The following is a 576,716-nucleotide window of genomic DNA, read 5'->3' as shown; positions in this document are numbered from 1 at the left end:
AGTCTCCTCACTGATTGAACAATTTTTCGTCTACTGACAGCTCCTCAGTATGGCTTGTGCAGATCTACTTAAGAGGAAGAAAAAAAGGAACCGACTAATTGTACATTTACACGAAGGCAATTTGAACTAAGGAACAAAGCTGTTATCCAGGAACTTTCTTAAATTCGATATTTGTTGATGATTGCAGTACTAGAAGTTGAAAATGAAACGGCAACAAAAACATTATCACAACCATTACGAGTTTTGTCTTTACTACGTAAAAAAAAAAAAAAAATTCACTGAGGAGCAATGGACATTTTCCCAAATGTTACTGTCCAAACGGAAAGGAAACGCTACTTTTGATTTTGCTATCACATCAATGTAAAAATGAAAGTAAGTGATAGGAAAACGGCAATGGATTTGCAGTAGACATACTTAAGTGCTTTTGGCTCTGACTCATGAAGCTGCGTCGAAAGGCTTGAAGATTTTATAGCTCAGGTCTCTTAATCTGCGAGTGATATTTATGTGCCGGAAAATTGATGACTATGTCGTGAAAAATTGCCGTTCGTGGTTCGAGGAGGAGAGGAAGGCCTCTAACCAGTTGGTTGACAAATATCCAAAATGATATGATAAATCTAAGACCTACTGCGAAAATGCCTACCAGCGGGGTAGATGGCGCCGCATGTTAGGAAAGCCAACCCTGAGTCATGAAAAAGTTGGGGAAAAAGGAGAAAGAAAGCTTCAGTGTCATGGGTTCCGTCAACAGCGAAATAATCGTGGGAGACGTCCCACAAATGTCTAGTTTCATCCACAACACTGCGGACTGAGTCAGAGAAATATTAATATGTAAAAAATTGCATGTTTTTGTAGTACTTCATTTGAATTGATTACTTTTGCCTAATAGAGTGAGACAATGTCAAGAACGTACAAACTCGACTTGCAGTAATGAGGAAACGTTGGCTACATCTGTCACCTGAGACTTCCCCACTTATCTGCAAGATAGACCCACTGTCAAGATTCTTGCGTACCTTCTTAACTGACAACTGAGTGTTGGACTCCTTGGAGTAGATAACACTGACAGGAGCAATATCATGAGAACTGAAATTCGTCAGAAGGTCTGCGGATCGTCGTAGAAATATTAACGCTTTAAATTGTCACAGTTCCAATCAGAGTAACAGATGCGGCTCTTGAATAATTACTGCAGTTTTCCCTCATTGAGGGCTTTTGCCAAGATTAAATATGACTTATTGTAGCGCTTGAACAAGCGACCTTTATTCCGTGATCCAACGTTACGTTCCGAGGCATTGTTTCTCTGTAGACTGTTCACACGCTTCTCATTATGTAGTGACCTTCATTTTATTTTCACTAAATAAGAAATATTGTCACACATTGTTCACATATCCATCGACTATATGTACTGAGGTATGTAATAAAATAATCGTGATCAGTAAACATGAAGGAATGAATACTCGTTATGCGTATCAAGAGGTCCAGGAACTAAAGTATGGCGATCTAGGGCGGGGAAAGTGGCGGCGGAAAGGTTGAACTTGCAGGGGGTGATGAAGAAGAAGGAAGAGGAGGATGAGGAGGACATACTACAGAATTTTCTCTGACCCACAAAAGGGGTGCAGAAGCAACTAGTGCAACCCTGTCCAGCCTCTTGGCAAAGAGAGAGTGGCTAAACAAAATTTAATTTATATTTCCGATCTTAGGCTCAGGTTCCATGAAAAACTGCAAATCTAATTGATGTGTCGGCAGCTGGGCCAACACCTTGTAGATAGAGGTGGCTTAAAAAGGCACGCGAGACTAACGCAGACGGGCGTGAAATACTGGAACAGGATACGTAATTAATGCTATGAAGAAAAGAACGGAGTTTCTCATATACTTATCTTTAATTTCTTCTTGTACATCTCTAGGGTGAACACAAGTGAGACTCTAATTACAATCACTGTAAGGCTAATGGCGCCTTGCTAGTTCGTAGCCATTAACTTAGCTGAAGGCTATTCTGTCTCTCGGCTAATGAGAGAAAAAGGCTTCGTACGTCTAGTCGCTAGCACTGTCGTCCGTACAACTGGGGTGAGTTCGAGTCAGTCTCTCGAGACCTGCCTTGTGGTGGCGCTAGGTTTGCGATCACACAGTGGCGACACGCGGGTCCGACATGTACTACAGGACCGCGGCCGATTTAAGCTACCACCTAGGACGTGTGGTGTCTGGCTGTGACACCACACTAATGATGTCGGTCACGGGTTGCTCAAATTATTAATTTAAGAGTCCATAAAACTAATTGATGAATTAATGACGTTAAATCAGTTTTCTTCAGCAATCAGAGACTACCGATGGTGTAAGTAGGCTGTTTAGGTTTTTATGTTGGTAACGCCACGTAGCGCTCTGTATGAAAATCACTGACTGTGCTGTGTGCATTCTGTAGCTGGTTGGACTCACTGTTGGAATATTCGCTATTGTAGTGTTGGGCAGTTGGATGTGAACAACGCGTGGCGTTGCGCAGTTGGAGGTGAGCCGCCAGCAGTGGTGGATGTGGAGAGAGAGATCCCAGAGTTTTGGGAGGTTGCTATAAGCGGACGACCTGGACGTGTGTCCGCCAGAAAAAGGAAATTTGTAAAGATGGAGCTCATGAATTGATAGATGTATATATGTGATGACTTTTGAACATTATTAAGGTAAATACATTGTTTGTTCTCTATGAAAATCTTTCATTTGCTAACTATGCCTATCAGTAGTTAGTGCCTTCAGTAGTTTCAATCTTTTATTTAGCTGGCAGTATTGGCGCTCGCTGTATTACAGTAGTTCGAGTAACGAAGATTTTTGTGAGGTAAGTGATTCATGAAAGGTATAGGTTATTGTTAGTCAGGGCCGTTCTTTTGTAGTCAGATTGCGTTGCGCTAAAAATATTGTGTGTCAGTTTAGTGATGATCAGAATAAGTAAACAGAGAAATGTTTGAGTAAGTTCGGTTTGCTCAGCTGTTTGAAAATCAAATAACGTAAGAGGTTTACTAGCACAGCCATTCATAATTTTTCTAAGGGGACGTTTGAATGGCTTATCTAAACAGAGAACTTTCATCTCGTTGGGGGGAGAAATGTTCCGGAACGCAGATTAATTATTTCTACACTGGCGTCCAAAATTAAAGCAACAATCGGAAATTTTACAAGGTTGAGTTTATTTTGCTACAAAATAGTATAAATATGTGATAGCAAAGCAGAAACAATGTAAAGTATACAGAATGTAAGCAACTGCATCATACTGAACGGTAGACAAAAACGTTCTTCGTTTTCTCCAACTTAACGGATTTGTACACAAATTCTGACAACCGGTTAATGTGCTCAGTATGGGTTGTGACCACCTCTGGCAGCAATACAGGCTTGACAACGACGGGGCATACTGTGAATGAAGTCATCAATCTCATATTGATGCAGTAATGCCCATTCTTCCTGCAGAGCTGCTCGCAAGTCTTGGAGAATGGTTGGTGGATGATGACATGATGGAACCTGTCTCCCTAGAGCATCGCAGACAAGCTCTATGGGATTCAAATCGGGAGAGTGAGCAGGCCACGCCATGAGTACAGCGTCTTCCCTTTTCAAGAAAACATCAGCCACCTCTGCTCTATGAGGTCGAGCATTATCGTCCATCAGTACGAACTCTGGGCCCACAGCACCTCGTGACAGCCACACATGAAGTCCGAAGATCTCGTCACAATACCTGACATGAGTTAAACCTTGCCGATTTACCGCTACAATTTCATGAAGAGATGTTCGAGTTGTCAACATAATCTCTGCCCACACGATTAGGGATCCTCTCAATAGTGGTCTCTTTGCACAATGTTTAGGTCCCGCGATTGTGTTCCTTCAGATGTGAATTCGTCGAGAATCACTGTCCAGACGAAACCGGGACACATCTGTGGAAAGAACATTGGCCCGCTTTTCGACCGTCCAGGTGGCATATTGACGACTCCACTCTAGGACGTTCGCTTCTGTGAAGACGCATCAGAAGTACACATACAGCAGGTCCACGACAATAAAGGCCACGCCGGCCGCGGTGGTCTAGCGGTTCTGGCGCTGCAGTCCGGAACCGCGGGACTGCTACGGTCGCAGGTTCGAATCCTGCCTCGGGCATGGGTGTGTGTGATGTCCTTAGGTTAGTTAGGTTTAAGTAGTTCTAAGTTCTAGGGGACTTATGACCTAAGATGTTGAGTCCCATAGTGCTCAGAGCCAGCCAATAAAGGCCACTCTTCCGAAGCCCTCTGTACACCATCTGCCTGATACAACACGTCCAGTGGATACTGCAGTCGGATGCCAGTTGATTTGCAGTACTAACGCGGTACCGTCGTGCCCTTACGGCCAAAGAACGTTCCTCTCTTCTTGATATTGCACGTGGTCGCTCCTGCCATGGTCTTCGGTATACAAATTCGGGCTCTATAAAACGTCGCCACATCCCAGCAATAACAGAACGACTCACATTAAGCCATTGGGCCACATCAGTTTGTGACTGTCCTGTTTCCATTCTTCCTATGGCCCTCCACAGCAGAGGGTCTGGTAGGCGTCTTCTCTGTGCCATACTGCACCGTCTGTGACTGTATACACAGCGATTGTGGATGTGGGAATAGCGGGCAAACACTACCCTGTTTGAAAGGTGTCCTGACGCCATCGTTGGTATGATTGTCTATGGGCTGGAACACCATCTTCCGTGCAGAACACGATCGTACTGACGCGTCTTGACAGTTTGTGTAGTTACATCTTGAATTAGACACAGAACGGAGGAATAGCGGTTTGTTGCTTTATTTTCTAAAACCGGTATACTATTGTGCAAAATGGCGGAATGCTGCAGAGGCTTCCTACGCATTCCTTTGAATTTCAGGCCACGGCAACCTCGAGGCGCCCTGGCAGAGTTGGCGCCGATTTACTTTCCGCGTCCCTTCAGCAGCGAGGCCGAGCTATCGCTAGCTGGATCAAATTCCAACTGCCACCCTTGTCAGGCTGGCTTCCGTGTCCACTTTCTGCCGGTGGGCGACTACTGCGCTGTGGCGCTCGAACTGACAAGCAGCCATTGGGCCACAGTTCTTAATCAGAGCCACTTCCTGATGTCAGAGCCGCTTCCTGAAAGCACTACAAAGGGGTCGCCGCCATTTTCGTGTCTGTGTGCATGATGATTCCTACACTTCGTAGGAGCTATAGACCGAGCACCTCCTGTTAATACAATAGGAAACCTTTGGCACTTGTTTCCGTCGTAATTTCCTAGTAATGTTTTCGCTATCATATCGATCAGTAGGCGAGACGAAGCTATCAACGCTTCCGCGATAAGTTAGTTTGTACTGCTGACTATGTTCGAGGTCAACGTGCAGTAACCACTTACAGATGCCTGGTGACAGTAACGGCAGTGGAAGGTATACAAAGCGTGTCGGGGGGACGTGGAAAACAGTGCAGTCGTAGTCGTAGTGCGGCAATGGAGCGATTTATCTGACGTCCAAAGGGACATCGTTACTGTCTTATGGCCAAGAGTAGAAGCAAATCAGAAATGGCGAAGCCTCAGAAGAGTTCACTTGCCGGCGTGGTTAAAGTATACCGTTCATGGCAAAATGACGCCATCCAAAACCGGCGCATAGGCAGCTGTACAGGCGAATAAACCCAGATGAACCAAGGGGCTACCAACGTTCTCTCCTCAACGACCTTTCAGCGAACGTTGCTGCACATGGGCTTCTGCAGCAGATGACCATTTTGCCATGCTTGTGTATTGTGTATTAAACCGGGGACCTAGAAACGACAGAGAGGCTTCGTCCCACCATAGCCCACAGTGGTTCACAACCCCACAAGAGGCCACAGCAGCGCACCCAACCCACCGCCGCCCCACACCGAACCCAGGGTTACTGTGCGATTCGGTCGCCAGTGCCCCCCCCCCCCCCCCCCGGGAAAGTCTCATACCAGACAAGTTAACTCCAAATGTGTGCATGATAAAGTAATTGCGGTGTACGCATATGAGGAAACAGTGTTTGCGCAGCAATCGCCGACATAGTGTAACTGTGGCGGAATAAGCGGAACCAGCCCGCATTCGCCGAGGTATATGGAAAACCGCCTTAAAAAGCATCCCCAGGCTGGCCGGCTCACCGGACGTCGACACTAACTCGCCAGGCGGATTCGTGCCGGGGACCGTCACGTCTTCCCGCTCGGGAAGCAGCGCGTTAGACTGCGCGGCTAGCCGGGCGGGGTTCCCATGCTTACTGCTACTCATTAGAGATGGGTCGTTCGCGAACTAACGTGTCCAAAGGAACGATTCAGCAAGATGAACGGAACGAGCGAGGAATGAATTCTAAAGAACTGTCTTTCGTAGTTCATTTCGGTCGCGGATTTCTACTTACAGTTCCTGAGAATCGGATACGGTCGGTCTCGTTCCCGCAACGGCACGTCGGCCGGTCTCGTTCCAGCCTTTGTCCCGTTTCCGTCTGTCTCGGTCTCGGTTTCCCTCCGGCAGACTAGTCCTTCTTCGCGTGGCCACTCGTCGCAGTTCCACTGCTCATAGTTGAGTATCGAGTTGTTGTTCGTTTTGTTCGCTTCGCAAGCCCACTCTAGATCTGTTTCAAACCTTTTTTGAACTTTGAACTTCTGGTTCTTTTCGTATTCTATTCAGCGCCCACGACCGCTAATTAAAAAATATTTTATAATTACGTAAATTACATAAAAATTACGTGGTGTGTAATACATACAGCTTTTCAGGTAACAAAACGGCGTATCAGCTTACTTCGCTATTTCGATAAACAGCAGAAGAAATACTTGTAAAAAGGTAAAACTTTTTGTTATTACACATGCGAAGGACGTCGGCACGGCACACACGAGTGTCTATTTTCCGTCTTCTTTTGATCCAAGGTAAAAGACCATGTTCATTGTTATGGAAAGCAGACCGACTTACAAACGAAAGAAGCCCGCGCTTCGCAATCGAGTGTATGGTGTCACATCTTCTAAAGAGAATATGATAACTCCCACAATACGATTTCAGTAGTACAGGGTGGTGCACGAAAAATCGGCCCCGAGTACTAGACTGCTCATTGTCGCTTACCAATCGTCATCTATTGTTTCGAAGTTGTTTGCATTAGCTTATTTGTTATTTCTTCACTGCCTGATTATTACATGTTTATCTATTCTGCTCGTAGCCGTCAACAAATCGTGTGTAAGCAGCGAGCAGTCTGTACTAGGGGCCGGTTTTTCGTGCGCCACCTTATACTATTTCACTGCAGTGAGCCACATAACGCAACAGTTGGCTAAACTAGATGTTTTGCAGACTCACAAGTGTGTGAGAATTTTCTGTTATGAGTAAAAACTCTGTACTCCAGGGGGGAGGCAAGTCCCTCTCTCGGCGCCTTCCAACTTCAGTCACCTATGCTCCTAATTTTCAATTCTTCATGAGAACCTTACGAGGGGCGTTTGAGAACTCCGTGCAAAAATGAAAACTACGTGTTTGGGGTAAACCTTCTTTATTTTTCGACATAGTCTCCTTTTAGACTTATACACTACGTCCAACGGTGTTCTAATTTGGTGATCCTTTCTGAATAATAGGAATTGTCAAAGTCTGTAAAATAGCTGTTAGTTGTTGCAATCACTCCCTCGTTTGAATAAAATCTTAGTCCCGCCAGTCATTTCTTCAAATTAGGGAACAAATAGTAGTCCGAAGGAGCCAAGTCTGGAGAATAGGGGGGATGTGAAACGAGTTGCAGTGCTACTTCCATTAATTTTGCGACCACAACTGCTGAGGTGTGTGCTGGTGCATTGTTGTGATGGAAAAGGAATTTTTTTGCTGTGCAATCGCCGGCGTTTTTCTTGCAGCTCGGTTTTCAAAAGGTCCAATAACGATGAATAATATATACCTGTAATAGTTTTACCTTTTTCTAGATAATCGATGAGGATTATCCCTTGCAAATCCCAAAAGACAGTCGTCATAACCTTTCCGGCCGAAGGAATGGTCTTCGCCATTTTTGGTGCAGATTCTCCCTTGGTAACCCATTGTTTAGATTGTTGTTTGGTCTCAGGAGTATAGTAATGTATCCATGTTTCATCCACAGTGAGGAAACGCCGCTTAAAGTCCTGCGGATTCTTCCTGAGCAGCTGCAAACCATCCTTGCAACACTTTACACGATTCCGTTTTTCGTCAAGCGTGAGCAATCGCGCAGATAGCTTTCTCATGTCTGAATGTTTATGCAAAATATTATGTAGCCGTTCACTAGAGATGCCCACAGCACTAGAAATCTCACACACCTTAACTCTTCTGTCATCCATCAAAATATCATGGATTTTATCAATGATTTCTGGAGTCGTAACCTCCACAGGGCGTCAAGAACGTTCAGCAGCACTTGTGCCCATATGGGCACTCCGAAAAGTTTTAAACCACTTCGAAACTGTTCTAATCGAAGGTGCAGTCACCGTAATGTTTATCAAGCTTCTATTTAGTCTCGTGAGGCGTTTTGGCTTTCATAAAGTAATGTTTAATCACCACACGAAATTCTTTTTTGTCTATTTTTTGACAATCACTCGACTTCCTTGAATCAGACGAATGCCAAACACGAACAAAGAGACCAATATGGCTGAAACTTTGTGTGCGTTCTTTCCAAAGATGCTACTAACTAAACATGACCTTGATACGCGTCGGTGGTGCCATCTCTCAGACTTTGCACGGACTTTTCAAGCGCCCCTCGTATACAAACCACAATGAAAATGAATGGTTCCGAAAAAAGAGCGATGACCAGTGAACTAGTTCCTAAGGATGAACGACTTTGACCATCTACATCTACATCTACATCCATACTCCGCAAGCCAACTGACGGTGTGTGGCGGAGGGTACCCTGAGTACCTCTATCGGTTCTCCCTTCTATTCCAGTCTCGTATTGTTCGTGGAAAGAAGGATTGTCGGTATGCTTCTGTGTGGGCTCTAATCTCTCTGATTTTATCCTCATGGTCTCTTCGCGAGATATACGTAGGAGGGAGCAATATACTGCTTGACTCTTCGGTGAAGGTATGTTCTCGAAATTTTAACAAAAGCCCGTGCCATCTCTATTGTTCATCGGCGACGAAGGTTGGATTAACAAGTCAGTACCGCAAATGGACGTCCAGCGAGTGTCGACATGTGGCCTTTCCAATGAATTACATTTTATGCTCCATCTGACAGATGGCCGTCGGCCTGTAATATCTGACACCAAACATTCCGCAACAGGCGTCAGAGGGCCGGAGGGCGTTCTCTGGGTGATATCGTAGTTCTGGAAGACACAATGGATCGACACAAGTATGCATCTATCCCTGGGGACCACATTCACCCTTACATGTAGTTTGTCTTTCCTCGGCATGATGGCCATCTGTAATCGGGACAATGCAGTATGTGCACAGCTCGCAGTGTACGCACGGGGTTCGAAGAGCGCCAGGATAAATTTACCGTACTCCCCTGGTCACAAAACTCTCCAGAATCTGTGGAACCACCTCGATCGGGCTGTTCGCGCCATGGATCCTCAACTGAGAAATGTACAGCAGCTGGCCACGGCACTGGAGTCTTCGTGGCTCCACATAACTGTCGCTACCTTCCACAACCTCAGAGACTCTCTTCCTGCACGTCTTGAAGCGGTCTGCGCTGCAAATGTTGGCTATCCAGGCTTTTGACCGGTGCTCACATTAATGTGTGACTGGACGGAGATTATGTGATTATCTGGTTGCACTGTCTCTGTTTAAAAAGAAGGTTAATGAGTTATTCATATTCCGTTTCATCAGATTAGTGATTCCTAAGTTGTTCTTGACCGGCACCAAGACGTTTTCGTGTCAGATTGTTGCTTAATTTGTATGTGTGGATCAACTGCAAATACACTACTGGCCATTAAAATGGCTACACCACGAAGATGACGTGCTACAGACGCGAAATTTAACCGACAGGAAGAAGATGCTGTGATATGCAAATGATTAGCTTTTCAGAGCATTCACACAAGGTTGGCGACGGTGGCGATACCTACAACGTGCTGACATGAGGAAAGTTTCCAACCGATTTGTCATACACAAACAGCAGTTGACCGGCGCTTATGGTGAAACGTTGTTGTGATGCCTCGTGTAAGGAGGAGAAATGCGTACCATCACGTTTTCGAATTTGATAAAGGTCGGATTGTAGCTTATCGCGATTGCGGTTTGTCGTATCGCGACATTGCTGCTCGCGTTGGTCGAGATCCAATGACTGTTAGCAGAATATGGAATCGGTGGGGTCAGGAGGGTAATACGGAACGCCGTACTGGATCCCAACGGCCTCGTATCACTATCAGTTGAGATGACAGGCTTCTTATCCGCATGGCTGTAACGGATCGTGCAGCCACGTCTCGATCCCTGAGTCAACAGATGGGGATGTTTGCAATACAACACCCATCTGCACGAACAGTTCGACGACTTTTGCAGCAGCATGGACTATCAGCTAGGAGACCATGGCTGCAGTTACCCTTGACGCTGCATCACAGAGAGGAGCGTCTGCGATGGTGTACTCAACGAGGAACCTGGGTGCGCGAATGGCAAAACGTCATTTTTTCGGATGAATCCAGGTTCTGACTACAGCATCATGATGGTCGCATCCGTGTTTGGCGACATCGCGGTGAACGCACATTGGAAGCGTGTAGTCGTCGTCGTCGTACTGGTGTATCATCCGGCGTGATGGTATGGGGTGCCATTGGTTACACGTCTCGGTCTCCTCTTGTTCACATTGACGGAACTTTGAACAGTGAACGTTACATTTCAGATGTGTTCTCTACCCTTCATTCGATCCCTCCGAAACCCTACATTTCGGCTGGATAATGCGCGACCGCATGTTGTAGGTCCTGTACGGGCCATTCTGGATACAGAAAATGTTCGACTGCTGCCCTAGCCGGCACATTCTCCAGATCTCTCACCAACTGGAAACGTCTAGTGAATGGTGCCAGAGCAACTGGCTCATCACAATACGCCAGTCACTACTCTTGATGAACTGTGATTTCGTGTTGAAGCTGCATGGGCAGCTGTACCTGTACACGCCACCACGCTCTGTTTGACTCAATGCCCAGGCGTATCAAGGCCGTTATTACGGCCAGAGGTGGTTGTTCTGTGTAATGACTTCTCAGGATCTATGCACCCAAATTGCGTGAAAATTTCAGTTCTAGTATAATATGGTTGTCGAATGAATACCCGTTCATCATCTGCATTTCTTCTTGGTGTAGCAATTTTAATGGCCAGTAGTGTAAAATGTAACAGGCTGCCTCACATTTCATGTGTTTTATGGCCAATATGTTTGAATGTTCACGAGATCTGTCTATCTTCTGTTCTGCAGGATACTCCTGTTGCCTCATTTCGAAAGTTTTACTTAGTTACCAGAAACTGCTGCTAGATGAACAGTAGACTTGTGCCAGCCCGGTCGAGGCAACAGAAGACTGGCATGCGATACTCATTATTCTAGCTAATAAGAAAATAACTGCAGATATTTCAGTTAGTTAAATTTCCATTTCTATTTCATTTAAACCAATGCCACCAGCTCCACAACGTGTTTGGAGTGCGGAAAAATTCACCAGTCCACATACCATTATCAAACATTCAATCCTGACGGAGGACCGATCAAATACAAAACTACGTTTGATCGCATTTCTCGTGACTGGAAGACAGTGTAGGTGCTAGTACGGTCCTTCGATATACATAATTTTTCGAAAGGTTAAATTTTGCTTCTATGTTGAAAAGTAATACATACATCGTTTACTTCTGTTCAGAAGCTGTAAACTCGTCCCCTTCTCCACCGTTCTTTTTTTTTTTTTTTTTTTTTTTTTACTGAATGTAGTTTATGGCGACACATCAAGGCTACCGCAGCACTTGTTACAAAAAGTTTTGAAGCAAATACTAAAAAAAAAACTGTTCCCAGAATTTCTTGGAGAAGTGAAAAATTCAAGAAAAATTATATTTTGTTAGTAATTAACATAATCCTGTAACAAAAATGCGTTTTTATTTACAACTACTGATGCTCCAAAACTAATGTGGGTGAAAGATATGGAAAATTATCTTTTTTTCCTAAGAAAGGTGTTGGTAATGGCTGCATATTTTTTGTAGTCTCCAACAACGAATTTTAAAACAAACTGCTTTTCAGTTTAATTTTTTTAAATGTTCTTCTTATCAGTATTCGTTTTCATCTTTATTGGTGCTTGCCCACCGTTTTTAATTGCACTGGCATCGAATACTATCTACGAAGCTATTTCTGATCTACGTATTATCGATTGGGTGACAGATTAATTCGACAAAATATGAAACTAAAGCTGATACAGATCCTACTGTACCGACGGATTTGACCATGAGGACAGTAATCTCAATCGTTAGGCCGCCGGGTTTTTTGTAATCGCTACTCTTGCGTACAGCCATCCATCACGCTGCAGGGAAAACTCTCAAGCAGCGCTGTGAGTGATATTCGGCCTTTTTCCCAGGAAATACGAATTCGTGAGATCTCTTGCGCCTACGTCGAAGTTAAGTGACATCGCTTTAAGGACGGTCAAAAGGCTGACGCAAACAGGACTTCAGGGCGATGACGGCATATTTCGGACAATGACGATATCTCAATTAATAGATGAATAAGTAATTGTGGGTAGCAAACAGTCGCTGAAAACTGGGACAACAGAATGACGACGTAAATGTGAGCAACGTCCATAATTTTCGGTATTCTCATGCGTAATAGATTTTATTCTCTTTGCTCTAACGACCACGTGGGAAATGTTTTTACGGGGTCGTTGTATGTTGCCTCGGGTAACATGGTATTATGTAATCTCTTGAATATGTTCGTGCTCCTCAATTTCAAAATATATACGAGGGTCATTCAGTAATTAAAGACAAAAATTGGTCTGGGGAAAAAACTATTAGTAGGGAAAGTTTGGTACTTTTATGGCTCCAAGCACTATGGGACTTCACATCTGAGCTCATCAGTCCCCTAGACTTAGAACTATTTAAACCTAACTAACCTAAGGACATCACACACATCCATGCCCGAGGCCGGATTCGAATCTGCGACCTTAGCAGCAGCGCGATTCCGACCTGAAGCGCCTAGAACCGCTTGGCCGATACTTTTACGGCTTTAAGTTGGCATCACTGGGATGAGCCCTCATCAGCTGATGTATCAACATTCTTTTGTTTATAACTTCAAAAATACATTTCAAGATGGCGAGTCCGCTTGAAGCGTCCACATTAGTTGAACAACGTTCTGTTATTCGTTTTTTACTTACTGAAGGCGAGAAACGAGTGAATATATACTGTAGAATGTCTAAAGTTTATGCTGATGGTTGTATGAACCGTGAAAATTTTTACAAGTGAGTAGAACATTTTAAAAATGTTCGCGACTCAGTGACTGACGAACACCGTTCTGGCCAATCAGTTGCAGTTTCAACTCCTTCATTGAAAGTCGAATTGATGACATTACTCGTGCCGACCGCCTATTGACTGTAGAAATGATAGTTGATAAAGTTCAAGTTAGTACTGGTACAATTCATAACGTACCAAGCTAACAAGCCAAGCTGTAACAAGCTAAAGTACCGAGAAACATGTGCAAGATGGGTCCCAAAGGAGTTGACGCGGCTACACACGGAAACAAGGTTGAGGGTGTGCACAGAGGTAAAGAAACGTTATGAAAGAGAGGGTGAGCACTTCCTCAACAAAATTTTAACTTGTGATGACACTTGGGTTCACTATTATGAGCCAGTATGAAAAGACAAAGCACACCAACTCACCTGTCAAGAAAAAATTCAAAACCCAAATATCAGCAGAAAAAGTCATGTTGACGGTGTTTTGAGATGCTGATGATCCAGTTTTTTGTGATGATCTCTGTTAGCATCGTACAGTGAACAGCCAGTACTACTGGGATTTACTTTTAAACAAGGTGAAGACAGCCATGAGAGAGAGACGTCCTGTATCTCAGAGGAGAGGTGTCATTCTCCAGCAAGACAACGCACGTCCTCATATTGCTCAACTAACCCGTGAAACCATTGACAAAATGGGGTGGGAAGTACTGCCTCAACCCCTTACAGTCCAGATTTAGCACCTAGTGATTTCCATTTGCTTGGTGCACCGAAGGAGACACAATGTCGGAAGAGGTTCCAGGTCAACGAGGACGAGGAAAAGTTTGTGGGAAATTGGTTCAAACATCAAGATAAAGAGTTATTTGCAGCCGGAATAAAAAAGCTTGCAGCCCGTTCGAACAAGTGAATAAATGTCCAAGGGGATTATGCTGAAAAGTAGAAAAAGTGAAAAAATATTGTTTTGTAAAAATAAATCCTTTTTTGTCCAGACCAATTATATATATATATATATATATATATATATATATATATATATATATATATATATATATATATATATAGTGAACAGGAAATGAGACACTTAAAGTAGTAAAGGAGTTTTGCTATTTGGGGAGCAAAATAACTGATGATGGTAGAAGTAGAGAGGATATAAAATGTAGACTGGCAATGGCAAGGAAAGCGTTTCTGAAGAAGAGAAATTTGTTAACATCGAGTATAGGTTTAAGTGTCAGGAAGTCGTTTCTGAAAGTATTTCTATAGAGTGTAGCCATGTATGGAAGTGAAACATGGACGATAACTAGTTTGGACAAGAAGAGAATAGAAACTTTCGAAAACTGGTGCTACAGAACAATGCTGAAGATTAGATGGGTAGATTACATATCTAATGAGGAGGTATTGAATAGGATTGGGGAGAAGAGGAGTTTAAGGCACAACTTGACTAGAAGAAGGGATCGATTGGTAGGTCATGTTCTGAGGCATCAAGGGATCACCAATTTAGTATTGGAGGGCAGCGTGGAAGGTAAAAATCGTAGAGAAAGACCAAGAGATGAATACACTAAGCAGATTCAGAAGGATGTAGGTTCCAGTAGGTACTGGGAGATGAAGAAGCTTGCACAGGATAGAGTAGCATGGAGACCTGCATCAAACCAGTCTCAGGACTGAAGACCACAACAACAACAACAACAGGGCTAAAGTGATGGGCAGATAGCTGTTCAACTTTAATGTAATTATATCCAACATTTTTGTCTTATTTCCCTTGAAACAAATAATGAAAGTGCTTAAAGAGCATTTCTCTGCTACTGACTATATACAGTATTTTGATGAGAGACAAACGTGGAACGCCAGTTAATATATGATTTTTATTTTTGCAAGTGCTGTCTTCTTTAATTAACTAAGTCACATTTTCTCGCCCGTCTAAAAGCAATAACATTGTAAGGACACCGGCCAAAAAATTAGTCACTGCCGGAACACATCATCGCGCTACACAATCTCTTGTTCTTCTTCATTCAAGAGGCTAAATCTTCTCTCTACACCACGGCTTCCTCATTTCAGTAGTTCTCTTCATGTCCATGTACGAAGAACGTTCCGCCTCACAGTTTTTTAAACAGGATGTCCTCTATAGTCCCCTAGTTTATTTCCCTGCAATCGTGTGTTCGAAAATCTTTTGTGAAAGAATATCATGGTTAATTAAATGTCCAACGATTTTTTTTTTTTTTTTTGCATTGGCCTATAACTTTCAGTAGCTATTTCTGTTTTCCTGTTTCGCGCAGAACCACTTCATTTGTTTCTCTGTCAGTCCAGCTGGTTGTTGTAATTCTCCTACAGAACCACATTGCCACTTCGTTTCGACAGGTTTCGTTCTGTTTTGATAACAGCGCAGTAAACGAAGACCAAGTGTAGGTACAGTGGTAGGAGGGAGTGTTACCAACAACATACTAAAAAACTCGCCCACAGGGTGTGAGATTGGGGCGGAGTAGGGTTTAGAGATAACTTTATGGTTCCTTGAATAAATCGAACACCGCGGCTTCTGTCAAACATGTTTTCCAGTACAAAATAAAACTACAGTAAAATTCCAGAACGAGATTTTCACTCTGCAGCGGAGTGTGCTCTGATATGAAACTTCCTGGGAGATTAAAACTGTGTGCCGGACAGATACTCGAACTCGGGACCTTTGCCTTTCACGGGCAAGTGCTCAACCAACTTTTTTTATTTTTATTTTATTTTTTTTGTTCGATATAGTTCGTTGTGTTTCGTCTGGGCAGACGTTGATTCCTTGACTCAATTTTTTTATTACAGAGAGCACACAGCCCTCTGACCGAACACGCTGAGCTACCGTGCCGGCCCAACTGAGCTACCCAAGCACGACTCACGCCCCGTCCTCACAGCTTCAATTCTGCCAGTACCTCGTCTCCTACCTTCCAAACTTTACAGAAGCTCTCCTGCGAACCTTGCAGAACTAGCACTTCTGAAAGAAAGGATCTTGCGGAGATATGGCTTAGCCACAGCCTGGGGAATGTTTCCAGAATTAGATTTTCATTTGCCCGCGAAAGGCAAAGGTCGCGAGTTCGAGTCTCGGTCCGGCACACAGTTTTAATCTGCCAGGAAGTTTCATACAGTAAAATTCCTTCCAAAAAGGACTCATTCCTCTTTTTGTCTAGGTCTAATAGTTTCCGTGTTGCAGCAGATGGAAACATGGAAGATTATTAAAAATAGTGTTTTCACGGTATAAAATTATTGTTGATTCTTAAATGGAATGGGTTAAGAACAAATGTTAAATGTATCTACCACGTCTAACTGCAGTAGAGAAGTGTTCTGGAGGTGTAACAGAATGAAGAGGGGTGAAGCGTAGAAGCTACTAAGGAAGTAGGTCGCAGAAATGTGGTCATGCACTTCCCTCCTTCATAGAACTGGCTGTCTAGCGCGATACATTACAAGAAGCAACTACAGGGTGTTTGAAAAAGTTATACTGTCTCTCCAGAGAGTGCCTTGCGAATCAGTGCGCAGCGATCAGGCGTAAACGAAGTGGAGGGGAGGGGGGGGGGGCAGGTGTTTGTTTTCCACAAAGTGCATTAACACGACATGAAATAGAGATATGAGTTACTGATAATACTAACTCTAGAAACTTCTAAAGACAGAATCTACGTAAATCTCTGCACACTGTTCAACACTGCCAGAAGGGAAATTGAATCTTAATCGTCCTGTACGGCAACTGCAGCATTCTTCCAGCAAAGACAGCTTCTCCCTCCACGAGCATTTCTCGCTTTTTATAGCAGTTTCTGCCCAGTTATCTCTTGTATACACAGACAAAATAATTTCGCTGAGCTCGTGCTTGTATAGTGTACAAAAATTTGAGACCACACGATTTTTCCACTAATTTTTCTTCGTTGACTGGACTTTAATATCCATGTTTCACATCTGATGTAACTGGCCACCAGAAGGTTCTTCTTGTTTTGGAAGGTGCTCGAGGCCAGTACTGTACTTCTCTGCGTCTACTTGAGGTATACATTGTTTTCTTCACAATGCTACCGAGATAGTGAAATTAGGTCAAGTCGTCAAGTTGCCCACTGGTTATTCTTATGTTAGTCACCTCCACCTCATTTCTCGTCTATAGTCACGACTCTTGCCTTCCCAGAAAATGCTTTTAGTTTCAGATTTGTTATCTCCTCATTTAATATGTTCTGCCTTTTATTTAATTCCTTCTCTGAGTCTACCACTATTGCACTGTCATCGGCAAATCTGATGCAGTGAATATGCGTACCATTAATTTTGATTCCAATCGTCTATTGTTTTACTGTTGTTATTGCCTCTTCGATGAGCATATTAAATACGTAAGGTGACAGAGGGCACCCCTGTGTCCTTCTCCTTCTGATGTTTGCTTGTTTCTTGTTACCATTAATATCCAGTACAGCATTTCGATTGTTCTTTATAATCTGTCTTTTCAGTTAAGTCCTACATTGCTCATTGATTTAAATAATAACATCCAGTAAGCCACATAAAATGCCTTTACTAAGTGAATAAACGCTGTATATGTATTTCTGTTGCTTCTAAACCTTTTTCTAGAATGTAATGCAGCATTAATATTGTTTCTGTTGTTCGTTTCTCTGACTTGACTTCTAACCTTAATAATTACCTTAATTCGTTTAGGAAGAGCACTCAGCACTCCGTCTTCAGACCACGAGTGGCCTACCGGGACCATCCGACCGCCGTGTCATCCTCAGAGGATGATGCGGATAGGAGGGGCGTGGCGTCAGCACACCGCTCTCCCGGTCGTTATGATGGTATTCTCGACCGAAGTCGCTACTATCCGGTCGAGTAGCTCCTCAATTGGCATCACGGGGCTGAGTGCACCCCGAAAAAATGGCAACATCGCATGACCGCCTGGATGGTCACCCATCCAAGTGCCGACCCCGCCCGACAGCGCTTAACTTCGGTGATCTCACGGGAACCGGTGTAGCCATTGCGGCAGGGCCGTTGCCCGTTTAGGAAGAGAGCCAGCAATATTCTTAAGATATGCCACATCTATCTAAAGCCGTCAGTTAATTTTTAGATAAGGACAGCTACCAAACTGCATCAATGTTGACTGCTATGTTTCAACTCCTGTCGGAAATAGTCCAGACGTTTTCTTTGGGGTTGACATTGCGTGATACAGCGCTCTGGTGGAGGCGGGAAAGGCTGCCTGGGTGTTCGTCGAACCAGGATTGTATGCGTGCAGCTTTGTGAATACGGCTGTTTTCACCCTGGAAGACGAGAGTGTCTACAAGCGTACTCTACTGAGGATTATGTTGGTGTACAAGTTCGTAGCGTTTTTGTTTTGCATGTTGGTATTCTGGTTACTACTGATTTGTTTATGGATTGTCATTTTTATTTGTAGTTCGCGTTTGATATCTGAGTGTACATATTGTCGCTTTGTCATTTCTAGATAGTGAATGGAGCTGCGAACATTAGAGAATGGAGTGCCAAGCGGAGAAACTCGATCATTTCTGACATTTTCTTCTGTTTAAATTCAGTAGTAAGGTAAATGGAAATGCCGTGTGGCTAGGGCCATCCTGGTGCAAGCTTTCGAGTTGACGCCACGTCGGCGACTTGCGTGTCGATGGGGATGAAATGATGATGATAAGGACAACACAACACCCAGTCCCTGAGCGGAGAAAATCTCCGGCCCAGCTGGGAATCGAACCCGGGCCGTTAGGTATGAAATTCCGTCGCGCTGACCACTCAGCACTCAGGGGCGGTAGTAGTATGGTGATAGCAGCGGATAAAGCTGGAAACATTAGCATCGTGTATGGGGATACGCCATTGGGCAGAGAGCGTAAGGAAATGGCTTTCTCGTTTTGAGGAGGCTTATTTTGGCAACAATGAGTCTCAACGTTCAAGAAGACCTGGGTTTGGTGAACATCGTTTAAACGCATTAATCCACAGTGATCCACGTCAGTGTACTCGAGAACTGGCAAATGTGATGAACTGTGATCATTCCACCACCGTGCAACATTTGCAAGCAACGGAAAAGGTACGAAAATCGCGTCTATGGGTACCGCATGCTATAAGCAAAATCACAAAAATCAGGTGGCGCCCATATATGCAACTCTGCTGGCTAGTCATCAGCTGGTTCATGAACAACACCAACCATTCCTATCCTGTACCGTTACTGGTGACGAGTAAAGGTGTCTTTATGATAACTTAAGGAAAAAAAGGAATGGTTGAGCCCAAATAAAGCAGCAACTTCTCGTACAAATACACTACTGGCCATTAAAATTGCTACACCAAGAAGGAATGCAGATGATAAACTGGTATTCGTTGGACAAATATATTACACTAGAACTGACATGTGATTACATTTTCACGCAATTTGGGTGCACAAACCCTGAGCAATCAGTACTCAGAACAACCACCTCTGGCCGTAATAACGGCCTCGATACGCCTGGGTATTGAGTCAAACAGAGCTTGGATGGCGTGTACAGGTACAGCTGCCCATGCAGCTTCAACACGATACCACGGTTCATCAAGAGTAGTGACTGGCGTATTGTGAAGATGCAGCTGCTCGGCCACCATTGACCAGACGTTTTCAGTGATCTGGAGAATGTGCTGGCCAGGGCAGCAGTCGAACATTTTCTGTATCCAGAAAGGCCCGTACAGGACCTACAACATGCGGTCGTGCATTATCCTGCTGAAATGTAGGGTTTCGCAGGGATCGAATGAAGGGTAGAGCCACGGGTCGTAACACATCTGAAATGTAACGTCCACTGTTCAAAGTGCCGTCAATGCGAACAAGAGGTGACCGAGACGTGTAACCAGTGGCACCGCATACCAACACGCCACGTGATACGCTAGTATGGCGATGACGAATACACGCTTCCAATGTTCGTTCACCGCGATGTCGCCAAACACGGATGCGACCATCATGATGCTGTAAACAGAACCTGGATTCATCCGAAAAAATGACGTTTTTCCATTCGTGCACCCAGATTCTTAGTTGAGTACACCATCGCAGGCGCTCCTCTCTGTGATATGGCGTCAAGGGTAATCGCAGCCATGGTCTCCGAGCTGGTAGTCCGTGCTGCTGCAAACGTCGTCGAACCGTTCGTGCAGATGGTCGGTGTCTTGCAAACGTCCCCATCTGTTGACTCGGGGATCGAGACGTGGCTGCACGATCCGTTACAGCTCTGCGGATAAGATGCCTGTCATCTCGACTGCTAGTGATACGAGGCCGTTGGGGTCTAGCACGGCATTCCGTATTACCCTCCTGAACCCACCGATTCCATATTCTGCTAACAGTCATTGGATCTCTACCAACGCGAGCAGCAACGTCGCGATACGATAAACCGCAATCGCGATAGGCTACGATCCGACCTTTATCAAAGTCGGAAACGTGATGGTACGCATTTCTCCTCCTTACACGAGGCATCACAACAACGTTTCACCATAAACGCCGGTCAACTGCTGTTCGTGTATGAGAAATCGGTTGGAAACTTTCCTCATGTCAGCACATTGTAGGTGTCGCCACCGGCGCCAACCTTCTGTGAATGCTCTGAAAAGCTAATCATTTGCATATCACAGCATCTTATTCCTGTCGGTTAAATTTCGCGTCTGTAGCACGTCATCTTCGTGGTGTAGCTATTTCAATGGCCAGTAGCGTATTATTATTATTACTATTAGTGGCTGTGGTCAGCCTCAAAGGATTCACAGCCTGAAGTCTTCCAATTTTTGCCAGTTTAGAAGTAAGGAGTGCAGCAATCAAGTGATTTAGGAACAGTCAGTATAGTGCACAAATTTTAACATGGTTTATTTTAAATGGGCTTGCAGTGTGTAGGTCGAGCAAGTGCCGCAATGGAGAGTAGTAATGCAGGGAGAGTATGTTTTGCAACAAGTGTGTAACCTCACTGTGGGTAGTTTCCTTTCTTATCTGAGAAAGAGCTGTGGGTAACGCTTGCGATGCACCTTGAAGTTTCCTTCGTCATTCATTCTAACACACACACAGACACACACACACACACACACACACACACACACACACACACACACAAACAAACACACACACAAGCGCCCCACAAACTAAATGTCATTCATCTTTCATAATTTTAAAATTGGAAGTGTTCCTAAAAGAATCTTTCATTCTGTAGTTTAGTTGGGTGCTAAAGTTGGTGATAATATGGAGGAGGCGAGGGGGAGGGGTACTAGCTAATGTCAAATTGCACTCAGGGGTAATTGTCTAAGAAAGACTGGAACTACTGGTCAAGCAGAGTGAGGTCTGGCGCTATCGTGGAGTAGCATCCCGTCCCGCAGGTTTCCTGGTCGTAGTCCTTGGATTGACAATAAATGTCTGCAGTGATGGTTACAAATCGGGGAAGCAATTCGTGGTACACCACACGGTCGCTGTTCCAGCAGCTCACATCATCTTTTGACTATGCACCGAAGTACACTACTGGCCACTAAAACTGCTACACCACGAAGATGACGTGCTACAGACGCGAAATTTAACCGACAGGAATAAGATGCTGTGATATGCAAATGAGTAGGTTTTCAGAGCATTCACACAAGGTTGGCGCCGGTGGCGACACCTACAACATGCCGACATGAGGAAAGTTTCCAACCGATTTCTCATACACAAACAGCAAATAACCGGCGTTTATGGTGAAACGTTCTTGTGATGCCTCGTGTAAGGAGGAGAAATGCGTACCATCACGTTTCCGACTTTGATAAAGGTCGGATCGTAGCCTATCGCGATTGTGGTTTATCGTATCGCGACATTGCTGCTCGCGTTAGTAGAGATCCAATGACTGTTAGCAGAATATGGAATCAGTGGGTTCAGGAGGGTAATACGGAACGCCGTGCTAGACCCCAACGGCCTCGTATCACTAGCAGTCGAGATGACAGGCATCTTATCCGCATGGCTGTAACGGATCGTGCAGCCATGTCTCGATCCCTGAGACAACAGATGGGGACGTTTGCAAGACAACAACCATCTGCACGAACAGTTCGACGACGTTTTCAGCAGCATGGACTATCAGCTCGGGGACCATGGCTGCAGTTACATTTGACGCTGCATCACAGACAGGAACACCTGCGATGGTCTATCCGTGTTTGGCGACATCGCGGTGAACGCACATGGAAGCGTGTATTCGTCATCGCCATACTGGCGCATCACCCGGCGTGATGGTATGGGGTGCCATTGGTTACACGTCTCGGTCACCTCTTGTTCGCATTGACGACACTTTGAACAGTGGACGTTACATTTCAGATGTATTACGACCCGTGGCTCTACCCATCATTCGATCCCTGCGAAACCCTACATTTCAGCAGGATAATGCACGACCGCATGTTGCAGGTCCTGTACGGGCCTTTCTGGATACATAAAATGTTCGACTGCTGCCCTGGCCAGCACATCCTCCACTTCCCTCACCAATTGAAAACGTCTGGTCAATGGTGGCCGAGCAACTGGCTCGTCACAATACGCCAGTCACTACTCTTGATGAACTGCGGTATCGTGTTGAAGCTGTACACGCCATCCAAGCTCTGTTTGACTCAATGCCCAGGCGTATCGAGGCCCTTATTACGGCCAGAGGTGGTTGTTCTGGGTAGTAATTTCTCAGGATCTATGCACCCAAATTGCGTGAAAATGTAATCACACGTGAGTTCTAGTATAATATATTTGTCCAATGAATACCCGTTCATCATCTGTATTTCTTCTTGGTGTAGCATTTTTAATGGCCAGTATTGCAATAATAATAATAATAATAATAATAATAATAATAGGTGTAACACTACAGTAGCTCTTATGTAGTTACTCCTGTGTCGTGCTGTAAATTAATTTATTTATCTGTTCAATGCAAGTAATGAAGTATTGTCTGGACTACTTGTAGGCATTTTCTTGTGGTATTTAGCATTTGTTGCGTACGTGTCTCACTTTTATCATCAGCAATGTACGGGACAATGCACAACATGTGTGTGTAATGGGTCGACAATGTGAGGAACCTGTAGCTTCCACCGCATTAATGGTAGTAATTGGGGAAAAGTAATTGTTGATAACTTGTATAATCAGTATTCGAGTCTTACAAAAGTGTGACAATAATAATGATCTTTTGAAAATAATTTAGTTTAGTGACTGAAACAGAATCGAATCGTTTAGTTTTTACCCCTCAGAAAACTTAATTTTTACCCCTCAGGTGGTCCGGGACCGACTGTGCTAGAATGAGTACGTCGGAGTTGGGTTTGGAAGTCATTCCGCACCCACCTCATTCTCCAATCTTGCGCCCTCATATTTTCACCTTTCCCGCTCTCTATCGAACAACATCCAAGGAACATCGTTTCCGTATGAAAATACTCTCCAAACATGGCTCGACGAGTTCTTCGCTTAAAACCAAGTGATATCTGCGGTCGCGGATCGGAAAGTTACTCCAGCTTTGGCAGACCGTTGTAAAAAGTGAAGGAGAATATATTATTAGTGACTAAAGTCTCTGTTATGCGTACCTGCTGTGTTTATTACACTTACGAAAAAACGCTACGAACTTATGCACTAATTTAATAGAAGAAACGACAACACTTGGCCACTGAGAATGTCGAGTTGAATAAACGTCATGGCTCATGTTCACGGAGTACCATCTCCGGCCTGAACTACACCATCCATGCACTGTGGATTGAACGGTTCTTTGCTCCGTCGGCGTATCGGTGTCTTGCCTGATATGAAAAAGAGTTGAAATCACTGTTCGTTGGACTACACTACTCGCTTTGAGTCAGCTACTGTGCAGTTTCTGTATTGTTTCACCTACTGAAGATGAGAAACTTTATGTGCCACGGCGTACAATGGCTTTTTGCGGGGAACCCGACATCAGATGTCCATTCCATGCAGCTCTCTCCGTCAATTTCGTGGACCTGTATGCATTAGCAGCAGCAATTCCTATTGGGTTTAAAGCGATTGTCATTGACAAGGTGTGACACTGTAAGTAGGCTGTTTAGGTTTTTTTATTGGTAACGCCGCCTCTGTATGAAAATCACTGGCTGTGCTGTGTGCAGTCTGTGGCTGTTTTGCATTGTTGTAATACTCGCCATTGTAGTGTTAGGCAGCTGGCTGTGAACAGCGCGTAGCGTTGCGCAGTTGGAGGTGAGCCGCCAGCAGTGGTGGATGTGGGGAGAGAGATGCCGGAGTTTTGAAATTTGTCATGAACTGCTATACATATATATATGATGATATCAAGGTAAATACATTGTTTGTTCTCTATTAATATCTTTCATTTGCTAACTATCCCTATCAGTAGTTAGTGCCTTCCATAGTTTGAATCTTTTATTTAGCTGGCAGTAGTGGCGCTTGCTGTATTGCAGTAGTGGGAGTAACCAAGATTTTTGTGAGGTAAGTGATTTGTGACAAGTACAGGTTAATGTTAGTCAGGGCCATTCTCTTATAGAGATTATTGAAAGTCAGATTGCGTTGCGCTAACAAAATATTGTGTGTCAGGTTAAGCACAGTCATGTATAATTGTAAAAAGGGGACGTTTCATATGTCGACCCTTAGCCTGGGATACCTCACTGGAATCTTCTGATTTTTTTTCTTGTAGTTTGTGTAATTAGTGTAGCTATTGTTTATTGCTAGCGCGTAATCATAGAGAGAATTTCCTTTGTAGTTGTAGTTTTTCATTGTTGTACAGTAAAACAGTTGTGGGATGCATGTAGATTTGCACCAAGTATTTCGCAGCTGCAATTAACTAGATATTATTTTCAGTGTTATGTTAATGTGTTCTCTTATTTTTGCTCTTCAAATTGTGCTTTTCTGTGTTGTCGTGTGAAATACTGTGACAAAGTAAACTGAGAAATGACAGTGAAAACGAAAGCAGTGTGTTAGCGCCACCGAGTAATGAATTAACTGATGTTCAAAGTAGTAATTTGGTAATTGTGCATAGGGAAATGGAGCGGGCGGCAAACAATGGCGTGGACAGTGAAACAATTAGTGAAGAGGGAAGCATTATCGATCGATCGGTCGGCAACAGCTCGCCTCAGGAATCGGGAATGACAGGACACAATTTTGCAAATATTGTAGATTCAGGTTTTGGGTCCTCACCGTTTTCTCAAATGAGTCAAAACACATTTTCCACTTGTCAAAATGTGAATGTTGCCGGTGCAAATTCACTGCCGAAAAGCACTGAGGAACATGTTCCAGACACCAGTGCATTGTTATTACAATTAATACAACAAATGGGACAAACACAACAAAAGCTTCAAAAGTTGGACACAATGGAACTAAATCAGAGACAAACACAGCAACAGCTTCAAAAGTTAGACTCATTGGAGCAAACTCTTGAACAAACACGTGAGGATTTAACTACTGAGTTACATCACATTGAATCGAAATGTCAAAAAGTCTGTAACGACGTAAAAACCCAAATTTGTGAGCATTTCCAACCCATTTTTTCGCGTCATGAAAATGCACTACAGAATCACGAAACAGCCATAAAAGAACTGCAAACTACTGTTCATGAAAATCATGAGACCTTGCAAGCTAAATTTGACTCAGTTGCATCTACCGATTCGGTTACGCAACTTGCAAAAACTCAGGAAAATTTAAAGGACACAGTAAATACTCTGAACTTGGTTCAGAAGAACACACTGAGGAACTAAGTACACTATCGGAGAAAGTAGCCGAACTTTCGGATCAGTTCACTAACTTATCTACGAAGGTAGATGATAATCTGAACGATACAAAACCGGTAGTCTTTAATGACACAGAAGAGAGCGAACAAATTAGGAAACTGAAACAAAATATGAATCAAATTAATACGCAACACCAAAGAGAAATCCGGGAAGTACAAGATCAGCTGACACAGGTAATACAAGAATTACGTATTTCAGAGGACACTCGCGCTCCAACACGGGAAGAGGGACTTAGAAATACGGAAAAGCCGCAAAATAATAACACAGGGCATTTCGGAAGTTATGAAAGAAATTGGCAATGTGCACCGAATTTTGAGATGGAACGGCCGACACGACCTAACAATGACCGATATGCGACTCGCCGACACGATGATTTTGACTATAAGCTGTTCATTACTACACGTAAATTTAAAACATTTAAGAATTCTGCCAACGACATTCATCCACAAGCATGGCTCCATCAATTCTCTCATTGTTTTCCCCCCAACTGGTCATTGGAGCACAGGTTAGAATTTGTGTGTGGCTACTTGGAGAATGAACCAGCTGTAAGAATGCGATCGGTCATTCACGATTGTCACAGTGAAGGAGAATTTTATCATGCCTTCCTCTCAGCGTATTGGTCTCAAGCTACACAAGACCGAGTAAAACATAGAATCATAATGATGAAACGTTTCGAACAATCTGAATTTTCCAGTCTTATGAAATATTTTGAAGACATGTTGCATAAGAATCAGTATCTTTCAAACCCATACAGCCCCTCAGAACTCATCCGCATTTGCTTAATCAAATTACCTCAACATTTACGGCATATTATTTTAGCAGGACGTTGCAAAGACGACATTGAAGCTTTTCAGGGACTGTTACAAGAACTGGAAATTGACACTGACAATCGGGGAATGCGAAAACAGGAAAACAATCACTACAGGTCACATCTGTCACAATTCCGCGATGACAGAAATAATACACAAGGCTATTCTCACAACACATATCGTGACCAAAACAGACACCACCCTTATGACAACCGCTGGCAGAATAATAGTTACAGAGAAAGATCGCATTTCCATAGTAATGACTATCACAGAGACAGCCAGAGAAATAGACGATATGGAAACCAAAACAATTATTATCAAGGGAGGCAGAATAACTTCAGACGCAGCAGTTCGGCGCACAGTTACGATTCAGGGAGAAATTCTCCACCACGTGACGGACAAGGAAGAAACTACGGAATCTACCGACATGACGACAGACGATATATTCGTAACGACAGACCTGAATTGCATCAGAACTGGCGGGATTCAAACAGGGCAGGGCCTTCTCGTCAGAGTGAATTTGTAGAAGTTAGGTCTCCTAATCCCAATAACGGCGCGCGCCAACAAAGAGACAGACAATGACTCGCACAGCAGGCAGCCGCGTGCGCCCGCTGGCTCCAAGAAAAATAACATAAGACACTAGCCTTGAGAAAAATTTTAGCATTCTTAACCGATGTATACAACATGATAATAGCTTTGAAGTTGAAACTCTGTGCACTAGGAAGAGTAAAGGTTTACACCACATTTCACATGTAAAACCGTTTATTGAGAGATAATCTGCTTTTTAACTTTGTCTTTGCCATAAAATTTTTCACTTCACATTTCTAGTATGCTTTGTCAGACTTAAGAATCTGTTAACATGCAACAATGTTTCAAGTTAAATATCCAGTCAAGAACGAAGAGAACTTATTGAAACAGAAATCACGAATGCATTGTTATAGTGAACAGACGACACAGTGTTGTTATTTGTACATTGCTTGTTAGTTGCACGATTACGTAACAACTATCAGGCTCACATACTTAGAACATATACCGGCACTGCTAATGAGATTTTCATGCAACATTTTGGTTTACTTGAAAAGACATTCTTTATTTGAAGTACTTTCTGTGGAATTAAAGATGACTTAGCACTTGGTTTCTTTGCCAGCTACACAATTATATCACGACGCTACTAATGTGTGACACAATTTACATTGTTGCTTTTGTGCTGTATCTGCTTTATATCTGCACAGTTTTTCTGAATTCTTCTGGAAAGTAAAACATGTTTAATAGTGACTTTGTGGTATAGCTACAATAAGACAGCCTTTTTTATTAACAATGCGTTACAGTGTAGTACTTTCTTGATCACGGTACTGTACGTAATAACTACGATATCTATACGCAAAGCATTTCACTTTTGTTTATCATGAGGTAAGTACATTGGCTTTTGCAGAACTTAGCTTTCGGAGGAAAATAACTACGACACTTCCACAGAGATTATCTTACAGCAAGACGAAAATTTAGCGCTACAGTACACGTATTTGAGTGATTAATTTTGTACTTAAATCATTTATTTTTTTAAGATATTTGAAGTGCAATGATACAAGGGTTTTCCGTGATACATTTCATTCCATTGCTGTAATCTGTAACACCTGAGGGTATTATTCATTTATCCTCAGGGGGGTACACGCCTACTTTGTGTACCATGTGTTTGGCAAGCACAAGGAGCCCTAGCTATTATGGTATTTGCTTATACAACTTTACACATCGGTACCATATTTCTCTAACACATAAATTACACAGCTATCTGATTATTTAACAAAAAAACAAACATTTTTTACTATATTAGTGACAGATGTTTACGTAATTACACAGTTGAATAACTTCACACTTATGAAATTGCATTTTGTCAGTACTTTGTGAACTGTTCATATTTTTTCGGAGCCATTGTGGTACTATGAGAGCTTTGAATGATGTATTTGGTATGGGAGCATGATTTTAAAGTACGTTTGAGGTAGATGACACTATTGACATGAGCAGAGAATTTTTTTTAGGTTTTGAAATTATTGGAGGAAGCTACGACGATTTTGAGATTTGACTGAGGTGTTATGATGTTATTTTTACGACGACGATGTGTATTATGCTGTTGCGGTATGTTTATGATCAATAAGATGATGCTATATAAGGAATGTGACTATGTGTTTATATGTATATGAATAATGAATAGAAGGTAGGGACTCTGACTGGTGAAAAAGGATGTTGTAAACCGAGAATCGTACTTTAAGAATTATGAAATGTGTGTAAATGCGTGAATGTATCACAATGCCGGCGAAAATTTTTTGGACACTGTTATATTCATACGATTTTGTTTCTACTGATTTGTAACGCAAATTCTTGACCTATGAAATTTTTATATGAGACTGTCGCTGTAGCGAAAACTGCTGTCGTAAATATTTCGTTAAGAAAGGTAAGTGACCATGAAGTAATTCGTTGTGAGCGGCCAGGTGTGTCAGACGCCTGGAGAAAAAGCCATTATTGCGAACCCTTTTCAGCGGCACAGGTAGAAAAAAAAAAGGGGAGGCCATTATCCTCGCTATTGACGTTCCTTTGTAGAAAGCATCGCAAAAACGACACGGTCGAACTTGAAAACATATGTTGACACTGTGGAGCTCTTAATTTATGATATTTACAGAAATGCCTAATGAAATGACGAGAAAGATTTTTACATCTGCACACCTGATTATGACAAGCATCTTTCTACGAGAATTGAGAGAATTTCTACTAACTTATGAAATGTCACATGACTATTGAATGATATTTTTATGCTTCGCTTTTCATAGTTGCTTATTTCCTTTGATATCTAGTTTCGAGCTGTGTTGCAGCATTGCTTTTATAAAATAAAATGCATTTGCTAATGTGAACACTTTCTGTCAACAGATCTATTAAATAATAATTTTGTAATCCACATTCTTAAAAAAAAAGGAGCACTTGGAAAGGAAAGAACAATAAGAAGGGACTAGTAACAGTAACTGCACACATAATTTTCTTTTCAAGTATGTGGTAATATTTTTTTTCAATAAGTTGTTGTGGTGCACCACTTCAATTACTTAGACATTAAGATGTGATTATACATTTCCCTTATCTGCATTGTTATCTTTAGTGTACTATTTTTTTTGCTTGAGCTATGTCATGTTTAGGTATTTCATTTTCTGCTGCTGTTTGCCAGGCATAGTGTTGCTGAATTTGAATTTGTGTTACTCTGCTAAGCCAGATTTATTTTTCTTGTTTGCTGCGCATTGCCTCATATTAGTTGTAATGTGAATTGCTTGGTAATTTAGATTTACTGTAGCTTGCTTTGCAAATTTCCATTTTTTTTTTGTCATTGCTGTTTGTGTTAATTGTTTTGTGCTGCTGCATTGCCTCGTCCCTTAGTTTAATATCTGAGCTCAGTAGATTTAAGTTAGCTTAAGAGGGGGTAGACTATATAAGAACCTAACTATGGAGAATAGGGAAAGAATGCTTTGAAAGTTATATGAAAACGATTTGGGCCTAAATGAGTATTGTACAATGAGCCATATTTATTTTGAAAGAAATATGATTAGAATACAGAAAAGAGGTACAGATAGGACTTTTTGGGAATAATGATGAATGAAGGGAGAACTCCAAGAAGTAAAGAAAGTTTTGTTTGCAAAATACTGCAGTAAAACAAACCCTGTCCTTTCCCCCTGTGTTATTATGCTATGTGTTTGTGTACCCTTGTGTATTTATGTTCTTCCTGTCTTTATATGTTTATCTGATAAGACTTATGTTGTAGAATTTTTCTAATACTTAGCTACATGAACTATGATGAGGAATACTGTTATCCTCAAATATAATTTGCATTAATAATATGTTATTTACTTTGTAAAGATGTTAGACGTTATTATTTCCTTTCTGTTTTAATGCTCATGTGTGAAATTAATGTTTCGAAAACTATTCTCATTATTTTATATATTCACTTATGTCATAATTCCTGTAACATTGATGTATATGTTTATTTCTATTCTGTTGTAAAACCTGTACTACAAATGTTATCTGTATTGTTATGTCCTTTAATGATGTATTTTGTACCGTTGTTATTGCATTCTTATGTTATAAAATTGTAATTGATACCAGTTCATCATATTATTAACTTGTAAGTTACATTTCACTGCACACGTTTCTGTTGGTCATAGTATATGGACAATATGTGAGAAGTAGGGACTGTTAGTGTTTGCACGTGTGTTAATAATTCAGCAAGGGACTGGTTAACAGCACTGCTGGTTCTCAGGACAATTCAAAAACTTTGTGAGTGCACAAGTGGTGGTTATGGACTTGCTATATTATCCGCAAGACTCTTCAATGGTGATTGTGCACCTGCACAGTCACAACAGATGGCTGCTGGCCATCTCTACAAGGACTACAGTGGGTCTGCATCTTTGATGACCCACCAGTACCATTATCTCTACAAGGACTACAGTGGGTCTACTGATGATCCATCAATACCATTATTTCTACAAGGACCGCAGTGGGTCTGCACCTCTGGTGGCCCACCAATACCGTAATCTCTACCAGGACTACAGTGGGTCTGCTCTGTGATGACCTACCCACCAATACTCTTCAAAACTTCGACTGACTCCGCTGTGGGTTTGCTCTGTTGTGGCCCATTACCTGTCAGCATGTCAAGAGTCAGCACTGTCTTTCCGTTGGAAGGAAAACGCTACTTCTTCAAGACTGCATGGAAATCCACTACTTCCGTGTGCATTTTCGTTTACTGCTCAGACCTTGAGAAAAACACTGCAATGTGATGAATGATCAGGACTGTCTTTATGGACTGTGAGAAAATTTTAGCTTTTGACCAACATTGTATCAATAAGTGTGTGCATTTGATTAATTTGTTATTGTAATTACGATTATGAAAAATTTTAACAAATTTGTATTGCCCAGTGCCCAAAACAATTTTTAAAATTTTTTGTGGGGAGCATGGGGGCTATGTAAGTAGGCTGTTTAGGTTTTTTTATTGGTAACGCCGCCTCTGTATGAAAATCACTGGCTGTGCTGTGTGCAGTCTGTGGCTGCTTTGCATTGTTGTAATACTCGCCATTGTAGTGTTAGGCAGCTGGCTGTGAACAGCGCGTAGCGTTGCGCAGTTGGAGGTGAGCCGCCAGCAGTGGTGGATGTGGGGAGAGAGATGCCGGAGTTTTGAAATTTGACATGAACTGCTATACATATATATATGATGATATCAAGGTAAATACATTGTTTGTTCTCTATTAATATCTTTCATTTGCTAACTATCCCTATCAGTAGTTAGTGCCTTCCATAGTTTGAATCTTTTATTTAGTTGGCAGTAGTGGCGCTTGCTGTATTGCAGTAGTGGGAGTAACCAAGATTTTTGTGAGGTAAGTGATTTGTGAAAAGTACAGGTTAATGTTAGTCAGGGCCATTCTCTTATAGAGATTATTGAAAGTCAGATTGCGTTGCGCTAACAAAATATTGTGTGTCAGGTTAAGCACAGTCATGTATAATTGTAAAAAGGGGACGTTTCAACACTCGTCTCCAGCCCGCATTGGTGACGATATTTTGAGGACCACTGTTCGGACAGTGTGTTATATGGCTGTGAATGGTACGCCATTCCTTGCAGTCTCGTTGGACAGAGCGTGTTGACACACCAAAAAGTTGGTCAACTTTTTTAAGAATAGAGGGAATCAGTCGTGAGCTGCACAAATTTTTACTAAATTAACTTCTTCACTAGTACTTTCAACATTGCAGCCCAGTCAGCAATCGTGATAATCTAATAATAAGAGATTATCAGCCTCGATTGAGGTAATGAAACCAACCTTTACCTAGGTTTCAGCCCAAGTAATTGAGCCTTCTTCAGAAGATAAACCTGGTTCTATAATATGTCTACGAGGGACTGGTCTACAAATAAAATTAAAACAGCCAGTTTTATTTCTAGACCATGCTCTCGTAGACATATTATAGAATCAGGTTTATCTTCTGAAGAAGGCTCAATTACTTGGGCTGAAACCTAGATAAAGGTTGGTTTCATTACCACAATCGAGGCTGATAGTCTCTTATATATTAACTTCTTCACTAGTTTCGGCAAATTAATTTGCCATCCTCAGAAGACCTTACTATTAAGCTTACATCGGAAAGCAATCGTCAATCAGACTCTGTGCGATAGAATACTACAAGAATTAGCTGTAGAATAAGAATAAAGTGATTACCAGGGTTGGATCACGATTAATATTAGATCAATAACAATAAGAGCACAGTAATAAACAGTTTATAAAAGTACCTTCGTTAAAATTTTTACGTAGTACTGTCAAGCAGTTAAAAAGTAACGTAGAAAATGTGAAGATACGATGACCAAAAAGTTTCGCATCATAAGTAAAATATTAAAAAACCACGAGACATATGATGATTAGCACCGACAGATTGTTGGTTTGACTGTAAAGGATTTGACATACATAAAAGGAAAGAGTGCTAAAGTGCACGTCATTTATGTTGGCGGCCGAGTTTAGGTTCGTTCTGCGCATCTGGCGTCAAAAAATACAGTCAGCCAATAAACAGAGAACGACGTTGCCAGATCTCGACTGCAGAGCACAGCACGGACGAGTGTCTTCAGTTTTAGAAACGTTCAGTCATAAATAAAGTAATAGAACAAAAGCAATGTCTTGATAGCAGATTTTCTTTTATAGAAAGTTTGGAAAAAGCATTCTTTATACCAATTGCTTCATATTCTATTAATTAATTAAACCAAACAAGCAATAAGTCTTCTAATTCAGGCGATAGCAAGGAAAGGTGTTTGTATCAATCTCACGAACCACTTTTTCGCAACAAAGAACAGCGGTAATTGTTTATTTCCTATTGTACTTCGACGAAGTGTGAGTAATTCATAATCATACCAACAGTGTTTGTCAGTGTTTCGCGTGACCTGTTAGACACCTCGTGGTGTTACACTGTAGGACGAGTTGCGGTAGCATAACGGTTAAGGCGTTGGGTTAGTACATGAAAGGTGTAGAGTTCAAACCTTGTGCAGTTCTTATTGTTTTCTGTATTTAAAAACAATATCGAAGTGTCTTACTTCACGAATTTTATTCGTTTGAATGCAATTTTTTGAAATTTCTAGTGCTTTGTCTCTTCATTAACCCTTTCGCTGCTGCAGACACGTGCTCCCCGCATTCCGCGCTGTGCGCGATTTTGTCATCACTGCACTGCTTGCCTGTGCAGACACATGGTGTTCCCACTGCTTTGACACACTTATCATTCGATTTCACAAAAACTATTTGGCCCAACAATTAGATTTTTACACATCTTCTTGACTGATACCTTCCCCCCCCTAAATGACTTAATTTTGTTTCGATGTTCAACCCAGTTATTGTGCAGCATTAAATGTAGTAAACCATTGCACGAAATTTTGAAGAGTTTGTAGAGGTAAAAGTCCATAGCGTATACTTTCCGTATGGTCGATTTTAGTTGCCACAATGTTGAGAATGGAATGTGGACAAGGTACCTAAATTTCATATAAAATTTACTGTATAACAATATCTCATTTAATTTAAGTACCACATAGGTGTCGTATGTAATATTGAGAAATATTCCGTCTTTCGCGACTGTAATAAAAGTTTTATTTACACCGGGCACGTTTGGCTTTATTTTAAAGCACTTCAGTCAGTCAAAGGAAGTGGGGGGAAGGTATCAGTCAAGAAGATGTGTAAAAATCTAATTTTTGGGCCAAATAGTTTTTGTGGAATCGAATGATAAGTGTGTCAAAGCAGTCGGAAACACCATGTGTCAGCACAGGCGAGCAGTGCAGTGACAAAATCGCGCACAGCGCGGAATGCGGGGAGCACGTCTCTGTAGCGGCCGTGGTGGCTTTACTTCATAAACTGCGCGCTCCCCCCTAAACGTAAGCTTGCGAACTATACTATACTATGGCGCTGTTTCTCTTGGCGCGTGCGTCGTGTGCAGCTGGCAACGCAGCAATCTCCCGCGTCTGGGCGGGCATGCGCGAGCCGCCAAGATAAAAGAATTCAACTATAGTGTGCCTGAAAGCTTACGAAGACTAAGCACAATGGGGCCGCTCGTGTCTATAACATAAGTCGAACGAAGCTGAACTTCAGTCTTGCGAATACGCACCGGGAATTGCGCTCGACGTAGAGTCGAATATTTCAGGCGGGGCGGGTCCACTTACTTGCGTCGCTGAAAACTCGTATCCGGTGGCCGGCCTCTACGTCAGGATCCTGGCAAGTTCAATGTAGCGCTGCTTCTGCATCGGCCCACGGCGACATCATCAGCTGATAATTAAATAAACCTGACCATTGTATTCATTCTTTAGCCCTTTTTACAACCTACTTCATTTTTGTGTAAAAATTTATATCTTGATTAGCATGTGACATAACTTCTTAATGGTGTTCCATTTCTTTAAGATTAATGTTCAGTTTCGTTCGACTCATGTTACATACACGAGCTCCCTCATTGGCTTAGTCGTCGTAAGCTTTAAGCACACAAGCGCTCCTTGCTTCATATATAAGTGAAATCTTCTGTAGTCAATTATCAGTCTGTTGGCGCTAATCATATGTCTCGTGGTTTTGTAATATTTTACTTATCATGCGAAGGTTTTTTGGTCACCACGTCTTCACATTTTTACGTTACTTTTTAATTGCTTGTCAGTTCTATGTAAAAAAATTTAACGAAGGTACGTTTATGATCTCTTTATTACTGTACGCTTATTGCTATTAATCTGCAGTTAATTGTGATCCAAACCTGGTACTCACTACATTTTTTTCTATAGCCATTTTTTGTAGGACTATCGTCCAGAGTTTGCTTGACAATTGCTTTCCGATGTAAAAAAATTTTATGACTTTCTGACGATGGCAAATTAATTTGCCGAAACGAGTCAAGAAGTTCATTTAATAAAAATTTGTGTAGATGACAACTGATTGTATTCTTGAAACGTGCTTCACAGCTGCTGATTGGCAGTTACGAATAAAACTCGGGCAACTTTGTTCACGGTGTGGTCATGCGCTATTCCAACTCAATAACTCGTTTCTGCCATTCAGTCACGCCTCTACGTCGACCCATCTTACTGGAGTGATTCTACACAATCTGGTGGTACATGCATGTCACTTCACAGTCATGACTTGGTCAGCGGCGGAGGGCCACATGACCGCCTGCTACCAGATCTACGACACCTGCAGCGTCCCAGAGCGATCAGTGTGATCTTTTAACAGGTGCGACTAGTGCGTTTTCCAGTGAGCTTAAAAATCCCAAATACACCACAAGCCAACGAAAACTATGTTACACTATTACGTTAGATTCCAGTGCTTTAATGAAAAGTACCAGGCTGCAAAAAATTTATACACTATGTGATCAAAAGTATCCGAACACCTGGCTGAAAATGACTTATAAGTTCGTGGCGCCCTCCATCGGTAATGCTGGAATTCAGTGTGGTGTTGTCCCACCCTTAGCCTTGATGGCAGCTTCCACTCCCGCAGGCATACGTTCAATCAGGTGCTGGAGGGTTTCTTGGGGAATGGCAGCCTGTTCTTTACGGAGTGCTGCACTGAGGAGAGGTATCGATGTCGGTCTGTGAGGCCTGGCACGAAGTCGGCGTTCCGAAACATCCCAAAGGTGTTCTGAATGGATTCAGGTCAGGACTATGTGCAGGCCAGTCCATTACAGGGATGTTATTGTCGTGTAACTACTCCGCCACAGACCGTGCATTATGAACAGGTGCTCGATCGTGTTGAAAGATTCAATCGCCATCCCCAAATTGCTCTTCAAAAGTGGGAAGCATAAAGGTGCTTAAAACATCAATGTAGGCCTGTGCTGTGATAGTGCCACGCAAAACAAGGGGTGCAATCCCCCTCCATGAAAAACACGACCACACCATAACAACACCGCCTCCGAATTTCAATCTTGGCACTACACATGTTCACCGGGCATTCGCCATACTCACACCCCGGCTCCGGACGCCACATTGTGTACCGTGATTCGTCGCCACATACAACGTTTTTCCACTGTTAAATCTCCTAATGTTTACGCTCCTTACACCAAGCGAGGCTTCGTTTGGCATTTACCGGCGTGATGTGAGGTTTGTGAGCAACTGCTCGACTATGAAATTCAAGTTTTCTCACCTCCAGCCTAACTGTCATAGTACTTGCAGTGGATCCTGATGCAGTTTGGAATTCCTGTGTGATGGTCTGGATAGATGTCTACTTATTACACATTACGTCCCTCTTCAACTGTCGGCGGTCTCTGTCAGTCAACAGACGAGGTCGGCCTGTACACTTTTTTGCTATACGTGTCCCTTCTTGTTTCTATTTCACTATCATATCAGAAACAGTGGACCTAGCGATGTATAGGAGTGCGGAAATCTCGCGTACACACGTATGACACAAATGACACCCAATCTCCTGACCACGTTCGAAGTCCGTGAGTTCCGCGAAGCGCCCCATTCTGCTCTCTCACGATGTCTAGTGACTACTGAGGTCGCTGATATGGAGTACCTGGCAGTAGGTGGCAGCACAATGCACCTAATATGAAAAATGTGCGTTTCGGGGGGTGTCCAGATACTTTTGATCACATAGTGTACAACTGCTTTATCAGGTATTTTAAGAATAACAACTTTTCGGCATGGACTGAAGTACATCAGTGTGCAGCATGATGGTTTCTTAAATATAATACAACCTGCTGTAAAACGCTCCTGTCGGAGCACATGAGAGGCAAATATGCTCCTCTTTAAAAGATTTGACAGAAAAGTGGGGAACCAGTGGCCTCAATCCTCATTCCGCCTCTCACCCCAAAAATTGTGGCATGCGAACGTATTTGCGCTCTTTTAATACAGGAGATTCTAAATCATTTTATCCAGTCTCTCTTTGAAGTGAATCCTTCGTATTCAGCATCTCCCTCTCATTGCCACATGTCTCTCTCCTATTGTCTCCTTTTTCTCCCACTGGCATTTTCTCCACCCTGTCTCTCCCACTGTCAGTGCCTCTCTCTCCCTGTCTTCCTCACCACTACCTTCTTCTTTGCCACTTCCACTGTCTCTCTGCCCCCAGCCAATGTCTTTACCCCATTCTCTTTCTCTCCCATTGCCACTGTCTGTTTCTTTTTCGCTTACAGTCTGCTGTATTTCTTTCCAGTCACTATTGCCTGCCCTCGAAATATGTTTGCTCGCGGTTTCGAACGCTAGATCGAGAAACTTCAACATGCAGGTGTAAGGGACGAGTGCAATTGGGCAAATTGTTTCGTGTTAAAGTTCTCCTGTCTTGGGAGAGAGAGTCCACAGATGCCTTCCCCCTCCCACCCCCCGCTCCACCCCCTCCCATCCCCCCTCATGCAAGCCTATGTACGGTCACCGCTTCATCTGTATTTTCATTTCCATTGTCACCTCTCTTTTGGTCCCACTGCTACTATCTCCATCCATTTCTCTTTCTCTTTTACTGCCACTGTCTCTGTTTGACCACCACTGTCTCCTCTTTCTTTGGCTCCCACTGATGTTCTCTTCATTCACCTCTCTTTCTCTTTCACTGGTACTTCCTCTCTTCCTCCTCCACTGTCTCCCCTCTTTCTCCCTCACTGGCACTCACCCCACTCCCTTCCACCGCGTCCGCAGCTCGTGGTCGTGTGGTAGCGTTCTCGCTTCCCACGACCGGGATCCCGGGTTCGATTCCCGGCGGGGTTAGTGATTTTCTCTGCCTCGTGATGACTGGTTGTTGTGTGATGTCCTTAGGTTAGTTGGATTTAAGTAGTTCTAAGTTCTAGGGGACTGATGACCATAGCTGTTAAGTCCCATAGTGCTCAGAGCCATTTTTGAACCTTCCACCTTCCACGTATATATATATATATATATATATATATATATATATATATATATGAAGTAAGACTTTTGTTCTTAAAATTTAATGCGACAAAATGTCCAATATCATATAAATATCAATAATTTATTATATATATATATATATATATATATATATATATATGTGTGTGTGTGTGTGTGTGTGTGTGTGTGTGTGTTCTTAAACCCGTGTGGGGTTGTTGGTACCCCCATCGGGCGCCTCCCTGGGTGGCGGATAGGGGAAAGCTTCCTAGATATAGATGGTACTGGGGAAATGAAATACCCAGGGCGGACCAAAAACCAATAAACGCAGTGGTGTCCGTTCATCATCTGGCGGCCAGTGGCCAGCGTCTGTTCCTCTAGTTGAGGCGGCTGCACAAAATCTTCTCGCAACAGAGATCACCACAAAAACTAAAATTCAACTTGAACGCTTGATGGAAAAGACGACCACAGAGTCACTACCCCGGCACCAGTCGATAGACTGGATTCACCTGATCATCGGATTCTGGGGGATCAGGGACACCACGCGGAGAAGAATCGGAGCTTCTCAAAAACTCGTCACACTCTCAAAACGAAACGTAAAAATTTTATTGGTACAATTAATGTGAACACCCTCACTAAAACAGGCAAATTAAAGCAACTTACCAACGAAATGGGAAAATTTAACCTGAAAATCACTGCACTGCAAGAGACAAGATTCACAGATGAAGGACACTTTAACACAGAGAATTACCGGATCTACAAGGGCAAACCTGCCATAAAAGTAAGAGATAAACTACCACTTTTCGGAACAGGATTCGCCGTACACACTTCCGTACTCGACTCAGTTATTGACTTCACGTCTCCCAATGAAAGAGTCTCCCTGTTATCAGTAAAATCACCTAATAAAGCATACACTCTGATCAATGTGCACGCCCCCACAAATCACCACAATAAAATCTACCCTGAAACAGTGGACAATTTCTGGGAAACACTAGAAGAAACAACAAATAAAGTATCTAGGCACCATGTGAAAATCTTAGTAGGCGATTTTGACGCACAATTAGGGAAGGAAAAAAATTCAGAGGTACCACTGGACCCCACACCAAACACAAACGTACCAACAAGAATGGTGAAAAACTAATCGACTTCTGCAGAAACTTTGGACTTAAAATAATGAGTACCCAGTTTCAAAAACCTGCACATAAATTAACCAAATGGAGATCATCCAGTCTTAGACAGGGTGAATACCAAATAGACCATTTCGCAATTTCCAAAGAAAACATAAAATAAATTCAAAACATCAGAACCCGCAAAGGTGCCTTTGAATAAGATCATCTTCTCCAAATAAAAACAAAATTCCAACCCAACAGAATGCTAAAAAGGCCACCCAAAAGTACCAAACCAGATCCGGAATATCTGCAACTCAACAAAGAAAAAATCATCATGCAAATTAATCAGGAAAAATCAACAGACTGGAAGAAACTAACAGAGAAAATTCAGGAAGCCCTCAAATTAGGACAACCCCCTCGCAACAGGAAACATCGCTGGTGGAATGCAACCTGTGATGAGGCAGTCGACAACCGAATAACTGTATGGAAAAAATTTAGCAGTCACAAAACAGACCTCAAAAATAATTAGAAAAGAAAAACGGGGATATGACAACAACAGACTCTCTGAAATCCAGCAAGATTTCATCAAAAATAATACAAGAAATTTTTATAAGACCTTCAGAGAAAACTTACAGGGATACCAAGCGCCTAGCTTCTGCTTCAAGAAACCCGATGGCTCTTTGGAAACCAACACGAAAAATAACTGCAAAATCTTACTCCAATATTTCAGTTCCCTCCTCAACTGCGAACCACCCCAAGAAAAACTTGTCTTCTCCTCTCCAGTATTCACACACCCAGACTCACATGCCCCGGATCTTGAAGAAATTATAGAGATAGTCAAGCAGTTGAAAAATAACAAAGCCCCAGGAGAAGATGGGATCATTGCTGAGTTCTGGAAACTAAACGATCCTATACTTATGCAGAAATTACACCATATAATGTCAGACATATGGATAACGGAGCAGATACCAGAGGACTGGAAATGCGCTCTAATTCACCCGCTACACAAAAAGGGCGACAAGACAGACATGAACAATTACAGAGGAATTTCCCTGCTCCCAGTCGCTTACAAAATCCTTTCCAAAGCGCTTTTAAACAGGATAGAATCCCAAGCAGATACACTAATTGGTGAATACCAGGCCGGATTCAGAAAAGGACGCTCATGTGCGGAACAGATCTGGTGCTTAAAGACAATATTACAAATGAGGAAATGCAGAAACACAGTAGTTACATTCATCGACTTCAGAAAAGCATATGATTCAGTGGACCGTGGAACCCTGTTTAAAATCATGGAAGAATTTGGAATCGACCGAAAGACACGAAAAATCACAGAACAGACACTTACAGGAACAACGGCCAAAGTGAAATTCATGGGCGAAGTATCAGAACCCTTCGAAATCAAATCTGGAGTCCGACAGGGGGACGGACTATCCCAAATCCTTTTCAATATTGTTCTAGAAAAGATAATCAGGAGCCGGCCGGTGTGGCCGTGCGGTTAAAGGCGCTTCAGTCTGGAACCGCGTGACCGCTACGGTCGCAGGTTCGAATCCTGCCTCGGGCATGGATGTGTGTGATGTCCTTAGGTTAGTTAGGTTTAATTAGTTCTAAGTTCTAGGCGACTGATGACCTCAGAAGTTAAGTCGCATAGTGCTCAGAGCCATTTGAGCCATTTAGATAATCAGGGATGGGAACCTCACGTAAAGGGTATCGAAATTGGTATCAAGAAAGAGAACCGAATTAAAGTCAAGTACCTTGCTTTCGCTGACGATATTGCAATTATCACCAATAACAGAACAGAAGCGATTCACGCAGTGGAAAAACTACATGAAATTTCACAAAAAACCGGACTACAGATATCTTATGAAAAAACCCAATATATGGAAAGGCAGCCAGTAAATAAATCCCCTTTAATAACAAAATATGGTAAAATTGCACAAGTCTGCCATTTTAAATACCTCGGTGAAACTATACAGTCCTCAGGATTAAACCGAATTGCCAATGAACAAAGAATCACCAAGCTCCAGAAGGCCTACAAGCTAACGTGGACGCATAACAACAAGAAGTGCATTTCGACAGACGCAAAATTAAGGCACTATACAACAGTGATTCTTCCAGAAGCAATCTATGCAGCTGAAACAATGGTGATTGATGGTCATTCAAAAATTGAGGAAATAGAAAAGCAGGAAAGAAAAAAGCTCAGGAAGATTTACGGTCCAATCAACAAAAATGGCATTTGGATGAAGAGACCACAAAACGAACTCTATAGAAAGATCAACATAGTAGCAGATGAAATCAGAAAGCGCCGAGCCAAATTTTATACACACATCTACAGGATGGAAGAATCCAGAACAGCAAAGAAATTATTCAATATTATAACAAGGAGTAAATGTGGCACAGAATGGCTGAAAGAAGTCCAGAGGGATCTACAGCAGATCAACATAAAAAATCTCGAAGATCGCACCGAGTGCCGGCATAAAATCACAAGTGTGAAGTTTGGGGAAAGAACATCGCGTCAGCCTGGTAAAAAATGGACAGAGGAACGGAAGAAGGAGCATTCTGAGAGGATGAGGAGGTTTTGGGAAGCAAAGAAGAAAAACATCCTAAAGGGGAACAATCGTTATAATAATAATAATAATAATAATATATTCTTAAAATTTAATGCGACAAAATGTCCAATATCATATAAAATCTGGTCCACAGATAAATCCGACCACTACTACTACCACCCCTCTTGCTTCTGGTACTACTGCTACTACTACCACTATTACTAGAGAGGAGAGATAAAAATACAGTCTTGGTTGCGGACGCTTTTGTTTGCAGTTTTCAATGACTCGTCTTGCCTCTGGTAGGTGTCTCCAGATTATAGAAGCTGGTCACGGCGTACGTCGTCCATAAAATGATTAAACGATACGAATACATAGATAAAAAGCGGTTGGGATATCAACAAGTTGAAAATCTCCCATTTCTATCAAGTGGGTTCCTTTCTACAAACTTAAAATGTCTACGCGCAGGCGAAACGCATAATTGAAATCAGAATATAAAAACGTCCGCAACCAAGACTGCTTTTATCTCGAATTTTAGACTGGTTGCTATATCATCCGAAATGATGGTTCAATTGGTTGGTTGGTTGGTTTGGGGAAGGAGACCAGACAGCGTGGTCATCGGTCTCATCGGATTAAGGAAGGATGGGGAAGGAAGTCGGCCGTGCCCTTTCAGAGGAACCATCCCGGCATTTGCCTGGAGTGATTTAGGGAAATCACGGAAAACCTAAATCAGGATGGCCGGACGCGGGATTGAACCGTCGTCCTCCCGAATGCGAGTCCAGTGTCTTACCACTGCGCCACCTCGCTCGGTGATGGTTCAATTGGTTCTGAGCACTACGGGACTTAACAACAGAGGTCATCAGTCCCCTAGAACTTAGAACTATTTAGACCTAACTAACCTAAGGACATCACACACATCCATGCCCGAGGCAGGTTTCGAACCTGCAACCGTAGCGGTCGCGCGGTTCCACACTGAAGCCACTAGAACCGCTCGGCCACACCTGCCGGCCGAAATGATGGAATGTAAGTAATTACCATTACTACTTCTACGAAGTAAACTGCTTTGCAGTATATTCTTATATAGAGCTCTCAACATCTAGAAATTTTCTGAAAGTGGAACGCGCTAAGTGTCTGTTAGCCGGAGGATAGAATGTAATGTTTCTTTTCTTCAATAAATAATCTTTCATTTACTGCAAGGTGTGTGTGTAGTGATGAAGCCTTCATCACAGCATTTAGTGCATTGAGCGGCAAAAGACGTGCATGGAGTAACCAGTGATTAACCTATTCTCCATTATATCGTTTTTCCAAGTAAAGGGGTTGGTGTAGGTGTAGAAAACCTGTTGGCTTTCAAAACATCTTCCAGTTGTCTCGGAATGGACAAAGACTGGTCCTATATGGTTTCCTAGGGAAAATTATACCATTCTTCCTTCAAAATAGTGGCTGGATCGGGTAATGACGATGGAGTGGATAGCGATCATTGCGCCCTTGTGTGCAAAGTAAACCACAAAGGCTCCATCATATCAAGGTTTGGTGGCTGTAGTGGCCACTGGAGATAAGGCAATTCATCCTCGTGTTCACAAGCCAGTGCTGGATGATGCAGACTGTGTGAACAGGGGCCCTCATCTCGGAACACACCAGCACCATTGCGGAACAAATATTGTACCAGGGGATGGAACTGATCAACCAAAATGGTCACATAATCCTTGGCAGTAATACTACCTGGCAAAACGACCACGAGGCCCTGGATACCACGACATAACTGCCCAAATCACCATCTAATCCAAAAATGGTTCAAATGGCTCTGAGCACTCAACTTCTGAGGCCATCAGTCGCCTAGAACTTAGAACTAATGAAACCTAACTAACCTAAGGACATCACACACATCCATGCCCGAGGCAGGATTCGAACCAGCGATCGTAGCGGTCGCTCGGTTCCAGAGTGTAGCGCCTAGAACCGCACGGCCACTCCGGCCGGCGTCATCTAATCCCTGCCGTGGGACGCAAACTCGGCGAGAATGTGGAAACAGTGTAAAACGAGACGTATCCGACCAAATGACTTACTTCCATTGCACTGTACTTCAGATTTTAGGGCTCCAGCCCAACGTTTTCCTGTTATGGGCATTTTCATCACTGATGAGTGATTTAGGAATTGCAGCCCGCCCTGTAATTCCCTGCTTCTGGAGCACCATTTGTGTTGTTTCTGTAGTGGCAGTGTTCAAGAGTGCAACGTGTAGTTCTCTAGTAAATTTTGCAGCTGCAGTCCTCTTATTTTTTGTCACGGTCCTCTTCAATGTCTGCCCGTCGCGAACACTCAACACACATTTTCGTCCGCGTCGTGACTTAGCGGATGATGTTTATCCGTTTTCCCTGTATGATGTGTAAATCTTGGGTACGGTGTCTCATGAAACACCACACTACGTCTACATTGGTTACGTAAACACCCACTACACGAGTACCGATAATTTTCTCACTATCGAATTCACTTAGCTCCGACATAATGTACTCATAAATAAAAACTTTGAGGTTCGCCGATGACATTGTAATTCTGTCAGACACAGCAAAGGACTTGGAAGAGCAACTGAACGGAATGGACAGTGTCTTGAAAGGAGGATATAAGATGAACATCAACAAAAGTAAAACAAAGATAATGGAATGTAGTCGAATTAAATCGGGAGATACTGCTGGAATTAGATTAGCAAATGAGACGCTTAAAGTAGTAAATGACTTTTGCTATTTGGGGAACAAAATAACTCACGATGGTCGAAGTAGAGAGGTTATAAAATGTAGACTGGCAATGGCAAGGAGAGCGTTTCTGAAGAAGAGAAATTTGTTAACATCGAGTGTAGATTTAAGTGTCAGGAAGTCGTTTCTGAAAGTATTTGTATGGAATGTAGCCATGTATGGAAGTGAAACGTGGAGGATAAACAGTTTAGACAAGAAAAGAATAGAAGCTTTCGAAATGTGGTGCTACAGAAGAATGCTGAAGCTTAGATGGGTAGATTACATAACTAATGAGGAGGTATTGAATAGAATTGGGGAGAAGAGAAATTTGTGGCACAACTTGACTAGGAGAAGGGATCGATTGGTAGGAGATATTCTGAGGCATCAAGGGATCACCAATTTAGTATTGGAGGGCAGCGTGGAGGGTAAAAATCGTAGAGGGCCGGCCGGAATGGCCGAGTGGTTCTAGGCGCTACAGTCTGGAACCGCGCGACCGCTGCGGTCGCAGGTTCGAATCCTGCCTCGGGCATGGATGTGTGTGATCTCATTAGGTTAGTTAGGTTTAAGTAGTTGTAAGTTCTAGGGGACTGATGACCTCAGAAGTTAAGTCCCATAGTGCTCAGAGCCATTTGAACCAACCGAAAATCGTAGAGGGAGACCAAGAGATGAATACACTAAACAGATTCAGAAGGATGTAGGTTGGAGTAGGTACTGGGAGATGAAGAAGCTTGCTCAGGATAGAGTAGCATGGAGAGCTGCATCAAACCAGTCCCTGGACTGAAGACCACAACAACAGCTACGCAGAAAACTGTATTGAGGACGTTGCACAGGTGCCGTTCGTGGACAAATACAGTAGTGCAACCTGCAGACTTGGTAAAATCGGCATTCATGTTCAAGCGTGCATGTTTCGCGGTGTTTGCTTGTTCTTGTCCAACCACGTGATTCAATAAAGTATGCAGGGGAGCCTGTTTTGAGTTTGGAAGAGTAGGTTGTAGTACTGTCCGCCCCAGAACTGACCGGTCATCACGTCAGACTCATGCGAAGTCAGGCTGCTCTTCCAGGTGTGCTTGGTATTTTTCCATAGTAAGACGCCTTGCCACAGTTCGCGCGGGTGCTCCCGTCGGAGGTTCGATTCCTCCCTCGGGAATGGGTGTGTCTGTTGTCCTTAGCGTAAGTTAGTTTCAGTTAGATTAAGTAGTGTGTAAGCCTAGAGAGCAATAACCTCAGCAGTTTGGTCCCATAGGAACTTACCACTACCACCATTTCCTTAGTGGAACGAATTAGAATGGGGTGCACACAGCCTCATAACATCAGCTGAGGACCTACTTCAATGAGAAGTAGTAGCTCTGTGGTCTGGAGAGCCGGCCGCGGTGGCCGAGCGGTTCTAGGCGCTTCAGTCCGGAACCACTCGGCTGCTACGGTCGCAGGTTCGAATCCTGCCTCGGGCATGGATGTGTGTGATCTCATTAGGTTAGTTAGGTTTAAGTAGTTCTAAGTCTAGGGGACTGATGATTTCAGATGTTTAGTGCTTAGAGCCATTTGAACCGTTCTGTGGTCTGGAAAGCCAACAACGGCCGGAAAGGGTTGTGCTTACCCCACGCAATTCCACACCGCCTCCGAATGTCTTCATACAGCAGAGAGTGACACGGCGTCTGGTAGGTATCGCGCGATCATGTGGGCCTAATCGTGGAGTTAATTTAGATTTTAGGATTTAGTACTGGCAGTGACAATTTGAGTCAGACCGGGATGCGTGCTCGAATGGCAATCGCTTACTCTGTTGCAAAAAAGACGGGTTTTTAATGAAGAAAGTTACTTAGAGATTGTTGCAAAGCATCAAACGATCAGTTTTACTGAAAATGTATGAAGATTGTACTATGTGTAAAGCAACATATACAGTGCTCACCTGTCTACATCCTATACCTGGTGTGACGCAGTTAACAGTCACTGACCCTACCGAAACTTTCGGTGGTCTTCAGTCTCTCCTGTGTCATTCTTCTGTCGATAAATAAAGAAGTGCCGAGTAAGTGTCATTCTCTTAACCTTCTGATGCATTTTCACATGTTTTACGCAGTTCCTCATCAGTTTTTCATCCAATAATCACGATAATTTATGATGAAGTATTTATGACTGCACTTACTGTGCCGCAGGGAACATAGTAGTTCTCATGTCAGTGCATGTAATATTCTTCAAACTTCATATCTGACTGATCTTATCAGGCGAACAGTGAGACAGTACCTCAGATATTATTCCCCTCACGTCGCGTGCTTCCTTAAGTATTAATGCTTTATAAACACGGCGTTGGAAAAGTTCAAGCTTCAAATAGTCCTCACGATGCAACTCTGTAATCACTTAATTTCGTTATATTACGGTCCTAACGCAGTAATAAATAACTGACACCAGTGCCGTAAGTCGGCAGCCTCATCGAAATACCTACTGTATCTAACCGCATTGCCCTTCACACACACCCACACACCCACACACACACACACACACAGAGCACTTCCGAAGTTTACTGTGTTTCAGGGCTCTACAGAGCTCGTATCTAATTTCTATTACGTAATTTCAGCTTTGTCACTATTGTTAGATCTACATATACATGGTGACTCTCCCAAGAGTCCTCAAGGACATTTTCTCTGTTATTTGAGCAGATACTTGCAATATAATTCTTGCATTGTGTAGTTGGTGTTATCCCAAACTAATGGTTCTTTGGGCTGACTCTAGCTGTATAATGCAAAGAGGAAAGTGCAAATATTTGCCAAAACCAGAAAATGCATGTTGAGACTCTTGGGAGAGACACCCGTATACTCTGTAACTCCACTTTGCGGTGAATGATGGACTGTACTACGTATCAACAATATCGATTTTCTCTATTATCCCATTCGCGAACTGAAAGAGAGAAAAACGACTATCTATATGGCTTTGTACGCTCCCTAATATCTCGCCTTGCTCTCGTGACTGAGAGAGACGCACAAGATGGCGGCAACATACTGGCAGCACAGTCTTCTTTAAATGCAGGTTCTCTAAATTCACCCAACACGGTTTCGCGAGGACTGCTTCGTTTTTCTTCCAAAGCTTTCTATTTAAACTCTGTTGCACTACTATATGCGCTACACCGACCATCAGTGAGTCTCTGAATTCGCTAGATATCTATTGTTCAAATGGTTCAAATGGCTCTAAGCACTATGGGACTCAACTGCTAAGGTCATCAGTCCCCTAGAACTTAGAACTACTTAAACCTAACTAACCTAAGGACATCTCACACATCCATGCCCGAGGCAGGATTCGAACCTGCGACCGTAGCGGTCGCGCGGTTTGGAACTGTAGTGCCCAGAACCGCTCGGTCACACCGGCCGGCTAGATGTCTATTGTCATCTGATAAAAATAGTAAAAAACAAATTAGGCTATAATAGCTCACACAGAGGCGTTCAAATAATCGTTCTTCTCATGCTTGATCTTTGCATGAAGAGAAAGACAACTTAGAGTAGCCAGCCGGAAGCGTGGGAATCAACTTCGCGCATGTGACACCATAAGCCCAAACGCCCCCTCGAAAGGTCACGAAAGGCAGGTTCGTGATTCGAGACTGGGCTTAAATGTGGGATTGCTCTTTAGCTTCCTACTGTACTACGTTGGCTACCTCTGCGTTTTCTCCATACAATGCTTTCGAACACTATAGTTGAATTCTTTTATCTTGGCGGCTCGCGCATGCCCGCCCAGACGCGGGAGATTGCTGCGTTGCCAGTTGCACACGACGCACGCGCCAAGAGAAACAGCGCCATAGTACAGTATAGTTCGCAAGCTTACGTTTAGGGGGGAGCGCGCAGTTTATGAAGTAAAGCCACCACGGCCGCATTAACCCTTTCGCTGCTACAGAGACGTGCTCCCCGCATTCCGCGCTGTGCGCGATTTTATCACTGCACTGATCGCCTGTGCTGACACATGGTGTTTTCGACTGCTTTGACACACTTATCATTCGATTCCACAACAACTATTTGGCCCAAAAATTAGATTTTTACACATCTTCTTGACTGATACCTTCCCCCCACTTCCTTTGACTGACTGAAGTGATTTAAAATAAAGCCAAACGCGCCCGGTGTAAATAAAACTTTTATTACAGTCGCGAAAGACGGAATATTTCTCAGTATTACATACGACACCTATGTGGTACTTAAATTAAATGAGATATTGTTATACAGTAAATTTTATATGAAATTTAGGTACCTTGTCCACATTTCATTCTCAACATTGTGGCAACTAAAATCGACCATACGGAAAGTATACGCTATGGACTTTTACCTCTGCAAACTCTTCAAAATTTCGTGCAATGGTTTACTACATTTAATGCTGCACAATAACTGGGTTGAACATCGAAACAAAATTAAGTCATTTATGGGGGGAAGGTATCAGTCAAGAAGATGTGTAAAAATCTAATTTTTGGGCCAAATAGTTTTTGTGAAATCGAATGATAAGTGTGTCAAAGCAGTGGAAACACCATGTGTCTGCACAGGCGAGCAGTGCAGTGATGACAAAATCGCGCACAGCGCGGAATGCGGGGAGCACGTGACTGCAGCAGCGAAAGGGTTAATGAAGAGACAAAGCACTAGAAATTTCAAAAAACTGCATTCAAACGAATAAAATTCGTGAAGTAAGACACTTCGATATTGGTTTAAAATAAAAAAAAATATTTTGCACCACACGAGGTTTGAACTTTTTTTTTTTTTGATGGGATAATTTTTATTAAAACAATTTAATAATCATATTAGACAATTTCTGAAATACTTGAGAATGGCGGAAAGGGATATATAATAATTTGACTAGCCTTCCAACTACACTTTCTGGACATTAATTGAATCTGAAGTGATCAGATCTATATAATCAGTCTTTCACTGGATCAGATCTATATAATCAGTCTTTCACTGAGAAACTGACTTACACATCACAGTGCAAAAATGAACAGGCAATGTGCCAGCCATTGAATATTACATTTATCAGATAGAATCTTATGGTTTTAAACAATCGATAAGGACATTTCTATAAAAACTGTCTATTTCCAAATTTCTAGTATAAGCCAATAATGCACCTTTAATGTTTTGTGTTTTGACACTATTTCGACACACAATCTCAATGTCACATAAGTTCTGTACATTAGCTTATAAGTTGCAAAAACTACTCTCTGAAGTAGAAAAAGTACACATCATTGGTTGGTTGGTTTTGGGGAAGGAGACCAGACAGCGTGGTCATCGGTCTCATCGGATTACGGAAGGATGGGGAAGGAAGTCGGCCGTGCCCTTTCAGAGGAACCATCCCGGCATTGGCCTGGAGTGATTTAGGGAAATCACGGAAAACCTAAATCAGGATGGCCGGACGCGGGATTGAACCGTCGTCCTCCCGAATGCGAGTCCAGTGTCTTACCACTGCGCCACCTCGCTCGGTCTACACATCATTAATATACTGTAAAATCTTAAATAGTATCCTTAAGGTAACTACAATACATCACTGTCAACACAGTCTTCTTTTTTATATTAACCAATGCCTATTCTTTCAAATACAATTTTTAACATATTACCGAACTTTTTCTTGTGATTCGAATAGCTTCTAATTTTGTGAAACTCACACAGCATGTGTACCTTGAACTCTATGATGCTATCGGATCCTAATTTGTTAAGGACGTAGTTAACAAAATTTCCCAGCAACCAGTGCACAGCGTTATTTTTTGCTTCTGGGAAATAGCGTGCGTCAGGCCTGTGTATCAATGACAGCGATATATACTCAGGGGATGTTCTTGTAATCAGAGCTATTTGCTCTCGGACCCACTTCCAACTATTCATGTGACCACTGCAAGTATATCTGTGAATTACTGTGTCAACTAGATGGCATTGTTGACATAAATTTGTTTCACAGAGTCCGATTGCGTGCAGTCTTTCATTGGTGCTAACTATGTTGTTAACTGTCTTGTACCATGCCGTTTTTATGTTAGACGTGAGCACATTAGAACTAATGTTTTTCCAAATCTCAGTCCACTCAATGTTTGGAAACTGTCGTTCTATTTTGTTTCTTCCTTCGCTTTTCTTTCGTTCCCGCATTATGGCTCTCGATGTTAAGTGTCGTGACTGCCTGAGTTCGACACTGACATAACTAAACTCAACATAGAAAATCCTCACGTGCTGTAAGCGACTGTTGATATTCTGCACGTCAATCGGGGGAAGCAGGCTTGGAGGTTTAATGATCTCGAAAAGTTGGCTGGTTATGCTTTCTCGTGAGTCTCTTATTAAATTAACTTGCCTTTTGATAAAAAGAGCAGAGGCTTTATCCGTTATATCAGTTAATCCTAGTCCACCATTTTTAGGATCTAAAGTGGCTACTTTAGCAGGTACTCTGAACACTTCACCTCTCCACAAAAAGTTGGTGATTTTGGCCATTATTCTCCTCGCTATCATTCTCGGTATTGGAAACAGCTGGGCAGTATAATAAGCCTTAGCAAGGATGCATGAGTTGATATACTGTGTTCTTTGAACTTGGTTCATATATCGAGTTAAATTCTCTACAATGGCTCCTTGCACTTTATCTGCTGCAACTTTCCAATTTAAAGCCGTCATTTTCATAGGACATGCTGTCAGGGTGATCCCAAGTGTTTTATGTTGTCGGACTATTTTTGCCCACTCGACGTTGATATTATCAAAACCTCTGAGATTTAACATCTTACTTTTTTTTCGTTTGCATTGGCTCCAGATGCTCTACAGTACGAATCAATCACCGTTGCTAGCGTGGTTACCTCGTCATTATTCCTTATAATGACCCCTATATCGTCAGCATAGGCTCTTATAACTGTTTTATTTCCTGATAATGTTAAGCCTTTTAATGTAGCATGGACATGTCGGAGGAAAGGTTCCAGCGAAATTGCGAAGAGCGACATGGACAGAGGACTTCCTTGAGGAACACCTCGTTGTATTTGCATCGGCCTGGATTGTTGACAATTCACCGCTATTTTAGCATTTATTCCAGTTGCTATGTTCTTAATCAACTGTATGACCCTATCGTTGAAACCTACTTTCTTCAATGTCTGTAGAAGATATTCATGATTTACTACATCGAACGCTTTATAAAAATCTAAAAACAATAAAGCACACTTTATGTTTGTTACAGAAGTTATTGCAATGATATCCCTGAATTCCGCTAGATTTTGAAAAATGGTTCTGCCTTGTGCACATTTCTGATGTTGACTAATAATTTTATCTGTAAGGCATGAAATTCTCTTGTTTATTATTCGAGCTATTAATTTGTAATCAGAATTCAGCAGTGAAATTGGACGAAAATTATTTAAATCTTTGTTTCCATTATTTTTTGGCACCAAAACAATTTTACTCTCCTTAAACTCAGCCGGAATCATTTTCCCCTGAATAACCTCATTTACAATGTCCGTGATTTTTGCACCTACTATTGGCCAGCAACGGATGTAAAACTCTGCTGGCAGACCATCCGGTCCTGGGGATTTTTTTGGTGGTGAGGCGCACAGAGTCTCATACACGTCTTCTTCAGTGACAACCTCGAGAAAATTTTCGTTGTCATCATCTGTCAGCTGTGGAGCTAGGATGTCAAGGAATTCTTCCAAGGAAGCATCTCTACTTTGATGTACAGAATATAGCTCGCAATAATAGCGATAAATCTCGTCCATGATATCCTGCTGGGTTCTGAGAATCGTACCGTGTTTTGTTCGAATTTCATCAATAAAAGTCCTTCTCCCGTTTTTCGTATGCTTCACTAAATGATATAGGGAAGTAGTTTCATCTTCTGACACCGAATTTGCCTTCGATTTTATTTTCAACCCTTCCATTTGACTTCTCTTGATATTAAGTAACTTGGCTTTGACTTTTTTGATGTCTGCTATCCGAAGTGAGGAACCTGCTGAGACTTGATCATATAGATCTCTCAAAACGGAATAGTAATACTCTATAGTGGATTTCATTTCCCTTGCGCTCTGGGCACTGTATTGAATAAGAACTTTCCTCAACTTTGGTTTTGCCATTTTAACCCACCAGTCAATAGCAGTGGCATATCTACTACGGGCTCGCAGGCATATTGCCCATGTTTCTTTAATCAGATCTTCTAAATCATGATTTACTAACAAGGAAGTGTTCAAATTCCACTGATTCTTGAATCGGCGAACCGGCTGTCTTGTTAGATTTATGCAAGCTAAGACACTTGAATGGTCTGAAAAGTACGTAGGAATGGTTTCTACTTTTGTCACGGAAGTTTCAAGATTTTTAGAAATATATAGTCTATCAATCCTGCTGCGTGATATTGCCGTGACATAAGTGAACTCAACACTGGAGGGGTATTTGATTTCCCATACATCCTTTAATTCTAAACCAGTAACTAGTTGTTTTAGTTCACTTGAGAAATTAAAATTAGGTAACTGATCTTTTCGATTTAAAACACAATTAAAATCACCTCCAAGTAATAACTGTCTTGGCGATTTCCTTAACAAGTATATTAGGTCATCTTTGAAGAAACGTGCCCTGTCAGCTCGATGAGAACTTCCTGAAGGGGCGTACAAGTTGACGATAGTCACATCATAGATATTTAGTCCTATTCCTCTTCCGGATTCCAGTCGTTCCACCTCGCTTACTGAAATCCCTTCCCTCACCAAAATAGCTGTTCCAACACTTGTTTCGTGAGACACATTTATGTAACTGACAAAACCGGGAATTACCAAATCCGAAATTAGAACTTCTTGTAACAGGGCAATATCAGTCGCGGATTCGTACAAAAATTCCTTAAGGGCCGATAATTTCAAACCGGTCGTGATTTTATTTATGTTTATAGTGGTGACAGAATAAGATTGCGTCATTGTGCTGTCACTATGTAGTTGTTTTGATGAACTAATATAGTTTTATTTGGTTCAGGGTTCAGTTAAGCTGTAACAGCTTTCTCGGAAGGCTGAACATGGAATAACACTTCAGTCAGTTTATTAGTTACTGTCCCGTTTTTTTCTGCTTCTAATGTTTTCTCTTGTAACGCAAGCAGACTGATTTCCTGCTAAACTTTCTGATTTTTCCTCCAGTGATTCGTGTACGACCGTTTCGGACTGAACATTCTTTGGGCTTGGGTCGCCCCTACCGGATTTTCCCTTCCCTTGGTTACGAACTACATTCTCATTTGGTTGTGTCGGTATTTTACTTCGCGGCTTATCTGGAGCAGCAGCAGACGCTTTCGCAATCTCGGTTGCCGGCGGCGCCTGCCCTGAGGTGTTGACCGTGATTTCATTTTGGCCACCACTTCCTCTTTCTTTATTAATTTCACCCACTTTCTGATCGAGGGAAACAAGTGGAGACTGAAGTTTTGCAACCTCTCCCTGAATCTGTTTATTAACAGATAGATTCTGATCTTTGCAATCGGCTACTGCACCTGATGTTTCTTGCAAATTAATGCTGCTTACACCCCCTTCATTTTCTGGTACCGTATGTGTATTATCTTTCTGTTCATTAGATTCCATTCGCATTTTGCCTTCAGGTTCCTCTGCCTCCTCATCGCACTGTTTTTGCTTGCGAAGTGAGGGAGTGGGACAAGACAGCTCGTCCTCTGAACAACTATCAGTTATCTCCAGAGGTCGTTTTTTCGGTTGCGTTTCAGTTTCACGAGTAGTGGCAACAGGGTTTCCTTTTGTTGTTAACGGGGGAAACTGACTGTTATCGTGAAGGGAGACATCAGCTTGGCCCGCTGCGTTAACATCCTCAACCAGTTGTTCCGGGCTATTCTTTGGTAACAGATCATTTAAGGTAAGCTTCTGACGCTGTATCAAATTACTTTTAAGAACAACAGTTCGCCGCGGACATTCCTGTCTGAAGTGGCCGGTTTCGTTACATATATGACATGTAGCTTCCTGACCTGTATAAACAATTTGTGCCTTATACCCACAAACAGTTATGTGAGACGGAATATTCGTCTTAACGTCCATCTCTACACAGCGGACCCCGTTAAAACACTGCAGTTTAAAGCGAGGCGACCATCTTTCATTTGCAATTGATTTAACGTCTCCGTAGTTTGAAAGAGCTTCCTTAATCTTATCATTTTCAATTTCAATGGGAAGATTCAAGACACGAACGGTTTTGTAGTGAATGTCCGCTCTATAGATGGAAACCTTACTTTTATAACCGTTTCTATGCACAAAATCTACTTCATAGCCCCACTTTCGTAACACTTTATCAACAGTCGAAGCACTGATTAACTTGACAAAAACACAGTATTTTTCCTGATCCAGTTGCCAGGTATGAACGGTTTCAGAATTTAGACCAATTACCTGTGTAATCCAGTCATCTATTTCCAGGGATGTCGGCTGAACAGGACGGGATTCCTTGTCAAAAGCAAATACCAGAGTATTCTTCCTGAGGTTTGTAGCCATGGTTAATCCAGCGAAGCAATTTCGGTTAAACAACCGAAATTCCAAGTAGCAGCAGCAAGACCAGAAAGAGTGATCAGATCACAAGGAACAGGAACGAACACGGAGATTAACGGACGGACGGCACTCGGCGGAGCACAAGTACAGCGATGTAAACACTGAAGTGCAGCGGAACAGTTAACAGCGGCCACTCGCGAGCGCGGCTGAAACGGAACTGTACTCGTTAACTATCGCCTTCCAATCCAACGCCTTAACCATTACGCTAACGCAGCTTGTCTTGCATTATGTCTCCATAAGGACTCTAACACGTCACGCAAAATTCTGACAAACACTGTTGGTATGCCTATGAATTACTCGCACTTCGTCGAAGTACAATAGGAAATAAACAATTACCGCTGTTCTTTATTGCGAAAGAGCGGTTCGTGAAATTGATACAAACACCTTTCCTTGCTATCGCCTGAATTAAGAGTCTTATTGCTTGTTTGGTTTAATTAATTAATAGAAAATGAAGCAATTGGCATAAAGAATGGTTTTTCCAAACTTTCAAAAAACAAGTCTGCTATCAAGACATTGCTTTTGTTCTATTACTTCATTTATGACTGAACATTTCTAAAACTGAAGACACTCGTCCGTGCTCTGTACTACAGTCGAGATCTGGCAACGTCGTTCTCTGTTCATTGGCTGACTGTATGTTTTGACGTCAGATGCGCAGAACGAACCTAAACTCGGCCGCCAAGATATATGACGCACACTTTAGAGCTTTTTCTTTCGTTATAGACCCTCGTAGATGGAAACTAATTTCGGATGGATCGTGTGTCTGTTAAAAATTATTGAGTACTCGACCTTGTGATGGTACAAACCCCACTACTAGATGAATAGGTCTATACCCGGGCCGCTGAAACATTGCACTTGACGTTTGCGTATGAAGTTGGCAGCGTAACAGAGTAACAAGTGAAGAACGATAGGCGCTAGGCGTTCAGCGTGGGGCGCCAGCCAATCACAGCGCAGTGAGCACTGCTGTTACTCACGTGCTGTGACGTCAAAGTTCCCGCGTTGCCGGCTTTGTTTAGTGAATGTGTATACAACGTGAATTGTATGTTGCTTACCGCGTGTTTTCGTGTACTGTGTGCTATATCGTTTTGACTTTTGTTATGTTGTGAGTTTACATACTTGGAAAATGCCACCGAAAAGACTTCATTCACCTACTGACAATCCTTTGCGTCGAGGGGTGCCGCTAAAGAGCCAGGCACTGGAGTTACTACACAGAACTTATGAGTTTTACGAGCAGGAGAAAAACTACGTAAGCATTCATGGACAGCCATCAATTCCTGCCGACAAAGTGGTTGAACGTACGTCGGAAACTCTTGGTATTAGTGCAAGAACTGTAGTAAGTAAGGGAGTATTACTACAAAACTTGGAAGATACTGAAGTGAGCCGTAATGATTCCGAGCTGTCTGGATCAAATAATACATTTTTATCAAGCCCGGGAAAGAAGAAAAAGCGGCCTAGTCCTATCACAGATTTAGATTCTTTCCAGACTGATGCAGTTCGTAGGCATGTTTATGCTTACTACAGCAGAAAAGAGTATCCGACTGTAGCTAAGTTATTAATCTCTTTAAAAGAAAGTGAACTCTTCAGGGGTGGTAAAACACCACTAAAAATTGTGCTAAAAATATGGATTTCCGTTACAAAACGCTAGACGGACGCAAAGTACTGTTAGAGAGGGCACATATTGTTACCGCTCGTAGCATTTTCTTGCACAAAATTGTGGGCAGAGACATTCATTCCATAATTTGGCTAGACGAAACGTGGGTTAATGCCGGGGAAGCTGTCAGTAAATGCTGGACGGATAACACACCCAGCAGTAGCGGCCATCAGCCGACGGGAAGAGGAGCTAGATTAATTGTGGTCCATGCAGGCTCCTCCAGTGGTTTTGTCCCTGACGCACTTTTAGTTTTTAGATCAAAAAAGACTGGTGAATTACCATGAAGATATGGATCACACACGATTTGTTGAGTGGTTCAGGAACCTTTTAAAACAATTTCCTGTCCCTACAACAATTGTAATGGACAATGCTCCATATCATTCGGTGATACAGAACAAAGCCCCAACCACAAATGATCGGAAAGAAGTTATGGTGCAGTGGTTACAGGCTCGAAATATTGCAGCGGATATGAGTATGACAAAGGTTCTGTTATATTCTCTTGTTAAAGAAAATAAGCCTACGACACCTACATATGTAATAGACGAAATGGAAATACGGAAGCGTCCGATCCCGTCCGTCTGCTTTGACCCATGACGTCACAAATATGGCGGAAACAAAAACAAAGACACACACTTTCCACAAGAAGCCTAATGACACTAACGGGACAAGCGCTGGAAATGGGGTGTTTTAGGTGGGGGGCAAACTAAATATAAACAAATTTAGACCCCTTGCGTAGCTACAACGTGTAAGTGAAGACAGCCGTGCATGAATACCCACCCAACCCCCAGGGGTCGTAACCCCTGCAACCCATAGAAGATAAAGATGCTTCAGTAGCTGATTAGTGTTTTTTGTCTTTTTTTTAAAAAAATCTCACGGGATAGAACGAACAGACCAGAAAGATAAATATAATAAACTAAAACAGAAATTGGAGGAAACAGATAATTAAAATAAGTAATAAGTGTTTTTAAATTAAAAAAAAAAAGATCTCACGAGATAGAACGAACAGATCAGAAAAGTAAATAAAATAAGATAAAACAGAACTGGAGACAGCCACACTCAAACCAAACTCCGCGCCGTCATGACGTCACACACGACAACACCCTTACGTCACGGGTCAAAGCCGACGCGTGGGATCGGACGCTTCTGTCGACCCGACGAAATTGCCAAGGAGCAGGGTCATACTGTAATAAGGCTGCCACCATATCACTGCCATTTCAACCCTATTGAGTTAATATGGAGTGATGTAAAAATGTATGTAAGGAACCACAAGAAGTCCTTTACAATAACAGAGGTGGAAAAGCTGTTGCGTGAAGCTCTTGTGACTGTGGATGCAGCCTCATGGAGAAAAAAAGTAGAGCACGTCGAGAAGCTTATACGAACAGCACAGACAATAGAAGGCATTATCAGTTGCCATGAACAATTAATGATTTGTATTGCTGATGACGACGATGAAGACGGTTTTGGCGATGAATCGGACAACAGTGACGATGGCGAGCTGGATGTAATTGCGCCATTATCGCTGTAAATTGGTGAGTGAAAAATTACTAATATTGGTTGTTTATTGCAATCTCGGTTATTATTTATTTTGTAAACTACGTACATTATTGATTTTAAAGTACCAGTCGTCAGATGCTTGTTTTTTGTATTTCTTTGCTCCGTTATCGAAAGGGTACGCATTGTTATGCTTTTACATGTATTATTATACGGTTGTTTACTTCCTGTCATTGCAGTTCAACTAAAAACGAGTTTTTATATACACTGTAATTGCTCAATCGCTTGCATTTACGAGACGGGACGGACAACTGTATCGTCTGCTGTGTGTGTAGAGGCTGCTGTTGCAACATCGCTATTACAATATAGCCAACCTAACTAGACAAAAAGCGAACTGTCAAGTGCAATGTTTCGCCGGCGGGGGTATAGTATGCAAGGATTGCTTTGTGGAGGGCGAGCGCGCGACATGGTGCGCGATTTACGGAAGCGCGTGGCGCGCCCGCGCGAGATTTGCAACGGTCGGTGGGATGGCGGCCACGTAGCCCGCAGCTTGGGGCAGTGTTTGGTTTTTCGCGCTTTACGCGAAAACTATGTAACTTAACGGTGAAGAGCAGTGCCGCAGTGGATTGTGGTCACCAATATGCACCTTCTGAAAAACCGATCTTTATTTCAAGTTACGAGACGCAAAAGTTACAGTAACCTCAAAATCGGTTAATATCACGAGTACTGAAAGATTAATAAAAATAGTAAATAACAACTTGCAGGGATGAGTGAGCACTCATTGAAAACGTCTCGTCATAGCGGATCGAGTGCCGTAGTCATATGTTAAGATTCATAAATAATTAGGACCGTCAGCCCGCATCTCGTGGTCGTGCGGTAGCGTTCTCGCTTCCCACGCCCGGGTTCCCGGGTTCGATTCCCGGCGGGGTCAGGGATTTTCTCTGCCTCGTGATGGCTGGGTGTTGTGTGCTGTCCTTAGGTTAGTTAGGTTTAAGTAGTTATAAGTTGTAGGGGACTTATGACCACAGCAGTTGAGTCCCATAGTGCTCAGAGCCATTTGAATTAGGACCGTCAAGAGCAATAAACAAAGTTTGAGGGGAAATTGTTTATAAAATTCAATAGAAAATTCATGACGCAAACATCGGCACTATATAATATTTTGGGTGGCATCACACGTATTTTAAATTCGTTAAGTTATACTATACATGTAACTTGCAATAGTTTTCATTGTTTGCAAATTATTATTAACATTTATCGCCCATAATTAATTATTATAGATATGGAGATTTTGAGCTGCGCAATGTGTAGATCGCTATAGATTACGTCTAAAAACTGTGCTATATGCAGTTCAATTTTAAAACTTTGCAGCACAGATGTAAACAAACAAATTTGCGCTAATTGGCGAAATTTTGCAAAAACTAAAACTTGAGTTAGGGGCGATAGAATAATCCTAGAAGTTAATGTAAAACAGTTAATAAGATGTACTTTTTAGCGCGGTTCCGATGGTGTACTTATTTCTGTCGAGGGATGTGTGTATGGTCAAATGGCTCTGAGCACTATGGGACTTAACATCTGAGGTCATCAATGCCCTAGACTTAGAACTACTTAAACCTAACTAACCTAAGGACATTACATACATCCATGCCCGAGGCAGGATTCGAACCTGCGACCGTAGCAGTCGCGCGGTTCCAGACTGAGCGCCTAGAACCGCTAGATCACCGCGGCCGGCGGATGTATGTATCAAAATTTGTAACCTTAACTGGTGAGACTGGTACTTAAATAACCAGGGGGTTGGACATCCGAGCCTATATAAGCGAGCGTCCATTTTGACCAGGGGTCAGTCGTTGGTCAGTCGTTTTGGAGGGTCGGTGGCGAGCAAGCCCCACTTGAGGGTGGCCCAAGTAGTCGTTTGAGAATTCTTTTTCGCGCCGGTTTATTTCGACAAAGAGTATTGTTTAACAGTGCAAGCATATATTTGGTGAACTGGAAGTGCTACGATTATTTGTGTGAGCACGATTTACGAGGTATACCGGTACATCGTCGTAAGTGAACATGTGGCGAACTGTGATTTCTCGCCAAAACTGCTAGAACAAAGAGGACAGTGAGACTTGTGGTTCTGTTCGAATTGATTGAGTAATTTTCGTTTATAGCAGCCTACATTACCGCTATTGGGGGGTCGGAGTCAAATTATTATTAAAGAAAAACTAAACCGTCTCACCAGTGCTAATTTCATTGTGTGAAAGAAAAGGACAACGCCAATAAATAGTGATTGACCTGTGTCATGAAAAACTGATTTTACTATAATAATCGCCTAATTCTTGTTCCCTAGCATAAACTGTACTTATATCTGAGTGAATAATTAATTCAAAAACTATAACAAATGCGCGGGTGTGGAAGTGTACTAATGCACCAAGTGTGGAAATCATCCCCTGAGACTTACCGTGAGAGCCAAAATTTGCAATAACATTTTTAACCAACATCTGTATATGCACATTCGTGAGAACTCTCTGCAACCGCACTTCTTTATTATCTTCCACCCCGTCACAACCTCTCCCGGGTTTATCCCACCTACCAAATTGTTGAACATGATGCACTCCGTCTCAGTTTCCTTCCCCCCCCCCCCCCCCCCCCCCCCTCCTTCAACCCTGTGTTATAAAACTGGTTGCTTCACGTAACAATAGCTAACGAATATAATAAATCTGTGCGACTTTCTCTCGCAGTGGACATGTCGCTGATTGTGTAACTTGTGCTTGGAAATTGGCATCGGTGTAGGAATGTGTGCTCGATTATGCAGCCGGCTTATAGTGTTGATCCTTTCCTTCTGCTGCCTAGCTACGTCACCACCTCTGCCTCGTGTCGCCTGTGGGTGTGCCAACATGAACTTAAGAAAAATGTTAATTTCTGCCTTTTATTTTTTATTTATTTATTTATTTATTTATTTTTTACTCTGTGATGTAACAAATCTACGTCACCCCTTCAAGTCATCCCTACAACTTCCACTTGTTCATTTTATTTAACACACTTTGTAGGACACCACAAAAGCGACGTGTAACAAACGTCAGCCAGCATGAACTGTACTGCAAGCTTGGATATGCAAATGATTAACACTTTTGTGTCACCACACAGAGTAAGTACAGTGGGTGTAAGACCAAAAATGGTTCAAATGGCTCTGAGCACTATGGGACTAAACTTCTGAGGTCATCAGTCCCCTAGAACTTAGAACTACTTAAACCTAACTAACCTAAGGACATCACACACATCCATGCCCGAGGCAGGATTCGAACCTGCGACCGTAGCGGTCTCGCGGTTCCGGACTGTAGCGCCTAGAACCGCTCGGCCACCCCGGCCGGCGGGTGTAAGACCATCTACAATCTGTATATAAGGAAAGATTACACAGCGGGTTTCTCATTCAGAAATCGCATTAGAATGTTGTTTGTTTGTGAGAAGATCGTGTTATGCCCCGTGTAAGAAGGAGTATCACGTACGAGCATGTGTCCGAAAACGCAGAGCCACCGAGATTGTGACGTAGTTGATCATGTTATGGACATTAAATGAGTAAACTTCCTTTCAGAACTGATGTCCATCAGTGTAAAATGTCACCCATGCTTATGTTAGTCGACATCTCATGACTGTCATTTGAATATTGAATCAATGGTTTTAGCAGTGCCATAACCATACAGCCTCTCAAAGGCCCATACGTGCCTAGCGCCTGAGAGGATATACATATTCTTCGCTTGGTCATGCAGTATTGTACAGCCACCTTACTTACCTTAAATCAGGATATGAGATCGTTTACAGTAAGACAAGTGTCCCCAAATTGACTGTGTGACCATGTCGTCAGTACGACAGACTATCAGAATGCGATCATTTCTTGTGGCTTCACATAAGGCCACACCAGAGAGATGGGCGCCAACAATGATAAACCCACCTACGAGTCCCAGTACTGATTACAGCATAGCGATGGATGTATGAATGTGTGGAGAGTACGACGAAAACGGAAGTTTCTGGATTGTATTAGTCATCATCAAAAGATCACTGCAGCAGGTGTGACTGTATTGGGTGCCATTGGGCAATCACTACTATTACCTGTAGCGAGTAATTTGGACAGTGTCCATTATACTTTTGTTAAGCACAGTGGCTGTGACCTTTCTTCCACGTCTCTGTGAGGTTGTCTTTCCACAAAATGCAAGACCGCATGTTGCCCCTGCTGTGTTGACTTACAGTTCGATTCTATGTCCAGCCAGTTTAGAGCCAGTTTTGGTGCTAGTGATAGAAGCTCTGTGTGGTAAATTTCGCACTCCATATTCCTTCAAATCACAAACAAATTTAATCATCACTAATCTACACTGTGTGTATATGCAAGGTGTTAGTGGTATAAGTGCAGATAATGTGATCATTAGTACCTTGATATGTACCCTCTTAACTGTGTTAGTTGTTTTTAACAATCTTCCTCCAAATTTGTCACATAATTTAATACCTGATGTTTACTGCATGGCCGTAACTGCACCAGGCTCTGAGCACTATGGGACTCAACTGCTGAGGTCATTAGTCCCCTAGAACTTAGAACTAGTTAAACCTAACTAACCTAAGGACATCACAAACATCCATGCCCGAGGCAGGATTCGAACCTGCGACCGGAGCGGTCTTGCGGTTCCAGACTGCAGCGCCTTTAACCGCACGGCCACTTCGGCCGGCACTGCACCAGGAAGTGGACTACCCCTGTCAGTATAAATGAACCGTTTTGCGTCCATATGTCCACATCTCAACACCTGACCTGGTACCCAGGGGAAAGTAGGCTTTATAGGATTGCTCTTGCCACATGTACTTGAAGGTACTAATCAATCTAAAAACATAATACTCTCAATAGCTATATTATTAGCCTGCAGATGAAATAAATAGAGATGAAATGTTGTTCAGTACACTGTGCTGTCACCAATAATACACTCCTGGAAATTGAAATAAGAACACCGTGAATTCATTGTCCCAGGAAGGGGAAAATTTATTGACACATTCCTGGGGTCAGATACATCACATGATCACACTGACAGAACCACAGGCACATAGACACAGGCAACAGAGCATGCACAATGTCGGCACTAGTACAGTGTATATCCACCTTTCGCAGCAATGCAGGCTGCTATTCTCCCATGGAGACGATCGTAGAGATGCTGGATGTAGTCCTGTGGAACGGCTTGCCATGCCATTTCCACCTGGCGCCTCAGTTGGACCAGCGTTCGTGCTGGACGTGCAGACCGCGTGAGACGATGCTTCATCCAGTCCCAAACATGCTCAATGGGGGACAGATCCGGAGATCTTGCTGGCCAGGGTAGTTGACCTTCTAGAGCACGTTGGGTGGCACGGGATACATGCGGACGTGCATTGTCCTGTTGGAACAGCAAGTTCCCTTGCTGGTCTAGGAATGGTAGAACGAAGGGTTCGATGACGGTTTGGATGTACCGTGCACTATTCAGTGTCCCCTCGACGATCACCAGTGGTGTACGGCCAGTGTAGGAGATCGCTCCCCACACCATGATGCCGGGTGTTGGCCCTGTGTGCCTCGGTCGTATGCAGTCCTGATTGTGGCGCTCACCTGCACGGCGCCAAACACGCATACGACCATCATTGGCACCAAGGCAGAAGCGACTCTCATCGCTGAAGACGACACGTCTCCATTCGTCCCTCCATTCACGCCTGTCGCGACACCACTGGAGGCGGGCTGCACGATGTTGGGGCGTGAGCGGAAGACGGCCTAACGGTGTGCGGGACCGTAGCCCAGCTTCATGGAGACGGTTGCGAATGGTCCTCGCCGATACCCCAGGAGCAACAGTGTCCCTAATTTGCTGGGAAGTGGCGATGCGGTCCCCTACGGCACTGCGTAGGATCCTACGGCCTTGGCGTGCATCCGTGCGTCGCTGCGGTCCGGTCCCAGGTCGACGGGCACGTGCACCTTCCGCCGACCACCTGCGACAACATCGATGTACTGTGGAGACCTCACGCCCCACGTGTTGAGCAATTCGGCGGTACGTCCACCCGGCCTCCCGCATGCCCACTATACGCCCTCGCTCAAAGTCCGTCAACTGCACATACAGTTCACGTCCACGCTGTCGCGGCATGCTACCAGTGTTAAAGACTGCGATGGAGCTCCGTATGCCACGGCAAACTGGCTGACACTGATGGCGGCGGTGCACAAATGCTGCGCAGCTAGCGCCATTCGACGGCCAACACCGCGGTTCCTGGTGTGTCCGCCGTGCCGTGCGTGTGATCATTGCTTGTACAGCCCTCTCGCAGTGTCCGGAGCAAGTATGGTGGGTCTGACACACCGGTGTCAATGTGTTCTTTTTTCCATTTCCAGGAGTGTAGTATCTGCACTTATACCACAAATACCTTGCATATACAACAAGCAAAATTCCATAAATATTCTCACTACGTAGCCATAGTGCAGCAACCACGATACATTTTCAGCAGGAAAAAATTGTCTAGGTTGCAGTGACAACAGAAGCTTTATTGTCGCATTTCGCCTTTTTTTCTAAATGGGAAATATACATGTTGTTGTTGTGGTCTTCAGTCCTGAGACTGGTTTGATGCAGCTCTCCATGCTACTCTATCCTGTGCAAGCTTCTTCAACTCCCAGTACCTACTGCAACCTACATCCTTCTGAATCTGCTTACTGTATTCATCTCTTGGTCTCCCCCTACGATTTTTACCCTCCACGCTGCCCTCCAATACTAAATTGGTGATCCCTTGATGCCTCAGAACATGTCCTACCAACCGATACCTTCTTCTAGTCAAGTTGTGCCACAAGCTCCTCTTCTCCTCAATTCTATTCAATACCTCACCATTAGTTATGTGATCTACCCATCTAATCTTCAGCATTCTTCTGTAACACCACATTTCGAAAGCTTCTATTCTCTTCTTGTCTAAACTATTTATCCTCCATGTTTCACTTTCATACATGGCTACACTCCATACAAATACTTTCAGAAACGACTTCCTGACACTTAAATCAATACTCGATGTTAACAAATTTCTCTTCTTCAGAAACGCTTTCCTTGCAATTGCCAGTCTACATTTTATATCCTCTCTACTTCGACCATCATCAGTTATTTTGCTCCCCAAATAGCAAAACTCCTTTACTACTTTAAGTGTCTCATTTCCTAATCTAATACCCTCAACATCAACCGACTTAATTCGACTACATTCCATTATCCTCGTTTTGCTTTTGTTGATGTTCATCTTATATCCTCCCTTCAAGACACCATCCATTCCGTTCAACTGCTCTTCCAAGTCCTTTGCTGTCTCTGACAGAATTACAATGTCATCGGCGAACCTCAAAGTTTTTATTTCTTCTCCATGGATTTTAATACCTACTCCGAATTTTTCTTTTGTTTCCTTTAAAATTCTTCTACTTTCGCATTCTGCTGGGTGACGCTTATTGAACTATGTGAAATAAAAGCGTCGTAACTTCTGAACGGCTTGCGTTAGGGCGTTCAAACTGCATGGTTGGCCGCGGGTCATGATGGGAATTAGTATGGTTTGGTTTAGCGACGAAGCCCACTTTCATCAATAAACAAAACTGGCGACTGAGAATCCGCATTTGGCGAGTGAGAAGTCTCTTCACCCTCAACAGGTGACTGTGTGGTGTCACGGAATAATCGTTGTGATATTTCGTGATGGCACAAGTGTGGTTCATGCAAGACGTAGCTGGACCCCATCGAAGCAGGAGAATGTATGATGTCCTGGAGGAGCACTCTGAGAGCAACCAGTGGCCTCTGGGGTGCGCCTCGATTAGCCACCACATTCTTCGGATCTGAACACATGCGACTCCTTTTTATGAGGCAGAGCCATCCAGGAGATCATCGACAGCATCGATGTTCCAACACTTCAGTGGGTCATGCAGAATTTCGCTATTCGTCTGTGCCACATCATCGCCAGGCATATCTAACATGTCATAACTTAAATCCAAATATCTGTAGTGACGTTTAAATGTTGAATAATTTGTGTGCACGCACTAGTTTGTAACTAATTTACGTTTTTTTTCATATAGTTCAATAATTGTCATCCTGTCGGTGTAAACCAAAAATTTTGGCTACTTATGACTAATGTGTTACTTGCAGTTCCTGTTCCTAAACATAAGTCCGCCTTTACTCTTGCGTTTTTGTAGTATTTTAAAAAGTTTTACCATGCTAGACAGGACCATCTCCCTAAACTGTTTCTACGTGTTTTTCCCATTTAGAAATTCTGAAGATGTCTCAAAAAGGCGAAACGCGTCAATAAAGCTTCTGTTGTCACTACAATCTAGACGTGGTGAAGGTAAATTCCGTTATTTTGCATCTTTCCTGGTGTCGCAATTTGAATGTCATCAGTGTAGTAAGCGTGAGTACTTACACGATATGACGGATTCTAGAAGTTCACCGCTATTATTATAATTAGATACTATCAATTTATTCCTTTTGTTACGAGCATTGTCTTGTTATTAATAGAAAACTGTGATGATACAGTGTCTTGCTTCCTATGAGATGTCTCTGGACAATCAGTTACATTCGCATCAAAAACGTTTCTGTAGGTACGAAAGAATTAAGCGCAAATCGAGACTGACTTTTTAACTTGTGCATTCACTAAAGGAATTCCACGTTCCTGGTGAAAGTTTCACCTCATTACGGTTCACAAATTAGGAGAGGTTGAAAATACCTATTCAGTTGTAAATTACTTTATTTTCACACGACCGGTTTCGGACTATTTATAAGCCCATCTTCAGGTATCGTAGCTGTGCTGTGGTCCCCGAGCGCCGCGTGTACCAGGCGCAGTCCGAAACCGGTCGTGTGAAAATAAAGAACTTTACAATTGAAGCGGTATTTTCAACCTCTGCTATAATGCTGAGTTGCGGATGTTCTCCCAGCAGAATGGTTCACAAATTGTTTGTACCATCTGCGCGATGAACCTGTCGATGATTACAACGTTGTATATTGTTTCTTGTCCTGCACCACTCGTTGTAACTTATGTTCCCCAATATTTCCAAGAAAAAAGCAATCAAACATCTAGACATGCCATTTAGTGGAGTCTCAGTCTATTCCATTCACCTACGAAGCTGAATTCGTATCCCATCGCCGCTAATCTTTTAACAACAGTAGGGCATAGCACTGTCTAAATTTGTAATTAGTTCATTTTATAATGACATGGGATTAGGAGAATCTATGTTACGATTCGAGAAATCAATATAGAGCGGGTGGTAAAAAGAAAATAAAACGTAATCAGTGCAAGATTTTAAGATGTTGTGAGAGAATTATTTCAGCAGTTCCAACAGTGATTGATGGGCTCAGATAAACACAGAGAACGGGCCGCGACTGAACCGGATGATAAATTGATTGTGCGAGTGCAAACAGTACGAGCAGATAACACGAACGAGTATCTCACAAAAATAACATCCTAAAACTGGCAGTTATCTTTACAAGCCGTTTGGGTTGAGGTGCATATTTTGACGGTGTGATGCTCAAACCTCATTTTAAACATTCTTTGGATAGCGAAATGGTAGGGTACAAGGATATAGTGACGGAGAATCTAACACCAACTTGACATACAATGTTATTCGATGTTCACAAAATTGAAGGAACGATGAATCAAAGGACTTATATTGTTCGCCAAAGATATCAAGTGGAGATCTAAATGAAACTCTTGGATTAAGTTCTTACTCAGAAACCACCACCAGCAACTTTTGTCACAGATATTACAGTGCCACTATTTTATTCCCCTTTTTGATATAGCATTTTCAAACATAAAAAGTTAATTTGTGTCATTTTTATTTGCAGCGGAGGTATGTATACGTCTCTGATTTAGTAAGGTTGACTGTCATCTTGAAGCTGAGTTCCGACGCAGTATAAAAGAGACATATAAAGCCAACAGACAATTAGCAGATTTATAGTACTTTATGCACATCTTCCACTGATTTCCGCCGTGCATGATATACTTACTGTGATATAAGACTAGTTTTTGTATTCCCTCGTTGTTGTATTTGGATCTACGACGTTCAAGAGTGACATTAGTAGTATCCTTAATAAAATTGTAGCAGATGAATACGGATAAAGCATTTTAAGTTGAAAGAAGAGTAAATTGTAACCTCAGTGAGCCCAAACATTTTCTCGCATTTGCAGAATCACGTTCAACCACGCAGAAACTACAATTGGGAACGACGTTTGTAAGCATTAATATAACAAAAACTAAAACAGCAACTCAAGACGGTGAGTCTGGCCGATCATGATATGAGTCGGTCACCTAGACTAAGCATTAAAATATTCTCCACGCTAATTTAGAAAGTACGTCAATGGTTTCACAAAACCTTAAAAGTTGTGCCGCATTCGTCTTGCCGTCAGTTGAAATAGAGTGCATATCAAATGGCAAACAAGTCTAGTTTGCATATCAAATACAATCGTTGCTGTTTTGAAACCTGTGTACATCACAGACAATGCGCAATGGACATTCTCTCGCCGGAGCACATCTCATGCATGTTCCGAATATACACTATGCACTGTCTGATCTACGGTACCAAGATACCTACTGGTGGACATTACTAGCGTGTCCACCTTTAGCCTTCACGGCTTGAACCCTACAGGGTCCACTTTCAATGAGACTTTCGTATGACAATGTTTATAGAAGGTTGTGGTTAGGAAGGAGGCAGGTGGATTTGAAGTAATGCGAAATAAGCCTTCAGCTGTAGAAGTTGAACTATTTTGAAACTGCTAACTTAGTAAAGAGTTCAAAATTTACGGCTCTTTACTTCTTTCAGTGAGATGTCTGAATTTCTGTGGAGGAATAGCAGCTGTCGGCCGGGGTGGCCGAGCAGTTCTAGGCGCTGCAGTCTGGAACCGCGCGACCGCTACGGTCGCAGGTTCAAATTCTGCCTCGGGCATGGATGTGTGTGATGTCCTTAGGTTAGTTAGGTTTAAGTAGTTCTAAGTTCTAGGGGACTGATGACCTCAGATGTTGAGTCCCATAGTGCTCAGAGCCATTTGAACCATTTGAATAGCAGCTCATTCTTCCTCAAGAGCGGAAACCAGATAAGGTAGTGATGTTGAAAGCTGGGGTTTGGAGCGAAGTCGACGTTGTAACTAATCGCAAATGTGTTCCAATGGATTCAGGTCGAGACTGTGGACAGGCGGTGATTGTGGTCACACAACGGGAATTACCATAATTTAAACGCGAAATGGTAGTTGGCGGTAGATGCATGGGACATTCCATTTCAGTAACCGTTAGTGAATCATTATTCCGAGATCCATAGTGTCAAGAGCGTGCAGAGAATATCAGATTTCAGGCATTACCTCTCACCACGGACAACACAGTGGCCGACGGCCTTTGCTTAACGACCGAGAGCAGCGACGTTTGCGTAGAGTTGTCGGTGCTAACAGACAAGCAGTACTACGTGAAATAACCGCAAAAATCAATAGGGGAGGTACGACGATGGTATCCGTTAGCAGTGCGGCGAAATTTGTCGTTAGTGGGCTACTGCAGCAGACGACCGACGCTTGTGCCTTTCCTAACAACACGACATCACCTGTAGCGCCTATCCTGGGCTCCTGAGCGTGTCGGTTGGACCCTACAGCACTGTGAAACCGTGACCTGATCAAATGAGTCACGATTTCAGTTGATAAGAGCTGATGGTAGCGTTCGAGTGTGGCGCAGATCTCGCGAAACCACGGGCTCAAGTTGTCAGAAAGGCACCGTGCAAGCTGTTGTTGGCGCTATAATGGTGTGAGCTGCGTTTACATGGAATAGACTGGGTCCTCTGCTGCAACTAAACCGATCATTGACTGGAAATGGTTATTTTCGGGTACTTGGAGACCATTTGCAACCACTCATGGACTTCATGTTCCCAAACAACGATGGATTTTTTATTGATGACAATGGGGCATGACATTTGGTTACAAATGTTCGCTATTGGTTTGAAGAACGTTCTCGATAATTCGACCGAATGGTCTGATCAGTCTTCGAACATTTGTGGGACATAATCGAGAGGTCAATTCGCGCACGAAATCCTGCACTGGCAACACTTTCGCGATTATGGAAGGCTGTAGAGGCAACATGGCTCAATATTTCTGCAGGCGACTACCTAAGACTTGTGGAGTCCCTGCCACGTCGAGTTACTGCAGTATGCCAGGGAAAAAAGAGGTTCAATACGTTGTTAGGAGGTATCCCAAGACTTTTGTGACCTCGGTGTAAGATCATTCAGAATGCCTTAAAAAGATGAAAAATTCCCCAACACGAATCTCATGCTTTGCAAAAGCCTCCAGATTGCTACGCGTAAAGTAATGATAATTCCTGTTCATGGATTCTTACGTCATCGCTTACCAAACCAATTTTACATTTATCCGTGCAAACACAACTGTGTATGTTCTTCGCTGTTAATTCATTGCGTGAACCTATTTTCGTATTACAAATTCGTCTTCAGACAGTAACTAGCTATCGCACCAAAGAGAATAGAATACTGTATATCAACTTCAAACAGCAATAACATGAGGCCAGTATGATGTGCAAAAAGAGTAAAAGTAATTTTTGACACTGTAATTATAATAATCGAAGGCTGGAACTTTGATAGTGACGAATATTTATTTACAGCTTGTGCAAAATAGATAGGTGTTTCAAAGTTTTACTGCATTTACGAGCATTGTGTATAATCAGTTGCCAGCGATGTGGAACTCGTAGGATACTCTCAGCAGTGCCAGTTGAGTTGACAGCTCGAGCGGCGCGATCTATTGCCCGACGAATTTGTAGCAGTTCTGAAGCGAATGCCGTGAAGTGTTTCCTTCAGTTTAAAAATCGAGTTAAACTTACGAGGGCTTAAGTCAGGGGAGTACAGTAGGTGGTATAGCACTTAGCAGCTCCATCAGTCAAAGAAATAAGTAATAGCTTCCACTGAACGTGCTTGAGCATTGTCCTGCAAAATGGTGGTCAGGTCCTGCAGGTCTCTAGAGACAGAAGTGATGACACTTTCTGCAGGACCTAACCATCATTTTGCAGGACAATGGCCGCGCGGGATTAGCCGAGCGGTCTGGGGCGCTGCAGTCATAGACTATACGGCTGGTCCCGGAGGAGGTTCGAGTCCTCCCTCGGGCATGGGTGTGTGTGTTTGTTCTTAGGATAATTTAGTTTAACTAGTGTGTAAGCTTAGGGACTGATGATCTTAGCAGTTAGGTCCAATAAGATTTCACACACATTTGGACATTTTTGCAGGACAATACTCAAGCACGTACAGTGCAAGCTGTTACTGATTTGTTTGACTGATGGCCCCGCTAAGTGCTATACTCCCCTGACTTAAGCCCTCGTAAGTTCAATTCGATTTCTAAACTGACGGAAACACTTCACGGCATTCGCTTCAGAACTGCTACAAATTCGTCGGGCAATAGACCGCGCCGCTCGAGCTGTCAACTCAACTGGCACTGCTAAGAGTATCCTACGACTTCCACGTCGCTGGCAACGGGTTATATACAATGCTGGTGACTACTATGAAGGTCAGTAAAACTTTGAAGCACGTATCCATTTTGTACGAGCTGTAAATAAATAGTTGCCACTATTAAAGTACCAACCCTGGTAGTTTAAAATCAGCCAAAAAGCAAATAAATGTAAACGTAACGTGCGTGCACCTTCAAAGTGGTCAGTGTGTCTGACGGCTATGTGAAGGAACGGGTTTCAATTGCCGGTAGTGCCAGGGGTTTTTCCTCGATGGAGGACTGGACGGGGATGCACTCGCTCTCGTGATGCCAATTGAGGGGCTAGTTGAGTGAGAAGTAGCGGCTCCGAGGTCTCGGAAACTGACAACGAGCTGGGCAGCGGCGTGCTATCAACGCGCACCTCCTTTGTATCTTAAAGCTAAGTGTAATAATCTATGAGAAGAAGAGAGCTTAGGTGTGTGACGTACGGAAGTTCGGGTAGGTCCGGCGAGCGTCCTCGTACAGCCAAAGGGGAAAGGCGACCGCCCACGATAAGCGGGAAATCCGGGTTCGAGTCCCAATCCGCCACAAATTTTCATATTTCGCTATAGGTAGTACAACTAAATCTATTGCAGTTAAGCCGAATTTTAGGAATAAATTTCAATAAGTGTAAAGCGTTCTTAACGGCAGCGATTGTGTTGCTTTACTAAACAATAGGATATACAGCAAATTAAAATGCAATGATAGTCACCATAAAATAAAGACATTTACATTAAACTAGAACAACCGAGAATAACTTTGAAGAAACAGAGAGTAACGCGAAACAACGTAAATATCGTTTGAGGATTATAACATGATTGGAAATACACTCCTGGAAATGGAAAAAAGAACACATTCACACCGGTGTGTCAGACCCACAATACTTGCTCCGGACACTGCGAGAGGGCTGTACAAGCAATGATCACACGCACGGCACAGCGGACACACCAGGAACCGCGGTGTTGGCCGTCGAATGGCGCTAGCTGCGCAGCATTTGTGCACCGCCGCCGTCAGTGTCAGCCAGTTTGCCGTGGCATACGGAGCTCCATCGCAGTCTTTAACACTGGTAGCATGCCGCGACAGCGTGGACGTGAACCGTATGTGCAGTTGACGGACTTTGAGCGAGGGCGTATAGTGGGCATGCGGGAGGCCGGGTGGACGTACCGCCGAATTGCTCAACACGTGGGGCGTGAGGTCTCCACAGTACATCGATGTTGTCGCCAGTGGTCGGCGGAAGGTGCACGTGCCCGTCGACCTGGGACCGGACCGCAGCGACGCACGGATGCACGCCAAGACCGTAGGATCCTACGCAGTGCCGTAGGGGACCGCACCGCCACTTCCCAGCAAATTAGGGACACTGTTGCTCCTGGGGTATCGGCGAGGACCATTCGCAACCGTCTCCATGAAGCTGGGCTACGGTCCCGCACACCGTTAGGCCGTCTTCCGCTCACGTCCCAACATCGTGCAGCCCGCCTCCAGTGGTGTCGCGACAGGCGTGAATGGAGGGACGAATGGAGACGTGTCGTCTTCAGCGATGAGAGTCGCTTCTGCCTTGGTGCCAATGATGGTCGTATGCGTGTTTGGCGCCGTGCAGGTGAGCGCCACAATCAGGACTGCATACGACCGAGGCACACAGGGCCAACACCCGGCATCATGGTGTGGGGAGCGATCTCCTACACTGGCCGTACACCACTGGTGATCGTCGAGGGGACACTGAATAGTGCACGGTACATCCAAACCGTCATCGAACCCATCGTTCTACCATTCCTAGACCGGCAAGGGAACTTGCTGTTCCAACAGGACAATGCACGTCCGCATGTATCCCGTGCCACCCAACGTGCTCTAGAAGGTGTAAGTCAACTACCCTGGCCAGCAAGATCTGTCCCCCATTGAGCATGTTTGGGACTGGATGAAGCGTCGTCTCACGCGGTCTGCACGTCCGGCACGAACGCTGGTCCAACTGAGGCGCCAGGTGGAAATGGCATGGCAAGCCGTTCCACAGGACTACATCCAGCATCTCTACGATCGTCTCCATGGGAGAATAGCAGCCTGCATTGCTGCGAAAGGTGGATATACACTGTACTAGTGCCGACATTGTGCATGCTCTGTTGCCTGTGTCTATGTGCCTGTGGTTCTGTCAGTGTGATCATGTGATGTATCTGACCCCAGGAATGTGTCAATAAAGTTTCCCCTTCCTGGGACAATGAATTCACGGTGTTCTTATTTCAATTTCCAGGAGTGTATATGAGCTAAACTGTATATAACTGACATAGGAAAAATAAATAAATACAAGGTAAAATGCATGAATAGAATGTAATAGACGGTGTGACAAGAATGGAGAAAAAAGGTGCTTAAATGAAACTTAGGAGAACTGAGGATATTAAGCTGAGCTTGGTCATTTACTAGTAAGAGGTGTGTTTCAGATGTCGAAGAGCCGAAGAGGTCCGTTTCCGATCTTTGTTTTTCAAGTGGAAGCCTTGGGACAGAGGGTGGTAGGTGTGCCCATCACTCAATACATGTTCAGCAAATGTGGATTCACAATTTCCAAATTTCACTCTCCGTTATTGACCAATATACACTACTGGCACTTAAAATTGCTACACCAAGAAGAAATGATGATGATAAACGGCTATTCATTGGACAAATATATTATACTAGAAGTGACAGGTGATTACATTTTCACGCAATTTGGGTGCATAGATCGTGAAAAGTCAGTACCCACAACAACCACCTCTGGCCGTAATAACGGCCTTGATACGCCTGAGCATTGAGTCAAACAGAGCTTGGATGGCGTGTACAGGTACAGCTGCCCGTGCAGCTTCAACACGATACCACAGTTCATCAAGAGTAGTGACTGGCGTATTAGGACGAGCCAGTTGCTCGGCCACCATTGACCAGACGTTTTCAATGGGTGAGAGATCTGGAGAATGTGCTGGCCAGGACAGCAGTCGAACATTTTCTGTATCCAGAAAGGCCCATACAGGACCAGCAACATGCGGTCGTTCATTATCCTGCTGAAATGTAGGGTTTCGCAGGGATCGAATTAAGGGTAGAGCCACGGGTCGTAACACATCTGAAATGTGACGAGCACTGTTCAAAGTGCCGTCAATGCCAACAAGAGGTGACCGACACGTGTAACCAGTGGCACCCCATACCAACACGCCGGGTGATACGCCAGTATGGCGATGACGAATACACGCTTCCAATGTTCGTTCACCGCGATGTCGCCAAACCCGGATGCGACCATCATGTTGCTGTAAACAGAACCTGGATTCATTCGAAAAATTGAAGTTTTGCCATTCGTGCACCCAGGTTCGTCGTTGAGTACACCATCGCAGGCGCTCCTGTCTGTGATGCAGCGTCAAGGGTAACCGCAGCCATGGTCTCCGAGCTGATAATCCATGTTGCTGCAAACGTCGTCGAACTGTTCGTGCAGATGGTTGTTGTCTTTCAAACGTCCCCATCTGTTTGACTCAGGATTCGAGACGTGGCTGCACGATCCGTTACAGCCACGCGGATAAGATGCCTATCGTCTCGACTGCTAGTGATACGAGGCCGTTGGGATCCAGCACGGCGTTCCGTATTACCCTCCTGAACCCACCGATTCCATATTCTGCTAACAGTCATTGGATCTCGACCAACGCGAGCAGCAATGTCGCGATACGATAAACCGCAGTCGCGATAGGCTACGATCCGACCTTTATCAAAGTAGAAAACGTGATGGTACGGATTTCTCCTCCTTACACGAGGCATCACAACAACGTTTCACCAGCAACGCCGGTCAATTGCTGTTTGTGTATGAGAGATTGGTTGGAAACTTTCCTCATGTGAGCACGTTGTAAGTGTCGCCACCGGCGGCAACCTTGTGTGAATGCTCTGAAAAGCTAATCATTTGCATATCACAGCATCTTCTTCCTGTCGGTTAAAATTCGTGTCTGTAGCACGTCATCTTCGTGGTGTAGCAATTTTAATGGCCAGTGGTATAGATTTTCCCACAATGGAGACAAGTAATTTTATATACTTCAATGTTGTTTAGAAATTGGGTTTAACCTCTGATGAGATACGGTATTCCTCACACACACTATGGAATTTTTTACTTGTAGGGTTTCTGTATTTTTGGATACATTACGTGATATCCATCGTGAGTATGAGATGGTACACCACTTACTTCGAACAATGGGAGGAACAGCAGAGAGAGCACATACAAAAGGTTAATTTTCAGATTTGCTTTTTGAAGTGGTATGTGGTTACCCAAAACTGAGCCATAGCCATCGCTGTAGGCAATAAATTTTGTACTGTTTAACTCTGCTTGGAAATCTTCTTCAGACTATGGACCTGATATTAGCCTGTGCACCATGGAATGGAAAGTTGCATTTCTGTGTACTAAGAGTTGTTAAGAGGAATAATATTTACCATGTCTGTTGTAGCTTTCTAACAAGTTTTGAACCACTGACAGACTACTCTATCATTGTAGTGTAATTAGTATGGTTCGAAACTTGGTGAAAAGTTTTGTAAGCTCCCCACTACGTGTTTCTCTATGAAATTTAACCCAGACTTACCACCCACCCTATAAAAGTCTACGTATTACCAAAACTGTGTACCCATAAACTGTTATCCAACTTAAGCTTGTATGATAACCTTTTACTAAATAGAACCTAATTTGAATTCAAATGTAACTGGCCTGAATACAAATTGTCTTTATATTAAATTCTGGTCCTAATCTAAATTTCCACTTACCTCGCATCCTAATATCATTATTGCAGATTTCTCGAAAGCACAACAGCAAACAGGCAACGGCTAGGCTAGATTTCTATTTTTAAATAAAATTTCGAAACTGTATTCAAACTGTTACATACCACATGGTGCAATTTGGTAATGCATTATGATAAACCTTTAGACAGTAGGATGGGGAGAGCGACTATTGCTGTGAAATGATATTTCAAGACAACGATTTCAGAATGAAGTCTGTATTCAAAAAGCTAGAGTAAAACTTCGCGTGATAATTCACACATAACATTGGGCTGAACAATAGTGTGCTTAACAAGGTGAACAATAAGAAGTGTAAAGTGTTAACAGAGAACTTCTATAAAAACCAAATAGCTTAATCAGTTAATATGTTAATCCATGACCCAGGAAAGTGAGGTGATCTTTCTCTCAGCTTTGTGCAAGTGAACAAAGTTAACTAGCTCTTTCAATATACACCTCATATTCATCCTTGCTGTCGCTTACAAGAAATCATTCTTCCTCTAACAAATACAATCACAAGTCTACAAAGCATTACTGAAGACGTCTATCAACTACTACAGTTCAACTGAGATTGTATCAGTCTGCACAAAGGCAAAGACTGAGCCACAACAATACCAAAAATTGTTTAACAGTAACATAACATGCTCTCTCTCTCTCTGACGTACACATCGATAACTTATAAAAGTCAAAACGACATGCCCAACTTACGGTGTCTTTTCGCGAGTATCACAAGATGATGCTCAATGATACATATGTTATGGGTTATTGTAGACCAGAATATGGTAGATATTATTTGTCCTTTTTTTTCCTTTTCGGCGTATATCAGGCTTATTTATTTATTTCAATATGAAATATTTTCTCTGCAACTTCACTCTCTTTCTACTAGTACTGGCGAACCTTCATCAGCTGACCTCTAACAGATGTTTTCCATAATAAGGAGAACCATGTCTGAAACCCGAGATCCTTGCGCATAAGAATTTGAAGATGTCTATTATACTACAGCGCCAACTAAAGTAAAGTTTTGGAAGTCTAGTTTCTGTTACCTCAGCGTGTTCCAGCCAATTATAAACACAGTTATACCAATTTTAATTCCGTTTTCCAGGGTTTATATTGCACGTTCGCTGAATCGATTCTAAGTGGCCACAGTAGTTCATTCTAGTTGCCCCAAAAGCATTTTAGCCAACTTGAAGTCCCGGTTTTCATATTATGTTAGTATAAAAAGTACACCTTTCCTTTCATACTACGCTTCCTTCGTACTACGTTGCATACCACCAGGCTGGTTTTAATATCGACCGAGCCACGCTTTATTTCATACATGTCAGTTAATATTTGCACTAAATTTAGAAATCCTATATACTGCTAAATGGTCTCAAGCCCTTAGCATATATTTCCACACATTTGTCAGCAACTGAGTCTTCGGGCTCTTTCAAGATATGAATGGAGTGAGGAAGTCGCTGGTAAAATTTACAAACATGTCGTAAGACACTCGAGGCTCCTGAATGAATGTTTAGTAACTTTTTACATAGTTTGCATCGCAACATACCTACCGATTTATTGAAGCTGCCTCATAAACACACGGCAGCTTTCCCCTGCTGGGCTTGGGTTCTGTTTTGTGACTGATATAAATTCCCCAATTCTTAATTTCTCATCAGTCTCCTTTAAGGTTGGTTTCTTCATTTTGCTGATCCAAGTGTTATGATAAATGCAGTAACACTAGCTACGCAAACATATACCTGGCTAATCACATTGGATTGATAGCGTCTCTCAGCCAAGAGAGTAACCCCGTTCCGATGATATGGTGGCTCTGGAATGATGAATGAGAGACGTAGTGATTCATATTACAAGTCTATGATCAGTTCCATTGTGACCGAGCTGCGCAGTGGTTCAGAAGATGACACTCTTGGCCCTCTGAAGCTGACGTACAGCCACATGCAGGGAACAAGCAAGTGAGTTCACTCCCTGGTCAGAACACGACATTAAGTCACCAGCACAGGTGGCACTAGCCACATCATCTGCACCTTCGTGTTTTCATGGCTGCCTACAGTATCGTCTTGATATTTGGAATTATTTACTCCCTGGACTTGCATGGTTTATTCTCACGTACGGAAGTTTCTTTACGACCACCGCTTGTGGTGTCCTTGGACTTGAGTGTGGACGTGATTTCGGACTCGACTGTTCTCTGAAGACAATGGTGTTGCTTGCTTGATACTTGTAAACTGAGTAGCCAAAAGCCAAGGGAGTGTTTCGCCCTTTTAAAGGTCATCAGTGTCTGGTATGGATCTTAAATATCGTAGAGACCACCGCAGAAGACGACCACAAGTTTTTGACGAACGGATGTCGTGTCGCCTATCCAGAGCTGCACGTGAAGATCAGCGGTCTATTGTGCGTCTAAAAGATATGAATGAGGGCTGTCAGAAACGCCATTACTGCACGGAGAAAATGGACCACACAGACTTCAGGAGCTAACGATCAACTGTACATACAGTACTTGGTGTACAGTGCTTTCACAGGACTTTTGGCCACTCACTGTATATTCCTGTAAATTGGTGTTGTAATAAATTCGTTTCTTGCAACATACACATAATACCCAGTCCTTGATGACAAAAAATGTTGACCGAGAGAATAGTGTTGTATTGGTTCCGCTGAGTGACTTCATTTCGGCAACTGCACCGTCCGGTTGATCGAACCAAAGTAAGTAGAGGAAGCTTAGAGTTAAACGTCTCGTGAAAGTCGAGGTCATTAGAGACTGAGCGAAAATCCGGATTAGACAAGGCAGGATGTAGGCCACATCCGTTTGAAGGAGTAAGAAAAATAACTGATGATGGTCGAAGTAGAGAGGATATACACTACTGGCCATTAAAATTGCTACACCAAGAAGAAATGCAGGTGAAAAACGGGTACTCATTGGACAAATATATTATACTAGAACTGACATGTGATTACATTTTCACGCAATTTGGGTGCATAGATCCTGAGAAATCAGCACCCAGAACAACCACCTCGGGCCGTAATAACGGCCTCGATACGCCTGGGTATTGAGTCAAACAGAGCTTGGATGGCGTGTACAGGTACAGCTGCCCATGCAGCTTCAACAAGATACCACAGTTCATCAAGAATAGTGACTGATGTATTGTGACGAGCCAGTTGCTCGGCCACCATTGACGTTTTCAATTGGTGACAGATCTGGAGAATGTTCTGGCCAGGGCAGCAGTCGAACATTTTCTGTATCCAGAAAGGTCTGCAACATGCGGTCGTGTATCATCCTGCTGAAATGTAGGGTTTCGCAGGGATCGAATGAAGGGTAGAGCCACGGGTCGTAACACATCTGAAATGTAACGTCCACTGTTCAAAGTGCCGTCAATGCCAACAAGAGGTGACCGACAAGTGTAACCAATGGCACCCCATACCATCACGCCGGGTGATACGCCAGTATGGCGATGACGAATACACGCTTCCAATGTGCGTTCACAGCGATGTCGCCAAACCCGGATGCGACCATCATGTTGCTGTAAACAGAACCTGGATTCATTCGAAAAAATGAAGTTTTGCCATACGTGCACCCAGGTTCGTCGTTGAGTACACCATCGCAGGCGCTCCTGTCTGTGATGCAGCGTCAAGGGTAACCGCAGCCATGGTCTCCGAGCTGATAATCCATGTTGCTGCAAACGTCGTCGAACTGTTCGTGCAGATGGTTGTTGTCTTTCAAACGTCCCCATCTGTTGACTCAGGGTTCGAAACGTGGTTGCACGATCCGTTACAGCCACGCGGATAAGATGCCTATCATCTCGACTGCTAGTGATACGAGGCCGTTGGGATCCAGCACGGCGTTCCGTATTACCCTCCTGAACCCACCGATTCCATATTCTGCTAACAGTCATTGGATCTCGACCAACGCGAGCAGCAATGTCGCGATACGATAAACCGCAGTCGCGATAGGCTACGATCCGACCTTTATCAAAGTCGAAAACGTGATGGTACGTATTTCTCCTCCTTACACGAGGCATCACAACAACGTTTCACCAGCAACGCCGGTCAATTGCTGTTTGTGTATGAGAGATTGGTTGGAAACTTTCCTCATGTGAGCACGTTGTAAGTGTCGCCACCGGCGGCAACCTTGTGTGAATGCTCTGAAAAGCTAATCATTTGCATATCACAGCATCTTCTTCCTGTCGGTTAAATTTCGCGTCTGTAGCACGTCATCTTTGTGGTGTAGCAATTTTAATGACCAATAGCGTAAAATATAGACTGGCTATAGCAAGGAAAGCGTTTCTGAAGAAGAGAAATTTAACATCGAGTATAGATTTAAGTATCGAAGTAAAACATGGACCATAATTAGCTTAGACAAGAAGAGAATAGAAGCTCTCGAAATGTGGTGTTACAGAAGAATGCTGAAGATTAGATCGATAGATCACATAACTAATGAGGAGGTGCTGAATAGATTGGGGGGAAGAGGAATTTGTGTCACAACTTGACTAGAAGATGGGATCGGTTGGTGGGACACGCTCTGAGGCATCAAGGATCACTAATTTAGTACTGGAGGGAAATGTGGAGGGTAAAAATCGTAAAGGGAGACCATGAGATGAATACATTAAGCAGATTCAGAAGGATGTAGGCTGCAGTAGTTACTCGAAGACGAAGAGGCTTGTACAGGATAGAGTAGCATGGAGATCTGCATCAAACCAGTCTCTCGACTGAAGACCACCACAACAATAACAACCCTGGCATCTGGATGGTCATTAGCAGAAAGGATGAGACATGTTGCGCTAGAATTATGTGCAATGATTAAACGAAATGGTAGTGCATATTGCTCATCTTGTACAACATCTCACCGTTACGGATTACCACGGGATGTCGTTAGAATGTGCCATTGTGACGACGCCTGGTAAGCAGTTTTTGAAAGTGACTACCACTTTGTCGAAGCATCCCGGAGTGCATTTTACGAGCTATTTTGTGAAATTTCATAGCCATGATGCTCTCTTCCTCCACACCAATTTTCACTCTATTTATCAATCAGTAAACGCACCATACTGGGGTATTTCGATAAAATATCACTGTTGAATGCAGCATAAACGCTAGTTATTCAGATTACTACTTGGAGTCATTTTGTTTATAGTGGAAACCCGGACCATCTTTGAAAGAAAATTTTAAAATATTTGTCTATTGGCTCCACCACAGCGCTTTTCACAGAAATAAATAGCTTCCGTCGACATCAGACACCTTCAAATCATGATACGAAGCAGTAGAAAGCTTCTGTATTACGTATAGTAAGCAACATTCTCCGTGTTTCTGCGTTCGCAGACTGTAGCAGCCTTGAATCTTGCGTAGGGACATAGCTTCCGAAATATTTCATATGGATATCATTCTTTGCCCATTCTCGTCTCCGCTTCACTCCTTACGTGAGTATAGCAATTTCTTAACAAATCTTCTTGAATTTAATGTTCTGTTGCAAAGAAGAATAAAGGCGTTTGCTAGAACAGATGAGCCAACATTTTAACGTTTTTCCTTCAAACCATTCTCATTAGATTTTACTTTCGACAGAAGTATCAAGGATGAAGCACCATGGGAAAGGTTTATATGTTTGATAGTGAAAATGGCAACAAAGACCAGTTAAGGCATCAAGAACATGAGTACTGACTGAAAGAGTGTACTTATGTTGCTTTCAAAACTGAACCAGTAATGTCTTACATATATATTTGTTAATTGCAGGCAAACTAGTTTGTAGTCACATATGGTAATACAGTGCAAATATTTCATGCCTCAAACCACGCGTACGAAATGAAAAGAAGTAGATATGACTCTTTCAAAACAGCGTTGTCATATGTGTTTATTTGTAAAATCCACGCATTCCTGTGTACAGTTACAAAATATAATTCTTTTACAGCACAACGTATTCGTAAATAAACTTTGGCATCAGATCTTTTGTTGGTTCAGCAGTTCCGCAAACAGCTTTATCCCTGTCGATGCTAGAAAGACGATGATAACGTTACAACTTAATTTTTTCCAGTTTTTTTCTAGGCAGTATGTCTATTTGTTGCTGCGTGTACGACGACAGAATTAACAGTTTCTTACAACGATGCAAATGATTTTAATTTCCGGCATCCGCGCTCTTTCAAAACAGATAAGAAACATCTCCAGTCTTGAGAGAAACAACTGACGTGTGTGGCACAGAATATTCTTCTGATGCTGGAGATATCTACTACAGATCTGTTTGCTGTCAGTCACAAAGTAAACACGCCAGCACCAGGGACAACTTTACACCCAATGTTATTCTTTAACTGCTGTATTACCTGATACGAACGCAACTGCCTCAGAACTATTAATCTTGGTAACCGAAGGTAAGATTACTTCAGAAAAGGAAATACTTTGTCAACTGTTTTAAAACAAGTGGAAATCACCAAAATACACGACAAAAAATCTCATTTAAACTACGAAAACTTTTTACTGGAAAGATATGTATATATCAATTGCCAGGACATAAAAAGAGGCAAGTGTAAACTCACAGACTTCATATTTCAAAGAAAGTTCTGAAATTTCTTCCAAAAAGGTAAATTTACTCCAGATTTCTTTGTAAAGAGGTCCAGTCACATACATTATGCCAATATATGTATAAATCTCCAATCTCTGCGTCTCCATAGAACCAACAAAGAAGTTTCGACATTCTCTGGTTGCTCATCCTTCCTCAATATAGCATGGCGGCTAGTTTTCATCCTAGACCCGTGATCTAGTGGTAGCGTATTTGATTAGTCATGAAAACGTCATCGGTCCACGGTTCGAAACTCACCATCACTCAAACGTTGATTAATAATCATCATTGGCAGCGTAAGACTTCCAGTATAAGACGCCACCCTCAATCGGGAAAAAAAACGCGGAGGAGGTTCAGGGCACTCTCCCATAAATGCGGAAGAATCAGCAAGACACATAACGTGTATCCACGGGAATGTGGCCTGAATTGAAAAAGTATCATGATGATCTCTCCGTTAGCAAAAGATATCCGAATAGTCTCCCATTCGGATCTCAAGGAGGCGACTGTCAAAGGAGAGTTGACGTTGAGAAAAAGACAAAATAACCAACGAAAGGATAACGTTCTCCGATCCGGGGCGTGGAATGTCAGAAGCTTGAACGTATTAGGGAAGCTAGAAAATCTGAAAAGGGAAATGCAAAGGCTCAATCTATATGTAGTAGGTGTCAGTGAAGTGAAATGGAAAGAAGACAGGGATTTCTGGTCAGATGAATATAGGGTAATATCAACAGCAGCAGAAAATGGTACAACGGGAGTACGATTCGTTATGAATAGAAAGGTAGGGCAGAGAGTCTATTATTGTAAACAGTTCAATGATAGAGTTGTTCTTATCAGAATCGACAGCAAACCAACACCGACAACGATATTTCTGGTATACATGCCGACGTCGCAAGTTGAAGATGAAGAAAAAATGGTTCAAATGGCTCTGAGCAAAATGGGACTTAACATCTGAGGTCATCAGTCCCCTAGAACTTAGAACTACTTAAACCTAACTAACCTAAGGACATCACACACATCCATGTCCGAGGCAGGATTCGAACCTGCGACCGTAGCGGTCGCTCGGCTCCAGACCGTAGCGCCTAGACCCGCATGGCCACTCTAGAATATGGGCTTGGAACAAGGAATGAGAGAGGAGAAAGACTAATTGAATTCTGTAATAAATTTCAGCTAGTAACACCGAAAGCTCTGTTCAAGAATCACAAGAGGAGTAGGTACACTTGGCAAAGGCCGAGTGATATAGGACGTTTTAGTTAGTTTACATCCTGGTGAGACAGAGATTCCGAAATCAGGTACTGGACTTTAAGGTGTACCGAGGAACAAATATAGACTCAGATCACAATGTGATCAAGAGTAGGCTGAAGATTAGAGATTAGTCAGGAAGAATCAATACGCAAAGAAGTGGGATACGGAAATACTAAGCAATGACGAGATACGCTTGACGTTCTCTAAGGTTATAGATACAGAAATAGGGAATAGATCAGTAGGCAGTACGGTTGAAGAGGAATGGACGTCTGAATAAAGGACAATCACAGAAGTTGGAAAGAAAAATGTAGGTACAAAGAAGGTAACTGCGAAGAAAGCATGGGTAACAGAAGAAATACTGGAGTTGATTGATGAAAGAAGGAAGTACAAAAATCTTCAGGGAAATTCTTGAATACAGAAATGCAAGTCGCTGAGGAATGAAATAAATAGGAGGTGCAGGAGCGCAAAGGCGAATTGGCTGCATGAAAAACATGAAGAAATCGAAAAAGGAATTGTTGTCGGAAGGTCTGACTCACCATGTAGGAAAGTCAAAACAACCTTCGGTGATATTAAAATCAAGGGTGGTAACATTAAGAGTGGTACGGGAATTCCACTGTTAAATGCAGAGAAGAGAGGGGATAGGTGGAAAGAGTACACTGAATGCCTTTACGAGGGGGAAGATTTGTCTGAGGGGAATGTAAGAGAGCTTTGGAGGACTTACGATCAAATAAGGCAGTATCGATAGATAACATTCCATCAAAATTTCTAAAATTATTGGGGGAAGTGGCAAGAAAACGACTGTTCACGTTGGTGCGTAGAATGTATGAGTCTGGCAACATACCATCTGACTTTCGAAAAAATATCGTCTGCAGAATTCCGAAGACTGCAAGAGCTGATAAGTGCGAGAATTATCGCACAGTCAGCTTAACAGCTCATGCATCCAAGTTACTGACAAGAGTAATACACAGAAGAATGGAAAAGAAAATTGAGGATGTGCTAAATGGCGATTAGTTTGGCCCGGGTTCCCGGGTTCGATTCCCGGCGGGGTCAGGGATTTTCTCTGCCTCGTGATGACTGGGTGTTGTGTGATGTCCTTAGGTTAGTTAGGTTTAAGTAGTTCTAAGTTCTAGGGGACTGATGACCTCAGATGTTAAGTCCCATAGTGCTTAGAGCCATTTGAACCATTTTTTGGTTAGTTTTGCTTTAGAAAAGATAAAGGCACGAGAGAGGAAATTCTGACGTTGCGGTTGATAATGGAAGCAAGAGTAAAGAAAAATCAAGACTCATTCATAGGGTTTGTCGACCCGGGAACAGCGTTAGACAATGTAAAATGGTGCAAGGTATTCGAAATTATGAGAAAAACAGGGGTAAGCTATAGTGAGAGACGGGTAATACACAATATGTACAAGAGCCAAGAGGGTATAATAAGAGTGGACGACCAAGAACGAAGTGGTCGGATTAAAAAGGGTGTAAGACGGGGATGCAGTCTTTCGCCCCTACTGATCAATCTGTATATCGAAGAAGCAATGAGGGAAATAAAAGAAAGGTTCAGGAATTGAATTAAAATTCAAGGTGAAAGGATGTCAGTGATACGATTCGCTAATGACATTACTGTTCTGAGTGCAAGTCAAGAAGAATTACATGATCTGGTGAATGTAATGAACAGTCTAGTGAGTACAGAATATGGATTGAGAGCAAATCGAAGCAAGACGAAAGTAATGAGACGTAGCAGAAATGAGAATAGCAAGAAGCTTAATATCTGGATTGATGGTCACGAAGCAGATGAAGTTAAGGAATACTGCCACCTAGGCAGCAAATAAGCAATGACGGATGGAGCAAGGAGGACATCAAAAGCAGACTAGCAATGGCAAAAAGGGCATTCCTGGCCAAGAGAAGTCACTGGTATCAAACATGGGCCTTAATTTGAGGAAGACATTTCTGAGAATTATTCTTCTTTTGCTACTGCCTTTGTCCCGCATCATGCGCAGGGTCGGCAGGTAAGGATTTGGCATGGTTAATTTTAAGGGGTGGGCGGATGTCGTTTCTGCCGCCACTCCATATTCCTCGGGACGGAAATAGTGTATCCCAGCTGTCTGAGTCCAGTGGAAATCATGAAATAGTGCGAATGTGTTTCAGTTGTCTGCGATTCGTGTAACTGAGGCGGCACGTGGGGACCAGCCCAGTATTCACCTAGTGGGATTCGGAAAACCACCTAATAACCACATCCAGGCTGGCTGGCACACCGGTCCTCGTCGTTAATCCTCCCAGCGGATTCGATCCAGGGCCGGCGCGCCTACCCGAGTCCAGGAAGCAGCGCATTAGCGCTCTCAGCTAACCTGGCGGGTAAAATTTTGAGAATGTACGTTTGGAAAAATAATCTGGAAATCTGTGGTAAGAAATTACGGGACCAAACTGCTGAGGTCATCGGTCCCTAAGCTTTCGCACTACTTACTATAACTTAAACTAACTTACGCTAGGGACAACACACACACCCATGCCCGAGGGAGGACTTGAACCTCCATCATTGTATGGTAGTGAAATATGGAGTGTGGGAAAACCGGAACAGAAGAGAATCGAAGCATTTGAGGAGCTGTGCTACTGACGAATGTTGAAAATTAGGTGGAGTGCTAAGGTAATGAATGAGGAGGTTCTGTGCAGAATCGGAGAGGAAAGGAATACGTGGAAAACATTGACAAGAAGAAGGGGCATCTGTTAAGACATCAGGGAATGACTTCCACGATACTAGAGGAAGCTGTAGAGGGCAAAAACTGTAAAGGGAGACAGAGACGGAAGACAGTCAGCAAATAATTTAGGACGTGGGTTGCAAGTGCTGTTCTGAGATAAAGAGGTTGGTAGAGGAGAGGAATTCGTGGCGGGCTGCAGCAGACCAGTCAGAAGAATGTTGACTCAAGAAAAAAAACCGTGTGTTTTTTACCTGCTCTACCACTGTTCATTTCCGTATTAATCACTACAGAGACAGCAAGTTGCAGAGTAATATTGTTATAATTTTGATAGCTGCGTTCTCCTATGTTGGTCCTAATGTGTCTTGCCATTTTAACAACATGTAAATCAAATCGATAATTCACGATCTGAAAATAAGTTCGGAGAATGTTGAGAAAATTACAGATTTCTAAATTGGCAGCGTTGTCTCTTTGCCACTAAAGTTCTTGATCTATAATCGACACGTGCTATTTTTAAGCCTCAATTCATAATAGTTATAGCGATAAATGCTTCTGAAAGGCAATTACAAGCTCTGTTAAGCAAAACAAGCAGCTTTCTTCTCAAATGTAAGCGAATAAGTAGGGTGAAACACATTTTTAAATTAACAGAAATCATCTGCTTCAAGTGGCAAGCAAAAACATGATAAACACCAGTAAAGACGCGACAGTGCTGGAAACTCTCAGGACACATTGCTGAATGCCTTCAGTGTGTGATACAAACGGTGGCGGCGCTATTAGTTTGTTCAAAAAAGAGAGCAAATTTGTTTTGAAAAAGCGGTAAAGCTGCTTCATATGGCAAAGTTGTCCCAGTTACATACTGTCAGCTTTCAGGCGATGGCTGGGCGGTGGAAGCGCGGTACAGATCATTTCTCACAATGACAGTAGAGCGCGTTGCTTTCCACAGCCCTCAGGAGCCGAGGGTCATGCGACGGCGGCGGCAGCGGGAGGAGTCGGCAGCGAAGGACGCGCATGCGCCCTAGCGCCGATAGCGACGGCCAACTGAAGCGTCGGCCCTTCGAAGGCACTCAGTTGCGTTATCCGCACCAGCCATGCAGCATCTTACTGTCAGTGCAGGTAAGCTAGTGCCAGCCGCGCGCCTGAATACTGTCGGTGACTCTGTTCGCGATACAGTGCTGGGATAAAGGCAAACGCTCGATTCGTTCATTCATTCATTGTGTCATACATCGTGATCTGTCTCCAGGAACATGGAAAGAGTCAAGTTACACATTAAGAGGCAAAAGCAACCACTGCCGGCTACATCTGTACACTAACAAAAATTATTATTACATCTGATCTAGCCACAGTACGTCCACATCTACACCTATACTCCGCAAACTACCCGATGTGTGGCAGAGGTACTTTGTGTACCATTATCACTCTCCTTTCGTGTTTCAGTGGCGAATGGTCCGCGGGAAGAACGAAAGTTGGCAGACAATGATGTTTATGGCAATTAATTCTAGACTGCTCTATATATGTATACAGATTTTAGGAGAAAAGGAACAACTTTCTCTACTGAAGCAACAGTAATGTCTACCTGGGTCCCCGCGCTCTTCACCTCATCACATCCTTCTTTCCAACCATATGTTCCTCGTTTCACAATATTCTTAACTGCTAAATTTTTTCCCTCAGAACTCACTATGTGAAAAATAGCCTTTGTATACCCACAACATCCGTTTTGTATCTGCCAGTATCGCAATTATTACTGTTAGTATGATTATTATTGTAGGTGCACCAGTAGAAGGAGCAATAGTAGTACCGCTAGTATTAGTTATTAGTTCTTTTCAATGCTATTTATTCACATGCTTGCTACATACTTTCAGATCATCTTTAATTGCATTAATACCATGTTATTAGTAATTGTCATATTAAAATTATCGTTATTTCTTAGGTAACTGTGGTGTAACAAAAAATACCGCGTGTGTGAAACCCTGGTCCGATGTGAGAGAGGGCCTGAAGTCTCTAATCTGATCAGGTTAAATAAGTAAATACTTCCAAGAAAAACGCACGCTGCTCCTCCTCCTATGTTGCTTCGCTGCTGTTTCCTTGCCGGCCGGAGTGGCCGAGCGGTTCTAGGCGCTACAGTCTGGAACCACGCTACCGCTACGGTCGCAGGTTCGAATCATGCCTCGGGCATGGATCTGCATGGTGTCGTTAGGTTAGTTAGGTTTAAGTAGTTCTAAGTTCTAGGGGACTGTGACCTCAGAAGTTAAGTCCCATAGTGCTCAGAGCCACTTGAACCATTTACTGTTTCCTTAATACTTCAAACCACACATTTCTACAGGGTGGTCACAAACAGTCTGTAAACCTTGTAAGAGTGTTGCAGGGTAGGCTACGCCGAGAAATAATTGATAAGAAAAAAATTCGATACGTTGCATTAAAATTAACCAATTAGGTCGGTGCGCGCCCAAAGTCATCAGGCTCGCCAGATACAATATTAAGCTGTTGTTCTCGTAGCGTAGATGTCAGCGCACGAGACTGCTCAGCCTTTGGCTCGGGTTCGATCCTTACTGCCGCACAATGTCCTTTTTTTGCCTCTCTCTTTTTCGGTTTTACGAAACCAAACGAAGAACACATTTGGTGATGTCATGTCTGGCGGACCACCTGAATTTGCACGTGCAACGGCGTGACATGCCAACTTCAATGCTAATTAACTTGGAAACAGCACAACGCATAGAACTTTTATCTTAAAAATTATTTTTAGCACAACCTACCCTCCAACATTTTTACAAACTTTTCAGACTGCCTCTGACCACTCTGTATATTTTTTCACATAGAAGTAGCTATCTAGGTACTGTATATACATCCGAAGTCAACAACTGTTTAATACAAACATAGGAGTTATACAGGATTTGTCTCCTTGAGTCTCAATGATCAGAAAAAATGCAGAAGGAGTAGTTATTGAGGCGTTCTTTTACATCGCACATCAAAAGTAAGGATTTTCCGCACGAGTTATGTTGATGAAAATATATAGCTCATCCGCTGTGAAACGTCCCATTAGAAAAATTATGAATAACTGTGCTAGTAAACTTGTACGTTATTTGACACAAAGACAGCTGAGAAAAACTGAACGTACTCAGACAGTTCTCTCTTTACTTATTCTGATCATCAATAAACTGACACACAATATTTTTTAGCGCAACGCACACTGACTTCCAATAATCCCTACAAAAGAATGGCCCTGACTAACAATAACCTATACCTTTCATGAATCACTTACCTCACAAAAATCTTCGTTACTCGAACTACTGCAGTACAGCGAGCGCCAATACTGCCAGCTAAATAAAAGATTCTAACTGCTGAAGGCGCTAACTACGGGTAGGCATAGTTACCAAATGATAGATTTTGATAGAGAACAAACAATGTATTTAGCTTAATAGTGTTCAAAAGTCATTATATATATAAATTCATGACATCCATCTTTACAAATTTCCTTTTTCTGGCGGACACACGTCCATATCGTCCGCTTACAGCAACCTCTCAAAACTCTGGCATCTCTGTCTCCACATCCACCACTGCTGGCGGCTCGCCTCCAAGTGCCCAACGCTACGCGCTGTTCACATCCAACTGCCCAACACTACACAAGCGAATATTCCAACAATGAGTACAACCAGCCACAGACTGCACACAGCGGAGTCAGTGATTTTCATACAGAGCGCTACTTGGCGTTACCAACATAAAAACCTAAACAGCCTACTTACTGCTGTTGGAAATTTTCATGTGTTGTATTACGTGTACTGTTTTTTAAAGAAAATATAAAAGTTTCAGCAAGGGGCTCCATAAAGGGATCTTGTAATAACCACTGGTGTGTAAAACTCAAGGACGAAAGTAACTTCTGCATGGTGTGTCACTGCCAAGAAACATAGTTCGATGAAGGTTGGATCATGCATAGAAAGAATACTGGTCACAGTGTAGTACAGAAGATAGTTGAAGGAATGTGCAGTAAGAAGAACGTAAATGACTTATTCGAAAACAATAACTACACGGAGATCGCCGCGGCTTATGATGATCCGTTGGACATTTCAAAAGGCGGGACATGTTTCCTAATATGATGTGTTATCACAACGGCCGGCAAAGCATGCTCTGCAACATGCTCCGATGTTGGCCAAAAGGCCGGCATGGAATAGTTGTAGCAGGGCATTTCATTCCTCCGTCAGCGCGGTTAACAACTGATGGATAGTCGTTCGTGCATGTAGATGTGCTGCATGCAATACGTATCCATAACACATCCCACATGTGCTCGATGGCATTTAAATGGGGGGGGGGGGGGGGCAGGCCAGTCCATTTGCCGAATGTTCTCTCATTCCAAGAGCTCCTCCACCCACGCTGTTCGATGTGGTCGCGCGTTGTCATCAATAAAAATGAAATCAGGGCTGAATGTAGCCCTGAAAAACACACGTGGGAAAGGACTACAGCGTCACAATAACGGTTCAAACATTATTTCACCCACCTGTATCACCATAGCGATCATATTCTATACTGTTCCTGGGTGCATTGTGTGTTCCAGCCTCTCGCCATATGAGATTGCGTCTAGAATCACTACTCATATTGACTCTGCTCTCATCCGATGAGCAAACGTCACCCAACTACTCCTTGGTCGAGTCTCTATGCTGTAGAACATAACGTAGTGGTCTTCGGTCAAAGAGACCACCCCCAACCAGCCGTAGTGCCATTGTGGAGCGTGACATTGGTGTCTTACAGTCTTGTTTGTACGAGGGTCGCTCCAAAAGAAATGCACACTATTTTTTTAATCCATCTTTTATTCTACATGTTTGAAAGTTTCACAGTGTGTAGACACATCCTTTCGGAACAATATTTTCATTTCTCCACATAATTTCCGTTCCTCTCGACTGCCTTACGCCATCTTGGAACCAGTGCCTGTATACCCGCACGGTAAAATTCTGGACCACCTCTTGTAGCCACTGTTTGGCAGCGTTCACAAGGGAGTCATCATCTTCAAAGCTTGTTCCACGAAGAGAGTCCTTCAGTTTCCCAAAGAGATGATAGTCACATGGAACCAGGTCAGGACTGCGAGGCGGGTGTTTCAGTGTTGTCCATCCGAGTTTTGTGATCGCTTCCATGGTTTTTTGACTGACATGTCGCCGTCCATTGTCGTGCAACAGCAAAACATCCTGCTTTTGCCGATGTGGTCGAACTCGACTCAGTCGAGTTTGAAGTTTCTTCAGTGTCATCACATATGCATCAGAATTTATGGTGGTTCCACTTGGCGTGATGTCCATAAGCTAGAGTCCTTCGGAATCGAAAACCACTGTAGCCATAACTTTTCCAGCAGAAAGTTTTTTTTTTTTTTTTTTTTCCCCTTGGGTGATTTTCATGATGCCACTCCACTGATTGCCTCATCGTCTCTGGTGAAAAATGATGGAGCCATGTTTCATCACCTGTCACAATCCTTCCAAGAAATTCATCTCCACCATTCTCGTACTGTTCCAAAAATTCGCTGCATACCGTTTTTCTTGTTTCCTTGTGAGCCACTGTCAACATCCTGGGAACCCACCTGGCACAAACCTTTTTTAACGCCAACACTTTCAGTATTTTGCAAACACTTCCTTCCCCTATCCCAACGTAGCGTAACAGTTCGTTCGCTGTGATGCGTCTGTCAGCAGTCACCAATTCGTTAACTCTCTGCACATTATCTAGAGTGTATGCAATGCGATGCCTGCCGCTGCGAGGACAATCCTCAATATTGCCGTGCCCGCTTTCATCACGTAACCTGCTTGTCCACCGACTAACTGTACTGAGATCGACAGCAGCATCACCATGCACCTCTTTCAACCTCTTGTGGATGTTTCCCACTGTCTCGTTTTCACAGCACAGGAATTCTATGACAGCACGTTGCTTCTGACGAACGTCAAGTGTAGCAGCCATCTTGAAGACATGCTGTGACGGCGCCACTCACGGGAACAGGTTGAACTAAGTTTGAAAACAAGCGGGAAGGATGAATCTACGCACTGTAAAACTTTCAGATATGTGGAATAAAAGATGGATTTAAAAAATAGTGTGCATTTCTTTTGGAGTGACTCTCGTAGTTGCAACTGTGTCCACTGTTTGACGTTGGCCGCTTCTTGCCTGTTGCACAGTATAGCGGTCACCTGCTGCTGTAGCTGACCGTCGTCTACCATCGCCTCTCATTCGGGCAGCACTGGCTGTGGTTTGGAACGATCCCCATGCCCGTGAAACTATGTTGTGGCCAATAATAAACTCCTTGGCTGTACTCGTCATACTTCGCCCTTCTTCAAGTTTCCCGATGATTCTTCCCGGTGTGAAATGATCCCGATGTTGTCTCTGGGTCATGTAATGGAGAACACCACCACAGTGCAACCTAACTGCCCGCTGATCGGCAGACTCTATATTTTTCCCGTTCCTTCAGCTGCCTCGTGGTGCGGTGTCAGCCTTAATTGGCACTGTAGTTACGCTGACCTCACCCTACGTCACGTCCAGCTTCCTGTGTAAGAGTGGGCGACCTCTGACAGCATGCTCCTGCACTTTCATTCACTTCCACCGAGTTGTTAATACATTATGCTACTTGCTCTATCTCAATCTTAAGTTTTCAGGAGCAGTGTAGTTGGTCATACTTTGCACGTTCTTTGTTCCTATCTTTTTCCTTAGAATCAGATCCGTGCATACGGCATATTCGCAAAAACTGAGTTTCAGTGCGGCTTGAAATTATTCGTTGAAATTACTTTATATATATGAATATGGTATCTGTTCTTTCGGAACAGATACCACCTTCATATACAGGGTGGTCCATTGATCGTGACTGGGACAAATATCTCACGAAATTAGCGTCAAACGAAAAAACTACAAAGAACGAAACTGGTCTAGCTTGAAGGGGGAAACCAGATGGCGCTATGGTTGGGCCGCTAGATGGCGCTGCCATAGGTCAAACGGATATCAACTACGTTTTTTAAAAATAGGAACCCCCATTTTTTACTGCGTATTCGTGTAGTACGTAAAGAAATATGAACGTTTTAGTTAGACCACTTTTTTCGCTTTGTGATAGATGGCGCTGTAAAAGTCACAAACATATGGATCACAATTTTAGACGAAGAGTTGGTAACAGGTAGGTTTTTTAAATTAAAATACAGAACGTAGGTACGTTTGAACATTTTATTTCGGTTGTTCTAATGTGATACATGTACCTTTGTGAACTTATCATTTCTGAGAACGCATGCTGTTACAGCGTGATTACCTGTAAATATCACATTAATGCAATAAATGCTCAAATGCTCAAAATGGTGTCCGTCAACCTCAATGCATTTGGCAATACGTGTAACGACAATCCTCTCAACAGCGAGTAGTTCGCCTTCCGTAACGTTCGCACATTCATTGACAATGCGCTGACGCATGTTGTCAGGCGTTGTCGGTGGATCACGATAGCAAATATCCTTCAACTTTCCCCACAGAAAGAAATCCGGGGATGTCAGATCCGGTGACGACCAATCCACCTGTCATGAAATATGCTATTCAATACCGCTTCAACCGCATGCGAGCTATGTGCCGGACATCCATCATGTTGGAAGTACATCGCCATTCTCTCATGCAGTGAAACATCTTGTAGTAACATCGGTAGGACATTACGCAGGAAATCAGCATACATTGCACCATTTAGATTGCCATCGATAAAATGGGGGCGAATTATCCTTCCCCCCATAATGCCGCACCATACATTAACCCGCCAAGGTCGCTGATGTCCCACTTGTCGCAGCCATCGTGGATTTTCCGTTGCCCAATAGTGCATGTTATGCCGGTTTACGTTACCGCTGTAGGTGAATGACACATCTTCTTCTGTGCGGATGCACGAACAGTGCCCCAACTCTTACGGGAATCGGCAAAAAGCCGCGAGTAATGAGTGTAATGGGCAGGGGCACTATGAATATAGTGCGGGACAATAAGTTGGGAATGTGAGTCTCATGGGAGGCGTGCCAGAGGTAAGTCGTACTATCCCCTGTGTCCTCGGTGGCCCAGACGGTTAGAGCGTCTGCCATGTAAGCAGGAGATCCGAGTTCGAGTCCTGGTCGGCGCACACGTTTTCAACTGTCCCCGATGACTTGTATCAACGCCTGCATGCAGCTATGGGTATTCATTTCAATGTAATTTCATTACTTTATTTCTCACTCACTTCTTCCTGTGAAGTAGTGGCAAGTCGGTGAACTATTAGACAGCGGCTACGCACCCTTCTCTTCAAAGTAGACCACAAAAGTTCAGCAATATTGAGATCTCGTGATTGTGGTGGCCATGGGAGATGTGACTATTCATCTCTGTGCTCAGAAAAACCAGTCCTGGACAATGTGTGTTGTGTGTGTGTGTGTGTGTGTGTGTGTGTGTGTGTGTGTGTGTGTGTGTGTGCAGGGTCCCTTTCGTCTTGGAACATAGCCTCAGCGTTGGCCAACAAACATTATATCGTGGGATGGCCCTCATCAGCAAAAGTGATCACATAATCCTTGGCAGTAATGTGACCCTCCAGTAACGCTCGTGGAATACCGCGATACGGCTGCGCAGATCTCACTGAACCCCCGCCGTGTTTCGCTCTTGGGACGTAAACTTGGCCGGAAACTGGAAACAGTGTGAAACATAACTCATCAAACCAAATAACTTTCTTCCATTACTCCACAGTCCAGGTTTTATGGCTTCGGTACCACGTTTTTCTGTTATGAACATTTCATCACTGATGAATAGGTTATGGATTCTAGCGGGCCCTGAAATTCCCTGATTCTATAACTCCCTTCATGTTCAGTAGAACGAAAAACCAGTCTAAGTTGCAAATTTTTACTTTTTATTCATTCGATGACTAGTTTAGGGCTGAGACCGATTTTCAAATCATCATAACAAAGTCGAAATGGCATTTCTGACGGTGTCAAAAATGTTCAGTGGACATTTACTGTAGTGGACTGTTAAGGCAGCCAGTCCACAGTGAAGTAGCCGAAAGGGCACGCGTACACACACGCCGACTGGCGCGAAGTCTGGAACAGGATACGTGATGAATGTGATAAAGAAAAGAACGTAGCTACTAGAACACTTAACTTTTATATCGTCCTTTGGTATACAGCATTCTTGATGATACAAGTGAGACTCTTTCGATTCATGAAGTAACTAATGGCGCCTTGCTAGGTCGTAGCCATTAACTTAGCTGAAGGTTATTCTAACTGTCTCTCGGCAAATGAGAGAAAGGCTTCGTCAGTGTAGTCGCTAGCAACGTCGTCGTACAACTGGGTGCGAGTGCTCGTACGTCTCTCTAGACCTGCCGTGTGGTGGCGCTCGGTCTGCGATCACAGTGGTGACACGCGGGTCCGACATGTACTAATGGACCGCGGCCGATTTAAGCTACCACCTAGCAAGTGTGGTGTCTGGCGGTGACACCACATTTACAATGCATATGGATAACTGACAGGGTTCTCGGGTGTGACATTCAGTTCTTCAGTGACTTTTGCACCTCTCGTCGTCTTATCTTTCGTCACAATCCTCTTCAATGACAGTCTGTCACGAAAACTCAGCACACACTTTCGGCTTCGCCGTGACTTAGCGGATGCTGTTATTCCGCTTTCACTGCATACGGTGTAAATTTTCGACACGGAGCCTCTCGAAACACGAAATACGAGGGTAACCCAAAAAGTGAGGTTTCCTATTCTTTTATAAGTACGGAACTCTGTTTGTTTGGCAGTTGGCCACACTGTTATGAAGAATGCTTCACGCGCTGTGTGTGAACTAGAGATGGGGGATCCGCTCTTGAACTAATTCATAGAGTTGAATCTTTCAAAGGAGTGAACAATCAGTGATTCAGAAAAAAAGAACGGTAGCTCCAAACGTTTCCCACGGCAGAGAGAGAGAGAGAGAGAGAGAGAGAGAGAGACGGAGCATATCAGCAGCGCCTCTGCTGGTCAGAGCACAGTGCACGCCACACAACACAGCCAGCGCCGTCCTGTGCCCTGCTTCTACCTTGGCTGCCTGCATTGTGCAGTGCCCCATTGGATTTTGTGTTTCACGTATGCCGTGCCGTCTCTGTGCGTCGTCTGCCGTGTGCAGTGTCTGGCGCAGCTTAACTTCGCATCGCACTCTGTCGGCGATCGTTTCAGTCGCACGTCCTGCACTCTGGGCAGTTGATGCGAGCAACAGGACAGAGAGCCACCTAGCGGATAACATAGGAACTACTTGCAAAAACCTGCTCGCAAGGGAACGGACGATTTGTCTCGGAGCGGGTGAGTTCACCGCTCCCCCCACCCTCGGAACTCGCCCGCTCAACGCTCACCCCACCGTCTCGACTCTAGCCAGAGCGTTGAGCAAAGCGACTCAGGTGTCACTCTGGTCTCTGCGGTCTCAGCTCATGCAGTAATACAGCTCGCGGCTCGACCTGCTCGACTCAGCGCCTCTGCATCGGAGTTCGTCCCCACTGGATATTGTTCTTCGTAGTAATACCGCTGTGTATATTACATTATTATGTTATGTATACATCAATCGTTTTTATTTTATTTTTATTTGTTTAAACTGATTAGATTAGGTTCCTGATGACTCCTCTTACCATAGGATTTTTATTATGGACACTCGAATTTACGCTTTAATTACGAGCGAACCGATAAATGTATCGCAAAATGTGATACACCAATATTTTCCTTGTTTTATTCTGCATAAGGCTATATGCAGCACTTTCGTTTTACAGTCAAATGTTTTTTTTTTCTTATTCTGGTACGGATTTTGCGATTTTAGGCGTCTTCGGAAGGAAACGTTCACTTTAAAAATATATGGCTTGCGATGTATTTGTATGAGGTTAATGAAATTTTAATACATTATAGCCAAATATATTGTTAATGTAAATCTCAAGTTACAACATTTTCCGATCACCCAAAAAACCACGATAGTGCAAAATAAATCAATAATCAAAAACTTTGTCATATCGTGGAAATTTCAATAAACAATACAAAATTCTTACTCATTATCTGTGTTACTTCAAAATAGGATCAAATAAGATCAAAATACAGGTATAGTACTGGAATAAACCAAGTTTAAAGGGCAATGTGCCTTCCATTTATTTTCTATTGTAAATGAGTGGTGAGTCATGAAAAAGAGCTAATTCATTTCAGGGAGTGAACAGTTCTGATCCAATCTCTGAAAAGAACAGTTTTGCCCATCTCTAGTGTGAACATGCGCACGCCGCACTGAGGCGCTCAGTCTTGGCTCGGCAGCCGTTGAGAATGGAGTTCCCGTTGGATGTTACCGCCAAGTGCGAATTGCGCGCAGTTATTCGGTTTCTGAACGCAAAGGGCACTGCGCCGATTGAAATCCATCGCCAATTGACAGAAGTGTATGGTGAGTCGTGCATGGATGTCAAAAATGTTCGTAAGTGGTGTAGAGAGTTTGCAGCTGGTCGGGCCGAAATTCACGACGAACAAAGGAGCAGGAGACCGTCAATTTCTGAGGAGACAGTGATGAAGGTTGAGCAAAGCATACGTGAAGATCGGCCTTTCACCCTGGATGATCTCTGCACGTTGGATCCTGAGGTTTCCCGAAGCACCGCTCACAGAATTTTAACGGAAACATTGAACTACCGGAAAGTGTGCGCAAGATGGGTGCCACGCATGCTGACTGAGGACGAGTTGATGCTTCCCGCGCATTTCTTCACCGCCTTGCAGCTGAACAGGACAACTTCCTGGACTCAATTGTCACGGGTGACAAAACCTGGGCATACCACTTTACACCTGAGACCAAGTAACAATCACGCTAGTGGTGGCATCCTTCTTCGCCAAAGCCGCAGAAATTCAAACAGTCTGCCAGTAAAGTCATGACAACAGTTTTGTGGGATCGGAAAGGGGTATTGTTGGTCAACGTTATGCCCACTGGGACCACAATTAACGCTGACAGGTACTGTGAGACTCTGAAAAAACTCAAACGGGCAATTCAGAATCGGAGAAGAGGAATGTTGAGCAAGGGCGTACACATTCTCCGTGACAACGCTCGCCCACACATCGCTCGGCAAACCGTTGTTCTCCTGCAACAGTTTCAGTGGAACATTATCACCCACCCACCCTATAGTCCCGACATTGCGCCCAGTGACTATCGCCTGTTCCCTACGTTAAAAGAACATTTGGCCAGAAATTGTGATTATGTCGAAACGAAAAATAGCTAAATGTTCAAGCTGTAAACTGATGTAAACCATTGTAGAAATAAACGGGTCTATGTACTTATAAAAAAATAGGAGACCTTATTTTTGGGGTTACCCTCGTACTTCGACTTCCTTTGTTACGTAAGCACCCAACAAAAGAGCGCCATTTAAACTCGTAATAATGCACTCACAATAACAAAGAAGACAGTTCCTACCACCACTGTCTCTCGCAAAGTGTTGAGTGCAACTGCACAGAGGCAGTTCGTGGTCAAATACGACAGCCCAACGTGCAGTCTTGGCTAGCATCCGCATATATGTTCAAGCATCCGTCTCTCGTGGTGTTTCCTAATCCTGTACGTTCATGTAGTTATCCATTCAGAGTCTGAGGCGTTGCTCCGTTACGAGCGGCACGTGCTTCTCTCGGCATACTTCGCCAACTGTCGTTACAGCGTTTACGCTGTCAGCCTAAACGCTGTCTCGAAATACACCGGCACTTGCAGCGCGTCCTTTACGAGACTTTTTAATGACACACTTTCACTGAAAGCGACTTGTTCCAATGTAAAATCCTTTAATACGAATGTCTGGGGAGGAAAGTGTTAGTTCTGACGGAAACGTCACAATTCCACGTGCAAGTTTATTCGAACGACCCACCGTTGTGATCAAGAATTAATACAGATTGTTTTCGATGAGCTCAAAAATGCTTCAAATGGCTCTACGCACTATGGGACTTGACATCTGAGGTCATCAGTCCCCTAGACTTAGAACTACGAAACCTAACTAACCTAAGGACACCATACACATCCAGGCCCGAGACGGCATTCGAACCTGCGACCGTAGCAGCCGCGCGGTTCCGGACTGAAGCGCCTAGAACCGCTCGTCCACAACGGCCGGGCTCAGCGAGATGTAAAAACAAAATTTCATCTTCACAAACAAAAACTCCTTCTAGCTAGGAGAGTATCCCCCGAGGTCCCAGCTGCATGAAAACAAATCTACATGAGGTTCACGAATAGTGTCTTGCCTACGAATACGTCAAACGATGTGTGTCAACTCTCATAAAATTGTTAGCAGTGAATGTCTAACACTGTCTGCTCAGGGAAATGTACATGTACATTTCAGTATGATCTTCTTAGCTGGATCCGTGTCTATTTATTAGTCACATAGTGCCGTTAAACTTCGATTTGTGTGACGCTTTCCTTCATGTTCTGTTTGTAACAATTTATTCGTGTTTGAATACCTCCACACAATAGATTCTGCAACATATTCCATTGAAAGCTGCCCCTAGAATTTTCTGCTCTGTTGCTTCTCTAATTGTCATATTAATTATTAAAAGTATGCTGCCAGAAACCACAATAATAGAAAGAAGGATAGAAGAATAAAGTTTAGCGTCCCCTCGTCAATGAGGTTGTTCGAGACGAAGCGCAAGCTCGGATTGGAATATGGCGAAGAAAACAGACCATCCTTGCATTCGCGCTAAGTGATTTAAGCATGGCGTGGAAAACCTAAAGCTGAAACGCCAGACGACGATTTGAACACAGGTCAAGTTTAGTGTGATAACAAATGCACCGAATCGCTTAACGGGGCTAACAGTATTACCCGGATGTGGTTTTTGAGATGACAACTTTCTGCTTCGTTTTAAACCCATAAAATTATCAGGTAATATTTGTTTGCCCACTAAATTAACACAGGCCCACGACGGATACTGCGGCTTCAGCAGACTGTCGCACGGTCACCTCAACATGGCGCTTTTCCGTATAAACGATGGGAACAAATAGTCTATCCACATCGGAGGCGTACATAACCTCAATTACTAAGTGAGGTCACGTAGTAATTGACTCGCATGTGCAAGACTTACCATCTTGATTTACTCATGTGTTTCCTGTTGTTTCTGTAAATATTTTAAGAGTAATGCAGATATATTCCAGGTCGATTTCATTTTCGGCCCATGTCCAACTTACTGCAGTGGCTCTAATGGACTTACCGTAGAGAGGACTTTAAACTGTAACATTCCTTCTTCATTTCTTTAATTTCTCAAATAATGAACACAAACTATTTTTAATTAGACTGATTAACGACTATTACAGTTTGGTGCTTGTGGTTTCTTGACTGATTTCAGTACATTTGTAGAGCTCCACATTGGTGACCTCTATGATTGTGTGGTCATTATCTTGCATAGATCCACAAACCTACGTTTCTAGCATTTGTAGACTTAGAGAAAGCTTTTGACAACGTTAACTGGAATACTCTCTTTCAAATTCTGAAGGTGGCAGGGGTAAAATACAAGGAGCGAAAGGCTATTTACAATTTGTACAGAAACCAGATGGCAGTTATAAGAGTCGAGGGGCATGAAAGGGAAGCAGTAGTTGGGAAAGGAGTGAGACAGGGTTGTAGCCTCTCCCCGATGTTATTCAATCTGTATATTGAGCAAGCAGTAAAGGAAACAAAAGAAAAATTCGGAGTAGGTATTAAAATTCATGGAGAAGAAGTAAAAACTTTGAGGTTCGCCGATGACATTGTAATTCTGTCAGAGACAGCAAAGGACTTGGAAGAGCAGTTGAACGGAATGGACAGTGTCTTGAAAGGAGGATATAAGATGAACATCAACAAAAGCAAAACGAGGATAATGGAATGTAGTCAAATTAAATCGGGTGATGCTGAGGGGATTAGATTAGGAAATGAGACACTTAAAGTAGTAAAGGAGTTTTGCTATTTAGGGAGTAAAATAACTGATGATGGTCGAAGTAGAGAGGATATAAAATGTAGACTGGAAATGGCAAGGAAATCGTTTCTGAAGAAGAGAAATTTGTTAACATCTAGTATAGATTTAAGTGTCAGGAAGTCGTTTCTGAAAGTATTTGTATGGAGTGTAGCCATGTATGGAAGTGAAACATGGACGATAACCAGTTTGGACAAGAAGAGAATAGAAGCCTTCGAAATGTGGTGCTACAGAAGAATGCTGAAGATAAGGTGGGTAGATCACGTAACTAATGAGGAGGTATTGAATAGGATTGGGGAGAAGAGAAGTTTGTGGCACAACTTGACTAGAAGAAGGGATCGGTCGGTAGGACATGTTTTGAGGCATCAAGGGATGACAAATTTAGCATTGGAGGGCAGCGTGGAGGGTAAAAATCGTAGAGGGAGACCAAGAAATCAATACACTAAGCAGATTCAGAAGGATGTAGGTTGCAGTAGGTACTGGGAGATGAAGAAGCTTGCACAGGATAGAGTAGCATGGAGAGCTGCATCAAACCAGTCTCAGGACTGAAGACCACAACAACAACAACAGATCCACAAGAAAACCACCAACATCTTATTTCATGGAAGCAAAGGATATGTATGTTAAAATCCACAGTCGTGAGCACGTTGAGACTCGAACACACGAACCTTTGATGGGGACATAATGATATAACGAGCTCAGCTAAGCGTTACATGGTAATTCTAAGTTAACATCTGGCACCGATGGACTTCTTTCTGCTCGTAGAGTACAACTGTCTTCATGTATCAAAGACTGTCCTTCACGCACCTCTCTGTGATCTCGCTTCTACATACTCTTGCTCTAACTCAGCTTTATCTTCAGCACTTTCAATATTTAGATATGATTCTGGTGTAGAGTAATATTTGGAATCGCAGCCATCTACTGAGTTAGTTATGATTACTTTCCTTATATCCTGCTTGCAGTCTTCTAGCATGTCAGTGAACCGACCATGTATTGTTACCTACTCGTACGAGGGCTTACGGAAACGTAATGCCTCCGAATTTTTTATTCTGCTCTCAGTATTTGTTGAGGTATTACTCGTTCTGGATGTTACGAGATGGACTTCCCGCTTCTCTCACCCAAGTTGCAACCTTCTGCTGCTGGGAGGCCTCGGAATGTAGCGTGTAACACGGTGGTGTGCAACGTGTATCAAATAAAATCGCCATGGCTTCTGAACGGTTTGCGTTAGGACGTTGCGACATGATAGAGATTCGTATGCGCATGCGCGCGCGCCTTGTTGTTGTCGGCCATTCGCACGTAAAAATGTGACAAACTGGCACATTTGGGGACCGAGAATCCGGATTTCGTGATCGAGAAGTCTATTTACTCTCAACGGGTGACTGTGTGGTGAGCAATGTACAGTCACGGAGTAATCGGTGCGATATTCCTTGCTGGCACGGTGACTAACGGACGGTACGTGAAGGTTTTCGAAACTAATTTCATCCCCATTATCCAAAGAGATCGACAAGATGTGGTTCATGCAAGACGGAGATCGACCTCGTCGAAGCAGGGGAGTCTTTGATGTCCTGGAGGAACACTTTGGGGACCGCGTTCTGGCTTTGGGGTACCCAGAGGCCACTGGCGTGGGACTCGATTGGCCGCCATATTCTCCGGATCTGAACACACGCGACTCCTTTTTGTGGGGCCGTATTAAAGACAAGGTGTACAGCATTAACCCCAAAACTACTGTTGGGCTGAAACTAGCTATTCAGACAGTCATCGACAACATCGATATTCCGACGCTTTAGCGGGTCATGCAGAATTTCGATATTCGCCTGCACCTCATCGTCGGCAATGATGGCAGCATATCGAACATGTCATAACCTAAATCCGGATATCTACATTGACGTTTACATGTTGAATAAAGTGTGTGCACATTGGATGAACTTCGAGAATCCATCGTACATTCATGTGCAAATATCCAACTGAACACGTTGCAGTCAGTAGTTCGTGCTGCAGTTCGACGGCATCGTTTGTGTGTGGATGTTAATGGTGACCATTTCGAACACCTACAGTGATATCTTTAAGTTGGACTTTAAGCTACACTTTCACCAAAAATGAGACAACTCCGTCAATTAGTTTGCAAGTTATGGACTTTTAAACAGTGGATACATTTTTTGGACCCCTCTGTATAGACATGGAGAACGAAGACCTAGGATGTTAATAACATTTGCTTGATTTAAAAAGCCTAAAGAGTTTTCAGAAAAAAAAAATCGGAGGCATTACTTTCCAGCCCGCCCTCGCAGTGCGACACTCCGCAGACCACAACAGAATCTGCAACTACCACAACTGTAAAGTACATAAAATATTTAGAAAAAAGTTAAAGAAAATAATGTAATTCTTGTTGAAGGCCTTTGAAACAGTAGCCCAGGAATTCGAATATGCTGGAGGAATCTCATTTTTGACTCCACGGGGAGTCAAATGACACGAGGCAGATGAAAGAAAGTAAGTAAACTCTTTATTATTACAAAAGTAATCGCCATAACCGTTAACACACTTATTCCGTACGAAGCAAGTCGACGGCCGTGAACGTCTTTCATCAGGGCTCCAGAAATAGGGAAATCGCATGGGGACATATCACAACATTATGAAGGATCCGTAAGGGCTTCCCAGCGAAACTTCTGCAGCGTAGTCAAAACAGGCACGTCAGCTCCGGGAAGGTCACGACAAACCTTGTCCTTCGACTGCAAGCGCTCGCTGCTCAATGACTTTCCGGAACGCGGTGCCGCTATTGTAGCACATCGGTACGTGGCAAAAATTGAAGCGCGTCATCAAGTGATCACGTCCAGGAACGTTGACGGACAACATCACTCTGTTGCAGAATAATGCCAGTCCACATGTTACCTCCCCCCAAGCGAGTTCCAAATTTTCGGAGCGCTGAATGAAGACATTCGTGACCGTCTGTTTGCGTCGGACGAAGAGGCGCACGCCTGAGAATAGTCACGGTTCCACAGGAAAGCGCAAACAATTTTCTATGAAGGCACTGATCGTCTTATCTCATAGTCGGACAAACGTATTAATAGTTATGGAGATTACTTTCGAAATAATGATCAGTTTACTTACTTTTTTCCATGTGTCTCGCTCATATTTGACTGCCCCTTATAATATTATCGACTGAAGCTGCGTGACACACCAATGGCCTTAACGCAGTGATAACACCGGTTTCCGTCAGATCACCGTAATTAAGTGCTTTCGGGCATGGCTGTCACTTGGATGGGTGACCGTCCGGGTCTGCTGAGCGCTGTTGGCAGATGGGGTGCACACAGTCCTACTGAGGCCAAGCGAGGAGCTACTAGACTAGCAAGTAGCGGCTCCAGTAACGAAAGCGGACAACGGAAGGGAGAACGATGTACGACCACATGCCCCTCCTTATCCTCATTCAGTGACAACTAAGGGCTAAGGATGACACGGCGGTCGATCGGTACGTTGGACCTTCCGAGGCCTGTTCAAAGAGAGATCGAGAGAGAAGCTGCGTAATATGAAAATTTATTTACAGTCTTGCCGAACTAGATCTGAAAGTGTAATCCATCTTAGCAGGAAAATTAAAAGTGTTGATACGTCTTTAGGTGGATCACATGTACGTATTTTTTATTTTATTTTATTTGTTGTTGTGCTTTCCAGTCCAAAGATTGGTTTAATCCTGCAGTCTTTAACAGTCTATACTGAGTATGTCTCATCATATGTGCATACCTACTGTATCCACATCCACTCGAATATACTTACTATGTTTAAGCCCTGATCTTCCTGTGCAATTTTAGACCTCACGCACCCGTCCTTTGTTTAATTGACTATTTCTTGAAGGCTCAGGATGCATATTATCAAGCTATCCCCTCTTTTCTTTTGATCAAGTTGTGCCATAAACCATGAAGTACTTCGCTCTCCAGTTCGAGTCAGTATCTAGTCGTTAGTTATCGCATCTGTCCATCTAATCTTCAGCATTTCACTGTAGCACCACATTTGAAAAGCTTCTTGTTTGAACTGCTTGTCATTCATGTTTCGCCTCCATGCTAGGCTACACACCACAAAAATGCATTCAGAAAGAATTTGCTAACACTTAAATCTGTATTAAATCCAAACAAGTTTCATGAATTAACAAATGCTTTCCTAACTATTGCCAGTTTGCAGTTTGTATTCTAGGTCCAGTCATACAGGACCAGCAACCAGCAGCAGCAATAGTTGTTTGTATTAGTACGCGGCGTTTAGTTTAGAGCTTTTCTCGCGGGCTCCTGGTAACGTCAATATTATCTGAGGTTTTGTCTGGGTTCAACAGTATTTATTTACATTTTCCAAGAGCCCGCTTTGAGTGAGTGTGTGTGTGTGTTTTTTTTTTTTGTGTGTGTGTGTGTGTGTGCACTAGCCCTTGAGCGAGCTGACTTCCCAGCGGAAAGTAACTGTTGATACATCTGTTTTCAGTAGTCTGATTTATTTTTGTTTTTAAGAACTTACAGATTTTTTTATTTTTGTGAAGAGTGACAGCATATTTTAGTGTTTTTTGCTCTTCTCGTTCGTATTTTGTGTTCATCTCAACTTCAGTAGTGCCACAGTCGGAGAGTTTTATCTCTTACTGAGGTCTGGTTGTTATTTTTCAATTAGTCCTGACTGTTTTTTAGTCAATACATTTTGAATAAATGGCAGCACCGGTCGTAAATATTGAAAGCCTTTAGTTTACAGATCAGTTATCTTGTACTTTACGTCAGAGGGCGTAACTGTATTGTATTTTGTATTATGCCTGTACTGCAATTTTAAAGTTTTGCTATGACTTCTGACGATGAAAAATCGTCATGTGGTTTTAAAGGTTATTTTTCATGCAGCCTTCGGTTGCTATTGATGGTATTTGTCGTATCTGATGTCTCCGTGTTGTACGATTTTGCATACAGAGGGCACTATGGTGCTTGTTTTTGCAAAAAAATGGTTCAAATGGCTCTGAGCACTATGCGACTTAACTTCTGAGGTCATCAGTCGCCTAGAACTTAGAACTAATTAAACCTAACTAACCTAAGGACATCACACACATCCATGCCCGAGGCAGGATTCGAACCTGCGACCGTAGCGGTCGCTCGGTTCTAGACTGCAGCGCCTAGAATCGCACGGCCACTCCGACCGGCTTGTTTTTGCAATACAGAGCTTAGCTAGTTGGCTGTGTATACAAGTTCACTACACGATGGATCGCCAACTATTAAGACTAAATGCTAGAGTTACAAGATAGGCTCCTCTGTGATTTCAAAAATTATTCTATACACTAAAATTGAAGATATCTGTTAGTAGTAATCCACACAGTATTGTTGCACCAATTAGAAAGTGTTGTGCTATTATGTTTTCTATGATGATGATGATGATGATGTTTGGTTTGTGGGGCGCTCAACTGCGTGGTTATCAGCGCCCGTACAATTTCCCAACCTTTGCTCAGTCCAATTTCGCCACTTTCTTGGATGATGATGAAATGATGAGGACAACACAAACACCCAGTCATCTCGAGGCAGGTGAAAATCCCTGACCCCGCCGGGAATCGAACCCGGGACCCCGTGCTCGGGAAGCGAGAACGCTACCGCGAGACCACGAGCGGCGGACTGTTTTCTATGTACGAGAATCTGTGTATTTGTATTTTTTGAGGGTGGGTATAAATATGGCCACATTTGTGTTAAGATCTTCATGTCTGATGGTTCTTACGTACTTTTAGCACTGAAGGTGGTCATATAGTGACCGAAACCGATCTGTAAAATAAAGGATTTTAATATTTAAGTCCGATGCTGCCATCTATCCAAAATGTGTTGACAGTAATACGGTTGTCTTGCACATGGTTCCCAATGGAATTAGACATCAAGATGCTTTTTAGCGGTTTGAGCCTTTTTTTACACATTAGGATATGAATAGGTACTGTGCTTATTGTATGCTGTTGTTGTTGTTGTGGTCTTCAGTCCAGAGACTGGCTTGATGCAGCGCTGCATGCTACTCTAACCTGTGCAAACTTCTTCATCTCCCAGTACCTACCGCAACCTACATCCTTCTGAATCTGTTTAGTGTATTCATCTATTGGTCTCCCTCTACGATTTTTACCCTCCCTTGATGTCTCAGAATATGTCCTACCAAGCGATCCCTTCTTCTAGTCAAGTTGTGCCACAAATTTCTCTTCTCCCCAATTCTATTCAATACCTCCTCATTAGTTATGTCATCTACCCATCTAATCTTCAGCATTCTTCTGTAGCACCACATTTCGAAAGCTTCTATTCTGTATGCTGGTATGAGGAGAATTTTCCGCTGTCCGAGAACAGCTGGGAGCTGCGTTGGCCGCAGTTGACAGACTTCGGGCTACTACTCAAAATTGCAGCGCCAGAGGGGCGCCGGTGACGAGACCTGCGACATCTTTTCGGCCGTTGGAATTCCTTGGTGACTTGGCTGTCACTGTGCCTTCAGATGCCAGTATCTGAGCGGTCCGTCTTCACTCGAGAGTCAGAGGCGAACAGCGGTGGGTTCGCACGTCACTGGGCAGAAGGCGAAAGATGGAGCGGGCTGTACAGCTGTTGCTAAGCCCTTAGCAAAATGTACGAAGTGTTACCCGGTGTCAATACCGTTTTGACCAAAAAAAACAAGCCGCAATTTTTATCCAGGTTTCACCCTCGAAAAATCATGGTCCGGTTCATGTTCGCTACCTTGTCTTTTTACAAACAAGCTCATTTACAGAATGAGATTTTCACTATGCAGCGGAGTGTGCGCTGATGTGGAACTTCCTGGCAGAGTAAAATTGTGTACTGGACCGAGACTCGAAGTAGGGACCATTACCTTTCGCTGGCAAGTGCTCTACTGTCTTAGCTACCCAAGAACGACACACGACCCGTCCTCACAGCTTTACTTCTGCCAGTACCTCGTCTCCTACCTCCCAGATTTCACAGAAGCTCTTCTGCGAACCTTGCAGAACTAGCACTCCTGAAAGAAAGGATACTGCGGAGACATGGCTTAGCCACAGCCTGGGGGATGCTTCCAGAATGAGATTTTCACTATGCAGCGGAGTGTGCGCTGATATGAAACTTGCTGGCGCATTGAAACTGTGTGCCGGACCGAGAACTTTCCAGTGAAAGGCAAAGGTCCTGAGTTCGAGTCTCGGTCCGGCACACAGTTTTAATCTGCCAGGAAGTTTCAAGCTCATTTACAACAATACAACTAGCGTCTGTAGCCACAACTGGCCACAAGGCACTTTATTACTCAACAGTACAAACTTTTACCGGTGTTTTATTACCGTTAATATGTGTACTTCTACTAGTATTGTTGCGTTAGCTTATAATTCAGGTTCAGTTGGATACTGGTAAAAAAACTCTGACTTACGACGATGTGAACAAATATTTAGAGCGAAAAACATCATCAGGCCAAGGAATTCCGTGCAGTTACGATGCAAGCTCCAAACGTAGTAGACGAGTCTAAGGCGCGGCGTTGGGCTGCTTTAGAAGAAATATGGAAGGAGGCAGTTTCAACGAGAATATCTTTCAGGGGATCGAAATGTGGCAAGTATCCGGAACTTGAAGCTAAGGTTTTTTCCTACGTGCAAGAAAAAAGGGAAGATGGGATGCCTATCTTACGATAAATTATCAATATGAAGACCTTGAAAATAAGAAAAGTCTTAAACGAATCACAGAAAGGCGAGTATTGGTTGGCGTCGCCGGTGAATGCGGAGAAATAGCCTTCCTCTTCGACGTAGTACTGCACTATCACAGATAATGCCAGCACATTTCGGGAAGCTGGTCAGCTCCCAGCTCTACGTCATCCAGGTGATAAAATGCCGCTCATACCTTTTTCATCAGACTGGCAATGCTGATGAAGTGCCAGTATTTTTTTGACATGCCAAGCAATACCACAGTAGGCCTGTAAGGGGCAAAAAGTATCTCATTAGGAGGAACTGGCAATGAAAAGATAGACTAACTACGATGCTAGTTGTTACAAGCGGTAGCGGAAAGTTACCCCCTTACGCTGTTCTGAAGAGAAAAACCACACTCAAAGAAAACTTTGCTATAGGCGTAGTGATACGCTACCAAGAAAAGGGCTGGATGACAATGCAGTTGATGGCTGACTGGTTGTCTACTGTTTGGAATTGCAGACCTGGGGCACTGCCTGCTAAGCGAGCCAAGCTAGTTTTGGACGCTTTTAAGGGACATCTGACTGCTGAAGTAAAAGATCAGTTTGCTGCACAAAAGACAGATAATACCTGGAGGAATGATTTCCAAACTACAGGTACTGGATGTGGCAATAAACAGTCCAAGGACAACCTCTGAAAAATGTATTCCGATTAGCTGCTGGAAGAAGACCATGTCCTTATATAGTTTAGTAAGATTAAGAAGCCACAATAGCCATTCTGTGGGAGTGGAGTCTTGATTCATAGTGTCAATATCATAAGATTCCATCATCAAGGGGTTCAAGAAATGTTGCACATCGAATGCACAGGTTGGTAGCGAGTTTGGCGTACTGTAGGAAGAGAATGAAGGAAATAATAGGAGTGAGAGTAAGAGTGACGAAATGAATAAGTTACTGATAGTGATAATAGTAAATGAGTCAAAATATGTTGCGAATGTGTTGTATCAAATATCAGGACAAATATTTACGTTACCTGCATCTTACATGTAAGTGCAAATAAATTTTGGTGATTTTTCTCCTCTCAGTCAGTGTGCGCCTCATTTTCGTGCAAAATCTTGTTACTTAATTTCTTCCTCGAAATTTAGGGGTGCGGCTTATGTGGGCTCGGGATTATTTTCGGGGAAATACGGTAATACATCTAAGGCAGCACGGGATGTCTTTCCTGCTGGGCCAGTGGCCGATTTTCCTGGCCAGTCCTAACAAGCACAGAAGGCACACTGGGACCCAGTTAGCGAGGAGGCGCAGTGGTTGGGACCCTGGACTCGCATTCAGGAGGACGACGGTTCAAATCCCAGACCGGTCATCGACATTTAAGTTTTCTGTGATTTCCCAATGTGACAAGCAAATTCTGGCGTGGCTCCTTTCAAAAGAGTCCGGCAATTTCCTTCTCCATCCTTTCGTAATCCGAGCTTATGCTCAGTCCGTAATGACGGCACTGTCGACGGGACGTTAAACTTTAATCTTGGTTTCTTCCTTCAACGTTAGACGGGTAACGAAGCCTTTCAGGGAAATAACTGGCAGGTCGAGAAAGAATGCCAGCGTGCACTTGGCATGTCGCCGAGAGGTCTCGTTCGACGCATGGAGCAGGCCCTGCGGGCGGCTATAGGGTGCACTGGATAGGACCCCCTGCAAATCGTGGCGCATGTCAGCACCAATGACGCCTGCTGCTTGGGTTCCGAGTCGGTCTTCGATTCATTGGTGATAGCAGTTAGAATCGCACGCAGGGTGCAGGCTAAGCTCACTATTTGCAGCTGCGTACCCAGGGTCGATTGCAGTTCTCTGGTTTGGAGCAGAGTGGAAAGTCTGACCCAAAGGCTCAGACTGTCCTGTAATGGTAAGGGATGCGAAATTTTTGACCTCTGCAATCGGATAGAGAATTGTACAACTCACCTCGATAGGCCAGCAGTACACTACACGCAGGAAGAGGCTACTAGGTTAGCGGAATCATGTGGCGTGCACATGGGGTCTTTTAAATTCGAGGAACACCTTCCTGGGACCATTGATGAACTGCCTGCCGAAATCGAAGACAGATCAGCGACATTATTCTCAGAGAAAGTTCATCCTCACTGATGGGCAACAGAAAAGATTAAAATGATATTGGCAAGCTGCAGAAGCATCCATGGTAACATCGAAGAATTAGTATCGCCTAACAAAGGTAATATTGCCCAGATGGTATCATTGACAGAAAATTGGCTGAAGCTGGAAGTGAATAGCAATGAAATCATAACTGCAAATTGGGATATACATCACAGGAATAGGTTAGCCGCTAGTGGTGGCGGCGTATCGAAAATGTCTATTGAGGTTATAAAGGAATCCAATAGCGAAATAATCTGGGTGAAGTTAAGCAGCAAAAGTGGGTAAAAATGGTAATCGGATTCTTTAATAGACTGCCTGCATCAGGAACTATAGCGCCAGAATTCTTCAGAGAGTACCTACAGAATTTTGTTGCTAAGTTACCTGATCTTTCTTTCTTTCGCTTACGCCATAGTCCCTCAGCGATCGCAGGGTCGGCGTGGTTAGAACGGATTTGGCAAGGTGATATCTGGGTCTTCTGTTCCAACTGAACCGATCATGTACCGGAAACGGATACTAGATCATCTGTAAGAATTCATGGACTTGATGTACCCAAACAACGATGGAATTTTTTATGGATGACGATGCGCCATGTCACTGGGGCTCAGCTGTTCGCTGTTGATTTGAAGAATATCGCACACACTTTGAGTGAATGATTTGACCAGCCAGATCGCCCGACGTGAATCTCAACGAACATTTTTGGAACGTAATCGAGGGGTCAGCTGGTGCACAACATATTGCACCGGTAACACTTTCGCAACTATGGGTGTCTATAGAAGCAGCGTGGCTCAATATTTCTGCAGGAGACTTCCAACGACTTGTTACGTCAGTGCCACGTCGAGTTCCTACACGACTCCGGGCAAAAGAAGGTCTGCCACGATATTAGGAAGTATCCCATGACTTTTGTCACCTCAGTGTGTTATGAATGTGCTAATTATTAGTAATTCATGATTCTATTATTAGACTGGAAGAAAGGATATATAAGAACGTCCATTAAATCATTATATTTAGATCTATAGATGCTGCACTATACCGAGCAGGAGGAGGCCCGATGTCTGGTATCAATAGACTTCTTTCAGCCAGAAATGCTCTCTTTGACTGTACTAATTTTTTTTATGTTCTTATCTTTAACTCTTTGATTTGTTTGTCATGACGTAACGGTACTGTTAAAAATAGGAAAAATTGCGGTGGCCTCACACCACCACCTCCGGAGTAACGGCTCTCACTTCCTCTATGTAAGCCTCAGAACACATTTTCCACCTCGACAGGATAAAATCTTCAATACGTTAAAAGTGCCTTATTTTAAACCTTTATTAAGTGATACGTCACAACTGCCATGCAAGTAATGTATGATATACACTACAAAATAACAGATATTGAAGTAAGCGACCGAGGGATGGGAAAGCAGCTGACATCGCTCAACAGAGGAAAGCCGCTGAACCTGATGGGATACCATTTAGATTCTGCACAGAGTAAGCGAAATAACTTGCCCCTCCTATAGCAGCAGTGTACCGTAGGTCTCTTGAAGAGACAAGCATTCCAAATGACTGGAGAAAGCACAAGTAATTTCCGTTTTCAAGAACGGTCGTCAAACAGACGCACAAAACTGTATCCAATACCTCTGTAGTAGGACTGTTATAAAATTTTGGAAGATGTTTCACGCTCGAGTATTATGACACTTATGAAGACCGAAAACCTCCTCTGCAGGGGTCAAGACAGATTCCGAAAACAAATATCGTGTGAAAACCAACTCGCCCTGTCCGCCCACGACACACAGAAAGTAGTAGATACAGGTGCCCAGGTAGATATTGTGTTCCTTGAATTCCGAGTCATTCGATACAGTTCTGTACGGCAGCCTAATGAGCAAAACACGAAATTATGGAATATCAGTAACTGTGAAACTGGACTGAAGAGTTCCTAGCAAACAGAACGCAGCATGTCATTTGGAAGAGAGAAAAGTCTTCAGATGTAAAAGTGAATTCGAGCGTGCCCCAGGGGAACGTTATACGATCATATTACCTTTCACACTGTATACTCTGAAGAGCCAAAGAAACAGGTACACCTGCCTATTAACGTGTAGCCCCCCCCCCCCCCCCCCAAGAAAGCAGAACTGCCGCAATACGAACGTGGCAAATGCCTGAAGTAGTGCTGGAGGTGTTTCACACCATGAATCCTGCGGGGGTGTCCATAAATCCGTAAGAGTGCGAGGGGATGAAGATCTCTTCTAAACAGCACGTTGCAAGGCATCCCAGATATGCACAATAATGTCTCGGGTGTTTGCTGGCCAGGGGACGTGTTAAAACTCAGAAGAGTATTTCTGGAGCCACTCTGTAGCCATTCTGGACGAGTGTGGTGTCTCATTGACCTGCTGCAATTGCCCGTCGAAATGCACAGTGGACATGAATGGATGCAGGTGATCACACGGGATTCTTACGTACATGTCACCTGTCAGAGTCGTATGTAGACTTATCAGGAGTCCCATTTCACTCCAATTGCAAATTTCTCACGCCATTACAGAGCCTCCACCAACTTGTACAGTCCCCTGCTGCCATGCAAGGTCCATGGATTCATGAGGTTGTCTCCATACCCGTACACGTCCATCTGCTCGATACAATTTGAGACGAGACTCGTCCGACCAGGCAACATGTTTTCAGTCATCAACAGTCAAATGTCGGAGTTGACGGGCCCAGAAGAGGCGGAATGCTTTGTGTAGTGCAGTCTTCAAGGATACACGGGTGGGCCTTTGGCTCCGAAAGCCTTTACCGATGATGTTTAGTTGAATGGTTCGCTCGCTGATACTTGTTGATAGCCCAACACTGAAATCTGCAGCAATTAGCGGAAGGGTTGCACTTCTGTCACGTTGAACGGTTCTCTTCACTCGTCGTTGGTCCCGTTCTTGTCTGATCTTTTTCCGGCCGCAGCGATGTCGGAGATTTGATGTCTTACCGGATTCCTGATATTCCTGGTACACTCAAATGGTTGTACGGGAAGATGCCCACTTCATCGCTACCTCGGAGATGCTGCGTCCCATCGCTCGTGCGCCGACTACAACACCACGTTCAAACTCACTTAAATCGTGATAACTTGCCATTGTAGCAGCAGTAACCGATCTAACAACTGCGCCAGACACTTTTTGTCTTATATAGGTGATGACGACCGCAGCGCCGCATTCTGCCAGTGTACATATCTCTGTATTTGAATACGCATGCCTGTACCAGTTTCTTTGGCAATGCAGTGTAAAAGAGTCAACTAATGTATTGCTTCTTTCTGCATATATCTCGCGAAATGGCCATGAGAATAAAATAAGAGAGATTCGAGCCCACTCGGAGGTTTACAGGCAATCGTTCTTCCCATGGCCGAAACAAAATGACGCTGGTACACAAAGTACCCTTCGCCACACACTGTAAGGTGCCTGGCGGAGTGTACATGTAAACGTAGACATATTTATGTTTGATGTTTCAGTTTTCACATATATTGGTGTAATTACCCCAACAAGAATACGATGGTTCCACATACACATTTGTAAGGCGTCTTCTCCCAATTTTTGGCGAGTGGCGTCGATTGTTAGTCACATTGTTTTGCACTTATCCTTCACTGTTTATATTAAAAAACTAGAAACCCGCCTCGATTGCGAAAAAAGCACTTAGTGTTAACCTAGGTTTCGGCGTCGATAACTACACCTTCTTCAGAACAATAAAACCCACAAGTGCCTAAGAAGACCTTTGTCAATGATTAAAAGACCACCATAGCTATACATTTATAAACGAAAAAAGGCAAACACAAACATAACATATATACAAAGTCTAAACCACTACTTAACTTAATGGTGTAACCTCCACCTCACACCGGCCTATGTTCGATGGGCCATGACCCGCCATAAACTAGTTTCTAGTTTTTTAATATATTAACCAACGATTGCTGACGCGCTGCGATGTTGAAGGTTCTTCACTGTTTGTCCGCAGACACAAACGGAGGAGCGGCGGGCAGCGAGCCTGCGGTGAGCGGCAACCAGCCGTCGTCGAACCTGGCCGTGTGCGAGCCGCGCCACCGCAAGGTGAGCATCGCGTCGGAGCCGGCGTCTGTAGCGGGCAGCGCCGGTGGCGGCGGAGGCGGCGAGGGCAGGCGGCCGCTGCGCGCCAGCACCGCGTCCCAGCCGCGAGAGCACCGAAAGTCCATCCTGGTCAACGCCGACGGACACCTCCACCAGGCCAACGGCCGCGCCGGCGCCGCAGCCGCCGACGGTGAGGCAATCCGTAAAAAGCACGTGCCTGTGGTCATGTAACTTTGGTAGCTGCTCTATAAAGAATCCGACGTGTTGTTGTTGTGGTCTTCAGTCCAGAGACTGGTTTCATGCAGCTCTCCACGCTACCCTATCCTGTGCAAGCTTCTTCATCTCCCAGTACCTACTGCAACATAAAGCATTCTCAATCTGTTTAGTGTATTCATCTCTTGGTCTCCCTCTACGATTTTTACCCTCCACGTTACCCTCCAATACTAAAGGGGTGATCCCTTGATGCCTCAGAACACGCCCTCCCATCTGATCCCTTCTTCTAGCCAAGTTGTGCCACATACTCCTCTTCTCCCCAATTCTATTCAATACTTCATCATTAGTTATGTGATCTACCCATCTAATCATCAGCATTCTTCTGTAGCTCCACATTTCGAAAGCTTCTATTCTCTTCTTGTCCAAACTATTTCTCGTCCACGTTTCACTTCCATACATGGCTACAATCCATAAAAATACTTTCAGAAACGACTTCCTGACACTTAAATCTATACTCGATGTAAACCAATTTCTCTTCTTCAGAAACGCTTTCCTTGCCATTGCCAGTCAACATTTTATATCATCTCTACTTCGATAATCGTCAGTTATTTTGCTCCCCAAATAGCAAAACTCATTTACTACTTTAAGCGTCTCATTTCCTAATCTAATTCCCACAGCATCACACGATTTAATTCCACAACATTCCATTATCCTCGTTTTCCTTTTGTTGATGTTCATCTTATATCCTTCTTTCAAGACACTGTCCATTCCGTTCAGCTGCTCTTCCAGGTCCTTTGCTGTCTCTCACAGAATTACAATGTCATCGGCGAACCTCAAAGTTTTTATTTCTTCTCCGTGGATTTTAATTCCAACTCCGAATTTTTCTTTTGTTTCCTTTATTGCTTGCTCAATATACAGATTGAATAACATTGGAGATAGGCTACAACCTTGCCTCACTCCCTTCCCAGCTACTGCTTCCCTTTCGTGTCCCTCAACTCTTATAACTGCCATCTGGTTCCTGTACAAATTGTAAATAGCCTTTCGCTCCCTGTAATTTACCCCTGCCACCTTCAGAATTTGAAAGAGAGTATTTGAGTCAACATTGTCAAAAGCTTTCTCTAAGACTACAAATGCTAGAAATGTAGGTTTGCCTTTCCTTAATCTATTTTCTGAGATAAGTCGTAGGGTCACTATTGCCTCACGTGTTCCAACATTTCTACGGAATCCAAACTGATCTTCCCCGAGGTCGGCTTCTACCAGTTTTTCCATTCGTCTGTAAAGAATTCGCGTTAGTATTTTGCAGCTGTGACTTATTAAACTGATAGTTCGGTAATTTTCACATCTGTCAACACGTGCTTTCTTTGGGATTGGAATTATTATATTCTTCTTGAATTCTGATGGTATTTCGCCTGTCTCATACATCTTGCTCACCAGATGATAGAGTTTTGTCAGAACTAGCTCTCTCAAGGCTGTCAGTAGTTCTAATGGAATGTTGTCTACTCCCGGGGCCTTGTTTCGACTTAGGTCTTTCAGTGCTCTGTCAGACTCTCCACGCAGTATCGTATCTCCTATTTCATCTTCATCTACATTCTCTTCCATTTCTATAATATTGTCCTCAAGAACATCGTTCTTTTATAGACCGTCTATATACTCCTTCCACCTTTCTGCTTTCCCTTCTTTGCTTAGAACTGGACGTAGGAGGAACTAAAGTCACTAATTTTCCACAAATATAGTCTATTGGAAAAAATAGTTATCTCTGCTGCTCTGACGGACCAATCACAATTATCACTCTAAAATGACTGACAGGCTGAAGTCCTTTGTTCAACATCTCAGAGTCTCGTACTTGGCCGAGTTTTCCACAAACCAATATTTACGAAGTTCTACTGCTGCACACGGAAACCAAGTCCCACAAGAGTTTACTTTTAGTACGTGCACAGTGATACAGATCCCTGGGAAAACAGAACACGGACAGTGTTCTACCAGAGTTTATGATCCAGGTTACGACAGCCGACCTCGGAGACTGGATCGCCAACAGAGCTGCAGAGGCCAGGCGATGTCCGTCGAGGAGGCAGCTGGTCGGTAGCGGGCAGCGGCGCCGTAGCGGAGCGGATGTTCGTCTGTACCTCTGGCTCGACATGAACTCACTCTGTACGGCAGTGCTCGAGCATAAATACTTTCACGAGGCAGGATATCACAGGAACTACTTTAGGTGACATGGGTCATCCCCACCCCCCACCCCCCCAGTCCGCGACCAATGATGGCGCTATTAGGGCCGCCTAGTTACAGCTCTGTATAAAGGAAAGTATGGCCATCCTATACCCCTGCGTTTGCCGCCGTCCGCAGTTCAGCATTGGCTGAAACCGCGTCACGTGACATTAGCAGCCATTGTGGGCTCAAGCGTTGCGTGTGAAGCATAGGAAGTGTTGTGTATTTTCGAAATTTTTAAGTACAATAATGCGTCAGTGCTGTGCGTCTGGCTCCTGGGTCGAGGCGAAAAGGGAGGAAAACTGTAAAGAATTCCCTATGATGAGAGAGATGCAACAAGAAGGACAATATGGCTAATGAAAATCGGCAGAGCCGTGGGCCTGCTATATCGCAGGCCTCGTTTTATTTGAACTTAGTTTAAAAATATTGTATTCTTTTGTACAAGGAGTACAACTTTGCTTCCGCCGTTTTTTCCCCAACATTTGAGGCTTTAATGAAACAAATTGGTTACACATGTATCATTCAAAGTATTTTCGATCGCTGGCCACTACTTTCACCCTTATTTCGGGCAGTGTAAGAATCTCGTGTCGAAAAAATTGTTCATCTTTTGAAGCGATCCAAGAATCGATCCAATTTGTGACTTCTTCATGAGATCGGAAGTTTTGGTCAGCTGGGCTATGCGCCATTGATCTAAACAGGTGATACGCAGAGGGAGCAATGTCTGGAGAATACGGCGGGTGGGGTATGACTTCCCACTGCAACGTTTCCAAGTACGTTTTGACCTCTTTTGCAACGTGGGGTCGAGCGTTGTCGTGCTGCAAAATCACTTTATCGTGCCTCTCACTGTATTGCGGCCGTTTGTCTTTTAATGCTCTGTTCAAAGGTATTAATTGCGTTCGATAACGAGCACCTGTGATTGCTTCACTTGGTTTTAACACGACGCCGAGCTGGTCCCACAAAATGCTTAAAATGGTTCAAATGGTTCTGAGTACGATGGCACTTAACATCTGAGGTCATGTCCCCTAGAACTTAGAACTACTTAAACCTAACTAACCTAAGCACAGCACACACATCCATGCCCGATGCAGGATTTGAACCTGCGACCGTAGAGGTCGCGTGGTTCCAGACTGAACCGTCTAGAAGCGCTCGGCCACACCGGCCGGCACACAAAATGCTAAGCATGATCTTAGAGCCGTGAATATTCAGTTTGGCCGTCGACGTGGAAGCATGGCCGGGATATCCTCATGATTTTTTGCGTTTAGGATTATCGTAATGAACACATTTTTCGTGCCAGGTCACAATGCGATACAGAAATCTCTTCCGTTTTTTCCTCTGAAGCAACTGTTCACAAACACACAAACGCCGTTCAACGTTTCTTCGTTTCAGCTCACACGGGACCAAAGTTCCTTCTTTCTGGATCATGCCAATAGCCTTGAGACGTTTTGAAATGGCTTGCTGTGTCACTTCCACTAATCGTGCCAATTCTCCTTGAGTTTGACACGAGTCTTCACTCAGCAACGTCTCCAATTCTGCATCTTCGAAAACGTTCTCTCTTCTACCACTATGACGGTCTACCACGTTAAAATCACCTTTCTTGAAGCATTGAAACCACTCACGACACGTTCTTTCACTAATAGCGTCCTTGCCATATGTACTTGAGATGAGAGCATTCGGTGAGACTCAGGCGCTGATTTATTCATACTGAAACAAAACAGTATCCCCTTCCGTAAATAACGAGAATTAGGCTCGTAAACTGACATTTTCAATCAAGAACAACTTTATGATGCAGACACAAATCGACTAGTGTTTGAATGAGGTTACGTTGACCGAAGTCCAAGCTAACTGCCTGACGTTTGCGATCTCTTTCTTTAGACCGCTACTTACCTTTGTCGCCACCTATCGGCGAACGGCGGAAGCATAGTTGCGCACCTTGTACTTTCGTAATCATTCTCCTAATGTCATAGAACAATTTGGAGACTAAATTTTACGGGACAGATCTGACAAAAATATAAAGCATGCGTAATCATATAGGCACGTTTATCAATTCTATTTACTAAGGTCCCGCGCATACATATTTCAATGGAATGCTTTATTTCGCATAACAAAAGAGATATTGGGCGAATTTTCGTAGTACCGAGTAGCAGGAACAAGAAGTAAGTCGAAATAGAGCTTTAAATTAGCGATGGATTTTTCCTTGCACTTGCGAGCTAATATTGTTTCCCTTTTGTCCTGCTGACTATTGGACGGGACCAATTTAAAGCAAATTACGAAAACAGGTGTTCAAACTCGATACCACAACAAGAATTGCGGAATCTGCTTTCGCTATCAATAAAGGATAGGAGAGAAAAACTGTGTTTCATGCTCGCCACAACAAATGCTTTTCGACTCATTTAGCTTAAATTAGGAGAAATTTTTTATTGTCAAATATCCGACATGTTCCGTTTGAAGCCACTGATCAGTTTTAACAGTGCATTAGCTGGTTGAGCCCACTTCTTTAATATACATGGCTAAATATCCTGCAGAAGTCAATGTATCACCAGCGGCGCAGTGGGCCCAAAATGGCGGCCACTGGCAAGTTGGCTGTACTTTCCCTATACAGCCCTTTTACGTCTAGTGGAACTCCTGCAGAACTGCTTTCTGGTGCAGAGCGGTTGCGTGGCATGTAAGCAGCCCGTGGCGTTGTTGTGTCATATGGGTTGCCGGCCGTACAGGCGGAAAGCCGCAACATACCAGTGTACACCGATAATACGAGGGCTATTCCGAAAGTAAGGTCCGATAGGTCGCGAAATGGAAACCACGGTAAATATCAAAAATGTTTTATTTGCAACAGTTAGATACACCTTGCAGCTACTTATCTCCATAGTCGCCGACCCGACTTAGACGTGTATCGTAGCGTTGTACCAACTTTCCCATACCCTCGCTATAGAAGGCAGCCGCCAGTGCTCTCCGCCAATTCTCTACGCTGGCCTACGGCTCGTTGTCTTGTGGCGAAATGTTGTCTTCATAACCAGCGGTTCATGTGACCTGAGCTGAAACTCAGAGGGAGACAATTACGGGCTGTATTGTAGGTAATCTCACATTTCCATTTGAAAACGATGCAGGAGCATCTTCATTGCCCCTGCAGAATGCGGCTGAGAATTGTCTTGAAGACGAAACAGCACGACAGTTATGTAATGTTAGCTGCATAGCTTCAGGGGAAATTTCTCACCAGGCCCCCGTACTTGGCGGCAGACACTATTTTCTAGACATCTTTACGCACTCACTGCGAGCTCAGAAATGAGAAGAGCGACGTGATGCTAACTGGGGTTATACTAGAGACACTACCCAACACATCTGTGCAAAGCTTTATCGGATTTTCATAGTCGTTTCCATTTCGTGACCGATCGGACCTTACTTTCGGAATAGCCCTCGTATTTGTTACAAAGAACTTGAATGACGTTCTGCGATAACAAGGGAAAGAGTTCAGGCACGGACAATCCATTCGGCTCATGTTTGGTAGGTGCCGTTAATACAGAGGACGATTCAGCTGCCCCTACCGATGTTGTTTAATGCAACCCGCAATGTTATCTCTGGCCTTCAAATACCACATGCGTGATTTTCATATTCTCTCACTCACTGCTCACGAACTATTATCCCTACAGAAAAAAAATGAACAGAAACTTTTTGTACTTATGTACTGGGATACGTTTTCGCTAGACGCCTAGATTTAGAGTTATTCAAGAAAAATTTGACCTTCAGATGCGTCCCCACTCCCACACTCAGCCCCCCTCTGGTCAGGATTTGTAGTATAATTTTCAAGGCACTCCTTCTCACCACGGTATAAAAATTTGCGACTGCTCGAATTATTTCTCACATTCGATCTATTTACGTCTTCGTTGACTATCATTATTACGCCACCGGCTTAGTAGAGCACTCATAAATTGAAAATTCGCGTTTATGTGTAATTTTACCTAACAATTTTATGAACTTTAACAGCATAAATTAAACAATAACATTGTTGTATTCGTCAGGGCTGATCACTAAGGAACTATTGAGGCTGTAAAGGTAAAGTATGAATCAAACTGCCAACGTAATTAGTTTTAGCGTAAGGTTTACAAAAGTCGTTTTCCTTTCATCTCATTTAAATGGATAATGTTAAAGAAGTAGCCGACTATGCTGATGGCTTCATAGCCGAATCAATAAAGACCAAGGAAGGCCGAATACCACGAACAGTTCATGCTGTCGGAAATTTTTGTACAGTGGTAGGAGGGAGTTCCACCAACAACATACTAGAAAAATGACAGCTGAGGGATGAGTGTGAGGGGTGAAGGCGCGTTTGAAGATCATTTTTGTACATTTTTCTTCAATAACTCGAAAACCTGGCGTCCAGAGAAAATGTGTCCCAGTACAAAACTGAACTAGTTTAAATTGTCTACAAAAAGCTCCTGTTAATTTTTTTCTGTAGGATTAATAGTTTGCGAGCAGCGATAGAGATAATATGAAAATCTCACGCATGGTTTTGAAGGCAAGATATAACACTGTGGATTGTATAAGACAACGTCGGTAGGGACAGCTGAATCGTCCTGTATTTGCTTCGAATGTTTTTAACTTTCATCCGTCTAGTAGCCGGCCACTGTGGCCGAGCGGTTCTAGGCGATTCAGTCTGGAACCACGCGACCTCTACAGTCGCAGGTTCGAATCCTGCCTCGGGAATGGATGTGTGTAATGTCCTTAGGTTAGTTAGGTTTAAGTAGTTCTAAGTTCTAGGGGACTGATGACCTCAGATGTTAAGTCCCATAGTGCTCAGAGCCATTTGAACCAACCCGTCTAGTCGTCCAACTGAATGTATCATTACTGAAATGTGCTCGTAATCGCTGCCCTGCATCAGGGTCGAAATGAAATGTACGTGACGTTTCGTTCTGTCTGCTGTACGTAGTATGCAATCCGTCTTTAATTACATCATCAAAACTGTGCTAGACATGCGAGTGCAGTTCTCCTTATACATCAGTTAAATAACAGATGCCAGTATCTGAGTATAAGCTGAATGATCAGAAGGTTTGCACACTGTATTGCAAATGGAACACCGTCAAAATAAGAAAAACACACAATAAATTCAGATAAACTGGCTATATTTATTTTTAGAGGGTCACCCAACTAGTATCAGTAGGACAATACTGTGGTTCTGAGATTCAAATTAAGTCTCAGTTTAATAAGTTAGTTATTTATTCTAATGTCTCGACACATAACTCATTAAAATAGCAGAGAATAAGTTTCCAAGCGAGTGGACATAAAGTCCAGTAGAACAGACTGAGAAATTGCTCCGTCACAATGAGCACAAAGCCACCTAAAATATTGGAACACGAAACTCTATAGAAGCTCGGTTTCAACAAGAATGGCACTTTAACACTGTGAGGAGGTACCTTATTTACGTGAAAGATTTCTCGGGCAACACTGCAAGCGTTCCTGACTGTTGTTCGCAAGTGCAAAGTAAACGAGTCCAAGACCCACGAAACAATACAACTAATCTCGGTAACTGGCGGCAACAAGAGTGCGCCCCAATCGGCGCCAGAACCAGAAGTCTCCATTCCTCCGCGACAGAGGCGCAAATGGATGTAGTTAAACATATTCACGATTGTCGGGCCTAATTGAAGCAGAAACGCGAGATGTCCGAGCTAACGAAAAGGATTGATCAGCCACTGTAGAGTTATGAGTTGTTTTAACTGCGTACTTCTTTGTGATTCTTCTTTACCAAACCCCATTCAATTTTGAGTGTCTCCATTGCGCATTTTAGCGTAACTGATATCCCTGGCCTCAATTGTATTTAATTTGTTTGTATCTTTATCGACCCCCAGACACGGTCATCAACCATCTTATCATTAAAGAACCTGATAATAGTTAGGAATTTCGCTTCACAGTTGTGAAAACCCAGTATGAATATTTTACCATCCTGTATGTAATTTTGTTAACATTGCTATGTCATGAAGTCATACTTAGAATAAAAATAAACCTTAATAACGAAAATCTAAGATTTTCTTTTTTTGCTCACATATAGTTACGCCTGAACCTGTACTCCAATTTCTGTTAGCGATAACGTTTCCGTTGCAGGGAGTGTAATGGAGCTGACATTGAGATCATTGTCTGATTACAATCACTGTCCGTACTGCTGCATTCTTCTGAACTCTGGATATGTGCGATGGTTCAAGAACAAATTCCCAAAACACTCACGGAATGTCCTTGTGCAACTGTGGTAGGAAGACAGATGAGAACCAGTCTCACACGTGTTAGACGGCATCCTTTCGTTGATTATTCAGTCTTTTTGTCATGCTCACCTCCCCCTTGGCAGTTTCCTCCCGGAGATCAAAGTGGGGGCTATTCCGGAATCTTTTGCCAATGAAGAAATCATCATGACATCTTTTCAATTATAGACCACATGTCCTGTCGATCCACTTATGTGTCTTTGATGTAGTGATCTCCATTGCCTACTGAATCGTCATCCCGTTTATCATTGCTGATTCTTCCGCCTTTAGGGACAGTTTCCCACCCCAAGGGCAAGAGAGTGACCGTCCTCTATATCCGTTCCTTCGCCCTCTTTGACAAGGCCGTTGGCTAAATGTGGGGTGACTTCCTATGCCGGAAGTCTTAGACCGCCACTTCTGATGATTTTTATTCAAGATCTAAGCGGTGGCGGTGTGCGAACCCGGGATTGAGGATGTTTAGATTACTAATCAAAGACGCTACCGCTTGACCAAGGCTGAAACTGTTGTTAATAGTTATGTTACAAGCCTCCTTCGAGTCATTATATATTCCGTTCGACTAATCTAGATTATTTGCCGTCTCTGACAGAATTAGAAAGTCATCGGTGCACCTCAAAGCTTTTATGAAACCTTGACGTGATCACTGCAGTGAAATGAAGGACATGAAACAGAAGGAGAAGTTAGCAATCTGTATATTGAGCAAGCAAAAAAGGTAAACAGTGTCATATACAGATGGAGCACATATATCTGACGGGTTGCTATGCAACTACAACGTATCAGTATGCACCACAAAAACACACACACACACACATACATACAAAACAGACCCACCACGAAGGACTCATCTGAATTGGACGGAAATCGGTAGATGTGACATGCAAATGTACAGGCAAACACATGATTACAATTTCAGAAAAAATGGCTAGTTAATTCCCGAGAAAGAGCTTCACAAATTAAGCAAGTGAATAACGCGTTGGTCCACCTCTGGCCTCATTTAAGAAGTTATTCGGTTTGGAATTGATTGACATATTTGTTGTATGTCCTCTTGAGGGTTATCGTGCCAAATTTTGTCCAGTTGGTGCGTTACATCATCAAAATAGGGAACTGATTGGGAGGCCCTACCCACAATGCTCCAAATGTTCTCAATTGCGGAGAGATCCGGCGAGCTTGCTGGCCGAGGTAGGTTTTGAAAAGCACGAAGACAAGCAGTAGAACCTCTATCATGTGCGAGTGGGCATTGTCTTGCTGCAATGTAAGACCGGGATGGCTTATCATGAAAGACGACAAAACGGAGGGTAGAGTATCGTCGATATAGGGCTCCACTGTAATGGTGCCAGGTATGACGACAAAAGGTTCGAAAATGGCTCTGAGCACTATGGGACTCAACATCTGAGGTCATCAGTCCCATAGAACTTAGAACTACTTAAACCTAACTAACCTAAGGACATCACACACATCCACGGCCGAGGCAGGATTCGAACCTGCGACCGTAACGGTCGAGCGGTTCCAGACTGAAGCGCATAGAACCGCTCGGTCACAGCGGCCGGCACGACAAAAGGGGTCCTGCAGTGGCATCCCCAGCGATCACTCCTGGTTGTCGGGCCGTATGGCGGGTTACAGTCAGGTTGGTATCCCACCACTGCCTGGGGCGTCTCCAGTCATGTCTTGGCTATTCATCGGGACTCAGTTGGACGCCGGACTTATCACTGTACACAATTATACTCCAATCAGTGAGATTCCAGGCCCAGCGACCAACAAAGACGTGTCTGGACAGGCGCCACTCACATGATCCGACAACCAGGAGTAATGGTCTGGTGTCTGTTCTGTTGTCCTTCGTGGCAAGCCATCCTGGACTTACATTCCAGTAAGATAATGTCTGCCAGCACACGACGAGGGTTTCTACTGCGTGTCTTCGTGCTCACCAAACCCTACCTTGGCCAGCAATATCGCCAGACCTCTCCACAGCTGAAAATGTTGGGAGCTTTATGGGCAGGACTCTCCAAACATCTCGAGATTTTGATGAACTAACGCGCCAGTCGGACAGAATTTTGCTCGATATCCCTCAGGAGGACATACAACAACTCTGACAATCATTGTCAAGCAAAATAATTGCTTGCATGTAGGCCGGAAGTGGAGCAACCGTTATTGACTTCTTCATTTGTGAATCTCTTTCTCTTGAATAAATCAGCCAATTTTCCTGAAATTATTATAATTCGCTTATCTGCACTTGTACATCACATCTACCGACTTCCGTCCAATTCGGATAATTCCTTCGTGGTGCGTCATCTCTTTTCATTTTTATTTGTTTTTTATTTTTGTCTTTGATTGTATATTCTAAAACCGAACGAAACCGGTAATCGTTATAAGCACAAATGCGACTACAGGTCGGAAAAAAATATATTAAAACTCGAAGATTTCAATTCTTCTCCCCCATCTTTAATTATCGTTCCAAATTCCTCCTCGATTTCCTTTGCGCTTTCTTATTTTACAGATTGAGTCATATCTGGGACAAGCTACACCCCTCTCTCAGTCCCTCGTTAAATTCTGCTGCCCTTTCACATCCTTCGACTCGTAAAAACATTCCGGTTTATCTACAAGTTGCACATAACCTTTTGGTCTCCGTGTCTTATCTCTACAACCATTAGTATTTCAAAGAGTATATTCCAGTCAGCATTGTACGTAAGTCGTTCGAAATGTGGGGATTGAACCTCTCAGGTGGATTTTGAATATGAAGTCTTAACAAAAAAGACAACTTTGTAATTATGTTCTGCTTCTCTGTACAGTTTTGGTAAACATTTTTGGAAACAGTGATCAATAGGGTGTTACATTTTAACTAAAGTTCAGTCTAGATCACAACACTTATGTCTCAATAACATAGGTGACCGGTTTAGGTTATATTTATATTCAGACATAAGTGTAGTGATAAAGTCTGAACTTAAGTTAAAATATATTCTGCTTCTTTTCCATCCCTATCAGTTTTGCTTCCAATTAGGCAAAATCTTGCCAATAACAAACGATACATAAGGTAATACGGTCTAAGGAAGGCTAATATAAAGCATATTACGGTATTTCTTTCAGTAACTTATACACTGTTTTGAACTGAAATAATAAAAAATTATCTGCACGCAAAAATATCGAATGGCGTTTCGTTGCTTGAGAATTCAGTTGTAGTGCCTTTTAACACTGTGTCACGTTTACCACCTCCAGCTGCACAATATGGTACCTGCTTCAGCAAGATCTTCAGAAGAAAAAATGAAAACCTGCAAAAAATACCATAATCATAGAGTAGCATCTAGTTTTTTGCGAAATCTGTACCCATGTCTTCAATTCCAAATAGCTGACTGCTCTTCAAGTACCACTTTCTGTTCACCATGACAGTTGACACGAGTGTTAAGACTTTGATTTTTTATTCCGGAGAAACAGGATTCCAATTCTCGTTCAACAATCATAGTTGAAACTTTGTGGCATCCTTAAATCACTTGAGACGAATTCCAGGATGGTTCCGTCACTAAAATCGCGGCAGTTTTCCTCTCCCGTCTTCGCCTAACCGAGCCACAGCGCAGTCACTAATGACCTTAATGTCGACGAGACCCGGAAACGTTAACCTCCCTCGGCCACACGATGAGCGCGTGCGCAGCGAGACGCGATCAGTGCCACACGCATCTACGAAAACATGTTTGTTCCCAATGAACAGCGTTTCATCTTTTCCGACCTGTACAGTCTTGGTAAATTATTTAACGGAGTCACGTCCGTGTTTACAAACAGCTGACGTGTCCGCAGAACCATCTGAAAACGTAGATCACAGAGAGTTAAAAAAACCGATCTGATTACTAAATGAACACACTGAGAAACAGAAAAAAGCATTTTAGTTACGATGGGGTCCACAGCAGGTTAAATTTTTTTAATGACAGAACTATGTCATTCAAAAAACACTGTCGTTACTTACATTAAAATATCCTTTTATTCTGCAGTCATAACTATTGTACAGTTGCGGCTGAGTAGCCATTTTCAATCTCTGAAATGCATACCAGATGTAACACTACTAAAGGAAAAATATAAAGCAACCATTGGTTGTTTAGTCTACAGAATAAAAAGTAAAATTAAAGAGAAGTTATGGTGTAGCCCGTCAAAAGAGCATATTTGGACTACAACCGAAACTTGAGTTGGTCGTACATTGTTAAAATTAGTTTTGCTTCCAAGAATGCTGTAAAATACAAGTACACGTAAAAAGTAGTCAGAATACAATAGGAGACAATGTCACATAGTAACATATATCACTACGTTCAAAGTAAACAACATAGTTTGTACTGTAAATGAGAATAAAAGGAGACTGCATCTTATTCGTCTTGTACGTGTTATAGCATAGCATGTAAAATAATAAAAGTGATACACTTGATTAATACTGTGCAGCATTGAATCCAAATGTTTCATCATTGTTTATAATTGTGAGGAGGAAATGGAAAGCTGTGTACTAGCTTGTCTTCTTTGTTACACTGAATTATGTAAAACAAATTATCAAATAAATTTATCAGATTTCATTAATATAATAGCAGAGATATTCATCTTTCTTTCGCTTCTCGCCATTCAGTCGTGTATATGAACAAAGATTACTTACATTTATGTTACAAATAGAGTATATCCTACCTCTCAGGTTTAGGAGGTGGCCACGAGATGTTAGCTTTATGTTCCATATAGCATTTGTAAGATTAAGCCTAATGATCTGGGTCGATTCATGTTACATCGGTATTACACATTTATATGCAAATATGGCAACGTCTTTATTTTTTACCAAAAAACTTACATATGGATAACAGAAATTCTACAGAATAGAAGGAGTTGCCAAAGAGACACACTTTTAGTTTATTTCCAAATTTAACTTAACTTCTGCCAGATATTTTGTATTATGGGGTAAATCATTAAAAATCTTGGTAGCAGCAGTGTACACCCATTTTTGTGCTATAAACAATCTTAATGTGAACTAATGGATATCGTTTTTCCTTCTGGTATTGTAATTATGTACATAATTGTTCCTTCTGAATTGTAGAAGGATTATTTACAACAAACTCATAAGGGAATGAATATTCTGTGAAGCAGTCGTCAGAATGCCTAACCTCATAAGCAGAGGACTGGGGGTGAGCCGACCGGAGTGGCCGAGCGGTTCTAGGCGCTACAGTCTGGAGCCGCGCGACCGCTACGGTCGAAGGTTCGAATCCTGCTTCGGGCATGGATGTGTGTGATGTCCTTAGGTTACTTAGGATTAAGTAGTTCTAAGTTCTAGGGGACTGGTGACCTCAGAAGTTAAGTCCCATAGTGTTCAGAACCATTTGAACCATTGGGGGTGAGCACCACTTATTATTCCTACAGAACAGTTTTAAGCAATGAAACCTTTCTTTGTTAAAGATGAGCTACCTCATACCATTATTCCTTACGGCATTATTGAAAGAAAAGAGGCAGAATATGTCAACTTACTGCTTTGTCTCTCTCCAAGATTTTCAATGATCTGAAGTGCAAATTTGGTTGAAATGAGTTGCTTTGGGAGTTTTAGTTTAAATTGTCACCTGTATAGACACCTAACATTTTTGAAGCTTCCACCTTGGCTATTATTTCCTCGCCGTGTGTCACATTTATCATTTGCGTAGTACTTCTACAGGGTGTTTCAAAAATGACCGGTATATTTGAAACGGCAATAAAAACTAAACGAGAAGCGATAGAAATACACCGTTTGTTGCAATATGCTTGGGACAACAGTACATTTTCAGGCGGACAAACTTTCGAAATTACAGTAGTTACAATTTTCAACAACAGATGGCGCTGCAAGTGATGTGAAAGATATAGAAGACAACGCAGTCTGTGGGTGCGCCATTCTGTACGTCGTCTTTCTGCTGTAAGCGTGTGCTGTTCACAACGTGCAAGTGTACTGTGAACAACATGGTTTATTCCTTAGAACAGAGGATTTTTCTGGTGTTGGAATTCCACAGCCTAGAACACAGTGTTGTTGCAACAAGACGAAGTTTGCAACGGAGGTTTAATGTAACCAAAGGACCGAAAAGCGATACAATAAAGGATCTGTTTGAAAAATTTCAACGGACTGGGAACGTGACGGATGAACGTGCTGGAAAGGTAGGGCGACCGCGTACGGCAACCACAGAGGGCAACGCGCAGCTAGTGCAGCAGGTGATCCAACAGCGGCCTCGGGTTTCCGTTCGCCGTGTTGCAGCTGCAGTCCAAATGACGCCAACGTCCACGTATCGTCTCATGCGCCAGAGTTTACACCTCTATCCATACAAAATTCAAACGCGGCAACCCCTCAGCGCCGCTACCATTGCTGCACGAGAGACATTCGCTAACGATATAGTGCACAGGATTGATGACGGCGATATGCATGTGGGCAGCATTTGGTTTACTGACGAAGCTTATTTTTACCTGGACGGCTTCGTCAATAAACAGAACTGGCGCATATGGGGAACCGAAAAGCCCCATGTTGCAGTCCCATCGTCCCTGCATCCTCACAAAGTACTGGTCTGGGCCGCCATTTCTTCCAAAGGAATCATTGGCCCATTTTTCAGATCCGAAACGATTACTGCATCACGCTATCTGGACATTCTTCGTGAATTTGTGGCGGTACAAACTGCCTTAGACGACACTGCGAACACCTCGTGGTTTATGCAAGATGGTGCCCGGCCACATCGCACGGCCGACGTCTTTAATTTCCTGAATGAATATTTCGATGATCGTGTGATTGCTTTGGGCTATCCGAAACATACAGGAGGCGGCGTGGATTGGCCTCCCTATTCGCCAGACATGAACCCCTGTGACTTCTTTCTGTGGGGACACGTGAAAGACCAGGTGTACCGCCAGAATCCAGAAACAATTGAACAGCTGAAGCAGTACATCTCATCTGCATGTGAAGCCATTCCGCCAGACACGTTGTCAAAGGTTTCGGGTAATTTCATTCAGAGACTACGCCATATTATTGCTACGCATGGTGGATATGTGGAAAATATCGTACTATAGAGTTTCCCAGACCGCAGCGCCATCTGTTGTTGACAATTGTAACTACTGTAATTTCGAAAGTTTGTCTGCCTGAAAATGTACTGTTGTCCCAAGCATATTGCAACAAACGGTGTATTTCTATCGCTGCTCGTTTAGTTTGTATTGCCGTTTCAAATATACCGGTCATTTTTGAAACACCCTGTAGATGTGCAGTGTTGTACTGAACATGTTTTGTCTTTTTAAGACTGAGTGAGAGCATGTGCTGAATGTTACTCAATAATATTTTAAGAATATTATTTACCATTTCTTTCTTTGTGTATATTTGTTTGGATTGATTACAATACTAGTATCACCTGCTGGAAGAACTAATTGTACTTGTTATATATTTGTTGGAAGGTCGTTTATACATCTGAGAAGACCTTAGGTTCAGCCTTGTAGAACCTTATAAGTGATTTCTCTCCAGTCAGAAGAATCTTCCCTACTTATATTGGTTCCATTGTTAAGTACAACTTTCGGCATTCTTTTGGTTAGATATGACATCTGTTGGTTGACTATACCATCACTTCCAAAAAGCCTGAATTTGTCTGAGAGGATATTTTGATTCGACAGACGATTGCCTTAGAGAGGGTACAGAAAACACCGGGAGATGTTATTTTCACAATTAATAAAATATTCCGGGCTGTTATGCCGTAGTCTAATTCCCGGCTGGGTCGGAGATTTTCTCCGCTCAGGGACTGGGTGTTGTGTTGTCCTCATTATCATTTCATCATCACGAGTGGAAGGCAACGGGAAACCACGACTGGAATCACTTCCCTGGACGCTCATGCGGTGGACCTCTCTGACGAGGCTTCCCCCATGACAAGACCTGCCGTAAGGCACAACACAACGTCCGTCCTACCACATTTACGTTCCAGGTCACAAACGTTGCTCAGTGTGACGATAATGAGCTTCCACGGCAGACTGGAAGTTTCTACGGATGCCATTTCACAATTATTGGTAGCACTTTTTGGACGGTGGGTCACGGAATGTTCAGCTGTCATGACACAGCCCGCGCTCTGCTTGAAGATTTGAACATCAAACATTGCGTCCGGCATTCTCAGCCGTGACAACAGTAACTTCGTCGACAGTTAGTGGCGCAGTTGGCCGTCTGCATGTCCTAGGAGCAATCCCCAAATCGCCTGTTAGTTTAAACTTCCGAACCATGTTTCCAACTCCGGTGCGGAAAGAGGACCTCTCCGTATTCCTTTAATGCGTCGATGCTCGAGAAGAGTAGCAGTACTATGCTGCTGTTTTGATACAACAGCTTTACGAGTAAAGAAAAAAATGGTTCTGAGCACTATGGGACTTAACTTCTGAGGTCATCAGTCCCCTAGAACTTAGAACTACTTAAACCTAACTAACCTAAGAACATCACACACAACCATGCCCGAGGCAGGATTCGAACATGCGACCGTAGCGGTCTCGCGGTTCCAGACTGTAGCGCCTAGAACCGCTCGGCCACACCGGCCGGCTACGAGTAAAGCCCTGCTCACCTTGTTCAGGTCAACGTTGACTGGCTGTAACTGTAATGCACACTGATGCATGTGGTGGTGGTAAGTCTCTATGGGACCAAACTGCTGAGTCATCGGTCCCTAGGCTTACACACTACTTAAGCTATCTTACGCTAAGGACAAGACACACACCGATGCCCGAGGGAGGAGTCGATCCTCCGCCTCCGAATGGGGGGGGGGGGGGGGGGGGCAGCCGCGCCAACCGTGGCAGGGCGCCCCTGACTGCGCAGCTACCCCGCGCGGCTGATGCATGTGCTTCAACCCTACGGCGCCGTACCAGTACCGATGCCTAACGGCCAAGCCATTGTGCATCGCGCCGTCTGAACATCATTCCTGTAAAGATGAGCACCCATATGATAAACAGTTTCCGTCCACATTGGCTTAAGTAGCGAAAGTTCAGTTATAACTACCCTGTACTACACAGTAGGAAGAATATATTAAATTCGTAGGTATTTTGAATACATGCATGATGCGAAATTCAGTACGCAGAACTGCCACCTCTGCCGCGTCAGCTATAGCTTTAGCCCAGCTGATCAGCCGCCCGGAGTGCCCGAGCGGTTCTAGGCGCTTCAGTCTGGAACAGCGCGACCGCTACGGCCGCAGGTTCGAATCCTGCCTCGGGTATGGATGTGTGTGATGTCCTTAGGTTGGTTAGGTTTAAGTAGTTCTACGTTCTAGGGGACTGATGACCTCAGATGTTACGTCCCATAGTGCTCAGAGCCATTTGAACCATTTTTGAACCCAGCTGGTCATCGAGTGATTCCACGCTCACTTTAGCAAGGTGTCACAGCTCATCAATAGAAGTGACTGCCGAGTGGTGGCATGCTAGTCTCTTGACAATTAGTACTCACATATTTTCCATGGATAAGATGTCCAGAGAACAAGCATGGTAACAGTCGAGGGAAAGGGGAAAATACGCTTTTCCGTTAACGTATTTGAAGATAACACCACAGAAACCTCGACAATTCGTTCGAGCCGGCCGCGCGGGTTTAGCCGAGTGGTCTAGGGCGCTGCAGTCGTGGACTGTGCGGCTGGTCCCGGCGGAGGTTCGAGTCCTCCTTCGGGTATGGGTGTGTGTCTTTGTGCTTAGGATAATTTAGGTTAAGTAATGGGTAAGCTTAGGGACTGATGGCCTTAGCAGTTAAGTCCCATAAGACTTCACACACATTTGAACAATTCGCTCGAGCCGTCGGCCTAAAGCTTGCTGTCAAATTACCGGCTACGCGTTCCAGAGGTGCCTATGTACCCAGTGACACCACATAACATCTCTCCAGTATCAGGGCCCCATGACGATGACGTTCACACGTGGTCTACGGGTAGCATCTTTGGCGTAACTAAGACATCCTGGGTCCCGGATCCTAATCCAGCCAATGGTTAAATTTGAATAAAAATCATCAGCAATGGTTGCCGAGGACTTCCGGCGTAAGACGTCACCATCGCTCTGCCAACGTACTTGTCAAAGAGGGCGGTGGAACTGACCGAGGTTCATGGCACTGTCTTGCCCTTGTTGTGGGAAACTACGCCCAAAGGCGGAAGAATCAACAGTAATCGACGGCATGGCTGTGCAGAAGGCTATGGAACATTTGCATTATAGATACCCAATGTGTTTCCACAGGACATGTGGCCTGTAACTGAAACAGCGTCTTGATGATCTCTTCATTGGCAAATGATTCCGAATTAATCTCCCATTCGGATCTCCGTGAGAGGACTGCCGAAGGTAAAGTGACAATGAGAAAAAGATGGAATAACGAATGATGGGATAACGTTCTACCAGTCGAAGCTTGGAATTTCAGACGTTTGAACATAATAGGAAGCATAAAATATCTGTAAAAGGATATACAAAGGTTGAATCTAGATATAGTGGGGGTCAATGAAGTGAAATGGAAAGAAGACAAGGATTTCTGGTGAGATGAGTACATGGTAATACCAGTAAAAATAGTATAACGCGAGTAGGTTTCGTTATGAATAGGAAGGTAGGGCAGAGAGTGAGTTACTATGAACAGTTCAGTGATAGGCTTGTTCTGATCAGAATCGCAAGCAAACCAACATCGACAACGATAGTTCAGGTATAATGCCACGCCGCAAGACGAAGTTGAAGAGATAGAGAAAGCATGTAAGGATATTGAACAGGTAATTCAGTATGTGAAAGGTTATGAAAATCTAATAGTCATGGGGAATTCGAATGCGGTTGTATGGGAAGGAATAGCAGAAAGGGTTACGCGAGAATACGGTCTTGCTACTACGAATGAGAGAGGAAAAAGACTAACTGATTTCTGCATTAAATTTCAGCTAGTAATAGCGAATGCTCTATCCAAGAATCGCAAGAGTAGGAGATATACTTGGAAAAGGCCGGGAAATACGGGGAGATTTCAGATAGATTACGTCATGGTCAGGAAGAGATTCCGAAATCAGATATTGGACTGTAAGGCGTACCCAGGGTTAGATATAGACTCTTATTACAATTTAGTAACGAAGAGTACACTGGAAAGGAGAATTACCCGGAAAAATCGGTGTAGAAAGAGGTGGGGTACTGAAACACTGAGGAATGATGAGACGCGTTTGAAGTTCGCTAAAGATGTGGATACTGCGACAAGGTACACCAAAGTAGACAGTTCAGTTGAAGAGGAATCGACATCTCTAGAAAGGACACTCACAGATGTTGGACAGTCAAAGATAGATACAAAGAAGGTAACTGCGAAGAGGCCTTGGGTAACAGAAGAAATACTTCAATTGATCGTCGAAAGAAGGAAGCAGCGAAATGTTCACGGAAAGACAGTAAATCAACAACATAAATCCATTAGTTATGAGATGAATAGCAAGTGCAGCCAAGGGAAGGCTAGATGTCTGCAGGGAAGATGTAAAGAAATGAAAAAGAAATTCTCGTCGCGAGGACTGACTCAGCATATAGGAAAGTCAAAATAACCTTCGATAAAATTAAAACCAAGGATGGTAACATTAATTATGTGATAAGTGAACGCAGAGGAGAGAGCGGATAGGTCGAAAAAGTACATTGAAGACGTCCATGAGGGGGAGAACTTGTCCAATAACGTGATATAAAAAACTGGAGTCGATATGACAGACATAGAGGATTCAGTATCAGAGTCAGAATTTAAAAGTGCTCTGGAAGACTTGAGACCAAATAAGGCAGAAAGGATAGACAACATTCCATCGGAACTTCTGAAATCGTTGGGAGAGGTGGCAACAAAATGGCTGTTGAAGCTGATATGTAAAATCTAAGTGACTGGCGACGTACTATCAAACTTTCGGAAAAAATATCAACCACACAATTTCCTAGACAGCAAGAGCATATAAGTGAGAGAACTATCGTACAATCAGTTTAACATCTCATGCATCCAGGCAGCTGACAAGGATAATATACAGAAGAACGGAAAAGAAACTGAGTATGTGTTGGAGGACGATCAGTTTGGCTTTAGGGAAGGTAAAGTCGCCAGAGAGGATATTCTGACGTTGCAGTAGATAATAGAAGCAGGACTGAAGAAAAATCAGGACACGTTCATTGGATATTTCGACCTACAAAAAGCGTTCGACAATGTAAAATAATGCAAGATGGGCAAAATTCTGAGAAAAATAGAATCAAGCTATAGGGAAAGAAGGGTAATATACAATATGTTCACCAACCAAGAGGGAACAGTAAGAATGAAAGGCTAAAAGAAAAGTGTTCGGATTAAAAAGGGTTAAAGGCAGCGATGATGACTTTAACCGCTGCTGTTCAATCTGTACATCGAAGAAGCAGTGACGGGAATAGAAGAAAGGTTCTAGGGTGGGGTTAAAATTCAGGGTGAAAAGATACCAGTGATAAGATATGCTGATGAAAGTGAGGAAGAATTACAGGATATGTTGAATGGAATGAAAAGCCTAATACAGTACAGTATATGCACTGAGAATAATTCGAACAAGGCAAAGTAATGACAAGTAGTAGAAATGAGAACAGCGAGAAACGAAACAACAGCTTTGGTGATCATGAAGTAGATGAAGTTAAAGAACTCTGCTATCTTGCAGCAAAATAGTCCAGATGGAAGGAGCAAGGACAACATAAAAAGCAGATTAACACTGGTAAAAAGGGCATTCCTGGCCAAGATAAGTCTCCTAGTATCAAATATGGGCCTTAATGTGTGTAAGAAATGACTAAGAATGTATGTTTGGAGCCCACCATTGTAAGGGAGTGAAACATAGGCTGTGGGAAAACCGGAACAGAAGAGAACTGAAGCATTTGAAATGTGGTACTATAGAAAAATGTTGAAAATTTGGTGGACTGATAATGTAAGCAATGGGGAGGTCTCGGAGAATCGGTGAGGAAAGGGATACATGGAAAACACTGACGAGAAGAAGAGACAGGATGGTAGTACATCTATTAAGATATCAGGGAATAGCTTCCGCGGTAGTAAATGGAGCTGTAGAGCGTAAAAACTGTAGGGGAAAACAGAGATTGGAATACATCCCACAAATAACTGAGGACGTAAGGTGGTACGCGGAGGTGAAGAATTCAGGGAACGAGAGGAATTCGAGACGGGCTGCATCAAACCAATCAGAAGACTAACGACTGAAAAAATAAATAAATAAAAATCATTACGAATGCAATACAGCAACGTTTCTTCTCGTCAGAGCTTGCACACACTGGTATGTCTATCGTGATGCAGTATGCAATACCGGGGAGAAGACGACGTGGTGCCCTTCCTGTTGTCTTTAGAACACCATTGTCGACGCACGTCTCTCTGCTGACGCGTCAGAAGATGCTGCAACAATTGTCATCATGGTGAGGGCACTTTGCGCTTCGGACGACGTCCCACAGTCTGTGTGGATAATTGTCTTGCTTCAAACAAGTCCGTTTATTGACTCAAGGTATATGGGATGCACAATCGAGAAACCAATACGGGCATGTGTATGCTCAGGGGCGCCAGTCACGTTTGCCATTGAGGTCGTGCATGGCGTTGAGGGAGGGAGGGGGGGGGTCTCCTTACTCGATACACTCCATATTCGCATGACAGTCGTGGAATCCCAACAATCAACATTCAAATGAGACTTCTAAGTGAGAAATCTGGTGCGTGGTCTTTCCTTATATAAAGAATATAGATGGCGTTACTTAAATCTATTTTGTGCGCTGAAAAGCTAGTCACATCCTTACAAAAGCATGCAATAATCTTAACCCTTTCAACCCTCTGACTATATTCCACTATATAACTGAATATTGTTATTTTGCATGAGTTAACGGCCTTACAGCAGTGGTAACACCGGTTCCCGTCATTTCAAACATTAACACTAAAAGGCTTTTTTATTCAAACAAATGTCACATATAATTACAAGCTATGTAGGAAAGCAAATCCAACGGCAATAGAGAGTTTTTTAAACCTCGTTAAGGAACAAGAGTGGCAGGATGTTTATAGTGCCGATAACATAGATGACAAATATAATGCTTTCCTTAACACATTTCTCATGCTCTTTGACAGTTGCTTTCTAATCGAACGTTCTGAACGGGATACTGGCAGTAAAAGGCATCCTGGGTGGCTGACTAGTGGGATAAGGATATAATGTAAAACAAAGCGAGAATTTTATCAAAAGTAGTCACACTCAAGCTGCAGTAGCCCATAAAAAAAAAGTATTGTAAGGTGCTTAAAAATATTATTAGGAAGGCAAAGAGTAAGTGGTACGCAAATAGAACAGCTAATTCGCAGGATAAAATTAAAACCATACGGTCAGTTGTGAAGGAAGTATCTCGTCAGCAGCACAAGGTCGACGATATAAAGTCACCTTCGTAGTAAAAATATTTCTGTTACTGATAAGTCACATATATGTACAGTATTTAACAATCATTTTCTGAGCATTGCTGGTGAATTAAATAAAAACTTAGTTTCTACAGGAAATCATACAACTTTATTGGCAAATGCCTTACCGAGACTGATGTCTGAAATACTCCTCTGTGATACAATGGTTCAAATGGCTCTGAGCACTATGGGACTCAACTGCTGAGGTCATTAGTCCCCTAGAACTTAGAACTAGATAAACCTAACTAACCTAAGGACATCACAAACATCCATGCCCGAGGCAGGATTCGAACCTGCGACCGTAGCGGTCTTGCGGTTCCAGACTGCAGCGCCTTTAACCGTCTGTGATACAGACAAGAAGTAGATTGAGTCAATAATTAAATTACTGAAGACCAAGGTCTCTCATGGTTATGATGGAGTGCCTAGTAGATTATTAAAGTACTGTACTGCACATGTTAGCCCTGTACTTAGCCATATTTGTAATTTTTCCTTTAGAAATGGTCAATTTCCTGAGCGGTTAAAGTACTCAGTAGTAAAGCCACTTTATAAAATGGGAGAAAGGGATAGTGTTGATAATTTTAGACCTATTTCTATCTCATCGGTGTTTGGTGAAGTTATTGAAAAGGCTGTGTATGTAAGGGTAATTGATCATTTTATATCACATAATTTGCTATCAGATGTACAGTTCGGCTTTAGAAGTAGCTTAACAACTGAAAATGCTATGTTCTCTTTTCTCTGTGAAGTATAGGATGGATTAAACAAAAGGTTTCGAAGGCTAGGCATATTTTTTGATTTGACTAAGGCGCTCCATTGTGTTGGTCACAAAATATTGCTGCAGAAGTTGGACCATTACGGAATAGAGGGAGCAGCTTGCAACTGGTTCACTTCAAACTTTAACAACAGACAGCAAAACGTCATTATCCATGGTGTTGAGAATGGCTGTGATGTAGCATCTGAGTGGAGTACTATCAAATGGGGGAGGGGGAGGGGGGGTGTTGGGGCCACTCCTGTTCCTTATTTATATAAATGGTATGCCCTCTAGTACTATGGGCAATTCTAAAATTTTCCTGTCTGCTGATGAAACTTGCTTGGTAGTAAAGGATGTTGGGTGCAACATTGGCTGTGTTTCAAATAGTGCAGTTCAAGACATAAGTACATGGCTTGTAGAAAATAAACTAACGCTAAATCACAGTAAGACTCAGTCTTTACAGTTTCTAACACACAATTAAACAAAACTCGACGTTGTAATTTCACAGAATGGGCATATGATTAGTGAAACTGAACAGTTCAAATTTCTAGATGTTCAGATAGACTGTAAACCGTCGTGGAAAGCCCACGTATAGGATCTTGTTCAAAGACTTAATGCTGCCATTTTTGCTATCTGAACGGTATCTGAAGTAAGTGGTAGTTCGACACGAAAAGTAGTCTGCTTATTTTCATTCACTTATAACTTACGGTATTATATTTTGGGATAACTCTTCCCATTCTAAAAGGATATTTTTGGCTCAGAAACGGGCAGTTCGGCCGATAAGTGGTGTAAGTTCACAAACCTCTAGTCGACCCCTTTTCACTAGTATGGGTATTTTGACATTGTTCTCTCAATATATATATATTGTTTACTGTCGTTTCATGTTAACAATATTTCCGAGAATTAGCAGCTTTTACTCAGTTAATACTAGGCAGAAATCCAGTCTGCATCTGGATCGCACTTCCTTATTTCTTGTGCAGAAAGGTGTGCAGTATACTGCTGCATCCATTTTCAGTAAGCTACCACCACAAGAATTCAAATATCTTAGCAATAATCCACGCGCTTTCAAATCGAAACTGATGAGTTTCCTCATTGGTCACTCCTCCTATTCTTTTGAGGAGTTCCTTGAAAAATTAAGCTGATTCTTATGTTATATTGTCGATTGCGATTACTTAAACTTATGGCTTGACATTTTTGGGTTCATGAACATTTTATTTTATCTGTTATTACTTTTATGTTGTAATTTCATGTACTGACACATTCCATGACCTCGGGATTTGCTCCTCAATTTGGTCCTACGGAACTAGACGTGTAAATAAATAAATATATCACCAAAGTTAAGCGCTGTCGGACTTGGTTAGCACTAGGAAGGGTCACTGCAGGGTCTGCCGAGTGCTGCTGGCAAGCGGGCTGCACTCAAGGCCAACTGAAGAACTATATGACTGAGAAGTAGCGGCGCCGGTCACGAAAACTGACAACGGCTGGGAGAGCTGTCTGCTGACCACATGCCTCTCCGTATCCACGTCTGGTGACACCTGAGGGCTGACGTTGACACGGCTGCTGGTCTGTACCGTTCGGTCTTCAAGACCTGTTCGGACGGCGTTTGTTTTTTTCATTTTGCATGATCATTACTAAATGATCATTTCACTATTTATTACAATAGAGAATATTTCGTAATTGATTATTTTAGTCCATAAAATGAAGCCAAGCGTACAAAGTATGTTTTGAAAATGGGCAAATATTTTGGTATAAATCTTGTATCTGAAATCATTATAAAAAAACACCTAAAAGCATTACCACATAAAGAAAAATTTTCTTCCCTCCAGAAAAAATTCAGGACTGAAAGGCTTAGCGCCAGTGTGACGTTTGTTGTGCGCCGCCTTCATGGTGTAGCAGTTTAAAGACCAGCGGTGTATTCGTCATTCGCCGTGACAAGAATCCTAAAATCAAGCTTCTTACCTTTCAGCAGACGGAGAAAAGCAGATCTACGTTCCCAGCTATGCTGTACCCACACCTACAAAGAAATATTCGACGACAACGTCGTGCTCCATCCCGGAGAAGACGGATTACTTATTCGAGGATCTCGAGAAGTGAGTACTTCGCTATTCTATGCAGTGGCGACCATTGTTCACGAAGGTCACTTTTGTAGTTTTGGGCTAGTATAACTAATGAAGTTTTCTATTTCCGAGCTCAGAAAATATTCTTAGAGATTTAGTCATTCCAGTCTAATTTCGTACGATGCATGTCATTCTGATATAATCGTGTAAATAATAGTACAGAATCGACAACTTATCGAATCACCCTACGTTCATAAGTCATTACATATTTTAACACTGTGAGGACTGTACTGTGGCGGGAAAACGCGAAAACACAGCACGCCTTGTCTGTTCGTGTAAGATTCCTTGTGGGCAGAGGTTTTCTATACAACGCTTCTGACTGCGTCTGGTTCACAATTTGACAGTCGTAGGGAAGCAGTATGGTTGAGCTGACCCATTGTGATGATACTGCCGCGTTCTGTTTGCCGTCTGGATTCTACGTGCCAATATTACGTGTGGGTTGATCATTGACAGTTTAGAGGTCAACCACAGCTAGGACGAGGTAGGCTAGGAACCGAATCTCACCAGTAGTGTTGTGACTTGGCAAGACAGCCAAGCCACTATGAGAGGAAGCCGAAAGGCACGCGTTCAAGCTCACGCCGGCTGGCGTGAGGTTTGGAACAGTTAAAGGAATAGAGACTAGCAAAAAAAGGTACGTAGCTTCTGGAATACTTAACTTTAATCCATAATTGGTAAACATCTGTCTGACGGTACATGCATCACAATTAAATAGCAAATGATAATGGCGCCTTGCTAGGTCGTAGCAAATGACGTAGCTGAAGGCTATGGTAACTATCAAAAATGGCTCTGAGCACTATGGGACTAAACATCTATGGTCATCAGTCCCCTAGAACTTAGAACTACTTAAACCTAACTAACCTAAGGACATCACACAACACCCAGCCATCACGAGGCAGAGAAAATCCCTGACCCCACCGGGAATCGAACCCGGGAACCCGAGCGTGGGAAGCGAGAACGCTACCGCACGACCACGAGATGCAGGCTGGTAACTATCGTCTCGGCAAATGAGAGCGTAATTTGTCAGTGAACCATCGCTAGCAAAGTCGGCTGTACAACTGGGACGAGTGCTAGGACGTCTCTCTAGACCTGCCATGTGGCGGCGCTCGGTCTGCAATCACTGATAGTGGCGACACGCGGGTCCGACGTATACTAGCGGATCGCGGCCGATTTAAAGGCTACCACCTAGCAAGCGCGGTGTCTGGCGGTGACACCACAAGTAGCGTTCTTTGACAGCGGTAGACGACACAGAAATCTTTCAACAGCTTTGTGAGCAAGATCGGCCACCAGCAAAAACCTAGAGACAGTACTATTATACTGCATAAGTGACAGAAGACGTCCAACTGCCGCAGAATCTGCTCTGCGTTCTGGATGGCTCATATCCCGTGAGGCTGTGCGTCGTTGCCTTCGAGAGGTTGCTCTGTGTGCTCGGTGACGTGCCAGATGCATATACGTCACACAAAAGCACCTCGTGACTGGTTAAGTCAGGTGTCTTGCCTATTGTAATTCGACATAGGAACCTCAGTGTAGCCCGTCTATTTCTATGATGCATATTGAGTCACCGCTAAAATGGACCTATGTGGCAACACCAGTGTTCCCTTTGGGGAGGGGGGGGGGCGGGGAGGGGGCACCGTGTCAGAAGTTCACATGGCAATATATATTTCCTAGGAATACTACTATTGCTTGACGGTGAGAACAGAGACATTGTTGGACAGGAATAATCACAGAGAATGATGGAGGATATGAAACACCGTACATATGCCAGAGAGGTATATGTATACCGAAAAACTGTATATTTCACCACTCGAGAAAGCAGGATAAGAGACATAAATAACGTTCGTATTTGACGCAGGTGAGACTCCAAACACAAAGGTCGATATCGGACTCTCAGCAAGGAGGCGGTTTTGAGTTCTTGTACGATTCGTGGAGAGAGTGTTCGTTGAGAAACACGTCTGTGACGAGCATTCCAGGCTTGCTCTGTAGGGTTTAGTTCCATTGAGTAAACAGGCCAGTCCATATACTCAATATCTTCACTTTACCGTGTATCCAACATCTTAGTGGTCTTGTGTGGGAGCGCATTGTCGTCCGTAAATAGGAAGTCGGTACTTGCTGCACCTCTAAGGAGACTGACACATTCCTGAATAGTCTCCGTGCAATACCGTTGTGCAGTAAGGGTACCTCGAACAAAGATATGTAGTAGTATTCGGTCATTGTGCGTAATGCCTCCCCCCATCATATTGATGAACTTCTTGAACATTTTATGGTTTGTAGCGGCTTCCCTCCATTTCCACCTTAACTAGTAGCCAGAATCCGTTGTTACATTGAAGCAGGATACGTCAGAGCACTGAAAGACCTGAGTCGAAACAAGGCCCCGGGAGTAGACAACATTCCATTAGAACTACTGATGGCCTTGGGAGAGCCAGTCATGACAAAACTCTACCATCTGGTGAGCAAGATGTATGAGACAGGCGAAATACCCACAGACTTCAAGAAGAATATAATAGTTCCAGTACCAAAGAAAGCAGGTGTTGACAGATGGGAAAATTACCGAACTATCAGTTTAATAAGTAACAGCTGCAACATACTAACGCGAATTCTTTACAGACGAATGGAAAAACTGGTAGAAGCGGACCTCGGGGAAGATCAGTTTGGATTCCGTAGAAATGTTGGAACACGTGAGGCAATACTAACCTTACGACTTATCTTAGAAGAAAGATTAAGAAAAGGCAAACCTACGTTTCTAGCATTTGTAGATTTAGAGAAAGCTTTTGACAACGTTAACTGGAATACTCTCTTTCAAATTCTGAAGGTGGCAGGGGTAAAATACAGGGAGCGAAAGGCTATTTACAATTTGTACAGAAACCAGATGGCAGTTATAAGAGTCGAGGGGCATGAAAGGGAAGCAGTGGTTGGGAAAGGAGTGAGACAGGGTTGTAGCGTCTCCCCGATGTTATTCAATCTGTATATTGAGCAAGCAGTAAAGGAAACAAAAGAAAAATTCGGAGTAGGTATAAAAATTCATGGAGAAGAAGTAAAAACTTTGAGGTTCGCCGAAGACATTGTAATTCTGTCAGAGACAGCAAAGGACTTGGAAGAGCAGTTGAACGGAATGGACAATGTCTTGAAAGGAGGATATAAGATGAACATCAACAAAAGCAAAACGAGGATAATGGAATGTAGTCAAATTAAATTGGGTGATGCTGAGGGGATTAGATTAGGAAATGAGACAATTAAAGTAGTAAAGGAGTTTTGCTATTTAGGGAGTAAAATAACTGATGATGGTCGAAGTAGAGAGGATATAAAATGTAGACTGGCAATGGCAAGGAAATCGTTTCTGAAGAAGAGAAATTTGTTAACATCGAGTATAGATTTGAGTGTCAGGAAGTCGTTTCTGAAAGTATTTGTATGGAGTGTAGCCATGTATGGAAGTGAAACATGGACGATAACCAGTTTGGACAAGAAGAGAATAGAAGCTTTCGAAATGTGGTGCTACAGAAGAATGCTGAAAATAAGGTGGATAGATCACGTAACTAATGAGGAGGTATTGAATAGGATTGGGGAGAAGAGAAGTTTGTGGCACAACTTGACTAGAAGAAGGGATCGGTTGGTAGGACATGTTTTGAGGCATCAAGGGATGACAAATTTAGCATTGGAGGGCAGCGTGGAGGGTAAAAATCGTAGAGGGAGACCAAGAGATCAATACACTAAGCAGATTCAGAAGGATGTAGGTTGCAGTAGGTACTGGGAGATGAAGAAGCTTGCACAGGATAGAGTAGCATGGAGAGCTGCATCAAACCAGACTCAGGACTGAAGACCACAACAACAACAACACGTCAGAGAATACCCTCTGAACGATTGTTGCTGACACCAACCAACATGCTCCGTACACTGACGAACTGTTCTCGACGATGGCGGGGTTGAAGTGGAGTGCATTTAACAGACTTACGAGCAAACAATCCACGCTGAGTTAGCAACTGCAGAAGAGTTTTTGAAGAGACACGTGTACCGGTAGTACTTGTAGCGATCAGTCTAGAAGTAAAATGTCTGTCTTCATCCGCCACTGGGACCACGATCGCTCTCCTTGCAGTAGGAAGATCATCAGCTTGTTTTCGCTTAGCATTTGTAGCTTCACCGGCCTTTTTTAACTGCGAAATAGTTTTGGTCACGTCCACTACTGTGACCACTGTGGCCCGGCTTCGAGCCATCTAACTACTCGGGTACGATCGTAAGCACTCAAAAGATGTCTTTCAGACATGTTGCCATACCACACGCAATGTCGCTCTAATCGGTTCCTCAACAATCTTCGTCAGACACCATAATGCATGATCTGTCGAATGCGTTCAGGGCGTTTGTGGACAGGCTTCACTGCAGTAACATGTCCCGTACTCTACATTTCGGCGACGTGGTGTAGCCGCGCGGTCTCAGGCGTCTTTCACGGTCCGCGCGTCTCGCCCCGTCGGAGGTTCGAGTCCTCCCTCGGGCATGGGTGTGTGTGTTGTCCTTAGCCTAAAATAGTTTAATTTAGATTAAGTAGTGTGTAAGCCTAGGGACCGATGTCCTTAGCAGTTTGGTCCCATAGGAACTTACCACAAATTTCCAAAAATAACAACTGTAGAACAGCCTGTAATGTAAAATGTGGACAGTAAACTGGTTTCGACGCAGAGCTAGTTTTCGCAACATGTGTGTACGTGTGTGTGTGTGTGTGTATGCGCATGACTGTGGAGGTTCTGTTTGTGTGTGTGTGTGTGAGAGAGAGAGAGAGAGAGAGAGAGAGAGAGAGAGAGAGAGAGAGAGAGAGAGAGGAGAGATAGAGATAATGATGACGATGTTTGGTCATCAGCGCCTGTACAAAGTCCCAGCCCGTACACAGTCCAATTTTTACACTGTCCAATCTAGCCACTGTCATAAATGATGATGATGAATTAATGAGGGCAACACAAGCACTTAGTCCCCGGGAAGAGAAAATCCCCAACCCGGCCGGGAATCGAACCCAGGACCCCGAGATCCAGCGGCAGCAACGCTAGCCACTAGATCACGAGCTGTGGAAAAGACCGTGAGAGGGGGGGCAGGGGAGGTTTTTGTTTTGGGGAGGGGGGGGAGGTTTTGGGAAATATGATGTTTGTGTATAGGAAATCGCATAGCCGGTCGGAGTGGCCGAGCGGTTGTAGGCGCTACAGTCTGGAACCGCGCGACCGCTACGGTCGCAGATTCGAATCCTGCCTCGGGCATGGATGTGTGTGATGTCCTTAGGTTAGTTAGGTTTAAGTAGTTCTAAGTTCTAGGGGACTGATGACCACATAAGTTAAGTCCCATAGTGCTCAGAGCCATTTGAACCATTTCTGAAATCGCATGCAAGACGCTAGTGCGTCTGGTTCTAGAGTATTATTCAAGTGTTTGGAGTTCTTATCAAGTAATTATGACAACAGAAATCTAATGCATTCAGAGAGCTACTGCCAGGATAGTAATAGGTCGTTGCAGCCTATACAAGACTGTAACAGAGATACTTAGGGAACTTAATATGAATCAATGGAAAAAAGACGACGTAGTTCCCACGAAATTTGGTTGGCTATATTTACTGAACGTGAATTCGAAGAAGACTGTGCGTCCTAGTTCTGCCACCAATTTACATCTCGTGCAGGTATTATAATAATAAGATAAGAGAGGCTAGGGCAGGTAGAGAGACATACAGTGATTTTCCCTTCGCTCAGTACGTGAATGGAATAGGAAACATGATTAATGATATTGGTGCGACGTACCCTCCGCCTCGCACTGTACAGTGGCTTGTGGAGTCTACGTGTAGATGCGGAAGAGTGTGTACATGCATATGTGTATTTACATGTGTGTGTGTAAGCCGTCTACATGAGGAGTGTTACATGTAGGCACAAAACGACCAAGTATCCACTTGAAACTCCCAGAGAGATTAAAACTGTGCGACGGGCTGGGACTCGAACCTGGACCTTTATCTTTTGCGGACAAATGCTCTACCAGCGGAGCTATGCAAGATGAGTTACGACCCTCCCTCACCGTTATACTTCCACCAGTACCTCATCTTCAACAACCCAGCTTAGAGTTGGCGGTTCGGCACAAAGTCTTAACCTTACAGGCAGTTTCAGATTAGCTCACACTCAGCCGCAGAGTTCTGGAGACAACCACGTGGTTGTGAGACCTGCATTGCTGCCAGTGGAGTTGTCCCCCTCGTCGAGACACTGCCGCACGCTCGGACGTGCCCGCAGGTCGTGGTGGCTGTCACTGCTGCGCCGCTGCCACCAGCCCGAGGCGCCGCCGTCGTGGCAGCCCGGCTTTTGGCCTCGCCTCTGCCCGCAGCCGCTGTGCCCTTCCTACCGGTGGGTGGCGCGACTCCTCGCACTCGCCATCATCCTGCTGCTCTGCTGGGCCGTCGCCTTCACCGTCATAGGCCGCGACGCCGCTCCAGGTAACCCGCTACTCGATTAGGCGTAATACTGTGTGCCACTACAGAGAGTTGTTGTAGCAAGGTGCTCTTGCACACAAGCTAAGCTTAGGTACAGGACCGCTTGGATTTTATTCATACAGGAGTCGAAGTTGAGTAACCGGACGTCAATTTCCGAAAAGCAGTACGACACGGTTCTCACAAAAAAAATTAAAAAAATTACTTTTCAAGATTACAATATTTCCAAGTGCTGTTAGGGTATGTATGAAACGCCCGCATCTCGTGGTCGTGCGGTAGCGTTCTCGCTTCCCACGCCCGGGTTCCCGGGTTCGATTCCCGGCGGGGTCAGGGATTTTCTCTGCCTCGTGATGGCTGGGTGTTGTGTGCTGTCCTTAGGTTAGTTAGGTTTAAGTAGTTCTAAGTTCTAGGGGACTGATGACCATAGATGTTAAGTCCCATAGTGCTCAGAGCCATTTGAACCATTTTTTTTTTGAAACACTTGTAAGTTACACTACTGGCCACTAAGATTGCTACACCACGAAGATGACGAGCTACACACCCGAAATTTAACCGATAGGAAGAAGATGCTGTGATACGCAAATGATTAGCTTTTCAGAGCATTCACACAAGGTTGGCGCCGGTGGCGACACCTACAACGTGCTGACATGAGCAAAGTTTCCAATCGATTTCTCATACACAAACAGCAGTTGACCGGCGTTGCCTGGTGAAACGTTGTGTTATTCCTCGTATAAGGGTCTGGAACCGCGCGACCGCTGCGGTCGCAGGTTCGAATCCTGCCCTGGGCATGGATGTGTCTGTTGTCCTTAGGTTAGTTAGGTTTAAGTAGTTCTAAGTTCTAGGGGACTTATGACCTCAGCAGTTGAGTCCCATAGTGCTCAGAGCCATTTGAACCTCGTATAAGGAGGAGAAATGCGTACCATCACGTTTCCGACTTTGATAAAGGTCGGATTGTAGCCTATCGCGATTGCGGTTTATCGTATCGCGACGTTGCTGCTCGCGTTGGTCGAGATCCAATGACTGTTGGCAGTATATGGAATCGGTTGGTTCAGGAGGGTAATACGGAACGCTGTGCTGGATCCCAACGGCCTCGTATCACTAGCAGTCGAGATGACAGGCATCTTATCCGCGTGGCTGTAACGGATCGTGCAGCCATGTCTCGATCCCTGAGTCAACAGATGGGGACGTTTGCAAGGCAACAACCATCTGCACGAACAGCTCGACGACGTTTGCAGCAGCATAGACTATCAGCTCGGAGACCATGGTTGCGGTTAGCCTTGACGCTGCATCACAGGAGCGCCTGCGATGGTGTACTCAACGACGAACCTGGGTGCACGAATGGCAAAACGTCATTTTTCCAGATGAATCCAGGTTCTGTTTACAGCATTATGATCGTCGCATCCGTGTCTGGCGACATCGCGGTGAGCGCATATTGGAAGCGTGTATTCGTCATCGCCATACTGGCGTATCACCAGGCGTGATGGTATGGGGTGCCATTGGTTACACGTCTCGGTCACCTCTTGTTCGCATTGACGGCACTTTGAACAGTCGATCGCTGCGAAACCCTACCTTTCACCAGGATAATGCACGACCGCCTGTTGCAGGTCCTGTACGGGCCTTTCTGGAAACAGAAATTGTTCGACTGCTGCCCTGGCCAGCACATTCTCCAGATCTCTCACCAATTGAAAACGTCTGGTCAATGGTGGCAAAGCAACTGGCTTGTCACAAAACGCCAGTCATTACTCTTGATCAACTGTGGTATCGTGTTGAAGCTGCATGAGCAGCTGTACCTGTACACGCCATCCAATCTCTGTTTGACTCAATGCCCAGGCGTATCAAGGCCGTTATTACGGCCAGAGGTGGTTGTTCTGAGTACTTATTTCACAGGATCTATGCACCCCAACTGCGTGAAAATGTAATCACATGTCAGTTCTAGTATAATATATTTGTCCAATGAATACCCGTTTATCAAAATGGCTCTGAGCACTATGGGACTCAACTGCTGAGGTCATTAGTCCCCTAGAACTTAGAACTAGTTAAACCTAACTAACCTAAGGACATCACAAACATCCATGCCCGAGGCAGGATTCGAACCTGCGACCGTAGCGGTCTTGCGGTTCCAGACTGCAGCGCCTTTAACCGCACGGCCACTTCGGCCGGCACCCGTTTATCATCTGCATTCTTTCTTTGTGAGCGATTTTAATGGCCAGTAGTGTATTAATATACTTGTTGGAAAAATAACATAAATCAGTTCTTCATCAGCACTTCCCCCTACGAGTTAGCCGTGGTAAAACGCAAACGTAAATTCCATATACAGGCCGTGGCGGGCCCAGAGGTACCAACCGACAGTCGTTTCATTCTCCACCAATGGCGTCACTGGATATGGTACGGAGGGGCGTGCGGTCCCTATGCTCCCCTGCAGACTGTTCTGTTTTCGTGATCTGCAGTTGCTACCACTCGGGCAAGTAGTTCCCCAACCGGCATCACGAGGCCGAGTGTACCCCGATACCGTCCTCCCTCCGAGGAAGTATCTGTGGCAGCACCGGGAATCGAACCTGCATCCTCACCATGAAAGTCAGCCGCGCTGACCACTGAGCTATGGAGACAGACGTTTATGAACAAACAGGAATGTCAATTAACGATTATTTAATCACAATTTTAATACAAATAACGTCTTTTTATTTTTTATTTCGAATCACATGAAAATGAATTAAAATTTGATGCATGTGAAATTCCTTATTGTTGCGTGAAAAAATTGCATACATCAATAATACTAAAAAGTATTTTACTTTACATTTGACATTTGTTTAAGTTATTTGGAACAGTCATTTTCTGTCATTAATAATTAAAATATAAAAGATTTTATGTTTATTAAAAATTATGATTCAAAATTTGTTAGTTAATACTCAGATTTGTTAATAAAAATGTAATTTATAAATAACTTTTTAAAACATCGCCGTAGTGAGAATCGAACCAATGACTTTGCAGATGAGTTACACATTCAGCTACTAAGGAGTCTTTTTGAAACGTTGCAAGAATTTATTACTTGACTGCGCTCGGCAATCTTATTTTTAAAGACAATTTTTTCTAATTAGAACTGTGTCGTACTGTTTTAAAGAAATGTCCGCTGCTCGTCAGATTCTACAGGCATAAAAAAAATAGAAAAGGACACACCGATTTTGAAACGAGTCCCTGTTGGTTGTTGAACATTTTTCAATACATTCTCGATTGATTTGTGAAGTAATCATAAGTTGATTTTTAAATGCGTGGATAGTGTACGTGATGTCTCTGCCACGGGGACTCCCGTCGCATCTAGAAATAAGAAACTTTCCCACAGACAATAGGGGACTGGGCTATACAAACTGAGCCGAATAAACCCGAACGGCGAATCCCAATCGTTGTTTGTGTATGTGGTTAATTGGGTGTGCGAATGATAAGCGTTTTCATAATTACTAGCGAAATCTATAGATTCAGACTACTAGAGTCGAATTAAAGGACTAACAGAAATAACAGGTAAGAAGGATCGCATATTATCTTTTCGGTGTATCCAAGAAAATCAAATTTTGACAGAAATTTTTTGCCATATCGCTACACTACTAAGGGCCAGTTGTATAGCTGCCGTTTAACAGCCGCTTAAGTTCTATTCTTGGAATGGCGCGGAAAGCGCGTTGTTGGAAAATGTAATAACGCCCAACAGGAGAATAACTGAACCCGTGATTCTGGAAGAGTTAGTGAAGTTAACAGGATAATAACTTCTGACAATGGCAGGAATAGCAACAGAATTAGTGACTACAAGATTGTTTGTTAGAACGAGAAAGGGGAAAAATGGGAACATCACACAAATTATATGGAAGAATATAACGATTCCAAATTTATCTAAAAATTTCGTACCACTACTACTTTTCGATCTCATACTTGAGAAACTGGAGCATATGAATGAAATGTGAAACTAGTTCCTAACAAAACTTTTTGCTTGTAGTAGGCCTAATAAGCGTCTGATATTGGCACGTTATATATTTTCGTGTTATTTATGTAAACGAGGTAGATAATGACCATTTCTGCCAAAGCAGTGCGCTTATTTGGCTTGTTTTGATACTGCTGCAATATTAGAAGGACCTATTTCGTTTTATATAGCAGACAGTGACAAAACAGACGCAATCAAATCAAGAAAACACACCAGTCTTGTGTAACATTCGTATTAACAGCTTTTTCGGTATCAGACAACGACATTTTGACTTTTCATGTAGGAAAACGTTTGACGAACTTTAATTAGGTAATAGATTCTTTCGCAGAAAGGAAAGCACGCCCCGTAAAGCTATAGCAAGATTAGAGAGAGAAAAATAGTGGGACCTAAGGATTGAAGAAATGCGTACCGTACTGCCTTGCTTGTCTCTTGTCTTTACTGGTTTTGTGTTTCCTATATTTAATTTTATGTCACACAAAAGAGAAAGTTATTAGCTAATAAGCAGTAAAGACTGCAAATTTTCAGAAGAATTCTTACTCTCCCGGTCACTAATAATCCCACCCAGTATTAATTATGAGTTTTTATTTTAGGGGGGGTAGGATGTCAAACCGGTCGACTGGGAGTAGGAGAGACATGACAGGACATTTTAATTTCCACTGTCCTGAATATAGGTCTGATAGCTTCCATTACATAATACACTCGTTTGAATTCCCACCGCTAAGTATAGAAGAATGCTGTGTGAAGGTATGTGGCACTGCACTTTGGTACACTTAAGACCAAATAACATGTCTTACATTTCCTCGACCACATATGTTTTATGTATCAAAATCTTAAAAAAGATATGTGCTACAAAACGAACAAGTTTTTGAAAAATCGACCTTTTTTAACATTTTGACGTCCTATCACAAACACTCGAGTGGGAGAGGGGGCGCCACTATCAAGGTTTTGTCTCAGTTTGGAAATATCGCAGATCCAGGGCTGGGTCTCCTCGTTAGACTTACAGCCGGAAGCTCACGTTCTTTACTGGGTAAGATTTGTGAGAATATCGCTTACTTTCTCTTAAGTTCCGATCTAAAAGGTGTAATAAAGAGTAAAAATACACCGTAGTCTAATTTAAATTAGTTGATGCCTGACGCTGAAGGTCCACAGTTGCGACATTGTCATATGTCTGGAGACAGCAGCCACAGCGCTCTGCTGTCCGTGGCGATAGGAAATTTCTTCATAACCTCAGTCTCCTACATCAAACACGTATTAAGTCTCAAATTCACGTACTGTGCAGATTAATATAGTGTCTCTTAGGATGTGAAAAATCTGTTCTTAATTTTAATTAGGGGTGAAGCTACTTAGCTTCTTGAAACAGACGAATTTTTCGGGCTCAGAAAGTGTTTCTTACTTGAGGACTGCCAGGCACACTTCTTTGCCTAGCCGAATGGCAATACAGTAGGAAGCGACAGTGACAAGCTAACGCAGCGCAGTATCCTAGCTGCCAAATCCAATAAAACTTACAATCGGGCTTTGGGCAACAGAGTATAGGTTTTTGACAGCATCTGCTTCAGCTTTCCGTTGTTGCGGATCGCGGGAATGGTAATTACGACTCAGTTTTAGCTCTAGTTTTCGATTATTTTATCATTTTTTGTATTGATCACGGGTTAGGCAAGACTGCCTGTACCAACACCTATCCTTTTTCTGGCTCAAACTTTAGCTGTACAGACTGTGAGTTGCCTTCCACCTCCGCGCACTAAAATATTTCAAAAAATCTTTACCGGAATGAAGTCTGTAAGTGTCTCAGATTGATGTTGGAAGCGGCGAAAAAGTGGAGGAGGAATTTTAGAAAACGTAAATTGCATATCGCGATTTGATAACCACTCTATCATGTATGTGGTAAAAAAAATCTTGAACTTATTCTGCGAATGACTGCAGATTCAGATTATACGATAAGCAAAGCTGAACAGTGTAAATTAGTAAGAAATCACGCCAAAGGCGAAACGGTGCCACATCGAAGTTGTTGTCACTCCCTCACGAGAAAAGCTGAAAAGTAGAACTTGTAACACAATAAAGATTCACATAAATATGTGATCTGGTGGACGAATAAATATACAACACGTTGTTAACTCAAAATCGGTTCCTTATGTTAGAAATCATTAATAACTACAGCTCACGATGCTTGCATTCTGACGTCTGGAATAAGAAAGACAAAACTGAACAGCCAGGTTTCTCCTAGCTGCTCTCTAAAAGGAATTTGAGAGTAGTCCCTTCTTTTATTACTGAAACATTTATACATGAAATCTCTGACTCGTTATCGATACATGAAATTTTTGTACACATACAAAAAAATAATTCCTGGGAAGGAGGTCTTATAAGACACTCGACTGACACTTCATCCTGGCATTTGTTATTCTGCAGCTACTCTTGAGTTTGATATGACAGCCTCGTTTGTATAGCCTGTTTTAATACTCTCATTTACAGTGTGTTCTTGCCTTGTGCAGCTGTTAACTGATCACAGGAACAGTATTTTTAGATGCTGTAATTTTATTTCATCTCTTCTTTCAGTCCAATACTCCTCACATGCATATGGCAGCATTACAACTTCCAATTCTGCATACCGTTTTAACCTTGTATCTTTACCTGATCTTTGTTTTACGTATGTACTTTTAGGCTGCGTCATCATCATCATCATCATCATTGTCTTGATCATCATTATCATCATTGTCAGTAACAGCAACATACTGTCATCCACAGCTGGACAAAGGCCTCATCTAGACTATTCCAGGCTATTGTAATACTGCTGTATTCTGTTCACATACAAGGTGTTTCAAAAAGAATGACCTGAGTTTAAAATTCCATATTTATTGATAAGAACATACTACAAATATGCGATGCATTGAAAAACACTCATAAAACCTAAAGCTTTAGCTGTGCTCTTACAAATGCTCTATGTGTTCACCAACAGCAGCATGAAGAACATCTAGGCGGTAGCTACATTAGTCACAAATGTCATGTAATGTATCTACTTTTACGGAAGGTATTCTGTCCTGTGCGCCCTGTGGTCCTAGAAAGCATTCAGATAGTGTGTTATTGAGAAACTGCCGTACGTTGAATTTTTCATTTGTGTGGCCATATTGTAACTGCCTTTCTATTCCTGAGGGAGGGTATTTTCGTTCTGTCGTTGCAACTACAAGAAAATGCATGTTTTTTCTTTCTTTTCGCCAGACGCGTTTCGCTTTATTGAGGTAAAGGATCATCAGTGCTCTGTAATTAAAGGTACTTATAATTTGATTATTTTTTTTAAGATGGAAAAACGGTTCGTTAACAATAAGTTGTTTGTTACGTACGATGATTTCCGCTTGGTTTGTCGCGTGCCAGTGTGATGGAGCTCCATCCTGTTAGTAAATGAAGTCATCAGAGTCCTTCTGAAGTTGTGGAAAAAGCAAATTCTACAGCATTTGAAGATAGTTCATTCCAGTCACTGTGTTTTCCTCAAAAGAGAAGGGACCATACACATTTTTACTAGAAATAGCACAAAAAATTCGCTTTAGGTCACTTTCTTTCGTGCTCAGTGATGTAGTGAGGGTTCTTGAGTCCCCATATGAGCACTAACTCAGTCTTTGCAAACTTCAGCACACAAAACGCCTTCTGTTGAACGGAAGCCATCTTACTTGTGATTAACTGCAAATTGAAAAGGCGGATTGACTGACATCTAACGGCGATTTTTCAGGACTCCAGGCGACACTCATTCAGACACACATTTCCTTGCCGGCACTTCCCTTGTTTTGTTATTATTACCGTCGAATATCAGGTATTTGTTTTTGAAACACTCTGTATTAACAATTGAAAGGAAAACAGCCCTCGGTCCCTATTTTTAACAAATTAACCTGGTTTCAACATTGCTGGGATTGTCTTCCTCAGAATTTAAAAAAAGGAATGATCTATATTCTATAACGTGGTCGCAGAATAATGACTAAAAACGTATGATAGGGTATAAGTTGCAAATGAGTCCGTTTTGCAACCTGCACCACGCAAGTAACGAGCAGCCCTTAGTGGCTCGCCATCACAGTTTTCTTTATCTTAAATGTCTTTGTGGCTAATGCCCTTTTGGCATATTTATTATTTTATAAGTGACATACACTCCTGGAAATGGAAAAAAGAACACATTGACACCGGTGTGTCAGACCCACCATACTTGCTCCGGACACTGCGAGAGGGCTGTACAAGCAATGATCACACGCACGGCACAGCGGACACACCAGGAACCGCGGTGTTGGCCGTCGAATGGCGCTAGCTGCGCAGCATTTGTGCACCGCCGCCGTCAGTGTCAGCCAGTTTGCCGTGGCATACGGAGCTCCATCGCAGTCTTTAACACTGGTAGCATGCCGCGACAGCGTGGACGTGAACCGTATGTGCAGTTGACGGACTTTGAGCGAGGGCGTATAGTGGGCATGCGGGAGGCCAGGTGGACGTACCGCCGAATTGCTCAACACGTGGGGCGTGAGGTCTCCACAGTACATCGATGTTGTCGCCAGTGGTCGGCGGAAGGTGCACGTGCCCGTCGACCTGGGACCGGACCGCAGCGACGCACGGATGCACGCCAAGACCGTAGGATCCTACGCAGTGCCGTAGGGGACCTCACCGCCACTTCCCAGCAAATTAGGGACACTGTTGCTCCTGGGGTATCGGCGAGGACCATTCGCAACCGTCTCCATGAAGCTGGGCTACGGTCCCGCACACCGTTAGGCCGTCTTCCGCTCACGCCCCAACATCGTGCAGCCCGCCTCCAGTAGTGTCGCGACAGGCGTGAATAGAGGGACGAATGGAGACGTGTCGTCTTCAGCGATGAGAGTCGCTTCTGCCTTGGTGCCAATGATGGTCGTATGCGTGTTTGGCGCCGTGCAGGTGAGCGCCACAATCAGGACTGCATACGACCGAGGCACACAGGGCCAACACCCGGCACCATGGTGTGGGGAGCGATCTCCTACACTGGCCGTACACCACTGGTGATCGTCGAGGGGACACTGAATAGTGCACGGTACATCCAAACCGTCATCGAACCCATCGTTCTACCATTCCTAGACCGGCAAGGGAACTTGCTGTTCCAACAGGACAATGCACGTCCGCATGTATCCCGTGCCACCCAACGTGCTCTAGAAGGTGTAAGTCAACTACCCTGGCCAGCAAGATCTCCGGATCTGTCCCCCATTGAGCATGCTTGGGACTGGATGAAGCGTCGTCTCACGCGGTCTGCACGTCCAGCACGAACGCTGGTCCAACTGAGGCGCCAGGTGGAAATCGCATGGCAAGCCGTTCCACAGGACTACATCCAGCATCTCTACGATCGTCTCCATGGGAGAATAGCAGCCTGCATTGCTGCGAAAGGTGGATATACACTGTACTAGTGCCGACATTGTGCATGCTCTGTTGCCTGTGTCTATGTGCCTGTGGTTCTGTCAGTGTGATCATGTGATGTATCTGACCCCAGGAATGTGTCAATAAAGTTTCCCCTTCCTGGGACAATGAATTCACGGTGTTCTTATTTCAATTTCCAGGAGTGTATAAGTACTGTCAGTCTTTTACGATGATTCCGTACTTATACCCTGTCATACGTTTTTAGTCATTATTCTGCGGCCATGTTATAGAATATAGACCATTCTTTGTTTTAAATTCTGAGGAAGTCACTCCTAGCAGTGTTGAAACCAGGTTAATTTTTTAAAAATAGTGACCGGGGCTGTTTTTCTTTCAATTGTAACTATTCACGGTCTCCGAACGTGCAGCCATGTACAAAATTTTACTCTGTGTTAATCAAGTATTTGTGTGTCATCAGTGTTCCTCATTAAATTGACCAACTTTTGCCAGTAGCGACATTGCCACCAAAACCACTAGACGTACTAGTATTATAGTCTGTGAAATCGATCAACAAGCGCTGCGCTAGACAGGTGCACCTCGTAAGCTACAGGAGTGGCTATGCCTGTCGCAGGGGGCCAGCTGTTCCAGCTGGCGGTGCTGGCGCTGGCGGCGCACGTGGGCGGCTGGCTGGCGACGCTGGTGCGGCTGCCCGCGCTCGTCGGCATGCTGCTCGTGGGCATCGCCTGCCAGAACCTCGGCCTCTTCCACCTCGAGGACGCCTACGAGCAGGTCTGCTCCGTGCTCAGGTGAGCGCCCAACCTGCGTCCTCCAGTCACACGTCACCTGTGTACGGTTCAATGGGGGATGCAGTCGAATAATTCGACGACGTTCGGACGCAATATTTCCTGACCGCAATGGGGAGCTATCGTGAAAGCCAGAGCCAGTTGCCGGCCGCTGTGGCCGAGCGGTTCTAGGCGCTCGAGCCCGGAACCGCGCTGCTGCTACGGTCGCAGGTTCGAATCGTGCCTCGGGCATGGATGTGTGTCATGTCCTTAGGTTTAAGTAGTTCTAACAAGGGAACCTCCCCATCGCACCCCCCTCAGATTTAGCTATAAGTTGCACAGTGGATAGGCCTTGAAAAACTGAACACAGATCAATCAAGAAAACAGGAAGAAGTTGTGTGGAACTACGAAAAAATAAGCAAAATATACAAACTGATTAGTCCATGCACAATATATACAACATTAAGGAATATGTAAGCGCAGGAGACCCGTGGCCGCGTGGTTAGCGTGAGCAGCTGTGGAACCAAAGGTCCATTGTTCAAGCCTGCAATCTAGTGAAAAATTTTAATTTTTTATTTTCAGACAATTACTATCTGTCTGTCCGTTATGTTTTCATCACTTTTTTGGGAGTGTTATCACATCTACAAGAAATCCTAAATCGGAGAAGGTAGAAGAATCTTTTTACCCATTCGCCATTCGACAACATATTCCTGTCGTGTGACGCACATGCCGTCACCAGTGTCGTATAGAATATATCAGACGTGTTTTCCTGTGGAGGAATCGGTTGACTTATGACCTTGCGATCAAATTTTTTCGGTTACCATTGGAGAGGCACGTCCTTTCGTTTACTAATCGCTCGGTTTTGCGGTGCGGTCGCAAAACAGTCACTAAACTTATTACAGTGAACAGAGACGTCAATGAACGAACGGACAGATCATAACTTTGCGAAAATAAATAAAGTAAAGTTATCGCTTGAGGAAAGACTTGAACCAAGAACCTCTTGTTTCGCAGCTGCTCACGCTAACCACGGGACCACGGCGTTCCTGGGCTCAGACTATCCTTAATGTTGCCTATCTTGCCCATGGGCTACTCAGTTTGTATATTTTGCTTATTTTTTTTTTCATAGTTCCACACAACTTCTTCCAGTTTTCTCGATTGATCTGTGTTCCGTTTTTCAAGGCCTATCCACGGTGCCAACTTATAACTAAATCTGAGGGGGGTGCGATGGGGAGGTTCCCTTGTAAGTCTACGGGACTGATGACCTCAGATGTTAAGTCCCATAGCGCTTAGAGCCATTCGAACAGAGGCAGTTTCTGATACCTTGGGGGAAGGAGGCTATTGTCCATCGTGGAGAAGATAGACCAGACTTTCTGAAGTCCTAAACGGGTTCTGATCTCGGCCTAGTAGTGTGGCCTAAGGCCTTGCGACGCCAGAAGGAATGTTATTACGAGCAGAATATGACCAATGAAATTACCTGCTTGCTGCTGAAAGATCTCGACGTAAAACATTTTCAAAGAGCTGTTTTAGAGCTCGTGAAATCGGGAATTCGGCCGACGGCCCTCACGCGGTGTAAGGGGCAAATTTGCGCCCCGTGAAACGGAGGTGGAAATTCTAAGAGTAATTCTGAGGTAAGAGGGAGCGCTCATGGGTGTAGGAATCATGCCGTAGACACTGTGGTGTGGAGGTGATGTTTCAAGATCATTCAGCATATCGAGCAGAGAGCGACTGATCGACATCGGTCATTGAAGTTGTTCTGCTTGTGTGAAGAGCTTCAAATGATCTCGCAAGAGAAGTTCCGTGTTTGGGTGTGGAATGTGGCTTACTCAGTTGCTGATTTTCTAGGTATGTTGCATTTCAGTGGACGTACATGTGTTCGTTAGGAAGAAGCCACATAGCACATAGCCACAGTCAGCCAAACTTCCGACCCTGTTAGGAAAATTCAACGTCAGAACCGTCTTCCAAACATCCCCAACACAAGAGAGTTCCTTGGATCTGCGAAAGGTCCACCGAAACTTAGCGGACCAAGTATATACCGTACAGCAGTGATAGTCAACCTGGTGCTTAGTACACATAAGTGGGCGGTCAGTAAGTATCATACAAACTTTTTCATTAGTTTTTTAAAAAATTTTGACATAAGGTATTTGATAAGTAGTTATTACTATCGGTTGTAACTTGCTGTAACTCTGGTGCATAGCCGGCCGAAGTGGCCGTGCGGTTAAAGGCGCTGCAGTCTGGAACCGCAAGACCGCTACGGTCGCAGGTTCGAATCCTGCCTCGGGCATGGATGTTTGTGATGTCTTTAGGTTAGTTAGGTTTAACTAGTTCTAAGTTCTAGGGGACTAATGACCTCAGCAGTTGAGTCCCATAGTGCTCAGAGCCATTTGAACCATCTGGTGCATAAATTTTATGCGGTAAAGCTAATCCTCAACGTTATGAATTACCATTACTTTGGAACCGGTGTGCAGTTATAAAATTTTATTACTAACAGAGATGCAAAAGTGGGCGGTAGGTAAAATACATGGACTACCTCTGCTGTACGGAATAGTAATGAATGTGGCCGCCAAGAAATGGATCAAACGCAGCGCTATATCTCGAAATGTTGCGAGGAAAACATCAGGTTTACGACTGAGACTGTACAGAAAAATCCGCAGTCAAAGAGCGTAGCGTAAACGAAGATCACACCTTTGAAAATACGAAGTTGCTTCGCCGAGCAACCAGCTATTCGGACAGCAATACAGAGGACTCCATAGTAATACGGATCCACGAGAATCTTGGTAATGAGAACGAAGGTTAGCAACGTAGTTCGGCATGGCGTACCGCGTCAGTGGCAATACGACGAAAGCACGCACAGCACCATACAGCAAGCAAAACGTATCCAGAATTAAGACACAAACGAATTACAGACATTGGCTGCGAGTAGGCATTGATTGAAATGAATGGGGAACGTTTAGAATTTGTGCCAGACCGGGATTCGAACACGTGTCTCCTGCTTACTAGGCAGATGCTCTGACCACTGAACCATCCGGACACATTAGGCATCGCAACCACACGGACTACCCTAGCACCCACACACTACGAATGTACTGCCCCTTGCCCATTGTCCTGATTACTCGCGGCATTCCATCGATTCCCGTAAGAGTTCGAGCCTGGTGTGTCTTAATTCATACGGCTGCTGTATTAAAATAGTATCTGTTCTTTCGGACATATATACACGTATCCAGAATGCCCGTGCAGAGAGTCGACTGCAGCCTCGGGTCCACTTACCACCCCTACCACTGTGCTCACATCGCCACCACCGAGCGAGGTGGCGCAGTGGTTAGCACACTGGACTCGCATTCGGGAGGACGACGGTTCAATCCCGTCTCCGGCCATCCTGATTTAGGTTTTCCGTGATTTCCCTAAATCGCTTCAGGCAAATGCCGGGATGGTTCCTTTGAAAGGGCACGGCCGATTTCCTTCCCCATCCTTCCCTCACCCGAGCTTGCGCTCCGTCTCTAATGACCTCGTTGTCGACGGGACGTTAAACACTAATCTCCTCCTCCTCCTCCTCCTCCTCCATCGCCACCCCAGCCCTCTGGCGGCAGTGTTCCCAACCGCCCGCAGCCACGTGGAAGAGGAGCATCGCTATTATAAATACTGTGACAGCTGCAATATCTCGCTACTTCACCAGAAGATGACGATTATGATACTCGAAGAAAGGGTTTCAGTATCTAAACTTTTCATTCCGCCTAGAAACTCGACAGCTTTTCATCAATACTGGGCTATATGGCAGTAAAGTCTCGCTTCATATTTACTTTTATGGTTCCTTCTGGTGTTGCTCCTCTATTGAGATTGATCATGATGTTGCATCATCAGCAAAGAACACTATTACTGCCTTTTTGTGCTTAATGTGGAAAGTCAGATGCTTAAAATGGCTCTGAGCACTATGGGACTTAACTTCTAAGGTCATCAGTCCCCTAGAACTTAGAACTACTTAAACCCAACTAACCTAAGGACATCACACACATCCATGCCCGAGGCAGGATTCGAACCTGCGACCGTACAGGTCACACGGTTCCAGACTGTAGCGCCTACAACCGCGCGGCCACCACGGCCGGCTGTGGAAAGTCGGTTACATACAGGAAGAAAGGGCGTGGTTCGAACATTGAACCCAGTGGAATACCATTGGTAATTTTCACACTCTCAGAAGAAGATTCGTCACTAAAACACTACGAGCTAACGTAAGACAGCAACCAACCAGTACTAATAACGCTGTTTATTTACGTAACAGCGTCGTAACCGTTTTAGAACAGACAGATTCATTTTCAGATGGCTATTCACATCAAGCTGGACATTTGTTGCAGTTTACTTAAGTTTTTGGCTCTTTATTCCCCCTTATGGTGAAAGATTCTTGGGATGGCGATGCTCTATGGTAAAAAACGATGTTAGAAACAACTTATTTAAACGTGACTCTCCTTCATAACGATAGAATACAATTCAAATAATATTTAAGACTGAGCACTCGAAGAGAAACAATATGCAGTTAGTAACCCAATATAAGCACCACAGCCGGCCATGGTGGCCAAGCGGTTCTAGGCGCTTCAGTTCGGAACCGCGCGACTGCTACGGTCGCAGGTTCGAATCGTGCCTCGGGCATGGATGTGTGTGATGTCCTTAGGTTAGTTACGTTTAAGTAGTTCTAGGGGACTGATGACCTCAGATGTTAAGTCCCATAGTGCTCAGAGCCATTTTTAAGCACCACACTAATGACAGAAGTCTGTTCAGTCACACAATAACAGACCTTTTAAATTAATTGAAACTTTTAGCTGGCCATCGTATATCAATATAATTTCAGTTGTCGTAATATTTATTTATTTCTCAAGACTTATTTTGTTCCCTGTGTATTTACATAATATCATTTAAGTAACATTTCCTAACAAACTGGTTGCTACACCTGTTGACATTAGTTGTAATTAATGTTCATTGAATCTTAAACGCATACAATGTAACGTTTGTGCATCTTCATATTTTCGCGGTGCAAAGACTGATCCTTGTGGTCTGGCGTCTTGTGTATCTGTGGCCACATGCGCAGTGGTGCGTTCGACGGGCTTAAAAGGACGGAGCAACTGCTGGGGCGTCAGTAACCTTGGCTCACTCTGAAGATTGCTGGACGGTATTCAGCCGAAATATTAGAAGAATTAGTCGAATTTATGCGGGTGCACGCCCGAAATTTTATGAATCAATGTAACGTTTATTTTTTGTAAATTTTCTACTGTGAAAGCGATGTATATATATCGTACTGTCTCTGAGAAAGACTTTCTTTGGCACCGTTGTATTTGTGTACTTCATGCAACGTGGCTACTTACGGATCGTATAATTCCTGCATATACTCTGTAGTATTTTGTGAATACAAGCTAACAACTTTCAAATAAAATTCAGCGAGATTTTCGACGTAAGTAAAATATAGATAAAATTATTCTGTCTTAAATATTTGTTTATATTGGGCTCGATCGTTATGAAGGATAGCTACGTTTAAGAAGGTCGTTTCTAACATCTTTTTTTACCGCAGGGTCCTAGCATCCCAAAAATTTTTCACCTCAAGGGAAAATAATGAGAAGGAAGCTTCAGCAAATGTCCATCTTGATGTGAAAAGCCGTCTGAAGATGAAACTGCCGATTCTAAACTGGTTACGGTGCTATTTATGTAAATAAAGAGCATTATCAATACTATCTGCTGTTACCGTCTTTGAAAAAAAGAGCCTATATTTTGTACACAGCCACGGTCTCAAAATGTCAGGTTTCAACAAAATAACACTTTCTGATTGTACCTCGAAAGCTATAAACTTTAAGAGTGTTGCACTGCCGAATGCCTACGACGGTGGATCAAATTTGTGATTTACATATTTTAAGTGAAGCTCGCGTGAACTGGGCCTAGTCGCCAATGTTCCACTGAGACGAAAGTAATTGATAAGTAGCAGGCAGGTAGCCCAGAGTGGTAGGATGTTAGACCAGGAATGAGCACAATTCTTATACAGGATATTTCTAAAAATATTTTATTAACCGACATTACCTTGGCTTCTTCAAAATAACAAAATTTACCAACTTGAGTTTGAAAAAAACAATGATTTCCTTCATTGAATGAACAGAACAACATTTAGTCACTTCATTTGTTAGACAATATTTGTGTAATTAATAAGCAATGAAGGCCTTGGAGAAACTAGTTGAATTCATCAAATAGTCTTAACTCTAACTTCAGCACAAGTAAAGAAATATAATTCCGTTAATGCTTGAGGAAAACAGACAGATCTCTGAAATAATTAGGTCACAGGCGTTGAGAGAAACATGTAACCAGGCAACACGATAATGCGTTGCTTCTTAACAAGCCAGCTGGCGCCTTGGAATAGTAGTAAAAATCTTTACATTATTCAGAATAAGAAATGATGCAGAACTATAACGGAAAGAGAAGAAGGATTTAAATCGCTAAAACACCAGTTTAGACAACTAGTAATGATTGTCTACAGAAACAAGACGGAGAAGCCATTTATACTTGCTTAAACAACACAAGGCTTAATATATCGATAAATCTGAAAACATTTAAAACATCACAGCGGAATATGAATAGAAAGTAGTCGTGGCTAAGTGCCGCTAAAACTATATTCTGCTTCGGCACTCCTTGAGTCACAACAACTTAAGAAAAAATGAAATCAGCGATTATTAAAGGCCCCCAACAAACATTAGCCCTATCCAGCAAATATAGGCAAAAGATCATCACTCACAACAACATTTAAATAATATACATGGACACAAGGTAAGATATTAGCCGTAGCAAGCAGAAAAATTTTCAGTGCCAGTTTTTGGCTGAGATCCGAAGCAATGACAGTAACATGTTTAACGTAAGATTTCACCTAATTATTTTCCTCAATGACTGTCCTGGAGTAATGGATTCATAGCCTTCGATGACGTGCGTGAGACTTAATCCACTCAAGCTAACTTCCTTCTCAAGGCGTTTCACCAAGTTCGCACACGGACCTGCAGGAAATGCACTCGATGTGCGAGAGCGTGCTGAAAAGTAATGGCTCCGACATTTTTTGTGGGAAAACTCTTAAAATTTTTCTTAAAATAAAACACACTTTGTTAACACTCTTTATTCTTCATGTCTACATATTTATTTCTCAACATAGTCACACTGGCGACGAACACATTTATCCCGACGAGAGACCAGTTTGTCGATACCGTCGCTGTAGAATGTTTGACATCCTCACCACAGTTTGGACCACTTCTATGCTATCCAAGTTGAGTCCTCGAAGGTGTTCTTTAAGTTTTGGAAACAGATGAAAATAGGATGCGGCGAAGTCGGGATAGTATTGGAGAATGATCGATGACAGTGAACCCAAGGTGTCGGACCGACATACTTACGTTACAAACCTTCATATTACACGCTCTACAATTTGGAGCCCTCTAGCAGCAGAGGCTTCCAACTTGCGTCAGTGAAGCGGGAAAGCCGACCGAGTAACATCAACGACATGTAATAACTCAACCGACATTGAGAAGGGAATAAAACGTTCGGAGGCATTACTTTTCATAACGAGCCAAGAAGAACTTTCCCATTCGGCCACAACATAGAATAATATGGCAATGTACCACGCCTATCCTATCACAAAACTCCTCCGGTATGGCCGGCCGGTCCGCTTATGTCGGCCTGTTGAGGAAGCAGAAAGTCACTGAATACTGATTCATACAAAGAATCCCGCTCAATCGCACAGTAACGGCAGGGTTGCATGAAGCAGCATAATAGGAACGCAGAAGTTCTAAATAAACGTAAGTATTGGTAAAACAAGATGAGCATGTGATGACCTCAACCACCAGGAACAATAATTATCAAAATCTGAACTGTGAAGTCATCCAAAATTCTAGTTGGAAAACCACACTCTTTGTTATACTTCTCAATTGGTCACTTTTGTTTATGAACTGAAAACTCTAACATTCACGAGAAACTGCCCTGAAATTAACCTGAACCGACAAAATTGTGTATATATTCTCTGAAACTTCAAAGACATCTAAGACAATATCTAAAAGGAATTAGAAACAATGACAAAATTTCGTGAATCACACACAATACTGTTAACAACCGCATGAACACTGGGGGTTTCACCATACATCTACCCACTTTTGTGTATAACCAGTGTCTCTTAATACTACGACTCGTAGCAATACAATATCAAAAACTTTTATTACTGGGTAAACAGTCACTACGTGATTTGACAGCTGACATTTATAATTCCCGCTCACGTCAGGAAAAGCACCAATAGGGGAATAGCAGTTTTTACGTTATTGGTCAGAACGCAAGCATTTATGGTGGTCGCCGTAATTTTCGCGCGAAGCTATATTTCGCGACAAAATACTCTTATAGTCACTGTCATATATCTAGTCTCATAACAATACTAAAAACTACATAAAATAACTACAATAATTTTGACATGCAAGGAGAATTAGTCCTAATGAGAGGAAGAAGTTTATATTTACTGGTGTTTCAACAATTACTAACAGGCAACTTTTAATTCACTGATTGTAATTTTATTTTCGTTAGCAGAAAGCAAACAAACTAAACAAATAATTTAATTAAATAGAGTCTGTAATTCTTATACTTTTAATAGAGAAAGAAAGTTTCTAGGTCAGGGGACAGCGTTCGGCGAAATCCCTTAACTTTTTGTTGCATACGAAGCGTTGCGTTAGACAGCACGATGTCAGCGGGTTACGATGATGAGAGCAGGATACAGACAGTTCCGCTGATTAATCTTCTCCGGCGAAACGCAAATAAAGTTCCGGCACAGCTGTATCATTAACCACAAGACGCCAGTATACAAACGTTGTTGACATGTCCTCTCTTTCAAAGTACATGACGTAGACATCGCTCGTTTTTACACTTTATGCACTGTCCGTGACGCTATCGTCCGTAATTACACGGTTCGTCACATTCATATTGTGGTGTCACCGCTAGACACCACACTTGCTAGGTGGTAACTTAAATCGGCCGCGGTCCTGTAGTACATGTCGGACCCGTGTGTCGCCACTGTGGGATCGCAAACCTAGCGCCACCACAAGGCAGGTCTCGAGAGACTGAGGAGACCTCGTCCCCAGTTGTACGGACAACATAGCTAGCGATTGGACGTGCTAAGCCTTGCTCTCATTTGCCGAGAGATAGACAGTAGAATAGCCCTCTGCTAAGTTAAATGGCGACCACCTAGCAAGGCGCCATTTGTATCAGTGCCAATAGCTTACGAGTATGCAGGAGAGATGTATTCCAACAAGAGAATAAAGTTAAGTATTAAAAAAGCTACGTATTTTTCTTTAGTGCATTTATAAGTCTCATGTTCCAGACTTCACGCCCGTCTGCGTTAGCCTTGCGTGCCCTATCGGCTACAGCATTGTGTCTGGGCTGTATGGTCTAGACACAACACATATAGTCTTAGACACAAATACACAGTTCATATAATTGTTCTTGTGTGTGAAGAACACCGTAAACAATGTCCACTCTGTTCTCGATTTCAAACTTCGACAACGTCACTGAAAGCCATTTATATTGCACAGTTAATTAGTCTTCACATTCACGGCTTGATAGAATGTGATATACAACAGTTCCACCACCCAAAACCAATACCAGCAAAGTTCATTCGCATAAAAGCACAGTTCGTGTCGCCCACAACAAAGTAATGTTAGCGGCACTTTCACAGTCCGATTTATTTGCTCTTTAAGTTCGCTAGCGATGGCATTACATACCGCAGTGGTAAAGAGAATTAACAATCTGATAGTTCGGTATCACTGTCCATACAATTACGTATGCTTTTCATGAAACACTGTACTATTTTTCCCGCGCACGCTTCACAGACACGCCATCCACCATCCCCTCTACTACGCAACAACCTTTCGACTCTCGATATCACTATCGTTGTCCCTTGTCTATAGATGTTATATCGTTATCGTAAATTACATAAACCTTTATAAATGTTATTGACTGCATGTTTCACAATTAATAATATTCTAAAAGAGAACTTTACAAACTTTACCACAGGTGCAAAGCAAGAAACAGATTTATCCATTGGCAAACGAAATAATCACAATTACATCTTTACATTTAAAAACCACAGTATGATGTTACATAGTCACAATTAGAAATGCCCATATGAGCAAAAGAAAAAGAATAGAAATCTAAAGAAAATCACGAAACAAAATTTTATGTGCGTAATTAGCAATGCCTTCACAAGCAGCATTGTAAGATGCAAGACGACGCATATAAGAAAGAGTAAGAATACGAAAGTATCCGATTAGAATATTAGTGATGAATGTTTTAAGCACGTCACAACGTTTAATTACTTAGGAGTAATCAGAAGAATCTATATGAATGGGACAATGGGATACAATCAGCATTTGGGAAGGCGAACCGAAGACTTAGATTAGAAAATTGCTGGCATATTAGAACTATGTGCTGAACTGGGCTTCGAACGCAGGACATTTGCCCTTGTCAGGCAAGTGTGATACTGGCAGAAGCGATGGACAGGTAGTGAAACATGCTCGGGTAGCCCAGCGGGTAGAGCACTTGCTAAAGTCTCAGGTTCGAGTCTCGATCCGGCACACAGTTTTGATCTGTCAGGAAGTTTGATGTTAGCGCAATCTCCGCTGCAGAGTAAAAATTCATTCTGAAAGGCACATTTGTTGGAAAAGATTTGAGAAAGTATCTATAAAGGAACTTGCGTACAAGGCGATAGTCCGACGAATTCATGAATACTGTTCCACTGTTTGGCGTCCTTATCAAGTAAGCATGACAGCAGACATCGAACGAATTCAGGGACGTGCTGCTGGGATTGTAACAGGCCATGCGAAAGTGTAACAGAAATTGTCAGAGAACTGAATAGGAATCCTTGGAAGAATGACGACATCGTTCTCGCGAAGCTAAATTTAGAGACTCACTCATTCGATTAAGACTGTGATAATTCTGCTGTAGCTTCGCATATCTCGCTTAGGGATCATGAGAATAAGACAAGAGAGACTAGAAACATGTAGACACTCATTCTGCCGTCGCCACATACGAGAATGTGACAGGAAATAAATTTGCTAATGTTGTCTGTACAATGAGATGCAGAGTATTTATGTAGAGGGGTTGGACAAAAATATGGAAACACAGCGAGAAATCTATGCTTGAACATAATAAAAGCCTTCAAGTTGAGCTGCTGAATTTGGCCACGAACGGCACCTGTGCGATATCTTCAGTATGCTACAGTGTCTATCGTACTGAGAACAACGTAGCGTTTAGTTGTGAGTCCATTATGCCCGAGCTAAGTGAATTCGAACGTGGACAAATTGTTAGTGCTGACAAGGTGAGTGCTTCCGTAACCTAGGTAGCCACATAAACAGAAAGAGGTAAAACATTATCCCCTAAGTCACAACGCGGAAGAAAGTGTGTGACGATCATTGAAGACGCCTGTGATGAAAAACACGAGGACGACGGCTGCATAAGTCACAGCACAACTGAATGCTGCACTCGCGAATCTTGTCAGAACTAAAACAGCACAAGGGAAGCTCCATGAACCACTCATCAGTGATGCGAATAACCGTAACAGTAAAACGTTGTCCCGAGGCCATAAGACCAAGCTATGGTGTAATGGAAGAGAGTCATTTGGCGGTTTGAGTCTTGTTTCACACTGGTTCCGACTTCTGGTCGAGCTAATGTCCCAAGAGTGAAACGTGACCGGGGTTCGGTGATGATCTGGGCAGCTGTATCGTGGTATTCCACAGGTCCCATGATTACTCTGCAAGGCCGCACTACTGACAAGGATTATATGACCATTCTGGCTGAGCCGGCCGCTGTGGTCGAGCGGTTCTAGGCGCTTCAGTCCGGAACCACGCGGCTGCTACGGTCGCAGGTTCGAACCCTGCCTCGGGCATGTATGTGTGTGATGTCTTTAGGTTAGTTAGGTTTAAGTAGTTCTAAGTCTAGGGGACTGATGACCTCAGATGTTAAGTCCCATAGTGCTTAGAGCCATTCGAACCATTCTGGCTGCGCAGGTCCAATCCACGGTACAATGTTTGTTGGGCCGGCCGGTGTGGCCCTGCGGTTCTAGGTGCTTCAGTCTGGAACCGCGTGACCGCTACGGTCGCAGGTTCGAATCCTGCCTCGGGCATGGATGTGTGTGATGTCCTTAGGTTAGTTAGGTTTAAGTAGTTCTAAGTTCTAGGGGACTGATGACCACAGATGTTAAGTCCCATAGTGCTCAGAGCCATTTTACAATGTTTGTTCTCCAATGGTAACGTTTTATTCGAAGACGACAGGGCACCCGTTCACACAGCTCACATCGTCCAGGTTTCGTGAGCACGAGGATGAATTGGAATTGTCACACCTCCCCTAGTCACCACAGTCACCAGCTCTCAATATTATTGAGCCTTTGGAGAGCAGGGTGCCTGGTCACTATCCATCCCCATCTTCTTTACCTGAACTTTCCACTATTTTGCATGAAGGGTGGTATAAGATAATCTTGAAAACCATACAGGACCTGTGTCTATCCGTTCCGACACCAATGGAAGCTGTTTTGAATACCAACCATTTACCCATACCATATTAGCATGACCATGTATTGCGTTTTTGGCGTTCCATACTTTTGTCCACCCCCTTCAAATGATGGTGTAGACGCAGATGTGTGCGCCACACGCCGGAAGCTTGTTTTTTTTTTTAATCTTTATTACAAACCATAATAATTATACAATATTAACCCACTTCCTTATCTGATTAGTGGGTCTTAATAATTATACAACTGGTACTTATATTGCAGCTAGTTACAATTTTCAGGTGAGCTACAGTTAGTATTACATACAATGAGCATTTAATGTCTAGTACCCAGGACTTATATCTATTTCTTATAACTAATCCCTATCGCCTGCAGCGTCACATGTGTGCCAGTGAGAGATATAAACCTACTTTGATAGCCTTGCTCATCGAGCTAAACCCTAAGAGCGTGCCCCTGGCACTGGGAAGGCCACGATGTTAATTCGCTGCAGTTCCCTAGCATAATTTCCTTAAACTAAGTCCTACAAACTAACTTATCCTACGTCATTTCCGGTGCATGTTCTTATCGGTAGCATTGACTCCCACTCCCCCTAATCCTACACGTGGCGAATCCCAACTATGATGGAAAGTCGGCCAGTCCACGCACAGGCGGTATGGGAATAGGGCTCTGGACGCAATCAGTTATTCAGTTCATGTCCTTCAAGTATTCTGTTAAAACTTTCCGTGATTCCTCGTTGGCCAATGTATTTAGCAATTGGAAAGTGTCCTCACGTCTAAGCAGTTGATATGTGTCGTGGTTTGGAAGTCTGTCTCCAAATGTAGTCGCAACATCATTGAAGAGGGGGCATTCGCAAACTACATGGTCGGGAGTACCCTCTGACACGCCACAGTCACACGCGGGTGTAGCCCTCTTCCCAAATCAACAGAAGTATGTCGGGTAGGGTCCATGGGCAGTGAGAAAATGGATCAGTCCTCGTGTTGGCTCAAAATATTTCAAGTCCAAGCGCTTCCTCACATCTGATATGAACAGGAAAGTTCTACGTCCAGTTTCTTCCACCTCCCAAGACTCCTGCCAAAGTTCCTCCCCCCTTTTCCTTATTTCCCTTTTGTCTTCTACCCTTACACCAATGATGTCTACAATTTTCTCATAATTTTCCTTTTTGCCCAGTACCAAGCTGCTTGTTGCCTTATTTTGATGTCCAGAGGGCAGAGCCCCATTATCACTAAGAGCCCCCCCCCCCCTGGAGATGTTCTGTAGGCCCCCACAGATCTCAATATCATACTTCTCTGGACCCTTCTCACTGTCATGGCGGGCACAACCTTCGTGAGGCTGTGCGCCCAGACTCCCGAGCCGTAACCCACTATTGAGGTTAGGATGCTGTTATGGTAAAGTTTAATAAGGTGTGGGGGGAGATGGAATCTTTTATGACCTATCGAGATGAGATTGTTTAATATCTGGAGAGCTTTCTGGGTTACGGTGTCAATGTGTTTCCCGAAGTTCTACCTCTCATCAATGATGACTCCTAGGTAGCGTGTCTCACGTCATCGGAGAACTGGTGAGCCGTTAATTCTGACAGTGGGATTTCTAATTAGATGTCCTTTTAACAGCAGGTAAGTGGATTGGCTGGGTGAGATTGTCATTTTAGTCATGTGGCACCATTGTTGCAGTTTCTTATGGCTCTCTCAATTTTCGGTTCTATGTCTTCCCGGCTACGGCCGCCTACAGGAGGAGGTCATCTGCGTAGGCTATCACCTCTAGCACTTCTTCGCTTTGTTGTAAACTGTGTAGTAGTGGCTCCATGTGGATGTCCCAGAAGAGGGGTCCTAAAACGGATCCTTGGGGGCATCCTTTAGTGATTGCTTTTCCAACTCTTTCGCTAGGGTATGATAGCCAGACCTACCGATCCTTACAATAGCTCCTCAGGCAAACGTATAGCTGCCGTGGACACTCTTTCTCCCGCAAGCAGGAGAAGAGCGAAGGCCACCACAGGTTGTCGAAGGCGCCACTGATATCCACCATGATGCCAACCACGTATTTGTGGGAGGTCGAGCCACAGACCTCGACCGCCAGGGCGATTGCATCAGATGCCGACCGCCCCGGCCTGAAACCGAACTGCCTGCTGCTCATCCTGCACGACACTCGGTGTGCTGCCAATGTGTCAGCTAGCAATTTCGGCAGTATCTTTCCAAACAGATCTAACAAGTAAATCTGCCTGTATGACTTTACTTCTCGCTGGGTCCTTACCAGGCCCTTTCTTTATTATGACTACATTTGCTGCTTTCTATTTCCTCGGAAACTTCCTTTGCTTTAGGAATTCATTGTACAGATGAGTAAGTGGCAGATTTTTTGCACGTAGTTCGTTGCCGGCAGGCATGTGGCGCTGGTGATCATCCTGACGCGCGCGGGCCTCGACCTGGACCCTCCGTCGCTGCGGCGGCTGGCGGTGCACGTGCTCAAGCTGGGGCTGGTGCCCTGGCTGGCCGAGTGCGCCGTCGTCACCGTCGCCACGGCCCTGCTGCTGGGCCTGCCCTGGATCTGGGCCTTTCTGCTCGGGTGAGTCAACGAGGGCGCCCTGCCTCATGCAGTCGTAGGCGCACGGACAGCAGGCGATGGTAGGCATCAGGTTTTCTGATATGTCAGTAGTAGAGCTGGTTAACAAACGTCATCAACGCCTACTAAAAGATAACACATTGATAAATACTTCATATAGCTGTTCTTCGTGGTGGTGAGTTACACTACTGGCCATTAAAATTGCTACACCAAGACGAAATGCAGATGATAAACGGGTATTCATTGGACAAATATATTATACTAGAACTGACATGTGATTACATTTTCACGCAATTTCGGTGCATAGATCCTGAGAAATCAGTACCCACAACAATCACCTCTGGCCGTAATAACGGCCTTGATACGCCTGGGCACTGAGTCAAATAGAGCTTGGAAGGCGTGTACAGGTACAGATGCCCATGCAGCTTGAACACGATACCACATCTCATCAAGAGTAGTGACTGGCGTATTGTGACGAGCCAGTTGCTCGGCCACCATTAACCAAACGTTTTCAATTGGTGAGAGATCTGGAGAATGTGCTGGTCAGGGCAGCAGTCGAACATTTTCTGTATGCAGAAAGGCCCGTACAGGACCTGTAACATGCGCTCGTGCTTTATCCTGCTGAAATGTAGGGTTTCGCAGGGATCGAATGAAGGGTAGAGCCACGGGTCGTAACACATCTGAAATGTAACGTCCACTGTTCAAAGTGCCGTCAATGCGAACAAGAGGTGACCGAGACGTGTAACCAATTGCACTCCGGGTGATACGCCAGTATGGCGATGACGAATACACGCTTCCAATGTGCGTTCACCGCGATGTCGCCAAACACGGATGCGACCATCATGATGCTGTAAACAGAACCTGGATTCATCCGAAAAAATGACGTTTTGCCATTCGTGGACCCAGGTTCGTCGTTGAGTACACCATCGCAGGCGCTCCTCTCTGTGATGCAGCGTCAAGGGTAACCGCAGCCATGGTCTCCGAGCTGATAGTCCGTGCTGCCGCAAACGTCGTCGAACTGTTCGTGCAGATGGTTGTTGTCTTGCTAACATCTCATCTGTTGACTTAGGGATCGAGACGTGGCAGTACGATCCGTTACAGTCACGCGGATAAGATGCCTGTCATCTCAACTGCTAGTGATGCGAGGCCGTTGGGATCCAGCACGGCGTTCCGTATTACCCTCTCGAACCCACCGATTCCATATTCTGCTAACAGTCATTGGATCTCGACCAACGGGAGCAACAATGTCACGATACGATAAACCGCAATAGCGATAGGCTACAATGTAACCTTTATCAAAGTCGGAAACGTGATGGTACGCATTTCTCCTCCTTACACGAGGCATCACAACAACGTTTCACCAAGCAACACCGGTCAACTGCTGTTTGTGTATGAGAAATCGGTTGGAAACTTTCCCCATGTCAGCAAGTTGTAGGTGTCGCCACCGGCGCCAACCTTGTGTGAATGCTCTGAAAAGCGAATCATTTGTATATCACACATCTTCTTCCTGTCGGTTAAATTTCCCGTCTGTAGCACGTCATCTTCGTGGTGTAGCAATTTTAATGGCCAGTAGTGTATATGCAATGAGTGTAGTGTTCTCGATAGACACAAATACTCTTCAGTGCTGATGCGTTTTGATAGTCTCTGAATGTTAGCAATGTTTAGTAGCGTCATGCTATGTTGATTTGTTATTTCCGTACCTGTGTTGATTAAGTGTATAACTGTACTGAATCTGATGCGAAGCTCTGAGTACGGCTACAGGAAAGATGTGCTGGTCACTGAGTCACAAGCTGTGATGTCGTGTGAATTTAACATCTTCTGGTGGCGTGAATGTGTGGCACTCCCCATCAGAGACAGCGAGCGATGAAAGAGCGATCTCGCCCGACAGCACGCTGGTGTGAGGTTTGAAAGTGTTGTCTCCCATGTGAGGTGGAGAAAGAGGCCTTTGATAATGCAACTTCGACAAAATCAAGCCGCGACCGTGATCTTTGGTGATGGATTTACTCGTTCTTCATATATTCACCCTTCAGTGTGACAGATTTTTCCCAACGATAGATGGCTTGATCGAGACTTTGGTTCTAGAAGTCAGCATGTTGGCTGTTTGGGAACGTTCAAACTCGACGGTCGCTTCGCCGTCGTTCTGGAAGTGCCTGTCACACAATGGCTTCTTCGTATGAGGAAAGAAGTCACTGGGTGCAATGTCAAGAGAATACAGGGTGTAGATCAACATTTCGTAGTCCAAAGAAGCTGCAGGTGTGGCTGTTGCCTGTATAAAATAAGCTGGAATGTGAAGAATAAAGGACAAACAACCAGTTGAAAAAACTGGTGGTTTTCAAATAACCTCGACCACGGTTACGACGGATCTAAACCCGTCTTCCTCAGAACAACAAACAAACTTCACATTAACAATTCACTCAGTAAAAGGTGTCTCCATATGACATTTATCGGCAAAGGTCTGTATGTCCATATGTAAAAATTAAGGCCCCTAGAATCAAGGACCTGTAGCATCAGGGGCCTTAATTTTGACATATGGACCATTGCCGATAAATGTCATATGGAGACAGCTTTTACTGAGTCAATTATTAATGTGAAGTTTGTCTGTCCTTATAAAGAAGACGGTTGTACATTCGTCGAAACCGTGGTCAAGATTATTTGAAAACCACCATTTTTTTGCAACTGGTTGGCTGGCCTTTATTCCTGCTGTTGTGTAACCGTTGTTGTAGTGCAGCCATGTTCAAAATATTGACACTGGAATTTTCTCGTGGAGAAAAGACATCCCTATGGACTGCTTGCCGCTATGCTTCATCTTGGCAGCCTTCTGTAACCTTGTCAAGAGATTACGGTCGAATCCTATTAGAATAGTTTGCACCTTACGAACGGACACATCCTGCCAGTCCATAATAGCACTCAGGATCACTTTGACCGCTAATGGTTGGCTTTTCGCCTTATTTGTTGGAGGTTCATGCTGTTTGCTTTGCTTCTTTATCTTGCAGTCATAACGATGCAACCAGCTTTCGTCCGTGGGGATTAAGTACCTGTGGACTGACCTAACACCGCTTCATCTCGACTGCTGCCTCGATTTGACGGGCGAATTGGATATGTGTGATTGGTCGCGGTACCCAGCCGGCGGCTACCTTCGTCTTGTTCAAAATGACGTGCAAGCTGTTGAAAACTGATCCATCACTCATCCCCAATTTTCCCATATCTCCTGGATCGTATGATGTATCGCTGTTGTGCAATTTCAGAAAATCAACACGAATTATTGCAATGTTGTTCTCCTTCAAATACAGAAAACTAATTGCTGCACAGTACTCCATTTTCTCACCCTCCTCCGTAGACGACGTCGTTAACCCACGCCGGTGCCGTGGCATTCAACTCGGAGGAAAGCCAGTTCGAATTATGGAAGTGAATGAAATTTTCACTGTCAGTATTTCGCCGGAGAGGAGAGATGTGACGCCGTAAAATTTCCGATTACCAGTCTTTGCTTTCTCTGCCTCGTGATGACTGGGTGTTGTGTGCTGTCCTTAGGTTAGTTAGGTTTAAGTAGTTCTAAGTTCTAGGGGACTGTCTAGGGGACTGATGACCATAGATGTTAAGTCCCATAGTGCTCAGAGCCATTTGACTCATTTGAACCAGTCTTTACGCCAATAAATATCCTGGATTAAATTGCCCTCTCCACAGTGTCTCATGAAGTGAGGTCATTGGGACATCAATGGAAGAAAGTGCCTGATCGCATTCGCAACACGAATGGCGAAGCCCTAGCGGCTAACATCATCCGTCTCAATGTGAGTGGTACGTAGGCCAGGGTTGGCAGTTCAGGCTGTAGCGTCCGCGGCTGCTGAGATGCCCGCTAATCGCATACTTCAGAATGGCACTCGACGCGTCGTTGATGGTAGTAGCAGAGCCGACAACAGTCGCAAGACGGTGTACGATTTACGTGTCTCCGCTGCGTCGAGTTTCCTTTCCTCTGACGTTATCTCGGTGTGCAGCGTCTTCTTTCATATACAAAGACAGATGACGCGCTAAGCTCAGAGCTGTGTGCTAACGGAGTGAGTCTAGGTTTGAAGCGACGAACAACTGTCAGTGCCGGTCGAGTATCTTTGATTTGTAGCGGCTTAGCTAGCCCCCACCAGCTAACACCACGAGTGTCTTCAAGAAGTGCGACAGTAATAGAAGCTGCTGCAACTTCTCCTAGCGCTCGTCTAGTAGTTATAATATTATATCGAACTAGTGACGATCACGGTGCAGATTTTCCGCAGACCTAGCTTTCGTGCCTTTTCAGTCGTATTGTGGTTAAACAGGGAACGAGGGAAGTGCCTCCTTTGTCTCAGGGTGGCGTCGCTTCCTCGGATCCCACACACAGACGGACACTGTTTGACACTCCAGAAATACTAATGATATATTTCGCATTGACAGTGAACAGCGTGCTTTCGTAAACAATTAACCACCAAGATGCAAATATTAATTTAGTTTTTTGAAATCAAATAATGCAGTCTTTTCGTCCCACAGCAGTATTTCTACAGGAATTCTGCGTCTTTTCATGCTTCACTAATAACGGAGTACATTGTCAGCGAACTTTTCATCAATAAAAAAATATCGTAGACCTAAAAAGAAAGTACAAGTTGATAACACAACGACACTAAATGTTTTAGGAACGGCATAAATTCACAGAACATCAGGAAGAGAGAAAGAAGATTACGGTTTAAAGTCCCGTTGACATATAGGTCGTTAGAGAGGGAAAGAACATCATATGTCCCAAAACACCTTAAGAACTTCAGGAACAAACTAATTTAAAACACATTTATACTACCTAATTTTTCCCTAGATCTACAAAATTGATGTGTTCAGCAAAGCAAAATCATACAGGATCTCAAGGCCCACATGCGACTATTGTCTGAGAAACATATTGTTCACTCGACTGAACAGGACCGTACAGCCACATCACGTATGAGATGTGATCAAAAAATACCTTGAATAATTTTATTAGAAACAAAGTAATAAGCTTACATGAAATTTGATGTAATCTCCTTCAAAGTAGGCCCTACTGTTCTTGGCTAACAGTGCACTTATCTCTTCCAACGTTGAATCCATGACTGGAAGCAATCCTGGGAGGCTTCTTTTGAAACAACGTTCAGCTGCTATGTCAGGAATGGTGTCAATTTCTTTTCTTTAAGCACGGTTTTAATTTTTGGGAAGAGCCAGAAGTCGCATGGTGTCTAATCTGGTGAGTAAGGTGGATGTGGTGGACAGGAACATTTTTTCCGCTCAAAATCTCGTTAACCAAAAGCGAGGTGTAGCACGGCAAGTTGTTGTGATGAAGAAGAAAGTCATTGGCCTATTTTTGTGGCCTCTTTCTTCGAACATCGCTTCCCAAACGTTGCAGTTCGCCCTTGTAAAATTGCCGGCCGGTGTGGCCGAGAGGCTCAAGGCGCTACAGTCTGGAACCGCGCGACCGCTACGGTCGCAGGTTTGAATCCTGCCTCGGGCATGGATGTGTGTGAAGTCCTTAGGTTAGTTAGGTTTAAGTAGTTCTAAGTTGTAGAGGACTGATGACCTCATATGTTAAGTCCCATAGCGCTCAGAGCCATTTCAACCATTTCAGCCAACCCTTGTAAAATTCGGCTTTACAGTTTTTCCACGGGGGCACTCTGAATCTTCGTTACAGGCTCATATCCACAGATCCAAGTTTCATTTCCAGCTACAAATTTTGACATGAAGTCCGAATCTAGAGACGATCCTTCAAGGCCGTGCAAACTAACACACGATACGTCTTCTATACAACACTCAAAAGTCTGGGAAAAAATCTTGCACTGACTGGTCTCATTTGCAAGTTATCGGTTAAAATGCTTTGCGTGGACCTGTACGAGATGCTAAGTTCTTCGGTAAGCTCTCGAATAGTTACTCGCCTGTTTGAACGATCAGTTTTTACCTCTTCTTGCACGTTTTTTGCTGTGTTTGAGGGTAATGAACGTCCCGAAAGCTGCTCGTCTTCTACAGTCTTATTTAGCTTTTAAATCGCTCATACACTTGTAAACCGCTAAACACCAAATTCAACATTCCATGAGTGGCTTTGGCACTTTATTGCCTCTTGAAACAGAATGTCCACGCGTTGTTCCAAATCCATGATGCGCGACAGATACGGTGAACACAGCCTCTCTCTAACGTCTCTGGTTGCTGACAGGCAGTTCAGAACGTGATCCAACTTGACGCTGCCTGTACCAGCGGATCAGGCTGTGGGACAAATTACATCAGGTGATTGTAGCGTCAGCAACTGCTACTAAGGAAATTCATTTACTGTATTTTTGGTCACATCTCGTAAGGGATCGGGCTTGTTCACAGCAAAACAAGAATTGACACAGACTTTGTGTTTTTTGATGGTCAGTCACCTAGCTAACTTAATGTGCAATTACATGCATATTACATTTCGAAATAAGTTGTGCAAAGAAACACACAAAAATTTTTTTGTTACTTATTGCAGTACCTAACACATCGTTACCTGCCAGCCCACGACCATTCCGGCAGTGTACGTTTCGCTGCACTTGTTTTTTCTAAGAACTAGCTATAAACTATTACTAATTGATTGTTTGTTTAGAACTAACCTTAAATTACCTTGCATTTAATATTATAAAAAACAAATAATAATAATGAGAAAGAACTAGTAGCAAAGAGGAATAAAAGAGAAGTAATAGAAAGAAGAATAAACACGAGAAGGGATGTAAGAAATACTTTACAAAAATTCGCATGCGGATGAGGTAACAAGTGCTATAATAGTTTCGGAGCTATGTTTCAGATGATAGCGTATTCTACATTAAGTTTCCTTTTTACACTAACATTAGGAGTCTCGTGGATCCGAAAGCTAGTGGACAGTATACTGGAGTATTTCCCATTTCACCACCTGCATGGTTGTTTGGATTCTGGAAATCCAGTCTTTATTTCATGCTTCACTTGTGATGCGAAGACAGCTCGCTTCAGAAACAACGACAGTTTGTCAGCCTGCCAAAGCTAGTTTCTCCATTCCTGTCGTGGTATTGAGCCGTTACCCTTCTTCATAGCACGGCACATCCTTCTGTCCTGGACACGCAGCAACTGTGCTTCACGGTCTCTTCTGGCTGTCTTTGAGAAGATATCCGTATCTGTCACCCTAGCTCAGTTCGACACGATGTCCAGCCAGGTTAGAGCCATTGTTTTTAGCTGGACGTAGTAGCTGTGTGAACCAAATTTCACAACATGTAAACCCCCATATGATCTACATATTTTATCGTGCATTCTTTCTACTACATTGTGAAAATAAGTAAATTTTCGTTATTTGACGCCCTGTTTGTTTCTAATTACTAGCAGTGTGTGTGTGTGTGTGTGTGTGTGTGTGTGTGTGTGTGTGTGTGTGTGTGTGTGTGTGTGTGTGGGCGCGCGCTTGTTTGTAAAACACACCCTGATGAACGCCACTAGCAATAGAGGCGAAACTTTGGTACATTTTACGATATGAAGCTGTCTACAAGCCATAATTTTTTGGACTCTGCTTAGAGGATGGCAGATGTTGTGCTTCCTCTTTACCTGTCGGAATTGTCCAAAAAATGTTTGGTTCTGTAAGCGTATATTCAAATATAAGATGATGATCAATAATATCGTAAGTTATTGTAAAATCTATGACATCAGCTTCTGTAATGTAGCACACAAGAAAAAGATAAAAACAAGACCTTGTAGGAAGGTTTACACGAGGCGAAAGGGCTGTCTACTCGTATAGAAAGAAACGGGTGCTAACGTCCAAAAATATAGACCGTGATACCAGAAATGTATTCAAGAACAAAAATTTTTGGAGCACAGTTCTGCATGTGTGCGAAACATGGACAACCGGAAGAAAGATATATAGCGATGCCTTTGACATGTGGTGTTACAGGATATTGTTGTTGAATATCAATTAGTGTGACAGGATAACAGATTAAGACGCCCCAGAATGAGCCATCGAAAGAGAAAACTTTATAAACAACAAAATAATTCGCAAAGATGGAATGGTTGTACAGACTCTAAGTTATAAGCCGTTGCTGAAACCTGTAGTTTAAGGGATGGTGAAAGGAAAAAATGACATGGACAGGCGCTGTTCATGCCTTATACAGTGTATAAGGAACATCATGACAAACAAGTGTTTAATAAAGATTGTTGCACCGGATGAAGAAACACTCGTTGACACTGTGAAGGTTCTTAGATTTACTTCTGGAGCAGGCAGAGATGATACTACAACAGACATAAAATATTAGATCACTTTATTAGAAGTAGAATAAGATGAAATACTGAATTCTGTAACAATCGATGTCCACAGGAATGTCATGTGTATTTGTCACTGTCACTGAGCGCTAACTTATCACTTGCTAGAGTACAGAAAAAATAGTCTCTTCTCTCATAGTACAACTGACTATAAACTTTGCTACACAGCTGTGTCTAATGTAACTCTCGTGCTGCTGGCTCGGTAGTGAGGCGATGCTGTCCTCTTCAGCGGTGACTGCAGAGTAGGGCTGAGCGGTACTCCGCTGTGACGAAAGTAAGCATCGTGTAGGCCGCGGAGCGTACGTCACCAGGTTAGGCCTGAGCTCGCTCGCTTGTTCAGCTCAGCAGACAAAACGCATTTCTAAACCTGTTAACTTTTAAACGGGTGTTTATGTAGTAGCGAGAATTACATCTTCTATTGGAATCTGCTGTTGTGTGTGTGTGTGTTGGGGTTTATGGGCGCTCAACATCGAGGTCATCAGCGCCCTGACACACATGAAAAGGAACGAATGTGGAGAGACCTAATAAAACTGAAAAAACACACTCAAAGAAAGCAGAAAAAGAGGGAAAATACTACATAAGAATGTAAAACCTAAGGAAAGGGAAAACATAGCAACAAGAATGACACAGGAAATTGTCATTGGCTGGCCACTTACATAAAATATGGGAGAGCTTGTCACACAGTGAGCAAATTAAAATCCTCTCCCTAAAATCTTTGTAAAAACATTTGACATGGCACAGAAATTTAAAACTTTAACCACATTCGTCCGAGTGTTGCCTAAAAGAGTTGGCAGGTCCGCTGGCAAGTCAGCCGCGGCCCGCTGGTCAGAAAATAAAACGCAATCCAGTAAAACGTGGCGCACAGTGACCTGGACGCCGCGGAATCTGCTGTTATAGGGTCTTACTAATTATTTGTAGCACAACAAAATCACAACTTCGCAGTTTGCCATAATGTACGATTTATGCTGGACATAAATGGTAACACGACTTGTTTATGGCATTTAGTCTCTTTTCCTTAACAGTCCTCATTTCACAGAAGATGTGGTGCCTCATGCAACAGATAATCATTATGGAATGATTTTACACTACTGGCCATCAAAATATCTACACCAAGAAGAAATGCAGATGATAAACGCGTATTCATTGGACAAATATATTATACTAGAACTGACATGTGATTACATTTTCACGCAGTTTCGGTGCATAGATCCTGAGAAATCAGTACCCAGAACAACCACCTCTGGCCGTAATAACGGCCTTGATAGGCCTGAGCATTGAGTCAAACAGAGCTTGGATGGCGTGTACAGGTACAGCTGACCATGCAACTTCAACACGATATCACAGTTCGTCAAGAGTAGTGACTGGCGTATTGTGACGAGCCAATTGCTCGGCCACCATTGACCAGACGTTTTCAACTGGTGAGAGATCTGGAGAAAAGCTGGCCAGGGCAGCAGTCGAACATTTCCTGTATCCAGAAAGGCCCGTACAGGTCCTGCAACATGCCGTCGTTCATTATCCTGCTAAAATGTAGGGTTTCGCAGGGATCGAATGAAGGGTAGAGCCACGGGTCTTAAAACATCTGAAACGTAACTTCCACTGTTCAAAGTGCCGTCAGTGCGAACAAGAGGTGACCGAGACGTGTAACCTGTGGCACCCCATACCATCACGCCGGGTAATAAGCCAGTATGGCGATGACGAATACACGCTTCCAATGTACGTTCACCGCGATGTCGCCAAACACGGATGCGAGCATCATGATGCTGTAAACAGAACATGGATTCATCCGAAAAAATGACGTTTTGTAATTCGTGCACCCAGGTTCGTCGTTGAGTACACCATCGCAGGCGCTCCTGTCTGTGATGCAGCGTCAAGGGTAACCGCAGCCTTGGTCTCCGAGCTCATAGTCCACGCTGCTGCAAACGTCGTCGAACTGTTCGTGCAGATGGTTGTTATCTTGCAAACGTCCCCATCTGTTGGTTCAGGGATCGAAACGTGGCTGCACGATCCGTTACAGCCAAGCGGATAAGATGCCTGTCATCTCGACTGCTAGTGATACGAGGCCGTTGGGATCCAGCACGGCATTCCGTATTACCCTACTGAACCCAGCCATTCCATATTCTGCTAACAGTCATTGGATCTCGACCAACTCAAGTAGCAATGTCACGATACGATAAACCGTAATCGCAATAGGCTACGATCCGACCTTTCTCAAAGTCGGAAACGTGATGGTATGCATTTCTCCTCCCTACAGCCGGCCGGGATGGCCGAGCGGTTCTAGGCGCTACAGTCTGGACCGCGCGACCGCTACGGTCGCAGGTTCGAATCCTGCTTCAGACATGGATGTGTGTGATGTCCTTAGGTTAGTTAGGTTTAAGTAGTTCTGAGTTCTACGGGACTGATGACCTCAGAAGTTAAGCCCCATAGTGCTCAGAGCCATTTGAACCATTTCATCATCGAGGCATCACAACAACGTTTCACCGGGCAACGCCGGTCAATTGCTGTTTGTGTATGAGAAATCGGTTGGAAACTGTCCTCGTGTCAGCACGTTGTAGGTGTCGCCGCCGGTTAAATTTCGCGTCTGCAGCACGTCATCTTCGTGGTGTAGCAATTTTAATGGCCAGTAGTGTAATTTTATTGTGTCCAGTACAGCCGTAATAAGTTATTTGTGGGCCGATGGACTTCCGATCGTTGTAGTACTACTAATCAGTGAGACTCCATAATAGTGGATTTCCGTAGAAAATTTAATTCTCGTTTGTACGTAAATACCCGGTTACTAGTTAGCAGGTACAGAGAGGCAGTTTGCCTGCTGAGCTGAGCGAGAGAGCGATCTTAGGCGGACCTTCGCGACGTTCGTGCCACGGCCTATCTTTCTCGTGGGCCTCGGCGTTCTGCAGCGCTGGTGTGTGGAACTCTTAGAGGGCGTGTCTACGGCGACGTATCTCATTCGTCGCTGCATCTGGTAGCGACTGCCCTTACTTGTATAATAAATGGAACATCAACAGCCGTCCATATGATGTTATTTATTATATGGCTTCGAGTTTCGGAGCTTCAGTACACCATTTTCAGGCCCTAAGTGACGCTGAGGGGATTAACTCCAATCGTATACACGATTATATCAGTGGCTAGAGTCTACGAACTGGTTTTTCGCAGGTTACCTGTAAGAACGATGTTATTGATGGATCTTGTATACCATTGGAGTTAATCCTCCCAGCGTCAGCTAAGGCCTGAAGATGGTGTACTGAAGCAGCGAAACTGGTAACCATATAATAAATAACATCGTAAGGACGGCTATAGGTGTTCTATTTTATTACATAAGTGAACGGCCGAAGTCCCTCACACCTGCGACTAGACGGATGAACATATAAAAGAGCTTATTTGTGGTTCCGTTACGAGGTACCAACTTCGCCATGCGATCTGGTTCTTCGGATGACACCACAAATTTGCAGACAGGCAAACGAATAATCTTTTAACACAACTTGAGAACACAGAAGTTTATCATGGAACGCTGTTCCTTGCTGTGCATGTCTACAATGGGATGGGCAGTCCCTTCAGAGGGAAGCCGTTGATTTCTCTGACATTCGATCATTGAAAACTGGTAGTAAGGCGGAAAGCAACCGAGGACGACGTCACTTCCTTTTGATGAGCTGCTTTCAGGGACAGAACAAGGCAGCAGACTCTGAGTGCAGTCACGGGAGCTGACGGTTCCTCGCGCGTGCCTTCCGCCAGGTCTGTGGTGGCGGCCGTTTCGCCAGCGGTGGTGGTCCCCTGCCTCTTCAGGCTGCGAGTGAAGGGCTACGGCGTGGCCAAGGGCATCCCCACGCTCATCATCGCCATCTCCGGAATAGACGACGCCGCGTCCGTGGCAGTCTTCGGGGTCGTGCTCAGCGTCATGTTTTCCCAAGGTAAGCAACTGCATGTAAAACAAGGTCAAATAAGGGGCAGCCGGTATTAGGCGAAATAAGGAACCAGTTTTTCGAAAGGTAACAGTCTTCATAGAGTACGCAGTCGACTGATGACTTACTTGTAAACCTCGGCATTACAAGTTCGTACAACTGAGCGATCTTCAAATTTTTTACTTTCTGGTACACTTAATATACCACTTTTACTCCATTGCATCCCGCACATTGAAGTATGCAGCTGAGGAGTTAGGTTGGCTCAAAAATAAAAGGTGAATCCGAACTCCACTGACAAAATTTCAGATGTTCTTCAACTATAATTTCTGAGTATTTTGGTAAATGGAGCCCGTGGTCTCCGGTGGCTCTTCAGTCGTAATTCGGTTTGTTGCCTTAACCACCTCGTTTCGGTGGAAAAGTTTGTAATAGGCAATGACCAAAGCGTACAACATGAAATTCAGATTAATGCAACACACCCTCAGACGAAACATGGACACCGTGATGTGGATTATTTAGGCGCTGTGGGGCCAGCTCAGCATAGTGCCGTTGTAAAGCTCTTCCATTACATTCAATGAATCCACACACGAGGTGTGTATCGGCCAACTCTTCGTTAGCAAACCTACCTATGATGATGATGAAGTCCCATACTCCTTGACAGAGCGTAGGGGACGATGCGGGAGATCCGCACTGCTGTACTAGGCAAAGTCCTAGCGGAGATGGTTTGCCATTGCCTTCCTCTGACCGTAATGGGGATAAATGATGATGATGAAGACGATACAACAACAACCAGTCATCTCGAGGCAGGTGAAAATCCTTGACCCCGCCGAGAATCGAGCCCGGGAACCCGTGCTTGGGAAGCGAGAACGCTACCGCGAGACCACGAGTTGCGGACAACCTGCCCATACTGTTTTGTTTCATCGTTAACGTACAAGTGACACTGGTGGAAAAACAAATTGTGACACAATCCAGCAATACTGTAGGGAAGCTTAGCTGCGAAGAATGAAGTGGCCATTGTTGTTAACCTGCCCATACTGTTTTGTTTCATCGTTAACGTACAAGTGACACTGGTGGAAAAACAAATTGTGACACAATCCAGCAATACTGTAGGGAAGCTTAGCTGCGAAGAATGAAGTGGCCATTGTTGTTAATAGCAAGTACAGTGAGTGAATGAAACGAGTTTGTTTCCAGTAAGACACGCAGCGCATACCACCGACATGCCTACTGTTCTGCAAATATTTTCAGTACAAAACCTATATAAAGATAAATAGAGGTAAGAAATGAAGAGAAATGGGATTAATCTGTAACAAACCAACGGAGACCATGGGTCCTTTGTATCACAATATTCAGAAATGTCTTTGAACGACTTTCGAAATTTGATCGGTGGAGCTCGAGTTCGCAATATATAACATTAAAACAATGGTCTATCTAACGCAACGAAGTGCGCAATTGATGTGACCACGTTAGTTCAAAAATGTACTAATAAATCGCACAGGTGATTTTGAATCCATGAACAGTTTATACAACAGATTTGTCATTGATACGATTAATGGGATGAATGAGCTTTTGCTCACTGCACAACTTCTGAAATCTGACCATTTCCTGTTCCACATTAGTTTTCGTACCAGATTCACTCTTTATTATAGCGACCACCAAAAGCTTAGCTCCACAAAAATAAAATACTGAAGATAAAATTAATGTTCATTGAATTCAACGGATACCGGTATTCATCTTCCAGTTATATCCAAATAACTTGAAGTTTCATCTACGAAGTTATGTCTTTAGCGTACTGTCGCAAAACAGTCAATAACATTTTCTTCTACAGAAGTTGGAGATTTTGATATAAATGAATCTCGAATCCTTACAAATTTCTCAATATTAGCTGCTTTAAAGTATTTTTCGATTTATTTCACGAGCTGAGATAGGTGACCTTCAAAAAGAGATTATGCATTACAAGACAAATTAACTGCGTTGGAGATTACAAACAGGTGCATTAAAGGAAAAAAGATCGACCCTATTTTCATTAATTTAATTTTGCTATAGTTGCAGTTGTTTCTGTCGGCTGAAATTTTCTCGGTTCATTTTAAAATGGTCAAGACTTCACAGGAACAGATTCAACGCACTTAGCTTTTCAAAGAAATCACACAAGTTTTCTAGTTTAACCAAAAAATCTGTTTCCATGAAGTGTTTGGAATCGTCAAGCTTTGTTCTTTAAGAAAGTGCACATTTCTTACACAACTATTCGTTGTTACGTTGATCAGAAGTGCATGCCACGTACTTTAAATATCCATTACTGTTGCAGGAAACGTTTAATAGTGGAATATTTTCGAGTGTAAACGTCTCAGCTGCCTTTAAACTCTTGTACGAATAGAAGGCTGACACATCAAGAAAATATTGAAATGTTAAAGGGCATATTTCGATAAAACTTTATCTCACACTGAGAAAACCGAGGCTAACAGCCGGCCGCTGTGGCCGAGCGGTTCTAGGCGCTTCAGTTCGGAACCACGCGGCTGCTGCGGTCTCATGTTCGAATCCTGCCTCGGGCATGGATGTGTGTGATGTCCTTAGGTTAGTTAGGTTTAAGTAGTTCTAAGTCTAGGGCACTGATGACCTCAGATGTTAAGTTCCATAGTGCTTAGAGCCATTTGAACCATTTGAGGCTAACAAACATCAGCATCAATTGAAAACGCACTAGTTCCATTAATTTCGTCAAATTAACTAGATTGTAATCGACTGCAAAAGCCAAACGTCCTCAAATTATCAGGCCATACAAAACCGTCATAAAGAAATAGCTTGTAGAAATTTACATCAAGTAACAAAATTTCTCGAGGGAAGTAAAGATATTAAAGTGATTCGTTAAAGCACTGTAGAAGATAAAATACAAGCTATGTCAGTCCATATCTATGGTTTGGGTTTAGATGCCTTTCAGACAGATAAAAAAAGTCCAACATGAAAAATGTAGTTCACCTGAGCAATAAGCGCAGTGTAACGTACCTCAGACTCCGATCGGTACGTCAGTTAACATTTTGACAGCGTAGCTAATGGGTCCGGAAACAGGGTGTCCATTCCAATGTAAACCTCGTAGAAGCGGGGTGTGTACACACCTTACCAACAAAACGACTGTTATCCCTCATATTAAAGATGTTCAAAAGTGTTTAATGACTTTAAATATTAGTGCACATGATAACGAAGCTGCAAATAGTTCGAAACGATAAAAAATGAGCCGGCCGCGGCGGCCGTGCGGTTCTAGCGCTGCAGTCCGGAACCGCGGGGCTGCTACGGTCGCAGGTTCGAATCCTGCCTCGGGCATGGATGTGTGTGATGTCCTTAGGTTAGTTAGGTTTAAGTAGTTCTAAGTTCTAGGGGACTGATGACCTAAGTTGTTAAGTCCCATAGTCCTCAGAGCCATTTTTTTGATAAAAAATGTTTTAGCAAAGAAACTGAATGATGTAGTATTACGGCTGCCATTAATAACAAAATATTTCTTTTATGCAGCAAAATTAAAATTCCACACTAAAGTGCACTTTGTTGACGAAACTGCGAAAACACGTGTTGTGAAACAACTATACGGTACTTACTGAAGAGACACCCGCACACAACTTTGTAATCGCGCCACTTCAAATTAACACTTATGCGCACATTTCGTGAAGGGATCTGACATGAAAAGTGATTTGGAGGTGCTTAGCGATTAATAGTTTACACTGCAGTGACAGAAGTCCTGAGACAGCGATGTGCACCTATACAGATGGCGGTAGTGTCGCGAAGACGAGGTATAAAAGGGCAGGTGCATTGGCGGAGCTGTCATTTGTACACAGGTGATTGTTGTGAAACGAATTCCGACGTCACTATGGCCATACAACACGAATTAACAAACTTTGAACGTGGAATGGTAGCTGGAGCTGTAGGTATGGGACGTTCCATTGCAGAAATCGTTAGGGAATTCAATATTACGAGATCCACAGCGTCAGGAATGAGCCGAGAACACCTCTCACCTCGGACTACACGGTGGTAGACGGCCTTCACTTAACAATAGAGAGCAGCGGCTTTTACGTGGAGTTGTCAGCGTTAACAGACACGCACCACTGTGTGAAGTAATCTTAGAAAACAATGTGGGACGAACGACTAACGTATCCGTTAGGACAGAGCGACGAAATTCGGCGTTAACGGGCTATGTCATCAGACGACCGACGTGAGCGTCGTTGTTAACAGCACTTCACCCGTAGGCTCGTTACCATACCGGGCGGACCCTAGGCGACTGGAAAACCGTGGTCTGGTCAGATGAATCCCGATTCCAGTTGGTAAGGGCGGAACTAACACTGGTAGCAGTTACTTCTGTAAAATATCTGGGAGTATGCGTGCGGAACGATTTGAAGTGGAATGATCATATAAAATTAATTGTTGGTAAGGCGGGTGCCAGGTTGAAATTCATTGGGAGAGTGCTTAGAAAATGTAGTCCATCAACAAAGGAGGTGGCTTACAAAACACTCGTTCGACCTATACTTGAGTATTGCTCATCAGTGTGGGATCCGTACCAGATCGGGTTGACGGAGGAGATAGAGAAGATCCAAAGAAGAGCGGCGCGTTTCGTCACAGGGTTATTTGGTAACCGTGATAGCGTTACGGAGATGTTTAGCAAACTCAAGTGGCAGACTCTGGAAGAGAGGCGCTCTGCATCGCGGTGTAGCTTGCTCGCCAGGCTTCGAGAGGGTGCGTTTCTGGATGAGGTATCGAGTATATTGCTTCCCCCTACTTATAACTCCCGAGGAGATCACGAATGTAAAATTAGAGAGATTAGAGCGCGCACGGAGGCTTTCAGACAGTCGTTCTTCCCGCGAACCATACGCGACTGGAACAGGAAAGGGAGGTAATGACAGTGGCACGTAAAGTGCCCTCCGCCACACACCGTTGGGTGGCTTGCGGAGTATGAATGTAGATGTAGATTCGATCCGGGCGTGTCAGGGACTAACTGGCCTTACAGTTGTATTAATACTTCAGTGACAGATCTGAATGGCTCCAGTCTACTAATCCGCTAAGTGCTCATGACATCTTACACAATGAACGATGAAATGGCTTTAAAATAGCCACGGTCAGATTTGCAATTGACTGGTAGCCTGTACATCTGAAAGACTTACATGCTATGCAGAAATCGTGGTATCTCCTCGAGGTGTGTGGGGTGCGTACTGTAAGACCTTCAGTACACACACCATCAGATTATTTGACTTGTCGCTCTAACGAAGTAGGCGAGTGTCAGCAATATGTCTCGTGATCTTATCGTGGCGTGTTTATCTTCTGCCGTTAGGTCAGACGATAGAAATGCCACTTGCACGCTTAGAATAGCAGATTGACGGTGACCAACTTTAAACAGAACTTAATTAATTTTCACACACATTTATTAAAAATAATAAAAAGCACAAAAATTACTTAACTTGGTTCTGGATGCCATTTACAATTGACCATCTGAAGTTCCTTTGGTAATGGTACGTTAATCTTATTCTCACATATATCTCTGACACTTGCCAAAAGTGTCTATACATTTATCTTCATGGCTATGTACAGGAATATGGTAATCTCATTAGGCGCAGACTGAAACTTGACTATAGACTGGTACAGACAAATGTAGAACTAGTACAGACTAATGTAGACTGGCACAGACTGGTGCAGACAAATGCAGACTGACTAATCGGAGGTCTGTACACATGTTATAATACCTTGCGCGTTCATGTATCACTGCGCGAGTGTAATCCGCGAGGAGAAAAGGTTCGACGTTAGCAGCAATCTCATTGGCTGCGTTACATATTAATACGCGGATCGGCGGAAGCAGAATTTGGTCCGTCTCTAAGACAGTGCCATCTCGTAGTGCGGAGACGGACGAGCGCTGCGCCTGTGCCGTTGTGCTTAGTGGGGCGCGCTCTAGTGGGAAAGTTGTGTACGCGCTGACTACGCGGAACCACAGGGTGTTTCAAAAATGACCAGTATATTTGAAACGGCAATAAAAATTAAACGAGCAGCGATAGAAATACACCGTTTGTTGCAATATGCTTGGGACAACAGTACATTTTCAGCCACACAAACTTTCGAAATTACAGTAGTTACAATTTTCAACACCAGATGGCGCTGCGGTCTGGGAAACTCTATAGTACGATATTTTCCACATATCCACCATGCGTAGCAATAATATGGCGTAGTCTCTGAATGAAATTACCCGAAACCTTTGACAACGTGTCTGGCGGAATGGCTTCACATGCAGATGAGATGTACTGCTTCAGCTGTTCAATTGTTTCTGGATTCTGGCGGTACACCTGGTCTTTCAAGTGTCCCCACAGAAAGAAGTCACGGGGGTTCATGTCTGGCGAATAGGGAGGCCAATCCACGCCGCCTCCTGTATGTTTCGGATAGCCCAAAGCAATCACACGATCATCGAAATATTCATTCAGGAAATTAAAGACGTCGGCCGTGCGATGTGGCCGGGCACCATCTTGCATAAACCACGAGGTGTTCGCAGTGTCGTCCAAGGCAGTTTGTACCGCCACAAATTCACGAAGAATGTCCAGATAGCGTGATGCAGTAATCGTTTCGGATCTGAAAAATGGGCCAATGATTCCTTTGGAAGAAATGGCGGCCCAGACCAGTACTTTTTGAGGATGCAGGGACGATGGGACTGCAACATGGGGCTTTTCGGTTCCCCATATGCGCCAGTTCTGTTTATTGACGAAGCCGTCCAGGTAAAAATAAGCTTCGTCAGTAAACCAAATGCTGCCCACATGCATATCGCCGTCATCAATCCTGTGCACTATATCGTTCGTGAATGTCTCTCGTGCAGCAATGGTAGCGGCGCTGAGGGGTTGCCGCGTTTGAATTTTGTATGGATAGAGGTGTAAACTCTGGCGCATGAGACGATACGTGGACGTTGGCGTCATTTGGACCGCAGCTGCAACACGGCGAACGGAAACCCGAGGCCGCTGTTGGATCACCTGCTGCACTAGCTGCGCGTTGCCCTCTGTGGTTGCCATACGCGGTCGCCCTACCTTTCCAGCACGTTCATCCGTCACGTTCCCAGTCCGTTGAAATTTTTCAAACAGATCCTTTATTGTATCGCTTTTCGGTCCTTTGGTTACATTAAACCTCCGTTGAAAACTTCGTCTTGTTGCAACAACACTGTGTTCTAGGCGGTGGAATTCCAACACCAGAAAAATCCTCTGTTCTAAGGAATAAACCATGTTGTCTACAGCACACTTGCACGTTGTGAACAGCACACGCTTACAGCAGAAAGACGACGTACAGAATGGCGCACCCACAGACTGCGTTGTCTTCTATATCTTTCACATCACTTGCAGCGCCATCTGTTGTTGAAAATTGTAACTACTGTAATTTCGAAAGTTTGTCCGCCTGAAAATGTACTGTTGTCCCAAGCATATTGCAACAAACGGTGTATTTCTATCGCTGCTCGTTTAGTTTTTATTGCCGTTTCAAATATACCGGTCATTTTTGAAACACCCTGTATGTACACAACAAGGTGACTTCTGTATTTCGCCGAATGTGGTCATGCGGCTGGAAAACATGCAATTCACTTTTGGGAGGGATGCGTCACAAATCCCTATTGACCATTTTATTTATTTTATCTACGTCACATCAGATGACATCGTTAACTTGAGCTTTCAAGCAATAAAAGGCCTCTAATCATTCAGATTTTTCGTCGAAACTGATGGTTTGCCAGTTTTCAGATTTACACTCGAGTTGTCATTCAAGGAAATGTCGGGACTGCTTCTGTTAGTCATCCCTGTTGAGATGAAACTACACTTCTCTTCTCATGTGCTCTGTGCCCACAATTTAACATTTTAATCCGTAAAACCTACTATCTACACAAGAATTGAATGACTGGTAAAAGTCGACCAGAGGAGAAAATCATTTGAGTTCGAGAGAAATTTAGAAACATGGGAGGCTGTAGCGACCCTGCGACTTATCATAGAAGAAAGCTTGAAGAAATACAAAACTAGCACGTACAGCTTTTGTAAACTTAGAAAATACTTTTGACCATTCTGATTGAAAAACACTCTTAGAACTCTGAAAGTATCAGGGATAAAATACAGAGAGCGAAAGTTTACCTAAACCTTGTACAGAAACCAGACAGCAGTAATAAGAATCAAAGAACATGGTAGGGAAGCAGCAATGGAAACTAAGGCAGAGTTGAGGACTGTGTCCCAAGTTACTCAATTTGTGCATTGACAAAGCAGTAAAGGAAATTAAGTAGAAATTTGGAAAGGGGTTAGAAATTCAAGCAAAATAAATATAAACACTGAGGTTTGCCGATGACATTGTGCTCGTGTCAGACACGTCAAATGATTTGAAAGAGTATTTGAACGGAATGGATAGTGACTGAAAATAGCTTATAAGACGAATATCAAGAAAAATAAAGCAAGGGTAATGGACAGCATACACATGAAATCAGACGATGATGAGGGAATTAGATTCCGAAATGAAACATTATAAGTAAAAGACGAGTTTTCCTATTTGGGCAGCAAAATAACTGAATGTGTCACAAGCAAAGAAGATATAAAATTCAGCCTGTTACTAACAAGAAAAGCTTTTCTGAAAATTCGGTAATGTTAACATCTAACGTAAATGTTAAGAAGTCTCTTCTGAAAGACTTGTACGGAATGTAACCTTGTATGGAAGTGAAATCAAAAAGGGCGTAGAAGCTTTTGCACTCTACAAAGCTGAATTTTAGTTAGGTGGTTCGAATGATCAATAAAGAGGTCCCGAGTCGGGTCCAAGAGAAAAGATATTTGTGACATTAGTTGACTAAAAGAAGGTATAGGTTGATTGTATCCATCTTGAGTTATCATGGAATAATTAATTTATGGAAATAATTAATTTATGGAAATAACGGAAAACCGAGACCTGGATATCCGAGTGGGGATTTGAAGCATCATCTTCTCGAATACGAGTCCAGTGCTTTCTCAGTGGGCCACCTCGGTCAGTTGTATTTCTGGCTGTTTACTCTTACCGGTGAACCTTACGTTCTTGAGAAAAAAAGCTTCTAGTAGCGACGCATTCTTTTCCTGGAAAAATTTCAACTCTCATACTTTTGTGTGAGCGACAGTTAATGGGAGGAGTGAGTGCAAGTGTTAGTGGCGGTGATAGAGGAAAAGAATTGCTGAGCCTCTTATTTCATGTACTGGCGCTGGCATCAAGGAAGAGATTCCATTCACTACAGAGAGTGCACAGCGACATTAACTGGCGGCTCACTTGCAGTCAAAAAGGCAAGGATGTGCGCATTGTGGTTTTTGTTATTGTGTGAGTGATACATATTGTGCATTTGTTATTCAACGTGTATCGTTGAATGAAAATGTTACACGGTAATTCACTGATCACAATTCGCCACATTTTCCATTTATTCACATGGTCGGTGTACATTCGCTAAAGATTAAATATTTTTATTTAAGTCCATTTTCCTACATCTGCTTCTATATCTACATACATACTCCGCAAGCCACCATACGGTGCGTGGCGGAGGGTACCTCGTACCACAACTAGCATCTTCTCTCCCTGTACCACTCCCAAACAGAACGAGGGAAAAATGACTGCCTATATGCCTCTGTACGAGCCCTAATCTCTCTTATCTTATCTTTGTGGTCTTACCGCGAAATGTAAGTTGGCGGCAGTAAAATTGTACTGCAGTCAGCCTCAAATGCTGGTTCTCTAAATTTCCTCAGTAGCGATTCACGAAAAGAACGCCTCCTTTCCTGTAGAGACTCCCACCCGAGTTCCTGAAGCATTCCCGCAACACTCGCGTGATGATCAAACCTACCAGTAACAAATCTAGCAGCCCACCTCTTAATTGCTTCTTTGTCCTTCCTCAATCCGACCTGATAGGGATCCCAAACGCTCGAGCAGTACTCAAGAATAGGTCGTATTAGTTTTTTTATAACCGGTCTCCTTTACAGATGAACCACATCTTCCCAAAATTCTACCAATGAACCGAAGACGACTATCCGCCTTCCCCACAACTGCCATTACATGCTTGTCCCACTTCATATCGCTCTGCAATGTTACGTCCAAATATTTAATCGACGTGACTGTGTCAAACACTACACTACTAATGGAGTATTCAAACATTTCAGGATTCTTTTTCCTATTCATCTGCATTAATTTATATTTATCTATATTTAGAGTTAGCTGCCGTACTTAACACCAATCACAAATCCTGCCCAAGTCATCTTGTATCATCCTACAGTCACTCAACGACGACACCTTCCCGTACACCACAGCATCATCAGCAAACAGCCGCACATTGCTATCCACCCTGTCCAAAAGATCATTTATGTACATAGAAAACAACAGCGGACCTACCACACTTCCCTGGGGCACTCGAGATGATACCCTCACCTCCGATGGACACTCACCATCGAGGACAACGTACTGGGTTCTATTCTCAAAGAAGTCCTAATGGACAGTCCTAATGGGGGAAGACTTACCACACCAGTTATTAACTGTGACTTGGATGTTTTTTTCCTTCAGTTTTTACTTGCCATAGCACATTCCTGTTGTAGGTCTATGTACGATTCCTGTTGCTTTCTTTGGCGTCATTATAAATTTTTTCTTCTTAATCTCACTTACTGTATTTCTTTGTTTCTGTCACGAAAATCTCAGGAAGAAGTTAAGGAATAAAATTTAATCTAATCATGAGAAGCAAATTTCTTGTCTTCTTGCGATTGCATTATCAATCTCCTTTATGAGGCAGACTTAATGTCTGTGCACAGATTCAGCAACTTTTGGACGTTACAATAGGTTATTTATTTCAGTCAGTGTTGGGATTTAAAAAAGTTGATTATATGTTTCGGTCGTTATCGGGCATCTTCAGAGCTATAAAAAAAGGGGGACAAAAATTACAAACATAAAGAACCAAGCTGTCCTGTTTAATAAAATAAAGCCAATAGCGTGAAGCGTTATGTAAACATATTTTTAATGTTTTTATTTCGTATTTTTCTGAATTGTTTTTTGAATCTTTTTGTCACCTTTCCTGCATAAAAGTGCCTACATTTAACATATACTAGCGAAAGGCAACTTCATGTGCATACTATTACTTTTTCCCTTCCCGGCCCCAACTTAGCATCTACGCTCCACCGTGTTGCCTAGACACGCTGTATAGGGTGTATCAAAAAGGATGGCACAAACTTACACGGCTGAAAGTATACGAAAATAGAAGCACAAATGTAAAGTAAACATGGGCTCTAAATGATGTGTTGGCAGAAGAGCCAACACCGTGTTGCTAGAGGAGGCCAAAATGCACGCGTTTAAGCTCACGCAGACTGGCGTGAGGTCTGGAACAGTTAAAGGATTTGAGTCTAGTAAATAAAGTACGTAGTTGCTTGAATACTTAACTTTAATCCATAATTGGAGAACATCGCTCTTGTTGATACATTAATTACAATCTCAATATAAACTGGTAATGGCGCCTTGCTAGGTCGTAGAAAATGACGTAGCTGAAGGCTATGCTAACTATCGTCTCGGCAAATGAGAGCGTATTTGTCAGTGATCCATCTCTGGCAAAGTCGGTTGTACAACTGGGGCGAGTGCTAGGACGTCTCTGTAGACCTGCCGTGTGGTGGCGCTCGTTCTGCAATCACTGACAGTGGCGACACGCGGGTCCGACGTATACTACCGGACCGCGGCCGATTTAAAGGCTACCACCTAGCAAGTGTGGTGTCTGGCGGTGACACACACTAAAACGCGTACCTCAAGAGCTATGAGATATTCTTGATTTTCAATACTGTGAAACAAATCTCTTCTAATGCAAGCGCTTTGCTTTCCATATTTTGGGAAGTGGTAGTATGGACCAAAACAAGAAAAAATGTCCAGTAAGCACGTGCTCTAAAATGCATACCTTAAAAGATATGAGCACTTGTTCATTAGAAGAGTTGTGTTACAAAGTACCGAAGATGAACAGGTGCTCATAGCTGTTAAGGTATGCGTTTTAGAGCCCATATTTACTTGACATCTGTGCTTATAGTATCGTGTACTTTCAGCCGTGCAAGTATGCGCCATCCTTTTTGATACACCCTGTATAGGTATCTTTCTGAATGCTAACCTCAGGTATTTTTATGTGATGCAGCTACATATGGCGACGAAGTTGGTGCGTTATACTACAACATAGCTGGAAAGGTACGTTTATGTGTATACATGTAAACGCTCCAAACGATTGGATAAGCAATCAAATAACGGACAAGAAACACTGCGCGAAATAATCTCACAAATCGAAGTGGTACGTACGACGACCGTATCTGTTAGGACAAAGCGGCGAAATTTGGCGTTTATGGACTATGGCAGAAAACGACAGACGCGAGTGCCTTTGCTATCAGTTCGATATCGCCTGCAGCGCCTGTCGTGAGTTCGTGACCATACCGGTTGGACCCTAGACGACTGGAAAACCGTGGCGTGACGAGTCTCGGTTTCAGTTGTCAAGAGTTGATGTTAGGGTTCAACTTCGGCGCAAACCCCACGAAACCATGAACCCAAGTTGTGAACAAGGCACTGGGCAAGCTGGTGGTGTCTTCACAATGCTGTGGACTGTGTTTACGTGAAATGCGCTGTGTCCTCTGGTCCAACTGAGCCGATCATTGACTGGACATGGTTATCCTTGGACTTCATATTCACAAATAATGACAGAATTTTTATGAATTACAATGTGCCGCGTCACTAGGCCACAACAGTTCGCGATTGGTTTGAGAACATTCTTGGTAATTCGAGAAAATGGTTTGGCCATCCAGATCGGCCAACATGAGTCCTATCGAAGATTTTTCGGACGTAGTCGAGAGGTTAGTTCGTGCACAAAATCCTGCACAGGCAACACTTTCGCTGTTATGGACGGCTATAGAGGCAGCATGTCTCAGTACTTCTATAGGGGATTTCCAACGACTTGTTGAGTTCATACCACGTCGAGTTGCTGTGCCACGGCGGACAAAAGAAGGTCCGACACCATATTCAGAGATATTCCATGACATTTGTCGCCACAGTGTAATATCAGTCATAAATTTCACTACCCGATTTGCTCAAGATGATAGTATTGTTATATGTTACGATGTCATACAACCAGCAGCAGTTGAAATAACGCATGTCGTTGTTGTTGTTGTTGTGATCTTCAGTCCTGAGACTGGTTAGATGCAGCTCTCCATGCTACTCTATCCTGTGCAAGCTTCTTCATCTCCCAGTACCTACTGCAACCTACATCCTTATGAATCTGCTTAGTGTATTCATCTCTCGGTCTCCCTCTACGATTTTTACCCTCCACGCTGCCCTCCAATACTAAATTGGTGATCCCTTGATGCCTCAAAACATGTCCTACCAACCGATCCCTTCTTCTAGTCAAGTTGTGCCACAAACTTCTCTTCTCCCCAATCCTATTCAATACCTCCTCATTAGTTACGTGATCTACCCACCTTATCTTCAGCATTCTTCTGTAGCACCACATTTCGAAAGCTTCTATTCTCTTTTTGTCCACACTAGTTATCGTCCATGTTTCACTTCCATACATGGCTACACTCCATACAAATACTTTCAGAAACGACTTCCTGACACTTAAATCTATACTCGATGTTAACAAATTTCTCTTCTTCAGAAACGATTTCCTTGCCATTGCCAGTCTACATTTTATATCCTCTCTACTTCGACCATCATCAGTTATTTTACTCCCTTTAGGTAGGAGCGAAACTCCTTTACTACTTTAAGTGTCTCATTTCCTAATCTAATTCCCTCAGCATCACCCGATTTAATTTGACTACATTCCATTATCCTCGTTTTGCTTTTGTTGATGTTCATCTTATATCCTCCTTTCAAGACACTGTCCATTCCGTTCAACTGCTCTTCCAAGTCCTTTGCTGTCTCTGACAGAATTACAATGTCATCGGCGAACCTCAAAGTTTTTACTTCTTCTCCATTAATTTTAATGCCTACTCCGAATTTTTCTTTTGTTTCCTTTACTGCTTGCTCAATATACACATTGAATAACATCGGGGAGAGGCTACAACCCTGTCTCACTCCTTTCCCAACCACTGCTTCCATTTCATGCCCCTCGACTCTTACAACTGCCATCTGGTTTCTGTACAAATTGTAAATAGCCTTTCGCTCCCTATATTTTACCCCTGCCACCTTCAGAATTTGAAAGAGAGTATTCCAGTTAACATTGTTAAAAGCTTTCTCTAAGTCTACATATGCTAGAAACGTAGGTTTGCCTTTTCTTAATCTTTCTTCTAAGATAAGTCGTAAGGTTAGTATTGCCTCACGTGTTCCAACATTTCTACGGAATCCAAACTGATCTTCCCCGAGGTCCGCTTCTACCTGTTTTTCCATTCCTCTGTAAAGAATTCGCGTTACTATTTTGCAGCTGTGACTTATTAAACTGATAGTTCGGGAATTTTCACATCTGTCAACACCTGCTTTCTTTGGGATTGGAATTATTATATTCTTCTTGAAGTCTGAGGGTATTTCGCCTGTCTCATACATCTTGCTCACCAGATGGTAGAGTTTTGTCATGACTGGCTCTCCCAAGGCCATCAGTAGTTCTAATGGAATGTTGTCTACTCCCGGGGCCTTGTTTCGACTCAGGTCTTTCAGTGCTCTGTCAAACTCTTCACGCACTATCTTATCTCCCATTTCATCTTCATATACCTCCTCTTCCATTTCCATAATATTGTCCTGAAGTACATCGCCCATGTATAGACCTTCTATATACTCCTTCCACCTTTCTGCTTTCCCTTCTTTGCTTAGAACTGGGTTTCCATCTGAGCTCTTGATGTTCATGCAAGTGGTTCTCTTCTCTCCAAAGGTCTCTTTAATTTTCCTGTAGGCAGTATCTATCTTACCCCTAGTGAGACAAGCCTCTACATCCTTACATTTGTCCTCTAGCCATCCCTGCTTAGCCATTTTGCACTTCCTGTCGATTTCATTTTTGAGACGTTTGTATTCCTTTTTGCCCGCTTCATTTACTGCATTTTTATATTTTCTCCTTTCATCAATTAAATTCAATATTTCTTCTGTTACCCAAGGATTTCTATTAGCCCCCGTCTTTTTACCTACTTGATCCTCTGCTGCCTATACTATTTCATTCCTCAAAGCTACCCATTCTTCTTCTACTGTATTTCTTTCCCCCATTCCTGTCAATTGTTTCCTTATGCTCTCCCTGAAACTCTGTACAACCTCTGGTTCTTTCAGTTTATCCAGGTCCCATCTCCTTAAATTCCCACCTTTTTGCAGTTTCTTCAGTTTCAATCTGCAGATCATAACCAATAGATTGTGGTCAGAATCCACATCTGCCCCGGGAAATGTCTTACAATTTAAAACCTGGTTCCTAAATCTCTGTCTTACCATTATATAATCTATCTGATACCTTTTAGTCCCCCCCATGAACCATGGACCTTGCCGTTGGTGGGGAGGCTTGCGTGCCTCAGCGATACAGATGGCCGTACCGTAGGTGCAACCACAACGGAGGGGTATCTGTTGAGAGGCCAGACAAACATGTGGTTCCTGAAGAGGGGCAGCAGCCTTTTCAGTAGTTGCAGGGGCAACAGTCTGGATGATTGACTGATCTGGCCTTGTAACATTAACCAAAACGGCCTTGCTGTGCTGGTACTGCGAACGGCTGAAAGCAAGGGGAAACTACAGCCGTAATTTTTCCCGAGGACATGCAGCTCTACTGTATGATTAAATGATGATGGCGTCCTCTTGGGTAAAATATTCCGGAGGTAAAATAGTCCCCCATTCGGATCTCCGGGCGGGAACTACTCAAGAGGACGTCGTTATCAGGAGAAAGAAAACTGGCGTTTTACGGATCGGAGCGTGGAATGTCAGATCCCTTAATCGGGCAGGTAGGTTAGAAAATTTAAAAAGGGAAATGGATAGGTTAAAGTTAGATATAGTGGGAATTAGTGAAGTTCGGTGGCAGGAGGAACAAGACTTTTGGTCAGGTGATTACAGGGTTATAAATACAAAATCAAATAGGGGTAATGCAGGAGTAGGTTTAATAATGAATAAAAAAATAGGAGTGCGGGTTAGCTACTACAAACAGCATAGTGAACGCATTATTGTGGCCAAGATAGACACAAAGCCCATGCCTACTACAGTAGTACAAGTATATATGCCAACTAGCTCTGCAGATGATGAAGAAATAGATGAAATGTATGACGAGATAAAAGAAATTATTCAGGTAGTGAAGGGAGACGAAAATTTAATAGTCATGGGTGACTGGAATTCGTCAGTAGGAAAAGGGAGAGAAGGAAACATAGTAGGTGAATATGGATTGGGGGGAAGGAATGAAAGAGGAAGCCGCCTTGTAGAATTTTGCACAGAGCATAACTTAATCATAGCTAACACTTGGTTCAAGAATCATGAAAGGAGGCTGTATACATGGAAGAAGCCAGGAGATACTGACAGGTTTCAGATAGATTATATAATGGTAAGACAGAGATTTAGGAACCAGGTTTTAAATTGTAAGACATTTCCTGGGGCAGATGTGGATTCTGACCACAATCTATTGGTTATGAACTGCAGATTGAAACTGAAGAAACTGCAAAAAGGTGGGAATTTAAGGAGATGGGACCTGGATAAACTGAAAGAACCAGAGGTTGTAGAGAGTTTCAGGGAGAGCATAAGGGAACAATTGACAGGAATGGGGGAAAGAAATACAGTAGAAGAAGAATGGGTAGCTCTGAGGGATGAAGTGGTGAAGGCAGCAGACGATCAAGTAGGTAAAAAGACGAGGGCTAATAGAAATCCTTGGGTAACAGAAGAAATATTGAATTTAATTGATGAAAGGAGAAAATATAGAAATGCAGTAAATGAAGCAGGCAAAAAGGAATACAAACGTCTCAAAAATGAGATCGACAGGAAGTGCAAAATGGCTAAGCAGGGATGGCTAGAGGACAAATGTAAGGATGTAGAGGCTTGTCTCACTAGGGGTAAGATAGATACTGCCTACAGGAAAATTAAAGAGACCTTTGGAGAGAAGAGAACCACTTGTATGAATATCAAGAGCTCAGATGGAAACCCAGTTCTAAGCAAAGAAGGGAAGGTAGAAAGGTGGAAGGAGTATATAGAGGGTTTATACAAGGGAGATGTTCTTGAGGACAATATTATGGAAATGGAAAAGGATGTAGATGAAGATGAAATGGGAGATAAGATACTGCGTGAAGAGTTTGACAGAGCACTGAAAGACCTGAGTCGAAACAAGGCCCCGGGAGTAGACAACATTCCACTAGAACTACTGATGGCCTCGGGAGAGCCAGTCATGACAAAACTCTACCATCTGGTGAGCACGATGTATGAGACGGGCGAAATACCCTCAGACTTCAAGAAGAATATAATAATTCCAATCCCAAAGAAAGCAGGTGTTGACAGATGTGAAAATTACCGAACTATCAGTTTAATAAGTCACAGCTGCAAAATACTAACACGAATTCTTTACAGACGAATGGAAAAACTGGTAGAAGCTGACCTCGGGGAAGATCAGTTTGGATTCCGTAGGAATGTTGGAACACGTGAGGCAATACTGACCTTACGACTTATCTTGGAAGAAAGATTAAGAAAAGGCAAACCTACGTTTCTAGCATTTGTAGACTTAGAGAAAGCTTTTGACAATGTTGACTGGAATACTCTCTTTCAAATTCTGAAGGTGGCAGGGGTAAAATACAGGGAGCGAAAGGCTATTTACAATTTGTACAGAAACCAGATGGCAGTTATAAGAGTCGAGGGGCATGAAAGGGAAGCAGTGGTTGGGAAAGGAGTGAGACAGGGTTGTAGCCTCTCCCCGATGTTATTCAATCTGTATATTGAGCAAGCAGTAAAGGAAACAAAAGAAAAATTCGGAGTAGGTATTAAAATTCATGGAGAAGAAGTAAAAACTTTGAGGTTCGCCGATGACATTGTAATTCTGTCAGAGACAGCAAAGGACTTGGAAGAGCAGTTGAATGGAATGGACAGTGTCTTGAAAGGAGGATATAAGATGAACATCAACAAAAGCAAAACGAGGATAATGGAATGTAGTCAAATTAAGTCGGGTGATGCTGAGGGAATTAGATTAGGAAATGAGACACTTAAAGTAGTAAAGGAGTTTCGCTCCTACCTAAAGGGAGTAAAATAACTGATGATGGTCGAAGTAGAGAGGATATAAAATGTAGACTGGCAATGGCAAGGAAATCGTTTCTGAAGAAGAGAAATTTGTTAACATCGAGTATAGATTTAAGTGTCAGGAAGTCGTTTCTGAAAGTATTTGTATGGAGTGTAGCCATGTATGGAAGTGAGACATGGACGATAACTAGTTTGGACAAGAAGAGAATAGAAGCTTTCGAAATGTGGTGCTACAGAAGAATGCTGAAGATAAGGTGGGTAGATCACGTAACTAATGAGGAGGTATTGAATAGGATTGGAGAGAAGAGAAGTTTGTGGCACAACTTGACTAGAAGAAGGGATCGGTTGGTAGGACATGTTTTGAGGCATCAAGGGATCACAAATTTAGCATTGGAGGGCAGCGTGGAGGGTAAAAATCGTAGAGGGAGACCAAGAGATCAATACACTAAGCAGATTCAGAAGGATGTAGGTTGCAGTAGGTACTGGGAGATGAAGAAGCTTGCACAGGATAGAGTAGCATGGAGAGCTGCATCAAACCAGTCTCAGGACTGAAGACCACAACAACAACAACCTTTTAGTATCTCCAGGATTCTTCCAGGTATACAACCTTCTTTTATGATTCTTGAACCAAGTGTTAGCTATGATTAGGTTATGCTCTGTGCAAAATTCTACAAGGCGGCTTCCTTTTTCATTTCTTCCCCCCAATCCATATTCACCTACTATGTTTCCTTCTCTCCCTTTTCCTACTGACGAATTCCAGTCACCCATGACTATTAAATTTTCTTCTCCCTTCACTACGTGAATAATTTCTTTTATCTCGTCATACATTTCATCAATTTCTTCATCATCTGCAGAGCTAGTTGGCATATAAACTTGTACTACTGTAGTAGGCATGGGCTTTGTGTCTATCTTGGCCACAATAATGCGTTCACTATGCTGTTTGTAGTAGCTAACCCGCACTCCTATTTTTTTATTCATTATGAAACCGACTCCTGCATTACCCATATTTGATTTTGTATTTATAACCCTGTATTCACCTGACCAAAAGTCTTGTTCCTCCTGCCACCGAACTTCACTAATTCCCACTATATCTAACTTTAACCTATCCATTTCCCTTTTTAAATTTTCTAACCTACCTGCCTGATTAAGGGATCTGACATTCCACGCTCCGATCCGTAGAACGACGTCCTCTTGAGTAGTCCCCGCCCGGAGATCCGAATGGGGTACTATTTTACCTCCGGAATATTTTACCCAAGAGGACGCCATCATCATTTAATCATACAGTAAAGCTGCATGTCCTCGGGAAAAATTACGGCTGTAGTTTCCCCTTGCTTTCAGCCGTTCGCAGTACCAGCACAGCAAGGCCGTTTTGGTTAATGTTACAAGGCCAGATCAGTCAATCATCCAGGCTGTTGCCCCTGCAACTACTGAAAAGGCTGCTGCCCCTCTTCAGGAACCACACGTTTGTCTGGCCTCTCAACAGATACCCCTCCGTTGTGGTTGCACCTACGGTACGGCCATCTGTATCGCTGAGGCACGCAAGCCTCCCCACCAACGGCAAGGTCCGTGGTTCATGGGGGGAAATAACGCATGTCCTGTGGTAAATAGATCGTCAGGTCACGATGAACAGTTAGGCACATTACGTAACTTGGCTCAATTGCACAGTTCAAAAATACACAAAGAATACAATGAGACTGAGGCATACTTTAATTGGCATTTTGTCTAGTCACCACTAATAACATAGATTCCCAAATGTACACCTCCCTTAGATATACTTACCTTGTAGTCGTTTGTTGCCCAGAGTTGCAGGTCAACGTCTTCATGCGTATGTTTCACCTGCTCTTTTAGTTTTTTAAATAACAAATAAATATTTAAAAATAATCTTCGTTTATTATTATTATGTTCGTGAACAACATGACACCGACGCACTGAACGAAAGAACTATGTGGCTGCCTCAGTGAGTCTGTGTTGTCGCCGTCACCCTAGATAAAAACAATGCAGCGCTGTCTTGGAAATATATGCCCATCTGTCGTCTGCTGAGTCACTCACCACCAGAACCGCTCACCCATGCGCTACTCGAAAATAAAGAAAAAACTTCAGTTGAGTCTGCTGCTTTTATTACAATGGCTACTGGTGTGACTCCCAAGGCATCAGACAAGCCGTACGTCAGAATTACGTCGTGTCTTGTGACTCAAATTAAGTTTTGGAAATTTGTGGTAAGGTCTTATGGGATCTAACTACTTAGGTGATCGGTCCCTAAGCCTACACATTACTTAATCTAACTTAAACTAACTTACGCTATGGACAACACACACACACCCATGCCCGAGGGAGGACTCGAACCTCCGACTGGGAGAGCCGCACGACCGTGACAAGGTGCCTAAGACCCCTGGCTACCCCGCGCGCCTCAAATTAAGTATCATGTAAGTTTAAGTTACGTTGATGCTAAAAACACAGATAGATCAGTGCATCCAAATGGCACTGGGAAACCCTCACAAAACGTAGGTTCTAGTCGCGTGCAATTTGTTTTATAATGATTTGACTGAACAGCGTTGAAAGGAATGGATATGGCAAAAGACATACAAAACCAGAAATCATTAGAAAAATGCCAAAATTAATATCTAAAGGAATACTATCATGGTGTGGATCAAACAATTCGATTTGAACATGGTCTTATAAAACTGCGATCACATTTCGTCTAGGCAAATTCTTATGTAAGCTATTGAAATGTTCTTATCGATCCCGTAACTAATAAATAATAAATAAAATGTCGTAGTTTAAGCGAAACAAGTTGTTACAAGCGAGATATTTTGACCTCCTGTTTCGATTCAAATGCATTAATTGCTTGAAACTTCCTGACAGATTAAAACTGTGTGCCCGACCGAGACTCGAACTCGGGACCTTTGCCTTTCGCGGGCAAGTGCTCTACCAACTGAGCTACCGAAGCACGACTCACGCCCGGTACTCACAGCTTTACTTCTGCCAGGTTCGCAGGAGAGCTTCTGTAAAGTTTGGAAGGTGGGAGACGAGATACTGGCAAAAGTAAATCTGTGAGTACCGGCTGTGAGTCGTGCTTCGGTAGCTCAGTTGGTAGAGCACTTGCCCGCGAAAGGCAAAGGTCCCGAGTTCGAGTCTCGGTCGGGCACACAGTTTTAATCTGTCAGGAAGTTTCAAATCAGCGCACACTCCGCTGCAGAGTGAAAATCTCATTCTGGAAACATCCCCCAGGCTGTGGCTAAGCCATGTCTCCGCAATATCCTTTCTTTCAGGAGTGCTAGTTCTGCAAAGTTCGCAGGAGAGCTTCTGTAAAGTTTGGAAGGTGGGAGACGAGATACTGGCAGAAGTAAAGCTGTGAGTACCGGGCGTGAGTCATGCTTCGGTAGCTCAGTTGGTAGAGCACTTGCCCGCGAAAGGCAAAGGTCCCGAGTTCGAGTCTCGGTCGGGCACACAGTTTGAATCTTTCAGGAAGTTTCAAATCAGCGCACACTCCGCTGCAGAGTGAAAATCTCATTCTGGCATTAATTGCTTGGTTAAGAGAATAACCATTTTTAATATATTCTTTCCATGATACTTGAAATATAACATGAAACCAGGACCAGGATTTAATTCTAGGTATTATGCAATAGAAAAATGAGAAGGCCATCATAAATTACAGCTATAAAAGCGGCAGTACTAAAATTGTTATTACACGGACAGTGATGAACGCGACTCGTAATAGAAAGGCTGAAGACAATGTCCCATCGAGCCCCTGTGGTGCACGGTCACCTCTCACTTTGTACTCTATGTCCCCTGAATCGCCGTAATAACCATGAGCAGAGGTCTGCACGCCACATTAAGCCGCGCTCACTTATTTTGTCATCCTCTCCAATCGTTTTGTAAGAAACCCTTTTTAGCACATCACAACACACTTTGCTCTTGCATGTCTCTGTGATAGAAATATACAAATATATGTTACGTATTATACAGAACGTGATCACAATTAACATACATAGTATTGGAACTATGTTTTCACATGCAGGGCTGTCAGAAACAGTCTGAAATGCTTGTTAGGATAGATTCTGCTGAGAAATAGTTGTTACGAAAAAAATTCGATAGGTGACACCGTTATTTAGAATTGAAGTTCGTCAATCAGGCCGCTGCGTACGCAGATACAAGCGGCCCGCCCGACACAATCAGTATCGATTGTTGATAGCGCTCGAGATTGATCAGCCTTTGGCTCGGGTTCGACCCTTACTGTCATATGTCCAATTTTTGTATCGCTCTTTTGTTTCGTATTAGGAAACTCAATCAAAAACACGTTCCATGACACCGTCTCTGGCGGGCCGCTTGAATTTGCCAGCGCGACGGCCTAATTGGCTAACTGCAATGTTAACTGACTCAGAAACGGCGCAATGTGTCGATTTTTTAACAGTTGTTTCTCAGTACACCCTACCCTGCAGCATCCTTTAAGGCTTTTCAGACTGCTTCTGACCACACTGTATACACTGCTCACCATTAAAACCACGCCATGAAGGCAGCATGTAGCTAACATCAAAGTGGCATGTTATGAAATACATGCTTCGACATGCTAGCCATTAGCGTTTCAGTGTAACCGCCTGAAGTGAGAAGGAGTACTGCAGTTTACATTCTATGTATGAGAAAGATTAATCTGAGAGTTTCTCATTCGTAAATCAGATTTGGATGTAAGTAGCCTGTGAGAAAATCATGTAAGGAAGAGAAACGACTACCAGCATAAGTTTGAATTTGGCTGTGGGAGGAAAGTAGCCTGTTTAGAATATTAAGATTTTGCTGACTGCGATGATCGCGATCCCACAACTGTTGTACAAATATGGAATCTATGGGCTCAGAACGGCCGTATTCAACGTTGTGCGGGGTCTCAACGGTCCCTTTTACGGCTAGTGCCGGAGAGGACAGACATATTGGTCGTACAGCTACGTCACACACATGGAGTCATGAAATGGGCCCGTCTGCAACAAGGCAGACGGAACAGATGACGCGACTGGAACACCATGGGATGTCAGCACGGCGACTATTGTTGCAGCTTCCTTTAACACGACAGCAGAGAGGGGTGCGTCGATGGTAGTGCGCCCTTTGACAGTACTGGACACAGGGGTGGCACCATGCCGTCTTTTTGAGACGTTTTGCGTACACCGACACGATGGACGTTTCCGCGTGTGGAGGCTCTGAGAAGAACGAACGTTGCCAGACTGCATTCGCCATCGCCGCATTTGCTCAAAACCTGGCTTGATGGTACCTGCGCCACCGGGTACACCACAGTATCACCTCTGGTTCGCATTGCCGGTAGTTTGGACAGTATCTAGAACGGGTAAGGCCAGTTGTTGCGTCCTATCTTTGTGGTCTCTGTGATATTTTAACAATATAACGCAAGACAGCATGTTGTGTGGCCTGCCTCGACTTTTCTCGATGTGGAGGGTGCTCTCGACCGTTGTTGTGGTCGGAACGTTCTCCAGATCTTTGATCCATTGAAAACATCTGGCCATAGGCTGCCGACATAGTGGCACGCCACCATTAGTTCAGCCAGAGCGATGGATGAATTACATAATGGAACTGAAGGCCAGAGTTGAAGCAGAAAAAGCTGACGTGCCAGAACGTGTGACCCAAGATCAGTCCGACTCAGTTCCAAGCCAGGTTATGGAGAGTGTTGCCGCCAGAGGTGACAGCTCTGAGCACTAAGTTCTGCGCCCTCTGTGCCATCCCCCCACCCCCACCCCCGGCCCTCGAATAACATATAAATTTAATCGTGTATTCTTCAAACTATGCCTTACACACGCTGCTAGTAAAATTTCGTTGTGTTCTGTCCTTCCGTTTTATGTTCAACAGTGTAAGTCATACATAAAAAAATGTGTAAATGTATAGGTCGTGAAGAAAGTAGAAAAAACCACAGAATATATTACACCTGTGGCTGGGCCACTGGTCTCTGTACTACCTAGATGGAGACTTCTAGTCTTGGAAAATACAGTCTCCATATGTCTGCATTGTCCACCATATTGCAGTTAGGCAAATAGCTGCAATCAGTTTGTACATGGCTATATTTTTGGTTATAAACATTATGTCATTGATTCGAACAGTATCACAAGCTGAGAACAATCATATTTTCACAGGATTCTAATAATTTTTAGATTACCTCCGAATAACCAGAATGATTCCTTCCTTCCCATGTAATAACAATGTTTCGCAATTACCCTTGTCGTTTCGCCCCTGCCAATGATAACAAATAATTATGACTAAAGCAAAGAAGGGTAAGCACAAAGGTGAAACGAGTATATAGAGGGTCTGTACGGGGCGATGTTCTTGAGGACAATATTATGGAAATGGAAGAGGAGGTATATGAAGATGAAACGGGAGATATGATACTGCGTGAAGAGTTTGCAGAGCACTGAAATACCTGAGTCGAAACAAGGCCCCGGGAGTAGACAACATTCCATTAAAACTACTGACAGCCTTGGGAGAGCCAGTCCTGACAAAACTCTACCATCTGGTGAGCAAGATGTATGAGACAGGCGAAATTCCCTCAGACTTCAAGAAGAATATAATAATTCCAATCCCAAAGAAAGCAGGTGTTGACAGATGTGAAAATTACCGAACTATCAGTTTAATAAGTCACAGATGAAAAATACTAACGCGAATTCTTTACAGACGAATGGAAAAACTGGTAGAAGCGGATCTCGGGGAAGATCAGTTTGGATTCCGTAGAAATGTTGGAACACGTGAGACAATACTGACCCTACGACTTATCTTCGAAAATAGATTAAGAAAATGCAAACCTACGTTTCTAGCATTTTTGGACTTAGAGAAAGCTTTTGACAATGTTGACTGGAATACTCTCTTTCAAATTCTGAAGGTGGCAGGGGTAAAATACAGGGAGCGAAAGGCTATTTACAATTTGTACAGAAAGCAGATGGCAGTTATAAGAGTCGAGGGGCATGAAAGGGAAGCAGTTGTTGGGAAGGGAGTGAGACAGGGTTGTAGCCTATCCCCGATGCTATTCAGTATGTATATTGAGCAAGCAGTAAAGGAAACAAAAGAAAATTTCTGAGTAGGTATTAAAATGCATGGAGAAGAAATAAAAACTTTGAGGTTCGCAGATGACATTGTAATTCTGTCAGAGACAGCAAAGGACTTGGAAGAGCAGTTGAACGGAATGGACAGTGTCTTGAAAGGAGGGTATAAGATGAACATCAACAAAAGCAAAACGAGGATAATGGAATGTGGTCGAATTAAGTCGGGTGATGCTGAGGGAATTAGATTAGGAAATGAGACACTTAAAGTAGTACAGAAGTTTTGTAATTTGGGGAGTGAAATAACTGATGATGGTCGAAGTAGAGAGGATATAAAATGTAGAGTGGCAATGGCAAGGAAAGCGTTTCTGAAGAAGAGAAATTTGTTAACATCGAGTATAGATTTAAGTGTCAGGATGTCGTTTCTGAAAGTATTTGTATGGAGTGTAGCCATGTATGGAAGTGAAACATGGACGATAAATAGTTTAGACAAGAAGAGAATAGAAGCTTTCGAAATGGGTGCTACAGAAGAATGCTGAAGATTAGATGGGTAGATCACATAACTAATGAGGAGGTATTGAATAGAATTGGGGAGAAGAGGAGTTTGTGGCACAACTTGACAAGAAGAAGGAATCGGTTGGTAGGACATGTTCTGAGGCATCAAGGGATCACCAATTAAGTACTGGATGGCAGCGTGGAGGGTAAAAATCGTAAAGGGAGACCAAGAGATGAACACACTAAGCAGATTCAGAAGGATGTAGGCTGCAGTAAGTACTGGTAGATGAAGCAGCTTGCACAGGATAGAGTAGCACGGAGAGCTGCATCAAACCAGTCTCAGGACTGAAGACCACAACAACAACAACAACAACAACAACAGTTTAAATTAAAACGGTGAAGGGGCATTTACTGTGAAAAACTGACAATCATTTACAGTACTATCTGAAAATACATTATCTGTCACCTAGTATACGTATCTCCATTATCAAAATAGGCTAAATGCCGTACCCAGATGGGCGAGTTCTCTTTCTGAGTTCAGTATCAGCAGTATCCTATCGAGAGAAATGCATTAGCACATTTACATTAAAGACTCGCTATGACAAATACCATGAAGACACACAGAGCATTTGGGTTCTGACCATAATAAATTATTTGGGAAACGATGACGATATAGTGCTGATAATGGCCTTTAATAACTATGTCTTCAGACTGTTCTGAGTTTTCTACTCGGCCTCATAGCTAACCGGTATCATCAGGTCAGAAGACTAACTAGCGTTCTCCTTTTTCTTGCGCCTTTGTCCCGCATCGACACAGAGCCTGGAACGTTATTAAGGGATAACGACAGGATTAAAGACGAAAATATTGCTCAGTACCAAGATTTTTCTCCGTACTGAAATTTTGTAGACTAATGGGGCTTGCTGCAATGAATAAAGCATAAACTGAAGTATTTTGTTATTGAAAATAATTAATATATTCACTGTGTGATTGGGAGTTTCCCGAGGCAGCTCTGAAAGGAGGTAGATCGACGGTTGTAGCTGTAACTCCGGTTGAGGTAATTTGAAACATGATAGTAACGTATCACCCTGATCCTTACAGACCTAACTTTAGTTCATCGTAGTGATTTGCAAAAAAAATGGTTTCGGGAAATTATAGGTATCTTAAAAAATGGCTATTTTTGAACCCTCTTTTTTGGCCTAAAAATACGAAATATTAACATAAAAGAAACGGCTACGATGAACTGAAGAGAATTCAATTTGCTTCAAGGGATATCAAAAAACATTGAAATCGAAAGAAAATTGTAGCGTCGGCGACAAATAACCATGCTGAAAAACATGGTTTTAAGAAAAGCGCGTTTAAAGTTTGACAAGTATTTATCATATAAAAATGGGACAAAGCTTGACACTTATGGGATATCATCGATGCCTGGTCCATAATAACTATCGCCCCGGCTTGTGAATGGCCGTTTTCTGCTACTCTGAAGTGATAAGCCCGTCGTTTTCGTCCTCAAAGCCCTTTTCCTCGCCGAGCGCGTCGCCGCTTGCTTCTCTATCTTCACAGAATCGGCGCATTTCATCGCCTATTTCGATTTGAAGGGCATGCCACGTGCATTAATGTAGTACTGCCTACATTGAATAGACATACGGCGAAATTTGAAGCAACGTTGATAATTTCGCCTCGGTTGGATGTTATATTTGGAGCATATCTCCAAATGAGACTATTGAAACTTTCGTTCACATTTAGAGTAAACGGCACAAACAACGCTCCAGATAATCAGGTTTACTCAGATCGGTATGAATAGGGGAGATGCCCTCGATAACGGTCTGTGGCAACCGGTGCTCTAACGCCCAGGCGTGCCGTGCACACTCGGCTTCAATAGAATCGTTAATTATTGAATTTCGCACATAATACTTTCGGTAATAATTCTTCAATGTATATACATTCGATTTCCGTAATAAAATAAATTTCGAGTTTTTTTCGACCGTCATCCTGTCGTTCCCCCTCAATGGATGTAGCATGATTAATTTAAGCGGTGGCCGATGCTCTTCTTGTCGCCACCCAATAATTCCCCGGGACAGCAAACGTTTACCGCAACTGTCTGTGTGTAGTGCTATTTATGTGAAAGTGAGAGAAAGTTCTCAGAATGTTTGGGAATCGTGTAACGGAGGCAGGTTTGTGTAGCAGCCCAGTACTAGCCTAGCGGTATGTAGGAGGAGACGGCCTAAGAACCACATCCACGTGGACTGTCACACCCGCCCTCGTCTTTAATCAGCCACGCGGATTCGATCCGGGACTGATGATGATGTTTGGTTTGTGGGGTGCTCAAATGCGCGGTCATCAGCATCCGTACAAAGTCCCAATTTTTACACAATCCAATTTTTTTCAAAATCCAATCTAGCCACTGTCACGAATGATGATGATGATGAGAACGATGAGGACAACACAAACACCCAGTCCCCGGTCAGAGAAAATCCCCAACCCGGCCGGGAATCGAACCCGAAGCCCCGTGATCCAGACGCAGCTTCGGGGCCGGTGCACCTCCCCCTCCTGTAGTTGGCGCTTTAACACGCACGGGTATCCGGACGGATAAAAGACTTCCTGGCCTTACGGCTGTATTAATACTTCGGTGACAGATCTGAATGGCTGTAGTTTTCTAATCCGCGAAGTGCACATGACATCTTACACAATGAACGATGAAAAGGCTTCAGAATAGCCGTGGTCAGATTTACCCTTGACTGATAGCCTGTACTTCTGAAGCACTTAAATGCTACGCAGAAATCGTGGTATTACCTCGATGTGACTTCGGCATTTCGTCGAATGAGGTCATGCGGCTGGAAAACATGTAATTCACTTTTGGGAGGGATGCGTCACAAATCCACGTCGACCAAATGATTTATTACACCTACGTTTTCCCTACTTCACTTCAGCCGATATCGTAATTAGATCTTTCAAGCAATATAAGAGCTGTGATCCATCAGGTTTTCTCGTCCTAGTGGATGGGTTACAAGGTTTAAGATGTTCAGCCGAGTTGTCATTCTTAGCAATGTGAGGACTATTTCTGTCAATCATCCTTGTTCAGATGTAACTACACTTCTCTTCTCATGTACTCTGTACCCACAATTTAACATTTTAATCCGTAAAACCTATTACCTACAGAAGAACTGAATAACTTGTATAAGCCGACCAGGTAAGAATATCAGTTTGGATTCAGAGAAATTTAGAAATATGGGAGGCTCTATCGACCCTACGACTTACTTTAGATGGAAGACTGAAGAAAGACAAACGAGGACTTGGAGCTTTTGCAAAATAAAAAAAAAATTTTACAGTTCTGATTGAAAGCTTTGAAGGTATCAGGAGTAAAATACAGAGAGCGAATGCACAAAACGCAGACAGCACTTATGAGAGTCAAAGAACACAACACGGAAGCAGCAACGAAGATTGATTCAGAGTTGAGAACTGTGCCCAATACTACTCAATTCGTGCATTGAGGAACCAGTAAAGGAAATTAAGGAGAGATTTGGAAAGGGGTAAAAGTTCAAAGAGTATAAATATAAACTCTGTGTTTTGCCAATGACATTGCGCGTGTGTCAGACAAGGCAAAGGGTTTGGAAGATTATTTGAACGGAATGCATAGTGCATTGAAAAGAGCTGATAAGATGAATAACAAGAAAAATAAAGCAAGGGTAATGGAAAGCCAACACATTAAATCAGGCGATGGAGGGGAGCGGGAGGGGGAAATATACTGGGAAATGGTACACTTAAAGTAGAAGAGGAGTTTCCTATTTGAGCAGCAAAATAATTGAATGTGTCACAAGCAAAGAAGGTATAAAATTCGGCCCATTAATAACAGTAAAAACTTTTCTGAAAAGATAAACACGTTAACATCCAACATAAGTGTTGCGAAGTATCTTCTGGAAGTACTTGTATGGAATGTAACCTTGTATCGAAGTGAAATGAAAACGAGCATAGAAACTTTTGCAATCTGGTATTACAGAAAAAAGCTGAACTTTAGACATTTAGTTAATAATGAGCTACTGAGTCGAGTCCGAAAGAAAAGATCTTTGTGACTTAATGTGACTTAAAGAGAAATATGTTGATAGGATCCGTCTTGAGTTATTAAGTTATAATTAATGTCGTATTAGACGGAAATGTGGGATTTAAGATGGCGAAATATGGGGAAGGAACTATCCGGTCATTCACCTTAAGCGATTTATGGAAATAATGGAAAAACTAAATCTGAATGTCCAAATGGGTTTTAACCACCATCCTCCCGAATACGTGTCTAGTGCCCTCTCAGAGTGCCATATCGCTCGGCTGTATTTTTGTCAGCGTAATGTTACCTGTGATGGTTACATTCCTGCGAAGTAGTTTCTAGTAACGAAGTCTTCTTTTCGTTGTGAAATTTCAACTCTTATACTTTTGTGTGAGTGAGAGAGAGTTACGGGGGAGAATGGATTCAAGTATTTGTGGCGATGATAGAGGAAATACATTACTAAGCCTCTAACTTTATTCACTGGTGCTGCCATCAAGGCAGAGACTCAGTTCGCCGCAGACAGTGCATCACGATATTGATGAACTGGTAGCTCACTTGCCATTAAAAGGGCAAGGATGAACCCTTGGTGGTTTCCGCTACCGTGTGAGTCATGCTTACTGTATATTTCTTATTCAGCATACACTGAAGAACCAAGGAGCACGCAGAAACGCCGCAACACGACGTGACATGGACTCGACTAATGTCTGAGGTAGTGCTGGAGGGAATTGACACCATGAACCCTGCAGGGCTGTCCATAAATCCGTAAGAGTACGAGGGGTCGGCGATCTCTTCTGAACAGCATGTTGCAAGGCATTCCAGATATGCTTAATCATGTTGATGCCTGGGGAGTTTGGTGGCCAGCGGAAGTGTTCAAACTCAGAGGAGTGTTCCTGGACCCACTCTGTAGCAATTCTGGACGTGTAGGGTGTCGCATTGTCGTGCTATAATTGCCAAAGTCCGTCGGAGTGCCAATGGACACGAATGGATGCAGGTGATCATACAGGATGCTTACGTATGAGTCTCCTTTAAGAGTCGTATTAGACGTATCAGGGGTCCCATATCATTCCAACTGCACACACCCCACTCCATTACTGAGCCTCTATCAGCTTGAACAGTCCCCTGCTGACATGCTGGGTCCACGGACTCATGAGGTTGTCTCCATACCCGTACAGGTCCATTCACTCGATACAATTTGCAAAAACGCTCGTCCGACCAGGCAACATGTTTTCAATCATCAACAGTCCAATTACGGAGTTGACGGGCCCAGGTGAGGCGTAAAGCTTTGTGTCGTGCGGTCATCAAGGGTACACGAGTGGACCTTCGGCTCCGAAAGCCCATGTCGATGATGTTTCGTTGATGATTCGCACGCTGACACTTGTTGACGGTCCAGCACTGAAATCTGCAGCAATCTGCGCAAGGGTTGCACTTCTGTCACATCGAACCATCCTCTTCAGTCGCCGTTGGTTCTGTACTTGCAGAATCCTTTTTACGGCCACAGTGATGCCGGAGTTCTGATGTTTTACCGGATATGCACGGTACATTCGTGAAATGGTTCAAATGGCTCTGAGCACTATGGGACGTAACTGCTGAGCTCATCAGTCCCCTAGAACTTAAAACTACTTAAACCTAACTAACCTAAGGACATCACACACATCCATGCCCGAGGCAGCATTCGAACCTGCGACCGTAGCGGTCACGCGGTTCCAGACTGTAGTGCCTAGGCCAGCCCGGCCGGCCCATTCGTGAAATGATCACACGGGAAATCCCCACTTCATCGCTATATGGGAGATGCTGTGTTCCATCGCTCGTGCGCCGACTGCAACACCACCTTCAAACTTACGTAACTGTTGATAACCTTCCATTGTAAGAGCAGTAACCGACCTAACACCTGCACCAGACAGACACTTGCCGATCGCAGCACCGTATAATGCTGCCTGTTTAAATATCTCTGCATTTCAATACGCATGCCTATACTAGTTTGCCGGCCGAAGTGGCCGTGCGGTTCTAGGCGCTGCAGTCTGGAACCGCGAGACCGCTACGGTCGCAGGTTCGAATCCTGCCTCGGGCATGGATGTGTGTGATGTCCTTAGGTTAGTTAGGTTTAACTAGTTCTAAGTTCTAGGGGACTAATGACCTCAGCAGTTGAGTCCCATAGTGCTCAGAGCCATTTGAACCATTTGAACCTATATTAGTTTCTTTGGCACTTCAGTGTATACCGCTGAATGAAATTGTTGCACGGTAATTCAGCGACCAGAATTCAGTACATTTTCCAGTTATCCACATGGCCGGTGCACATTCGTTAAAGATTAAATATATTTATTTCAGTCTGTTTTCCTGAATGGTGAAGGACTTATCACGCCAGTTATTAACTGTGACTGGGATATCTTTTCCTTCAGTTATTACTTGTTATATTACATCCCTGATGTAGATGCATATACGATCGTTGTTGCCTCTTTTGAAGCTTTTCCTTCTTTGTCTCATTTAGTATATTGCTGAGTTTCTGTCACGAAAATCACAGGAGGAAGTTAAACAATAAATATTACTGTAATCGTGCGAAGCAAATTTCTTGTATTGTTTGCGATTGCTTTATTAATCCGTTTTATAAGGCAGACTTAATGTTTGTGCAGAGATGCAGCAACTAATTGAAAGTTATAGCTGATTATTTATTTCAATAAGGGTTGCGATTTAAAAAAAAAGGTGATTATACGTTTCGGCCGTTATTGATTATCTTCAGGAGCCAAGCTGTCCTTCTATTTCATAAAAATAGACAGTAGTTTAATGCATTTGTATATGTACATACGTTTTAAACTATTTTTAGATTTCACATTTTCTGAGTGGTTTCTTTAACCGTTCTTGTTAACCTTCATGAAAAAACGTGCCTCAATGTAATATACACTAGCGAAAGGTAGCTTCATGTGCATACCCCTCTCAGTTCTTCCCCAACTTTCCATCTACACTCTACTGAGATGCCAGGTACCTTTCTGAACGTTTATCACAGGTATTTTAGTAAGCGGCACCTATATATGGCGATGATATTGACACGTTACACTATAACAAAGCTGAAAAGATATGGTTAACTGATCTAAGTAAATGATTCGAACGTTGTATACATTTAATCTAACAGCAGGACAGCTTGTCCCTCTCCATTTTTTGTATAAGGGGCAATCAAAAAGTGTCCGTTCGAACGCCGTAAATCCGCAATCGGTATGCCAATCAGGCAAAATCGCCATGAGCGTTGAGGCAATCATCCCACCGATGCACCAGGTTGAAAATACCCCTTTAGTAAAACATTGTGTCCTGCTGCGTGCGTAAGTCCGTAACTGCCTGCTGCACAACCTCGTCCAATAGAAATCGTCGACCCTTGAAGTACTTTTTCAAGGGACCGAAGGCATGGTAGCCATATGGGGAGAAATCACGACTATGGGGTAGGTGCTGGAGTGCCTCCCACTTGCGATTAGCACATCATTACACAACGGTGTTTTTCGGCAGACGTGCTGCCCCACGCACATTCTTCATTCTCTGGTGGATGTCTACCGGTGTTGTCCTACGGCAACCAAGAAAAGAATAACAGCACGTTCATCCTCTTTGGACATATTTGATAATAACGTCGCCATAGTGCACGGTTCCTCATGTATCAAACGCACGGCGGAAATACGAATACCACACTAATCCCTTGCCTTCGTGTCGGTACTTATGCAACCCGCATCGCAGTCGCGATACGTCACATATACCTTGCAACAACGCCCTTAAACGGAAAATTTTTGATCGCCTCTTATAGATTTAAAGACAGCCGATAATGGTTGAAAATACTAATCGCCTGTATTATATCTCAGTTATGACTTAAACATACAATCAGCTTTAATAACGGGTGCATGAAAAAGAATCATCAGATTTTTAAAAAAAAAATCATAACTATTATGTTATTTGAAACATATGCTTGAACAAGGTACTGTTGGTAATAGCAAACTCTCGAGTTTTATATGGTTTCCGCTAGGTTGCAGCAGTGTGTGCCCACTTAGGTCTAGTAAAAACGGTATCGAAACAGAAACAGTTTTGTGTTCTATGTTCTGCGCAGTGCGACTCAGTAATAACTGTTCAGCGTGACTTTCGTACTAGCTATGGAGTGGATCATCCTACAGCACAGAGCATTAGACGATGGCACGAATAATTCCGAGAAATAGGTTGTTTGTGTAAAGGCAAATCGCCGGGCCGTTCCCGAGTGTCCGACACAGGCGTCGACCGCATCCGCCGTAGTTTCACAAGGAGTCCGCAGAAATCCTTTCGCCGTGCAGCTCGACAGCTCAACATGCCCTCGATGTCCGTCTGGCTTGCGTCGACGTTTACATTTGAAACCACACAAAATTCAGCTACTGCACATTCTTCGTGAAGGTGACAAACACAACGTGTGGAGTTCTGTAATTTCGTTCTTGGCAAAGTAGAGGATGATAGTTTTCTTCCACGCTTAGTGTTTAGTGACGAGGCAACATTCCATTTAAATAAAAAGGTGACTATCATAATGTGGGAATATGGAGTTCGGAACAACCACATGAAGTTGTACAAAATGTGAGGGACTCTCCAAAATTTAATGTGTTTTGTGCAGTTTCATGAGAAAAGGTATACGATCCATTTTTCTTTGCCAAGAACACTGTTACAGCAAGCGCATATCCCGATATGCTTGAGAATTTCTTTTAACACAGTTGGAGACTGATTGGAACGACTTCAATTAAAGAATGGGGCACTTCCACACTGGCATCTGGAAGTGCGGGAATTTTTAAATCAAAGGATTACTGAACGATGAACCGGTCGCACTGGACCAAATCATTCAGCTTTACATTACTGGCCTCCAAGGTCACCGGACCTGACGGTAGGTGATTGTTTCTTGTGGTTTTCTTTTTAAAAAGACTCTGTTTATGCGCCTGCGTTACCAACAACAATGAATTAACTGAGACATTTTATAACAGCAGCTGTGGAAGCTGTAACTCAAAACATGCTCGCTGCAGCGTGGGAACAATTTCAATACCGCATTGACATGTGTCGTATATCTCAAAGGGGGCATATTGAACACCTATTAAAAGGTATAAAATAACTTTTTGAGTTTCCTATTCATCAAAAAACAAGATTCTTTGTATATGTTTATTAGTTTCGAAAATATAGACGTGCCAAATCGGATGATTCTTTTTGATACACCCTGTATTTTTCTGATTTTATGTTTTGAGTCTGTGTTATATTCCATATTGCTTTTACCCTACTTACTAATAGTCATTTCAAGTTTATTTTTGAATTGTGGCGTTTCAAAAAAGGTTTGCAAGAAAACTCATTTTGAGGGGACAGCAAAGCTGATCAGACGCTGCGGCTGTATAACACCAGCTCGCACTCTTTCTTTCCCAGGCAGCTTGGCGTACCAAATCGCCCAGTGCCCCGTGTCCGTCATCGGTGGCATCGGCTATGGCATCGCTTGGGGCTTCCTCGCCAAGTACATCCCCGAGAAGGCCGACGTGAGTATGCAAAGGAGATTTACTTCCATATGATGTTGAATGATACTGGATTTTTCAATTATCCTTTTCTTAATGTACTTACTGCTGTCGCACCCCAAAAAAAAAAACCAGCGTTGTAAGAATTAGCAACAGCACAAAAGCACATAAGTTCACGGTCTTACTGCATTAAGCAGGTAGCATGTCCAACAGGATCGGTCGCATTCTGCAGAAACACGGAATGAAGTGCCTTTCTTCGTCCACCATCTTAGATTAGGGCCTTTTTTTAGGGTCCGTAGACTATGAACTTGGTTTTGTGACATATCACACATTGGTCAGACCATTAGGACCGCGAAAGACCGTATAATGAGGATAAGAGCCACACACAACAACCGAGCAAATCTGTTATTGTAGACCATTGCCCTGGTACCGGTCTTCCTGTGTTATATAACATGGCAATTCTGGCACGCACTCCCAGATTTTAGGATATTATTATTAAGAAAGTAGTTGACATTAAATTAGCAGGTGACCTTATACATACATATAAATGGAGGTAAGTGCTCAAACTCTGCTTGGAATCCTGCAACCCCCCCCCCCCCCCTGTCAGTCGGCAGAGATCAGAGATACAGCGTTAGTGTTCCTGCGTCACCCATTGGTAATTAATATTCACTATTGATAACTTCTGACGTTAGTCATCTCTGGTTGTGTGGTGACGCGTTGTCTTTCGGCATATGCCTTTCAAGGTCAGCGCAGCCCCGCCTATAGAGGATTTAAATTTCATTTCACATCGCTATCTCGGCGCAGTTTTCCCTTGAAAGCGACTGAACGGCCACCTCTCACATCAGCGGCGGCTGAGGACTTAATAAGTCATTTGAACATTTTATATTCCGGGAGAAGATAAGGTTCCACATTAGCAAAAGGCTTTCTTTGAGTTCCATTCATTCTCCGAGGGAAGTACACTTTCAGACTCTTTATTGCTCTTCTAGCTGCTTCCCCAACTCAATGACCTCATAAGGAGTTCGTAATTTTCGCTCTTAGTCCTCAAATGGTTTATAAGACTCTTTCTGTCTCAAGGAATTTCCATTTACAGAGTGATTCTTACTAAGGTTTAAAAACTTCCAAAGTGAGGTAGGTGACGCTCAGACAAGTAATGTAATGAAAGACACATGGCGTCACGGATGTCGGGAAATCCCCAAACGTGGATGAGAAATGTGGAACATGTGACGTCAGTAGAAGACGTAGCTCGCCGCCCGTGCAGCAATTGATTCTATCGGTCTGTCACCACCGATCATTCCAACTCTAGTCAAATAGTCTGTGTTCTGACCCACGTGCACGAGTTTTGTACGTGGGCTCAAGATTCAAATCTTGCGTCCAGCAGGTGTTAGTCAATTATGTGTTTAAATTTCCTTTACTTTACGGCTATGGTCACAAAGTTTTTGTCAACAGATTACCGGTTTCCGTCTATAATGACCATCTTCAGAACTGTTTTATAAAAACAATGTCCTAATGTACTACAGCAATAGTAGCATCGTCATATGTCAAAAGCAAAATCAGCACCAGCATCGTCAAATACATATAAATAACAGCACATGCTAGAGTCATCTTGTCAGCAGCACTACTGTTCAAAACAAACTGCCGTACAGTAGCCACAAGATGTTTACAATGTGTTAACATTGAGGTAAGATTTATTATTTTACCTATCGGTCTCGCGGTTTGTCGTAGTTTATTGCAAAGTACAGTACAACAGAAACCTACAGTACTGAGTCACAGGTAAATGAGTATAAGCTTCCAAATTGCTTTCAGTAAATGACCTACGTTTTCTTTACCAAATAATGTCTGTAAAAAAAGGAGAAACAAAAGGAAAGAAACACAAAATACGAATAATTTTCCTTTGCTACACCTATGGCTATAATTTTATAACTTCTACTTATCCCTATGAACATTGGACCTTGCCGTTGGTGGGGAGGCTTGCGTGCCTCAGCGATACAGATGGCCGTACCGTAGGTGCAACCACAACGGAGGGATATCTGTTGAGAGGCCAGACAAACGTGTGGTTCCCGAAGAGGGGCAGCAGCCTTTTCAGTAGTTGCAGGGGCAACAGTCTGAATGATTGACTGATCTGGCCTTGTAACACTAACCAAAACGGCCTTGCTGTGCTGGTACTGCGAACGGCTGAAAGTAAGGGGAAACTACGGCCGTAATTTTTCCCGAGGGCATGCAGTTTTACTGTATGGTTAAATGATGATGGCGTCCTCTTGGGTAAAATATACCGGAGGTAAAGTAGTCCCCCATTCGGATCTCCGGGCGGGGACTACTCAAGGGGATGTCATTATCAGGACAAAGAGAACTGGCGTTCTACGGATCGGAGCGTGGAATGTCAGATCCCTTAATCGGGCAGGTAGATTAGAAAATTTAAAAAGGGAAATGGATAGGTTAAAGTTAGATATAGTGGGAATTAGTGAAGTTCGGTGGCAGGAGGAACAAGACTTCTGGTCAGGTGACTACAGAGTTATAAACACAAAATCAAATAGGGGTAATGCAGGAGTAGGTTTAATAATGAATAGGAAAATAGGAATGCGGGTAAGCTACTACAAACAGCATAGTGAACGCATTATTGTGGCCAAGATAGACACGAAGCCCACGCCTACTACAGTAGTACAAGTTTATATGCCAACTAGCTCTGCAGATGATGAAGAAATTGAAGAAATGTATGATGAAATAAGAGAAATTATTCAGATAGTGAAGAGTGACGAAAATTTAATAGTCATGGGTGACTGGAATTCGGTAGTAGGAAAAGGGAGAGAAGGAAACGTAGGAGGTGAATATGGATTGGGGCTAAGAAATGAAAGAGGAAGCCGCCTGGTAGAATTTTGCACAGAGCATAACCTAATCATAGCTAACACTTGGTTCAAGAATCATAAAAGAAGGTTGTATACATGGAAGAAGCCTGGAGATACTGACAGTTTCAGATAGGTTATCTAATGGTAAGACAGAGATTTAGGAACCAGGTTTTAAATTGTAAGACATTTCCACGGGCAGATGTGGATTCTGACCACAATATATTGGTTATGAACTACAGATTGAAACTGAAGAAACAGCAAAAAGGTGGGAATTTAAGGAGATGGGACCTGGATGAACTGAAAGAACCAGAGGTTGTACAGAGTTTCAGGGAGAGCATAAGGGAACAATTGACAGGAATGGAGGAAAGAAATACGGTAGAAGAAGAATGGGTAGCTTTGAGGGATGAAGTAGTGAAGGCAGCAGAGGATCAAGTAGGTAAAAAGACGAGGGCTAGTAGAAATCCTTGGGTAACAGAAGATATACTGAATTTAAATGATGAAAGGAGAAAATATAAAAATGCAGTAAATGAAGCAGGCAAAAAGGAATACAAACGTCTCAAAAATGAAATCGACAGGAAGTGCAAAATGGCTAAGCAGGGATGGCTAGAGGACAAATGTAAGGATTTAGAGGCTTATCTCACTAGGGGTAAGATAGATACTGCCTACAGGAAAATTAAAGAGACCTTTGGAGATAAGAGAACCACTTGCATGAACATCAAGAGCTCAGATGGAAACCCAGTTCTAAGCAAAGAAGGGAAAGCAGAAAGGTGGAAGGAGTATATAGAAGGTCTATACAAGGGCGATGTACTTGAGGACAATATTATGGAAATGGAACAGGATGTAGATGAAGATGAAATGGGAGATACGATACTGCGTGAAGAGTTTGACAGAGCACTGAAAGATCTGAGTCGAAACACGGCCCCCGGAGTGGACAACATTCCATTTGAACTACTGACGGCCTTGCGAGAGCCAGTCCTGACAAAACTCTACCATCTGGTGAGCAAGATGTATGAAACAGGCGAAATACCCTCAGACTTCAAGAAGAATATAATAATTCCATTCCCAAAGATAGCAGGTGTTGACAGATGTGAAAATTACCGAACTATCAGTTTAATAAGTCACAGCTGCAAAATACTAACGCGAATTCTTTACAGAAGAATGGAAAAACTAGTAGAAGCTGACCTCGGGGAAGATCAGTTTGGATTCCGTAGAAATGTTGGAATACGTGAGGCAATACTGACCATACGACTCATCTTAGAAGCTAGATTAAGGAAGGGCAAACCTACGTTTCTGACATTTGTAGACTTAGAGAAAGCTTTTGACAATGTTGACTGGAATACTCTCTTTCAAATTCTGAAGGTGGCAGGGGTAAAATACAGGGAGCGAAAGGCTATTTACAATTTGTACAGAAACCAGATGGCAGTTATAAGAGTCGAGGGACATGAAAGGGAAGCAGTGGTTGGGAAGGGAATGAGACAGGGCTGTAGCCTATCCCCAATGTTATTCAATCTGTATATTGAGCACGCAGTAGAGGAAACAAAAGAAAAATTCGGAGTAGGTATTAAGATCCATGGAGAAGAAATAAAAACTTTGAGGTTCGCCGATGACATTGTAATTGTATCAGAGACAGCAAACGACTTGGAAGAGCAGTTGAACGGAATGGATAGTGTCTTGAAAAGAGGATATAAGATGAACATCAACAAAAGCAAAACGAGGATAATGGAATGTAGTCGAATTAAGTCGGGTGATGCTGAGGGAATTAGATTAGGAAATGAGACACTTAAAGTAGTAAAGGAGTTTTGCTATTTGGGGAGCAAAATAACTGATGATGGTCGAAGTAGAGAGGATATAAAATGTAGACTGGCAATGGCAAGGAAATCGTTTCTGAAGAAGAGAAATTTGTTAACATCGAGTATAGATTTAAGTGTCAGGAAGTCGTTTCTGAAAGTATTTGTATGGAGTGTAGCCATGTATGGAAGTGAAACATGGACGATAAATAGTTTAGACAAGAAGAGAATAGAAGCTTTTGAAATGTGGTGCTACAGAAGAATGCTGAAGATTAGATGGGTAGATCACATAACTAATGAGGATTGGGGAGAAGAGAAGTTTGTGGCACAACTTGACTAGAAGAAGGGATCGGTTGGTAGGACATGTTCTGAGGCATGAAGGGATCACCAATTTAGTATTGGAGGGCAGCGTGGAGGGTAAAAATCGTAGAGGGAGACCAAGAGATGAATACCCTAAGCAGATTCAGAGGGATGTATGTTGCGGTAGGTACTGGGAGATGAAGCAGCTTGTACAGGATAGAGTAGCATGGAGAGCTGCATCAAACCAGTCTCAGGACTGAAGACCACAACAACAACAACAACTTTTAATTGATTTTGAAAAGCTAAAACTTCAGTAGTTTTGTTTTCATTACGTACGGATATGAAACGTGTACGGCAGGCAATTGAGACAAGAAGAAAGTAGAATCTTTTGAACCGTGTTGTTGCAGAAGAAAGCTAATGATTAGTTGATTAGATCGAACAATCAACGAAGAGATCTGAATCGAAATCTGTCGCACGACTTGACTAAAAGAAGGGATCGGTTGATAGGACACATCCTGGGGCGACAAGGAATAATTAAATTGATAATGAAGAGAAGTACTAAAGTACCAGGTAGTTATAATTAAATTGCAGCTATTCACAGAGATCCAGTGTGAGCTGTGTTTATCGTATGGCAGCGAAACAAAGTAGGTATTCTAATGCGTTATTGCGGAACCGATTTACACTGGAAGTAATTAGTTCCGATTTTGGTCACCAGGTGCATACCTGGCACTGTATAGTGTCTCGTCGACGTCTCCGATGCTCATAGTGAATAAATTTTGTAAGCGGTGGTTAGTACTAAAATCAACATTATGCAATTTCACATGTTTGACATTTTCTGCCGACGCCCGGTTCCTAATCCATTACATATGGAAACATATCTATACATGGCCCGATTTGCAACTGGTAGCCAAGATTGGAATTAACCTCTTTTCAGCATAAATCAGTTCCACGTTAACGCTTTGGAACATCAACCAAGTTTCTCTTCCATACGATATTTGCAGCCTACACTGTGCCTCAGTGCGTAGCTGCACTTTAATTATAACCACGTGGTATGACGAGTAAAAAATGTAGAGAAACAACAAGGGCTGACTACAGAAAGCAGACTCAGATGGCTGTAGGTTGCAGTACACAGACCACAACAACAAGTAGCGTACATTATCTGAAGCTTACTATTATTGAATTTTCAGCATCATCTGCAACTAGCAGCCTCTTCCAGGCAGATTACTTGCGTATATTCAATTCCAGAAGCCAACAACGCCTCACAGAATACACGGCCATAGAGTATAAAGAAACGAAACGCAACTGAAATTCGAAAAACTGTTCACGAAGGCACCAAATTTAATATTTGTTCCCGACGGAATTTAACTGATGTAAATTTTATTAAAGTTAAAATGTAAGTCATATCACATTTTATAACGATTATTTACAGATGAGCGATGCAACATATTTCATATAATTATCTTTGAATGAGCGATGCCTAATTTAATATCTGTGAAAATGAGAGCGTTTTTAATGTCTAAAACCTACTTACCTTTCCAACAAAGCTATTAGCTGAACCACTGCTTGAAATGCTGTTGCAGTACTCCAGTTGGGAACGGTATTATTAAAGTTGAAGAAGACAGGTGACCGAAGTGTAATAGGACAACTCCATTTCATGTAAAGTTAAGAACCAGAAAAACTGAACAAATTATAACTAAAACTGGGACTACGATAAACAGAGGAGAAGTAACGGTCAGCTATGAGTTAAAAAAATCAAGATTGCAATGTAAATCTCTCACAGCGCTATCTGAACTTTCCCACGATGTCCATTTCCTTTCGGAGGAGATTAAATACATCAGATCTTTGGGATATTGGTTGTAGGAGTATAAGATAATCTTAGCTGATTGATGCGTGTGGCGTTAAGTCTCTGTATGAGCTACGATCGCCTCGTGTCATTGCAGGCTTATCATTTGCACTCTTACTAAGAACTGCGTTGAACCAGAAATGGTCGTTAGTATAAACGAGCACCTTTCACTACATTATATCTCTAGATTACCGGAGGAAAAAATGACACGAATTCCTGACGTGCAATCAGATATTCGTCTGACATCGATAAAAACTGAATTATCTGAAATTCCTTAATAATAATTGTTTTGACTCTCATTAAATCTGTACTTACGTGTAACGTGTATAAATCATTGTGAGATGAAAGGACAATCAATTTGTGATGCTGTATTCTTTTATTAAACTTGATATTTCTATCGTCTTATAGGTACGTTAGCGCTCTACCAAAGCGAGGGTTTGGTAGTTTTGGTACAGTACATAAATGATGTAAATCGTCGGGTTACCGGTGGTGTAGGTAGCACTGGTAGGGAAAGAAATATAAACGAATGTGTCAGAGAGCATCTGAGAGCCGACGACTTCTTTTTATTTCTTTATTTTGTTTCGCACGTAACTACAACCGCACATCGCTCAGTATAAGTCCTTCGTGTATTTTATATCCTTACAAAACATAATTTCCATTTTATAAGTAACAAAAATTACTTAATCGCGTAACTTCTGCGGCTTTACGAAACCAAAACAATTACTTTCAAAGCAAGTGTGGTTTACGTGCACAAACATAAAGAAATCTATTTAATTATTATTGTTATTTTGTATTCAATAGTACGTTCTTCGTCGTGATCAGAGGCAAGGGTTTTCTGTTGTCATTTATAAGTGCGAAAGGTGTTTATGAGGAACAGAAATATGTTTCATATAACACAATGAAGTATTAAAGCAATGTTTTATATGATTTTGTTTTGCGGTTTTTTAAATATTACTTTTGGTTTCGAGCAAAGTGCCTAGAGTGGCATCCGGTTCTGATCGTGGGGATGAAATAACTTTTCCTCATCCCTATTTATCTCATAGGGTATTATAAGGCACCAGATACTTTTACTAATAGGCCTAGCTAGTTTTACTAATGAGGAATCTGGATTAGCCATTAAGCCATCAGATATTTCAACTGTGTTATAGTTAATAATCAGTACTATCACTCCACGATTAGTATAGTCATCATCACAGGAAAAACTCGTTGTCGAATAGCTTTGCCTTTGAGTTATCTGTGAGTCCTGAACTGACTTGCAGTCCAATGCCAGAGACACTATAGTGATGTCAGACGGTCCCAAGTGCAGCAGCTTTTATGCTTCGCCTCAGAATTCCTTTTCTTGTCTGCGCTGTCTCTTATCAATCGCTGTTCGTCGGCTGTGATTAGCAGAGCCTAAGAGCTGTTAAATATATGAAAAGGGAGGCAGGATGTCGCGAATGTAAACTGGTAATCTGAGTGAGCAGTTCTACCCTAACGAGACTGATAGTAACTGACAGCCACAATGTCTGCTCTGCAGGTAAACGGGAAGGAGAGAGGAGGTTGCGGGTACCCAACGATACTGTTCTATAGACACACTTACTCTTGCGCTCATACATACATATATAAGTAATGAAAGAACATCAACACATACGAACAGTTCAGGACATGTAATGAAAATATTCTGCGTGGATGGTCACTATGGATTAACATTTTTAATATTGATAAAGGAAAACATAGAAATCTAATCCCGTTGTTTCGTAAATATCTTCTCCGCCTGTGTCCCATAAAATTGGCTGCATTGTCAGACAGTAGTACGTGCGGCTTTCCCACATGCGGAATACACTCCTGGAAATTGAAATAAGAACACCGTGAATTCATTGTCCCAGGAAGGGGAAACTTTATTGACACATTCCTGGGGTCAGATACATCACATGATCACACTGACAGAACCACAGGCACATAGACACAGGCAACAGAGCATGCACAATGTCGGCACTAGTACAGTGTATATCCACCTTTCGCAGCAATGCAGGCTGCTATTCTCCCATGGAGACGATGGTAGAGATGCTGGATGCAGTCCTGTGGAACGGCTTGCCATGCCATTTCCACCTGGCGCCTCAGTTGGACCAGCGTTCGTGCTGGACGTGCAGACCGCGTGAGACGACGCTTCATCCAGTCCCAAACATGCTCAATGGGGGACAGATCCGGAGATCTTGCTGGCCAGGGTAGTTGACTTACACCTTCTAGAGCACGTTGGGTGGCACGGGATACATGTGGACGTGCATTGTCCTGTTGGAACAGCAAGTTCCCTTGCCGGTCTAGGAATGGTAGAACGATGGGTTCGATGACGGTTTGGATGTACCGTGCACTATTCAGTGTCCCCTCGACGATCACCAGTGGTGTACGGCCAGTGTAGGAGATCGCTCCCCACACCATGATGCCGGGTGTTGGCCCTGTGTACCTCGGTCGTATGCAGTCCTGATTGTGGCGCTCACCTGCACGGCGCCAAACACGCATACGACCATCATTGGCACCAAGGCAGAAGCGACTCTCATCGCTGAAGACGACACGTCTCCATTCGTCCCTCCATTCACGCCTGTCGCGACACCACTGGAGGCGGGCTGCATGATGTTGGGGCGTGAGCGGAAGACGGCCTAACGGTGTGCGGGACCGTAGCCCAGCTTCATGGAGACGGTTGCGAATGGTCCTCGCCGATACCCCAGGAGCAACAGTGTCTCTAATTTGCTGGGAAGTGGCGGTGCGGTCCCCTACGGCACTGCGTAGGATCCTACGGTCTTGGCGTGCATCCGTGCGTCGCTGCGGTCCGGTCCCAGGTCGACGGGCACGTGCACCTTCCGCCGACCACTGGCGACAACATCGATGTACTGTGGAGACCTCACGCCCCACGTGTTGAGCAATTCGGCGGTACGTCCACCTGGCCTCCCGCATGCCCACTATACGCCCTCGCTCAAAGTCCGTCAACTGCACATACGGTTCACGTCCACGCTGTCGCGGCATGCTACCAGTCTTAAAGACTGCGATGGAGGTCCGTATGCCACGGCAAACTGGCTGACACTGACGGCGGCGGTGCACAAATGCTGCGCAGCTAGCGCCATTCGACGGCCAACACCGCGGTTCCTGGTGTGTCCGCTGTGCCGTGCGTGTGATCATTGCTTGTACAGCCCTCTCGCAGTGTCCGGAGCAAGTATGGTGGGTCTGACACACCGGTGTCAATGTGTTCTTTTTTCCATTTCCAGGAGTGTATAATCCTTCGTGAGTCTGTGGATGATGGACTGAGCAGTACATGCCTCGATTGGATATAATTTTACATATTTAATGAATAGATCGTAGAATCCAACAATCTACTTGACATTTCCTCTAGCACGCGGCAGCGGTCCCATTACATCCACGCTCATAACACGTAGTGATTCTACAGTAGTAACTGGATGTAACATTCCTCCGGCGCCGTGATTCGAAGGTTGTGCCTTCTGACAGATTTGACACTTCTTCATCGTGCTTTGCACAATTCTTTTTAGATGGGAAACAGGTTTACATTTTCCAGTCTTTTCTGAGCATCTATACACTCCACAGTGTCCCCAAACTACGTGTGCATATCGTATTAATTTCTGAACATAGTCTTGTGGAATTCAAACACACCAATTGTTTGATGAATAATGTCTCTTGTGAAATAAGACATTATCATGCAATTGATACAGCTCATTTATCCTTGGTGAATTTTCAGCCTGAACCTTCTGAATGACATGATTCCAACGAGGATCTGTTCGTTGTAGTTGTACCATGTTCCTGCACGTTCTAAGATACGCTCTTCGATTTTCCACATCCTTCATTAGCAAGACTTTCCGTTGTTTGGTCTTCTATTTCCACAGCTTCCGATAGTCTCGTTAGGGCATCTGCAATAACATTATCTCTGCCATGGACATACGTAATTTCAAAACGGTATTCTTGTAGAATAAGGGTCCATCTAGCTAATTGATGACGTAAAAGCTTGCAAATATTCAGAAAACTTAGTGCCTGGTGATCACAATTTACTCTAGGATATCCTCCAGCTAGATAGTAATGAAATTTTCTAAATGCCCATGTAACTGCCAATGCTTCCAGTTCTCTAGCTGTATAAGCTCGTTCACAGTTAGTGAGCGTTCGACTTGCAAAAGACATGGCAAAAAAAGTACGTACACCATCAACTAACTGGATCTTACGTAGACAGGCTCCTAAATCACAGGACAAGGCATCTGTCGTCAACCCAAAATATAATGTCACGACTGGATGATGTAAGATAGGTGCACTGACAAGAGTGGTTTTAATATTGTTAAATGCTATCTCACACTCATGAGTCCATTGCCATGGCACATTCTTCCTTAATAAACACAACAATGCTTCTGAATTTAAGACTTGATTTGATATGAAATGATGATAAAATGAAGCTAATCCTAAGAATACCTTTAATTTGGTTCTGTTACGTGGTGGTGGCTCATTTTCTATTGCACTAATCTTCTTTTTCGTAGGTAAAATCCCATGTGACAAAATCAGATGTCCTACAAAGTTGATATCAGTTATTGCAAATTTCGATTTATTGAGGTTGGCAGTCACCCCTGATAGTAGGAAGTTCTCCAGCATTCGTCTTAAAATCTACACATGTTGCTCCCAAATAGGTATCGTAATTAACATTTTATCCATAAATGGTGTGACCACATCACGTACTTCAGGTCCTAAGACTGTATCTAGTGCAGAAATGAATACATACAAACTCACATTAAGATCGAATGGTAGTACAGTAAATTGGTAACTGCGCACCAAGTAAAGAAAGATGGTATACTTTCTTGATTCCATGTATAATAGGAATTTCCAAAACGAGACTTAAATCTATTGTGGAAACAAATCTTGACACCAGGAAATTTTTGGATTAATTCTTCTATATTAGGAGATTGTGTTCTTACTGAAGGAATAATTTATTTATTTCTCTGGCATCCAGAACCAAGCGAACACTCTCATCTGATTGGGTACCAAGTGAAAAGGTGCTACAGTAAGTATTGGATGGCTCAGCAATGCCTCAGCTAAGCCTTCACTTTATTTCTCTGTCGGTGGTAGAGATTAGTGACCAATGAATGGAGAAATACCTGTGACAGTATGTTTTATGTCGTCTCACATTTAAATGACAGACATATCATCTTATGATGCCTGGTTTCTCTTCAAACACCATAGCATAATCCTGTAGCAATTGTTTTAATTCGGGCATTTGTTGAAGCATTAGGGCGTTAATTCAGTTACTTTTGCGTTAATCTGCTCTAGTATGTTTATGCTAGAATCACTGGTCATTGGGCTAGTGATTTTCCTGCTATTATACCGAATAATGAATTCTTTGACAATAGGACCAATACAGTTCCTGCTTCTGTACCAGAAGAACTGTCAGAGGTCTGTCTATAGGCAACATGAACTTACTGGAGGCATTCATCTCTATCAGTAATTCATGCCCCAAAATTAAGTCCAAAACAAGATTAGGTACCAGTAGGTACGTGCGACCTACAGCTCCATTACCGAGGTCCACTTTGATTCTTATTTGCAGTTTAATCTAACGAGAGCGTCCTCCTGCAGCACCAATGCATTTCGCCACAGTAAGGTTACGAAATTTGCTCGTTCCTGCAATCTCTTCATAAGAACTGTGGAGACAGCATTTACACTTGCGCCTGTATCTAAGATTGCTATAACACTGAATCCCACAATGTTCGTTTGTAGCATGCTTTACGGTTTAAAGTTTCGGGATTTCTCACCGCGCAATGATTCGTCCATAATATCAGCACCAAGGTTGTACCTTATCTTAATATTACTGTCACACTCCCATTCACTAACTCCGACTAGCCTTTCGGTGATGGCGCGTCTTGTTTTCCTGGTGTCTATGGTTTGGTGATGCTTGTTCATCTGTAACGGCAGTAATAATTTGTGACGGGTTCCGCCAATCATTGCTGGTTTCATTTTGAGTTGGTGGCATATTACTATTCCGATGTCAGTTTGACGTTCCTGGGTTCTGTTATAACCGGGATTAAATCGCCTAACATGTTTCTTGTTCTTGTATTTGCATCCATGGGTATACTTTTTTCATTTCTTTGATTATTGGCATTGTTAAAACCTGTGTTGAGGGAACCCGTTTGTTGGTTTTCATAAGCATTCGCATGTTGCTGATAGTTTTTGGTATGTCCGTTTCCATAATTCTTTCTATTTGACCTGTTATATCCATTTCCATTGTTCCCTCTGGCTCTGGTGTTTTCCATTAAAGTATCTACGGCATCCACAGCAATCAAAAACTCATCAAAATTTGTTTTGCTGACATGCAATAATATAGTTTCTGTGTCCAGTGGCAATTTTGCTCTCAGTATTCTAAGCATACGTATTGCAGGTTTCTGCTGCTTCAACTACTAATAGAGCTCCATCTCCTAAAATATGCCCACTCGCATAACTAATCTTCTGGTTTTTCGTCCATATTCCCGGTAAAACTCCTTTAAATGACCTAACAAAAACATCTGGATGTATAGAAAAAATGGTTCAAATGGCTCTGAGCACTATGGGACTTAACATCTGAGGTCATCAGTCCCCTAGACCTTAGAACTACTTAAGCCTAACTAACCTAAGGACATCACACACATCCATGCCCGAGGCAAGATTCGAACCTGCTACCGTCGCGGTCGCGCGGTTCCAGACTAAAGCGCCTAGAACCGCTCGGTCACTGTGGCCGGCGGATGTATAGACTTCTTTTCCGGATTATAAGATGGAAACTGTCTGTGCTTCATTAAATTCTCCTGCATATGTAACGCCGCGTAATATGTAACATGATTTGTCATTACATTCGCTTGTGTTAAAGTTTACGTATGGACCTGTTCATTAGTTCCAAAAGCTTGCTGCGTTATGAATGGACTACATCTTTCATTAACAGATTCACTGTCCGCGACAACTGAATAATTATCCTGGTAAGCGTGACGTAAATCATTTACTTGCTTGCGCTCACATCTGCGACTTGCTTGCAGACAGATTCCTGATCGGCTAAATCTTTGTCTGACACGACATCCTCTACCTCAGACTGAATCTTTTGTTCAAGGGTATGTCAGCTGTGTGTCTTGGACACTGTGACGCTCCAAAACACGTAAGAATAACACTCGACAGGTCTTTAACGTTCATAAAAAAACTGCATGAATTTCAAATCAAAAGTTTCCAACAGGAACAACCTACTGGGAAAATTGGTCGGATCACAGTGGGACAGTCTAGCTGAAACCGTTCGAATTTCTGTACTGGCATTATGCTACTCCACTGCAGAGTATACCTATCCTGTTTGGTATAAGTCAACACATGTCAAAAAGGTGGATATTGCCCTAAGCGACACATGCAGTATTATAACAGGCTACTTGAAGTCAACTCCAGTCGAATTCCTCTATCACCTTTCAGGAATTGCACCCACCTTCTGTCCGAAGAGAAGTAGCAGCAAACACGGAAACAACGAAAGTGGAGCAGGAGAAAACGCAACCTATGCATAGGCAACAACCCTACCCACAACGGGTAAGGTCAAAGAAAAGTTTCCTCGGCTCATCGGAGAAACTAACAACCACTGATGAAGAAGCCAGGCTGCAACTATGGAGGGCTGAGACATCCCACTCTCCTGGTTGGAAGATGTTTTCAGAATATTTACCCCCTGGTCGTGATGAGAACTAGCCAATCCGGAAGTCCTTAAATAGGCTGAGGTCAGGAGTGAGCAGATCATGGATTAAACTGGCAAAATGGGATACATTGAAGAAAACAAAACCCAATGTGACTGCGGGGAAGAACAGACTGTTCCTTATATGCTTCAGTGTCAACTGTGTCCAGCTACCCGTACAGAAGGTGACCTTCACCAGGCAGCAGAATATGCACTGGAAAACGCCAAAATTTGGTCGAAGATTATATAAACTTTGTTAATCTGTCAACAGTTGTATAAATTTTGTTTTATGTATGTTTCTGACACAAGAAAACCTACCTACTGCTGGAAAAAGTCTGTAAATTGTTCCGTTTGTTGCGTGATTTGCACTTTTGTAATGTCGCGCAAACCCCGAGTCACATTATCTATTGCTTGTGACAACTCAGCAACAGTATTCGATAATACCGTATTGGCCTAATTTCACATTTTCAGATTCCGATTTTAAATTATTAAACGCGTCTGGCAAATGCTTATACCGATCTTGCATTAGAAATCTGTTGAATTGCACAGCTGAGTACAGTTTGCGACCCTATGACTTGATTATACAATGCAGTTTTAGTTACCTGCAATTCGGTTTTTAATTCAAACTGACAGTTTTGAAATTATGTTTGAAATTCATATTTTAACGCTGTACGACTATTCAGTTCTTAGCGCTGTTTGACTATTTTGAAATTCTGTTCATAATCCGTTTTTGTTCATACGCGCTAACAAAAACGTAATCGAATCAGCAATCTCTTGCACTTTGCCTGCGGAGCATTTTGTTCGTTCTGTTCTGCCATTTTAGCTTACTGTCTTGACCTGACTTTAAAATTATTAATATTTGACACAGATCGTGTGACACAGTTTAAATTGCTTAATTTAACTGCAATTGGGTCCTCAACAATACTATACTGCAAAAACATGTTTGCCTGTTACGCAACTGCACACAAGAAATAATCTAATATCGTTTACGTAGCGATAATGTACAGATAGTTGACACGAATAAACTTTGGTACTAACTACTTCTAAGCTACAAAAAGGGAAAGTGCCTGTCTACCACTAATTCTTCCCTACAACACCCGCAGAAAAGTCAGCAGGGATAGAGATGAAAATGTACACCTACTTTTTGTAGATTGCCGCGTAGTGGACTGCTGTAACAGTTCTTTGCTATTCAGCGTCCTCTTAAGTACACCTCTCCGTCAGTAACACTCGAGCAATCATACAAGAAAAAAATATTATATTATTTCCTTATAACAATAGTACATATAATGTATGTGAAATACAATACTTTACGTATAATAATGGTGTTTCTGAGAAATACCCAAGTCAGCGTCCTGTCTGTGGACGATAACAGTTTTTGAATATTGTTTGTTGTGGTGCTTTATATTGTGTTCGAATATTATTTCGACGATATTGTGCTTTATGCTGTTTGCTGTCGGACGAAATGCGAATCCTTCAGTCTGTAAAGAATCGCCGTGTGATTGCAGGTTCGTTCACCACGTCTCCAGCATCTCTTCAAATGCATGTCAACGGAGATATCTGGAACTCTCTAGATACTAATGAGAATGTAATTGTAGAAGAATAATTAATAATCTCACCTATCAATCAATTGAAATAAGCTCTTTTATTTCTTCTGGTACAATACAGTATATCTATAGAGCTGTAGTAGTTTCAAGATAATCTTAACGAGAACAATAGTCCGAACAACAATACTCAGAATAAATAAAAATTCCAGATAACAACAAAAATTATATGTAAGTCACAGATGATAATATTGTTCGTATCTCTCTGCAAGATTATAGCGTCTTTGATTCCTACATACATCGCAGAATGTCAAGCAGTCATATCACTACTAAAATTGTTCATACTAAACTGTGACATTACAATGTAACGAAAATATTCTACGTGGATGGTTACTATGGATTAACATTTTTAATATTGATATAGGAAAACATAGAAAGCAATTAAGTGATTCGGCTTTTCGTAATTGTTGGCCAAGCATTATTTCAGCATTCGTAATGTGCGCATTTAGAGAAGTTACGCTAAAATTTAAGGTGCACTTTTCACTAGTTAACACTTTGCTTGAAGAGCCAGTCTTACTTAAGACTTGTTACCTGGCCTTTTACTTGTGCGTGACACCCTACACAATGTTCCTAGGGAAGCTTATTGAACAAACTTCCTAAGTTGCATTCGTGCCCTACTGCAATACACGAGTGTATTGCATATACTTAAGGGTAATAATGAATTATTGGGCACAGAATGAGCTGTGGAATTTTAACTTAGTTATTAGCACTGAGAATCGTTAAATTACTAGTGTACAAAGTTTAATACTGTATTCAAATAACATTTTGATCAACACTTTGTGTAAAGTTGTTAGAGGGATGGCAGCGCAGTGTAAAATTAGAATAACTTCTCCTCTGTTTATACCATATCTCTTGTACAAACGAAATGCACATTTTGTCACCATTCAGTCACTATCAATCTTAGTGCATCGAGAACAACTTTAACCCGACACGCAGAAATTCTTTAGAAGCCTACTGCAATTTTCCCTCTAGTTCCCTCTGCCCTTTATTCTCTGAAACTATTTCAGACGTCAACAAGCGGCGTTATATACTGAAGGAACCTCACAGATTGTCCTTACACGTACCAACTTTGAACGGAAACCAGCGAATACAGTTTATATCTTACGATACTTTGGTCTTAAAAAGATTTGTACGTCATCGGACATGCATTTAATTCCAAAATCAAATAACTCGTAAGATGTTGGTTCGCTGGTTTATTTGGGGCAGGGGACCAAAGAGCGAGGTCATCGGTACCATCGGGTTAGCGAAGGATAGGGAAGGAAGTCGACCATGCCCTTTCAAAGGAATCATCCCAACATTTGCCTGAAGCGATTTAGGTAAATCACGGAAAAACTAAATCAGGATAGCCGGACGCGGGTTTGAAATGTACATTATTCTCCGAGATAGGTAATGTGCAGAAGCAGGAGCTCTTTTGGCTATATTAAGTACTCGAATATTTCGTGAGTTTTCTTTAACGTATTCCCTTAAATAGATTTGCCGTAGGGAAACTGATTCTTTATTTTGTCAGTTGGCTTCAGAAGTGTCGTATTGAAAACGTAATTTTATTGACTTCTCTTTTAATGAGATACTACACCTACAAAAACATGATTGCTTTCCTTTTATATGAAGTCAAAGATTCTTGACAATGTTTAAATCATAAGACGTAGAGGGCAAGTTAACTTTAATAACACAGTGAAAATTTATTTCGACCTGTGAAATTGAAATTTCAACCCAATATACCGTTCTCATATCAGCAGAAATTACTAAATATATTTTAAAAAATTAAACATAAATGCTAAGCCCTTCTGTCACTCACCTGCTAATGAAAACTAAATAAACTTTTCCCGTTATTTTACATTCCTGTACATTTAAAACAACTTGTCAGTCTTAGCACAACTTTAAAATCTTATTAAGGTATGATTGAATGCTTCTGAAGAGGGCATCACACGTTATTCTCTTGACAGTTAAACAGGTTTCAATCAGCATCTCACTATCTATAGCCCTGTTTACAGCTGTTATCCAGGAGACGCTATTTCTTTAAGAGTTTCTATACAGTGACTGTGTACCACAGAGAGACGTTCTCATCATGAATTGTTCTATTAGGTTCATATTATATAATGATTGTCAACTGTTCTTTTAATCTTGAGCCACAATTCCTGCACATTCTCCTGCATAGAAATAAACGTTTGGAGTTCATCTTTGTGATGTGACACAATTGCCTCTTTTTGAGATTTAATCTCAAAGTTACTACCTTTTCTTCTAAAGTCAAAGTTACTGAACACAGATCAAATTTACGATTGAAAACGATATTCTTGCCACTTTAGCTACAAGATGTTACACATTGTTGGGGGCGCTGATGACCTCTATGTTGAGCGCCCATAAGCCCCAACACACCACCACACATTTTTGCATACGCAAAACTACTTCCAGTCACTGTTTCAAATAAAAAGGTCTGTTCAACGCAAGTCTCGACTTTGAACTATTGTCAAAAAGAATATCATCTTCTTTCCTGGCACTAGAAGTCATTATTAACACTATAACCGACATGATGGTCAAGAGAGTATTCAGCTACTTTGTTGAATTATTTTGCAGATTTTTATCACCATTCTCCATCATCTTTTCTCTTTCTCAATCGCCCGCGCTCCACTTTTTCTCTCCCCCCCCCCCCCCCACTTCCAGTCTTTACCCTCTCTCCCCTCCCTCCACCATTTACCTGTTTAAAACAGGCCACAACTGCAATCTACAGTGTTCTGATATGTAGTTCTGACACAGACACGACCGGCTGCTTACGCAACAACGTAAGTAACTTCAGGAATTACGTACAACACTATTCCTCTCTTTGAAAATAGTAGAAAATAAATATTTTGCTTTGTTTTTACCTCCGACGATGATCCAGAAAAATAGAAATTTGTCACACCGAAAAAATGTGAAACTGAGTATGAAGAAATAAATCTTTTTTAAATTATCATTAATCATAACTACCAGCTCTTTCCAGCAATTTCTCGATATAAAAAAATTGTATTAAGGTTCTTTGCATGAGACTCTGCGCTTGCTTTAACTTCCGCGCGCTTATAAATGGTCGCTTCCGCCGTCGCTCAAGAGATGTCTCTGACAACCCTTTGTAGACGGCGACGTTAAATAGTGAGTGACGAAAACTTTATACTGTTTCATGTATAATGCGACAGTTGGAAGAGAAGTATTAATGAAGAAGTTTTATAAAAATGTACACTATCGCTCTTTGGTTTTCGTTATAAATACGATTTCTATACCAACGATAATGCGAGCATGAGTTCATGAGGTTCTTTTTAATTTAGAACGTTATACCACGTTACAACTAATCTCTGACATATTTCGTAATCTCTCCTCTATACTAACAAAATTTCCTTAGCGGACTCTCTGAAAAATGTTCTCTAAACGGTTTATAGCTCCAGTTCAAAATGGTTCAAATGGCTCTGAGCACTATGGGACTTAACTGCCGAGGTCATCAGTCCCCTAGAACTTAGAACTACTTAAACTTAACTAACCTAAGGACATCACACACATCCATGCCCGAGGCAGGATTCGAACCTGCGACCGTAGCGGTCTCGCGGTTCCAGACTGACGCGCCTAGAACCGCACGGCCACACCGGCCGGCTATAGCTCCAGTAAAAAGTTCTACAATAGACCTATATCATAGCTATATGCCTATAGTTGTGTGCGTCTGTTCGATGTCCTTCCTGAAAATAGGTACCAGTCACTTGGAAAGCTTCTTCACTCCAGACTGAAGTTAAAAGAGGAGCAAGTTCTTCCCATACGTATAGGTATGTCATCAGTTCAGTCGCCTTTTCTATGTCTATTTAACGTTGAAGACCGAAAGGAGAAACCGCAGGCCTCGGTAAAACAATTCTGGAAAACGAATTTAGTATTTTGACCTTCTCTTTGTCATCCTCCGCTTGGATGCCATTATGGTCATAGTGTGTTCAGATTGCTGATTTAAGTAAGACCAATACTTAACAGGATTTTATGTCAGATCGATATAACCTGTCAATTTCCATTTGATTATCCGTACAAGAAAACCGTGACTGATACTTTTGTAACTGGACGAAGTGCCATTCCACTAGGGCTGATCGTCTTTGTAATTCAACTGGTAATCACAATATGCACCCTTACAGTCTTTTTATTTATGTGATCCTACCCATCACGTCATCTTCAGTGCACCACTGTGACTTACGTTGCACTCGAACATGTTGATCGGCTTCTCGTAGCCTACAATGTTAGCGAATATCTACATAAAGATCAGTTTATTACGTCTTTAACACTACTGGCCATTAAAATTGCTACACCATGAAGATGACGTGCTACAGACGCGAAATTTAACCGACAGGAAGAAGATGCTGTGATGTGCAAATGATTAGCTTTTCAGAGCATTCACCAAGTTTGGTGCCAGTGGCGACACCTACAACGTGCTGACATGAGGAAAGTTTCCAACCGATTTCTCATACACAAACAGCAGTTAACCGGCGTTGCCAAATGAAACGTTGTTGTGATGCCTCGTGTAAGGAGGAGAAATGCGTACCATCACGTTTCCTACTTTGATAAACGGATTCTAGCTTATCGCGATTGCGGTTTATCGTATCGCGACATTGCTGCTCACGTTGGTAGAGATCCAATGACTGTTAGAAGAATATGGAATCGGTGGGTTCAGTAGGGTAATACGGAACGCCGTGCTGAATCCCAACGGCCTAGTATCACTAGCAGTCGAGATGACAGGCATCTTATCCGCATTGCTGTAACGGATCGTGCAGCCACGTCTCGATCCCTGAGTCAACAGATGGGGGCGTTTGCAAGACAACAACCATCTGCGTGAACAGTTCGACGACGTTCGCAGCAGCATGGACTGTCAGCTCGGAGACCGTGGCTGCGGTTACCCTTGACGCTGCATCACAGACAGGAGCGCCTGCAATGGTGTACTCAACGACAAACCAGGGCGCACGAATGGCAAAATGTCATTTTTCGGATGAATCCAGGTTCTGTTTACAGCATCATGATGGTCGAATCCGTGTTTGGCGACATCGCGGTGACCGCACATTGGAAGCGTGTATTGGTCATCGCCATACTGGCCTATCAGCCGGCGTGATGGTATGGGATGCCACTGGTTACACGTCTCGTTTCCTCTTGTTCGCTCTGACGGCACTTTGAACAGTGGGCGTTACATTTCAGATGTGTTACGACCCGTGGCTCTACCCTTCATTCGATCCCTGCGAAACCTTACATTTCAGCAGGATAATGCACAACCACATGTTGCAGGTCCTGTACGGGTCTTTCTGGATACAGGAAATGTTCGACTGCTGCCCTGGCCAGCACATTCTCCAGATCTCTCACCAATTGAAAACGTCTGGTCAATGGTGGCCGAGCAACTGGCTCATCACAATACGCCAGTCACTACTCTTGATGAACTGTGGTATCGTGTTGAAGCCTCATGGACAGCTGTACCTGTACACGCCATCCAAGCTCTGTTTGACACAATGCTCAGGCGTATCAAAGCCGTTATTACGGCCAGAGGTGGTTGTTCTGAGTACTGATTTCTCAGGATCTATGCACCCAAATTGCGTGACAATGTAATAACATGTCAGTTCTAGTATAATATATTTGTCCAATGAATACTTATTTATCATCTGCATTTCTTCTTGGTGTAGCAATGTTAATGGCCAGTAGTGTAGGTGTATCAATGAGAGGTGCTCCTTACGCAGCTACTTTCGCTGAACGGTCGTTGAGGAGACACTGTTGGTAGCCGTTTGGTTCATCTAGGCGGTCAGTTGCTCAACAGTTGCTCGTCTGTTCACCCATACACATCTGCACAGCTGCTGTTCACCCCGTCATCTAAAGCGCGGGTTTTGGAAGCGTCACTTTACCGTACACGGTATACTTTATCCACGGCGGAACTGGAACAGTTTACATTCTGCCTGAACTTTAACTCCTTGTTCAATTTTTTTTTCCTTTACCGCTTGCTCTATGTACATATCAGGTACAGGCTACAACCCGATCTAACTCCTTTTTGAACCAGTGCTTCCCTTTCGTGCCCATCGAGTCTTATAAGTGCCGTCTGTTGAAGGTGATTCAGAAGTGTGTTGTTGTTGTTGTTGTTGTGGTCTTCAGCCCTGAGACTGGTTTGCTGCAGCTCTCCATGCTACTCTATCCTGTGCAAGCTTCTTCATCTCCCAGTACCTATTGCAACCTACATCATTCTGAATCTGCTTAGTGTATTCATCTCTTAGTCTCCATCTACGATTTTTACCCTCCACGCTGCCCTCCAATACTAAATTGGTGATCCCTTGATGCCTCAGAACATGTCCTACCTACCGATCCCTTCTTCTAGTCAAGTTGTGCCACAAACTCCTCTTCTCCCCAATTCTATTCAATACCTCCTCATTAGTTATGTAATTTACCCATCTAATCTTCAGCATTCTTCTGTAGCACCACATTTCGAAAGCTTCTATTCTCTTCTTGTCTAAACTATTTATCGTCCATGTTTCACTTCCATACATGGATACAGCCCATACAAATACTTTCAGAAACGACTTCCTAACACTTAAATCTATACTTGATGTTAACAAATTTCTCTTCTTCAGAAACGCTTTCCTTGCCATTGCCAGTCTACATTTTATATCCTCTCTACTTCGACCATCATCAGTTATTTTGCTCCCCAAATAGCAAAACTCCTGTACTACTTTAAGTGTCTCATTTCCTAATCTAATTCCCTCAGCATCTCCCGACTTAATTCGACTACATTGCATTATCCTCGTTTTGCTTTTGTTGATGTTCATCTTATATCCTCCTTTCAAGACACTGTCTATTCCGTTCAACTGCTCTTCCAAGTCCTTTGTTGTCTCTGACAGAATGACAATGTCATCGGCGAACCTCAAAGTTTTTATTTCTTCTCCATAGATTTTGATAACTACTCTGAATTTTTCTTTTGTTTCCTTTACTGCTTGCTCAATATACGAAAAATCTCTCTCTCTCTCTCTCATTATGTCATTCAGAAGTATAAGAGGTTGAAAATAAGTAAACTGTTTACGTATCTGTCATTTTAGCGTCGCTGCGACAGTTGAAAGTTGGAACCACTGAGAAGTAATAATAAAAATGTCCAGCTGGAGAGTTCTAATTTTTTTTTTTCCATGCCTCTCGGTGTAAGATACCCTTTACACACTGGGACGCAGCTAACTGTGTGTCGCCTGTGCAGCCGTTCGTGGTGCCGCTGCGCGTGCTGATGCTGCTGGGGGGCGGTTTGCTGGCCGTGTTCGGCAGCGAGGCCATCGGCTTCGACGGCGCCGGGCCGCTGGGCTGCGTCGCCGCCGCCTTCGTGTCCTGCGTCTCCTGGACCAGCCAGGGCGTCGACGTCGAAGACGTGAGTCGCGAGCCCAGCTCCACTATGTCACGTCTCCACTTGTCGAGACAGCTATGCGCGGAACACTTGCACTAGAAGTTGGAGGAATCTCTCTGGGGTAGCACTCACCGCTATTTTATGGGATGCCGCATTTAGAAAATCTAAATGTTAAATAGAGTGATGTGATACGGATCAACGATTCTGCAATTACGAAAGATCTCTCTCTCTCTCTCTCTCTCTCTCTCTCTCTCTCTCTCTCTCTCTCTCTCTGTCTCTCTCTCTCTCTCTCACAGGTTCCTCCCTGCATCGTCGCTAGAAACACTGCTTCCTTTATTTATATGTCTTTATTGCATGTACAGTGCTAGAAAACAGCTAGATTTAGTCTCAGTTTAATAAGTCACGGCTGCAAAATACTAACACGAATTCTTTACAGATGAATGGAAAAACTGGTAGAAGCCGACCTCGGGGAAGATCAGTTTGGATTCCGTAGAAATATAGGAACACGTGAGGCAATACTGACCCTACGATTTATTTTAGAAGCTAGATTAAGAAAAGGCAAACCTACGTTTCTAGCATTTGTAGACTTAGAGAAAGCTTTTGACAATGTTGGCTGGAATACTCTCTTTCAAATTCTAAAGGTGGCAGGGGTAAAATACAGGGATCGAAAGGCTATTTACAATTTGTACAGAAACCAGATGGCAGTTATAAGAGTCGAGGGACATGAAAGGGAAGCGGTGGTTGGGAAGGGAGTGAGACAGGGTTGTAGCCTCTCCCCGATGTTATTCAATCTGTATATTGAGCAAGCAGTAAAGGAAACAAAAAAAATCGGAGTATGTATTAAAATCTATGGAGAAGAAATAAAAACTTTAATGTTCGCAGATGACATTGTAATTCTGTCAGAGACAACAAAGGACTTGGAAAAGCAGTTGAACGGAATGGACAGTGCCTTGATAGGAGGATATAAGATGAACATCGACAAAAGCAAAACGAGGATAATGTAATGTAGTCGAATTAAGTCGGGTGATTCTGAGGGAATTAGATTAGGAAATGAGACACTTAAAGTAGTACAGGAGTTTTGCTATTTGGGGAGCAAAATAACTCATGATGGTCGAAGTAGAGAGGATATAAAATGTAGACTCGCAATGGCAAGGAAAGCGTTTCTGAAGAAGAGAAATTTGTTAACATCGAGTATAGATTCAAGTGTCAGGACGTCGTTTCTGAAAGTATTTGTATGGAATGTAGCCATGTATGGAAGTGAAACATGGACGATAAATAGTTTGGACAAAAAGAGAATAGAAGCTTTCGAAATGTGTGGTGCTACAGAAGAATGCTGAAGATTAGATGGGTAGATCACATAACTAATGAGGAGGTACTAAATAGGATTGGGGAGAAGAGGAGTTTGTGACACAACTTGACTAGAAGAAGGGACAGATTGGTAGGACATGTTCTGAGGCATCAAGGGATCACCAATTTAGTATTGGAGGGCAGCGTGGAGGGTAAAAATCGTAGAGGGAGACCAAGAGATGAATACACTAAGCAGATTAAGAAGGATGTAGGCTGCAGTACGTACTGGGAGATGAAGAAGCTTGCACAGGATAGAGCAGCATGGAGAGCTGCATCAAACCAGTCTCAGGACTGAAGACCACAACAACAACAACGTTTCCGAAAGGCGTTGGGCACTGCAGCATTGTTCACTATTAACCCCCTTGTCATACTTTAGTGAGTCCGCTAGTGGAGATAAATACGCACCAAATGTAAACATCATGAGTCACACTCGGGGGAGCGAAAGTCAAGCCATACTTTTTTTGTGTGTCCGGTATGGCTGTATTTAGTACGTACATTATTCAAAAAACAATAGCAGGTCATAGAAAGGAAACATATACTTATTACCGAATAAATATACCGGAGGTAATGTTAAAAAATGTCCAACTGATGGCTACGAAAAGTGTGGAAAACCACTACGTGAAACACCTCTACGACTGCAAGTGCAGTATTGGACCCATTTTGCAAAACATATCAATCTGACGAGTAAGGAAAATAAGACAAGGATGTGCTAAGTGTGCATGGAACACGAAGTACGAAGCGAAACGATGACGTGGGAATACACGCAGTGTATAGTGGCGTTACATCTACCACAATGCCTTCGAAACTACCATGCCCTACAGGACGACTACTTTTTAGAGCTGTAGGTGTTTTCCTTCTAGCGCAGCATTTCTTCTTTTAATCACGTTTATTGTTGACGATGTATACGCTTAGGCATCGTGTTATTTCGTTCATTTTGAAGAAGTCAGACTTGAACATCCACGAAGATTATAATTTCTGTTGAAGTACCCCTGCTGTGTAAAAAATTATTTTTACATCTTGAAATATCATTTCATATATATATAAAGAAACAAGAATTAAATTAGTGTTAATGTCTACAGCAGCAGAGAGACGCGTCAACATGCCTCTGCAAGGAAGGACAGGGAAGGCCTGGGCAAATGGGGATTGAACCTCGTACATTAATGCACTTTTGAATTTTTGTTAATTAAGATTGCAGAAATTTTCTTTAGATCAGTGAGCACTTGACAGTAAAATTACATAACCGTAACGGTATAGGCTTTAAATAAAATCAGACTACTCTTAAAAGTTTTTAGCAGCGCGTAAAATAATGCACACAAATTCACTGTAACACCCAGCTGGACCTTTACTGGGCACATCCAGTGACATTTAAAACAATTTAAGGGATTTTTCAAGAAAAGATGTGTGCAACAACTGTAATAATAAATCTGAACGGGAAGCTTTTGCGTACACAAAAACTGTAATATGAAATTCTTACAAAGTGTTCGGAGCCACCTTTTGGTATTGCAAGCTGTTCGCAACGGGTGGTAGAACCCGTGACACTTCACAAGAAAGCAGCCCAGCAGTCCCAATTAAATGGTTCCAAAACATGCACAAGACTATTACCACAAATTAACACCCAAAATATGGTGTGGCAACAAATAGCTGAATCTCACACTGTGGGATTAGTTATAGGGATTAGCTGCACCCCTTCCTTCAGCACCATTCTGTTTTAGAATATAAAAAAGGACGAGTAAAAAAAATCATGGTATCAGATGATATGACAGAGAACTACAGTATATTAATATATTTTTTCTTCATTTACAAGAAATAGAGTTTTTTTTTTGGGGGGGGGGGGGGGGGTTGGAAGACCCCCGCCGGCCGGATTGGCCGAGCGGTTCTAGGCGCTACGGTCTGGAACCGCGAGACCGCTACGGTCGCAGGTTCGAAACCTGCCTCGGGCATGGATGTTTGTGATGTCCTTAGGTTAGTTAGGTTTAAGTAGTTCTAAGTTCTAGGGGACTGGTGACCTCAGAAGTTAAGTCCCATAGTCCTCAGAGCCATTTGAACCATTTTGGAAGACTCACACCAGCGCTCTTAAATGTGCAATTCCATTAACACGAAGAGAGTCCAGGCTGGGCCAGCTCCATCAGGCTGACCGCAAGAACAAAAAAAAAGTAAATGTATTGTGACTAGGGCCTCCCGTCGTGTAGACCGTTCGCCGGGTGCAAGTCTATCGATTTGACGCAACTTCGGTGACTTGCGCGTCGACGGGGATGAAATGATTATGATTAGGACAACACAACCCCCATTCCCTGAGGGGAGAAAATCTCCGACCCAGCCGGGAATCGAACCCTGACCCTTAGGATTGGCATTATGTCGCACTGACCACTTTTTTTTTTAAAAAAAATCTCATTTTGTTCGCTTTCGTTCGTTGTATCTGCTCGGGACGGACGTCGTAAGACACCCGTTTTAGATCGTTGTTGATCGGAAAACTCAGTTTTTTTCATTACAGAGGGCAGGTAACCCTATGACCGAACACGCTTTTTTTTTTTTTAATAACAGCGCGGTTCCGGACTGAAGCGCCTTTTTTTTTAAAAAAAAAGGGAAAAATGGTTTTGGAAGGTTTGTTTTTCTGCTTTTTTATTTTTATTTTATTTTATTTTTATACAAATGGATAAAAGGAAGGCCGTTCCTCTTCGGCTACATAAACAGAATAATAGGAAGTCGTCCCGTTACGACAAAGGATGCTCCATACTATAGCCCGCTGCGAATTTTTCGATGACTGTCTTCTCGTTGCTGTGTTGTTTCCGTTGTTTGTTCAATCTCAGAAAAAAAAGGAACTGGGAAGAGGTGCTATGGTTATCTTCTCATGTCATCGATAATCCAGCTGCGAGGCGGATTATGGAGTGCGCGCCAAAGAAAATTAGAAAAATATTGCCTATATTTAGGGTTCTTGACGATCGCACAATGTCGTTCGTTGAGGTAATACCAAAAGTCGGGTACCGTCTTTTCGCCATTACCGAAGAGGTAGTTAACAGCGTGGCCGCTGATCCACGTCACAGAGTTCGTTTTTGCTCTTGGGAAATAAATCTTATCGGGGAAAAGAAGTGATCGGATAGTTATCCTGTCGGGAGTCGTGCGTGTGAGAAAAGCCAATATCTGACGCACCAAATACCAAACGTCCTTTGCCGACCCGCATTCGAAACGACGTTCATCCGTGTCAATCACTTGGCATGTGGCACACAAGGGTGAAGCAGCTAGGTGGATGTGATGTAGGCGGGACTGGCACAACTGTTTCCCATTAACAGTTGCGTACCATGCAGATTGCACGTTAGTATCAAGGGTGGTGGCATTCACTGCCTGCCACACCGCGCGCCACTTGGTGTTGGGGTGTTTGCTTTCAATCACATTCGGCATCCTGTTCATTTGCATGGCAGCATATACCGCCCTCGTCATCATCAAGCGTGTGGGTAGTAGTGCGGTGCGGATGTAGCTTAATTCAAGGAAGAACTGGCTAATGTAGAAGAAAGGTGCTGGGATGTCCGATATCATCACAGGGGGTGCGAGTGAGATTGGTCGTAAGGCTTCCAGTAAGAGACTTGTGAGGCACGTCGGACTTCGTCGCCACAGTTGCGGGTGACAGCTGACGAACAGGGCCTTCGCTCTGGTCTGAACATGACAAAGGCCTAAACCCCCTCTGCTCCTCGGGAGGGTTAGGGACTCGTAACGAATCTTAAATAACATGCCCGTATTAACAAAGGATCCCAAAACCGCCAACATGCGGTGAGCCAGGGTAGGTGGTACGGGGAGTATCTGTGCAAAATGGGGGATACGTGACGCCAAATAGACGTTAGCATTTCGTGTCCGTTGCAGGAGGTCTAGATGTCGCAGACGGTGGTCACTTATTCCTGCTCTCATCTGATTCAATAAATGCCTGTAGTTAAGGGCTGTTGAACGCTTCATGTCAGATGTGAAATCAATGCCAAGACAGCGGATTGTGTCACTGATTCTTAGCGGTGCGACACTCTCGTCGGGTAGGCCTCTGCCTATAGACAGGGCGTGTGATTTGTGGAGATTGAGATGGCTCCCCGATGCCGCGCCGTAGGTCGCCACCCACGCCAGTGCTGCACGAACTTCGTCATTATTGTGAAGAAGGAGTACCAAATCATCCGCATAGGCAGTGCAGCAAAAAGTGTGTCCACCAAGGGATATTCCAGTCAGGCGTTGTCGGAGGCCGCAGAGGAGTGGTTCCAAGACGAGGGCGTACAATATCGCCGAAAGAGGGCAGCCTTGTCGCACCGATCGCTGGATCTGTATCGGCGGCGTAAGACGGCCATTATATAACACCTTGGACGTCACGCCGCGTAGGAAACACGCTGAGCTACTGTGCCAGCTTCCACGCAGCTACTGGGGGCGGACGCCGCAAGAAAGATGCAGCGTTAAGTCACACCAAGCTTTACACTGACCACAACGGCAAAATGTACTGAATGTCTTATTGTATGCCCTCATCCACTTGTCTCATCAAAGACCAACGCAGTAAATAATAAACATGTAATTAGAAAGGAAGTTTTACCACGGGAGGCTGAACCTTGTCAAACAAATCAAATGATTTAAGTAGCAAGATGATAATCAGCGGGTATCGGCTTCTCTCAGAGGTCTGCCCAGTTAACTAGCATTACCCAAGTTGGTGCACCTTGCAAGACACTGGCTAGTACAACGTGTCGTAATTGCAGTTACAACAGCGCTGCTGCACTGCTAAATGTAAACAACTTCAAGCTCGTCACCAGATGTTAAAGGAGAGACGTGGCAGCACGTAGAGTAGCAAATGGCGCAGACGGATATTTGCATCGTCACTTCTTAGGCCTCGGTGGAAAAGGCCCCCCTTCCCGCGGTGCCACAAGCTACGGCGCAGCCCGGCCCACGCGCCCTCCGCCGACGGCACAGCCGCCAACAAGGGACCGCCAGGTTCTCCGCACGCCCCACGAGCTTTCCAGCTAGGCACCACCTGGTCCTTAGCGGACTGCCTGCGAGAGAGAGTCAGATAACCAGAGACCTCTAACAAGGGGAAGGCCTCAGAGACGGCCAACCGATTCGGCTCAGATTTGGCAGGTCTCCTTGTGTACAACCTAAAACGAAGGAATCTAAGATATTTTGGCTCAACACCCACACGTTTTGGAGAAAATCACCCCTAAAGGTTATGACGAGCGATCGACTCAAAATTGGCGGGATCGATAGATAATTGTAAATAGAGCATTTTTTGTCATCAGGTATGGGGTCCGAAAACGCATACTTTTCCAGAAATCGAGGTAAGAAAGTTTTACAACTGTCACGTCTGTACCCACATGGTTAACGCCTGTTGCCGACAGCGCCGATAGCATGCTGGCACGGTAACTCAGCGTGTTCGGTCAGAGGGTTCGCTGCCCTCTGTAATAAAAAAACTGAGTTAATCTATCAACAACGAACTTAAACGGAAGTCTTACGACATCCGCCCAGAGCAGATTCAACGAACAAAAGCGAACAAAATGAGATTAAAAAATAAATAAATAGCGCAATGGCCAAGGTAACTGGCTGATAATCGGTAAATCCGGGTTCGAATCTCGAAGAAACCTAGCGGATGTTATTGTTTTCGTTTGTATTTTTCCATATCTCAATTGACAGGGATAGGAGGGTTAATAAGGTAAGTAAATCAATAAGGAAAGATAATAATAGGGCAGGCAAATTAATTTCCCAAACGCCGTGAGTTAGTAAAGTATTAAACTTTTAAGCCTTGTCACATGAAAGCAACTCCGAGTAAAAGTGCTGCGACTTCCTCACGAGGAATCACAGATAGCCAACCGTACGACGCTTGTTTACAGCGAGGCACGGGATAGAATGCACGCGGGGAGAGTTATGTTGTACTAGTTGCCTCTTCGTCATATCATAGAGAAGGAACAGTGTAGCTGTCGAAAGATTGCCTTCATTAGAGGCTCTTGGTGCCGTGAGTATATTTGTTTCGAATGTTTATATGAAAAGTACCATCCATGTAGTTGTTCGGAGAAAAGTGAGGACACGTAACAGTGACTGAAAGAGCCATTGTAAAGTGACCTGGAGTAACATTTTAGTTGTTTACTATCCCAAGAGGTTTGAGAAATTTATTTGCCTACCTTATTATCATTCCTTGTTGATTTACTTACCTTATTAGCCCTCCTATCCCTATCAATTGAGATATGGAAAAATACAAACCAAAAGAATAACATCCACTACGTTTCTTCGAGATTCGCAGCCAGTTACCTTGGCCGTTGCGCTATCGGTGCTATCGGCGAAAAGCGTTGACCATGTGGGTACAGAAGCGGCAGTTGTAAAAGTTCCTTACCTCAATTTCTGGAAAAGTATACGTTTTAGGACCCCATACCTGGCGATAAAAAATACTCTATTTACAATTATCTATCGATCCCACCAACTTTGAGTCGATCGCTCTTAATAACCTTTAGGGGTGATTTTCTCAAAAACGCGGGGGTGTTGACCCAAAATATCTTAGATTCCTTCATTTTAGGTTGTACACATGCGACCTGCCAAATCTGAGCCGAATAGGTTGGCCGTGTCTGAGGCCTTCCCCTTGTAAGAAGCCGCCCGTGGACGCCCTCTAGGCAAAGTTAAGCGCACACGAAAGCTGGAGCACGGCCCAAACAGTATCACGTGAAACAAATAAATGAGTATCTATACAAAGGGTCCGCATGTTGGCTTGTATGTAGACTGTCTCGCGTATCACTATGGCCTGTTGCGGAAACGTCGCCTCTAATCACTTAGGCAGGGATTTCGTCGAACTGAATGGTACGGTAGGGAGTTAATCTTTTAACGCCGAAACTCGTCATATGACGGACCAGCAAGAGCGTTCGTTCGCTACGGGACTCATCATATGACGAACCGAAGAAGGCATATCCTCACAGAGAACGAAACAATTTTTTAAAGAACTTCACTATTTTCATCACAGAATTATAAAAGTAATACAACCAAATAAGTTTCGATTCTTTCCGCTTCCATCTTATCATTTCCTGACTGTGTGTTTTGACTGAATACACAGGGTAATTTCACCAGATGGAGACAAACTACAGGAAACGATCCCTGAGCGGAGAAGGAGCAGAATAGGTCATGTGGACATATGGCCGGAAATGCGTCCCATGGGACGTACATCCATCGAAGTTGGAGATAAAACACCTTTGACAGTAAATACCCCCACACATGTACGAGTATAGACAGCTAAATGGAAGGGACCCGCTGTCACGCTAGATGCACACATTTCACAGAGCAATATGAATAAAACAGAAGCACTAACGGCAACTCATGCGTACTATAACAATCGTTTATTAAAAGGAATGTACATCAGTATCATAATATATTCAACTTTGGTTTGTGGGAAGACGTGGCACTGACGAACTTAGCCTAACATAGCACAGTGGATGATTTCGAATTAATGTAACTGAAACTGGCCGACAGCCATACCCCAGTGGTAACACCTGTTCCCGTCAGATCACCGAAGTTAAGCGCTGTCAAGCTTGGCTAGCACTTCGATGGGTCACCATCCAGGTCGTCCGCAGCTCGTGGTCTAGTGGCTAGCGTTCCTGCCTCTGGATCACGGTGTCCCGGGTTCGATTCCCGACTGGGTTGGAGATTTTCTCTGCCCGGGGACTGGGTGTTTTGTGTTGTCTTCATCATTTCCCCGTCATCATCATCATTCGTGACAGTGGCTACATTGTATTGTGAAAAACTTGCACTGCGTAAAATTTGGGACTTTGTAAGGGTGCTGATGACCGCGCAGGTGAGTGCCCAACAAGCCAAATATCATCATCAGCGTCCAGGTCTACCGAGTGCTGTTGGTAAGCGGGATGCCCTCAGCCCTTGTGAAGCCAAATGAGGAGCTACATTATTGAGAAGTAGCGGCACCGGTTACGGAAACTGACAACGGCTGGGGGAGCGGTGTGCTGACCACCCACCCCTCCGTATCCGCATCCGGTGATGCCTAAGGGCTGAGGATGACACGGCGGCCGGTCGGTATTTTTGGGCCTTCAAGGCGTTTTCGGACGGTGTTTGTTTGTTAGTAATTGAAATTAAGAGAGTGCGAGTTCAGTTTCTCAATGGGTAAGCACTTGATCCACCACTGAAGTAAGGTTCTGACACTCAACGTAAATCGCCCGCTGACTAAACTGTCAGCAGTGCAGGTAACTTGCAGGCAACTGTAGGGAACTATGACGCTGACGGCTGACGACTGCTGGACGGTAAATGAATGACGACTGTCCGGGAACTGCTGGAAATGGCCGATGGTCGGCGTGCGGTTGCTTGAATCGTGAGCTCGGCGTATGAATGTCATCTTGTGAACTATGTAGTGGATGCATCGAATACACAGCCGAAAATAAATGCAACAGCCTTGAGGACAATGTCATTTTATTAACAAGTGAGATGACGGGAAGTTGTCGGCCGGAGTGGCCGAGCGGTTCTTGGCGCTACAGTCCGGAGCCGCGCGACCACTACGGTCGCAGGTTCGAATCCTCCTCGGGCATGGATGTGTGTGATGTCCTTAGATTAGTTAGGTTTAAGTAGTTCTAAGTTCTAGGGGACTGATGACCTCAGATGTTAAGTCCCATAGTGCTCAGAGCCATTTGAACCATGACAAGAAGTTCATCATTGTAGGATCATAAGGTGACAAATTCAGACAAGATGACACACACATGTCACAGTAAACGGTGCACAAACAGTCACGTTGCCTCGCAGCAAACGTATGTGGAAGTGCACTGCTCTGCTGAAAAAGTAGATCATCTTCCTATCGAAGAAATGGCAGTAGGACGGAGATAACTGCCTGCGAAGTGTAGCAAGCACGGCTTATTTTACGTTGCAGAAACACCAAATGTGACCGTGAGTTGTAATTGATGGCCCCCACACCGAGACGCCTCGAATAGGACTTGTTTGGCGTGGCCGAATGCACTCTGGAATAGGCAGCTCACAAGCTCTACGCCATACACGTGTATGTCCACAACTCACATACAGACAGAACCCACTCTCGTCACAGAAGACAACAGAACAACATACCACTCTCCAGTCAATTCTTCTACGACACCAGAGTATCCATGCTTACCAGCGTCAATGTGTCAGTGGTAGCCTCGCCAGGGGCTCACGTGATCTGAATCATTCTGGTAGCAGACGGTTCCCAATGGTCCTTGATAGCACAGCAGTAGCACAGCAGGTGCAACATGTGAACGGATTTTGCCCCTGCATTATGTTCGGTCGGCAACTGCTGTTTGCACAATGTGTCGCTGTTGAAGGGCATCTCTACTACACAGACGTCCAAAACCAGATCTGTGGGTATGTGAATGTTCCACAGATCGCTGTTGAAAACTGCTACACAGAACCGAAACACTGTACCCAGTATGTCCAGCTATCGGTCGAGACCTGCATCCAGCTTCCGGCAGGCCCACAATGCGATCCCGTTCAAATGGCTGAAGCTGTTCAACAGGAGTAGGTATTTCGTTGGTGGGGCTAACACTGTTCACCTCTCAAAACTCAGTACGTTTGCTGCATGCTGGGTCAAAACAAGTAGCGCACTGACAGCCGCCATCTGATCGTCGATTTCCGAGCCAAATGATTCACTAACACTGCAACCATTTAGTATGCTTATGTTACACCCTGGTGCCACTGACCACAGTCCTTGAAGGTGCTGAATTTTTTTTTCTTTTTTTTTCTTTTTGCAATGTAGTTCCAGATTTTAGCGCTCTCTGTGGTGGCTGACGTAACTATTGGCGGATGCATCGCCTATTCGAAAGTCTTGGAGCGGAATCACAAAATAGTGCTTAGTATGAGCACCATCTATGTGTGAGCACCATCTATGTGTGAGGCGCTACGCTTGTGCTGCCTGGTATGTGGCTTCCTCTGAATATAACGTTGTGTAGCGCATCTGGCGGAGACACACACGAAAAGAAACCAGGAAAGTAAGAATATGCTGTCTGTACTAGTGTTTTAGCTCTGAACTCAAAGGGCAGTATTGTTACCCATGATAGCAGCGCGCTCACAGATGCGTACAAGGGGGATCGACTTCACTGTTGTTGCTGACTGGTGTGGACGTGTATCGTGTAGTGCATCGCTGAGAGGCGATAGCCCGGTGTACCAACACGGAATTGGCTGACATGGTCCTTACATGTGGACAGCCAGATGGAAATATGCAGGCAGCAGCACGCTTGTACGGGGAGAAGTATCCCTGCAGGCAGCATCCGCACCACAAATTGTTTGTAACAGTTTTTTGCCGTTTGATTGAGACAGGCTCGTTTATGGGATTGGTTGCAACTCGACCACGATATTATTGCACTTGGGTTCTTGTGGCAGTTACTGGTAACATGTAGTGATGTTGTAAAAAAACAAGTACAATGGTAACTAAGGAAAACACACCGCACTGTGAATGTTTACAGGAAAATGGTGCATGTGCTATCAAATGGTTCAAAGTATCATGGTGAAATATCACGATAAAAGCTAGCGATAAACCGACAGAAGCACCGTCACTCCCAGGCCCAACAATACTGTGGTCGACTAATAACAAAGATATGCAGGTGCGCCAGATGCTTACACAGTCCTTGGAGGAACAAGTATTGAGCACTGTGGAATATGTCCACTGTATCAGAGCTAGGCAGATGGCACACCAGCATGGGGTCAGCCAGTGGACTGTGTGGAACATTCCCCCCAATTCCCGCCATTCGTATTGCTTACAGCGCGTGAGGATCTTATTGCCTCCACAGCGACTGTTTTTATTTCGTCGTTCAGGCCACCACGGTGCTGCAATTTCTGTCATGCATCCTGTTCATAGATGAAGTTGCCTTTAGTAAGGGCGGAATCGTCAGCCATCACAACAGCCAACTGTGGGCTACGGATAATCTGCGTTATAGATGGTAGATAGGACGGGGATGTATCCTCGGGGATTACTGGTGGCTGCCTTGTAGGATCAGTCATCCTTTCACAACGCCGCACAGGCGAAGAACATCTGCACTTCCTGTGAGTGATCCTGCCTCCCCTGCTTTGATGGTGTGAGTAACGTGGCTATTACGTGATAGTACCCCACTACAGCCGACTTCTGCAGGCTTCTCGACAACATCTAGCCGGCCGGAGTGGCCGAGCGGTTCTAGGCGCTACAGTCTGGAACGATGCGACCGCTAAGGTCGCAGGTTCGAATCCTGCCTCGGGCATGGATGTGTGTGATGTCTTTAGGTTAGTTAGGTTTAAGTATTTCAAAGTTCTAGGGGACTGATGACCTTAGAAGTTAAGTCCCATAGTGCTCAGAGCCATTTGAACCATTTGAACAACATCTATCCCTGCTGATGGATCGGACGAGGTGGTTCAGCCGCATGGCCCAGCTGTCGGATCTCAACCTTTTACAGTATATTTCTACCTGTGGGACACCAGAAAGAACATGTGGGTGCTAAGCCCACCCCAAACGTGCATACACTGGAACAACAACGCATTCACACTGCCTGTAACGACTCTGGGTAACAGACAGCACTTCTGAATATCTGTGCCAATCGCTGCTGAGTCTTGTTCGTGCCTACTTATTTTCCACAGAAAGGGTTTATTGAACAGCAGTACAAAAAACTATCAGTCTTACAATGTGAGAATTTTGCATCACTACAAACAGCACACAGAATACATATTCGAACAGATGTCTTTGAAACATTGTTTTACACTTACAGAAAACGAAATTGATTAAAAAATCATTAAACGCAGTCTTTCACATACGTAACACCTCCTTGATGGGAAGTTGAAAAGAGAAGTGTTAAAGTTCTTGGACGGAAGAACAATGACAATACAAAAAATAATTAATCAAAACAAAACTTAGTTTGTACACCAGCAATGGATTATTCACTGTTCCATCTTCTCTCCTCCCTGCTGTTGCTGGGTGGTAACTGCAGGAACACCCATCTGCACAGCTTGTATACTTGCTCCACTGGAGGGAGAGCCTTCTTTGGTGACTTGATTGTGAGGACACCGTCCAATGACAGTTGCGTCTGCACCTGTTCAGTCACTACGTCCTTCGGCAGCAGTTAGCGATACTGCATGTGGCGCGATATGTAACCGTGCTCACCTTGACACTCTTCACGTTTTGCCTCTATCACCACACTGTCGCCCACCACTTTTACCGTCAATTCCTCCGGTTTGAACTGCTGGACGTCTGGATTAACTTGAACCCTTCTTTGTTGTTCTGGATGGTAGATATGCCAGAGTTACGAGCCACCAAATGACGCCATGGTCTGTAGTAACAAGACGGAGCAGGAACGACAGACAGACGAGGGAAAAGCGAGTCGTCATGTGTCAGCCCCCAGCCGGAAAGCTGATCGGATAATGACATTCGGCGGTCGACATCGTCCAGCAAGTGTGGGGGATCATCTGTGTCAAACCTTCTTCAGCAATTTTTTTTCTCACTGTATCCTAATGAAGAATTCCTTTGCTTGTAGTAAACTTTTCCATTTCCATCGTTGAAAAACACGATAAATTAATCACTTTTATACAGATGGCAACACATGGATCTTATGAAATAGCCTATTAGAGAGGTCGTCTTCGAACATCTTGTCTAACGATGTTCTTATCATAGCATGTCGTGCGCTGCATTGTACTGTACTGGCATGGTGAGCTAATAAATACCATGCAGCATAGATACCATGGATTTCCGGCCAACCGTCCATACGACCGTTTTTTCTTCTTATCCTCTCGGTGATCTTTTTCTGCATTTTTGTCCCCATTAAGTAAAATCATGATTCACAAACACACTTTTACGGTTCAAAATGGTTTAAATGGCTCTGAGCACCATGGGACTTAACTTCTGAGGTCATCAGTCCCGTAGAACTTAGAACTACTTAAACCTAACTAACCTAAGGACATCACACACACCCATTCCCGAGGCAGGATTCGTACCTGCGACCGTAGCGGTCGCGCGGTTCCAGACTGTAGCGCTTAGAGCCGCTCGGCCACCCCGGCCGGCACACTTTTATGGAAATGGTCAGTCACAGTCATATTTCTGTTAATTTTTCTTGTGTTTCTAGACTGTCGAGTGATAACGAAACTACAAAATAAAATTATTGCTACAATAGCTCGTGGATATCGCAATGACATAGAAACAAAATAAAACTGATTGTCAATAATAATATAGAAAAAAGTAACACAACCATCAATCACATACAATGGAAAAGCAGTTAAGCTGTTAAGCATACCTGGAACGTAGATTTAGTAACGTATACTATCCGCTGTTACGTTAAACTACTTTCATAGTTCATGCGCAGTTTGTTGGTTTGGAAGGGAACCAAACAGCGAGGTCAGCGGTCCCACCGGATTAGCGAAGGATGGGGAAGGAAATCGGCAGTGCCCTTTCAAAGGAATCATCCCGGCATTTGCCTGAAGTGATTTAGGGAAATCACGGAAAACCTAAATCACGATGGCCGGACGCAGGTTTGAACCACCGCCCTTCCGAATGAGAGTCCAGTGTGTTAGCCACTGTACCACCTCGGTCGATAATGTGCGGTGATTTGTAAGTTAATACATAGATGACAACAGAAATACGTATTTTTCCACAGTCTAAATCGAAAAGAAGGATGGGAAATGTGTACTATCATTTCGTCACGTCTAGACCGGCATCTTTCGACCATTCGCTGACACAGTACAGTATTTCCGTTTATAGTGGAGCCCGTTCACGCGGGTGATGGCGTACCACTTACGGCCATATTGTGCAGCTATCGCTAGCGATAAATTGCTAACCTACATACGATGATGTGAAATATCTTCGCAGATATGTTATTAGAGAGCCAGAGCGCAATGCTGGACAACGAATGTTCAACGGAAAAGAAAGTTAATATGATGTGCCCCCAGGAATCGTAATACAATATCTACACTATAGAACTAAAGAAACTGGTACACCCACCTAATGTCGTACAGGGCCCCCTCGAGCACGCAGAAGTGCCACAACAGGACGTGGCATGGACTCGACTAATGTCTGAAGTAGTGTTGGAGGGAACTGACACCATGAATCCTATAGGGCTGTCCGTAGAGCACGCGGTGGTGGAGATCTCTGCTGAACAGCACGTTGCTGTAACACCACGTTCAAACTCGCTTAAATCTTGATAACCTGCAGCGGTAACCGATCTAACAGCTGCGCTAGATACTTGTTGTCTTATATAGGCGTTGCCGATCGCATTGCCGTATTCTGCCTGTTTACATATCTCTGTATATGAATGCGCATGCCTATACTAGTTTCTTTGGTGCTTCAGTGTATAAGTAGTGTTCTTGTACATCACTGAGTTTTGAATCAAATGAGTGTTTTACAACCAATAATTAAGTACATTGTTTTTATGTTTCAGAACCCTGTTGCCACAGCGTTTGAGATATTTTGGATGATTTTTGAACCGATCCTATTCGGCATAACAGGCACACAGATAAAGTTCAGTGAACTGGAGGGAGACGTTGTGTCACTGTGCATTGCTTGCCTCATAACTGCTTTCGTGGTAAGTGTGAATAATCTACTATCTGCCGAAACAGCAGGGTAAATGTTAACAGCTTGTCTACATTATGTTGCACATGGATGTACAGGGTGACCCAATGCTCTAATTCACGGAATAATGTAGGCAGAGAGATAATAATTGACACACATGCCTGAAATGACGTGGCGTTACATTGAAGTCAAAAACCAGTGTAAAAACTGGTCAACAGTGGGCCTTGACAGTAACACGCCAATGACGCCAAATGATAATCATGTATAAAACGAGATGTAGTGAGAGAGGGAGTCGAATCATCCCTAGCCTGGCTGATAAAAAAAAAAAAAAAAAAAAAAGGCTCTGAGCACTATGGGACTCAACATCTTGGGTCATAAGTCCCCTAGAACTTAGAACTACTTAAACCTAACTAACCTAAGGACAACACACACACCCATGCCCGAGGCAGGATTCGAACCTGCGACCGTAGCACTCCCGCGGTTCCGGACTGCAGCGCCAGAACCGCACGGCCACCGCGGCCGGCTCTGGCTGATAAACACCTGCTGGAAAGTATGATGGGGGATGGCGCTCCATACCATATTGCTACATGTGTGAAAGATCTCTTGTGCATGTCTTTTGGTGAGGATCTCGTTCTGAGCCGACAGGCCATCATGCTTGATTTCCCAGGTCCCAAGACCTCAGTCCGTACGATTATTGGTTGTGAGGTTGTCTGATATCACAAGTTTACCGCGATTGTTAGATGCTAAAAAACAACGTCCGACCGCAGTATGATGTACAGTGGTGTCCACAACGTTGTCCGTCGACCACGGGTATCTTTAATGGATGATGGTATATATGTTGAACATCTGTTACAAAGAACGTCGCCTTTGCTAAAAATCAATTGTTATGCTTTTGCGTCATATGAAGCGCCATATACTGATGATATACTGCACTTTTTTCGTTTCACTAAAAACCAATGTCATTTCAAGCATGTATGTCAACTTTTATCTCTCTACCTACATTATTCCGTGAAGTGCCGAGTTTTCAAATATAAACGGACTTTTGGGTCACCCTGCACGTCTCCCGTTTGAAAAGATCAGTGCCTCGTTTTACTCCTGAAGCGTAAGCGACGTCAGCGCACTAACTGTGGTTGCAGCTTGAACTTCAAAAATGGTTCAAATGGCTCTGAGCACTATGGGACTTAACATCGATGGTCATCAGTCCCCTAGAACTTAGAAATACTTAAACCTAACTAACCTAAGGACATAACACAACACCCAGCCATCACGAGGCAGAGAAAATCCCTGACCCCGCCGGGAATCGAACCCGGGAACCCGGGCGTGGGAAGCGAGAACGCTACCGCACGACCACGAGCTGCGGGCGTACAGCTTGAACTAACAACTGTAAACAACTGATGTGCATTCGACCCGTCAGTTCTGTGCAGGCAGTGATAAGCAGCGGACGTGCGGTTGTAGTGTGTCAACGTTGCAGTGTCATAAATAGAAATGGAACAACATATGTAAATCAAGTGTTCAAAATATTCTCCAGAATGTTTTGAGGAAGAGAAATGTGTGTACAAAGTTTGTCCAGTACATCTTGACTCCCGAATAATGCCGCATGGACGCCTGCTGCCACTTGTTTGAAGTGCAAAACCCAGACGCGTCTTTTTTGGAAGCGATCTTCACGGGTGATGAGACTTGGTGTTATCAGCAGGAACCTACCACAAAATTACAAAGCGCAAAAATTCTTATGAAGGGTCAACGCGTTGCTGACATATTCATCATTGAAGCCAATGTGACACGCGAGTTGAATGGAGCCTCCAAAGAAGGAATTTTCTGACAGTTCCACATAGTTGTATGAACGTTTCGTACGTCGTATTCAAGTGAGGGGGGACTATGTACGGGGTGTTTCAAATTCATTTTACACGCTTCTAGAGGTTGAAGAGGGGACTTAGCATATCAAGTTTTACATAGGAACGCAGGTCCGGAAATGTCATCCAACGGCGCTACACAGCATCATAGATATAGGCCCCGACTCCTGTAAATTATGTACATGCAAGGCGAGCTCGTGATTATGTTCAAAACAAGGATGATGGACTAGGATAAATGTACCAATTTGTCCCTGTATAGGAAACGAACGAGTAGAAAGTTATAAGTGTATATCGTTCTGATATGTTTGACAGTGGAATGCATGTACAGGAACTGTTGTTGCTAAGATTTTAGGCTAGAGAAGTTTCAGTAGTGGTGGTATGGAGCAAAACAAGAAAAAAAGTCTAGTAAACATAGGCTCCAAAATGCGTACCTTAAGAGCTATGAATACTTGTTCAGTAGAGAAGAAGTGGTTCACACTAGCGAAGATAAACATGTGCTCTTAGCTCCTCAGCTATGCATTTTATAGCCCATGTTATCTAGGCATTTTTCTTTGTCTTGGTCCATCTTCGTCGTCTTCGACCTCTCAAACTTCCACACCCTACATTTTTAGCAACAAGAGTACCTGTACATGTGTTTCACAGTCAGAGGTATCAGAATGATTTCCGCTTGTAACTTTCTACTCGTTTGTTTCAGAACCAGAGACCCTTACCTAAAAATTATACACTGATCCATCTCCATCATTTTTGAAAGTTTGTAACATCATCAGGGACTCACCCAATATATACATACATTTACATGCACCGACACCTATAGCTTTGACGCTCTCTAGCGTCGTTGGATGACGTTTCTGGACATGGGTTCCCAGGTAAAATCTGATCTACTAAGTCCCCTGAAAACCTCTAGAAGTGTGTTACATGTGTAGAACACTTGAAGCAGTAAAACCACCGTATTAACTTTTCTCTATTTTTTATTAATGAAGCCTCGAAACTTCTTGGGATGGGTATCTTAGCAATGTACTAACAAAATTACCTTTTCAACTTATCCGAGAGTTTTATTCGAGCGAAAAGTGGAGTCAAACGTGGAATTTCAATGAAGTGATGAAAACGCAGCGGAATAGAGCAGATTGAACGCTTGACAAAGGCATCATGTGCACATGTTACATAATTTTCGGTGCATTCTTACTGCAGTAGTCCAAATCAAAAGCCACTGTGATCACTTTATCCAGATCTTTGCCACAAGCCGTTCCATTCAACTGTGCTTTAATCACTTCCTTGAAATTTAAGGAGTGACATCATTCCACTGGTCCGTGTAAATAAAGAACGAAATAAATTCGCTGAATGAGAATAACTTTGCATCAGCTGCAGTGGGTACAGGTGTTATACCCGTTGCTGAGATATGAAAATTGGTGTCGGACCAGGACTGGAACCCGGATTTACCGCGTATGGCGAGCGATCGGCTTACTGTTTTTCAATCTCATTTTGTTCTTAATTGATCGTGGTATTTGTTCGGAGCGGACGTCTTATGATACTTGTTCAAGTTCATCCTTGATACATTAACTCAGTTTTTTTTATGACAGAGGGCAGATAACCCTCTGACCGAACACGATGAGCTACCGTGCCAGCGTGTTAGGCTATCTGTGCATGCCTCCTGGACCGACCCAAACGTCCATAATCACACTGTCTACAGCCCTATAAATACAACCCAGTGAAATGATGTCGCCCCCCAAATTTATGATGGTGGTGGTAGGTTCCTATGAGACCAAACTGCTGAGGTCGTCAGTCCGTAGCCTTACACAGAATCTAAGCCGGCCGTTGTGGCCGAGTGGTTCTAGGCGCTTCAGTCCGGAACCACGCGGTTGCTGAAGACGCAGGTTCGAATGCTGCCTCGGGCGTTGATGTGTGTGATGTCCTTAGGTTAGTTAGGTTTAAGTAGTTCTAAGTCTAGGGGACTGATGACCTCAGATGTTAAGTCCCATAGTGCTCAGAGCCATTTGAACATTTGAACTTAATCTAATTTAAATATCTTCGACATTTCGCGGCCCTGTCAGCAACTGTATAAATATTAATTTTAATTTTAATAATCAACAGCATCAGTTGCACCGTTTACCTAGAATTTACCTAGGTTTCAGTCGGGATAACGCAACCTTCTTCAGAATAACAGTAACTACCGTTTGTCGATAGTGGACATCGTCCAGTACAGCACTCGTGGCTGCCGCATCGCGGTCGCGAAGTGGGGCCGAGGCAGTTACAGATACGTTTTATGGTCTGACGATAATTTATGGATTTGTCGTTTTAGCTTGACGATGTCCACTATGGACAAACGGTAGTTACTGTTATTTTGAAGAAGGTTGGGTTGTCCCGACTGAAACCTAGGTGAATTCTACGTAAACGGTACAACTGAGGCTGTTGATTATTAAAATTAAAATTAATCTAATTTAAACCAATTTACGCTAAAGACAACACACACACCCATGCCGGAGGGAGGACTCGAACCTCTGGCGGAGGGAGCCGCCCGAACCGTGGCACAGCGCCTGAGACCGCGCTGCTATCCCGAGCGGTTAAAATTTACGGAGACTGGTGCTCACCCAGAAGAAAACGAACTTCCGTGAAACTCCACATTTGCACTCGGTTTCGAATAAGGGAAGAACGTACAACAACACACCAATTTCTATTTTGTGAAATACGTCTCTGCAGGTACAGCATTTGTAGACATATAGGTTGTCCGATTTATCTCGACCACACCTTTTTGGCCAGTGACAAAATAAAAAATGTATCAAGCAGATGATCCTTAGCCATCAGGGAGGAATTAACTTTATGACCGCTTTTTCTCTCATTTTCTTCGTTACGAAGATATGAACGACAATACCACTTTTTCAAACAGAGCCCTATGTTTCTGATTTTTTTTTTAATTCACACCCTTTTTCAAGACCTGTGCAATATACAGAGTGATTGTAGTTAAACTCTCAAAACGCTGTAGAAATAACACCACTGGTCATAATGACGTCAAATTGCAAAGGAATATTATCCGAGAAGGGGGAAGACGTATGGCAAAAGAAAAATATAGTTACAAAATTTAGCAATACATGGAGCTGTAAGCATCATAATTTAATAGTGATTGACTGCAAATGACAAATGACTCATACAACAATGCCTAAGGTGTACGTTTGACGTTGAACAAACTGTACTACTCAGTGTGCATGGATGTACAGCTGCGATACTCTTAGTTACGTAAGCTCTTCTACCACGGCAAGGTCATATCACATCGGATGGGAAAAACCGGTTTTTCATTGTCATGAGGCCAAAACCGCAACAAAGCATAACTCATTACGGTTTTTAATTGTCCTGAGGCCAAAAACCGCATAAAAAGCATCAATCACATCGGTTTTTAATTGTCCTGAGGCCAAAAACCTTTCTGTTTTGTACACGGTTCCCCCAGGCATCTCCAGTCCCCAGGACTGCCATGTCCTTCGCAAGGTCATCCATCCAACGCTGCCTTGGTCGTCTAATGGTGCATCTGGTGTTTGGTTTTCTCTCAAGTGCTTTCTTTCCCTGTCTTTCTTCTGTCATATGGGCTGCATGATCTGTCCATTGTTTTCTTTTGCTCTTCAGCTTCTGCAGTATTGTTGGTTGTTGCATCAACAGGTAGATTTCTTCACTCTTCCTCTTTTCCATTCTCCTTTATTTACGAACGGTCCCCATATCTTCCTCAACATTGCTCTTATTTCAAAAATTAATCGTTTTCCCTTTTTGCGTTTTGGCATGCTCCATGTTTCTGAACCGTACATGACTGCTGGTCGTATCATTGTGTTGTATATTCTCATTGCATTTACGTACACATGACGTGATTAAAAAGGTAACATGAAACTGAGTCTGACTTCTATGTATCAGAACAGGGGAAAACTTAACTCTCCAAGTTGCCGGAGTTGGCAGTAAACAAATGGATACAAGGGAAATGCACACCTTCATTTACGCTGTAACATCGGCGTTGAGCGCCCTTAACCTCCTTCAACCGGTCATTCGGTAAATTGTTTTCAGTTGAAGGCTTGTGAGAGTACGATGTACACTAACGAAGAAAATGTACTGAGCCTACTTTCTCTTTAGTTTTTCTTAGCATGTCAACACTGATCCACAATATTCTGGCGCAACGCAATCTGACTGCTCAAAAAAGTTACAACCTGACATCAAATAATTAATTCAAAAGAATGGCCCTGACTAAAAAGAAATCCTAATAGTAACATATACATTTCATTGAGCACTTACCTCACAAAAATCTTCATTGCGCGAACTACTGCAATACAGCGAGCGTCAGTACTGCCAGATAAATAAAAGATACTAACTACTAAAGCCACTAACTACTAATAGGCATGTGGTTAGCAAAGGAAAGATTGTGTTGCAAACCAAATACTGTATTTTTTACCTTAATAATGTGACATCCACTACAAAGATATATAATCATGAATAATTGCCAATCTCCAAGTCGGATATTTCCAGATCGATAGCCAACGCTAACACTTCAGACCTCTACCCTCCATCAATGCTAACTTCTCACATTTAACATCCATTACTACAGGCTGTTCACCTCCAACTGCCCAACAGTACTTCCATCACTGCTCGCGACTAACTTTCAACTGCCCAACAATACTGGTGATTAACTTCCAACAACGAGTCCAACCAGCCACAGAGTCTCTTACAAAGAAAGCGCAGTCAGTGATCCAACGCAAAGCGCTACACAGCGTTGCCAACACAGAAGCAGCCCACTTAGAACTGGAAGTCTGCTTTAAGTTTTTAAAAGAGTGATGATTACTGAATGGTACACCGTGTCACGTTTTTGAACGGGTCTTGAAGAGAGGAAATCGATTACTGAATAAAAAATATAGGGCGCTACTTAACAAACGGGTACGGCTGTTCCTGTCTTCGTAACGAAGAAAGTTACAAGAAAAATCATGGTTGCTTTTTGTCCCACCCCTTTGGTACCTAAACAACATTTGCTTCATACACTCCTGGAAATTGAAATAAGAACACCGTGAATTCATTGTCCCAGGAAGGGGAAACTTTATTGACACATTCCTGGGGTCAGATACATCACATGATCACACTGACAGAACCACAGGCACATAGACACAGGCAACAGAGCATGCACAATGTCGGCACTAGTACAGTGTATATCCACCTTTCGCAGCAATGCAGGCTGCTATTCTCCCATGGAGACGATCGTAGAGATGCTGGATGTAGTCCTGTGGAACGGCTTGCCATGCCATTTCCACCTGGCGCCTCAGTTGGACCAGCGTTCGTGCTGGACGTGCAGACCGCGTGAGACGACGCTTCATCCAGTCCCAAACATGCTCAATGGGAGACAGATCCGGAGATCTTGCTGGCCAGGGTAGTTGACTTACACCTTCTAGAGCACGTTGGGTGGCACGGGATGCATGCGGACGTGCATTGTCCTGTTGGAACAGCAAGTTCCCTTGCCGGTCTAGGAATGGTAGAACGATGGGTTAGATGACGGTTTGGATGTACCGTGCACTATTCAGTGTCCCCTCGACGATCACCAGTGGTGTACGTCCAGTGTAGGAGATCGCTCCCCACACCATGATGCCGGGTGTTGGCCCTGTGTGCCTCGGTCGTATGCAGTCCTGATTGTGGCGCTCACCTGCACGGCGCCAAACACGCATACGACCATCATTGGCACCAAGGCAGAAGCGACTCTCATCGCTGAAGACGACACGTCTCCATTCGTCCCTCCATTCACGCCTGTCGCGACACCACTGGAGGCGGGCTGCACGATGTTGGGGCGTGAGCGGAAGACGGCCTAACGGTGTGCGGGACCGTAGCCCAGCTTCATGGAGACGGTTGCGAATGGTCCTCGCCGATACCCCAGGAGCAACAGTGTCCCTAATTTGCTGGGAAGTGGCGGTGCGGTCCCCTACGGCACTGCGTAGGATCCTACGGTCTTGGCGTGCATCCGTGCGTCGCTGCGGTCCGGTCCCAGGTCGACGGGCACGTGCACCTTCCGCCGACCACTGGCGACAACATCGATGTACTGTGGAGACCTCACGCCCCACGTGTTGAGCAATTCGGCGGTACGTCCACCCGGCCTCCCGCATGCCCACTATACGCCCTCGCTCAAAGTCCGTCAACTGCACATACGGTTCACGTCCACGCTGTCGCGGCATGCTACCAGTGTTAAAGACTGCGATGGAGCTCCGTATGCCACGGCAAACTGGCTGACACTGACGGCGGCGGTGCACAAATGCTGCGCAGCTAGCGCCATTCGACGGCCAACACCGCGGTTCCTGGTGTGTCCGCTGTGCCGTGCGTGTGATCATTGCTTGTACAGCCCTCTCGCAGTGTCCGGAGCAAGTATGGTGGGTCTGACACACCGGTGTCAATGTGTTCTTTTTTCCATTTCCAGGAGTGTATTTTTTTTATTTTGGTTTTGGATAAAAAGTTTTTTGAGGTGCTTAAGATAAATGGGACACCTTGTATATTGTTTCGAGCAAATGTTTAGTTCCTTTTTTTTTGTCGAATAATACCTCAATTACGACTCTTGCGAATCTGACAGTCATAACTGTCTGTTACAAGGTATTGTTTCTTCAGTGACTTGTGTTTCGTTAACCTTCAGACATAGACTGTTCACAAATACAGAGTTTTACAACCAAGCGACGTTCATGGCTGGTAGGACAGATCTTCCTATTTATTCCTATTTTACTATTATTCTCGTGTGGTTTTAGCCGCTTGTAGTGTCGTATTCCTCTTCTTAAGTTAATTATAACAACGCTTCTCTCAGTGGTTCCACAGATTTGTGTACATTTTCTGATGATTCCTTAGCTACTGCACTCAGTATTTAAAATTTTGTGCCGTGCGAAGTGGCCGCACGGTTAGAGGTGCCATGTCACGGATTGCGCGGCCCCTCCCGCCGGAGGTTCGAGTCCTCCCGCGGGCATGGGTGTGTGTGGTATTATTAGCATAAGTTAGTTTATGTAGTGTGTAAGTCTAGCGACCGATGGCCTCAGCAGTTTGTTCCCCTAGCAATACACACACATTTGAACATTATTGAAATTTAGTGCAACCTGTGGAAAAATTTGATCGTACAACAATTTAAAAGTGGTATGCGCGAGAAACAATAATATAATTAATAATATATATGATATTGATGTACTCACAGTATGATATGTGTTTAAGTTTACCACATTTATAGAGATTTACTTTTATTCTGTTTCAGTTACGTATTTTGGTGACGATTCTCGTGGGATTCGGTAGCAAGCTCAATAACAAAGAAAAGATTTTTGTCGCTCTGGCCTGCATGGCTAAAGCCACAGTGCAGGTATGTACTACTGCTGCATATACAACTGCTAATATTCATCGAGAGCAAAGCTAAGGATATTGATTTATGCCGTGTAAATAGCTCTAAGAATAGAAATATGATGTACAGCATGATGCTTAGAATAAAAGGCTCCTGCCAGTCACATTTTAGCTTAAGCTGCTGTGTGGTCATACTGCCTATGGGTCATGTATATTTACACTATTTGGCTTCCTAATATGTCGTTTCGATGAAATACCAAACCTATGCCTATTTTAGATTCCACATAGGAATACACATAACTTCTAGGCTGCTTACTTTTGACTGTAGCGGATTTTTGTTTGTTTGTTTTAGTCATCATACTCAACGGCTTTGATGCTGTCCTTCGTATATTCATAACTTGTGCTAACCTCTTCATCCTTGCGTATCTACTATACCCAACATCCTCGAATGTTTTACATTATTATCTTGTGTTCACTCGTGGAGTATCTCCCTTCTATTATTTCTTGCATAGCCTATTCCTGAGAGCCTACGCCACAAACCTGACTCATCTTCTCATAATGGTTTCCAAAAGAATTCTTCCCTCATCAGCTCCTTCTAGTGCCTCTTTTTGTCGTACTTCATCCACTCCTAGATTTTTTAACATCTTAATCAATTATCACATTCCAGATGTTTCAATTTCTTCTTCTCTTGTACTGTAACACTTTCAGAAGCATTCAAAATTCCACGTCACCATTTGGTACCACTGGAACACTTTTGCTGACGAAATTTTCTTCACCGTTTCCAATACACAGGGTGTTTCAAAAATGACCGGTATATTTGAAACGGCAATAAAAACTAAACGAGCAGCGATAGAAATACACCGTTTGTTGCAATATGCTTGGGACAACAGTACATTTTCAGGCAGACCAACTTTCGAAATTACAGTAGTTACAATTTTCAACAACAGATGGCGCTGCGGTCTGGGAAACTCTATAGTACGATATTTTCCACATATCCACCATGCGTAGCAATAATATGGCGTAGTCTCTGAATGAAATTACCCGAAACCTTTGACAACGTGTCTGGCGGAATGGCTTCACATGCAGATGAGATGTACTACTTCAGCTGTTCAATTGTTTCTGGATTCTGGCGGTACACCTGGTCTTTCAAGTGTCCCCACAGAAAGAAGTCACAGGGGTTCATGTCTGGCGAATAGGGAGGCCAATCCACGCCGCCTCCTGTATGTTTCGGATAGCCCAAAGCAATCACAGATCATCGAAATATTCATTCAGGAAATTAAAGACGTCGGCCGTGCAATGTGGCCGGGCACCATCTTGCATAAACCACGAGGTGTTCGCAGTGTCGTCTAAGGCGGTTTGTACCGCCACAAATTCACAAAGAATGTCCAGATAGCGTGATGCAGTAATCGTTTCGGATCTGAAAAATGGGCCAATGATTCCTTTGGAAGACATGGCGGCCCAGACCAGTACTTTTTGAGGATGCAGGGACGATGGGACTGCAACATGGGGCTTTTCGGTTCCCCATATGCGCCAGTTCTGTTTATTGACGAAGCCGTCCAGGTAAAAATAAGCTTCGTCAGTAAACCAAATGCTGCCCACATGCATATCGCCGTCATCAATCCTGTGCACTATATCGTTAGCGAATGTCTCTCGTGCAGCAATGGTAGCGGCGCTGAGGGGTTGCCGCGTTTGAATTTTGTATGGATAGAGGTGTAAACTCTGGCGCATGAGACGATACGTGGACGTGGGTGTCATTTGGACCGCAGCTGCAACACGGCGAACGGAAACCCGAGGCCGCTGTTGGATCACCTGCTGCACTAGCTGCGCGTTGCCCTCTGTGGTTGCCGTACGCGGTCGCCCTACCTTTCCAGCACGTTCATCCGTCACGTTCCCAGTCCGTTGAAATTTTTCAAACAGATCCTTTATTGTATCGCTTTTCGGTCCTTTGGTTACATTAAACCTCCGTTGAAAACTTCGTCTTGTTGCAACAACACTGTGTTCTAGGCGGTGGAATTCCAACACCAGAAAAATCCTCTGTTCTAAGGAATAAACCATATTGTCTACAGCACACTTGCATGTTGTGAACAGCACACGCTTACAGCAGAAAGACGACGTACAGAATGACGCACCCACAGACTGCGTTGTCTTCTATATCTTTCACATCACTTGCAGCGCCATCTGTTGTTGAAAATTGTAACTACTGTAATTTCGAAAGTTTGTCCGCCTGAAAATGTACTGTTGTCCCAAGCATAATGCAACAAACGGTGTATTTCTATCGCTGCTAGTTTAGTTTTTATTGCCGTTTCAAATATACCGGTCATTTTTGAAACAGCCTGTACCTGTGATGTACGAGGGTTGTTCGGAAAGTAAGGAACGATAGGTCGCGAAATGGAAACCACAGTGAAAATCAAAACTGTTTTATTTGCAACAGTTAGCTACAACTTCCAGCTACTTATCTCCATAGTCGCCGATCCGACTTAGACGTTTGTCGTAGCGTTGTACCAGCTTTCCAATACCATCGTTACAGAAGGCAGCCGCCAGTGCTTTCCGCCAATTTTCTACGCTGGCCTACAGCTCGTTGTACGACCCAAAATATTGTCTTCATTGCCAATGGTTCATGTGAGCACAGATGAAACTCAGAGGGAGACAATTGCGTGCTGTATTGTGGGTAATCAAACATTTCCAATTGAAAACGATGCAAGAGCATCTTCATTGCCCCTGCAGAATGCGGCTGAGCATTGTCTCGAAGAAGAAAACGCTCTACAGTTATATAATGTTGGCTGCATAGATTCAGTCGAAATTTCTCACCAGGCTTCGTACTTGGCGGGAGACACTATTGTTCTAGGTATATTTACGTGCTCCCTGTGTGCCCAGAACTAATAACAACGACGTAACGCGATCGACACCTGTGCAAAACTTCATCGGATTTTCACTGTGGTTTCCAGTTCGCGACCGATCGCTCCTTACTTTCCGAATAACCCTCGTATTTCATGCTTCGGCCATTTAACATAATGTCGTTTCCTGGATAGCAGATTTCATTCATATCTTTTACTATTCCTTTACCAGTTTTAAGAGTTACCAAGTTCCTTTTCTCCTTACTATAATATTTATCACTGTCATCTTTTATATTTGTGTGTCTTCAACAATGTTTTGTGTTAACCAGTGTGTCCTCTCCATTCAACATTATTTTCAAGTCCTTCTTTTGGGCACGAGGGTAATAGTATTTGTTTCCGTTCCCCTTGCATCTGTGTCCATAGTACAAACTTTTTTTTTTCCACTTCCTTCGCCTTACATTCCCCGCGGAAATCAGGAAACAGTGGCGCCAAGATGATCATCCTTAAAAAGGTCTTTTTTTCACTGTTGTTATGCTCATATGTTTTATTGGATATTGTAAATAACACGTGTGGCACTGTATTTTTTTTTCAGGAAACTTTAAAATTATTATTCTGCCCAATATTTTTGATGGGTCCCATTAGGTCCACAAACGCCTCGAATAGTCCTAATTTTTCTTTTTCTTTTCATTACTAAGCGCAATACCGTAATTGCTTCTCTTGTCCCTTTATCTGTCAAACTCAATTCTCACAGTCTTTATTTCTACGCTTCTGCGGCACGTCAGATTGGTCTTCCGTTAGTCTGACACTTTATTATTCGTTCGTGTCTTATTTGGACTCCCCGAAAGCCAGTTGGCTCCCCGAAAGCTAGATGTATTCAGTTTTGAAAAGGAACATTCCCAGACAACCCAGAATTGGCCACACAAGACAAATGTCATCCACTATACGCTTCTTGGAGCACACTCAATAGCCTGAGAACTGGGTTTTCTAGATGAAGGAGCAACATGGTGAAACGGTGTTAACGTTGAGGACAGCAAATGCAGAACTGTGTACAAATCTAGAGAAAGCCAAGATAAACCAGCGAAATATGAAAACTAAGATTTATTGCAATCAGAATTCGAAAAATTAGTATGTGATTAAAATACTCGTTTTATAGATTTAAAGGTCTCTCTATCTTGCTGCAGCGTATTTTATTTCCTCCAGACGCGTTTCGTCTTTTACATTAGGGCATCTTCAGTAGATTTAATTTGGAATGATACAGTTTTGTTTTATAAATGATATTTGTAAATTAGAAAACGGTTCCCGTGGTAATTTTTACATAAATGAGTTGCTGCTTACAGTTATTCATTTTTGTGGCTGAAGTCTGTGTTTTCTCTCACTCGGTCGCAGGTTAGAGATCGCTCTGCCACAACATTTATGAAACACGGACACATTTTAACATTACGATCTTTTTGTTCTGTAGTTTCTATATTTTGAATACTAATTATTGTGGAACACTATTACCAGTCTAGCGCTAGCAGCCCATTTCCTAACGAGGACTGTGATTTTTGGTCGTATCTGAGCAACCCAAGCACGACTCATGCCCCGTCCTCACAGCTTTACTTCTGCCAGTATCTCGTCTCCTAACTTCCAAACTTAACAGAAGCAAGGTTCGCAGGAGAGCTTCTGTAAAGTTCGGAATGTAGGAGCCGAGGTACTGGCAGAAATAAAGCTGTGAGGAGGGGGCATGAGTGGTGCTTGGGTAGCTCAGATGGCGCTGCCACGTTAGCTCAGCGTGTTCGGTCAGAGAGCTGGTTGGCCTCTGTAATAAAAAAAATGAGTGGGAGGATCAACAAACGAACTTGACCGGATGTCATGTGACGTCCGCAATGACCAAACACAACGATCAAAAAAAAAAAAAAAAAAAAAGGAGCTCAGATGGTAGAGCACTTGCCCGCGAATGGCAAAGGTCCCAAGTTCGAGTCTAGGTCCGGCACACAGTTTTAATCTTCCAGGAAGTTTCATATCAGCGCACACTCCGCAGCAGAGTGACAATCTCATTTTGGTCGTAACTGTTTGTTCACTTTATTTCTCTCGCTTATCTGATTTGCTTACGTTAGTGTTGCCAACCTAACAAATTATGTGATGAAGCGCAAGACCAGGCGCGGCTCGTAATTAAAGGCTCTGAGGCGGAGCCGCCCCAAAATATATGTTAAAGTAAATTTCGCAAGAACGTATTACATAATTTAAATTATCAGGACGAATTTCGCATATTTCCCATTCCGATTAAAATAACGACGGTCAACGTTTTTGGAACTATTTGTATCGATGGATGTTTTCCGAACGGTTAGTAGTGTTTAGGCTGCGCCTTGGAAAGTCCGTAAGCTGCATGTAGTAGCGGTTTGGGGGCGTGGCTTCTACATAGCACTGCTCGTTATGGGCGATCTGAAGGCTCAGAGCTTGCAGCCTTAAGGGTGTCATACCAACCACCACACGTTTTTCACGTTCCATATCTATGTAATAAAGGAATGTAGAGTGGCCGAAACTTCGCTATCCAATCTCTGTCCCTGCACATCTCTACTACGCCTCGATGCGTCATTAATCGAGGTTTAGTATTATTGTTTTGATAATGTTTTACATAGTAGTTTTGTTTCTGCCATTGGCTATTTTATCCACATTTAGAGTAAGTTTGCAAATATCCCGCCAGAGTGCACTGGACTACAGTAACATAACAGTACTGCCATCTAGCGAGAGTTTCGTAAGTGATTAGAGGACAAAGCGCGCGAAATTTGTCCCGTTACTTTATTTTCCTTGCTTGCTGATGCTGACTGCTTTTGTTGATACCGTGTGATATTAGCAAGTTTCTATTTCGGAGTGTATTTTGCAAGATTTTAGTGAGTTTTACTTCCTTGTGAATATCTGAGACATACGGCGAGTGTGAAACCAGCGCAATATGAATTCAGTGTGCAATTTAATAGGTAAAAGCTTGGAACACGGCCACAGGATGAAAGTGGAAGAACTTGGTGCACGGGTCTAGTGCAGCAGGGGATACAACCCGTCGGCTTTGAACAATGACGTCATTCCTTAGTCATAGATCGTAATGTCTTCACTTCGAGGCATAGATAATAAAGCAGTTCTGTGTTCTAATAAGCACTATCATTAAAATAATTGAATGTTAATGTAAAAGCGATCGCTTGATATTCGGTACATCATTAAACGTGTGATTTAATTAACTTAATTGTTTGTTTTTTATTCGGCCGGTACTTAATATTTTTCGTAATGATATTGAGGTAATGTGGATTATTAATTTTTTATTATAGAACAATTTGTAGTGTCTTATTTTCGTTTATAGGAATGGATTTGTCTACCGCTATGACTCTGGACGATTTAAGGGAAGTTATGGGCCAAGACATGTTGACCACAATTTGCTTCCTGCAAATGTGTGGTCTCATAGCGGAATACGTTCAATGTCGTGAGTGCGGCGAACATATGCGCCTTACGAGTGTATCGAGTCGCCGTACTCACGACTTGTTCGTATGGCGCTGCAGCAAAGATCGGTTGTGGCGGTCCATTAGACGAGGGACGTGGTTCGAGAAATCTAAGCTCGCCCTCAGAGACATAATGAAAATAACATATTGTTGGTGTTTAAGATATCCTGTATGGCTGTGTGTGCATGAGTGTCGTGTCAGTAAACATACCGTAGTAGACTGGTACTCGTTTTGTAGGGAGGTTTGTGGGGAATATATGAAATATAGGGGGCAAGATAAAAATGTTGCGTATAGCTATATAGCTCAAGTAACGAATGTGATACTATTAGCGTCCAAGGCACAGTAGCTGATAAGTGTTTTTTGGCTTTTAAAAAAAAATCTCACGAGATAGAATAAACTGATCCTACTTTATTAAGCAATCAATAAAAGAAACTAAACTGAAACATAACAGCAAAAGCGAAAATGGTAAACTGCAAATAGAATAGATTATCCAAGCATAACACCCACCCACCTCCCCAGGAGTCGGAACTCCCGCACCCATTAGAATATACACATGAGTCAGTAGGTGATAAGTGTTTTTTGGCTTTTTTTAAAAAAAATCTCACTAGATAGAATAAACTGATCCTAAGATACAGATGCTTCAGTAGCTGATAAGTGTTTTTTGGCTTTTAAAAAAAAAATCTCACGAGATAGAATAAACTGATCCTACTTTATTAAGCAATCAATAAAAAAACTAAACTAAAACATAACAGCTTTTGCTTGTACCGCAAGGAAGCGTGATAGGACCTTTATTGTTTACAATATACATAAATGACTTAGTTGACAACATCGGTAGCTCCGTGAGGCTATTTGCAGATGACACGGTTGTCTACAAGAAAGTAGCAACATCAGAAGACTCGTACGTACTCCAGGAAGACCTGCAGAGGATTAATGAATGGTGCGACAGCTGGCAGCTTTCCCTAAACGTAGATAAATGTAATATAATGCGCATACATAGGGGCAGAAATCCATTCCAGTACGATTATGCCATAGGTGGTAAATCATTGGAAGCGGTAACGACCGTAAAATACTTAGGAGTTACTATCCGGAGCGATCTGAAGTGGAATGATCACATAAAACAAATAGTGGGAAAAGCAGGCGCCAGGTTGAGATTCATAGGAAGAATTCTAAGAAAATGTGACTCATCGACGAAAGAAGTAGCTTACAAAACGCTTGTTCGTCCGATTCTTGAGTATTGCTCATCAGTATGGGACCCTTACCAGGTTGGATTAATAGAAGAGATAGACATGATCCAGCGAAAAGCAGCGCGATTCGTCATGGGGACATTTAGTCAGCGCGAGAGCGTTACGGAGATGCTGAACAAGCTCCAGTGGCGGACACTTCAAGAAAGGCGTTACGCAATACGGAGAGGTTTATTATCGAAATTACGAGAGAGCACATTCCGGGAAGAGATGGGCAACATATTACTACCGCCCACATATATCTCGCGTAATGATCACAACGAAAAGATCCGAGAAATTAGAGCAAATACGGAGACTTACAAGCAGTCGTTCTTCCCACGCACAATTCGTGAATGGAACAGGGAAGGGGGGATCAGATAGTGGTACAATAAGTACCCTCCGCCACACACCGTAAGGTGGCTCGCGGAGTATAGATGTAGATGTAGATGTAGATGTAGATGTTTTATTGATTGCTTAATAAAGTAGGATCAGTTTATTCTATCTCGTGAGATTTTTTTTTAAAGCCAAAAAACACTTATCAGCTACTGAAGGGAGCTACAACACTAAGAAGAATCGCTTCTCGGCTTTTGGCAAGATATTGCTTAATAAAGTAGGATCACTTTATTCTATCTCGTGAGATTTCTTTTTAAAAGCCAAAAAACACTTATTAGCTACTGAAGGGAGCTACAACACTAAGAAGAATCGCTTCTCGGCTTTTGACAAGATCAATGTTTATCTCTCTCGCATTCCTTTGTTTCTCAACATTCTCCTCAGCTCTTTCATCTTTGTAATACATGGTCTCTGGCGACTTGTGACGTCATTGTTCAAAGCCGACGGGTTGTATCCCCTGCTGCACTAGACCCTGGTGCACCCAGACCCGATCTAACGATCAATCAAGAACAGAAACAGTGCAAATCTAGGCAAGGATACTAACGCAGTTTTAATAGAGCAATGTACGATGCAGCTGAGTGGTTGAGTGGTTGTGAAGTGAAAAATGCATTTTTCTGTTTCACCTGTCCTCTTACAAACAGTACAGATAGTGCCTGGACTGAAACTGGTATCTCTGACTTAAAGAATTTTCACGCAAAGGTGAAAAAACACAATTCCAGCGAAAAACATTTAAATGGGTTCATTGAGTTTTCAATGCTAGGGAAAGTGGACATTATGTGCCAATTAGACCGTGCTTACCGCCGTAATGTAAAGATATATAATGAAAATGTATCAAAAAATCGGTATATTCCGGGTAAACTGATAGACTGTATTAAATTTTGCGGCAAATTCGAGCTTGCCTTAAGGGACCACGACGAAACAGAAGATTCCAAAAACCCAGGAATTTTTCGAGGATTAGTCAGTCTTATGGCAGAACTGGACTGCGTCTTGAAGCAGCACACTGATAAATCAGAAAACCGTGTTTTCTTAGGCCTATCGAAGACAATTCAAAATGAACTCCTGGAATCAATTTATGAGGTATGCCTCAATCTCATCAGGAGCGAACTGTCGAAGGAAAACTTTCTCGCAATAGAAGTTGATGAAACTACTGACTGTGCAAATTTGTCACAATTGGTCCTAATAATTCGCTATGAGCTACTGGGACAAATAAATGAAAGATTTATTCCCTTTGTACGCCCAAAAAGTCACAGTGCAGACGATGTAACTGCAGCTGTTCTCTGCGAGCTAAAGAAAATGAATGTACATGAAACACCTGAAAAACTGATAGCTCAGTGTTACGACGGTGCTCCTGTTATGAGTGGCCATAAAAGTGGAGTTCAAACTAGAATTAGAGAAGTGTACAGGAATGCTCACTTTATTCACTGTTACGCCCATCAGTTAAATTTAATTGTTGAACGTTGTGTGACGGGCAATAAACAAGTGCGGATCTTCTTTAGCAACTTGGAAGGAATTTCCACCTTTTTTTCCGGTCTTCTAGCCGTACAGCCATTCTTGACGAAGTAGTGAAGAAGCGTATTCCTACCTGTCCTCAGTCCATCAGATGGAATTTTAAATCACGGAGCGTAACCACTGTGTACAAATACCAAAAGGAAATTGTTGAGTGCCTAGAAAGAATTATTGATGATGATGCCAGTGATTACAAGACAATAAACAAGGCCACGGGACTGAAGGGTTTCCTGCAAGACGAAGATTTCCTCTTCTTGGTTAAATTTTTTTTAATACAGTCATGCCTCATTGCGACATCCTCTTTAATCAACTGCAGCAGAGGAATATTGATGCAGTGAAAACTGTTGAATATGTTTCGCACTTTGCAGATTCTGTCCAGCAAATTAGGGCCTCACTTGAAACTGACGATCACTGTGAACAGGTAGACCCAACTGCAAAACGGGGACGTTTCACAGAATCAAGAATAGTGTGTGCACGAAGCGTTTGCGACCTCATCACAACTCAGATCAGAGAACGATTCAGTTTCAATGATCACTTATCGATTGCACAGCTGTTTGATCCATCGTTGTTTGCAAAACATCGAACTATTTTTCCGGAAAAAGAGCTTAAAATAGCTGTTAATTTGTTCAATTTACAGTCTCCTGATCTACGTCATGAGGTGAACGTGTTGTACAGCCGAAAAGATTTTATGAAGGCGTCAGGTGCTTTGACCTTGTTGAACTTCCTTTACGATAACAATCTGGCTAAAGCTTTTCCTGAAAGTGTAAAACTTCTGCAAATAATAGTAACCTTCCCTATGACGACCGGCGAGGCAGAACGCTGCTTCTCTACGTTAAAACGAGTGAAAACATTCATGCGCAACACTATGAATGAGGACAGACTTTGTGCGCTTGCAATGTGTTCCCTAGAAGAAGAATTATTGAATCGGCCAAATTTCAATGAAATGGTCATAGACCATTTTGCTGCGCAGAAGGGGAGACGAGCTGACTTCGTCTATAAACAAATGAATTGAGGTAAGCAAAAGTGCATTCATAATTGATAAGAGGTAATTTCTTTATATTAAGTCCTACTTAGTCTATTAAGTGAAGTGAGTAAAAAAGTGTAGTGTCATGTTTAGCCAGTCATAAACGTGATATTTTCCGAAACGAATCACTTTTGGTACCGGTACAGTGTGTTGCGCTACAGTGTCACATTTTGTGTACTTTAGCACAACAAACCGTACTAAAAATGACGTATTTTGGAGAGATCTTTAGTGCGCTATTTCATATAAATGCATATTTTCATAATACACAATAAATACGAACTGTTCGCTTCTCAAACATGTGAATTAATATGGCAGTTGCACGGATTGCTCATGCCACCCAATCACAAGACTTGTGACGTCAGGAAAACATCACAGTATCGTCATGCGAACTCGTAAACTTCGAGCTTTGGAGGTTAACCCCAATAAACGCCTTAAGTTTAGTACTGAAAACACCAAAAATATTAAGCAGCCGCAAAGTTAACATTCATCGCATTAAAGATCTCTCCGAAACGCGTCTTTTCATATGATTTGCTGCAAAGTGTCAGAATGTGTAATGATGACGTATAAAAACACTAACCAAAGATTTTAATTCGAAGTTAGCTTTTAATCATATTTAATACCTGATTATAGATGATGCAGTACGTAAAATTATGGGTAGAGAGTGATCTGCCACCCCCCTCCCTCCCCCTGAATTTTTAGTTGTTTATGTCAGACTAATCTGTAGTGTAACCCGAGGTCTATGTTGGCTCCGATCGATAAATGCCGCAGCCTTCCCCAGCATAGAAACCACGAGCCGCGCCTGCGTAAGACAGTTCATTTCTGTTCTCATTCTACCAATCTATCCATCCACAGTACCTATCTATCTATCAAAGAGAACGAAATCAGAAATGAACAGTCGTTAGGTTTCAATAATTGCTCCGTTAGGCTGACAACACTTACGTAAGTCAATCTCCATATACTCCACAATCCACCATACAGTGCGTCACAGAGGGTACCCTGAACCACTACTAGCCGTTTGCTTTCCTATTCGAGTAGCAGACAGAGCGAGGGAAAAACGACTATCTGTATGTCTCCGTATCAGCCCTAATTTCTCGTATCTTATCTTCGCAGACCTCACGGGCATCGTATGTTGGCCACAGTAGGGTCGTTCTGCAGTCAGCTTCAAATACCTGTTCTCTAAATTTTCTCAATGGTTTTCCTCGAAAACTACGTCTCATTTCCTCCAAAGATTCGCATCTTAGTTCCCAAAGCATCTCCGTAACACTTGCACGTTGTTCGCACCTACCGGTAACAAATCTAGCCGCCCGCCTCTCAAACGTTTGGGTGTCTTCTTTTAACCCGCCTTGGTGGGGATCCCAAACAGAACAGATCGCACTAGTGTCCTATATGTGGTACCCTTTTCAATGAACCACACTTTCCTAAAATGCTCCCAATAAACAGAGGCCGACCATTCGCCTTCCCTACCATAATCCACACATGCTCGTTCCATCTTATTCGTAACGCTAATCCCATATATTTAAACGACGTGACTGTGTCAAGCAGGACACTATTAATGCTGTATCCGAACATTACGGGTTCGTTCTTCCTGTTCATGCGCATAAACTTACGCCTTTCCACATTTACAGCTAGCTACCATTCATCACACCAAATGGAAATTTTGTCTAACAAGGGGAGGCCGCCAATTGTGAAATTCAGATTCGATTCATACTGCGCATAATAAAAGCTCATGGCCAGAGGTGTAATGTGGCAAAGCACCAAGATGCACTTCTCAGCCGTTGTCGAGAAAATCGACAGTTAATAGAAACCGTTGCGGTGAAATACTCTCTACGATGTATAACTTCATATGATTGCCGGGAATTATATATATATATATATATATATATATATATATATATATATATATATATATATATATATTAATTACAAATAACAAATACTAAAAAAAAAGTTGCATGGCGCGAGATTCGAACCGGCGACATTCGGATTACGAACCCGAGCGCTTACCGCTGCGCCACGACGCTGTAGGAAGTTGCAAATCGTAGAGAGTATTTCACCTCAACGGTTTCTTTTAACTGTCGTTTTCTCGACAACGGCTGAGAAGTGCATCTTGGTGGTGGTGGTTAGTGTTTAACGTCCCGTCGACAACGAGGTCATTAGAGACGGAGCGCAAGCTCGGGTTAGGGAAGGATTGGGAAGGAAATCGGCCGTGCCCTTTTCAAAGGAACCATCCCGGCATTTGCCTGAAACGATTTTAGGGAAATCACGGAAAACCTAAATCAGGATGGCTGGAGACGGGATTGAACCGTCGTCCTCCCGAATGCGAGTCCAGTGTGCTAACCACTGCGCCACCTCGCTCGGTGAATCTTGGTGCTTTGCCACATTACACCTCTGGCTATGAGCTTTTATTATCCGCAATATGAATCGAATCTGAATTTCACAATTGGTGGCCTCCCCTTGTAAATCGCCTTGTGTGGTGTCACCGCCAGACACCACACTTGCTAGGTGGTAGCTTAAATCGGCCGCGGTCCATTAGTACATGTCGGACCCGCGTGTCGCCACTGTCAGGATCGCAGACCGAGCGCCACCACAAGGCAGGTCTCGAGAGACGTACTAGCACTCGCCCCAGTTGTACGACGACGTTGCTAGCGACTACACTGACGAAGCCTTTCTCTCATTTGCCGAGAGACAGTTAGAATAGCCTTCAGCTAAGTCCATGGCTACGACCTAGCAAGGCGCCATTAGTTACTTCATGAATCTAAAGAGTCTCACTTGTATCATCAAGAATGCTGTATACCAAAGGACGATATAAAAGTTAAGTGTTCTAGTAGCTACGTACTTTTCTTTATCACATTCATTACGAATCCTGTTCCAGACTTAACGCCAGACGGCGTGAGTTGACGCGTGCCCTTTCGGCTACTTCACTGTGGACTGGCTGCCTTAACAGTCCACTACACCTTGTATTTTCCTACTGTCAAAAAATGGTTCAAATGGCTCTAAGCACTATGGGACTTAACATCTGAGGTCCTCAGTCCCCTATACTTGGAATTACTTAAACCTAACTAACCTAAGGACATCACACACATCCATGCCCGAGGCAGGATTCGAACCTGCGACCGTAGCAGCAGCGCGGTGCCGGACTGAAGCGCCTAGAACCGCTATGCCACAGAGGCCGGCTTTCTTACTGTCACCCAACGTTGGCACTTTATCGTACACCACGGCATCATCAGCAAATAACGGAAGATTCCTGCCCATACTGTCCGTCAGATCTTTTTGTATGTAGAGAAAAACCGCGGTCTTCCTAGGCACTAGAAACGATACCCTTGTCTGTGATGAACACTTGCTGTAGAGGATAACGTATTGGGTTCTATTGCTTAAGTAGTCTTCAAGCCACTCACATTTCTGGGAACCTGTTCCATATGCTCGTACTTTCGTTAGCAGTATGCAGTGGGATACCGTGTCAACCTCTTTTCGGAAATCTAGAAATATAGAATCTGATTGTTGCCCTTCATCCGTAGTTCAGAGTATATTATTTGAGAAAAGGACAAAGTGAGATTCACACGAGCGACGCTCTCTATAACCACTCTGATTCGGGGACATAAGCTTTTCGGGAATTAACTACACTCGACTTCAAAATAAATTCTACAATTCTGCAGCAAACCGATGTTACAGATATTGGTCTGTAACTTTTTTGGTCCGTTCTTTACCCGTCTTATATAGAGGGGTCACCTTCGCTTTTTACCAGTGAGTTGCGACTTTGCGCTGGGCGAGAGATTCACGGTAAACGCAAGCTAACTAAGGGGCCCATGCCGTAGAGTACGTTTTGTAAAACCGAATTGAGATTCCATGCAGATCTAAAGACTCATTTGTTTCAAACTCTTTCAATTGTTTCTCTACGCCAGGGGAACTTATTACTGTCATCCATACGAGCCAAACGACGGTATAAAAAGAGAGAAATCAAGTGAACACGCAGTTGTTAATAAAAATCACAGTCCTCGTTAGGAAATCTCCTCATAGTGCCAGACTGGTGGTATTGTTCCACAACAATTAGCATTCAAAACGTGGAAACTATGGTATAAAAAGATCGTAACGTGAAAACGTGTCCATGTTTCGTAAGTGAAGTGACAGTGCGGTCTCTAACCTGTCAGCCAGAAAAAAAATAACTGCAATTAGTAACTCATTTATGTAAAAATTAGCATGTAAACCGTTAATCCACAAATATCTCATATAAACACAAAACTGTATCATTCCAGAATAAGTCCAATGAAGATACCTTAAGGTAAAAGGCGAAAAAAAGTTAGGGGGGAAAAAATAAAAAAATCCGCAGCTGCACAAAGGAATTTAAATCTATAAAAAGAATATTCACATACTTGCTGCAGATGATGGTCTCACAAACAAATTGATTAAAGTACTTTTCGGAAAATACACTGAACGACCAAACGTGAAGATAAGGCCCTAAATGTGAGGTCAGTCCTCGCCTGCTGAAACTATGCCGAGTGTTTGGCTCCATATCCTTCCGGTGGAAATGGGCTCCTGACGATCCACATTCAAATCGGCTGCGATGTGACTGACAGTGGAACGACGACCACCCTGTATGGCTCTGCAGAGGCGTCGTGACGTCCATTTACCCGTTTACGAGGTTTACACTTGTGAATACATTGCCTCCACGATACTGGAGATCCATTCCAGACACTGCAGACCATGCGTAATCGCCGATATGCTGTGACCCCTATGTGTTTATAAATTAGTTATTCAAAAGTAACTTTTAATTGTGAAAAAAGTAAATAACTTATAGTATAGTTTGATACAGCGTCGAATGCAGTATATCTTGAAGTTTTATTTACAAACGTTCAATGTGGCTATCTTTTGTCGTACTACAGATGTCCCATCCGTAATCGGTTTGCTGACAGTGATCCTATCAAGTAAGTCTTGGTGTATGATGCCACCTGCTTGTGTTATCTGTTGTCACAGCTCGTCGACGTTTGCCAGAAGCAGAGAAACAAATACTCAACGCCGAACACAGAAGTCCATTGGGGTTAAAGCAGATGACCGCGTTGGACGTCCACTCCAAGTCGGCACATTCTTATGGAGATACGAAACAGTTCCAGTTTGTAGGGTTCATTTACCCACACTGCGAATGGAAGCTGACGAACTGGTTCAATTGCTGCATCAGAGACTTCTGGCTGACTCTGTACCGACGTCCTATCTCATATACAGTCAGATTCCCCGAAGCGATTGTACCGATTAGTAACAGTTTGTCTTCCATGTAGTCGTTTGCGATATTTAGTCCTGAGTTGTCTCTGTAGTGTAGTATTGGATCTGGATTCACGAAACCGTAAGCAACACAGCAAATAATCTGCATCGTAATACGACTCCATGATGCCTGTTGGAATATCTAATACGCGCATACCACCTAGCTGGAACGTGGGAAACTAACAGTGTCAGGCGGGAATAAAATCTGACAGTATACTGCATTCAGCGCTGCATTAGACATTTCTATAAGCCATTTACCTTTTTCACAATTAAACCTTACTTGTGTGTAACTAATGTAGAAAGACCCTGCTTATTAACTCGTGACGTGCTACCATATTTCACTAGACACGTGTCTAATGGACTGCTCGGGTATCGTGTCTACATTCGCGCGTCACACACGGCATATCTTTAAATGAGACAACCCTTCCAGTGACTTCCTGCTACTCAGTCTGTAATGGCAATTTAACAGTTCGTAGCTTTTGATAGATGGGAAGGTGTATCGCCTACTGCCAGCACCCTGTTCGAGATAAGATCTTTCGCTCTTTATCAAAATTTGAGCTACGAGGCCTGTTCAGAAAGTAAGCTCCGATTGATTGCCAAATTGAAACCACAGTGAACATCAGAAATGTTTTACTTGTAACAATTAGCTACACCTTTCAGCTACTTCTCTACGTAGTCGCCGTTCTGACTTAGACTTTTGTCATAGCGTTATACCAACTTTTCAATAGCCTCATCATAGAAGGCAGCCGCCAGTGCTTTCCGCCAATTCTCCACGCTGGCCTACACCTCGTTGTCTGTGTCAAAATGTTGTCTTCAAAGACAGCGGTTCATGTGACCAGAGATGAAACTCAGGGGGAGACAATTGCGGACTGTATTGTGGGTAATCTCACATTTCCATTTGAAAACGATGCAGGAGCATCTTCATTGCCCCTGCAGAATGCGGCTGAGAATTGTCTTGAAGAAGAAACAGCACGACAGTTATGTAATGTTAGCTGCATAGCTTCAGGCGACATTTCTCACCAGGCCCTCGTACTTGGCGGCAGACACTATTTTCTAGACATCTTTACGCACTCATTGCGAGCTCAGAAATGAGAAGAGCGACGTGATGCTAACTGGGGTTATACTAGAGACACTACCCAACACATCTGTGCAAAGCTTTATCGGATTTTCATAGTCGTTTCCATTTTGCGACCGATCGGAGCTTACTTTCTGAACGCCCCTCGTATTATTGCTTCACACTGTTTTCTTGCGCATAACAATCGACATGTAATATTTTGTTAATTATTAAGCTGATTGCGAAAATGTAGCCACGATCAGACTTACCTCCATAGTCTAGAGAAGTAATATCTTGTGGTTTAAGGCATTGTGGAGGAAGCTGAACGAGACAGTAGAAAACTAACCGAATATACTCTATTTCATAAGATCTGTTCCTGAATTCCAATGGTTTCCCACGATATTTTTAGATTAAAATTCGCGGATAATTCCTCGAGAAAGAAATATCATCTAATATTCAATTTCGATGAGTTAAATTAAGTTGGAATACGTTGCTTGCTAACGAAACTGGAGTTACTACAGGAGTTTAGGAATTTCCTTGGTCACATTTACAAGTGAAGTAGTGCAGCTCGATCAGCAAAAACCGAATTAAAATTATTTTACAATACAGAAACGTGTCTGTTCTAACTCTCACAAGATCATTAATTTGTGAAACCTTGCATTTGTGTACAATTGTCGTTTAAAGGTTATCGGATATAAAGACTACAGAAACAGTATGGCGTGTTAGGTAATTATGACCAGCAAATTCATAAGAGTCATAAGTGGGGAAACAATTAGTAGAAAGCTAAACATCTGTTGGAATAATGTATGATAACACAGTCAGTACTTATAGAGTAATACTTCCCAAAATCACATAATCCAGAACTTTCCGTTAACTTGTACCATTCGCTGTGATTAAACCACGTCATTAAAACTGCACATTTGTTCTTCCATGATGAGTAGATTCCCAAGCTGGTCTGTCTCGTGCAAGCCTCTTCATCTCTGAAAAAGTGCTGTAGCCGATATCCATTTGAACCTTCTTATTGTAGTAAAGTCTTAGTTTCGCTCTAAAACTTTTACTCCCCTCCTCCACATTTTCTTTCATTACCAAATTGATGATACCCTGATGCCTCGGTATGTTTCCTATCAACCGATCTCTTGATTTAGTAAAATTGTGCCTCAATTTTTCCCCAGTTCAGTTCAGTACCTCTCCATTACTTATTCGATCTACCTGTCTAATCTACGGTATTCTTCTGTAGCACCACATTTCAAAAAATGGTTCAAATGACTCTGAGCACTATGGGACTTAACATCTGAGGTCATCAGTCCCCTAGAACTTAGAACTACTTAAACCTAACTAACCTAAGGACATCACACACATCCACGCCCGAGGCAGGATTCGAACCTGCAACCGTAGCAGTCGCGCGGTTCAGGACTGAAGCGCCTAGAACCGCTCGGCCACCGCGGCCAACAGCACCACATTTCAAAGGCTTCTATTTTGTTCTCGTCTGAACTGTTTATCCTCTTCGTTTTAGTTCCGTAGAAAAATTCAATGCTTCAGAAAACTTTTAGACGATTTTATATTCCGCATTAACAAACGTCCCTTTTTCAGAAACGCTTTTCTTGATTTTGCTTGTCTGCATATTATAACCTTTCTAGTCCGTCATTGTCAATTATTTAACTATCCAAACAGGATAACTCATCGTCTATTTTAAATGAGTAATTTCCCATTCTGGTCCATCATCATCAGCTTATTTAATTCGACAACATCCCATTAACCTTGTTTTGCTTCTCTTGATGTTCATCATATAGCAAGTCAGCCCCCGGTAGCTGAGTGGTCAGCGCGACAAAATGTCAACCCTAAGGTCCCGGGTTCGATTCCCGGCTGGGTCGGAGATTTCCTCCGCTCAGGGACTGTGTTGTATTAATCATCATCATTTCATCCCCATCGACGAGCAAGTCGCCGAAGTGGCGTCAAATCAAAAGACTTGCACCCGTCGAACGGTCTACCCGACGGGAGGCCCTAGTCACACGACATTTTTATCATATAGCACATTTTCAAGAACTACCCATTCCGTTCAACTGATCTTCCAAGTCAGTTACCATCTCAGAAAGTATCACAACGTCATCGGCAAACCTCAAAGCTTTTATTTCCCCACCCCAAACTTTAATTCGTTTTCCAATTTTTTCTTGGTTTCTTTTACTACTTACTCACTGCATAGATTAAATAACGCTGCTGATACCCTAGAGTCCCTTCGTACTCCTTTTTCAAGTGGTTACTGCTTCCCTTCATGTCCTTTGACTCCCAAGTGTAGGCTGGCTTCTGTAAAAGTTGCAGATACGCTTTCGCTCCATGTGTTTCATTGCTGGTACGATAATTTCAACGAGTCTGTTCCATTCAACATCGTCCAAATCTTTTTCTGAGTCTACAAATGCTATAAATGTAGGTTTGCCTTTCTTCAGTCGGCCTTATAAGATAAATCGTGGGATCAGTATTGCCTCATGTGTTTCTGCAATCCCCATACTGCAGACTGTTCTTCTCTGACGTCAGTGTCTACCAGTTTTTCCATTCTTTTGTAAGTAAAGTGACGGAAGAAATCGTAGCACCAAAAGATAATTAATGTAGAGTAATGAAATTTCGACAATACACTTGTCTAGGTGACATATTTAAGTGTTTAACACTGCAAGATCACAGAGTGAGATAAGCCATTGCAAATGTGAAATGCTGGTACATTAACAACCAGTTTAACAACCAGAATGTCGAATGCAAGCATGCAAACGAGTATGCATTGTGTTGTACAGCTACCGGTTGTAAGTTTGTGGGATGGAGTTTCATGCCTCTTGCACTTGGTCGGTCAATACAGGGGCGGTTAATACTGTTCGTGGATGATACTGGAGTTTTCGTCAGATGATGCCCCAAATGTGCTCGACTGGAGACAGATCTGATGATCGAGCAAGCCAAAGCAACATGACGACATTCTGTAGAGCACGTTGGGTTACAACAGCGTTGGAAAACATCCCCAGGAATGCTGTTAACGAATGACAGAACGACAGGTTGAATCACCAGACTGACGTTCAGATTTACAGTCAGGTTGTGTGGGATAATCACGAGAGTGTTCCTGCTGTTACGCAACTGCACCCCAGACCATAACTCTTGGTGTAGGTCCAGTGTATCTAGCACACAGACAGGTTGGTTGCAGGCCTTCAACTGGTTACCCTCTAACCAACACATGGCTATCGCTGGCATCGAGACACAGCCAACTTTCATAATAAAACACAACAACCTCAACCTGCCCTCCAGTGATCTCTCGCTTGACACTACTAAAGTCGAAAATGGTGGTGGTTTGGGGTCAGTGGAATGTACGCCACAGGGCTCTGACTCAGAGCTGTCCTTGAAGTAACCGATTTGTAACAGTTCATTATGTCACAATGTGCCAACTGCTACTTAAACTGCTGCTGTAGATGGAGTGCGATGTTCCATAGCCATATACGGAAAGCTGTGCTCGCCCCCTCGGTAGTGCTACTTGGTCGTCCGGTGGACTGTCTTCTTGTGATCGTAAATTCTCGTGTCCACCGCTGCCAGCAGTCATGTTCATGTACAGTGGCTACGTTCCTGCCAAATCTCTCCGCAGTATCGCAGAAGGAACATCCAGCGTCTAATAGCCCTATTACACGACCTCATTCAAGCTCAGTGAGGAGCTGATAATGGCGTCTTTGTCGCTTTAAAGGCATTGTTGAGTAACCACGTCCAGTCTCAGAGCTAACCAACGCTCATGCCCGTCACAGAGTGTGTTTAAAACAAACCTGATTTGCATCCTCGTAGTGGCGCCACTCTTAAGCGACTGGCGCGAAATTTGAATAGACATCATTCGGATGTAGAAACACCCCTACCAACTTCCGTTTACGTCGTACAGTTCTTTCTTGGTTTTGCGATTTTTTCCCATTAGTTTAATTCTTGTCGATATGTAACAGCCTTGGCTTATTATATTGATGGATCAGTTACATACAGTACTGTCAGCACCTGACTTCTTTGTAAGGAAGGAAGAAAGATTACAGTTTAATGTCCTGTCTACGTTGAAGGCATTAGAGATGGACCACAAGCTCGGAATATTTCAAGGCTGGGGAAGTAAATCGATCATGCCCTTTCAAAGGAACCATTCCGGTATTTGCCTCTAATGATTTAGGGAAATTTGGATGGCTGGACGCGGATTGGAACCGTCATCCACCTGAATGGGAGTCCATAGTGCTAACCACTGCACCACCTTGGATTGTGAAAATGACTGAAAAGAACTCTTTCTAAAAAGGTTGGGATCTGCAAGGGGATGAGAAAACTTATAGCACTCATAGTGTGAGGAAACTGCTGGGTTTAAAAGAGGTTAGTATCAATTGTTGTTTAAGTTTCATAGGGGAGCCCGTGATTCGCTGACCAAAACTATTTTTGTAACAGGAATGAGAATTTGCGAGTGTCTATGTGCAGCCACTATCATTGGCAGAATTGTGAAACCAGCCTCACAGTTTGAGAGAATTTCTGCTTTCTGCCCCACCCTAAGTGAGAAATGTGTGTTACTGGTTAATCACAGCAGATTCATTAAGAGGAGGGAGATTGCTTGTTTTGTATGAGATTTTTCACTGGATGGAACTCAGAAGGTCTACAGAGGTTAGCTAGTGAGAATCCAGTGTTGGCAAAACCAGCAAGATTTTGGTAGGTGTGGATAAGAGAACTTCGTTCTAGAGCTCCAAAGATAGAGGATTTCGCCTTCATCTCCACTTTCAGCAGAGAACATTTTGGATGATGGCCGTTTTGAGACTGTCTCAGAGCCGATCATAAATAGTGGGGCCAAACTTGTAATTTTCACCTACCACTGCAACTATTCTCTGCATTTGGGTTTTAGAACAACGGCAAGCACGTACAGCATTTATGCTTGACGTGGCGATGTGGACGTGAAGTCGTTTGTTACGAGCTAGAGTTTTGCCCTTCTGAATAAATTCGTGCACTCATCACACGCTTAGGGAAGGCAACTGGTGCTAATATGTACTTTTCAGGATCTTTCCTTTTATATGTAAGCTAATTCTGAGTCATTAGCAATTTATGTGGATACAGATAACTACATATCGTCATTATCATTTCGTTTGCAATTCCGCACAACAGTGGCAAGGTATTGTCCTGTACATTTAGTACCCCATTTGAACCATTGTGACCTTAATAATTTCTTGTATTATCTATTCAACGTTCGGAGCTAAGTCCATGCATTTTAGCAATAAACAGGACTTTGCTGTGAGCTTTAGTGTCATTCCATAGTCAGATGAAACCCTTTCTCAATTTATCTGTGGGAGCTATGTTAGCTATACTTCACTGTTTAATTTGGCGGCACCTGTTCAAATACAGATGTTCAATAGCTTCTGTTGTACAACTTTGTCTTAACACTCCAAATGACCTTATGAGGACTGTTCTGATTACTGCATAGGTCACTGGGTTCAGATCATAACAGCGTCACAGGGATATATGCAGAGCGAAGCAACGAATGAAAATTTGTACAAAGTCCGGGATTCGAACGCAGGTCTGCTGCATAGTAGGCAGATGTATTGGCCAATACGCCACCGTGGCCAATGGCTTTGCACAACTCCACAGTCTACCATTGCACGCCTCCCCCTTCATTCCAAATTCCCATCCACGCTTCAGGCCACTTTCTATTCCCCCTATACTCAAACAGCATTGCAGAGACTCTACAGCTGTGTTGGAATCGAATGAAATCGTGGATCATGCCTGAAACCCAGACCAGGACGGCATAGTGATGCACATCTGCCTAGTGGTCAGGAGACCTGGGTTCGTATCCCAGCCTTGGTACAAATTTTAGTCCGTTATCTCAGTGTGCATATATCCATTGTAGATGTCTGAGACTTGAAAAGGCCTCTGGAACCATATACACTACTGGGCAATAAAATTGATACACCAAGAAGAACTGCAGATGATAAACGGGTGTTCATTGGACAAATATATTATACTAGAACTGACATGTGATTACATTTTCACGCAATTTGGGTGCATAGATCCTGAGAAATCAGTACCCAGAGCAATCACCTCTGGCCGTAATAACGGCCTTGATACGCCTGGGCATTGAGTCAAACAGTGCTTGGATGACGTGTACAGCTACAGCTGCCCATGCAGCTTCAACACGATACCACAGTTCATCAAGAGGAGTGACTGGCGGATTGTGATGAGCCCGTTGCTCAGCCACCATTGACAAGACGTTTTCAATTGGTGAGAGATCTGGACAGTGTTCTGGCCAGGGCAGCAGTCGAACATTTTCTGTATCCAGAAAGGCCCGTACGGGACCTGCAAAATGCGGTCGTGCATTATCCTGCTGAAATGTAGGGTTTCGCGGGGATCGAATGACGGGTAGAGCCACGGGTCGTAACATATCTGAAATGTAACGTCCACTGTTCAAAGTGTCGTCAATGCGAACAAGAGGTGACCGAGACCTGTAACCAATGGCACCCCATACCATCACGCCGGGTGATACGCTAGTATGGCGATGACGAATACACGATTCCAATGTGCGGTCACCGCGATGTCGCCAAACACGGATGCGACCATCCTGACGCTGTAAACAGAACCTGGATTCATCCGAAAAAATTACGTTTTGCCATTCGTGCAAACAGGTTCGTCGTTGAGTACACCATCGCAGGCGCTCCTGTCTATGATGCAGCGTCAAGGGTAACCGCAGCCACGGTCTCCGAGCTGATAATCCATGCTGCTGCAAACGTCGTCGAACTGTTGGTGCAGATGGTTGTTGTCTTGCAAACATCACCATCTGTTGACTCAGGGATCGAGACGTGGCTGCACGATCCGTTATAGCCATGCGGATAAGATGCCTGTCATCTCGACTACTAGTGATACGAGGCCGTTCGGATCCAGCACGGCGTTCCGTATTAACCTCCTGAACCCACCGGTTCCATATTCTGCTAACAGTCATTGGATCTCGACCAAAGCGAGCACCAATGTCGCGATACGATAAACCGCAATCGCGATATGCTACAATCCGACCTTTATCAAAGTCGGAAACGCATTTCTCCTCCTTACACGAGGCATTACAACTGGCAACGCCGGTCAACTGCTGTTTGTGTATGAGAAATCGGTTGGAAACTTTCCTCATGTCAGCACGTTGTAGGTGTCGCCACCGGCGCCAACCTTGTTTGAATGCTCTGAAAAGCTAATCATTTGCATATCACAGCATCTTCTTCCTGTCGGTTAAATTTCGCGTCTGTAGCACGTCATCTTCGTGGTGTAGCAATTTTAATGGCCAGTAGTGTAGATTTGAAAAGATCTGTGGAACCATTTGGTTTCATTTGATTAAAGCGTCCCAAGGGTATGCTTGTAGTTCAATTGTAGTCTTACAATACCAAGAGCAATAGCTTTGTCATGTCTGTCCTCTCAAGGAGCTCAGTAAATCTGAGGAAATGACGTCTGCTCCAGGGGCCTTAATTCGACTTAAGTCCTTCAGCGCTCTGTCAAAATTCTTCTCGCAGTATCGTACCGTCCATCTCATTTTCCTCTGCTGTGTCTTGTTTTTCGCCGACTTATTGCTTTCTGTGGGTTTAGGTCGCTGAATTTGTTCCACTTGTAACGATGCCCTCGCAGTGCTGACGTTTTCGGTGACGGGTAAGTGTGACGGCTTGCCCGCAGGCGGCGCTGTGCCTGCAGCCGCTGGAGAAGGTGCAGGCGTCCGGCGGCTCCGAGGAGGAGCTGCGGTACGCGCAGCTGGTGAAGACGACGTGCGTGCTGGCCATCCTGCTGACGGCGCCCACCGGGGCCGTGCTTATCCTGCTGACGGGCCCGCGGCTGCTGACGCGCCTCTCCCAGTCGCGGCCCGCCAGCTGCCGCCACAGTCACAGCGGCCGGCCCTCCCTCCGGGACATCTCCATCCTGGACGACGACCGCGAGCCGGAGCTGGCTCCGTCCAGAGCCGTGCTGGGGCCCCACGAGATAGCCGCTGCCTAGCCGACGCGGCAGCTCAGTCGTACTCCACAGGGCTTCTGGGGCCAGTTTACGTCCCAACGAATCACATCCAATAACGGCTCGTTTCTTACAAGTGGTTCCAGTATGGTCTGAGTCTTTGGGACCCAACCTGGACGCTTCTCTCACATTTTCAACTCACTTCTGGACTTTTTCGTGTTTACTAATGAATCCCACATTACTTGTTGCTCCCAAACACAAGTAGAGCTCTTACTTTAGAACCCAAAAAGTTATATTGTAAGCGGAATTAAAATATAAAATAGGCTTACTGTCCTTTCAGTCGCATATGTCTTTCTTCCTAGACCCCAAATATTACAAAAAAATTGTTTTGTTAAATGAATTTAACACGTTGAAATGAATGGATGGATCCAGACGAAATCATGGAAGCTGCAGAGACATGAAACAGTATATCAGCAATGTAAAATAAAAAATTGTGATAGACTGGAATTCGAACAGGATTTTCTACTTTTAACGAGCAGTTCCTTCATCTTCTTACAGCCGCCATTGTTAATATGGGAGACATGAGAGGCAAAATCAAAAGCGCGAACTTATTTATATTTCTCGTTCGATCTGCCAGATACATTTTACAAAGAACAGATAAGATTAATATAAATCACAATAAACGTTTGGAACTTACAATCTAGAAACAAATTATATCAGTTATTACATTACAATTATGTCAGGGAAACTACATTATTACATTAAATGGAACAAAAATCACATAAATTGAAGACAATTAATTACACAGTAACATTAAGATTATGGAGCCATTTCCTGGCATTGCCAGTTAACTTGTGGAGCGACATCAGAGAGGCGTCTCTGAAACCGTAAATGTTACAAACCAGAAAATGGTCCATTGTTGGTACCTCTCCGCAGTCACAACACTAGTCGTCTGTATAGCCCCATTTGGTTGTTTGCTGTCTGCATCGTCCAGCTCCCGTGCGAAACCTGTTTAGAGTCGACCAGTGGCTGGCTCTGAGCACTATGGGACTTGACACCCGAGGTCATCAGTCCCCTAACTTAGAACTACTTAAACCTAACTAACCTAAGGACATCGCACACATCCATGCCCGAGGCAGGATTCGAACCTGCGACCGTAGCAGTCGGGGGGTTCCGGACTGAAGCGCCTAGAACCTCACGGCCACAGCGGCTGGCAGAGCCGACCAGTGTTTCCTGTTGAGATTGAAGCCTTCAACCCTTTTGGTTGGGTCGTAGGTTAGGTGATGGTTTTCCACGACGCCTCTTCTCAGACCCTGCCATGCATTCTTCCATTCAGCATTGAGACCCTCTGTGCCCCATGTTCTGCTCCAGACGACAGGTTTCCTGGACTTGAGTCTCGTGGGTCCTCCCACGTCGGCATGCATGGGTATCCTTGGGTTTGCTTCAATTCTTTAGCGCGAACTGATACAGATAAACAGTAGAAATTAAATGCTGTCGCTACTTGTTTGTATTTCTTTTTTTTAAAAAAATAGTATTTAGTAGTAAATGTATAGCATTGCAAGATAATATAGACGTATTCACACCAAACAGCACACAAAAATATCTTTTGCTATCATAGGAATTAGCTTGCCTTTCATTTAGAGGCTAGAGCTGCAGCATGAACACTACCAGCAGCTGTTGTGTCTACCTCCCATTACAATTCCGCACTAGGAGCTACCCGGATGTAGAACTTATTCAGTGTCTCTGCCGGCTGTTAGCACTGGCTATAATACGCATCTCGTAGGACTTGAAACTAATTTGCAGTTCCTCTGTACTACCTGCCTACTTCTTATACAGGTTTTTAGGCTCAAAGACAGAAAATACCTAACTACTGAACTTCAGTGTCTGTTCCTTCGGTTTTCCCTTTTTCCAAAGAACTGCCGAGTCCAATAGAGGTATTCCTCCCAAAGGACAACAGCCACCTCAATTTTCAGCTTAACCTTAGAGCATAGAGTTTGCTCGTAACGGTCCCGGCGGAGGTTCGAGTCCTCCCTCGGGCATGGGTGTGTGTGTTTCTCCTTAGGATAATTTAAGTTAAGTAATGTGTAGGCTCAGGGACTGATGACCTTAGCAGTTAAGTCCCATAAGATTTTTCCCCCCACCTCGTAACGCCTATAGGTGACGCACAGACTTTGGGTCAAATCTCTTGTCACAGGCCGTCATTTAAATAATTATTTTTTTACACCAATGCCTTTTTACTTTTAAAATGTTCTTAGTTGACAGTGTTGTAATTCAAGTGTACTCTTTTTGTCTTCGTCCAACGCAGTAGCACCCGTTCCCTTTGCACCTGGTGTTATTTTCGCTCCTGGGTTAATAATGTTAGTACTACTAATCAAATAGCTTCCTTGTCAACCCTTTCCAACGGCAACAAGAATGGATACTTGTGCAGAAGCCTTCATGTTTGTGTTTGTGTTCACGTGTCGAAAAAACAGCATCTCAGCAGAAGTATTAACCAGCTCTTATACAGGATGTCCCAGGAGGAATGGTCAGCATTCAAAGATATGACAGGAACGATCTTTCAAAGCAACACCAAAACAAGAAAAAAATGTCTAGTAAACATGGACTCTAAAAGGCATACCTTAAGAGTTATGAGTATTTCTTCATTTTTGATACTATGTAACAAATCTCTTCTACTGACTACTCTTTACTTTCCACGTTTTGAGAGGTGGTAACATGGAACAACACAAGAAAAAAATTGTCTGATAAACATGCTCTCTGCCGGCCGCGGTGGTCTAGCGGTTCTGGCGCTGCAGTCCGGAACCGCGGGACTGCTACGGTCGCAGGTTCGAATCCTGCCTCGGGCATGGGTGTGTGTGATGTCCTTAGGTTAGTTAGGTTTAAGTAGTTCTAAGTTCTAGGGGACTTATGACCTAAGATGTTGAGTCCCATAGTGCTCAGAGCCATTTGAACCATTTGAGCCAAACATGCTCTCTAAAGCGAGCACTGTAAGAGCTATGAGCACTTGATCATCTTCGGTACTGTAAAACACGACTCTTCCAGTGAACAATTTCTCATAGCGATATGCATCTTAGCCTCCACGTTTAATAGTCAATTTTTTCTTGTTTTGGTCCATGCTACCTTCTCCCAAATTATGGACAGAAAAGAACTTGCAGTAGCAGAGATTATTATCACAGTAACAAACACGAATAAGTGTTCATAGCTCTTCAGGTATGCTTTTCGGAGCCCATATTTACTAGACTTTTTTGCTTCTAACAATAGTTCCAGTCGTGTTCCATAACACAGGCCATTGTTAGTAAGACAACTCGTATGTTTTCAAGGCATTTGAGAATGTGGTACGTAGCCCTTTTTGGAAGGACGATATCAACGTAATTCTCCAGATAGGGATACTGATCGACAATCCTAGTCTGACTTCTTTTTGCACGGATGGTTTGAGATGTTGTATCCTGTCAAACTATCTTAATCCATAAATTTTTAAAACATATTTTGAAGCTGCAATTCATACACCACATAAACTACCTTTTTGTTGTTTATGGTATACAGGATGATTCAGCTGTCCGTACCGATGTTCTACATCTACATCTACATGGATACTCTGCAAATCACATTTAAGTGCCTGGCAGAGGGTTCATCGAACCACCTTCACAATTCTCTATTATTCCAATCTCATATAGCGCGCGGAAAGAATGAACACCTATATCTTTCCGTACGAGCTCTGATTTCCCTTATTTTATCGTGCTGATCGTTCCGCCCTATGTAGGTCGGTGTCAACAAAATATTTTCGCATTCGGAGGAGAAAGTTGATGATTGGAATTTCGTGAAAAGAAAAACGCCTTTCTTTTAATGATGTCCAGCCCAAAATCATTTCTGTGACAGTCTCTCCCATATTTCGTGATAATACAAAACGTTATGCCTTTCTTTGAACTTTCTCGATGTACTGCGTCAGTCCTATCTGGTAACGATCCCACACCGCGCAGCAGTATTCTAAAAGAGGACGGACAAGCGTAGTGTAGGCAGTCTCCTTAGTAGGTCTGTTACATTTTCTAAGTGTCCTGCCAATAAAACACAGCCTTTGGTTAGCCTTCCCCACAACATTTTCTGTGTTCTTTCCAATTTAAGTTGATCGTAATTGTAATACCTACGTATTTAGTTGAATTTACGGCTTTTAGATTAGACTGATTTATCGTGTAACCGAAGTTTAACGAGTTCCTATTAGCACTCGTGTGGATGACCTCACACTTTTCGTTATTTTGGGTCAACTGCCACTTTTCGCACCATTCAGATTGTTTTGTGCAACGCGCATTTCTACATCTGGCCTTCAAAACCCACGAGCAAGATTTTCAGATTCTGTCGCTCTCTACGCGAAACCTTTAGTCCTACAGAAAAAAAACAGGAGCCTTTGGTAGGAAATTTAATGTAGTCCAGTAAGAGAGATGATCCGCAGATGTCCAACAAGCGCCAAGAATTCTTGTCGTCGTGTGTGTGGCTGATGACTGCGTCCTGTGGAGATCGTTACTGTGATCAGAGGACACCGAAGTCCACGAGAACATAGCGTCCGCAAAATTTCTAAATGTTGTCCCCAGCTGACCCGATGACTTTGAACTAGCCTCTCCAACAGTCCGGCAGGTACTCCCCTCTTTCCGCACAGCAACCATCCAGAGAAACCGAGGCGTTGAGTCCGCCAAATGCCCGTAGTTGACAATCCTGACCGAGTGCAAACTCCGCGCCAAATACACCTCCAAAACTAATACGCTGGACTCCCGCAATACATATAATTAATAACGTCCTCCAATGGATAAGCTGCCAACCAGAGTAAACAGTAGGGAAAACGTAAGGTGACGTCACGGCTGGGTCACCAATCACAGAACTCGCAGACTGCGCACGCGGGAAGCCTTAGGTTTGGGAGCACCCCAACGCCAACGCGTCCATCAGATTACGCCCGCCCTATATTAGCGAAGGTTCTATTGGCCGTTCCTCCCGTCCTTCCAAGAACCGACGTCCTCGACAGACTATCACACCCCTCGGCTGCGTCCGTAGGCTGGGCAAAGTGGCCACGAAACAGAAGAAGAAAAAAGCAGTGAAAGGAAGAGAGTTCCACAACCCGAAAGTAATGGGAATAGTAAGTCATCATATCACATAGCGCTCAATCACTGCATCTGCTTGTAAAAGATCAGCCCACACATAATAAATAAACTATGCATAATCGATAAAATTAAAGAGGGATAGACCAGAAGGGGCTTCCATCCGCGAGATGGGCGGGCCAGAAGAGCCTGCCATATTTCATTCCACCTACCCGCACTCTCATCTGCGTTCAACACTGGAACTCCCTTCGCGCTCTTAATGCCGACGCCTTAGCTTTTAATTTCGCCGAAGACTCTTTCGATTTTTCTATATGTTAAATTTGACCATCCGATGAGTATTTCCTTTTCAATTTCCGCGCGTTTTCTTTGAACCAATTCGCCCTACACTCCCCGCACTTCTTGTTTATTTCAGTTCTAAGGAAAAATACTGCTGTATTCCTGTGTTTCCTTGAACATTTTTTTTACTTATTTCTTTCGTCGATCAATTGAAGTAATTCTCCTGTTACCTAAGGTACCTTCACAGTTACCTTAGCAGTATTACGTTTGTCTTTCCAACATTTTTATTTCGTTTTATGTCCACTCCTCTTCAGCTGAAGTGCCTACTCTGGTACGCCTTATCGCAGTAACCACAACCTTAGCGAACTACAGACTGGCTACATCATTCCTCAGTATTTCAGAATCTCGTTTCCTTCCACACTGATTCTTACGGACGATTCTCTTACCCTTTAGCCTATTATTCATCATCACTAAATTGTGATCTGAGCCTATATCTGCGCCTGGGTACGTCTTACAATTCAGTATCTGATTTTGGAATCCCTGTCTGATCAGTGTGTAAGCAGCTGTGTTCTTCCCGTAATTTTCGCAACTTCCTTCTCCATGATTCTTGAGCAGTGTATTAGTTGTTACACTCTAAGACGGAAAGACGACACACCAAAAAGCAACTGACTGAACGAGACGAAAATCGGTGGATGTGAGGTACATGTACAGACATATATATAATTACATTCTGGAAACATCCCCTAGGCTGTGGCTAAGCCATGTCTCCGCAATATCCTTTCTTTCAGGAGTGCTAGTCCTGCAAGGTTCACAGGAGAGCTTCTGTAAAGTTTGGAAGGTAGGAGACGAGGTACTGGCGGAAGTAATGCAGGAGTAGGTTTAATAATGAATAAAAAAAATAGGAGTGCGGGTAAGCTACTACAAACAGCAAAGTGAACGCATTATTGTGGCCAAGATAGACACAAAGCCCATGCCTACTACAGTAGTACAAGTTTATATGCCAACTAGCTCAGAAGATGATGAAGAAATTGATGAAATGTGTGATGGGATAAAAGAAATTATTCAGGTAGTGAAGGGAGACGAAAATTTAATAGCCATGGGTGACTGGAATTCGAGAGAAGGAAAAGGGAGAGAAGGAAACATAGTGGGTGAATATGGATTGGGGGAGAGAAATGAAAGAGGAAGCCGTCTGGTATGATTTTGCACAGAGCATAACTTAATCACAGCTAACACTTGGTTCAAGAATCATAAAAGAAGGTTATATACATGGAAGAACCCTGGAGATACTAGAAGGTTTCAGATAGATTATATAATGGTAAGACAGAGATTTAGGAGCCAGATTTTAAGTTGTAAGACATTTCCAGGGGCAGTTGTGGACTCTGACCTCAATCTATTGGTTATGAACTGTCGATTAAAACTGAAGAAACTGCAAAAAGGTGGGAATTTAAGGAGATGGGACCTAGATAAACTGAAAGAACCAAAGGTTGTACAGAGTTTCAGGGAGAGCATAAGGGAACAATTGAGAGAAAGTGCAAAATGGCTAAGCAGGGATGGCTAGAGGACAAATGTAAGGATGTAGAGGCTTATCTCACGAGGGGTAAGATAGATACTGCCTACAGGAAAATTAAAGAGACCTTTGGAGAAAAGAGAACCACTTGCATGAATATCAAGAGCTCAGATGGAAACCCAGTTCTAAGCAAAGAAGGGAAAGCAGAAAGGTGGAAGGAGTATATAGAGGTTCTATACAGGGGCGATGTTCTTGAGAACAATATTATGGAAATGGAAGAGGAGGTAGATGAAGATGAAATGGGAGATACGATACTGCGTGTAGAGTTTGACAGAGCACTGAAAGACCTAAGTCGAAACAAGGCCCCGGGAGTAGACAACATTCCATTAGAACTACTGACAGCCTTGGGAGAGCCAGTCCTGACAAAACTCTACCATCTCGTGAGCAAGATGTATGAGACAGACGAAATTCCCTCAGACTTCAAGAAGAATATAATAATTCCAATCCCAAAGAAAGCAGGTGTTGACAGATGTGAAAATTACCGAACTATCAGTTTAATAAGTCACAGCTGCAAAATACTAACACGAATTCTTTACATACGAATGGAAAAACTGGTAGAAGCCGACCTCGGGAAGATCGGTTTGGATTCCGTAGAAATGTTGGAACACGTGAGGCAATACTGATCCTATGACTTATCTTAGAAGAAAGATTAAGGAAAGGCAAACCTACGTTTCTAGCATTCGTAGACTTAGAGAAAGCTTTTGACAATGTTGACTGGAATACTCTCTTTCAAATTCTGAAGGTGGCGGGGGTAAAATACAGGGAGCGAAAGGTTATTTACAATTTGTACAGAAACCAGATGGCAGTTATAAGAGTCGAGGGACATGAAAGGGAAGCAATGGTTGGGAAGGGAGTGAGACAGGGTTGTAGCCTGTCCCCGATGTTATTCAATCTGTATATTGAGCAAGCAGTAAAGGAAACAAAAGAAAAATTCGGAGTAGGTATTAAAATCCATGGAGAAGAAATAAAAACTTTGAGGTTCGCCGATGACATTGTAATTCTGTCAGAGACAGCAAAGGACTTGGAAGAGCAGTTGATCGGAATGGACAGTGTCTTGAAAGGAGGGTATAGGATAAACGTCAACAAAAGCAAAACGACGATAATGGAATGTAGTCGAATTAAGTCGGGTGATGCCGAGGGAATTAGATTAGGAAAAGAGACACTTAAAGTACTAAAGGAGTTTAGCTATTTGCGGAGCAAAATAACTGATGATGGTCGAAGTAGAGAGGATATAAAATGTAGACTGGCAATGGCAAGGAAAGCGTTTCTGAAGAAGAGAAATTTGTTAACATCGAGTATTGATTTAAGTGTCATGAAGTCGTTTCTGAAAGTATTTGTATGGAGTGTAGCCATGTATGGAAGTGAAACATAGACGATAAATAGTTTAGACAGGAAGAGGTCACAGTTCGTAGAAACTGACGGAAAGTCATCGAGTAAAACAGAAGTGATTTCTGGCGTTCCAGAAGGTAGTGTTATAGGCCCCCTGTTGTTTCTTATCTATATAAAAGATTTAGGAGACAATCTGAGCAGCTGTCTTATGTTGTTTGCAGATGATGTTGTCGTTTATATACTAGTAAAGTCATGAGAAGATCAAAAAAATTGCAAAACTAAAAGTAAAATATAACTGTAAGGTGCGAAACTTGGCAATTGACCCTAAGTAACGATAAGTATGAGGTCATCCACATGACTGCTAAAAGGAATCAGTTAAATTATGGTTACAAGTTAAATCAGTCAAATATAAAGGACCTAATTTAAACTGCATACCTAGGAATTACAATTATGAACAACTTAAATTGGAAAGAACACGTGGAAAATGTTGTGGAGATGGCGAATGAAAGACTGCGATTTATTGGCATAACGCTCAGAAGAAGCAACAGATATACTAAAGAGACTGCCTAGACAACACATGTCCGTCCTCTTTTGGAATACTGCTGCGCGGTGTGGGATACTTACCAGACAGGATTAACGGGGTACATCGAGAAAGTTAAAAGAAGAACAGTACGTTTTGTATTATTGAGAAAGAGGGGGGGGGAGCGTGTCACGCACATGATACAGGATTTGGGGTGGACATCATTAAAACAAAGGCGCTTCTAGTTGCGGCGGAATCTTCTCACGAAATTTCAATGACCAACTTTCTGTTTCGAATGCGAAAATAATTTGTTAATGCCGAAATACACAGGAAGAAACGATCACCATAAATAAAATAAGGGAAATCATAGCTCACATGGAAAGACATAGTGTTCGTCTTTTCCACTCGCTGCTCGAGAGTGGAATAATGGAGAATTATTGTGAAGGTGGTTCGATGAACCCTCTGCCAGGCACTTGAGTGTGATTTCCCCGAGTATCCCTATAGATGTAGATGAATCACCATTGTGTAAGAGAGTAGCAGACTTGTTATTCTTGAATTCTTCCAGCATATTAAATGCTCGCACACAGCTGTTAGTCGTCGACTCTTGAGAATGAGTGTAACTTTTGCATCTAAATAGATGTAAAAACAATTAATTATGTCCCGGCTACATCTCCGAAGACTGACTGAACGAAAACAAAAAATTATTTGTCTTCGTTAACCATAAATTAATCCACTCAGACATGCTGACAGCAGAAAATACGACGTTCCCGTAATCATTCTGTGCTGTTACTTCTAATGATCTTTTTTTTTCGCTCTGTGGACCAGTTTCCAAGTACCATACTACCACTTCAAGGTTTTAAGCAATACCATTCGCCATTTAGTACGAAATGAAGTTTTATTTATGTGTGTGTCTTAACGCCACTTGTTGGATGAGCTGGTTTACAGCTCGGAGCAGAGAGAAGATATACGACGTGCAACAGTTCCGTACTCCAAACACCATTGTTAATCACAGCAACCTTCGCCTAACGCCTAGTACGTTTTCTTACAATTTTGTAATAACTTAACTTGTGGATCAAATTTCCAGTGATATTTGCACTTCATTTCAGCTTCAATGTTCAACCTGCGCCAGTAATGCCAGGGTTAGATGTTAAATGTCTCAGTAATCCAGTGATCAAGAAATTGATACATATATCAGGGAAATGGGGAGCAAGAGTGTGTAATTTATAATCTATTTTCGTATCCTTTGTGTTTGTGATAAACTGTACCCAGAGTTTCCAGAATGAGATTTTCACTCTGCAGCGGAGTGTGCGCTGATATGAAACTTCCAGGCAGATTAAAACTGTGTGCCGGACCGAGACTCGAACTCGGGACGTATGCCTTTCGCGGGCAAGTGCTCTACCAACTGAGCTACCCAAGCACGACTCACGCCCCGTCCTCACAACTTTACTTCTGCCAGTACCTCGTCTCCTACCTTCCAAACTCTACAGAAGCTCTCCTGCGAACCCAGAATGTTTGCAACAATAATTTTATTTCATAATGGATAACGCAAGTAATACTGAAGGAGATCTTAATCATATACATGAACAGATTTTGTGTCGTCACGTGGACGATTCGTTTCGTGTTCTATGAGACGTTGCGGACCATAGTTATTATTTCTTTGATCACAATAAAAAAACGCTTTATTTCATCGTTTATGGGATCATGGTCTATGGCAATGATCAAATTGATAATTCACAATAACCCAAATCTACGTGAAAACCAATTATGTGAATATATGGATTACAACAGCGTTGCACCAAGATTAGTGCAATTCGTCAAAGAGAATCTCGGCAGTTTCAGTTTTCACGGCTTACAATGACATTCCAAACTGATAATATCTTGTGCTATTTTTTGTCCTGTACAATGAGTAAACTTTGTCCAGTGACTTTGACGTATGCACTATACACTATTCTACACAAGTGGGAGATGAAAACTGAACATCGCGAAAGACATGTTGGAGAAACATCCCCCATACAGCGTAAGGTGGCTGGTGGAGTGTAGTTGTAGAAGTGTCTGCAGGATCTACTGACAGAGTGCAATAAAACCGCCATAGATGGAGTGAGAAAAACGAACTCAGTATTACATCGCTAAGTCCTGAAAGAGTGGTCTATTGTTTCCGGCATCGTATTGGACTAGTATACTTCGCAGACATGCCGACATGTCGAAGAGCACAATTCGTTCAATAAGCTGAATTTCAGCGATATACAGAGTGTAACAAAAAGGTATGGCCTCACTTTCAGGAAACATTCACAACACGTAGAGAAAGGAAATATGTAACACGTTATTGGTCCGGAAACCCTTTATTTCTATGTTAGATCTCAGTTTCCTCAGCTCTTCAACACATTAAGTATGGGAAACTCACAGGAAAAGAACACATTAGTATAGTATGAAACACTCCTAAATGGAAATGTTCAAAATGCCCTCCTTTAGCAAGGATACATCTATCAACCTGCCATCGCATTGAATCCCTGGTGAGCTGATGTATACCTAGAGAATTGAGTTCTTTTTTTTTTTTTTCACAGCCTTCCACAATACGCGTACGAAGAGTCTGTACATCTACCGGGGGTCCGTACATCACAGCTTTCAAATGCTCCCCACAAATAAAAGTCTAGTGGATTTAGATCTGGAGAGTGTGAAGGCCAAGGAATTGGTCCACCTCCATCCAACAGTTATTTAAAAGCTCACGAACATTAACAGTGAAACTAGTGTGTTCTATAAGAAATCATGGCAAGTTTCTCCGTTGAGCCTGAACGGAAGAGCACGGGGCCCTAACAAACAGTCACCAACACTGCCGGCCAAACTTTGACAGAAGACCTTGTAAGTAGGCTGTTTATGTTTTCTTATTGGCAACTTTACGTAGTGCTCTTTATGAGAATCAGTGGCTGTGCTGTGTACAGTCTGTGGCTAGTTTGCATTGTTGTCTGCCATTGTAGTGTTGGGCAGCGGCAGCTGGATGTGAACAGCGCGTAGCGTTGCGCAGTTGGTGGTGAGCCGCCAGCAGTGGTGTATGTGGGGAGAGAAATGGCGGAGTTTTGAAATTTGTAAGACTGGATGTCATGAACTGCTATGTATATTATGATTTTTCAACACTATTAAGGTAAATACATTGTTTATTCTCTATTAGAATCTTTCATTTGGTAACTATGCCTATCAGTACTTAGTGCCTTCCGTAGTTTGAATCTTTTATTTAGCTGGCAGTAGTGGCGCTCGCTGTATTGCAGTAGTTCGAGTAACGAAGATTTTTGTGAGGTAAGTGATTTGTGAAAGGTATAGGTTAATGTTAGTCAGGGCCATTCTTTTGTAGGGATTTTTGAAAGTCAGATTGTGTTGCGCTAAAAATATTGTGTGTCAGTTTAAGCACAGTCATGTATAATTTTTCTAAGGGGACGTTTCATATGGCGACCCTGCCAGGATACCTCACTGGAATCTTCTGATTTTTTTCTTGTAGTTTCTGCAATTAGTGCAGCATTTGTTTATTGCTAGCGCGTAATTGTAGAGAGAATTTCCTTTGTAGTTGTAGTTTTTCATTCTTGTACAGTAAAACAGTTGTGGCATGCATGTAGATTTGCACCAAGTATTTCGCAGCTGCGCTTGCGATTAACTAGATATTATTTTCAGTGCTATGTTAATGTGTTTTCTTATTTTTGCTCTTCAAATTGTGCTTTTCTGTGTTGTCATGTGAAATATTGTGACAATAATGGCGTGTGAAAAACGTAATACTAGGCTCCAAAGTAAACAGAAATGACAGTGAAGACGAAAGCAGTGTGTTAGCGCCACCGTGTAATGAATTAACTAATGTTCAAACTAGTAATTTGGTAATTCTGCGTAGGGAAATGGAGCGGGCTGCAAATAATGGTGTAGGCAGTGGAACAATTAGTGAACAGGGAAGCATTATCGATCGATCGGTCGGAAATAGCTCGCCTCAGGAATCCGAAATAACAGGACACAATCTCGCAAATACTGTAGATTCAGGTTTTGGGTCTTCACCATTTTCTCAAATAAGTCAAGACACATTGTCTGCTTTTCAAAATGTGAATGTTGCCGGTGCAAATTCACTGTCGAATAGCACTGAAGAACATGTTTCAGACACCAGTGCATTGTTATTACAATTAATGCAACAAATGGGACAAAAGCTTCAAAAGTTAGACACAATGGAACAAAATCTTCAAAAGTTAGACACAATGGAACAACACCAGAGACAAACACAGCAACAGTTAGACACAATGGAACAAAATCAGAGACAAACACAGCAAAAGCTTCAAAAGTTAGACACAATGGAACAAAATCTTCGGAAGTTAGACACCACACTTGAAAAAATGGTTCAAATGGCTCTGAGCACTATGGGACTCAACTGCTGAGGTCATAAGTCCCCTAGAACTTAGAACTACTTAAACCTAACTAACCTAAGGACAACACACACACATCCATGCCCGAGGCAGGATTCGAACCTGCGACCGTAGCGGTCGCGCGGTTCCAGACTGTAGCGCCAGAACCGCTCGGCCACCAGCGGCCGGCACCACGCTTGAACAGACACGTGAAGATTTAACTACTGAGTTACATAACATTGAATCGAAATGTCAAAAAGTCTGTAATGACGTAAAAACACAAATTTGTGAGCATTTTCAACTTATTTTTTAGCGGCATGAAAATGCATTACAGAATCACGAAGCAGCCATAAAAGAACTGCAAACTATTGTTCATGAAAATCATGAGACCTTGCAAGCTAAAATTGACTCAGTTGCATCTACCGATTTGGTTACGCAACTTGCAAAAACTCAGGAAAACTTAAAGGACACAGTAGATGCTCTGAAAATTGGTTCAGAAACACACAAGGAGGAAATTAGTTCATTATCAGAGAAAGTAGTTGAACTTTCGGATCAGCTAAATAATTTATCTACGAAGGTAGATGATAATCTGAATGACACAAAACCGGTAGTCTTTAATGACACAGAAGAGTGCAAACAAATTAGGAAATTCAAACAAAATCAGAATCAAATTAATACGCAACACCAAAGAGAAATCCGGGAAGTACAAGATCAGCTGACACAGGTAATACAAGAATTACGTATTTCAGAGGACACTCGCGCCCCAATACGGAAAGAGGGACATAGAAATACGGAACAGCCACAAAATAATAACACAGCGCATTTCGGAAATTATGAAAGAAATTGGGAAGGTGCACCGAATTTTGAAATGGAACCGCCGAAACGACGTAACAATGACCGATATGCGACTCGCCAACATGATGACTTTGACTATAAGCTGTTCATTATTACACGTAAATTTAAAACATTTAAGAATTCTGGCAACGACATTCATCCACAAGCGTGGTTCCATCAATTCTCTCATTGTTTTCCTCCCAACTGGTCATTAGAGCACAGATTAGAATTTATGTGTGGCTATTTAGAGAATGAATCAGCTGTAAGAATGCGATCAGTCATTCACGATTGTCACAGTGAAGGAGAATTTTACCATGCCTTCCTCTCAGCATATTGGTCTCAAGCTACACAAGACCTAGTAAAACATAGCATCATAATGATGAAACATTTCGAACAATCCGAATTTTCCAGTCTTGTGAAATATTTTGAAGATATGTTGCACAAGAATCAGTACCTGTCAAACCCATACAGCCCCTCAGAACTCATCCGCATTTGCTTAATCAAATTACCTGAACATTTACGACATATTATTTTGGCAGGACGTTGCAAAGACGACATTGAACCTTTTCAGGAACTCTTACAAGAATTAGAAATTGACACTGACAATCACGGAACGCAAAAACAGGAACACAACAATTACAGGTCACATCCGTCGCAATTTCTCGATGAAAGAAATAATAACTGGACACGACAAGGCTATTCTCACATCACAAATCGTGACCAAAACAGACACCACCCGTATGACAACCGTTGGCAGAGTAGTAATAATTACAGGGAAAGATCACCTCTCTGCGGTAATGACTATCACCGAGACAATCAGAGAAACAGACAATATGAGAACCAAAATAATTATTATCCAGGGAGACAGAATAACTTCAGATGCAACGGTCCAGCGCGCAGTTACGATTCAGGGAGAAATTCTCCACCACGTGACCGACAAGAAAGAAACTATGGAATCTACCGACATGACGACAGACGATATGATCGTAACGACAGACCTGAATTGCGGGATTCAAACACAGCAGGGCCCTCTCGACAAGGTGAATTTGTAGAAATTAGGTCTCCAAATCCCAATAACGACGCGCGCCAACAAAGACACAATAGGCAATGACTCATACCGCTGGCAGCCACAAAACGTACTTATGAAACTGACGACGCAGTTGCCGTAGCTAGTAATTACGTAAAAATGGAAGACATTAGGGACATCTTACTCCAGGAACACGACGTAAAACATAACAACATTGCATATCCTGTGATTCACATTACTGTAAATGACGTAAAATTTACGGCAGTACTTGACTCTGGCAGTCCCATTTCAGTAATTAGTGGAACAGCTTTTAGCAAATGCAACAAATCGCACGATTGTCCCACACTTCCGTTACGTAAGATTAAATTACAAGGTGCAATCTTTGGAAAAAGTGTAGATGTACGCTAACAAACCAACTTAGAATTCTTTTGTCAAAGCCACAGCTTCTCTATGAACTTTCTTATTGTTCCATTATTGTCGACGGAAATTATACTGGGAGTAGACTTTTTGAATGAATACAAATCAATCTTAAACTTTCACGATTCTGACATAAATTTAGAGAAAGAAGGTAAGTCAATAGCTTTGAAATTTGAAGATTGGCTCTCAAACCATGACGAGGAAATTAATCGGCTTTACCTTCTGTTAGACAACAGTTCGGAATTTTCTACGGAACTAGACACTAACAATCACTCTGCAAGTACTGACAGGGATGATAATGACGGCATATTTGAAACTAATGAGTTAATTCAGAATAAAATTCAAACTATTGAGAATTGTAATGACACTGATAGGCAGGACTTTTTTGAGATTTTACAAGCACATTCCACAGTTTTTACTCACAAAACAGGAACAATCAAGGGATTTCAATACCACTTTCGTGTTCGTGAGCATACTAAATTTTGTGTTAGACCATATGTAATTCCAGTACATTATAGGGACCGTGTTAGAACAGAAATACAATCTATGCTTGACGAGGGTATTATTGAGCCTGCAGTAAGCTCATAAAACAATCCATTACATGTTGTTGAGAAGAAAAATGGATCGATCAGGCTTGTCTTAGATTCGAGACAAATCAATACTATCATCATTCCTGAAACAGACAGGCCGCAAACGTTGGAAGAACTTCTTCAAAAATGTTAATGGTGTAAAAGTGTTGTCTTCTATTGATCTCAGATCCAGCTTTTATCAGATCGAACTTCATCCAGAATGTAGAAAATACACAGCTTTCCTTTGTTGCGGCGTTTGTTATCAGTTTCGGAAACTTCCTTTTGGTTTGAACATTTCTTCGGCAGCATTCATTCCCGGGCTAAATTCCATATTACCTGAGTTCTTAAAACGTCACATCACCTTATATGTGGACGATATTCTAATAGCAGAAGCTTCATGGGAACAACACAATCGCATCCTCAACGGTTTGTTACGTATTTTTGCAGAATCTGGAATTACAGTTAACTTGGAAAAGTCTGAATTCGGTAGGACAAAGGTGAAGTTTTTGGGGCATATTATTTCTTCTGAAGGCATTCAGCCGGATCCTGAAAAGTTAGAAGCAATCAGAGCCATTCCAGTTCCATCCACACAAAAAACAAGTCCACAGTTTTCTGGGTCTCGTAAATTTTTACCGTCGTTTTCTGAATATGCAAATTCTAGTTACACCAAAACTTTGTTCTCTCACTGGAAAAAATACTATTTGAAACTGGGACGAACAAGCAGTTGGAATTCAATTCTTTGAAAGAATCGCTACTTAATGCGTCAATACTAGCTCATCCAGATCTGTCACAAGATTTCTGCCTTAGCACGGATTCTTCTAAAGTCGGTCTTGGTGCCCATTTATTTCAAGAAGCCACTGAAAATGACACTGTTCAGAAAACCATTGCTTTTGCTAGCCGAGTGCTAACAAAATCTGAAAAAAATTATTCCGTTACTGTAGAAGCTTTAGCTATTGTTTGGGCATTTAACAAATTCCCTTTCTTTCTTTCTGGTAAGCACGTAAAAGTATACAGTGATCATTGTGCATTACAATTTCTTATGTCTTCAAAATTAAATCATGACAGGTTAAAACGTTGGGCATTGTTTCTGCAAGAATTCCACTTCACAATAGTCTACATTCCCGGCAAGGAGAACATTGTTGCGGACGCACTGTCACGTGCACCGGCTGGGCTTGAGAAAAGTAACACAGAAGGCAACCTCGAGAAAAATTTCAGTATTCTTTACATTCAGAAAGTCGCCTTTGAAAACTTCATCACCACATCTTTAAAGGTTGCTCATGAACAAGATAAAGATCCGATTTGGAAAGACATCAAAAGTAAATGGCATGAAAAAGACACACACTCAGATTCGGCATTATTACCTGGTTAGAAACAACATACTCTTCAAACGCTGCACTGTTGATGACAAACTATGGGTACTTTGCATTCCAGACGATTTTGTTAATAAGCTCATTTGGTACATTCATTTCAGCTACTCACATTTTGGTCCACGAAAATGTTATCATATTCTTCGAACGACTTGTTTTTTTAACAATATGGAAAAGAGAATTCGAAGAGTCTTGTCTATTTGTAAACTTTGTCAAAAGGCGAAACCATCTACTATCTCACATCGTGCTCTGTTGTTTCCTACTATTCCTTCTAAATTAAAAGAATTTGCTGCTGTTGATCTCTTGGGACCCCTTGTCAGAACATCGAATGGATTTTCGTACGTTCTAGTCGCTGTTGAACTTACTTCAAAATTTGTTTCTTTCACTCCGTTACGTAAAGCCACTGGACGGTCTGTATCTAACACCTTTGTTAAAAATTTCTTACGTGAATTTGGTCACGTTGCTAAGGTAATTTCAGACAACGGTCCGCAATTCAGATCTGCTGTTTGGCCACGCATGCTTCGGAATCATAAAATCAAACCTGTTTTTATTTCATTGTACTCACCACATTGTAACCCGACTGAACCGATTATGAAAGAAATCAATAAGCTTTGCAGACTTTATTGTCACAGAAAGCATCAGCATTGGGACAGACATTTACACTTATTTCAAAACGTGCTGAATGAAATGCCTCATGACTCCACTGCTTTACCACCTACTCTTGTACTGAAGAATGAAGAACCACCGAACAGAATCAGAGAGCTTGTACCTTTCCCGAAAACACGTAAACTTCGACACAAAGACATAATTGACTTGGCTCTTAAAAATATAAAATCTGCAGCAGACAAAAGGAGAAAACTACACGGTAAAGGAAATGCAAAGAAATTATATATTGGTCAGAAAGTTCTCATTAAAGCTCATTCATTGTCACATAAGAAGAAACACTTGAGTCACAAATTCTTTCTAGTTTACAATGGACCTTACAGAATCTGACGTATACCACATGATAATTGCGTTGAAGTTGAAACTCTGCGTACTACGAAGAGTAAAGGTTTACACCACATTTCACATGTAAAACCGTTTATTGAGAGATAATCTGCTTTTTAACTTTGTCTTTGCCATAAAACTTTTCACTTCACATTTCTAGTATGCATTGTCAGACTTAGAAACTGCAACCATGCAACAATGTTTGAAGTTAAATATCCAATCAAGAACCAAGAGAACTTATTTAAACAGAAATTACGAATGCATTGTTATAGTGAACAGATGTCACAGTGTTATTGTGTGTGTACATTATTGCTTGTTAGTTGCACGATTACGTAATGACTATAAGCTTACATACTTAGAACTTATACTGGTACTGCTAATGAGATTTTGATGCAACATTTTGGTTTACTTGAAAATACATTCTGGATTTAAAGTACTTTCAGTGAGATACCAGATGACACAGTGGTTAGTTTATGTGACAGCTACACGATTTTATCACAACGCTACTAATGAGTACAATATACAATGTTGCTTTTGCAGTGTTTCTGTTTTATATCTACACAGTTTTTCTGTATTATTCTGGAAAGTAATACATGTTTTAGTAGTAACTTTTGTGGTATAGCTACAATGAGACTGCCTTTTCCGTACCACAACAATACGTTACAGCACAGTACTTTAATCATCACGGCAGTAAGCGTAATAACTAAGATATCCATACGCAAAGCATTTCACTTTCGTTTATGATGAGGTAAGTACATTGACTTCAGCAGAACTTTGCTTACAGAGGACGATAACTACGACACTTCCACAGAATTGTCTTACAGCAAGACGCACATTTAGCGCTACAGGACACGCATTTGAGAGATTAATTTTGTACTTAAGCCATTTATTTTTCAAGATTTTTGAATTACAAAGAAAGTTTTCCATGATACATTTCATTCCATTGCTGTAATCTGTAGCACCTGAGGGTATAATTACATTAATCCTCAGGAGGGTACACGCTTACTTTGTGCACCATGTGTGTGGCAAGCACAAGGAGCCCTAGCTAATATGGTATTTGCTTATACAACTTTACACATCGGTACCATATTCCTCTAACACACAAATTACACAGCTATCTGATCATTTAACTGAGAGATAAACATTTTTTTTTACTACATCAGTGACACATGTTTACGCAATTACACAGTTGGGTAACTTCACACTTATGAAATTGTATTTTGTCTGTACTTTGTGAACTGTTCATATTTTTTCGGAACCATTGTGATACTATGAGAGCTTTGAATGATGTATTTGGTAATGGAGCATGATTTTAAAGTACACTTGAGGTAGATGACACTATTGAAATGAGCAGAGAATTTTTTTTATGTTTTGACATTATTGCAGAAAGCTACGACGTTTTTGAGATTTGACTGAGGTGTTATGATGTTATTTTTACGACGACTATGTGTATTATGCTGTTGAGGTATGTTTACGATCAATAAGCTAATGTTATATGAGGAATTTGATTATGCTACATATTTCTTATGATGAAATATTGAAGAAGTCTCGACGAATATGTATATGTATAATAAGGTAAGGAACAGTGAGTAGTGGTTAGGGACTCAGATTTGTGGAAAAGGATGTTGGAAACCAAGAATCGTACTTTAAGAATTATGAAATGTGTGTACATGCGTGAATGTATTACAATGCTGTCGAAAATTATTTGGACACTGTTATATTTATAGGATTTTATTTTCTACACATTTGTAAAGCAAATTCTCAACCTGCGAAAATATTTTTATATGAGACTGTCACTGTAGCGGAAACTGCTGTCGTAAATATTTCAGTAAGAAAGGTAAGTGACCTTGACGTAATGCGTTTTGGGCGCCCAGCTGAGAGGTAGCCATCTGACAAAAGAAAGCCATTAGGTGCAAAAAAAAGAGGCCATTATCCTCGCTATTGACATTTCTTTGTCGAAAGCATCGCAAATACGACACGCTCAAACTTGAAAACATATGATTACACTGTGGAGCTCTTAATTTATGATATTTACTACAATGTCTAATGAAATGATGAGAAAAATTTTATATCTATTGTCTTTGTAGTTGAGAGATTGCTCATTTTGTTTAATATCTAGTTTCTAGCTGCAGTGCAGCATTGGTTAAAATAAAATTTTATAGATGTACTAATATAGATATTTTATGCCTACAGATCCAGTAAATAATAAAATTTATGACCTACTTAAAAAAAACCGAAGGAGCACAAAAAGACATTTCCCTTAACTGCATTGTTGTCTTAAGTGTAATATTTTTTCTGCTTGAGCTTTGTCATGTTTAGGTATAACTTATTTCATTTGCTGCTGCTGAATTTGACTTTGTATTACTCTGTTAAGCCAGTTTTACTACTGATTTATTTTTATTGTTTGCTGCACATTGCCTTATATTAGTTGTAATATTGCAGTTGCTCTGCTAATTTATTTTACTGCTGCTTGCTTTGCCAATTTGAATTTTTGTCATTGCTGTTTGTGCTAAAAATATTGTGTGTCAGTTTAAGCACAGTCATGTATAATTTTTCTAAGGGGACATTTCAACCTTTGTTGATGACGTGATTGCACAATTTCGTTACGATTCTCGACACCCAATAATAAGGAGTAGGAGTGGACCCAGAATTGAACCATATGGGACTCCCTTCATGATTGCTCTCTTGTCACTGAAATTTTCTCTCCCTCCACCAATGTTTGAATTATTCAGCACAGCTTTTTCATTTCTGTTTGTTGAGTATGATTCACCAGTTGTGTTTCCAATGATTGGTGTGATTAAGAAAAGAGGCAGAAAGTTAGCTCTAACATGGAAATAAAGCGTTTCTGAACCCGTGTCCATACAATACTTTTTATTCCTCTATGTGTGAAAAATGTTCCCTCATAGCTTGGCCGTACCTCTTTGTTATCACCTGCGTTAGGGGGTGGCTGCGTGAACCTTCCGAAGTATCCAAAGTATTACCCAACACTTTGGACTAAGATGTCAGCTGTGCGTCGATGTTGATGCCGGTGCTCCACGTAAGGTGTACTTGCTCATCGTTCGAGTTGCGGAACGCACCGGTAACTGGTTATCGACAAATCAGAACAGTGACGACCGCAACACATGTGATGACCTGCGTTGCACCTAGTGTGTCAAGAACAGTTTTTGGAAGTTGGGCTACGAGTAATGGTGTGGTTCGTCGGTCTGTCACCTCACTGTACAGAAAGCGTCCGATGAAGTAGTGGAAGATGCAGAGTGTCGGGTGAATGATGCGCAGCCTGTGCTTAGTAATGAGAACAGATTATACCTAGGAGAGCGGAAACTATTGGAGTGCATTTGACCGTGGCACACAGGACCAACTTCAGCCATAGCCTACAATGATCTCGAGTGTTTGTTGGAACACACAACAGTGTTTGAGATTATCTAGCCCAAAGTCTTGAACCTGAACAACGTGACAGAGATGTGCTCTTTCAGTATGGTAACGCCTATATACAAACATCTCGGATGGCTCAACGCACCATATAAGATGTTGGTCACCTGACTTGCCATCACGATCATCGACTTGTCATCCATTGAGCATGTATGGTATATGATAGCATGTAATCCAATCTTCTCTGTCTTACCTGCAACAGACCTTGAGCACTCGCAACATGTGAAGCGGGAGGAGAACATTATCTCCTACGTTTCTGTGAAGCTCTTTATGTACGACAGAAGGAATACAGTGTAGCTGCAGAGATAGGCAGTTGTGCCATACATTTTGTCTCTAATCGTATGATCCTACGACTATTATAGAAATAGACTATTTGCCGTACATTCTGTCTCTAGTTGTATGAACCTGTGACTTATCAGATGTGCGCAACTCGGCTATGAATAAAGTGTCATGTCAGACCATTGATTTTGCTATTTATTTTTAATTTACTACTGTCGTACATCATTCGTGTAAAGTTTTTATCAACAACAGACTTCTTATCTAGTGTTTCTTCGGAAAGAAGGAAGAGTTGTTTGACTAGTGACATTCCACTTTCCCATTTGTAGAACAAATACGAGAGTTGCAACTTTAATAGTGGCAACTATTTATTTACAGCTCGTACAAAACAGATACGTGTTTCAAAGTTTTACTGACCTTCAAAGTGGTCACCAGCATTGTGAATAACCCATTGCCAGCGATGTGGAAGTCATAGGATACTCTTAGAGGTGCCAGTTGTGTTGACAGTTCGAGTGACGCGGTCTATTGCTCCACGAATTTGTAGCTGTTCTGGAGCGAATGCCGTGAAGTGTTCATTCAGTTTAGAAATCGAGTTCAACTTACGATGGCTTAAGTCAGGGGAGTGCAGTAGGTGGTATAGCACTTAGCAGCCTCATCAGTCAAACAAATCAAATTCAAATGTTCAAATGTGTGTGAAATCTTACGGGACTTAACTGCTAAGGTCATCAGTCCCTAAGCTTACACACTACTTAACCTAAATTATCCTAAGGACAAACACACACACCCATGCCCGAGGGAGGACTCGAACCTCCGCCTGGACCAGCCGCACACTCCATGACTGCAGCGCCTCAGACCGCTCGGCTAATCCCGCGCGGCAAACAAATCGGTAACAGCTTGCACTGTACGTGCTTGAGAATTGTCCTGAAAATGATGGTCAGGTCCTGCAGAAGGTACTTCACCTCTGTCTCTATGTTGTTCATTTTTTTTTGGAACACAACCTACGACCAGCTTAGAGACAAAAGTGATAACACTTTCTGCAGGACCTGACCATCATTTTGCAGGACAATGCTCAAGCACGTACAGTGCAAGCTGTTACTGATTTGTTTTGACTGATGTGTCTGCTGGGTGCTATACCAGCTACTGCACTCCCCTGACTTAAGCCCTCGTGAGTTCAACTCGATTTCTAAACTGAATGAAACACTTCACGGCATCCGCTTCAGAACAGCTACAAATTCGTCGGGCAATAGACCGCGCCGCTCGAACTGTCAACAGAACTGGCACTGCTAACAGTATCCTACGACTTCCACATCGCTGGAAACGGGTTATACACAATGCTGGTGACCACTTTGAAGGTCAATAAAACTTTGAAACACGTATCTATTTTGTACGAGCTGTAAATAAATAGTTGCCACTATTAAAGTTCCAACCCTCGTAATTTATCGGTCGCATTGTTACGTTACCCTTCAGTAGTTGATAAACACGTCTTCATAAGACTGTCATAGATTCAGAAAACTGACAATTTGTATCGAGATTCATAAGGTGCATATAGAAACTGTAATCTAAAACAATAGCACGTATGGCATGCATGTTCTCGCTTTAAAAGCCAGCACGCATCATTTGTTGAACAAAACGCTACAAACGAAATAGGAGGCTGCAAACTTGTAGTTTGTGTAGCCATTGATAGATTTTCCTTTTTCCCCTTTTTATATTTCTGTTCCGTAAACTCTTAACGAGAGAAAGATTATAAATATATCACAGTCGCATGTTTCCTACTTACTAACTCGATACATTTCTCTTATCACTAACAACCTCATTGTAGACAGGTTGTTAACTATAATCATTTTTCTTTCCACAACATTTGTCCACCAGAAGAATGCGAGTGCATTCGTTGGCTTTGTCTCATCTTTCTACACGTGACACGTAAGCAGTACTTCGGCCGTAAGCTGCTTCCGTGAACTGCTTTTTCTCAATAATATAGCTCACTGCAAAACTTTTCCAATAGCGCGAGGCTTTAAGTAGACATTCGTCTCCTATATGTACCATAACTTCCTTCTTCCACCTTTTCGCTTCTGTTAGCTCTCTTTTTTCCATTTTCAGCTGCTTGTGACCTGTAACAAGGATTGTAATACTGTCCTTACTGCGATTTTTCTTATACAATGAGTACTGTGATCAGAATTTACGCACTTATCTTCCACACTTTCCGTCCCAGCACCATCAATGTCGCCTGAACATGCAGTTAATATCAGGGCAAAGAGTCCTCCCAGAACCGCGAAGGCTCCGAAAACTGTTAAAGGCACTGCTTTCCCAAAAACGGCCTGAAAAAAAGTTAATATCAAAACACTAGAACTATACACAAGCAAACATCGTTCAGAATGGTATGTCAATGTTTAGCTGTAGCCTTATTCTGTGATGTGAAGGATTTTTTTTTAATTTTAATTTATACTGATTAAAACTGAATGTCGTTCTCATAATACTTATGTATATGAAAACGGCAGCATGGTGCAGATTCGTGACAAGATGTCATAAAACACATCCCTCAACCTGCACAAGGGTAATTTTACATTCTGTCTCATATAAACATTAATAGGGGTGACTATTATATCACACTTTCAGCGAACCTTATTATTTATCCATTAGAAACAGAGACGGCGGATGAGAGCGGGTGAAGAGATTACGCAGGTGTGAAGGTGTTCGGTCTGGGCCAGTAGCGTGGTCACTGAGTTATTTGTTTGTTGCTTATTTAGGCCGACCAGATTAGCACCTTAAGGATCTATCTTATATCTGACCAGGCACAACATATACCAATGATATCACTAAAACGTTCACTATAAAATAATAATAATAATAGACACTAACAATAATAATAGTAAAGGGTCTTATGAATGATATAGATTATTTTAGAAGATTTGAAGCCATGTTTAGGATTATCAGATGCAGAAGGTATAAAGAAAAGAGGAGAAGATTGGCAGCGATAATGGCAGTTAGGAAAGAACAGAATTAAAATAATTCTGCAAACGTGAGAGGGAAAGTTATGGGCGAGGTTGAGGGGGGGGGGGGGGGGGAGGGGAGGGGGAATTGAAGAGAGTGAGCTGCAAATATACGCGATATATGACTGTTGTCATAGAAAATGTGCCATTAGCTATCTTTTGAAGCTCACAATTTCTTAGATACTTTTGGAAGATTGTTCCAAAGTCGGGTTCCTGATTCAGAAAATGATTTAGAGAACATGGCAGCGTTACGTGATGTTTAGAAGCAGCCAACCGACAATTTACTACCCACTGAACTGGAGTGTACTAAGTCGTTTTACCAAACTGTTACGCTACTTTTAGTCCGAACACGCTTAGTTACTAAATCATTCATCACTGGAATAAAATAAAGTAAAAAAAGGAAAATTAATTTATGCTGCCTATCAAAAGGGCTCCAGCATCCAGTTCCTAATACGAGGGCCGTTCAGAAAGTAACCTCCGGTTGATTTAAAAAAATACACCAAGTTAAATAAAAATATTTTAATATATACATCTTACAACTACATCTTTGCACTATTTTTCTACATAGTCTCCATAGCGATTGAGGCACTTATCGTATCTCTTCACAAGCTTTGAAATTCCTTCTGCATAAAAATCACCCGCTTGTGCCTGGAGCCAGCCTGTGACCGCATCTTTGAGCTCTTCGTCGTCATCAAACCGCTGTGATCCGAGCCATTTCTTCAAATGCATGAAGAGGTGATAATCACTTGGCGCCAGGTCTGGGCTGTAAGGTGGATGGTTGATAACGTCCCACTTGAAGGACTCAAGAAGGGCCGTTGTTCTGCGAGCAGAGTGAGGACGGGCGTTATCGTGCAAAAAAACGATACCGGAAGTCAGCATACCACGGCGTTTGTTCTGTATAGCCCGTCGTAACTTTTTTATTGTTTCACAGTACACGTCTTGATTAATGGTCGTACCACGTTCCATGAATTCAACCAACAACACCCCTTTGGCATCCCAAAACACCGTTGCCATCAGTTTTCTGGCAGAAAAATCTTGCGAGGCTTTTCTTGGTTTGGTAGGCGAATTTGAATGTGCCCACATCTTTGATTGTTCTTTTGTCTCAGGGTTCACGTACTTAATCCAGGTTTCGTCACCGGTCACGATTCTGTTTAACAATGGTTCTCCTTCGTCCTCATAACGTGACAGAAAGTCTAATGCAGAGGCCATTCTTTGAGTTTTGTGGTGGTCGGTAAGAATTTTGGACACCCATCGTGCACAGAACTTACGGTAACCCAATCTTGCTGTCACTATCTCGTACAAGAGAGTCTTAGAAATCTGTGGAAAACCAGTAGACAACTCCGACATTGAGAAACGTCGATTTTCACGAACTTTTGCATCAACTGTCTGAACGAGTTCGTCAGTCACCAATGATGGTCTACCACTCCTCTCTTCATCATGAACGTTTTTTCGTCCACTTTTAAATAAACGTACCCATTCACGGACAACTCCTTCACTCATAACTCTTGGTCCGTACACGGCACAAAGCTCACGATGAATAGCTGCTGCAGAATATCCTTTGGCTGTAAAAAACCTTATGACAGCACGCACTTCACATTTGGCGGGGTTTTCTATTGCAGCACACATTTCAAACTGCCACAAAAACTAAACTAGCGCAGGTACGACGTTCACTCGACCACGGCTTGATGCCGACTGACCTGTTGAGTGCGTGAACGCACAGATGGCGTCGCTACTCCCCCCACAACCCGCACTGTGACCAATCGGAGGTTACTTTCTGAACCGCCCTCGTAAATCAATCAATAGCCTTTGGCTAAGTTAATCATTTTACTCGAACGCATTAAACGTGGTATTACTTATCCACTAGAAACTATTAAACACCGAATTTTACGAGGGAGACTGGTGTGAACAAACGACATAATTAGTAGTATAAGAAGTTTAACAAAGCCCTTCAATTATGAAAGCTCTACGTTCATAAAAATGCCATAGGGGCAACGGAAAGAGACAAAACTGCAGAAATTATGTGTGCTACCAACAGCTTATAACAAGTGACAACACTTCTTAACTGGTAATACACGAGATAACTTGGCCTTCCCTGGGAGCGAAAGATTTTATTCCGAGCGTCGTGCTTTCAAACGCTATATTATTGCAAATAGAATACTGCAGAAGCTTGGAAATGGGTTCTGCAAATTTGCAAATGTTGGCTCTCAATTGCTAAAATTGTCTACTCGGCATTACAAGTACACATATTTTATGGTTTCTGCTTTTTCTTCCGAAAGTACATAAAGCCCGTATCCTGAAGAGAAACAGCCCTTGAGAATTAAAAGGGTGATATACACTACTGGCCATTAAAATTGCTACACCAAGAAGAAATGCAGATGATAAACGGGTATTCATTGGACAAATATATTATACTAGAACTGACATGTGATTACATTTTCACGCAATTTGGGTGCATAGATCCTGAGAAATCAGTACCCAGAGCAATCACCTCTGGCCGTAATAACGGCCTTGATACGCCTGGGCATCGAGTCAAACAGAGCTTGCATGGCGTGTACAGGTACAGCTGCCCATGCAGCTTCAACACGATACCACAGTTCATCAAGAGTAGAGACTGACGTATTGTGACGAGCCAGTTGCTCGGCCACCATTGACCAGACGTTTTCAATCGGTGAGAGATCTGGTGAATGTGCTGGCCAGGGCAGCAGTCGAACATTTTCTGTATCCAGAAAGGCCCGTACGGGACCTGCAACATGCGGCCGTTCATTATCCTGCTGAAATGTAGGGTTTCGCAGGGATCGAATGAAGGGTTGTAACACATCTCAAGTGTAACGTCCACTCTTCAAAGTGCCGTCAATCCGAACAAGAGGTGACCGAGACGTGTAACCAGTGGCACCCCATACCATCACGCCGGGTGATACGCCAGTATGGCGATGACGAATACACACTTCCAATGTGCGTTCAAGGCGATGTCGCCAAACACGGATGCGGCCATCATGATGCTGTAAACAGAACCTGGATTCATCCGAAAAAATGACGTTTTGCCATTCGTGCACCCAGGTCCATCGTTGAGTACACCATCGCAGGCGCTCCTGTTTGTAATGCAGCGTCAAGGTTAACTGCAGCAATGGTCTCCGAGCTGATAGTCCATGCTGCTGCAAACGTCGAACTCTTCGTGCAGATGGTTGTTGTCTTTCAAACGTCCCCATCTGTTTGACTCAGGGTTCGAGACGTGGCTGCACGATCCGTTACAGCCACGCGGATAAGATGCCTATTATCTCGACCGCTAGTGATACGAGGCCGTTGGGATCCAGCACGGCGTTCCGTATTACCCTCCTGAACCCACCGATTCCATATTCTGCTAACAGTCATTGGATCTCGACCAACGCGAGCAGCAATGTCGCGATACGATAAACCGCAGTCGCGATAGGCTACGATCCGACCTTTATCAAAGTAGAAAACGTGATGGTACGGATTTCTCCTCCTTACACGAGGCATCAGAACAACGTTTCACCAGCAACGCCGGTCAATTGCTGTTTGTGTATGAGAGATTGGTTGGAAACTTTCCTCATGTGAGCACGTTGTAAGTGTCGCCACCGGCGGCAACCTTGTGTGAATGCTCTGAAAAGTTAATCATTTGCATATCACAGCATCTTCTTCCTGTCGGTTAAATTTCGCGTCTGTAGCATGTCATCTTCGTGGTGTAGCAATTTTAATGGCCAGTAGTGTATATGTCACTCTCTGTAGAATATTTTGCTGAAGTTTTGTTTAAAACATAAATTTTTAAACTTGCTTAGTCTTATTGGAGGACCATGAATAATATTATATCGAAACAAAAGGAACTTACCAGGAAACGTTTGTATGTGAACATTTTGTATTGTTCAACCCTACATTATAATTGCATTTACTTCAGTAAAAAAAGAAAAGATCGTCCATCATTTTCTAAACCTGAGTGGCTTATTTGAGAGATCAATGTCACAGGCGATTTAACATCTGTGACACCGCTGAACACAAACATGTTTGCTTTTCGGTCGGCAGAAGTTAACACACAAAACACTAGAGTTGTTATTGTTCTTAGTATGAGTAATGTTACCAGATTTCCAATGAAGGGAGCAAACAGAAGAACACACCGGCCGAGCGTTACACAAGAGAACACCCCAAGCACTCTGTGGCTTTCAGCAAAAACACTTCCAGTTGCAAAAGTCACAACTGTGAGGCAGGTTGCTATAGCCACACGTCCAAACATTGCAACCATTAATAGCACGTAGTACAGGTCTCCCGTGTCTGCAACAAAATTTCAGATGTTTTGAAAATCATTAAATTTACATAACTGCGTAGACAGAGTAGCCGAGCTTTATCTCACAAAATGGTAAATAATCTATATTAATAATCGTAAGAAGTGACTGCTTGTAAAATGAGGTAACGTGTGTATTAGTGATAAGAGTGATGTCAATGCAAATATATCTACATCTGTGTGTACACACACATGGTTTATAAAAACGAGTGTCAGAAACTTTACGGGTTTATTTTTGACATCAGAATATTTCAAAAAGTTCATGTGAACATGAGTTCGAAAATCCTTCGTTAAGGAGGTATGAAAGAAATTCCCTACAGTAACTACTGGTTGTGTAATTTACCTCAAGTGTGCATTTTTACTCCCTTCCTTGATTATAGTTGGTCATGGTATGTGTTTTGTTTTGTATGACTGTCGTTCTGTTTTAGACTTAACATCAATCACAACGATGTAGTCAGTGTGTGAAACGATGGCTACGCAATACATGTAGTGCCTAGCAGGTGGAAACGCAAACGCAGCACCTCAATTTAGTGCTGAACGTTACGTACCTTATTCATTAACGAGGCTGGCTTCACACGTGATGGGATCTTCAAACCCCTCATTTAGTGCGATAAGAACCCAAGCAAAGAGATTCAGTCTCAACGTGTTGGGTGAATCACTCATGATCATCTCCATTGGCTCCTTGTTCATTCCGCAACATCTTACTGGACAAAAGTATGTGCAGTTTCTCAGACATTTACTTGATGCTGAGTGTCTAGATGTCACCCAACGAATGTGGTTTATGCACGATGGCGTTCCACCTCATTTGTAGGGTTAGTTCGCCAGTATCTCGATAGCCAGTTTCCGGACGGGTGGAATGGACTAAAAGGTCCCATTGTACGGCCTGCCCTATCGGTCGATTTGATCCCAATTGACTTTTTCCTCTGGAGATATTCAAAGTACTTGTTGTATTCAACTCCCGTATCCACTTTCGATGTTCTGAGGAAGCATATCGTAGAGAGATCTGAGCAAATGCGGAACACACCAGGAGATTTCCTAATCGCAAGGCAAAGTATGCTTGAAGGGATGCGTCGAAGCAGGAGGTGATCACTTCGAGCAGTCCCAGTAAATGTAAACGTGTTTGGTAAATGCATAATTGTTGTGTCTTGAATAATTATTCCTTTCATACCTCCCTAGCGAAGGATTTTCGGATCCATGTTCACATGAACTTTTTGTAAGGTTTTGATGTCAAGGATAAACCCTGAAGTTTCTGACCCACGTTTTTATGCCCCCTGTATAACCACATCTACAATGTACAAGGCGAGTCGCCTATGACGTAACAGCCCTTTTATTTCGTGAACGATTCCAGATATTGAAACGAAGTTTTCGGCAAATGTTAGTACACTAAGGGGCGTGTGCTTTGGTATGTGATAACCTTAATTAAGCAAGTATTTTTAATAGAATAATATACTTTTTAACAGCATCAGAAACCGTTTGAAAAGTTGAGTGCAGTGAAATAATGCTTGTTATTGTTGGATTCCCCCCCATGAACCATGGACCTTGCCGTTGGTGGGGAGGCTTGCGTGCCTCAGCGATACAGATGGCCGTACCGTAGGTGCAACCACAACGGAGGGGTATCTGTTGAGAGGCCAGACAAACATGTGGTTCCTGAAGAGGGGCAGCAGCCTTTTCAGTAGTTGCAGGGGCAACAGTCTGGATGATTGACTGATCTGGCCTTGTAACATTAACCAAAACGGCCTTGCTGTGCTGGTACTGCGAACGGCTGAAAGCAAGGGGAAACTACAGCCGTAATTTTTCCCGAGGACATGCAGCTCTACTGTATGATTAAATGATGATGGCGTCCTCTTGGGTAAAATATTCCGGAGGTAAAATAGTCCCCCATTCGGATCTCCGGGCGGGGACTACTCAAGAGGACGTCGTTATCAGGAGAAAGAAAACTGGCGTTCTACGGATCGGAGCGTGGAATGTCAGATCACTTAATCGGGCAGGTAGATTAGAAAATTTAAAAAGGGAAATGGATAGGTTAAAGTTAGATATAGTGGGAATTAGTGAAGTTCGGTGGCAGGAGGAACAAGACTTTTGGTCAGGTGATTACAGGGTTATAAATACAAAATCAAATAGGGGTAATGCAGGAGTAGGTTTAATAATGAATAAAAAAATAGGAGTGCGGGTTAGCTACTACAAACAGCATAGTGAACGCATTATTGTGGCCAAGATAGACACAAAGCCCATGCCTACTACAGTAGTACAAGTTTATATGCCAACTAGCTCTGCAGATGATGAAGAAATAGATGAAATGTATGACGAGATAAAAGAAATTATTCAGGTAGTGAAGGGAGACGAAAATTTAATAGTCATGGGTGACTGGAATTCGTCAGTAGGAAAAGGGAGAGAAGGAAACATAGTAGGTGAATATGGATTGGGGGGAAGAAATGAAAGAGGAAGCCGCCTTGTAGAATTTTGCACAGAGCATAACTTAATCATAGCTAACACTTGGTTCAAGAATCATGAAAGGAGGCTGTATACATGGAAGAAGCCAGGAGATACTGACAGGTTTCAGATAGATTATATAATGGTAAGACAGAGATTTAGGAACCAGGTTTTAAATTGTAAGACATTTCCTGGGGCAGATGTGGATTCTGACCACAATCTATTGGTTATGAACTGCAGATTGAAACTGAAGAAACTGCAAAAAAGTGGGAATTTAAGGAGATGGGACCTGGATAAACTGAAAGAACCAGAGGTTGTAGAGAGTTTCAGGGAGAGCATAAGGGAACAATTGACAGGAATGGGGGAAAGAAATACAGTAGAAGAAGAATGGGTAGCTCTGAGGGATGAAGTGGTGAAGGCAGCAGACGATCAAGTAGGTAAAAAGACGAGGGCTAATAGAAATCCTTGGGTAACAGAAGAAATATTGAATTTAATTGATGAAAGGAGAAAATATAAAAATGCAGTAAATGAAGCAGGCAAAAAGGAATACAAACGTCTCAAAAATGAGATCGACAGGAAGTGCAAAATGGCTAAGCAGGGATGGCTAGAGGACAAATGTAAGGATGTGGAGGCTTGTCTCACTAGGGGTAAGATAGATACTGCCTACAGGAAAATTAAAGAGACCTTTGGAGAGAAGAGAACCACTTGTATGAATATCAAGAGCTCAGATGGAAACCCAGTTCTAAGCAAAGAAGGGAAGGTAGAAAGGTGGAAGGAGTATATAGAGGGTTTATACAAGGGAGATGTACTTGAGGACAATATTATGGAAATGGAAGAGGATGTAGATGAAGACGAAATGGGAGATAAGATACTGCGTGAAGAGTTTGACAGAGCACTGAAAGACCTGAGTCGAAACAAGGCCCCGGGAGTAGACAACATTCCACTAGAACTACTGATGGCCTCGGGAGAGCCAGTCATGACAAAACTCTACCATCTGGTGAGCACGATGTATGAGACAGGCGAAATACCCTCAGACTTCAAGAAGAATATAATAATTCCAATCCCAAAGAAAGCAGGTGTTGACAGATGTGAAAATTACCGAACTATCAGTTTAATAAGTCACAGCTGCAAAATACTAACGCGAATTCTTTACAGACGAATGGAAAAACTGGTAGAAGCTGACCTCGGGGAAGATCAGTTTGGATTCCGTAGGAAGGTTGGAACACGTGAGGCAATACTGACCTTACGACTTATCTTGGAAGAAAGATTAAGAAAAGGCAAACCTACGTTTCTAGCATTTGTAGACTTAGAGAAAGCTTTTGACAATGTTGACTGGAATACTCTCTTTCAAATTCTGAAGGTGGCAGGGGTAAAATACAGGGAGCGAAAGGCTATTTACAATTTGTACAGAAACCAGATGGCAGTTATAAGAGTCGAGGGGCATGAAAGGGAAGCAGTGGTTGGGAAAGGAGTGAGACAGGGTTGTAGCCTCTCCCCGATGTTATTCAATCTGTATATTGAGGAAGCAGTAAAGGAAACAAAAGAAACATTCGGAGTAGGTATTAAAATTCATGGAGAACAAGTAAAAACTTTGAGGTTCGCCGATGACATTGTAATTCTTTCAGAGACAGCAAAGGACTTGGAAGAGCAGTTGAACGGAATGGACAGTGTCTTGAAAGGAGGATATAAGATGAACATCAACAAAAGCAAAACGAGGATAATGGAATGTAGTCAAATTAAGTCGGGTGATGCTGAGGGAATTACATTAGGAAATGAGACACTTAAAGTAGTAAAGGAGTTTTGCTATTTAGGGAGTAAAATAACCGATGATGGTCGAAGTAGAGAGGATATAAAATGTAGACTGGCAATGGCAAGGAAATTGTTTCTGAAGAAGAGAAATTTGTTAACATCGAGTATAGATTTAAGTGTCAGGAAGTCGTTTCTGAAAGTATTTGTATGGAGTGTAGCCATGTATGGAAGTGAAACATGGACGATAACCAGTTTGGACAAGAAGAGAATAGAAGCTTTCGAAATGTGGTGCTACAGAAGAATGCTGAAGATAAGGTGGGTAGATCACGTAACTAATGAGGAGGTATTGAATAGGATTGGGGAGAAGAGAAGTTTGTGGCACAACTTGACTAGAAGAAGGGATCGGTTGGTAGGACATGTTTTGAGGCATCAAGGGATCACAAATTTAGCATTGGAGGGCAGCGTGGAGGGTAAAAATCGTAGAGGGAGACCAAGAGATCAATACACTAAGCAGATTCAGAAGGATGTAGGTTGCAGTAGGTACTGGGAGATGAAGAAGCTTGCACAGGATAGAGTAGCATGGAGAGCTGCATCAAACCAGTCTCAGGACTGAAGACCACAACAACAACAACAACAAACATTGTTGGATTGAAACTTTTCCTAAAAGAATCCGAGAAGTATTCTAAAATTGAAAGACAAGTCGGTCGGAATCGGCTATTGTGTTCTCGATATGCCCATGTCAGACTACCCAGGCTCCGTCGTTATTTCAAACATTTCGACTGTTTACTTGTCTGCACTGCAGAGCTAGCAGAAACTGCTTCGTCTGCCGGCAGGCCATTTCTGCTTCAACATTCCTTGCATGCAAACATGTGCACCAATGAGGAGGAGTTAGACATTCTACTTTTATACGGCGAATGGCAGCACGAGATGTATTGCCAAGGAATAAGTGATCAGCCAGAGGAGTATCATTCGCATCTTTCACCGACATAAATTCCATTTTTATTATCCATAACAACACCAGACACCCTGAGGACGTGATTACGATAGTCGCATAGGATTTTGTTGGTTTCCCTGCATCACTTAGAAAAGACACAACTTTTTCCAACGTTTGCTCTTTTTCGACGAACCATGGTAATTCTAACTTACATGATATGCACTACTGCTCAACTGAATGTCCATTCTGGCTTCGTCGGGTACCACAAAGACATACGTATAGTGTGGCATCATAGTCAATTCCATTGTGGGACCATACTTCATCTCAGGAATGTTAAATGGAAATATAGACGCACACTTTCTTTCGAACATTCCATATGTTGTTCTAGAAGAGGTACCACTGGATAAGTGGGAGCATGTGTTTCCAACACGACGGCTGCACAGCTCACTCTTCCAGTGTTGCAACGCAAATACTGAGTGAAAAGATTACTGACAGTTGCAATGCGATGTCTGGACAGGACTCCTGATTTGACTCCTTTTGATTTCTTTCTATGGGGGGCACTGAAAGATGCAGTCTATCATGAAGCCCCAACTACGCCAAACGATATGCGCCGTCGAATCGCCACAACATGCAATCACATATCATCCCATGCACTTTCATCTGTTCATCTATCTCTCGAACGGCGGTTGCGGATGTGCCTTGCAGTCGATGCAAACAATTTTGAGCACATACTTAAGTGTAAGTCTACGTTTCGCTTAGAAAAGCACTTATTTTGTGGGTGGCGCTGAAAGTAGCCAATCACGCCGTTGCATGGGCAACTTCAAGCGGCCCGCCAGATACAGTGTCGCCAAACATATCCTTCATTTGGTTTCCTAAACCAAACAAGAGAATGATACAAAAAATTGGACACTTCAGCATTCTTCTGTAGCACCACACTTGGAAAGCTTCTATTCTCATCTTGTCTAAACTGTTTGCCGTCCACGTCTCATTCCATACACGGCTACACCCCATACAAATACTTTCAGAAAGAACTTCGTGACACTTAAATTTATACTCGATGTTAACAAATTTCTCTTCTTTAGAAACGCTTTCCTTGTCATTACCAGTCTACATTTTATATTCTCCCTACTTCGACCATCGTCAGTTATTTTGCTTCCCAAACTGCAAAACTCATTTACCACTTTATGTCTCACTTCCTTGTCTAATTCCTTCAGCATCACCTAATTTAATTCAATTGCATTCCATTATCCTAGATTTGCTTTGTTGGTGTTCATTTTATATGCACCTTTCAAGATATTGTCCATTCTGCTCAACTGCTCTTCCAAGTTCTTTGCCATCTCGACAGAATTACAATACCATTGGCAAGCCACAAAGTTTTTTATTTCTTCGCCCTGGACTTTAACCCTTGCTCCAAATTTTTCTTTTGTTTCCTTTACTGCTTGCTCAATATACAGATTGAATAACATCGGGGAGAGGCTACAACCCTGTTTCACTCCCTTCTCAGCCGCTGGCTCTCTTTCATGCCCCTCAACTCTTATCATTGACTTATGATTTAGGTACAAATTGTAAATAGCCTTTCGCTCCTTGTATTTTACCCCTTCCACCTTTAGAACGTGAAAGAGAATATTCCAGTCAACATTGTCAAAAGTTTTCTCTAAATCTACAAACGTAGTTTTGTCTTTCCTTAACCTATCTTCTATGACAAGTCGTAGGGTAAGTATTGCCTCCCTTGTTCCTACATTTCTCCAGAACCAAACTGATGTTCCCCAAGGTCCGCTTCTACCAGTTATTCCATTCTTCTGTAAACGATTCGTGCTATTATTTTGAAACAGCGACTTATTGAACTGATAGTTCGGTAATTTTCACACCTTTCAGCACCTGCTTCCTTTGGAATTAGGATTACTACATTCTTCTTGAAGTCTGAGGGTATTTTGCCTGTCTCATATATCTTGCTCAGCAGATGGAAGAGTTTTGTCAGGGCTGGCTCTCCCAAAGGCTATCAGTAGCTCTAACGGAGTATTATCTACTCCCAGGGCCTTGTTTCTGTTTAACTCATTCAGTGCTTTGTCAAATTCTTCAGGCAGTATTATATCTCCCTTCTCATTTTCCTCTACGTCCTCTTCCATTTCCATAATATTGCCATGAAGTACATCTCCCTTGTATAAACCCTTTATATATTCCTTCCACCTTTCTTATTACCCTTTTTTGCTTAGGAATGGTTTTTCCATCTGAGATCTTGATATTCGCACAGGTGGTTCTCTTTTCCCCAAAGGTCTCTCTAATTTTCCTGTAGGCAGTATCTATCTTACCCTTAGTGATATATGCTTCTGTATCGTTACATTTATCCTCGAGTCCGCAGCTCGTGGTCGTGCGGTAGCGTTCTCGCTTCCCGCGCCCGGGTTCCCGGGTTCGATTCCCAGCGGGGTCAGGGATTTTCTCTGCCTCGTGATGACTGGGTGTTGTGTGATGTCCTTCGGTTAGTTAGGTTTAAGTAGTTCTAAGTTCTAGGGGACTGATGACCATAGATGTTAAGTCCCATAGTGCTCAGAGCCATTTGAAGCCATTTATCCTCGAGCGATTGCTGCTTAGCCATTTTGTACTTCCTGTCCATCTCATTTTTTAGACGTTTGTATTATTTTAGTGTGCTTCATTTTTTTTCATTTTTATATTTAATCGATTAAATAAAATTTCTCTTGTGTTTCCCAAGGATTTCTACTAGCCCTCGTCTTTTTTACCTACTTGATCCTCTACTGCCTTCACTATTTCATCTGTCAAAGCTACCCATACTTCTTCTACTGTATTCCTTTCCCCTGCTCCTGCCTTTTTGCAGTTTATTCAGTTTTAATCTGCAGTTTTTAATCAGTAAATTGAGGTCAGAATCCACATCTGCCCCTAGAAATGTCTTACAATTTAAAATCAGGTTCCTAAATCTCTGTTTAACCCTTATAGAATCAATCTGAAACATTCTGGTGTTTCTAGGTCTCTCCCACGCGTACAACCTTCTCTCATGATTCTTAAAGCAAGTGTTACCTATGATTAAATTTTGCACTGTGTAAAATTCTACCAGGTGCCAGCCTCTTTCGTTCCTTTCCCCCAGTCCATATTCACCTACTACTTTTCTTTCTTTTCCTTTTCCTACTATCGAATTCCAATCCTCCATTTCCATTCCCCCTGACTATTAAATTTTTGGCTCGCTTAGCTATCTGAATAATTTCTTTTATCTCATCATGCATGTCCTCTATCTCCTCCTCATCTGTGGACCTAGTTGGCATATCAACTTCTACCACTGTGGTGGGTGTGGGCTTTGTGTCATCTTTGCTACAATAATGCCTACAGTAGCTACAATAGATTATCTGCTTTTCTATTTTTTACTCATTATTAAACATACTCCTGCATTATCGCTATTTGAATTTGTATTTATAACCCTGTATTCACTCGGCCAGAAGTCCTGTTCCTCCTGACACCGTACTTCACATAATTAAAAACTTTCTTCCGGTGTGAAATTATTATCATTGCTGTTGAAGCGTGCACAATCTATCGTAACTTTAAAAATTTCAGCGTGTTCATTCTTTCAGTGCAGCCTTGTGACAGGAAGCTCATTACTACATACCCCAACAGAACGAATTGGTTCATCTGCACACTTCTGGGTTCCCTTGATTCATTATCATGCACCCTGCACCGACAACTGAAATCACCCTTAGGCGTCCTCCAATATCTAGTTCTTCTTTTCAGGCCAAGTGGCTGTGTGGAGAATAAATCAAGTGTCCTCCAGGTATGGGTCTTATTTCCAGCTCAGGTGCTTGTGTGTGAGAAATGCAGGTGTGATCCTGTTACAGTTCTTCTATTCAGCTCAGAATGGCATGCTTCACTTGTGAGTCAGTTATAGAGCATCCAAAATTATCCCATAAAGGCAAGACCCAGGCCACGGGACCTTCTTCCCCTAATCCTGCTGCACCACCAGCTGATGGCTGCTGCAAGCAACCCAGCACGACGAAAGTCGACTGGAGCCTCCTCGTCTGTGCACTTTGTGAGTGAACACTGATGACCAGGATAGGGACAGGGGCAGGGAAGGACGTGAAGCTCTTTGCACAGGCAGATGCTGCGTGGCCCAACACTCACACATTGCTCCAGAGATCACGCAAAAATTGTTTATAAATATATAATAACAGAGCACAGAATTCGAAATTGTTTATGGTGGAGCAACAGAGCTCAGAAATTTGACCGATTTCCATTACTCAATTTTGAAGTACAGAATTTTTAAGTAGCACAATTGGCGAATCTCCAACATAGTTATCGATATATAAACGCCAATTCAACCAGTTTAACTTTGGGCAAGTGATCTTTCAGTCTTCGATTTTAAGCTGGAAATATGGGTTATCTCGAACATAGTAGTAGATATAAGACGCCAATTCAAATGGCTACCAATTCAGACAACTATGATTCTCATATCAAAAATTTCCCTCTATGTACCCTACTTTCAGCATCTTGAATTTTAGTATCACAAATGCGCAAGATCTGTTATCTTGGTTTTTTCCCACAAGGAATATGACAACACTACGTGAAGGAAGATGTGGGGAAGGGAAGGAAAGGGTGGGGGGTTGTCTTGAGGGAGAGGAGTGATCTTAAAGGCAGTCCTTTAGAGGAGAGGGAAATCTGGCAACATTTCATAGGGCAGGAAGATGGGGACATGGAATGGGATGGGGTGACCTTGAGGGTGCCCTTGGAGGGAAGGAGTGACCTTAACGACTGACCTTTAGGGGGAGAGAGGAGATATGGCAACACTGCATGGGGAAGAGGTACGGTGTCACATTGATGGTGAGTGGGAAAATCTGGCAACAGTACAGTCCGTCCTGCACTACTAACAAAGCCCTAAGCTGAAATCTGTGGTGTGGGCTCTACAGATACTTAATTTTGTCATAAATAACCCTCACAAATTGCTCTTTACAACAATTTTCGAATTAAAAGACCATAAGATAGCATTTAAGGTTTAGTATTTTGTGGCGTAAAACTTTGCTTTACACACACATGAGCAAAAAATTGTTGCAATTAATAAATGAAAAGAATTGAAATCATTATGGTAGTTAACATCTTTATGAATAACTATATTTTTTAAAAAAAGAACAGGAAGGTTTGACATTCATGTCCATGTAAAAATTAGTATTTCAGTATTAAACACAACATGCTGTAACTGTAAACAATTGGTGGGAGTGTAATTTATTGCAACAAAAAATGTTCTATACATTCGTATTTTTAAAAACAAATGAATTAACTTATTTTCCTACTGAATTTTCCACTAAAATGCTCTTGGTGGGCGCTTGACCACTTACATTGCTAGTGAATAAGCTACGTGGTAAACGCTGTGGATCTTAAAACGTGAAGTTTGAAGGTAGGCGACGAGGTACTGGCAGAATTGAAGCTGTGAGGACGGGTTGCGTGTCGTGCTTGGTAGAGCACATGCTTCCAGTAGAGAAAGACCCCGAGTTCGAGCCTCGGCTGGGAACCAGTTTTAATCTGCCAGCAAGTTTCATATCAGCACAAACTCCACTGCAGAGTGAGAATCTCATTCTGGAGTCTTGTACGTTTTCTGAAATATCTCGTTTAGGAATAAATGTGTCTGAAAGCGGCTTTTCCCACCTTCAAGAGGTCAAGAGCTTGCTAAAGGAAGTAAAAAAGAAATAGTATGTGGGTCCTGGTATGGATGAAATGATGTATGGAAGAACACAATATTACCGCACAATTAAACTCAGTGTAAATTGCCATAATAGCCTCAGCCATAATATCATAATATTTTAAAACTGTATCGACTTAGACAACTGAAACACACTTATCTGATAGTGTGCCACTGGGAATTTAATATGAGGGATCTCAGACTTCGAAGCGTGAATGTTGCCTTCATACACTTTAGCTGTTCACCGAAAAATTCTGTAGAGTACGGCCATACACGATAACTAAGTGTACGTCTTGTACGTTTATAACAGAGCTCACAGTACAGCACAGCATAAATAACAGTAATTTTATTATTTAAACTTTTGTGGTGCAGGCCCGTGTCCATAGACTGCAGCCCAGAAAACTTGCTTGTAAATGCGGCTCTGCTGACACCTCCACACCATTCTTGGCTATACACTGTAGTACCATCCGACAATTATCTTAGAACAGTGTTAACAAGAAAAGGTCTCCAACGGTGCGATCGACTTTTTGAAACTATCGATACGATGAAGTAGGTTAAGTTCCCAAGTATCACACACTGCAACCATTCGCCATGGTGGACCCTCTTTTGCGAGTGATGACGAAAAGAATTCGGAATTTTGTCTGACACTCAACTGAGTTAAAACACGTGCAGTATGTAGTCTGGTTATGTGGTGTAATGGATAGCATGATAGCAGAGCATACAGGAGGTTGCGAGTTCGAATTTCATCAGGTGCAGTAACTTCTTTATTTTTCAATATTTTTCGAAATGACTTTGATCGTTATTTTTGTTCAGTTACTGAATTTAAATATAATTTTCTAGTCCCATTCCTTTGTCACATAATTTTAATCATAATATCGACTTCTTGATTTCCTTCATATTTCTTCCTATCATTCTTTCTCCACTTGTAATCTTTGTTCATATGTTTTTAGTTAATTTTATTTATTAATTTCGATTTAATTTCTTTTGTTTTATCAACCTATTTTTTGTCCACATTATTATATTCATCATATCTATTTCTCATCTTGCTTGAATATCGTTTTACTTACAAACCTGTCTCTCATTTAAATTTCCAATTGTCTTATTTTGTCTGTAGTGGAATAGGTATTTAGGCTATGTTTTAAATGTTTGCACGAAGATTACCGTGCAAAAAAATGCACACCTCATTACAAAAATACGTTTTTCATATCGTTGCACAAATATAAATAGATTATTTCGTCTTTTGCTTTGAACTGATGGATCAGAATTTTCAAATAATTGAATATTATTGTAGATAAATATAATTAAATTCATATTCACAAAAATTCGGATTGGAAAAAGAATGATATAAAGAAAGAATGAAACAAATGGAAACAAATGGAAAAGTTCAGTGATTAAAATGATGTGGCAAAGAAATAGAAGTAATTACGATAAAGATTTAAAAATAAAAAAAATAAGTCCAGTTGAGAATATTCGAACCCACAATCTCCTGCATACCATTCTGCTCTGCTACCCATTCCACCCTCTCTACCAGACTGTTTAAAGTGCGATTTTTAACGCTATTGAATGCCACACAATATTCCGAATATTTTTTCGTCAATCAGTTGCGAACGGGAGCCCACCATCGTGAATGGCTGCAGCGTGTGGTACCTGGGATTTTAAGCTACATCACCATATAGACAGTTTCAAAAAATCGATAGCACCGCTGGGGACCTCTCCTTGTAAGAGCTTTGTGGACAACAGCTGCGTGCCAGGACTAAGAAGTTACATGCAACAAAATGGAAACTGAAGATGGGAAACGCCGAAAGTACCAAAACAGGATATTTTCTTTGTACTTCAAAATATCTACAACAGACTTAGCAGCGCGTATGATTCTTTGTTCGTGAGACTCGCTCGCAGATTAACAACAAGGGCTGGTGAGCCAGATAAGCTGGATGTGGATTTTAGGCAGTATCCCACATACAACTAGGTCGGTACTACCCGCCCCGCCTCAGTTACACGCCACACAAACATTTACAAAAGTTTCTCACACTTGAACACGAGATTTACAAGCATCGGGCAACTAACTGTCACTAACATTGCCAAAACCAATATAACACTGCCCATCCCATAGAGGTACGGCAAAAAGCAAGGAAGAAGAAGTTCCTTTGATCGTGACGTAAGGAACGCCGAGTCACTTTCCTACAGGCAGCAAGACAGTACATTTCCTTCATTTCAGTTATTTTTGACGTGAATCTTTTGTGTCCAGTGATTTATGATAGAAAGGAATGGCAAGTTTAGAAACATAAAGAAGAATACTGAGCCAAGAATTCATGGAAAGCCGTATGTAACCGAGGGACAGCTGTTGCTCAGAAAGAACCACCACAAAGTAATGTAAGTTAAAATCATTAGAATTTAACTGCATAATGAGCATCATAATGAAATGGATTTATGTCACTTTTCAGACCGGACTTTCTTGGTTAACAACTTATTAAATATCATCGAGCTACAGACAACAAAAGCTTCAACAGCATGTTTTAGGCCAGGGCAGAATGGCAAACTTCCTATTAAAGCTTCGTTTGAAGATGGAGAATGGGATAAGCTTGTTTTGTTGAAGAAGGTGTTCAAACTGTATGATCTTCCTATCCTAGGAAATATTCCTCACCTTCCATTGGCCAAAAAATTACGTACTGAAAAAAGAACAACGTATTATTCATGATCGATTTGCTCGATATCAAATACAAGGAATACTATTTCTCGTTATGTCGGCGTTGTCAATATTCTTCTCTTTCTTATTGTTCAGAAACAAGTAAGGTGATGCTGTGCACATTCAGTGATTCTGCGCAAGTGAAGCACGATATTTACAACTCTACCTAATTTTTTAAAACCATATCTTAAAATCTAAGCTTATTACACTTTTACAACACTTTTTCTGTTAGACGTTACAAGTCATGTGAAACTCTCAAAATTGGCGATCCTTCGAATAAAATGATTTGCAATGTGACTCTGCCATGGTTTTTCCTGTTTTCTTAGATTTTGACTTTTCACATTTTCAATGTTTCCCATTTCCGGTGTACAACTGATATGTTCATACACTGACATATATTTCATTTTTTGGCGGCTGGGCAAATTACTATCTAACTAACTTAAAATGTTTACATCCTAATGTAAGAATACGCTCATATGATTGGAATATGAGTGAATTTGTGTGAGCGTAGACGTGTGCGTGTGTGTGTGTGTGTGTGTGTGTGTGTGAGAGAGAGAGAGAGAGAGAGAGAGAGAGAGACAGAGAGAGAGAGAGAGAGAGATTAAATATGTCTGGTCTACTAAAATAAGTGCTGCCCATTATAAACTGTAGATTATCGTGACTCGTCCTCTGCCCGAGCGGATAATACCCGAAGACAAAAATAAAAACAAACATTTAACGTGTACAACACAACACACATTGCGATAATAATTAGCACATTCGTTGTGCATAACAACAAATCTGATTTGAAAGACTGATTGGTGAAAAAAACTACTGACCATCTGGCAAAATCCAGGATAATATATACACCGATCCTCCTGTAATATTAATTATTCCCATTGGGAGCCACGAATTTGATGCCCACAGAAGCAGCGAAAGTCCAAGCAGTGTGCCTGCTATTTCTGCTACTCCTGAAACAAAAGCCGGTCATTTTATAAATAAAAATACAACAGTATTTCTTGTGTTGTTCCTTGCCGTTACTAGAAGTCGGGTCCATTTAGTTTCGATGACTGAGTGCTTCAGAAGTTCTTTCTTTTGCAAGGGTGGAGGGAGAGAGAGAGAGAGAGAGAGAGAGAGAGAGAGAGGTGGAGGGAAGGAGAGAGAGAAAGAGAGAGAGAGAGAGTGATAGAGTGATATAGTGTGAGCGTGAGAGAGTGTGAGAGGAAAAGGAAGAAACTGGTTTTCATCAATTAACCAATTAAAACGGTGTTTATAATAGTCTATATTCCATAATGACAAATATTACATCTGTATACAGGGTGTTTATAAATGAATATCGGGGTTTTAACGCTTTATAATATTTATTACATTAATCTTACAGTTATAAATGATATGTCAAATGAAAGAGCAACTCAAACAGTTGTGTTTGGCACCAGTGCGCATGCGCAGCGCGCTATGTTTCCGCCTTTCTTTTTTACTTTTTTTTATTTTTTATAGGCCTTTCTTTTTTGGTGAACCTACTGTAACTGGCACTTATTACCTTGATACACTAGAGCAGTGGCTCTTCCCTCAGTTGGAAGAAGATGAGCCAGAGAACTTCATTTTCCAGCAAGATGGTGCGCCACCTCACTGGCATAGCGAAGTACGCGATTGGTTGAGCTTCACTGCACCCAAGCGCTGGAGAGACCGCAAGGCCCAATGACAGGGCTTGCTTTGCATGGCCTCCACGTTCACCTGACCTAACGCCAGGCGATTTTTTCTTTTCGGGCTTCATCAAGGATCGTGTGTACGTGCCTCCGCTACCAGCAGACCTCCCTAAATTAAGAAACCGGATTGAAGCAGCTGTTGCTACAATCACTGAAGAAACACTTACAAGGGAACCTCCCCATCGCACCCCCCTCAGATTTCGTTATAAGTTGGCACAGTGGATAGGCCTTGAAAAACTGAACACAGATCAATCGAGAAAACAGGAAGAAGTTGTGTGGAACTATGAAAAAATAAGCAAAATATACAAACTGAGTAGACCATGCGAACATAGCCAACATCAAGCATAATCTGATCGCAGCAGCGCCGTCGTGGTTAGCGTGAGCAACTGCGGAACGAGAGGTCCTTGGTTCAAGTCTCCCTCGAGCGAAAAATTTTTCTTTATTTTCGCAAAGTTATGATCTGTCCATTCGTTCATTGACGTCTCTGTTCACTGTAATAAGTTTAGTGTCTGTGTTTTTCGACCGCACCGCAAAACCGTGCGATTAGTAGACGAAAGAACGTGACTCTTCAATGAGAACCGAAAACATTTGATCGCAAGGTCATAGGTCAACCAATTCCTCCACAGGAAAACACGTCTGATATATTCTATACGACACTGGTGACGGCATGTGCGTCACATGACAGGAATATGTTGTCGACCCACATAACGTGTACACTTGGCGAATGGGTAAAAACATTCTTCTACGTTGTCCGATTTAGGTTTTCTTGTGGATGTGATAATTACTCCCAAAAAAGTGATGAAAACATAAGAGTTTGTCACATAAACTGCAAAAAATGAATCCAACAGTTTCACAGTCGCTCACTTTACCTTGTGCTCTGTTAAAACAAATGTTTTTAACGTTTTCAAATTTTTCCGTGTGTAGACCGTCAAATCGTGCATATGTCCAAGCAAATCTGAACATGTCCTGGAATTTTGGAGAGCGAAGTTATGTCTGAGTGCCTGAACTTTGATAATTGTCTGAAAATAAAAAATTAAAATTCTCGCTGAAAGGAAGATTTGAACCAAGGACCTCTCGCTCCGCAGCTGCTCACGCTAACCACGGGACCACGGCGCTGCTGGCAGGAGTCTCTCCCAGATGTTGCCTATAATTCGCATGGATTACTCAGTTTGTATATTTTGCTTAATTTTTCAGAGTTCCACACAACTTCTTCCTGTTTTCTCGATTGATCTGTGTTCAGTTTTTCAAGGCCTATTCACTGTGCCAACTTATAACTAAATCTGAGGGGGGTGCGATGGGGAGGTTCCCTTGTTAGCAACGTTTGGGAAGAACTCGGCTATGGACTTGATGTGTGCCGTGTGACAAATGGTGCTCACATTGAACATTTATAAGGTTCTTGGTAAAACTGTTTGAGTTGCTCTTTCATTTGGCATATAATAAATATTACAGAGCGTTATAACGCTAAGACTTGTTAACATTCACATTATCAGCTGCATATATTATAAATGCTGATTGTTTTCGATAATACAAGTGTGGCTATCAGATCTACAAATGAAAGTAATGTAACAACAGGTAGCTATTGAGACTGACAAACAAAAAAGAAAACATATAAAGAAATTTGAAGTTATTATTTTACCTGAATATTGAAAAACGAAGACGATTCAAAATATTTTAAATGGCAGCCATATGTCACACATTACAAGGAAAATCCGCCATACTATTCTGAGACTCTTCATGCAGTTTCTAATGATACATATAATATTACTAAAGCCACATACGTCAGAGATTAAGGGCAGAGCGATAAGAGGTAGGAAGGGAGGGGGGGGAGAGATAGTACGAGGAAGTGCACACGGAGCAGAGGTCAGGGGCAAATGGACAGCAATATGTGATAAAAGCTAAATCTTTTGTGCAAAGTACTCGTTTAACGTTAACATTAAATGTTCTGCTGGCCTTTAAAACTGGAACACTATGAAGTCGGCATGCAACAGACGTCAAACTGGCGTGAGTGTGCTACATGCTTGAAATTTCAGTGCAACCGCACGAAGCAGTTACCAGTGATACCGTTTAGATTCTTTTATGCAAGAAATCGCATGTGAATGTAGGATAACCACGAGAAGATCGAGTTATGCCTCGTGTTAGAAGGAGAAACGTTTACAGCACGTATCGGAATTCGACAGCGGCAGGATCGTGGGGCCTATCGAGACTGTGTCTTCTTTCCAAGATATTACTGGTTACGTTAGTCGCGATCCAACAAATGGCGTAACAGAAACTCAGACATCAGCCGCAAATGGCCACTGAAATAAATCCGGTGTTGACAAGTGAAAAACTGTGCCGGACAAGGACTCGAACCCAGATTTTCGGCGTTGCACGAGCGTTCGCGTTAACCGCTTTGGCTATCTGAACACATTTCTCATCCACCCAAATTCTCAACTTGTCGCAGAATACCCGCGTAGCGTTCACTGTCATTATCTTCATTGCTCCCACCCTTTACCTGATTCCCACAAGTGTGCGCATCTGTATGGAAGGTATCATTAACAGCCTTCAAGGTGTATATATATTACTATGCACTAACGGAAAATAATCGCAACGCCGAAGTGGATTTGTGTGGCATGGACGAAAGTTGATAGGCGTGTTTCTACATCTGAAAGGTGTAGAGATGGGTCGTTCGCGAACTAGCGGGTCCAAAGGAACGGTTCATCAAGATGAACGGAACGAGCAAGGAACGTATTCTAAGGAACGGTCTTTCATAGTTGACTTCGGCCGCGGATTTCTACTTACAGTTCCCGGGAACGGGAAACGGTCGGTCTCGTTCCCGCAACGGCACGTCGGCCGGTCTCGTTCCAACCTCGGTCCCGTTCCCCCCCCCCCCCCCCCCCCTGTCTCGGTCTCGGTCTCGCTCGGGCGGACTCGTCCTTCACGTGTCCACTCGTCACAGTTCTACTGCCGACTGCTCCTACTTATCGACTTGTTTGTGTCGTTCACTGCGCACGCCCATTATAGATCTGTTTCAAACCTTTTTTTGAAATCTGGACTTCTGGTTCTTTTCGTATTCTATTCAGCGTCCAATACCGGTAATTAAAATATATTTTATAATTACGTAAGTTACATAAAATTACGTTTTATGTAATACATACATCTATTCAAGTAACAAAACGGCATATCAGCTTCCTTCACTATTTCGATAAACAGCAGAAGAAACACTTGTAAAAAGGCAAAATTTTTTTGTTATTACATACGCAAAGGAAGTCGCCACGGCACACACGAGTGGCCATTTTCCGTCTTTTTCTGATCCAAGGTAAAAGAGCACGTTTATTGTTATGGAATGCAGACCGACTTACAACCGAATGAAGCCCGTGCTCCATAATCGTTTTTCTGGTGTCACATTTTGTAAAGAAAATATAAAAAGTTCTACTATATTATTTAAGTGGTACAGAGTGGCGCACGAAAAATCGGCTCCGAGTACTAGACTGCTCATTATCGCCCACCAATCGTCATATATTGTTTCGAAGTTGTTGTTTGCATTAGCTTATTTGTTATTTCTTCACTGCCTAATTATTACATGTTTATCTCTTCTGCTCGTAGCGGTCAACAAATCGTGCGTAATTGGCAAGCAGTCTGCACTCGAGGCCGGTTATTCGTTAAGAAGTTTACTGTTCACTACCCTATTGGAGCAAATGTAATTTCGATGTATTGCTCACGCGCTGCCTGCGATATAAAACATCTCTGCTGCAATAGAATCGCAGGTCAGAGCAGCGTCGGCAGTAGTAATAATTATCGCTCGATCCTACAGAGCGGTCGCAATAGTTCGTTGTTATGGAGCAGTTGCAATAGCTCGCTGTTACGGAGAAGTCGTAGTAGCTCAGCGCTACAGTACAGTTGCTAGCCATGTAAGAGAAGTAGCAGTCGCCGCTGGTGCAGCGCAGTTCATTGCCATCTAGTGTAAGGTAAACTTTATTATTCTTCATCGCCAGGAGCGTACTTAAATTTGTTGTCTGAGATGTTAATATGAATTTGTTTCAATCTTTTTGTGATTTGTCAGCACTAATTAAGTCAGACTTGTAATGTTCATTTTTTTATGTAATGGTTTCCAGAAATATTTTCAATAATAAGGTTTTCCAGAACACAATTTTTTACCAGTCATTTACTTGAATTTAAATATTTTACAAATTTTCCCAGATCATAGTCATGTGTTGTTTAATAATCAGAGGACCAGCTATGCAACTTTGTCAGTTTTTTTTCTAATAATGCAAATCTCAGACAAATGTTGTTCAGTAGTAGTAGATAGGCCAGCATTGCACTGAGCTGTGCCATTTAGGAGCAGACAGTGTTATCCGGCGACACCATTATGAGGTAAGAATTTTTCAGTTTATTCAGGTTGATTTCACAGGGCCATGGCGTAGCGCTGCTTACGTCCAAAATTTTCAATTCTCAGTCAATTTTGTACCGGAGATTTTTATATACGGGAAGGTTACAACACCACGGTAGCAAAGGACTCTTGAGTAACCGAAGGTGGAAGTGCCAGTACTGTGTAAATCTAACTGGCTGGTTACTCACCTGCACCGATGGTGTTTATCAGCAGTGAGGACCCCCAGTTCTTGGCGTTGAGCAAACCACCGTAATAGCTCACTAAGGTAAAAATCCAGATGCAATGGACCGCTGCGTACCTCGACCAACGTCGGAAGCTCTTGCGCAAAGGGGGCAGCGACATTTTATCGTCCTTCGCACTTAACGGAAAAAAGGAAAAATATACTTAGTATTAACTCTCCAACTCTGAAATTACTGATAATGTTTCTACGAACCTACAGTCATGTTAAACACTTCTGCAAACAACTGCTGTAACCTCTTTGAAAACAACGCATTCTTTTCTTTAAATCAATACCTAAAATCACAGAAGGTATATCTGAGGTATAGTCTGAGTACTATTTTAACCTACCTCGTTTCTGACAGCGCTATTACTGCCACCTTCATTTGATTTTCGATGGGCGGTGAAGCATCTTGTCCTACTTCAATAGCTCTTTGTTTTTTCTTCTTTCTAGGTTCCCATCCTGGGCAGTTTGGCACGAACCTGCGTAGCATAAGTGTGCAAGAGGATGTGCACAGTGAACAAGTGTCTTGAAAATAAGAAATGAAATACCTCAAACACAAATAACAGACTCAGTATGTAAATGTGTATTTCACTATATTACAATTATGCTCGAATAAACTAAAAACTAAGTATAAGGCATGTCTAATAATCTGTTTGATGCCAGCAAGTACATTTCTTATTCAAGAGTTATTAATTTACATTTTTAGTCATTTGCTGATTTTAAATGCTAGTGGAGGCTTTTGTAATATACTAGAAGGTCCATGCAGTGGGTCCATTTCATTTTTTATTTTTTTAGCAAAATCTATATATATTTGAATGCATCTTGGTTTGTGCAAAAAACTAGCAACAGATATGCATGCGTACAGGGGCTGCCAACATTGCGCATCTTCAAGTCGAGCACACTGTCATACTGACATTGTGTTTGCACATAAACACATAGTGTCTGCTAAGGTCGTTGTAATAACAGGGATCTGTGGTGGTATTATGCTGATTTTCTTTATGATGGCCGGACAGTCACTTTACATGTAAGATAGCTTACAACATTTAAGTGCATCCACTGTGAACCGACGCCACTTAGAGAACCAGGCGTTTCGGCTGCCTCAATAGTAGACCTTAAGGTACATTTTAAAACGACTAAGTGAGTCACATGAGTGACATGGTTAAACAGGGCAGTTTGCTGGTGCTTTAAATTGTTTACTAAATCTTTTGTACCTCATAGTACCCTCTGAGGAGTATCATCTCTTTATCAGTTTTATATTTAAAAAATCGTTCACGCAGGAGGATTGTACAGACATGCCGTAGTTTGACTGCCACACAAATTTCCATTTGTAGAACATAGAAATGGTAATATATGGCAGTAGTACAGCAAGGTACTCTTTGGCACGCTTTGACCCTGCACTGTTGGCTGTAGGCCGTACAGCGGCGGAGCAAATGCATAACGTCCATGTTTCGGTTGTCTAAATGATAGGAGCAAGATGTCGTGTCAATAGTAACAGTAGTAACATGATAAATTCCCCTGGTCAGCAAAAATTCTGCCTCATCAGTAAAATGTGTCTCTCCAACACACAAATACACGTTTAGATCTCATAATGACAGCTCAGTATTTTACTGGGCATTAAAGTGAAACAGCCAACCAAAACCCAGTATTTATCATCCACAGCCAATCACACTGCAGTATTCTAATGGACATTAAAATTAAACATCCAGCTAGTATGTAGCTACCATGTTTAAAAACATCAAAATAATATGAATTTTGTATAAATTAGCACTTCGTTGAAAGTTATCCAAATGATTGGAATTTTGTGCCATTTCAAAAGTATCTAAGAAATCTGAATTTTATACCATTTATATCATTTACTGCCATGTTCAAAAGTATCCAAGCGACCTCAATTTCGCGTAAATTAGCGCCATGTACAAAAGCAACTGAATGATCTGAATCTTACATAGATTAGCATCATGTTCAAAGGTATCTGAATGACATCGATTTTGCACAAATTAGCACCATGTTCAAAAGTTCCTGAATGACCTGAATCTGGCGTAAACTAGCATCACGTTCAAAAGCATCTGAACGGGCTGACTTTCGCACCCATTCAAAAGTATCTGAACAATCTCAGTTTCGTGTAAATTGATGCCATGTTCAAATGTGCACAAACGATCTGAATTTTATATCTGTGCATGATTGTTAAAAGCTAACTGTGGGCAGGTGGAGACTAGGAGAACTGTGTGATCTTTCATCAGCAGATTCGTCAAATCTGGACTTGCCTGACTTCGCAGAAATCTGACACTCTCATTGTGTAATATCTGTATGTGATTGTTATGCATACAAGCCAGTCTGTACTCTGAAGACTGCGTCGCTTTACAGTCCCAGACGTATTGCATAATCTGATCAGTTACGATGGTAAGTTCTTTCCCACAAATATATGTGACAAAGGAAGACAGATGGCGATGCAGAAGATAAACTAAATCCAGGCCAAGTTTCTCTGCTACAGTTTTGTCAAAAGCTCGTCTTAGTTCGGTTACAACCCATATCAGAGCAAGCCAAACGTTACAGAGGCTCTCATGCTAGCTTACTAACTTTATCTTGCAGCGAAAATCGTTTGTCGTCTTCTGGTGATAACGCTAACTTCTACAGTCACACAGTAAAGACTACATGACTCTTGGCCCCACAGTCACCATTTTGGATCAAAACTGTAACAAACTGTTATACCCTCGTGTTACAGCACAACTGCTACAAATTGCCCCTATACATCGCTCTGTTAGAATACAATTGTAACAAATTACCCTATAAATCACCATTGTTACTTGAAATTGTAAGAAGCTGCTCCTGTTATCGAAAAACTGTAACAAATTGCGCCATACACTGTCATATTACAGTAACAAATTACTCCATGAAACGCTATGTTACAGCAAAATTTTAACAAATTACTCCATTCATCACCATTGTTACATGAAACTGTAACAGATTACCCCATATCTCGCGGATGCTTAGTGGACGCAATTGGGGCAATGGTGGTAAGATTGTTTCTCGAAAATTTGTATTAGTGTAGCTAAAGGCATTACAGCACAAGTCAGAATGTGATGATGACGGCACAGCATACGCAGCGATTGGAACCTTCCTACCTGGTACTGGAAACTGTACAATGAAGAACACAGTGATTATGTACACTTTGTATAACATTCATTTCAGAGCTCACTGAACAGAGTGCAGCATATGCAGTGATCAGAACTTTCCACCCCAGTACACAATCTGTACAATGCTAGACACAATGCTTGTTTCCTCAATCATGATGACTACCATTACCCCAGTTGGGCCACTAATGTGACTGGCAGTATGCAGGATACTATTGGGGCAACGATTGTTGGTTGACAGGGTGACTGCCATTCCTCCAGATAGCATTGGGGTCAATGGTGGTCAGTTGACGTGGTGACTTTGGACAGTTGACAGAGTGACTGCCATTACCCCAGATACTATTGGTTGGGCCAATTATGGTCATTTGATGTAGTGACTGCCATTACTCCAGACACTATTGTTGGACAATAATAGTCAGTTGACATCATGACTAACATTAGCTTATATACTACTGAGTGGGGCAATGATAGTTTACATGGTGACTGATATTACCTGAAATATGTAGTTACATTCAATTATGTGCTGACCATGGGTTTCAGTAACTGGATCCAAATCGTGCTTTAACAACAGAAGCTGACAGTGTACATGCCATAACCTGACAGTGAGTAGCAACTCCACATTCTCAAACAGTATCCCAAGCACCAAATAAAATTGTACAAATTGCGCCAGGCATCAAAACTGTCACACTAAATTGTTACCAAATTGCCTCATACATCATTTTTGTTCCACAAAATGGTGACAAATAGCCACATACATCACCATTGTTACGTAAAATTGAACAAATTGTCCCGTACATCTCCACTGTTTTAACAAATTGCCCCATATGTCACCAATTCAGCAAGTTGAGATTTGTTCTGACAAATTGTTCCTTGTTCCAAGTAGCAAAAGTGATTATTCAGCAAGATGAGACTTGCTGATGCCAGCAAGTCAAGACTAGTTCCAACAAGCAAAATATTTAGTCATTAAATTGAGACTGCTGACTAAGCTTATATTCACATCTTAGCACAACCTCCCTGACATCACTAACTCCAGCCCATCCCTGATGATCATAATCTGCAACCAGCAACATTGGGATGATGTAAGTCACTCAGTTCTCTGACCATCATTGTCCCTGCAATAATATCTGAGGAAATGGTAGTCACCCTATCAACTGACCATCTGTCCCAATAGCATCTGAAGTAATGGCAGTCACCATATGTCAACTTACCATCACTGGTCACACAGTAGAATCTGGTGTAATGGTAGCTGCCATGAATGATAACATAATAGCTGTGTCCGTAATAGTACAGATTCAAGTACCAAGGAGGAAGGCTCTGATTGCTGCAGACACTGCTGTCTGATCATCAACCTCTGACAAAAGTTTAGTACAGGGTGTACACAAGTGCTATGTGTGGCACTGTACAAATTCCAGTGTTGGGTAGGGAGGCACTAATCACTGCATATCAGTGCTGGTGTTGTACTGTTTTTAGCAAAACTAAGTCTATTATTTTCGAAAACATTGTTGGAGGATGTCAGCAAACATACCGTAAAGTTTAAAATTAATTGTAAAACAGCCAATATCACAAGGCATGTTTATTAAAAGGTGACTGTTTCGTTCATTATATGAGAATCTGCAGCCAACTACTCAAGCAGTTACCTATTGCCATTCAGTAGTTCTGCTCCATGCACACCCATTGACCATCAATGTGATTGAAGGTCTGAAGATGATCATGTAACGATCGAAACTGTTCACCTTTTAATAAATGTGCCTTGTGATCTAGATTGTCTTATAATTAATTTTAAAATCTAAGTCAAGTTTTTGACAAATAATCTCAACTCCGTTGCCCCAATAATATCCAGTATTTGTTCGCAACATAATGGGCCACATTTTACAATTTTTTCTAACATTGGTGATGCATGGAGTAATTTGTTACAATTTAGCTATAACATGAGAATGTGTGTGACAATGTGATACAATTTTGCTGTAAAATGGTAATGTATAGGATGAAGGGTCATGCAGTTTTCATTGTGAGGTAGCATGAGCTAGAATTATCAGCAGAAAATCACAAAAAATTTTTACATGGAGAAGTTTGTTACAGTTTTAGAATACTGAGGTATTTGTTACAATTTTACTCTAACATGGTGCTGTATAGAGCTGTTTGTTACAACTCTGCTGGAACATGGCGATGTACAATGTAGTTTGCTTTAACAGGAGTATTTTATTACAATTACCTACGGGGTAAATTTGTTGTAACATGGCGCTATACTGAGCAATTTGTTAAAATTTGATTATAACATGTCGATGTATGGAGCGACTTGTTACAGCTTTGCTGTAACATGTAGATGTACAGAGGCAGAGTGTCATATCATCTTGACTATATAACAACATAAGTTAGCACCATCAGCAGGAGATGCCGTACTTTTGTACCACAAAAGAAAGTTAATAACCTAGCATGAGAGTCTCTTCAATGTTTGACTGACTTTCAATCAATTGTAGTAGAAGTAAGATGAGCTTCACACAAAATGATGGCACAGAAATGTGACCAGGATTTAGTTTAACTTTTTCATCGCCATTTGTCATCATCTGTTCATATATGTTTGTGATCAAGAAACGACCATCAGAACTGCTCAGACTATGACGTATGATTAGGACTGTAAACTGAGGCACTTTTGTACAAGGTGCAAAATTCAGACCATTTAGACATTTTTGAACATGGTTCCAACTGAAGAAAATTGCAGATCTTTCAGATAGTTTTGTACAAGTAAAAAAATTAAGCTCCTTCGAATTCTTTTGTACATGCACTAATTCACGCAAAATTCCAATCATTTCGATACTTATGAACATGGCGCTAATTTACACAAAATTGATATTATTTGGATACTTTTGAACATGATTCTACTCTACATAAAATGCAGATCGCTTTGATATTTTAAGCTGCTGCAGAATTCAGCTTATCGGAAACTTTTCACCATGATGCAAAATTCAGATTGTTTGGACACTATTGTGCATGGGCGTTACATAGTGGTTGGCTGTTCCGTTTTAACTGTTGGTAAACTACTATACTGTAATTGTCTGTTTCCTTTTAATGGCCGGTAAAACACACACATCAAGAAAAGTTATGCATCACCTCGGTTCCGAGAGTTCCGTAACCTGTACAGAGAACTGGAATAGAGATCAACATAGGCATCATTTCAGCCCTTTTTACTGCTCATGAAAACCACACATTGCATGTTGTACCACCAGACAGCGAGACCTTCAGAGGTGGCGGTCCAGATTGCTGTACATACCGGTACCTCTAATACCCAGTAAAGTAGTCCTCTTGCATTGAAGCATGTCTGTATTCGTCGTGGCGTACTATCCACAAGTTCATCATGGCACTGTTGGTCCAGATTGTACCACTCCTCAATGGCGATTCGGCGTAGATCCCTCAGAGTGGTTGGTGGGTCACGTCGTCCATAAACAGCGCTTTTCAATCTATCCCAGGCATGTTCGGTAGGGTTCATGTCCGGAGAACATGTTGGCCACTCTAATCGAGTGATATCGTTATCGTGAAGGAAGCCATTCACAAGATGTGCACGATGGATGCGTGAGTTGTCGTCCATGAAGACGAATGCCTCGCCAATATATTTCCGATATGGTTGCACTATCGGTCTGAGGATGGCAATCACGTACCGTACTGCCGTTACGGCGCCTTCAATAACCACCAGCGGCGTACGTCGGCCCCACATAATGCCACCCCAAAACATCAGGGAACCTCCACATTGCTGCACTCGCTGGACAGTGTGACTAAGGCGTTCAGCCTGACAGGGTTGCCTACAAACACGTCTCCGACGATTGTCTGGTTGAAGGCATATTCGACACTCATCGGTGAAGAGAAGGTGACGCCAATCCTGAGCGGTCCATTCGGCATGTTGTTGGGCCCACCTGTACCGCGCTGCATGGTGTCGTGATTGGAAAGATGGACCTCGCCATGGACGTCGGGAGTGAAATTGCGCATTATGCAGCCTATTGCGCACTGTTTGAGTCGTAACATGACGTCCTGTGACTGCGCGAAAAGCATTATTCAGCATGATGGCGTTGCTGTCAGGGTTCCTCCGAGCCATAATCTGTAGTTTGTGTCCGAACAACATCGCTTTGGTTCACTCCGAGACGCCTGGACACTTCCCTTGTTGTGAGCCTTTCCTGGCAAAAAGCAACAATGTGGACGCGATCGAACTGCGGTACTGACCGTCTAGGCATTGTTGAACTGCGTCCTTTCTGGTGAAATGACTGGAACTGATCGGCTGTCGGACACCCTCCGTCTAATAGGCGCTACTCTCTCTGAGCACTATGGGACTTAACACCTGAGGTCATGAGTCCCCTAGAACTCAGAACTACTTAAACCTAACTAACCTAAGGACATCACACACATCCATAGCCGAGGCAGGATTCGAACCTGCGACAGCAGAAGTCGCGCGGTTCCAGACTAAAGCGCCTAGAACCGCTCGGCCACACCGGCCTGCTCTCATGCATGGTTGTTTACATCTTTGGGCGGGTTTAGTGACACCTCTGAACAGTCAAAGGGACTGTGTCTGTGATACAATATCCAGTCAACGTCTGTCTTCAGGAGTTCTGGGAACCTGGATGATGCCAAACGTTTTTATATGTGTGTACTAAGCTGTGATTGGAAGATCTAAATGTGTATAAGTGAGAGGGAGATGCATTTTACTGACGAGACAGAATTTTGGTGATGAGGTAGAATTTTTGCTGACGTAACCGTTTATAAGGTTACTGTTGACACAGCATCTCGTTCCTTGCATCCAGGCAACCCTCTTGTGTAACTTCATGCAGTTGCCCTGGCGATGTATGACTTTCAACCAGTAGTTCAAGACCAAAAACCTGTACCACCCCTAGCGTCGGGAAACCGCTGAATGAGTTGAAAACAAATAACTCGCCAGATCTATATGGCATCCCAATTCGGTTTTACAGAGTGTAATCCTTGACATTAGCTCCATAGCTAGCGTCCATTTATTATGATTCACTCGCCCAGCGAAAAGTCCCAATAAACTAAAAAAAAATGTAGGTGACTGCTTTGTATGAGGAGCTCAAAAGAACAGACATGCAAAATACAGACCAATATCTATAACGTTAGTTTGCTGCATAATTCTTGAGCATATTCTAAACTGGAACATATTTAATTTCCTTTAGCGATAAAAGCTTATAACTACTAATCAACATGGATATAGAAAGCGTCATTGGTGTGTAACTCCACTTGCCCTTTTCTGCTGTTAACTATGGGTGAAGAGCAGCTGGCGGATTCCATGTTCCTAGAGTTCTGGAAAGCGTTTGACAGTGTGCCACACTACAGACTGCATATGGAGTAGGTTCTCAGATATGTGAATAGCTCAAAGACTGCGTAAGTAAGACGACTCAGCACGTCGTCCTGGACAGCTTGCGTTTATAAGAGACCGAGGTATCGGTAAGAGTGCACCAGGAAAGCGTGTTGGGAAAATACAAATTAAGGAAGATGCGTACGAAAAGCAGTCCTGTAATGTTCGAATACAGTATTACTGGAGTGCTGCTTGATCTAGGCACGTTAATTCATCATCTAGGAGTAATACTGTCGAAGCAATATGAAATGGAGCGAACATGTAAGGATTGCAGTAGGAAAGGTGAATCGTCGGCGTTGGTTTATTGCGAGACGTCCAGAAAAGTGTAGTTCATGAGCAATGCAGATCACATACAACACATTTGTACGACCCATTCTTGAAACTGCTTGACTTTCTGAGATCCTCCTCAGATTGGATTAAAGGAAGACATCGAAGCAATTCAGAAGCCTGCTGCTAGACCTATTATCAGTAGGTTCGATAAACACGCGATTATTACAGTAATGCTGCGTAATCCAAGTGGGAATTCGTGGAGGGAAGAGAATGATCTTTTCCCGAAATATTATAGAGAAAATTTAGAGGACCAGTATTTGTGGATGACTGCAGATCGATTCCACACGTCGACAACGTATATTTCACAAGTAAGGAATACGAAGACAAGAAATTATGGCTTGTACAGAGACCCATAGGTTGTCGTTTTCCCCTATCTCCATTTGCGAGTGGAAAGGAATGGCAGTGACTAGTGGTGGTGTAAGGTACTCTTCGCCGTGCACCCCATGATGGGTTGCAAAACGTGTATGTAGATGTGGATTTAGAAAAAATGAAAATGACAAAACAGTGTTTATTAAACAAGAGAATACTGAAAACTCTTTTAGAAGGGCTTATTTAAACAGATTAAGTAAAAATTGTAATTATTAGAGTTTTGCTGTGTCCTACAATAAGTTAACGCTTTTATTGTCACATGTGTGCCAAGTTAGTTCGCAACTAACAGTAAAAAGTGTACGCGTATAATACGAGATTCTTTTCCTCCTGTATTCATGAGTGGCGTTTTTGATCTTTCATAGCTTTTACACAATAAACAATAACAGGTAATAATGTAAATTTGAAACTCTGTTGGTAATTAGTCTTTTATTTTATGTTACGCAATGATAATTTATTTCAGCCCATAGTTTGGACAAGAAGAGAATAGAAGCTTTCGAAATGTGGTGCTACAGAAGAATGCTGAAGATTAGATCGGTAGACCACATAACTAATGAGGAGATATTGAATAGAATTGGGGAGAAGAGGAGTTTGTGGCACAACTTGACAAGAAGAAGGGACCGGTTGGTAGGACATGTTCTGAGGCATCAAGGGATCACAAATTTAGCATTGGAGGGCAGTGTGGAGGGTAAAAATCATAGAGGGAGACCAAGAGATGAATACACTAAGCAGATCCAGAAGGACGTAGGCTGCATTAAGTACTGGGAGATGAAGAAGCTTGCACAGGATAGAGTAGCATCGAGAGCTACATCAAACCAGTCTCAGGACTGAAGACAACAACAACAACAACCTTGCGTTCAGTATGTCTCCTTCGAAACCAAATGATAATACTAAATGGAAAATTGCTGATGAACATCTAAATTCTGAAGAAAAATATTGAAACATTTTTGGTGTGAAATTGCAGTGTACAAAAATTCAAGGTTAATTTTTGTTTCGCGACTTACACGGTAACTGACACGCCATTTCTTTGGTCCACGCTAGCCTTTTAGTTTGACATTCTTAGTCTACGATAAACGAGCAGGTGTATCTTAGCAGCTATGGCTACATGAGATGTCAGCATAAGTTTCACAAAAGGAATGGACGTATAGATATATGCTCAGCAGATACTACTTGACATCATGATGGAGCTAGTCGATGATCACATCTTGCCAGTGATAAAAGGAGAAATACGACGATGTTAATGAGGAAAATATCTGTGTGCGTTATTTAATGCAGGAGGATGTCTCGTAATGCCACACCAACTTCAATTTTGACGGGTGGAAAGTGGGCAACCCAGGTCACATTGTGTAAGAATTTGTTAGACTTATTCATGTTAACTATGGTTTCTTCAGAGGAAAGGAGTGTGTCGAAAAACTACAAGAATAATTTTAAAAATTTCTACGGGTTTATTTCGACAACACTATCAAACCTGGCACTATCGTGGCCAACAATGTCCCACAGTTTCGATCGAAAATTTGGAAAGACCTTATTGAAAATAACCAATCGCGGTATATTGCGATCTTAATTTATCAGCCTGCAACGTCTTCAGAGGAAAGGAGTATGTCGAAAAATTACGACAATAATTTTAAAAATTTCTACGGGTTTATTTCGACAACATTATCAAACCTGGCACTGTCGTGGCCAACAATGGCCCAAAGTTTCGATCAAAAATTGGGAAAGACTTTATTGAAACTAACCAATCACGGCATATTGCGACCTCAGTTTCTCAGCCTGCAACGTCTTCAGAGGAAAGGAGTGTGTCGAAAAATTACGATGATAATTTTAAAAATTTCTACGGGTTTATTTCGACAACATTATCAAACCTGGCACTGTCGTGGCCAACAATGGCCCAAAGTTTCGATCGAAAATTGGGAAAGACCTTATTGAAACTAACCAATCACGGCATATTGCGATCTCAGTTTCTCAGCCTGCAACGAACTCAGGACAAGGAGAATTGTTGGTCGTTTATTTTGTGTGTCTGTGACAAGGAACGTAAGATGACGTCCAGGAAGTCTCTCAAGTTTGAGAATTATTTGAACAGAATATAGCACGGTGGGGCTAATGTGTCACAGTTTATCATTTTATCTTCACAAAAGCCCGAAAGCATACTTGAAGAGTTATTGCCGTTGCAACCTATCATAGAAAAATTAAGAGAACAGCAGACCCAAGCGGAGATTGATTTTGTAACCAAAAGAGCAGAATCTGGGAGACGTGCCCATGACAAAATTGTTAAACTAACAATTTATGGGCCCGGCCGTTGGATAGTACTTACATTTTATTTCAGGTCATAAAAATATCAATGACACGATAAAGATGCTCGGACATTATTATGTTGACGATTAATTCTAGAGAGTTTCTCCGGCGATTGGAGTCATCAGGGAGGAACAGCAGACATCAAAGGACTAAGACATGTTGCTAGTATTATAATAGATCAGTACAGCTCTTGTGAAAGTGTAACGGAGGGCCTTAAATAGGAATAAATTTACGCAACAGGGATTTCAGGAAGATAGTGCAGCAATTCTACTGCCTCCGTTGCGTATAAAATGATCCTAGTACAATGATTTTTTCTCTTGCAAATAGAGTAGGACAGAAAAGCTACCAAATATCCTCTGTTATACACAGTACAGTGACTTGAGGCGTGATATGAAGAATCGGATGTGCGTGGGAGGAGTAGGGTACCAGTCATCATATGGTCATCCTGATTCAGGTTTCTTGTCACTTTCCAAAACTGCAGCTGGCGAATGCCTGCCCTGTTCTTCAGAAGGATCGACATCGATTACTTTCCTCAGTCCTTTACAACTGAATTAATGCTCTTTCTCTAATGCCGTTGATGCTGACTGGACGCTAATCCACTACATTCTCAACAACGTGTCCTTTACTGAGTAACTTGCTGGATTTCACAAGACGAAGTGCATTTTACAACGCTGCTTGCTAGAAGGTCAGTTGAAATTCAGCTCTTGCGTTCGATCCCAAGAGATAATCAGAGAAGTGTTTTAGGATCTGGGGCTTTTTTGTACTGCTAGAATCTAATGTCATCGTGGCTTATTATATTATTAGCATTTCCACTGCTCTCTTCCAACTCTGCACCAGTCACTTCAATCGTGTGTACACGCTACCTGAAACACCGTCAAAGGCTTTGTTCTCTTCGTTCATTCATTGACCCCGTTCATTCATTGTCCTCGCTTGTAATCTCTCCCTGCTTTCCCCCATCATTACCAGAAAGGATAGCCCCCAAAGTCTGTTCCCTCTCCGCTGAATGTTGTGGTGTGCCATCCCACGTTCGATAATAATCGTATGTATGGTAGTCAGTCAAATGCCTTTCGTAAGTCAAGAAACGTTGCACGTACCTGACTGCAATGATCCATGGCTTTCAGAACAGTGTGAGTCTGGTTCCGCATGATCGAGGTTTTCGGGATCCACTTTGGTTAGCGTGGAGGAGGTCATTCTGTTCGAAATACCTTATTACACGAGAGCTCCGATGTGTTCTAAGATTCTACAACAAATGGATGTCAAGGGTACTGGACGATAGCTTTCTGGATCACAATAATTTTATCATGGAACTCTTCAATTTGGTCCGTATTTGCATGGAAAAGCAGTAAAATCAGAAATTGAGTCAGCCTTGATGCAAAACACCTTGTTATTCGTTTATTTCTTTATTCTTCCAAACTAGTTTCGGCGACAAATATCACCATCATCAGTGGGGTTTCTTTAATCTTATTTATTGTATGTTACAGCATGTTTTAAGAATTATTGTCGCTGTTTGCGATAGTAAATAAGATTTAAAAAACCCACTGATGATGATGACATTTGTCGCCGAAACTAGTTTCGGAGAATAAAGAAATAAACGAATAACAAGGTGTTTTGCATCAAGGCGGACTCAATTTCTGATATCACTGTGTTTCTGGATCACTTCTGCTACTCCTCTCGTGGATGTGTGCGACCTGTACTTTCTTCCGACCTCTGTTCGAGGGTTCTGCGGTACACTAAGGTCAAAGGAGGGGCTATCTCAGTCAAAAATTCTGTCTAGAGTCTATTAGGGATTGGGGTCTTGTTCAATTTCAGTGATTTCTATTGCGAGAGAAGAGTTAGAGACCAAGAACGAAGCGATCGGATTAAAAACGCTGTAAGACAGGGATGTAGACTTTGCCCGTATTGTTCAGTCTATGCGTCCAACAAACAATGACGGAAATAAACGAGAGGAGTGGAATTAAAATTCAAGGTGAAAGGACGTCAATGATAAGATTCGCTGATAACATCGCTACACTCAGTGAAATTGAAGAATAATTGTAGGATGGGATGAACTGTCTAATGTGTACAGAATATGGATTGAGAGTAAATCGATGGAAAGTAATGAAAGTTAACTCCAAAACTGGTGATCACGGAATAGATGAAGTTAAGGAATTCTGCTGTCTAGGCAGCAAAACGACCCATGACCGAAGGAGCAAGAAGGATGTAAAAAGCAGACTAGCCCTGACAAAAATGGCATTCCTGGCCAAGAGAAATCTACTAGTAGCAAACACAGGACGTAATATGAGTAAGCAAAATGTATATTTGGGGTACATCACTGTATGGTGTTGAAATATGAACTGTGGGCAAACCGGAACATAAGAGAATCGAAGCACCTGAGATATAGTGCTACAGAAGGACATTGAAAATTAGGTGAACTGATAAGGTAAGGAACGAGATTCTCCGGGGAATAGGGGAGGAAAGGAATATAGGGAAAACACTGGCAAGAAGAAAGGACAGGATGTTAGGATATCTGTTAAGACATCCCGAAATAACTTCCATGGTTCTAGAGTGAGTTGTAGAGGGTGAAAACTGTAGAGGAAGACAGGGACTGGAATATACCCATCAAATAATTGAGGACGTAGGTGCAACTGCTACTCTGAGATGGAAAGGTTGGCACAGGAGAGGAATTAGTGGCCTGTCGCATCAAAAAAACTGTTTCTCAACACCATTGACAATAACACCTGAACTGTGCAACACAATTAAAGGATCGCTTTTTAACCCCGGAATTGTCTCCCACTGCGATGCAGAAGTTTGAAATTTGGCTCAAGGGTGCCATGGGTGGCCGAGGAAAACATTTCAGACCCACCATCGCTATCGACACGAAAAAGCCTTAGGGGATGGCACAAAGGGCGTCACTGGAAACATACCTTCCATTGGGGCGTTGATTCCCAAACATTTTGTGGCCGAAACGACAATCCGCAGTGCGATGAGCAACTGGACGACGTTCTTGACAATCTTTGATGCAGCTGACATTCCCCCCCCCCCCCCCCCACTTACAGACGATGTCTAAGGACATCGTTGGCTTGCAACTACATTGAAAGTGACCGCAACCTTTGGAGTGTAGCGCAGCCGCATGTAATATCCACGACACTATGTTCTAGCCACAAGATGTTAAAATGAACTAAATGTACAAACTTCAACAAATATTATCGACACTACGTATAAAAAAGACTGTATCGTGTAAAAATGACGATAATTATTTCATTATTTCTGTAATAATTGATTTCTGTGTGAATTAAAACTATTATTAGAGAACTACATTCATAGACAACGACAATTATAATCTGTTTTTTTTTTTTTTTTGTTATCTGAGATAATTGTGGTTCAGTTGTTCTTCTTGTGCTAACCGATGAACTGTTCGAGCGTGAGACGTGTGAGGTCTGTAAAGAGAAAACCTGTAACTATTATTATTTGAAAAATGGAGTAGCTATTGTCTAGACGTGGATTTGTATTTTTTTCAATTGTAATCCAATCTAATTAATGTTTTTAAGTGTTAATTTTCAGCTCCGCAATTAGGAGTGCAGCCATTAGCGCTAGTAACTTACAGCGGAGTTCACTAGTAGCTGGTATAAAAAATATGAAACATTTTTAATTGAGAATAATTTTAAATGCTAAAGAATAGAGAAATAAATGTGCACCGGCGGTTCCGAATCTACTTTAAAAGACAGAATTCAACTCTGATTGGATCTTTAAAAATAGTGCACACAGCACGTTACGTAATATCAATTTTCTAGCATTTGTAGACTTAGAGAAAGCTTTTGACAATGTTGACTGGAATACTCTCTTTCAAATTCTAAAGGTGGCAGGGGTAAAATACAGGGAGCGAAAGGCTATTTACAATTTGTACAGAAACCAGATGGCAGTTATAAGAGTCGAGGGACATGAAAGGGAAGCAGTGGTTGGGAAGGGAGTAAGACAGGGTTGTAGCCTCTCCCCGATGTTATTCAATCTGTATATTGAGCAAGCAGTAAAGGAAACAAAAGAAAAATTCGGAGTAGGTATTAAAATCCATGGAGAAGAAATAAAACTTTGAGGTTCGCCGATGACATTGTAGTTCTGTCAGAGACAGCAAAGGACTTGGAAGAGCAGTTGAACGGAATGGATGGTGTCTTGAAGGGAGGATATAAGATGAACATCAACAAAAGCAAACCGAGGATAATGGAATGTAGTCGAATTAAGTCGGGTGATGCTGAGGGTATTAGATTAGGAAATGAGACACTTAAAGTAGTAAAGGAGTTTTGCTATTTGGGGAGCAAAATAACTGATGATGGTCGAAGTAGAGAGGATATAAAATGTAGACTGGCAATGGCAAGGAAAGCGTTTCTGAAGAAGAGAAATTTGTTAACGTCGAGTATAGATTTAAGTGTCAGGAAGTCATTTCTGAAAGTATTTGTATGGAGTGTAGCCATGTATGGAAGTGAAACATGGACGGTAAATAGTTTGGACAAGAAGAGAATAGAAGCTTTCGAAATGTGGTGCTACAGAAGAATGCTGAAGATTAGATGGGTAGATCACATAACTAATGAGGAGGTACTGAATAGGATTGGGGAGAAGAGGAGTTTGTGGCACAACTTGACCAGAAGAAGGGATCGGTTGGTAGGACATGTTCTGAGGCATCAAGGGATCACCAATTTAGTATTGGAGGGCAGCGTGGAGGGTAAAAATCGTAGAGGGAGACCAAGAGATGAATACACTAAGCAGATTCAGAAGGATGTAGGTTGCAGTAGGTACTGGCAGATGAAGAAGCTTGCACAGGATAGAGTAGCATGGAGAGCTGCATCAAACCAGTCTCAGGACTGAAGACCACAACAACAACAACATGAAGCCTAATTATTTCGGACGATTTACATGAAATATTTTAATAGGAGACATACGTCAGTGTTGTGCGCGGGTAGTATTTCGTGACTAAATGTTTCTTTTGCTAGAGAAAAGTGCTTCCATCTTAAGTAACAGTTGTGTAAAATCTGATGATATGCAATTTAATGCCACTCACACGAGTTTACAGACAACATTTCTACACAACGTCAAGTGGAGATTTCTTTAGCAAAGTGACAAATATTAGACGGGATAATCATTTTTGAGATCAAACGAATTGTTACGCTGACAATAGGTAACTGGTTTTATTTTATTTTATATTTTATTTGTTTATTTATTTTTTTTATCTACCTGAAATATCATTTATAAGTAATTAAAGTCACGAAATACTATGCACCGGTTCCGCCACACGCAATTTTTACACTGGTAGATTGAGTGAGCCGATACTGAGCGGCTGTATGTCTGAAATGTTTTCTTCGGGCACCCGCAAGAAAGCAGCGTGGCTTCAGCGCTAGATATCGCGGTTCTGACCTCTACGCAGAGGCGCCAAAAGGTGTGGAGTATGGGTAAGTGGGAGCATGACGACCTTCCCATCTTGAGATATGTCCACAGTTTCGTTGGGCAGAATTGTGGTGAAATTTGGTGCCAATATGGCATCATTAGCCTACCTCACACTTCATACGAACTTCCCAACTCTGACCTTTTTTTGATATGTGACTACACTCTCCTACTTGAACCGTCGGCGAGCCCGACAGTGACGTCGCGGGATGCCGCGCTCTTGCACACGCCTCGCTCTTGCACCATTTCAGGTGAAGATTGTAGGCAGCTTGGAGCCAAATTTCAAACTTTTGCGTCCCAATGGTAGGCAATTACAGTGTTTCGAAAAAGTGGGCCTCCGCTTGTGTTGCACAGTGTACATCTCCCATTTTTGCAATGGTGCAGGGATGGAGCTGATGTAGTACTCCTGGATTAACGTCTGTAAAGAATGCGGGCTTTCAAAAAAGAAAATGAAATGATGGTGGTGTGGAGGCCCTCAACTACGTACCCTCAGACTGAGAGTTGAAATATTCAAAGTTTTGGCTGGTTTCGTTGTCTAGCGGCTGGGATACGTAGTTGCCGCATTTCAAGCCAAATACTGCTAAGTCTGCAGTATACAATCTGAACAGACACATGAATCGAATGGTCGAAGTTTCCTACCACTCTGCAACTGCGAACGTAACGTAGAAATTTTGTAATTAAATAAAATCTGCAGGTACTATTTTAACGACTTTAAATGATGAGTACAATAGTAGAGGTACTTTTGAGAATGTGGTATATTTCTGCAAAACACTTATTGGTATCGATGGTCCAGCAATTAAATAAAATATAAGTTGAATAACAGGGAAACAATAGATTCCTACTGCACGAAATTAGTTATGAATGACAACATAGCTCGCGAGATATTCACTTCTAAACGCGTACTACGTCTTCACTGCAGAAACCATGGAGATCGGCCGGCCGCAGTGGTCTAGCGGTTCTAGGCGCTCAGTCCGGAACCGCGCGACTACTTCGGTCGCAGTTTCGAATCAAATGGTTCAAATGGCTCTGAGCACTATGGGACTTAACAGCTGTGGTCATCAGTCCCCTAGAACTTAGAACTACTTAAACCTAAGTAACCTAAGGACGTCACACACATCCATGCCCGAGGCAGGATTCGAACCTGCGACCGTAGCAGTCGCACGGTTCCGGACTGCGCGCCTAGAACCGCGAGACAGGTTCGAATCCTGCCTTGGGCATGGATGTGTGTGATGTCCTTAGGTTAGTTAGGTTTAAGTAGTTCTAAGTTCTAGGGGACTGATGACCTCAGATGTTAAGTCCCATAGTGCTCAGAGCCATTTTGAACCATGGAGATCTCAAGTTCACAAGTCGGCATTATGAAATATTTCTATCTCACGCGCCTACGAGCAAACTACTCCACTGTCCAAGTCTGTATGTAGCGCCTTCACATCCAGCACTTTCCGTGTCCTGTGTGACTGTCCCTCGCGCTGCACCGTTCCGAACTACCTCGTGTCCTCTCCGGAAACGATGGCCCTCCCCAACCTCCATACGTCTCTCTTAGTAACGAGCGCTGTGATTGGCTAGAGCGCTCCCTCTATGTCTCCAAGCCAACGTACACTCACAAATATATTGAAACACTTTCGAAATTCTGGACTTACATTTAAATAACTTGAAATTAAATAAATATCCCTACGGCTGGACCATAAACACGCTCTAACATTCATTATTAAATACATAAACAAATTAAATAAACATATATCAAAGGAATAGCAAGCAAAAGAGGTCTGTAGCCTAATGTCTCTGTGCTTTCTAAAACACAGTAAATATTTGACCAATTTCTTCATGACAGTATACATCGGATATAAACAAAGACATAGACAAATAAATATATTTATAAGCATCCTGCTACCGTTTTTTCGTGTAACTGTGGAGTAATGCCCTGACACGGTAGATAGTAATCGGCCACTTTGACCTACAATAACTCATGTACTATTCAAGTTAAATGGCTATAATTTATACCAATTTAGTTTTACACTAGTAGCTTTCTAAAGTCACGTCGATCGAGAAAATCGGATGACGCGTTTAGATTTTGGAAATTCGTTGCTGGGTGTTACTTGTATAATTTACAGTCAGATACTTAATTTTAAACTAATAAAGATATTCAAAATCTGATTACACCATCAGAATCGTCGTTCAAATAATGGTACTGTACATGTTTCTTTTTGAGGTATCATCATTCATCTGGCTATTATTAATTTCTATACGAACTGTGAAATTTCTGCTATTATGGTTTCACAAAGTCCGCCATCTTTGGCACTCCCGGTATAGACATCTCCATCGACACAAAGCACCGTCCTCGTCACAGCGTCAACATGGAATCCCCAGCCACGCAATTGGGCTCTTGCTTCTGACAACGTCCGGCACCACGTGGTCGGCCTTCCGAGCGGCCCGCGTCCGCCGAGCGGCCCGTAAGACCATGCCAAATCCGAACTTAGAATATTTTCAGGGTGCCACAATCTCCAGTTACCTCATAAGGAACATTTGAAAACATTTCTGCTTTTGTTTGCTATTCTCAGTTTCAGCTCCTGCGTTATCCGTGAGTGTATGGACACTAACTTTGGTAGCACTGATAGCCTTCGCATTTCACCAGAATGTTTTTGGTTTTTTATAAGTCTTTCCGACAAGATTCTATTGCGGTGGTCGTTCTGTGATTCAAGCACTGCCCTTTTCACAGCCAGAGGCCTTATCTCTAGCATCTATCCATTGTCCTATGATTTGTTTTACATCAATTGTGCAGTAGTCGCTGTTTCCTTACGAGCTTCTTTAAGGAGACACTGTACCATGGACAGTCCATCCCATCATGAACAGAGATAATTCTCCAATAGCTAATACTCCATCTCCTGTAACTGGTGGTTACAACTTCTGATACCTGCATTGTCATCCAGTTATGGAAATAGATGAGGACCTTGTTGGAAGACTTAAGCTATGCTTCATCCAATTCTAATGAGAAGCTCTGATTTTAAGAAAAACACGAGAACTATTCATTTAAAATGTATGACGTAGCACCGAAAGTGAATATAAAATTATTTTATTACTAAGGAAGTATAAACGTAGGCTTCCTCGGCCGTTGTCACAGTCAATAATCTACTGTGTCCAACACTACGGTGGCATTTCCCTTGTCCGCCTGGATTACGACTAACCGAGAGTTGTTCCTTAGTTCCTTAGTGGCATGACGTTCCTCCTTACTGATGTTTTGCTTCGGAGGCTTTGCGTGAGCCAAGACTCGTACTGTTACTTGCCAGAACTTCTCTGCCTCTGGTTGTGGTAGATGACAAACTGAAGCCTCCACTGATTCGATAATGTCTGCTGACGCGCCCTAATCGATATTAGGCAGTTATTAAACAGCGCTGCCGGCCGAGGTGGCCAAGCGGTTCTAGGCGCTACAATCTGGAACCGCGCGACCGCTACGGTCGCGGGCATGGATGCGTGTGATGTCCTTAGGTTAGTTAGGTTTAAGTAGTTCTAAGTTCTAGGGGACTGATGACCTTAAGAGTTAAGTTCAAATGGCTCTGAGCGCTATGGGACTTAACTTCTGAGGTCATCAGTCCCCTAGAACTTAGAACTACTTAAACCTAACTAACCTAAGGACATCACACACACCCATGCCCGAGGCAGCATTCGAACCTGCGACCGTAGCGGTCGCGTGGTTCCAGACTGTAGCGGCTAGAACCGCTCGGCCACGCCGCCCGGCAGAAGTTAAGTCCCATAGTGCTCAGAGCCATTTGAACCATTAAACAGCGCTAAGCCGCTATCGGCGCTTAGTTTCCTATACGGCGGTTTCCACCAATGGCAGGCAATAAAGGAACCTCCAATGGAAAACGCCTATTTCTGCCAATGACAAGACGCAGTGCAAAGACCAATAAAAGAACACCTAATACCCTTCCACCTCATCCTCATATCCAATGACAGCACTCCTCAATAGTAAAGAAGTAATTAAACTAGCGCCCATCCAGCAGTTAGCAACACACTCTGAGGAAGGCGTCTTGAAATAGTCGCCGAAACGTCGGAATTTTATAGTTGACAATACTGTCACAAACCCAGAACAATTTTACTGACTAAGGAAGTAAATTATGAAAGAATTAAAACGGTACTTCCGGGCTTTCTTACTTTCCGCAAGAGAGCAAGTTGAAATATAGTCCAGTTCTTAGTGATTTCTGTTGTCTGACAGACGGAAACAGGACCTGAATGTTTTCATTATTCTTTTCGGTTTTATGCTTTGTGCAACACTACTTGGCAAGTTTCTACTTGTAATCCGTTTACTTCTTATGAAAGTAAACTTGAAACAATAAATCACGGAATAATGTAGATAGAGAGGTACAAATTGACACACATGCTTGGAATGACATGGGGTTTTAATAGAACCAAAAAAATACAAACGTTCAAAAAATGTTCGACAGATGGCGCTTCATCTAATCAGAATAACAATAATTAGCATAACAAAGTAAGACAAAGCAAAGATGATGTTCTTTACAGGAAATGCTCAATATGTCCACCATCATTCCTGAACAATAACTGTAGTCGAGGAATAATGTTGTGAACAGCTCTGTAAAGCATGTCCGGAGTTATGGTGAGGCATTGCCGTCGGATGTTGTCTTTCAGCATCCCTAGAGATGTCGGTCGATCACGATACACTTGCGACTTCAGGTAACCCCAAAGCCAATAATCGCACGGACTGAGGTCTGGGGACCTGGGAGGCGAAGCATGACGAAAGTGGCGGCTGAGCACACGCAAGAGATCTTTCACGCGTCTAGCAGTACTTTTTTTTTGGTTCTAATAAAACCCCGTGTCATTCCAAGCATGTGTGTCAATTTTTACCTCTCTATCTACATTATTCCTTGGTTTATTAGGCCTAAGTTTTCAAATTTATACTGTCTTTTTGATCACCCGGTATATACATAAGAACTGTTACCTTACCTGGCGCACAAGAGAATGACCATACTGGGTAACGAGATAGCTAACTGGAAGTGACGCCAGTCGTTGAACAGGTGTGCTATGCACGGAAGAGTAATTACTCCAACAGACCAGAGATGTTCGTAGCAACATGAAGCCACAATCTTCCCTTTACCTTTCATCATTGTTGTACCTGCAATAAACATGAATATTCTATATATCCGTCTTTGAAGACGAACTGTCACCTCATATTGTAGAAATGTTTTACTCACATATCATGTAACCAGAGGTGAACATACAGGTGCATGCGGCTGCCGTCAAGAAGCGCAATAAACAGTGCAGAACAAAATATGGTGTAAAAGCGACAGCCACACCGGCGAGTATCTGAACAGTCGTGCCACCGATCAGAACCACATCTGGCGGCACTATCCACAGCAAAAATGTGCACGCCACTCCTCCGAACAAAACTCCCATCAAGTACAGCAACTGCGATACTGATACCAGGATTTTCCGTTGACAAACAAGTTGCCACTAGAAATAAGAACAATTATTAGCAGCGATTAAGTATTTAATCTACTGGCCATTAAAATTGCTACACCAAGAAGAAATGCACATGATAAACGGGTATTCATTGGACAAATATATTATACTAGAACTGACATGTGATTACATTTTCAAGCAGTTTGGGTGCATAGATCCTTAGAATCAGTACCCAAAACAACCACCTCTGGCCGTAATAACGGCCTTGATACGCCTAGGCATTGAGTCAAACAGAGCTTGGATGGCGTGTACAGGTACAGCTGCTCATGCAGCTTCAACACGATACCACAGTTCATCAAGAGTAGTGACTGGCGTATTGTGACGAGCCAGTTGCTCGGCCACCATTGGTTCAAATGGCTCTGAGCACTATGGGACTTAACATCTATGGTCATCAGTCCCCTAGAACTTAGAATTACTTAAACCTAACTAACCTAAGGACATCAAACAACACCCAGTAATCACGAGGCAGAGAAAATCCCTGACCCCGCCGGGAATCGAACTCGGCCACCATTGACCAGACATTTTCAATTGGTGAGAGGTCTGGAGAATGTGCTGGCCAGGAAAGCAGTCGAACATTTGCTGTATCTAGAAAGGCCCATACAGGACTTGCAACATGCGGTTGTGCATTATACTGCTGAAATGTAGGGTTTCGCAGGGATCAAGTAAAGGGTAGAGCCACGGGACGTAACACATCTTAAATGTAACGTCCACTGTTCAAAGTGCCGTCAATGCGAACAAGAGGTGACCGAGACGTGTAACCAATGGCACCCCATACCATCACGCCGGGTGATACGCCAGTATGGCAATGACGAATACACGCTTCCAATGTGCGTTCACCGCGATGTCGCCAAACACGGATGCGACCATCATGATGATGTAAACGGAACCTGGATTCATCCGAAAAAATGTTGTTTTGCCATTCGTGCACCCAGGTTCGTCGTTAAGTTCACCATCGGAGGCGCTCCTATCTGTGATGCAACGTCAAGGGTAACCGCAGCCATGGTCTCCGCGCTGATAGTCCACGCTGCTGCAAACGACGTCGAACTGTTCGTGCAGATGGTTGTTGTCTTGCAAACGTCCCATCTGTTGACTCAGGGATCGAGACGTGGCTGCACGATCCGTTACAGCCATACGGATAAGATGTCTGTCATCTCAACTGCTAGTGGTACGGGGCCGTTGGGATACAGCAATGCGTTCCGTATTACTCTCCTGAACCCACCGATTCCATATTCTGGTAACAGTCATTGGATCTCGACCAACGCGAGCAGCAATGTCGCGATACGATAAACCGCAATCGCGGTAGGCTACAATCCGACCTTTATCAAAGTCGGAAACGTGATGGCACGCATTTCTCCTCCTTACACGAGGCATCACAACAACGTTTCACCAGGCAACGCCGGTCAACTGCTGTTTGTGTATGAGAAATCGGTTGGAAACTTTCCTCATGTCAGCACGTTGTAGGTGTCGCCACCGGCGCCAACCTTGTGTGAATGCTCTGAAAAGCTAATCATTTGCATATCACAGCATCTTCTTCCTGTCGGTTAAATTTCGCGTCTGTAACACGTCATCTACGTGGTGTAGCAATTTTAATGGCCAGTAGTGTAATATTGCGAATGTAGTGATGTAGATATAAATTAAAAAATAAACACGCCAGACAAAAATTAGTTACTCGTGGAAGACATCACGCAAATGCATGAAACATCGCCACTAGCTTTGATAATGGGCACAATACAGAGAGGAGGAGGATCAACAAGTTTCGGCAAGTATACTAAGCTCACTGGATAATAAATTGGTCGCCGCTAGGTAAGTCATTACAAGCATCATTTAATACCGTGTAATTCCGCCCTGCATAACCGCCTGAATTCGGTTAGAAAGTGAGTCTACAAAGTTGCAGAGGCACATCGCATCCAGGTTAACCCCACACGCTGATGCTTTTATCGCACAGTTCCATCATACTGTAGGAATGCTGATGGCGTTTTACCTGACGTTCCAATATGTCCCACAGTTTTCCTGTGGTGCTCAAGTCAGGTGATTTTGCAGGCCAATCGAGGTTAAACAGGATGGGGGATCATTCAGTAAACCAGTCACATATTCTTCCAGATGGATGAACTTTGCTGTTGGCGTCTTGAAAAATAAGGGCATCAATAGCATCATCATGTAGATGTTGACTGAAAGATAACTCCTGATCTTTCAGAATGTTTAAATAAACAAGCTGTTTCATGAATGAGATTTTCACTCTGCAGCGGAGTGTGCACTGATATGAAACTTCCTGGCAGATTAAAACTGTGTGCCGGACCGAGATTCGAACTCGGGACCTTTGCCTTCTTCCAGGAGTGCTAGTTCTGCAAGGTTCGCAGGAGAGCTTCTGTGAAATTTGGGAAGTAGGAGACGAGGTACTGGCGGAAGTAAAGCTATGAGGACGGGGCGTGAGTCGTGCTTGGGTAGCTCAGATGGTAGAATACTTGCCCGCGAAAGGCAAAGGTCCCGAGTTTGAGTCTCGGTCCGGCACACAGTTTTAATCTGCCAGGAAGCTTCAAGCTGGTTCATGTTAGCGATCGCCTCAGTGAGTGGGCCCTGTTCATGATAAAAAAAACACCCTCTAAACATCACAGACCTCCTGCTCTTGCACACCTTCAGGATGAAATGCTTCATTTGGCCTTCGGTGCACTCGACGATGTGCGTCATTTGAATGTAGGCAAAAACGTGATTTGTCCGACCACGTTCCGCCATTTATTGTCAACGTTCAACGATTTCTACTCCACTGAGACACGCAGCTTTATGTGTCTGTGTGAGCAGTAGTCTCTTGCGACAGGACCGATTCCAAATGTTCGTAGCATGCAGTTCCCGACGCAGTGCTCTCTTGCTAGCAGATTGGGGTGGACCTTCATTCACTTCCTGCTGCAGTTCATGTCTGATTTGGAAATGATTTTGATTCACAAGCCGTGAAACGCGTCTCCACTCCCTCTCGGTCAGGATCATTTCCTGGCGACAGTTCTGAGTGTTTCATATGTTACTCCAATGTTTGTAGACACGTTGAACAGTCCACCGTGAATCACCAACAGATCCAGCAACTTCACAAATCGTATGACTATGGGCACAGCCCAACACGATTATCACTTCCTGCCACTCTGTCACGCCCTTACTTTTTCCCATGTTTATGTACAGTGTCCACTTGAAACATTAATGTCTCACTGCTCGCTACTTCCGTAGATGATGATGATGTTTGGTTTGTGGGGCGCTCAACTGCGCGGTTATCAGCGCCCGTACAAATTCCCAACCTTTTCGCAGCCCAATCTCGCCACTTTCATGAATGATGATGAAATGAGCAGGACAACACGAACACCCAGTCATCTCGAGGCAGGTGAAAATCCCTAACGCCTCCGGGAATCGAACCCGGGACCCCGTGCTCGGGAAGCGAGAACGCGACCGCGAGACCACGAGCTGTGGACGCTTACGTAGAGGCAGTGCGTGTTCAGTCGAGCATGTGGCTCGACCGCTGCGCTATCTGTAAAAGCTTAACAGTTCTTCCATCCAGTGAGCTTATAACACGCTGAAGCTACTCTTTGATTATTTTATACCGCAGAACGTGGACGTTGGTGATTATGTTTCACCCATTGGGCCAAATAGTCCCAGACATTTTCTATGGAATTATGATCGGATGATTTGGCAGGCCCGTCGAGCCAGGATATGGCACCTGAGATTCTGACAAACCAGGAAAGTATGTTTGCTGCCCAATCCCTATCAGTTGGAGTCTTCGCACGACCACTGTTTTTGCACCATATTTCATGGTTGCAAATGATACACCATTCCTTGTGGACTGTTTGGGCAGTCTACGTTGGTACGTCAACAAACTGGCAGTTTCATTCACAGTGTGGTCGTGGACAAATCCAATCACGACAGCTCTTTTCTGCCAGTCTATAAACTCTCTTACATCGATCCATGTTACTGCTCTGATTCCATACAACCGACTCACACATACACACCATTTCACAACCATGTCCAACTACAGCACTCCAAATCAACCAGTGCTTTCTTTTAAGGATGGGACAATATTTTGTCTGGTGAGCTTAACAATAGCAGTACGGTACTCATCTGTCATAGGAGATGTCTAACAGTTTCTTAGAATTATATAACATATAACTTTTCTCCTTTAATATTTGATGTGTTGTCAACAGAAAAACTGTTAATGATAGGGTAAATGTTAGAGTTAAGGGCATCAGAGCAATAAATTAGAGATACTTGGTTTGTTCGCCAACAAGTAATTCAGAAGAGAAAAGAAGATAATACTAGTTGGACATATGCATACCAATAATGCTTCTGGAAGAATGATAAATATTTCAGGAAATTGTAGCTTACGAAATTTCAAATCATTGACTTATATAAACACAATATTCAGTGGATACATCATTAATTTTTTTCGTAAGTTGTTTGCATCAATGAATTTTTTTTCGTAAGTTATTTGCGTGAGGTTTAATTCGTGCATCAGCATGAATTAAACCTTACGAAAACGACCGCATAAGCAAATAACTTACGAAAAAAATTCATTGATGCAAACAACTTACGAAAAAATTTATTAATACATTAAAACACAAATAATTTACAACAAATAAAATTAAAGTTTCAAAAATTTCCTCCATGATCTTCAGCACACATTCCACCTTTGTTTACAAAATATCATGTAGTTCTTCTGAGAAAATCTGGGCACACTTCATGACAATAGTAATATTCACTATTTGAAGTATTATATCCTGCCATATAGCCTACCCATTATAACTGCTCGCCCTACAGCCACGTCTTGCGCGTAGTCTAGCTGCTTGGCCGTAGGCTCTTCTCCACCACAGATGTCAGCTTCTGCATTCACTATGTGAGTAACATCGATAGCAGCGCTGTGATCGCAAACCTATTCTTCTTCCGCAGTAACATGCATATCTGTCCACCTGCCTATATAGGCCGTGGCCCAACTGTCAGCAGACAGAGAGGTCCCACTCTGCATTTTGCAATGGCTCCATCCTACAGCCCATCAATCAAAGCCCCATCACCCCCTTTAAAGCCCATTGAAATCATTATGTCCTGAGCAGCTAGCTTATTGGCTTCACTGCACCACCTCATCACACCTCATCACTCACCTCGCTGACTCATCACCGTCAACACATCTCAGGCTACTGCCACAGATCGAGTGCCGCATCCTACCAAACAACAAAGCCATCCAATGGCGACACTGCTCAGTGGCTTCACTGATACTCCCACTCGTGCCGGTCACCTGCCTTGCCAATATCACAGCTTCATTGCCAGGTGTACACATGCTGCAGCTTCATCACCAAGCACTAGCAGCTCCCATGCTGCAGCTTCAGTGTTGGATACCAGCTTGCCCATGCTGCAGCTTAATCATTGGGCACTAGTTGAGCCTGCACTGCAGCTTAATCACTGGGTGCCAGCCACACCGAGCACCACAGCACTACACCAGCTTCCTGAAAGGCCCATGCTGACGCCACTAGCCCTGACCAGTCAGCACCCTGTGTACTAGATGTAGCGGAGCATTCTCAGTTCTAGTACCTGATGATAATTATTGTTAACCTTGTCTTAGTCATGCAATCAACTATTATAGATGCCTACCTAGGAACAGCTGTTCATATCAGATATCCTTACAATGGCATCAGGACAAAAAATGAACCAATACTGTTCACCAGAGACCTTCTTCCAATATGCAAAGGCACTTAGAGATCTTGTATCTGTCAAGCACTTAGTGCTTTCACTATCCCTGTCACTACGTACTCCTTTAGGAAGCCAGGTTTTGAACATTGACCTTGTTTAGTGAATTCAATTAACACTACATATTGTGGTACACAGGCCTCAGATATTGAGTTATGGAGAGATGTGTTAATGTAGAAAATACATGTCTTCTGAATTACAAGAAAATGACACACTGTTGTATGACACAGACACTCATTGCAATAAAATTATTCTCCTGCTCTTATACAAAATTCACTGGGAATTAGATTTTCTTGTATGAATTCATATAAGACACAAATGAAATGAAATGTGTGTATGGCATCATTGGCCGGGAGGCCCCGTTCGGGGAAGTTCAGCCACCAAGAGCACGTCTTATTTCAGTCGACGCCACATTGGGTGACTTGAGTGGCAGTGATGAAGATGAAATGACAATGAGGACAACAGAACACCAAGTCCACGAGCGGATAAAATCTCCAACGCAGCCAGGAATCGAACCCGGGCCTACTGCATGGGAGGCAGGCAAGTTACCATGCAGCTAAGCAGGTGGACATATAAGACACAAAGTAAGTAAATATTATCATGTTTAAATTCATATCTGTAACACAGTAAGTAATAGTCACTTATGCAAAGCATCGAGTATTTTTCAATATGGGGCCATATCAGAATCACAGCAGTAACTGAATATAATAAGCCTATTTGGATGCTTTTAAAGCCAAAGTGGACTCTTTACAGGCAGATTTTTATGTTTGGAGTGCAAGACAGCTGCCATACATCACGTGTGATTCATCAAACAACTGATCTCATTGCATCCAGACTGAATCTTTCACACTACAACAGAGTGTTAGCATTTTTTAAAACTTTCTACAAGATTAAAACAGTGAGCGAACTGGGACTCAGTCCCAGAAGTTTGTCTCCTGTGGGCAATGCTCTCATTGTAGTCACCCCATCTCGACTGACCATTGTTAAAGCAATGAATGTCACTTAGAAATCAAGCCTAGGCTATGTGAAGCAGTTCAAATAAAAACTGCCAAGATCTCTGGAATTCTAGCTCCTAGAATATGTCATTATCAACAATAATAATGAGATTGTGTCAAGAATTCCCAAATACCATTAGAGATTCCAGACTTTCACAACTATCAGAGTTAGCAAAGAAACTTTTGAATAATAACAGAAAATGTTCAATTTTTACACTGTGTACCTATCAGTTTGTACACAAGAAGGCTCAGGGGAAAATGGAACATATTTTGTGGATTACCTCAATAGAAACAAATTATCTTTCTGTTTCCCCATAAGATTGTCAGGAGAAAAGGCTGCACTGGACTAGATCTATCTGCCATTTTAACACACTTTTGTCTTGGAATTAGATAATTTATCTTCATTAAAAATGGTTTGATTGTTAGTATCTTGATAGCTGATTATAGCAGTGCCACCTACTGGCTCTGATGAGCCATTCAGTAGTGATAATGACAGCTGGTTCCCATGTAAAAACAGCAGTGGATCATATCTGTTCAGTTATGTATCATAATGAAAGTAAGCCACTGGTCTGCACAATCACACAAATTTAAAACAAAATCACTGGTTTCTGCCAACATCAGTCAACCTCAGATAAAAGAAAGCAAGCTGTTGACAATGGGGTTTGTGGTTTCTGCAGTGGTGATATTGAAACATAGCATCTGTTTTATGTTCTGAGGGTAGCCAATCAAAACCAGTCATTTCATTTGAAATTAGAGTAATTGTGTTGGATAATAAATTATTTTTAAAATGATCACTAACTGTTTATTTCCAACCAACTGAAATAGTGTTCTTTCCAGTTATCGTAGTGTCATTCTCATAGTTTCCACAGAGAAGAACACTGGGGAAAAGAAGAATAAGTACAGTTCAACATCCCATCAGTCATGAGGTCATTAGAGGAAAAGAAAAATAAGTACAGTTCAACATCCCATCAGTCATGAGGTCATTAGAGGCAGGTTGCAAGCTCGGATAGACCAAGCACAGTGAAGAGTATAGGTTGTGTCATTTTCAGAGAAGCCTCAGTGGCAATTGCCTCAACCTCTTAAGAAACACCCAATTCAGGATGACTGGAGATATACTTGACCAGCTCTCCCCCCCCCCTTTCTGCTCCCCCCCCCCCCCCCCCACACACACACCCTTGTCCTGGTACAGGCAGATAGTGAACTATTGTCTTGTAAAGGTTCTTGATTTTTGAAATCTGTTCAGTTGCCAGCAGTGCTGTTTCATTGATCTTTGATATTATTACTGTTTACAGATGGCCTTACAGAAGTCATTACTACTTGTGCATCAACATATTTTTGATTAGTGATTGCCCATAACATTGCATTGAATTACAATATATGTACCTTATAAGGTACCTCCTCAATTTAATATAGTTGTTAACTGGCAGATGGCAGAATGATCTGATTATTTTCTGTTTGTCTATTTTAGGCCTAAAGCAAGTATTCTACATTACATTCAGTTGCAACTAAGGGTGTGACGGAAGTAACCACCTATTTTCTACATCAGAGTCTAAACACCAACATTGGTAAATCTCAGCTATTAACATTTAAAGCAACTGGTTCTCATGAGACTGAAATAACATCGGCAGAAACAGATAACATTAAATTTATTGGTGTCCAGCTGGACAAAAATCTCCTTTGGGTAAACTACATTACTTCTGTGTGTGAGAAAATCAGCGGTAGCCTGTATCTTCTGAGTCAGTTGGCAAAAATAGTGCCAATCAAAACACTAAAAATTATTTACTATGGAGCAGTTTATCCATTTTTTAATTATGGTATTGAACTGCAGGGTTGTGCGGTAGACCTACATCTGAACAGAATATTAGTGTTACAGAAAAGAGCCATTAGGTTAATGCATGGACTAAAGCCCAAAGAGTTCTGTCATGAAACTTTTCTCCAACATAAATAACTAACAGTGTATTCCTAGTATTTGGATAAACTACTTATATTTTTCTGAATAATAAAAATAAGTGCAGTGATACACATAATTATGATACTAGAAATAAGGTGAACTACTTCAGGCAGAGGACAAAATTAAAAATAACTGACAGTCCTTATATTAACAGGCATCATTCAACAAGCTGCCACAAGTTTTGAAAACTTGTGAACCAAAGCTGTTCCAAAGGAAGATAAAAGCCTTCTTAGTAGTTTATATTTACTCAGTGAATTCTAATCTACTTGCAATTTCTTGTAGGACATAATATAATTAGAATACTAAGACAGATTTATGTACCATTACTGTAAGTGCTATCTATAGTAATCTACTCAACCTATGTATGACATTTTGCAAAAGACATCAGTTTGATGATCTATACACAAAAAATGTAAACAAATAAATAAAATAAAGAAAAACAAATTAAATTCTAACAGTGTATGCTGTCTTCTAACAAGCCTGAACTACAAATGTAAGGATGGCATTTTGTATTTTATACATGCAGAGCAGTCACTAAACCATCTCTACAATGAGGAATTAACATAACTACCACACTGTAGAGAGTCATAAAATTTTTGCATATTCCTAAGTCCCATGGAAGAAGTATCTAGAGAGATGAGAGAGTTCTTTCCTGTCTCACATGCTAAGGCATTTGTATAGCCATAGCTCACTATATCTGAGGAATGGCCCAGCTAACACATAGGTTTATTCACCTTGAAGACCTTTTATTGTCAGTGCACATCTATTAGACACACCACATGTTCATGTTCTGTACCATGGCTGCTGAAACTGCACTCTCAATCTAACATCATATCATAGGAAGCTCTGTACTGATGGTCCTGTTTAGACATAGTTATTCCACTACAGCAGTGATGGTCATTCATTACCTTTGAACAGTACCTGAAAACTGTATTGTATAGTGACATCATTAACAGACTTAACATCAAAGGTAAGGACTCAATGACACAATAATTACGTTTAGGGAGATACCATATGTTTCTGAAATTGTTAAATTTAAGTTCATGATAGTATCATGACAAATCAATGCATTTACTAATTGTGTACACTGGCAGACACATTCATATATTATACACATAAAAATAGAGTTATCTTACAGTTAAGTCAGGAGCCATGAAAAATTTCTACTGGGCACTAATGAGAGGGCTTGTTATACAATACCTGATCAACGATGCTGTAGTAAGTGTCAGTAAATCTGAAGTCTTCACAAAATGTTGTTTCTTCACCTTCAGAAGAATTACTGTTGCTAAGCAGAGTTATGTTCTTTCTGACATATGTGTGGCACGGATCATTCCTTCTGTACTGTAATAAATGCAATGTGCAGTAAAACATGTATACAACTACAAGTGAAGGACAAAATCACAATGATAAATAAATATGTTCAAATTTCTAAAAAAAACATGTGATATAATTGATCATCAGCTATTAAAGTGCATAACAGAAAGAGACATGACCAGAGAGGTACCTTCTGCTCCTACAAATGCAAATGTTTATTAACAGCACAAACAACAACACGTTGATTGACAATTCTGTGTAGACTTACATATATCTTCTATGATCTATAAGATACCGGGTGTAAAAAATAGTAAGTTCTTCCAAACTAACATTTTTTTCGGCATATCCAATAAATTATTTGTATCTCAGCCTTGTACAGCATTCCAAATTGACACTATTACAGTATCTTGCCAATCAAGTGTGTTTGGGATGTTTTGTGTGGAGGACTCTAATGAGTTCCTGTGCAGTGCAATGCTATATTTCTAGTGTGCTTGTTGTTGTTGTTATTATTGTTGTTGCCCACCAAGCACTATAAGGTGACCTGCAGAGTGTAGATGTAGATCTTGATGGTGGTGGTGTTGCTGTTGATGTTGGTGGTTGGTGGTGGTGGCAGCGGTGGTTATGGTGAGAGAAGGGAGATGGTGTAGCCGGGAACGGACACATAATATTCTTTTCTCAAATGGATTCAGCCACTTTTAGTGTAAGTTAAATAATGAAAATGAGTTTCATTCATTCATTCTTCTTGTTCCATAGTTACCATAAAAGGAAACTCTGTCTCATCAACATCAGTTGCAGTTTGACAAGATGTGGCACTGTATTGCTCTACTTGAAAAACTTGAATGTTTCACCTTTTATATGTCTTTATACTGGAAGAGCCAGTAAACTCCTAATATGAAACTGCTGTAATTTTATGTTTATGATGATGAGCTTTGTATTAAACCCAGTGCGTACACTGCTCTTCATTATGTAACCTTATTTGTATGATGATGACTATTCAAGTGCCAAAATAACAATAAATGAAGGAACAAAGAAAGAAAGAACAACATTGCATTACTGGAATGTTACAGTTGATATTTGTTCATAAAATTCAGTCAAATTACAAGTAGACACATTTAAAACACTGCCATTGGCAGCAATGGACAAGTAGTAGTGGAACAAAGAGATAAAGAGGTACATGACAAAAAAGAAAAACAAGAAATGTAGACAGAGGAAAAGAAAGCAGCGTTACTTAGCTTCAGTTGGAGAACTAGTCATGAAGGAGATTCGTTGCAGATGTGGAATAAGCAAAAATAATTATAATTAATTATTATAATTGACATTCATCTCTGCAGCTGATTGGTAAGTGTGGCTGATTCCCATGCAGCTGATTCCCAACAACAACAGGGAGCACAGTGTACTGACCACATGCCCCTGTATACCGCATTCAATGACACCACTAGTAGTGGCTGACATGGTAGTCAGTCAAGCCTGATTGGCTACACAACATGTCATGTACCTAGATAATGTCTGAAGTAGTAGCACTCCATCTTCAGGCCATAAGTGGCCTACCGGGACCATCTGACCGCCATGTCATCCTCGATGGAGGATGCGGATAGGAGCGGCGTGGGGTCAGCACACCGCTCTCCTGGCCGTAAGATGGCATTCTTGACCGAAGCCACTGCTGTTTGGTTGAGTAGCTCCTCAATTGGCATCACAAGACTGAGTGCACCCCGCAAAATGGCAACAGTGCATGGCGGCCTGGGTGGTCACCCATCCAAGTGCTGACCATGCCCGACAGCGCTTAACTTCGGTGATCTCACGGGAACCGGCGTATCCACTGTGGCAAGGCCGTTGACAATGTCTGAAGTAGTGCTGGAGGGAATTGACACCATGAATCCTGCAGGGCTGTCCATAAACCTCTAACACTATGAGGGGGTGGAGATCTCTTCTGAACATCATGTTGCAAGGCATCCCAGATTTGCTCAAAATTTTCATGTCTGGGGAGTTTGGCGGCCAGCGGAAGTGTTTAAACTCAGAAGAGTGTTCCTGGAGCCACTTTACAGTAGCTCTGGATGTGTGTGGTGGTACATTGTCCTCCTGGAATTGCCCTAGTCTGTCGGAATGCACAACGGACATGAATGGATGCAGGTGATCAGTCAGGATGCTTACATACTAGTCACCTATAAGAGTCATATCTAGATGAATCAGGAGTCCCATATCACTCCAACTGCACATAGCCCACACCATTAAAGAGCTTCCACCCGCTTGGACAGTTTTGCTGACCTGCAGGGTCCACAGATTCATGAGGTTGTCTACATACCCGTACATGCCCACGCACTTGATACAATTTGAAACGAGACTCGTTTCCAGTCATCAACAGTCCAATGTCAGTGTTGACAGGCCCAGGTGAGGCGTAAAGCTTTGTGTCATGCAGTCATCAAGGGTACATAAGTGTGCTTTTGGCTCTGAAAGCCCATATTCATTATGTTTCATGAATGGTTCGCACGCTGGCACTTGTTGATATCCAGCATTTAAATCTGCAGCAATTTGTGAAGGGTTGCACGTCTGTCATGCTGAACAATTCTCTTCAGCCATCACTGGTACCATCCTTGCAGGATCTTTCTCCAGCCACAGCAATGTCAGAGACTTTGTTTTACTGGATTCCTGATATTCATGGTACACTTGTGGAATGTTTGGATGGGAAAATCCCCACTTCATCACTGTCTCGGAGATGGTGTGTCCCATCACCCATGCACTGACTATAACACCACATTCAGACCCACTTAAATCTGGATAACCTCCCATTGTAGCAGCAGTAGCTGATCTAACAAATGTGCCAGACACTTATCGTCTTATATAGGTGTTGCCGACCAAAGTGTCGCATTCTGCCTGTTTACATGTGTTTCCTTTTTTAATAATTCACTGTAGGACTTCATTACACTGAGTTTCCACCTACAACCAATCCCTTGAATTATGTGGTAGTTTCTCTTACTGCCATAAGATACATCAATCCTTCATGATATCCATCCCTTGTCCATGCTTAACCTTTATTCAATCTTATGTGAGGTGGGAAATCAAAGTTGCTGCAGATAAATGGTAAGTAATTGGTTAGATTTTTTATCTACAGTGTCCAATGTGTAAATCTCTTACCAGCATTCTCCCCATACTTTCTCTCTAAACATTGTCAAGGTCTTAACTTAAATTCCTATATTAAATGCACATTTTATTCTAATGTCCCATCACGATGAGATTCAGTCATTTATTCATTCACTCACTGTCTCTCAGAGGTCCCATTATCAAAAGGCACATGAAACATATAAGCTTAATCTGTATGCTACATTATCAATAAACTAGCGTTATACTGCTATATATTATTTGTGCTTATTGCAGCTAAGTTTAACCTAGTGCACTGCAAGAAAGACTGCTAATTTTTATAAGGCTGTCACTGCCTCAGTTAGATGAAATAGCTGCTGTTTATCTTCTATTGGCAGCTTCATACTTACTTGATTACATTGTGGACTTATTTTCAAAGAAAATGATACCGTACTTTCATCTGTAAGGTCAAAAGCCAGTTTGCAACACACTATTACTGTTTGATAACGTTAAGTTGATGCCTGGCCCAGTGGATGTTGGAAATAATAGGAGATATGCATTGCCCTGCACTTGGACTGCTGCGAGGAGGGGAGAAGTGGGGGAAGGGAGCACTGACTCATTTCGAAGTGCTGACACAATTACCTGTACTTTGTGCTAATAAAAAGCAGAGGTGGTACACACATGGAAATATTGACAGCACGTGAAGGAAAATAAATATTTTCCAATCATTGCTGGTTTTCTTAGGTACTGGTAGCACCAGTAAAAATTGTCAATTTATTGTGGCCAAACAGTACACATAAGGTAACTCTTCACTAAACACTTCAACTTGCTATGTAGCTAACAGAAATTTTCAGTCCTTGAACCTAGACAATCAACTAATCTGTATAATTTTTTGTTATGGTATATAGGCAATTATTGAAAACCATTACACTGAATTACATAACTGTACTCTGTACCCTGGAAAAACAACCATAGTCAACAAACTGACATTAAATCATTTTTGTGCAAGTTACAGTTCTGCTGAAACTGATTTTTATTGTATGCTACAAAAACCGTTAAGAAGCAAATGCTCTGGGAAGCAAATGTAAGAAATTAAAGATCCTTTAAGTGACCTATGCAAGACATGAAGTTATCTACTTTACCCAGAAGTCTTACTTTATGTACATTGTACAAAAGACGGTGTCATAATAATGCAAAGTGGGGTGAAAACATCCAAAATAAGTCCTTGTCTCTATGTCAACATAATGAGAGGTATTTCTAACAGCAAAACTTACTGAACTGAGTTTCTTGATTTGTTTATTTATGTACTGACTCCATTTTAATTTATTATCCAGTTAGACCTAGAAGAATTTTACACTTAGTATTTCATTTAGTGAATGACCATTAATGTGTGCTTCTGGAGACAGCACATATTTCTTCCTTGTTTGAAGCTAAAAAATATTAATCTTAGTGAACTACTCTGAGCCAGTTGTAGGCCTGTTCAGCTTGCGATGAAGCAAGCTGGGATCTCTTTACTTCCTTTCTTGTTTTACCATCTACATCCTTAAATTAATTTTATTTTCGTTTTTGCCGAATTACCATTAACATATATGAGTATAATCTGCATTTTCATAAAAGAGAAAGGTTGGCCCCCAGTCTTAAGAAATATAGCACCAGATCTAATTTGTGCTTACTTTTGTGCATGTAATTAATTTCCTAATTTATTTTGACTATTCTTAGTTAATATCTTTTGCTATAGGGTGAAATCAGTAATTGTTTTGTGGTTCAAATTCTGTTGTTGACTTATAAACCATTAGTGGTTGTACAATGATTGTCAATAGCTCACTAAGCCTCTGCGATGATGAATGCTAAGATCTTTGGACTTCAGTCTGTGGTATGCTGTTTTGATGTATGCATGTGCTCTTGCGTATAGAGCTTATTCAGGCAATAAAGTTCATGTTGTTTCTTATAGTTGGGTTACTTCTCTTATCTCTGACGAGGATAGGGGATAAATAACCACACCAGTGGCCCCAGATTCTTTGTCATTCACAGCTAACTGCTTTCATGTGTTAGCAGTGTTCAGTGGTGGCATATGTAGAAAATAAATCAATTACTGTAGAATACATTGGACTCCACATTCCCTGCCTACACACTTGCTGTCGATAGTGAGGCTCAGATGCAACCAATAATATGAGTACCAGTTTCATGCTCTCATATCCATTCGTTCAAAACTGGCCCATATGTGCATAACCTCACAGTGACTGCACCACCATGGCAGGAACATTATATAATGGCACCATTGCACACTGCAACCTACACTGGCTGTCAAGTTCTGTCTCCCAACAATGACAGAGGTCTACATCATTTGAAGCAAGAATTCACCTCAAAATCTCTCACTTCTAGGCCTACGCATCCATGAAATTCATTGGTTTGTCACTCACAACAGGCGTGAACACTTATTATATACAAGTGCAAAAGTGTTCTGTCCTACTGCCCACATAGTTTCTCACGAAATATCTGTCTAGACTTTTGACAGCCATGGTTGTCCCATCCGTGACAGTCGGTTTCACTTCCATGCCTACCATGCTATGTAGCGCATGTGGTCAGTGCCTTGCCTGCCCCCCCCCCCCTCCTCCATGGTGGCCTAGGGTGACACACCACACCAACCTCCTTCCTCACACAAGATTCGCACACTGAACCAACCATCTTCTATGTAGCATGTCCCCGTGGGCAATGTCCTGTAGTTTCCACAGCTTTAGAAGGAAAACCCAAAGACATTGTTCACCCTGGCATATAACATTCCTGACATAACAGCATCCTAAAGGATAACACTAAATTCATATGCTTGTTCAGCCACCTTTATGACCATACTGGCCTCAATAGCAACCCGATTTTGAGCCCTCCTGACAACCCAAGTATGCTACGATGTAGGCAGTTATCATCAAACACTATCGCACCCCCTCTTCCCCCAGAAGCATTTCATCATATCAACCACATCATATCATCGTATCATCTACTTGGCAATAGACACCTTCAAAGTTGTTGTGACACCTCCACACACAGATCAACTCCAAAACATGCCATGTATTGGCCTTTGGGCACTATGGGTTGTTAAGCTGCCACATGACCCACAACTTCAGCTGCTCTCACACTCAATTGACCCCTGGACCTCTTAGAGGCTAAACTCTGACTGGCGAGTCAGGCACATAGAATCATCCATCATCAGCAACTACTTCCAGCCACAAGCTACTTGACGGACAAGAAGGTTGGTAACAGTGTTTTCAACGAATCCACACCTCCCCTCCCCCCCCCCCCCCCATCTATGATGAGCTCAGCTGGCAGAGGTTGCATGAGAGTTCCCATGACACAGCAGAACACCCTGCTACCACCTGATAGCTGGTCACTAGCATTACCTGCACCTCCACCGACCTCATCCACTGAACCCCCATCCGATCGCACTGCAGATCTCTGGCAAAGCACAACAGATGGCGTGTGTGACAAATGCCTTACTCACAATCCTGTCTATCTGCTCTGTTGGTGAAGTGGCAAGAAACTGTTGGCCTCCCTGTGTGTGGCACCCAAACTCTGCACATGGACTGGTTTAAGCACAATGGCTTGCAATGATGCTGCAGGGCACCATTACATGCAACAGTCACTCAACACAAAGGACTCTCCTAGCAGAAGATTTTATGTCTTAGATCACATTGATATCCTTCATTTCCTCATAGACACTGGGGCAGGTTCCAGTGTCATTTTCCCCTCTTATGCTCCCACACATATTCTCCCAGTGAAACTCACCCTTTGCACTCTCAACAGTTCTCACATTAACATCTACAGTACAACTAAATGTTGGCTCCAACTTATGCCTGATTTTCAGTTTCACTGGACTTTTCATGTAGCTGATGTGGACAGCCCAGTCCTCAGGACTGCCTTTCTTAAGAATTTTGGCCTCTCTCTGGACCACATTCGGCGTCATTGCTACAACTTTCGACAGGCATACATACTCCAGACCCCTTCCATCCTTTGACCCTATGTCCTTTGGTAAGAAGCGATAAGTCGCTCTCCCTGATTGCTTCTTCTTGACCACTCACATCACCAACTCCCTGGTCGAGCTTACTACCCAGTGCTCCAAGATCTACTCCCTATAGGCACACAACTCGGGACTTCGACAGCTGATTGACAATGCATCAGACAAACTGAAACATGCCCATCAAACTATCAGCAGCCTCATCAGTTCATGATCGACTTACATCGTTACTATGTTAACAGTCACCTGAGCCAACCCCGCATTAGGCTTCACAATGCTGGTGACCTGGTACTCACTCCCCAGCACTTCCTGCAACTGCTGGCCTACACCTCTGCCATGAGAACTACCAGGTTGGCTGGCAGCTTTTCGAGGAGCTCTTTGCGGTGTGGGGGAGTAGCCATGTATCTGAAAAACGGCATCCCATTTGAGTCAATTGATGTTTCAAAGTACTGCACTGAAAAGGTGTTTGAATGTTGTGCAGGTGTGGTTAAATTTAACAGAGCTAAACTTCTAACTGTTGTTATTTATAGATCCCCAGACTCCGATTTCACAACATTTTTGTTAAAGCTAGAGGAGGTTCTTTGTTCACTTTACAGGAAATACAAAAAGTTAGTTATATATGGTGACTTCAATATTAATTGTATAAGTGATTGTGCAAGGAAGAGGATGCTGGTAGACCTCTTTAATTCATATAATCTTATGCAAACCGTATTCTTTCCAACGAGAGCGCAAGGGAACAGTAGAACAACCATAGACAACATTTTTGTTCATTCCTCATTACTAGAACGGCATTCTGTTAGCAAAAAGGTGAATGGCCTTTCAGATCATGATACACAAATTTTAACTTTAAAAGATTTTTGTGCTGCAACACATGTTAAATATAGTCATCAGCTGCTCAGGAAGGCTGATCCAGTTGCTGTAGAGACCTTTGTAAACCTTATAAAGGAACAAGAGTGGCAAGATGTTTATAGCGCTGATACAGTAGACGATAAATATATTGCTTTTCTCAATACTTTTCTCATGCTCTTTGAAAGTTGCTTTCCATTAGAACGTTTAAAACAGGGTACTAGCACAAACAGGCAGCATGGGAGGCTGACTAGAGGGATAAGAATATCTTGTAGAACAAAGTGGCTGTTGTTGTTGTTGTTGTGGTCTTCAGTCCTGAGACTGGTTTGATGCAGCTCTCCATGCTACTCTATCCTGTGCAAACTTCTTCATCTCCCAGTACTTACTGCAACCTACATCCTTCTGAATCTGCTTACTGTATTCATCTCTTGGTCTCCCTCAACGATTTTTACCCTCCACGCTGCCCTCCAATGCTAAATTTGTGATCCCTTGATGCCTCAAAACATGTCCTACCAACCGATCCCTTCTTCTAGTCACGTTGTGCCACAAACTTCTCTTCTCCCTAATCCTATTCAATACCTCCTCATTAGTTACGTGATCTACCCACCTTATCTTCAACATTCTTCTGTAGCACCACATTTCGAAAGCTTCTATTCTCTTCTTGTCCAAACTAGTTATCGTCCATGTTTCACTTCCATACATGGCTACACTCCATACAAATACTTTCAGAAACGACTTCCTGACACTTAAATCTATACTCGATGTTAACAAATTTCTCTTCATCAGAAACGATTTCCTTGCCCTTGCCAGTCTACATTTTATATCCTTTCTACTTCGACCATCATCAGTTATTTAACTCCCTAAATAGCAAAACTCCTTTACTACTTTAAGTGTCTCATTTCCTAATCGAATTCCCACAGCATCACCCGACTTAATTCGTTTTGCTTTTGTTGGTGTTCATCTTATATCCTCCTTTCAAGACAATGTCCATTCCGTTCAACTGCTCTTCCAAGTCCTTTGCTGTCTCTGACAGAATTACAATGTCATCGGCGAACCTCAAAGTTTGTATTTCTTCTCCATGAATTTTAATACCTACTCCAAATTTTTCTTTTGTTTCCTTTACTGCTTGCTCAATATACAGATTGAATAACATCGGGGAGAGGCTACAACCCTGTCTCACTCCCTTCCCAACCACTGTTTCCCTTTCATGCCCCTCGACTCTTATAACTGCCATCTGGTTTCTGTACAAATTGTAAATAGCCTTTCACTCCCTGTATTTTACCCCTGCCACCTTCAGAATTTGAAAGAGAGTATTCCAGTTAACATTGTCAAAAGCTTTCTCTAAGTCTACAAATGCTAGAAACGTAGGTTTGCCTTTTCTTAATCTTTCTTCTAAGATAAGTCTTAAGGTTAGTATCGCCTCACGTGTTCCAACATTTCTACAGGATCCATACTGATCTTCCCCGAGGTCCGCTTCTACCAGTTTTTCCATTCGTCTGTAAAGAATTCGCGTTAGTATTTTGCAGCTGTGACATATTAAACTGATAGTTCGGTAATTTTCACATCTGTCAACACCTGCTTTCTTTGGGATTGGAATTATTATATTCTTCTTGAAGTCTGAGGGTATTTCGCCTGTCTCATACATCTTGCTCACCAGATGGTAGAGTTTTGTCATGACTGGCTCTCCCAAGGCCATCAGTAGTTCTAATGGAATGTTGTCTACTCCCGGGGCCTTGTTTCGACTCAGGTCTTTCAGTGCTCTGTCAAACTCTTCACGCAGTATCTTATCTCCCATTTCGTCTTCATCTACATCCTCTTCCATTTCCATAATATTGTCCTGAAGTACATCGCCCTTGTATAAACCCTCTATATACTCCTTCCACCTTTCTGCCTTCCCTTCTTTGCTTAGAACTGGGTTGCCATCTGAGCTCTTGATATTCATACAAGTGGTTCTCTTCTCTCCAAAGGTCTCTTTAATTTTCCTGTAGGCAGTATCTATCTTACCCCTAGTGAGACAAGCCTCTACATCCTTACATTTGTCCTCTAGCCATCCCTGCTTAGCCATTTTGCACTTCCTGTCGATCTCATTTTTGAGATGTTTGTATTCCTTTTTGCCTGCTTCATTTACTGCATTTTTATATTTTCTCCTTTCATCAATTAAATTCAATATTTCTTCTGTTACCCAAGGATTTCTATTATCCCTCGTCTTTTTACCTACTTGATCGTCTGCTGCCTTCACTACTTCATCACTCAGAGCTACCCATTCTTCTTCTACTGTATTTCTTTCCCCCATTCCTGTCAATTGTTCCCTTATGCTCTCCCTGAAACTCTCTACAACCTCTGGTTCTTTCAGTTTATCCAGGTCCCATCTCCTTAAATTCCCACCTTTTTGCAGTTTCTTCAGTTTCAATCTGCAGTTTATAACCAATAGATTGTGGTCAGAATCCACATCTGCCCCTGGAAATGTCTTACAATTTAAAACCTGGTTCCTAAATCTCTGTCTTACCATTATATAATCTATCTGATACCTTTTAGTATCTCCAGGATTCTTCCATGTATACAACCTTCTTTTATGATTCTTGTACCAGGTGTTAGCTATGATTAAGTTGTGCTCTGTGCAAAATTCTACAAGGCGGCTTCCTCTTTCATTTCTTCCCCCCAATCCATATTCACCTACTATGTTTCCTTCTCTCCCTTTTCCTACTGACGAATTCCAGTCACCCATGACTATTAAATTTTCGTCTCCCTTCACTACCTCAATAATTTCTTTTATCTCGTCATACATTTCATCAATTTCTTCATCATCTGAGAGCTAGTTGGCATATAAACTTGTACTACTGTAGTAGGCATGGGCTTTGTGTCTATCTTGGCCACAATAATGCGTTCACTATGTTGTTTGTAGTAGCTAACCCGCACTCCTATTTTTTTATTCATTATTAAACCTACTCCTGCAATGTGGCAATTATATCAAAACGTTAGAAACAGTCAAAATCTAAATGCAGCAGCCCATTACAAACAGTATTGTAAGGTGCTTAAAAATGTTATTTGGAAGGCAAAAAGTATGTGGTATGCAGATAGAATAGCTAAGTCTCAGGATAAAATTAAAACCATATGGTCAGTCGTAAAGGAAGTTGCTGGTCTGCAGAGACAGGTCGAGGATATAGAATCAGTGCGTAGTGGGAATGTCCGTGTTACTGATAAGTCGCATATATGTAGAGTATTTAATAATCACTTTCTGAATATAGCAGGTGAACTAAATAGAAACCTAGTCCCAACAGGGAATCATATAGTGCTCTTAGAAAAAAGTGTTCCGAGACTGTTACCTGAAATGCTCCTCCATGATACTGACAAGAGGGAGATTGAGTTAATAATTAAATCACTAAAGACCAAGAACTCTCATGGATATGACGGGGTATCTAGCAGAATACTGAAGTATTGTTCTATGTATGTTAGCCCAGTTCTCAGCCATATCTGTAACTTTTCCTTTAGGAGTGGTCGGTTTCCTGACCTATTAAAGTACTCGGTAGTGAAGCCACTTTATAAAAAGGGAGACACTGATAATGTTGACAATTTTAGACCTATTTCTACGCCATCGGTGTTTGCTAAAGTTATCGAGACGGTTGTATATACAAGGTTACTGGGGCATTTAAATTCACATAATTTGCTATCAAATGTTCAGTTTGGTTTTAGAAATGGCTTAACAACTGAAAATGCTATATTCTCTTTTCTCTGTGAGGTTTTGGACGGATTAAATAAAAGGTTGCGAACGCTAGGTGTTTTCTTTGATTTAACGAAGGCTTTTGATTGTGTTGACCACAAAATATTACTGCAGAAGTTGGACCATTATGGAGTAAGGGGAGTAGATTACAATTGGTTCGCCTCTTACTTTAAGAACAGAAAGCAGAGGGTAATTCTCCGCAATATTGAGAGTGGTAGTGATGTTCAGTCCCAATGGGGCACTGTTAAGTGGGGCGTTCCCCAAGGGTCGGTGCTGGAGCCACTGCTGTTTCTTATTTATATAAATGATATGCCTTCTAGTATTACAGGTGATTCAAAAATATTTCTGTTTGCTGATGACAGCAGCTTGATAGTGAAGGATCTTGTGTGTAATATTGAAACAGTAACAAATAATGTAGTTCATGAAATAAGTTCGTGGCTTGTGGAAAATAATTTGATGCTAAATCACAGTAAGATTCAGTTTTTACAGTTTCTAACTCACAATTCAACAAGAACCGATATTTTGATCAGACAGAATAGGCATATTATAAGCGAGACGGAACAGTTCAAGTTCCTAGGCGTTCAGATAGATAGTAAGCTGTTGTGGAAAGCCCATGTCCAGGATCTAGTTCAGAAGCTAAATGCTGCTTTATTTACCATTAGAACAGTATCTGAAATAAGTGACACTTCAACACGAAAAGTAGTCTACTTCGCATATTTTCATACGCTTATGTCGTATGGTATTTTTTTGGGGTAATTCTTCTGATTCAAAAAGGGTATTTTTGGCTCAAAAACGGGCTGTTCGAGCTATATGTGGTGTAAGTTCGAGAACGTCTTGTCGACCCCTATTCAAAAATCTGGGAATTCTGACATTGCCCTCACAGTATATATTTTCTTTAATGTCGTTTGTTGTTTGCAATATTAGCCTATTCCCAAGAGTTAGCAGCTCTCACTCAGTTAATACTAGGCAGAAATCAAATCTGCATGTAGAATGCACTTCCTTGACTCTTGTGCAGAAAGGAGTGCAGTATTCTGCTGCATCCATTTTCAATAAGCTACCACAAGAACTCAAAAATCTGAACAGTAGCCCAAACACTTTTAAGTCTAAACAGAAGAGTTTCCTCATGGCTCACTCCATCTATTCTGTCGAGGAGCTCCTGGAAGAGCTAAAACATTAAGCAAATTCCAGTGTTACATTGTTGATTTTCTTTATTTAAACTTACGACTTGTCACCTGAATATGTTTTTTTATATTTCATTTTATCTGTTTCTAATATCGTGTTATAATTTCATGTATTGACTCGTTCCATGACCATGGAGACTTCTCCGTAATTTGGTCACACGGAACAATAAATAAATAAATAAAAAATAAACACCCACCACAGTAGCCTTACCCTGTCGAGATCTCCACGTCCTTAAGCTAAGGTCAGCTACATTGCCATAAAAGTGTATCGTCTGATCATGATGCCTCATCATGAGGTGAACTGCATGCATCTGCTGCACCAGTACAGACAGTACACCCAGGTGCAGTTATCAATGGTACCTGCCATAGGATAACAATGACGGACAGTCCTCCTTTGCACTACAATGAACATTGTCTCACCACTAAGAAACTGCGCCATGTGATGTTGTTGTTGTGGTCTTCATTCCTGAGACTGGTTTGATGCAGCTCTCCATGATACTCTATCCTGTGCAAGCTTCTTCATCTCCTAGTACCTACTGCAACCTACATCCTTCTGAATCTGCTTAGTGTATGCATCTCTTGGTCTCCCCCTACGATTTTTACCCTCCACGCTGTCCTCCAATACTAAATTGGTGATCCCTTGATGCCTCAGAACATGTCCTACCAACCGATCCCTTCTTCTGGTCAAGTTGTGCCACAAACTCCTCTACTCCCCAATCCTATTCAGTACCTCCTCATTAGTTACGTGATCTACCCATCTAATCTTCAGCATTCTTCTGTAGCACCACATTTCGAAAGCTTCTATTCTCTTCTTGTCCAAACTATTTATCGTCCATGTTTCACTTCCATACATGGCTACACTCCATACAAATACTTTCAGAAAAGACTTCCTGACACTTAAATCTATACTCGATGTTAACAAATTTCTCTTCTTCAGAAACGCTTTCCTTGCCATTGCCAGTCTACATTTTATATCCTCTCTACTTCGACCATCATCAGTTATTTTGCTCCCCAAATAGCAAAACTTCTTTACTACTTTAAGTGTCTCATTTCCTAATCTAATACCCTCAACATCACCCGACTTAATTCGACTACATTCCATTATCCTCGTTTTGCTTTTGTTGATGTTCATCTTATATCCTCCCTTCAAGACACCATCCATTCCGTTCAACTGCTCTTCCAAGTCCTTTGCTGTCTCTGACAGAATTACAATGTCATCGGCGAACCTCAAAGTTTGTATTTCTTCTCCATGAATTTTAATACCTACTCCAAATTTTTCTTTTGTTTCCTTTACTGCTTGCTCAATATACAGATTGAATAACATCGGGGAGAGGCTACAACCCTGTCTCACTCCCTTCCCAACCACTGCTTCCCTTTCATGCCCCTCGACTCTTATAACTGCCATCTGGTTTCTGTAAAAATTGTAAATAGCCTTTCACTCCCTGTATTTTACCCCTGCCACCTTCAGAATTTGAAAGAGAGTATTCCAGTTAACATTGTCAAAAGCTTTCTCTAAGTCTACAAATGCTAGAAACGTAGGTTTGCCTTTTCTTAATCTTTCTTCTAAGATAAGTCTTAAGGTTAGTATCGCCTCGCGTGTTCCAACATTTCTACGGAATCCAAACTGATCTTCCCTGAGGTCGGCTTCTACTAGTTTTTCCATTCGTCTGTAAAGAATTCGTGTTAGTATTTTGCAGCTGTGGCTTATTAAACTGATTGTTCTGTAATTCTCACATCTGTCAACACCTGCTTTCTTTGGGATTGGAATTATTATATTCTTCTTGAAGTCTGAGGGTATTTCGCCTGTTTCATACATCTTGCTCACCAGATGGTAGAGTTTTGTCAGGACTGGCTCTCCCAAGGCCGTCAGTAGTACCAATGGAATGTTGTCTACTCCGGGGGCCTTGTTTCGACTCAGGTCTTTCAGTGCTCTGTCAAACTCTTCACGCAGTATCGTATCGCCCATTTCATCTTCATCTACATCCTCTTCCATTTCCATAATATTGTCCTCAAGTACATCGCCCTTGTATAGACCCTCTATATACTCCTTCCACCTTTCTGCTTTCCCTTCTTTGCTTAGAACTGGGTTTCCATCTGAGCTCATGATGTTCATACAAGTGGTTCTCTTCTCTCCAAAGGTCTCTTTAATTTTCCTGTAGGCAGTATCTATCTTACCCCTAGTGAGATAAGCCTCTACATCCTCACATTTGTCCTCTAGCCATCCCTGCTTAGCCATTTTGCACTTCCTGTCGATCTCATTTTTGAGACGTTCGTATTCCTTTTTGCCTGCTTCATTCAATGCATTTTTATATTTTCTCCTTTCATCAATTAAATTCAATATTTCTTCTGTTACTCAAGGATTTCTACTAGCCTTCGTCTTTTTACCTACTTGATCCTCTGCTGCCTGCACTACTTCATCCGTCAAAGCTACCCATTCTTCTTCTACTGTATTTCTTTCCCCCATTCCTGTCAATTGTTCCCTTATGCTCTCCCTGAAACTTTGTACAACCTCTGGTTCTTTCAGTTTATCCAGGTCCCATCTCCTTAAATTCCCACCTTTTTGCAGTTTCTTCAGTTTTAATCTACAGGTCATAACCAATAGATTGTGGTCAGAGTCCACATCTGCCCCTGGAAATGTCTTACAATTTAAAACCTGGTTCCTAAATCTCTGTCTTACCATTATATAATCTATCTGATACCTTTTAGTATCTCCAGGGTTCTTCCATGTATACAACCTTCTATCATGATTCTTAAACCAAGTGTTAGCTATGATTAAGTTGTGCTCTGTGCAAAATTCTACCAGGCGGCTTCCTCTTTCATTTCTTAGCCCCAATCCATATTCACCTACTACGTTTCCTTCTCTCCCTTTTCCTACACTCGAATTCCAGTCACCCATGACTATTAAATTTTCGTCTCCCTTCACTATCTGAATAATTTCTTTTATTTCATCATACATTTCTTCAATTTCTTCGTCATCTGCGGAGCTAGTTGGCATATAAACTTGTACTACTGTAGTAGGTATGGGCTTCGTATCTATCTTGGCCACAATAATGCGTTCACTAAGCTGTTTGTAGTAGCTTACCCGCGTTCCTATTTTCCTATTCATTATTAAACCTACTCCTGCATTACCCCTATTTGACTTTGTGTTTATAACCCTGTAGTCACCTGACCAGAAGTCTTGTTCCTCCTGCCACCGAACTTCACTAATTCCCACTATATCTAACTTTAACCTATCCATTTCCCTTTTCAAATTTTCTAAGCTACCTGCCCGATTAAGGGACCTGACATTCCACGCTCCGATCCGTAGAACGCCAGTTTTCTTTCTCCTGATAACGACATCCTCTTGAGTAGTCCCCGCCCAGAGATCCGAATGGGGGACTATTTTACCTCCGGAATATTTTACCCAAGAGGATGCCATCATCATTTAATCATACAGTAAAGCTGCATGCTTTCAGCCGTTCGCAGTACCAGCACAGCAAGGCCGTTTTGGTTATTGTTACAAGGCCAGATCAGTCAGTCATCCAGACTGTTGCCCTTGCAACTACTGAAAAGGCTGCTGCCCCTCTTCAGGAACCACACGTTTGTCTGGCCTCTCAACAGATACCCCTCCATTGTGGTTGTACCTACGGTACGGCTATCTGTATCGCTGAGGCACGCAAGCCTCCCCACCAACGGCAAGGTCCATGGTTCATGGGGGGGGGGGGGGGGGGCGCCATGTGATAGCAATTACTAATTAACTATTAAGTGTGGGTGTTGTATGTCCTTCATACAGTAACTGGTCTTCCCCCATACATCCTATCCCTAAGAAGGGTGGTTCATTCTGATTGTGTAGTGACTATCAGAAACTCAATGCCTGTACGATTATGTCCCCCCACATTTTCGGGACTTTCCCCAACTACTTAATGGAGCGCTAGTGTTCAGTGTTACTGATTGTCGCATGGCATACCATCAGATCCCTATACACAAAATGACAGCCCTAAACAGCAATAATTACAGCGTTCAGCTCAAACTTGGCAAAGGTTCATTGACTGTTTCGCTCAACCTACCTTTTTGCTTTTTTCAGTGACTTTTGACAATGTTGATTGGAATACTCTCTTTCAAATTCTGAAGGTGGCAGTGGTAAAATACCGGGAGCGAAAGGCTATTTCCAATTTGTACAGAAACCAGATGGCAGTTATTAGAGTCGAGGGGTATGAATGGGAAGCAGTGGTTGGGAAGGGAGTGAGACAGGATTGTAGCCTATACCCGATGTTATTCAATCTGTATATTGAGCAAGCAATAAAGGAAACAAAAGAAAAGTTCGGAGTAGGTATTAAAATCCATGGACAAGAAATAAAAACTTTGTGGTTCGCCGATGACATTGTAATTCTGTCAGAGACAGCAAAGGACTTGGAAGAGCAGTTGAATGGAATGGACAGTGTCATGAACGGAGGGTATAAGATGAACATCAACAAAAGCAAAACGAGGATAATGGAATGTAGTCAAATTAAGTTGGGTGATGCTGGGGGAATTAGATTAGGAAATGAGACACTTAAAGTAGTAAAGGAGTTTTGCTATTTGGGGAGCAAAATAACTGATGATAGTCGAAGTAGAGAGGATATAAAATGTAGACTGGCAATGGCAAGGAAAGCGTTTCTGAAGAAGAGAAATTTGTTAACATCGAGTATAGATTTAAATGTCAGGAAGTCGTTTCTGAAAGTATTTATATGGAGTGTAGCCATGTATGGAAGTGAAACGTGGACGATAAATAGTTTAGACAAAAAGAGAATACAAGCTTTTGAAATGTGGTGCTACAGAAGAATGCTGAAGATTAGATGGGTAGATCACATAACTAATGAGGAGGTATTGAATAGAATTGGGGAGAAGAGGAGCTTGTGGCACAACTTGACTAGAAGAAGGGATCGGTTGGTAGGGCATGTTTTGAGGCATCAAGGGATCACAAATTTAGCATTGGAGGGCAGCGTGGAGGGTAAAAATCGTAGAGGGAGACCAAGAGATCAATACACTGAGCAGATTCAGAAGGATGTAGGTTGCAGTAGGTACTGGGAGATGAAGAAGCTTGCACAGGATAGAGTAGCATGGAGAGCTGCATCAAACCAGTCTCAGGACTGAAGACCACAACAACAACAACTTCAGTGATATTCCAATGTACTCTTCCTCTGTTGAGGAGCATGAAAACATCTAGCTCACATTCTGTCTACTTGCACCAACAACAAGTGTTACCTTCCTTGGTCACACAGTCATCACTGAGGGAATATGACCGACATCTGATCATGTTGCACAAATCTGTGAACTCCCACCACCTGCGACCTATAGTGGTTTGCGCCATTTTCTGGGAATGGTGAAGTTTCTTTGAAGACATTTGGCACATGTCGCCTCTCCCCAGGCTTCTCTGACATGCTTTGGCTAACAAAAACTCTTCTGGGACACATATGCTCCTGTTCCATTGACCTTGGTGTTCCAGCCCTATCCCAGCTCTTCCATCCGATACTATGTGACACCTTGACCGGTAACTTCCACTTCCCTATTCCGGTTTCTCTAGGATGGATAGTTTTCTCGGCTGTCCATGATCTCTCGTACACCCAGACGTTAAGGCTGCAACGTGTCTTGACACAGAGCATTTTGCCTGATAAGTTTGGCACTGTACTCAACCTCTGCTGGGAAACTTTGACATACCGAAGGGATGTTATCATCATGTGCACTTCGACATCGTGGGCCCCCTACCCCTTCTGAGGGATTCAGATATATCCTTTTGGTCGTTGATCAGGAAACCACGTAGGTCAAGCTGTACCTCTTTCAGATGTCATGGCTGATTCTGTCGCAGTACTTTCGCTTCTGTGTAGATTTCGGATGCCCCACGTCAATCATTACTGAACAGGGATGACAGTTTGTGTGCCTACTCTTTGCCAAATTATGCTCTCTGTGCAGTGTCGACAGGTTCCATACAATTGCATTTCACTCACAGAGCAATGTCCTGGTCGAACTTTGGCACTGTATTCTTAAAGCAGCTCTCGTATTCTGCCGTAGTTCCTGGTCAGAGGCCCTATCTTGGGTCTTACTCAGCATTCACTCAATTGTAATGGTGAGCTCTTAGTTCCACCTACCAAGTTCACCGAGGACACCAAGTTCCCATAGCACCTCAGAATGAGCTTCCATCTCTAATAAAGCGTGTGTGCTCGCTTATCTTGAATATACATACACAAGCGCTCCCCCGAGTGCTCATACATAGCAATTTGGCACACTGTGAGTTTGTGATGCTACACAATGACATCATTTATGTATCCCTCCAACCATCATATTCTGGTACACATTGTGTCCTTAGCCAAGCAAACAACACTACGGACATTCTTCTCAATGCCAAATGTCAGTTGACTACCTTAAAGAAAGTCAAACCTGCTTGGAGACTGGATGAGAAACTTTCTATGAGCACAGATGCAGAATCAGTACCAACAAATGACACCTTCTCTGTGGGTAATGTTAATTCCTCCCAGTTCTCTATTCCCCCAGTGTAATCCCTGACATTAGTGCCTTTTGTGACACTCCCCCTCCAGAAGAAGTGGTTAGGATATGAACTGTTCTATGCTTTCATCCTCACACTCCCCTCCCAATGCTGTAGACTTCGCTGTTGACATTTATGACTTCTGCATTGAGGATCTATGTCTTCAGCTTCATGGCAATATGTGTTTATATTCTTCACTTCTCCTTGTTCTCCTGATGACTTGTCCACCAGTCACATCATCCGTCTTCACTCATTCCAGTTATTGCAGTTACTGAGTGAAGCCAATGAGGGCAATAACATGGCTGCCACAGACGGACGCAGTAGTCTCACCATTATTGTCGCGGTACTTACGCATCCACATGACCAAGCATCCACATTGGAGCTCTCTATTTCCCTTGCAGGCGGACACATGCAGCCACCTGGCTGGTTACGAGACTATGTGGTCTCCAACATCTGCACTTCCAACCATCCCCAGACACTGAGAAATGGTCCAGTCATGTCTCCCTTGGGGATCTGCCACAACACAGTTGGTCAGGCAAGGTTGCTGACTGTTTCTTTGGACATCACCCAACCAGGAGCACTTCCCCTAATGGGACATAACAATGGTACTGTGTGTCCTTCCACAGTCTCAGCAGTGCTTGGGGGGGGGGCAACAGGGGGGGGCAGGGGGGCAGGGGGGCGGGCAACTATTGACAGTCCACCAAGCCTCTCCAATGGACTTCAGTTGGGTACACTGTTGTGATGTATGCTTGTGCTTCTGTGGATACAGTTTATTTAGGCAATAAAATTCACATTGTTTCTTATAGTCAGCTTATTTATTCTACTTCCAACAAGAATAAGGTACAAATGCCCACGGGTGCGAAGGTTGGTGCCATTGTGAGGAAATAATAAGTAAATTTTGAGGTCATTACACACTACTTAACCTAACTTAAACTAACTTATGCTAAGGACAACACACACACCCATGCTTGAGGGAGGACTCGAACCTCCGACAAGGGAAGCCACGCGAACCGTGGCAAGGTGACCTAGGCCGTGCGGCTACCCCTTACGGCATTATTTGTTTCTAGCTAAATAAAATTCTACATTATTTCCCTTATTTTCATATCATTTTATTTTTGAGCATAATTTATGTGCTCTTCTTTTTCTTAATAACTGGCTGCATGATTATGAGCCATTTAGTATTCCTTTTCTACCTTAATAACTGAAAGGTAGTTGAGTTTAAAACCAAATTGTCAGAGGCTGTTGAGTTATGACCTTCATTCCTCTCTGGAACTATAATAAAACATTCACAAGTAGCAGGTAATTTCAATAATCATTACTTAAATGTAGGAGTGAAAATGGGATCAAGTTAAGTGCAAAAATCAAAGCAGTATGTTAAAAAGCCTGTGCTGTCTTTGTGTGGATGGGCGCTTTTTTTCCTCTCTCTCTATTTCTTTCTCTCTCTCTCTCTCTCTCTCTCTCTCTCTCTCTCTCTCTCTCTCTCTCTCTGCTCAGCCATGGAAATATTTATTGGGAGGTCCCACACACAAAACATTAACACAGGCTTCAAACTACAGAAAAGGGCTATTAGAATAACAACTAAGAGTAGTAACTGAGCTCCAAGTAAAGATCTTTTTAAACAGCTGGGGATTCTAACTGCACCATATGAGTACATCTACCAACCAGTTATGTACGTGAAGGATTATTTAGATAACACAGAGTAAGGAATAGTAAGAACTGAAATTAATAAATTAGAAGCATCTGTCGATCTGTAGTAAACTGTCAGGATTTAACGATTCTTACTATAAAATCCTCAGCTAGGACCTGTCATGAATAATTGTAACTTCTTTCCATTCTCTTGAGATTAGCATATCATTTATTACAGTGGGATCCTCATTAAGCTTTTTCAGGCACATCACGTAGAAAACATGAAAAATTCTATAGAACAGTAAAAGTATAATCACTATCTTGATGCCAGCCCTAAGTGTGTGTGTTTGTGTGTGTGTGTGTTTTGTTTTGTTTGTTTGTATGTCATATGCAATGGAATGCAGTGCAGCGCAGTGCTATGTGTGTTTAGTGACCAGTGATGCATTACAAGTGAATAGTATACAAATGTTTTTGATAACATTGCTGTTTGCATGAATTATTTAAGTTTTTTTAAAAAATCCTTGTTCAATTAAGATGACAAATCTGTTAACATTTTGTAAACGAGCTATTGGCGTATAAATGACTAACGAACTCTTTCTATCACACATACTCACACACACCCACCCACTCTCTCTCTCTCTCTCTCTCTCTCTCTCTCTCTCTCTCTCTCACACACACACACACACACACACACACACACACACACACACATAGGCTCATGAAATTATAGGGATTTAAATTCAGTGTGATGTTCTTTGCAGTTTCAAGATTTTGTTCAGAACACATGGTGAGTTTCTGATAACAGCATGAAAGCTAAAAACTAACCTAAGAGTTAGCACAATGAACCACATAGAAGTATAACAAATTTTTAAAATGTATTGGATATTGTTTCATCTGACATAAATAATAAGAATATTTGGAATCAGTTTTTGACCTCATATTTAATGGCAGAGAAATGAGTTAATGATTCAGCCATATGTAAAACCAACTGTAGTTTCTAGACGTGTTTGATAGCTTTCTCTGAAGCATGAAGTGTGAAATCTGCGATCCCATGAAATGAGTGGTTGCTTACTTTGCAAGTGGTTCTCTCATAAACTAATCCTGATGCTCTGAAGTTCATTTGGGCTAGAGGTAGGATGATCTAGAGGAATGGTTACATGTTGATATCACTAATCACAAAAAATGTAATGGCTCCTTTATGATGTTAATAGCTACTTTATTTACACTGATCATGGAATAGAATAAAGAAAATCTAAATTAAAATTGCTGTTCTTAAAGTAACTGAAGGACCATTTTGCCATTTGACACAGTACCCAAAATTATTTTGTTAGGTAACATTTGTATATTGAAGAGCAGGGAAAATTCTACCCACAAAAAAAAATAAATGAACAAACAAATGAAATTAGTTACATCTCCATGTAAGAATAAAATTTACAAGTGGTTGGTTATCTTGAATAACCACAAAATTGTTATACTCGGTTCTATTATTAGTTTTATTACATGGTGGCCAATATTTATCATCGCTAAAGAATTTTTTCTGCAAATGAAACATAATGGAGAAATTGGGTTAAACTTTTTAATTGTGCTAAAACTCACCCCATTTGAAAGTACATGGCCTGAGCAATGGTAAGTTCCAGGAAGCTTGTCTGGTCCAATAAAAAGGATGCTGGCCATTTGCCAGGCAGATGGAATTTTCACAAGAGACACCAGCAGAAAAAGGTGCCATGGTTGCCTTTTCTTCCATTCCATTCTATTTAAAGAACAGAATATGAACAGGGTTCAGAGTTTTATTCTTCTCCTTGCAGTGAAAATAATGGAATCTTCATACTTTAACACATAAATCCAAATTTTATCATCAAATTTAACACAGTTACTACAATTACAAAAAAACTACAACTGTTGATGGAATTATTCCTTTCATTTCTACAGTTTCGTCAGTTGATAAGAATTTGAATATAAAACTGTGCATGCAATCCATAATATTTTGCACCCACACCCACTTATAGCTAACCAGAGTCACAGTTTCCAGTCATTGAGGAAGTAGGCTACTTTGCTAGGAAACATCAGCTAAGCAGCAAAAACGGGTTCTCATTCCTGTTTGTGTTGCAATTATACTGGCCAGTCTCAATCTTCAGTTTGATCCCCTCAACTACCTGCCTTGATTTGACTCAAATTGTAGGGAGATACTGTATAGTGACTAGCACAAAATTGCTACCCACCGCTCCTGAAAAATTATCACCTTGAAGAATCTGTCTCTGCCTTCTGCTGTTTGTTAATGTTCATCACAACAGTCTGTTGCAAGTAATTTTTGATAATGTACACACAGAATATTGAATTACTTCTTTTTTTCTATTTTTACTGTACTCGTCAGAGAGGTTCACAAGACATCTGGGTCATTTGGATCATGAACTACACACCCCTCCCTGCACCCATCTCTCTTGAAAGAACAGTTTACTAAACACATGGTTATTTTCAGATGTATAGCAATTTCCAAATTTTTCAGTCAACTTTCAGCGAATAATACACAGTTACAAGAAAAGAAAGATTTCGACTGTCGCACGAAATTCTAGAATATTACAAGCTATACTTGACATAGGAGCTTCTGAGCTGCTTGTCTGTGGGTTGCCCTGTGTTGATGGGCTGGCAGCCTGATTGTCTGTAGATCATTTTACAGCAAGATAAAGATCACCAATCACAGCCTGAGTGTACCTGCTGTCAGCAATCTGACCCTGTCCACTGGTCTTCGGCTCTTACACAAATGCTGCTGGAAACGACCAAAAGTAACAGAATTCAGTGCTTTTACACGCTCAAGTAACCTTTATACAGGTCTGCATCCACAGTCACAGTGCTACATTGTGAGAGTTTGTTGCTATTATAATTCTCCAATCAATTGCGTGACACAAGTACTGGTTCAAATTTATGAACAAATATTTTTCACGTGATGTATTTCTCTGAATTGCAATATCTTGGATGTTACATCAGAGAGATTTATGATGCACTGGGTACGTAACTTATTTTTATATGGAAAGTACTTTATATATGGTGCAGCGCTGTACCAATACTGTTAGTATCATTAAAATTCTAATCTTCTGAGGCATGTTAAAACTCAGGGCAACAGCAACTTGTATTTGTGTGGGCAGGCAACCCAAACGGAGATGCCAATAAAATTACTTGGAAAATCACCCCAAGCAGTGAGACCCCCCTCCCTCCAATACATAATTGAACCCTGAATCGTCATCTGGTCAATGTTCGGTTCACTCAACTGTAGATCATCCAATAAAATATTTTATCGATATCTAGGGCGATATCTATACCATTATTGTAATTCTGTTGAATATGATAGATTTGGGATAAAGCACTTTTATAGAACATGTGAGTTACCTGAATACATCGAAGCACTCGCCTAAATTAATTTTTCCAAAACAGTCTTCACCATGTACTGACCTGCCCTCTATACAGCATCCGACGATGAACGCGTGAGGATGACACGGCGGTCGGTCGACTATCGTGTGATCTCCTTTTTTTCCGTCTAGTCTGCAGGTCACAGGTTTTCTCACCAAGGGCTTCCCCAGCAAGGGCAGAGGGAGAAAAGCTGTTCCCCTCTCCCCGAAGAAAACGAAAAATTTGAATTTCTCTACTTAAAAACTGACACATTCCACCACATTATGAAACGTCGTATACAATATAAGATCTATGGAAAAAGTATTAATATAGTGTAACGTGAAACGAAATCGCATCCGCCTCCTACAAACTGACATACATATCTGTTCGGCACCAGTTTGAAGAAAGCAGAGCAGTAATAATCGACATTCACTAGCAGCAAGTGTATCAAGATTCATTGCTGTGAAACGTTAAAACTACGGTATTTCGCTCACCGTGGATCTAACATGAGCCCACACCCCCCATCATTCGCCTACTAGCTCAAATCCAGGATACGCTTTTCGCTCTTGTTCTGCGCTATGAATACGGTTTTTTTTTTTTTTAACTGTGCCGCTCGTTCCGTGCTCGAAGGTAGCTGGAGAAAAGATTTTTCGTGTACCGTATCTGATTTCTCTAGTAATTATGGTTTTCCTATTCAGTATTACAAGACTCGCATCAATATTTCGAAATTTGTTACTCCAAGGGCATTTGTCGGTGGCATTTCAGCCAAATATTATCGATGTCTCCAGCTTAAAACGAACAGAGGCTTACAACAATTTCTCGCACCGGTACGTAAATCGTAAAAAACTTCCTTGACTGCTTTCAGTTCTTGGATTTGAAAAGCTAAATGACACAGGTTGGTTAGATCTAATCTCCTGTTTATGTCGGGGTCATTGAGGATGGAGCACAAATTCGTTGGACAATGTATATTATTATTCACCTGATGTTGTTCATCGAAAACGTGAAGTGACCGACCGAGCATATGAACATCGCGCTCCCTCCAATACGAGTCCGGTGTTTAAAAAACTGAAGACATTGCTCGAAAACCTGACATAAACACAAGCAGCTGTTGTTACTGTTGACTGGCGTTCTGCAATCATTGTTGTTCGACGATAAGATGTGCCTTATCACCGTTCTATCAATAAACAATGGCGTATCACTTTCCTTTGTTAAAATTTGTTCAGTAACTCCGTCGTCGTAACATTATTCGGCATTCTTTCTTTCTCTTTTGTCATGAATTTATGAACGCGGTTGAACGTAACGGACGAAACACAAGCTTACGATACTGTTGTTCTTTGTGTTTCAGCAATGTGTGTACGATGTAAAAACGGGAACCAGCGTCAGCTTTGAAGTGGCTAACTTAGCAAAGTGAGGCACTCTCTTCATCTTCGATCCTGTGAAACAACTGCCTTCTACTGCAAGCTCTTTGCTTTCCATGTTTTGGGAGGAGGTAGTATGGACCAAAGTAAGAAATAAATTGTTTGGTATGCATGAGCTCTGAAACATATAGCCTTAAGAGCTATGAGCACTCGTTTGATAGGAGAGATGTGTTTCACAGTAGCGGAGATGAACAAGTACACATAGCTCTTAAGCTATGCGTTTACTTGAAATTTTTTCTTGTTTCGATCCATACTACCACCTCTCTAAATAAGGAAAGCAAAGAGCTTTCACCATAAGAGATTTGTTTCGCAAAATCGAAGATAAGTAAGTGTTCGTAGCTCCCAAGCCCTTGTTTTCTAAACTTTTTAGCTTCGAATAATCGTTCCTGTCACATCCCCGAACATTGATTATTCTTCCTTGGACACTCTTTATATCTAGTGTAACCTAGGACTCCATCTACAAACTTTCAGAGGCAAACAAGGGCTGTAAAGTGCGTCCCTTAAGAGATATGAACTCTGGTGTCACCGCCAGACACCACACTTGCTAGGTGGTAGCCTTTAAATCGGCCGCGGTCCGTTAGTACACGTCGGACCCGCGTGTCGCCACTGTCAGTGATTGCAGACCGAACGCCGCCACACGGCAGGTCTAGAGAGACTTCCTAGCACTCGCCCCAGTTGTACAGCCGACTTTGCTAGCGATGGTTCACTGACAAATTACGCTCTCATTTGCCGAGACGATAGTTAGCATAGCCTTCAGCTACGTCATTTGCTACGACCTAGCAAGGCGCCATTATCATTTGCTATTTATCTTGTGATGCATGTACCGTCAGACAGATGTTTACCAATTATGGATTAAAGTTAAGTATTCCAGAAGCTACGTACCTTTTTTTGCTAGTATAATTACTTTACCTGTTCCAGACCTCACGCCAGCCTGCGTGAGCTTAAACGCGTGCCCTTCGGCCTCCCGCCCTCGTGGATTGGCTGTCTTGCCAGTCCACAAAATGAACACTTGTCCATTACCAAAACAAGAAAAAGAATGCTTAAGACTCTTTTTTTGAAGCAAATTCTTTATCAATGACGTACGACTTCAGCATACACCATGCTTCAAGTTTGAAGTACAGCTGTAAGTATTATACCGTGTGTTCGGAAATTCCCGTACAGACTTCTAGCGTTTGTAGAGGGGAGTGAGTGGATAATACTTTGAATAGGAACCCATATCCAGAAACGTCATGCAACGACGCTACAGAGCGTCATAGTTAGAGACGCCGGCGCCTATAAATATAACTATATACCGGGTGATTCCGTGATGATGCTACAAAATTTCTAGGGTGATGGAAGATAGATGTATCAATTTGGGGTGACGGTCCCTGTACCACTAACAGAAACGAAAACTCGAAAATTATAAGTGAAACAGTTCTGACAGTGGAACACATGTATCGGTACTGTTGTTGCGAAGGTTGTAAGGGTAGGTAACTTTCCGAGGTAGTAACAGGGGCGGTGGCAAGGGGGACGGGGGCTATGGGGGCTAACACCCCCTCCCCATGGAGTATCATATTACTTTGGATAAAATGACTTCAGAAACCAGCGAATATATTACTCCAACATATTCAATCATTTTTTTATAATTATGTAGCAATATAGGTTGCAATGTATTCCAAACACATTTTAACAAAAGAATAAGAGTGGCAAATAGCGTACTACCTAAACCAATAAATACCATTTAACTTAAAAGGGCGTCTTATTATTTTTTAACACACATTTTTTACCCTCAACTTCAAAACAGTTACCAAAAACTACTTTAAGCAATACCAAATTTTACCAATTTGTCGGTAGAGGACTCCCAACTTCCCTATTGTTAAGCCATATTCCATTCCCACAACCCCCCCCCCCCCCAATTAGCACCCCCGCCCCCTCCCCTTTGACCAAGTTCTAGAATCGCCCCTGGGTGGTAAAATGGACCAAAATAAGAAGAAAATGTCTCGTCAACATAGGCTCTAAAATGAGTACTTAAGAGCTATGAGCACTTGTTTAGTAGAGGAGATGCGTTTCACAATATCGAAGATGAACAAGTTCTTCTAGTTTCTCAGGCATGTATTTCAGAGCCCATGTTTAGTGGACATTTCGTTGTTTTAGTCCTACTACCCTACAGCCTCAGCAACAACAGTATTAGTACGTGTATTCCACTGTCAGAGGTATGAGAATGGTTTTCGCTTGGACTCGTTCGTTTCCCATACAGGGACCCTTACCTCAAACTGATACATCTATCCTTCTCCATCATCCTAGAAAGTTTGTAACATTATAACGAAACCATCCTGTATGTACATACATTTACTGGCACCAGCGCCTATAACTTTGATTCTCTGTAGCGTCTACTCAAAACATTAGGTACTCATTGCCCTCTATAAGTTCTAGAGGTTTGTAACGGGAACTTACGGACGCCCTGTAGGTTTTAATAAACCTTAATCCATGTAACTGTGTAATGCCTTTTCAGGGTTAATAACTGCCCGATGAATACAACAAGATATTGTTTTCATGTCATCCCGTGTTCCTGGATACCCTACTGAAGTGTTATAAGAGTACCTGTTTAGTTACATGAAACACATCAATCTATTTTACACCAGGAGATTGAGAATGTATTTTTGGCATACCTCAGGATTTCACACTATTATCATTCATACATGTATTCGATGAGACCTTCTGATGTACTTTTTGTATCAAACTTATATTACTTCTTATCTCTGTAGAGTCGATTACGCAAGTTAGAAATAACGCTTTAATTCATACCTAACGTAAGACTAGGTTATCTTTTATTTGCAGGGGAGGAGGGAGGGAAATTATTAAATGTACGTGGAAGCCACGGAATGCAACATTAGACGCGTCTTGAGTGAATAACGCATTTCTTCAGTAGCTCAGATCATGTGTGCTTTGCCGAGAAAGATTTCCTACAAACGATTTCATAATAAGGCTAGGCGCAAATTGAGACGCGTATAGCACGTGTGACCAGACACGACACTGTATCGCGCGGGCCCAACGCATATTGAGACGCGTACACTTACTTTGCACGCGCTGGTTGGCGACGCTCTGGGCTGACAGCAACGAAGCGCGCGTACACTGTGATCTTTCTCAAGCGATTTTACAGAAACTATTCAGTAAAAATATTTCATTTTTATCTTGCTTGTAGCGTTACATGTCAGCTTCGTGGCGAAGTGCCCATAATCTCGCTAATGGTTATACTTATTGTGGTATACACATGTTAGTAAGACGCTACGCAAAATTCGAAAAGTTTGCAATGAAAAATAGGGGTCGTTATGATTTTGCATTTGGTGCGTATTACACCATATGTTGCTGTGTATGAAATTTAGCCAACATGTTGAATTTTTCTCTAGACTTGGGAGGAAGTCTCTGCCTCCGATCTCGAGAAAATGGATCCTATGTAGCGCGCTCACCCGCGACCTCACGCCCGCGAGAATGAAATATTCACATCTTTCATATCTCCTAAACCTCCCGAGACGTCGAAACGAGAGTTTGGCGTATGATAATACACAAGGAGGAGAGTATTTTGCTAATTCGTAAACACACGGAACTTTCTTATCCATGGCGGTATACCAGTAGTTATACTTCCCTTTTTATTTTTTTCACTGCCATCACTGTAATTTTTTAAGAGTTATCGACAACCAGTGAAACAGGAGTTTCCTAGTATGAAAATAAACATGAAATTTCTTGCCTTATGTTACTGCAAATCGACAGCATGAGGTTTTTCGTAAGCTATTGAGCTCTGTGATTGGCAATTACTTGTTTAATGAGGCACTCTGTTTCAGAATTCTGTGGCAATAGCTGCTGTGAGATGAGTTTGTGCAAATTACACTGTATTTTGGCAAAGGAAGTACAATTAAAGCTGTCAACAAGAGAAATGTGGCCGTTACTCGTAAATGGTGATGCTTCTTCGAGTGAGAAAGGGTTAGCAATTCACACAAAAATAAATTGCCAATTCTGTTGGAATTTTGGTTGAATCCCCGTAATCAATCGTATTTTTAACACTGAACGACCGGAATGGAAACTTACCAAAGGATTTTATTCCTTCTCCTGATCTGAGCAGTATTAAAATAATGACGAGCGTTCCTTCAGGCGGAATGATAGGCACACGCCACATGCTGGTTACTCACCTACAACTTGCCAAACTGACAATGTGTGATCGCGAATAAAATAGTTGCTATTGAGAAAAATAAACAATTGATCTGTCGCGCAACACAGTGGCCAGTGTATTGTCAGCAGCTGAAAATAACGCGCGCGACAGGAATGCGGAAGCTAGCCATGTGTGCCTTGTGAACGGGAGTTCGAGAAACATTGTCATGAAAGTAGATCTGCCTTTGTCAGCAATACATTTCAACAATTTAAATATATGTAATCACGACACTCTTTCAGGATACTCCTACTTTCGTAATAATACCGACCATTTTTTTTTTCATTTGTGTAGCCTGTTGTATAATTAGTTTATTAATGCCGATAATGTGTATCTTTACGACTGTTTCTAGCTTGCAGTGGAAATGTGACGTCCACATGTACATAGTATAATGTCTCTTCCGAAGTTACGATGGTGAAACTCAATTTACTTCATTCCTTGGACGATTTTTCCCAGATGCACAAAGGGGTCATATCTGTGGAATTTACGCCTTTTCGACTTTTTGCAACAGGTCGTAGAGATACGTCAGCATAAAGCTACGTTGTCCAAGACGCGACAGTTCGCTGCGACTACGACGCTGCCCCCTCCTCTTTTCCCAGCCTGGCAGACGGTGACAAGGCCGCAGCACGACAGGAGTCGTCGCTGTTTCCCAAGCTCTGGTCGTCGGCGGCGGATTCAAATACATAAGAAAAATAAGAATTCCGATTTTCTTGCTGTAAAAAATACTGTATGTTAATGGAACAAAGTTACATCGGCTCCCAGAGTTAGTTTTTCGATACAGATTCTCCTTTTACTTTAAAAAATTGAAAAGTATCTCTTCCGGTTTTGCGTGTTTTTTTTCGCTGTATATTACTTCTCTATCGATTGTGAGGAAAGTAAAAGGCACAAAATGGTGCAAATGGCTCTGAGCACTATGGGACTTAACATCTGTGGTCATCAGTCCCCTAGAACTTAGAACTACTTAAACCTAACTAACCTAAGAACATCACACACATCCATGCCCGAGGCAGGATTCGAACCTGCGACCGTAGCGGTCGCGCGGTTCCGGACTGAGCGCCTTAACCGCGAGACCACCGCGGCCGGCAAAAGGCACAAAAAATTGATGTTAACGTATCTTATAGTTTCACATCACAGCTTGATAATGAGGAGTCTATTTTTCCGATATTCGTCACAGTTATTCCGATACTTAATTTACAAGTAACCTACTGCATAAAATTTTAATTGTGTACAGTGAAAAATGTGGTCGCTGGCTACTTTGCGTATGGTTCACGTTAGGTCATACATCGTTGCCGATGAAAAGAAGCTAACATATCGAAATTGTTTTTAAAGTTGAGATCAGAATGATATCGATCTCCGTTTCCGAGATTTGGGCTCATATATCTCCGGAAGCGTCGCGCCTTCCTCAAAGACGAACACCTATTGATTACAGAAAGCTGTACAACAATCTGGTGGTGGTTTTTCACAACTGGAAGGTATCATCAAGACACCAATCTACCGTTTACTTTCAAAGTGAAGGTAGTATTGTGAAATGTAACTTTGTCGTTGTACTTTAGATTGTTCATTTTATAATGTACTTGCCGTTTTCAATTTTTATCGTCACACAAAAAGAGTAATATGAAAATTGACCTGCAAGTTCATTTCCATCATTCTAATTCTACATCTGCATGGATTATACTGATTTTCATAACAGGACTGAAAAATTTGCATTAATGGGAAAATAATATATATTTCACTCACCTGCCAGTTGCAATTGTGCACCAATTTCTCCCCAAATTCTGTCTCTGAACGAAGTGTCCCTATATTTAGGGTTCTTCAAATAGTAAAGGCAAGGATGTTGCGAGACCAGTTCACAGAGCATCACATCCTGTGAGTGGCTCATTTCAGTTTTCCTTGACTGGCTCTACATCTTTCTGGCAGCCGTACGTCTTTCTGTCGTCCGACTTCCGTCGCAACACTGCTCACTGGTGCAGTGCTGCGGCAGCTGCCGCAACAGTCGCGCGTCGCATCCCAAACTCGAACTGCGCATGCGCCAGCAGGCAACTTCTGACGTCACGTAGCGACCCGTCGCAGTCGCTAGTGTGCGTCGCGTCTTGGACAACGTACCTTAACAGGCAACAAGTTGATAACCTTGTTTTACGTTCCTGCCTCGCTTCTAAATCACGTGATTTTATAATATTCTTTACTTCCTTATTCACTACCTTCACGATGAATCGTCTGTCCCTTCTTACGATCTGAAAACATTATGGAAGCGGAAGATATAATCCCAGTGGTTGATGGCTCACCAGTTATTGAACTGTGGATTGTTCTTGACGAAAGAATAAACAAAACAAAAGAACTGTACAGATATCTGTAACTGAAAACTATTATGCACTAACGGAAAGAGATGGAGCGGTTAAACGGCGAGAAACGAAATATTACTCAGTGATAATAAAATTCAGTATACAGTAAGGCCGTATTTTTGGGATGGGCAATACTTTCACTGCCAATATGCGCCATGCCGAAGTGAACATACGGCAGGACTGCCTTCACACTCCCCGCCTCACCCCTCCCGCAGCACTCGCTTGCCCCGAGAAACTGTACCGCAACCACAACGCCGAGCGACCTGGCGCAGGCGCGTGTCGCGTCCCAGTCGCGTCGTGTCCCAATTTGCGCGGTCCCATTTGGACCGGTGAAGTTACAAAAATGCGCGCTGCGCTGCGTCGCGCTACACGCGTCTCAATTTGCGCCTAGCCTAGGGGCAACGAAAAACTCACGGCTGTGAAGCCTGAGGAATAATTAGGCATAAATTAATGTGTAAGGCGCTATTTGCATACAAATTTATAAGTTAGGAAGTCTATGTGACGGCTGATAGAATTCGAATAATCTACATCTACATTTACACTCTGCAAACCACCGTGAAGTGGATGGCGGAGGGTACGTCCGATTGTGTCAGTTATTAGGACTTTTTCTCGTTCCATTCACGTTTGGAGCGTTGGAAGAACGGTCGCTTAAATATTTCTGTGCATGCTGTAATTAGTCTTACAAGGGGAGGCCGCCAATTGTGAAATTCAGATTCGATTCATACTGCGCATAATAAAAGCTCATGGCCAGAGGTGTAATGTGGCAAAGCACCAAGTTGCACTTCTCAGCCGTTGTCGACAAAATCGACAGTTAAAAGAAACCGTTGAGGTGAAATACTCTCTACGATTAATAATTTTCTACAGCGTCGTGGCGCAGCGGTAAGCGCTCGGGTTCGTAATCCGAAGGTCGCGGGATCGAATCTCGCGCCATGCAATTTATTTTTATTATTAGTTTTTTGTAATTCAAAAATATATATATATATATATATATATATATATATATATATATATATATATATATATATATAAACTATTAATGAATTGCTTATGCATGTTGGTGAAGGCGGATCGCTCTCCAATTGTACCGCCTCCATTTTTCCGTTTTTTTTAACAGGGTGTACCAAAGCTCTCCCGTCCACACTGATTTTCGGCGATGTTATAAGTTGCGCTAGGGACCGCATCTACATTCTTTCGAAGTTATCAGGCAACTACGCTGTTATGCGGCGGTTCGTTTCGGCCCATTCAACATCTGTCCTTCAAGTGTAACGAGCGAGTAACGGAGTTTACATTTCATACCTGCCGCAGCACATTTGTGTTCGTGGGGTCTCTATTCTAATTCGAACGTTTGACTTACGCTATACGTATTCGTTTCGGAATACCGTTTCTATGTCTTCCGTTAACTATACGTGGTTAACATTATGAAGACAATTAATAACATTTGTGAAATACAACTTTGTTTGCGGAAAACATAATGATATTCGAAGTCGCCAGTTTTTCCACGACAAACGACTTTCAACAACTTATTATATGCATAATTGTTGCAACTGATTGCCGAGAATTATATATATATATATATATATATATATATATATATATATACTACAGAAAACAAATACTAAAAAAAAAAGTTGCATGACGCGAGATTCGTTCCGGCGACCTTCAGATTACATACCCGAGCGCTTACCGCTGCGCCACGACGCTGTAGAAAATTATTAATCGTAGAGAGTATTTCACCTCAACGGTTTCTTTTAACTGTCGATTTTCTCGACAACGGCTGAGAAGTGCATCTTGGTTCTTTGACACATTACACCTCTGGCCATGAGCTTTTATTATGCGCAGTATGAATCGAATCTGAATTTCACAATTGGCGGCCTCCCCTTGTTAATCTTGTCTTCGCGATCCCTGTGGGAGCTTTATGTAAGGTGTTGTAAAAAGTTGCTGGGTTCAACACTTAATGGTTCTAACAATATTCTAAGTAGGTTTTCACAGCATACTTTGCGTCTGCCTTCAAGAGTCTGCAGTTCAGTTCATTAAGAATTTTCGTGACTGTCTCCCACGGGACAAACAAAAATATGACCGTGCGTGCTTCCGTTCTTGTGTCATTTCAATACCCCCTATTAGTCGTATTTTGTACGGGCCCCACACACTTGAGCAACATTCTAGGATGAGTTGCACGAGTGTTTTGTATGCAATTTCCTTTGTAAACTGATTGCGTTTTCCTAGCATTCTACCAACGAACCGCAGTCTAGTTGCTTTACCTGTGAATGAGACTATGTGATCGTTCCACATCTTATCCCTACAAGTTGTTACATCCAGGTTTTTGTAGCAATCGATCGATTCCAGTTGTGACTCACTGGTATTACGTTTTCAGTTTCCTGACGTGCACAGTTTTATGTTTCTGGACATTTAAAGCAAATTGCCAATCTTTGCACCATTTTGAAATCGTATCAAAATCTGACTGAGTACTGGTGTAGCCCCTTTCAGGTAGTACTTCACTGTAGATAAAACAAATAACTGCATCATCTGCGAAAAGTCTGATGCTACTATTAATATTATCTGCAAGGTCATTGATACACAGCATCAGCAGCAAGGGTTCCAATACACTTCCTTGAGGCACACCCAAAGTTACTTCTAGATCTGTCGAAAACTTTTCGCCCAAGAGAACTTTTTGCATCTTTCCTACTAAAAACTTCTATCCCAGTCTCAAATTTTGCTTGATACCATTTACGATCGTCCTTTTGATAATAAGCATATGTGTGGTTCCGAGACAAACGCTTTTCGGAAGCAGAGAAATACTGCATCTACCTGACTGCCATGACCCACTGTTTTCAGTATGACTTGTGAGAAAAGTGAGAGTTGGGTTTCACGCAATCGATGTATTCGAAATCTATGTTGTCTGGCATGAAGAAAATCAATCTGTTCGAGATACCTCATTTCATTTGAGCTCAGAATAAGTTATAAGGTTCTAAAACAATAGATGTCAAGAATATTTGGTGATAGTTTTGTGGATCATTTCTGCTATCCTTCTAGTATAAGGGTGTTACAAAAAGGTACGGCCAAACTTTCAGGAATCATTCCTCATACACAAATAAAGAAGTTATGTGGACACGTGTCCGGAAACGCTTAATTTCCACGTTAGATCTCATTTTAGTTTCGTCAGTATGTACTGTACTTCCTCGATTCACCGCCAGTTGGCCCAATTGAAGGAAGGTAATGTTGACTTCGGTGCTTCTGTTGACATGCGACTCATTGCTCTACAGTACCAGCATCAAGCACATCAGTAAGTAGCATCAATAGGTTAGTGTTCATCACGAACGTGGTTTTGCAGTCAGTGCAACGTTTACAAATGCGGAGTTGGCAGATGCCCATTTGATGTATGGATTAGCACGGGGCAATAGCCGTGGCGCGGTACGTTTGTATCGAGACAGATTTCCAGAACGAAGGTGTCCCGACAGAAAGACGTTCGAAGCAATTGATCGGCGTCTTAGGGAGCACGGAACATTCCAGCCTATGACTCGCGACTGGGGAAGACCTAGAACGACGAGGACACCTGCAATGGACGAGGCAATTCTTCGTGCAGTTGACGATAACCCTAATGTCAGCGTCAGAGAAGTTGCTGCTGTACAAGGTAACGTTGACCACGTCACTGTATGGAGAGTGCTACGGGAGAACCAGTTGTTTCCGTACCATGTACAGCGTGTGCAGGCGCTATCAGCAGCTGATTGGCCTCCACGGGTACACTTCTGCGAATGGTTCATCCAACAATGTGTCAATCCTCATTTCAGTGCAAATGTTCTCTTTACGGATGAGGCTTCATTCCAACGTGATCAAATTGTAAATTTTCACAATCAACATGTGTGGGCTGACGAGAATCCGTACGCAATTGTGCAATCACGTCATCAACACAGATTTTCTGTGAACGTTTGGGCAGGCATTGTTGGTGATGTCTTGATTGGGCCCCATGTTCTTCCACCTACGCTCAATGGAGCACGTTATCATGATTTCATACGGGATACTCTACCTGTGCTGCTAGAACATGTGCCTTTACAAGTACGGCACAACATGTGGTTCATGCACGATGGAGCTCCTGCGCATTTCAGTCGAACTGTTCGTACGCTTCTCGAAAAGATTCGGTGACCGACGGATTGGTAGAGGCGAACCAATTCCATGGCCTCCACGCTCTCCTGACCTCAACCCTCCTGACTTTCATTTATGGGGGCATTTGAAAGCTCTTGCCTACGTAACCCCGGTACCTAATGCAGAGACTCTTCGTGCTCGCATTGTGGGCGGCTGTGATACGATACGCCATTCTCCAGGGCTGCATCAGCGCATCAGGGATTCCATGCGACGGAGGGTGGAGGCATGTATCCTCGCTAACGGAGGACATTTTGAACATTTCCTGTAACAAAGTGTTTGAAGTCACGCTGGTACGTTCTGTTGCTGTGTGTTTCCATTCCATGATTAATGTGATTTGAAGAGAAGTAATAAAATGATCTCTAAGATGGAAAGTAAGCGTTTCCGGACACATGTCCACATAACATATTTTCTTTCTTTGTGTGTGAGGAATGTTTCCTGAAAGTTTGCCCGTGCCTTTTTGTAACACCCTGTATGAGTGTGACCTTTGGATCCTTCCAACTACTGGACAAGCTTTTTTGTTCGCGGGATCTATCGCAGATTATAGTTAACAAAGGAACTAACTCAGCCGCAAATTCAGTATAGAATATGACAGGACTCCGTCGGACCCTGGAAATTCCTTCAATTTTTAACGATTTTCAGCTGCTTCTCAACGTCACTGACTCTAATATCCATTTCGCTAATTTTTTCAGTGATACGAGAACTATACTGGGGCAACACTCCTGGGTTTTCCTTTGTAAAGGGACATTTGAAAATGAATTTAAGCATTTTTCTTTTGCTTTGCTACCTACAGTTTTACTTCCTGTCTCGCCTGTGAGTGTCTGGATGCTAACTTTTGTCCCGCTAACAGCCTACACATATGACCAGAATTCCTTAGGGTTTTATGAAAGGTCTTTCGACGTATTGTGCTATGGTAATCGCTGAAGGCTTGACGCGTTGTTCTCTTGACATATAAACGCGTTTCATTTAGCACTTCACTGTCTAGAGGCCTATTCTTTGTTTTACAACTACTACGTAGTAGTCTCTGTTTCTTTAGAAATTTCGTTACTGGGGCTGTATACCACAAAGGGTCCTTAACGTCATGTACTGTTCTACTGGGTACACATCTGTTCAGTACATGGTCAAGTATTCTTTTAAACGTGAACCATAGTTTCTCTACATGCTCCTGTCCTGAGCAAAAAGTTTCAAGTTCCTCTTTGAGATATGAAACTACCGCTTCTTTACTTAGTTTACACACATATAAATATTTCTACTTGTTTTAGCTTCCCTTTGTGCCTTGGTAATCATTGTTGCTACAAGTGCCTCATGGTCTCTGATACCAGTTTCGATGTGAACATTCTCAAAGAAGTTAGGTGTATTTGTTGCCATTATATGTAATATATTTCCGTCATGACGTGGGTTCCGAACTATCGGTTCTAGGTAGTTTTCAGAACAGGAGTTTAATAATGTTTCGCAGGATGCCTTGACGTGTCCGCCGCTAGCAAAATTGTAGTCATCAAAGTTGATTATTGCGTGATTGAAGTCTCCTCCTATGATTACAGTACGGTTGGGAACTTATGTACTAGCAAACTGTGGTTCTCTCTAACGTTCCCCGTTACATCAGCAGGTAAATCCGGTGGTCGATAGAAGGACCCAGCTATAATTTTATGCCTACAGCTGATACTCAATCTAGCCCAAACACTCTAGCAATCAGCTTCAGTTTCTATCTCAGTGGATCTGAATTTCTTGTCTTCTGCCTCAAATACACTATCCTTTTGATATATGCTTAAATTTTCCTGAAAAATCCTACTCCTGTCAACTTTTGGTTTTAACTAGCTTTCTGCACCTAGTATTATGTGAACTTCACTGCTTTTTAGGAGTGCTTCAAACTCTAGTACTTTGTTACGAATGTTTCGACAGATGAGCACGGGGATTTTAGTACTCTCACCTGCGGTGGCGTTTCTTTGGATCTTACGCTGATATTTCCGACTTTCTTATAGCCATCATTATCCTGACAGGTTGGGGAGTTACCTAATCTAAAAAACGCTCGTGTGCACCCCACACACAATCAGCTACTGGGTAGCCGTCCATGATGTGTAGTGCACACTTGATCCTTTTAGGGGGACCCTAAAGTTCCCAACTATATCGCAAAACATTAAGGAAGTCACAGCCTAGCTTGTCACAGAGACTTCGAAGACTCTGAAGTCCGTGTTATAGGTCTTCCCCTCGACCCAGAAACTGGAAGCCACGATCTGTTGTAGGAACAATGCTGCAGATTGAGAGCTTCGTTGAAACTTCTTGAGCAGTGCTTCTAATCTGAACCTTCCCTTCCACTCGCTGAAATGGTGAAAGTAAGTCTTAGGAGCCCAGACGACAAGTATCGTTTGTCCCAACTTGCGCCATATTCTGCAGTTGTTTGCACCTAGTTCCCTCAATGACTGCCGGAATAACCTTTTGCTGAATGAGGCTCACAGGCATACACACTGACTGCACATAATGGCCCTTCCCGCCTGTTGCTGCCTTTTCCCTAAGGGATACCATCATTCACCATACGTTTGAATTGCCAACGAGTAATAGATCTCTACCAATATGTATTTGTCTCCTCGTGACACGCGACACAGCACGTTGCTCAAGAGGTGAAGTGAGTTCACTGGCTCACTTTCGGTTTCAGTGGAATGCAGCACGTCGAATCTGTTAGTTTATGGAATGGATGAAGCATCGTGAGTTCTCCATGGTTCCTGTCTTCCCTGCACAGGACGTCTACCGGGTGATCAAGAAGTCAGTATAAATTTGAAAACTTAATAAACCACGGAATAATGTAGATAGAGAGGTAAAAACTGACACACGTGCTTGGAATGACATGGGATTTTATTAGAACCACCCCATATTGCTAGACGCGTGAAAGATCTCTTGCGCGCGTCGTTTGGTGATGATCGTGTGCTCAGCCGCCGCCACTTTCGTCGTGCTTGGCCTCCCAGGTTCCCAGACCTCAGTCCGTGCGATTATTGGCTTTGGGGTTACCTGAAGTCGCAAGTGTATCATGATCGACCGATATCTCTAGCGATGCTGAAAGACAACATCCAACGCCAATGCCTCACCATAACTCCGGAATACTTTACAGTGCTGTTCACAACATTATGCCTCGACTACAGCTATTGTTGAGGAATGATGGTGGACATATTAAGCATTTCCTGTAAAGAACATCATCTTTGCTTTGTCTTACTTTGTTATGCTAATTGTTGCTATTCTAATCAGATGAAGCGCCATCTGTCGGACATTTTTTGAACTTTTGTAATTTTTTTTTTGTTCTAATAAAACCCCATGTTATTCCAAGCATGTGTGTCGATTTGTACCTCTCTATCTACATTATTCCGTGATTTATTCAGATTTCAAATTTATACTTACTTTTTGATCACCCTGTATATCTACCACTGGCGCGCCACTCACAGTCAAGTGGACGAGTAGTGTCAGATTCTGCATTTTCTGCAGAAGAGATGGTATCCGCATGAGATGATAGTACTTGAGATGCTTTTGTTATCTCTGTTACATGACACTCAGTAGCCCTCTCAACAAATTCATTCGCTGCAGCTTCCAATCGTTTAACATCCTTTGACCCGGAACAGCGTACACATTGGTGCTGCATTGTGCCAGAGTATTTTGCAGAACAGTAAACAAGAAACAGTAACGATTTTCTGATAATTTATGAGGCTGATAAGCGACAAATATTACCATTAGCCTTTTAGAACTGAAGCGATTAACAGCGAAAACGATACATCAATTACGAAAACTGAAAAACTTGGTACGAAATTTACTGTCTCTCTGAAATGTCACTAGGTTATGGACACTAACAAACAAACAGCGTTATTTATGGTAACTACAGACAATATACACTCCTCTTAAAAGGAAAAACTAAAGTGACACGATATGTAAGTTATTTACAGTAACCGTATTTCACAAACGCCAATTCATTATGAAACAGATTATGCACAACAGTCTTACCTTACGAAAATTCGTGAAAATATACGTTTGAAAGGACCCTAAAATTCACAAAAATATACCTTTCTCACCTAAATATACAATGAAAGTAGAGAACGATTGGTTTTGAACGAGGTCACTGTGGCCAAAAGTTTCTAAAACGTACAACTGTAGTTTACAATTTACTCTATAGTATGAGTTTTTCGCGGCACTCGCAAATGTTCGACAACACACAATGTATCACGATACACACGAGTACTGACACAATAAATGAAAGATTATGTAAAACTGACAGGAAACGTTTTATGGAATGTAGAATCTACAATTTTGAATCTGACCTATGTGCCACATGCGATCTCACACAAAGGTAAATTCGTAAGTCTGCTTACATATGTAAATATACGTGGGCATTGCACCGATTTTTTGCTTTCCTGATAGTGTTAGTATTTCTTAATTTCTTGTCGACGTTTTTAAAGAGTGGGGCACTTCATGGGATAGGATGACAGAACATGGATGTCAAAAGGTATGATAAGTATTAATCATCTGCAACTTAAAAACGCCTGGCAGAAATGTAGTGGAATACTGGCAACAGCTTTCCTCAGTGTCAAGAGAAACTTTGCTGCTCGTGATTCCACCTAAATTGACGCAGAAGAACAGAAAGTGTTCGGGGACAAACTTCCAGAAATTAATGTATCCATTATTGATGAAGGAAATGTGGAAGACTATTCGCCTCATAAAAAGCAGATATCTCCAGTGCCAGATGTAATATATCGATATATGTACAGAGGACAAAGTTCTTGTGTTACCTACGCAAGGAGTTTCTGCTACAAGGGAGACTACTTGTCGACTGTGGTGTCAAATTAAAGAGAAAGGACAAAGCCCCTTTGTAGCCTTAACCTTAAAGACTAATATGTATAATATTAGTCCTAAGTAAAGTATTCGAAAAAAATACTGAGTAGTAGTCGGCAGAGCACTTGCCCGCGAAAGGCAAATGTCCCTAGTTCGAGTCTCGGTCTGGCACACAGTTTTAACCTGCCAGGAAGTTTCATATCAGCACACACTCTGCTGCAGAGCGAAAATATTAATCTGGATGTCACAAGATCATTTGATGCTCGAAGATTAGATTTTCCAACAGTCTTTGACTTGTGACGAAGACTGTGAACTCCACGATCTACACTCCTGGAAATGGAAAAAAGAACACATTGACACCGGTGTGTCAGACCCACCATACTTGCTCCGGACACTGCGAGAGGGCTGTACAAGCAATGATCACACGCACGGCACAGCGGACACACCAGGAACCGCGGTGTTGGCCGTCGAATGGCGCTAGCTGCGCAGCATTTGTGCACCGCCGCCGTCAGTGTCAGCCAGTTTGCCGTGGCATACGGAGCTCCATCGCAGTCTTTAACACTGGTAGCATGCCGCAACAGCGTGGACGTGAACCGTATGTGCAGTTGACGGACTTTGAGCGAGGGCGTATAGTGGGCATGCGGGAGGCCGGGTGGACGTACCGCCGAATTGCTCAACACGTGGGGCGTGAGGTCTCCACAGTACATCGATGTTGTCGCCAGTGGTCGGCGGAAGGTGCACGTGCCCGTCGACCTGGGACCGGACCGCAGCGACGCACGGATGCACGCCAAGACCGTAGGATCCTACGCAGTGCCGTAGGGGACCGCACCGCCACTTCCCAGCAAATTAGGGACACTGTTGCTCCTGGGGTATCGGCGAGGACCATTCGCAACCGTCTCCATGAAGCTGGGCTACGGTCCCGCACACCGTTAGGCCGTCTTCCGCTCACGCCCCAACATCGTGCAGCCTGCCTCCAGTGGTGTCGCGACAGGCGTGAATGGAGGGACGAATGGAGACGTGTCGTCTTCAGCGATGAGAGTCGCTTCTGCCTTGGTGCCAATGATGGTCGTATGCGTGTTTGGCGCCGTGCAGGTGAGCGCCACAATCAGGACTGCATACGACCGAGGCACACAGGGCCAACACCCGGCATCATGGTGTGGGGAGCGATCTCCTACACTGGCCGTACACCACTGGTGATCGTCGAGGGGACACTGAATAGTGCACGGTACATCCAAACCGTCATCGAACCCATCGTTCTACCATTCCTAGACCGGCAAGGGAACTTGCTGTTCCAACAGGACAATGCACGTCCGCATGTATCCCGTGCCACCCAACGTGCTCTAGAAGGTGTAAGTCAACTACCCTGGCCAGCAAGATCTCCGGATCTGTCCCCCATTGAGCATGTTTGGGACTGGATGAAGCGTCGTCTCACGCGGTCTGCACGTCCAGCACGAACGCTGGTCCAACTGAGGCGCCAGGTGGAAATGGCATGGCAAGCCGTTCCACAGGACTACATCCAGCATCTCTACGATCGTCTCCATGAGAGAATAGCAGCCTGCATTGCTGCGAAAGGTGGATATACACTGTACTAGTGCCGACATTGTGCATGCTCTGTTGCCTGTGTCTATGTGCCTGTGGTTCTGTCAGTGTGATCATGTGATGTATCTGACCCCAGGAATGTGTCAATAAAGTTTCCCCTTCCTGGGACAATGAATTCACGGTGTTCTTATTTCAATTTCCAGGAGTGTATTTAAATGTACAGAAGCTGTCGCAACTTCTGCCAGCTTCCTAGTCTCCAACACAACTTACAATTAGTGCAGTTGAAGACATAAGTTCATGTCTTATAGAAAATAAATTTAAAACTCAGTTTTTACATTTTTTGGCACACAATTCAACTAAAACTGGAATTTTGATCACAGAACTGGCATATAATTAGTGCGTCTGAACAACCGAAATTCCTAGGTGTTCAGATAGATGGTAAGCTGCCATGGAAAGGTCAAGCTCAAAAACTGAGTGCTGCTATTTTTACCACTAGAACAGGATCTGCAATAAGTGACAGTCCAACGCGAAAATTAGTCGTCTTTGGTCATTTTCATTCGCTTATGATATACAGCGTCATATTCTGGGGTAACCCTTCCCAATCACAAAGAGTGTTTTTGGATCATAGTCAGAAAAAGCCAGTCTGAGCAATATGTGTTGTAAGTTCGCGAACCTCTTGTTGGGCCCTGTTCAGGAGTCAGGGAAATTTGACAATGGCCTCTCAAAATATATTTCCTTTAATGTCGTTTGTTGTTTACAATAAAAGCTTATTCCCAAGAACTAGCAGCGTTCACTCTGTCAACACTAAGCAGAAACCCAAGTTGCATTTCGATAGTACCTCTTTAACTAGTGCAGAAAGATATGCAGTTTCCTGCTGCATCCATTTTGCGTAAGCTAGCACAAAAATTTCAAAAACAATCTTAGCGGTAATCTTCGCACTCCTAAAGTCCAAACTGAAAATTTTCCTCGTGGCTCACTTCCACTGTTCTACTCGGGAGCTCCTGGGAAAAAAAATCAGCAAATTCGTGAGTTATACTGTAGATTTTTCTGCTATGTACTGAGCAGCTTGTCGTCTGCATAGGATTCGTTTAGGTTTTATTTTATTTACTACTAACTTTTCTTATGTTAATTTCATGCACTGATTCGACGCTTGAACACGAATGCTCAGTTTGGCCTTCGAATCTAGACGGGTAAAACAAAAAGAAAGGGGAAATCTACTGTCACTTATTGTTAGCGCATTTGCTTACTTACGGACCAATCTGCTGGGACGTAGCCTTCGAGACTGCAGTGCAGACAATGCACGGTGTGAGAGAACCAAAACGAGAGCTTGCGTGTGCAGAAGGTATTTTCTGCATCTACATCTACATCTACATCTACATCGATACTCTGCAAATCACATTTAAGTGCCTGGCAGAGGGTTCATCGAACCACCAACACAATTCTCTATTATTCCAGTCTCGTATAGCGCGCGGAAAGAATGAACACCTATATCTTTCCGTACGAGCTCCGATTTCCCTTATTTTATCTTGGTGATCGTTCCTCCCTACTTAAGTCGGTGTCAACAAAATATTTTCGCATTCGGAGGAGAAAGTTGGTGATTGGGATTTAGTGAGAAGATTCCGTCGGAACGAAAACCGCCGTTCTTTTAATGATACCCATCCCAAATCCTGCGCCGGCCGCGGTGGCCAAGCGGTTCTAGGCGCTTCAGTCCGGAACTGCGTGACTGCTAAGGTCGCAGGTTCGAATCCTGCCTCGGGCATGGATGTGTGTGATGACTTTAGGTTAGTTAGGTTTAAGTAGTTCTAAGTTCTACGGGACTGATGACCTCAGATGTTAAGTCCCATAATGCTCAGAGCCATTTAAACCATTTTTGAACCAAATCTTGGATCATTTCTGTGACACTCTCTTTCATATTTGGCGATAATACAAAACGTGCTGCCTTTCTTTGAACTTTTTTGATGTACTCCGTCAGTCCTATCTGGTAATGATTCCACACCGCGCAGCAGTATTCTAGAAGAGGAAGGACAAGCGTAGTGTAGGCAGTCTCCTTAGTAGGTCTGTTACATTTTCTAAGTGGCCTGCCAATAAAACGCAATCTTTGTTTAGTCTTCCCCACAACGTTTTCTATGTGTTCCTTCCATTTTAAGTTGTTCGTAATTGTAATACCTAGGTGTTTAGTTGAATTTACAGCTTTTAGATTAGACTGATTTATCGTGTAACCGAAGTTTAACGAGTTCCTTTTAGCACTCATGTGGATGACCTCACACTTTTCATTATTTAGGGTCAACAGCCAATTTTTGCACCATTCCGATATTTCTTCTAAATCGTTTTGCAGTTTGTTTTGATCTTCTGATGACTTTATTAGTCGATAAACGACAGCTTCATCTGCAAACGCCGGCCGCGGTGGTCTCGCGGTTCTAGGCGCGCAGTCCGGAACCGCGCGACTGCTACGGTCGCAGATTCGAATCCTGCCTCGGGCATGGATGTGTGTGATGTCCTTAGGTTAGTTAGGTTTAAGTAGTTCTAAGTTCTAGGGGACTGATGACCACAGCTGTTAAGTCCCATAGTGCTCAGAGCCAGCCATCTGCAAACAACTGAAGGCGGCTGCTCAGATTGTCGCCCAAATCGTTTGTATAGATAAGGAACAGCAAAGGGCCTATAACACTACCTTGGGGAACGCCTAAAATCACTTCTGCTTTACTCGATGACTTTCCGTCAATTACAAAGAACTGTGACCTCTCTGACAGGAAATCACAGATCCAGTCACATAACTGAGACGATATTCCATAAGCACGCAATTTCACTACGAGCCGCTTGTGTGGTACAGTGTCAAAAGCCTTCCGGAAATCCAGAAATACGCAATCGATCAGAAATCCCTTGTCAATAGCACTCAACACTTCATGTGAATAAAGAGCTAGTTGTGTTTCACAGGAACGATGTTTTCTAAACCCATGTTGACTGTGTCAATAGACCGTTTTCTTCGAGGTAATTAATTATGTTCAAACACAATATACGTTCTAAAATCCTGCTGCATACCGACGTTAACGATGTAATCATTATACCTAAAAGTTATCTGGCAGAAATATATCCATAGAAAAATTTTGCTCTTAATGTCCCAAATGGATGGCGCAACACTGTTAAGAGGAACGCGGAGTCACAGTAAAGCCCACTTCGACGTTACTCACAAGCAATAAGGGCTCCTTTCTAAAAATAATCACCACAATTGAAAGAAGTGAAGAGAGGTCTCGTTTTTTGGCTAGACACGAGAACTTCGCTTGTGGCGTGGAGTAGCTACTGCACTTAGGGACTAAGTTAATAGCCAAAGCCAGTACCTGTCAAGAAGTAGACGAGCGCCAGCGGCACCGTCGGCCAACTGCGGAGGACGCATCCGCCGCTGCCGCAATCGGACGCCCCTGCCACAGCGTGCAGTGTTCCGCGCATGCGCAACTCTCTTTTTTACTGTTCCTACAGTGTTCTCTCGAAGCTAAAATTTAAGTCGTTTATCTGTAAAAAGTCAGAGCTCTTTTGAAAGCTGCTAGCCAACTCTTTGGAAGGACTGGTCCTGTTATACAACAAGTATACTCGTTGACTGTATCCTATTGCAGTGCTGTGCAGCAGTTCGTAAGCTGCTGACTCTATAATTGGGAATCATAAAATTTATTTCTAAATCTGTCATCATGTTTCCGAATTGCAGTTCATCTTCAGGTACATTCATCTACTGTATACAGAAAGAGGTCACCCCAAATATATACAGGGTGGTCCACTGATCGTGACCGGGACAAATATCTCACGAAATAAGCGTCAAACGAAAAAACTACAAAGAACAAAACTTGTCTAGCTTGAAGGGGGAAACCAGATGGCGCTATGGTTGACCCGCTAGATGGCGCTGCCATAGGTCAAACGGATATCAACTGCGTTTTTTAAAAATAGGAACCCCCATTTTTATTACATATTCGTGTAGTACGTAAAGAAATATGAATGTTTTAGTTGGACCACTTATTTCGCTTTGTGATAGATGGCGCTGTAATAGTCACAAACATATGACTCACAATTTTAGACGAACAGTTGGTAACAGGTAGGTTTTTTTAAAAATTAAAATACAGAACGTAGGTACGTTTGAACATTTCATTTCGGTTGTTCCAATGTGATACATGTATCTTTGTGAACTTATCATCTCTGAGAACGCATGCTGTTACAGCGTGGTTACCTGTAGATACCACATTAATGCAATAAATGCTCAAAATGATGTCCGCCAGCCTCAATGCATTTGGCAATACGTGTAAAGACATTCCTCGCAACAGCGAGTAGTTCAACTTCCGTAATGTTCGCACATGCATTGACAATGCGCTGACGCATGTTGTCAGGCGTTGTCGGTGTATCACGATAGCAAATATCCTTCAACTTTCCCCACAGAAAGGAATCCGGGGACGTCAGATCCGGTAAAAGTGCGGACCATGGTATGGTGCTTCGACGGCCAATCCACCTGTCATGAAATATGCTATTCAATACCGCTTCAACCGCAAGCGAGCTATGTGCCGGACATCCATCATGTTGGAAGTACATCGCCATTCTGTCATGCAGTGAAACATCTTGTAGTAACATCGGTAGAACATTACGTAGGAAATCAGCAGACATTGCACCATTTAGATTGCCATCGATAAAATGGGGGCCAATTATCCTTCCTCCCATAATGCCGCACCATACATTAACCCTCCAAGGTCGCTGATGTTCCACTTGTCGCAGCCATCGTGGATTTTCCGTTGCCCAATAGTGCATATTATGCCGGTTTACGTTACCATTGTTGGTGAATGACGCTTCGTCGCTAAATAGCTCGCGTGCAAAAAATCTGTCATCGTCCCGTAATTTCTCTTGTGCCCAGTGGCAGAACTGTACACGACGTTCAAAGTGGTCGCCATGCAATTCCTGGTGCATAGAAATATGGTACGGGTGCAATCAATGTTGATGTAGCATTCTCAACATCGACGTTTTTGAGATTCCCGATTCTCGCGCAATTTGTCTGCTACTGATGTGCGGATTAGTCGCGACAGCAGCTAAAACATCACCTACTTGGACATCATCATTTGTTGCAGGTCGTGGTTGACGTTTCACATGTGGCAGAACACTTCCTGTTTCTTTAAACAACGTAACTATCCGGCGAACGGTCCGGACACTTGGATGATGTCGTCCAGGATACCGAGCAGCATAAATAGCACACGCCCTTTGGGCATTTTGATCACAATAGCCATACATAAACACGATATTGACCTTTTCATCAATTGGTAAACGGTCCATTTTAATACGGGTAATGTATCACGAAGCAAATACCGTCCGCACTGGCGGAATGTTACGTGATACCACGTACTTATACATTTGTGAGTCATATGTTTGTGACTATTACATCGCCATCTATCACAAAGCGAAAAAAGTGGTCCAACTAAAACATTCATATTTCTTTACGTACTACACGAATATGTAATAAAAAATGGGGGTTCCTATTTTTAAAAAACGCAGTTGATATCCGTTTGACCTATGGCAGCGCCATCTAGCGGGTCAACCATAGCGCCATCTGGTTTCCCCCTTCAAGCTAGACAAGTTTTGTTCTTTGTAGTTTTTTCGTTTGACGCTTATTTCGTGAGATATTTGTCCTGGTCACGATCAGTGGACCACCCTGTATATATTTGGGGTGACCTCTTTCTGTATACAGTAGATGAATGTACCTGAAGATGAACTGCAATGCGGAAACATGATGACAGATTTAGAAATAAATTTTATGATTCCCAATTATAGAGTCAGCAGCTTACGAACTGCTGCACAGCACTGCAATAGGATACCAGTCAACGTGTATACTTGCTGTATAACAGAACGAGAAAATGTCTAGAGGTGTATTTTCGCTAATTTATAGTGCACAATGTGGCAATTTTTCTGAAGTACTTAAGTAATTCTTACTTTTTATAGCTGCCGAACCATGAAACCGACTTTCCTATTTTTCCATGGCAACTAAAAGAGCCCTCGAAACGATCTTCAACGATTTAACATATGTGGAACTTGATCAAATAATAACAAGGTAAAACCGCTGCGTACCACTGGTTCGCCGTCGGCAGAAGAGGACCCAAGTCCTACAGACCTCTGCCCTACGGTATGTGCCAAACATAAGCAAAAGCTCGGGTACGATTCGTTGGTTTATTATTATTATGAGCATATTAAATGTTCAAAATCGCGACCTTGAGCATCGATACGTGATGTAAAGCGATATTGGACAAAAATACTGCAATACTGTACGTTGAATTTCATCTGGACTTATTCCTACAGCCAGGAAGCAACGACTATCAGTAGCCCAGGCAATATTAATTCCTTTTGCGAAATATTTTAATCCGGCTCCGCTAATGGCATCATTTGTACGTGCACCGTTCGTATTTTACGTGCGAAAACAGTCACCCTTAAAATGAAATGAAATGATCGTATGGCATTGTTGGCCGGGAGGCCCCATTCGGGGGACTTCGGCCGTCGTATTGCAAGTCCTTTTTAGTTGACGCCACTTCGGCGACTTGCGAGTCAATGATAATGAAAATGATGATGAAGAACACACAACACCGAGTCCCCTGCCGGGAATCGAAACCGGGCCCCATGCGTGATAGGCAGTTACCATTAAATAACTCCGGACTGGAGCCAGACTGATAGTTCAAATTTTGTGCACCGGTGTATCGGAAATTGATTTAAGTTCAGTTTTAACCGTTTGAAAAAAATCTTGCTTCTGTTGAATTTTAGGTGCAAGAAACACGTCTTTCTGGGGGGCTTTAGAAGTGCGACACGTCTATAATTTAAACTTGTACGAATCGCTTGAAACTTTGCTGAAGGTAGACAAATGGATAAAGGCAAAACGAATTTTTTTATCCAATAATCTTTGTCCGTCATCTAGATACGACAGTTTAAAGTCGAGCTAAATGTAGGATGTAAAATTCGTTCTTACATGAACTGAATGTGCAAATACGGATTAAAGTGAACTAAATACATAAAAACTGCGTTTTTACGATAACATTGAAAACTTCCTTTCGGAAATCTAGCTTCATTCGGATTTTATGTGCAAAACACAAATTTTTGTGAGTTTTTTTTACACGCGCCACTCCTATGTTTCAGACTTGAGCGAATCGTTTCAGATTTTACAAGGTACACAAATACTTGCAATTAATGGTCGTCCTATTGTTTTGCGAAAGCTTTATCCGTTGCCACGATATGTGCAAAATTACTCGAGAGGTAATAAAAACACCTATACCAGGTCAGTCGTCGGCAGAGTCAACAACAATCTACATATGTTATCAGGCTATGGCGGTCTAATGTCAAAATTATGGTAGAGCAAAATTTGGGAACCAGATTGAAAAATACTCCTATCGTAGCACAAGAAAGGCGAATGTGTCCTGGTCAGAGTTAAGAATGTAAAAGAAGGGAACTAACTTCTCGACTTACCTGGCAGCTTCGAGACATTTAAATCTAAACATCTTGACCTATTCGTGCTTTTTGCAAGTTAACCCAATTTCCTCTGCACACTGAGCTCTCTTAGACCCACCCCCTGTTATATGTATTCTGAGGTGTAGGAACAAATAGACCCAAATTAATGTGCTTATAGAGAGCAGGAGGCATCTACAATAGGAGACGTTACGTTTTATTGCACGGCATGACAAATGCCATGTTCGAGAACATGATGGCCGTGTCATGTTATACATGTGTCATTATGTGTCATATTACTTTACTGGACATGGTGCATTGTATTACATCACATGGATACAAATACTAACAAGTATAATTTTCTGTTTGTCCATTCTTGTGACTGGAGGTTTGTGGGACTACGGCCATTCACTATTGTTGGAAAATGAAACACCAACAGCCGTTCTTACGATGTCACTTATTGTACGACTGCCAGTTTCGGCGCTTCAATGCACCATCCTCAGGCCTTAGCTGACGCTGAATGGGTTGACAGTTGATGGTTGGAGAGATATCACAGCTACAGGTAGTCTGCGTAAACCTCTGACGCATCGTGTATACGGATGGTATTAACTCCTCAGCACCACCTAACGCCTGAAGATGGTGCAATGGAGCGCCGAAACTGGTAGCTGTACAATAAATGACATCACAAGGACGGCTATAGATGTTTCATTTTCTTGTAACAAGTAAAATGGTGCGAATACGTCAAGATGTTTTGATTTAATTGTTTTTGAAGGTGTCAGGTAAGTCCAAAAGCTAATTCCCTTCGTTTACATCCTTCATTCTACCCTGGACATATTCGCCTTATTTGTGTTTTCATTTTGGTCGCGGAAGTCGTAGTTGTTCCTTGAAGACATCATTATTTAATTTTCCACTCAGATAAAAGTCCAGTGGTGTTAACTCTGGCGAACATGCAAGCCATTTTGTATTTCCGGAAGGAATCATCCAACACTTACTGGGGCTACAACTTCGCTTCCACCGTTTTTCCTCAAAGTTGGAGGCTGTATTGTGAGCATCTTACAAAAAATTTACGTTTCAAAGTATTGGCCATCGCTGGCCACTATTTTCTCCCACTTTCGGGCAGCATACGAATTCCGCGGCGGATGAACTGGGCGTCTTTCGAGAAGATCCATGCATCGATCCAATTTCGCAATTGTTCATATGACAGGAAGCGCTGGGCAGCCAGGTCGCGTGCCATTGAACTAAAAAGTCGGTAGTCAAAGGGAATAATGTCTGGATAATACGGCGGGTGGGGTAGGAGTTCCCATTTCAATGTTTCCAGTTATGTTTTGGCGGGTTTTGCGACATGGGGTCGAGCACTGTCATGCTGCAAAATCACCTTTTCGTGTCTATCGCTATATTGCGGCCGTTTGTCTATCATTGATCGGCTCAAACACATCAACTGCTTTCGATAACGATCTCCTGTGATTGTTCCCGTCGGTTGCAGTAGCATCGAAAGCTTTCTTTCTTTCACAACCATGCCGGTCTTCAACGTCAAAATCACCGTTCTTGAAGCATGGAAAGCATTTTCTGCAAAGTTCTGTCATTAACAGGCGTATCATCATAGGTCTTACCCAGCTTTTTATGAGCCTCAGCCGCAGATTTCTTCATATCAAAGCAGAAAATTAAAACCTCCCGCAGATGACGAGAATTGGGCTCGCAAGTTAATATATTCAGCCGAGAGTAACTTTAAGATACAATCAAAAATTGACTAATATCTTGATGGCGTTATGCTCTCAAATGCCTAAGCTTACTGTATGACACTTACAACCTACGATTTCCGCCACTACTTTCCACTAATGTTCTGTTAAGGTTTTACGTACGACAGTAAACAGACCAAACCCATCTTGTAAGGGCACCGTTGTCGATACCCTTCTAAATAACCGATTATAACCACCTACTTCCGGTGGATACCGTATCACTGGCCTTCTGGAATGTTCCAGAGAGGAACAGTTCGCGCCAACAGGCAAGGAGTCGCGCAAACTTGCACAGAGGCGGTAGTAGTAGTCCAGTCTGGGACGAGCACCCTATTATGACGGTCGGGGTGCGGCCCCAGCGTTGGAACGGTGTGTGTTAATTGAAGATATATCTGCGTAATCGGATTTTCAGGAGTTCAGTGAATAGATGAAGTAACTCTACAGGGCGTTACAAAAAGGTACGGCCAAACTTTCAGGAAACATTCCTCACACACAAAGAAAGAAAATATGTTATGTGGACATGTGTCCGGAAACGTTTACTTTCCATGTTAGAGCTCATTTTATTACTTCTCTTCAAATCACATTAATCATGAAATGGAAACACACAGCAACACAACGTACCAGCGTGACTTCAAACACTTTGTTACAGGAAATGTTCAAAATGTCCTCCGTTAGCGAGGATACATGCATCCACCCTCCGTCGCATGGAATCCCTGATGCGCTGATGCAGCCCTGGAGAATGGCGTATTGTATCACAGCCGTACACAATACGAGCACGAAGAGTCTCTACATTTGGTACCGGAGTTGCGTAAACAAGAGCTTTCAAATGCCCCCATAAATGAAAGTCAAGAGGGTTGAGGTCAGGAGAGCGTGGAGGCCATGGAATTGGTCCGCCTCTACCAATCCATCGGCCACCAAATCTGTTGTTGAGAAGCGTACGAACACTTCGACTGAAATGTGCAGGAGCTCCATCGTGCATGAACCACATGTTGTGTCGTACTTGTAAAGGCACATGTTCTAGCCGTATGAAATCATGATAACGTGCTCCATTGAGCTTAGATGGAAGAACATACTGACGAAACTAAAATGAGCTCTGACATGGAAATTAAGCGTTTCCGGACACATGTCCACATAACATCTTTTCTTTATTTGTGTGTGAGGAATGTTTCCTGAAAGTTTAGCTGTACCTTTTTGTAACACCCTGCATAACTGTGGAAGAAGTTTTGTCAATATACACTGTCCAGTAACCCGTCAGAAAGATGAGTAAACCACACTTTGCAGCGCGAACCGTTGCGAGACTTGGAGGAAGAGAGACAGTGAGGTTCAAGAGGGTACCGACAGGGATGTGGAGCCATGTCGACTCCAGTGCTGCGCCAGGTTTCACGGTTGATGATCCATGGCGCGGACAGCCCTATCAAAGTGGTCCCACAGATTCTCGATTGGAGTTAAATCCGAGGAGTTTGGCGGCCAGGGGAATACGGTAAACTCATCTTGGTGCTCTTTGAACCACACATGTACATTGAGAGCTGTGTGACACCTTGCATTGTCCTGCTGGTGTATGCCATCGTGCCGAGAAAAAAGAAACTACATGTAGGGGTGGTCATGGTCCGCAGAATGACGAGATCACCCTAGGAATGCCAAGAAAACATTCCCCACGCTATAATTGTTGCAAGCTGTTTTCTGCCAGAAGTTTCACGCCCTACACGCCAACGGCCATCTGGCCGATGGAACATCGTCATGATTCATCTGAAAAGGCCACCTGTCACCACTCAGTGAACGTCCAGTTGCGGTATTGTAGTGCAAATTCCAGCCTTCGTCACGATTGCAATGGGTACAGACGCCAAATGTAGTGGCGACTTTCACCACCGAATGTATCAAATGGTTCAATTGGCTCTGAGCACTATGGGACTTAACATCTGTGGTCATCAGTCCCGTAGAACATAGAACTACTTAAACCTAACTAACCTAAGGACATCACACACATCCATGCCCGAGGCAGGATTCGAACCTGCGACCGTAGCAGTCACGCGGTTTCAGACTAAGCGCCTAGAACCGCTAGACCACCACGACCGGCGAATGTATCAGGATGACCAAATGTAGCAGGAAGACACCAAATGTAGTGGATGGGTGCCAGGAGGTGCCATATTCAAACTCGTTGAAAACTTTCCTAGTGATATATTTGTTTCCACTACCGCACCCCGTTCACCTCGATCCGCATCACAGGGTCCCACAATGCTAAGGCCACCGCCCCAGCGACCCAGTGCAACGTGCTGTGAGGCCGTGTACGCCAGCAGAGTGCGGTGTCGTCAGGATGCCTGGAGTTGGCTCAGCAGTCTGCGTCCCTGCTGACTCAGCACTGCTCGGTGTGAGCCATGGGCAGCCAGCTGCTGCTTCTTCTTGCTGGCGTGGCTGAGATCGTGGCGATGAACAAGCGCCCATGATCTGGCGTCTGAAACTGCGGCCCTCGCCTCGGGAAATCTCCTGTGTGTGTCTGGAGCCGAGACGACTGCCTGTGGTAGCGAGCCAAAGAGTGGCCCACCACTGGCTAGCTGCAGACCCCGTGTCAGCCTCAGAGGGTCGAACCAATGACCTGCCATGGATTGGGACGCTGGCATCCCATCTGTTGCAGCATGTAGCCCGGCGGTCCGCCATCCAGCAGAGCTGCTACACTTGAATGAATCTCGTTAGAAAACGACACCTATTTATACTTAGATGTGCGCCTCTGTTTCGCTAACGCGCCAGTCCGAGTCACGTACTCACAACACCTGGGTTGTGCCAGTGGGCCCCTTCTGCCTGTAGCTTGCGGCATGCAAATCGCTGCATTTACTCTTTTCAGCAGTTTGACGGCCCTGCGGCCTCCATTCTATTTCGCAATTGCTGGTATGCGTAATCCACTGCAATCTGGCCCACACCTAGCTGTAACTTGTGCTCAAAATATCGCACAAAATTAACTTTCCCTATCCTAAACGGTGGTGCCGCTACACCATGAACAGCAGTCAGCATGGGTGCCTGACCCAGGCGCCTGCTGCGGAAGTCCACTTGCAGCAACGTTCGCTGAATGGTCATCGAAGAGAAGCTGGTGGTAGCCCATTGATTCATCTAGATGGTCAGTTGCTCGGCAGTAGCACGTCTACTCCCCTGTGCACATCTCCGCAGCCGTTGTTTACCCTTGCCGTCTATGGCCTGTGGCGCACCACCGTTGCCTCAGCACCGGTTTTGGACAGCGCCATTTTGCTATGCACGGTGTACCTTAATGACACCGGCATGCTTCAACCCCTGCCCCGAAATCCAATGATAATGCCCTTTTGGAAGTCAGAGAAATCGCACCGTTTGCGCACTACGACAACGACTGCATTGTTTTCCGCGTTCTCCCGACATGCTTTATATACCCTCCACTGCTACTGATGCCATCTGCTGAGGCTATTGCACGTTGACGTCCAACATAGGCGGTAGTTACATTAATGTGGGTGAACCATATGTTTGCAAGGTATCAGAAGTTACAATGGCAAGTCAGGTCGGCGAATATTATGTGTGTTGCAGCCATTAATGCCACGTGCGTGTTTCAGTATTAATAAGGCGTCTGTTGATTTTATCGGACATTGAAAGAAGTTATGTTGTTTGCTAGTGAGTCAGTTGTACCCCTCAGAAAGTAATTTTCAAGTTAATTTTTTGCGTTGTCGCGGGACGGAGTGAGTGCAGTGAATCTGTGTATTAGTCGGATTAGGGACCATTTACTTGTCTCGAGAATTAATCAGCTGCGTTGCCATAGAGTGACTTCATCAGTTCAAAAATATCGCAAAATATAGATTCCCATGAGCTCAGGAAGCATTGCATAAGTTGGTTTAAGGCACACGGTAGAATTCAATAACTGCCTACGTATCTGGATACAATTCTCTCAGTTGTCCGATAGCCCTGAGAACTAGTAAATAACAAAGGGGACGGTTGTAACATGTCCAGTGGCCACAGTAGCAGCAAAACGGAGGATAACAGAGAGAAGGCTGAAATATTGATTCTGTTTTTCCAAAATAGTTTCATTAAGGAAGATCGCACTGCGATTCCTTCTTTAAATCGCCGCTCGAACAAGAAAACGACAAGTATCGAAATTAGTGATTGCGGGATAGAAAATGAACTAAAATCACTTATCTGATGGGCCTAAATAGAGTACGCGAATCGAATGGTACCTCTTCTAGAGTCCGTCTATCGTAGGTCCCTGGATGAACGAAGCAATCATAGTGAATTGAAAAAGCGCATATCATTCCCATTTTCAGAAACTGTCTCCGAACAGACTCAGACAACTATAGGCAATATCATGACGTCAGTCTGCTGTACGATTATGGTTCAAAAATGGTTCAAATGGCTCTGAGCACTATGGGACTTAACTTCTGAGGTCATCAGTCCCCTAGAACTTAGAACTACTTCAACATAACTAACCTAAGGACATCACACACATCCATGCCCGAGGTAGGATTCGAACCTGTGACCGTAGCTGTCGCGCGGTTCCAGACTGAAGCGCCTAGAACCGCTCGACTACACCGGCCGGCTCAGTAATTGGCTGGGTGGTTTGGCTACAGTCAGCATTGAAAGAAACAGCGTTGTGAAAAATGGAAATGTTCCGTGAAGGTTTCGTTGCACGATGTTTTCGATTTTCGTAAAGGTCAAATTCAGAAGCAATGCCTGAATGGCTCCGTTCAACTTTCGGTAATCAGTCATCTTCAGAAAATATTGTTTAAACCTGGTCGGCGGGTTTTGGTCGTGTAGCTCTTCTATCAGCTATGAATTTCGTGAAGATCGAGCAAATTCGGTTGTTGTTCCAAAAAAAACATAGACGTTGCGGACAACTTGATTGGAGAGGAACAGAATGTAATATAACTTGAGGTACTTGCGTCTTTAGGCACATCGAAGGCCGTATTACATTAGATTTTGCATGAACTTCTAGCTGTGAAAAAGACATATCCTCGATGGATAACGCAGAATTTGATCGAATATCAAAAGCACACTTGCGTCAATTGCAGTAAGAAGTTACTGAAAACATTATACTGAGGAAACGTAACCCCATATACGACAGCATAACAGGAGACGAAACTCTGATGTATTCGTAAGAGGCGGAAACTAAGTAGCAGCCAACTGTTTGGGTGCTCCAAGATGAATAATAATCAACAAAAGTGGTCAGTTCGCGAAGCATTTCGAAAAATATGATGAGTTTTTTCTTTGGTTGCACTGGACAATGACTTGGAGTAACAAAGATTATTCAATGGAGAATAGAATACAACAATTTGGTCTGCACATGCCATCGATGAAATTGGGAAATAGCAACATCGCATCATTGTTCGTCATGGCGAAACCGTATGTCACACAGCACATCAAGCTGTTGACTATTTGACGGAGAAAACATGGAATTAATGTCTCATTGCCCTTATGACCTGATTTATTGCCCGACTACTTCTTTTTGTCCCCTTACTTCAAATTTAAGAAAAAAACGCCTGGAGCATGAGTTTCATCACGTGAAAAAAACTGTTGCATCCGTCCAAAACCATGTTCGTGGGTATCAAAATCAGAGTGGAAAAAAATGATTCCAGAACTGGTTCTAATCAATGCAAAAGTACGAGGGCTATTCGTTTATTAATTTCCGATAGGTCGCGAAATGAAAATCACAATAAAATCTGATGAAGCTTTGCACGGCTCGTAGTGGCGTTGGGGCAACTGTGGTGAGACCTATGCCTACTTCGGTGGCCTTGGAATCACATGGAACCCCTGATGTCGCTGCGTCTTCCGGCAGTGAGCATCTTACCGGTCAGCCATCACTCCAGGGTGAATGGCGGACAGTGGTGGGCTCGCGCGTGCCTGGCCGAAAGGCGAAGGTGGGATCTGGCCGCGTGGCGGCTGCCTTACCCCTTTCCAACAGGTACGGGGTGCTTCCTAGTGGTGATGACATCGTTTCCGAGCCACCACAGGATGCCTCGCCTGTTGGGCCAGTGGCCGATTCTCCGGCAAGGTCCCGACAGTCACAGAGGGCGGGCCTATTAGTTATAGGGAGCTCCAACGTTAGGCGGGTTATGGAGCCCCTCAGGAAAATAGCGGGTAGGTCGGGGAAGAATGCCAGTGTGCACTCGGTGTGCTTGCCGGGGGGTCTCGTCCGTAATGTGGAGGAGGCCCTTCCGGCAGCTATTGAACGCACTGGGTGTGACCGGCTGCAGATAGTAGCACATGTCGGAACGAATGACGCCTGCCGCTTGGGTTCTGAGGCCATCCTTGGTTCCTTCCGGCGGCTGGCTGATTTGGTGAAAACAACCAGCATCGCACGCGGAGTGCAAGCTGAGCTTAATATCTGCAGCATAGTGCCCAGAGTCGATCGCGGTCCTCTGGTTTGGAGCCGTGTGGAGGGTCTAAACCAGAGGCTCAGACGACTCTGCGACTATAATGGTTGCAAATTCATCGACCTCCGTTATTGGGTGGAGAACTGTAGGGCCCCCCTAGACAGGTCAGGCGTGCACTACACACCGGAAGCAGCTACTAGGGTAGCAGAGTACGTGTGGCGTGCACACGGGGGTTTTTTAGGTTAGAGGGACCCCCCCTTGGGCGAAACGATAAAATACCTGACGGCTTACCAGAGAGAACATTATCATCGTTGATAAAGAACGTCCGTCCTCAGAGACCAAAAACAGGAAAAGTTAACGTAATATTGGTAAACTGCAGGAGTATCCAGGGCAAGGTTCCTGAATTAGTATCTCTTATTGAAGGAAATAGTGCGCATATAGTATTAGGAACGGAAAGTTGGTTAAAACCGGAAGTGAACAGTAACGAAATCCTAGACACAGAATGGAATATATACCGCAAGGATAGGATAAACGCCAATGGTGGAGGAGTATTTATAGCAGTAAAGAATTCAATAATATCCAGTGAAGTTATTAGCGAATGCGAATGTGAAATAATCTGGGTTAAGTTAAGTATCAAAGGTGGGTCAGATATGATAGTCGGATGCTTCTATAGGCCACCTGCATCAGCAACCGTAGTAGTTGAGCGCCTCAGAGAGAACCTGCAGAACGTCGTGAAGAAGTTTCGTGATCATACTATTGTAATAGGGGGAGACTTCAATCTACCAGGTATAGAATGGGATAGTCACACAATCAGAACTGGAGCCAGGGACAGAGACTCTTGTGACATTACCCTGACTGCCTTGTCCGAGAATTACTTCGAGCAGATAGTTAGAGAACCAACTCGTGAAGCTAACGTTTTAGACCTCATAGCAACAAATAGACCGGAACTTTTCGACTCCGTGAATGTAGAAGAGGGTATCAGTGATCATAAGTCAGTGGTTGCATCAATGACTACAAGTGTAATAAGAAATGCCAAGAAAGGAAGGAAAATCTATTTGCTTAACAAGAGTGATAGGGCACAAATCGCAGAATATCTGAGTGACCACCATCAAACGTTCATTTCTGAGGAAGAGGATGTGGAACAAAAATGGAAAAAATTCAGAAACATCGTCCAGTACGCCTTAGATAAGTTCGTACCGACTAAGGTCCAAAGCGAGGGGAAAGATCCACCGTGGTATAACAATCATGTACGAAAGGTACTACGGAAACAAAGAAAGCTTCACCATAGGTTTAAGAGTAGTCGAATCATAGCTGATAAGGAAAAGCTGAACGAAGCGAAAAAGAGCGTAAAGAGAGCAATGAGAGAAGCATTCAACGAATTCGAACATAAAACACTGGCAAACAATCTAAACAAGAACCCTAAAAAGTTTTGGTCATATGTAAAATCGGTAAGCGGATCTAAATCCCCTATTCAGTCACTCGTTGACCACGATGGCACCGAAACAGAGGACGACCGAAGAAAGGCAGAAATACTGAATTCAGTGTTCCGAAACTGTTTCACTGCGGAAAATCGTAACACGGTCCCTGACTTCAGCCGTCGCACGGACGCCAAAATGGAAAATATTGAAATAAACGATATCGGAATTGAAAAACAACTGCTATCACTTAGTAGCGGAAAAGCATCCGGACCAGACGAGATACCCTTAAGATTCTACAGTGATTATGCTAAAGAACTTGCCCCCTTTCTATCAGCAATTTATCGTAGATCTCTGGAAGAACGTAAAGTACCTAGCGACTGGAAGAAAGCACAGGTCGTTCCCATTTTCAAGAAGGGTCATAAATCAGATGCGAATAATTATAGGCCTATTTCACTTACGTCAATCTGTTGTAGAATAATGGAACATGTTTTGTGTTCTCGTATTATGACGTTCTTAGATAATACAAATCTCCTTCATCATAACCAACATGGATTCCGCAAACAGAGATCATGTGAAACCCAGCTCGCCCTATTTGCCCAAGAAATTCACAGTGCCGTAGACACTGGCGAGCAGATTGATGCCGTATTCCTGGACTTCAGGAAGGCACTTGATACGGTTCCGCACTTACGTTTAGTGAAAAAAATACGTGCTTACGGAATATCGGACCAGGTTTGTGATTGGATTCAGGATTTCCTAGAAGAAAGAACACAACATGTCATTCTTAACGGTTCAAAATCTGCAGATGTAGAGGTAATTTCGGGAGTACCGCAAGGAAGCGTGATAGGACCTTTATTGTTTACAATATACATAAATGACTTAGTTGACAACATCGGTAGCTCCGTGAGGCTATTTGCAGATGACACGGTTGTCTACAAGAAAGTAGCAACATCAGAAGACTCGTACGTACTCCAGGAAGACCTGCAGAGGATTAATGAATGGTGCGACAGCTGGCAGCTTTCCCTAAATGTAGATAAATGTAATATAATGCGCATACATAGGGGCAGAAATCCATTCCAGTACGATTATGCCATAGGTGGTAAATCATTGGAAGCGGTAACGACCGTAAAATACTTAGGAGTTACTATCCGGAGCGATCTGAAGTGGAATGATCACATAAAACAAATAGTGGGAAAAGCAGGCGCCAGGTTGAGATTCATAGGAAGAATTCTAAGAAAATGTGACTCATCGACGAAAGAAGTAGCCTACAAAACGCTTGTTCGTCCGATTCTTGAGTATTGCTCATCAGTATGGGACCCTTACCAGGTTGGATTAATAGAAGAGATAGACATGATCCAGCGAAAAGCAGCGCGATTCGTCATGGGGACATTTAGTCAGCGCGAGAGCGTTACGGAGATGCTGAACAAGCTCCAGTGGCAGACACTTCAAGAAAGGCGTTACGCAATACGGAGAGGTTTATTATCGAAATTACGAGAGAGCACATTCCGGGAAGAGATGGGCAACATATTACTACCGCCCACATATATCTCGCGTAATGATCACAACGAAAAGATCCGAGAAATTAGAGCAAATACGGAGACTTACAAGCAGTCGTTCTTCCCACGCACAATTCGTGAATGGAACAGGGAAGGGGGGATCAGATAGTGGTACAATAAGTACCCTCCGCCACACACCGTAAGGTGGCTCGCGGAGTATAGATGTAGATGTAGATGTAGACAGATGTGTTGGGCAGTGTCTCTAGTATGCTCGTCGATCGCGTCACGTCGCTCTTTTCAGTTCTGAGCGCACAGTGAGCACTTAAAGGTGCCACATAAACAATCTCTCTCGCCAAGTAAGAGTTCCTGCTGAGAGATTTCGCTTGATTTCGTGCAGCCCCAATAACATAACTGTCAAGCTTTTCCTCCCAATGGCAGTTCTCGACTGCACACTCCAGGGGCATTAAAGGCGCTCCTGCAGCGTTTTCGATGGGAAGTGTTCGATCATCCACCATAGAGCCCGGACTAGGCTCCCTGTGAGTTTCACATCTGCTCACATGAATCGCTGGCTATGACGACAACATTTTAACATACACAACGAGCTGCAGACCAACGTAGAAAATTGGTGGGAAGCACATGCAGCTGCCTTCTATGACAAGGGCATTGGAAAGTCGGTACGACGCTCCAACAAATGTCTAACTCGGAGCGGCGATGTAGGGCAGTAGATAACTGTCACAAATAAAACATTTTTTATTTTCACTGTGGTTTCCACTTCCCGGCCTATCGGACCTAAATAAACCAACAGGCCTCTTATGTCAAGTTATAAACGCTATTTCGAGAAAAAATAAAACGATTTGCATCAAAGAATGTATTTCTTTCACTGATTTGCTAAAAACTTGAAAGGTGACCATCGGAATAATAAGAATGAGCACTGGACACTTCCATATGTCCCATGCGCCCAGGGTCAGCAACGGGCTGATGGGAATGCCTGCATTGTCCTCCTGATTCTGATTAGCTGAAAGGCGTACGTGTCAAATAATTTCGTGCAGCCGTTTAGGAGGTCGTGAAACCGGGTAGTCGGTCTACAGCCCTCAATTGTGATGTAAAAGTCGTGTAGCGTGTTCTCTAGGAGTAGAGCTGGGTTTTTGTAGTGTATTTCAGAAGCAGGAAGTTGGTGATCCTGAGTCATCAACCAAGTTATCTAGCGCAGTACGGAAGAGACAGGTAATTTAAAGTGTGTTCCTGGGTGTGAGCGAGGATTACTGCTTGGGCAATTTCGTGGTTTTCTCGGCGAGTGTAACGGGTTGGCGAGCGAGGACCTGTTCAGTTAAAAGAGAGCCATTAGCTAGCTGGAGGTGATATTGGATGAAAGCAATGGATTTGCTTAGGGATGATTCACGTCAATAAATTTCATTTGTTTCCGAGAAAGTTTGAGAGTGATGTTTTTGTGTGACACCTTCCCTATTGACTTTTAACTGTATTCCTGTTTGTTGTTGTGATGCTTATCGACAAGAGTTGCCTGTGGCCAGATGGAGGCGGCGTACTGAGGTTGTTATGACTTGACAAAACTACAGTTGTCCATTCATAATTATGGGTTCTTTGATCGTTCTGGGAGACGGCTGATCGAAACTACAATTTACGAAACATAAGCCTTGTAACATTAACCAAAACGGCCTTGCTGTGCTGGTACTGCGAACGGCTGAAAGCAACGGGAAACTACAGCCGTAATTTTTCCCGAGGACATGCAGCTTTACTGTATGATTAAATGATGATGGCGTCCTCTTGGGTAAAATATTCCGGAGGTAAAATAGTCCCCCACTCGGATCTCCGGGAGGGGACTACTCAAGAGGACGTCGTTATCAGGAGAAAGAAAACTGGCGTTCTACGGATCGGAGCGTGGAATGTCAGATCCCATAATCGGGCAGGTAGGTTAGAAAATTTAAAAAGGGAAATAGATAGGTTAAAGTTAGATATAGTGGGAATTAGTGAAGTTCGGTGGCAGGAGGAACAAGCCTTTTGGTCAGGTGATTACAGGGTTATAAATACAAAATCAAATAGAGGTAATGCAGGAGTAGGTTTAATAATGAATAAAAAAATAGGAGTGCGGGTTAGCCACTACAAACAGCATAGTGAACGCATTATTGTGGCCAAGATAGACACAAAGCCCATGCCTACTACAGTAGTACAAGTTTATATGCCAACTAGCTCTGCAGATGATGACGAAATTGATGAAATATATGATGAGATAAAAGAAATTATTCAGGTAGTGAAGGGAAACGAAAATTTATTAGTCATGGGTGACTGGAATTCGTCAGTAGGAAAAGGGAGAGAAGGAAACATAGTAGGTGAATATGGATTGGGGGGAAGAAATGAAAGAGGAAGCCGCCTTGTAGAATTTTGCACAGAGCATAACTTAATCATAGCTAACACTTGGTTCAAGAATCATAAAAGAAGGTTGTATACCTGGAAGAATCCTGGAGATACTAAAAGGTATCAGATAGATTATATAATGGTAAGACAGAGATTTAGGAACCAGGTTTAAAATTGTAAGACATTTCCAGGGGCAGATGTGGATTCTGACCACAATATATTGGTTATGAACTGCAGATTGAAACTGAAGAAACTGCAAAAAGGTGGGAATTTAAGAAGATGGGACCTGGATAAACTGAAAGAACCAGAGGTTGTACAGAGTTTCAGGGAGAGCATAAGGGAACAATTGACAGGAATGGGGGAAAGAAATACAGTAGAAGAAGAATGGGTAGCTCTGAGGGATGAAGTAGTGAAGGCAGCAGAGGATCAAGTAGGTAAAAAGACGAGGGCTAGTAGAAATCCTTGGGTAACAGAAGAAATATTGAATTTAATTGATGAAAGGAGAAAATATAAAAATGCAGTAAATGAAGCAGGCAAAAAGGAATACAAACGTCTCAAAAATGAGATCGACAGGAAGTGCAAAATGGCTAAGCAGGGATGGCTAGAGGACAAATGTAAGGATGTAGAGGCTTGTCTAACTAGGGGTAAGATAGATACTGCCTACAGGAAAATTAAAGAGGCCTTCGGAGAGAAGAGAACCACTTGTATGAATATCAAGAGCTCAGATGGCAACCCAGTTCTAAGCAAAGAAGGGAAGGCAGAAAGGTGGAAGGAGTATATAGAGGGTTTATACAAGGGCGATGTACTTGAGGACAATATTATGGAAGTGGAAGAGGATGTAGATGAAGATGAAATGGGAGATAAGATACTGCGTGAAGAGTTTGACAGAGCACTGAAAGACGTGAGTCGAAACAAGGCCCCGGGAGTAGACAACATTCCATTAGAACTACTGATGGCCTTGGGAGAGCCAGTCATGACATAACTCTACCATCTGGTGATCAAGATGTATGAGACAGGCGAAATATCGACAGACTTCAAGAAGAATATAATAATTCCAATCCCGAAGAAAGCAGGTGTTGACAGATGTGAAAATTACCGAACTATCAAGTTAATAAGTCACAGCTGCAAAATACTAACGCGAATTCTTTACAGACGAATGGAAAAACTGGTAGAAGCGGACCTCGGGGAAGATCAGTTTGGATTCCGTAGAAATGTTGGAACACGTGAGGCAATACTAACCTTACGACTTATATTAGAAGAAAGATTAAGAAAAGACAAACCTACGTTTCTAGCATTTGTAGACTTAGAGAAAGCTTTTGACAACGTTAACTGGAATACTCTCTTTCAAGTTCTGAAGGTGGCAGGGGTAAAATACAGGGAGCGAAAGGCTTTTTACAATTTGTACAGAAACCAGATGGCAGTTATAAGAGTCGAGGGGCATGAAAGGGAAGCAGTGGTTGGGAAAGGAGTGAGACAGTGTTGTAGCCTTTCCCCGATGTTATTCAATCTGTATATTGAGCAAGCAGTAAAGGAAACAATAGAAAAATTCGGAGTAGGTATTAAAATTCATGGAGAAGAAGTAAAAACTTTGAGGTTCGCCGATGACATTGTAATTCTGTCAGAGACAGCAAAGGACTTGGAAGAGCAGTTGATCGGAATGGACAGTATCTTGAAAGGAGGATATAAGATGAACATCAACAAAAGCAAAACGAGGATAATGGAATGTAGTCAAATTAAATCGGGTGATCCTGAGGGAATTAGATTAGGAAATGAGACACTTAAAGTTGTAAAGGAGTTTTGCTATTTAGGGAGCAAAATAACTGATGATGGTGGAAGTAGAGAGGATAGAAAATGTAGACTGGCAATGGCAAGGAAATCGTTTCTGAAGAAGAGAAATTTGTTAACATCGAGTATAGATGTAAGTGTCAGGAAGTCGTTTCTGAAAGTATTTGTATGGAGTGTAGCCATGTATGGAAGTGAAACATGGACAATAACCTGTTTGGACAAGAAGAGAATAGAAGCTTTTGAAATGTGGTGCTACAGAAGAATGCTGAAGATAAGGTGGGTAGATCACGTAACTAATGAGGAGGTATTGAATAGGATTGGGGAGAAGAGAAGTTTGTGGCACAACTTGACTAGAAGAAGTGATCGGTTGGTAGGACTTGTTTTGAGGCATCAAGGGATCACAAATTTAGCATTGGAGGGCAGCGTGGAGGGTAAAAATCGTAGAGGGAGACCAAGAGATCAATACACTAAGCAGATTAAGAAGGATGTAGGTTGCAGTAGGTACTGGGAGATGAAGAAGCTTGCACAGGATAGAGTAGCATGGAGAGCTGCATCAAACCAGTCTCAGGACTGAAGACCACAACAACAACAACACATTATAAGAATGATAAAAAAATTTACTTAACTTTGTAATAGTGCATTCCAGGAATGCGTCGAATATTTACAAGTGTCTTTGAACAGTGAAGCATCACTTGATGCGCACAATTATAACTCTTCTTTTGAAGTACAAGTTCAACATTTACAAAAGCGCATTTCCATCTGAGACTTGAATAGCACTGCTGTCCTAATTAGATGATGCTGACTGCTGCATCGGAGGTCACGTACTGGTCAGAGCGAGTCCAAGTTCGGCTCTATATCGAGCTCTCTGCGATGGCGCTGCGATGCTGAGAGAGAGGTCGTGTCCTCAGTGGCGCCTTCCACATACGCCATTGCTGACTGCAGCGGAACATTGGTAATGTCTCTGGTATCGATACACGCTGCCGACTTTGGTGTGGCTCCGCGATCTTTGGACGATATCACAGAACTGTCAGGGGTGAACACATTCCAGTCCAGTGATCGGGTCTCGAAAATTTTTTTCGCTTCAGGGCATTAGTTATTGGCTTTGGTGACCCTAATTTTAACAGATTTTACGTTTGTAGGAGAGCTAATAAAATTTTCCAGTTAAATTTGTCTCGCGCACTGCATATGACTTAGAGTGCGTCGATTCTGGCTGCCACCGTCAGCAGGATTTCATGTTAGGCCATGGAAGCTCCGACGTACGTACGATAAGATCCTTAGACGCCAGGAAGGCATCTGCCCAGATGGTATCCCCGTAAGACTATACATTGACTATGCTACAAATATAGCACCATTCTTATCCATCATCCATCAGAGATCATTGGAACAGCGGAAAGTTCCACGGGACTGGAAGAAGTCCCAGGTCATAGCAATCTATAAAAAGGGTAAAAAATCGGATGCATATAATTACCGGCCAATTTCACTGACATCGATTTGTTGTAGAATCATGGAACATATTTTGTGTTCAGATATAATGACCTTTCTAGACTCTGAGAAGCTCATCTGCAGAAACCAGCACGGTTTTAGGAAACAGAGGTCATGCGAGACACAGCTGGCCCTCTTTGTGCATGATATACAACAGGCTCTAGAGACCGGCTCCCAGGTTGATGACATATTTCTTGACTTTCAAAAGGCGTTGGACTCAGTTCCGCACTGTCACTTGCTCCAAAAAGTGCGCGCTTACCGTCTACCCGATGATATATGCGGTTGAATAGAAAGTTTTCTAACAGACTGAGAGCAGTATGTCGTCCTGAATGGGGTGACTTCAACAGAAACAAGCGTAATTTCAGTTGTGCCCCATGGCAGCGTAATAGGTCCGCTGCTTTTTACGATTTACATAAATGATCTGGTTCATGGTACGGACAGCGGCATATGACTGTTTGCCGATGATGCTGTGGTCTTCACGAAAGTAGTACCACACGAAACTTGTGAACAAATCAATGAGGATTTGCAGAAAATAAATGCGTGGTGTAATGACTGGCAGTTATCTCTCAATATTAGTAAGTGCAACCTAATGCGTATAACAAGGCGAAAATCCTCAATAATATGTGAGTACAAAATAAATGCTCAGTCTTTGGAAGTAGTAACATCCGTGAAGTATCTAGGTGTGACTGTTCGAAATGATCTCAAATGGAATGATCAGATTACACAAATAACGGGCAAGACGAACTCTAGATTGCGGTTCATTGGTAGTATCCTCAATCGATGCAGTCCTTCATCAAAGGAAATTGCTTACAATACATTAGTTCGTCGAGTCTTAGAGTATTGATCGTCTGTATGGGACCCTTACCAGTTTGGTCTGATTCATGACATTCAGAAGGTCCAAAGAAGAGCGGCAAGATTCGTGACTAGTGCATTTAGCCATGACGAGAGCGTTACAAATCTCATAGAAAGTTTGAAGTGGGACACACTTGCAGATACACGGTGCGCTAAACGGAAGGGGCTGCTCACTAAATACCAAAATCCGATATCTTCGCCGAGGATGTAGAGCATGTATTATTACCACCAACTTTCAAATCATGTAATGATCACCATTCAAAGATAAGGGAAGTCGGAGCTCGTACTGAGGCGTTCAAACAGTCGTTTTTCCATCACGCGATCCGCGAGTGGAGCAGGTTGGAAGGTTGGAAATATGACTTTGGTGCGAACTGTGCCCTCCGCCACACACCGTTGGTGGCTAGCGGAGCATATATGTAGATATATAGATGTAAATTACAAACCTAACAACCCTGGGTCGAGTAGCACCTCGTCTGTACTGTTGTTGTTGTTGTTGTGGTCTTCAGTCCTGAGACTGGTTTGATGCAGCTCTCCATGCTACCCTACCCTGTGCAAGTTTATTCATCTCCCAGTACCTACTGCAACCTACATCCTTCTGAATCTGCTTAGTGTATTGATCTCTTGGTCTCCCTCTACGATTTTTACCCTCCACACTGCCCTCCAATGCTAAATTTTTGATCCCTTGATGCCTCATAACATGTTCTACCAACCGGTCCCTTCTTCTCGTCAAGTTGTGCCACAAACTCCTCTTCTCCCCAATTCTATTCAATACCTCCTCATTATTTATTGATCTACCCATCTAATCTTCAGCATCCTTCTGTAGCACCACATTTCGAAAGCTTCTATTCTCTTCCTGTCCAAACTATTTATCGTCCATGTTTCACTTCCATACATGGCTACACTCCATACAAATACTTTCAGAAACGACTTCCTGATACTTAAATCTATACTCGATGTTAACAAATTTCTCTTCTTCAGAAACGCTTTCCTTGCCATTGCCAGTCTACATTTTATATCTTCTCTACTTCGACCATCATCAGTTATTTTGCTCCCCAAATAGCAAAACTCCTTTACTTCTTCAAGTGTCTCGTTTCCTAATCTAATTTCCTCAGCATCACCCGACTTAATTCGTTTTGCTTTTGTTGGTGTTCATCTTATATCCTCCTTTCAAGACACTGTCCATTCCGTTCAACTGCTCTTCCAAGTCCTTTGCTGTCTCTGACAGAATTACAATGTCATCGGCGAACCTCAAAGTTTTTATTTCTTCTCCATGGATTTTAATACCTACTCCGAATTTTTCTTTTGTTTCCTTTACTGCTTGTTCAATATACAGATTGAATAACATCGGGGAGAGGCTACAACCCTGTCTCACTCCCTTCCCAACCGCTGCTTCCCTTTCATGTCCCTCGACTCTTATAACTGCCATCTGGTTTCTGTACAAATTGTAAATAGCCTTTCGCTCCCTGTATTTTACCTCTGCTACCTTTAGAATTTGGAAGAGAGTATTCCAGTCAACATTGTCAAAATCTTTCTCTAAGTCTACAAATGCTAGAAACGTAGGTTTGCCTTTCCTTAATCTTTCTTCTAAGATAAGTCGTAAGGTCAGTATTGCCTCACGTGTTCCAACATTTCTACGGAATCCAAACTGATCTTCTACCAGTTTTTCCATTCGTCTGTACAGAATTCGCGTTAGTATTTTGCAGCTGTGACTTATTAAACTTATAGTTCGGTAATTTTCACATCTGTCAACACCTGCTTTCTTTGGGATTGGAATTATTATATTCTTCTTGAAGTCTGAGGGTACTTCGCCTGTCTCATACATCTTGCTCACCAGATGGTAGAGTTTTGTCAGGACTGGCTCTCCCAAAGCCGTTAGTAGTTCTATTGGTATGTTGTCTACTCCCGGGGCCTTGTTTCGGCTCAGGTCTTTCAGTGCTCTGTCAAACTCTTCACGCAGTATCGTATCTCCCATTTCATCTTCATCTACATTCTCTTCCACTTCTATAATATTGTCCTCAAGTACATCGCCCTTGTATAGACCCACTGTATACTCCTTCCACCTTTCTGCTTTCCCTTCTTTGGTTAGAACTGGGTTGCCATCTGAGATCTTGATATTCATACAAGTGGTTCTCTTTTCTCCAAAGGTCTCTTTTTCCTGTAGGCAGTGTCTATCTTACCCCTAGTGAGATAAGCCTCTACATCCTTACATTTGTCCTCTAGCCATCCCTGCTTAGCCATTTTGCACTTCCTGTCGATCTCATTTTTGAGACGTTTGTATTCCTTTTTGCCTGCTTCATTTACTGCATTTTTATATTTTCTCCTTTCATCAATTAAATTCAATATTTCTTCTGTTACCCAAGGATTTCTACTAGCCCTCGTCTTTTTACCTACTTGATCCTCTGCTGCCTTCACTACTTCATCCCTCAGAGCTACCCATTCTTCTTCTACTGTACTTCTTTCCCCCACTGCTGTCAATTGTTCCCTTATGCTCTCCCTGAAACTCTGTACAACCTCTGGTTTAGTCAGCTTATCCAGGTCCCATCTCCTTAAATTCCCACCTTTTTGCAGTTTCTTCAATTTTAGTCTGCAGTTCATAACCAATAGATTGTGGTCAGAGTCCACATCTGCCCCTGGAAATGTCTTACAATTTAAAACCTGGTTCCTAAATCTCTGTCTTACCATTATATAATCTATCTGATACCTTTTATTATCTCCGGGTTTCTTCCATGTATACAACCTTCTTTTATGATTCTTGAACCAAGTGTTAGCTATGATTAAGTTATGCTCTGTGCAAAATTCTACCAGACGGCTTCCTCTTTCATTTCTTAGCCGCAATCCATATTCACCAACTATGTTTCCTTCTCTCCCTTTTCCTACACTCGAATTCCAGTCAGCCATGACTATTAAATTTTCGTCTCCCTTCACTATCTGAATAATTTCTTTTATCTCATCATACATTTCATCAATTTCTTCATCATCTGCAGAGCTAGTTGGCATTGTAGGGAAGCAGCCTACTCTCGCCGTAGTAAATTCACATCAGTGTTTGCATTGTGTGCCAGCCCAGTCCGCTGTAACTAGCTCTGACGTCATAAATGTTGCGCAATACTTTAAAAATCAAGCAAATAACCTAAAACATTTCTAGCATGTCAGGAGTAATACTAAAACAACATGTGTTGAATATCAGTTCGATAACTTTAGCCACTTTCGAAATTTTGACGTTTTTCTGTAAAAATCATTGGCGCAACAGAAAAGAGCTAGAGAATTAAAAATTGATAATTAGCTTCATTTTTCATAATTATTTAATAAAAACAGTCTTCTGGATCTCACAATTTAAGATTTTAGTGGAAATTCATGATTTTCTGGTTTTTGTCTTAAAACTTAAGGAAGCAAGATAGATTAAGTAGGCTAATAAATAAGGCTAGAATGTATATATCTACGTAGGTTGGAGATTCGCTATAACTATGAAGATGTGAGAAGTTTCATTTGAATACCTATAAAACTATAGCGATAGCGTATCTCCAAAGGGCCAGTTCAGAGCTCGTCTACTGCGTGCAGTGTAATTAAATTAATTCTCTCGCCCAAAATATTTAACTTAGCCACGTCAAAATTTTATTATCAATACTTACCTGCGTGCTGAATGCACATTTAAATTAAGAGCTTCATCGGCCTTCAGCACGAGAAGCTATGATTTATTAGGTAACTTAAAGTGGTGCATTACTAGCCCAGCGGCTAGTCGGGAGAGCCGATTTGATCAGGCGTTCCCACGGCTTTATATATACGAAACGCTGCGCGAGGAAGCAAGGCCCCAGTTCTCTCCAGACGCTGAATAGCACGTCATCTGTGTCGAGAGTCGCGTCACGCCGGTATCATTGCTACAAACAGCCTCGGATGCCGTATTAAGTTACTCGAGGTACGCGTAACCATGAAATCATTTCCAAGTGCAGTGTTAATTCTGGGTTGACTTTAATTTTCGATCTTCAGTTTGCGTACTGTCGTATTTTCACGTGCCGCCGCGGGACAGACATTCTACCAATTATTTAGCGTGGCGTTTGATGCACCTAATCATCAAATTATGGCGAGCATTCATTTAAACATTTAATTTGGACATTTATAGTTGCATCAGCGCATTAGACTCTGAACTGCTCTGTTAGTTAGATTGTGTGGATTCTTCTGTTTTCATCTGTCTTTCAGAATACAGAACTTTTTTTTTAGAAATCGTTTTTGATTATAAATCCCGGACAATCTTCTAATTCCTCAGAGCTATAAGCTGTAACTATAAGTGTATTCTCAGATGAAGTGGGCACTAGGAATTCTAATTACCGGCTTCACGTTTTGTTGATCACTTTCTGGTAGCCAATATTGTAGTTAGAGAGCCAGTGTTGAGAACGGCGAAAGACAGCATAAATAATAGGAACATTTTTAACAACAATAATTCCACCCGCCACCCCACAGCATATAAACTTGTATTACTGTAGTAGGCGTGGGCTTCGTGTCTATCTTGGCCACAATAATGCGTTCACTATGCTGTTTGTAGTAGCTTACCTGCACGCCTATTTTTTATTCATTATTAAACCTACTCCTGCATTACCTCTATTTGATTTTGTATTTATAACCCTGTATTCACCTGACCAAAAGTCTTGTTCCTCCTGCCACCGAACTTCACTAATTCCCACTATATCTAACTTTAACCTATCCATTTCCCTTTCTAATTTTCTAACCTACCTGCTCGATTAAGGGATCTGACATTCCACGCTCCAATCCGTAGAACGCCAGTTTTCTTTCTCCTGATAACAACGTCCTCCTGAGTAGTCCCCGCCCGGAGATCCGAATGGGGGACTATTTTACCTCCGGAATATTTTACCCAAGAGGACGCCATCATCTTTTAACCATACAGTAAAGCTGCATGCCCTCGAGAAAAATTACGGCTGTAGTTTCCCCTTGCTTTCAGCCGTTCGCAGTACCAGCACAGCAAGGCCGTTTTGGTTATTGTTACAAGGCCAGATCAGTCAGTCATCCAGACTGTTGCCCTTGCAACTACTGAAAAGGCTGCTGCCCCTCTTCAGGAACCACACGTTTGTCTGGCCTCTCAACAGATACCCCTCCGTTGTGGTTGCTCCTACAGTACGGCTATCTGTATCGCTGAGGCACGCAAGCCTCCCCACCAACGGCAAGGTCCATGGTTCATGGGGCTGTACTATTTAACGAAAATATGTATACATACACTTTGTATGTATGTATGTATTGTATTCTGCCTTACAGCAGGTCTTGTCATGGGTTAAGCCTCTTCCACTTTTGTCTGTCCATAGCCAGTCTTTTCATTTCTGAATATTTGCCTCCTTTGATATTGTCCAGCATTTGATATCTTCTTTTTCCTCTTCCCCTTTTTCCCTCCACCATTCCTTCTATTGCTTCCTTCAATAAACAGTCCCTCCTCAAACAATGTCCAATCCAGTTCCGTTTTCTCTTTCTGATGACTTTCAGCATGTTTCTTTCTTCTCCAACTCTTCTTTATACTTCTTCATTCCTATTCGGTCTTCCCACTCCACTTTTTCCATTCTTCTTCATATCCACATCTCTAGTGCCTCCAATCTTCTTTCATCTTCCTTCCTCAATGTCCAGGTCTTCGCACCATATGAGTGCAACGCTCTTGATGTAGCATTTGGCAAGTCTTTTCCTGAGATCTTTGTTTAGCGGTCCACAAAGTAATTTCTGTTTCCTCTTGAATCCTTCTTTAGCCATTGCAATTCTTTTCCTAATTTCTGTTGAGCAATACATATCATCCATTATTACACTTCCCAAGTAATTGAAGTTATTCACGTGCTTTATTTCCTCTCCCCCTATTTTCATACGGCATTTTCTCCCCTTTCCTCCAGCTACCATGCTTTTCGCTTTCTTCTTGTTAATCTTCATTCTATATTCTTCTAATTTTATGTTTAGATCATCTAACATTTGTTCCCTCTCTCTCGCACTCTCTGCCATCACAACCATGTCGTCTGCAAATCTTAAACAATCCCTCTCCGACCCCCTACATACAATCTAAAATAAAATGTAATAAAATAAAATACAAATACCGTCGCACCAGGGACGAGTTATCCGAATGGACCGAAAATGTACAAACAAATTATTATTGCTTCAGAAAAATTGGGTGATTCACTCGAGAGAAAGTGCTTCACAAATTGAGCGAGTGGACAACGTGTCGGTCCACCTCTAGTCCTTATGCAAGTAGTTATTCGGCTTGGCATTGATGTCCTCCTGAGGGATATCGTGCCAAATTCTGTCCAACTGGTGCGTTCGTTCGTCGAAATCGCGAAATGTTGGAGGGCGTAGAATATGGTCAACGTAGCGCTGTGCTGTAACGGTGCTGCAGATGGCAACCAAATGAGTCCTGCTAAGAAATGAAACCACACCCAAGACCACCACCCCTGGCTGGCGTCAGTCAGGTTGATATTCCATTGCTGTCCGGGGTGTCTCCAGACACGTCTTCGCTGGTCATCCAGTCTCAGTTTAAAGCAGGATTCAGCAGTGAAGGCAGTTCTATTCCAGTCGGTGAGATTTCTCGCCGAAGATGTATCTGGAGCCGCTCCGGACAGTGGTGAGATACCAACCCGATTGGCGCCAGCCGTACTACCCGACAACTAGGAGTGGTTCGTTTTTAACGAGGAAATTGCCAAACAGCCGTGCGATTTGAGAAATTATTTTATTTTATTTTCGGTAACAACAGAAGTAAATTCATGAAACTTAATAATGGTCTGCCCCAAGGTTCAGTACTGGCTCCACTGCTTTTCAGCATGTATATAGCCGATATGCCTAGGACGAGATCCAAAATGTTCGGATATGCGGACGACTGGGCCTTGGCCACACAACACCGAGTGATGGAGGAAACTGAGATCACACTATCCAGCGATTTGACCACTCTAGGAAAATACTTCCGTGACTGGAGGCTCCAACCCAGCCCAACCAAAGCAGAGGCCACTTGTTTCCACCTGAATAACAAATTAGCAAACAAAGAGCTCAAGATCCGCTTTGATGGCGGCATTCTTCCATATAATAGAACACCAAAGTATCTGGGCGTGACACTCGATAGAACATTGAGCTATAAACAACACCTTGTAAACACTGCTGAAAAAGTCAGAACTAGAAACAACATTGTCCAAAAGCTTTGTGGCACTAGTTGGGGGTCCAATGCCTCCGTTCTGCGTAGCTCTGCACTAGGACTTGTCTATTCTGCAGCAGAGTACTGTTCCCCAATATGGTTAAATAGTGCTCACATCAAGAAGGTGGATGCAGTCTTGAACCAAACGATGAGGATTATCTCTGGAACGATCAGGTCAACTCCTGTCCAATGGCTGCCTGTATTGAGCCATATCCCGCCGCCACATTTGCACAGAGAACACGCACTTGTCAGGGAGTGTCGAAAAATCCAAAATAGCCCAGATCTTCCTATCCACACCCTGAGTAATGGAATTGAGCAAAAGAGATTGAAATCCAGACACCCCCCTCTCGCAAGTGCCAAAGATCTGGTAAAGAACGCTTTTATTCTTGAGGACCGCTGGAGAGAAGAATGGGAGGAAAAGACACCGCCTCAGGTTAACACCTTATTGGGAACATCTAACAGACCTCGGGGCTTTGATTTGCCCCGAAAAATCTGGTCCAGCCTTAACAGGATCAGGACGAGCCACGGCCGTTGTGCGGACTCCTTGTACAAATGGAGCATAGTGCCATCACCACAGTGCGACTGCGGCGCTGACAGGCAGACAGTTCACCATATCGTGGTAGAATGCCGTCTGAGGGCCTACCCTGGGCCAACAAGGGACTTCATGGATGCGACTAACAGTGCAATCGATTATATTTCTAACCTAGATGTTTGTTTGTGATATTGTAACTGTTTTGTGTGTTATGTACTTTTAGATTTTTCATACGTGATTTGTACTTGCCATACGCTAAATAAATAAATAAATTCACAACCACTTACGGTAATTCAGTATGTCATTTTCTGGCCCCATATGCATCTCTTGTACAGACTTAGTTTTGGTTAAAAACAGTCTTGGTTGCAATGTTTTAGTTTTTTATTTTTCAACTACGCGTTTCACTTTATTTAGGCATCTTCAGGTTGATCTTAAATTTGGTATTCTTAGAACGATCGTTTAGACAGTGTAGCCAAAGGGCACCGTCGAATACATCAGGCCAACATCGCCTTCGTTAAACTCAGTAAAAACTTCCTAGATCTAAAGGATCGTTCTAAGAAATACCAAATTAAAATCAACCTGAAGATGTCTAAATAAGGTGAAACGCGTAGTTGAAAAATAAAAAAATAAAAAGTTTCAACCAAGACTATTTTTAAGCAATAGTGTTAAGAACTGGTTTGCTGTATGCCACATATGGACTGGAAGATTTCTTGTACAGATATTCAAACGTGTCGCTATTGCCATACTGGATCCAACCATAAATGGATAAAAATTAAGATGTCGTGTGACTAGGGCCTCCCGTCGGGTAGACCGTTCGCAGGTTGCAAGTCTTTCGATTTTACACCACTTCGGCGACTTGCGCGTCGATAGGGATGAAGTGATGATGATTAGGAGAAGACAACAGCCAGTCCCTGAGCGGAGAAAATCTCCGACCCAGCCGGGAATCGAACCAGGGCCCATACGATTCTGTCGCGCTGACCACTCAGCTACCGGGAGCGGACCATAACTGGATGCTGAATTCGTATTTCAAGGGCTTCCTTCGAAGGCCTGACGACAACATTTGTCAAGGAAGTGAAGATACTGACTTGCTTACACTCTTAATACCCAGAGACGGATTTTTGTAAAAGGCTGTCTTGTTGACGTTGTGAACTGCAGGCGTTAAATCAGTGTGTTACAACGTAGTGTGAGTGTGTGTGTGTGTGTGTGTGTGTGTGTGAGAGAGAGAGAGAGAGAGAGAGAGAGAGGGAGGGAGAGAGAGAGAGAGAGAGAGTGACAAGCGTGTCTCTCGCTGTGTAATTAACGAGGCGAAGTGTTGAGCCGCAAAGCGCCAAACAAAGAGGTGATTAGTTACTGGCTGCTTCACTCCGCTGTTAAAGCAGCCATAGCACGGCAGAGAGGTCGCTAGCAGCAAGTTCGTACTAACCTACGAAAAGCACGCTGAGCACACGTATTTCGCGAAGAAACAAGCAATGGTATCAGAGGATACAAGTACACTTCAAGCAGTTTGATATGTCGTCTACTAAAACAGAATTTTTAAGCATACGGAATTAAGCTTGATTCAGTCAAAACTTAAACTGTCTTACACAACATGAGTAGTCCACAGCTCGTGGTCTAGTGGCGAGCGTTGCTGCCTCTGGATCACGGGGTCCCGGGTTCGATTCCTGGCCGGGTTGGGTATTTTCTACTCTCGGGGACTGGGTGTTTGTGTTGTCCTCACCATTTCATCATCATCATCATTCGTGACAGTGGCTAGATTGGATTCGGTAAAAAAATTGGACTGTGCAAAAATTGGGCGTTTGTAGGGCGCTGATGACCGCGCAGTTGAGCGCCCCACAAGCCAAACATCATCAGAACATAAGTACTGCCTGTAACAGGCTATTTTTAACGTAAAGACCTGTAAATAAAGTTCGACAGGTTTTGAAGTACACTATGTGGCCGAAAGAATCCAGACACCCAGCTGAAAATGACTTACAAGTTCGTGGTGCCCACCATCGGTTGATGGAATTCAATATGGAGTTGGCCCACCCTTAGCCTTGATGACAGCTTCCACTCTCGCAGGCATACGTTCAATCAGGTGCTGGAAGATTTCTTGGGGAATGGCAGCCCGTTCTTCACGGAGTGATGCACTGAGGAAAGGTATCGATGTCGGTCGGTAAGGATGTTACTGTGTGTAACCACTCCCCCACAGGCCGTGCTTTATCAACAGGTGCTCGATCGTGTTGAAAGATTCAATTGCCATCCCCGAATTGCTCTTCAACAGTGGGAAGCAAGAAGGTGCTTAAAACAGTGTAGGCCTGCACTGCGATAGTGCCAAGTAAAACAACAAGGGGTGCAAGCCCCCTCCTTAAAAAACACGACCACACCATAACACCACCGCCTCAGAATCTTGCTGTTGGCACTACACACGCTGGCAGATGACGTTCACCGTGCGTTCACCACACCCACACCCTGCCATCGGATCGCCACATTGTGTACCATGATCCGCCACTCCACACAACGTTTTTCCAATGTTCAATCATCCAATGTTTACGCCCATTACGCCAAGTGAGGCGTCGTTTGGCATTTATCGGCGTGATGTGTGGCTTATGAACAGCCGCTCGACCATGCATTCCAAGTTTTCTCACCTCTCGCCTAACTGTCATAATACTTGCAGTGGATCCTGATGCAGTTTGGAATTCCTGTGTGATGGTCTGAATAGATTTCTGCCTATTACACATTACGACCCTCTTCATCTGGCGGCGGTCTCTGTCGGACAACAGAGGAGGTCGACCTGTACGCTTTTGTGCTGTACGTGTCCCTTCTTGTTTCTATTTCACTATCACATCGGAAACAGTGGACCTAGGGATATTTAGGAGTGTGGAAATATCGCGTACAGACGTGTGATACAAGTGACGCCAAATCACCTGACCACGTTCGAAATCCGTGAGTTCCATGGAGCGCCCCATTCTTCTCTTTCACGATGTCTAATGACTACGGAGGTCGGTGATATGGAGTACCTGGCAGTAGGTGGCAGCTCAATGAACCTAATATGGAAAACGCATGTTTTGGGGGTGTCTGGATATTTTTGATCACATAGTGTACATGTAATACAGGTAACGATGAAGAATAAGATCAGACGCGATAAAAAAATACAGTTCTACAAAAAATATGATTCCATCAACACTACATTATAGTAGTTTAATTTGCATTCTAATCAGAGGAGTTCAGCTGAATGCAAAATGTAGAAATTAAAATTCTAAGAAGAACAAAAACTTTGTGCTTAAGCGACTGACTATTCTAAGACGCGGTGCAATATAAAAAAGAATTGAAAGTTCGTTGAATTTACAGCAAAAAGACAAAATAATGAGTTTTAGCTTTACAGCACACACTAGGTGGAAGACGAAGCATGGAAGGAGCTAAAAGGAAAGATATATGATTCCTGTAGACAGAACAGGCGTGAATCTTGATCCGTAAAGTGAGCAAGAACAAGGAGGTTACTTTCTTACTTAATTAATTTTTTGTTTAAGTTTGTCTATGGTATCTCACATCCATTAATTGTGTGTCGGAAGAAACAAATAGCAAAATCCTCTTTTCTCTCATTCATTGATCTTTCTTTACATTTCTGTTCAAATTTCTCCATTTATACATTGGTTTCTCTGTTCATTTAATCCTACACGGAATGTGACACCCAATAGCTGTCTCCTCAACTGTTGTAGGATGTGTTAGCTGCATTGAGCATCACTCACCTGAATTACGACATAAGTATGCTATAAAGTGAGTTCTCCGAGGTTACATTACGACTGCTGTGGGGCAAGTATTATGTACTCGTATAAGCTACTAACTTGATTGATCAGTAAGGTCTGTTAAGTGGTGTGGAATTGCAGGACGAGTAGAAAGTGCTGGCAGCTAATGACCTAGCTCATCGCTCCTTAGGATGTAGCCTCCAAGGTCATGGCCTAAGTCCGAAAAAGCTTTTCCGAGCTGTCAGATATTCACGGTCAGATAAGACACAGCCAGGTAGCAAATAATGGCGCACAGCAAAAAATCGTGACGTAAGAGTCTGGCAGTGAAATGATCTCGCCTTGCAGACTATCTTACCTAAAGGATTAAGAGTACTCCGCAAACTTCGCCGAGACGACGGAAATGCGGTATAAATCTGCTTGTATGGGTACCGCATGAGGAGGGACAAGTTGCACAAAGAATCTAACCTCAGTACCTACAATACATAACCAATCCTGGACATGGACCTGACGTATTGTACACGACAATGAATTTGGGGTGGTCTATTTCTTGAAATGAATTCAGTAAACATGTATGTAATTCCTTTTGACTATTCAGGTTGATAAAATCAATCAAGAGAGGTTTCATTCAAAGATCTCTTACACAATCCTACACGTGGAACTGCCTCACCTTGTCAAGATTACTCATTTACTGAAAAACAAAACTCAGAAATCCGTAGCAGGAAAAGAGGCCAAGAAATTCGTAGCAGGAAAAGAGGCCAAGTTGTGATATCTTGATCGAAATAATATCCCAGTAAGCTTCAGCAGAGGCATTCATTTAATAACAGAATTAAATGATGACTGTCTAGTAAATATAGCGTAGATAGTAAATATAAGTGTCATTTGACTCGTCAAATCTTAATAATATAAAGAGATAGAATTAACACTTCAAGCATATATTTCATTTACTAATTTGTTCATTTTCCTATTTTCTAAATTTAATCAGAAAACTTCCGCCTTCGGTTATTTGCAAAAGAAGTTGTCAGTGTTAGCAGAATTCCGCTGAACCTAGAGTGTAGAAATGTTCGGACTTAGTTGTCTTAGCAATGAACCCAGTTAGTAAATTTATCTCACTGGCGTCTAACGCACAGAAATACTGTAATTAATTTTCACACATTGTGACGTACTTTTGTTATAACAACTGCAAAAATTAAAACGCATAGAATAAAAAATAAAAAAAGAAGAAACACGATTATAGATAACCATATGTCGAAGACAAAAAAGCTCGGAAGTTTACATAAATCATTGGGACACTTTTTTAAATAATGGTAAGTGACCGAGCCTTAATGAGAGCAAGCAGAAGAGTAGGTTTATTACAGTTTTTTGACACCACATTAATTTGACTTTCTAGATTGTGAGGACACAAGTTATTGTTCGGACATAAAGGTACAAGTAAGGTTGGAAATCTAGTAAGGTCGTTTGGTCTTTTCTCAGAATATATTAAGAGAATTTGCTAACCCCATCAAACAGCATTTATTTCATATGTACTACATAGTCTCTAGCACGTTCTATGGCCCTATGCCAGCGTGATGTAAGAGGATGTATACCCTCTCGGTAAAAGCTCTTGTCCTGTCCTCCTTTCGTCACCTGTAACGATCTGTGTAAGAGAGGTCTCTCCACTGGCCTCAGTCTGCACCATCACTTTATATCAAGTAGCTTTCTTTAAATCTTGTGGTCTGTTGTGAACATTAGTGGAACACATTTTGAGTACACCTTCGAATATGAATCGTGTGGTCTGGTGTGGACATTGAGAATACCTTTGAGTGCCCATGAGTCTCAGTCATAGCACACGCACTTCTAGCGGTCACGAGTAGGTGTGTACCCTACTGTCGAGTTGTGATGCACCTGTTTGCAAATATGATGGCATCCGCCTCATTCACCATGTCGGTAGTAGTGGCCGTGAGAGGTCGTCCCGAACGTGGCGATCACTGAACTCATTGTTTGCACTTCCTGACGCTTTAACCCTCTTCACCCATCGCCCAGCAGTAATCCTATCAACTGAATTATTACCACACACTGCACATTTAATTATGGATTTCATCAAGGTTACTTTTTCCGCAACAGAGAATTCAATTATAGTAAGTTGCTTGTAACGAGTCTCTTGCTCAGACACCATTTTAGTGGTGCTCTGCTTTCTGTCGGAATCGTTTAAACCTTTGCAGACGATTGTTTATATCTGAAAGTGTAAGTAGGCTGTTTAAGTTTTTATGTTGGTAACGTCACGTAGCGCTCTGTATGAAAATCACTGGTTGTGCTGTGTGCAGTCTGTGGCTGATTTGCATTGTTGGAACATTTGCTATTGTATGTTGGGCAGTTGGATGTGAACAGTGCATAGCGTTGGGCAGTTGGAGGTGAGCCGCCAGCAGTGGTGGATGTGGGAAGAGAGATGGCAAGGGTTTGAGCGGACGACCTGGACGTGTGTCCATCAGAAAGAGTAAATTTGTAATATTGGATATCATGAGCTGATATATATATATATATATATATATATATATATATATATATATATATATATGATGACTTTTGAACATTATTAAGGTAAATACATTGTTTGTTCTCTATCAAAATCTTTCATTTGCTAACTATGCCCATCAGTAGTTAGTGCCTTCAGTAGTTAGAATCTTTTATTCAGCTGGCAGTATTGACGCACGCTGTATTGCAGTAGTTTGAGTAACGAAGATTTCTGTGAGGTAAGTGATTCATGAAAGTTTTAGGTTATTGTTAGTCAGGGCCATTCTTTTGTAGGGATTATTGGAAGTCAGACTGCGTTGCGCTGGAAAAATATTGTGTGTTAGTTTAGTGATGATCAGAATAAGTAAAGACAGAAATGTCTGAGTACGTTCACTTTTGCTCAGCTGTTTGAAAATCAAATAACGTAGAGTTTTCCCAGCACTGTCACTTAAAAAAAATTTCTAAGGGGATGTTCCAAAAGGACAATTTCTTATATACATTAATGGCTGTAAAAAGTGCGTCATTATTTACTGGACGAGCCTCGTGACTGCACAAAGTTCATTTAACCATCACGTACTCCGTTGTTGACAAACAGCTGTACAGAGCGACTTTGGGCAGCTGTCTTACTTTTTTTTTCAATGTGATATATTTATTACAAAGTGAAACAGTAAGCGGACACCTAATGCCCGCCGTTTTCCTAAGTGTTGTGTCGCCATTTCCTATTGTTAGATCATTTTGGTAATACCATTAGTTTTCAAACTGTGATCAGTGATGTCACTGCCGTCTCTAGTCGTCAATGTTCATCTCTACTCACATTCCATTTTATTTTTATTATGTAGCTGCACAAACGTACAACATGTATGAAATGTAAATCATCACTAACTGAAACAGAAACATCCCCCGCCCCCACTCCCGTCCACCACCTCCAATCTCTCCCTTCCCCAGTCTCTCTCTCTCTCTCTCTCTCTCTCTCTCTCTCTCTCTCCATAACGAACAACATTGTCTCAGAAACAAATGAAAAAAATTTGTAATCCACTACTTCTGCACCAGGTTTTCTGGATGGATTCCTTGGCTGTCGGGTGAATACTGGAATTAATAATCCTCTCCTAAATATGCCTGTAAACCCCTTTGTCCTATTACCAACTCGATGGGATTTTGGGAAAAGGTCAGAGAGTTTACAAAGGTAACCCTGCACGTTTGGGATTCCTATTAGAGGTTGTGCATCCTTGCCTTCCTCTGACCTTTGAATTGGTATCCCCAGCCAGCTAAAGAAGGAACTACTACATCTTAATGTGGACACCAAAGTACTGTTTAAGAAGGGAGATAAAGAAATACATCAAATTTCCGTCCAATTTCACTTTTGCCAGCATTCTAAAAAATTTTAGAAAAAGTAATGTACAATCAGCTTTATAATCATCTTATCTCAAATAATATACTGTCATAGTCGCAGTTCGGATTTCTAAAGAGTTCTGATATTGAGAAGGCTATCTACACTTACAGTGAAAATGTGCTTAATTCATTAGACAAAAAATTGCAGGCAACTGGTATATTTTGTGATCTGTCAAAGGCATTTGACTGTGTAAATCACAATATCCTTGTAAGTAAATTAGAATATTATGGTGTAACAGGAAATGCTGCAAAATGCTTCAAACCTTATATCTCTGGCAGGAAACAAAGGGTGTTATTAGGAAAGATACATGTATTAAGCTATCGGGCATCATCTAACTGGAAACTAATCACATGTGGGGTCCCACAAGGTTCCATTTTAGGGCCCTTACTTTTTCTTGTGTACATCAATGACCTTTTATCAGTAACATTACTAGATGCTAAGTTCGTCTTGTTTACCGATGTTACAAACATTGCAATAAATAGCAAATCAAGTGCAGTCTTAGAAAGATCGGCTAATAAAATATTTGTGGACATTAATCACTGGTTCTTACCCAATTCTTTGTCACTAAACTTTGAAAAAACACACTACATGCAGTTCAGAACTTGTAAGGGTGTTCCACGAGTATATGCCTAACATACGATGACAAGCAGATATAAGACGTGGTTTTTGGGGTAATTCATCAAGCCATGCTAAAGTTTTCCGGGCACAAAAACGTGCAGTAGGAGTTATATGTGGTGTGAACTCAAGAACATCCTGCAGAAGCCTGTTTGGGGAACTATGGATACTACCGGTAATTACTGATTCCCAATATATTTATTCCTTAATGAAATATGTCATTAAAAATATATCACTTTTTCAAACCAACAGGTCAATTCATGGAATTAACACTAGAAATAAGAATAATCTTCACAAGGATTTAAAGTCACTTACTCTTGTACAAAAAGGTGTGCATTATTCAGGAACAAACATTTTCAATAACTTTCCAGCAGCCATAAAAAGCTTAACAACCAAGAAATTCAGTTTAAGAGAAGCCTAGAGGATTTAGTGGTGGCGAACTCCTTTTAATCCATTGATGAATTTCTCAGTGGAACCAACTGATTTGTGTGTGTATATATATATAAGTACAATATAACTTCTGCACAATTTCAGTGCAGTAATGTGTCCATTGTGAATAAGTTTTATAGTAGTTCTATTACATGTTTATTACCTTATAAATAAAAAACTTTATTTTAAATTCAATGCATTAGTGTTTGTAAAATGATTCTTTCCTATAGTGTTCATTAAAAAAATTTGACGATCATTCCACTTGGGACCTGTGGAAGGTACATTAGCTTATTTGTTTCAGTTGTAAATATGCGTCATGTATCATTGTCTTTCTGACATTTTGTACATCCTGGAGGACCTCATCACTACGGATCAATTGGAATGAAAGTAAATCTAATCTAATCTAATGGAGCTCGGCGTTTTTCAAATCAACGCAGCACAAAAACAACACGAACTGGGCTCCTTAAAGAGGGAATTTCATGGCGGGCTGAAATTGCAAACCCACTCATCAGTGACGTGTTGCAGAAGTCATAAAACCTGGACAGTGACGCGGTGGAAGAAAGTCATTTGGTCGGATGAGTCTTGTTTCATTCTGTTTACAACTACTGATAGAGTTTTCGTCGCAAAAGTGGAACGTGGCGGGGATTTGGTGACGATGTGGGCAGCCGCATAGTGGTATTGCACGGGTCCTATGATTATTCTGGAAAGTAGCATTACTGACAAGGATTGTGCGACCATTTTGGCTGATCAGGTCCATCCCGTGCTGCAATGTCTGTTCCCCAGTGGTGTTGCTGTGGTTTTGTGAGCTCGAGGATGAATTGCCGCATCTACCCTGACCCCCACAGTCACCGGATCTGGATATTATTGAGCGTTTGTGGTCTACTTTGGAGAGAAGTATGCGTCACCGCTTTCCATCTCAATCATTTTCGCCTGATCCTGCCACTATTTTTCAGGAAGAATGGTATAAAATTCCCTTGAAAACCTTACAGCACCTGCATTTACCAATTCAGAGATACTGAGACGACTGGAAGCTGTTTTAAGTAATAAGGTTTTTAACATGGGTGTCAATCAGCGACTGTTGTATAATACAAAATTTTGAAAAACACATCCCTCAGTCGCGAACACAATTAATTTGTGACCTAGGTTTCGGTGTCACAATGGACACATTCACCGGACAAAATTAAAAGTAAATGTTACAGCATAACGTACCAAAAAATACGAAAGCTGCGGTCATACCTGACAGCGTCAGATAGTCAAAATTAAAATAAAATGCAACAGAGGTGCAAGGTACTAGGGGCTGCCATGTGTCCTCTGCTACAGTCAACACAAAACTGAAACATCGTGTGACTTGTGCGCCACGGCAACCTCGAGACAATACCGCCATCTGGTGGTTAATTGGTAAAACAAGCTATTTTGTAAGCATCTCTCGTAACTGCAGAGAGGGAAATAAACAAACACCTGAACGGTGTACATGAAGTAATTGCGTTAGCGGGATACTACATGATATAAAATACAACTAATGAATGACTGGCTGTAGTACAAAAATTCCAGAATAAATGCATAAAGAAGACATATACGAAATAAGCCCATTAAATGACATTACTGCTTGCTGTAATAGATACGATATAAAAACCAAAAAAGTTTATTTAATTTACGTATATGAGCCGTAAAAATAGAAAGAAACGGTATCTCTGAATCTGCAAGAAGAAGTTGGTACATCAAAGTGTTAGATCTCGTCAAGCATCAGCTTTATACCATTGAAATAACTTCTTCCGCGTAACTGCACCTGCTCGTTGAGGAAAAAGTCCATCATTCGAAAGTAAATGCTTGAAAATTTCCAGCTCCTCCAAAATATCAGGATTACGCCCTTTTTTTTCAAATATGCAAAATTTCCAACTTCTGAACTCCTTTAGAGGAGTGCCCTGTGATTAACAGGTGATCTGCAAAAGAAGAATTAGCGGCACACGAACCGTTTTTCCTCAGAAAATGTTCTTTACAGCGAATTGAAAAGGCACATCCTGGTTGACCAATATAATAGGCACCGCAAGTGTCACATGAAATCTTGTAGACACCAGAATTCTGCAGAGGGCTAGTAGTTGACTTTAAATTATGGATGACATTTTTTCTCAAGTTGTTATTTGTATAAAAGGCAATATTACATTTGTTTTAAATGCCAATGGTAATGCATTGTGTTTTTGGTGTGTTTGCATATTTTTTCTCCACCTCCTGCACACTTTGCGTTTCCACTGAAATACTAACGATTTGCGCACCTTACCATGTAGCACACTTCACGCCAGACTGAAATTTGTTATGGTCCGTTCTCAGCAATGGTAACGTAATTGGCGCAAAACACTTGCTTTCTTGCGAAAGAAGTACAGTTGCCGAGCCAGTTAATTTCCACTGTTTTGGAAATGGCAACGATGACAACATCCAGTATGTAGGCTGTCGGCCCGCTACGTTATCTGATGCACTGCAGTCATTTTCTCCGTAGCTTTCTGTCGGGCGTAGCACAAAGGGAGCCGCACTATGGAAGTGAGGACGCAGACATGCGTCATTGACCCGGCATCAGTCTGGGTCGCAGACTAGTTGATCCCATCGTCGCGCAGTGTTGGCACTGTGACGGGACATTCCGCCAGTTTATCCCCCAGCATCTGTTGCTGTTACTCAAATGTTAGCACGGCGTGTGCAGATGCGAACGTGATGGTGGCCCAGAAAACTCGTGATTCGGTGAAGCGAAAGTGGAGTGTTTGATGTTTAATTCCATACGCTTTGCTGCGTTGACAAGCTTACAGACGGAGAACTGAAGCAAAATTGCGTCCCGTACGACGCTCTAACGCGAACGACATATCTTCGCACACTTACAACGACTTAGTGGCTGTGTAGACGGTGGTGGACATATAATTACTCTGAAAGCGAATGTCGAGATATTTGACAATTGTAGAATCTGCCTTGTTAATTTACTAATAATAATGGAATGTAGTCAAATTAAATCGGGTGATGCTGAGGGAATTAGATTAGGAAATGAGACACTTAAAGTAGTAAAGGAGTTTTGCTATTTAGGGAGTAAAATAACTGATGATGGTCGAAGTAGAGAGGATATAAAATGTAGACTGGCAATGGCAAGGAAATCGTTTCTGAAGAAGAAAAATTTGTTAACATCGAGTATAGATTTAAGTGTCAGGAAGTCGTTTCTGAAAGTATTTGTATGGAGTGTAGCCATGTATGGAAGTGAAACATGGACGATAACTACACTCCTGGAAATTGAAATAAGAACACCGTGAATTCATTGTCCCAGGAAGGGGAAACTTTATTGACACATTCCTGGGGTCAGATACATCACATGATCACACTGACAGAACCACAGGCACATAGACACAGGCAACAGAGCATGCACAATGTCGGCACTAGTACAGTGTATATCCACCTTTCGCAGCAATGCAGGCTGCTATTCTCCCATGGAGACGATCGTAGAGATGCTGGATGTAGTCCTGTGGAACGGCTTGCCATGCCATTTCCACCTGGCGCCTCAGTTGGACCAGCGTTCGTGCTGGACGTGCAGACCGCGTGAGACGACGCTTCATCCAGTCCCAAACATGCTCAATGGGGGACAGATCCGGAGATCTTGCTGGCCAGGGTAGTTGACTTACACCTTCTAGAGCACGTTGGGTGGCACGGGATACATGCGGACGTGCATTGTCCTGTTGGAACAGCAAGTTCCCTTGCCGGTCTAGGAATGGTAGAACGATGGGTTCGATGACGGTTTGGATGTACCGTGCACTATTCAGTGTCCCCTCGACGATCACCAGTGGTGTACGGCCAGTGTAGGAGATCGCTCCCCACACCATGATGCCGGGTGTTGGCCCTGTGTGCCTCGGTCGTATGCAGTCCTGATTGTGGTGCTCACCTGCACGGCGCCAAACACGCATACGACCATCATTGGCACCAAGGCAGAAGCGACTCTCATCGCTGAAGACGACACGTCTCCATTCGTCCCTCCATTCACGCCTGTCGCGACACCACTGGAGGCGGGCTGCACGATGTTGGGGCGTGAGCGGAAGACGGCCTAACGGTGTGCGGGACCGTAGCCCAGCTTCATGGAGACGGTTGCGAATGGTCCTCGCCGATACCCCAGGAGCAACAGTGTCCCTAATTTGCTGGGAAGTGGCGGTGCGGTCCCCTACGGCACTGCGTAGGATCCTACCGTCTTGGCGTGCATCCGTGCGTCGCTGCGGTCTAGTCCCAGGTCGACGGGCACGTGCACCTTCCGCCGACCACTGGCGACAACATCGATGTACTGTGGAGACCTCACGCCCCACGTGTTGAGCAATTCGGCGGTACGTCCACCCGGCCTCCCGCATGCCCACTATACGCCCTCGCTCAAAGTCCGTCAAATGCACATACGGTTCACGTCCACGCTGTCGCGGCATGCTACCAGTGTTAAAGACTGCGATGGAGCTCCGTATGCCACGGCAAACTGGCTGACACTGACGGCGGCGGTGCACAAATGCTGCGCAGCTAGCGCCATTCGACGGCCAACACCGCGGTTCCTGGTGTGTCCGCTGTGTCGTGCGTGTGATCATTGCTTGTACTGCCCTCTCGCAGTGTCCGGAGCAAGTATGGTGGGTCTGACACACCGGTGTCAATGTGTTCTTTTTTCCATTTCCAGGAGTGTAGTTTGGACAAGAAGAGAATAGTAGCTTTCGAAATGTGGTGCTACAGAAGAATGCTGAAGATAAGGTGGGTAGATCACGTAACTAATGAGGAGGTATTGTGGCACAACTTGACTAGAAGAAGGGATCGGTTGGTAGGACAGGTTTTGAGGCATCAAGGAATCAAAAATTTAGCATTGGAGGGCAGCGTGGAGGGTAAAAATCGTAGAGGGAGACCAAGAGATGAATACAGATTCAGAAGGATGTAGGTTGCAGTAAGTACTGGGAGATGAAGAAGCTTGCACAGGATAGAGTAGCATGGAGAGCTGCATCAAACCAGTCTCAGGACTGAAGACCACAACAACAACAACAATTTACTAATGCGAAGATTAAATAAGTAGAACTAGATCGTACGTAAGATAAAGTTTTCGTCAACTTGAAGGTCGGTTTGGAGACACCAAAGTGAGGTGCACAACGTACCCGTTGGTAAGATTGTAGAACTAGAGCAGGAATTGCACAGTCTTGTCAAGAATTGTGAGGGAATTCGGGGTGTTCGAAAAATTTCGTAACTCATTTCAGAGACGAGTTAAGTATTGCACACAAATGCGGGGACAGCAGGAGCGAAAGCACGATACAGTACATTTTCACAAGCAACTTGCAGAAATAGTAGCAGCTAAAGTAGGCCACTGTTGAAATTTGACCCGAATTAAAGGAGGACTTAATCGTTAAGTCTACATTTCAAATATATTTGTACTAACCAGGACATTATTCCGTACTATAGTCAGTGACACCGATTAATCACACGTTCACAGTTATCTCGCAAACGGAGGGTTCTTCTTTACTGCAACTTTTTTGCTTTTATTACACTGTACTTTTGTCCGTGTCGGTTATAATATTAATTATAAAACAGCCTTTACATGACATATTATACATAAGGACAACGTATTTAGAGTCATAAACAATCGCATTTCTCTAACGAGCAAGGGATAAGTACACACTCTAGCTTTCCGACGCTGATGGTTTTTTTTTGGACTTAGCGAATGATAGGTAATCGCCTGTTCAGAATTTATCAGTTACCTCATTCCAATTGCCGTCTGTTGTTCATGTCGCCAAATAGTCACTTAGCCTGAGATGGGAGACAAGGTCCTTTGCATCATCTTTCTGTTATCCGACTAAATTTTGTTCCGTGTGCGTCTCAACTGTTTGCGAGGCAGATGTGGGAAACCAGACGGGATTTGCTTAAACGAGTGCCGGAAACCACCTAAAATCGAACTCAACATGGACGAAGTATGAAATGAAAGCCGTTAATCAGCCGCGCGGATCCAATCCAGTACCGCTTTTCTATATCAAGCAGGCTGGAGCGCTACGCGATTCATTACTTGTGTTTGTATAATCGCCAACAAATTTTGATTCTTAGTTACTACTTATCAATGGCGGTTGTGAATATATACTCTACGAGTTCCAAAAACATGTCAGCAGTCCTAAATTTCTCCTAGTGTGCAGATTTCTGCCTTTTACACAACGTATCAACAGTTTACAACTGTAATAAATAATTCGAAAATTAAAGTCGCGATTACAGAATTAGTAACTGCTGCATTAATTTGCCGGAAGAAATTTTCGCAATCCATTATACGAGGCAAGTCCGGAAGGTAAGTATTGTTTTGAAGAAAAACTCTTAAAAACATATTTTCAAATCAAAATTTATTTTTACAAGAAAGAGCATCTATGAAACTACTCCTCTACATAGTTTCCACCATTGTGACATTTGTCATAAAATCAACTTTTCTATGCCCTCTTCACTGAAATATGCCGCCGATAAGGACAGCAATTGCTGAATATCGTTTCTTGCGTCGCCATTGTTGTTAAAGCGCCTTCCTTCAGCATCACGCTATAATTTCAGAAAGAAGGAGCGAGAAGGGGGCTGTACGGCGTGGAATGCTCAGTCAGGGCTTTTGCTGCGTTATGACAAAACTCACGGCCCCATTCAGCTGGTGTCACCCATAGCATTGTTCAACATTTAGAAAGGGAACAGTTCGATCACCCGCCGTACAGTCCCGATCTTGCATCTTCTACCACTTAGTTCTTGAACTTAAGCGTCATCGTCATTTTGGAGGAAGACGTTAAGACGTTTTGACAGCGATAACGATGCTAAAAACGTCGTTCAGCAGTGGCTGCCTTCACTGGCGGCGTCTTTCTATGAAGAGGGCACAGAAAAGTTGCTTTCCCGCCATGACTGATATCTGAACAATATTGTCAACTATGTAGAAAAATAGTTTGCGATCCTCTCTTTCTCGTAAAAATAAATTTTGGTTTAAAAAATGTTTTATGAGGGTTTCTTTTTTCCAAAACGATACTTACTTTCCGGATATGCCTCGTATTTTTATACGGCAGTGACACTGTGAGTGGGTGCCTTTTATGCTCACATTCCATTTCATGTTTTATGGGGTTTATATTTATATGAATCACAGCGTGAGAGACCAGCTGCCGTTAGCATTGTTAAAATTGTTAACGAGGCAACCTTTGATGAGTCTATAGAAAATACATATTATGTTATTAATGTTGCTAGTCCTTTTCCATCCTGGAGACACATTTTAAAGTGTTCAACACCCTACATTGTAGGTCACCGACAAGCAGCTCTTCAACCAAGGGAGTACGTTACAGATATTTCTATGAACTGGGCAACTTACATTCCTCTCAACCGCTGTCTGTTCACTTACTTTAAGAAAACAGAACAACAAATTGCGAAATTTGAACTTTACACTTAAACTCAAGAATTTCGCTAGGCTTCGTTATGTGTTCTGTTATACAGGGTGAGAAAATTGAGATAGGGCAATCAAAATGTATCCAGAATGAACACATGTAAGATGCTGTAGTTTTCGCTAATATACAGCGGACGACGTCGCATATTTTCTGACGTATGTGAGTAATTTTTAACGTTTGTAGCTGCAAAATTATGGCACTGGTATTTTTTTATGGAGCTATGCGCTTTATCTGTGGCACTGGAAACAGCCTTCAGAGAGGACTTCGACGACATAACACTTGTGGAACTTGTCCAATAGTAAAAAGATAACAACGCTATAAACCACTGCCTCGCTGTCAGAAGAACAGGTTCCACAAATTTCTGTCCTACTGTCCGAAATGTGAGCAAACGTAGCTCTGGTATTAACTGGTTCGTGTGGTCTACCTCTACGTTTGAAGCCCATCAGTCTGTGCTCTGAGGTTGTGGTGGTCAGATATCTTGCCCTTGAAGCTATTCAGCCTTTCTTAGAGTGTACCACTTCTGAAAAAAGTGAATACGGCTTCCGTTTAGGTTGAGTGTCGCTAAGCCGCTAGAGCAACGGTACGATGGTGCGCTGAAACGTATCCAAACGAAATTGATGCGTCAAACATTATGAAACATATTGAAGAAATTGGAAGTGTGGAGAATAAAACACGCCAACGAAAAAGGACAACTGTGAGAGAATGCGACAACATTTTAGGAGATGTAGCACACAAACCAGACGTCATTACATAGTATGCTGAATGTGCGAATGGAATCAGACAATGGAGCGTCGTCACCCAGTACTACATTCCAACACATTTCATCCTTTCCAAATTTCGCTCCATCAACAGCTTCGTAGCAGAAAGTATCAAAACTGGTTGCAGTTCTACGAATGGTGTGAAAACTGCAAATTGATGCGGCGTTTCTATGCAAGTATCGCTTACAAACCGTGGATAAATCAGTCTTGGCAACATGCATTTCTCGTCAGTTGGAAAAGAACGCTGGCCGACAGAAGGCGATGAATCAACACCTTTTTCTGTCAACCTGTAGTGCGGGCTTTTTGGAAATCGCGTGACCAGTCTCTGTTTTATTAGTGAGCCTCTAAATAGTCACAAGTATCTACAGCTTCTAACAGATATGATGCGGCAGATGTTGGAAGATATCCCTCTGGAGATAAGTCAGTCCATGTGGTAACAACATAATGGATGTCTCGCCCATTTCCCGCAGACATTATAGACATTCCTAGCAGAACATTAGGAGATACTAAGATCGATCGTTTGGGAACACAAAACCGCCTGCGCGATCCTCAAACCAGAGACCTCGGGACTTTTATCTCTGGGTAAAATTAAAACAAAAGCTCGGCAAGTAGATTTTCGAAGACTTGAATTGCCCTATAACGCACGCCTGTACTGCTATGTGTTCATATGAAGGGCAAAGTACAGTATTGTCTGGCCGGGACGTATCAGTGCTCCAAATCAGATTCCTGAATACTTCCGATGCAACACTCATCAAAATAAACAATCCATCCATGTGCTGGGGAAAACAACAGGACAATATATTTGCTCGTTCTGGACATATTTTGGGTCGTCTACCTTACCAGTCTCACTCTTGGGACAGTTTGCCGAGGAGGAGGATCGGTTTGGATTCCGTAGAAATGTTGGAACGCGTGAGGCAATACTGACCCTACGACTTACCTTAGAAGATAGATTAAGAAAAGGCAAACCTACGTTTCTAGCATTTGTAGACTTAGAGAAGGCTTTTGACAATGTTGACTGGAATACTTTCTTTAAAATTCTGAAGGTTGCAGGGGTCAAATACAGGGAGCGAAAGGCTATTTACAATTTTTACAGAAACCGGATGGCAGTTATAAGAGTCGAGGGGCACGAAAGGGAAGCAGTGGTTGGGAAGGGAGTGAGACGAGGTTGTAGCCAATCTCCGACGTTATTCAATCTGTATATGGAGCAAGCAGTAGAGGAAACAAAAGAAAAATTTGGAGTAGGAATTAAAATCCTTTGAGGTTTGCCGATGACGTAATTCTGTCAGAACCAGCAAAGGGCCTGGAAGAGCAGTTGAACGGAATGGACAGTGTCTTGAAAGGAGGATATGAGATGAACATCAACAAAAGGAAAACGATGATAATGGAATTTAGTCGAATTAAATCAGATGACGCTGAGGGAATTAGATTAGCAAATGAGACACTTAAATTAGTAGATGAGTTTTGCTATTTGGGAAACAAAAAACTGATGGTGGTCGAAGTAGAGAGGATATAAAATGTAGACTGGTAACGGCAAGGAAAGTGTTTCTCAAGAAGAGAAGATTGCTAACATCGAGCATAGATTTAAGTGTCGCAAAGCCTTTTCTGAAAGTATTTGTATGGAGTGTAGCCATGTATGGAAAAAATTCAGAAACATCGTCCAGTACGCCTTAGATAAGTTCGTACCGACTAAGGTCCAAAGCGAGGGGAAAGATCCACCGTGGTATAACAATCATGTACGAAAGGTACTACGGAAACAAAGAAAGCTTCATCATAGGTTTAAGAGTAGTCGAATCATAGCTGATAAGGAAAAGCTGAACGAAGCGAAAAAGAGCGTAAAGAGAGCAATGAGAGAAGCATTCAACGAATTCGAACATAAAACATTGGCAAACAATCTAAACAAGAACCCTAAAAAGTTTTGGTCATATGTAAAATCGGTAAGCGGATCTAAATCCCCTATTCAGTCACTCGTTGACCACGATGGCACCGAAACAGAGGACGACCGAAGAAAGGCAGAAATACTGAATTCAGTGTTCCGAAACTGTTTCACTGCGGAAAATCGTAACACGGTCCCTGACTTCAGCCGTCGCACGGACGCCAAAATGGAAAATATTGAAATAAACGATATCGGAATTGAAAAACAACTGCTATCACTTAGTAGCGGAAAAGCATCCGGACCAGACGAGATACCCGTAAGATTCTACAGTGATTATGGTAAAGAACTTGCCCCTTTTCTATCATCAATTTATCGTAGATCTCTGGAAGAACGTTAAGTACCTAGCGACTGGAAGAAAGCGCAGGTCGTTCCCATTTTCAAGAAGGGTCATAAATCAGATGCGAATAATTATAGGCCTATTTCGCTTACGTCAATCTGTTGTAGAATAATGGAACATGTTTTATGTTCTCGTATTATGACGTTCTTAGATAATACAAATCTCCTTCATCATAACCAACATGGATTCCGCAAACAGAGATCATGTGAAACTCAGCTCGCCCTATTTGTCCAAGAAATTCACAGTGCCGTAGACACTGGCGAGCAGATTGATGCCGTATTCCTGGACTTCAGGAAGGCATTTGATACGGTTCCGCACTTACGTTTAGTGAAAAAAATACGAGCTTACGGAATATCGGACCAGGTTTGTGATTGGATTCAGGATTTCCTAGAAGAAAGAACACAACATGTCATTCTTAACGGTTCAAAATCTGCAGATGTAGAGGTAATTTCGGGAGTACCGCAAGGAAGCGTGATAGGACCTTTATTGTTTACAATATACATAAATGACTTAGTTGACAACATCGGTAGCTCCGTGAGGCTATTTGCAGATGACACGGTTGTCTACAAGAAAGTAGCAACATCAGAAGACTCGTACGTACTCCAGGAAGACCTGCAGAGGATTAATGAATGGTGCGACAGCTGGCAGCTGTCCCTAAACGTAGATAAATGTAATATAATGCGCATACATAGGGGCAGAAATCCATTCCAGTACGATTATGCCATAGGTGGTAAATCATTGGAAGCGGTAACGACCGTAAAATACTTAGGAGTTACTATCCGGAGCGATCTGAAGTGGAATGATCACATAAAACAAATAGTGGGAAAAGCAGGCGCCAGGTTGAGATTCATAGGAAGAATTCTAAGAAAATGTGACTCATCGACGAAAGAAGTAGCTTACAAAACGCTTGTTCGTCCGATTCTTGAGTATTGCTCATCAGTATGGGACCCTTACCAGGTTGGATTAATAGAAGAGATAGACATGATCCAGCGAAAAGCAGCGCGATTCGTCATGGGGACATTTAGTCAGCGCGAGAGCGTTACGGAGATGCTGAACAAGCTCCAGTGGCGGACACTTCAAGAAAGGCGTTACGCAATACGGAGAGGTTTATTATCGAAATTACGAGAGCGCACATTCCGGGAAGAGATGGGCAACATATTACTACCGCCCACATATATCTCGCGTAATGATCACAACGAAAAGATCCGAGAAATTAGAGCAAATACGGAGACTTACAAGCAGTCGTTCTTCCCACGCACAATTCGTGAATGGAACAGGGAAGGGGGGATCAGATAGTGGTACAATAAGTACCCTCCGCCACACACCGTAAGGTGGCTCGCGGAGTATAGATGTAGATGTAGATGGATGATAACTAGTTTAGACAAGAAGCTTTCGAAATGTGCTGCTGCAGAAGAATGCTGAAGATTAGATGGACAGATCACGTAACTAATTTGGAGGTACTGAATAGAATTTCGGAGCAGAGGAATTTGTAGCACAACTTGACTAGAAGAAGGGATTGGTTGGTAGGACACCTTCTGAAGCATCAAGGGATCATCAGTTTAGTATTGGAAGGAAGCGCGGAGGGTAAAAATCGTAGAGGGAGACCAAGAGATGAATACACTAAGCACATTCAGAAGGATGTACGTTGCAGTAGTTACTAGGAGATGAAGAAGCATGCGCGGGATAGAGTAGCATGAAGGACTGCATCAAGCCTGTCTCCGGACTGAAGACCACAACAACAACAACAAGTGATGATAGGAGAATGTATAATACTTGGATATACGGGTGTAACGGCTAAAGACGCAAATATTTTTAAATGTTGTACCTTAATATGTACAAGCTTCAGCCTGTTGTTTGGTTTGTCTGTGCATCGAATAGTCTTCCCACAACCACATCACAAGCTTTAGCACCTCATGTTTTCCGCACGGTCGTAACTGCACCACTAAGTGGACAACTCCTTTCAATGTAGACTAACCATTTTGCGTCAACACATCCGCACAACACCTGACCTACTGCGCATAGGAAAATAAGCATACGGCTTGCTCGTGCCATATGTACTTTGAGGTACTACCGAACATAAAAATGTACTTCTTGTAGTAGCCATAATATTAGTATGTAAATGACATAAATACTTATGTAACGTTGTTCAGTATACCATCCGCAGTCACCAGTAGAAATATCTACACTTGTACCTTTACACCTTGTATATTGCCCAGTGGGGTGACAAAGTCATAAGTATAGGCATGTGTCACATATTCAAATGTGTGAAAATATATTCTAGAAGTAGAATAATACAGCACATTGTGTGTAATGCTGTTTTGTTAACAGTAGTAGAAGCTTCGTTACAGTAGATATCGTTTCGTTCTTATTTGTAGTTGGGAGTTTTGAATTGAAAGTGTATCGGTAATTGCTGGTTTTGAAGTTTAGTAGGCTGAACAGTTTTCTTTGAGCGTTTAAAGTGTTTACGTAAGTGGAAGTACGCGAAAATTCGTTATTTTTATTTTATTTTTTAGAATTTCTAAGGGACGTGAAACTTTTAAATTTTACTTGCAGGGAAGAAGATGAGCTATCTTTACCGCAGTCAGATGCAGAGCATTTCAGCCAGAGTCATTATTTGAATTAACCACTGCACATTCACCGCGGATTAATTTAAGCCCCTATTGCGCGTGATCTCACCTGGGCCGGAATTAATACTCTTAGCGCATCCGGAGTAGGGAGTGGTGTTAGACGGACAATTATAACTTCATTCATTGATCACGCACACACTGTCCACAAGCAAGATCTATTCAGTAACACCAAATCTGGTGCCCAAGGTCAAACAACATTAATTTGTAATACGTTAATTAGAGTTTCTGTCAATGCTAATTTGTTTGCGACACCTAATTATGAATCTTTAAATGCAGTTGGTGGCCATTTTGTTTCACAGATTCATGAACATTCATGAAGTTACATCATTCCCAAAATGTTATATTCATTTAATTACACTGGTGTTACAGAAAATTTAATTTAAAAAATCAGTGCATTTGCGACAAGTTAAATTTGTGTGCCGGTCAGAGATTAGAAAACTAGGCGCTTGCTTTTCACTGGCAGTGCTCTTCCAGCCGGGGCAAGTGTCCATCTTTCACCAGTTTGAATCAAATGCTTTACTCGTCACAAGTTTCTCCCTGTCTCCCAAATCCACTGTGGGAAGTGAAGGTCTATAGTCAGTTCCCAAGACTTCTAGGGATGTCTTTCTCAATGAAATGCTTTGACTGACACTCTTGCTTACAGTTCCAACTTGCCTACAACTACTGAACACTGCGTTTAATACTCACAAAGAAAAGAAGAAAACATATTTCAGTTCAGATATCAATGCTGTTTTATGATGTATATTTTCCCCAGGGGGTGATTACCGCAGCTAAAACAGTTTAACACATACTGCTCAGTATTGTTCACAATCTGTTACCAGTACTAAAGGGCGTAGCAGGCGAGGCACATGGAAGGGAAGCAACTGAACCCAGAGTGATTTGTCGTGACATCTTTAAAACTGTTCTGTCACCCACTGTGAGACTAACATATCCCGTCACCTACACCCCCGCCTCTCCCCCGTCCTCCCACAGATACTCGGTATGTTACATTTCTGCCAATAACTCGTATGAGGAACGACAGCAAATGTCACAAGGAACGACATAAAGTGGTGGTTTCCTGTATTTCAATATGACAAAGCAGCAATGGCCTTTCGTTACATTTCTCACGTTTTCGAGATTGAACAGAGCTTCTGTAGTTCATCTGTGGCCACAAACTTTCGTTACGGTAAAGAATCGCATACAAAAATCTGCTTGGACAAGTTTATTTGGTTGCTAAAGTTCCACCTTACCAGTTCAGCGACGCCAGACAGGTAGCAGCCAGTTTAAATAATTCCGTTTTTTTTTCTTGAAATGGACATGCATTTTTTTTAAATTTTAACGTAAAATATTTCGTCTAAAGACAGCAGGAATATGGTTATCGTTCCAAAGTGCAGTTGGGCTTACAAAACATTCGTCCGACGGACGCTTCGGTATGATTCGTCGGTCTACGCCACCTGTCAGGTTGTATTAAAGTAAGAGAGAAAAAGTATTCAAAGAAGAGCTGCACAATTAACGTCGGGTTCGTTCATTCAGTTCAAGAACTTCACAGAAATGTTCTGCGAACTCCAGTAAGAGACAGTGGAAACACGTCGAGGCCCTTATAAAAGCTTACTGATAAAATTCCGAGAACATCCACTTCAAAACTCGTTAACAAGCGTGTTGCTTCCTCCAGCACACATCTCAGGTAATGATCATGGTGATAAAATTATAGAAGTTCCCTCTTACACGACCGCTCTTCCCGCGCACCCTGCGTGTTAGGAATACTTTAGATGTGTGAGGATTTATTTACCCATAACATCAACGCTTAAATGTAGCCAGAAATTTTGCATATTTTATTGTTACATCCATAATACAACTTGTATTACAGTACCTCTTATATTTAGTATGGAATCTAAAATTTAAAAACAGTAGTTACAAGAGGAGTTAAAACAGTGACAGCTACAGCAAAAATAACAGAAGTTTATATTTCGGTGGGGCAGCTGCATAACAGAAATACTCTAAAGGGTAGTTTTGAACCGTGGGCCCTGGCAGTAACGGAAGTGAGAAAGGACGAATAGCAGGCGAGAAACAGCAAAACTCAAGTAAAGAACAAAGTAGGAAAAGAAAGCTTAGAGAAATCACTTAAACGGGAGGAAGGAAGAGTAACTAAAAGTAACAGGTGACTGCTCTACTGCTAAACAAGGAGAAATGGTCATTGCGTTCATTTTTAGGACAGAAATTACGAAAATGATGAAAGGAATGTTTCAGTATTCTCTTAACTGCAAAATGATGCTGACGCTTTTGTAGAGGGTATGGTAGCTCGTTCCAGCCGCTGGCATCTATGACTATAACCAGAATACTAGATATGTTAGATCTCTGTCGCTATTATAATGACATGATTCGTACCTGATGTTTGAGGCGAGATAATGAGGCTCGCGCACCTTGAGAAACCGACGAAGCGTGTCTATTCTGGCCACAACCATCCTAACTGAGCGTATGAGACAATGACTTTGTCATACAGGTTGATGTTGCAGACGTAAAGCACACAAACAACTGTAGTCTATAGTTTTCGGTATTCGCGCCGTGTTGATTTACGTAGCAATAGTAGGAGTCGGCAAGAACGAATGACTACACAAGTTTCTGGCTCACATCCTGCGGAAATACATTCCCAAATTTCTAGAGGACGCGGAGACAAGCGCATGTCTTCATGCACTTGATGACATGTTTTCTGCGTGGAATACAAAGGAAGTAATGTAGTTTTCTTTCTAGGTCATCAGCCTTTCGACTGGTTTGATGCTGTCCACCACCCTGTATCATCTTGCGCTAATCTTTTCTTCTTATCGTAGGTTCTACAGTCACTTTCTCCATTATCTGTTTTGCATGTTCTGCTCTTTGTTAGCACCTAGCAGCGCCAAGTTCTCATCCGACAGCTGCCAGAGATCGCGAAGTCGCTCCGACACGTGTTAAGGAGCTTGTAGCTGTCGTAAGAACTGAGCCGTTGCGCTGTCACCAGTAAAAAGCTCGGAAATTCCACTCAGATAAACATGTTTTCGTTTGAAAATTAACTACCAAGGGGAACGCCTCAGACACGGCCAACCCATTCGGCTTATATTTGGCAGATAGTTGTATACAACCTAAAATGAAATAATCTAAGATATTTTGGCTCAACCCTCCCCTCCCCCCCTTCCTCCACTCCCTTTTCTGACAAAACTACCATTAAAGCTGATGGCGTGCAATCGACTCATAATTGACGAGATGGATAAATAACTGAAAAGAAAGCATTGTTCATCATGTATGTGGTCCTCAAACGTATATATTCCTAGAAAGGGAGGAAAGAAAATCTTTTGGGCTGCCACTTAACGTACGTGCAACGAAAGTGCCGCTGGTGTAGCGACCAAGGCAAAGGGGAACAGAGAACTTCTGTTCGATTCCCCTATGCATTCTTTCTTTCGTTTGTATTTTTTCCGTTCCTAAATTGGTAAGTATAGGAGCGTTAATAAAGTAAGTATTTCAACATGGAATAATAGAAGGTAGACAAATAAGCTTCTCAAACGACTCGGATTACTAAAGAATTAGAAACTTTGAGCCTCACTGTATGAAAAAAATCCGAGTAAGTGTGCTGCGAGGGCGAGCGTTCGAACGTTTTTGCGTAAGACAGATAAACAATCCTTGTCGCAGTTGGTAGTATACACAAAATATCGCATTCGTACATAGCGCAGTATTCCATCGTAGCGTCGGGCAAATTGTTGCCCAAGTTCTGTTGTACTTTTAAGGAACTAAAGATTAACTTGATCATCGTGGTATACATGGGGTCAACCGTTTAACTGACTCGTTCAAAATTGTTTGCCTCACTTGCTCCATATCCGATAAATTGACAAATTAAATTTACAAAACATATCTTGAGAACATTTTGGAACCATACGTTGCTGATAACAATTTTTGTCTGATATTCGATTCTTGGATTGGACAAACTAATACTGTCATGAATCATCGCTTGTTCACGGATGTCGAGGATCAGGCGACTTGCACGGTAGAAATAATACCGGCAAACAACTCACCTGTGTGCCAGCCAATTTAAAAACTTCCTTTTGAGGCTTCAAAATTTCAGTCTGCTGGTGGAAGACTGGCGGTAATAGCCCAACAGCGCGGGTGGGATAACTACTCCTAGCATAATTCACGATCAACTTTCAGCAGCGACTTTTCAAGCAATGTTATCGTATGCGTGCTAAACATCAAAATTAATTACCTGAAAAGAATTGTTTTTAAGTGCAAACCAAGTCTGTTTTCCCCCTAATCTTCGAAAGAAACGATGTAATTGCGCGAAGATAGCATTAATTAGAAGTTCTTGGTGCGGCGTGCACATTTTTTTCAAATGTTTATATGACAAGTACCATCCATCTGGTTGTTCAAAAGAAATTGAGGACATACAACAGTGTGTGCGAAAGAGCCATTGTACAGTGACCAGAATTAAACTTCCAATTTTTCACTAGTCCAAGTTGTTTGTCAAGTTTTACTGCCTACCGTGTTGTTATTTCATACTGACTTACTTATCTCCTATTGCCGGCCGGTGTGGCGGAGCGGTTCTAGGCTCTTCAGTCTGGAACCACGAGACCGCTACGATCGCAGGTTCGAATCCTGCCTCAGGCGTGGATGTGTGTGATGTCCTTAGGTTAGTTAGATTTAAGTAGTTGTAAGTTCTATGGGACTGATGACCTCAGCTGTTACGCCCCATAGTGCTCAGAGCCATTTGAACCTCCTATTACTACCAATTTCAGAACAGAAAAAATATGAACGAAGAAAGAAATGCATGCGGGAAGAAGATTTTCCAGCCAGCGACGTTTTCGTTGCACAGTATTTCCCTTATTGCTAGGTACATAAGCATCAGTCAAAAAAGTTTTTTTGCTCGATTTATAGGAAAGTAAACGTTCGCTGACCACATATATGATGATGAAAAATTCTCTGTTCTCAATTATATATCGAGCTCGACAATTTTGAATCAACTGCGCGTCATGAACTTGAGGGCTAGTCCCCATAAAACCGAGGGAGAGGGAGGGGGGGCTCAGCCAAAATATCTTTCAGTCTTTCATTTTAGATTGTATACAAGCGAACCGCCAAATATGAGCATCAAATCGGTTGGCCTTGTCAGGCCTTCCCTTGTAAGTGTGTCTTCGTTACCTGTGAAGATGTCTCCCGCAGCGGGAGTGAAACGCTAGGCACAGAAACACGCCTGGCCCAAGGCCTAATGTCTATAAAACCAATGCCACCCGGGTTGTAAATACGGCCGTGGATGGCTGCGTTTACGATCAATTGTCCGTAGAGTCTGTTTCAACGTGTCAAAAATTAGCACGGTGATAAAGAGGTCGGAGTGGTATTCGGGCAGAGCTTGATGCTGATCACCGTCCAGCTACCCAGATTTATATTTCTCGTGCTTTCCCTTAATCATTTCAGGCGAACGCCGAAGTTACCGAGCGGAGTGATTCGCTGTCGGTAGAACCGGATGACACATCTCCGTCTGGCCATGTAGACGCTGGTTTTCCGTGCATTCGGTGTATCATTCAGTCCAATGCCGAGATGGTTCCTTCAACTTCCTAAGTCAGCTTTGAAGTGGTCAGTGGGGTGAAAAGTCGTTAATTTCTTCCTCTAAAAAATTATTCAACTGAACCCATCTGACACAACAAGGTAATTCCTCTAATAACCATACTTATAACCCACAACATAAGTAATTTTATCTTACGTGTTCAGCTTGGTCACATAACTTAGCGCGTAGACACTGGGGCTAGTCAGGCTCGGAGAAAAGTTATTTTTATGAGGTTTCTCAGATCTATCTAGAAATATATTGACTTTCTGTCAAAAAAGGTTCAAATGGCTCTGAGCACTATGGGACTTAACATCTGAGGTCATCAGCCCCCTAGACTTAGAACTACTTCAAACAAAGGACATCACACACATTCATGCCCGAGGCAGGATTCGAACCTGCGACAGTAGAGGTCGCACGGTTCCAGAGTGAAGCGCCTAGAACCGCTTGGCCACAAGGGCCGGCGACTTTCTTCCTCCGACTTCAGTCTCAGCCCCATACTGCAAACACAGGCATGCAAAGTACGAGAGCACTTATACCAAAGTTATTAAGTGACCTCATTTTCCTTTTTTTGAGTGAAAGTTTATAGCCTCCCACAATCAGATTATTTCGGTGTCTATGGCCATTTTCAGGCCATCAAGACTGAGAAAAACGAGGTATCTATGGGTATTGATCACTGTAACATGACCATAGACGCTGAAATCAGTTTAGTGTGGGAATCTTGCAGAATTTCGTCTAATAATTACAGCCAAATAAAAGAAAAATGGCGTCACTCGAAAATTTTGTACAGGTTGTGGACCACATTTCGAAGAGATTATTAAAAAGCACAGAGCAAAATTTACACATTTCGCTACCCATCTTTCGTTACCATGACTAGGCGATCACAGGAAAGGCTTCTGGTCGCGGAACTTACGCGTGGCATCACACGTTGACTCCTAAAACCAGAATTATTAGAAGTAAAAAAAGAACGAGAGAGATATTACGTGTCAACTCGCACGAAGTTAGTGAAAGTGGGCGATATGTCAAACGGTGAAGCGAGGAATGAGAGCGAGTAGACTGTATAAGGTTACACTGATCCACTAGCTGCTGTTCCCACGTGTAAAATCCACGTAAACTACAAAGAAGAAATAATTGTTTCTAAAGAAGAACCGACCTAGACGGTTTAAAATAACTTGAAAATTATCTGAAATGCGAACCGCAGCAGGATCGAGTGTCATACCATATTGTCCCTAGAACTTCTCAACTCAGTCACCGTGTCAACATCAGACACATTTTCGTGATTCACTCAAGTGAAACTCGCACAGTTCGTTCCAACAATACTGTTTGCGAAGTGTTCGCCTAGCCTCGTTGCGACAAAGGTCCGTAGCAAGTGGCGTCCGCCGCCTAATGAGGCGTAATGGCCGGTGCTTTGACACGGAACTTACCTGTGAGGTGTCCTCGCTCCAGTGGCGACTCGCTGCAGGTGAATGGGCGGCCTAACGACCTGCCTGCAGGCGCGCCGCAGACGTTCTGAGAGCTCCGATTAGCCGCCAGCCGGAATACCGCACCAAACGCCCGGCTGCAGCCGCGACGTCACAGCGCCGACCCGGCGTCCTCCAAAATTTGTTCTTCTCGGCTGATGCTGCGGATGCCCTCTGCGCGCGGTCCGTCGTGTGCTTGTCGCCTTCTTGCGGCCACATCTCCAACGTGCCGGGGAGTGCTATACAGGGTGTTACAAAAAGGTACAGCCAATCTTCAGGAAACATTCCTCACACACAAATAAAGAAAAGATGTTATGTGGACATGCGTCCGGAAACGCTTAATTTCCATGTTAGAGCTCATTTTAGTTTCGTCTATATGTACTGTGGAGTACAATTGACTGGAATGTGGGAACAATTGACAGGAATGGGGGAAAGAAATACAGTAGAAGAAGAATGGGTAGCTCTGAGGAATGAAGTAGTGAAGGCAGCAGACGATCAAGTAGGTAAAAAGACGAGGGCTAATAGAAATCCTTGGGTAACAGAAGAAATACTGAATTTAATTGATGAAAGGAGAAAATATAAAAATGCAGTAAATGAAGCAGGCAAAAAGGAATACAAACGTCTCAAAAATGACATCGACAAGAAGTGCAAAACGGCTAAGCAGGGATGGCTAGAGGACAAATGTAAGGATGTAGAGGCTTATCTCACTAGGGGTAAGATAGATACTGCCTACAGGAAAATTAAAGAGACCTTTGGAGAAAAGAGAACCACTTGTATGAATATCAAGAGCTCAGATGGAAACCCAGTTCTAATCAAAGAAGGGAAGGCAGAAAGGTGGAAGGAGTATATGGAAATGGAAGAGGATGTAGATGAAGACGAAATGGGAGATAAGATACTACGTGAAGAGTATGACAGAGCACTGAAAGACCTGAGACGAAACAAGGCCCCGGGAGCAGACAACATTCCATTAGAACTACTGACGGCATTGGGAGAGCCAGTCCTGACAAAACTCTACCATCTGGTGAGCAAGATGCAGGAGATAGGCGAAATACCCTCAGACTTAAAGAAGAATATAATAATTCCAATCCCAAAGAAAGCAGGTGTTGACAGATGTGAAAATTACCGAACTATCAGTTTAATAAGTCACAGCTGCAAAATACTAACACGAATTCTTTACAGACGAATGGAAAAACTGGTAGAAGCGGACCTCGGGGAAGATCAGTTTGGATTCTGTAGAGATGTTGGAACACGTGAGGCAATACTAACCTTACGACTTATCTTAGAAGAAAGATTAAGAAAAGGCAAACCTATGTTTCTAGCATTTGTAGTCTTACAGAAAGTTTTGACAATGTTAACTGGAATACTCTCTCTCAAATTCTGAAGGTGGCATGGGTAAAATATAGGGAGCGAAAGGCTATTTACAATTTGTACAGAAACCAGATGGCAGTTATAAGAGTCGAGGGGCATGAAAGGGAAGCAGTGGTTGGGAAGGGAGTGAGACAGGGTTGTAGCCTATACCCGATGTTATTCAATCTGTATATTGAGCAAGCAGTAAAGGAAACAAAAGAAAAATTCGGAGTAGGTACTAAAATTCATGGAGAAGAAATAAAAACTGACAGCAAAGGACTTGGATGAGCAGTTGAACGGAACGGACAGTGTCTTGAAAGGAGGATATAAGATGAACATCAACAAAAGCAAAACGAGGATAATGGAATGTAGTCAAATTAAATCGGGTGATTCTGAGCGAATTAGATTAGGAAATGAGACACTTAAAGTAGTAAAGGAGTTTTGCTATTTGGGGAGCAAAATAACTGATGATGGTCGAAGTAGAGAGGATATAAAATGTAGACTGGCAATGGCAAGGAAATAGTTTCTGAAGAAGAGAAATTTGTTAACATCGAGTATAGATTTAAGTGTCAGGAAGTCGTTTCTGAAAGTATTTGTATGGAGTGTAGCCACGTATGGAAGTGAAACATGGACGATAAATAGTTTGGACAAGAAGAAAATAGAAGCTTTCGAAATGTGGTTCTACAGAAGAATGCTGAACATTAGATGGGTAGATCACATAACTAACGAGGAGGAATTGAATAGAATCGGGGAGAAGAGGAGTTTGTGGCACAACTTGACAAAAAGAAGGGACCGGTTGGTAGGACATGTTCTGAGACATCAAAGGATCACAAATTTAGCATTGGAGGGCAGCGTGGAGGGTAAAAATCGTAGAGGGAGACCAAGAGATGAATGCACTAAGCAGATTCAGAAGGATGTAGGTTGCAGTTAAGTACTGGGAGATGAAGAAGCTTTCACAGGATAGAGTAGCATGGAGAGCTGCATCAAACCAGTCTCAGGACTGACGACCACAACAACAATATGTACTGTACTCGATTCACCGCCAGTTGGCCCAATGGAAGGAAGGTAATGTTGACTTCGGTGCTTGTGTTGACATGCGACTCATTGCTCTACAGTACTAGCATCAAGCACATCAGTACGTAGCATCAACAGGTTAGTGTAGTGTTCATCACGAACGTGGTTTTGCAGTCAGTGCAATGTTTACAAATGCGGAGTTGGCAGATGCCCATTTGATGTATGGATTAGCACGGGACAATAGGCGTGGCGCGGTACGTTTGTATCGAGACAGATTTCCAGAACGAAGGTGTCCCGACAGGAAGACGTTCGAAGCAATTGATCGGCGTCTTAGGGAGCACGGAACATTCCAGCCTATGACTCGCGACTGGGGAAGACCTAGAACTACTAGAACACCTACAATGGACGAGGCAATTCTTCGTGCAGTTGACGATAACCCTAATGTCAGCGTCAGAGAAGTTGCTGTTGTACAAGGTAACGTTGACCACGTCACTGTATGGACAGTGCTACGGGAGAACCAGTTGTTTCCGTACCGTGTACAGTGTGTGCAGGCACTATCAGCAGCTGATTGGCCTCCACGGGTACAGTTCTGCGAATGGTTCATCCAACAATGTGTCAATCCTCATTTCAGTGAAAATATTCTCTTTACGGATGAGGCTTCATTCCAACGTGATCAAATTGCAAATTTTCACAGTCAACATGTGTGGGCTGACGAGAATCCGCACGCAATTGTGCAATCACGTCATCAGCACAGATTTTCTGTGAACGTTTGGGCAGGCACTGTTAGTGATGTCTTCATTGGGCCCCATGTTCTTCCACCTACGCTCAATGGAGCACGTTATCATCATTTCATACGGGATACTCTACCTGTGCTGCTAGAACATGTGCCTTTACAAGTACGACACAACATGTGGTTCATGCACGATGGAGCTCCTGCACATTTCAGTCGAAAAGTTCGTACGCTTCTCAACAACAGATTCGGTGACCGACGGATTGGTAGAGGCGGACCAATTCCATGGCCTCCACCCTCTCCTGACCTCAACCCTCTTGACTTTCATTTATGGGGGCATTTGAAAGCTGTTGTCTACGCAACCCCGGTACCAAATGTAGAGCCTCTTCGTGCTCGTATTGTGGACGGCTGTGATACAATACGCCATTCTCCAGGGTTGCATCAGCGCATCAGGGATTCCATGCGACGGAGGGTGGATGCATGTATCCTCGCTAACGGAGGACATTTTGAACATTTCCTGTAACAAAGTGTTTGAAGTCACGCTGGTACGTTCTGTTGCTGTGTGTTTCCATTCCATGATTAATGTGATTTGAAGAGAAGCAATAAAATGAGCTCTAACATGGAAAGTAAGCGTTTCCGGATACATGTCCACATAACATATTTTCTTTCTTTGTGTGTGAGGAATGTTTCCTGAAAGTTTGGCCGTACCTTTTTGTAACACCCTGTATAATCGTCACTCTGCACAATACACAGGTTGATTCGTGTACCACGTACAGGTGACAAAAATACCACGAGAAACGCGTGCTTGAACGTAAATGCAGATGTTAGTCAAGCCTGCAGGTTGCGCTGGTGTATTTGTCCACGAAATGTACTCTGTAGGAATCAGCATGGGTTTTGAAAACGACGATCGTGTGAAACCCAGATCGCGCTATTCGTCCACGAGACTCAGAGGGCCACAGACACGGGTTCCCAGGTAGATGCCGTGTTTCTTGACTTCCGCAAGGCGTTTGATACAGTTCCCCACAGTCATTTAATGAACAAAGTAAGAGCATTTGGACTATCAGCCCAATTATGTGATTGGATTGAAGAGTCCCTAGACAACAGAATGCAGCATGTGATTCTCAATGGAGAGAAGTCTATCGAAGGAAGAGTGATTTCAGTTGTTCCGCAGGGGAGTGTCGTAGGACCGTTGCAATTCACAATATACCTGGTGATCAAAAAGTCAGTATAAATTTGAAAACTTAATAAACCACGGAATAATGTAGATAGAGAGGTAAAAATTGACACACATGCTTGGAATGACATGGGGTTTTATTAGAACAAAAGAACCAAATATTGCTAAACGCATGAAAGATCTCTTGCGCGCGCCGTTTGGTGATGATCGTGTGCTCAGTCGCCACTTTCGTCATGCTTGGCCTCCCAGGTCCCCAGACCTCAGTCCGTGCGATTATTGGCTTTGGGGTTACCTGAAGTCGCAAATGTATCGTGATCTACCGACATCTCTAGGGATGCTGAAAGACAACATCCGACGCCAATGCCTCACCAAAACTCCGGATATGCTTTACAGTGCTCTTCACAACATTATTTCTCGACTACAGCTATTGTTGCGGAATGATGGTGGACATATTGAGCATTTCCTGTAAAGAACATCATCTTTGCTTTGTCTTACTTTGTTATGGTAATTATAGCTATTCTAATCAGATGAAGCGCCATCTGTCGGACATTTTTTTAACTTTTGTATTTTTTTGGTTCTAATAAAACCCCATGTCATTCCAAGCATGTGTGTCAATTTGTACCTCTCTATCTACATTATTCTGTGATTTATTCAGTTTTCAAATTTATACTTATTTTTTTTATCACCCGGTACATAAATCACCTTGTGGATGACATCGGAAGTTCACTGACGCCTTTTGCGGATGATTCTGTAGTATATCGAGAGGTTGTTACAATGGAAAATTGTACTGAAATGCAGGAGGATCTGCAACGAATTGACGCATGGTGCAGGGAATGGCAATTGAATCTCAATGTAGACAAGTGCAATGTGCTGCGAATACATAGAAAGAAAGATCCTTTATCATTTAGTTACAATATAGCAGGTCAGCAACTGGACGTATTTAATTCCATAAATTATCTGGGAGTAGGCATTAGGAGTGATTTAAAATGCAGTGATCATATAAAGTTGATCGTCGGTAAACCAGATGCCAGATTGAGATTCATTGGAAGAATCCTAAGCAAATGCAATCCGAAAACAAAGGAAGTAGGTTACAGTACGCTTGTTCGTCCACTGCTTGAATATTGCTCACCAGTGTGGGATCCGTTCCAGATAGGGTTGATAGAAGAGATAGAGAAGATCCAACGGAGAGCAGCGCGCTTCGTTACAGGATCATGTAGTAATGGCGAAAGCGTTACGGAGGTGATAGATAAACTCCAGTGGAAGACTCTGCAGGAGAGACGCTCAGTAGCTCGGTGCAGGCTTTTGTTGAAGTTTCGAGAACATACCTTCACCGAGGAGTCAAGCAGTATATTGCTCCCTCCTACGTATATCTCGCGAAGAGAGGATGAGGAAAAAATCAGAGAGATTAGAGCCCACACAGAGGCATACCGACAATCCTTCTTTCCACGAACAATACGAGACTGGAACAGAAGGGAGAACCGATAGAGGTACTCCCGGTACCCTCCGCCACACACCGTCAGGTGGCTTGCGGAGTATGAATGTAGATGTAGATGTAGATGTAGAATGGCACCTGGCGCAGTACCCTCAATACATTGCAGTTATCAGACGTGGTCAGAACAGTGTTCTGCGTAGTTGCGACTGCATTACGTGAAGTGGATTCGAACGTGGGCAAAAAGTAGCTGCTCGTTTGGTGGGTGATACCTTAGGGAGCAGAAGTGCTTCGTGTTTCAAGAGGCACCACTTCGAAGATTGAAAACATTATCTGATAAGTAACAACGCGGACGGAAGTGTGTGTTGAGTGATCGTGACAGACGGCCTCTGCCGGCCGCTGTGGTCGAGCGGTTCTAGGCGCTTGTGGTGTTTTTCTTTTTTAAAAAAAATATTTATATTTTGATTAGATTATTACTCTCTTGTGAAGATTCAGATATCTTGAAAGGTGGCTACACTGAGCCACAGCGCCAGAGATCGCGCTAGAGAGTATTGTTCCGCCGCCTCCACTGGCAGTGATTATTGAGATGCCGTAGTGGGCAGTGGTTGTTGAGAACTCGTGGTAGTGAGTGCTTGTTAAGAACTCGTAGCAGAGAGTGTTTGTTGAGATGTGCTAGTAGGGAGTGCTTGCTGAGATGTGATACTGAAAAGTTCTTGTTGAGATGTGGTAATAGCGAGTCGGTGTGGAGATATATTGTAATGATTAGAGTGATTTTGGTCAATATATGAAGGTAACGAAACTTGATTTATTTTTCATTATTTCAATGTCCTGAATAATGCGTCATTACAGGTTCAGTCAACAAAGCATCTGGCTTGTGTTCTTGTATTAGAGTGTAATTCTGGTTTTCTTGAGTAATTATGGTATTTTTATTTTCTTTAATTAATTCAGTATAAATGATATTTAAAATTTCTTGTGTTGTTGAAGAAGAACCGTGCCAGATGCGTACGTTGAGTCATACTCCCACACACAGAACAGTTACACTTGTGCTTTAGTTTCGTAGGTTTTATAGTTGCTGGGGACTTAATTAATTAATTGTGTTAATGAAAATTTCCATTTCATTCTTTGTTGTTGTTCTATGCAGTCAGATTGCGTAATAATACTAGTCAGGGCCAACCGTTACGAGATTTCGTAATCGAACAGACAGCTACTAAAGCAAAAAAATAAAATTATTTGCATTTTATTTTAATTAAGCCACCATGCACGTGGCGACCGCTGCTTCGGATCGTCCCTTGGAATTCTTCTGATTGTAAAAATAGTAGACAGTAGTATTGTTGTAGTAATTTGTAGTTTAGTAATTGTAGTCTATATTGCATGTGAAGATTTGGCAATTGTCATTCTTCTATTGTTCGTTAATCGTGTATGAGGGAAGCATTTCGTGTGAATGATATTGTTGGAGATATAGTGTCATTGTGTGTAATTTTCATATAGTGACGAGTTTTGTATATTTTGTAAATGATTACGCGATCGATGAAAAAGTCAAAAATGATGGATAGTCAGAATGACGAAATTGTTGACATGGCGAACTCGCCAACACAGGAGAACAGTATGATGAATAATGAAAGGGAAAACAATGTAATAAGTCGGGAAAATAGTCCGGAACCATTTCAAAATTTTTCTCAATCAGAAAACTCACAGAATACGAGATTAACGATAGAAGGTTCTGAAATAGTATCGAACACAGATAGCTTTACAGCTATGACGAAGGAAACTGGTTTTGCGAGAAATGTTAGGGGCGAAAAGAATTTCGAACCAGATCATATGGAGCAGTTGATGGGTGCAATATTAGATTTGGGATCACAAATAGGAACAATTAAAACAGAGATGGGAACTTTACGATCTGAATTAAAAACTGATATGGGAACTTTACGATCTGAATTAAAAACTGATATGGGAACTTTACGATCTGAATTAAAAACTGATATGGGAACAATGGAAACACGGTTTGGATCTGAATTAAAGACAGAGATGGGAACTTTGGAAACACGGTTAGATTCACGAATAGGGACATGTTTCAAAAATATGAAAGATGAATTAAAGAAAGAAATTAGAGAAGAAGTACAACCGATTTTGAATTCTCACAATAATAGATTAATTGCAGTAGAGATTAGAGAAAGGGAACAGGATAGAGAACAGGAAGAAAGAGATCGCGTGATAGTACAAAAATTTTCAGAGTTAAATTTACAACGTGTACACGATAAGGAAGAAATATTTGAGAAAATCGAGGAATCCGTACCAAATGACAGAATAAATAATCTAACACAACAATATGAACAGTTAACTACTAAATGTGTCAATACTGAAACCCGAGTCGCGACACTTACGGAAGACATAAATAAACAGAAAGAGCAATTAGGTGACTTATCGGATAGAGTTGAGGAGATTTCAGATAAATTGACAAATCTTAGTTTACATGGGGACAGAGATTCAGATGATACAGCATCATTGCCATTTGCAGAATCCGAAGAGTATCAGAACATAAATAAGCATGTTGAAAATCAGGGAAAATTTAATGAACGCGTGAAAAGGGAATTTGAGGCATTAAAAAAGCAAGTCAAACAAATTGAAGGCGAAATCGTAGAAAAAGACGGCAAAAGAAATTTAGAATCACAGATACCAGAGGGGTTTGAAGAAAATAATTTGTTTCATTTACGGGATGCAACAAGAGAGCGCCAGGCGCGCGAACTTGACAATAATCGACATTGGGACTGGGACAGACGCGGTAGGTCTTTGTCGCCACGAGGCGAAAACTTTGACTATAAACACTTTTTGACTGTTCGGAAATTTAAGATCTTCCGCAATTCTAAGAATGACATACATCCATGTGCATGGTTAGATCAATTTATGTACGCACTCCCACCAAATTGGCCACTAAGTCACAAACTGGAATTTATGTGTGGATATTTAGAAAACGAACCGGCGACGCGGATGCGCGCACTCATTAGAGATTGTAATAATCTGAATGATTTTTATCATGCATTTCTATCGGCATATTGGTCCGAAAACACACAAGACAGAGTCAAACACAGTCTTATTATGCAGCGTAATTTCAAACAGTCTGAGTTCCGCACGCCAGCGGAATATTTTGAAGACATGATTCGAAAGAATCAGTTCCTTTCCAACCCTTATAGCCCGACTGAATTAATTCGCATTTGTTTAACTAAGCTGCCACAATCCATAAGACAAATTGCTTTAGCTGGAAGATGTAAAGACGACATTGAGACTTTTAAGACTTTGTTACAAGAACTTGAGTATGACAACGACGACGGGACTTCTTGTAACTTTTTCAGTAACAGTAATTACGATATATTTTCAGAGAAAAGGGATAGTGATCGGAACGGGCGTTATATGGGTAATTTTGAGAATGACAGACGTAACAGACAGCCTTATGACAATAACAGACGTTCTAACAGAAATTACACAGACAATTATAATAACGCTAATTCTTACCGGAATGATCAATCATACGGAAACAGTAATCGATATCATCAAGACAGAAATTATTCATACAATAATAGAAACTCTTACCACAGAAATAACCAGGGTAGTAGGTATAACAATAATTTCAGAAGTGACAGTCGAAATTATACAAGAAGTAGTTATGCAGACAGACAGGAAAACAGAAATTTTAATAACAGACACAACCAAGAATTTGCATCTAACAGACAGGAAGGACCTAATTGGCATCCTCCGCGTGACAGAAATTCAGAGAGACAAGTGGAAATAGTAGAAACTGATCCGCGAAATGACGGGAATAATCAAAGACGTGACGCAAACAATCGACCATGACTTGCAGCTTCGGCTTCTGGCAGCAATATAGACGGTTCAAAAAGTAATGACACTACAACTTTACACTACGTACGCCTGGAAGATATGAGAGACATTTTGCTAGGCGAAAAGGAGAATAATGTAGACGCATTTTTACATCCTGTTATTGAAGTATGTGTGGGTAAGAATAAGTTCAGTGCAGTTCTAGATTCTGGGAGCCCATTGAACGTCATTAGTGAATCAGTTTTTCGTATATGTGAAAGAGCTATTGCCTGTCCTGTGTTACCTATTTCTAAAACTACAATTCGAGGAGCGATTTCTGGAAAAGGTGTGGAAGTTAAACAACAGACCAACCTAAATTTCATTTGTCAAGGATACGAATTTTCTGCTAATTTTATTATTGTTCCACTACTCAGTACACAGATTATATTAGGTATGGAGTTTCTTAACACACATAAGGCAATTTTGAACTTTAAAGAAGGAAGTGTGAATTTGACTGTTGCCGGAATGCCGAAATGTCTGAAATTTTTCGAGTGTTTAGCAAGATCTGAATCAGATACAAAATGTTTAAGGTTTCTTACTTCTGATGTTTTCGTTGAGCATTATGACGACAGTGTGTTTATTCATGACAATGACAATAGATACAGAGACGCGATGGAGGATATAATTAATAGCGAAGAATTAATTAATGAAAAGGTTAAGAAAGCTGAAGTGCCAGATTACGTTGCAAGAGAAGAGTTGCACCACATTTTGACTTCACATGCTACAGTGTTTAGTCATCACACAGGAACTATACAAGGCTTACAATATTTATTTAAAGTTAAAGAACACACACCATTTCGCGGGAAAACGTACGCTATTCCTTTGGCTTACAGAGACAAGGTTAAGAATGAACTTCAATACATGTTAGATCAGGGCATTATTGAGCCAGCAGTCAGCCCATTACATGTCGTTCTTAAAAAGGATGGGTCAATTCGTTTGGTTCTGGATTCCAGACAGATAAATAATATTATTATTCCTGAAACTGACCGTCCACAAAATTTAGATGAACTTCTTCAACATTTCCATGGAATTAAAGTTTTATCCACGATTGATATGCGCGCAAGTTTTTGGCAAATAGAACTCCACCCTGATTGTAGAAAATATACTGCCTTTTTAGCCTTTGGTAACTGTTACCAGTTTCGGAAATTACCGTTTGGACTTACTGTATCTTCAGCAGCATTCATTCGTAGCTTAAATGAAATTTTACCTGTTTATCTTCGTGACAATATTACTTCATATGTTGACGATATTCTTATTGCTAAACGTTCTTGGAGTGAGCATAACAAAATTTTGGATTCATTATTACGTATTTTTGCACGAGTTGGCATGACAGTGAACTTGGAAAAATCTGAATTTGGTCGTTCTCAGGTGAAATTTCTCGGTCACATTATTTCTACAGAAGGTATTCTTCCTGATCCAGAAAAACTAGACGCTATTCGTAATTATGCTGTTCCTACCACAAAACGTGATGTTCGTAGTTTCCTTGGTGTCTGTAATTTTCTTAGACGCTTTGTTAGATTGGACAATTTGGCCACACCTCATTTATGTGAACTATCTGGAAAGAATTCTAATTGGTGTTGGGATGAGGAAGCTCAGTCAGAATTTGAACAACTTCGTGATGCTTTAGTTGCTGCTCCACTTCTTTCGCATCCGGATTTATCTAAAGATTTTTGTTTGGCGACGGACTCATCATACAAAGGCCTAGGTGCACATTTATTTCAAGAGATAGAAGAAAACGGCGTTGTAGTACAGAAGACTATTGCATTTGGAAGTCGTGTTCTCTCTAAATCCGAAAAGAATTATTCGATTACGGAACTTGAAGCTTTGGCTGTTGTTTGGGCTTTCACAAAATTTCGCACATTTTTGTTCGGTAGACATACTAAGGTTTACACTGATCATCGAGCTTTGGAATTTCTTATGTCGACAAAATTAACTCATGGCAGATTGTCACGATGGGCGTTGTACCTACAGGAATTTGATTTTAGTATTGTTTACATACAGGGATCTTCAAATATTGTTGCTGATGCTTTATCACGTGCACCTATGGGTTTGAAACAAAGTGGTGAAGAGGACTGCAAAGAAAACCATTATTGTTTGATGTACATTCAAGGTGTTGCGTTTGAGAACTTTATTTCGTCTTCGCTCCAGGACATCGCTAAGGAGCAAAATAAGGATCCAATCTGGAAGGACATTAAGGAGAAGTGGAGGAGAAAGGAAAGCGTAGCGATCAGACAGTATTATTTAGTTCGCAATGATATTCTTTTCAAACGAAAATCGGTCGACAACTCTGTTTGGTTAGTTTGTATTCCTGATGAGTGGGTCAATAAATTGATTTGGTACACACATTTCAGTTATGCGCACTTTGGTCCCAGAAAATGCTTTTATAAATTACGAGAAAATTGCTACTTCAGTAATATGGAAAAACGTATTCGATCTGTTCTTGCCAAATGCAAATTATGTCAAAAGGCTAAGCCGCCAACTGTTTCTCACAGAGCACCGTTGTTTCCTATCATTCCAGCGAAATTAAAGGACATGGCTGCAGTGGATTTGTTCGGTCCAGTGGTTCCTTCTACTAATGGTTTTGCGTACATTTTCGTAGCAGTGGAATTAACATCAAAATATGTGTGTTTTACACCTTTACGCAAAGCAACAGCTCGTTCAGTATCTAACGCTTTCATCAAACATTTTCTTAAAGAAGTTGGTCATGTTGATAAGGTTATATCAGATAATGGATCACAGTTTCGCTCTAAAATTTGGCTTCGTACTCTACGGCGTCGTAAGATTAAACCAATTTTCATTTCACTTTTTCACCCTCAATCTAACGCTTCAGAGAGATGGATGAAGGAAATCAATAAATTGTGTCGTCTTTATTGTCATCAGAATCACAGAACTTGGGATCAGTATCTTCATATTTTTCAAAACATTCTGAATGAACTTCCTAATGACTCAACTTCTTTACCGCCTCTATTGATATTAAAAAACAAAGCACCGTCAAATCGCATTTCTGAAATTGTTCCTTTTCCGCCTACACGGAAACTGCGGCATTCTGAAGTTGTCAACCTGGCTCTACGAAATATTGCATCTGCGGCTGCTAGAAGAGAGAAATCAGCGAAACGTCCTGGTCGTTTAAAAATTTTGTCAGTTGGTCAAAAGGTGTTAATTAAGTCTCATCGTTTGTCTCATAAAGGAAAAGGCTTATGTCACAAATTTTTTCTGCTTTATAACGGTCCATACAGAATTCGCAAAATTATCCATGATAACACTGTTGAAGTAGAAACTCTTAAATCTCGGCGCTCTAAGGGAATACATCATATATCAAACGTAAAAATTTTTGTGGAATGACATACTTTAGAGAAACTAACAGCTACATGTAAACATGCAGAGAATACAAGGATACCGCGCCGTGTTCCGGCGGCGGCAGATACTCAAAGCAACAGTGAAGTCTGCGCGCCGCACAAGGCAGTCGTTGACCGCAAACAATCACTTTCTACGTCACGCGTCTACAGCTGATCGAGCGCTCAGTGCGAATGCACTGACAGACGTAAACAAATACACAGTCTAATTTCTCCGACTAAATTCTGTATAAAGCTATGGTGACTTTATAAATTATGTTATTAACGTTCAGTATTTTTCAGGATACGGTTGTGTAAAATATTTAAGACCTTCAGGTAAATTCTGTGCGTGTCCGACGTTAAGACGACTTGTTATCGAGAAAATTTCAGGAAGAATGTAATTTCGAAGATGAAACTAATAAACTAAAAAGGTAACGATTAATTGAGTTTATTTTTCAGGTAACAGATTTCCATTTAGGTACGTACTTTAGACGTAATTTGCTGCTCGCGATTACGTGATTCATTCTTTGTGCTAAATTTCATGTTCTATGAATTTACTTGTGAAGCGACGTGCTTGCGCACATTAACTGATTTTGACAATGAGTGATTAATGAACCGGGTTGGTACTTGTGTATATTATGCATCGCTTGGCTGCTATGCTTTTTCACTGATGTCATATTTTTTAATTATGTGCCTGCTGTGCTTATTTATTTAAATTTTAATTGTCAACTGATTAATTGTGCTGACTGTGGTTATGTATGTAAGTTATACTTTGTGATTTATCTGCTTGCGCCTTCATGTTTACTTATTAAGATTACGTATGAACATTTATTTGCTTATGCTGATATGATGATAATGACCTGTTTATTATGTAAGATACACATTTGCTGCTTTGCGTATGGATTGCATATTTACACATTTCTGTTTGTTGTCATAACTATTCTTTAATTTGCTATATATAGAAATGCTGATATGAGGTGTACGTACATGGAGTTTAGGCCACAGTATGGTGTTAATTATAGATTGTTCGCCTGACGGAGACTCGTTATAGGGATTGTGCTGCATCCACTTGTTGACATTCTGTTCTCTACTGGTATATTTACTTGCTATTGCATGTTTTGCTTACGCTCAGTGCCTTATATTTTTAAGATAAGAAAATGAACTGCTATAATGCTACGAACGACATTGGTACAAGAAACTGCATAGAAGTCACATGAGCTGGAGGTTTTATGGAAGCTGTATAAATTTATGCTAATAGGAAGGAAGCTAACGACATGACATACCAACACTAGGTTAGACCATTGACAGTTATTACACTGCATTTTTCGTGAGTAATTGAAATAGGAAGTGACACTTGACACAAGAAATACTCCACATGTTTGCTTCTGTTTGCCATAATTTTTGAAGTGGTGTACACACTGAAAAATCACGATCATTAACACTTCGTAATCGTACTTAATTACTGAGAGTTATTCGAACTAAGTCTGTTAGAGGTCATGTATGCATTTCTTTTATTTAATGATGGACAAGGAACCAAAATGTATCTTATAATTTATAATGAGTAGAAGATTTGGGTCAGATGGATTACACAGAGGTTGTGTGTGCACACTGTGTCTTCGGATTGTATGGGATGCTGAATTGAAGTTGCACTAGGATTTTGTCTGTACTTGTTCGAGGAGACTGACTAGAGGAAAGAGTTGTTATGGAAGTGAAATGATATTGGTGCTGAGGTTTATATGTATCAACGTATTGAAGAGGTATTATAGAGGTATTGAGATTATGTGTAGTTGATGATTATTGGAGTTTTCGTGGACAAGAGGTAAGGTAAATGATATTGATGATAAGGTTTATATGTATCGACGTATTGAAGATGTATTATTGAAGTATTGAGATTATGTGATGCTGATGATTATTGGAGTTTTGGTGGATAAGAGGTGAAGTAAGTGAGGAGCATATTTTTTTGTTGGTCTATATGGAACAAGGAGGATGAAGATGGCAGACTAGAACACTCAAGTAGAAGGAAGATTGTCTACACACACACTTTGTTAAATCACTAAGCAGTATAGATTTTTTGAGAGAGGAAGCATTTGCATATCTTGGCTCACTGACAGTTGTTCAGCAACCGTACATTTTGATCTGGCTTGGCAAACATTGGTCTTGACATGATGACTATGACGTTGACTAACTATTATTGACTGTTATACATTGCTGCCACTACTACTTGATACACATGATGAACATAAAAGTTTGACAGAATTGCATTTACACAGTTAACACTATTCAACTACACAGTAGCACTAAATGTGGATGAAAGATGAGTGAGTGTGTTTTGTGTATTTTCCTTTTATAATCCCAGAGAAGTGATCCCAACATATCTCCTAAATATTATTTTACTTGTTTGTTGTGGCTTGCACTAACACCCATAAATATTATAGGTTTACTGCTATTTGTGTATTGTAATAGTTGATGTGACAATTATCTGATATCATTTGTGTGTTTATTAGAATTTATATGTTTAGTGTGTAAAGCATTTGTATGTGCATTCAAACTATTGTTCATGCCTGAACTGTGTGATTAGTGATAGGGAATATTATGGACTGTTATTTGCACTTTTTCTACATGATTGGTGCCACTAGGACATGTTTAATTTCTGCTGATGAACAGTGTGATTAGTGATAGTGAATTTTATGGACTGCGGTCAGCACCTGGTCAACATTACTGGGTACCACTGATGGACTGCTTCTACCGAAATGGTGTTACTTGTTGATATCTGCACCTGTTCAACATTGCTGGTGCCACTAATGGAACTGCTTATACTGAAATGATGTTACTTGTTCATGTCTGCACCTGCTCAACATTGCTGGGTGCCACTGATGGACTGCTTCTACTGAAAAGATGTCACCTGTTGATGTCTGCACCTGCTCAACATTGCTGGGTGCCACTGATGGACTGCTTCTACTCAAAAGATGTCACCTGTTGATATCTGCACCCGTTCAATATTGCTGGTGCCACTAATGGAACTGCTTATACTGAAATGGTGTTACTTGTTGGTGTCGGCACCTATTCAACATTACTTGGTGCCACTGATGGACTGCTTCTACTGAAATAATGTCACTTGTTGCTGTGTGTACCTGCTCAACATTGCTGGGTGCCACTAAAGGAACTGCTTCTGTTGAGAAATGTGACTTGTTGCTGTGTGCACCTATTCAACATTGCTGGGTGCCACTGATGGAACTGCTTCTACTGAAAAGATGTCACCTGTTGATATCTGCACCTGTTCAACATTACTGGTGCCACTAATGGAACTGCTTATACTGAAATGGTGTTACTTGTTGGTGGCTGCACCTATTCAACATTACTGGGTGCCACTGATGGACTGCTTCTACTGAAAAGATGTCACCTGTTGTTGTGTGCACCTGCTCAACATTGCTGGTGCCACTAATGGAACTGCTTATACTGAAATGATGTTACTTGTTGGTGTCTGCACCTATTCAACATTACTGGGTGCCACTGATGGACTGCTTCTACTGAAATAATGTCACTTGTTGCTGTGTGTACCTGCTCAACATTGCTGGGTGCCACTAAAAGAACTGCTTCTGTTGAGAAATGTGACTTGTTGCTGTGTGCACCTATTCAACATTGCTGGGTGCCACTGATGGAACTGCTTCTACTGAAAAGATGTCACCTGTTGATATCTGCACCTGTTCAACGTTACTGGTGCCACTAATGGAACTGCTTATACTGAAATGGTGTTACTTGTTGGTGTCTGCACCTATTCAACATTACTGGGTGCCTCTGATGGACTGCTTCTACTGAAAAGATGTCACCTGTTGTTGTGTGCACCTGCTCAACATTGCTGGTGCCACTAATGGAACTGCTTATACTGAAATGATGTTACTTGTTGGTGTCTGCACCTATTCAACATTACTGGGTGCCACTGATGGACTGCTTCTACTGAAATGATGTCACTTGTTGGTGTCTGCACCTATTCAACATTGCTGGGTGCCACTGATGGACTGCTTCTACCGAAATGACGTTACTTGTTGGTGTCTGCACCTAATCAACATTACTGGGTGCCACTGATGGACTGTTTCTACTGAAAAAATGTCACTTGTTGGTTTTTGCACCTGTTGACCATTGCTGGGTGCTACTGCTGGAACTGTCAACTGCTTATTCTTGAGCTATGGAAAGCGTTTATGTGAATATTTGTATAAACTGATTTTTTGTGTATTACTGTTTGTGAAAAGTTATGAGACTCTTACCTGCACATATTCGTCATTGCTGACGCTATTGATTGAACTGTTTAACCACATAATATTGTGTAAACTATTATGTAAAGTCACATGTATGAAAGAATTTGTATTGCTTACTGTATTCTATATATTAGCTTATTGAGAGGTCAGTGCAAAGCCAAAATTTTATCTAGTTATATGATATTTACGCATTAATATTATCTTTTATTTTTGTCTGTATTTTTTTGACGAATTTGGTGGTATTTTCACCACCAATGCTGGCAAAAATACCATCAAATTCTAGCCCGTGGAGGAAGGGCATATGAAAGGTGGCTACACTGAGCCACAGCGCCAGAGATCGCGCTAGAGAGTATTGTTCCGCCGCCTCCACTGGCAGTGATTATTGAGATGCCGTAGTGGGCAGTGGTTGTTGAGAACTCGTAGTAGTGAGTGCTTGTTAAGAACTCGTAGCAGAGAGTGTTTGTTGAGATGTGCTAGTAGAGAGTGCCTGCTGAGATGTGATACTGAAAAGTTCTTGTTGAGATGTGGTAATAGCGAGTCGGTGTGGAGATATATTGTAATGATTAGAGTGATTTTGGTCAATATATGAAGGTAACGAAACTTGATTTATTTTTCATTATTTCAATGTCCTGAATAATGCGTCATTACAGGTTCAGTCAACAAAGCATCTGGCTTGTGTTCTTGTATTAGAGTGTAATTCTGGTTTTCTTGAGTAATTATGGTATTTTTATTTTCTTTAATTAATTCAGTATAAATGATATTTAAAATTTCTTGTGTTATTGAAGAAGAACCGTGCCAGATGCGTACGTTGAGTCATACTTCCACACACAGAACAGTTACACTTGTGCTTTGGTTTCGTAGGTTTTATAGTTGCTGGGGACTTAATTAATTAATTGTGTTAATGAAAATTTCCATTTCATTCTTTGTTATTGTTCTATGCAGTCAGATAGCGTAATAATACTACTCAGGGCCAACCGTTACGAGACTTCGTAACCGAACAGACAGCTACTAAAGCAAAAAATTAAAATTATTTGCATTTCATTTAATTAAGCCCCCATGCAATCTGTTGAGTTTTGCACCACTTCTTGGCGGGAAGAGCAAAGACTTTTCAAAAAACTTAAGTACTGTAAGTTATAGTTTATCTATATTTCGGCTGAAATCGTTTGCAGAAGGCGTAGCGTTCTCAAGATTAAGAACAGAGTTCGCATTGCCATTTAATTTATTTGTGTCGTGATCATGTTCGATCACGACCGAATATGAGACATAGCAACTACGAACAGAGAAACCTAAGGGACCAGACAGAGCTGGAAATTTTCTTTGCTATACTACACCACACATTAAAAGAAGTTGGATTTAAATCACAACCAAGGTAAATAGCAATGCGCCTTCTGCCTTAACTACGACGTTTACCGGCATGCAGTCGGTCCCTGGTAGCTGTATGAAAATTATAAAAACATCGTTATTTCTGTTGTTATTAATAGCAAATGGATAGTATAGAAATACTTTAAGTAATAAATAGGCACTACAGCATTTGGGAGCACAATAACCAATTTAATTGCCTTAGTCAGTATTTCTAACAATAGAATCCGTACATTTCAATTTTATACCTTGCTGGCTGTTTCTTTAAATAAAGTCCTTTAACATTTTCGACATTTCATCTTAGCTGCACACATAAATTCTTACATAGCACTGCACAATAGTAATATTTTATAATAACTAGTGATTGCGGACCACGCCATATACGCATCCGTCTTTAAAAAATATCACGACTGTGTTAACAGAAGAGGATTACAATTCTTCAGCTGTCAAAAAATAAGAAACACAAAATATCTCTGTCGATGCAATTTATGAACAATTCGTATTCCGCGCCGTGGCGAGTAAAATTGTAACCTCCCCACAATAAAATAATATGAATAATATTCACATTAAGTGTAACCTCCCAATAAAAAAAATTACGTAAGCTACCAATAATACAATGTGACTAATCTCTCAATAAAATTGTGGCTCACTTACAATCTTTCAAAAATTGACTGTGAATTTAAACTGGTAAATTCTGGACGTCAGCAGCGCTGCGTCATGGCCCTGAAAGATCATTCTGAATAAATTGAAAATTCTTACCTCAATAATGTCGCCGGATAACGCATATATATCTGCTCCTATAAGAAATTTTTCTGGCACAGCCCAGTGCAATGCTGGCCGATAGATTTGTCATGTATAAAAAGAAACGATTTTTCTTTTCAATAATCGCGATGACCAAGGATTGGAGAAATTAGTAAATTCTTTAAATTGAAATGAATGATTGTCAAAAGTTGCTTTTTATGAGAAAGATTATTAGTAAGAGATTTTTAAAAAACATTTGCAAGGGGCTTGATATAACAATACTACATATGCGCGAGGCTGCTTTTACCTAATACTACATCGCTCAGGCACCGCCATCGCTCCACACGACCGGCCCAGCCAACTCCATACACACGACTGCTAGCAACTACTTACTCCTACTGCTACACAGTTCCTACTGCAGTCAACATTGCTCTTTGGTCTGAAATTCTCTTATAGCTTACATATCGCAGGCAGCGCGTGAGCAATCCATCGAAATTACATCTGCTCGAGTGCGCTAGCAGCAAATTCCTTAATCATGGACCTCTCACAAGGTATTCTTTGAAATATCAGGTGGTCGCTGCTCAGCGCCGATGTAAGAAATTTTTACACAGATGGGTTTTATGAACCTGCATGGTTAGATTATCGAATGTAAGTTTGTTTAAGCTTTCGAAACAGATACTAATATTACACGCTTCAGTCCGGAATCGCGCTGCTGCTACGGTCGCAGTTTCGAATCCTGCCTCGGGCACGGATGTGTATGATGTCCTTAGGTTAGTTAGGTTTAAGTAGTTCTAAGTCCAGGGGACTGATGACCTCAGATGTTAAGTTCGATAGTGCTTAGAGCCATTTGAACCATTTTAGACGGCCACTGACGAGGATGGTGATGAGAAATAACAGGACGACAGGTGCGAAAGTTCACTTCAGGACTGACTGTCGCACTCTTGAAGCCCGCGAGCACTCAAACAACACGAAGGGAGCTTCATAAGCTGGATATTGGAGGGCGACCTGGAATTCCAAACTTACTCATCGGTGATGTCGAAGGGAGCTTCATAAGCTGGATATTGGAGGGCGACCTGGAATTCCAAACTTACTCATCGGTGATGCAAATCCCAATAACAGGGAAACGGTGCCGAAACCCATAAAACCTGGATAAGTCTTGTTTCACCCTGTTTGAAACTTCTGCCCGAGTTTACGTCCCAAGAGTGAAATATGGAGAAGGTACACATGAGTGGCCAGTTTCCGTCTTTTGATCCAATGTAAAACAGCATGTTCATTGTTATGGAAGGCAGACCGACTTACGAGACCGAATGAAGCCCGCTCTTCTTAATCGAGTGTATGGTGTCACATTTTGTAAAGAGAATATGGTAACTCCCATAATATTATTTCAGTGGTACAGGGTGGCGTACGTAAAATCGGGCCCGAGTACTAGACTGCTCATTGTCGCTTACCAATCGTCATCTATTGTTTCGACGTTGTTTGCATTAGCTTATTTGTTATTTCTTCACTGCCTAATTATTACATGTTTACCTATTCTGCTAGTAGCGGTCAACAAATCGTGCGTAATTGGCGAGCAGTCTGTACTCTGGGCCGGTTTTTCGTGTACCACCTTATATTATTTCACTGCGATCAGCCACATAACGCTACAGTTGGCTAAACGAGATGTTTTGCAGAATCACAAAAATTACAAGTGTGTGAGAATTCTGTTATGAAAAAAAGCTCTGTACTCAGGAGGGAGGCAAGCGCCCCCTCTTGGCGCCTTCCATCTTCAGTCACCTATGCTACTAATTTTCAGTTTATCATAAGAATCATATACCATGCACAGTGAACGGTGTCGTTGAAGTTCTTTTCGAAGACTGTTTCTGTTTCCACAAAAAAGCGTATATTTCCAATTCGGAAAATCGGTACCATAATGCGTCAGCTATAAACTTACTTAAGTAAATCAAAAAATTTGCCACATTTCCTACTGTAACGGCGAAAACCCGCACCTCGATATACGAAGGGGAGCCCAAAAATGACGAGAACTGTTATACAAGAAATCGTGTCTTTGGCGGAACATTTTCAAAATCTAAATACCTTCAAAACAGTATCCATCAGACATAATACATTTGTCTCAACGTGAAAACAGTTTTAAAATCATCAGAAGTCATGCTGTTTAGCGCCTCCTGTGATTTTTTTTCACTTCTGCTACGTATCAGAGTCGCTACCCATTCAGGTTTCTTTTCACTCTTGGGAATAAAAAGACTCACAGGGGGCCATTTCCGATGCGTAGGGCGGGTGTGAAACCGTTGTCGTTTGTTTTTTGGCCAAATGCTACATGATACTCCATGCTAAGTGCTCATGGGCGTTCTTCACGCTGTTGGTAGCACTCTTACCAGCTTACAGGATAACGGCGTGAAATTTCGATTTGTTACTACAAATTTAAGGTTTTCATTTGACTCATCCCCGTATAAAGTGATAAACTGCCCTCGTTTGATTTTAAAATCGTCCGGATGCCTAAGTACTGGCAAATAGCGTTTCGGCAACAAGTGTATGGCCTGTAAGTGGCGTTGTCGTGGCGCAAAAGCGGATCTCCTGGTTACCATAACGCAGGTGATTTTTGTCTCACTGCTTCAAGTAATCATTTTAGCACTTCAAGGTACTACTGTTGTTTAACTGTGGGCGATGAATTGTTAGTCGACGATTGCCTTGACATAAAAGACCTAGAAGACATACCATCGTTGTCTTCTATTCTGATCACACCTGACCTTTTTTTTGGGGGGGGGGGGGGCTTGGTAATCAAAGAGTCTTCCACTGACTGAAGTGTTGTCTGGTTTCTGGGTCGTATCCATAACACCACGATTCCTCGCCTGTGATGACATTTGCGTCAAAATCCGCAGTTGTTTCTGATTGTTTTCTCAGTTCCTGGTCATGCGCAAACGATTGGATCTCTGCTCGTCAAAAAGCACACGGTGAACAAATTTTTCCGCAACACGTTTCCTCTTCAGATCTTCCGTCAAAGCTCGTTGGCAAGACCTACAGAACATTCCAGTCATTTGCAACAATTCATCCAGCGTTCGACAACGATCAAACATGATCGCAACACTGATTTTTTCAATGTTTTCGTCCGTCGGAAGTCGAGGGGTATCCCAGTAGGGATCCGCGAGAAACAGCACTTACAAAATCAGTCACGCTCACTGCAATAATGTTTCCATCCCTATCGCTAGGTCACCTGGTATCTAGTGGAGGAACGTAGCGAGAGAATTTAGAACTGCAGGGTGTCTCAAAAAGAATCATCCGATTTAAAAAAAAAAATTCATAATTATTATGTTACTTGAGATATGTACGTGAACAACGTGCTGTTGGGAAGAGCAAACTGTCGAGTTTTACACGGTTCCCTCTAGGTTTTCCAAAATTTAATGTGTTTTGTGGAGTTTCACGGGAAAAAGGTATATGGTTCATTTTTCTTTGCCGAGAACACTGTTACAGGAGGCACATATCACGATATGATTGAGAACACTCTTTTCCCACAGTTGGAGACTAATTCGAACGACTTTATTTACCAACAGGATGGGGCACCGCCACACTGGCATCTTGAAGTGCGGGAATTTTTAAAATCAAAGGATTAATGAATGATGGATCGGTCGCACTGGACCAAATGATTCAGTCTTACATTACTGGACCTGACTGTATGTGATTATTTCTTTTGGTGGTTTATAAAAGACTCTGTGTATGTGCCTTTATTACCAGCAACAATGATTGAACTGAGGCATCGCATAACAGCTGTGGAAGCTGTAATTCAAGACACGCTCGCTGCAGTGTGGGAACAATTTGAATACCGCATTGACGTATGCTGTGCATCTCGAGGGGACATAGTGAACAGCTATAAGAAGGTATGAAAAAAAATCTTGAGCTTCCCCTTCATCAAAAAACAAAATTCATTTACGAGTACATGCTTATTAGTTTCATAAATATGTTGTTGTTGTTGTCTTCAGTCCTGAGACTGGTTTGATGCAGCTCTCCATGCTACTCTATCCTGTGCAAGCTTCTTCATCTCCCAGTACTTACTGCAACCTACATCCTTCTGAATCTAGACGTGCCAAATTGGATGATTCTTTTTGATACACGCTGTATACATCGCTCTAACAACTGTTAGAGAAAAGTTCTCGATACTTTTGGGTCCCCCCTCCTATTTTCTCGTTTTGGACACGTTTTGGGTGTCCTGTGTTAGGTGTGTCACCCTGTCTACAGGGTGTTTCACTGCTGTAGGCACAAACGAAAGGGGCGAGTAGGGGATAATGAAGCAAGCAAATACTCCTGATGACCATCGGTCCGGAAATCAACAGTGTCTCCGATACGGCGTATGCTCAGGTATAATCATTCCAATCTTACAATACTGTTAACGTCTAAAGCTACGTTTATTTCGAAACACGTCAATTGAAGTGTAATTACGAGGGTGAGTCAAATGAAAACCTCATATTTTTTAAAAATATTATTTATTGTGCAGAAGTGGTACAAAGCTGTATCACTTTTCAACATTATCTCCCCCACGCTCAATGCAAGTCCTCCAGCGCTTACAAAGTGCATAAATTCCTTTAGAAAAAAATTCTTTTGGAAGTCCGCGCAACCACTCATGCACCGCGTGGCGTACCTCTTCATCAGAACGGAACTTCTTTCCTCCCATTGCGTCTTTGAGTGGTCCAAACATATGGAAATCACTTGGGGCAAGGTCTGGTGAGTATGGTGGATGAGGAAATGGTTGGTGGAAGTGTTTCGTCCCCAGTAACGATTCTTGCGAGGAAGCCATCACCTTCTCATTCAAAGCGCCGAAGAAGTTCTTCACGAACATCAACAAGTCGTTCTCTCATTTCGGGAGTCAGATGCCGTGGCACCCATCTTGCAGACACTTTGTGAAACTGGAGCACATCATGCACAGTGTGGTGTACTGACCCATGACTAATCTGTAAACATGCTGCAGTGTCATTCAGTGTCACTCGGCGGTTTTCCTTCACTATGGCTTCAACTGCTGCAATGTTCTGTGGAGCCACAACACGTCGTGTCTGACCTGGACGAGGAGCATATTCCACTGAGGTCACACCATTTGCGAACTTCCTACTCCATTCGTAGACTTGCTGCTGTGACAAACATGCATCACCGTACTGAACCTTCATTCGTCGATGAATTTCAATAGGTTTCACACCTTCACCACACAAAAACCGAATAACAGAACGCTGTTCTTCCCTGGTGCAAGTCGCAAGTGCGGCGGCCATCTTTATATTGGTACTGCGACGGTATGTGTGCATCTGCACTGTGCTGCCACTTACAGGCCGTTCTTCACGCTGTTGGTAGCACGCTTACCAGCTTACAGGATAACGGCGCGAAATTTCGATTTGTTATTACAAATTTAAGGTTTTCATTTGACTCATCCTCGTACAAAGTGATAAACTGCCCTCGTTTGATTTTAAAATCGTTCCGGATGCCTAAGTACTGGCAAATAGCGTTTCGGCAACAAGTGTATGGGTCGTGGCTCATCAATACATTGGCCTCCCAGGCCTTTTCATTTGAACCCGTTGGCTTGTTTTGTGTGGCGATATTTAAAAGTTTTTTTGTATTCCTGCCCTGTTGATAGCGTCGATGAACTCAGGGAAGTCATTATGGATGCTTGTCATTGCATTGTAAAAAGGAAGGAAGATTAGAATTTAATGTCCCGACGACAAACTGCCCTCGTTTGATTTTAAAATCGTTCCGGATGCCTAAGTACTGGCAAATAGCGTTTCGGCAACAAGTGTATGGGTCGTGGCTCATCAATACATTGGCCTCCCAGGCCTTTTCATTTGAACCCGTTGGCTTGTTTTGTGTGGCGATATTTAAAAGTTTTTTTGTATTCCTGCCCTGTTGATAGCGTCGATGAACTCAGGGAAGTCATTATGGATGCTTGTCATTGCATTGTAAAAAGGAAGGAAGATTAGAATTTAATGTCCCGACGACAGTGGGACGGATTTCTCCCGAATGCGAGCCTAGTATGCTAACCACTGCTCCATCTCGATCCGTTTCAATGAATTCGGAACATACCTTGGCTTTTGGAACGTGTACGGGCGTTGATGACGAGACATTTTGAAGTCTGCTTTCACATGAGCAATGGCCATGTGGAACAGATTGGATCCTCGGGAACTCTGTTATAAGGTATTCATGTAGTCAGTTGTAACAGCCGACACATAGCCGGGCGCGTTAGAGCGTCGCTACCGGGAGGTCAAGATGGCCCGACCCCGGACCGAACCCCCCGGCGGTGTAACGTCGATTGTCGGTGTGCCAGACAGCCTAAATGTCATTTTTAGGCGGTTCCCACACCCCACTAGGAGAATATCAGGCTGGTACTCAAGTTCGACCTCAGTCATACGATTCGCAAACATTTCGCTTACTTTCACACGAATAACGTCGTACAGGTACTATGTCCCGGAGAGTAACAGGGTTGCGACAGCAAGGGCATCTTCCCCACCCTCTAAACTAACCACGCAAAATCCGTTAATGACAACGCCGACACTGCGCCGACGCGGGACAAAGGAACAGGAGAAAGAAGGTGTACTCAGTCGTAATACGGCGTATGTGGGAAATCATTGATTGGTGGATTATTTGCTTCCCTCATTGTTCTATACTCCCTTACAATACTCAGATACCTTGTACGCTCCCCAAGCCGCTGTATGGTGCGTGGTAGACAGTACTTACAAGGGTAACTCCCCATGGCACCGCCCATCAGATTTAGTGATAAGCTGGCCCGGTGGATAGCCTTTCAAAAAGTGAACACACATCAGGCATGAAAACAGGAAGAAGGTGTACTGCACTGTGAAAAAAGAAGCAAAATAAAAACAGTGAACGGTCCGAGCTTAACAAGTGCAATTTCGAGAGTAATTGAACAGTAAAGGCGTCGCGGTTAAACAAAAAAATTTTAAAAAAGGTGGTCACGGTGTTAGACTGTGAAGCGGACGAGCAGTGTTCAATACTCCGTCGTGCCCTTTATTTTTATTGTTATTCACAACATTACGAACTGTGCATCCGGTCGCTGAAATGTTTTTCTCTTTCTGTAGTCTTGGCACTTGTCATACTATACATTGGTTATAGAATATGAGTCATGTGATAAGAGTACGTTACCGTCGCAAGTAAATGTGATGAATAGTGAGAACAGGCGAGATACCACATAGACGTCTCACAGAAATGAAAACAAAAAAAAGGGTATGAATTACCTTACATCAAAGGAATTCAATAGTCAAGACTTCCAAAACGGAACTCAACTTCAAAAACTTTGAGAATATACGTTTTGACAGAGCACAGAGAACGTGTGTGATTGTGAAACTGTCGCGTTCATTTGTTGCAGCTTATGTGACAAACTATTATGTTTTCATCATTCCATTGGGAATGATCACATTCATATTCATACGAACATCTAAATTGGGCAAGGAGGCATATCTCACTCATTCACCAGCCGTACAAATTAGGTGCGTCGATAAGAGATTCCTTTTCTATGACATAAGTACTGTCACTAATGCCGTCTTCACACACCAAACGTGTTTTCCAGTGGAAGATTCGGTGACTTCTCGCCTTGTCATCAAATGTTTGCGGTTCCAGTTCGAAAGCCACTTCCTTTCGGCTACCAATAGAGTAATTCTGCAGAATCAACTGTCATTATAGGTCCCTACCTTACTCCTCGATGTTGCAAACGGACGTTACACCAGGAGACAGACACACATTTGAATATAGCAACAGCAACAAAAATTTCCATGAGGGAAGTTTGAACCCGGCTCGCCCGCTTGGTTGTCCAACACCGTGATTACTTAATCACGACACTTATGCTTTTACAGCCTGCTCTATATTGCACTTCTTGTTCTTGGACCATTTACTGTTTCTTTTTGCTTTTTTTTCACATTTCAATACACTTTCTTCCTGTTTTCATGCTTGATCTGTGTTCAGTTTTTGACGAGCTGTCCACTGGGGCCTCTTACCACCAAATCTGAGGGACGTGCGATGCGGAGTTTCCCTCGCTAATACCACTATCAGCGAAATTTGTTCTGTTCCATTCGCGTATTGGCCGTTAGAAATATGATTGCCTATAAGTCTCTGTATGCACCTTAATCCTTTTCTTTGTTCTCATACACCCGTACGGGAGGAATACTATGGTGGTAGCAGAACTGGCGTCCAGTCTTCCTCGGATACTGTTCCTCTAAATTTACCCAACCGGTTTTCACTGTCTTCCTTTTAAGGTTTCCCATTTCTTTTCCCGTAGCATCTCTGTTACAATTTCGAATGAGTCGTACCAAACCGTTACGATCGTACTGAGCGTCTCTGAATTCGCCCAATTTGTGCTACGATCCCTACTTGGTAAGGTTTCCAAACATTCCATATAACTCAAGTAGGAGAATGTTTACGATGCACTTGACAAAGGCAACTCCCTATTTCTTCGCTCTTGCACAGTATTCTTAGATCGAAGAACGTACAGTGCTCCTGCACGTGACTGTCGTCCTACTAAATAATAGAAGAGAACAAATATCCTTATTCTGCTATCCCAAAGAACTAAACGTTAATCAGACACAACAAAAGAAAAAAAATCCTTAGCTGAGGTTCAGTATATCCGGAAGAAAGTGGTTAACGGAAGCAAAGTTAGAGGCGTCAAATATGATCTTAAAATATTTTTTTGAAGCTTCGCACCGAGACACTAACTGGCCTTAGAATCAAGGCAACCGCCTGATCAGTGTCAGGGTCACCAGTAGCACTCGAAGACATTGACCGACTAACCTGATGGCATATCCAGGTGGCAACATAAACAGGCGTAATACGTGACAGGTTTTCTTCGCTGTATATTTACTCTGACATAGAATGGTTTTCTCTGAGAAATATGACGGTCCGAATGCCATTCCCTCATAGAATAACAATGACTTCTACTCTGATCCTGCCGACATACAAATGTGAGCTAAAGTATTCAAACTGACTTCGTATTTCATGCTTTGTAGTTAATTTATGTGAATACTTAAGTACGTGTTTAATACTTTTATTATGCCAGAATTATAGCTATGTACTTTACGTGTCTAACGCACGAATCAAGGTGACAGAAAATAACTAATTAAAAAATTCTCAGATATGTCCGAGAACAAGACACGTGCGAAAAGCCAGTGCAGACTGAAGTCCATAGATTTCCGCAAGATCAGTGACTTACTGGTCTTTCGTAGTGCCGACAAATTTACAGCATTGCATGCCAAAGAGCAGATATGTAAGTACAAATCAGGAAGGTACCAACACCAGTTCTCTTTAAAATTCCGAAGGTAACAGGGATAAAATACAGGGAGCGAAAAATTATTTACAATTTGTACAGAAACAATACTGTAATTACAAGAGTCAGAGGGCATGGAAGGGAAACAATGGTTGAGAAGAGAATGAGACAGGATAGTTGCTTGTTATCCAGTTTTTTTATTGAGCAAGCAGTAAAGAAATCCAAAGAAAAATTTGGAGACGAATGAAAGTTGAACGAGAAAGAATAGTAACTTAAAGATTTGTAGATAACACTGTAATTCTCTAAGATACGGTAGCTGAGCGGTATGAATAGTGTCTTGAAAAGTGATTATAGAATGAACATCAATACAATTAAAACAAGCGTAATGGCATGTGTTCGAATTAAATCAGGTGATACCAACAGAATTATTTTGCGAAATGAACGCTAAAAATAGCAGATAAGTTTTGCTATTTGGGCAGCAGAATAACTGATAATGACCGAAGTAGAGAGGCTATGAAATGCAGACTGGCAACGGCATGAAAATCATTCCTGAAAAACAGGAACTTGTTAACATCTAGTCTATATAAATAAAAATATGCTAACGCATGCATGAAAGATCATCACTTGAGAACGGCTCTACCGATTTGGCTACTTTTTTGTTATGTTCGTAATTGTCAGCACATGGTTTGTGTGAAAGAATTTTTTTTTTAATTCCGCCGGTAAAATCGGAAATTCGAATGGTATTTTCGTATGAAAGTCTCTATGAAAGAAACGTGACAGTCTGCTTGACTCTTCTGCTGTCACATGTTTTCATAAAACAATGTGACTTTCAGTTTTACACTCCTGCTGTCGCATGTTTTCTGAACATGACCAAATTCCGCATTGGATACTGATATTTTACAAAAACAATATAGTCAGACTGTGATATAGTTGAAAGCCATATTTCAGTGTGTTATCGGTGCTTATCATGTCTTTGGTGAGTTGCAAAGATTGAATTGATGTCAGTTTGTGGTAATTGGGTGTGCTGCTAACATTCAGTTCATTTCAGCTCGTGGTTTATGGAAAAAATGTCACCAGTGAGGCGTCGAAATATCGACTGGCGCACGCGCAACTTAAGTTAACTACATAATCGTGGAATCAATGAGAATGGCGAAGAGGATCAACAGCGTCTCTCCGTCTTCAGGCCACGAGTGGCCTACCGGGACCATCCGACCGCCGTGTCATCCTCAATGGAGGATGCGGTTAGGAGGGGCGTGGGGTCAGCACACCGCTCTCCCGGCCGTTATGATGGTATTCTTGACCGAAGCCGCTACTATTCGGTCGAGTAGCTCTTCAATTGGCATCACGAGGCTGAGTGCACCGCGAAAAATGGCAACAGCGCATGGCGGCCTGGATGGTCACCCATCCAAGTGCCGACCACGCCCGACAGCGCTTAACTTCGGTGATCTCAGGGGAACCGGTGGATCGACTGCGGCAAGGTCGTTGCCCAAACGAATGAGAACTGTACAATAAACACAGTCTGTTAAACTAGCTGCGAGGAAGAACATGCTAAGCTGTGCTGTGAAAATGTACGCTTTGGTTTTCCTTTTCGTAGTCAATTTTGACAGAAAACAAAAAAAGTTTTGTTTACGGCTAATTTTGTAATCATACCTGATAGTAGACTAAAACCTTGCGAAATACAGTCTTTAACGCTACTATCCTCATAGATATAGCAGCTGGAAATGTTTACAACCGATTAACCCATTCATTTTGACTTACATTCCCAGTCAAGATTCCATTTGCAGAAAAAATAAATAAGGTCAGAGAGAAAGGGGGGTGGGAGAGAAGTTGGACAGAGAAGGGTGGGGGAGGAAATGGACATCAAAAAGGGGAAGGAGGATATGGACAAAGAGATGAGAGAGGTGAAGATCGATAGAGTGAGGGATAAGGGGTGTACAGGGAGGGGGGAGGAGAGGGACGAGAGAGGGGGAGAAAGAGATTAGGGTGTTCAACCAATTTCCATAGATAATTATCAATTAGAAGCATTGCCAGGTTCGCTAGTACAACATTAAATGTGTGGGTGTGTTTTCTGAAAGCATTCATCCGGCGTAATGCCCTGTGAAAAAGTGAAATGTGGAGAATAAGTAGTTTAGACAAGAGGAGAATAGAAGTGTCTGAAATGTAGTGTTACAGAAGAATGCTGAAGATTTGATGGGTAGATCGAGTAACTAATGAGGTACTGAATCGAATTAGGTGAGAAACAAATTTATGACACAATTTTACTAAAAGAAGGGATCGGTTGATAGGACACATCCAGAGGCATCACGGAATAGTTGATTTGCTAATGGACAAAGTATGGGGTGTAACACTTTGAGCCGTGCTGCGGCTCGCGTTGGTGCTATTTGTAGGTTTCCGCCCTCTGTTGGAGGCCAGACCGTATTTTTTAGTTAGCATGGTTGCGGTTGTTTATCTTCTCGTTTTGACTGGCGCCGCTTGTATGGCAAACGTTGCCTGTCCAAATGGTTCAAATGGCTCTGAGCACTATGGGACTTAACTTCTGAGGCCATCAGTCCCCTAGAACTTAGAACTACTTAAATCTAACTAACCTAAGGACATCACACACATCCATGCCCGAGGCAGAATTCGAACCTGCGACCGTAGCGGTCGCGCGGTTCCAGACTGTAGCGCCTAGAACAGCTCGGCCACCCGGCCGGCCGTTGCCTGTCCGCTAGGGCAGCAGAGGCGGTTATCGATATGTAGTAACTGTGGCCCCATATTTGGGGCGACGTTGTTGTTCTTCCAGGTCGTGTGAGTGTGGCAGTTCGGTTGGGGAGTCAGGAGGAGCCAGGTCCGCGCAGTGAGTGAACACGCCGGGTACGCTGGGGGCATGCATGGACTGCCGGATGGAAGGGCTGTGGTCACGAGGGTGCACAACACCATCGCAAACCGGATAATGCAAGCTTTAAGTTGAGTGCATTTGGATTCAAGTAGAGAAACCTCCACCATTGTGAGATCTTGAGATTCTCCAGTGACTTGGATTATTGTTGCTTCTCGTAGTGTTGCCGAGGCGAAGAGCAGCGAGTGGAGTGCTTATGGAAGGCGGATCTGATTAGCTTTCCTGGATTTCTAATTACTGTTTATTGCGTTCAGTTTGTTACTATTTGTCAGGTTCAACCAGCGGTATTTTTCCTGCCTCGTGGCCGCCAGCGCCCCTGTTACCTGACCTACGGGGTAGTGTATGTAACGGCAGTGTACGTTTATTCGCCTTGCCGCTGCTGTCCAGTGAGGCGTGTAGTTTTGACAGCTTTCTTGATTGTAGATTGGTTGGCGATTCTTCTGCTCTGGTGGTAGTGATTCCTTTCTCGTTCCGGGCGCTCTAAGCACAGTATTCTGGGGGCGTAGTGCAAATCGTGTTGTTCCATTCTTGCATTTGGTTTATTGGGCGTCAGGTAGCTTCAGCAAGATTATCATTAGTCATTCGTTAGACTGCCACTAGTCTGAGTTACCATCCTGTGAAGTGAATGCAACTCATGGCTGCCTATCTCATCGCTCGCAAAAGTGTCTGTTGCCGGACCTTCTCAGAGGTCGATTCCTGGAGCACCGTCTGTGACTGGTCCCTGTGTTTTATTATTGTATTATTTATTACCGTCCCTTGTAATGCCTACATTAAAGGTTATGTATGTCTAGTTAATAGTTCTGATCGCCTTCTGGAATAAATCTAGCAGTGTAAGGCTTGTGTTATAAGGTTACCATCATCTTATTTCACCCATTTGGCGGTCAGTTGCTTGTTTCTTTTAATTTACCTTCGCTTGTATTTGACGTTTTGCAACAGGTTTCTAAATTTTTTATGTAACTGCCGTTCCTGCCGTGTAAGGCCTTCAGATGTGATTGTGGTCATAGGCTTTGAAAAAAAATTCGATATTTGTATTTTAGCAGTAAGCCCTAAAACTTTATTTAGTGCCATTCCTGGCATCTGACACTTTCTGATGTGTTTGTGGCCACTTACTTTTAATATTTCAATACCTGTAAGTTGTAATTGGAGCGAGTTCTTAAACATTCTTCATTTATTGCCATTCTTGGCGTGTAAGACCTTCAGCCGTGATCACAGTGGCTTGTTTTTTTAAAAACATTATCTGTATCTGTATTTTATGGTGATTTGCTAAATTGTAACGCATTGAAAACACTATTATTTACACAGTTGTTTATTCCTTCATTAATAACGTGTGGTATTTTTAATTTAGTGTTGAGTCTGGAATTACTGTTTTAAAAATAAATGTGTGTAACTGTAAAAGGCAGCCAATAGCAACTGATTACGGCCCCGTCCACAATTGTAACCGAATCGTGCCTTCCCTTGACCTTCAGGTCTCACACTAGTAGCTGGAAACCAAGAGATGAATACGATAACCATGACTTCCTCAGAAAGAAGTGAATATCAGAGTCCCAGGCAGTTGTCATCTGTGAACCGTTGCACTCAACCAAGTACAGGCAATGCGACATCTTAATGAAGAGGAGGTTGCAAGGGCGGTCTGTTTGATCTAAAAAGGATGGACTTTCAGTCGTGTTGCTGCAGATGCCAGTGCCTCTGCAAGTGTCATCTGTAGGTTGTGGACACGCTACAGGTAAGCGGGACAGTACACAAGACGAGTTAGACAAGGTCGCTGTCGCGTTACAACCCAACATGAAGAGCGACATCTGGTCATCACTGCCTTGCGGCTTCATAAGGATACCGTTAGAGCACTGCAAGGCGATCCCAGAAGGGCCACTGGAGCAGCTGTGTCCGATCTGATTGTAATGAGCAGGTTACGAGAAGGGGCCCTACGACCAACATGTCCTGTTCGAGTACCTCTCTTGAGACGATAACATCTTGTAGCTCGCCTTCACTTCTGGTTTCCCATGTAAACTGGTGAAACGTCTTACTCACAGATGAGTCCAGATATCCTCTGACGCAAGATGATGGCCGTGCTCTTGCACGGAGCCACGTGGCGAGCGGTACCAGCCTTATGTTGTCCTTAAAATCGGCAGATTCCGACGGTTCTGTGATGTCGTAGGGAGGGTTCTTTGTTGACAGTTCAAATGGCTCTGAGCACTATGGCACTCAACTTCTGTGGTCATTAGTCCCCTAGAACTTAGAACTAGTTAAACCTAACTAACCTAAGGACATCACACACATCCATGCCCGAGGCAGGATTCGAACCTGCGACCGTAGCGGTCTCGCGGTTCCAGACTGCAGCGCCTAGAACCGCACGGCCTGTTGACAGTCATACGGATGTTATTGTCGTCTATGATCGCCTTCTCGCCACGCAGTATGTCGAACACAGGGTGTTGGACCATGTGGTGGCTCCTGCATATGTTGTGGCCCCGAATTCCTTATAATGCCAGTGCATATGTGGTGGGCGTTAGCACGGATGTCTTGCGAGGCCGGGACATCGACGTAATGGAATAGCAGTGAGACCCGATCTAAACCCCATAGTGCATAAGTGCAACTTGCTTGACAGATGTGTACGTGATCGTCCTCTTCCACCACAGACTCTACAAGAACTCTCGTGGGCTCTCATTGGAAACGGATACCACAAGTCCGTAGACTTATACGGGACATGGTTTCAGGCAGTGACAAACATTCACTGAGGGCATACGCGTTACTGAAGCTCTCAAAGTCCATTAAAAGCACCCGGGATGAAGGGATGAGTGATTTCTTCCACTTTGTCTTCGATACCTGTCAGAAGTTTCAGTTCTTTTTATGTACACGATCGAGGATATCATGACGCTTTGTTGTGCATTTAATTTTTTAAAGATAAAAGAGTAATTTCGTAACACATTCAGTCCTCAATTATTACTCAATGGAGTATGGCAGACGCCCAAAGTCATGTTCCACTAATTCTTTTGAGCAGTGTACAGTCTCAGAAATTTCTTCCTCAAATCAAGACCTATGTTTGATTAATTTGCCTGTTCATTCCTTTCAACATATGCGGAGTAATTCATCTTCACCTTACTAAAGATAGCCATTCCATCAGCGAATCTTATCACACTGAATTTTAATCCCAGTCTTGAATCTTTGTTTTGTTTCCGTCATTACTTCTTTGTTGTATAGATTGAACAATAGGTGTGAAAGAATGTACCTCTGTTCTACGCCCTCTTTAATCCGAGCACTGTGGTCTTGATCTTCAGTTCCATTGTTCACTCTTGGTTGTTGTACAAATTATATACTACCCGTCTTTCCCTACAGCGTATTCCTATTTTTCTCGGCATTTCGAACATTTGCACCATTTTACACTGTCGACTGCTTTTTGCAAGTCGACAAATCCTATGAACATATCTTGATTTTTCTTCAGTCCTGCTTCCGCAACTTCATAATTACCTCTCTGATGCCTTCCCCTTTCCTAAAGCCAAACTGATCGTCATCTAACAGACCCTCAATTTTCTTTTCCATTCTTCAGTATATCATTCTCGTTATCAATTTGGAGGCATGAGCTGCTACTACGACTGTACGATATTCTCCTGCTTACCAGCTCGTGCTAGCTTCGGAATTGTGCAGCTAATGTCTTTCCGTAGTACTGATGGCGTGTTGCCAATCTCATATACTCTACGCGCCAACATGAATAGTCGTTTGGTTGAAACTTTTCCCAGTGATTTTAAAAATTCCCGTGGAATATTATCTATATTTTCTGCCATATTTGATCATAAGCCTTCCAGAGCTTTCTTAAATTCTGAGTCTAATACTGGATTGTCCACCCTGATAGCTGAGTGATCGGTGCGGGGGTCTGCTATGCCAAGGGGCCCGGGTTCAATTCCCGGCTGGGTCGGAGGTTTTCTCGGCTCAGGGACTGGGTGATGTGTTGTCCTCATTATCATGTCATCATCTCCAGTGGAAGGCAACGGGAAACCACCACTGGAATCACTTCCCTAGACGCTCATGCGGTGGATCTCTCTGACGAGGCTTCCCCCATGACAAGACCTGCCGTAAGGCACAACACAAAGTTTTAAGTTAATACTGGATTCTCCTATTTGTTCCATATCAATTCCCATTTCTTCTTCTATCACGACATCAGACAGTTCTTCCTCCTCATAGAGACCTTCAACATACTCTTTCCACCTGTCAGCTCTCTCCTCTGCGTTTGACAGTGGAATTCCCATTGCACTCTTGGTGTTGTCGCCTTTACTATTTAACTTCACCGTAGATTCTTTTGTCTTTTCTATAAGCCAAGCCAATCCTTCCGACGATCATTTCTTTTTCTGTTTCATCACATTTTCGTGCACCCATTTCGCCTTGCCTTTCCTGAACATTTTATTCACTTAATCCCTAAGTGATTTATACTGCTGTATTCCTGTCTTCCTCTGAACATTTTTCTATTTCCTTCTTTCATAGACCAGTTGACGTATTTCTGCAGTTTCTCCGCAGTTACCTTTCTAGTTCCTATGTTTATCTTTCCAACATCTGTGGCTTCCCTTTTTAGAGCTGTCCATTCCTCTTCAACTAAAATGTATACTGTGTTATTCCTTATCGCAGGGACCACATCGTTGGCTAACCTAAAACATGTCTCATCTTTCCTCAGTACTTCAGTATCCAACTTCCTTCCGCACTTAGTCTTCCGTACGATTCTCTTGAACTTCAGTCTACTCTTCATCATTATTAAACTGCGATCTGAGTCTGTGTCTGCTCCTGGGTATGCTTTACATTGCAACATCTTATTTCACAATCTCTGTCTGACCATGGTGTAATCCAAGTGGATTCTTCCCGTGTCTCTAGGCCTTTTCACTTATACGTCCTCCTATAATGGTTCCTGAACAGAGTATTTGATATTACTAGCAGAAAGTTACCGCAGAACTTAATTAGTCTTCCTCCTCTCTCATTCCTACTACCAAGCCCGTATTGTCTGTTACTTTTTCCTCTACTCTTTCGCCTATAACCTCATTCCAATCCTCCATGATTATTAGATTTTCATCACCCTTTAGGTACCAAATTACCCACTCAATATCCTCATGCACTTTCTTTCTCTCTTCATCTTCTGCTTGCGACGTTGGCATCCATATCTGAACTCCTTTTGTCGGCGTTGGTTTGCTGTAGATGCCGATGAAAAGAGCCATATCACTGAACCTCCACACTAACTCACTCTCTGCCCTACTTTCCTATTCATAACAAATCCTACTCCCATTATACCATTTGCTGCTGCTGTTGATATTACCCTATATTCGTCAGTCCAGACGTGCTTGTCTTCTTTCCATATCATTTCACTCATTCTCCATATGTCTAGACTGAACCGTAGCATTTCTTTTTTCAGGTTTTCTGGCTTCGCTACCGCGCTCAAACTCCTGAAATTCCACGCCCCGACTCGTAGAATGTTACAGTCCCGTTCGTTATTGCCTCTGTTTGTCATAGTCACCTTCGCCTTGGCAGTTCCCTCACAGGGATCCGCATGGGGTGACTAATTCGGTATATTTTGCCAATGGAGAGATTATCATGACACTTTTTCAATTACAGGCCGCATGCCCTGTGGAAACACTAAGTGTGTCATTTATGCGGTGGTTTCCATTGCCTGCTGAATTCTTATGTTATTGATCACTGCCGATTCTTCCTCCAATTTTTGGGCAGTTTCCCACGCAAAGGTGAAGAGAGTGTCCTGAACCTCTCTCCGTGCCTCCGCCCTCTTTGACGAGACCGATGGTAGAATGCGGGTGACTGCTTATCCCGAATGTCTTCGGCCGCCATTACTGATGATTTTTATTCAACATTTAATCAGTGGTTAGGTTCTAATCTGAAACCTAAGAAAACTTTGAAAATTAGTTTATGACACTACTCCCAGGTCACGGGTGATGTAGGGGAGAGTGGGGGAAATGCACGCACCTAAGGAAAAATCGATGTGAACCATTCGTTACGTCATTAAAACCTACGAAAATAAGTACATACCATACAATGGACATTCCTCCACTTATTCCAATCGTCTGTAAATTGTTATATACAGTACCTTAATTTTGAACATTAAAATAAAAAAAAGTGCAAATGCGTGGTATTCCCCACACCTGAGGGTAATGACACGCAAAGTACTGCTAATAACACTTAAAGCATACAAACCATAAAAATGTACGATAATTGCTATTTTTATTTGCTTATTAGTTACTACAAATAGTAAACAGTATATTTAAGAACGAAATAATGTAATTCTACAAACATCTCTTATAATTTTCGTTTCTTACATTTTTATTGATGTGAAAAGAGTTCATTTTCTCATACAGCAAAGGTCGTACATGTAACCTTTTGGAGTGTTCCAGCCACTACATTCTTCATGACTCCATCTGCTACAATAAATACATCGGTACCATAGTTCTCCATCTTTCCCAAACTCTCCACAAACTAAACAGACATCTTCTGAAATCGCCAATGGATGAATATCATCCATTTCATCGTCATCATAAATGTTCTGCAAGTCCAGATTTAGGTCATTCTCGCTGCTACTTTCACTTTCTTGGTGGTGTTTCTTCTTATATAATGTCTGTTTCTTCTTTGAGCCTTTTTTAAGTTGCAGATTTCTGCACTTATCTGCTTTATCCTTAAGATTTCTTTTTTTGTTTCCTTCAGCTTTCTTTTTCATGGCTTCTTTTCGTTTCTTTATTGATAACTCCGTTAGCAGTTTATTCTTCTCTGGAGTTGCTGTAAGGATCGCTGACTTTCCCTTCGGCTTTCCCTTGGCTTGTTTCGTCTTAGGAACAACTTGTTTTTGTTTTGGAACAGGAGATATGTCCAAATACACTAACGTGCTTGACACATGCACTTTTAGTTGGTGTTGTTGTGACCTCTTCTAGGCCTACTAGAAGTGGAACATCTTCTGCTGAAGATCCAGGAATCTGTTCTTGACTCCTCTTGGGGATATGCGGCTCGTTTGTAGATGCAACCACTTCATTTCCATTTGTTGCATTCGGAACCTCTTCATCTTCAAGGACAACATCTCTGAAGATCTCAAATTGTTGTAAGTCGTCATGCTGAAATTTGTTTGGATTGAAAGGGCAAATCCCACATGCCTTAAACCCGGACTGCCCTTTGTCCATGGTAGCGACCTTAATATATGCCTTATTAAAAAGTTCTGCTAAGTCATATGGTGTAATTTTTTGATACACCTGTGACTTCATATACATGTCACATTCACGATTGAAGGCTGATTTCAAGAGGAAAAGAATGTAACATCTAGTGGTTGAAGCTTGTGAGAAGTGTGTGGAGGTATGGTTACCATGACAATAGAATGTTTTTTTGCAAAATTCAAAAATATCCAGTGAAATGTGGCTGCTGTGATTATCTAAAATCAGCAGCACAGGGTCATCAATAGTTGATTTTACATTCTTCTGAAAATGTTGGATCCATTCGAAAAATAATGACTCATTGGACCAGCCATTGACGGAACAACCATATATTGCTCCAACTGGTCCACCTTTACTTAAGAGATTGACATCATCATCCTGGGGAAGATAAACATAGGGGGGATGTAGGTACCAGCAGCACTGAAACAACATATCACAGTCACGTTTTTCCCCCTTTCCCAAGACGTGGCCCCACCTATTTGTTTAACACCTTTAAGAGCCAAAATTCTGTCAGGCTTTTGTAGAGTATTTATGCCCGTTCCATCGACGATGAACACTCGCCCCTCTTTAAATTTATATTTTTCAAAGACACGTTCTAAATTTTTAAATATGCATTAACCTCTTCTTCATTAAATGCCTGTATTCTGTTAATGCTAGTTGCTTCAGGTTTTCTCATGCTAATACGTGGGTTTCTTTTTAAAAACAGAGCTAGCCAATCCTTTCCAGCTAACCTAGATGAGTTATCAAAATTGTTTTCAATGTTGTTAGCCTCTGCATACTCAAATGCAATCTTTCGCAGCTGGATGCATGTAATGCCATAGAACAGCTTGGCCATTGTAATAATATGATCCCTAATCTCAATTTCCTGTTCTGTCGAAAATGTTGGGTTTCTTCCAAGTTTTGGACCCTCGGTATTTTTAACCTTCATTCTCGTTCGCAGTGTAGCTTCATGAATCCCGAAAGCTCTTGATCTCTTATTTTTCTTCCAGATTTGATGGCGTCAAGAGCCTTACAAAGTTCCTCTTGCGTCCATTTTGCTTTCTGGGTTATCTTTTACAATATCTACCCATGTGAAATTTAAAAAAACCCCTCGTTAGTATTGAAAATATAACCTGCAAGGGGGAATACCATGCACTTCAACAGCTGCGTGGCATTACCCCACCGTATGTTCGATGACTAACCTAAGCATAACTCGGCACCTAATTCAAATAGCGGGACAAATCTAAGATAAAATTAAAGGTTTCATCTAGGGTTAGTAGTTCATACGCAAGAATTACATTAAAGCAACTTATAGTAGCACTTGCCTTGCAAAATACAGCTGACCAAAATTACATCAGACACGCCGAAAATAAACAATACTTCACTGCTCCAACAATGCCACTGGAAAATGGTTGGCGTAAGCTACATAGTAGTTGTTACTCCTGCCGGCAGGGTGTAGCACCAACTGGGAACAGCTTGCGCCATTCAAACTGCATAAATCAGCCTGCGTGGGATTACCCACATGCGTGTAGTTCCCCCACCTTCCCCTAAATGCTTTTGTCTAACTGTAGCTCGTAACACATAAAATAAATAATATTGGTTTGTATGCAGAATTTTCTATTTATAAATCGATATAACACAGAAAAATCATCTGTGCAGTTACTACAAATCTCTTTGGAGCTTCGGAAAAGTTAAAGGAGCTGCAGAGCGAGTTGCAAGCATCGTCAATTGGCTGCGACGTTAAACTCGCCTTCGCGAAGTGAGGAAATCAAGGTTAGACTCGAAATCTCAGTTCCTGAGACGTTAAGTTCTTGCTAAACCTTATTGAAACACATCAGATTACTGCGCGTTCTGAAAGTCTTGTTATACTGGAAGAGAATCAGAAATTAGAACTTCGATCTATTGGCTAGAAATTTTGGAGGGGTACTCAACGGAGGGAGACGCATTTCTGAGAAAAAGAACATATTGTAACAGAGTGCAGATATCGAAAGAGTACATGGGTTAAAATACGGTTATCTGAGAGAAGGCTTTATTTACACAAGACAGGAAGTTTACTCTATCGTTAGAAGGACGTGCAATACCTTGCCAGCAACAGAAGTTACAGCAACTTAGTGCTGTGCCATACGCCATTTAGCTGAAATTTTTTTTTGCGAAAGCCGGTCTGTTTAAGCGTTTGTAAGATGGACTAGGCAGCCATTTCATTAAACTTCGCATTACGAAGTCTCACTCACTCAAGCATAACTTCGCTACTTGAGTGAACTGCACAAAACCAAAACAATAAAGATCAAAATACAACTTTACGGTCGCTGGGACATTACACATCAAATCTATCACAAAAAACAATGTACAGTGTCATAAATTGTAATTCTTAATTCTGTTCCTTCTAGTAGACAATGAAATTGCTTAGTGCTCGTTATAATAATTCACAATGCGGACTCTGAAACACAAATCAGAATATTCTGGAAAGTGACTTTTTTCTCTGGCAGACTGAAGTTACTCTGTTTTTCCTCTTTTTTAATTAATTTGCTCTCAATTAGAAGCACGTCGAGGAGAACCCTCTGGGTAGCAACAGTAGACAAAAAACTGCACTTACTCGCATTAGACACCAGTAAAAGCGCTCGCTAACTGCCGGACGCACCCAAACAGTAGTCCACACTTTTTTCACCACAACAACAAACTTTACAACGCAGCACTAACAATAGCAGAGTCGATAACCTACAGTACCCATGTACATTACTGCTAGGGACTGAATGAAACTCTCTTTTTACGGTACACAAGTGGGATGTGTCTAAGTTGATAGCAATGCAGTTCAGAAGTCAGCTTTCTTTACGAATTAACATCAGAATTGAGTCGATCTGCAGTTTGCAGTTCAGGCGTGTACTACTTGAAAAGAAAATGGAAGAACAATAAAGGACGGTAAATTACGTGCATTTATCACCTAAACTTTATCTTTACATTAACAATAATGATTTTGCGCCACCAAATTACGACTTCTAACCTTCAAAAGTGACAAAATTATGCAAAAAGTCTGATATCAGTTACTGTTTCAATTAACATTTTACAATACAGTTCATTGTTAAATAGATATTACCCCTAAGACCAATGAAAGAGAGAAATCGTAGATTTTATTCTCTCTTATATATATCCTTTTCCATAGATAAAATTAGTAAACATAAAAGATACAGATACATCTCTGGTTAAACTGAACACTGTAATTAGTACTAGCGCGGTAACAGACGTAATCATTCCCGTATGCCATCTATGTCTGACCGTCGCAAACGAACGCCACTGAATTTAGTTTACAGCCGTTGTTTGTGCGTCACGGGTGTGGATCGCGTTTGTTTCACTCGCGATTGACTTAGAATTGAGGTGAAAATGCAGTCACTCTCGGCGACCACGAATCTAGCAGTCGACTCAGCCGGTAGCGACACGGGCTTCTCCCGTGTTTAAGTGGACCCTCGGAAATAGTAACATATTCGCCGAAAAATAGCTATATAGTTGTGACAAAGACAACATAAACATGTACTTGCCTAACACACTGTCTCAGCCGTGCTGCGGATCGCGTTGGGCTGTTGTAGGTTTCCGTCCTCTGTTGCAGGCCAGAACGTATCGTTTAGTTGAGATGGTTGCCATCGTTTGTCTTATTCTCGAGTTGACTGGCGCCACTTGGTTTCGCGAGCGTTGCCTGTCCGCTAGTGGCAGCAGCGGCCGTTATCGATATGTAATAACTGTGGCCCTATCTTTGGGGCGACGTTGTTGTTCTTTCGGGTCGTATAAGTGTGCCAGTTCGGTTGGGTACTCAGGAGGAGTCAGGTCCGCACCAAGTGCGAGAACACGCTAGGACCGCTGGAGGCACGCATGGACTGCCATATGGAAGGGCTGTGGTCACGAGGGTGCACGACCTCGTCGTAAACCGGATCCTGCAAGCTTTAAGTTGAGTGCATTTGGATCCACCATTGTGAGATCTCGCGATTCTCCAGTGACTTTGGTTCGTGTTGCTGCTCGTAGTGTTGCCGAGACGAAGAGCAGCGAGTGGAGTGCTTGGGGAAAGCGGATCTGATTAGCTTTCCTGGACTTCTAATTACTATTTATTGCGTTCAGTTTGTTCCTATTTGTTAAGTTCAACTAGCGGTATTTTTCGTGCCTCGTGGCCCCAGTTACCAGCCGTGGGTGTTGGTGTATGTAACGGCAGTGTACGTTTCCTCGCCTTGCCGCTGGTGTCCGGTGAGGCGTGTAGGTTTAACAGCTTTCTTGATTGTAGGCCGTTTGTGATTCTTCTACTCTGGTGGTAGTGATTCATTTCTCATTCCGGGCGCTCTAAGCACAGTATTCTGCCGGCAGGGTCCAGACTGTCGGTTCCGGCTTTGGCGTATTGTTCCATCGTTGAATTTGGTTTATCGGACGTCAGGTAGCTTCAGCAAGATTATCATTAGTCATTCGTTAGACTGCCACTAGTCTGAGTTACCATCTTGTGAAGTGAATGCAACTCATGGCTGCCTATCTCATCGCTCGAAAAAGTGTTTTTGCTGGACCTACTCAGAGGTCGATTCCTGGTGCACCGTCTGTGACTGCCCCTTGTGTTTTATTATTGTATTTGCTGTTTTATTGTATGTTTCTAAATTTTTTATATAATTGCCATTCTTGGCGTTACAGCAGGTTTAAATGGTTGTGCTACCAAGCTTACCATGATTTTGTCTCACCCGTTTGATGATCAGTTGTCTGTCTTTTAAATTAACCTTTGCTACTCCATTGCTGTTTTACAGTATGTTTGTTAAATTTTTTTATAATTGCCGTCCTTGGCGTTAAACGCCTTCAGCCGTGACTGTAGTTACTTGCTTTAAAATTCTAATTGGGATCACATCGCCTTGTTTTTAAAACATTATTTGCTGTGTCTGTATTTTATGCTCATTTGGTAAATTCTAACGTGCTAAATGTACTATTAATTACACAGTTGTTTATTCCTTCATTAATAACGTGTGATATCTTTATTTATTGCTGACTCTGGAATTACCGTTTAAAAATAAATGTGTGTAATTGCAAAAGGGAACCAATAGTAACGGATTACGGCCCCGTTCACAATCGTAACCGAATCCTGCCTTCCTTGACTACCAGGTTTCACTGTCGGAAATCGCAATGTATTTGAAAATGGACAAATATTTATGACAAGCAAGAGTATAAATGTCATCGCCGTTCGTCTCATGCGCGGCAGTTTAAGCTGCATTCTTAGGTTTCTGCCTCACCACACTCTGAAATCGCGCCACATTCGGAAAACACGTCAAATACATAGGGAAATCGTCACTACCACAGAGGTCATCATGGACTCTCCAGTGGATGTATGGGAGAAAACAAGGTCTGTAGATGGGAAGGTCAATGTCCGAGACAGTTCCGTCCCCCATACTGAAGTGTATGGGGGCGCCAGTATTCAAGAAGTAAAGGTCAAGTTGTGCCAGTAAATTTTTGAGGTCTTTACCATGGCCAGTGATCATGGTTCCACCCAAGATTAGAAAATGTGCGGGAAGCTGAGAAACCAATGCAAACAATATGTTGTGAGACGCTTCATCATCTGGATGGAGGTAAACATTGCAGATGGTAATAGCATGAAATGCCCTTAACTGAACAGCCACAGCCTCCAAAGGTGTGTTAAGAGGCACAAGTTCGCTATATAGAATGTCCAGAATATATATGTGCAAACAAGGCCCAACACCCTGCCACAGATAGCACGATTCAATAATATCAACAGTGTCCACGAAGGGCCAAGATCTGCACTGCCGGAAACCAAGTCTCCTAAAGCAGAGGAAGTGCCAGCAGATGTCGGAGCTCAGCTAGTTGGTGGAAAAAACCGCTACGTTCCATTATGGAATTACATTGTCGATGTACAGTGCGGCCATGAAGGGATCAAGGAGACAGGATATGCCCTGGGGTCACATGCTGCCATTGGCTGAGTGGTTATGGCCTCAGTGTACATAGGTTCTGGGTTCTGTTGTTTGGTGCGAACTGGGGCCTCAGGGGCTCCTGGAATCTCTGCTTCGTCCACAAGAGTAGAACAGGCGGGATCTGGTGGCACGGGTGCCACCGAAATGTCCTTCTTGGAGAGCTTTTTCTTGTCAATACTCTCCTTAGAGGATTTCGATGACTGCGAGGGCTTCTCTGAACCAGTTTCAGTCAAAGATGATCAAAACCCTGCGACCAGAGACTAAAGAAGGAAAGCTTTATGTTTTGTCAAGAAATTTCGTTTTTCGTATGTATAATGTGGATGGTGTGACTTCGATACAGGTAGCTGTACCGAAGGAGAGACCAGACTAACTGGAACGTCGTTAAATCCGCACGTACTCGACATGTTAACCATACCTGTAATACAGTTCTTCGTACGCTGCGCTCCAACATATGAACTTTGACGATGAATTACTATAACACAACATAAGCAAATAAAAATTAAACAGATCTGGTAAAATTTTAGTTTATTTTTGAGGCCTAGTGTCCCTCAATTTGTTAGATGCAAGTTACTACATTAATGCAAAGTTAAAAATGCGTGTATCAGAATTCACGGGGCTCCCACGACCGCAACTATTTCCTATCAACACTGCACAGCCACCACGAACGAAACAGTTACTTTCGTATGAATTTACAATTCTAAGCTGCCACAGCACTGCTGTTCTGTGTGGCATACGATGTATGCTTTGTGTCGTGTGGGAATTAAAACCTCCATGCCAAGACAGTTTTGAATCTGGTGCCCTTAAGCAGCACGATATTCTCTAAGATACAAAATGATAACGACCAAGAGGTCTTCAGCGATGGTATAGTCACAATACTACGGCAGTAAAGAGCTAAACAGTTACATTGTCCCACTTACCGACATGTGTGAGAATGATGACGTATCGCACAGCACATTCTAAGCTGCCACAACACTGCTACAGTATACTGTGCGGTAAATCTACATCTACATGTACATCCATACTCCGCAAGCTACCTGACGGTGTGTGCCGGAGGGTACCCTGAGTACCTCTATCGGTTCTCCCTTCTATTCCAGTCTCGTATTGTTCGTGGAAAGAAGGATTGTCGGTATGCCTCTGTGTGGGCTCTAATCTCTCTGATTTTATCCTCATGGTCTCTTCGCGAGATATACGTAGGAGGGAGCAATATACTGCTCGACTCTTCGGTGAAGGTATGTTCTCGAAACTTTAACAAAAGCCCGTACCGAGCTACTGAGCGTCTCTCCTGCAGTCTTCCACTGGAGTTTATCTATCATCTCCGTAACGCTTTCGCGATTACTAAATGATCCTGTAACAAAGCGCGCTGCTCTCCGTTGGATCCTCTCTATCTCTTCTACTAACCCTATCTGGTACGGATCCCACACTGCTGAGCTGTATTCAAGCAGTGGGCGAACAAGCGTACTGTAACCTACTTCCTTTGTTTTCGGATTGCATTTCCTTAGGATTCTTCCAATGAATTTCAGTCTGGCATCTGCTTTACCGACGATCAACTGTATATGATCATTCCATTTTAATTCACTCCTAATGCGTACTCCCAGATAATTTATGGAATTAACTGCTTCCAGTTGCTGACCTGCTATTTTGTAGCTAAATGATAAGGGATCTATCTTTCTAAGTATTCGCAGCACATTGCACTTGTCTACATTGAGATTCAATTGCCATTCCCTGCACCATGCGTCAATTCGCTGCAGATCCTCCTGCATTTCAGTACAGTTTTCCATTGTTACAACCTCTCGATATACCACAGCATCATCTGCAAAAAGCCTCAGTGAACTTCCGATGTCATCCACAAGGTCATTTATGTATATTGTGAATAGCAACGGTCCTATGACACTCCCCTGCGGCACACCTGAAATCACTCTTACTTCGGAAGATGGCTCTGAGTACTATGGGACTTAACATCTATGGTCATCAGTCCCCTAGAACTTAGAACTACTTAAACCTAACTAACCTAAGGACATCACACAACACCCAGTCATCACGAGGCAGAGAAAATCCCTGACCCCGCCGGGAATCGAACCCGGGAACCCGGGCGCGGGAAGCGAGAACGCTACCGCACGACCACGAGCTGCGGACTTACTTCGGAAGACTTCTCTCCATTGAGAATGACATGCTGCGTTATGTTATCTAGGAACTCTTCAATCCAGTCACACAAATGGTCTGATAGTCCATATGCTCTTTAAACGACTGTGGGGAACTGTATCGAACGCCTTGCGGAAGTCAAGAACACAGCATCTACCTGTGAACCTGTGTCTATGGCCCTCTGAGTCTCGTGTACGAATAGCGCGAGCTGGGTTTCACACGACCGTCTTTTTCGAAACCCATGCTGATTCCTACAGAGTAGATTTCTAGTCTCCAGAAAAGTCATTATACTCGAACATAATACGTGTTCCAAAATTCTACAACTGATCGACGTTAGAGATATAGGTCTATAGTTCTGCACATCTGTTCGACGTCCCTTCTTGAAAACGGGAATGACCCGTGCCCTTTTCCAATCCTTTGGAACGCTTCGCTGTTCTAGAGACCTACGGTACACCGCTGCAAGAAGGGGAGCAAGTTTCTTCGCGTATTCTGTGTAAAATCGAACTGGTATCCCATCAGGTCCAGCGGCCTTTCCTCTTTTGAGCGATTTTAATTGTTTCTCTATCCCTCTGTCGTCTATTTCGATATCTACCATTTTGTCATCTGTGCAACAATCTAGAGAAGGAACTACAGTGCAGTCTTCCTCTGTGAAACAGCTTTGGAAAAAGACATTTAGTATTTCGGCCTTTAGTCTGTCATCCTCTGTTTCAGTACCATTTTGGTCACAGAGTGTCTGTACATTTTGTTTTGATCCACCTACCGCTTTGACGTAAGACCAAAATTTCTTAGGATTTTCTGCCATGTCAGTACATAGAACTTTACTTTCGAATTCATTGAACGCCTCTCGCATAGCCCTCCTCACACTACATTTCGCTTCGCGGAATTTTTGTTTGTCTGCAAGGCTTTTGCTATGTTTATGTTTGCTGTGAAGTTCCCTTTGCTTCCGCAGCAGTTTTCTAACTCGGTTGTTGTACCACGGTGGCTCTTTTCCATCTCTTACGATCTTGCTTGGTACATACTCATCTAACGCATATTGTACGATGGTTTTGAACTTTGTCTACTGATCCTCAACACTATCTGTACTTGAGACAAAACTTTTGTGTTGAGCCGTCAGGTACTCTGTAATCTGGTTTTTGTCACTTTTGCTAAACATGATGTATGCTTTGTGCCATGTGGGACTTGGTCCCACAATGCCAGGATGGTTTTGAATCTGGTGGCAACAAGCAACACGATATTCTCCAAGACACAAAATGATAATCCACTGTCACGACCAAGAGGTCGTCAGCGATGATATAATCACAATATTGAGGCAGTAAACAGTTAAATAGTCACATCGTTCCCCTTACATGCAGGGAAGTGACGACATATCGTACGGCATAAGCTGTGCTCACAATCTATCGTCATTTGAGTCTGTGCGACTGTATTTGACTAGATGTTGCTCAGCTGATATGAGCAAAAACGAAGGAGGTGGCGCTGCCGTTTGTCTCACTACCGACGTTCCAACACACAGCGCGTTCACGCTGAACAATGGCTTCCCACCGTCTGTGCTAAGCTTTGTGGACTGCAGTGACGTCAGACAGTCCACTTCAGGAATACTAATCCTTGTCAGGAGACACTCTCAGAATGGAACAAGAAATAATTTTCCTTACCTCCAAACGGTGATAATACGTGATTTATTATGGACCATTTTTCCTTTCTGTTCTAAACTGGCTTAGCCCGTTCAACCTGGTCGAAGCTGAGGGGTGTCCGCCCATGCCAGCTACACCATACTTTGATTCCCCCCCCCCCCCCCCTGTTAGTATTCTTACGCCAGCCTTACAGACTTCCCGACACTGCATTCAAAACTCCCACCAGGATGGCTCGTCCTTTTTGTGCGCACTATCTCCCTCCCCCTCTCGCACTGCAATGGCTTCTCGTGTCTACTGCCAGCTACCGTCAATTCTGATTGTTACGCTCTATCAAACTTCAAATATTTCGTGATTTGCGATTTCAGTTCCACCGCTATGGATGGCCCTACCATAGAGTCGTTTGCAACCTAAATTTTTTCCACCTGATACCTTATCTTTGTTTTAATCTGTTGACTTAGAAACTCTTAAATGAGTGTGCACAGTGCGATGATATACCACTGCCGTGTCTCCTGAAGAGGAGCAGCGCCTTCTCAATAAAAAAAAAAAAGTTCAAATGTGTGTCAAATCTTATGGGACTTAACTGCTAAGGTCATCAGTCCCTAGGCTTACACACTACTTAACCTAAATTATCCTAAGGGCAAACACACACACACCCATGCCCGAGGGAGGACTCGAACCTCCGCCGGGACCAGCCTCACAGCCCATGATTGCACCGACTTAGACCGCTCGGCTAATCCCGCGCGGCGAAGAAAATATACAAATGCAGTAAATTATGCAGGTTAAAGTGAGATACAGATATGTAAAAAATTATATTGAGAGAAAGTGAGAAAGTCTAAGCAGGAATGGCTACAGGACAAATACAAGGCTGTAGAAGCATGCATAAATAGGGCAGAGATAGATGCCACCTCTAGGAAAATCAAAGACCTTTGGAAAAAAGAGAAGCAGCTGTTTGGATATCAATAGCTGAGACGGAAAGCCAGTACTAAGGAAAGTTGGGAAACCTGAAGGGTGGAAGGAATACATAGAAGGTCTACGTGGGCGAACAAATAGATGATGATATTATAGAAAGATAAGAGGAAGTAGATGAAGATGACATGGGAGATATGACACTGCGGGGGGAATTTGACAAGTATTGAACGACGTAAGTAGAAGTAAGGCCCTTGCAGTACATGATATCTCCTCAGAATTGTTGAAATCCTTGGAGCAGCCATCCATGACAAAATTATTCCCTCTTGTGTGTAAGGTATGTGAAAGAGGCGAAATGCCCTCAGACTTCAGGAACAATGTAACAACTCAATTCAAAGAAAGTAGGTGTCACAGTTTGCTAAAATTACCGCACCATCCGTTTAGTACATCATGGTTGCAAAATATAAATACGAATTTTTTTAGAACATTGGAAAATCTGGTAGAAGACAACCTTGGGGACGATTAATTTCGTTTCCGTAGAGATGTAGCAATATCCGAGGCAATAGTGACTCTTCTACTTATGCCATATGGTGGGCTGCAAAAGAAAAATCTATATTTATAGCATTTGTAGAGTTAGAGAAAGCGTTTGGCAATATTGGCTAGTCTACATTATCTGCAGTTTTGATGGTAGCAAGGATAAAATGCAGGGAGCAAATGTTTATTTACAACCTGTACAGAATCCGGACTGCAGTTAGTAGAATCGAAGGACATGAAAGGGAAAGAGTTTTGGAGAAAGGAGTGAAGAGAGTTGTCGCATAACGGCTATGTTATTCGATCTGTTCCTTGAGCGAGCCGTGAAGAAAACCAAGGAGAAATTTGGAAAGGAAATTAAAGTTCAAGGAGAAGAAATAAAAACTTTAGTTGAACAGAAAGGTCAGTGTCTTGAAAGGACGATGTAAGGTGAATCCAGAGGCATCAGGGAATTGTCAGCTTGGCGGTGGAAGGAAGTGTGTGTGTGTGGGTGGGAGGTAACCTGCAGAGCGAGAAACAGGTTCAAATGGATGCAGGTGGCGGTGGCGGTAGTGACGCAGAGATGTACAGGATAGACTAGCATGGAGAACGTCTTCGAACTAGTCTGCAGACTGAGGTCCACAAAACCAACAATACATATAATACAAATTTTCACTATCTTTGTGTTATTAATTCACGTATATTTGTGTGAACAATGCGTCAGTATTACATTTTAAGCAAGTGTACAATTATTGGATCTTGAAGCTTAATTATTCAAGATTTTATATGCATATTTTATTTCAGTATACTTAATTCATAGTGTTGACAAGTTAAGGAAATAAAAAGTTTCACACTGTCAAACTTTCAAATCTAATGTTATACTTTATTTCATTTCTTATTCTTAAAAGAGAATTTTTGATTGGTGTCATTTCACTTACGTTCTTTTCTCACCATCATTACTGCTGTGAGTTAATTTACAGAAGACTTGAAGTTTGAGGTTCTCTTGCCTCCTTGCACTTTCCTTTGTCTCTTTGTCAAGCAGATGCAAGAGCAAAACGTCTTTCAGCTTTAAATCTTGATCCAGCATCTAATTATATTTTCTCACACTGGATAATCGCAGCTTCTCTTTCGTATTTTAGAGAATCTGTGTCTTGTACAAGTTGTGTCAGAAGACTGATTTGTAAAGCTTACTTGTAAAGATGTCATTGGAAGATTATAATATGTATGTGGATTGAAGCTTTTTGCAATGTGAAGTCAAACTTCGTACATTTATTTAACAAGTAAATTTGTAATCAGTAATGAACACCTTTCCCATGAAATTTAAATTGTTTCACCAAGTTTCTGATTGGAAAGAATGTTATTCAATGTGTACCGAACTTTACGCTGATTTATTATGTGGTGAAAGAAGAGGAACTAATGTTGTCTACCTAAAAGCAGTTGCTTTACTTACGGTGTTTATCTTCTGAGTTATAGTTTCAAATTAAGCTATTCAGTACCTCTGCTTCTTCTCACTGAAATAGTGCATATAGACAAATTAGATAAACCATCACTTGGTATCTAAAATAATAACACAGATTTCGAGAGTTTCTGGACAAATCACCTGTAGACATTCTATCCTAGCAGTATGGAATTTTACGGCTGTTGGTTAAAGTCCACATTTCTTTCCCCCCAGGGGGCTCACAACTCTTTTGGGAGTACGTTATTGGCTACAACGGCGCCCCAGCCTTCGCAGCATTACTTCCTTTCCGTGTTGCAAGCTTATATTTCCACTACTCCTTTCCCCTTTGGCTCTCCATCAGATGGTTTTCTTGGTGTCGCCCCTGCTTGGACCTGGTTTATGACTTGGCCTCGTGTTTTCCCTCCCGGCGTATTCTACAACCTTTCACTAAATAAACGCATGGTTCCCATTGTTGGGTTTGACCTGCCACCAATTTTTAAAATTCTCCAGCAGGGAAAGTCGCCCAATGCCGTGTTTGCTCTTTCCATTTAATATGGTAATACGCCAAAAACCCAGCATGGTGCCATCCCGCTGTGTGGGTGGGGGTGTCGTCATGTACCTGCATGGTGGTCGTCCCCTGATTGGTTGGTTTGGGTGGAGGGGACCAAACAGCGAGGTCATCGGTCCCATCGTATTATGGAAAGATGGGGAAGGAAATCGGCCGTGACCTTTCAAAGGAACTATCCCGGCATTTGCCTGTCACAACAAGGAAGAAGAATAGGCCAAATGTGGATATAACTTGTAGAGGGGAAAAACTACAAGTGGTAGAGAACTTCAAGTACCTGGGAAGCATGATTGAAAGTAAGGGGGGAAACACAATGGAAATAAATGAAAGGTGCAGAAAAGCAGGGCAGTTCTACAAATGCATTAGGGGGCTTATTTGGAGCAAGGAGGTGCCAAAGAAATCCAAGGGAATTATATACCGAACCTACTTTGTCCCCATATTGGCATACGGAAGTGAGACATGGGTAATGCACAAAAGCGACAAAAGTAGAATACAGGCTAGTGAAATGAAGTTCCAGAGGAGCAGGTTGAGTGTAACAAGACGAGACAGATTGCGAAATGCGTATGTGAGGGAAAGACTAAAGGAGGAACCAGTACAGGACAGGATAGAAAAATCAAGACTGCAGTGGTATGGACACATGAAGAGAATGGATGAGGGAAGAATTCCAAAGAGGATGTTTGATCTGCAACTGGAGGGGAAGAGGCCCAGAGGAAGACCAAGAGATAGACGGGTGAAGGGAGTGAAGGAATGTGTGGCGAGAAGAGGAGAGAACTGGACGAAGGTGGAAGAGGGGGAATGGTGGAAAGACAGAACACGATGGAGAGGCTTGTGTTCCCGACAGACCCAGCCAGTGGCTGGAAACTGTCCAAGATGATGATGATGATGATGATTTAGCGAAATCACGGAAAACCTAAATCATGATGGCCAGACGCGGGATCGAACCGTTCTCCTCCGAATGCGAGTCCAGTGTGCTAGCCACTGCGGCACCTCGCTCGGTGGTAGCCCCCTGACCAAGCAGGGATTATACCGTTGGTGCCTGAACTAAAAACTCACCTTGTATGCCAAGGAGTATGTGCCCATCGTGACTGGGACACAGGGACTCTGAGCAATTGATTACTGGCGAGGTAACCGTTGCTGAGGCTGGGTAGCGCCCATAGGGACAGCCCCCATTCGGATTGGGTGGCACGATGGCGGATGAGCTGCAAATGAAGTGGATTAGGTTATCTCCTGCTGGTGACCATATCGCTCCAGCAGTCTCTATGGAAACCATGTTCTCACTTAATGAAGAAAGATGTGACCCTAAAATGACCCTTTCCTGGCTACGCACATGTCTTCACATTGCACAGCTATCGCGATCCGTAGCGATTCTGAACGAGCGCTAAATGCGAACGCTTCTTGTGCCCCTCCCTCCAGATTTGTTAACTGTGGAAAGCGCCATCCTCCCTGTTCACAGATAGAACTGTAGCATGCATTAGGTCAGTGAATGACATATTAAATATTTTTCCGTTTTTTGTTCCACAGTGATTTTATTAGCTCGTTACGTGGCCAACTCCCGAAACGAGAAGAGTCATATATAAATAAAGAGCTAATAATATAATTATGCAACAGAAACGGTAAAAAATTTAATATATCATTCACTCATAAATATCGTATACATCAACGTTGTTGTGTATACTGGACATTTTCTTGAGACAATCTCTAACGCAACAGCTCAATCAAGCTAGGAAAATGTGTGACTCATTCAATACAATAGTACAACCACTCAAAATACATATGAAATTTTGCTTTCCGCTTTAATGTGAAAATGGGTTATTTATAAAACTGTAAATTGGTTTTCTATTCTTGTTTACAATAAAAACAATTTATCAGATTTGCAAAAAATTTTATTTCGAGAATAATACACAGGTTGTCAAAAATTAATGCATATTTTGAGAAGCGGTAGTATGAATCGAAACAATAAACAAAGTCCAGTAAAAATGGACCTTAAGAGCTATGAGCACCTTTTCATCTTCGCTTCTGTGAAACACAAGCTCTGTGCGTTCAGTGTTTTGAGAGGTAGTATTATGGGCCAAAACAAGAAAAAATTTCCAGTAAGTATGGGCTCTAGAGCGCATACCTTAAGCGCTATGAGCAAAAGAAGTGAACTGTTTCACAGAAGCGAAGATGAAAACATTCTCACAACCCTTAAGGTATGCATCTTAGAGCCCATGTTTACCGAACATTTTTTTCCTGCTTTGGTTCATACTACCATCACTCAAAATATGGAAAGCAAAGTTTGCAGTAGAAGAGATGTCTTTCACAGTAGTGAAGATGAACACGCACTAATTGCTCTTAAGGTATGCATTCTGGAGTCCATCTTTAACGGACATTTTTATCTTGCACTAGTCATTATCTATTTTATTAGACAAAACACAACACGTTTACTTCCAACTAAAACATATACAGGGTGAAAAGTATTTAAACCGACAAACTCTGGGAGGTTGTAGGGGACATCAAAACAAATATTTTCCCTAATGTCAGTTTTTCCTATGAGGGTTATTTAAACCGGTGGAGGCCGTATTACATTCATCAGTTGTTTGAGGCCGTATTACGATCTTCAGTTGTAGGCAAGTGCTGTCCACCAGTGTGGTAGTGCATTTTCTCTGTTTACTAATGGAGCGATACATGTGGAGTGAGTACACTGATATGGTTGGTGCGTACTACATAGCGCACCACAACGGACGGGCTGCACAGCGGGTTTATCAACAACAATATCCTAATCTCCGTATCCCGCATCATACGACAATTGATGCTGTGTACCAACGTCTGCGTGAGACCAGGTCATTTAGCAGATTACCTGGACAGGGATGCCGTCGCACGGTAAGAACGCTGCAATTTGAGGAAGCTGCCTTGCAGCATGTGGAGCGGGATCCTTCAATCAGCACTCGTGCAATTGCACGTAACATGGGGATGAATCAGACGAATGTAAAAACAGTCCTTCGAGAGCAATTGTTACTTTCATTTCACTTACAGCGTGTCCACAACCTGGAACCAGTTGATTATCCACCCAGACCACAGTTTTCGCAGTGGTACCTGGAACAGTGTGAAATGCAACCTACATTTCCATCCTCTGTGTTGTTTACCGATGAAGCAACGTTCGGGGGTGATGGAGTCTTCAACATGCACAATTCGCATGTTTGAAGTGAGGATCACCCACATGCCACAGTTACTAGCGCTCATCAAGTGCGGTTCTTCGTTAATGTGTGGGTCGGTGTTGATGTGGACTGTTTAATTGGGCCGTATCTGCTACCTAGTTGTTGTCTCTTGGTCATAAAAAAACGGAAAAGTGTTTGTTGGTTTAATTAATTTGCCGCCAGAGAAATCTTCCTCTACCGGTTTAAATACTCCTCACAGGAAAAAATGACTTTAGGGGGAAAATATTCGTTTTGATGTCCCCTACAACCTCCCAGAGTTTGTCAGTTTAAATACTTTTCACCCTGTATATTTATGAGAGCCAGCGTAATGCTGTGCGGCAAGCTTTGGAGAATCATGTATGCCGCTGATATGCGTGGGTGGTAAGAGGATTTTATTAACTATGTGTATTTTATTACTTGTGTGCATTTTACCAACCAGGTTTTTGTCAAGGTATGTATATACGTGGAGTGTCATTTATGCTTTTACTTCATGTAATGTAACATGGCAATTTTACTGTGTAAGAAGTTCCTTTAGATCATATGATGGCAACATAAGACTGTGAAACCGGTCATCTTGGGACAATTAAACTGTCTACACTGCGATCCTGGCGTACAAAAGTGTCTTCTTTATTTCCAGCTGTAAGTCACAAGTACGAAATGTTTATTTACAGCAAAGTACTTTTTGCATTAACTCAAATTATGGTATACGCTAATATCATGAAAGCTTCAGCGCATGGAATTAAAAATCAGAATCTCTAACAAAGTGCCAGGTCTGTTCACATGCAAATCATGATGATAATATGTTCAGTGGACCAAGTTGATGTATGGAGAGAAGGTCTAAAAACCTACAAAAATAAAAACCACTACAAAATGTCGAAATAAAAGTTGAATGTCGTTTTTATCTAAATCAAACAATAATTGTTGTATTCGATTGGGGATTACAAATTTAAAATCGTTTTTTGAACGTCATCAATACCTTTTATCGATGTTTTAATTAAAATATGAAATAGAACATCGTCTTTTAGATGAAACTAGTTATCTAAATCAAGGTGTTTTGACCTCGTGCTTTGACTGAAAAAACTTTTTTAAGGAAATGGTCAGTTAGTTGAGCAATGCACTCGTAAGACACTTGACTGAAGTTGCTGATGGCACGTATGTTTCACAATACGTAGTACATCTATACGTAGTATATCAAAACGTAGTATATCTTGACTTTCAATAAATGTTAGTTAAGTTGGTCATGATTCATAAAAAGGAAATTAAAAGCGAAACCTTGAATCGCATGATGACAGCTGATAGAGTAAATATAAGTAAAACGGCTGGTATTAGAAGAGACAGATATTTTTAGGAGTTTTTATTTCGTAGCCGAAACTGCCTGTTATGTTATTTCAGAACGAACTTTTATTACGTGTACGTTTAGGCTATGATGAACAAAGAGTCTATCGTCTGAAGCACTCGATGAGATAAGACTTAATGCTTGCTGTCGATAGCAGGTAGACAAAAAAGCAAAGAATCCACGAGAATTATAATGCAAACTCCATGGTCTGAATGTTTTAACTGACGGTTAAAATCCTGCGTCCACTTGGTTTTCTTTGTCAGTGGTAGTGACCAGATGCCGTTTATCAGTAACATTTTTACTTTCTCTTAAGTCAATAGCTGTACCTATCTACGTCGATTGAGGTGTATCGTCCAGATACGGTGACAAAGAACTGCGTATTATTTGAACTTAGCGTTGTAACAAAAGTTTAAACCACAGCACGTTTCTCGTTGTGTCGAAACTTGCAACTCTTCTTTTGCTTCACTATTCTCGCGATAACAGACCTTCAGCGACAACGAGCAGAAGATTCAACAAATCAGACTCTATAGATGACAGTTCCCATCATGCAACACCGCAAAATTGCAGTGAAGTCAGCATTCATGTTACGTATTTCCTACGATATATACATACACTACTGGCCATTAAAATTGCTACACCAAGAAGAAATGCAGATGATAAACGGGTATTCATTGGACAAATATATTATACTAGACCTGACATGTGATTACATTTTCATGCAATTTGGGTGCATAGATCTTGAGAAATCAGTACCCAGAACAACCATCTCTGACCGTAATAACGGCCTTGATACGCCTGGGCATTGAGTCAAACAGAGTTTGGATGGCGTGTACAGGTACAGGTGCCCATGCAGCTTCAACACGATACGTAACTGGCGTATTGTGACGAGCCAGTTGCTCGGCCACCATTTACCAGATGCTTTCAGTTGGTGAGAGATCTGGAGAATGTGCTGGCGAGGCCAGCAGTCGAACATTTTCTGTATCCAGAAAGGCCCATACAGGACCTGCAACATGCGGTCGTGCATTATCCTGCTGAAATGTAGGGTTTCGCTGGGATCGAATGAAGGGTAGAGCCACGGGTCTTAACACATCTGAAATTTAACGTTCACTGTTCAAAGTGCCGTCAGTGCGAACAAGAGGTGACCGAGACGTGTAACCAATGGCACCCCATATCATCACACCAGGTGATACGCCGGTATGGCGATGACGAATACACGCTTCCAATGTGCGTTCACCGCGATGTCGCCAATGTGTGTTCACCGCGATGTCGCCAAACGCGGATGCGACCATCATGATGCTGTAAACCGAACCTGGATTCATCCGAAAAAATGACGTTTTTCCATTCGTGCACCCAGGTTCGTCGTTGAGTACACCATCGCAGGCGCTCCTGTCTGTGATGCAACGTCAAGGGTAACCGCAGCCATGGTCTCCGAGCTGATAGTCCATGCTGCTGCCAACGTCATCGAACTGTTCGTGCAAATGGTTGTTGTCTTGGAAACGTCCCCATCTGTTGACTCAGTGATCGAGACGTGGCTGCACGATCCGTTACAGCCATGCGGATAAGATGCCCGTCATCTCGACTGCTAGTGATATGAGGTCGTTGGGATCCAGCACGGCGTTCCGTATTACCTTCCTGAACCCACCGATCCTATATGCTGCTAACAGTCATTGGATCTCGACCAACGCGAGTAGCAATGTCAAGATACGATAAACCGCAATAGCAAGGCTACAATCCGACCTTTATCAAAGTCGGAAATGTGATGGTACGCATTTCTTCTCCTTACACGAGGCATCACAACAACGTTTCACCAGGCAACGCCGGTCAACTGCCGTTTGTGTATTAGAAATCGGTTGGAAACTTTCCTCATGACAGCACGTTGTAGGTGTCGCCACCAGCGCCAACCTTGTGTGAATGCTCTGAAAAGGTAATCATTTGCATATCACAGCATCTTCTTCCTGTCGGTTAAATTTCGCGTCTGTAGCATGTCATCTTCATGGTGTAGCAATTTTAATGTCCAGTAGTGTATGTATAAGGTTTTAAACATGTTGTCCAGAATTCCTGGACAAATCAGCATATGAAAAAATACTGCACGGCTGGAAGATGTTTAAAACATTTTAATTGGCTGTAAGCACTACTGGCTCTATTTTCATGTGCTGATTTTAGATATTATGAAGGAACATAAAATACAGATATATTCCCATTCGTACTTGTTACATCAAGGGAGATGACGCAAGCGATTGAAGGTCGTGTTGGACGGAGAACAGTCCAGCGTGAGAAGGATACAGGACTCCAATTACGAAACACCCTTGCAAGCAGCTAAGAAACGTTACAAAGCGACAGAATAAATGTCACTCATGATGAGTATGCAGGCAACGGCCTTGTTGCAGTGGATACACCGGTTCCCGTGAGATCACCGATGTTAAGCGCTGTCGGGCGTGGCTGGCACTTGGATGGGTGACCATCCAGCCGCCATGTGCTGTTGCCATTTTTCGGGGTGCACTCAGCCTCGTGATGCCAATTGAGGAGCTACTCGACCGAATAGTAGCGGCTCCGGTCAAAGAAAACCATCATAACGACCGGGAGAGCGGCGTGCTGACCACACGCCCCTCCTGTCCGCATCCTCAACTGAGGATGACACGGCGGTCGGATGGTCCCGATGGGCCACTTGTGGCCTGAAGACCTAGTGCATGATGATTATGTATATTGTACCTTTCGTTCTCTCTCTCTCTCTTTTCCGTTTTTTGGCAGAGCGGTGAAAAGAATCGACCATCTGGCTGGAATTACTGGACCTAGAACCTGAAACTTTCTCGTTCAGTTCAATGTTTTTATCAGGATGCGATCTCGTCTGTAAGATGCTGTGGTATCAGATTACATGTTGCTTTATTTTAGAAACTGAACCGTATGGAAAGGAACACATATGTTTCCTAAAGCGTGGTCCTGGAACCAAGGGAAAATTTTAGTAATTTTTCGGGCAGTTTTTAACAGTGGCATCATCATTCTATGGTGTACCATTTTAGTGGCAATATCAAGCGGCCAATTACTGCTCAATATGAATTAAGTTTCTTCAGTGATCAAAAAAAATTTTTTTGCGAACTACCTGGTTGAAGAAGTGCAGTATTGCGTTCAAATAGTGACCTAGAACTTCAGATTATAATTTTCCGTCTTTTTTTCAATCGATTACGCTAGGTGACGTTCACTCCGAGATATTTTTTTGAAAGGTTCACTAGGACGAATGGAGAACTAGATCCGTTTCCATCTGACAGTCTCCTATTCACTACTCTTAATTATGTTCAAGCTGAGCGATACGACAATCGACTCACCTAATTGTCTGTGCAACACTCGCTCTGTCTGTGTCTGGCAGCTGCATTTTGACAATTATTGCTATCATGTGCAGTTCAAGCATAAAATTTCCTCTTGTCAGTTCAGATAATGATTCTGATCATGTTTCTCGATTGATAAATAACTTTCAATGAAGTCAACATTCGTGTTATGCATTTCCTACGCAACTAAAGCGTGCTACGCCGGTAACAGCAGAAGGAATTTGAGCCTAAAGAGTGATATTATCAGGTCGTCAGTGTAGAACAGAAGCTAGTGTTGGACTTAGCTCTACGAACCAGATGCTGTGTCATTGATGACAATCACTATAATCCTCTCATCATAAGAATAAACCTGATGTAAACAAACACAAACGCGATCATTGGTCTGAAGCTGTAGCACACGTACACTGCTGTTGTTACGCTTTTGAAAGTGGGTCCTACTTATGTATTAAATATCTAATTAATTAGTTAATTTAAATGGAACTTTAAGATATTCAAATACATTAACAGCCATCAACGTTTGTCTTAATCACACTTTAACTGCGTAGTTTTTATTTCAAGAACCATCTATAGTCACAGCTTCTGCAGCGTTGCGCTCTGATTGTCGCGTTGTTAATGCGCAGTGTGAAAATGGCTAAGGCTGCTTTCTGTTTCTTAGTGAAACAGGCGTGTGGAACGCGGTTAAAAAATTCCGAGAAATAGGCTGTTCTTAATGTTTTTCATAAATTTACGGAGATAACCGGCTTTGAAGTTTTCCCATCGTTCTATATAATGCAGTTGATGAAAGGATCCACCTTAAACGCGCAGCACAAGTATAATGGAAATTGGTTCAAATGTGGTTATTCGTGCGTATTTTCAAATCTTCGCACAATCTTTTTTTTTCTCGTTCAATTTGAAATACCTACATCTCGTAATTGTAAAACTCATTATCATTTCTTTGTGAATAATGCAAGTCTTCTTGTTTCTAATTACATATTGGACGCGAAATTCCTGTTTCCATTTCAAATACAAATTCTTAAATATCGATATTTTATGAAACACTGTTCATAAAAGTTGTTTAAATTGAGGAAACATAACAACTTCATTTTTAAGGCAAAAATGAAAAACCAAATCCTCTTTATTTGGACTATGTCCGTTGTTTTATACTACAGAGGTAAATAAGTACCGTAGAAAAATGAAAAACAATCATTTTCACAGCATCGAACACGACATACAAATGCTACATTTTTACATTTGCTACTGTACCATTACAATATGAACCCAACAGATCTGGAGCCAAGCTGCGGGATTTGGCCCGAGAAGTAACAAAACTGTTAAGTAGCCAGACGTACTGGAACTAACGCACGCAGCTTTTTCACACGTCACTGCCGAACTCTGGCGGGATAGAGAACGGCTTGTAATAAAATATGAGAAAACGCTGCTCCTCGTTGGCTTTGTGCATTCTGTTGTTGACAGACCTGTTATGAACGTAGCAGGTGACAGTTCCAGAACTGAAAAGTATTTCTCGGAGTCGGGTAAGGAAAGAGCTAATAGATTACCAGACGACTGGCTGTAAGTAATACCTTCAGTGGCTTCACTATTTAACTATACGGTGAAATCCTTCAGTACTGTTACGTTACACACAGCTTATCCAGAAAAATTACCCTGTGGTTAAATCAGTAATTTTCATCATTCTTGTTTTTAATTGCAATAGTACGTTAGCTAAAAACGATAACATGTTGCGGGTTCGTCTCGTCGTCTAAGGAGCGTATTGCGGGAGATCTGCAGTGTATTATTTCATTCTGCTTAAACATTAAATGGTATTCGGAGCGGTATTGCTCCTCTGCTCGTCTCTTTTTACGTGTGAACTGCAGCTGGCCACGTCACTGCAGGCTAACTGTACCAGCTGACCGACCAGTGCTGTCCAAGTTAAATGCGCCGATAAAGCCGTTGTCCCGTATTATAGCTAAGTCTATGTACAAGTAACGCACAGCACAAAACGTACCCTTATTATAGTACTTGACAGCTTGGCTGCAGTCCCACGTGAAACGGAAATCCAATGAGGTTCCTGCAATGGCGGAAGAATACGTAGTGCAATGTTTAGATCAGGTTTATTCTTATGATGAATGAATAGATTATAGCTTCATAGCACAGCCAAAGAAGGAAAATTAGGGGAAAATATTCGTATAGTCGCAAATTTTATACAGTGATTTTTTTTTGGGGGGGGGGGGGGGGGGTAATGAATAACACACTAAAAACTCTGATGACTGGGGTGTGACCGTGGGGATGGTAGGGTGGGGGCGTTCGAAGGTCCCATTTTTATGTTTTTCTCGAATAGCTCGAATACAAAATTAAACCACATTACATTTCCTACAGTTTCCACTGTGCAGGGAATGGAAGAGTCGCAGATCTTTAAAAATAGAGTTTTAATGGTGTAAAATTAACGTATATTGTTAGCTAACATGGGTTAAGAACAGATTTTAAATGTTTGTACCACATCTAAAAGCAGCAGAAACTTATTAAGGGATAAATTGTGTTCTGGAGGTACAACAGTGGAGATTAGAAGTACGATGGAAGGTAGGTCGTCAGACTGTGATCATGCACTTCCCTCCTACATAGTTCTGCAGAATGAAGAACGAGAAGGCAACTCCCAATTCTCTCTATCGCACTATGTCACAAAAAGCAACTTAGGATGTTTCTCATAGTTATATTAACCGTTTCGCAGCTCACCTTACAAATCACTGGCAACGCCATGTGCAGACATGCCCAGGGGTTTTTGTGTTCCACAAAGTGCTTTAACACCACATAGAATACGTATATGAATCATTAAACATTATAAAAGTGGATGTAGGTATGTGTGCATGTTCCACATCTCCTCCTAAACCACTAGACCCTCCTTAATGACAGACAACAATCGCTGAGGGGATAAGAAGCACCAACCTATCAACGTTCAGGAGATGTAAGTCATAAACAATGGGAAGCATGGGAAGCTGCCAAATTATGCATAACGTTTAAATTTATTTCTTCTTTGCTACTAACTCCATTCGCATCATATTTCGCAGACAGTATCTGTGGTGTCACCGCTAGACACCACACTTGCTAGGTGGTAACTTAAATCGGCCGCGGTCCTGTAGTACATGTCGGACCCGCGTGTCGCCACTATGTAATCGCAAACCTAGCGCCACCACATGGCAGGTCACAAGACACGGACTTGACCTCGCCCCAGTTGTACGGACGACATAGCTTGCGACTAGACCTACCAAGTATTCCTCTCATTTGCCGAGAGACAGATTAAATAGCCTTCAGCTAGTCCATCGCTACTACCTAGCAAGGCGCCAATTGTATCACTGCTAATTGCTTACTACTATGCAAGAGATGTATTTCAACAAGAACAAGACTACATTAAAGTTAAGTATATTAAAATCTCTCTTCTTTTCTTTATAGTTTTCATCCAGTCTCCTGTTTCAGAATTTACGCCCGTCTGCGTTAGTTTCGCGTGCACCTAGCCACTCATTGTGTCGAGACCTTAGGGAATCGACACAACAATATTTTGGCGCCGAGGAGTGGTGCCGCGCCCACGTTGCAGTCTTTGTGTTATACTTGCTCTAATTTGTTTGTGTCATGGCTTCGCCGCATTCTCCAGATGTACTGTCCGAATTTTTTCGCTTGCAGAATCAGCAGACGCAGGCGTTATTGGAAGCCCTTGGACAGCTCGTCCAGGGTCAACGTGCGCTGCAAACAGATGCGGCGGCAGCCGCTTCATCGCTACCGCAGCCACACAACGCTGTCGCACCGCCATTTAGGCCCTTTGAGGCCCATAACGAAAGCTGGACTGAGTGGGCCGATCAGTTCCGGTTCCACCTCACAGCTTATGGAATTCAAGGTAAAGAGCGGCAGCCGTTTTTGCTTTCTTGTGTCGGTGTGTCTACCTACCGTGTGATAGTGAAATTGTTTCCCCGACGCGACGTCGCAACTCTGTCCTACGAAGAAATTTTGTCTGCTTTAGATGCCTATTTCAAAGAAACAGTAAATGTAGTTGCCAAACGGTATACGTTTTTTCGTACAAAACGTACGGCCGGTCAGACTAATAGGGAGTGGGTAGCAACTTTGCAAGGACTTACTAGAGACTGCGCGTTTGCCTGTGAATGTGGCCTCCCATATTCAGATACTATGGTGCGTGATGCAATTGCACAGAACGTTTCTGATGTTCGCATAAGGGAACAGATTTTGAAGCTAGTTAATCCCTCCCTGCAACAAGTGATAGACATATTGGACAGGCAAGACACACTTGACTTTGCTCAGGAATCATTTGAAACTTCACCAGCAGTGTGTCACATTAATCGGCCCGCCGGGCCCGCTGCACGGGACGCTAAGCGGCCCTCGCGCCCGACTTCGCAGCGGCCGCCTAGCTTGCAACCACGTGCGCCGCGTAAGCAAGCAACTGCAGTGAAATCTTGCCCGCGGTGTGCAACTCGACATTCGCGTGAAAATTGCCCGTCACGCCAAGCTATTTGCTTTTACTGCCAAAAGAAAGGACATGTACAAAGTGTTTGCCAGAAAAAGTTAAGAGCAGACAATCACACAAATTCCAGGCCCTTTGCTTCGCGCCGGAATCGAACCCAGGACAATCAGGCTCGTGGACCTTCGCCCATGGACATTCATGTAGTTCATTCCCACCCGTCCAGTGACACTTTAGCTAACAGTGACTGTGTTCGTCCCACCCAAAGTGTGTGTCGACGTCGAAGGAAGTCCCGTAAAGTCGCAAGTGCTTCTGTACCTGTATCAGTTCAATTTGCACGTGACAGTCGCTCTTGTCGTCAACAAGACAATAAACTTTTTGTGGACTTAGACTTTGCAGGAAAAGTGATACCATTCCAGCTCGATACCGGAGCTGCAGTTTCATTGCTCAATCACGACACGTACAAACAGCTGGGCGCACCGCCATTGCGTGCCGCAAATGTTACGTTAACTAGTTACTCAGGACAGCATATACCTGTGTTAGGACAGTGCAGCCTTCTTGCAACATACAAGGGACAGACAAAACTTGTGTCATTTTATGTTCTTCGTTCCTCTAGTGCAGTGAACTTGTTTGGTTTAGATTTGTTTCAATTGTTTAATATGTCTATTGTAAATCAGGTCCTATCCGTGAATCAGACTGTGCCTTCCGCCAGTGTTTCTAGTCTTTGTGAAGAATTTGCAGACATTTTTGCACCGGGCCTTGGTTGCGCTAAGAACTATGAAGCGCATTTGGAACTGAAAGACAACGCGCAACCAAAATTTTTCAGAGCGCGCAATGTTCCCCACGCATTGCGTGATGAGGTCGCAAACACATTAGCCGCATTAGAATCTCAAGGTGTAATTGAACGTGTGCAGGCTTCTCTCTGGGCCTCACCCTTAGTAATTTTGCCAAAACCTTCCGGAAAACTGAGACTTTGTGTGGACTTCAAGGCAACTGTGAATCCCCAACTAGTGACTGCTACTTTTCCTTTGCCCCGCCCGGAAGATCTTTTTGACAAACTGTGCCCGGGAAAATATTTTTCAAAATTGGACCTAGCAGATGCGTACTTGCAGATACCTGTGGACGAAGAATCCCAGCGCGTCTTAGTGGTTAACACGCATCTTGGCTTGTATCGCTTCAAAAGACTGCCATTCGGGTGTGCATCCGCCCCTGCTTTATTTCAGCAATATTTACAAACTATTTGTGCGTCGGTCCCTACGGCTGCGAACTATCTGGACGATATTGTAATCTCAGGAAAGACAGAAGCAGAACATTTGCAAACTCTCCGAACTTTATTTCAGGTATTGCGTCAGAATGGTCTTCGCTTGAGGAAGGACAAATGTGTGTTTTTTGCTCGTGACTTACCGTACCTGGGGCATGTCATAAATGCCCAAGGTATACATCCGAGTCCAGAGCACCTTCGTGCCATTCAGGACTTGCCGTCACCGCAGAACTTAAAACAGCTACAGAGTGTGCTGGGTAAGGTAAATTATTATCACCGATTTGTGCGCAATGCTTCTTCCATTTCAGCCCCGCTTCATCGCTTGCGCCGTAAAGGTGTTCCGTTCGTCTGGACGACGGAATGCGAACGCGCCTTTCGCCAGTTGAAATCGGCGTTACTTTCAAATACTTGCCTTACGCCATTCGATCCCCGAAAACCCCTTTTGTTGATGGTAGATGCATCGGATTTCGGGATCGGTGCTGTGCTTGCGCACAAAGATGGCTCGCATGATCGCCCTATTGCCTTTGCGTCCAAATTGCTCTCATCTGCGCAAAGAAATTATTCACAAATAGAGAAGGAAGCTTTGGCTCTTGTGTTTGGTGTTACCAAGTTTCATGACTTCTTGTATGGTCGTCACTTTACAATCATCACCGACCACAAACCTTTGACATCGCTTTTTCATCCGAACAAGCCTGTACCTCCACGTGCAGCGCAGAAATTCATTCGCTGGTCGCTTTTTCTCTCGCAGTACCGCTACGATATCTTGTATCGGTCCACTGCTAAGCACGGAAACGCTGATGCGTTGTCCCGTTTGCCTGTTGCTGAGGATAAAGCATTCGATTCTTCCGAACTTGCTTGCATGTTCATTGATTCGGAAGCCGATGACGTGGTCGCATCGTTTCCGATTGATTTTCGTCGTGTAGCTACAGCCACAGCTGCTGACCCTGTCCTTGCTACTGTTTTGCGTTTTGTTGCTACGCAATGGCCCTTGTCCAAGTCACGGATCGAGGATCCTTTGGTTCGCCGTTTTTTTGCTCACAAGGAGAGACTTTTTGTACGACGTGGTGTTTTGTTGTTGCGTTCCGATAATGATCAGTCTCGAGTCGTAGTCCCACGTTCGTTACAGTCCTCTGTCTTAAAGCTTCTTCACCAAGGACATTGGGGTATAGTGCGTACGAAACAGCTTGCTCGTCAGCACTGTACTTGGTTCGGAATCGATGCTGCGATTACGAATATGTGCTCCTCTTGCGTGGCGTGTGCCGAACAACAATCCGCACCGCCGCGGAAATTCTTTGCATGGCCGAAAGCCACTTCCCCTTGGCAACGCTTGCACATAGATTTTGCTGGTCCATTCTGGAATGCTAGATGGTTGGTTGTGGTTGATGCTTTCAGTAATTTTCCTTTTGTTGTCCGGATGTCTTCCACGACGTCTTCTGCCACAATCCAAGCCTTGTCTGCAATCTTTTGCATTGAGGGTCTTCCGCAGACTCTTGTTTCCGACAATGGCCCACAATTCATGTCCGCAGAATTTCAGTCGTTCTGCAAGGCCAATGGTATTCAACATCTGACATCCGCGCCGTTTTCGCCTCAGTCAAACGGTGCCGCTGAACGATTGGTCCGGACTTTCAAGTCACAGATGTTGAAGTTGAAAGAGTCGCATTCTCGGGAGGACACTTTGTTGCTCTTTTTGTCCTCATATCGCTCTCAGCCCCGCGATGGTCGCTCGCCGGCTGAATTGCTCCATGGTCGTCGTCATCGAACTTTGATGTCTTTGCTGCATCCGCCACATCAGGTTCCTGTGCAGCGGCAGACTCCTGCTTTTGCTCCTGGCGACGTTGTCTATTATCGCAACTATCGCGGTTCACAGCGTTGGCTCGCAGGGCGCATTCTTCGCTGCCTCGGCCGCGCGATGTATTTGGTTTTGGGGGCCTCTGGTGAGGTGCGTCGGCATCTCAATCAGCTGCGCCTCTGTCGTCGCCTGGGTTCTGCCGCTCCCCGTCTGCTTTCAGCGACGGAGCCGTCAGGTCAGCGCCTTGGGGACCCATCTACTGGCTCGCCTCATCCCCAGGTGTTACCGACGATGCCTTCCATTTTGCCTCATGGCGTCGCGCCGCCGCAGCCGCCGCCGGCGCCGCCCGCAGTGGACCCGTCGCTGCAACCGCCTGGCGCCTCCCTGGGTCACGCGCCGCCGCTCGCTTCCCGTGACCAGCCGTCCTCCGCCATGGACCTCTTGCCCGCTCCGGACCAGATGTCGTCTTCGCCCGTCGGGTGCTCCGACCACATGGAGGTCGACCCTTCTGTCTCATTACGTGCGCATACACCTCATGTTGACGTGCACCCTGGACTAGGTTTGCAGGCGTTTCCTAGCTCCCCTCGGACCGAATGGCCGGGTGCGGGTGGCACAGCCTCGCCTGTTGTTAGGCTCCCCACCTCATCGCATACGTCAACATGGGGTCCTCCCCACGGCGGGCGGAAGCCTTATCTCACGACCGTTCGCCGATTTGCGGGGGAGGAATGTGGTGTCACCGCTAGACACCACACTTGCTAGGTGGTAACTTAAATCGGCCGCGGTCCTGTAGTACATGTCGGACCCGCGTGTCGCCACTATGTAATCGCAAACCTAGCGCCACCACATGGCAGGTCACAAGACACGGACTTGACCTCGCCCCAGTTGTACGGACGACATAGCTTGCGACTAGACCTACCAAGTATTCCTCTCATTTGCCGAGAGACAGATTAAATAGCCTTCAGCTAGTCCATCGCTACTACCTAGCAAGGCGCCAATTGTATCACTGCTAATTGCTTACTACTATGCAAGAGATGTATTTCAACAAGAACAAGACTACATTAAAGTTAAGTATATTAAAATCTCTCTTCTTTTCTTTATAGTTTTCATCCAGTCTCCTGTTTCAGAATTTACGCCCGTCTGCGTTAGTTTCGCGTGCACCTAGCCACTCATTGTGTCGAGACCTTAGGGAATCGACACAACAGTATCCACATAGGCAAAATTGTTCTGTTCTTTACTGCAAGACGTTCCTACAGTCGAGTCCACTTAACGAAATCCCTGACATAATCCCTCACATCTGGCAGCGTTTTTGACAGCTTTCAATTACTGTAAGCGAAAACAGTAGCAGTCTATAGAGCTCTCAAGATGCGTTGTCATAGAGACGTTTACCGCACAGCGTAGCCGCGCAGTCTAGGGCGCCTTGTCAAAAAGTGGCTCTGAGCCCTATGGGACTTAACATCTGAGGTCATCAGTCCCCTAGAAATTAGAACTACTTAAACCTAACTAACCTAAGGACATCACACACATCCATGCCCGAGGCAGGATTCGAACCTGCGACCGAAGCAGCAGCGCGGTTCCGGACTGGAGCGCCTAGAACCGCTCGTCCACTACGTCTTGTCACGGTTCGCGCGGCTGCCCCCGTCGGAGGTTCGAGTCCTCCCTCGGGCATGGGTGTGTGCGTGTGTGTTGTCCTTAGCGTAAGTTAAAGTTAGATTAGGTAGTGCATAAGCTTAGGGACCGATGACCTAAGCAGTTTGGTCCCATAAGACCTTACCACAAATTTCCAAATTTCCATAGAGACGTTTACAATATTTCGTTGTAGACACGTGAAGCAGCTATGTCCAGCGTGCAGAAATTGTCCGGATACCCCTTACCCTGACATATCTCCCTTTCATTTCAGGAGACTGCAGTTCCCAGTGAGACATGCATATCTCGTTACAATTACCAAGTCATAGGAGCAGTCTATTAAATACCACGGAGTGGATTTGAGATCTCCATGTTTTTCTCATGGACAACTTTATGTCTCTTGCTCAAGGATTGGCTAGCCAAGAATTTATTCGTCGTAGATTCTGTACATGTAACTGGAAGTAGTATTCTTTATAATCAAGTTCTGAGTTAAACATTACAGAGAATTTTTATTTTGTATCCTATGTTTCTTCACTTGGGGTATATGTATTACCAGTATTTCACTATCCAAAGCTATGCCATGAACTGGGAAACCATGTTCAAATTTCTACAGGTAAAAACTCTAAAAGTGTAACTAGCCTCCAAGGAGAGGGGGAACTATGCACTGATGGCAACAGATCAGTCCCGTTTGTGCCAGAAAGAGAGAGACAGAGAGAGAGAGAACGAGCGAGAGAGAGAGACAGAGAGAGAGAGAGAGAACGAGCGAGAGAGAGAGACAGAGAGAAAGGATTACGATATGTCCAACAAGGGTGGCTCAGACCAGCTCAAGAGCGCGTGAACTACAATTATTCCTGGGTAAAGCGGAAGCGGTACGATGCCAGAGGGATGTTTTGACGCCACAACCATACTTTCAGAGGGTCAACATGCATTGGTTCCCTCCGTATTTCCTCCAGAGCTAGTAATAGTGAACTGTTACAAACAAGGACGGACCAAGGAAATGATAAGGTTGGAATTACAAAGCAGTGGAATATTAGTCAACGGCACGACCTGTGAAACAGTGAGAACGACGTTTCTTCTCCAGGCTACCGTCACTGGAACAACCATAATAAACATGACACAACCTTCGTTGTACCGGCCAGAAAAACCATTACACACGTCGCCAACCAAGAACCTGACCTACTTAAACGGGACCCTAAAAACAGACCCCCTTCGTTCACTGGACGAGTTTGTAACTTCATAGATGTGTCGAATTACCACTGAGCAAATATTCCAGCATTACAGCAGTATCGCGATGAGCAGCGCAATGAGATTATGACTTTTGGCATTCTGGTTTCGCTTTGTGTATCCTGCATCTACCTCAAACGGAAAATCTCCTTCTCTTCCGAACTCTCAGTGAACCAGTTATCGGCGGATTGGGTTATCTGTAGCAAGTAATGGTTAGTTAATTAAGAATTAGATAAGAAGCCGCATGATAAACAAGGAGAAATGCTATGCATGAGTAAGAAGTGAGGGCAAATATTTACTGTTAAATGACTGCTGAGGAACTTGATAAGAAAAGAGAATTTGGTAATGCAGTTGTATTTGTTTGTAAGTGATGATGCAATGGAATTTTGTCCCTATGAATAGACAAGAAAAGTTCAGTAGACTAATTATAGAAAGTACGTGCAAAATTAAGGAACAATTGAGGAATAGTGTGGTTTAAGCTGAACTAGTGTAAAAGAGGTAACTGAATATATTATTTATAACTGTCAATTTCTAAAATTCGTATCGAGACATTGCAGAATTATCATAAGCTGCAGATGATGGCTCGGATCTCCTTATGGAGGAAGGAGTGTTGTGCTGTTGTGCTGCAAATAATTTACTGGAATCAACTGAGCAAAACTGAAACACCTCATACGGCTAATGCAAGAGGCTTGTAAAAGAAGAAACTGAATATATTATTTATAACTGTCAATTTGTAAAATACGTATCGAGACATTGCAGAATTATCATGAGCTGGAAGTGATGGCTCGGATCTCCTAATGAAGGAAGGAGTGTCGCACTGCAAATAACTTACTGAACTCAACTGAGTAAAATTGAGACACCTCTGGCCGAGCGGTTCTAGGCGCTACAGTCTGGAACCGCGCGACCGCTACGGTCGCAGGTTCGAATCCTGCCTCGGGCATGGATATGTGTAATGTCCTTAGGTTAGTTAGGTTTAAGTAGATCTCAGTTCTAGGGACTGATGACCTGAGAAGTTAAGTCCCATAGTGCTCAGAGCCATTTGAACCATTTTTTGAGACACCTTATACGGCAAATGCAAGAGGTCACAGAAGCAGGTCAGTTTAGGCTGGCCAAGCGAAGTTACATTAGGGGCTACGTGCTGATATAATAAGTACTGTCTCCGTGGTGTCGAGAATGTTACCACATGCTATGGTCAAACCAGAGGCATAACAGGATGGATGCATCGAAAAGGCAGAATCACTGCGGCGTGAGTGACCTGGCTGCATCACGTCTGATCCATTTTCCTGTTATGACTTACATTATAGAAACCGATGCTGTACTAAAACAAGAGTGAAATTAGAATTATATATTAATATTTTCAGCTGCTGACGGGCGTTGATATATATCAAGGGGGGGACTGGTGAAAATGTGTGCCCCGACCGGGACTCGAACCCAGGATGTCCTGCTTACATGGCAGACGCTCTATCCATCTTTTTTTCATTTTGTTCGTTATTAACCGTTGTGTTTGGTCGTTGCGGACGTCGCAAGATATCCTGTTCAAGTTCGGTTGTTGATCCTTCCACTCAGTTTTTTATTACAGAGGTCAACCAGCTCTCTGACCGAACACGCTGAGCTACCGTGCCGGCTGCAGCTGACTAGGGGAGGCCGCCAATTGTGAAATTCAGATCCGATTCATACTGCGCATAATAAAAGCTCATGGCCAGAGGTGTAATGTGGCAAAGCACCAAGATGCACTTCTCAGCCGTTGTCGGGAAAATCGACAGTTAAAAGAAACCGTTGCGGTGAAATACTCTCTACGATTAAAAATTTTCTACAGCGTAGTGGCGCAGCGGTAAGCGCCCGGGTTCGTAACCCGAAGGTCACCGGATCGAGTCTCGCGCCATGCAATTTTTTTTTTTAGTATTTGTTTTTTGTAATTCAAATGTGTATATACACACACACACACACACACACACACACACACACATATATATATATATATATATATATATATATATATATATATATATATATATATATATATATATATTAAATTCCCGGCAATCAGTTGCAACAATTATGCATATAATAAGTTGTTGAAAGTCGTTTGTCTTGGAAAAACTGGCGACTTCGAACATCATTATGTTTTCCGCAAACAAAGTTGTATTTCACAAATGTTATTAATTGTCTTCATAATGTTAACCATGTATAGTTAACGGAAGACGTAGAAACGATATTCCGAAACGAATAAGTATAGCGTAAGTCAAACGTTCGAATTAGAATAGAGATCCCACGAAGACAAATTTGCTGTGGCAGGTATGAAATATAAACTCCGTTACTCGCTCGTTACACTTGAAGGACAGATGCTGAATGGGCCGAAACGACCCGCCTTATAACAGCGTAGTTGCCTGCTAACTTCGAAAGAAGGTAGATGCGGTCCCTAGCGCAACTTATAACATCGTCGAAAATCGGTGCGGACGTGAGAGCTTTGGTACATTGCATGGCGCGAAATTCGATCCGGCAACCTTCGGATTACGAACCCGAGCGCTTACCGCTGCGCCACGACGCTGTAGAAAATTTTTAATCGTAGAGAGTATTTCACCGCAACGGTTTCTTTTAACTGTCGATTTTCTCGACAACGGCTGAGAAGTGCATCTTGGTGCTTTGCCACATTACATCTCTGGCCATGAGCTTTTATTATGCGCAGTATGAATCGGATCTGAATTTCACAATTGGCGGCCTCCCCTTGTGAGCCATCGAGGACACAGAGGATAGGGCGACTGCAGGGACCATCTCGCTCACGCCTCAGGCGAGGCCCACATTCCCACCTTATATGTCCACACACTACATTCGTAGTGTCCCTAGCCGGCCGGTGTGGCCGTGCGGTTCTAGGCGCGTCAGTCTGGAACCGCGTGACCGCTACGGTCGCAGGTTCGAATCCTGTCTCGGGCATGGATGTGTGTGATGTCCTTAGGTTAGTTAGGTTTAAGTAGTTCTAAGTACTAGGGGACTGATGACCACAGATGTTGAGTCCCATAGTCCTCAGAGCCATTTTTTAGTGTCCCTACCCAACGCACTCATTACTCGTGGAAGACATTCTTACCAAGTCCCGTAAGAGTTCTGGTAATATGTGTGTATCCGCACAGAATACGAAGGTCATGGCCGGTATTACCAGAACTATACCTGTATGCATATACGTATATAAAACTAGGGTGGTCCAAGCCCATATAAATATTCCTCATTTCTAGTCAGAGGATTTGCTGTCTGCCAGCTACCAGCCTCAAGGGATTCCTATGATGGTCTACAAGTCTACAAATCCACATGATTCAACAAGTCTCCACCTCAGGACTGTGCTTCTGCTAGCTTTCGCTCTGTTGCCTGTGCTGATACCAATGCTGCGGACTTAGTCCTCCAACCAGCAGGCCATCTGATGGCCAAGAGTTCGAGCCCAGGCTGCGCATGCAACTACTTGCTGCCTGCCTCTGCTTGTGTGGACAGACGCTGCTGCTGCTGTGAGCCATCTCGTACATGCTGGGTCCAAGTCGTGATTCTGCACGCCTCACCGTACCCCTTCCTGTACTGCCTGGCAGCCTATAATCTGCACTGTGGACCGCCGACCGCTGCTGTGGTCAACGATCTTGCAGAGTCATTGCCATTATCATTCCAACGCCCATACGACGCCGCACGCCGCCAGGACACCTGCTAACAGCTGTACCTCTTTGCAGACGACCTACTGCCTACATCCAGGGGACATTTGCCTCCCTGAGTATCATCATGATTGTTGTAACTGTTGAACAATAAATGAATGTTTTAACAATTGTGTTTACACGATAGTATGTCGGTCGACTACCAGGCATCCTCTCACAGCGCCACTGCTACCCCAACCAGGGTGGTGAACAAAAGGCCTGCTGATCTTTGCTGATGAAGTTCCGCAAACTACCACAGAGGCCTCCCACCCTGGTCTCTATACAAAGAAGGAACGGTGCGTTGGTAATGCCAGTGTCAGAAATCGAAAAGTTTTGGAGTGGCAGGAAAACTGTTGAGAGCTGTTAAGGAAGAAGTGCTGCTTTCTTTGTACACTACTGGCCATTAAAATTGCTACACCACGAAGATGACGTGCTACAGACGCGAAATTTAACCGACAGGAAGAAAATGCTGTGATATGCAAATGATTACCTTTTCAGAGCATTCACACAAGGTTGGCGCCGGTGGCGACACCTACAACGTGCTGTCATGAGGAAAGTTTCCAACCGATTTCTCATACACAAACAACAGTTGAGAGGCGTTGCCTGGTGAAACGTTGTTGTGATGCCTCGTGTAAGGAGGAGAAATGCGTACCATCACGTTTCCGACTTTGATAAAGGTCGGATTGTAGCCTATCGCGATTGCAGTTTACCCTATCGCGACATTGCTGCTCGCGTTGATCGAGATCCAATGATTGATAGCAGAAAATGGAATCGGTGGGTTCAGGAGGGTAATACGAAACGTCGTGCTGGATCCCAACGGCCTCGTATCACTAGCAGTCGAGATGACAGGCATCTTATCCGCGTGGCTGTAACGGTTCGTGCAGCCACGTCTCGATTCCTGAGTCAATAGAAGGGGACGTTTGCAAGATAACAACCATCTGCACGAACAGTTCAACGACGTTTGCAGCAGCATGGACTATCAGCTCGGAGACCATGGCTGCGGTTACCCTTGACGCTGCATCACAGACAGGAGTGCCTGCGATGGTGTACTCAACGACGAACCTGGGTGCACGAATGGCAAAACGTCATTTTTTCGGATTAATCCAGGTCTGTTTACAGCATCATGATGGTTGCATCCGTGTTTGGCGACATCGCGGTGAACGCACATTTGAAGCGTGCATTCATCATTGCCATATTGGCGTATCACCCGGCGTGATGGTGCGGGGTGCCATTGGTTACACGTCACGGTCACCTCTTGTTCGCATTGACGGCACTTTGAACAGTGGACGTTACATTTCAGATGTGTTACGACCCGTGGCTCTACCCTTCATTCGATCCCTGCGAAACCCTACATTTCAACAGGATATATATCTTATACACTACAACGTCCTCAGGACACGACGCTTCAATGAAAGCGCACAGATATACACAGAACACACTGCCTACTGGTGCTCTGTCGCCTCTACAAACGCCATCCAACGTCAGGCGAGCGAATACCTATCCCTACTGCAGAACTGGATGAGGTTCTGGGGGATTAAAAGCAACCCAAAGAAGACACAGTGCATACTCTTCAGACACATACTCATTCCCCGTAAGTCAAACATGGACGAAAGATACCTATAACTCCAACTCCGGGTGCACAGTTAACCCTGACCCACAATACAAAATACCATGGAATATGTCTGGATAAATAAGCTGAAACCGCCACATCATTTGAACCATAGACAAAGTAAGAAAAAGACGGATTATTAAGTCCCATTCAAGGATGCTGCCATGCAGCAGCAACAACACCGCACTTAATACATGCAAAACATATATAACACCTGTTAAAGAAAGAAGGAAGCAAGATTGGGTTTAATTTCCCGTCGATATCTAGGTCATTAGAGACGGAGCACAAACTTAGATTGTGTCGAGGGTGGAGAAGTAAATTTGCCGTGCCCTTTCAAAGGAGCCATCCCCCATTTGTCTGGAGCGGTTTAGGGAAATCACTGAAAACCTAAATCTGGATTGTAGGACGTGAGTCTGAACCGTTGTCGCCGGCCGTTGTGGCCGTGCGGTTCTAGGCACTTCAGTCCGGAACCGCGCTGCTGCTACGGTCGCAGGTTCGAATCCTGCCTCGGGCATGGATGTATGTGATGTCCTTAGGTTAGTTATGTTTAATTAGTTCTAAGTTCAGAAGTTAAGTCGCATAGTGCTCAGAGCCATTTGAACCATTTTTTAAGAAAACGGAGCTTTGCATCATCTACGACAAGGAAACCTTCAGTATTGTCGAGATAACTGAACAATACACCCTGGAGCTATAACGTCTTAGTAAAATATTGTTCTTGCTTTAAATTATTATTATTTCCTTCGTGTCGCTGTAAAGATTTCACTTAAACTTCTCAGAAAATATTTAGATACTAGTTATAAGGTCATGTCTATACACCGTTCGATTAACAAGACAAACCAAATGAGAACAAAACATACATCAAAGCATAGCACTCGGGTGTAAAGACAGAGAAGACAGAGAGAAAGGAAAACACCTCTTTCGAAACGGGTATATCGTTACGTGCTTAGCACTGTCTCAGAACTTACAAGAACAGGCCACAAAATGGACTGCAATATAAATGCGTTCCTTTTTCTTGGAATTTTCTATTGATGTACGTAATTGGATAGGTTCTAGTTTATGTTAGTTATGTTATGTTAGTTTGCTACATGACCCAATTTATATCGTTATAATTTTATGCGGCTTTCCATGTCACAGGTAGCTAATGTTCCTCGTTCTGATGTAGACGGGCCAGTCGGGTCCGATCGACCGCCGTGTCATCCTTTCCAACTAGCGTCATTGGATGCGATATGGAGGAGCGTGTGGCCAGCACGCCGCTGTCCCGATCGTTATCGGGTTCCCTGTCCTTGGAACTGCTACTAATTGCTTGAGTTGCTCCTCAGTCGGCCTGTCGGAGCCAACTGCACCCAATACCAGTCTCCCGATAAGGCAAAATTCCTGGCTGTACTATGAATCGAACCCGGGTCTTCCGCGTGGCAGTCAGCCGCGGTGAGCGCTCAGCTAGAGTAAGGGCGAGACAAGCCATTGGAAATGAAAAATGCTGGAACATTAATAACCGATGTAAGCGTCATAATGTTGAATGCAAGCATTCAAACGTGTTTGCATTGTGTTGTACAGCTTCCGGATGTCAGTTTGTGAGATGGAGTTCAATGCTTGTAGCTCTTGGTCTGTCCATATGGGACGGTTAATCCTGATTGTGGATGACGCTGGAGCTGTCGTCCCATTATGTCCCATACGAGCTCCATTGGAGATCTCTGGTGATCGAGCAGGCCCAGGCAACATGTCTACACTCTGTAGAGCATGCCGGCCGCGGTGGTCTCGCGGTTCTAGGCGCGCAGTCCGGAACCGTGCGACTGCTACGGTCGCAGGTTCGAATCCTGCCTCGGGCATGGATGTGTGTGATGTCCTTAGGTTAGTTAGGTTTAAGTAGTTCTAAGTTCTAGGGGACTGATAACCACAGCAGTTCAGTCCCATAGTGCTCAGAGCCATTTGAACCATTTGTAGAGCATGTTGGGTTACAACAGCGGTATGTGCACAAGCGTTATCCTGTTGGAAGACATCCTCTGGAATGCTGTTCATGACTGGCTGCACAACAGGTCGAATGACCAGACTGACGTACATATTTGTAGTCAGGGTGCGTGGGATAACCGCGAGAGCGCTCATACTGTCGTACGAAATCGCAAACCAGACCATAACTCCAGGTGTAGGTCTAGCGTGCCTAGTACAAAGACAAATAAACAAACAAAAAGCGAGAAGCCGTAGACTCCCATTTGCTCTCTTACACATTCATTTATTTTTCTTTCCCAACGAATTATACAAATACTATCGATAATCCTACGATTTACTACGTCATTTATGAGGTGTACCAAAAAACACCAAACTGTAGTTTTGATAGAGAACACCTATATCCTTCCGTACGACCTCTGATTTCCCTTATTTTATCGTGGTGATCGTTTCTCCCTGTGTAGGTCGGTGTCAACAAAATATTTTCGCATTTCGAGGAGGAAGTTGGTGATTGGAATTTCGTGAGAAGATTTCGTCGCAACGAAACCGCCTTTCCTTTAATGATGTCCAGCCCAAATCCTGTATCATTTCAGTGACACTCTGTCCCATATTTCGCGATAATACAAAACGTGCTGCCCTTCTTTGAACGTTTTCGATGTACTCCGTCAGTCCCACGCGGTAAGGATCCCAAAATGCGCAACAGTATTCTAAAAGAGGACGGACAAGCGTAGTGTAGGCAGTCTCCTTAGTAGATCTGTTACATTTTCTAAGTGCCCTGCCAATAAAACGCAGTCTTCGGTTAGCCTTCCCCACTACATTTCTATGTGTTCCTTCCAATTTACGTTGTTCGTAACTGTAATTCGTAGGTATTTAGTTGAATTTACGGCCTTTAGATTAGATGGTTTATCGAGTAACCAAAGTTCAACGAATTCCTTTTAGCACTCATGTGGATGACCTCACACTTTTCGTTATATAGGGTCAACTGTCAATTTTCGCACCATTGAGGTACCTTTTTTAAATTGTTTTGCAATTTGTTTTCATCTACTGACCTTATTAGTCGATAAACGACAGCTTCATCTGCAAACGACCTAAGGCGGCTGCTCAGATTGTCTCACAAATCGTTTATGTAGATAAGGAACAGCAAAAGGCCTATAACACTACCTTGGGGAGCGCCAGAAATCACTTATGTTTTACTCGATGATTATCCGTTAATTACAACGAACTGTGACCTCTGTGACAGGAAATCACGAATCCAGTCTCACAACTGAGACGACATTCCATAAGCAAGCAATTTCACTACAAGCCGCTTGAGTGGTACAGTGTCAAAAGCCTTCCGGAAATCCAGAAATACGGAATCGATCTGAAATCCCTTGTCAATAGCGCTCAGCACTTCATGCGAATAAAGAGCTGGTTGTGTTTCACAAGAACGATGTTTTCTAAACCCATACTTGTTGACTGTGTGTCAATAGACCGTTTCCTTCGAGGTAATTCGTTACGTTCGAACACAATATATGTTCGAAAATCCTGCTGCATATTGACGTTAACGATATGGCCCTATAATTAAGTGGATTACACCTACTACCTTTCTTGAATATTGGTGTGACCTGTGAAACTTTCCAGTCTTTGGGTACGGATCTTTCTTCGAGCGAACGGTTGTATACGATTGTTGAGTATGGAGCTAATTCATCAGCATACTCCGAAAGGAAGCTAATTGGTATACAGCCTGGACCAGAAGACTTGCTTTTATTAAGTAATTTAAGTTCCTTCACTACTCCGAGGATATTTACTTCTACGTTACTCATGTTGGCAGCTGTTCTTGATTCGAATTCTGGAATATTTACTTCGTCTTCTTTTGTGAAGGCATTTCGGAAGGCTGTGTTCAGTAACCCTGCTTTGGTAGCACCGTCTTCGATAGTATCTCCATTGCTATCGCGCAAAGAAGGCATTGATTGCTCCATTAAGTTTCGGGAATGCAGCCGCATGAAGCAGAATTCATGCGGCTGCATTCCCGAAACTTAATGGAGCAGTCTTTGCGCCGCGAAAACCTGAAGATTCACATCAAGGCATTGATTGTTTCTTGCCGCTAACATACTTCACATACGACCTGAGTCTCTTTGGATTTACTGCCAGGTTTCGAGACAAAGTTTCGTTGTGTAAACTATTATAAGCAACTCGTATTGAAGTCCATGCTAAATTTCGAGTTTGTGTAAAAGATCGCCAATCTTGGGTATTTTGCGTCTGTTTAAATTTGGCATATTTGTGTCGCTGTTTCTGCAACAGTGTTCTGACCCGTTTTCTGTACCAAGGAGGATCACCTCCGTCGTTTGTTGTTTGGTATAAATCTCTCAATCGCTGCCGGTACTATTTCTTTGAATTCAAGCCACATCTGGTCTACACTTATATTCTTAATTTGGAGGGAGTGGAGATCGTCTCTCAGGGAGGTGTCAAGTAAACTTTTATCTGCTTTCTTAAATACGTATATTTTTCGTTTATTTTTGGAGGATTTGGGGGTTACAATATTCAGTCTCGCTACGACAACCCTGTGTTCACTATTCCCTGTATCGGTTTAGATGCTCGTTATTAACTCAGGATTATTTGTTGCTAAGAGATCAAGTGTGATTTACAACCGTTTATTATTCGCGTGGGTTCATGAACTAACTGCTCGAAATAATTTTCAGAGAATGCGTTTAGCACAATTTCGGATGATGTTTTATGCGTACATCCGGAGTTAAACATGTATTTTCGCCAACATATCGCGAGTAAATTGAAGTCACCACCAACTATAACAGTATGAGTCGGGTACGTGTTTGAAGTCAAGTTTTCTTTGAACCTTCAACTGTATCATCTGAATTGGGAGGTCGGTAAAAGGATCCAATTATTATTTCATACTGGTTGCCAACAATGACCTCTGCCCATTCTAAGTCACAGGAAGTATCTACTTCAATTTCGCGACAAGATAAACTACTTCTAACAGCAACAAGCGCGCCACCACCAACTGTGGTTAGCCTATACTTTCGGAGCACCGTTGGGTTCTTCGCAAAAATTCGGCTGAGCTTATATCCGGCTTAAACCCCCTTTCAGTGCCTAACGATTTGAGCATCAGTGCTTTCTATTAGCGCTTTGAGCTCTGGTACTTTCCCAACAAAGCGACGACAATTTACAACTGTTATACCGATGAGTCCTGTATCTAAGTTCTTCCTGTGTTCGGCCGTCAACCTTTGTGACTGAAGCCCTTCTTGTGTTTTCCCGAGACCCTCTAACCTAAAAAACCGCACAGTCCAGGCCACGCAGCCCCGTGTAGCCGCCTCCTGCGTATAGTGGACACCTGACCTATTCAACGGAATCCGAAACCCAACCACCCTTTGGCACAAGTCGAGGAATCTGCAGCCTAACGGTCGCAGAACCGTGTGAGCCTCTGATTCAGACCCTCCACTCAGCTCTGTACCAGAGGTCCGCAATCGGTCCTGTCGACTACGCTGCAAATGGTCAGCTCTGCTTTCATCTTGCAAGCAAGACTGGCAGCCTTTACCACTTCTGTTAGCCGCTCGAAACCAGAGAGAATCTCTTCTGATCCAAAGTGACACACATCATTGGTACCGACGTGAGCAACAACCTGCAGCTGGCTACACCCCCTGCTCTACAAGGCATCTGGGAGGACCCGTTCCACATCTGGAATGACTCCACCCGGTATGCCTGCGGAGTGCACATTGGTTTTCTTTCCCTTCTTGGTAGTCATGTTCCTAAGGGGCCCCATAACGCCCCGAACTATCAATAATCCCACCCTCTGTGATTGTCTGGATCTTGCAGTCTGAGAGGTTTCCTCTGAAACAGGACAGGCGACAGCATATGGCTCAGCGACAGTGTCAGCCACAGACAGCACCTGGAACCAGTTTGTCAGACAAACCGGGGAGGCTTTACGTGAGGCCGCCTGGGAAGTCTTTCGCCGCTTGCTACGCCCCGGGGCGACCTCCCACTCAACCAAAGGTGAGGGGTCAATCTCAGTGCGAGCAGTAACTGGGTTGGTCACCGGTGAGGACTGATCGAAGGACTCGGACGTGCTGGACGTCCGTTGGATACCCACGGCCGGCCCACAACAGTGGTGCCAATCGATTGCAGCCTCAAGCTGTGCAACCGAAGCCATCAGCCTGTCCATACTTACTGAACTATGCAGATAAACGAACTATTGGCACGTGCTGCGCAACTCTGCTGTAGACCCTGACGAGAATGCAGGAACTTGTCTAATAAATTAGATTAAAACGCAGAGAGTCAAAAACCAAACTACCGAAGCACGCAGGTGAAATAAAATAATTCGCCTCTGACTGTTGTTTGTGGTCTTCAGTCCTGAGACTGGTTTGATGCAGCTCTCCATGCTACTCTATCCTGTGCAAGCTTCTTCATCTCCCAGTACCTACTGCAACCTACATCCTTCTCAATCTGCTTAGTGTATTGATCTCTTGGTCTCCCTCTACGATTTTTACCCTCCACGCTGCCCTCCAATGCTAAATTTGTGATCCCTTGATGCCTCAGAACATGTCCTACCAACCGATCTTTTCTTCTAGTCAAGTTGTGCCACAAACTTCTCTTCTCCCCAATCCTATTCAATACCTCCTCCTTAGTTACGTGATCTACCCACCTTATCTTCAGCATTCTTCTGTAGCACCACATTTCAAAAGCTTCTATTCTCTTCTTGTCCAAACTGGTTATCGTCCATGTTTCACTTCCATACATGGCTACACTCCATACAAATACTTTCAGAAACGACTTCCTGACACTTAAATCTATACTCGATGTTAACAAATTTCTCTTCTTCAGAAAAGATTTCCTTGCCATTGCCAGTCTACATTTTATATCCTCTCTACTTCGACCATCATCAGTTATTTTGCTCCCTAAATAGCAAAACTCCTTTACTACTTTAAGTGTCTCATTTCCTAATCTAATCCCCTCAGCATCACCCGATTTAATTTGACTACATTCCATTATCCTCGTTTTGCTTTTGTTGATGTTCATCTTATATCCTCCTTTCAAGACACTGTCCATTCCGTTCAACTGCTCTTCCAAGTCCTTTGCTGTCTCTGACAGAATTACAATGTCATCGGCGAACCTCAAAGTTTTTACTTCTTCTCCATGAATTTTAATACCTACTCCGAATTTTTCTTTTGTTTCCTTTACTGCTTGCTCACTATACAGATTGAATAACATCGGGGAGAGGCTACAACCCTGTCTCACTACTTTCCCAACCACTGCTTCCCTTTCATGCCCCTCGACTCTTATAACTGCCATCTGGTTTCTGTACAAATTGTAAATAGCCTTTCGCTCCCTGTATTTTACACCTGCCACCTTCAGAATTTGAAAGAGAGTATTCCAGTTAACGTTGTCAAAAGCTTTCTCTAAGTCTACAAATGCTAGAAACGTAGGTTTGCCTTTTCTTAATCTTTCTTCTAAGGTAAGTCGTAAGGTTAGTATTGCCTCACGTGTTCCAACATTTCTACGTAATCCATACTGATCTTCCCCGAGGTCCGCTTCTACCAGTTTTTCCATTCGTCTGTAAAGAATTCGCGTTAGTATTTTGCAGCTGTGACTTATTAAACTGATAGTTCGGTAATTTTCACATCTGTCAACACCTGCTTTCTTTGGGATTGGAATTATTATATTATTCTTGAAGTCTGTGGGTATTTCGCCTGTCTCATACATCTTGCTCACCAGATGGTAGAGTTTTGTCATGACTGGCTCTCCCAAGGCCCTCAGTAGTTCTAATGGAATGTTGTCTACTCCCGGGGCCTTGTTTCGACTCAGGTCTTTCAGTGCTCTGTCAAACTCTTCACGCAGTATCTTATCTCCCATTTCATCTTCATCTACATGCTCTTCCATTTCCATAATATTGTCCTCAAATACATCGCCCTTGTATAAACCCTCTATATACTCCTTCCACCTTTCTGCCTTCCCTTCTTTGATTAGAACAGGGTTTGCATCTGAGCTCTTGATATTCATACAAGTGGTTCTCTTCTCTCCAAAGGTCTCTTTAATTTTCATGTAGGCAGTATCTATCTTACCCCTAGTGAGACAAGCCTCTACATCCTTACATTTGTCCTCTAGCCAGCCCTGCTTAGCCATTTTGCACTTCCTGTCGATCTCATTTTTGAGGCGTTTGTATTCCTTTTTGCCTGCTTCATTTACTGCATTTTTATATTTTCTCCTTTTATCAATTAAATTCAATATTTCTTCTGTTACCCAAGGATTTCTATTAGCCCTCGTCTTTTTACCTACTTGATCGTCTGCTGCCTTCACTACTTCATCTCTCAGAGCTACCCATTCTTCTTCTACTGTATTTCTTTCCCCCATTCCTGTCAATTGTTCCCTTATGCTCTCCCTGAAACTCTCTACAACCTCTGGTTCTTTCAGTTTATCCAGGTCCCATCTCCTTAAATTCCCACCTTTTTGCAGTTTCTTCAGTTTCAATCTGCAGTTCATAACCAATAGATTGTGGTCAGAATCCACATCTGCACCTGGAAATGTCTTACAATTTAAAACCTGGTTCCTAAATCTCTGTCTTACCATTATATAATCTATCTGATACCTTTTAGTATCTCCAGGATTCTTCCAGGTATACAACCTTCTTTTATGATTCTTGAACCAAGTGTTAGTTATGATTAAGTTATGCTCTGTGCAAAATTCTACAAGGCGGTTTCCTCTTTCATTTCTTCCCCCCAATCCATATTCACCTACTATGTTTCCTTCTCTCCCTTTTCCTACTGACGAATTCCAGTCACCCATGACTATTAAATTTTCGTCTCCCTTCACTACCTGAATAATTTCTTTTATCTCGTCATACATTTCATCAATTTCTTCATCATCTGCAGAGCTAGTTGGCATATAAACTTGTACTACTGTAGTAGGCATGGGCTTTGTGTCTATCTTGGCCACAATAATGCGTTCACTATGCTGTTTGTAGTAGCTAACCCGCACTCCTATTTTTTTATTCATTATTAAACCTATTCCTGCATTACCCCTATTTGATTTTGTATTTATAACCCTGTAATCACCTGACCAAAAGTCTTCTTCCTCCTGCCACCGAACTTCACTAATTCCCACTATATCTAACTTTAACCTATCCATTTCCCTTTTTAAATTTTCTAACCTACCTGCCCGATTAAGGGATCTGACATTCCACGCTCCGATCCGTAGAATGCCAGTTTTCTTTCTCCTGATAACGACGTCCTCCTGAGTAGTCCCCGCCCGGAGATCCGAATGGGGGACTATTTTACCTCCGGAATATTTTACCCAAGAGGACGCCATCATCATTTAATCATACAGTAAAGCTTCATGTCCTCGGGAAAAATTACGGCTGTAGTTTCCCCTTGCTTTCAGCCGTTCGCAGTACCAGCACAGCAAGGCCGTTTTGGTTAATGTTACAAGGCCAGATCAGTCAATCATCCAGACTGTTGCCCCTGCAACTACTGAAAAGGCTGCTGCCCCTCTTCAGGAACCACATGTTTGTCTGGCCTCTCAACAGATACCCCTCCGTTGTGGTTGCACCTACGGTACGGCCATCTGTATCGCCTCTGACTAGGAACTCGTAATATGTCACAAAATCGGTTTACTTTCCGACGCAAACGAAAACGCAAGAACTGTGGCTACTAGATATTAAATTAACACGCAGAAACTCATGAAATTAAACTATTAAAGCACACAGATGATATTATAAAATTCACTCCTGGTTAGGAACTCGTAAAAGTCACAATAACGGTTACTTCCCTGTTGCTGCTTGTGACTCGGCCGGCTACTCCGAGAATTATTGCGAGAATTTGACAGAACTCTGAGAGAACTACGTCCAAACAATGCCTCTGGACCAAAGGACATTCCCTCAGAATTATTGAGATCCACGGGAGAGCCAGCGATGACAAAATTATTCCAATTGATTTGCAAGCTATATGAGACAGGCGTATACCCTCAGACTTCAGGAAGAATTTAATAATTCAGTTCCAAAGAAGGCAGGTGATTACATGTGTTAATACTAGCGTAGTATCAGTTTAATAAATCATCCGAACTCGAGGAAGATCAGCCTGCAATCCGGAGAAATGATAGAACTCGAGAGGCAATAAGGAAGCTATGAAGTATCCCAGAAGATAGGTTGAAGAACTGCAAACCTATGTTTATAGCATTGTATTTTTATAGAAAGTTTTCGCAATGTTGAGTGGAGTGCACTCTTTGGAGACTGCAGCTAACAGGAACAAAATATAGATAGCGAAAGGTATCTACAATTTACGCAAAAACTTGACTGCAATTATACGAGCCTAGGGACACGAAAGAAAAACAATGGTAGAGACGGGGTTGTAGCCTATCCCCGACGTTATTCAATCTGTACGTTGAGCAAGCTGCGAAGTAAAGAAGGAGACATTTGGAAAGGGAATTACAGTTCAGGGAAAAAATTAAATCTTCCAGCTTAGCCGACGTCATTGAAGTGGACCTCAAGAAAACTGTAAGTAGAAGTTCTTCCAAATTTCGCCACTAACTGTATATAAAGATTGATAATCAGTTAAAAATTGCGCATTTTCATATATTGCAGTAAAGACAACACAACAATTCAGAACATCATGCATGAAAACCATTAAGAATAAATGTGATAATACACAGAGAAAAACGCTTTGAAAATTCAAAATACAAATAAAAGAAAATCATGACTGGTAGAAGAAAATTTATTTATAAACAAACACATTGTTTTCACAATCTCAGACTTTCACAAACCATTTCTAATAGATCAAATAAGATCAAATCAAGAGACGGCAAACGACTTGCAAGAGCAATTGAACAGAAGGGATAGTCTCTTGAAAAGAAATTACACACATCAAAAAAAGTTTTGCATCACCCCGGTTCCCAGAACTCCTGAAGATAGACGTTGACTGTGGAAACTATATCACTGACACAGTCTCTTTGACTGGTCAGAGATGTCACTAAAACCGCCAAAAGATGTAAACAACCATGCATGAGCAACGCTTATTAGATGGAGGGGGTCCGACAGCTGATCAGTTCCAGTCACAGGAAGGAGGTACGCGGCTCGGGTTGTCTGTAGTTCACCCACGCCTAGACGGTCGATAGCGGTTCAATCGCGTCCGCATTGTTACTTTGTGCCAAGAAGGGCTCTCAACGAGGGAAGTGTTCAGGCGTCTCGGAGTGAACCAAAGCGATGTTGTTTGGGCGTGGAGGAGATACAGAGAGACAGGAACTGTCGATGACATGCCTCGCTGGACGACCGCTACCTACGGATTATGGCTCGGAGGAACCCTGACAGCAACGCTACCATGTTTAATAACGCTTTTCGTGCAGCCACAGGACGTCGTGTAACGACTCAAACTGTGCGCAATAGGCTGCATGATGTGCGACTTCACTCCCGGCTTCCATGGCGAGGTCCATCTTTGCAACCACGACACCATGCAGCGCGGTACAGATGGGCCCAACAACATGCCGAATGGACCGCTCAGGATTGGCATCACGTTCTCTTCACCTATGAGTGTCGCATATGCCTTCAACCAGACAATCGTCGGACACGTGTTTGGAGCCAACCCGGTCAGGCTGAAAGCCTTAGACACCCTGTCCAGCGAGTGCAGCAAGGTGGAGGTTCCCTGCTGTTTTGGTGTGGCATTATATGGGGCCGACGTACGCCGCTGGTGGTCATAGAAGGCGCCGTAACGGCTGTACGATACGTGGATGCCATCCTCCGACCGATAGTGCAACCATATCGGCAGCATATTGGCGAGGCATTCGTCTACATGGACGACAATTCGCGCCCCATGGTGCACATCTTGTGAATGACTTCCTTCAGGATAACGACGTCGCTCGAGTAGAGTGGCCAGCATGTTCTCCAGACATGAACCCTGTCTAACATGCCTGGAATAGACTGGAAAGGGCTGTTTATGGACGACGTGACCCACCCACCATTCTGAGAGACGTACGCCGAATCGCCATTGAGGAGTGGGACAATCTGGACCAACAGTGCCTTCATGAACTTGTGGATAGTATGCCACTACGAATAGAGGCATGCATCAATGCAAGAGGACGTGCTACTGGGTATTAGAGGTACCGGTGTGTACAGCAATCTGGAGCACCACCTCTGAAGGTCTCGCTGTGTAGTGGTACAACATGCAATGTGTGGTTTTCATGAACAATAAAAAAGGGCGGAAATGATGTTCATGTTGATCTCTATTCCAATTTTCTGTACAGGTTCCGGAACTCTCGGAACCGAGGTGATGCAAAACTTTTTTTGATGTGCGTGTATGATGAATACTAATAAATGTGATGAACATCAAAAATTTTTTAAAAAGGATAACGGAATGTAGTTGAATTAAATCACGCGATAGATGAATTTTGCAGCAAAATAACTGAAGTTGGTCAATGTAGGGAAGATATAAAACATAGACTGACATATGCAAGAAAATCATTTCTACAAAAAAGAAACTCCTGTGATAGCAACTATCTTCTGGAGGTATTGCTCTGGAATGCATAATTCTACGGAAGTGACATGTGGACATAGACAGAACAGGCGAGAAGAGAAGTAATTTTGAAATGTGGTGCAGCAAAAGAATGCTGAGTATTAATTGGGTAGACCGGATGAAGTACTGAATCGAACTGGAGATAAAAGAAATTTATGTCAGAATTTGACAGAAAAAGATCGTTTGATAAGCCACGAGGCGTCAAGCAGTTGTCAGTTTGGTAATGGAGGTAAGCGCTGAGGTATCAATCGTAGAGCGAGACCAAGACTTAAACACACTAAGCAAGTTCAAATTGATGTAAACTGAAGCAGTTATGCAGAGATGACGAAGCTTCCACAGGATAGACTACATTGGAGATTACACTAAACCATTCTTGAGACTGAAGATCCCAAGTTGTAGTGAAATTACACTGAGGGCACAAAGATCGCGGGATACCTCCTAATAATTTGTCGGACCTTCTTTTGCCTGGCGTAGTGCGGCAACCCAACGTATCATGGACTCAGCAAGTCGTTGCAAGTCCCCGACAGAAACATTGTGCCACGCTGCCTCTACAGCCGTCCAGAATTCGATTATGTCCCATAAATCTTCGATGGGATTAGCGTCGGGCAGTCTGGGAGAGCAAACCATTCGTTGTAATTGTCGAGAATATTCTTCGAAGTAATCGCCAACAATTGTGGCACAGTGATATGGCACATTGTCATCCACAAAATTTTTATCTTTGTTTGGGAACATGAAGTGCATGAACGACTGCAAATGTCCCCAAGTAACCGAACATAACCGTTTCCAGTCAATGATTTGTTCAGATGGGCCATTCCCTGTAAACAAGCCACCACCAGCTTGCACAGTGCCTTGTTGATAACTTGGGTCCATGGTTTAGTGGGCTCTGCGGCAAATCGAACTCTACCATCCGGTCTTACCAACTGAAATCGGACTCGCAGATCAAGCTACGGTTTTCCAGTCGTCTAGGGAGCAGCCGATATGGTCACGAGCCCAGGAGAGACACTGCAGGCGATGTCTTGCTGTTAGCAAAGGCACTCACGTATGTTGCCATAGCGCTTTAATGAAATTTTCCCAGAATTTTCCTAACGGTCTTCATCGCTTACGTCCCACATTGATTTCTACTGTTGACACAGTGTATGGTTCAAATGGCTCTGAGCACTATGGGACTTAACATCTGTGGTCATCAGTCCCCTAGAACTTAGAACTACTTAAACCTAACTAACCTAAGGACATCACACACATCCATGCCCGAGGCTGGATTCGAACCAGCGACCGTAGCAGTCGCGCGGTTCCGGACTGAGCGCCTAGAACCGCTAGACCACCGCGGCCGGCTGACACAGTGTAGCTTGTCTGTTAGCACTGACAACTCTACGCAAACACGGCTGATCTTGGGCGTAAAGTGATGGCTATCGGCCACTGCGTTGACGGTGATGAGAAGTAATGCCTGAAAATTGATATACTCGGCGCACTCTTGACACTGTGGATCTCGGTATATTGAATTCCCTAACTATTTCCAAAATGGAATGCCCCATGCGCCTAGCTCCAACTAGCATTCAGCGATCAAAGTCTGTTAATTTCCGTCGTGCGGCCACAATCACATCGGAAACTTCAAATGGTTCAAATGGCTCTGAGCACTAAGGGACTTAACTTCTGAGGTCATCAGTCGCCTAGCACTTAGAACCACTTAAACCTAACTAACCTAAGGACATCACACACATCCATGCCCGAGGCAGGATTCGAACCTGCGACCGTAGCGGTCACGCGGTTCCAGACTGAAGCGCCTAGAACCGCACGGCCACACCGGCCGGCCGTCGGAAACTTTTCACACCAATCACCAGAGCACAATTGACTGGTCCGCCAATGCACTATCCTTTTACACATTGTGTATGGGATAATACCGCCTTCTGTATGTGGCATATTGCTATTTGGTGTCTTCTGTCATCTCAGTGTAACAGCACAGACAGTGTTAAGTTTCAACATGAGTTGGAAAACAGAGTGAAACTGAAAATATTATTGGAGGTTCTACCGATCAACAAAAACAATCTCTATCATACTTTTAGTGTGAATATCAATAGCTGTCATCTCTGAGGTTCTCATTTCTTTGTCACCGCTTTGTAATTTGTAAACTTCTGAGGTCAAGCGGCTAATGTTTTCGCCTATTAACGCGGGGCTTCCGTGTTCGATTCTCGATGACCACCTCAAATGTATGTCTAGGGAAAGATCAGGAACAGTGTCCGTGCGGCAAAATGAGAACTTGACTGATAAAATATGTAACGAATTTAGTATGCAAGCCGCCGCACTGGCATAAAATTGAATGACCAGGCAGAAAGCCGTATGACATCGTCGTTTTCGTTTTTTAACGATTTTCGGGTGGAAAGAACTGAATTTCTTCTGTATCAGCAGGGCAATTTCGAAGCCATTTTCCCGAACAGAGTACATCCAGTGGTACAGCCTTAAAAATTACGATGATGTATTGAGGCCTATATACTGTTCATCAGTTTCCTTAATAGATAGCAGACAAGAACTGGGTTTCTAACATTGACCCAACTGGTTCCGATCGTTTTCAGATGAGGTCGATGATTGGATCGTAATTCCCTCATAGTGATAGAAATGAGGAATGTGTGCCTTATATCACATATTTTGTTTTATATACCATATTCAGACAGCCTGCTACACTTTGCTCTGGACGCCTCACTGACTGTCACTGGAAACTCTTCGTGATCAATCATTAACATGTTGTGATGATCTCGAAAAAACTCTTCAATCTTCGATACTATCTTTCTTCGTTTGGTTGTGCCTTTATCCCGCAGTTTTTATTTATTTATTTAAATGTCAAGTTCCGTAGGACCAAATTGAGGAGCAAATCTCCAAGGTCATGGAACGTGTCAGTACATGTACTTACAACATAAAAAGTAATAACAGATAAAAATAAATGTTCATGAACTTGAAAGAAAATCAGTCCATAAGTTTAAGCAAACGCTATCAGCAATACAATGAGAATCATCTTAATTTTTCAAGGAACTCCTCGACAGAATAGGAGGAGTGACCCATGAGGAAACTCTTCAGTTTCGATTTGAAAGCGCGTGGATTACTGCTAAGATTTTTGAATTCGAGTGGCAGCTTATTGAAAATGGATGCAGCAATATACTGCACACCTTTTTGGCAAGAGTTAAGGAAGTCCGATCCAAATGGAGGTTTGATTTCTGCCGAGTATTAACCGAGTGAAAGCTGCTTATTGTTGGAAATAAACTAATATTGGTAACAAGAAACGACAATAAGGAATATACATATTGAGAGGCCAATGTCAAAATACCCAGACTCGTGAAAAGAGGTTTGTGAACTCACACCACTTATTGCCCGGACCGCCCGTTTCTGAGCCAAAAATATCCTTCTAGAATGGGTAGAGTTATCCCAAAACATAATACCATACGACATAAGTGAATGAAAATAAGCAAAGTAGACTAATTTACGTGTCGAAATATCACTCACTTTCGATACCGTTAGAATAGTGAAAAGGGCAGTATTAAGTCTTTTAACAAGATCCTGAACGTGGGCTTTCCACGACAGCTTATTATCTATCCGAACACCTAGGAATTTGAACTGTTCAGTTTCACTAATCATATGCCCGTTCTGTGAGATTAAAACGTCAGGTTTTGTTGAATTGTGTGTTAGGAACTGTAAAAACTGAGTCTTACTGTGATTTGACGTTAGTTTATTTTCTACAAGCCATGAACTGAGGTCATGTACTGCTCTACTTGAAACCGAGTCAATGTTGCACACAACATCCTTTACTACCAAGCTAGTGTCATCAGCAAACAGAAATATTTTAGAGTTACCCATAATACTAGGGGGCATATCATTTATATAAATAAGGAACAGGACTGGCCCCAACACTGATCCCTGGGGCACCCCCCACTTGACAGTACCCCACTCAGATCCCACATCACAGCCGTTATCAACATTGTGAATAATGACCTTTTGCTGCCTGTTGCTAAAGTAAGAGGTGAACCAATTGTGAGCTACTCCCCTTATTCCGTAATGGTCCAACTTCTGGAGCAATATTGTGTGATCAACACAGTCAAATGCCGTTGTTAAATCAAAAAATACGCCAAGCGTTCGAAACTTTTTGTTTAGCCCATCCAGTACCTCATAGAGAAAAGAGAATATAGCATTTTCAGTTGTCAAACGACTTCTAAAGCCGAACTGTACATTTGATAGCAAATCGTGTGATATAAAATCATCAATTAACCTCACATACACAGCCTTTTCGATAACTTTTGCAAACACTGATGGCATAGAAATAGGTGTAAAATTATCTACATTATCCCTTTCTCCCTTTTTATAAAGCGGCTTTACTACTGAGTACTTTAATCGCTCAGGCAACTGACCATTCCTAAAGGAAAATTTACAAATATGGCTAAATATAGGGCTAACATGTGGAGCACAGTACTTTAATATTCTACTAGACACTCCATCATAACCATGAGAGTCCTTAGTCTTCAGTGATTTGATTATTGTCTCAATCTCCCTCTTGTCTGTATCACAGAGGAGTATTTGAGACGTCAATCTCGGAAAGGCATTTGCTAAGAAATTTATATGATTTCCTGTAGATACTAAATTTTTACTTAATTCACCAGCAATGCTCAAAAATGGTTGTTAAATACTGTACATATATCTGATTTATCAGTAACAGAAATATTATTACTGCAAACTGACTTTATATCATCAACCTTGTGCTGCTGACCAGACACTTCCTTCACAACTGACCATATGGCTTTAATTTTATCCTGTGAATTAGCTATTCTGTTTGCATACCACATACTTTTTGCCTTGCTAATAACATTTTTAAGCACCGGAGGCCATAGAGTTGGAACAATGTGATGCAATATACTCTGACCTGTGACGCATCACGAGGCATCTGGCGCTTGGCGCTGTGCCAAAGCCTTATTCCGTCCGCGCGCGGTCTAGAGCTCCTACCGCGCGCGTACGGGTTAAGCCGCCTCCGGCACCGCCGCCGCTCAAGGTCACGAGCTTCGCGTGTATATAAGTAGTTACAGTCAGAGCCGACGTCAGTCGGCGAGCAGCAGCGCGTGCAACTGCATGTTCCGAGATGCCTCGCTACAGCAGAAGATATCGACGTTCACGTCAAACTGTTTATAAGGCCATAGAAGATCTGGAAGTAAGAGTTGCTAACAAGGGATCACAAGCGACGAGCGACGTACGCCGCTGGTGGTCATAGAAGGCGCCGTAACGGCTGTACGATACGTGGATGCCATCCTCCGACCGATAGTGCAACCATATCGGCAGCATATTGGCGAGGCATTCGTCTACATGGACGACAATTCGCGCCCCATGGTGCACATCTTGTGAATGACTTCCTTCAGGATAACGACGTCGCTCGAGTAGAGTGGCCAGCATGTTCTCCAGACATGAACCCTGTCTAACATGCCTGGAATAGACTGGAAAGGGCTGTTTATGGACGACGTGACCCACCCACCATTCTGAGAGACGTACGCCGAATCGCCATTGAGGAGTGGGACAATCTGGACCAACAGTGCCTTCATGAACTTGTGGATAGTATGCCACTACGAATAGAGGCATGCATCAATGCAAGAGGACGTGCTACTGGGTATTAGAGGTACCGGTGTGTACAGCAATCTGGAGCACCACCTCTGAAGGTCTCGCTGTGTAGTGGTACAACATGCAATGTGTGGTTTTCATGAACAATAAAAAAGGGCGGAAATGATGTTCATGTTGATCTCTATTCCAATTTTCTGTACAGGTTCCGGAACTCTCGGAACCGAGGTGATGCAAAACTTTTTTTGATGTGCGTGTATGATGAATACTACCATCCGGTCTTACCAACTGAAATCGGACTCGCAGATCAAGCTACGGTTTTCCAGTCGTCTAGGGAGCAGCCGATATGGTCACGAGCCCAGGAGAGACACTGCAGGCGATGTCTTGCTGTTAGCAAAGGCACTCACGTATGTTGCCATAGCGCTTTAATGAAATTTTCCCAGAATTTTCCTAACGGTCTTCATCGCTTACGTCCCACATTGATTTCTACTGTTGACACAGTGTATGGTTCAAATGGCTCTGAGCACTATGGGACTTAACATCTGTGGTCATCAGTCCCCTAGAACTTAGAACTACTTAAACCTAACTAACCTAAGGACATCACACACATCCATGCCCGAGGCTGGATTCGAACCAGCGACCGTAGCAGTCGCGCGGTTCCGGACTGAGCGCCTAGAACCGCTAGACCACCGCGGCCGGCTGACACAGTGTAGCTTGTCTGTTAGCACTGACAACTCTACGCAAACACGGCTGATCTTGGGCGTAAAGTGATGGCTATCGGCCACTGCGTTGACGGTGATGAGAAGTAATGCCTGAAAATTGATATACTCGGCGCACTCTTGACACTGTGGATCTCGGTATATTGAATTCCCTAACTATTTCCAAAATGGAATGCCCCATGCGCCTAGCTCCAACTAGCATTCAGCGATCAAAGTCTGTTAATTTCCGTCGTGCGGCCACAATCACATCGGAAACTTCAAATGGTTCAAATGGCTCTGAGCACTAAGGGACTTAACTTCTGAGGTCATCAGTCGCCTAGCACTTAGAACCACTTAAACCTAACTAACCTAAGGACATCACACACATCCATGCCCGAGGCAGGATTCGAACCTGCGACCGTAGCGGTCACGCGGTTCCAGACTGAAGCGCCTAGAACCGCACGGCCACACCGGCCGGCCGTCGGAAACTTTTCACACCAATCACCAGAGCACAATTGACTGGTCCGCCAATGCACTATCCTTTTACACATTGTGTATGGGATAATACCGCCTTCTGTATGTGGCATATTGCTATTTGGTGTCTTCTGTCATCTCAGTGTAACAGCACAGACAGTGTTAAGTTTCAACATGAGTTGGAAAACAGAGTGAAACTGAAAATATTATTGGAGGTTCTACCGATCAACAAAAACAATCTCTATCATACTTTTAGTGTGAATATCAATAGCTGTCATCTCTGAGGTTCTCATTTCTTTGTCACCGCTTTGTAATTTGTAAACTTCTGAGGTCAAGCGGCTAATGTTTTCGCCTATTAACGCGGGGCTTCCGTGTTCGATTCTCGATGACCACCTCAAATGTATGTCTAGGGAAAGATCAGGAACAGTGTCCGTGCGGCAAAATGAGAACTTGACTGATAAAATATGTAACGAATTTAGTATGCAAGCCGCCGCACTGGCATAAAATTGAATGACCAGGCAGAAAGCCGTATGACATCGTCGTTTTCGTTTTTTAACGATTTTCGGGTGGAAAGAACTGAATTTCTTCTGTATCAGCAGGGCAATTTCGAAGCCATTTTCCCGAACAGAGTACATCCAGTGGTACAGCCTTAAAAATTACGATGATGTATTGAGGCCTATATACTGTTCATCAGTTTCCTTAATAGATAGCAGACAAGAACTGGGTTTCTAACATTGACCCAACTGGTTCCGATCGTTTTCAGATGAGGTCGATGATTGGATCGTAATTCCCTCATAGTGATAGAAATGAGGAATGTGTGCCTTATATCACATATTTTGTTTTATATACCATATTCAGACAGCCTGCTACACTTTGCTCTGGACGCCTCACTGACTGTCACTGGAAACTCTTCGTGATCAATCATTAACATGTTGTGATGATCTCGAAAAAACTCTTCAATCTTCGATACTATCTTTCTTCGTTTGGTTGTGCCTTTATCCCGCAGTTTTTATTTATTTATTTAAATGTCAAGTTCCGTAGGACCAAATTGAGGAGCAAATCTCCAAGGTCATGGAACGTGTCAGTACATGTACTTACAACATAAAAAGTAATAACAGATAAAAATAAATGTTCATGAACTTGAAAGAAAATCAGTCCATAAGTTTAAGCAAACGCTATCAGCAATACAATGAGAATCATCTTAATTTTTCAAGGAACTCCTCGACAGAATAGGAGGAGTGACCCATGAGGAAACTCTTCAGTTTCGATTTGAAAGCGCGTGGATTACTGCTAAGATTTTTGAATTCGAGTGGCAGCTTATTGAAAATGGATGCAGCAATATACTGCACACCTTTTTGGCAAGAGTTAAGGAAGTCCGATCCAAATGGAGGTTTGATTTCTGCCGAGTATTAACCGAGTGAAAGCTGCTTATTGTTGGAAATAAACTAATATTGGTAACAAGAAACGACAATAAGGAATATACATATTGAGAGGCCAATGTCAAAATACCCAGACTCGTGAAAAGAGGTTTGTGAACTCACACCACTTATTGCCCGGACCGCCCGTTTCTGAGCCAAAAATATCCTTCTAGAATGGGTAGAGTTATCCCAAAACATAATACCATACGACATAAGTGAATGAAAATAAGCAAAGTAGACTAATTTACGTGTCGAAATATCACTCACTTTCGATACCGTTAGAATAGTGAAAAGGGCAGTATTAAGTCTTTTAACAAGATCCTGAACGTGGGCTTTCCACGACAGCTTATTATCTATCCGAACACCTAGGAATTTGAACTGTTCAGTTTCACTAATCATATGCCCGTTCTGTGAGATTAAAACGTCAGGTTTTGTTGAATTGTGTGTTAGGAACTGTAAAAACTGAGTCTTACTGTGATTTGACGTTAGTTTATTTTCTACAAGCCATGAACTGAGGTCATGTACTGCTCTACTTGAAACCGAGTCAATGTTGCACACAACATCCTTTACTACCAAGCTAGTGTCATCAGCAAACAGAAATATTTTAGAGTTACCCATAATACTAGGGGGCATATCATTTATATAAATAAGGAACAGGACTGGCCCCAACACTGATCCCTGGGGCACCCCCCACTTGACAGTACCCCACTCAGATCCCACATCACAGCCGTTATCAACATTGTGAATAATGACCTTTTGCTGCCTGTTGCTAAAGTAAGAGGTGAACCAATTGTGAGCTACTCCCCTTATTCCGTAATGGTCCAACTTCTGGAGCAATATTGTGTGATCAACACAGTCAAATGCCGTTGTTAAATCAAAAAATACGCCAAGCGTTCGAAACTTTTTGTTTAGCCCATCCAGTACCTCATAGAGAAAAGAGAATATAGCATTTTCAGTTGTCAAACGACTTCTAAAGCCGAACTGTACATTTGATAGCAAATCGTGTGATATAAAATCATCAATTAACCTCACATACACAGCCTTTTCGATAACTTTTGCAAACACTGATGGCATAGAAATAGGTGTAAAATTATCTACATTATCCCTTTCTCCCTTTTTATAAAGCGGCTTTACTACTGAGTACTTTAATCGCTCAGGCAACTGACCATTCCTAAAGGAAAATTTACAAATATGGCTAAATATAGGGCTAACATGTGGAGCACAGTACTTTAATATTCTACTAGACACTCCATCATAACCATGAGAGTCCTTAGTCTTCAGTGATTTGATTATTGTCTCAATCTCCCTCTTGTCTGTATCACAGAGGAGTATTTGAGACGTCAATCTCGGAAAGGCATTTGCTAAGAAATTTATATGATTTCCTGTAGATACTAAATTTTTACTTAATTCACCAGCAATGCTCAAAAATGGTTGTTAAATACTGTACATATATCTGATTTATCAGTAACAGAAATATTATTACTGCAAACTGACTTTATATCATCAACCTTGTGCTGCTGACCAGACACTTCCTTCACAACTGACCATATGGCTTTAATTTTATCCTGTGAATTAGCTATTCTGTTTGCATACCACATACTTTTTGCCTTGCTAATAACATTTTTAAGCACCTTACAATACTGTTTGTAATGGGCTACTGTAGCTTGATTGTGACTACTTCTAACATTTTGATATAATTCCCACTTTGTTCTACATGATATCCTCATCCCACTAGTCAGCCACCTGGGCTGCCCATTACTGCTAGTACCCCGTTTAGAATGTTCTAATGGAAAGCAACTCTCAAAGAGCATGAGAAATGTGTTATGGAAAGCATTGTATTTAACATCTATATTATCAGCACTATAAACATTTTGCCACTCTTGTTCCTTGACAACTTTTGAAAAACTCTCTATTGCTGTTGGATTAACTTTCCTACGTAGTTTGTAATTAAATACGACATTGGCTAGAGTACAAAAACCTTTTAGTGTTAAAATTTGTGCACCATGGTCTGAAAGGCCATTCACCCTTTTACTAACAGAATGCCCATCTAGTAATGAAGAATGAATAAAAATATTGTCTATGACTGTGCTACTATTCCCCTGCACCCTAGTTGGAAAAAACACAGTTTGCATCAGATCATATGAATTTAGGA

The 576,716-nt window shown here is 42.7% G+C and overlaps 2 protein-coding genes, 1 non-coding gene and 2 pseudogenes across 3 annotated transcripts; 1 reads left to right on the top strand and 4 right to left on the bottom strand.

Annotated features, from left to right (window-relative positions):
• Positions 1-18,141: 18,141 nt before the first annotated feature.
• Positions 18,142-18,259, bottom strand: LOC126238105 (5S ribosomal RNA; annotated as a pseudogene).
• A 97,421-nt stretch (positions 18,260-115,680) lies between these two features.
• Positions 115,681-293,862, top strand: LOC126234859 (sodium/hydrogen exchanger 9B2-like). Its single transcript, XM_049943600.1, has 11 exons — positions 115,681-115,990; positions 141,489-141,612; positions 147,870-148,069; positions 157,996-158,170; positions 173,052-173,234; positions 185,217-185,392; positions 220,433-220,539; positions 243,760-243,924; positions 259,581-259,724; positions 268,784-268,885; positions 293,268-293,862. The coding sequence occupies exons 1-11, from the start codon at positions 115,681-115,683 to the stop codon at positions 293,580-293,582; spliced, it is 2,001 nt and encodes a 666-aa protein (XP_049799557.1). The 3' UTR covers positions 293,583-293,862.
• Positions 161,102-161,174, bottom strand: Trnat-agu (transfer RNA threonine (anticodon AGU)). The gene has a single exon. It is a non-coding gene; the product is annotated as a tRNA-Thr (tRNA).
• Positions 293,863-316,857: 22,995 nt separating the features above from the next.
• Positions 316,858-478,953, bottom strand: LOC126235775 (organic cation transporter protein-like). Its single transcript, XM_049944577.1, has 11 exons — positions 478,882-478,953; positions 397,448-397,601; positions 374,790-374,930; positions 364,667-364,925; positions 364,419-364,587; positions 342,938-343,069; positions 342,559-342,728; positions 337,138-337,269; positions 322,655-322,845; positions 317,762-317,892; positions 316,858-317,685 (listed from the first exon to the last, which is right to left on the bottom strand). The coding sequence occupies exons 2-11, from the start codon at positions 397,598-397,600 to the stop codon at positions 317,589-317,591; spliced, it is 1,575 nt and encodes a 524-aa protein (XP_049800534.1). The 5' UTR covers position 397,601; positions 478,882-478,953; the 3' UTR covers positions 316,858-317,588.
• LOC126238560 (5S ribosomal RNA) lies at positions 376,621-376,738 on the bottom strand (annotated as a pseudogene).
• Positions 478,954-576,716: the final 97,763 nt, after the last annotated feature.

This window comes from Schistocerca nitens, chromosome 2 (assembly GCF_023898315.1).
Source record: "Schistocerca nitens isolate TAMUIC-IGC-003100 chromosome 2, iqSchNite1.1, whole genome shotgun sequence".
In the NCBI taxonomy this organism is placed as follows: Eukaryota; Metazoa; Arthropoda; class Insecta; order Orthoptera; family Acrididae; genus Schistocerca; species Schistocerca nitens.
Note: the sequence above shows the minus strand (reverse complement) of the source record. Positions and strands in the feature narration are given on the sequence as shown.

What these genes read in the sequence shown, in the direction of transcription:
- LOC126234859 (XM_049943600.1), top strand. Translation starts at nt 115,681, where the DNA reads ATGTTGAAGGTTCTTCACTGTTTGTCCGCAGACACAAACGGAGGAGCG. An exon ending in CGGCGCCGCAGCCGCCGACG is followed by an intron (nt 115,991 to 141,488) that starts GTGAGGCAATCC and finishes CTTACCTTTCAG; the next exon opens with CAGACGGAGAAAAGCAGATC. An exon ending in CAGGTCTGCTCCGTGCTCAG is followed by an intron (nt 158,171 to 173,051) that starts GTGAGCGCCCAA and finishes CGTTGCCGGCAG; the next exon opens with GCATGTGGCGCTGGTGATCA.
- LOC126235775 (XM_049944577.1), bottom strand. Translation starts at nt 397,600, where the DNA reads ATGGAATGGAAGAAAAGGCAACCATGGCACCTTTTTCTGCTGGTGTCT. An exon ending in GCCATGTACTTTCAAATGGG is followed by an intron (nt 374,931 to 397,447) that starts GTGAGTTTTAGC and finishes CATTTATTACAG; the next exon opens with TACAGAAGGAATGATCCGTG. An exon ending in ATCCTGGATTTTGCCAGATG is followed by an intron (nt 322,846 to 337,137) that starts GTCAGTAGTTTT and finishes ATTTTGTTGCAG; the next exon opens with ACACGGGAGACCTGTACTAC.